The 449,928-nt window shown below is 41.4% G+C and overlaps 3 protein-coding genes across 25 annotated transcripts; 2 read left to right on the forward strand and 1 right to left on the reverse strand.

The window, feature by feature from the left end:
- The first annotated feature begins 345 nt into the window (after positions 1–345).
- On the forward strand, positions 346–313,133 carry ARHGEF3 (Rho guanine nucleotide exchange factor 3). Of its 5 annotated transcripts, XM_073351503.1 has the most exons (13): positions 346–659; positions 18,513–18,608; positions 79,738–79,804; positions 141,207–141,269; positions 260,329–260,436; positions 273,888–274,058; positions 282,744–282,806; positions 283,143–283,239; positions 283,334–283,410; positions 288,275–288,532; positions 293,361–293,531; positions 309,397–309,583; positions 310,718–313,133. In XM_073351503.1, exons 1-13 carry the CDS (start codon positions 625–627, stop codon positions 311,062–311,064), a joined length of 1,740 nt encoding a protein of 579 aa, XP_073207604.1. In that variant the 5' UTR covers positions 346–624; the 3' UTR covers positions 311,065–313,133. The 5 variants fall into 5 exon arrangements, with proteins under 5 accessions (XP_073207604.1, XP_073207606.1, XP_073207605.1 ...); XM_073351505.1 differs by lacking the exons at positions 346–659; positions 18,513–18,608; positions 79,738–79,804; positions 141,207–141,269 and adding an exon at positions 178,616–178,676; XM_073351504.1 differs by lacking the exons at positions 346–659; positions 18,513–18,608; positions 79,738–79,804; positions 141,207–141,269 and adding an exon at positions 235,347–235,599.
- Positions 313,134–343,548: 30,415 nt separating this feature from the next.
- Positions 343,549–403,298, forward strand: TASOR (transcription activation suppressor). 9 transcript variants are annotated; one of them, XR_012159801.1, is made up of 25 exons: positions 343,549–344,096; positions 352,899–353,044; positions 354,683–354,775; positions 356,139–356,211; positions 357,416–357,507; positions 357,927–358,085; positions 364,784–364,911; positions 367,289–367,320; positions 368,893–368,998; positions 369,439–369,542; positions 369,633–369,736; positions 369,957–370,029; positions 370,122–370,196; positions 374,584–375,300; positions 376,451–376,890; positions 380,817–380,961; positions 382,488–382,544; positions 386,704–387,656; positions 388,874–388,996; positions 392,167–392,326; positions 393,085–393,193; positions 393,932–394,110; positions 394,201–394,359; positions 394,762–394,967; positions 397,129–397,198. XR_012159801.1 is itself a non-coding variant. In XM_073351513.1 (24 exons), exons 1-24 carry the CDS (start codon positions 343,727–343,729, stop codon positions 397,194–397,196), a joined length of 4,665 nt encoding a protein of 1,554 aa, XP_073207614.1. In that variant the 5' UTR covers positions 343,549–343,726; the 3' UTR covers positions 397,197–403,298. The 9 variants fall into 9 exon arrangements, 8 of the variants coding, with proteins under 8 accessions (XP_073207614.1, XP_073207615.1, XP_073207609.1 ...); XM_073351513.1 differs by lacking the exon at positions 394,762–394,967 and having other exon boundaries at positions 397,129–403,298; XM_073351514.1 differs by lacking the exon at positions 397,129–397,198 and having other exon boundaries at positions 394,762–395,076.
- Positions 360,209–442,484, reverse strand: CCDC66 (coiled-coil domain containing 66). 11 transcript variants are annotated; one of them, XR_012159804.1, is made up of 23 exons: positions 442,331–442,484; positions 440,814–440,879; positions 440,466–440,530; positions 435,902–435,927; positions 433,412–433,859; positions 430,064–430,232; positions 429,774–429,877; positions 428,153–428,286; positions 425,927–426,103; positions 425,205–425,336; positions 423,299–423,552; positions 421,728–421,812; positions 420,749–420,910; positions 418,774–418,936; positions 418,144–418,266; positions 415,183–415,682; positions 412,894–412,931; positions 411,588–411,874; positions 408,972–409,099; positions 403,456–403,544; positions 364,167–364,281; positions 361,263–361,513; positions 360,209–360,572 (listed from the first exon to the last, which is right to left on the reverse strand). XR_012159804.1 is itself a non-coding variant. In XM_073351517.1 (21 exons), the coding sequence occupies exons 1-20, from the start codon at positions 442,339–442,341 to the stop codon at positions 403,461–403,463; spliced, it is 3,156 nt and encodes a 1,051-aa protein (XP_073207618.1). In that variant the 5' UTR covers positions 442,342–442,484; the 3' UTR covers positions 360,209–364,281; positions 403,456–403,460. The 11 variants fall into 11 exon arrangements, 1 of the variants encoding a protein (XP_073207618.1); XR_012159803.1 differs by having other exon boundaries at positions 362,296–364,281; XR_012159805.1 differs by having other exon boundaries at positions 361,263–364,281; positions 433,412–433,856.
- Positions 442,485–449,928: the final 7,444 nt, after the last annotated feature.

Genomic DNA, 449,928 nt, shown 5'->3' on the forward strand with positions numbered 1-449,928 from the left:
AAATTGGTTAGTCTCTGAGGTGCCACAAGTCCTCCTGTTCTTTCTGGAGGGAGAGTGTGGAGCAGACAGGAAGAGAGAATGACAAGGAGGAAGAAAAAGAAAGGGGACAGGGAGAAACAGAGAATGAGGAGGGTGTGAGGAGAAGAAGGGAGAGAGAGAGACGACTCTTAAATAGGAAGGGCAGGGGCAAATGAAAGAGAAAAGAGGAGAGGGAGAATGTGTGTGAGAGAGAGAGAGACAGGCGTGTGGGAGGTTGTTGAACACAGGAGCCAAGGGGCGGGACTCTGTCCTTGAACTGGGGGTAGAACTGCGCCGGAGAACGCCTGGCGTGTGAAGTTCTCGGACTTCCCTGGCGTGTGGGGAATGTGGGTGCCCGGCCTCTCCTGACAGCCGCTTCGCTGCAGCTCGAAGTTCCTGGGGCCCAGCACCGCCGGGCGCTGCGTTGTGTCGCCTCCTCCTTCTTCCCCACGGCCTGCTGAGGGAGCCCGGGGAAAGTGGCCCCCGCTCAATCCCTGAGCGCTCTGCGGCCCCTGCCAGGGGCTGCAACCGCTGCTCTGCGAGCTGGAGTTCGGGCCGCCGCCGCCGCCTCAGAGTCGCTGCCCTGGCTGCAGCTCCGAGCCGCCAATGCAGGGAGCCCAGCAGCAGCGGGAAGGTACGAGGTAAGGTGCCAGCGCCTGGTTTCTCCTCAGCTCTGACCACTTCCATGGGAACCTGAGGTGGGAGGGGAGCTTTGCTTGGGGCTGGGGTGGGGTTGCCGCTGCCTGCCAAGCGGAAAGGGACAGATCCTGCCGGGGCCATTGTGAGCGGCTCGTCTGGCCGTCCCCAAACAGCCGCGAACAACAACAGATACCGAGCGGTGAACTGGCCACATCTGCTTCAGAGAAAGCCCCCTGGAGGGAACTCCAGCAGCGCCTCCCGTCCCATGACACGGAGGGAAGGTTGAGTCATTTAGAGGTTAATGGGAGGATTCACACCAGCTTAGCCGAGGCTGCGCTCCAGGGTAGGTTGGGTTTCCCCATACACACCCACCCGCAGCTCTTTCCCAGCCTGCTGACTGACAGGGGGCTTTGTACGGCTTTAACTACCCCCCTATACCTAAAGCGGTACAACCACTGGCGGCTGTGTGTGCACGCTGCAGAGGGTTTTGAGGAAAACCGCCACGGATTTTGTAGGATTCACACATCAGGCAGGGTTTGCAGGGTCAAGTTTATTAAAGATAAGTAAGGATAATAGGCGGGAAAGGGATAGGACCATACATTTTCAAAGCATTATACAAACACTAACTCATTTATCCTTGTATTACACCTAAAAAAACCAGAGAGGTGAAGTGACTTGCTCAAGGCTACAGAATGAGTCAGTGGCAAATCCAGGATTACACTGTGTGGCCTGATTCTTCTGGAACATGTGTTACTCCATTAACTGCTTATTTCATAGTCCTGCAAACAGCCTGGGATTTTCAAAAGAGTTCAAGGGAGTTAGGTGCCCAACTCCCAGGGTGCCTTACTCTTTTAGGTTGCTTTGAAAATTGCACTCTCTACAACATGAGTAATTTTACTCATTCAAGTAGTCCCATTGCATATGTCTGCACTGCAGCTGGGAGCCAGCCTCCCTGCCTGCGTAGACAGACTTGTGCTTGTGCACTGAAAGTAACAGGGGTGCAAAGTCTACACTAGCAGAGGATTGGGCTAGCCACCCAACTCCCTAGGTCTGTGTTTGGGTGATTAGCTTGAGCCTCCCAAGGTACAGCATGCTAGTTTGAGCCCTTCCAGTGCCAGTTTGTGCACCCAGCTGCAGAGTAGACATACCCACTGAGTTCAAAGTCACTCTGTGTAAGTATCTGTAGGACCCAGGCTTTATGCTGATATAAGTGGAAGAAGAATCAAGCCCAGGGAACTTCTGATTCTCAGTCCTGTACCTCAGTCACTACACAATGCTGCCTCAAGTTTTGTAAAATTGACATACCAAGGAGATGAAAGAGCACATGGTGGTGTTGTAATTACACAGGATTCTGAAATTAAAAGCAGCAGATTATATATAGACTTCAAAACAGAGCTAGTGTTAATTAACCTGTAATAGATAGTTGTGTGAATTAACTTTAATGTTTGTGAAGTTCTTTGAAGAGGAAAACCACTATGCACTGTAAGTGTGAAATATTGCTAAATTCTTACTCACTGCCAGTGGCACTTCAACAGGGTCACCTTTGTGATGTGGGAATGGCTATGGATCTAATTTAATGTGTGTGTGAGAGGGGCTATTTTACCCCAAATAATTTGGTTTTATGAGGTGGTATGTTTATTTTTCTCCATACTACTAAAATTTTGTGAATGTGTATAAGCATGCTTTTATATTTGTATGTAGATACTTTCTCATCTGTACATAGGGCCATATGCACTCTTTTGCAGTAAAAGAATAGAAACATTTTTTGATCTTCAAACATTTGTTACAGAATTGAGCTACTGAGGACCCCAATTCTGCAGCTTTTTTAGGAGTCTACTTGCATGAAACTGTAGTAACTGTTAATGGCTATGGATAATGAACTCATTGCAGAGATCACAAAACTAGATACCGTGCAGGGGAGTGGGGAAGTATGGAGCAGTGAGCTGCTTCACACATGGTAGAATCTGCAGTAAAGACCTTAGTGTGTGGAAATGTATAGAAAACTTTCAGGTTTCTTGTAATCTGAGGTGAAGACAGCCACCACTGCTTAGCTATCTATATAAATGTTTATCAATGTTTTATTGTTTTCTGTAGTTTGGTACTTCAGGTCTTGAGCAGAAATCCCTATTAATTTCCAAGGGGAGTTGTGCTTTAAAAATCAGTGATAAAACAAGAGGTTGTGACTTGCCAGGGTAGCACATGTATTGTAGTATTTTTGGCCTCACTCCCCACGGATTTCCTCAAACCTCAGTTCCATTTTTGATTTTGCAGTTCTTCTCCCTGGGATCATTGTTGTGCTCTTAGTTGGTCTGGTAATATTTGTGCATAGAATCTGGAGTGAGGTGTTTTGTAGGGAGTTTCTTGCTTTTTCAGCAGGTAAGCTATGAAAATGCATGGACCATAATTAGGATCTATAGTAGAACCTCACAGTACAAACGCCAGAGTTACGAACTGACCAGTGAACCACACATCTCATCTAGAACCAGAAGTACACAATCAGAAGCAGAGACCAAAAAAAAAAAAAGTGCTGTACTATATGTAAACTACTTAAAAAAAAAGGGGGGGGGGAAAGCAGCATTTTTCTTCTGCATATAAAGTTTCAACGCTGTATTAAATCAATGTGTAGTTGTAAACTTTTGAAAGAGCAACCATAACATTTTGTTCAGAGTTATGAACATTTCAGAGTTACAGACTCCATTCCCGAGGTGTTCATAACTCCGAGTTTCTCCTGTATTTTGTTTTGCCATTCATGAGTTGAAGTGAAACAAAGCTGCAGAGGCTCAGCAACTTTTTGCCTAAATTTGGATTTAGAAGTTAATTTTTGTCTTCCAGATAGGAATATTTAGCTTTTAGCAATGTTTGTTTTTGCATAAAGATGGGTTCAAACCCAAGTGCTGGACCTGAATACTTAAACTATGTGAGAGTTTGCACCTAAACTTTGAAGCTCTGATTCTCATCTTGATTTTTGTTCACTGGTATATTTAGTGAGCAACTAAAAGTAAAACAGTCATATGCTACAAATCTTTCAAACAAGATATTTTAAGTATGTTTTGTATCTACTTTTCTGAGGCTGTTATGAACCTAATAGTTTTTTAAATGTCATCTTTGAAGCAATGCTTAGTGCAACCACAGTCAATTTATTCTGATCTTTTTAGGTATGCTTTTTTGGAAGATATAAGGTGTGTGTATGTGTGTATATATATACACACCCTAAACAATTTCATCAACAATGTAGATGTTAACCTATTTGCTGTGAACCAGCTGTTTCTTTCCTATGTGGTACTGATATTCCATAAAATTTAGTTGCTTTTAAGGAGACTTACCAAGTATACTACACAGCACTGCCTGAAATATGGTTCATGCAATGAATCCCTGATGTAACATTAAGATAGACCTTTAGTGAGTTTAAAGACCCCCAATTCAGTGTTAGAACCACATTCTGTTCTTAATTTGCCCCACTGAGCCCAGGTACTTCAAGGTCTGAGATTTGTGTGAGTGTTATTTTGTATCAGATCTCTCTCACTCTCTACACATGAATGAGAAGTTTTAACTGGTTGTTGGGGCTTATTCCAAGTCTTCAGCTTATCCAGCTTGATATTCAATAATATGAAATTTACTGTCTGTATTTTAAGTTCCTAAAAGTTTCTATTAGGTTCAAGAAGCTTGTAATTATTTTGAGTACTACATGTGATAACCTCTCCCCCATTAGTACAAAAACTATAATAAATACACTTAGAATCCTTTTGAAGTTGTCTGTGTGCACTGAGCTATATTGCAAGCAGCTTAAATTCAGTTAAATCTCACATTCCTTCTGAACAATAATTCCATATGAATTGTCATTTTTTCACTTATAATACATAAGGGTGATTGGCAGAGGGATCCTCTTAATAGGAGACTTCAAAGAATTTTGTGGGTTTAAGTCAATTCCTTTAATGTTATTTTAAACTAGCCTTTTTGTGTTTAATTTTGTAGGTCTCTTTATTTAAATTTTAACCAGAATCTATCTTGGAGAAAGTGAGGCTGTACAATTGCTTCCTTGCAGCTATTTTTATCCATAGCAAGGATTTGGATTGAAGGTTAGTTCCTGTGAACCTGTATGGTGTCATCCCCCCCACCCCCTTTCTTTCTGAATCATGTTCCTCAAGTTTTAAATGTTGTTTTGGAGTTTTAATTGCTTGACTCCCATGAAAGCTGTAGCAAGCAAGCTAAACCACTGCACAAGACTAAAAGTTTGAACTGATATAGTATATAGAATTATTACATTGTACCATGACAGGTTTCAGAGTAACAGCCATGTTAGTCTGTATTCGCAAAAAGAAAAGGAGTACTTGTGGCACCTTAGAAACTAACCAATTTATTTGAGCATAAGCTTTTGTGAGCTACAGTTCACTTCATCGGCTGCATACTGTGGAACTAGTATGCATCCGATGAAGTGAGCTGTAGCTCACGAAAGCTTATGCTCAAATAAATTGGTTAGTCTCTAAGGTGCCACAAGTACTCCTTTTCTTTTTACATTGTACTATGTTTGTCATCAAATAAAGGACTTTATAAATATGCTCTAATAATCTGTGACTAACAAATATCTCATATACATTCATTGAGGTAGCCATAGCTCCAAAGTCGCTATTATGAAGTAAACATCTCTATACAAAATGTGTATTAACCGGGGGTAGAGTTAAAGCAGTGCACAGGAGCATCATGTAAGTGGTGCGCTTTAAACCATGGAAATGTAAACAATGTACTTGAATTTCCAGAGGTGCCTTTATTAGGTCCCGGTCAAGTTACAGGTGCTCAACACTGTTCAGGATCAAGCTGTAAGAGTTGAGATGCTTGACATCTGAGTGTCAGGCCCTTAATGCCTAAACAAAGGGACATGTTTTAATTGTTTTTATTACTTCTCCCTAATCACCTAACTAAGGCTTGGCTACACCTAGTTTTTGTACTGTTTATAACTATTTCAGATAGGGGAGTGATTTTTTTTAAACTGAAATAGTTATTCTGGTATAGCTTATTCCTCTTTCAGTATGGGAATAATTATACTGGTATAATTGCACCCATGCTGGACTTCGTACTGCTTTAACTATACTGCTATAGCTAAAATGGAACAATTTTTGTGTGTTAAAAATTCTGTTGACTTCCATGACACTGAAGATTGTGCAAACTCTGAAAAGTTGGGTGGTGAGAAATCTGGACTTGAGTGGCTCTCTGTCATGCCAGAGCCTCTATTGGAAGGAATTTCACTCTGCAACAGTGGAACATCTCTTCGGGTAGCTAACAAACTGATGATACTTAATTGCAACTGTAGTTTGTTTTGGTCCACATGGCGCTTTAGTGTCAGTGTTATCTTTTGGAACCTAATTGGGTTCTAACTTGCTGTGGTAGCTAAATAAATGGTACAACTTCATTTATTTTACACACTTAATTCCGTGTTTCCTCCCCTGAGAAATTGTAGGAATTGTAAGTAAGAAAACAATATGTCCTTAATGAATAGGCATGTTGGATATAGTCTCTTATATTTCAGCAATTATGTTTCATTCCTTTGATACATTTTTGCCCCAGAAATAATGATAAACTGTATTTTATATAATCATGAGGTTTAAAATGTTCTGCTTCAAGCAACATATGTTGTCAAAATCAATATTATGTTACTGTATCAAAGATATGTAATAACCATAGGGAGCAAGTTCTCCTGACTGAGTCCCTTAGCATGTCAGCTGGAAGCTGCTCTCCATAGGTATGGTGTTTTCTCTCTCTCTCTCTTTCCCTCTCTCTTCCCGCCCCCAGTCTCCCATGTGTGGAGCACTTGCAGGATTGGGGATCATAGAATATCATGGTTGGAAGGGACCTCAGAAGGTCATCTAGTCCAACCCCCTGCTCAAAGCAGGACCAATCCCCAATTTTTGGCCCAGATCCCTAAATGGTCCCCTCAAGGACTGAACTCACAACCCAGGGTTTAGCAGGCCAACGCTCAAACCACTGAGCTATCCTATCTGAGTAAGTCTCAAAGGCTACAGATTGAAGATAATTCTAGGATCATGCACTTTCCTTTTATCTTCATAGGTAATTCTGTTTAGCACCCTATCAGGAAACTAAACATGCAAAAGGATTTGGCCAGACATATTGAACCATGTGCCCTATAACACCCTGCTCTAGCACAGGGAGTTTGAGATAATAGCCCTAATTTTTTTAAGGATTTTTTTTTAAAGGAAGTAGGCCAGAGGAATCATAATTTAAAGCTAAGTAGAAAATTCCATTTTTATTTTAAAGACAGGTGAAACTCAGCATTATGAAGGTGTTTGTTTATTTTGTCATTTTTTCTTAGTTTTCATTTTCATTCTTGTGCAGTGTATTTGCTGAATGTAAACCATTTTCGCATTTGAGGGAAGGGCATGTAGCATGGGGAGCAGCAGTATTTTGGATGCGTGCCATCTTGTGATTAGGCAAACTGGTGGTTGTGTGTATATCTGCCTTCACTTCTTCTCTAAAAATGTTTTACTTAAATGTTGCCTGTAGTAAGACATTTAATTTACTTGAACAAAACATAATTGTGCTTTGTTTGGAAGTTTCTCTAGTGTTCCAGAAGGATGCTTATTTTTTGCATCTTCATAATTTTTCCTTTTTTAAAATTACTTGAAACCACCAAAAGCCCTTTTTACTTAATATACTCCTCAGAAGTGACTCTGGTATTCTTTCCAAGGCAAATTTGCAGGATTTGTCCCCATTACCATCTTAGAACAATATTTTTGAATAACACCTCAAATGCTTTACTTTCAAATTTGGTGTTTTGAGGAGGATAGAGTTAAATTCCTCTCTCATGTTACTAACTGTATGAGTCACTAGAATTGGTAACAGAAATACTTCTCATAATCTTTGGAAAGAACCTTTCAGCACTGTTTTGCTGCGTAGTATCGACGTAGAAGACACAAAGGCAGTGTCTTAATATAAAAGTAGAACTGTTGGTACTTGAGATCATCAACAAGCATATTAACTTGAACCAGATGAACAAAATCAGCAGAGCTTCTTACACTCATATAACTTCTAAGATTTCAGCCAAAATCAAGACAGAAACAGATGAGCACTAAGGGCCAGATTGTGCCATTTAAGTTTTGGTGGTTTGGAGGTGGGGAGAGACAGAATCAACAGTTTAAATTACTGGGCAAGTGTTAGTGTATATCAGTAGTAGTATATGGCCCATTTATTTTGCCTCACTTCTGGCATTAGAAAAAATAAAAACAGACCTGTTGAATTATTCCACTTGCCACAAAATGACAGATAAGACTTAATGGGAACAAATTCAGTGGAATTAAATATCTTTGATTGCTATTAAACTTCATAAGTTATAACAACAAAAGTGTTCTGTACTTGAGTGTATTAACTCTTATTCACATATTCATAGATACGAAAGAACATTTTGTGTGTGTGCATGTCTGCGCGCATGTGTGTGGGTGAGATTACTGAGAAGGACACAGAGTATTGAAACACTTGAGTCTGTTTATTTTTTTATGGGATAAACTACTAAAGCTACTTTTCTCTACAGACAGGACTGCCCTTCTCCCCTTCCCCCCCAATTGAAATCACTTAGATTTTTTGCTTTGCTTTGTTTTTTCAACAAACAAAACCAGTACTTTGCCAGTAGTAGTTTTTCAACATAGTAATGTCATACCCTTTCACCCTCTATTTCACCAATGTAAATTACTGCAAAACTGACTAATGCTCCTTCCAGGAGACAGGATTGTAGATTAGATGAACCAATGGTATGAGCCATTCTATAATTCCTATTTTCATAAAGCTACCCCTTTTTTGGAAATACAACAGTCTGGAAAGAATACGCATTTACATTTTTTGTGGGGGTGCATGAGCATACTCACTTCTGCTTTCATTGAAATGAGTGAGTAGGAGATTGGACCCTTCAAGGGCATTTAGTAACTGAAAGGTGACTCCAGTCTTAAGAACAGGTGCAACTTTGGCATCAGCACTGCAATTTTACCCATCAATTTGCTTGAATTTTATTCTAGGATGTTTTGTAATGTATTTGGTTGGCTTCATGCTTTTGTGGCTTCTGGTCACTGCAGGAAAAAAAGTAGGTGCTCAGAACTAAGGGATTAAGCCCACTCACAACTATATTGCAAACTAGTGATTCTTCTGCTGCATTAAAGAATACCATGTTAGTGGTGCTGGATTTAGTATGGTAGAAATTTGCATTGTTCCCTATTGCCTCCTGCTTTAAGTTCCTTGGTGCAGAGACTAACAGTAGCATTCATGGTCTACCAAAGGTGTCTAGTTTCCAGGCATTTTTTCCCCCCCTTACCTGCTCAGTGGTTCTCAACCAGGGGTACACAGAGCCCTGGGGGTACGCAGAGGTCTTCCAGGGGGTACTCAACTCATTTAGATCAGTTTCTCAACCTGGAGGTTGTGATCCCCAGGGAGGGTTGCGGGACAGATTTAGGGGGATTGCAAGTTCAGGGCCAGCATTTGGGGTGGCAAACAGGGAAACTGGCTGGGACCCCACGCCACAAGGGGGCCCCACAAAGCTAAGTTACATGCTTCAGTTCCGAGCAGCGGGGCTCAGGCTTCAGCCCCGCTGCCAGGAGCTCTGGCTTCAGACAAGGCTCAACTATCACACTGAAATGTAAGTACAATATTTATATTTCCATTAACCTATTTTATAATTATATGGTAAAAATGAGAAAGTAAGCAATTTTTCAGTAGCAGTGTGCTGTGACACTTTTTTGCATTTTTATGTCTGATTTTGTAAGCAAGTAGTTTGTAAGTGAGGTGAAACTTGGGGTACACAAGACAAATCAGACTCCTGAAAGGGGTACAGTAGTTTGGAAAGATTGAGAACCACTGTGATAAACATCCTAACTACCATTAGCAGTGGGATGGGGTTCTATAGTCCTTGATGTGGCCCATAGCACCATTACAATTTTAGGGTCCTGTCCCTTTTGAAACCTGGACTGTTCTGATGCAATTGCCAATAATAGAGCCTAGCACATGGTATTTTTTATAAAATGGACACTGATTCATTAGGAGGTGGATTGGAACATGAGCTCATTTAACATACAGGTGTCAGATAGTGACTGACAGATTGTTACCACCAACTTGGAATGGATCTGAAGTGATGCTGACAACCTAGAAGTGAAAGGCTCTATATGCCATATATAATCCTCTGAGCCACCTACTTCCATCTGCTTGTTTACATTTTCAGTACGTTATGATTATCTTGCCTTCTGAGTGTACCTTTGTATGTACACTTGTATCTATATAACATATTTGTTCCTCTAAATGGAACAGGAGTTAATTGTGTGGTGAGACTTGTGAGGTCTGACCTGCGGGAGAGGATAAAGTACATTTAAGGTATGTATTTTTAAAAAGTCCTTGTGCAAGTTCTTTGGAGCATTAGGCACATATTTCAAAAGCAAAATGACTGCCATTGCAGGTCAGCTTCAAGGAGCTAAATAATGGCATTCTGTATTTGTTGCACTGTGGTCAAAAACTATTTGGAATAATTGTAATGCATGAGAAAGAAAGGTCCACAATGTACTGGTTTGCACTGAAGTGATTATGCAATGTGAAATTTCCGAGCATTGCCTGTTACTTGAGGGATTTTTCTACCCACTACAGATGTAGGGTGTTTTTTTTTCAATTCTGATTCTAACTTATCTTAAGTATGTTGTTGGAAGGACCTCTTTTTCTTTGTATTAGGTTATGCCAAGTGTCTTAGTGGTATGAACATGTCTGGCAATCACTGCATAGTATCTGAAAATTGTTGATTTAACTTTTGCAGAGGGGATTGTTTGCAGCACTTGCTGCTGAAGCAGCATCATTATTTAATTACATACACTTAAAATCTATGCTTTAACATGCTATTTGCTTAAGGCAATGTGCTAGTTAGAAGCTGTTCTGCCGTGTGTGTGTGTGTGTGTGTGTGTGTGTGTGTGTAAATGAGAGACTTTCCAGAAAGCAGCAGAGCTGTAACCATTTGCATTCAATGAAAAGGACAGAATTCTGTACATCTAGTAAAGGGTTGATGATGTGGCTTTCTGGATGTAAGGGCTCTTGTCTCAGAGAACAAGGAGCAGCAGTTAGTAACCTTCTCCCTATCCTCTCTGATTTTTCACTGTGGCAAACGTAAATTATTTTATTTTATTTTTTCATTACTCCTCTGACACTGTTGATACTGGGGTTTACAATGAAACCCTCAAAGATTTTTCCACAGTTCCGTTGTCAGACAGAAATGCACAAGATAATTTTCAGTAAACTGAGGCATTTTGCTGGACAGTAGGGGAGGGAGGAGCACAAGGGTCTGTTGGGTAAATTTAATGTTAAGTTGTTAATTGTGAGTAGAGGTCTTTAGTGTTACACTAAATTCACTGTGGGCCTATTCATGAAGGCTTTATTCTGTTGGAGTTTTGCCTAACTAAGGAGTGAAGGAAAAAGAGATAATCTGAGCTTTAGGGGTCAAATGCTGGTTCCCTGTGGTTTTTTAAAGACCAAAATGATAGACTTGACGTAGGGGAATCTATGCTGGGAATGCAGAAGATAGATTATCATCGTTTCTGCCTTCGCCAACCTGTGGCAATGAAACATGGGCTAACTTGATGACAATGACCTGTTTGCAACTCTCATGTAATTTTTAGACCTTCTGATCACTCCCCTATCATCGGTCTTGCATGGGTGTCCTGTGCAGACTTTTTGTGGCCTGGTATCCTCCAAACTGACTGTATCTGTTCTGATTGCATACTTTCCTGTAGAACCCCCTTGTCCGTAAGCAGGTCCAGGATATCCCTGAGTAATTAAAGTGATAGTTCTACAATTTTTAACACAGATTTCTATACACCACCCACTAGAATTCCTACACCATACACTACAACACTCGTTGTAAGAAGCAGGGAGAAGAAAAGAGGAATGCCAAATTTCCCTTGTCGCTTCAACACTAATATGGATGTTTCCTGAGACTATCATCTGTGCAAGACAGTGACAGTAACATAGCTGCCATAAATTGGGTGTCTGAAGGTGTTCACTTATGCTTTTGTTCTGGGGTTTTATTTTCCTCCATGTAATATTTCCTTCTATCAGATCAGAGCATGATCTCTAGCATAGCCTATAGCAGAGGTTCTCAAACTGGCGGTCAGGACCCCTGAGGAGGTCGCAAGGTTATTACATGGGGGGTCGTGAGCTGTTAGCCTCCACCACAAACCCTGCTTTGCCTCCAGCATATATAGTGGTGGTAGATAAATTAAAAACACTTCTTTTATATATAAGGGAGGGGGTGTCACACTCAGAGGTTTGCTGTGTGAAAGGGGTCACCAGTAAAAATAGTTTGAGAACCACTGGCCTATAGCATATAATTACAGTACATGTACCTTTATGGGGAGCAGTCAAGGTTCACTGCACAAAATGAGGGTGAGGAACAGATTACATCTTGGGTTGAGTCTTTTAAATTAATATTCATTGACTGACTTTGGCAAATAGCTCCAGATTATTAGGAAAGGGTTGGTAGATTTTTTTTTTTTTCCCCTTCAGGCTTAAGCATGCACAGTGCTTTACACTTCAAGTTCAAACAAGAGTTGGACACGGATATTGAGATACTTGTGGGTAGCCTGTTTTTCCTGCTGGACTATTCTTATAGTGCTTCTTGAATGAATTAATTTTTAAGATATCACTGGAAAATTATTTCTGATGTTGATGTCTGTATTTCAATCTTGTAACACAATATTTTGTTATCTGAGAACAAAATCTTGCGTTAGTAGTTTTATCTTTAATTCTGTATAGGTCACTTAAACATATACTGTAATTCTTGACAGTATATACATTTCATCTGAACAACAGCACAGGTTATAATTGTATGTTAGAATTTAGTCCCAGTCTAAAACACATGTGCTGAAGCAATTCTAAGAGAGTTTTGTGCTCAATGAGTAACTTCAAGGAGAAACACTTCATGAGGTGTTGATTTGACTAAAATCTGAATGTTTAGGTTTAACCGTTCTGAAACATTTCATTTAGAATTCGCTTAGCAAAACATTAAACTGCATTTTCCTATTGTGTCAGATTGCCTTAAGGGATCTGTAGTTCTGGCCCTTCTCTCCTCTGGGCTGGGCTCCCTGGAGTATATCTACCTTGAGACAACATTTCCTCTGACAGAGCTGTGTGGTACATCATGGGAGACGTGACTTTGGGAGCATTATGGGAGATGTAGTCCAGTGAGGAGAGAATGGGGTGTGTCAGACTCCCAAACTACAATTCTGATAAGGCAATGCATCATAATGGGAAAACACCGTTGAATATTGAAATGACTCAAAACAAAGAGTTTCGGGTAATTTCAACAAAAAAACCCCACGCATTTTGATTATGGGAATGTCAAAATTTAATTTTTTTTTAAATTTCCATTCAGCAGAAAGATTTGAAATTTCAACTTTTCATTCCAATTTGGGGGGAAAAAATTTGGAATTTCCTATGGGGTAGAAATTCCAAATTTTGCCCAGCTCTAGTAAAATGAGCAGTTGAGAACTTGTGAATAAATATATCAACTTTTTGGGCAAGTGGTGGGTGTGTACAAATCAAAGCTATCTCTAAGTAATAATTAACTTGTATATTTATGTCTTTAGCCAATATTTAGGTGAGCTCATCTTGAATAATTATGCAATGAATTGGGCATAAACATGAACTCTTCTTCAAGGAGAGTCCCTGTAGGAGTTCCACTTCAGGTGAATGCACTATCCCCATCTCATGCTGTTGTTGGCGCCTACCTAGCACTCGCAACCCGACTCCTCTCAGTTCCTTCTTAACCGTCCTTGGCCTGAGACAGAGCTCCCAGCAGTGTGAAAACAGATACTATTCTTAGAGCTTAGAAGAGTTTCTTAGAATACTTTTTAATAGATTAGATATGGTTATTTACCCTTTCTTTCCCCGTTTATTTTCTGTTTAAATTTGTTTTTCTTTTTATAACTCTATTTCTACCCATCTGAATAGTTACTGTTCAACTATACAGTTGAACTGCCATAGTTACAGTATGCCTGGTTCATCAGGCTTCAAGTGTTGCCTTTCCTGCCAGGGGACGATCCTGGTGCTGGACGGGCACTCTCAATGTGTCCACTGCTTAGGTGAGATACATACACCTCGGAAGTGCTCTCACTGCAGTAACTTAAAGACTCAAGCCTGAAAGGACAGAGATTTGCATCTCAAACTTATTCTTCTGGAGAAGTCTCTGTGCCTGGTATCCAATCCTGGCCAGCAGACAAAGATCTCCAGAGATGTCATCTTCTCCACACAAGAAGGCTCATTCCTCCAAAAAAGGCTCTGAGGAAAAGAGCATCAACTTCTCCACTGAAAGACCCAGCAAAAAAGAAGCTGTCTTCAGGTCATTCCCTACCCTCAGTAATGACCAGACCGCAACTGAGTACATACAAGGCACCAGGATCCTCCAGTATTGCGTGTACCGTGACAACCACTGACCCCAAGTGGACAGACTCAGAGTTGAGAAGCAAACGAATGCCCTCCTCCTTTGCTATGGCACTGATGGAACTGGACATGGCACCGAGGTATTCCCCACAGCTTATGGTGCCACCACCTTTTCCAGTAGTGCAGAATGCTCTGAGGTCAACACTGACACCTGTGCCTGCAGCAGCATCATTGGCACTGACCACTTTGGTGCCAAAACCACATGACTCTTCAATGCCACAATCTTTGCTATTCGATACCTATGTCTCTCTGGCCTTACAGTGTCATCTTCACTTACATACACAGGTCCAAAGCCCCTTCCATCCATTGAGGGGCACTGCTCAACAGTCACCTGAAGTGGACCATCCTGAAGTGGACCATCCACTCCTCGACGAAGAGAAGGTTACTCATCCTGTACAGTAACTGAGGATCTTTGAGATGGGTGTCCCTGTGGGTGCTCCACTCCTTCTCTCCTCACATCTATTTCAGAGTTCAATTTCCAGACTCTATGGTAGAGAAGGAACTGAGGGGGGTCGGGGCATGTGTGCGCTGGATAGGCACCGACAACGGTGAGAGACGGGGATAGCTCATGTATGACTTAGACGAGCACTGCTGCAGAAACTCTCTGATCGAAGGCATGGGGGCATGCATTCACCTGAAGTGGAGCACCCACAGGGACACCCATCTCGAAGAATAATTGTTCTTTCTACCTTCAAATAGGCTAGTCTTATTGTCTTCCCTTCACAATAAGGGCTCCTTCTGGGTCTCTCAGTAACAGAACGAGGTTTCAAAAATGGCCTCCCCAGAGATTCTACCCCTTTCTACCACATGGGCCAGAAGGATCTGCATTTCCCTGGGAGGCCCCAACCAGGGATGTCAGTAAGGTTCCCCTGAGGAGGTAGCAAGATGAGGGAGCTGGACATGTTGGCCCCTTACTGTATTCTCCAGTGCTGGCAGTGTCCATTGCCCTCCAACCACATCCAGAGAAGAGGCAGAATGTGAGGAGGTGGCCAAGCTCTACAGCAGGGGTGGACAAACTTTTTGGCCCAAGGGCCATACTGGGTATGGAAATTGTATAGCAGGCCATGAATGCTCACAAAATTGGGGGTTGGGGTGTAGAAGGGGGTGAGGGCTCCAGCTGGGGGTGCAGGCTCTGGGGTGCGGCTGGAAAAGAGGAGTTCAGGGTGCAGGAGGGGGCTCTGGACAGAGGCAGGGGATTGAGGGGTGAGGGGGGGGTGAGGGCTCCAGCTGTGGGTACAGGCTCTGGGGTGGGGCTGGGGATGAGGGGTTGCAGGTGTAGGAGGGTGCTCCAGACTGGGACTGAGGGGTTTGGAGGGTGGGAGGGGGATCAGGGCTGGGTCTGGGGTGCAGGCTCTGGGGGGCACTTACCTCAAGCAGCTCCCAGAAGCAGTGGCATGTCCCCTCTCTGGCTCCTACATGGAGGCGCAACCAGGCTGCTCTGCGCGCTGCCCCACCCACAGGCGTCACCCCTGCAGCTCCTACGGCTTTGGTTCTTGGCCAGTGGGAGCTGCGGGGTGGCACTTGGGGCAGGGGCAGCGTGTGGAGCCCCCTGGCTTCCCCTATGTGTAGGAGCCAGAGTGGGGACATGCTGCTGCTTCCAGGAGCACACCCCGGCTGGAGCAGGGCAAGCCCCAGACTCCGCTGCCTGGTGGGAACTCGAGGGCTGGCCCCTGGGCCATAGTTTGCCCACTCCTTCTCTACAGTCAGGAGTGCGGCTGCTGGTGCAAACTGTAGGGACAAAGGCCCAATTTTCTATCCAGTGTGCTACCCTTCTGGCATTCCTCCCCAGATGGAGATGGAGAAGTAGGAGCAACTTACCCCTGAAGCCAGCTATTCCATTCCTGCCTTCTTGGGGAAGAGTCTGTGTCTGTGTGTCTAGAGGTTGAGGCAACCCCACCAAGACTGGGCTTGAGTGTGTATGTATGTGGCAGGGGGGACTACACTCTGCCTACAGAGCCAGCAGAGCTCCCCAGTAAGACACATCAGTAAAGAGAGTGCCAGGCAGGTGAAGCAGGAGACACAGACCTTTCCATTTGGTTCTGGCTTTCTTGGCCTTGCTCGCTCCCTGAAGCCTGCAGGTGCAATGGATACCAGAAACATCTTGGGAGGGGAAAGGGAGCTGAGTTGACAATGTCTCCAAAAGGCAAATTCAACCCTGGGACAAAGCTGGGAATTAGATAGTTACACTACGGTGCCCCAGTCAGACATTTGAAATAAAGGTTGAATTTTTTCTCATTAAAGCTCTGTGGCAGGGAGGTTTGGCTGAGCTGCTTGCTGCTGTGTAGATAGATAAAACTGGAGGAAACTGCTGGGGATGGGCCATTTCCCTACTGCCAGTGAGTGTCAGGTCTGGTTCCGCTTCAAGCTGGCGGAAGTACCCATTGTAATGGATCTCTGGACCCTTTTATTTGAAGAAAGGAAAAACATTATGTTCACCAGAAATTTTCCTAGCTTCTGGTGGCTTGCATTCTGGTTGTTTTAATTCATTAGTCTGCAGAAGACACTGATCTGTCGTACTGCTGATGTAAATACTGTTAGCCTGATATTTGGGGGGGAGGGATAGCTCAGTGGTTTGAACATTGGCCTGCTAAACCCAGGGTTGTTAGTTCAATCCTTGAGGGGGCCATTTATGGATCTGGGGCAAAAATTGGGGCTTGGTCTTGCTTTGAGCAGAGGGTTGGACTAGATGACCTCTTGAGGTCCCTTCCAACCCTGATATTCTGTGATTCTATGATAAATCTGTAGGCGGAGTCTAATGAAATCCAGAGCTTGCTCAATACAAACAGGATGATTCTGATGGCTGAAAATACCTGGTATTATTTTGTTTGACTATTAAAAAAACAAACAAAAAACCCTCCAAAAGCAACCTTTGCAGAGAAGTTTCACATTACTACTGTGGATCATATTTCATGATGCAATTAACTTTCTCAATTTTGGGGGCCTTGGTTTATACTTGTAATTAGCATGTGTCATAAATATAAAGGGAAGGGTAAACCCCTTTAAAATACCTCCTGGCCAGAGGAAAAGCCCTTTCACCTGTAAAGGGTTAAGAAGCTAGGATAACCTCGCTGGCACCTGACCAAAAAGACCAATGAGGAAACAAGATACTTTCAAAGCGGGGGGGGGGGGCAAAGGGTCTGGGTCTGTCTGTGATGCTTTTGCCGGGGACAGAACAGGAATGGAGTCTTAGAACTTAGTAAGTAATCTAGCTAGATATGCGTTTGATTATGATTTCTTTAAATGGCTGAGAAAATAAACTGTGCTGAATGGAATGGATATTCCTGTCTTTGTGTCTTTTTGTAACTTAAGGTTTTGCCTAGAGGGATTCTCTATGTTTTGAATCTAATTACCCTGTAAGGTATTTACCATCCTGATTTTACAGAGGTGATTCTTTTTACTTTTTCTTCTATTAAAATTCTTCTTTTAAGAAACGGAATGCTTTTTTCATTGTTCTTAAGAGCCAAGGGTTTGGGTCTGTGGTCACCTATGCAAATTGGTGAGGATTTTTATCAAACCTTCTCCAGGAAGGGGGGTGCAAGGTTTTGGTGAGGATTTTGGGGGGGAAAGACGTTTCCAAACGACTCTTTCCCAATAATAAACCTGATTAGACGTTTGGTGGTGGCAGCGAAAGGGCAAAAGGTAAAATAGTTTGTACCTTGGGGAAGGTTTAACCTAAGCTGGTAAAAGTAAGCTTAGGAGGTTTTCCTGCAGGTCCCCACATCTGTACCCTAGAGTTCAGAGTGGGAAAGGAACCTTGACAGCATGTGAAAAGCACAGACTTGGAGCAGATTAGGCCATGTGTGCCTTTCCGAAATGTTACAGTATGGAAATTATTACTGCCAGTACTTGAATATGTTTATGCTGTTTTATAGAATGACTTCAGGCCTCATTCCTGAAAGTGGCACTTTATCAATTTGGGGCTGAAATCTGACCTTAGAAGCGATATAATTTAGTGAAGAAGATCCTCTACATTTTTAAACATTTGAAAAGTAAATCGATCCACCAATGTTCTGAGGCTCATCTTAAAGTAATATGTTCGCTCCGGCTGCTGCTCTGCGGGAACATAACTAACATTATGTATAGCTCTGTACATAGTCCTGCTGACATGAACTGTGCTGGCACACATTCAAAGAAGTAAACAAAAGGCAATCAGTGTTGGCTTCTGCAGAACTAGCAACTCTGAAAAACAATGGCTAAATACTGTTCAATTTATTCATGCAAGTAGTCCCATTGATTAACTTGGAGATTACTCAAGTGAGGCAGGCAAAATTTGGTCTTAAAATGCTTGTCCAAAGTTTTGATCTACTCTGTTTCTCTTGTATATATTTGCAAATGCATAAATCTGTTCACCTGAATTTTTTTTTAATTACTCAATATTTTTATTCTTTTTTTAGAAAAAAGATGAATGGCAGTAGCCCAGCACGCATAATGAGCAACCCTCAAATAATAAACCAGTGTGCCCGAGGAGGAATAGAGGAAAAAAAAGTTTGGTAAGTAAACAATCTTTAATTTTAATCTTTCAAGAGGTTAATAAACAATGAGAGAAGTAATTTAAAAAATAATTAAGTTCCTTTATGTTTCCCTCTCTTTCTAGTGTCTTAACAATAAAACATGAAAAGCCGGGAAGGGTTTTATTTATTTTTATTTAATAGTGCAGGTCTGGGTGTCTCACAGGTTTGGTAATGGAAGAGATGAGGTGAAATCCTGGCCCCACTGAAGTCATTGGCCAAACTGCCTCTGACTCCAATAGGGCTAAGATGGCACATATGGAATCTTTCAACTTTGTCATACAATTTAAATCTCATCCACATTGGTGGTAATGGAGAACTGAGCCACTTCACAGGTGACAGATATTCTGTTAAACAAGTCTGTGGTCTCACTGTAGTTTCTAGTGGGCTGGTACAGTAAAAGCCATTAAAAAGTCAACATTTTCCAAAACTTACCAAAGAAACTTCTATTCTAAGTGTAGGAGAAAACTGGAAACCTCAATTAACTGTTTACAAATGCTTACATTTTAATTAGAGCTGGATTAATTTTTTGGATAAAACTTTTCTGGCTAACCAAGGCTGATTTAGGTCAACAGAAGTATGTAAGAAATTTGGGTCAAATTGGCAGAATTGTTTCAGTTAGGAAAGGGAAGATCTGAACAAAATTGAAATGTTTTCTTTTTTAACTTATTCAGAATGAAATGTTTCAATACTTCAATTTGAAACACCTTTTTATATTGCATTTTACTTAAATCTTTAAAAAAAAGGTTTAAAAAAGGTTGAAATGAACAAAACATATTGTTACAAATGAAACAATTTTTTTTCATTTTGGGTCATTGTGAAGCTGCCATTATTTTATTTTGGTTTGTTGACTGAACCAAAACAAATTAATCATTTAAACAGCACTAATTTTAATGATGACCAAGGTTGCTTCATCAGTAAAACCACCACTGCTCGTTACATTGCTTTCAGCACACCTATTGGCATTTACACCAGAGGGGCCAAGTTCTGAATGAGCATTGAGACTGAACTCTCCACTTGTTTATACAGGGTTTACTCCAGCTCCACGGAAGATAATGGGGGAGTCATTCTGTTGCCTTCCCTTCCCTGTTATGTGCACACATTTATCTCACTGTTGCACTCCTGATTTAGCTTGGATATGCTGATGTTGCTCATTCATCATGAAGAAAAACAACAGAATAAACTCATGCCAGGAACGTGTAACCAGCCTGCCAAGAGGGCTAACTCACATCTATCTTGTATGTAGAGAAGTATGCAAAAAGAGAGGGAGTACTTGTGGCACCTTCGAGACTAACCAATTTATTTGAGCGTAAGGTTTCGTGAGCTACAGCTCACTTCATCGGATGCATTCAGTGGAAAATACAGTGGGGAGATTTATATACATAGAGAACATGAAACAATGGGTGTTACCATACACTATGGTAATCTCCCCTACTGTACCATACACTATGGTAACACCCATTGTTTCATGTTCTCTATGTATATAAATCTCCCCACTGTATTTTCCACTGAATGCATCCGATGAAGTGAGCTGTAGCTCACGAAAGCTTACGCTCAAATAAATTGGTTAGTCTCTAAGGTGCCACAAGTACTCTTTTTCTTTTTGCAAATACAGCCTAACACGGCTGCTACTCGGAAACCTGTAGAGAAGTATGGTTTCACTTATTATACTATTGAAACAAAAAATAATAGCAAACCATATTGTATCCCCAACTGGACCTTTGTTAAGGAGTTAGTGTTGAGTAATAATATTTGTTTCAATAAAATAAATATGTGAGAATTTTCTGTAAAATTCATTTGGCAGCCTGGATTGGTGTGGCAGATTCACCTCCTTTCCCTGTCCTCATTCTAGGAAAACTCTCAAAACCATAAATGAGACTTCAAATTGTGTTTTGTGTATGTGGCATCTTTTTTTAACCCACAGGGGGGAAACATTTTAATGATGCTGTTAATAGCTCATTGTTTCTGGTCACTTTTTTTTTGCTTTATCATGCCCCTAATATTTGGGTACATCCTAAATATGTCCTTTCTCTTTTATTAGAGAGATGAAATAGGTGAGATAATATCTTTTCTTGGACCAACTTGCGTTGGTGAAAGAGACAAGATTTTGAGCTACACCAAGCTCTTCTTCAGGTCCTGATCTTACCTCTTTCACCAACACAAATTGGCATGGGGACTGACTCCATGGGTGTTCCGGGGCTGGAGCACCCTGGGGAAAAAATCTTAGATGTTGAACACCCACCAGCAGCTCCCATATCAGCTCCCCGCCCCAGCGCCTCCCACTGGTGGGCCCCACAGATCAGTGTCCATACCTCCTGCCCCCCTCTATCAGCTGTTTCATGGTGTTCAGGAGGCTTGGGGGGGGGTGGGGCGGAGCGAGGACATGGCGTGCTCGGGGATGTGGGTGAAACTGGGCGGGAAGAGGTGGGGTGGGGGTGGGAAGACGTGGATCAGGGATGGGAAGGGGTGGAGTAGGGGCAAGGCCTGGGGTGGGGCCTTGGGGGAAGGGGTGGGGCGTGGGCAGAGCCGGGTGTCGAGCTCCCCTCTCCCCCGGCACTTTGGAAAGTTGGCGCCTGTGCAAATTGGTCCAATAACAGATATTACTTCACCCACCTTGTCTATCTAATATCCTGGGACCAACATGGCTACAACAACACTACAAATAGTGTTCTCTTTTATGGCTCTCTACTTTTCCCTTAGTCTTGCAGAACCATATAATCTGTACACCTTTACCTCACCCTATCTTATCAACTGTTAATGACTATCTTAACTATCTGCTATTATTTATTTGCAAAAAGAAAAGGAGTACTTGTGGCACCTTAGAGACTAACCAATTTATTTGAGCATAAGCTTTCGTGAGCTACGGCTCATTTCATCGGATGCATTCAGTGGAAAATACAGTGAAGATGTTTTTATACACACAGACCATGAAAAAAAGTGAGGATGTTTTTATACACACAGACCATGAAAAAATGGGTGTTCATCACTACAAAAGGTTTTCTCTCCCCCAACCCCACTCTCCTGCTGGTAATAGCTTATCTAAAGTGATCACTCTCCTTTCAATGTGTATGATAATCAAGGTGGGCCATTTCCAGCACAAATCCAGGGTTTAACAAGAACTTCTGAGGAACGGGGGGGGGGGAGGGGGGAAAGGAATAAACAAGGGGAAATAGGTTACTTTTTATAATGACTCAACCACTCTCAGTCTCTATTCAAGCCTAAATTAATTGTATCCAATTTGCAAATTAATTCCAATTCAGCAGTCTCTCGTTGGAGTCTGTTTCTGAAGTTTTTCTGTTGTAATATTGCAACTTTCATGTCTGTAATCGCATGACCAGAGAGTGAAGTGTTCTCCGACTGGTTTATGAATGTTATAATTCTTGACATCTGATTTGTGTCCATTTATTCTTTTACGTAGAGACTGTCCAGTTTGACCAATGTACATGGCAAAGGGGCATTGCTGGCACATGATGGCATATATCTCATTGATAGATGTGCAGGTGAACGAGCCTCTGATAGTGTGGCTGATGTTATTAGGCCCTGTGATGGTGTCCCCTGAATAGATATGTGGGCACAGTTGGCAACGGGCTTTGTTGCAAGGACAGGTTCCTGGGTTAGTGTTTCTGTTGTGTGGTATGTGGTTGCTGGTGAGTATTTGCTTCAGGTTGCGGGGGGCTGTCTGTAGGCAAGGACTGGCCTATCTCCCAAGATTTGTGAGAGTGATGGGTCATCCTTCAGGATAGGTTGTAGATCCTTGATGATGCGTTGGAGGGGTTTTAGTTGGGGGCTGAAGGTGATGGCTAGTGGCGTTCTGTTATTTTCTTTGTTGGGCCTGTCCTGTAGTAGGTGACTTTTGGGTACTCTTCTGGCTCTGTCAATCTGTTTCTTCACTTCAGCAGGTGGGTATTGTAGTTGTAAGAATACTTGATAGAGATCTTGTAGGTGTTTGTCTCTGTCTGAGGGGTTGGAGCAAATGCGGTTGTATCGCAGAGCTTGGCTGTAGACAATGGATCGTGTGGTGTGGTCAGGGTGAAAGCTGGAGGCATGTAGGTAGGAATAGCGGTCAGTAGGTTTCCGGTATAGGGTGGTGTTGATGTGACCATCACTTATTAGCACTGTAGTGTCCAGGAAGTGGATCTCTTGTGTGGACTGGTCCAGGCTGCGGTTGATGGTGGGATGGAAATTGTTGAAATCATGGTGGAATTCCTCAAGGGCTTCTTTTCCATGGGTCCAGATGATGAAGATGTCATCAATATAGTGCAAGTAGAGTAGGAGCGTTAGGGGACGAGAGCTGAGGAAACGTTGTTCTAAGTCAGCCGTAAAAATGTTGGTATACTGTGGGGCCATGCAGGTACCCATAGCAGTGCCGCTGATTTGAAGGTATACATTGTCCCCAAATGTGAAATAGTTATGGGTGAGGACAAAGTCACAAAGTTCAGCCAACAGGTTAGCTGTGACATTATCGGGGTTACTGTTCCTGATGGCTTGTAGTCCATCTTTGTGTGGAATGTTGGTGTAGAGGGCTTCTACATCCATAGTGGCCAGGATGGTGTTTTCAGGAAGATCACCGATGGATTGTAGTTTCCTCAGGAAGTCAATGGTGTCTCGAAGGTAGCTGGGAGTGCTGGTAGCGTAGGGCCTGAGGAGGGTGTCTACATAGCCAGACAGTCCTGCTGTCAGGGTGCCAATGCCTGAGATGATGGGGCGCCCAGGATTTCCAGGTTTATGGATCTTGGGTAGTAGATAGAATGTCCCAGATCGGGGTTCCAGGGGTGTGTCTGTGCAGATTTGATCTTGTGCTTTTTCAGGGAGTTTCTTGAGCAAATACTGTAGTTTCTTTTGGTAACCCTCAGTGGGATCAGAGGGTAATGGTTTGTAGAAAGTGGTGTTGGAGAGCTGCCTAGCAGCCTCTTGTTCATATTCCGACCTATTCATGATGACAACAGCACCTCCTTTGTCAACCTTTTTGATTATGATGTCAGAGTTGTTTCTGAGGCTGTGGATGGCATTGTGTTCTGCACGGCTGAGGTTTTGTGGGACAAGTAATGCTGCTTTTCCACAATTTCAGCCCATGCACGTCGGCGAAAGCACTCTATGTAGAAGTCCAGTCTGCTGTCTTGACCTTCAGGAGGAGTCCACCGAGAATCCTTCTTTTTGTAGTGTTGGTAGGGAGATCTCTGTGGATTAGTATGTTGTTCAGAGGTGTGTTGGAAATATTCTTTGAGTCGGAGATGTCGAAAATAGGATTCTAGGTCACCACAGAACTGTATCATGTTCGTGGGGGTGGAGGGGCAGAAGGAGAGGCCCCGAGATAGGACCGCTTCTTCTGCTGGGCTAAGAGTATAGTTGGATAGGTTAACAATATTGCTGAGTGGGTTGAGGGAACCATTGCTGTGGCCCCTTGTGGCATGTAGTTGTTTAGAAAGTTTAGTATCCTTTTTCTTTTGTAGAGAATCAAAGTGTGTGTTGTAAATGGCTTGTCTAATTTTAGTAAAGTCCAGCCATGAGGAAGTTTGTGTGGAAGGTTGATTTTTTTTTTATGAGAGTATCCAGTTTTCAGAGCTCATTCTTAATTGTTTCCTGTTTGCTGTAGAGGATGTTGATCAGGTGGTTCCGCATTTTCTTTGAGAGCGTGTGGCACAAGCTGTCAGCATAGTCTGTGTGGTATGTAGATTGTAATGGATTTTTTACCTTCAGTCCTTTTGGTACGATGTCCATCTGTTTGCATTTGGAAAGGAAGATGATGTCTGTCTGTATCTGTACAAGTTTTTTCATGCAGTTGATAGATTTCCACTCCATATGGCAAAATGCAGTGCCTTGCATAATGACAGGTTTCAGAATAACAGCCGTGTGAGTCTGTATTCGCAAAAAGAAAAGGAGTACTTGTGGCACCTTAGAGACTAACCAGTTTATTTGAGCATAAGCTTTCGTGAGCTACAGCTCACTTCATCAGATGCATAAAGTGGAAAATACAGTGAAGATGTTTTTATACACACAGACCTTTGCCATGTACATTGGTCAAACTGGACAGTCTCTACGTAAAAGAATAAATGGACACAAATCAGATGTCAAGAATTATAACATTCATAAACCAGTCGGAGAACACTTCAATCTCTCTGGTCACGCAATTACAGACATGAAAGTTGTGACATTACAACAGAAAAACTTCAGAAACAGACTCCAACGAGAGACTGCTGAATTGGAATTAATTTGCAAATTGGATACAATTAACTTAGGCTTAGAGACTGAGAGTGGTTGAGTCATTATAAAAAGTAACCTATTTCCCCTTGTTTATTCCTTCCCCCCCCCCCCCCCCCCCCCCCCGTTCCTCAGACGTTCTTGTTAAACCCTGGATTTGTGCTGGAAATGGCCCACCTTGATTATCATACACATTGAAAGGAGAGTGATCGCTTTAGATAAGCTATTATCAGCAGGAAAGTGGGGTTGGGGGAGAGAGAACCTTTTGTCGTGATGAACACCCATTTTTTCATGGTCTGTGTGTATAAAAACATCCTCACTGTATTTTCCACTGAATGCATCCAATGAAGTGAGCTGTAGCTCACGAAAGCTTATGCTCAAATAAATTGGTTAGTCTCTAAGGTGCCACAAGTACTCCTTTTCTTTCTGCGAATACAGACTAACATAGCTGTTACTCTGAAACCTATTATTTATTTGTAATTCACCACAGGGATGTGTGGAAAACTAATGGATGTTACCGGTCAGTCTTGTCTTACTGATATCTGGTCTTTTAAAATCCTCTGGTTTATTGCCTGTCTATTCTTATCCATGATTTCTGCTGTATGTGGTACAATTCTGCCGTAGTTGCTAATATTTTTAGTTCTCCCCATCCTCCACTCAGTCTTCTCATCAAATCATCTGGGGATCACAAGCTACTAGTCTCCCAGGGGTTGTAGTCCTGTGTGTGCATTTTTCAATTTTAGACATCTTAAAAATAAAAATCTTAATATCAGGAGATCAAACAGAAATCTCCTTTGTACAGTTGTAAAAATACCTCTCAGGATTTAGGATGGGATAAAAATCCAGAATTCCAGATGTTTATCTGAATCAATGGAGATCTGTGCAGAACCCATCTTCTCCCAACAGGTTTCCCTGTTCATTGCTTGTAGTCATCATTATGGCCTAATGTTGAAAGGTGCCGGTGCCCCTGAAGTCTATGGAAGCGACAGCTATTCAGCACTTTACAGGATCAGGCTGATATGTATTAGATCTTTATATTCAAATGTCAGTTTCTATTGGTGCTAGTGTATTTTGCCCTCACTCAGACTCATCAGTGGACATTTGGGGGTAAGATATACACTCTAGAACAAGGGTGGGCAAACTTTTTGGCCTGAGGACCACATCGGGAAATAGAAATTGTATATCAGGCCATGATTGCTCACAAAATTGCGGTTGGTGTGTGGGAAGGGGTGAGGGCTGTGGTTGGAGTTGCAGGCTCTGGGGTGGGGCTGGGGATGAGAAGTTTGGGGTGTAAGACGGTGCTCTGGGCTGGGACCGAGGGGTTTGGAGGGCAGGAGGGGGATCAGGGCTGGGGCAGGAGTGCAGGTTCTGGCTGGGGGTGCGGGCTCTTGGGTGGAGCTGGGGATGAGATGTTTGGGGTGCAGGAGGGTGCTCCAGGCTGAGATTGAGGGGTTTGGAGAGCAGGATGGGGATCAGGGCTGGGGTAGTGGGTTGGGGTGTGGGGAGAGGCTCAAGGGCTCAGGCTCCAAGCGGTACTTACTTCAAGCAGCTCCTGGAAGCAGTGGCATGTCCCTGCTCCGGCTCCTATGTGGAGGCGCGGCAAGGCGGCTCTGCACGCTGACCCATCCGCAGGCACTGACCCTGCAGCTCGCAGGCCAGCTTAAAACAGGCCGTAGTTTGCACACCCCTGTTCTGGAAACACTGCACACCGATAGTAACCAATCTAAAGTGTCCTAAATCTTTAAAGTTAGAATCTCACTTCTTTTAAAGTCTCAATCTGCTGTGAGTAAAGAATGTTACAGCTTGTGGAGTGCTAATTAGGGACAAGAATAACTTGACTGATCTGCATTGGCACTAAAATGCTTATTACTGGAGGATGGATGAATGAACAATTCCAGTGGTGAAGGACACATTGTGACTTAACTCTTGCTGGGGCAGTGGAACGTTTTGTTGTAAGGCTTGTCATATCCTTTTCTCTTTAAGTACCCTGTCCTATCTTTTCTAGTTAGTGTATCTATTAGATAAGTCAATGTAGCTATGACAGTTTACACCAGCTGAGAATGTGGCCTTTAATGTAATGAAAAAAGCTCAGATGTGGCCCATGTCTTTTTAACTTGTATTTCAAACTACATACTGTAACTTTTATGTTTGGTGATCTTTTAATTTAGAAAACAAACGGCTGTTAGAAGTTGCCCTTTGCCTGCTATGTGTCTGCTTACTTTGCACTTCTGATTTGAGAAGCTGACTGCTTCATTGATACATCCAATGTCTTAAATGTAACGAACAAAACAGAGTGGCTGAATTCTTTATTTTATTATCTGAAACCTGTTTGGAACTTGGAGATGAGATTAAAGATAAAGGGGAAGAATTGGTATGGGTGTGTGGCTGGTTTTTTTTTGTTTAGCTCTTGAGGGTTTTTTTGGCAGGGTGGGGACAGAGGATTAGTATATATGGTCAGATGTTGCATTTTACTTTGTCCTAGCAGTATAATGTTTCATTACAGCTTTAAGATTTTTATATAGATAGATAGTCTGATTCCAAAAAAGTGTTTGTTCTGTTTCAGTTCTCAATTTGGCTCGGTTATAGAGGATTTTGTTTTTCAGCATGGCAATGTGTAGTTGTTACAGAGTGCTGATGTTAACGATATTTGGAATGTATAATATGAAACGCATGGTGTAACTGTGTTAATTATGCAGGTTAGGGTGAAAGTCACCTTAGTGCAGAGGAGCTGAGGAAGATCTTATCTGCCACTTAGGGCATACTTATGCTACACATGAAGGGTTTAAGTATTGCGTCAGTCCTTGTTTCTGCCTCCCCCCCCCCAAAGGGCTGAATAATTTGATGATTTCAGTCTGGATCACTACAGAAAATAATGTTTTTTTTTTCTAAAAAAGATGTATTTTACATAATGCCTAGATAACGAAAGCAAAACTAGTAAAATATCACTAGATGGATCAGTTACTGAAATGTGATATAGTGACCAAGAAGAGGCTGAGTAGATATGTTTAATATCAAGAACATTATTTTATATAGCTAATGCTTGTCAGGACTGTCCATATCACATTATACTCTTCTGAAGTTTTCTCAAGTGGTGTAACAGATCATTTTGCTGATCTTCTGTGTGTTACGTTGACTGTTTTGTTCAGTGAATGCACATTGCATCTGTACCATAGTAAAGTGCAGACTTGTCCAAACCTCCCCCCTGCAAAAACAAACAAACAAAAACCACTATGACTAAATTTATAAATGGGGCCCTACCAAATTCGCGGCCATGTAAAATGCGTCACAGATCGTGAAATCTGGTCTTTTGTGTGCTTTTACCCTCTACTATACAGATTTCCTGGGGAAGACCAGCATTTCTCAAATTGGGGGTCCTGACCCAAAAGGGAGTTGCAGGGGGTGGTCGCAAGGTTATTTTAGGGGGATTGTGGTATTGCCATCCTTCCTTCTGCACTGCCTTCAGAGCTGGGTGGCTGGAGAATGGCAGCTGTTGGCTGGGCACTGAGCTCTGAAGGTGGGGCTCTGTCAGCAGCAGCGCAGAAATAAGGGGTGTCAGTACCATACCATGCCACCCTTCTGTGCTGCTCCTGGCGGCAGCTCTGCATTCAGAGCTGGGCTCTCAGCCAGCAGCTGCTGCTCTCCAGCTGCCCAGCTCTGAAGGCAGCACCACTGCCAGCAGCAGCGCAGAAGTAAGGGTAGCAGCACCGTAACCCCCCTTACAATACCCTTGCACCCTGCCACATACAACTCCTTTTTGTATCAGGATCCCTACGATTACAATACCATGAAATTTCAGATTTAAATGTCTGGAATCCTAAAATTGATGATTTTTAAAATCCTATGACCACGAAATTGACCAAAATGGACCATGAATTTGGTGGGGCCCTAGTTATAGTTTATAAAGTGTTAGTAAATGATTTGATAAATTTTTTTTTAATCAATTGTTGTAGACTGTTTTGAGTACAACAGATCAGTAGTTGCTTATAACTATAACTAATATATATACACACACCCACACACCCTTATGTTGACGGACTTATAACCACCTATAATACATACTACTCATGGATGTAACATGTTTATAAGGTGCAACCTTGTCTTTTTCTATCCAATAATTTAGAGTAGTAATTGATCACATGATTCCATTTTTAGCCAATTGAAAACTTGAAGCCGGGGGGCTGGGTAAGGGAAACACTTTATTCCAATCCACCAGCAGAGAGATTCATTATGATCTTTTCTACACCAGATATTTTGCTAACAGTTCCCCACCACTGCTAATATCAGTTCCACTCTGCCAGTGATAGCAATGTTGGGAGCTCTAACATAGCTGGGTATCCATGCAGTTGCCAACAGTTTAACCACTTTGTTGTCCGAGAAAATAAGTGGTCACCTGGTGCCCTACTTTCTCTAGAGCTCCTACCAGTCAAGCTGAACTGACGGTAACAATATTGAGGAAACCTCTGGAAAATCAATGACACACAAAGGTATAGGCATAGGAAATTTGCTGTGATTGAAAACTTGCTGTCATTTATCTGCTGGAGGTTTTTATTTTATTATTTTTATATATTATATATATATTAAAATATAAATTAACTGTTTAGCTATGAAGAGAGCTAGTACATTTATTTACTTCTCATTTTTCTGTCCATGTATTTCATATTAAAGGGATACCCTAGATTTAGAAAAGATTAATAACCCAAGGAAAAGTAACATCAACTCTATCAACATAACCTGCATTTGGTGGTTAACTTCCTTACTTGGTGTACTGGGATTCATTTGAATGATCAGGACTTTATGGAGTGTTTTCAATTGGACCATTTACTGTGATATAACCATTTTGATCTGTCATTGTAAAATATTGTGCATTCAATACTAGTTCTATACAGCACCATACAAAATGTTGTTAATCTGCTAACTCCTCTTTTTTTTTTTTTTTTAAATGGGTGGAGACATTGAGTTATATAATTTTGACTGCTGGCTCAATCTGAGAGGAAACTTCTTCCAAGAAAAACAAGTTTTCTGGTTCATGTAACAGCTTTTTTCAGTAAATGATGCCAAGACTCTGATTGAATTTGGTTGAGCCAATGAATTGGACGGGGAAAGGCAGGTCTGACTGAGGCTCTCTTATCTCATTTTAAATACAGTAAACATATGTTCATGATTTTCATAAATATAATAATTTGGTCTTCAAAATTCAGAGCTTCCTTATACCATTAACATCAGATAATAAGATCTGTGCCATCAATGCCAACACTTCCGTCAATTTTAATATGAGACACAAGAAGAAACTGCAGTTGTGAAATATTTGCGGGTCCTTAATTTTAGTGACTTTTGCTTCATTCTGAGAATTTGGAGTTATGATTACAAAAATTAAGTGTCTGTTTTCTTCTGTTGGGAAGATTCAAACATCAGAGTAAACTCAAGTTCCCTGTCAATCAGCCCAATCTTGCAGAAAACAGTTTCCAAATGAAAAAAAAGCAGCACGAAATATAGGAACTCTTCTTCACCCCAGCTGATCTAAACACAATTCGCATCAGTTTCTGTTGGATTTAACTAAATCTATTTTGTAAATAATCTGTGTGTGGATATACTTAAATCTGTTTACAATGGATTTATATAATTTCAGCCTAGTTCTTACTATGGGTTAAATACTGCGGGCAACATACACTTTGATAAACAGAGAGCTTGTGAAGGGGAGAGGAGCACAGCTTGCTTGTTGCATCATGCTGCTCCTACTGTAAAGGCACGTAACTGTCTGTCTGCTTCTTCGCACTGCTGACCCTGGATCTGACCTTGGGATGTAGCTGGGAGGAAACAGTGGCAGGGCCACCACTACCCACCCCTGTCCAAAAAGTTATCTATGGAATACTAATGAAGTTCTCTTTTCATGTAAAGGCTTGGATAATATGCATGGTATGGGAGTACTAGCTGCTGAAATAGGAAAGCCTCACCCTGCCATTGTGATTAGTAGCATTGAGACAAACCTACAGCCTCCCAGTTCCTGATCTCTCCCTTACTCTCACCTCCCCTGCTATTCTCTAGCCTCAGCACCTTGCTTTAATCCTCATTCTTGTTCTCCAGTATCTAGCAGGCCATCAATATTTCAATAAGAATGTCTATCAGTTCCACTCCCTTTACTGCAGCCATCAGCTGTGTGGGGTCTGACTGGCTCCCCAGCTCTCTCCAAGCTGTAATTGGCTGGTACTTATCTCCCATCTCCCTATTTAGCATCTGCATTCTCTTCCTGCCCCCAGAAGGACTACAATTTCCCCCAACACATTTGCTTTGTCATTGCAACCTCTCAACATTCAGCACTTGTTCCTGTTCACTTTCCTTCTACAGCAGATGTGATCCATGTATGGTAGAGCTCTTGGGTGCATATTTCAAGTAGGCAAAAAATGCTCAGTCAGAAAGGAATATGCAGGAAAAAAACCCCTTTGTTTGCTTCTCCATGTGGAGTCTTACTCCCATACCTCATGGTCCTGGGTAAGAGAACCATTTTGCCCTGTAACGGGCTAGAAGCAATTCAGAGTCCCTTGCTTCCACGAGTATAAAATTCAATCACAAAATTGCTGGTAGAAAATCCAATCCAATTCCAACAACAATGAAAAACTAGTTACTAGAAAGTTACTATAGGTATAGGTTGAAGTTAAAGAAGCTTTTCTCTACCTACTATTAAACTGTTTGGATGTCCACCCAGACATTAATTGCTTGTTTATGCTTGATGATTTTCTAGCATCTCAAAATCATGGGCTACTGGAGGCTCTTGATGCATAAGAACAGCAAGTGCTGGTTGTAAAGGGACTTAATTTACTGCAAAGTATATGTGGATTATACATAATTTTTACAGTGTACTTCATACATTTAATGGGCCCGATGCTGTGTTGTCCTACTCCTTGTGTAGTCATTTACAGAAGAACAAATTAGATGTCATGTCTCTGCTATGGGTCAGTTCCCAATTATCACCAGCCTCTGGCAACACAAGCACTGCCTTCCAGCCCTCCGGAGGCCTTGCTTTCTATTTACAGGTAAAGGATAGGTATGGTTCAACCCCTGAGCACTCCAAGCTATCCTTTGGAGTTCTCAGCCCCTCTTCCACTGGACACTCACGCAGTTCACAGCTCTGCTACTTTCAAAGGAATAGTACAGAGCAGCTTACCAGTTACACCTTAGGATAACCACTCTGCTCAATACACAGCACTTAGATATGTTTATAGTAAAAGCGAGAAGAAGTTTATTTAAGAAAGAACAGACATTTGAGAAGAAGCAAGTAGAATTAATGGAAACAAATGGTTACATAGAAACTAAAATCATAACATGCTATCTAGAGCCTTAATTTACGTAACTAGTATTGTCATGTCATATAGAACAAAAGCTTACCCAAAATTCTTCCAGCATATGACAGCCAGGCTTGGCTGTGATCTTCTGTTCACACTGTCCTTTTGCCTCCTCACTGGAAAGATCCCCCTCCGTCTCTTTAAAATCCAGATATATATCTCTCAACAGTCCTTTGATTGTTATTAATAAACAGGACACTTCCTGCTGATTGATCTTCCATGTGGCCTCCTTTTCTTGTTGACCTTGCAGTCTTTTAATCAGCATCTGCCTCTGCTTGCAGATGGGCTTATCTTCTGAGATACATAATACACACCTGACCAGACAAAGAGAGATAAGCGTCTCCTATCCCCTGCCTGAACACAGTCTGTCTGAGGCTGGTCACCTCCTGGTGACCTGCTTTTAACTTCAAGGTCTTTAAGAACATAATTTCCAGTATAAATATATTATATTTAAGAAATTACCTGTACATACATTTCACAGTGACTAAGATGGCCAGTATGTCTGCCTGTTTGTAGAGATCTCACATGCCATCCTTTGGTGCATTATTATGTAGACATCAGACACGGGATCCCTGTAAATCCCTATACACCCTTATGCCCTCTGCCAGTTGGCATTAAGCAGTCTCTGGAGCCCAACTACCAAAACAGAATGGTAGTGTTTTACACCCACTTGAATTAAGTTAATTGATTAGCTGTAACTTTAGGAGGGTGTTAATAACAATGCCTAGAGGGGGTTCTTTTTGTTTGTGTTTTTTGTTTTAATATTAACTTCAAAATATGGAAACATCTTAAACACAACAAAAATCAAGTAGTAATTTATAAATATTGTGGTGACAATAGTTAAAGCACAAGGAAGTTTTTCATGTACTGTTTTACTTTTGTGGTTCTACATTTTAAAAAATGAAATTAGTAGTGTAAAGATATGTGGGTTCAAAATACCTGTGAGTGACAGTTGAAAGTACATAATAGATAAAAACTGAAGGGCAGATGAGGATATGCTTCATAGCAAAGAAGTGGTACTCAGACAGCATAGTAGATACTTAGCACAATGCATTGGGATTTAGTCATGTTTCCTTTTAATGATGATGCGACTAGTGGTGCTAAATTCCTTCACACCACATTGAATATTTCTCTTTGGATGAGCCATGACAAATTGACTGAACTCTAGCTTGATTTGAGGAGGATGTACAGATTCATGACATGTTACATTTAATTAAAAATGAGCTGAAGTCATTGTACTAATGTTGCAACCTTTACCAGCTACTAACTGTTGAAGAAAAAACTGCATTCCATGATTAGAAAACTGTGAAACATAAACATGCCTAATGACACTTCTTCCATAATTTGCTTTTATCAGCTTTTTGTTAGTATGGCTCACTTTTTGAAGAAAACTACTTAAGTGCAGTTTTACTGCAGATGCACAAAAGATACATAGTGATTGAAGGATATATAGTCAGAATGTCTGCACAAGGGATGATAAAACCATAATTCGCAGATTCAATCTTCTTGATGATTTATATGGAGTCTTTTTTTTTTTTTCATACAAAAGTCCTTGAATTAGCTGATTTCCAGCTATGTTTCATTGCAAAGGCAGGGAAGTGTTTGGAGAAGACAAAGAAAATGCACACAAAATGCTAGGATAACTGTAGTAAATGGACAATATTTTAATAAGACAAGATGGAAATGTGCCTACTTAGAAAGAACACTAAAAATAAAACAAAAAAATCCCAAGCCCACATCCCTGTCACCTAACTTGTTCATGTCTTGTTCAATGCACTTCTGTGCCCATAAAAGGAGCAGCTGTATTGTAAGAGTTATTACAATGCAAACAGCTGTATTGGGACTAAAATCCAGAAAGCTAATCAGGAAATGGATAAAGATCCAGTAGAGCAGACACAGAGCCTGGAGCAGATAACTCATGTATCATTTTCTGCAGCACACATCAAGAAAGGAGACTATGCTCAAATGGTTAATATGAGGGCAATCCAGCTGCTGACCTTAGGGTCTCACATGGACAAAATGGGCTTTGTAACAGGAAAAGAGCTCCCAGAGGCAAATAAGTTTAAACATATGTTTCATCCTCCTGTTTTAGAAAACTTTGTACAGCTTGCATTTACTGACTGTGGATGTGAATCCTGACTGGTTCCCAAAGAAAGAAAGAAAATTGTTTGACACACAGAGCCTAATCCTGTGTTACCACACCAGTCGGCATGCTTGGTCTGAAATGTAGCAGAAATGCTGAATTCTGTACCCAGAATATTTCCACTGGCAGGGGGCTAGGGGAGACAAGCTGCTGAAAGCCTGTGTTGGGAAACTCCACAATCCTCCTCCTGTGCTTTGATTGGGTGCTTGAGGAAGAGGTGAAAGTGTGTGAGAACATGGGCAGGGATGACTGAGTGGTCATATGAGTAGGTCTATATACAGCATGGATCCTTGGGCCCCAAACTCAGCATAGGGAACTATAGCCTCTGTTGCTGTCATAGACCGTATTAGCTGCCTGTTTTTGCAGGTGCTTTATTCCTTGTGTCCAGGCTGGGGGACAGGTATTTCTTTCCCTAGACTGCTGCACAATACTCTGTTCTCTAAGTCTGTGCTTGAGACCAGAATTTGTTTCCTTTGTTATATTTCGACTCATATGCATTTGCATTAGATCTCTTGTAGCATTTTTTATAAGTTTAATTATGATGGTATAATGTACTACTACTTTCTCTCACTTATATGCTTTTGTTTTCTTCTTATACAGATGAGTAACCTAGGGAGACAAAGCAAATATTTGTGAAATTCATCAGTGGTTTCAGTTTATTATGGCAAGCTCTCTGCAGGTAAAAACTGACACCACTTTTAAACAGCCCTGAGTGGTATTTTGTTTATAAATGCACAGGCATGGCGATTATGTTTTTCATCACTCTGACATACCAAGTAAGTGGAATGCTCTCACAAAGATTAGGGAGAGAGGACCAAATGCATTGCAATGTCTGAAGTGTTAAGAGAAATGTCGAAAAGTTACAATGGTCTGCTGCTTTGATACAGAAAAAGGATTTTAACAATCCAAGTACTACAGATCATTAAAAATGTCTCCTCTTCCCATCTTACTGACTTGGCAAACTGAGGAAAACTTGAGAAGGTATTTTTCATGGAAATGTAAGGATTGCTCTGAAAATGGTCACCTAAGACTGTATGTGATGGCTGCCATCTTGGCTGACAATGGGAAACTTCAGAGCTGAAAGCCTTGGGCCAGATCTACATACATTGCTATAACTACGTTGCTTGGGGGTGTGAAAAATCTGTACCCCAGAGCAAAGCAGTTATACAACCTAACCCCCCGGTGTAGACAGCACTATGTTGATGGGAGGTCTTCTTCACTGATTCTACTGCACTTCAATTTATCATAGTGACATGTAGAAGCATCTCTTAATGAATTTTCCCCTCCCCTGTTGCTTTCTGAAAAGCTTGCAGAAATAGGAATGCTATACAGACAAAACAGTTAAACTGACTGTTTGCAAAGTGCTGTCAAAAGGCTGGTGTAACTTGATTTTTAAGTTGACTTGATTTCCTTAACTTACATTTTCTGCACAAAAATGTTTAGCTCTGAACAGCAAGTAAAATTGGTTAGTGAAAATCTGGCCCCAGCTAAACTGAATCAGAAATGTTGTGATAACTGATTGTTAAATAGTGAAGTGTTTTGAATACAGAGAGAAAATCTGGTTGTGTATTGTGGTATAAAGGCTTTATTGGCATCCGTTTGAGATGATGGCATTAGTCACTAGTGACATAGGCACTTGTGAGTTACAGAGATCACCCCAAATAAGGGCCAATAAAACCTTTATAATACATCATTATAATTTTGTACCTTGCACACATTTTACAGGAAAACTACTATTTGAAAAACATTTTAGAGAGTTTTAGAAATATGTTTGTTACTGTCTTTCATATCTTTCTCCATTAAAAAAATCCCAAGACACCAGGAACTATACATCTGGTATGGGTATGACAACTCTGTATCATCTGTTTTTTAAAATTTTCATACAACAGGAAATCCTAGAAGCAACACAGGTGAGCTGATTCTCCACCTGTGACTGATCCACACCATTCATGTCTACTGAAAGAGTTGAGGGTGTCGTCTGGTGCTACCTCTGAGATAATTAAAATCTTATGTGACAGGGTCAGGCCAGATGGCTGCAAGAGAGTGGTCGAAGGCAGATATGTTAGTCTCAGATTAAGCAGGTCCCTTTTCCCTAGGTAAAATAACAGAGATTATTCCAGAACACTCAGGAACTTGCTAGAACCAATTAAGGCAGGCAGGCTAATTACGACACCTGGAGCTAATTGGGAAGCTGCTAGAATCAATTCAGGCTAATCAGGGCACCTGGTTTAAAAAGGACCTCACTTCAGTCAGTAAGGCATGTGTGTGAGGAGCTGGGAGCAAGAGGCACTAGGAGCTGATAGTTGTAAGGTGTACTGCTGGAGGACTGAGGAGTAGAAGTGATATCAGACACCAGGAGGAAGGTCCTGTGGTGAGGATAAAGAAGGTGTTGCGAGGAGGCCATCAGGAAGTAGCTCAGGGAGTTGTAGCTGTCACGCAACTCTTACAGGAGACACTCTAGACAGCTGCAATCCACAGGGCCCTGGGCTGGAATCTGGAGTAAAGGGGGGGCCTGGGTTCCCCCCCAAACCTCCCAACTCCTGATCAGACACAGGAGGTGTTGACCTGGACTGTGGGTTCCACCAGAGGGGAAGGTCTCTGGTCTGTTCCCCGACCCACTTGGTGGATCAGCAGAGAGTGTGGAGGTTGTTGTTCTTCCTTTTCCCCATGCTGGCCAGTGATGAGGTTAGCTGAGTGACCAGCAGCTTTGAGCCATGAAAGTGGCCCAAACTGAGGGCTGCCATGAATCTCTGAGGCGAGCAAATCTGCCAATAAGCTCAGGACCCTCCAAGGCAGAGGAGGAACTTTGTCTCACTTATTTAAGGAAGGAAATGTATCAACATGCTGTAGTCTGTCCAACAGTTAAGAAACTCTTATTTGATACAACTTCTCTTTTCAACTTCAGACCAGTATTGAACCTCTCATTCCTCAGCAAGCTAGTTGCCAAAGGTCTCCTCCAGATCAGCCTAGACTCTAACAATATCTTGGACCCTTATCAGTCAGACTTCAGGCAGGGATATGAAGCAGAGATGACTATAATGGCACTAAAAGAGGATCTCCTTTTGGTCATATGAAGATCTTATCACTGCCATAACATCACCTTCATCTGGTGACATCTGCCCCCACAAGACGGCCTCCAAGTCTGCCCCCACAGCCTTATTGTTCACCTGAACTTCTTTCTGCTTCTGAATACCCAGTCATGGCTGGAAAAGAAAAGTCCTCTTTCATCCATGGATGGAAAAACCTACCCCTTCCTGTTTGATTTGGACTTGGTTTCTGTGATCTATATATGTATGGCCTCCATCATTGATTTATTGTAATACTCTGTATGTAGGAATCAAGTCAGCACCTTTTTAAAGCTCCATTTGATTTAGAACACCAACATCCATCTGCTCAGCAACACAGGCTGCAGGGAACACGTTCTCCCCATCCTCTACTGTGTTAACTGGTTTCCCATGAATTGCAGGCAAAATTCAAAGTTTTGGTCCTCTGTCTTCTGAAATTTCCATGGGATTGCCTGAGGTAACCTGGGCCATCACCCCCTCCTGCACCCCAACCCACTGCCCCATCCCAGAGCTCACACCCTGCACCCAGACTTCCTCCCAGAGTCTGACCCCCTCATCTCTTCCACACCCAGTGTGATCATAACATCCAGATTAGTGGGTCAGTAACCTTTCTGCCAGTTAGATCCATTTTGTTCCAATGAAACTTATCAATGTAAAGAAAGGGGAAGCGGATCGTAATGAATATAAATCAGAAGCTAGGAATTGAAGAAAATTGATAAGGGAAGCAAAAGGACACAGGAGACTCAATGACCAGCATAGTTAAGGAAAATAAGAAGGATTTTAAATATATTAGGGACAAAAAGAATCCTAACAATGGTGTTGGTCCATTACTAGATGGAAATGGTAGAATTATCAATAATAATGCAGAAAAGTGTTCAATAAATATTTCTGTTCTCTATTTGGGGGAACAAACAGATGATGTAGTCCTATCCTATTATAACACTCTTTCCATTCCACTAGTATCTGAAGAGAATGCTAAACAGCCGGTACTAAAATCAGACATTTTAAAATCAGCAGGTTTTGGTAACCTGCATCCAAGAGTTTTAAAAGAGCTAATGGAGAAGCTTGCTGGACCATTACTGTTGCTTTTTAATAAGTGTTGGAACACTGTGCTCATTCCAGACAACTGGAAGAAAGCTAATGTGCCATTATTTTTAAAGGGTAAATGGAATGACCCAGGTAATTATAGGCCTGGCAGTCTGACATCAATACCTGGAAGTATAATAGAGAAGCTAATATGTGACTTGATTCATAATTAATGTAAAGGAGGATAACAATTAATGCCAATCAGAATGGGGTTATGGAAAATCGATCCTGTCAAACTAACTTGATTTTTTTATGGGATTACAAGTTTGGTTGATAAAGGTAAAAGTATTAATGTAATATATTTAGACTTCTGTAAGGCATTTGACTTAGTAACACATGACATTTTGATTTAAAAAAACAAAAACCCTCTAGAAAGATATAAAATTAACATGGTACACATCAAGTAGATTAAAAGCAGGCTAATTGATAGGTCTCAAAATGTAATTGTAAATGGAGAATCATCATCAAATAGATGTGTTTCTAGTGGGGTTCTGCAGAGATTGGGTCTTGGCCCTGTGCTATTTAACATTTTTATTAATGACTTTGAAGAAAACATCTCCAAGAAGAATTCAGGGCAGGGGCACCAGAATGTATGGGGGAGGTGGGTCAGGGGGCCATAGCCCTATCACCTTTTACCTGCGTTAAGGGTGAGCGACGGAGGGAGGGGGTGAAGAGGAGCAAGCGGGGGTGGGATGTTAGGGGAGGGGATGGGCAGGGCCATGTCTGGGTGCTGGTGGACCTCCCACACTTCTAGGGAGCTAACAGTACTCCTGCTTCAGGATGCCCTCAAATCTCTCTGCCTTCACAGTCATATGCAAAACCCACTTCTTTGATTTAGTTGCTCCATGATAACAAATGCACAGTCTAGGCTATGCTATCATCAGTGAAGAGAGACAGAAATATGTGTACTTCTGAATTTTGTGAGGTACTTGCACAGCATGGTAACGTGCTGTATAAGCACTTTAGATACATAACTGATAGGCAGCGGCAGTGAGTTGTATGGGCCCGTGAGTTGTATGGGCCCATGGTGGCCAGGCTCCAGGAATATTCTGGGCCCAGGAGCCTGGCTCCTCCAATGCTCGGGGCCGGGCCTCTCCTCCAGCCCCGCGTGCCTCCCCTGGAGTGTCTCCTGGTCCCGCCTGCCACCCTTGAGTGATTTAAAAGGGCCCGGGCTGGAGGCCCCTGGCTGCCACCGCCACCACCAGCAGCTCAGCGGGACTAAGCTGACTTCCTGCCTGCCAGCTCCACGCCAGTCCCGGAAGCAGCCGGCACATCTCTGCAGCCCATGGGTGTGGGGGCGGTGGGGGGTGGGGGTGGTCTCCCTGCGCTGCCCCCACCCCTTGTGCTGAGCTGCTGCCAGAGGGGTGTTTCGGGAGCCGGTGCCACCCGAGGTAAGTGCCTACACCCTGACCCCCTCCTGCACCCCAACGCCCGCACCCAGCACCCAAACTCCCTCCCAGAGCCTTAGGCAGGTGGCGGAGAGAGGGGAGGCGTGACTTGGGCCATTCTGGGCACCACCAAAAATTATCCAAACCTGCTGCTAGTGCTGACAGGGGTGCATGTTTGGGAACAAATATCCCTGATAGGCAAGCTGTTTCAGCCTTGGACTTCTTACACATCCTTCTGAAGTGCCAGGCTTTGGCCACTGTCAGACAGGGTAGTAGACTACATGAATCACTGATCTGATCCCACAAGGCAATTCCAATTATTTAATTTGGCTCAATATGCATTTAATAGCATAATGTCTCTTATTCTGTTTCAAGGATTATGCTCAAGTTCCTGATAGCAATAAGTATACTGACTGTTTTCAAGGACAAATTTGAATTAAACAGAGAGTAATCTGCTATCATAAATATTCTCATCAAAGCTCCTTTTGGGAACACAATTGTAAATCACCTATCTCAGTTATTAAACTAATGTAAACTATGAGACTGGAGAAGGCAAATAAGTGAATATAGCTTTTAGTTTTGATATAACCTGACATCAGCCAGCAGTCATGGGATTGTAGGTGTTTCTTTCTTAAAAGCAAAACAAACTGCTCACCTTCAGCATTTACCGTACAACAAGGCCACCTCCTGGCAAGGAAAAATAACTTAAAATGAGTATTCAGTACGGATCATAAATAGTTTCTCAGTGTATTAACTCTGTAATTAATAATTAGGGATGTGTGAAACCCACTGCCACTTTTAGTGACAGTGAACTAAAATTGCACCTGGATGTTGAACTCTATTGCAAGTTCATGCACTCCTGAAAACTCCAAATGAACTTCAAATGACCCTTGCAAAATTTGTTGGTATGGTAACAAAACCATATAATTTTATAATCCACTATTCTTTCCCCCCTCAACTTAGGGGTCCTTTGCTGGGGTGGTCTACAACTTCCTATCCCCACCTAAAGAATTCAGAAGGATACCATAGTGGGCTGGTTATTCTTTATTATTCATTATTCTTCCCCCCTCTCCAATCTGATCTCCTTGGAGGAGCTAGCAGGAAAACCTGGTGTTTCCTATTTTCATAGATCCAGAAGGGTTTTCTTGCAGCGGGAACAGAGCAAGTTCTGCCACCCAGGTTGTGGCCTAAAAGGCAGATGCAGTTTTGAGATGTTTCAGAGTAACAGCCGTGTTAGTCTGTATTCGCAAAAAGAAAAGGAGGACTTGTGGCACCTTAGAGACTAACCAATTTATTAGAGCATAAGCTTTCGTGAGCTACAGCTCACTTCCTCAGATGCATCTGAGGAAGTGAGCTGTAGCTCACGAAAGCTTATGCTCTAATAAATTGGTTAGTCTCTAAAGTTTTGAGATGGTATCAGAAGCGGCATCAGGAAGATCAGCTTAGCCATCTTTTGGCTTTACTTTCAGAGAAACACAAAGTTCACTTGTAGTATGAATTGATGGAGATTCCCTCTCTCTAGCTGAATAAAAGTTACTTTTATTGTAATTTTCCATTAATAAAAGTACTTATTCAGTGCTAAGACTTGCACTGCCCCCTTGAAAAGTCAATACAAAGAGGTTCCATGTGCCAAATGCTTACTGTGTGCCCTCAAATTTGACATTGGATAAGCCCTGTTCAGATGTTGCTGTAGTTGTTCATTTTGGAAGTTCATTCTCAAGAATGCTGAATGGCCAATTCACTTGTCCTGTTACATATAGAACATGGGATGAGAGAGGGGATTAATAAGAATAAAGTAAAAAAGAGCCCTTTGCCTTTCCAATCTTACAGATTTAAAATATACTTAAATCCTGTGTTGTGTTGACTCAGCCACTGCTGTGTTTTATACAGTGTGTACGTTCACAGTTTGACACCTTAAGGACAGGGTCCAACTTTCTAGCTGTATTAGGGAAGGAAAGAACTGTAAGTCACTTGAAGTGTAAAGGTGTGCAGCATAATATAATCTCTTTCTCCCAACTAAACTAACTTGGAACTGATGTAGTTTGATTTAGACAGAGTGTGTGTGTGTGAAAGAGAGACAGAGAGCGAAACCTGATCTGTTGGGGGTTTTAAAACTTTTTTTAAAAAAAAACCCTTTGTGACCCATCAGCAGAAACCTTGAGTTTCCTGTCTCCTTATCCTGCTTCTGTCCTCCAGCAACCGTGTGTTTCCTGTCTCCTTACCCTGCTTCTGTCCTCCTGCAATCATGTGTTTCCTGTCTCCTTTTCTCTCCTTCATTCCCTAGGATTGTTTCTGAGCTTTTACCAGCTGAGTTTTTCGTTCATCAGTGGGTGGCTTTATTATACTAGCACAAATCACAGCTTTGCTAGTACAATTGTGATACAGCATACTAGGAGTGCTTTGCTGGTATCCTATACCAGCATTCCTACACTGCAAAGTACTCATTTTGTAGGCATAGATTCAGTGTTAATCTGTTTCAATTGCTTACCTGACCACAGAAGGAGCTGTTGGATGTGTTTACAAGGAAAACAAAACACACACACTCTCTGGATACAGTTATACAATGCAGTATATGGAAATAAAAGTTAAGGAGGAAATGACTGGTTTTGATTTATATTTCTCTCTGGTGAGGGAAGTTGGAGCACGATAAAGAAAAACTCCCTGTACATGGTTACCTTTCAACTGCATGTAAGTAGGATAAGGATAAACTGAACCTGAATATATAAGCAGTCTCAGTCAGATGGCAACAAGTATCAGTCAATGCTGATTTGGGCTGACGTGATTTATTGGTAAGGCTGGCAGCAATTTTTGGCTCCAGGGTCACAAATGTTCCGATATGGGGACTTGGTTGTTACTTATGAGTTTAATTCAGAGAGTTCTTTTACTACTCTTGGCAGCAGTTTTTTTGTGTGACTTCTGTTCAACACTAATAAACATCTGTATAAATCTAGTCAGTAAAAGCTCTAGATTTTTAAAATGTCTAATATTAGAAATGTGTCATATAGAACTGTACATGTTAAACTAATTTAAAACTTTATAACCATAACAAAAGGAGGAATGGTATGCGAGTGAGTGGGAAAGACCGACCAGAGATCGAAAATGAGTGTTTCTGCTTCTTTTGGCTTGATACTCCGGTTTGGAAACATGATTTAAAGGGAGACACTATAAAGTACATTTTGGCTGCAAATTGAACTTACGTACAATGTATCTGACTTTTACAAAACACAAAATCCTGTAGAAATAACTGCCATTATTTTTTAAAAACAAATATTCCTCTACAGTGTTTGCAACAGAAAAAAAAGTGAAACTAATCAGTCTGAGTTTTGTTGTTGTTGCCCAAGCTCACCTAACATAAGGAGTTTAAAAAAAAAATCTAGTATTTGTAAACTAACATGGTTATATTAAAAGTGAGGAAATTTTTCCTTTTTGAAAGTTAGGTTTTTAACATGATGCTTTCCCTTTTTAAATCCCTTTTTTAACATGAAGATTTTCCTAGCCCTTGTGCAGATAACTCTCCCAATTCAGCATTTTACATGTATAAAGTAAATTGTGCAAGCTTGTAGGATTGGGGCCAGAGGGTACTGTGATTGTGCTGTGATAAAGTATTTGCAGGATTGGACCAGGAGGAGCTTATTTCACATTGCTGAATCTGCATAAGTCCCAGTTAATGCTAGTAAGAGTTGTACAAAACGGGAGAATTAGCCTCCATTTGTAGTTTGTGTGGCCTCATGATCCATTTGATTAATTGAAATTGTCGACTCTTTGAAGTTATGCCTTTTTGGTTTCAGATTTTAAATACTGATTATCTGGGAAGGGATTAACTGACTGTAGTTCCAGGCTGCATTAACATTCTAATGTATACCTCCTTGGGTCCTGGGACATACTGTGGGTGGGAGTCAGAGGGAACAGGTACTGTGGGAGCACAGAGTTTCTGACCTCCTTGTAGTTCCTTCAAGCATTAAGGGTGATCACCCTCTTATGAGGTAGCCCCATCATCACCTCCATGGAGGGGGAGGTTTCCGAGCAAAAAGTACCTTCCCATGGCTTTTAATGTAAAAAGGGTCTGTCAAGCTGTCCTGCAGTGGCTCAAGAGTGTCAGTACCAACCTCAGGGCAGACTGTTAAAAGCAGGGCACAAACCCCAAAATGGTTGTTAACTATATGCTTAGATTTCACCAACCATTTACCAAGTGTAAACTCCTCAAGCACTGTAACAGCCTTAACATGGAGTCAAAACAGCCCTTTTGGATACTTAGGTACTCTGAGCTATCTTGCCACCCAGGTAAGCATACCTTTGTGATAGGTGGTCCCTGACACCAAAGAGCACAGCAATATTCAGGTTACTATCAGCCCCAAAGGACCAGTCAATTGCACCTTAGATCTCACAGAAAAGACACAACACTTGTAGTCAATCTTATAATAAACTGTCTAAAGATTTATAAACAAGAAAAAGGAAATAAGAGAATTATTTTCAAGGTTAAAGCAGGTAAACAGATAAACATACAGATGAGTTCCATTCTTAAGCTTCTATTTCTTTTTTAAACTTTATATATCCTTTAGGACTAACCCAGGCTAAGCACTGCGGATCCCTTGCCTATGGCTAGAAATCTTGCCCCACTAGAGGCCAAGGAGCAAAGAGATTAAGGCTTTGTCTACACCGTCAAGTTTTGTCGACTACACTTATATCGACACCCAAAAGTCGACTTAATAAAAATCTGAAAAGCTTGTTCACACTAGCCCACATTAGCCCACACTAGCCCACAGATCACGTCCACACTGGGGGCACCATCGACGGTGTGAGTAATGCACTGTGGGTATGTATCCCACAGTGCATGGCAACACCTTCTGTTGCTAGGTGTTGTGGGAAGGCGGAGCAGATTGCGGCACATCTTGGGCCTGTGCTAAATGTCCTGACATGCATTGCTTTGTGTTCCAGCCCTCCATTGGCTTCCCAGCCCTCCATTTCGCTCCATTTTTTCAATGGCCATTCTTTGCTGTGCACCCCAGCATCTGTCGTGAGAAGGGATGGATCCTGCACTTCTCTCCTATGCTCTGTTAAGTATCATGAGGACATCGCGCACGGCAGTGCAGTTAATCGTGAAATTACTGACAGAGGAAGACTCGCAGGTGCCCGACATTCTGCATGATATGGATAGCAGCAACTTTACATTGCTTTTGGCATTCACAGAGCAGCTGCGTAGGGTAGACTGTCGCTTTTGGGCTAGAGAAACCAGCATTGAATGGTGGGATTGCATTGTCGTGCAGGTGTGGGATGAAGAGCAGTGGCTAAAGAACTTTTGGATGCATAAAGCCACCTTCCTGGAACTGTGTGCTGAGCTGGCCCCAGACCTGTGGCACAAGAACACCAGAATGAGAGCAACCCTCTTGGTAGAGAAGCATATGGCAATCGCTGTCTGGAAGCTGGCAACTCCAGACTGCTACTGGTCAGTTGCAAATCAATTAGGAGTGGGAAAGTCGACCATTGGGGCTGCATTAATGCAAGCGTGCAGGGCAATAAATCACATCCTGCTACAAAGGACCGTGACTCTGGGAAATGTGCGTGAAATAGTGGACGGCTTTGCAGAGATGGATTTCCCTAACTGTGGAGGAGCGATAGATGGCACACACATTCCAATTTTAGCACCAGACCACCTTGCAACGGAGTACATCAATAGGAAGGGGTACTTCTCCATGGTGTTGCAGGTGCTTGTTGATCACCGTGGGCGTTTCACAGAAACAACGCAGGGTGATCTGGAAAGGTGCATGATGCATGCATCTTCAGGAACGCTGGCCTGAATAGAAAGTTGCAAGCGGGGACTTTCTTTCCAGACCACAAGATTACAGTGGGGGATGTGGAAATGCCCATAGTGATCCTGGGAGACCTGGCTTACCCCTTACAGCCCTGGCTCATGAAACCTTACATGGGACACCTGGACAGCAGTAAGGAGCATTTCAACAACAGGCTGAGTAAGTGCCAGATGACAGTTGAATGTGCCTTTGGCAGATTAAAGGTGTGCTGGCGTTGCCTTTATGGCAAGTTAGACCTTAATGAGGAGACTATTCCCATGGTCATAGCCATGTGCTGCACTTTGCATAATCTCTCTGAATCTAAGGGTGAAGAGCAACTTACCTGGCAAAGTGGAAGCATTTCTTCTTCTGGGCGTCGGAGCGGAATATCTCTCCAGCCCAGTCATCTCTGCAGTCCATCCTGGATTACCTGTTTCACTTAAAGCACCAAGGTCTTGCCTCCTCTTCAATCAAGGTGCACTTGGCAGCCATATCATCCTTCCATCCTTGCATCCAGGGTAAATCGGTGTTCTCGCATGAGGTGTCGATCAGGTTCCTGGAAGGCCTTGAAAGACTCTTTCCACTGGTCTGGGACTGGTTCCCCAATGGGACCTCAACCTGGTCCTCTCCAGACTCATAGGTCCACCCTTTCAGCCTATGGCTTCTTGTTCCCTTTCCCACTTGTCGTGGAGGGTTGCATTCTTTGTAGCTATTACCTCGGCAAGACATGTCTCTCAGATTAAAGCCCTCACTTCTGAGCCCCCGTACATGGTGCAGGAACTCCTCACTTAAAGTCATCCTGGTTAATGTTGTTCCATTGTTACGTTGCTGATCAATTCGAGAATATGCTCATTTAAAGTTGCGCAATGCTCCCTTATAATGTCGTTTGGCAGCTGCCTGCTTTGTCCACTGCTTGCAGGAAGAGCAGCCCATTGGAGCTAGCTGGTGGGGGCTTGGAACCTGTGTGGACTGGCAGCCCCCCTATCAGCTTCCTGCTCCCCTAAGTTCCATGTGCAGCAGCCGCCCAGCAGGCTATCAATTGCTGGGCAGTTCAGCTGTCTCTCACCCCAGTGCTGTGTGCTGCTCCTGCCCTCTGCCTTGGAGCTGCTCCCAGGAGCCTCCTGCTTCCTCTGCAGAGGATGGGAGAGTGGGGCTAATGTCAGGGTGTCCCCCTCCACCCGCTCCTGTACCCCATCTCCATAGAGCGAAGGGGGCGGGGGGACAAGATAGGGCTCAGAACGGAGGGAGCTTGCTGGCAGCAGCTGCTGTCTGAACTCACTGATCTACTTAAAAAGGAGGTGTACTTAGAGTGAGGTCGGCGTACTTAAAGGGGCAATGCGCATCTCTCTCTCTCACCCACACACACACGGTGTGTGTGTGTCTCTCTCTGTCTGCCATGCTGTCTTCCCTCCCTCCATTCGTGCTGCCTTGTACAGTGTGAGGCTACATTAACAACATGTTAACCCTTGAGGACTCAGCCGAGTGCTCGTTCATCATTCAGCAGTAAGGCATTCCCTGGAAAATATCCCACACTCTGACTTCGCCACCTCAACCACACTTCACAATCATCATTGCTGTGTACAGTATTAAATTGTTTGTTTAAAACTTATATGGTGTGTGTGTGTGTGTGTGTGTATCTATATATCTTTTGTCTGGCAAAAAAAAATTCCCTGAAACCTAACCTCCCTATTTACATTAATTCTTATGGGGAAATTGGATTAGCTTAACAACATTTCGCTGAAAGTAGCATTTTTCAGGAACATAACTACAATGCTAAGTGAGAAGTTACTGTATTCTACAAGGACAAGGTCCAGTTGCGGCCCCATCCGGCCTTCCTGACAAAGGTGGTGTTGTACTTCCATGTCAACCAGGATATCTTCCTCCTGGTGTTCTGTCCAAAGCCTCTCATGACCTATGAGGAGAGGCAGCTGCACACTCTAAATGTCAGGAACACCCTGGTTTTCTAGCTGGAGCGCACTAAGCCCTTCCACAGATCGACCCCAACTCTTTATCACAGTAGTGGACAGGATGAGGGGCCTTCCCGTGTCCTCTCAGAGGATTTCAAATTGGATCACCACCTGCATCCATACTTATTACCAGTTGGCGCGAGCTGTGCCCCCACCAATAGTGAAGGCTCACTCGACTAGGGGCTCAGGCGTCTTTGGCTGCCTTCCTTGCACATATCCCTATCCAGGACATCTGCAGGGCTGCGACGTGGTCTTCAGTACACACGTTCACGATGCATTACTTCATCACCCAGCAAGCCAGAGATGATGCTGGGTTTGGCAGAGCTGTGTTGCAATCAACATGTCCATGAACTCCTATCTGCCTCCGATGGTATTGCTTGGGAGTCACCTACAATGGAATGGGCATGAACAAGCACTCAAAGAGAAAAGATGGTTACCTTTCATAACTGTTGTTCTTCGAGATGGGTTCCTCATGTCCATTCCATGACATGACTCTGTCGGAGTTCAGGCAAGAAGGAACTGAGGGAGGGGGGAGCCGACAGCACCCCTTATACCGGCACATACATGTGCCGCTCCAGAGGGGCACCAGAGCCAGTCCCTTATGGATACCACTGACGGAAAAACTTTGGGCACTGGTGCATGTGGCAAGCACACACAACTACAACAGAATGGACATGAGCAGCACATCTCGAAGAACAACAGTTACGAAAGGTAACCATCCTTTATGGGTGATTTAATCCTGGATTGGATCAAGAGATCCAATCACTTAAGATTCGATTAATTTTCCATTTAAGAGTACTAGAAGCATAATCTTGCTCCAAGATTTGCACTTAGATATCAGTGTAATAGGTCGAATATTAAAAACTACAGAGATCTGTAAATCAATGGATTATGATTCCTGCCATATGAGTGGGATATTAATTTTTTAGAATGCTTACCTGTATTGAGTAACTGAGACCAAGAAATAAAGATCCATTCATTACATCTCTCACATGTATATCACCTTTTATTAAAAGGTCTGTTTCTGAAAATCTGGGAATATTCCTGATGATTTTCTATAAAATGGTCTTGTTGTGGTCACTGCCAAACTGAAGAAAAAGAGAGGGAAGATGTACATTAACAAAACCTGAGAAACACACTTGTTAAAAGTCAAGTTTAAAAATATATATATATAAATGCCATCTTTGTCATTTTTGCTTAATTGGTCACAAACAGCAAGGCAGTATTCCCGGTGTTGAGTTTCCTTTTATTTTGTTTTTGTAATTTAAAACAAATAAGTTAGCTTTCTCTATTTCCAGAAAATTGAATTAGATTATCACTGTGGGTCTGATCAATAAAATAAGTATTACACTACTCTTTCTGGCCAAGAAATTAAATTATAAGGTGCACATTTTCCCCCCAGTGTGGCAGCTTTAGATACCCAGGACCTTATTTGAAAGACACTGAGCATCTATATCTCAATGGGATTTGTATGTGCTTTAGCACTTCTGAAAATCATGCTGCTAGCACTTAATTAGAAAACTTGAATTCTCTTTTCTTTGTCTGGCTGCCTCTGTCTTAAATTACAATACACCTTTGTTAGCACTGCTATAATGTCATTCTCTGCCTTTTATTGGATGAACAGCACATTAGAAACATTTGGATATATAAGCTTTTAAATACATGTTGGATGAATAAAGGGATATTTAAAATGCCACATTGTAATTTGTCTCTGTGTGATTTTTAGTGGGGAATAAGTCAGTGAAGGGGAAACTTGTTGGATGTGATGGAAAAAGTTGGGATTGTCTCAGTAGGACCATAACGTTTTCATATGGTTAGGCAGACATCCAGCTAACACAGATTCAGTGGGATAAGCATAAGGTCAGAGTACTAGATTGAACCAATTTTTAAAAAATTTTGTTATAACTGTAATAAATGGGGGTGATAAACAAGTGCCCTCTATGATGGTTATTTTCTTTGTGGTGTTTTATAGCATATAATATGGGCAATTTGTGCAGCATGTACAAAAAGCTACAAATCCCACCTTCCAGACAAGAATCACACTTTCTTGCATGTCTGTAATGCTTAAGCTGCTTGCTGATCTGTCTGAATTTGTTGTCTGTAAATTGAAACATGTATTTAAACAAGAGACAAATCGTTTATACCCCTGTGTGTTATTTTTATTGCAGTAGCAGCTAAAGGCTTCAGTCAGGGCGGGGCCTGGTTCTGCTGGGTGCTATGCAGATGCACTAGCCTGGCCCCCACATCCCAGCTTACAATTTAATTTAAGACAAGATGCAACAGCGATTGTAACAAATAGTAAACTGGAAGAGAGACGGGAGGACAAGAAGGGGACCCTCATTACTGCAGTCTGCAGTATGGTGTTTCTTCTAACCCTTTTACCATAGTTTAGAAACTGTGCACCTTTATCACAGGCTGGCAGAGGATGCTCCTCTTCTCCTATCCAACCCATAGGATTAGCTTTGGTACTCTCCACCCTCTCCCATATGCCACCTCAGATTGGGGCCTTCCATAATAGAAGGGGAAGATGTGTGAAGCCTCCAACACAAATGAAAAAGAGGCAATAAGAGAATTCACTGTAGCAGAGGAAACTCTGAAGACCGGGTGTGCTCATCAGGAATGATTCTGTGTAATTTGGTATAAAATTAGATATTTAAATTTGTTTACGTTACTGATTGGCACTTGAAAATATCCCAATGTGGTGTTCCCAAAATAGAGAAATTAATAAAAAAAAGAATAACAGATTTAAACATTATAACTGCAGAATATGATCAAATCTGGCAGTGATATAACTGGTAAATGGATGCATTTTTCTAGTCTTTTCTGATGTAAGCTTCAATCTGTGTTGTTAACCTTATTTAATAAGTTGTTAACCTTATTTAATACCTGAAGGGTACCATGTGTTGGATCCACAGATTAAATATAATTTTTTTATTGTCTTCATATTATCTTATTCCAATTCATTTTTATCTTCTTGATATTTGTTATATTTGCTTACATTTTAAGCTGTAACCCATCACAAATGCTGGCACAAGCCAATGTTAGTTTCTGTCAAAATTACATGAGAAGACAATTACTCCTTAATGGATTCTTATCTCTGTGTTTCATTTCAAGGAAGAGTTCAAATGGAACATGTCTTTTTTCTTTTTGTTTTGCACTGCATTATATTTGGAGGACTTTTTATATGTATATGATCATCTTGTCTAAGTGTTGATTTAAAAAAAAAAAGATTATTAAACACAGAGATTTTTGGTGAGGTTCTCATAAGTACCACAATGGATGGGCTCCGTAATACCCATCCATCTAGACTCTTTTCATTTTCAGTGTCCCGGTCTACTGGCAATTTCCTGGCAACTTAAGTCCTTTTGTTATCCCGTGCTCTAAAATTCTGATTTTAAAATGTAATTTAGCAGAACAAGTACGATTGTACATAACAGTACTAGACAGGTGAACATGACCAATGTTGGGAATTTTACAACTTTGGGCAGCAGAGGGCTGTATTTACTAAGAATGTGAGAGTATATTGTTTTCTTTCCCTCGCCTTCTCTCTAACAAATATTCCCTTATGGTAAAAATAAACACACCAAGTTGTGCAGATAACTTCTAAAGAATGTGTACAAATAAAAAGGAACAGACTTGTTTTTAAAAGGTTTTCCTCTCATTTTCTTTAAAAAGATATAGGAAATTGTTCTCCCTTAAAAGTAGTAATCATAGCATATTTATGTACCTTGTCTAGCTATTAAGGACTGTTGTAATACTCCTGTCCTAGTTACAGGGCTATCTGTACCTCTGCCTCCCTTCTAGTCTCACATGCTTCAGGTACACATACTTCAGGTGTTCAGCCTCTTGCCCTTACCTGTCTGAAGGTGGAATCTCGTGATTCCATTTCTCTTAGACCGGGCTGCAGGTGTATCACCCTGTGTTTACCAACCACATATCATCTTGCAGGGATGACTGGAATCCAGGCACCCGTGTTTCTTCCCTTCAGGACCTGTGACCAGTGGTACTGACCAAAAGCCTTCTTAAAACAAAGTATTTTTATTTAGTAGATTGAACAGAGTATTAAAGAAAAAGGGATTTTAAAACAACAAACTGCCTACATGAGTATTTAGACTTCTCTAATCCTGTGCTTCACTACAAGATAAGTAGAATAGACTTTCATTTTAAATTACAAAAACAGAACCAATTCACATTCTCCTAGCCAGTCCAGTTTCTTCTGTTTGTCGATCTGTTGTCCCCTCTTTTGGGGACACTTGGTTTAAGAAAGCCGCCAACTTCCCTGGTGGTGTCGAGGCCCAATTACCATATTGTTCAATAGTTGTTGGTTTTTTGTTCGTTTGTTTGTTTGTTTCAGGAACCAGGATGCTTCACACGTGGGGTCTGAAACAGTATTTCTTTTTCTTCATTGATGTCTTCATAGATTCCTCTTTTGATGTGTATGTGCCTTGTGCTTGTTATATCAGATTCTTTTGGCCAGCAGTGTTCACTGGGGGTCATGCTTGCACTCTGCCTCACTCTGCATGCCCTCATATCCCTCATCTGAGAGCATAAAGGAGATAGGGGGCCTAACCGTCTCTGTTCCTTCTTACTGCCAGTGACAGTGAGACAGAATCCCTAAAGTGGCTGTTTACTGTATGCACTGTGGGATTTTTCTTAGACTTGTCTATATTATTTAGTTAGTATAGTTGATGTAGCTCTTTCTCTTATTTACCTGTTTGCATTTAAACAAACAACTTTCTCTGTTAGAGATGGAGACAAGCTGGGATTTAGCTGTTATGGCTGAAACAGAGTCCTTCGGATTCACAACTTGTCTGTCCTGTGATGTGATTATTCTGCTCAGTGATGGACCTACAAGGTGCTTTTTTATTGCCTTAGAGAGGGTCACATCCCTGATAGATGCTCAATCGGTTGCTTCTTCTCCAAGAAGACCCTGAAAGCAAGAGGGGCCTGTCTCAAGTTCAACCTTTTTCTCATGGAGCTTTCAATGAGAACAAATCTTTCAACAACCAAATCCAGCAGAACGGCCAAGACCTTCTCCACCCAGTAGTGGGCAAGGAGGTCATTCCCACAGTAAGTGCAGGCCTAAGTCACCATCTCTGTGAAATCTCTTTAGGTTGCTTAGTCAAAAGGCATTTTGTGGACCCAGATACGTTTCTCTGATGCCACAGCACAGTCTCGTCATTTAGTAACCATGATATGGCTTGAGACAGTGGTCCACAGTTCACCCAGTACTGACCTCTTGGTACCAATATCAGCACAGTTGGTGCCAAGAAGCCTTGTGATAATGACTCCAGCACCGACCCTGATGATGCAGATGCTCCTGGCTCCAAAGACATTCTTGGTATTGAGTCATCTTATTGGATGCGGAGCTTGCAAACCATTTTGCAGCAGGCTCATCAGTGAAGTTCAGAGCCTTTAGGCTACCATCAAATCTGGTCAGAGCATAGTTATCAGGGATGTGAGACATTGTCTGTCTTTGGCCAAAAATACAGTGTGGGATTCTTATTGGCCCCAGGCTGCACACTGACACTGGCCTGTTCGAAATCGGTTCAGAAGGGCCCGTTAGCAGTGTGGCAAATCAAAGCCCGGTACATGTGTGGTCAGGTCAGTAATAAAAGACTGGTTTCTGATGTGAGCTGCAGACCATTCTTCATGCCACATCGACATTGCAGTGAAACGTGGGCAGGGCAAGTGGGCCCACAACGGGTGCCTTGATGACAAGTGCACTTTTGGGTGGTCGAAGAAGTCTGTGTATAATGGTAGGCTCGGGTTTGCTGTGATCTTCTCAACCATTCTGACTGACTGTAGCATCCTCATAAAGGATGTTGCTTAACACAGGGATTGGTATTGAGTGATCTTGAGATGACTGCGCAGTCAGTCACCCTTGCTGTTGTCTGCTGTTAGAGCACCTTCTAGCTAGTATTGCTACAGTATTGATGAGCTCTTCTGCTCAGGTTCAAGATCACCCTAGGACACCAGACAGCGAAACTTCCCCCTCTCACTTTCTTTAGAGGAAGAGTACTTGTTTCTTACTCCTCTTCTGAGCATAATACAGAGGCAACCTCCACCCATTCACCTCCCTCTTACAAGCTCTATGAATCCAAGATTTCATGGGGAACATCCTGGGATTTCATGGGGACCATTCACCTTGGTATTCACTCCCATGGCTCTCAATCACTTACTGCTACCATATGCAGTCTGGGCCTTACTGAGCCTCTTGGATTATGCAACCAGCTGGGAAGCCTTCTTCTGTTGTCCGTCCCACCAGGGTTAGATTCCCTTTCTCCGACAAAATATCATAGGCCTACTCAAGAAAGTTAGTTGGGTCAGTACCATAGCCTGCACCAACAAGAACAGGACAATGAGGAAGAATATGTGCAGGAAACAGAAGCGCAACTGATTCCAGCAGCAATATAGTCTTTCTTATTTGACGAGGCAAACATACCTTCCACTTCTTGCCAGCTGGATGATTTTAAAATCCTCCAAGACCTTTTACATAGCATGCTAAGAGACCTTGAAAGTTCTGGTGGCAGTAGTACAAGAAAAATTCCACATGTTACTGGACATCATGCTATCCTCCATGCCTGGAAGGCTTGCCATGCCTATTAACATAGGACTACTGGAAGTGCCAAAAAATGTGTGGGGAAACTCCAGCATATGTGGCACTCATGCCTAAAAAAAGCAGATAGATGTTAGTGAATCCCTCCAAGAGATTTGAATATTTATGTATGCACCCAGTTCCTGGATTACTAGTAGTGGCAGCTCTGCATGGAAAGTCCAAACAACAAGGGACCACAAGGATGACATAAAGGGATAAAGACTCCAAAAAATGGATTTATTTATCAAAAAGATTTATTTATCTTCAAGTCTGCAGATGTGTCTCTCAAATTACAAGGCATTTCTGTGAAAATATCTGCTGTTTAAAATTCAGGTCTCCATAATCCCTTCATTGCATCATCAAGACTAGTTTGTGGCTCTTGGCCTACAAGACACATACTTTGACATATCTATTAACCTGGCATTCAGGAAATACCTCAGATTCCGAGTGGGAGCATCTCACTACCAATACGGAGGATTGCCCATCAGTATTTTAACTGCACCAAGGGAAGTTATTGGTGCTTGATAATCATAGCAACTCATCTATGACTAGGGATCAGGTCTATCATCAACAGGTGAATGACTCCATCCACTTCATACTACACTTTTTTTAAAAAAAAACAACACTGGAACTCGGGATAAACAAGGAAAAGTCCCACTGTTGCCAACCCAGAGGACAGAATGTATATGGCCTGTGTTAGATTTTACATCAATGAGAGCTTATTTACCACAGCAAAAGTTCCAGGCCATGGTAGTCGTCATCATTAAGGTTAAGATTCTGTCATGGGTATTTTTGGTAAAAGTCAGGGGCAGGTCTCGGGCAATAAACAAAAATTCACAGAAGCCCACGACTTGCCCTTGACTTTTACTAAAAATACCCTGGTCAGGGAGAGGGAAACTAACAGTTGGAGTACTGCTGGGGCTGAGCTCTGGCAGCTGTACCCGCCTCACTGCTGCTCCTGTGGCAGGGGCTGACTGCCACTGCTTCAGCTCCAGGGGAGCGTACCTAGCCCTGGCCACTGCTTCAGCCCTGGGGCTGCTGCTCTGATGGTCAGCCATGGCCCTGGGGGCAGGCACTGTGTCCCTGGGGACTGACCAGGGACTCCTGCTTCAGGGGTACTGGAGCTGACAACTGCCTCAGCTCTGCTCCTGCGGAAGACGTCACGGAGGTCCCAGAAAGTCACAGAATCCGTGACAGAATCATACCCTTACTCGTCAGCCATCTGCATGCAAACCCACAGATATCTGTAAAAGAACACCTTAGACTTCTGGGTCACATGGCCTCCTGCACCTGTGTCACCAACGTGCCATATTGCACTTCACTTCCATGCAAGGGTGACTGAAATCTGAAATCTACCCAGCAATCGTCATATGGACATGAAGGTGCAGATCTGCTGAGAAATCTTCTCTCTAGCTGAGCTCTCTAGTCTGATCCCTTTTTGTCAGTCAAATATACCATTTTTAGAAGTCAAGCACATAAATCACATTTAGGATACAGAAAAATTGCACATTTCAATCTAGATACTTATAACGTATTTAATCACAGCTCCCTAATGGCCAAAATAGATCAAAGTGCATGAGTTGTCCTGGGGAGACGTGTACTAACTTGTGTAGGAATCCAGTTTCCAATGATGAAACATTACTTCATTTATCTGAAAGTTTGAATATCTAGAATTTCACAGATATAGTGAGCCATACATTCCCAGTCTGCTGTAACATGGAAAGTTCTTTTTGTCAAGCTGTTGCATAAGGTGTTCTGCCACTCACATTTTATTTTGTATTATGGCTTTTTTTCCATTTTCTAATCATGCATAATAAGAATAGTGTACATGGTGTCAAACATACTTACAATAAACAGCTTCTGTGGTAATTTAATCCATAAATTTTGAGAGACAAGTGGGTGAGGTAACATCTTTTACTGGACCAACTGTGACTGATTCCCCGAGATGCAACCTGGAACTGGGATACCACTGAGCCCTCTGGCATACCAACCTGGACTCCCTCTCACACTGTGATGCTGTGAGAAGCTGCAATCCTCTCCAGGTCCTGTATTACACAGCCATCCACAGGTAGGGATACACCCAGCTGAGTTACCTTCTAGCCACTAACAATAGAGGCTCCAGCCAATTCTCCCTAGCCTAGGATCCCAGAGCTGTACTGTCTTGCCCCAGTCAGAAGGCTGAACAGTGTAAATTTACTACCCAGTATGCCCTGCCACAAGGTGGAGAGGACATTGTGACGGTGCAAGGCCAGATGGCTATAGAAAAATAGTGGGAGATAGATATATTAGCTCCAGGCTAAACAAATCCCTGGTACCAGGATAAGTGAAATGGCAGTTGCTCCAGGTCAATTAAGACACCTGGGGTCAAATAAGAACTTTCCAGAAGGCAGGGAGAATGCTAGGTTGATTGGGACACCTGAAGCCAATCAGGGGCTGGCTGGTTAAAAGCCTCCCAGTCAGTCAGGTGGGTGTGCATGTCAGGAGCTGTGGGAGGAAGTTGCGCTGTTGGAGAGGCTGAGTAGTACACACCATATCAGGCACAAGGAAGGAGGCCCTGAGGTAAGGGTGAAGTGAAGCTTGAGGAAGTGAGGGCTGCTGTGGGGGAAGTAGCCCAGGGAATTGTACATGTCATGTTTCTAAAAGGTCAGCTACCATAGCTGATACTATTAGGGTCCCTGGGCTGGAGCCCGGAGTAGAGGGTGGGCCCGGGCTGCCCCCCCCCCCGCACCTTTGCCCCCTGATTAATCACTGAGACTGGGAGACAACAGAGACTGTGCAAAGAAGGATAACTTCTCCTCGCCTCCCTTGATGGCTTATGATGAAAATGGCTCAGTAGACTGTGACCCTTGTCTCTAGAGAAAGAAGGGTTACGTGGAGGGTCACAGTGAGCCTCTGAGGCTAGCGAAATCCGCCAGCAAATGCGGGACCCATGGAGGCAAGGACAGAGCTTTGTCACAACATGCACCAGCCCTTGTTCCTAAGCAGATTTCCCTCGCACTTCAAACACCACACTGTTTTAGGTAAAATATATAACAGATTTATTATCTACAGAAAGATAGAGTAAGTGATTATAAGTAGTAAAAGTACAGCTCAAAGTTGGTCACCTAAGAAATAAATGTAAAATTGCAATCTGAGTTCTATAAATTAGACAGGATTTGAATCAAGCAGTGTCTCACCCTGGCAGACAATACAAGAAGGTCACAGATCTTCCATACACAGGCTGAAAATTCCCGTCAGCCTGCGACCACCTCCCCAGTTCAGTCTTTGTTCTCCAGATGTGCTTCCAGGTGTTGAGTTGTGCGGGGAGTGAGGCCAAGTGATGATGTCACTCCCCCTTTTATAGCTTATTCAGCTTTCTGGAAAGATCCTTTGCTGTGCCGTGAGTCAAGCAGTCTCCATTGTTTACATGCTATTTCTGAGAAGTTTCCATTGTATACAGTTCCTGGGGTAGGGTTTTGTAGTGTGGATTCCCCTTCATGGGCCATCCATGATGTCTGGCTTCTCCATGGTTGTACCTGAGAATATGGTGTTCCAGAGTGTTGCTTTGGGGTACAGAGCATCACACCAATCTACACAGAGGGTTTGTGGTCATAAATTCATTAATGTAGCAAAGTTCTCAGGTACTGTGCTGATGAGTGGCAGAGAAATGCTGTTAAGAAAAATAATCAGTTTCTGTGAACCATTCTACTAGTTGAAGGAAATTTAAAGCACTTGTGAATTAGTATCATAGCTCCTACTGAAAGTCAGTGGAAGTAATGTGTCCAACTGTGGTGAGGATTTTTGAGAACCCCATTTTAACTTTTACAGAGAGACTTTTGTTTTAGGTATATTTAACCTCAGTATGTTCACCAAATACCAAGGTAGGTTTTTACATCCTGCAATATAATCCACCTTTCAGGGTTTTTTCCACTTTACCTGCTGTGGAAGTTGAAGAGTAGGAAGTATTTGTCCTGCACTAAACTACACTGTAATATTGGCACACTGTTGAACACTTGGTGCGTTCAACGCCAAAGATTGTTGTGTTGCAGTGGGGGATGAAGTGATCCCTCTGCGTATCTGTTTGTGAAGTGCTTGGAATCCATTGGGATGAAAGATGCTGTGTTAAAGACAATATGTTCTTCTTCGTGGGCTTGCTCATGTTGATTCCATTCCAGGTGTGTGCATGCCCACGTGCATTTTTGCCGTAGTGTTATCCATAGTGTTGGCAGTGGCACCCCCTGGAGTGCCGCACCTATGTGTCAGTATATCAGGCACCATCAGTTCTGTGCCCTCTGATCCTTCTTACCGCCTGTGATGGTTAGTCGGAGCACCTTTCCTTGCATAGCTAGGGCTTGAAGTTTCATATCTACTGACTGAGCCTTAGGGCCTTGTAAATAGTTTGTTTATAATACAATAGTTATAATAGTTAGTGCTAAGTGTAGTTAGAAGTTAGGGTATGTCTACGCTGCTCATGTTACAGCGCGGCCATGGCAGCGCTGTAATGTGGACAGTGCACTCACGCTTTATCACTGGGGGAGAGCTCTCCTGTTGATTTAAAAAAAAAATAACCACCCTGAATGAGGGGTGGTAGCTTTATCGCCAGGAGCACAGCTCCCAACAATAAAGCGCTGTCTATACTGGCGCTTTTCAGCGCTAAAACTTTTGTCATTCAGGGGGGTGGTTTTTTGCACCCTGAACGACTAAAGTTTTAGTGCTGAAAGTGGTAGTGTAGACACAGCCTTAGAGTCCCAGTGAGGACTTTGCCACAGGTAGGGCATGCCCCCGTCTCCACGGTTTACGCCCTGCACGGACTGTAACAGGCCTATGCATGTAAGTAACCCCCCTAGCAGCTTCCTCAAATGCTTGAGGGAATCACACGTGAAGGACAAGTGCTGTATTTGTAAGAACTTTCAGCCCAGGATTCAATGGGAGTGGGATACGCATTTGGGGGCTCTCCTCATGGAGTCTGCCCTTCGTCCGGCTTCCGAGCCATCGCGCCAAGACTCACCGAGTGCCTTGGCCTCAGTGCGCAGTGTATTCCTGGCACCGGGCTCCACCTGGCACTGCTCCTTATTGCTGGTGCCCAAAAAGAAAGCATGGAAGCATGGCTATCAGGCGAAAAAGGCCATGGGTCATCAGGCCAGGGACCTAATTTGGGCCTCCTGGCCACTCTGGAGCGAAGCATCCATGCCTCCCCAGTCGGAGCCCTTAGCCCCTTAAAAGGTCCACCACCAACTCTGGAAGAGGTATGGGACCCTACCCCCTGACGGCACCAAAAGAGGAGAGGCCTCCGCCTGTGCCACCAACACAGCACGTGCCTCAGGAAACGGCAAAGGCTGTCCATGAGGACAAGCCAGCCACTAAGACCCCTCAGGGGGCAGTGGAGCTCTGCCAGTCCCCCAAGACAAGACAGTGCTCTCCACCACCATGCCACATATCTCCAGAGTCACAGCCCAGATCCTGTGGGGCTTGCCCTCAGTCACCGGCACCATGATTGTGGTCCCTGCTGTCTCGACACAAGTTGCCTAGAGGGAGGCGCTGGGATCTGTACTACTGCCACTGTTCATCCTCCCGTGCCAGTCATCCTCTCCCCGCAGATCTCAGTTGCCTGCGGGAGTGCTCCCCGTCGCGTCTCTGGTCCCCCTGGCATTGGCAATAGTCCCCTCCATACCGGCACCGATCCTCTCACTCTGGGCACTGGTCTCTAGCAGCGACAGTCAACAGGCAGACTCAGGCGTCAACGGCCTCACCGTGCTGTCAGGAAGGGGATTCCTCTGGTATGGAAGGGTAGTTCAGCCCCTTGCCTAGATGCCACCAACGCAATTGGGCGCCGAGGCTGCGTCGACATTGACAGCGCTGCCTTGACAGCACGGCCAGTGGCCAGCACAGTGGCCTTATTGGAGTGCATGGGGAGTGCCGGTCATGGTGATGCCCATTTCGCACCGCTCATGCGCCACAGCCTTGGAGCAACAGCTGGTGGCACCGGGCTCAGTGCATGAGATCCACTCAGAGGTCTGGGTAGAGGAGTCAGCGCCCACCCCCAAACCCCACTCCCCCACGGGGGATGATGTCCCGGAACCTCCCTCTGTGGTTCAGTCATTGTCCTCATTCCCGGATGAGGTGGTCGTGGGACCCTCAAGGTCCAGCCTACTGGACGATTTTAAGGAACACCAGACCCTGCTTTGATGGGGGCCAAGAACTTGGGCCTAGAGGTGAAGGAGATGGCCGAGCAGGCAGACACCTTGTTTAGTGTCCTCTCAGCCTCTCCCCCAGCACGTGTTGCACTATTAATGCATGACAGGGTCCTGCAAATTGCCAACACCCTCTGGCAAACCCCATCGTCCATCCCACCCATCTCCAAAAGGGCCGAAAAGAAATATTTTGTCCCAGACAAAGGGTTCGAGTACCTTTATACCCACCCACCTCCAGGCTTGCTGGTTGTCTCTGTGGCCAACGAAAAGGACAAGCAGGGGCACACTAGTTCAACTCCCAAAAATAAAGAGGCCAAAAGACTTTTTGGGAGAATAATTTATTCAAAGCCAGCCTGCAATTTTGGGTTGCAAACCATCAGGCCCTTTTGGGCAGGTACAATTTTAACTTATGCTACTCCCTCCTGTGAGTTTGAGTACCTCCAGGGTCCCAGGAATTTGGCACCCTGGTGGAGAAGGGCACCGCGGTGGCTAGGTGCATTCTTTAGATGGCATGGGATGTGGCGTACTCGTGGCCAGGGTGGTCACGTTGGCGGTGGCCATGAGGCACAGCTCCTGGCTTCAGACCACCGGCCTGTCCCAAGAGATGCAGACCTCTATTCAGGACCTCCCATTCAGTAGGAATGGTCTATTTTCGGAGCAGACTGATGCAAGGCTGCATGGGTTAAATGACACTCAGGCCACCATTCGCTCTCTGGGCATGCAAGTGCCGCAGTCTGCACGGAAGCAGTTCTGGCCGCCCCCGCTGTCATGGCCTTGGCAGCCTCATCAAGGGCCTGCAAGGAGAAGGGATAGAGACACGAGCTTTAGACTTGAACACCCTTCCTCCTCCCACTCACCCGCACAGCCTGGCCAGGCGAAGCATTCACAAACGCTCATTTTGAAGGTGAGCTCAAGAGCGACGCCCCAGTCAATTCCCAAGATCCATCTTGTTGTTTCCTCAACTGTCTTCATCCCCACTGTTTTGGCCTGCTTATTTCCATATTCCAAGGTCACGGACGTTTCCTCCGTTTCATAGTGGGCAGATGCCATTTTCAATTCCTGGGGCTGCCCTTTGGCCTCTCATCGGCCCCAAAGGCGTTCACAGAATGTATGGCACCAGAGGCTGCTTACCTGAGATGTTGAGGGGTCCAGGTCTTCCTGTATCTCAGTGACTGTTCTCTTACTCCTTGCCAGAGTCCGAAGTGGGTTCCTAGGTCTCCTACATCAGAGAGTCCAGGGCCTCCTCCAGAATCCATTCCTGCTCTCACAGAAGACCCTCTGTCAGGAGCAGACCCTGGGATTTGGAAACTCGGTGTAGGCACAACTGGCCTCCAGTACTGTATCAGTCTCCTCACTGGCCATATTGGACACATTGAGGGATGCTTCAGGAAAAATCATGGAGCAGGTCCTCAAAGAATCAATCCTGAAGCACTTGCATGAGAGGAAAGTGATCAGGAACAGCCAGCATGGATTCACCAAGGGAAGGTCATGCCTGACTAATCTAATCACCTTTTATGATGAGATTACTGGTTCTGTGGATGAAGGGAAAGCAGTGGATGTATTGTTTCTTGACTTTAGCAAAGCTTTTGACACGGTCTCCCACAGTATTCTTGTCAGCAAGTTAAGGAAGTATGGGCTGGATGAATGCACTACAAGGTGGGTAGAAAGCTGGCTAGATTGTCGGGCTCAACGGGTAGTGATCAATGGCTCCATATCTAGTTGGCAGCCGGTATCAAGTGGAGTACCCCAAGGGTCGGTCCTGGGGCCAGTTTTGTTCAATATCTTCATAAATGATCTGGAGGATGGTGTGGATTGCACTCTCAGCAAATTTGCGGATGATACTAAACTGGGAGGAGTGGTAGATACGCTGGAGGGGAGGGATAGGATACAGAAAGATCTAGACAAATTGGAGGATTGGGCCAAAAGAAATCTGATGAGGTTCAATAAGGATAAGTGCAGGGTCCTGCACTTGGGACGGAAGAACCCAATGCACAGCTACAGACTAGGGACCGAATGGCTAGGCAGCAGTTCTGCGGAAAAGGACCTAGGGGTGACTGTGGACGAGAAGCTGGATATGAGTCAGCAGTGTGCCCTTGTTGCCAAGAAGGCCAATGGCATTTTGGGATGTATAAGTAGGGGCATAGCGAGCAGATCGAGGGACGTGATCGTTCCCCTCTATTCGACATTGGTGAGGCCTCATCTGGAGTACTGTGTCCAGTTTTGGGCCCCACACTACAAGAAGGATGTGGATAAATTGGAGAGAGTCCAGTGAAGGGCAACAAAAATGATTAGGGGACTGGAACACATGAGTTATGAGGAGAGGCTGAGGGAGCTGGGATTGTTTAGCCTGCAGAAGAGAAGAATGAGGGGGGATTTGATAGCTGCTTTCAACTACCTGAAAGGGGGTTCCAAAGAGGATGGCTCTAGACTGTTCTCAATGGTAGCAGATGACAGAACGAGGAGTAATGGTCTCAAGTTGCAGTGGGGGAGGTTTAGATTGGATATTAGGAAAAACTTTTTCACTAAGAGGGTGGTGAAACACTGGAATGCGTTACCTAGGGAGGTGGTAGAATCTCCTTCCTTAGAGGTTTTTAAGGTCAGGCTTGACAAAGCCCTGGCTGGGATGATTTAACTGGGAATTGGTCCTGCTTTGAGCAGGGGGTTGGACTAGATGACCTTCTGGGGTCCCTTCCAACCCTGATATTCTATGATTCTATCAAGGGCAGGTTTCGGGAGCAAGTGCAGAGAAGCCTTGATCTGGTGTGTTCCACCCGCTGCGACCTAGGCCTGTTAATAAACGTGAGAAAAAAAACCCCACCTTCATGCCAGTCCAGCAAATGGAGTTCATTGGCGTGGTTCTCGACTCCATGCGACCCAGACCCTTTCTTCTGGAAGCACGTCTTCAGGCCACGTTGGACCTGATCTCCCATGGAAAGAACCACCCACTCACCACGGCTCACACCGACTTGTGGCTGTTGGGCCACATGGCCACATGTACGTACATGGTCAGCCATGCTCGGCTCCATCTCCGGCCTCTGCAAGCATGGCTGGCACCAGTCTACATCCCCAACAGGCACGACTTAGACAGGGTAGTCAGGATGCCAGACCACATCAGGTCATCCCTGGTTTGGTGGTTGGACCCCAGGTCAGTATTGGAGGGTGTCCCCTTGGTAACCCCAACCCTGTCGCTGACCCTGGTCTCCGATGTTTCAGACCTGGGCTGGGAAGCCCACCTGGACGAGCTCAGCACCCAGGGCCGCTGTTTGCCAGATGATCTGGCCCTCCGTATCAATGTCAGGGAGTTCAGAGCGGTTTGCTTGGCCTGCTAGGCTTTCTTGCCCCTCCTGAAAGGCAAGGTGGTACAGGTCCTGATGGACAATACCGCCGCAGTGTATTCCATCAACAGGCAAGGTGGTGCCAGGTCTTCAGCCCTTTGTCAAGAAGCTCTCTGCCTTTGGGATTTTTTGTGTCCGGCAGGCCATTCATCTGGTCGCCATGCACCTGCCTGGAACAGGAATGTCTTGGTGGATTGCCTCAGCAGGACTTTCTCATCTCGGTAAGGGTGGTCGCTCCATCTGGAGGCGGTTGGTATTATCTTCTGGAAGTGGGGGACTCCCCAGGTGGACTCGTTCACATCCTGTCAGAACAGGAAATGTCACGTGTTCTGTTCACTCCAGGGGATGGACAGGGGTTCCTTGTCACATGATTTTCTGCTCCTGTGGTTGGGGGCCCTGATGTACGCCTTCCTGCGAGTGCCGTTAATCCACAGAGTCCTCATGAAGATCAAACAGAACAGGATGAAGGTTATCCTAATAACCCCTGAGTGGCTTTGCCAGCACTGGTTCGTCACACTGCTGGATCTTTGGGTAGCCGCCCTGCTGCAGCTACCTTTCTAGCTGGACCTGCTGTCCCAGAACTACGGCAGTGTTCTGCATCCAAACCTAGTGGCGTTGCACTTGACAGCATGGCTACTGCATGGCTGAATGCAGAAGAGTGGGAATGTTCAGCCCAGGTCCAACATGTCTGGTTGGCTAGCAGAAAGCCCTCCAACAGAGCGACTTGCCTGGACGAGTGGAAAAGGTTCATGTGTTTGGCTTTGGAATGACATATCCGGGCCTTGAAGGCCTCGCTGCAGGTGATCCTGGACTATCTTCTGCATCTCAAGCTCCAGGGCTTGTCCCTATCATCGATCAGGGTCCACCTGGCTGCTATTTCGGCTTTCTACCCTCCGTTCGAAGACAGGTCAGTCTTCGCCCCCAACATGATGGCCTGATTTTTGAAAGGTCTGGAGCGTGTCTACCCTCACATCTGGGACCCTGTCCCTCCCTGGGACTTGAATCTCGTGCTGTTGAGGCTCATGGGGCCTCCCTTTGAACCTCTGGCTTCCTGCTCTCTTCCGCTTCTCTTCTGGAACATTTCGTTCCTGGTTGCCATAACGTCTGCCTACAGGGTGTCTGAGGTCAGGGTGCTTACTTCAGAGCCTCCCTATACAGTATTCTACAAGGATAAGGTCCAGCTGCAGCACACTGGGTGTTCCTGCCTAAGGTAGTTTCCCAGTTTCATGCCGGCCAGGACATATACTTACCTGTCTTCTTCCCGAAGCCTCATAAATCAGAAGAGGAACACAGGTTGCATGCCGTGGATGTCAGGAGGATGCTGGCCTTCTACATTGACCGGATAAAGCCTTTTCTCAAGTCAACACAGCTGTTCATTGCGGTGGCAGACAGGATGAAAGGTCGTCCAGTGTCTGCTCAAAGGATTTTGTCCAGGATCATGGCCTGCATCCGCTGCTGCCTTGAGCTGGTGAAAGTGCCTACACCAGCAGTAGTCAAGGCACACTCCGCTAGAGCGCAAGCATCAGCAGCAGCCTTCCTGGCTCAGGTGCCAATCCAAGATATCTGCAGAGCTGCTACCTGGTCATCTGTCCACACGTTTACGTCATTTTATGCACTTACCCAGCAGGCCCAGGACGATGCTGGCTTTGGCAGAGCAGTGCTGCACGCTGCAAGACCGTGAACTCTGAGCCCACCTCCATTGATGCTGCTTGTGAGTCACCTAGAATGGAATTGACATGAGCAAGCACTCGAAGAAGAAAATGCAGTTAACTACCTTTTCATAATAGTTGTTCTTCGAGATGTGTTGCTCATGTCCATTCCATTATCTTCCCTCCTGCTCCTCTGTCGGAGTTGCTGGCAAGAAGGAACTGAGAGGGCATAGGATCCACAGCACCAGATATGCCGACACTTGGGCGTGGCACTCAAGGGGGTGCCACTGCCGACCCTATGGATACCGCGAAGGTAAAAATCTCGGACAACCGCGCATGTGGGCACACACACCTAGAATGGAATGGACATGAGCAACACATCTTGAAGAACAACAGTTACAAAAAGGTAAGCAACTGTTGTTTTTTTTTATTAACCCGAGGACACAGGATAAGTTATGGAAAAATGCCAGCAATTTGGCTACACGTACATATTCACAATAAAATAAAAATAAAAAAATCCCCAGAACAATTTGTGCTTCCAAGATAAGTCAGACCAATACTGTTCCATAGCATATAAAGAAATACACATACACTAATGTTCCTGTTGCTCTGATTGCTGCTGATAGTACCTATATCAATTATATGAAAGACCACAGAGATAGCTGTAAATTGTAATTTTCCATCATCCTTGGCCAAGATCACATCTCTCTTGTTTTATTTTTTGATACTTCATGAATCCTACTTTAACAGCCAAAGCAAGTATTGTCTTTTCATGTTCTGGTCCTAGATATTTCTGGATCCAGACAGAGAGAAACTGCTCTCTTGTTTTTGTAATTAGCGAATTTGTCAGCTGACTCCTGTTTGAAAGGCTCTTGAATTCAGTTTCCACTCTAACAGCTTTCATCCTAGCATTCTGCTTTTCTCCTCCCAAACCCTAAGCTTTAATAAAGTCTCTTTTTGATACCAGAATCTGAGTCTTCAGCATGGGGAGTGTGAAAAAGCAGGAAGACATACTAAAAAACACAGCTAATGTAAAGGCAGGCCATAGGAAACACTCCAGAGGAAGGAGGATGACTTCAAATATTATGGGATTAATGAAAACCTGATAAATGCAGAATAAAGCACTGTGTAGTTGCTCACATGCTGCTACAGAAATAGAAAACAACAATAACTGGCGTAGTCTGAAGCAAATCGTTTCCACATGTTAGTGAATCAGTTACAAAGTTTCTACAAATCATGGGCTCCTGTCACATGAATACAATCAAATACTAGTGCTATAATTGCTTACTGTTTGGGCATGTATCACACATTAGTGGTAAATAGCTTAAAAATGTCTGTTACATTGAAAACCAGTAAGAATATTTGGCATACTTACGACAGAGATTTTCAAATATGCATTACTGGAACAAACTGTGGTATTTTTTATTGTTTCAGTAGTCATGAATGACCAGAGTTCCTTAGCTGGCTGGTGTTCTAGGAGCTATTGCATGTTCTGTTTCTCTGGCCTTTTTCTTTCTCTCTTTCTTTTTTCTTTTTTTTAAGTGCAAGTCAGTAGGAGTAAGTTTCAGTGTTCTGTCTTGCACAGCTCCCTCTACCAAGAACTTTGCAGATATAATAAAACTAAAAACAAAAGTCCTTCAAAATCTTTTTTTTAAAAAAACTTGCATGCAGTGTAGCTGTAGCTATGTCAGTACCAGGATATTAGAGAGATAAGGTGTGTGAGGTAATACCTTTTATTGGACCAACTTCGGTTAGTGAGAGAGAGAGAGACAAGCTTTCAAGCTTACACTGAGCTCTTCTTCAGGTCTGGGAAAGGTACTCTGTGTCACAGCCCACGAAACTAGTATCTCATCTCTTAGATCAGGGATGGGCAAACTTTTTGGCTTGAGGGCCACATCAGGGGATAGAAATGGTATGGCGGGCCATGAATGCTTACAAAATTGGGGTTGGGGTGTGGGAGGGGGCGAGGACTCTGGTTGGGGGTGTGGGCTCAGGGGTGGGGCTGGGGATGAGGAATTTGGGTGTAGGAGGGCGATCAGGGCTGGGGCAAGGGTACAGGAAGGGGTGCAGGTTCTGGCTGGGGGGGTGGGCTCTTGGCTGGGCCTGGAAATGAGAGGTTTGGGCTGCAGGAGAGTGCTCCGGGCTGGGATCTAGGGGTTTGGAGAGTGGGAGGAGGATCAGGGCTGGGGCACAAGGTTGGGGCATGGGGAGAGGCTCAGGGGTGCAGGCTCCAAGCGGCGCTTACCTCAAGTGGCTCCCGGAAGCAGTGGTATGTCCCTTCTCCAGCTCCTACATGGAAGCGCAGCCAGGCGTCTCTGCATGCTGCCCCATCCATGGGCACCGCCCTTGCAGCTCCCATTGGAGCGCATATGAGCTGGAGTGGGGCCATGCTGCGGTTTCTGGGAGCCATGTGGTGCGGCCCCTGACCCTGCACCCTGGCTGGAGCAGGGGCCGAGCTGCAAGGTGTGGCCCCCCACCCAGCACCGCGGTTGGAGCTGGGCCAAGCTGTGTGGTGCGGCCTGCGCCCCGGCCGGAGCGGCTCCCAACCTAGTGCCCTGGCTGGAGCGCTGGAGCGGGGCAAGCCCCAGACCCTGCTCCCCAGCGGGAACTTGTGGGACAGCTTAAAACAGCTCATGGGCCACAGTTTGCCCACCCCTGTTGTAGATGATCCCTTGGTCTGATCCAGTATGGCATTTCCCACTTTTGCAGTGCAGTTTATTAAACTTGTTTTAAAAGTTTAAAACGATCTGAGACTGTTTCAAGAGCCAGGATCCAACATCATACCTCCAAACTCAAAATATTTTGTCCCTGATCCAAAGTGTGTATTTTAGAGCCATCACTAGTGTTAATGCAATATTATTTTGCGAATACACTACAGTATAGCCTTAACTAATTCTTGTTAGCAATGTATTCTTGCATGCTTTTTAGAGTTGATGTTAGTATGTAATAAATATAATAGGCTGTAATGTAACTGGAAAATTTATATAGGAGAGATTGTAAAACACAACTTGGTAATGGTGGAGGCTAGGTAACTAAATGTTTTCTGATCGTGAATTGATATTCTGAATGGAGCTTTCATGGGAGCTATAGTTTCATCATCCACTGTATTCAGAGGTTTCTATAGTAATTGCTATGGTAACACTGATGCAAGAAATGTTCCCACAGGCGCCCAGCTGTGAACAATGGCAGATTACTGAAAACATTTTGCTGCATCTCGATCAAATTATTGAAAATATCCCTTCAGAGATAATGATATAAATAGTCAAAAATTACTTATTTACTAGGCAACATGGTCATTCTCCTGATAAAGTTCTAAATGCTCTTATTAAAGCAATATTTGGTTACAGAATATCTACCATATGAAAGCCTTTCCTATTGCCTATGTGGATTCAGAGAGATTGTCAAACTGTTCAGGCCTAAAATTTTGTTAAAGATGTTATAATTTTGAAAGAAACATTCAGATGCTAACTATATAGGATATATGTATAAATAAGTAAATAATCCTTCAAAAATTATAATTTAATAGATAACACTATTCTTCTGTAATGAGGGTATTTAAGAGGCTGATCTTTATTTCCTGACCCAGTCACATGACAGACTATGGTTACAAAAGTCACATGACAGGGATCAGTATTTGTTAATTCTGGTGTCTAGTCTTAAATGGCCCATAAAATCTATTTTCATCAATCTGTGTAGATTTAGCAAGCTTAAGTTAACCAGTACCATTCCTAGAGCTGTGCTGACATCAGTCAACAATGTGCACAAGCAGAGATGTTCTGTTATCAAACAATACTGTATATATTGAAAGTGTTGTTAAAACCAGCGTGTTGCACATTAAGATAGGATTTTGTTCATGCAGTCACTTTATTCTGAATGGAAGTTAAAATAATACAGACAAAGAGGAAAACAATCCAATGTTTACCACATTTTTTTTTAACTTGAATGTATTTTACAGATTGATCTGTTAGTTACTGGAAGTTTTGTCTGCATGTGAACTGCAAGACAGAATCCTAAATTATTATAAAAAATGGGGCATGAAAAATTCAGTACTAAAAAAATACCATCAAGTTGTTTTAAAGATGTAGTGTGTCAAGACCAAATGTAGATAACAGGCAGGCCACAACATGATTGAAAGTGGTGGAAAACAGGGTTTCTAAATCCCTTTGACTAGTGTCTGTCCTCACTTACACCTGCACAATTTCACTGATATTGCACAACGTAAATGAAGAATGAATTCAGCTCAATATTTACATTTAATTTGACTTCTTGAAACAAACGGACTGCCCAATGATCCAAGTGTAATGAAAGATTTGCCAGTCAATTCTTCTGGTAAATCTAAGTGTTATATCATTGGACACTGATCATAGAATCATAGAATATCAGGGTTGGAAGGGACCTCAGGAGGTCATCTAGTCCAACCCCCTGCTCAAAAGCAGGACCCATCCCCAATTAAATCATCCCAGCCAGGGCTTTGTCAAGCCTGACCTTAAAAACTTCTAAGGAAGGAGATTCCACCACCTCCCTAGGCAACGCATTCCAGTGTTTCACCACCCTCCTAGTGAAAAAGTTTTTCCTAATATCCAACCTAAACCTCCCCCACTGCAACTTGAGACCATTACTCCTTGTCCTGTCCTCTTCCACCACTGAGAATAGTCTAGAACCATCCTCTCTGGAACCACCTCTCAGGTAGTTGAAAGCAGCTATCAAATCCCCCCTCATTCTTCTCTTCCGCAGACTAAACAATCCCAGTTCCCTCAGCCTCTCCTCATAAGTCATGTCCAGACCCCTAATCATTTTTGTTGCCCTTCGCTGGACTCTCTCCAATTTATCCACATCCTTCTTGTAGTGTGGGGCCCAAAACTGGACACAGTACTCCAGATGAGGCCTCACCAATGTCGAATAGAGGGGGACGATCACGTCCCTCGATCTGCTCACTATGCCCCTACTTATGCATCCCAAAATGCCATTGGCCTTCTTGGCAACAAGGGCACACTGCTGACTCATATCCAGCTTCTCGTCCACTGTCACCCCTAGGTCCTTTTCCGCAGAACTGCTGCCTAGCCATTCGGTCCCTAGTCTGTAGCTGTGCATTGGGTTCTTCCGTCCTAAGTGCAGGACCCTGCACTTATCCTTATTGAACCTCATCAGATTTCTTTTAGCCCAATCCTCCAATTTGTCTAGGTCCCTCTGTATCCTATCCCTGCCCTCCAGCGTATCTACCACTCCTCCCAGTTTAGTATCATCTGCAGATTTGCTGAGAGTGCAATCCACACCATCCTCCAGATCATTTATGAAGATATTGAACAAAACCGGTCCCAGGACCGACCCCTGGGGCACTCCACTTGACACCGGCTGCCAACTAGACATGGAGCCATTGATCACTACCCGTTGAGCCCAACAATCTAGCCAGCTTTCTACCCACCTTATAGTGCATTCATCCAGCCCATACTACTTTAACTTGCTGACAAGAATACTGTGGGAGACCGTGTCAAAAGCTTTGCTAAAGTCAAGATACAATACATCCACTGCTTTCCCTTCATCCACAGAACCAGTAATCTCATTATAGAAGGCGATTAGATTTGTCAGGCATGACCTTCCCTTGGTGAATCCATGCTGACTGTTCCTGATCACTTTCCTCTCATGTAAGTGCTTCAGGATTGATTCTTTGAGGATTGAATTCATTTATATAGTAAACACTGCTTTCCTTAACAGAGCTGAGTGGAAAACGGTTTTCTTGTCCTGTGAAAATTTTCAAGATTTTGAAATTTTTTCCTTTCCTGAATCAGGTCAAAACATTGAAATTTTGGGGGGCGGGAATTAATTAAGGGTCAGTTGAAACATTTTGTTTAAATTTCAACCATTTTAATTTTTTTTACTATAATTAGCTACATTTTGAATCAAAAAGCCATTTTGAACCAGAAGAGCAGAGATTTTTGTTTAGAAAATGTCAAAAAAATTGCATGTTGATACATTTGAAACTTTTTTCCCCCAAACCTTTTCAAATTGAAAAAATTGTCAGAACAAAAACTTTTCGCTGGAAAGACTTGGTTTCAATTAATCCGCATTTGCAAGTGAAAAAACATTAGCTGAAAAATTCCAACCAGCTCTAGCACTTAATACTCTTTTCCTGATTTTATTGCTCATGTACTTAGTTAGGCAAGTGCCCACCACCTTACACATCAAGCACTTAGTAAGATTCTACATGCCTATTATTGGACAATAATCTACAAAGCAGCTAAATGGAATTTGGCATCGTTTCTATAATTCCCTGCTCTGGAAAGTCTGAACACCTGGCTAGTTTAGACACTGAATTATGGAGGTATCTTTCACCTTCTTAGCAGGTGGTTACCACACACCAGAGTTAAAGATTATTGGCAAGGCCACAGTCACTTGGCAAATTAGTTTTTTAGTTCTCAGTGCTGATAGACTTGTAACTTTCCTAGAATTAGACAAAGTCTTTCTTTGTTTCCAAAGAAGAAGTATGTTCTAGTCGTTCGAGCTATAAAAATATTCCTTTATGCAACAATTATCTTTCTTAGTGAAAAATACTTTGAAAGCAATGATCTGCTTTTAATTGATTACATTTTATCAAAGCAAGTCTCCTTCCTTGACTGACTGGCATAATGCCATGTCTCTAATGATCAGCTATAAAAAAGTAGCATTTTGGGGACAAGGAAGATGATAGCGCACACCAGGCAAGCGGAGTCACTCCCATTTATGTGCACGCACCCCTGACAGGCTTTATCGAGGTCTGCCAGGAGCACCCATGTCCGCCCAGGTGCCCTGACTGACCTGATCAAGGCCAGCCAAAGCTGCCAGGAGACGACGAGGATGGCTACCAGTCTTACTGCACTATCTGCTGCCACAAAGCAATGAGACGCTGCTGTGTAGCAATGCAGTCCCACGTCTGCCAGCACCCAGGAGACGTACGGTGATGGTGAGCTGAGCGGGCTCCATGCTTGCCGTGATATGGCGTTTGCACGGGTAACCCATTAAAAAAGGCGCAAAATGGTTGTCTGCCATTGCTTTCATGAAGGGAGGGAGGGAGGGAATGGGGGCCTGATGAAATATACCCAGAACCAGCCCGCGACAATGTTTTTTGCCCCATCAGACACTGGGATCTCAACCCAGAATTCCAATGGGCGGCGGAGACTGCAGAAACTGTGGGAGAGCTACCCACAGTGCAACGCTCCGGAAGTCGACACTAGCCTCGGTACTGTGGACAAACTCTGCCGACTTAATGGTCTTAATGGTTTTAAGTGTGGACATACACAATCGACTGTATAAAATCAGTTTCTAAAAATTCGACTTCTGTAAATTCAACCTAATTTCGTATTGTAGACATACCCTGGGATAGCACTTGGGACCAAAGCTTGACTTCTATGGCAGTATACCTAGTGAGGCTTGTTGACTTCTGTTGACTAGCAGCCGTGAAATCTGTATTTCAGTTTTGGATAGGGGCTTAAATACATTTATCACAGACATGCTTTTCATGTTCTGTATCAACTGTAATTTACCACACTAATTTGCAGTAGTTAAAACTTCAGAAGAAGAATACCTTAAAACTTTAAATCAGGCCCATATTTCTTCAACAACTGAAATGCTATATCAATAGGGGGCTCTGACAATTTTTACATCGAAACTTAAATCTCCCTTTTGATCTTCAAAAGTGTTCCCTTCAGAAGACAAGATTTTGAAAATACTCTATTTTTACAAGAAATTAATCAAATGCAAAAATTGAAAAAGATATTGTGGTTTCTTTGGTAATCTGGAGTCAGGGTATTTTACAGTGCTATGCATTGATTCATGATGTAAATAAGTATATTGTGAAGAAAGCATGGGACAACAGTATGTGTAAGACTTGTTTCACTGTTGACTGTATCTGGTTCCAGAGTAGCAGCCATCTTAGTCTGTATTCGCAAAAAGAAAAAGCGTACTTGTGGCACCTTAGAGGCTAACAAATTTATTTGAGCATAAGCTTTCATGAGCTACAGCTCACTTTATCGGATTCAGCTTTTCATTTGCATAGATCCACATTCTTAGAGGCTGTTTTCTTATTTAATTTCCTGCTTAATGTTTTCTGACACTGCAGCCTCAAAATGTTATGTTCATATTTGGTATGTCAGCATATGCTGCTAAAAATCCTTCACTCACTCTCAATGAATAATTTAGTTTCTTTTTAAGAATTTAGAGCCCAATCTTGCTATACTGAGTGGACTCTTATGAAGTGCTGAGTACCCACAACTCACACTATCTCTTATGGGAGTTGAAGGAATTCAGGTCTGTAGGACAGAGACCTAAATTTTATGGGCCATATTCTGCTCTGTTAAGCTTGTGAAAACCCTGCTGGAAATAAATTGTGTTTGTAGGTGGTGTTGGAGCAAAATGTGACTGTCCATCCTTTGAGTGCAAAAGAGTGCACTGAAGAGAACAAAAATTGTTTCATGGATTTCAAAATCACAATTGCAAATGCACACAAGGATGTAATTCCTAAATATATTATGCTTAGGTTTTCTTTCCTGAGTTAGTCATACAAGCATTTAAAACAAAAGTATAGTTTAGAAAATTGCACTTAAAGGATATTTTGCTTTAGAAGCAGTTTTTTAAATGAATACCAAATGGAATTTTTAAATTCCATTTCCAGCAAATACTTTGTATTCTAAGTTTTATAACCTGGAGGGAATTTCTGTTGTAAGAAACGTTGGGGCAGAGTTCCTGTCTGAAGTATCCTTCCCCTTTGTCACATTCCATAATCTATTTCAGATGTTCATAGGGTGTCAGTTTCATCACATATAATGCAAGAACCTTCCCCTCTCTTGTTCTTGCCACCTGGAAAACCCTTTCTATAATATCTGTTTCAGCTTCATTCAATCTCTATCTCCTTTTAAATCATATATTTTCCACTGTACGTGCCTTTTAACGTAGGTCTTCCTTTTGGTCTCATGAGTGAATGGCGTTGATGGACCTATCCTGTGGAATATAGACCAGATCATTATACTTTAATTAGATGGATTTTAAAACTCTCTTGCACTCTGCAGTATTTGTTTAGGCAAACTCCAGCTAAAATTACGACATGGATAGAGGAATTGCAGAATTGAAGTGACTCCAAGACACTAAAGGCCCAGTTTGAAGGCTGCAAACAGGACTTTGCTCTTGAGAATTGCATTTTCTGACTGGAGATGGATTGAAACAATCTGGGACATGCATTCTGCTTCACTATAGTTTAGGAATAGGTTAAAGCTGAAAAATTCGATTTCAGCTTTAAATTTTAGACATTTTGTAGTTCAGGTTTAGCTTGGCTCATTATAAAAAAAAACGGAAAAAAAAAACCCCACTTGTGAAACTTTCAAATTTAATCTTGCATTTTGATACCTCTTCTCTCTCTTACCTCCCCAAAGTTATGATCCGGGGTTTGATTTGGTCTTATCTCTACTATAAGTAGAGTTTGGCTACTTTCTGCATCACTGAAAGTGGTTTCTATATATAGGACAGTCAGCCTTTTGAAATAATAAGCCACATAATGCTGATTAATCTGATATTATAACTATAAATGGAACGGAAAATGGGAAAGTCAGTTCTATAACAGTGGAAGGGTCAGTCCTGGAGGGAGTTGGTTAAAGAAGCTTAATCTTAAACTGATAACTGTAGGCTTGCAGTGTAATTACCTCCATCTGATTTCTGCTGCTTATAAGAGCACAAATTGGAAGAAAAACGGTTTGTAGGGAATGTTGTTACGCCCTCAGTGTTTACCAGACCATAAAAAATTAGTAATTACTTCGGTGTCAGAAAAACAAACCGTGTCTTGACATGTTTCATTACTTTGTTAATTTAAAGCTCCTTTTGGTAAGACTTGTTTTCTTTCACTGAGCTGTTCTATTAGGGCTCTCTGATAACAGCATGATTGTGGAGAAAGAAAGGAACAGGGATTCCATTATGAATGTATATTAGAGTTGCTCATTCTAACCAAAACAAACTAATGTGCTGATTTGTAAGCCAGTAAGAGTGCAGAATGGGGGAGGGGTGAAAATTGGCAAAACCAATTAAGTATGAAGTCTGTTCTATAAAAACTTTTCTGGCTGTTGTCCATATGGTGTTGGATACTTTCAACTTAGTTGAAAGTTACAGGCTGATAACAGTTTGACAGTGATAAATTGAGTCATCAGAATTGCACTAATGGATGGTCTTCAGTTCAGAGTCCCTAGTAGATGATTAGGCATGTCAAATTTATATTACTCGTTGCAGAGTTTCAAGCTCTTGTTACAGTGATGATTGCAGGGATGGATATAAATGACTTGTTCTTATTGTTAAGTTTTTCTTTTTCCTTGTAATTGTTGTCTTAAATATATAAATCATGCCATACTTGCTTAAGATGAAGTGTCTTTTGTTTTCCACATACTGAATTAAAATAGAACTAATAGTCTGTGCTTTGTGATAAGGAAGGCAAGAGAAAAGGGAAAATGTATGGGATAGTAGCATTAAAATGTTGAAGAAAAGTGTAGTAATATGAAGTAAGGGTGGAATTTTGAGAAGTGTCTAAGTGATTTAGGAGCACAAGTCCCATTGAAAGTCCATTGGTAGTTTTCAAAATCCCACCCTGAATTCCTGCTGTAGGATCAGCTGTGTATGCCACGTCCTAGAGAAGAGTGTGAAACACTTTCTGGACAAATAACTAACTTTTGAAAGTAGTTATTGATGATCACAGGCCTCTCTCCTTGTGTGATGTGATGTGTCCGTCGCAATCCAGCTGAGGCTCTTGAGTTGAAAATTTCACCTTAATGGCCACTATGGAAAAGATACGGCAAAAGGGCTTTTTCAGAGCCAGGTCTTTGATTCTAGAATTCACTGTGTGTAGCCTTGTGAGCTGTGTTGACGCTATCTGTGTACTTGAAGTTCTGGAACTGTCTCTGGGCTGACAGAGCTCACAACTGGGAAATTAAATATCAAAATTAAATGTCAAAATTTGAAGAGGGAACTGAACAAAAGATGGGATGATCATTATTATTTGTATTATGGTAGCAACAAGAAGCCCCTACTGAGATCAGGGTTCCATGTATGCCGTAAATACTCATGGTAAGAGTCAGTTCACATTCTAGACAGTAAGAAGTGTTGTAGCTCTTTCAGTCCCAGGATATTGGGGAGATAAAGTGCGTGAGGTAATACCTTCTATTGGACCAGCTTGCGTTCGTGAAAGATACAAGCTTTCAAGCTTACACAGAGCTCTTCTTCAGGTCTGGGAAAGGTACTCCCAAGGTTACAGCAAAAGGCAAAGAGGAACAGACTGTTTAGCATAAGCAGTTAACACGTATTATAAGGGACCATTCAAGATAGAGTGCCCCCTTAACGCTTCTGCAGTCATAGGACAAAAAGAGGGGGTTAATGTTGTAATAGGCCATAAATCCGGAGTGTCTGTTTAGACCATGATTTTTAGTGTCCAGCAGAGTAATAAATTTAAGCTCCCAGGCTTGTCTTTGAGGAAGAGGACTCATAGGTCAAATATAGAGTGATAGCTTTGTGAAAAGCATTCACCCATAAATGATAGGCTGTTTTTGTCTTTTATCATTTTCCTGTGTGAGTTCATTCGAGAGTGTAGTGATTGTCTGGTTTCACCCAAATACATGGGCAGCAGGCGCAGCTGCCCCGAGGGATACCTGGGCCGTGGTAGCCCTGCCACTTCCCCAGGGTCTCCCCACCCACCGCCTGCTGCTGCCTACCTACACTCCCCCTCTTTCTCCCCCTGATCCCTGCGCTGCGTCGCTTCTCCTCAGGGGCGGTGGAGTGAGGAGGGATGCTGCAAGCAAGTGGTGGGCGGGGGAGTGAGGCATCTCAGCTGGGCACTGGGGCTGCTGGCTCGGAGTGGGGGACAGGGTGGCGGGCACCGGCTCTTCCCAGCACTCGGGCAGGGGATGGCTCAGCCCTGCACTTGGAGGGGGGGGGAGGGGAGGGAGAGGCTCAGTACCCAGTTTGGGTGGCGGGGGGCAGCCACTTGTCCCTGTGCTCGGGCGGGAGTGGCTCGGCCCAGCCCGATGCTCAGGGGCGGGGGAGGGAAGCAGCCTGGCCCAGTGCTTGGGCCAGCCTAGTCCAGTGCGGGGGGAGTGGCCTGGCTAGGCGCTGGGGCTGAAGGGGCTGGCCTGCGGGAGCTGGGGTGGGTTAGTCGGGGCTCCTCTAGTCATGAAGGGGTGCTTCAGGGCTCTTCCTGTTATGGGGGGGTGGGGTTTCGGGGCTCTGGCATGTGGGGAGTGGGGCCTCAGGCAGAAGGGGCAGGTCTGGTGGGCTAGCCTCCCCAAAGTGGAGGGTCACCCGCCGCCCATGCCCAAATAGTTGTTACTGGGCCACTTAGTGCATTGGGTGTTGTACATGACGTGCTGTGATAGGCCTTTTATAGGACCCATGGATTTTGAAAGGTGTGTTGGGGGGGTGGGTGTGTTGATCATTGTAGCCATGGAGATAATGTCTGCAGGTTTTGCCAGATCACCTTGCATTTTGCCGTAATTCTGGGAGTATCTTTCCCAGACCTGAGGAATTGCTCTGTGTGTCTGGAAAGCTTGTCTCTCTCTCTCCAACAGAAGTTGATCCAATAGACGATATTGCCTCACCCACCTTCTGTCTCACATTCTAGACAGGACAGACAAAAGGTTGCAGAAAGGAATATTATCCCACTTTAGAGAGAGAGGAATTTAATGCACAGAGAGATTGACTTACCCAGGGTCATGAAGGAACTCTGTGCCAGAGCCAGGAATTGTTCCTAAATCTTTCAAGTCTCAGTTCAGTTCTTTAACTCCAAGAACAACCTTCCTCTCTTGGATGGATGGCAGTTTTAACGTGCAGCTTTCTACTGTGCTGATTTTGAGTTCTTTTTTGTTTTCTTGTTGCTTGTTCCTCCCTGCCCCCTTTGTATAAAAGGCCATGATGGCTAATTAGACATCTAGAAAGAGAAATCCTTTTCTCTTGGTCCAGCAGAATCTGGATTTTTTGACTTTGAGGGCATATTGCAATGTCAATGTATTCTGTCAGGCTTTCCCTGCAGGATATATTCATTAAGGTAAGAGTAAATTGGGCTGGAGAGAATATCTGGGTAGATTGGGAGGAGTTATTGATTCTTAGGGGGCAAATTTTATTTGGCTTGGATTTGAGGAATTTTTGTTGATATTAATATACCTGGAGTTTGTTCATGTGCTTTTTTTTATAATATGTGTGCTGTCCTTAAGTTTGGAGAGAGCTTTAATAAACAGAATAAATAATTCATAGATTCTTTACTTTCCTATAGGTAAGTGATTATTTATTTGAATAATCTGTTCTTCATGATTGAAAGGTGGTGGTTTCCAAAATAATCCCAAAACAATCAATCTGCCTCCCCCAAACCTAACTGTAAATGTAAAAATGTAACTGTCAGATATGTTTAGAATCTGGTGGTCCCCTGACCCAGTTACAGTAGTTAACATTTGTTATGTGGTTGGAAGCCCTGTGATGATCACGTGTAGCCAGGTTAAAAGTCAATCACAACATGATTAGGTCATACCCACCCTACACAAGTCAACAATATTTGAAACAAGTGCCCTGTCACTGTTGTTTATAGGCAGAGCCAAAATGCACTGAGTGATCCAGACAGCAGGATCTATCTTGGAGTGTACTTTTAAAATTATTAATGTAAATGACAGCAAGCAGTATTCTTAATGATGTGAGTAACACCTGGATTCAGTTTGCTAGCCATTTGTTGATTTGCTACACTTCAGCAGCTGTCTTAACCTTTGTTTTAGTTTCCTCATTGGTAAAATCTTGATAATACTTGTCCAACTTTGTAAAATGATTTGAGATTTGCTGATAAAAGACACTATATAAGTATAAAAGTGGTGGTTGTGATGATTACTTTACAGAGAGAACTGCATAATATGTAATTGTAATATATTGTAGGAGAGGAGTTTCAGAATAAGCTGAAACTGTAAATGTTGCCTGGTACAAATCCAAAATGCATTTGAATGTCAATTGATGGCAAAACTTTGTTAAGTTGCCTTTATCTTCTTCCTGGTATAATTTTAGACATGGTCTGAAGAAGGCACAGGCCTGATTTTTTAGTAGTGTTGAAGTCACTGGAAGCTATGGGTGGTAGGTGCTGAAAATGAATTCCACGTGTCTCATTAGATTTGTAAGGCTGCCTCTTTATTTTGGCTTTCAAACCATATGAAAACAGGTTGTTTTCCAAAATATGCCTGAAGTGAAAAGATAAATTTGTCATGAATATATCCAGTTCAAAGAAAACAGTAAGAAATCTAAGGTGTCTGTTTAGCACTTATGTTGCTATTTCCCTCTCACTCCCTCTCTCGCCCAGTATTGATCTGGAGAGTCCTAGGCTAAAAATGCAACCAGTAAATGCTATCCTTGTCTCATCTTGCAGGCCTAAACGGCAACATCAGAACAACTTTTCCCTGTTTCCTTCCACGAAAGGCTGGAATTTCAGAGGGGTAAGTTTGGGTATTTTATTTAATTGTTTTGCCTACAAATGCTTTAAAGTGATTTGATTAAATGTCAAAAAAGATACAGATTTGTTGTGGTTATGATGATGATCCTGGACAGGTGTGTGTGTGTGTGTGTGTGTATATTTATAGTAGCTTAATGGAAGGTTGGGTAGAAAGATCTGTCTGTTACATACAGTATTTTATGAATTTAGATCCCAGTTCAACAAAGTATTTAAGCACATATTTTATCCCTATTCAGCAAAGCACTGAAGGACGTGCATGTGCTTAAATGTTTTATAAGTAGGAATTGGATACTGGCAGATTAAGGTTTGTATTTTATCTTTATATAATTATATGTATATAAAATAATTAAAACTAAAATAATTTGGTAAAAGTCTTTCTCAATTTCCATCCTTTATACTGTCTGTTTACTTTTGCATTATATTAAATTTGGACACTGTACATAGACTAGTCAGTTTCACTCTTGTTTGTAGCCAATTTTGTATTTTCATAATTTGGCTCTGACATATTAACAGGATGCTGCAATATTGGGGTTACAAATGTTGCAGAGGAGTGTTGTACTCTTAAATAAAACTTCCCCACACAACTAAAAATGTGGAACTATTTCTACCAAATAAATTAAAACTTATTCCTAAATTTGGGACTGTAACAATTTGGGGAATCTGTCTATGAACAACTTACGAATTCTGGTTGATATGAAATTCTTGAATCATGGAAAGCCTTAGTAGATGTAGAGTCGGCCATCTGCTGTCACAGATGTTGCAGATCCTGCCCAGACCAGGTGCTATGATCAGTCATCTTGGGACAATGTTTAACATCCTCCCAAGATACTTTTGGAATGGAAAGTATTGCATTATCATCATTCTCTATGACTACATCATGTGCTTTTTCCCAAATACAAAACAGTAATATTTATTGACTACTCAGGAATTTTGCTGGAAATGATTGTGAAATGATAGATTTAATGATTCTAAGGAAAGGAGGAAGTGAGAGCAGCAGAATAAGAACAATAGACTTCAGAAAAGCAGACCAACAATCTCAGAGAAATGGTAGGTAATGTCCCAGGGGAAGAAAATGTAAGGGATAAAGAAGTTAATGAAAGCTGGTAATTTCTCAAGGAGACAAATTTAAAGGCCCAACTGCCAACTATCTTGATGTGAAGGAAAGATAGAAAGACTCATAAGGGCCCATATAGCTCCATCAGGAGCTCTTCAATTACCTGAAATTCAAAAAGGAATCCTACAAAAAGTGGAATCCTGGACAATTTGCTAAGGAGGAATTCAAAAGTATAGCACAAATATGTAGGGACAAAATCAGAAAGGCTAAGGCACAAAATGAGTTATGCCTAGCAAGGAATATAAAAGGCAATAAGAAGTTCTTTAAATAAACTAGGAGCAAGAGAAAGATGAAGGTAAGTATAGGCCCTCTATTTAATGGGGAAGGGTAGCTAATATGTGATGACATCAATAAGGCTGAGTTGTTTAAGGTTACTTTGCTTTAGTCTTCACTAAAAAGATTAATGGTGGCCAGATACTCAACACAATTAATATTGTAATAAGCCAGCAGATGGCACCTAAGGGCAGCCAAGTCCTGGAGGATCAACAGCTTGAAGGGTCAAGATGACAGAGGATTCCATGGCAGATTGGAGGAGCTTGAGGGCAAGTGCCATCTTGGCTGTAGCATCAGGGGAGGGGGGGCAGAGGGAGCTGTGTGGAAGGAAGAAGGACTGTGTTGCTTTGGGAGTGGGTGTGCATAAGACAGGGGAATAGGAGTTGTGACAGACACTACCAGACTTTGACTTGTCAGCACTTTGGACTTAAACTCCCAGGTGTCCTGGGGGAATGTGAAGGCTGGGTAACCAAGGAGCAGCATTCCACCTAGGCTTACCACCTGGCCCGTATTTGACCAGTCTCGCTGGGTTTTTTTTTAATGGATTTGCCAGTTGTCAGAAAAATAATTTTTTTTACATGAGTCTAAAGATTTCCATTATTATCACAATACACTGGGATATCTAATTTTAAAAGTGTCTGTGTCCAGCTAAAGACGCTGCAGTGTTCCCACTTCCGCAGTTTAAGCTATAACAGATCAAAACTGTTGAAAATACAGCAGCTGTCTGCCCACCAACACCCAAGTGCACCATGCCTATGTGTGTGAAAGAGGGTATGAGTCATGCAAGAGTGAGGAGACGTGTGAGGCATATTAAATAATGGAAGATCAGGGCAATGGTGCAAGTGATTCTACTACGCCCCCGAAATAAAGCTTGAATCAGAAACGGCACATTCAATGACAACTGGCTAAATGAAACTACATTTGAGACTGGCTAACAAGTAATAAATGATAAAGCTCTTAAAACCAATGCCCATTTGTGGTCAATGATGGTATAAATTTTATCTATATGTGTACTCTCTCTAGATACTGTTAATGGCTGTTGAAGGGGGCAGTTGCAGAGTTGCCTGGGGTTTGGGGTTGGAGCCAGCTTGCCTTGTGATGGCAGGGGCAGGGGTTGCTGTGGTTTTTTTGCATTTCAAAGATGGTAACCCTATTTCCAACAGGCTGGAGGCCCCGACTGAGCAACGCAACCCACGAAGCTAGCATCCCAGCTTTATGTGCAGCACTAGTGGGTTTAGAGGCCTTGGGTGGGGAGTGATGGTTTTTGGCACATCTGAATGTACTCCTGTTTCACTGTTGTTGAATTCCCTTAAATTCTTCTTCGGATGCTTGCTCATACCGATTCCAATTAGGTGTGTGCGCGCCGGGTGCATGGCTGTTGGAAAGTTTTCCCCTAGCAACATCCATCGGGTTGGCTGTGGAGCCCTCTGGAGTGGCACCTTCATGGCGCTCAATATATACCCCAGCCAACCCGGCGCCCCCTCAGTTCCTTCTTACTGCCTGTGATGGTCGTTGGAACTGTGGCATCTTGCTTGCATGATCTCCACATTTCCTTAGCTCTGTAGATAGTTGTTCTTAGTTTGGTTTGTAGTTCTTGTTTTTGGTTTTTAGTTAGTGCTAGTCAGGTTGGGGGGTTTCCCCTCCACCCCGATTCTTCTTCTCGGGGCTCCATGCCCAAGTCCCCGGGGTTCAAGCCCTGCAGGTCCTGCTCTAAGCCCATGCCAACGGGCAACCTCCATGACGCTTGCCTGAAGTGTCTGGGGGAGGCTGATGAAGACGAAAAGTGCAGGATCTGCAAAGGATTTCATCCTCAGTCTAAAAAGGAGTGGGACCTTAACTTGAAGCAGCTCCTTATGGAGGTGGCACTTAGCCCCCACCCTCCTTCGGCATGCCAGGACCTGGCACCGAGCGCTTCAGTTCGCACTGCCCCAGTGGCAGTTGTGGAGGTGGCACCATGGTTGGACTCTGACCGAGACCCGCAGCACTTCTGCTCTCCGGCACTGCAACCGATGACATCAGCTTGGCACCCCTCCCACTCTCCTGGTCAGAAGCCGGAAAAGGGTACGCCTCCTGCACAGAGACGCTCTTCCCTGGAGCCAGCCAATGGGGAGCGTCCCGGAGGGGAGCGCCCAGGAACAAAGTCCATAACCCCGGCACCATTGACTCTGGCCCTACGAGAGGGGATCTGCTAAGTCCAGTACCTCTGGACTCCCCAACCAGCTCTTGTATGCACTCTTCCCACTTCGGGACCCCCTCCGACCCCAGTCCCTAAGCTGGACCCTTTGGTTGGTGATGCAGGACATCGAGCCCCCGCAACCCAGGGGGGACAAGATGACCCTCTTGCCCCTGTGGCCTCCTCCCCTGACAAGGCTGTGGCAGCAGCTCGATCTCCGGGTCACCGCCGATTGACATCTGTGCCCACCAGGACCGCCTGCGCAGGGTTGCATGTAATACGAACCTGCAGACAGAGGAGGTAGTGGAACCGGAGGATCCGGTGGTGGACTTTTGGCCCCGGAAGGCCCGTCGAGGGTGACCCTTCCCCTCATCAGGACCATTCAGACTAATGCCAAAACCATCTGGCAGACCCCAGCCTCCATTCCCCTGCGGCTAAGGGGGTGGAGTACAAATATTTTGACCCCTTGAAGGGGGGTGATTACTGGTCCACTCACCCGCAGCCCTGCTTGCTCGTGGTGGCGGCTGTGAATGAGAAGGAGCGGCATGGTCAGCTGGCCCCTGAGCCCAAGTCGAAGGACGCCAGGTACCTCAACTTGTTTGGCCGCAAAGTTTACTCCATGTCGGGGGCTTCAGCTCCGGATCACCAATCAGCAGGTGCACCTGAGCCATTACAATTTTAACTTCTGGAACTCCATGCTGAAGTTCAAGGAGCTTGTGCCTCTTGCGTCCAGAGAGGAGTTTGGGGCCCTGGTTGACGAGGACAAAACAGTGGCACGGACCTCTTTGCAGGCCTCGCTGGATGCTGAAGACTCGGCTGCACACATGTTGTCTTCCAGGATTGCCATGAGGCATGCCTCTGGCCTGCCCCCAGAGGTTCAGCAAATGCTGCAGGACCAGCCCTTTGACAGGGGTGATCTGTTCTCAGAACAGACTGACTTTAGGCTGCACAGCCTTAAAGACTCGAGGATGACCATGAAGTCCCTGGTTATTGTGATACAGCATGGCCAGAGGGCAGCAGGATAGTGTTAGAAGGGAGCCTTATTCCCTGTAGAGAGAAGAAAGTTTGCTATAAATTAATTAAAGCACCTGAAGCCAATTAGAGCACCTGAAGTCAGTCACATGATAAAAACTTCCTGTTTCAGACATGAGGAGGAGTTGAAGCAGAGTGCATTGATGTGGGAGCAGAGAGCAGTTGGGACGAGTTGAAGCAGAGTGGATTGGCATTGGAGCAGAGAGCAGTTGGGACGAGTTGAAGCAGAGTGGATTGGCATTGGAGCAGAGAGCAGTTGGGACGAGTTGAAGCAGAGTGGATCGGCATTGGAGCAAAGAGCAGTTTGGAGGAGTTGAAACAGAGTGGATTGGTGTTGGAGCAGAGAGCAGTTTGGAGGGAAGCAGAGAAGAGTTTGGAGAAGTGCTGCCATGGGCTAAGAAGACCAAGATCTTAGGTAAAGGGACACCTGGTTTGTGCAGAGGGAGGACAGGAAGCCCCACAAGCTGAAGGGCAGGAGAGGGAAGTAGCCCCAGGGAAGGAACCGCTAGTTCTAGTGATTTACCGCGATCCCTAGGGCTCCTGGGCTGGGACCCAGAGTAGAGGGTGGGCCCGGGTCCCTCCCTCTCCACTTCCCTCCTCTAGCACACTAGTGGGGCAGCTAATACCCCAGTTCAGGGGCAAGAAACGGTGCCCTGAACCCCGCCAAGAAGAGAAAGCGTGAGACCCATCATAGTAGTGCCGGCAATTTGCCACAGTATGCACACCCCGGCAAACCAGTGGAAGCACTTCAAACCTCAGCAGTTGCAGCAACGCTCCTACCTTCCTCAGCTGAGGCAGGATTTTTACAGACGGTGGCGATGTAATAGCAGGAGGAAGCCCTCCAACCCCCTGTCTGGACAAGGCCAGCACCCCAAAAGCCATCATCGGGCTCCAAGCAGGCCTCTTGAAGGGACACCCAAGGACGGCGTACCAGACTTCCCCCAGGATCCTACCCTTTTTTGAATCGTTTGTCACATTTCCATGGAAATAACCACGGACTGAACTTGGTGGTCACCGTTCCAGAGCGGGTCCTTGCTTCCCTCCACTGGTGGCTAGATCCCAGGGTGGTGTGTGAAGGGGTCCCCTTCCTTGTCCCTGGTCACGGATACGTCAGCCCTGGGGTGGGGCACTCATCTCAGAAACCTTCGGACCTAGGGCCTGTGGTCTCAGTCCATGCTCTCCCTCCATATCAACGTCCAGGAGCTGATGGTGGTGCGGCTTGCTTGTCAAGCCTTCCAGGAGCACCTGCGGGGCCGTTGTGTGGCGGTTCTCACGGACAACACCATGGCCATGTTCCACATCAACAAGCAAGAGGGGTGCACTCCTCCCCCCCCGTCAGGAAGCCATTCAACTTTGGGAGTTCTGTATAGCCCTCTCCATTCACGTGGTGGCATCCTTCCTTCCTGGGATCCAGAACACGCTAGCGGATCACCTCAGCAGGTCCTTCCACTCTCATGAGGGGTCCAGCCGGCTGGATGTTGTCCACCCCATCTTCCAAAGGTGGGGGTTTGCCCAGGTCAACCTTTTTGCCACCCGCGGCAACAGGAAGTGCCCAGTGTTCTGCTCCTTCCAAGGTCACTGTCCGGGCTCCCTCAGACACGTTCCTGCTTCCCTGGTTGGGTCGCCTGCTTTACGCCTTCCTTCTGTTCCCTCTTGTGCACAAGCTCCTGCTCAAGATCCACAGAAACAGGGCGAGGGTGATTCTGGTAGTTCTGGCGTGGCCCTGGCAGCATTGGTACACCACTCTGCTGGAGCTGTCAGTGGACGTTCCAGTCCCGTTGCCTCTTCTTCCCGACCTGCTCACCCAGGACCGTGGTTGCCTCTGTCATCCTGACCTGTGGTCTCTCCACCTCACAGCATGGATGCTGCGTGGCTAAACCGTACGGAGCTTCTGTGTTCGGACCCCATACAACAAGTACTGCTGGGCAGCAGGAAGCCCTCCACTCGAGCCACGTATCTGGCGAAGTGGAAACAGTTCTTGTGTTGGTGTAACCAGTGCTACACATCCCCCCTCTGGGTGTTGGTGCCCCTCATTTTGGAGTACCTTCTACACCTGAAGCAGCAAGGCCTGGCGGCGTCCTCCATGAAGGTTCACCTTGCTGCTATCTCGGCTTTCCACCCGGGCATGTCTTACTGCTCTGTCTTCACCAACCCGATGGTTGCTCGCTTTCTCAAGGGCTTGGACCTCATCCTTTCCAGGCTCAGGGGCCCCTGTTCGAACTGATGGCCACATGCTTTCTCCTGTATCTCTCCTGGAAGATGGCTTTCCTTGTCGCCATTACATCGGCGAGACATGTCTCTGAGCTAAAGGCCCTTACCTTGGAACCGCCTTACACAGTCTTCCACAAGGATAAGGTGCAGCTCAGGCCTCACCTGGCCTTTCTCCCCAAGGTGGTGTCAGGTTTTCACACCAGACAGGATATTTTCCTGCCTGTTTTTTACCCTAAACCTCATGCCAGACCCCGGGAGCAGCGGCTGCATTCCCTGGATGTCCACAGGACCCTTGCCTTCTACATTGAGCACACTAAGCCCGCATATCAGGGACAACGCGGCTTTCAATAGAGTGGTACTGCAGTAAACATTGCTTCACTTCAGCCCCTCTGCCTAGATAAGGCTTGGGAGTCACCTAGTAGGAACTGATATGAGCAAGCACTCTAAGAAGAAAAAACGTTACTCACCTTTGTAACTGTTGTTTTTTGAGATGTGTTGCTCATATGTGTTCCATACCTGCCCCCCTTCTCCTCTGTTGGAGTAACTGGCAAGAAGGAACTGAGGGGATACTGGGTTGGCTGGGGTATATATTGAGTGCCATGAAGGCACCACTCCAGGGGGCTCCACAGCTGACCCGATGGATGCCGCTAGGGGAAACTTTCTGACGGCTGTGCACACGCCTAATTTGAATAGATATGAGCAACACATCTTGAAGAACAACAGTTACAAAGTAACCATTTTTTCCCCACCCATCTCCATTTTGGCCCATTGGTCTGTCCCCATTCTTCTGCGTAATATTGTTTTATATAAATGCTTTGAACACCTCTCTGCGTGTAATTGGGTTTTGTATCAGGAGTTTCCAGACCCACATGAGAAAAGGGGGTAAATGCCTGACCCAGAGAAGAATAAGTGCAAGCACGCTACTGTGGGGCATCTATCAGCACCTGTGTCCAGCACAGAGGGGTCGAGGTGGGTGGGGTGGCACGATATTAACAACACGGGTAAAAATGCAAGCCAAATTAGGGAAAGAACAGGATAAAGAATATTTATGGAAGTTAGATGTACTCAAGTCAGCAGGGCCTGATGAAATTCAGGGTATTTAGGGTATTTAAGGAACTAGCTGAAGCAATCTTGGAACCATTAGCAATTATCTTCAAGAACTTCATGGAGGATGGGTGAGGTCCCAGAAGCAGTAGATGTGATGTATGTTGATTTTAGTAATACCCTCAGAACCTTCTCTTGAGCAAGCTAGGAAAATGTGGTTTAGATGAAATTATTGTAAGTGGGTGTGCAACTGGTTGAAAGACCATACTCGGAGTAGTTGTCAATGGTTCATTGTCAAATTGGGAGGGTGTATGTAGTAGGGTCCTGCAGTGGTCAGTCATGGGTCTGTTACTACTCAATATTTTCATTAATGACTTGGATAATGGAGTGGAGAGTGTGCTTACAAAATTTGCAGATGATAGCAAGAAGGGAGGAGTTGCAAGTGGTTTGGAGGACAGAAATAGAATTTAAAATGACCTTGACAAATTAGAGAAGTGGTCTGAAATCATTAAGATGAAATTCAATAAAGACAAGGGCCACATATTTTACACAGGAAAGAAAAATCAAATACATAACTACAAAATGGGGAACAAAAAGCTTGGTGCTAGTACTTCTGAAAGAATCTGGGGGTTATAGTGGATCACAAATTGAATGAGTCAACAATGTGATGCACTTGCAAAAAATGCTAATAACATTCTGGGATGTATTAACAAGAGTGTTGTATATAAGACAAGGAAGGTAATTGTCCCACTCCCCTCAGCACTGCTGAGGCCTCAGCTGGAGTACTGTGTCCAATTCTGTGCACCACACTTTAGGAAAGATGAGTACAAATTGGAGAGAGTCCAGAGAAGAGCAATAAAAATGATTAAAAAAAAAAAAAGGTTTAGAAAATTTGACCTTTGAGGAAAGGTTAAAAAAAACTGGGCATGTTTACTCTTGACAAAAGAGGATTGAGAGGGGACATGGTGAGTTTTTATTTACATTAAGGACTATTACAAAGAAAATGGTGATTGGTTGTTCTCCATGTTCACTGAAAGAGGGATAAGAAGTAACAGGCTTAATCTGCAGCAAGGGAGATTTAGCTTGGATATTAGGAAAAACTTTCTAACTGTAAGGATAGTTAAGCTCTGGAATAGGCATCACTGGAGGTTTTTAAGAACAGATTGGATAGGATGGTCTAAGTTGATTTGGTCCTGCCTCAGTGCAGCAGGCTGGACTTGATATCCTCTTCAGGTCTTTTCAAAGCTCTACATTTCTATGATTCTACTTCTTGTCTTTTAGGTATTTTTGTTGATGATTCTACCACCTCCATCTACTAATGGACCAATATTGTTGTTAGGATTCTTTTTCTCCCTAATATTCTTTAAAAAATGCCTTATTGTCCTTAACTCTGCTGGCCATAAATTTCTTATTGTGTCCTTTTGTTTCCTTTATCAATTTTATACACTTCTTAACTTTTGATTTATATTCATTACTATCAACTTCCCATTTCTTCCATTTGTTATATATCTATATCTGTGTGTATCTGTGTAAAATATATAAAAATATACCTTTACTGCCCCTCTAGGCCAGGTTGGTTTTTTAACCAAGAAGGCCTTCTTTCTTGATTTGTGGGATTGTGGCTTTGGGGATATTTCTGAGCATCCATTAAAGTGTTTTTAAACGAGTTCCAATTAGCATTCACGTATTTTCTGTTAAAATTTTCCCTCACTGCTGATTTAACTCACAATTGTCAGCTTTGTGAAATTGACCCTTTAAAGGAACCTAGTATATACATTTCTGAACTGAACTTTATTCTGTCTGCACATAACAAATGTGATCAAGTAATGATCACTTGTATCTAAGCTACCACTAGTTTTTAGACATTCCAAGGATGTTTTAGTACGGCCAGCAAGAAACTTCAAGCATTTTGTAGTGGTCATTTCCCACAAAACTTGTACAAGAGTGCAGTTACAGAACCAAATATTAATTCCTTGGAAAAGTTTGGACCAAATACCTTAAAGGGTCAAGGAAGAACCTGCATCAGTAGTCCAGCTGACTTGTCTGGACACTGAAATGCACAGACAAGTGAGCACTGGACAAGAGAGCCAAGTTTCATTCAGCATTTGCAACTCTTTGGCATCAGCTTTGCTTTGATGAATGGAAAAAGTATGTTCTGAAAAGCTTAGTGAGCTGACTTCAGGTCACTAAGGTTTTGGTACAGATGGTGAATAATAAAAAGAAATGTTGATATCTTTTCAAACAGGAGTACAATTCTAATGGGATAAAAAGAAGAATTGAATTAATGTTGATGACAGAACAGTGAGTTTGGTGCTGTCACACTTGGGCATGACAAACAGATCTCTGAGGAGCTCTTGAAATGTGTTCACTGCTGATGATTTGTTGAAAACTTATATAGCATGTCATCTAGAAATAGCATACAAGAATATTTCAACAGCCCCAAAACCACGAGGACAACCAAAAGTGGCAAAGGCATGAAATGAAAACGTTGTGCTTACTTTCCAATCTTCATTTGACAGTCGGTTTGATAGTTTAAAATGTCTCTGTCTAGTGTTGAGAAAAATGGGTCTGTTTAAAGCATCAATCGGCATACACCAACACAAACCTCAAAGTGAGATAAGGAGGGCCCGGATGTTAACAATTTACCAAGGGAAACTCCTCTTCACTTTACATTAATTTATTTTATCAGGGGAAACTTCCCCCCCACATGCTGATAGCAATCAATTTGAGCCATGTATATAGAGACCAACAAATCTTCATATTTTTGTTTCTTAATGGGAAGTTCCGTGACTAAAACAGTCATATAGCACTACTAAACTTAGTGATGCTGTGTGTGTAAGTGGCTAAGAGTAGCTGGTGCCATACACTGAACCTGATGGCATTTCTGTCTATCCTGTAATGCAATAACTTTAGAACACTGCACCCAATCAGTTCAAAAACTTCAGAGAATGTTCTAGGCATCAGTGGGCTGAACCCAATTTATTTTGGTGAAAGTCAAAAAAGTATTAGAGGGAAGTGGAAGTGTGGACCTGGAGGGAGAGGAGGAAAAAATAGGGGTAGAGGGAAGCAGCAGAGACCAAAGGGATGAGGAAGTGGTGGGGGAAGCTGTGAGAGGGGTCCACAACTGATTTAAAATGGAGAGTATAGACTGTAGACTAGACTCTGGATGATTATTTGAATAATGTAGTCATTTGTATTGGTTTTTTTAGACATTGTGATGATTTGGTGAATCTTTCTGAACAACTTATCCATTCTGGTTGATAGTATAAAGTTGTTGTTCTGAAGTTGATGTATTTTTTTGAATACCTGTAGTGGATTTCATCCTTGCTGATATGGGCTGTTTTTGTCATGTACTTTCCAGACCACGTACAATGGTGGGAGTGGGGAGAGGAGTAGAGGGGTCAGCTCTAGTTCCACGGATTGGGCAATTGGACTGTGATGTCTTAGCTCTTGGCAGGGGGTCCTAGACAGAGGATCTGCAGCTCAGAAGTGTGCTTAAAGAACCCAAGCCAAAAGCAGTGTCTGGATTTGGTTCAGACTCTGAAGGCTCAAAGCACACTGAATCAGCAGTTGAATCCCTCACAGCAATTTGAATGTCCAAGATGGGGAACTCAGCTAGATTTGTGACAAATGGGTTTGATATGGAGAAGTTACTAGAAGATCAAGGGAAAAAAAAAGTTTCCTGGTCAGTGAGGAATGGTGGGTTTGTGGGAATGATTGGAAAAGACCATCATTTCACCCCTGCTTATCACTGCGATAGGTATGTCTATTCTGTTCAACAAAAAATGAATACAATCTTCTGCATTTTTGAAACAAACATCTGGAATATTACATTATGTTGGTTTTTCTCTCTTCCTTTCCCTACTCACCCAAATTAGCTGAAAAACCTCACTGCTAAAATTAAATAAAAAAATGTATAGTGAAATCTAAACCAACATTTCTGCTTGAAATATTTTTAGAGGCATGTGTTTGGTGTGCAGTTGCCTGAAGATTGGAGATAATTTACTGCAGTGCAGTTTCTCTTTATTTCCTCCTTTTTGTTCCATTTCCTTTTTAGTTTTACAAAAGTATTTCGCTAACCAAGCTGCAGATGCTGCCACCTGTGAGCAAAGCCGGTATAATTTATTAGATGCTGACATAAAAATGTGCTAAACATACTAAGGTCAGTTTTTGATACATAAGCAGTTTCTCTGCTAGCCTGATTTCAAGTCTGTGGGGGGAAAGGTAGCTTGCATGCCAAATGGGATACATTCCACAATTCTCAGACGGTATTTACAAAAAGCATACATGTATTTTGTGCAAGTTGGCTGACTTCAATTATTCCTATAATGAAACAAATCTAAGCAGGGTAAAAGTTAGTAAGAAAGAAAGAAAAGTTTTTCTTAGCTCTGACTGGCAGGTTAGTTACATAAAAGAACTTTTCAACAAAAAGCAGCCACCTACCTCTCCTATGCTCCAAGATTCCTATAGCAATTTAACACTAGATTGCACTTAATGCATTTATCTATTGGTTTTTATCTCTTTGACTAAACAACAAGAATAAGACTATTAATATGGGCATAATTCAAGTAATGTCAGACTGGTCTCACTTGAGATAAGTTGAAGTAAAATTATATGCTGGTGATTCCAATTTGATAGTGCTACAATGCCCTGTTATTCCACTGTTACAAGGAAGAGTATTGGAATATGGCAAACATCAACATGACTTTTTGTTATAAAGTACAGTATGAACTAAAATGCTTGAAAAATCTTTCCATGACTCTCTTTTTTATTTATGTGTATTTTGTGTGCATGGTTTTAGTATGCTGTTACAACACCGACAGATCCTGGTCGTCAGCGGGTGGGATCGAACCTGGGACCTCTGGAGCTTAGTTCATGAGCCAAAAGCCATATGGCTCTTAGTTAAGGCTGTAGAGCAGACTCATTAATCTTTCTCTAAACACTGGTCTACACTGGGGGGGGATTGATCTAAGTTACACAACTTCAGCTACGTGAATAATGTAACTGAAGTTGATGTACTTCGATCGACTTACCGTGGTGTCTCCACTGCGGTGAGTCGACTGCTGCTGCTCCCCCGTCAACTCCATTTTTGCCTCTCGTGGCACTGGAGTACAGGAGTCGACGGAAGAGCGCTCAGGGATTGATGGCTGCCCGCCGATCCGGCGGGTAGTGAAGACATACCCATATAAGTGGTCTCGGTGCCACTAACTGGGATAGAGCACCACACCCAAGAGGTGTGTGGTTTACATAGATGCATAGACTTTAAGGTCAGAAGGGACCATTCTAATCATCTAGTCTGACCTCCTGCACAACACAGGCCACAGAATCTCACCCACCCCCTTCTGCAATAAACCTCTCACCTATGTCTGAGCTATTGAAGTCCTCAAATCATGGTTTAAAGACTTCAAGGTGCAGAGAATCCTCCAGCAAGTGACCCCTGCCCCATGCTGCAGAGGAAGGCGAAAACCCCCCAGGAGCTCTTCCAATCTGCCCTGGAGGAAAATTCCTTCCCGACCCCAAAAATGGTGATCAGCTGAACCCTGAGCATGTGGGAAAGATTCACCAGCCAGATACCCAGGAAAGAATTACCTGTAGTAACTCAGATCCCATTCCATCACAGGCCATTGGGTCTATTTACCATGAATAGTCAAAGATCAATTAATTGCCAAAATCATGTTATCCCATCATACCATCTCCTCCAAAAACTTATCGAGTTTAATCTTCAAGCCAGATAAGTCTTTTGCCCCCACTTCTTGCCTTGGAAGGCTGTTCCAGAACTTCACTCCTCTAATGGTTAGAAACCTTTGTCTAATTTCAAGTCTAAACTTCCTGATGGCCAGTTTATATCCATTTGTTCTTGTGTCCACATTGGTACTGAGCTTAAATAATTCCTCTCCCTCCATGGTATTTATCCTTCTGATATATTTATAGAAAGCAATCATATCTCCCCTCAGCCTTCTTTTGGTTAAGCTAAACAAGCCAAGTTCCTTGAGTCTCCTTTCATAAGGCAGGTTTTCCATTCCTCGGATCATCCTAATAGCCCTTTTCTGTACCTGTTCAAATTTGATTTCATCCTTCTTAAACATGGGAGACCAGAACTGCACACAGTATTCCAGATGAGGTCTCACCAGTGCCTTGTATAACGGTACTAACACCTCCTTATCTCTACTGGAAATACCTCACCTGATGCATCCCAAGACCGCATTAGCTTTTTTCACGGCCATATCACATTGGCGGCTCATAGTCATCCTGTGATCAACCAGTACTCCAATATATACTTCCCCTAGCTGAGGAAGTACACCCCGAGCTTCAGAGAATTCCTGTTGAAATCCTGGACGAGCCCCCACAGACCCCGGTCGGCAGCGGGCAGGATTGAACCTGGGACCTCTGAAGCTATATCCAGTGGATATAGTATACTTAGATTTTCAGAAAGCCTTTGACAAGATCCCTCATCAAAGGCTCTTAACCAAAGTAAGCTGTCATGGGATAAGAGGGAAGGTCCTCTCATGGACTGGTAACTGCCTAAAAGATAGGAAACAAAGGGTAGGAATAAATGGTCAGTTTTCAGAATGGAGAGAGGTAAATAGTGGTGTCCCCAGGGGTCTGTACTGGGACCAGTCCTATTCAACATATTCGTAAATGATCTGGAAAAAGGAGTTGTCAAGGTTCCTTCCCCACTCTGAATGCTAGGGTACAGATGTGGGGACCTGCATGAAAACCTCCTAAACTTACTTTTACCAGCTTAGGTTAAAACTTCCCCAAGGTACAAACTATTTTACCCTTTGCCCTTGGACTTTCGCTGCCACCACCAAACATCGAACACCAGTTACTGGGACAGAGTTCGTTTGGAAACGTCTTTCCCCCCCAAATCCTCCCAAATCTTACCCCTTTTTTTCTGGGGAAAGTTTGATAAAAATCCGCACCAATTTGCATAGGTGACCACAGACCCAAACCCTTGGATAAGAAGAATTTTAATAAAAGAAAAAGTTAAAAGAATCACCTCTGTAAAATCAGGATGGTAAATACCTTACAGGGTAATTAGATTCAAAACATAGAGAATCCCTCTAGGCAAAACCTTAAGTTACAAAAAGACACAAAAACAGGAATATCCATTCCATTCAGCACAGCTTATTTTCTCAGCCATTTAAAGAAATCATAATCTAATGCATATCTGGCTAGATTATTTACTAAATTCTAAGACTCCATTCCTGTTCTGTCCCCGGCAAAAGCATCACACAGACAGACCCAGACCCTTTGTTTTTCCCCCCCTCCAGCTTTGAAAGTATCTTGTCTCAAAGTATGATTGGTCATTGTGGTCAGGTGCCAGCGAGGTTATCCTAGCTTCTTAACCCTTTACAGGTGAAAGGGCTTTTCCTCTGGCCAGGTGTTTACCCTTCCCTTTATATTTATGACAGGGGTAAACAATAAGGTGGCAAAATTTGCAGATGATACAAAACTACTCAAGATAGATAAGTCCCAGGCAGACAGCAAAGAGCTACAAAAGGATCTCATAAAACTGGGTGACTGGGAAACAAAATGGCAGATGAAATTCAATGTTGATAAATGCAAAGTAATGCACATTGGAAAACATAATCCTAACTATACATATAAAATGATGGGGTCTAAATTAGCTGTTACTACTCAAGAAAAAGATCTTTCTCTGATTGTTCTCTGAAAACATCCACTCAATGTGTAGTGGCAGTCAAAAAAGCGAACAGAATGTTGGAAGTCATTAAGAAAGGGATAGGTAATAAGATAGGAAAATATCATATTGCCTCTGTATAAATCCCTGGTACACACGCATCTTGAATACTACGTGCAGATGTGGTCGCCCCATCTCAAAAAAGAATTGGAATTGGAAAAGGTTTAGAAAAGAGCAACAAAAATGATTAGGGGGTATGGAACGGCTTCCATATGAGGAGAGATTAATAAGACTGGGACTCTTCATCTTGGAAAAAAGACGATTAAGGGGGGATATGCTAGAGGTCTATAAAATCATGACTGGTGTGGAGAAAGTAAACAAGGAAGTGTTATTTACTCCTCCTCATAGCACAAGAACTTGGGGGCACCCAATGAAATTAACAGGGAGCAGGTTTAAAACAAACAAAAGGAAGTATTTCTTCACACAACGCACAGTCACACTGTGGAACTCTTTGACAGAGCATGTTGTGAAGGCCAAGACTATAAACAAGGTTCAAAAAAGAACCAGATAAATTCATGGAGGATAGGTCCATTAATGACAATTAGCCAGGATGGGCAGGGACTGTATCCCTAGCTTCTGTTTGCCAGAAGCTGGGAATGAGTTACAGGGGATGGATCACTTGACGATTACCTGGTCATTCCCTCTGGGGAATCTGGCATTGGCTACTGTCAGAAGACAGGATACTGGGCTAGATGGACCTTTGGTCTGACCCAGTATGGCCGTTCTTATGTTCTTATGGAGCTAAATGCATGAACCTCTACTACATGAGCTAAAAGCCACATAGCCCTTACTTAAGGCTGTAGAGCAGACTCATTAATCTCTCTCTAAGTGGTCTCGGTGCCACTAGATGGGACAGAACACCACACCCAGGAGGTGTGTGGGTTACACTGTCTTTCTAGGGGCCTTAGCAGGGGATCCTTTAGGATTTGTCTACACAGGGAAATTGACCAACATAACTATAGTGGAATAATTAATAATTAGCAGCTCCCCTATAAGCTTTAACTTGAGCTGCTAACTCAAGTTAAAAGATGAGTTGCTGGTTCTTTGTCGGGTTATGACCACACTTTTTTTTACAATGCAGGCATAAAATAAGACCTGCTGCACTGAGATTTAAGCACTCTTGGGGAGACATGCTCTGCACTTAGGGCCCAGCACGGAGATGGAGTTTCCCCAAAGTATTATGTAGTGTGGAGAAGCTTCATCAGTGATGATTGAAAGAGACAGTTCAGTGGGACCTGGAGGATTGTTTTTCATTTTTGCTAGCAGACAGAATGCACATGGTCCTTTGCTCCCGTGATGGAAGAAGCCAAACAAACTCTTTTGCTCTCTACCACCCACATGTGCTGATTAGGTGCATCACGTAACTGCGAAATGCAACTGAGGAAACATTTTAAAGAGCACTAGGCTGTTTGGGAAGGAGAACAACGTTCTCTTCCTTCGGAGTAGCTGCCGTGTTAGTCTGTATCCGCAAAAAGAAAAGGAGTACTGCCAGAAGTAGTCCTGTTCTCTTCCTTATTTCTGATAACCTGAATTTCCCTTTGGGTAGAACAAATGGGTCACTGCCTGCATGTGTTTACAAGGTAACTGTAATAGAGACAATGGTTACAAATCTGCCTTGCGCAACAAACTGTTTACAGACCTGGTGATTAGAGCTGTGATTGCGGTACATAGATAAACTAGACACAAGTTTTTATTTAGTGAAGTACTGGTATTGATGTCTGCCTTCTTAATCTATGGAAGGAGTTTTAATATTTTTTATTTGTTGTTGGTTTTTGTTGTTGAACAGTCTAATAGACTTATTGTTGATTACTCACTACACTAATTTCTACTGAAACAGCAAGGTTTATGTTGGCAAAGGAGAGGAGATTCTATCAGAAATTCATTGTGTGGCATTTGCGTAACTGGATAGCAAAGTCAGTTCCAACTACAGTTCCAAAACACACATTAGATTAGCTGTACTTTTTAATATATACACTGAACTGGAAAAAAAAGCAGCTCACCATGACAAATTACAGACAATGTTGAAATTAATAATGCATAATTCTAAACTGATGTGTTGATTCAACACACTTTAGTTACCACGATAATCACACTGTACCCAACAAAGTATGATATGAATAATTACTTCCAGCCAGGACATTGTTTTAAGTCTGAGCAGAACACTGTTTGTTTGCAAACACATTTACTGTTCAAGTCTGTGATTAATCAGCCAGTGAGATCCTTTTTCCTTTCATAAAATCTTTGTGAACACTTTGGTCTACTGAGATAAAGAATAATCTTTAAACATTTTGTCTTACAGTAGTTTATTATGCGTCTAATAGCTAAAATGGCACATAAAATTGATTGTAATTGTTACTGATAACTAAAGAGTTCTACAATGCGGAGGTGTCTGTTATTCTTAGAGAATGCTGCATGGCAATGTTTGTTTATGGATTGTTTTTTTAACGGCATCTTAATGCATCTAAGAATTAAGCACACAAATTTACTCCATAGCCCAGTAAAAGTATTGTTTCCAGGTTAAGAACATAAAACCGGCCATACTGGGTCAGACCAATGGTCCATCTAGCCCAGTATGTCGTCTTCCGATACCAGGCTAATACCAGGTGTTTCAGGGGGAATGAACAGAACAGATAATCATGAAGCGATTCATCCCCACATCGTCTATTCCCAATTTCTGGCAAACAGAGGCTAGGGACAGGGGCATCAGGTTTGTATAATTTTTTGGTGGTGCCCAGAATGGGTCCAAGTCCCATCCCCTCTTCCCTCCGCAGGCTCAGCAGCCACCGCCTGCGCCGCTCCCTTTGTTGTAGCCAGCAGCTGGCGAGGGAGTGCAATGCGGACCAGCAGGGCAGCCGCATGCTGCCTAGGGCACAGGCAGGGATGCTCCGGGGGGTGGGGGGGCATGCAGGGGCAGCAGGCAGGGCCGGGGGACACTCTGGGGGAGGCGTGAGGGGGCAGCAGGCAGGGCCAGGGGAGAGACCCGGCCCCAAACGTTGGTGGAGCTTGGGCCCTGGGCCCTGAATATTAGAGCACGGGCACCACAGGCCCATATAACTCGCCGCCCATGGCTAGGGACACTTCAGAGCATGGTTTTGCATCTCTGCCTAATAGCCATTGATAAGCCTATCCTCCATGAATTTATCCAGTTCTTTTTTGAACCAGATTATATTCTTGGCCTTCATAACATCCTCTGGTAAAGAGTTCCAGAGGTTGACTGTGTGCTGTGTGAAGAAATACTTTCTTTTGTTTGTTTTAGACCTGCTGCCTGTTAATTTCATTGGGTGATCCCTAGTTCTTGTGTTACCAGAAGAAATAAATAACACTTCCTTATTTACTTTCTCAACACCAGTTATGATTTTATAAACCTTTATCATAACCCCCCTTTGTCATCTTTTTTCCAAGCTGAAAAGTCCCAGTCTTATTAATCTCTCCTCATATGGAAGCCATTCCATAGCCCTAATAATTTTTGTTGCCCTTTTCTGAACCTTTTCCAATTCCAGTATATCTTTTTTGAGATGAGGCGACCACATCTGCACACAGTGTTCAAGTTGTGAGCGTACCAGGGATTTATATAGAGGCAACATGATATTTTCTGTCCTATTATCTATCCTTTTCTTAACGATTCCCAACATTCTGTTCGCTTTTTGACTGCCGCTACATACTGAGTGGATGTTTTTAGAGAACTATCCAGAATGACTCCTACATCTTTTTCTTGAGTGGTAACAGCTAATTTAGACCCCAACATTTTATATGTATAGTTGGGATTATGTTTTCCAATGTGCATTACCAACATTGAATTTCATCTGCCATTTTGTTGCCCAGTCACCCAGTTTTATGAGATCTCTTTGTAACTCTTTACAATTTGCTTTGGACTTAACTATCTTGAGTAGTATCTGCAAATTTTTCTATCTCACTGTTTACTCCTTGTTTCAGATCATTTATGAATATGATGAATAGGACTGGTCCCAGTAAAGACCCCTGGGAGACATCACTGTTTACCTCTCCCCATTTTGAAAACTGACCATTTATTTCTACCCCTTTGTTTCCTGTCTTTTAACCAATTACTAATCCATAAGAGGACCTTCCCTCTTATCCCATGACAGCTTACTTTGGTTAAGAGCCTTTGGTGAGGGACTTTGTCCAAGGCTTTCTGAAAATTTAGGTTCAGTATAACGATTGCCTCACCCTTGCCCACATGGTTGGTGACCCTGTCAAAGAATTCTAGGAGATTGGTGAGGCATGATTTCCCTTTACAAAAACGATGTTGACTGTTCCCCATCAAATCACGTTGATCTAATTACAGATGTTCATTAATTACATCTGAGTTCTTTTATACGTATAAAAGGCCTTTTAGACTGTAAGCACCTCAGAGCCAGAATTATCTTTTGTTATGTGTTTGTACAGTGTCTAGCACAATGGAGTCCTGATATAATTGGGGTCCATAGAGCTACTGTTATACAAATATGAATATAAACTTCATATGAAAACAGAGCGAGAGCCTCCTGTTTATTGATACTCAGTTACTTTATGTAAGGTTTTTCTTTTAGTTCTGTTAATAAAGAAAAAAGTATTGTCTTCTATCCCTTTAAGAAGGTTGTCTTGGTATGTTGCATTATCTATTTTGGGTGTGCAATTTTCTCTTCCACAGACATTGCATGTAACTATCTCATGAACCTTTTTAAAAGCTTTTAAAATGCTTTGTAATTAGGTTTACTTTTGTCTTGGGTGTGGCTTGTTATTTATAGTAAAAATGTTCTGTACGTGCTATAAACCTGTCACCCCCTCTATTTTGCACATACAAAGGATACTAACCTTTTGAAGCAACATGTGATTCAGCAGATAGAGCTAGACACCCTCCCAATTTAACTGCCATGTTCTGTTATATAACAGATTTCCTGTCTTTAATTATAGATAGGGTGTTACCTAGTGCTCCCACTGTTATTACTGCTATTTTCTTTGTTCAATAGCAGATGACCTCGACCTCTCTTCAGTTTAATTCAAACTGAACTCTGTCCATTTCTTGGTGTGTGTTTGGTTTTTTCCCCTCTGGTGGCTACTCTTTGAGAACATTGTGTGGGAAGAAATTGTCACGACTAATACCACCCCTGTGACTTTGTTCAGGAACTTGCATTGTAATGGTTAAAACTAATGAAATGACTCAAATACAGGTCATTTAAAAGTTGAACTTGATTCTTCTTGGTTTGCAAATTTAAACTTTCTGATGGTTTAGGTTATAACATATTGTTACTAAGCTATTTTTAGACTGATAATTATATATTAGAAGAACTGGTAGTCAGGGATTTGTCAGAGGAACACTGGTGTTACTGGAGCCTGTTCAAAGATGCAATATTAACACCCATCTTGCCTTTCTTACCACATAATTGAAAAAGTTTGATGACTCGGTTGCCAGTGCAACCATTATAAATAGGACCCACCCAATCTATTGATGTCACTGGTCAATCACAATTTAGGCACTTCCAAAGTTTGTCTCTTCCCTTTTCCAGCTGCCTCTTCCATTCTCTAGTTCAATTGTTTCTTCCTCTCTCAGGCCAGTTTCAGACTTGGTGGCTATGACTACACAGTGAATTTTTAATCGAAAGGAATTGGGGGAAAACTTTATTGAGCATAGATAATACATTTTTAAAAGGCTGCAAGTGCACCATTTGCAGAAAACTTCAGAAGCGTTTCTGTGTTGCAAATGCCTGTGTGTTATCTCCACTGCCTCTCAATGGGAAGTTCCACAGGTTCCATTTTGAGGAAGACAGATCTTACTGTGACAGAATACTTGGCATAATGTTGTAAGGACCAGAACAGAAAAGAAAGTCCAAAGGAACCCTCAGTAGGTGCTCGTGAAGCTGACAGGGGAGGGCAGATAAAATGTAGTCTTTCCCTGAGAATTTCAGTGGCTGAAAGTGTTTTGTGGAGTTTGCTGGTGCTTTGTTTCATACCTCATATTCATCCTAAGCATAAAGACATCCTTGAATTAGGGCCCATTCTCAGACATCCCAGTATGAGAATATACCATGTTTTAGATAGGCTTCACTCTCAACCCAAGAAAGCACAATGAGGAAAAGATTCTTCTGTGGATTAGGGAACACACAGCATGAAAATATGTGAGCTCCTGCCTAAATCCAGTTAACTGTTCCCCTTAAAAGATATAAGAGCAAAATCATTATTATTATTATTATTTATTATTAATAATATTTATTCATTTGTATTGTGGTAGCATCTAGAGGCTTCTGCCTCGTTGTGTGAGGCACTGTATGAACCTAATTATGATGTCATTCCATATTATTTGTGAATATATGCTTATAATATGAATATGGCATAACTGAGATATACTTTATGCAAGATGGCTCATATGAGATATCATTGGATAGGTTATGATTTACTGAATGTTATTATCCTATTTGTATACATGTATCATTTCTGTATCTGAAATTAGGAATATTGACTATGTATCTATTTCAACTATGCTACTTTGGGTGATGCCCACTGCCAGCACTTCAGGTACAACAATGGAAAAGCCAGACAGGGCGGATGGCCCATCAACAAGGACAATGGACTGTAAAAAAACAAACAAACAAAAAAAAAACTTAGTCTTATGTGAACATGTGGGTCAGCCTGTGAAGAATGGCTACAAAGGCCCTACAGAGTCAGGTGGTCTTGTCACCTGATACTAAAACATTACCTCGAACTTCTTGTAACTTTACACTGTAAAGGAAGGGGGGTCAGCTAGGAAACAAAGGACTCCCGCTTTATGCAAATCCTATTTAAGGGTGGGGAGTGAGATAATCCTGTCTTTAACTTCTTAGTGCCATTTTACTCATGCACCACAGTTTTCTCATGGATTTTAATTGTCATAGGGGTAGATTAGGCCCCAGTCTTGCACGAAACTCTGCACATACAGAACCTAAAGTAGTACTCACTATGTGTAGGGGTAACAGAAACTGTGAAGTAGATTATTCATTAACTTTAATATGTCTATAAAAATACACAAGCTGGGAGCCTTTTAATAAACAGTCAGTTGCATCTCTTGACAAGTCTCTCTCACAGTCTTTCTTCCAGCTATGGGAAACTGAAAGTGGCCAGGCCCATTTCTAGTTACATTGTATTTCTTCTTGATTTTTTAAAAAAAATATAGTTTACTAATTTTGTGGTTGTCTTGGATCAGGTTTTAAATCCCTGAACTAAATCTTATTAAAGTGAATAGAGAGAGAGCCTTCCATTCATTTCAGTGAGGTCTAGATAAAAGCCTTGAGCAAAAATTTTTATTTTATTTCTTCAGATTTCAAATAATAAAATAGACAACTATCCAAGGCTGTAGGAACCTAATACATCATTAAATATATAATAAAATTCCAGCAGAACCTTTGTACTTTTATTCCTGCGGGCATTCTATGCTCAAAAATTAAAAATTCTGCACACAATACTTTAACATTTGTCAAATAAATGTGGAGGCTCCAGCATGGCATTGGGGAGCACAGGCCACTGGCTGCACAGAGGTTGGAGATCACGGTGCAGCTCCCCCTTTGACATGGACTCGGTGGTGAAGCTGCACCCAACCCTGACACAGCACAAGGACTGGGCCTGTCCCAGAAGCACTCCAGGGCCCTGCCCCTCCATGCCAGGTGCACCAAGTGTGGGAAGGCAGGATCCAAGTGTGGAGGGACTTAGTGGGGGGTGGGGATCCAGGTGTGGGTTGAAAGGGTTCTGTGTGGGACAATCTGGGTATGAGTGGCTTAGTGGGGGATCTGGGTATGGGGGGATCTGGATGCACAGGGGCTTGTTGGGTCAGGGGCTCTGGGTGCAACAGTAATGGGACTCTGCAGGGGGCTCCAGGTGAAGGTAGTTGGGGCTCAGTGGGGCCCGAGGTCTGGGTATCGGGGGGATAGAGCTCAGCAGGGGCGTCTGGGTGTGGGGGGCTCAGTATGGGTCCAGATGCTGAGGGAGTGGTGCTCAGTGGAGTGGGACTCAAGGTGTAGCTAGTTGGGGGCTCAGAGGGTTGAGTATCCAGGTGTGGATGGCTCATTGGGGAGGTCCAGGTGCAGCGGGAGTGGAGCTCATCAGGGAAGTTCTAAGTGCAGGGGGGCTGAGGCTCGGTGGGAGGACTTCCCTATCAGAAAGTCATTTTTCTGCAGGAAGCAAAGAAATCTGTGGAGGACATAAATCCTGCACATATGCAGTGGCACAGAATTCCGTCAGGAGTACACTTTCTCTCATGTTACCCTTCATGGTTAGAAGGAGCTCTCCATAAACATTTTCAAATCTACCTCAATATCCTTCTTCAAATCCCTCTTTAAAACTATACTCTGCTGTGATGCCTACAAAAATCTTGACAACCATTAGGCCACTGGTGTACCAAGACCACTGCCTATCATGTTGACCAATACTATCTCATTGTTTCCTTGTACTCCCCCATTGATTTATCTGTATCAATCTGTTGTCTCTTGTCTTAGCTTGCAAGCTGTTTGGTGTGGGGACCATTGTTAGGGGGCTTATTCCTTCACCCACTTACTTCCCTGGTCCTTCTCGCATGAACAGAGAGCAACAATACCTGAAGTCCAAAGGTGCAAACAATTCAATGTTTATTGGGGTGAACTTCCAGCAAGCATGATTCCAGTTTCTTTCCTTAGTGTCCTCCTTCCCAGCTCTGACACCACAGAGCCTTACACCTGTGTCCCTGTTCCCATTCCTGCCCTTAGCAAAACATGATTCCAACTTCCTTACTCCCATTCCCTGTTCTCATCTCCCCCACCCACACCCACTCACTTCCTCATTGGCTACAGATTATATAGTAAAACTTGAGTTCTGCTTAGCTATACCTTAACCAATCATTTTCCTGAAATTTAACTAACCAATCCTAACATATTGTAACATGATTATGTAACCAATTATATCCCACCACCTTAATTAGTTTACACCAGAAAAATTAATTATGCAGCAGACAGGAACAATCACAGAACCAGACAAAAAGAAAAGGAGTACTTGTGGCACCTTAGAGACTAACCAATTTATTTGAGCATGAGCTTTCGTGAGCTACAGCTCACTTCATCAGATGTTTACCGTGGAAACTGCAGCAGACTTTATATACACACAGAAATCATGAAACAATACCTCCTCCCACCCCACTGTCCTGCTGGTAATAGCTTATCTAAAGTGATCAACAGGTGGGCCATTTCCAGCACAAATCCAGGTTTTCTCACCCTCCACCCCCCCACACAAATTCACTCTCCTGCTGGTGCTAGCCCATCCAAAGTGACAACTCTTTACATAATCAAGTCGGGCTATTTCCTGCATAGATCAACGTTTTTTTTACATCCCCCCCACCCCCATACACACACAAACTCACTCTCCTGCTGGTAATAGCTCATCTAAACTGACCATTCTCCAGGTTTAAATCCAAGTTAAACCAGAACATCTGGGGGGGGGGGTAGGAAAAAGCAAGAGGAAACAGGCTACCTTGCATAATGACTTAGCCACTCCCAGTCTCTATTTAAGCCTAAATTAATAGTATCCAATTTGCAAATGAATTCCAATTCAGCAGTTTCTCGCTGGAGTCTGGATTTGAAGTTTTTTTGTTTTAAGATAGCGACCTTCATGTCTGTGATTGCGTGACCAGAGAGATTGAAGTGTTCTCCGACTGGTTTATGAATGTTATAATTCTTGACATCTGATTTGTGTCCATTTATTCTTTTACGTAGAGACTGTCCAGTTTGACCAATGTACATGGCAGAGGGGCATTGCTGGCACATGATGGCATAGATCACATGCCAGACAGAGATTATACAGACAAACAATAGCAAAGTGGGAACTATAATGACAAGACAATACAGAAGTGAGGATTTCACATCCCAGCTATTGATAAGTGAGTTCTTGCCAGACAGGATGCTATCAAACTAAGTTTCCTTTTACATTTTCTAGGCACTTCCCTTTCTCTGGAGGTGATAGGAATACAATCCTGTCCTGATAGTGCCTAACAGCCCAATAGCACCTTATTTCAATGTGACTAGTTTGGAATGTGAGGATGTGACTGTTCGCTTCCTAGCTTATGGCTGCCTCTGCTGCTTAGCCAAAGGCCTTAGCCTAAGAACAGGGCCTCAAACTGTCATGGTAAGAGAAGGCCCTTACACCAGCAGACTGTGATTTTGATTCTTTCTTTTATACCTCTAGAACTAGCCAAGTGATAAGAATACACCTAAATTCTTAAAGTACAGGCCTTTGCAGACAGGCCTGAATATCTATATCCTAACAACCATCTTTTAGTTCTGTGTTTGCACAGAGCCTAACACAATCATTTCTTGATCTGTGACTGGGGTCATAGGTACTACAATAATACAAATAAATAATAATTTCAGTAGAAACTCAGACACCTACAAAAACTTTCCCAACTCTTCATCATTACCGGATGCATACTCTCAGACATCTCAAAAACCTATCAAACAAATATATTTTGCAATGTACTCAGAAGGCCACCAAATTCAGGCTATTTTGGACTGGGACAGGGCAAGCAAATTCCAGTGTCTCAGACCCATCACCCACTGTACCTCCTATTTTATAATAAGGGGGATCCAGGTTGGAAACACCTGCTGGCCACATTTGTGGCAGTATGGCATAGGAAGAGAGGTGATCACTCAGGTAGGCTTCATAAAGGTCAGGATAGAGCATTTAGGTTTGTTGACATGGTTTTTGATTAAAATAAAAAAATCAGCAAAAATCTGAGAATAATTTTGAATTTAAATTGAAATTATTCCAAATTTACTATTTTTGCATTCATTGTAAAAAAAAATTTTGAGGAGAAGGTCAGTGGACTTTAGATATCTCCCATGTTTGCTAGAAGCTTATTCCCAAGAGAGCTGGGCTTTTGGAGGAAACTCATTTTGGAAACAGTTCAAGGAAAATAATATTTTTAAGTACTGGATTTTGTGGGTGGGTGGGTAGGAATGTTACTCCTCATAAGATCTCGAGTAGGAGTACAAAGGTTATTTGACCTCTGTATTTGGCACTAGTGCTACCCCTGCTGGAATACTCTATCCACAATTAAAGAAGGATGTCGATAATTTGGAAGAGGGTTCAGAGAAGAGCCACAAGAATGATTAAAGGATTAGAAAACCTGCCTTATAGTGACAGACTCAAGGAGCTCAGTCTATTTATCTTAAAGAAGGTTAAAGGGTGACTTAATTACAGACTGTAAGTATGTACATGAGGAGCAAATATTTAATAATGAGCTATTCAGTCTATCAGAGAAAGGTATAACATGATCCAACAACTGGAAATTAAAGCTTGACAAATTCAGACTAGCAATAAGGTGTTAAATTATTAACATTGAGAACAATGTACCAATGGTTGTGGTGGTTTCTCCATCACAATTTTTAAATCAAGATTAGATGTTTTTCTAAAAGGTCTGCTCTAGGAATTATTTTGGGGAAGTTCTTTGGCCTATGTTATACAGGAGGTCAGACTAGAAGATCACAATAATATCTTCTGATCTTGGAATATATGAATCTTGAATTTGCCTTAAAAGTAAACTTAGAAGCCTAGTAAATTTGATACAAAATGAACACTTAATACTGAAAAAATTAGGTTTATCATTCCATAAACCAGTAAGTATTCTCTTCAGAAGTGTTACCGAAAGCACCCACTTACAAAGCTTAACAAAACCAGAACAGAAATCAACGTGCCATCACTTATGGTCCTCCTACATTTCCCTTGTTTTTGATATGCTTTTATTACCTCATTGTACTATTTTGTGGCTATTGAGAGTTGCTAAACCATTGTTGTTAACATGAAAGCCAAGTTATTTCAAGTTTAAACTGCTTTGCAGCTTGACTCTTATACTGAATTGCCCTGCTTATTTTATTAGCTTTCATATATTGCACTCTGTTTCTAGTGAATTATAACTTCAAAATTAAAAAAAAAGCAAGCAAGATAACATATACAGACAGATACTTCATTTATATTTAACTGAATGACAATTTCTTGTGAAATGATGAACAAAAACTTTCAAGGTGACTTTACTGAATATCCAGGGTTAACATAATGTGTCAGACTCCTACTAGCCAGTGGACAATATGAAAAATGATAGATTGCCACCCTACCCCCACCCCCCCAAACAAGGTCAGTTCCCCCAGATTCTGGGAAAAGGAAAGAAGCTGGGATTCTTATTAGAGTGCTTTTCCTGAACCTGGTTTGGTGGTTCCATCTGAAGCCTCTACTCACCTGAGAAGGAGCACTCTCTCTTTTCTGCTATCATATCCCAGAGGCTTGTGTCCTGTGGGAGTGGGGATATGGATCTCCATTACTTTACCCATATCTCCCAACTTCCTGGCTGCTGCAAGGAGAATCCTGTGAGTCACAGCATTTTCATGTTCTCCAGCCTTTTGTTAATAGCTTCAGTGCCTGTCTCTGCTAATGCCCCTACTTTTACTACGTAGTAGTAAAGTGAAATAGACTCGTATGGATACAGTCAGACATCATCTTCCTTTCCAAATGCAAACAGATGGACATCGTACCAAAAGGACTAAAGGTAAAAAATCCATTGCAATCTACATATCACTGAGAGATTGCGCCACACGCTCTCAGAGAAACTGCAAAACAAACCTGATCAACATCCTGTACAGCAAACAGGGAAAGATTAAGAATGAGCTCTCAAAACTGGATACTCTCATAAAAAACCAACCTTCCACACAAACTTCCTCATGGATAGATTTTACAAAAACTAGACAAGCCATTGACAACACAACTTTGCTTCTCTACAAAGGAAAAGGACACTAAACTATCTAAACTGCTACATGTCACAAGGAGCCACAACAATAACCCCCCATAACCCCCTTAACCCACCCAACAATATTGTTAATCTTTCCAGTTATACTGTTAGCCCGGCAGAAGAGTCTGTCCTGTCTCGGGGCCTCTCCTTTTGTCCCTCCAGGCCCACAAACGTGATACAGTTCTGTTGTGACCTAGAATTCTACTTTCGACATCTCCGACTGAAAGAATATTTCCAACACATATCTGAACAACATACTAACCCACAGAATCCTTCCTACCAACACTACAAAAAGAAGGATTCTGCATGGACTCCTCCTGAAGGTCGAAACAACAGATTGGACTTCTACATAGATTGCTTCTGTCAATGTGCACTGGCTGAAATTGTGGAAAAGCAGCATCACTTGTCCCATAACCTCAGCCGTGCTGAACACAACGCCATCAACAGTCTCAGGAACAACTCTGACATCATAATCAAAAAGGCTGACAAAGGAGGTGCTGTCATCATCAAGAATCAGTTTGAATATGAACAAGAGGTTGCTAGGCAGCTCTCTAACTCCACATTCTACAGGCCATTATCCCCTGATCCCACTGAGGATGATCAAAACAAACAACACCATCTGCTCAAGAAACTCCCTGAAAAAGCACAGGAGAGATCTGTGCAGACACATGCCTAGAACCCCGACCAGGGGTATTCTATTTGCTACCCAAGTTCCATAAACCTGGAAATCCTGGATGCCCCATCATCTCAGGCATTGGCACCCTGACAACAGGATTGTCTGGCTATGTGGACTCTCTATCCTCAGGCCCTACGCTACCAGCAATCCCAGCTATCTTCGAGACACCACTGATTTCCTGAGGAAACTATAATCCATCGGTGATCTTTCAGAAAACACCATCCTGGCCACTATGGATGTAGAAGCCCTCTACACCAACATTCCACACAAAGATGGACTACAAGCCGTCAGGAACAGTATCCCTGAGAATGTCTTGGCAAACCTGGTGGCTGAACTTTGTGACTTGTCCTCACCCATAACTATTTCACATTTGGGGACAATGTATACCTTCAAATCAGCGGCACTGCTATGGGTACATGCATGGCCCCACAGTATGCCAACATATTTATGGCTGACTTAGAACAGCGCTTCCTTAGCTCTCGTTCCCTAATGCCCCTACTCTACTTGCGCTACATTGATGACATCTTCATCATCTGGACCCATGGAAAAGAAGCCCTTGAGGAATTCCACCATGATTTCAACAATTTCCATCCCACCATCAACCGCAGCCTAGACCAATCCACACAAGCGGTCCATTTCCTGGACACGACTGTGCTAATAAGCGATTGTCACATAAACACCACCCTATACCGGAAACCTACTGACTGCTATACTTACCTAAGTGCCTCCAGCTTCCATCCAGGACACACCATACGATCCATTGTCTACAGCCAAGCTCTACGATACAATCGCATTTGCTCCAACCCCTCAGACAGAGACTAACACCTACAAGATCTCTATCAAGCATTCTTAAAACTATAATAGCCACCTGCTGAAGTGAAAAAACTGATTGACAGAGCCAGAAGTCATCAACTACAGGACAGATCCAACAAAGAAAATAACAGAACACCACTAGCTGTCACCTTCAGCCCCCTTCTAAAACCTCTCCAGTGCATCATTAGACTATCCTGAAAAAATGATCCCTCACTCTCACAGATCTTGGGAGACAGACCAGTCCTCTCTTACAGATAGCCCCCCAATCTGAAGCAAATACTCTCCAGCAACCACACACCACACAACAAAAACACTAACCCAGGAAGCTATCCTTGCAACAAAGCCCGATGCCAACTCTGTCCACATATTTATTCAAGTGACACCATCATAGGACCTAATCCCATTAGCCATGCCATCAGGGGCTCGTTCACCTGCACATCTACCAGTGTGACATATGCCATCATGTGCCAGCAGTGCCCCTCTGCCATGTACATTAGCCAAACAGGACAGTCTCTACGCAAAAGAATAAATGGACACAAATCTGACATCAGGAATCATAACATTCAAAAACCGGTAGGAGAACACTTCAACCTCTCTGGCCACTCAGTAAAAGACTTAAGGGTGGCAATTCTGCAACAGAAAAGCTTCAAAAACGACTCCAATGAGGAACTGCTGAGCTTGAATTAATATGCAAACTAGATACCATTAACTTGGGTTTGAATAGAGACTGGGAGTGGCTGGGTTATTACACATATTGAATCTGTTTCCACATGTTAAGTATCCTCACACCTTCTTGTCAACTGTCTAAATGGGCCATCTTGATTAACACTACAAAAGTTTTTTTTCTCCTGCTGATAATAGCTCATCTTAATTAATTAGCCTCTTACAGTTTGTATGGCAAATTCCACCTTCTCTGTATGTATATATATATATACACATATATCCTCTTATTATATGTTCCATTCAGTGCATCCGATGAAGTGGGCTGTAGCCCACGAAAGCTTACACTCTAATAAATTTGTTAGTGCCACAAGTACTTCTGGTTTTTTTTTTTTTTTTTGCAGATACAGACTAACACAGCTGCTACTCTGAACCTGAAATAGACATGATTCTTTTCAGTTTCTGCACTTTGCTGCAGGGTTCTGAATAGCTCCAGTGGAACAGGCTAGAATAGTGGTTCTCAAAGCCGGTCCGCCTCCTGTTCAAGGAAAGCCTCTAGCAGGCCAGGCCAGTTTGTTTACCTGTCACATCCACAGGTTCAGCCGACTGTGGCTCCCACTGGCTGCGGTTTGCTGCTCCAGGCCAATGGGGGCTGCGGGAAGTGGCGCAGGTTGAGGGATGTGCTGGCCACCCTTCTCACAGCTCCCATTGGCCTGGAACAGTGAACCGTGGCCGGTGGGAGCCACGATTGGCTGAACCTGTGCACGCGGCAAGTAAACAAACTGGCCCGGCCCACCAGGGGCTTTCCCTGAACAAGCGGCGGACCGGCTTTGAGAACCATTGGGCTAGAGTGTCTTTATTCTCACTCTTCTGCTGTTTGGGAAAGTCTGAGTAGCACCAGATGTACACAAGCTGACAGTAGACTGCCTAAAATATAGATATAGCAAGCAATCAAAGCTCTTTACAGACTAATAACACCATACCTGTATGTCTGTGGAAGTATTATCCTCTTTTTACAAGTGAGGAAACTAAGACACAGAAGTTTAGTATCCAAGACTTCAGAGGGATTTTGATCACTGTCTCTCTCTAAGGGCTTGGCTACACTTGCAGCCTTCAGAGACCAAGGCAGGGAAAGTGCTGCCATGTGTTTACACTGTCAGCTGCAAGCGCAGTGGCGTAGCCACATTAACAGCTCTTGCAAGGCCACAGAGAGCAGTGCATTGTGGTAGCTATCCCAGTGTGCAAGTGGCTGCAGCATGCTTTTCAAATGAGGGTGGTGGTGGACTGTGACAGGGAGTGTGTTGTGTGTATATGAGGGGAGAGACAGTGTGTTCTGGGGGGCAGAGAGTGTGTCAGCATGCTGTCTTGTAAGTTCAGACAGCAGCAGACCCCCTCCGCCCCTCCCTCTCACACACACACACACACACACACACACACACACACACACACACACACACACCCCTGCCGCAGCAGCAGCAGCATTCCACAGTAATGGTTTGCTTTGTCCCGGAGCAGATAAGCATGCCGGTTGTCAGAAACGGAGCTTTGAAAGGGGATATCCGCATGCCTGAAGCCAAGTTCAAAACAATGACCAGAGTGGCCATTTGACTTCAGGGGATTTTGGGACATTTCCAGAGGCCAATCACAGCACAGTAATACAACACGTCATCCACACTGACACCCGGGCATTTCAGCCAGGTCACAGCAAGCTTTATGCTTCTCATGGAGGTGGATTACGAGGAGCGCTCCAGCTGCAGAGCTCAGGCGCTCTAAGTGCCTTGCCAGTGTGGACACCTCAGGAGGTAGGGCACCTAGGGCTGATTTAATGTGCTCTAACTTGCAAGTGTAGCCAAGCCCTAACACACAACTAAACATGACAGTGGTCTATTAACTACTTTTGCCTGCTATTTGGGCAGTATGTTTCTGAGAATTTGTTGTGGAATGCTGGTGTTAACTAGTTTTATAAAAAGAAAACTAATGTTCTAGTGCTGTATTCCACTAATCAGCAATTCTAGCTCCACAGGTGATGAGACAGCAATCTTCATAAGTTTGTGTATCTTGATTTTATCTATTTGTGATTTCTTGAGTTCAAACTTTTGTGGTATTAGCCCCTTGAAATTTGATTCTGTTCTTTTGTTCCCTTCTTCTTTGATACATGTACACATTTGTATAAATGTGGGCACTCAAGCCATATTTTCCTTCATTGCTGCAATACATATGGAAGATGTCCCCATGGAAAATGACTAACTTGAATGTCAAGTGGATGCTGTTGGAGCTCGTTGACGTTGATGACATGCAGAGATCTCAGGTTGACAGATAGCAAGCCATTTGCTGACTAGCTGCAGAAAACATGCAAGAGCAATGACTTATATTGACTTTTGTAGAGTAGGTAAATAGCAGTTTGTTCTGTGTTGTCAGCCTGTATTGATTCAGAAACTAATGAATGGAGGCAGTCTGTTTTAAAAGTACCTATGTGAAACAATTTGGTCATTTCAATCCAATTCCCAATGGACAAATGTCTGTATAACAAAAACCACCATCGGAAGAGACACACATTGGCCTTTTTATTGAATCTGCCAATCAGAGTTGCTGAAGACTGTATGGCTGTGGAGGCTGAACTACCCTTTCATCCCTAGAGATGATTGGCCCATGTCGGGCTGAGAGACTGTGTAGAAGAGCTCACAGTATCCAGCACTGTTAATCCAACACTTTTCATTTGCACTGAAGATATAATAGTTTAATATTTCTTTCTGAAACCTCCTTTCTTTTATTCTTCTGTAGTGTTCAGTGATTGGTTGGGCCAAGGACAACCTCACTGTTTGAAAGGCGGTAGCGGTGAAAAGCTTTATTTGCAATTACACAGTCATGCATTCTTTTTTAGGAGTATTTTTCACTGCTGTGCCCTTACCTTGAGCTGAGTCAAATGTCTTGGAATCTATTTTCTGATGGATTGGGACCTCGCAACTTTTGATATGCATGTGCATATACTTATGTGCTGCTGCAGCTAATTTGCCAGTGTACACGTCAGTATGCATCATGTGTCTTAAAGAAAAATTGAGATTTAACTACATTCTACAAATGCATTTTTGGCTTCAATAGCTTATCCTACAAAATTTCAGTGTACAAACACCGGGACATATACTATCAGTCTGTGACAGAACTGCATTGGAAATTATAAATGTGTTTTGTTTGTTTGTTTTTCAGGCAGGATTTGCTCCATGTAATGTAAAAAATTATATTGCTAAAAAAATCCAGAATAACTCTTTCAATACCTTTTGGAAATGTAACACTGAATTTCATAAGACATGTATTGGAACTTCATATGAAATATTTAAGAATTGGCATATAATTCAGATAATAATACAATAATAATAATACTACAAAACCAGAATCCATAGTATAACTAGGTTATTCAACTGTCTAACTCACATATTCTCATTTTAATTTTCTGCTGGCTGTATATGCAGCAAAATTTCAGATTTACTCTTTGGCCTTGTAATATACATATATTCATCTTTTTTGTATTATATCAGTACATAAAGGAGCACAGATATCGCAAGGTTAAGTGTTTACATGTTGTGGTCGCCAGGAAGTAGTATAAGGAAATCTGAGTGTTACCAGGAAATGATTTTATAGTCCCTGCCTGCATGCCTACTTCAGCTTTCTTGCAATTTAACTCCTATAAAATTCATAAGAATTTTAAAAGGTTTGTTCTTTTGAGGATCACAGAAATATTTTAAAATGAGCTTCTCTGTTGATTTTACTTAGTTACTTCAGCCTATCTGTTGTAAGGAAAAGCTGGTAATGACTATAAGAATTTAAAATAACAAGGAGAATACATTAAATTTAACTGTGTTTTAAGGTTACTTTGCCATACGACTGCAGTCAGGAAAGTCTCAATTCTGTCCTGTTTCTGGAGTCTGCCTATCTTGGTTGCTTTTGTCTGCGTTAAACTGATTTGTGCACGCATCTAGACCTCTTATTATAATCTTTCATTTTGCAACACTAGACCCTTAAGATGTTTGATATTTAGCCAGCACTATTCAGTGGGAGCAAATCTACAGTTCACTGATCTACTGTAGAACTTCACTTCACAGAACAGAGTTCTTCCCGCACCAGTTCATTGGTTCAAGAAACAAACAGGGTAACTGTGATCTGGCTGAGACTACACATCAGGCATTATTCTTGAGGGGATGTGTAGCAAGCACAAGAGTTCATTTGTGTGCTAGAAGCAATTTAATCTACTGGTATTTCTTTTGGTTCAATAATGTATGAAGCTATACCCCAAAGATAAAAAAATGCTGAGATGAAGTTCACATGGAGGATTTACTTAAAATTTTGAAATATTTGCATGTTCCTAAAGATTTCTGTTGAGGGAACTCTTGTTAACAGTGTCAAAAGATTTTTAGAAGGTAATGGGGGAGAGAAATTTTGCAGTTAGTAACTTGCGTTTTAGTGTGCAAAATGCTACAATAGTTCATGCTTCTGTAAATAATTATTCTTTACAATCCACTTTGCAGATGATGTTGTGGAAAGCTTTTCCTACTTTTAGCCTTCATATATATATATATAGGTCTGTTCAAAAACATTTTTCTTAAAATTAAGGTCAGGCTGTACAAAAAGTGATCAGTGATTTTGGGTGTCTCAATTTCTAGATGCCCAACTTGAGACACCTCAAGGGGACCTGATTTTTCATAAAGTACTGAACATCACTCCCTGGAAATAAGGCCCCTTTGAGATGTTTCAAATTGGATACTCCAAAACTGAAGTGACTAAAATCATAAGTCATTTTTGAAAGTCTTGGCCTAAATGTCAGAAAACTTCCTATGGCATTTTTTTAACCTTTCAATTTTGTATCCGTCTATACGTCAAAAGGAAAATGAATCGGTGATTCTCATTTTCAAATGACTTCTTTGCTGATTGATATCAATGTAGCAGTTTCGCAGTCTGTCTCCTTCCTCTGCATTCAGCAGAAGCCTATCATTTAAGCTGATAAAAGATCAAGGTCTTACAGTTAACTGAGGCACTCTTACCCATATGTGTCAGTTTTTGTCTTCTTAAAATGTGAAATAAAGTTTAATAGTCCTGAGCTTTCTGCCCAACTCAAATTCTTTTTGATATTCCTGTCTGTTAGAAGTATATAAAGCTCTGAAAAACAAGCCTGTATTTGATGTTCTGAGCAAATAAGAAGAAATTAAAATAAGTGGAGTGAAGATGGGGGGCCATGGGAAATAAGCAATATATCACTTGTTAAAAGTAATTTATTGTAAAAGAAGATGTTTTTCAGAGATAACAAAATATTGTTCGTCAAATGATTTTCCTATTGTTCATCAAATGATCAGTAGAAACAGTATGGTTCAAAGAGCCTACCTTTTAAAAACACTTTTTAACTTTTGCTCAGCCATGTTCAATGTATCTGACTCCTGCAAATTTAATTATGTTTAGCCACAACCAAGTTCTCACACTGTTATCCTTATTTTAGACATTTGTAGAGTTGGGATATTAACATTACTATGCTTTAGAACATCTCCAAATTCCATAAGTCATATTCATCAGAATATAAAAATCTTAAGAATATAATGATCCAGATCCTCAGCTGCTATAGACAGGTTCACTGACTCACTTCTGATAGCTTCATGTTTTTGATTTTGAGTTAGCCTTTGAATATAAAGCAAGAAAATATTTCACATTAAATGTGTTTTTCCAGAAGACATGATCTTTTCCCTCCCTTTTGATGAGGCATTAAAACATCAGGATCAGTGGATTGTGGATCCAAATTTGTTCTCATAAATTACATGCAGATGTCCATTGCATGTGTGCATTTAATCGGTTGTTTGACCCACAGAAATACATATACAAATGATACTGAGCAAAATTAGGTGCTGTGTTTTGATAACTTGGCAAAAAAAGTCCTCAGGGGATTTATCTGTTGTATGCTTAAAGAATATGTGATTTTAATGAGACAATGAGACAATGTTCTAAATGTTAATGAGGGATAATACATTTAATTTTATGCAAATACTGGAATATTTTATAAAATAATAGTACATGAGCTGGGATAGCCTGGAGATGTATTGATGAGAATTGTTTTTTAAACAATCTTTCTTCCCACCTGAGAAGAAATTTGTTAGCATGCAGATGGAAAAACTCTCAAGGAGGTAGTCCGCTGATCTGATCTTTAGACTGGGACCTAATCTCATGAGTCCTTCAAAAGCAGAGCTTCTACTGATCTCAATGCGGGGGAGGGGTGAACGTGCACATGGAGATCTTGCAGGATGAGGGTCACAAGTCTGAAATTTCAAGACTCTATTCAGTTTGCAATTCTGTGTCACTGAGGTAGCCTGGGTGTATTATCTGATACATTAAAAGCAGCAATAGCATAACACAATGTTTTCTTAATACAGCGCAATCACTATTTTCCAAACTCCAGTCAAGTGGAGGCTGTATAGTTCCCAAAGGAACTGACCAAAGTTCCATTCCTGTGGGTCAACTAAGATCAGCAGGAATGAAGCTTCTAGCTTCAGTTCTGTAGAACTAGTGAGCTCAGAATGGCTAAAAGTAAGCTCATGTGAAGTTCCTGCACAGTTTCTTTCCTACAGAACTTGGGCCTTTTTCAAAATCTTATTTTGAGGCCTCACTTCATCAGCGCTTCTATACTCTCAGGATCTTTGCCCGCTATTGCTCAATTTCTGCTGGCTTAGGAGTTCCCAGTTAACTACTCTGCCTCTTTCATGAGGACCTTTCAAAACCTTTGTTAATCAAGGTTTACAATGAAATATATATATTTTAAAAGCCCCCCAATAAATAGCTACAGTCTGCTTTGTTTTCGTGACTGAAGCATGTACACTTGGCACTAATCAAGACATTTTGGAAGACAAAAAAAAGCACATCATTGTCAAAAGTCTACAATCATCCCTCTCCCACATGTACTGTGCCTTTTTTCCTATAACTGGGGAACCTCAGAGCCACAACAGTCCTGCCCATTCTAGTAAAACTTACTAGTGATTATCTTAATCACATTGATTATAGCAACAAAACAGTGTCGTTCACACTTGGTAGCACTTTTTCTTAAATAGCTGCTCTACCTGTTTACATATATTAACTGCAAAGTATTATTCAAAGATGAATGACTTACCAAAAAAAAAACAAACACCAAAACCCCAAACCAACAAAAAACCAGCAAGATATAGGTTGTTGGGCTGGTGTGCATCTCTCAACTTCTGAGACTTCTAATATATAGCTTGCTGTTGCTTCCTGTCATGCATTGTGGCTGCATGTTGAGGAGTTCCTGCAGAAAAGTGGAGAAGAGAAAAAGGGACCACTCTATTATACTGAGGATTAAGAAACCTCTTGAAATCTGAGTACAGTACAATTACAAAGTACCTCATGGTGTGGTGTTGCTTTTTTGTGCATCATCAGGTATGTCGGGGGCTATGCTACTTTACTCTGTCTGTCTGTCTGTCTGTCTTTTGTGCACAAAAATTTCACAGATTTTTGTTTACTTAAATGCATGGCAGGATTTAAAGTCAGATAGACATGCAACCCAGGGGTTGTTTAGCGAGTGTATTTATTTATGTAAAGGAAGGATGTACTTAAAAACATAAATATGTAACATGCTATAATACTGCCTATAGAAAGAGGATTTTTTTATTGTATTTATTTTTTGTAGTTCTGCTGTAAAATGAGAGAAGATGTGATTAAAAAAAAATACTGAAGGGCCTGCTTCTGCAACCCTTATGTGAGGACCACCATTTTGTCAAGTAGTGGGGACTGAAGTGAGTAAAGAGTTAGATTCTGAAGCGGAGAGTTGTTACTGATTCATACTTTCCAGATTTGAGCACAGAGGAAGGTACATAATACATATTGAGCAGTGGTTACACTTACTTGCATTAGGTAGCTTTTAACCATGTGACTATTTCCATTGATTTCAATATGACTACTTGGTTATATGCTACTTATGAGTAAGGGTTGCCTGATCAAGTCTGAAGTGGGCAAAGTCGAACTTTAATTTATTGGTCTAATTCCAGAACCTCTAATATGATCTCTCCATTTGGACGACTAGAGAACTTCTTATTAAATGAGGCTATCTTCAAATTACTTACGTCTTGCTTTTATTAAAGCTGATTTAATTCCTGGTAGGATATTTGCACATTAAATATTTATATAAAAGTTGAAGCATGTGGTATTCTTTATCATTCGTCAGGTCTTGTCAATGTATCCTTCATGGGTTTAATTTATCCTCTGTGTTTTACCATATATATGCAGTATAGAGAACACATGAATTACCTTCTGTTGGGTTCACTGTCTGTATTTGTGCTGGCAGAACTGCAATACTGCAGCTAGTATTTTACAATGTGGCTATTATATTAGATGGGAACATGTTCTTTGTTTATTATAAATGTACAGCAACAAAAAAGGTTAAAATCTATCACATTCAAGGAAGGTAGTGGAAGTTTAGGGCTTGTTTCTGCCAACCTTACTCATGTTGCCAAGCACTGAACTCTGTGAAGTAGCCACAGTACTAATCCATGTATATTGGTGGCAGAATCAGGTCCATAGTATGAAGCAGGATGAGTCAGTTACCCTACACAATCATTCAGAAGGCTCTTTCAGGTCCAACATAGAAATAATTAAGCAACTACACTACATGATAATGAAATGTTTGGATTGGGCTTCTCATACAAATATTAACAATATTGAAGTGATGCCTATTCAGTTAGGATCCTATGTTTTGTTAGCAGTAAATGTTATTATGTTTTTCTGAAACTTTAATTCATAGGAATAAATCCACAGTTGAGCTTTTGGAAGTATTATATGGGTTTTTTTGACTGAATATACTATTTTTCAGGACCTGCCTTAAATTTATTAGTAGGAGACAAGAGCTGGGGTTCTTTCACTTACGTGATTACACATTGCCAGAGTCTTGTAAAATCATTCATTATGTCTCCTATGTGCATTCATGGTTGCTGATTTAACAAAATACACATGCAGGTGTAAAAACCTTCATATTTTATTAAATTGCTAGGAGTTCTGTGGAAATAAATAAATATAACACTTAATAATGCTGTATACAGTGTTGTATGATTGTGGTTGTCTGTCATGCCTATGTGGATGCATAAATAGGGTGACCAGATGTCCCGTTTTTATTGGGACAGTCCTGTTTTTTTGGGACTTTTTCTTATATAGGTGCCTATTACCCCCCCCCCCCCCCACCCCTTGTCCTGTTTTTTCACAGTTGCTATCTGGTCACCCTATGCATATAACTACTCAGTCTTTGCATTGCATTGGGTATCTGCAGTTACATGAACAATTTTGTGTGCCTACCTTGAAAAACTTGGCTGTAACAAGGGGGGAAATAAAAGAAAATGTAATTCAGAATAGACATTGCAGTGAGTCACTACAGAGAAAGCTAAATTGTTTTTCTGGAAGTTATAACCAGTATCTTCAGTGTAGCAATGTTATAGCTTGCACATAACTCTTTGACAAAAGTTACATGAAGTAGTTTGATCAAAGACTAACTACAGGAACTGTCTGTGGTTTTAAATATATCAGCACAGCCATGTTGAATGCAGAATATCAAGATAGCAGACACAAAGCAAAATTCTAGACCAATAATTAGGGCATTACCAAATTCGTGGCCATGAAGCATCATGAAATCTGGTCCCCCTCCCCCCCATTCCTGTTTGGGTCAGGACCCCTACAATTAAAATGCTGTGAAATTTCAGATTTAAATACCTGAAATCATGAAATTTATGATTTTTTAAATCCTATGACCATGAAATTGACCAAAATGGACCACGAATCTGGTAGGGCTCTACCAATAATGGATGACTGCAGCTGCCTAAAATATAAGTCTGGTTGAATCTCACATACATGCCTAGTTTTAAAGAAATTATTTAATTCTGATATAAATTCTGCTAGTATGATGAGCAAGTGCAGCAACATGTGCAATCTCTCTAGTGATGAGAATCCTGCAGGGGATTCTCAATGCTTGAAAAGGTTCTCTTGAATCAGTAAAAAAAACAAACAAACAAACAAAAAAAACCCATGTGTAAAAGTTGTTATATAATGAAATAACTCAGATCCCTCTTACTGGGAGAAAGCTAGTGACATAGTTTCACACACTCACACTCACATACTCATTAGTTAAGAGATTTTTTTTTTGTTTCATCACTTTTCCAGCGTACAGCTAAACTGCAGTCCCCCTTACTCAGGAACCAAGTAGAAATGGCTTCAGCTGATCCCCTTAATCAGATGGGATAAACTTGGCCAATAAGGGTCACATGTGAAATACCATGTGTGACTTGCTCCATGTGACCTAGCTGAATGAACCAGGCTTGAACTTCAAAGAAATGGTTAACAGCAGTCAGTAAAGTTCATGGATACCCAGATAGAGCAAAAGATGATTATGGTATCATCAAGGGCACAAACATAACTTGACATAGTTTGTAGATACAGGAAGAGCACTGGTCAAGACTATTGAATACTTTTCCTGGTTGAGATAGAGCTAGGATGTGACAAAGTGGGGTTTTATTCAGCTTGTTATGCTGCATATGAGTCTTACTGCCCTATACTAATACTGTGTGTACCTTAATTTCCCAGTGTACTGCACCAATGCTTTGGTGGTGGGAATTGGGTGTGTGATTTTTGCTGAGACCCTCAGGGCAGGTGAGGCTGTCCTACTATTTGCACCTATGTAACCTGAGACCTAGGAGGGGAGTGCAACCAGGTGATACCTGTGGTCAGGGAAGCGAGACAAAGAGAAGGAGGAGGGGCATCAAGAGGGTTGTCGGAGGTCGGGTGGCTGGAGGCTGGCAGTCTGCATGGGGGGACTGGAAGAGGGGGAATCCAGGGCATGTGGCCCAGGGTTCCCAAGATGGACTTGGCTGAAAGTAACTGATGTCTGTAATAGCAAGCTCTGTTCTACGCTGCATTCCCATTGACTAATAAACCTTCTGTTTTGCTGGCTGGCTGAGAGTCATGTCTGCCTGCGGAGTTGGGGTGCAGGGCCCTCTGGCTTCCCCAGGAGCCCTGCTAGCATGGCTCTATAATAAATTCCTTCTCCCTGAATAGACAGGACTAGAATCTGCAACCTCTTCTAGGTTAGATTTCCAGAGACAGTGGAATCCAGGGCTATGGGACAACTATTTGCGCATTCACTGGTTGAATTACTTGGGAGCTCAGCACCCAAAGAATTGATCTGATCCACATAGTGCTTTAAAAGAAGGTCTTATCTGGGAAAAGAGTAGCAAAAGATGTAAATTTAAGTATGTTTGGGACTACTTTAATTTACACTTTCTCTCTCCTTGGTGTATAAGACCAATTTAGAATTCCTTAGATACCAGTAGAGTGTATGTATTCTCAGTTGTTAACTCTTAAGCATTTGTTTGTGTTTGTGTTGCAGAAGTGTCTAGAGTCCCCAATTACCTCTGAATTTGGCTTGAGGAGTCTATTAGCAAACCATAAAATGGATTTAAACGTATTTAGCTCTCAGTTAGACTCTAATAATTTGTACTCTCCCTTGTCTTCCCAAAAAGGGACGGAAGAAGGCTAAATAAAAAGGGAATTAATACCAGTCCTCCAACAAAGCTTTGCTGCTTCTTGTCCTTCCAGCATCCCATATATGCACACCTATTTCCTGTTAGTTACACACAGCGAATGAGATTTTCATTGTTCACTTTGTTACTTTGATGGCAAAATCTCAAATCCATCTCACATTACAAAGACAAAAGAATAAATCTCACTTTTCACGTTCAAAGTTGGATGGCACAGGATGCTCTCTCTGCTCTCTCCTGCTGCCATTTTCCTGGCAGGGTTGTGATTTTAGGTAGCCATCTTAGAATTACTAAGAGAGTTGGATCCCGTTTTCATAAGGGCCTGTAATAGCATCCATTAGATTTTCGGTAAAATCAAAACACAGACAAATGTATGTTTCTAGTAGTTGATATAAAAACTTGTGTAGCTCTTAGCTGAATCCTCTAACAGTTCTTGGCCATGTACATACCAATATACAGACACCATGGTGGTCAGCTAACTGCATGCATATGGGATAGTAATAGAACTTGCAAATCTCTGTTAAAAATACTTGGCATCTATTGCTGGACCATAGGGGGAGACTCCATTAGTTATCAATAGGAGTAGGTCTTAAATTAAATTTTCAGGTCCTGCATCAGGGAACAGAATTGCCGTGTCAGAGACTTGATCAGGTCTTGCATATTCCAAACAGTAGAGGGCAGTAGAAACATACACAGAAGCTAATGTATTACAAAATTATAAAGGTTTTTGGCTCTGTTTAGAGTTTAAGCAAATTATTTGCACCAATATTACATAAACAGCTGATATATTAGAGGTTAGAAGATTGGGTAAATTGTTTTTATGCTCTTCTTCATTCTGTATTAGAATCTGGTATTAGCCTATAAAATTATGGACCTGTGGGCATGTATTTTGCATCATTCAACCTACAGAGAGACATTGTGCTGTGAAAAGAAAAGGAGTACTTGTGGCACCTTAGAGACAAGTACTCCTTTTCTTTTTGTGAATACAGACTAACATGGCTGTTACTCTGAAACCTGTCATTGTGCTGTGAGCAAATCTACTTCAGGATCCTGTGGGGTTTCCCGTGCCCTCAAGACTGCCTTCAAAATCTCAGGACTTTCACTGGTATAACCATGAAAGTACCGCTAAAATACAAAAGAGGAGGAATAAAGAGATGGGTCCTGTCCATGCAGGCTTCAAAGAAGTCTGTTCTGGGACTCACTTGTATTTGGATTCACTTGAAGCGGGGAACATGTTATTTTTTCTCTTTTTAAAAGAACCCTATTTGTTAGATTTTATTCAGTTATCAATGAGAAACCTTGGAATGGAGGGAGGTGGTCATCCAAAGGGAAAATCATTAGGCTTTTTGTTAGCCATTGTAGGAAGGTAGGCTCATAGGATTAGCGTGACATGGTCTGTTCATCCCCCTCCGCCCCTCACACAAATAAAGAGCTGCTATTAAGAGCTTTATATTGTATCAGCTAATACAAAATTCCTTTTGGCATCTGTAACTTTGATTTCATTGTAGAAACTTGAATACCAGTACAGAAGTAATATGATAAGATGGAAAACTGCTATTCTTACACGACCCCTTAGTCTTGTTCTAGTACCACAAAGCAAGCTGGCATTAAGCTGAGTAATAAGACACCACTGCTGCATGTTGTGGTTAATTTCTAAAGTCTGCTTTGTGATGTTATATCCTACCATCTGTGGCAGGAAATGTTAAATTAGTAATTATTCAGCTAACCTTATCATAGAAGAAGATTAATCTTTTGGTCAGGTAATTTTATACCCAGTTTAAATCTGATCCAAAACATTTTTTTTTTTGGTTAATTGAGAACCACATGTATAAAACACCTTGGTAGTTTGGGTCACTATAGCTCATTGTTATACTGAGGAGACCAAGCTACCCAAAATATAAACTTACAGGTTTCTAACTTGATGATGATTTTACTTTATTTTGGAGCTATATCATCCATGAAACTTCTAATGACTATCTGAAATTAATGTATTTATAATCCCTCTAGAGCCAGAATGTTACTGAACACATTTCAATAGTTTCTTGAAGTACATACCTTTATGTACATTTCAGGGAAACATTTAAGAATGAGCAAGTTCTGTTGCTTATATCTTTAGTATATTCCAGTGTGTATGTACCTGTGTCTTGCTAATGAAGTGTTTTATGTGTCAAAATAATTTTTAGGCCACACTGGATTTTTTTGAAGGAGTGTTAGGCTGTTTTGAAAAGTCTGGAAAAGAGCATATCCGTTTATTTGAAATGTCAAATGAAAAACTGGATTCTTGCTCTGCTCTGTTGCCTCCTGCAGAAGCAAAGTATTGTAGCAACATGTTTCAGCAGTTCTACCCCACCTCTCACTCCTTAGAGGGTGAAATTAATTTCTGGTGCAGAGGGTCAGCCTTTCTCATGACTTTAGTGGTGCTTAGGGGCTGTTCTGGTGATCAGCTGGTCGAGCAGCTACTGGCAGCCTGTAAAGGAGAAGGGCAAATAACTAGTTTTCATGTTAATTTATGTCAGTTTGGTGTGGAAATCCATATTACTGGAGGGCTGGGGGTGGGCCATGGATGCAAGTTTATACAGATGGATTCAGCACCGTGACCAGCACAACTGGCATGGAGGAGCTTCAACTGCTATTTGACCCTCTATACGTGGAGTACAGATGCACAGGGTTTCACCCTCACCTGACTTTATGCAGGTGAAGTGAATTTAATTCAGAATACACCTCATAGACTTGGGAATGGAAGCCTCTTTCAAACATCCCATTCTGTTCTAGATATCTTTCTCTATCACATACACCTTGTAGGTGGTAAGTTGCAAGGCTGCTACTAGAAAGTCAGGCTGACTAAAGAGCTTTTTTCTCAGAGAGATACACCAGAAATGTCTTCCATAAGATCCTTTAATGTTCTTCCAGGTATGACTGAGGTTAGCTTAAATAAGGTTTGTTATGCACAGCTATACCTAGTGGCTGAACAGTATAAGACAGTTTAGCATTCCATTACATCTCCCCCTTTAAGTTCTACACTTCTACCATTTACAAAATTTACGCTGTCTTGAAGTTCACTATGGATCAGTCTGGACAGGTGGATAGAAAGCTGGCTAGATTGTCAGGCTCAAAGGGTAGTGATCAACGGCTCGATGTCTAGTTGGCAGCCAGTATCAAGCGGAGTGCCCCAGGTGTCAGTCCTGGGGCCAGTTTTGTTCAACATCTTTATTAATGATCTGGATGATGGGATGGATTGCACCTTCAGCAAGTTTGCAGATAATACTAAGCTAGGGGGAGAGGTAGATACGCTTGAGGGTAGGGAGAGGGTCCAGAGTGACCTAGACAAATTGGAGAATTGGGCCAAAAGAAATCTGATGAGGTTCAACAAGGACAAGTGCAGAGTCCTGCACTTAGGAGGGAAGAATCCTATGCACTACTACAGGCTGGAGACCGACTGGCTAAGCGGCAGTTCTTCAGAAAAGGACCTGGGGATTACAGTGGACGAGAAGCTGGATATGAGTTAGCAGTGTGCCCTTGTTGACAAGAAGGCCAATGGAATATTGGGCTGTATTAATAGGAGCATTGTCAGCAGATCGAGGGAAGTGATTATTCCCCTCTATTCAGCACTGGTGAGGCCACACCTGGAGTATTATGTCCAGTTTTGGTCCCCCCCACTTCAGAAGGGATGTGGACAAATTGGAGAGAGTCCAGTGGAGGGCAACGAAAATGATTAGGGAGCTGGGGAACATGACTTATGAGGAGAGGCTGACGGAACTGGGGTTATTTAGGCTGCAGAAGAGAAGAATGAGGGGGGATTTGATAGCAACCTTCAAATCCCTGAAGGGGGGTTCCAAAGAGGGGAGCTCAGCTGTTTTCAGTGGTGGCAGATGACAGAACAAGAAGCAATGGTCTCAAGTTGCAGTGGGGGAGGTCTAGGTTGGATTTTAGGAAACATTATTTCACTAGGAGGGTGGAGAAGCATTGGAATGGAAGCACTAGGGAGGTGGTGGAATCTCCATCCCTAGAGGTTTTTATGGCCTGGCTTGACAAAACCCTGGCTGGGATGATTTAGTTGGTGTTGGTCCTGCTTTGAGCAGGGGATTGGACTAGATGATCTCCTGAGGTCTGTTCCAACCTAATATTCTATGATTCTATGGTCAGTTTGGAATCTTTGGGCGTGCCTACACTGCAGTTAAACACCTATGGTTGGCCTTTGTCAGTTGGATCAAGCAGTGAGGCTGTAAAATTGGGGTGTAGGCATTTGGTCTTGGTCTGGAGCCCAATTTCTGGGACCTCAAAAGAACAAGGAATGAATCTTCCTGCTGTAGGACTTTTTTGGCTTTTGTAACTGCTCTCTCAGCCAGCCCCAGCTTGTGGGTAATGTGGGCTGCTAATAATATGATCAAAATCATATTTTGTTCAAAATGACTTAAATTCTGGTGCAGTAAATTGTGGTCCATTGTCCGTCACTAGTTCTGGAATACCCAAAGGAGCAAAAGAACACTCCAGTTTTTTGATAACACTGCAACACGTTATGTCTTTCAAATATATTATTTCTATATACACCTCTACCCCAATATAACGTGGTCCTCGGGAGACAAAAAATCTCACCGCGTTATAGGTGAGACTGCGTTATATCAAACTTGCTTTGGCCCCTTCTGTTCCTTGTTCTCTGACGGTCCCTCCAGAGACCCGTCCCATCCCTAATCACCCCCAGGATCCCTACCCAACCCCCCTGCTCCCTGTCCTCTGACTGCTCCGACCCCTATCTACACAGCCCGACCCTATCCACTTCCCGCCACTGGTGAGTGTGGGGAGGTTGGGGAAAGGACGCCCACCGGGCTGGGGCCGTGTCACTCCACTTCCCACCACAGGTGAGTACGTGGGATATCCTTTCCCCAACCTCCCTGCACTCACCAGCAGTGGCAGAAGCAGAGGAGCCCGGTCCCAGCCTGCTCCACTCCACCAGCTCCCAGCCGCGGCGCTCCGCTTCCCTCTGCCGGTGAGTGCGGGGGGCGTCCTTTCCCCAAGCCCCCTCCCCTGAGCGACATGGCTGGGGCTGGGGTGAGGGAAGTGGAGTGGGCTGCTCCCGGCCCCCCGCTAATCCCCCGGGCCACACTGGGGCCGGGCTGCTTCTCTTCTGCCGTTTAGTGGAGGGGGATCCCTTCCCCCAAGTCCCCTCCCCTGAGCAACACGGCTGGGGCCAGGGCGAGGGAAGTGGAGCGGGCTGCTCCCGGCCCCCTGCTAATCCCCCGGGCCACTCTGGGACTGCGGAGCCCCAAAAGTGCCCCACCACCATTCCTGCCTCCCAGACCCTGGGGGGGGGAGCTCCTGACTGCCCCCGAGACCTCTGCCCCTTATCCGAGACCTCTGCCCCTTATCCAACCCCTCGGCCACGGCCTGGCACCCTTAACACGCTGCTCAGAGCAGCGTGTCAGAGCTTTACCGCGTTGTATACGAACCTGCGTTATATCGGGTCGCATTATATCGGGGTAGAGGTGTACCTGGAAAAATAGTCCACTATGACCAGGTAATTATGTCCTCTGAAATTGCATGAGTCTGCAGCTTGTCTCTCCCAAGCTCTGTCTGGTAGAGGCATTTCTACACTTTAAGGTTCAACATTGTCTCTTGAGGTTATTTATACTAGATCACCTTTCAAAAGTCCAATATTCTCAAATCCTCTGTCAAGTTTTCCACTTTCTCACCAGGCCCATCATGGCTGCCACTCTGAGGCTGAGGAGGTTTCGGTCTTTGATCATATGCATGCTGAATGTATAGTTTTTGTAAGTTGTTTCTGTGGTGAACTGGTCCATGCAGTTCAGAATACCTGCAAGTCAAATCAAGGCTGTGTCAAGTGATTTCAGCTCTCTGAGGGGTTAAAGGTGATTTTACATCTACAATGACAGTCATATCTGCTCCTAAGTCAATTCTAAAGTCAGTAGTCTTTCCATGAATATTCAGTTTCACTCTCCAGGTAGGCTCTGTGTCATCACATGTGATAGCTCCCAGAACAATGGCTCTTGATTGTCTGTAATATGAGTCAACTCCTGACTGTGTTGGTATGACAAACAGCTGCAGAATGTCCATATTTTGTGTATTTATTACACCTTGTGCCTTTGGCTGGACATACATCATTTCTTGGGCTATGAATTTTTCCACATCTTGTACAGTTAGGCTGAAAGGCTTTGGTGTTTGGAATTTGTGCCTCTTAGTCTGGGAGTTCTCTCATTGAGAGAGTGCCTCAGGGGTTTTCTGATAATGACTTTTAGCTCATGCTGTTTACAGCTTCTAAGCTAATTTCTTGTTTTTCAGGTTTTTCAAGTTGCTTCTGCCTTTGGTTATGCTGTTTGACCAGACCAGACTGTTTTGCTATCTGTATAGCTGCGTGGGTTAAGTCTGTCTTCATCTGTAGCTGCTGTGAAAGATTCTTGTCTGTTAACCAACCCAGTGACTAGCCTGTCTCTGATATTTTTGCGTTGCAGTCCCAAAATCACAGTTTACAGCCAGTGCATGCAGAGATCTTATAAAAGATTCAACATTTTTCTTGGTTCCTAACTTCTCTGGTGAAAACTTTCTCTTTCATAAACAACATTTCACTGAAGTATAAAGTATGCATCGAACATACTCAGAACCATTTCATAGTCATCCTTATGACTGTCTTCAGTAAAGTCAAAGAATTAAAAGATATGTTTCCCCATAGCATAAATTCAAGAGCATATCTGTATGTCTCTAGTTTCCCTGTCGAGTTTGGTTGCAATGTGAAATCTTGCAAAATGCTGTTTCCAGTCTGTCCATTCTGAAGGTTTGTCAAAACTGAAGTTTTCTGGGGCATTTAAGAGTGGCACGTTGATGAGATCCAGCAATCTTTGTTCCTTTTTTACTTCTCTCTGCAACCTTTGCTGCTTTGTTCCTTCTGTTTCTGTTCACCTTTGGCACTAGTTTTCTTCCACCACCATATCATGTATACTCTTGTACACAGTACGTTGCAGGGCTACTACTTCTACCAGGTTAGGCTTCTGAATCAGATGCTGACTGACTACTCCTTCTCAAGCTTGTATGTAAAGCTTTGGATGTTCTGTTAAACTTAAAACTTAAGCCAGTAAAAGACCCAACAAATGGGATGTCTCCAAATACTTTAATAAAAGTAATGGGGAGGTTCGATTTTTCATTTCTTACAATATGGTCGCTGATCAGCTGGGCAATTGACTGTTTATATAGATGTATATTTTTTGCTGAGCAAAAAAATGAATTTAATAGTATTTTACATCTTTCCAGATATTCTAGTCTTATCAAAGACATGCAGCTTATACAATGTGTTATTGTTCTGTTGTGAGCTTTAAAACTGAGAGTTCACAGTTGTTCATCTATTGAGCTTTCCAAAAACATTATTATAGGTTAATCTGATTTTAGCTCCCTGAGTAATTTTGAACTGTTTTCATGTGATTCTGTTTCTTCATGTTGCAGACGTGACTCTTTGACTATACAGTAATGTGCACTATGGTTGAGATGTCTGTTACTTTGAAAACAGAAGTCACAGAACAGTATATTCACAACCCACTATAATATAGTGCATCTTGACATACTTTTGTTTGGCAAAATATAATCACATTTTAGAATATGATGCAAAACCCAGCTTCTTACACAGATCTTTTTTCCCCAATAACAATGCTGGAAAGCAGTCCAGCAGCAGTCTTCTGGGACTTTCAATTTTTCAGGTGATTTAAAATAAAGAAGGGGAGAAGTGTTGCAGTCCCTTTTTTACCTAGTAGGGATAAATCCTGATTTCTGTGAAGGGCATGCTATAGCAATAGGAGCAGACTGGTTTTCTAAAACGTAGTTATTTTGGTGCTATTCTGTGTGAGACACTCTTGTATTCTGGAACAAAAGTGGCTAAAGTAGATTTGTTACTGGCAGCCGCTTCCTTCCCCATCACGGGATATTTTTTATCTAGTTATTTTCATACATCTTGTATTTCCTCTCCCAGGTGGTAGTATATAAATCTCCGGTGTCGATAAAATAAACCTGGTGATGAAGAGAAGATGCCAATCTATGCTTCCTGTAACAATGTCTCATTACTCTAATTCCTGTAATTAAATCATTGATTTTTATATAATTAGATATCTTACTCTCTCATCTCCTGTGAGATAATTACTGAGAAGAACAATTCTATCCTGATATATTGAGACCAGGAAACATTCAGCTTTTAACCTGCCAGTGATGTTGACCCACATGGTGTGAAAGAGGGGCACTTAGTTGCACCTGCTATATACTTAAAATTGCTAACTGCAAGTGTTCTAAAACACAGTCATAGCTTTCCAAAACAGTCGTTGCCCAAAGGTAGGGGAGATTTCTACCTGTTGGGATTTCTGTTGTTGTTTTGTTTGTTTGTTTTTGTTTTTGTGGAAAGAAATTTTTCCATTTGGCTATTTTTGATGTTGGCAAGAGTATGGGGGGGGAAACAGATTCTTTTAACCAACAGTCCGGTGAAAACAGCTAAAGGTTGACACTTACCATGGAAACAGTATTAACTGAGAACTAGTGCTTTGGCTTGGTTTAAAAATTTATTATTTTAACTGTCCATTGGGCACAAAGAGAAGAAAATGTCCTTAAGTCTAGAGGTATACACTTGAAATGTGTACACTGTGTATATATGAGTAGCTGGTGCACACATTTTTGTGTGCAGAGAAGTTATCATGGGACAGGCGTGAATGTTCACTCACATGTGCAGACACACACACACCTATTGCTAATATCTGCAATTGAGGCACAGATGAAAGAGGAGGCATCAAGGACTTAAAAACACCCAAACCATTTCTCAGTGAGGGTATAAATCAAAACTGTTCCAGACCTGTTTTTAATTTAATAATCAGACTACAAATAATAAAGAACAAATTTGTAGTGAGATAGATGCTACTTGACCACGGATGCATTATGCTGTTCTGGAAAACTTATGATTAAATAGGAAATACTGTGATTAAATAATGTTGCAGTTATGACACTAATCAACTAAATCAAAGACATTTAAAATGAACGGGGATTACTCTCTCATTATCTGACAGATTTTTCAAACAACAAATCCCCATATTGGACAAGGACAGGATATTGACTATAATATTGTCTTTCTTAGTTTTTGTTCGGAATTTAAAGTAGAAATAGGCTCAAGTCAGAAAATTCAGATCCAGATTTTAAATACTGCAGATTTCAGGGGTATTCAGATTTTGGATATTTCCTCAATATGGAGAGAGGATCCTAAATAGTATTGATTTATCTCAGTGGGAAACACTAATTTTTATGTATTTTATTAGTTAATTTCTGAGTCTGTTTCTCTGGAACCATATAATATTGGGGTTTCTTCTTGGGGTTTAATCCAGAAGAAAGTTGATACAATATCAGAATGTAAGGTCCTTATAGTAATATTAACTTGTCCAGATGGCTTATATAGAGTACATGTGTATATATGGATAATATGTGGTAAAAATTTAGTATCCTAACTTGTAATCAAAAGTATTATACATGTGCAATGCAGACAATCTTGAGTTTCCATAAGGACCTTAACTTATCCATTCCATGACATGTTTGTGTTCAAATCTTCAATCGCGTCCCATGAGTGTCCCTTTCTTGGCATGCTGATGGAATGATCCATGCTTGTTTATACAGCACATTCTGTTGTCTGGGCTTGTGATCTGTCTGTCACACTCCCTTTCCTATCCGTAGGAATCTATAACTCCTGTTCTTTATTTTCATTGTAATATGTCAGTGTTACAGAACATGCTGAATTCTAGGTAATATTAATCGGAACTGGGCATGCTCTCTGTACATGGTATAAAAATTCAGTCCTTCCATTCTAGTGCTAGCCTACCCTTATCAGCATATTTGCTTTAGTTGTCATATCATGTTACCTTGGATTTATATAATACTACATGATTTAAGATAAGAGGATAACCTAATACATAATGTGATATGATACAACTAGAATTTTTCTTTGTGTGTTTGTTATTCAAGCAATGCACATAATCAATATTTTAGTGTGGTAGGGACACTGATTACTTACTACTTAAATTACCTTAGGAAGCTCAGGATTTTGTTATTATACAGCTTGACTGTATTTAACATTTGGATTTTACATTCATGGAATTAGACATTTGGTTGCACAGTGTGTCTGTAATACTCTATGGCAGTGAAAATCAGATAATGCATAATCATACAAATATACTTTTAGAGTCGATGAAGTCATTTTTTACTCGAGGGCTATTAATTCATTTGTAGTATTTTGAATGTATTTCTAAAAACGTGTTAATCAGAAAACATGCAGTTGCTGATGAGTTTACTGTTACTTATGCTTTCAAGGCCAGGTTTTCATTCTCGTTATTTTTGTGGTGGGGGAGCCTCAGTTTTTGCAAGCCCAGGATAAAATGTCAAAAAGCATTTAGGTGACTTTTGGTAATACTTAGTCTTGTAAGTCACATAAGTGCTTTTGACAATTTTACCCACAGAGTTTTGTGCCTGAAGAGATGGAGGCCAGTGTTTGAAAATGTGTTACTTCATTAATATACGGGGGAGGGACAGAAATGGTTCCTAGTAGTATTTGGAAGAAATACATTTTATTTTTGAATGATAAACTGTGCTTCATGTTCCAAAAGAGAAGTAAAAAGATAGATACAAATCCAGCATGGAGATAATCAGTTATTTGTTCCCTCTATACTTTTAAACAAAAAGACATCAAAGAATAAACATCCTTGTCCAGATTAAAAATGATTGACACCAGAAAAAAATAGTAATGAATGCATACATATAATGAAAATAATTAGTAAAATTATTGTCAAATTTGACAATCATTTTTAGGAATATAAAAACCATGAAGGGCAGTCACATTTTTAAGGCTCCGTGACTGTCTGCTACAACTTTAACCTGCTGGTTTCCATCCGATGTAATCTGTTTATAATTGTTCAGCTCAGGCTGAAGAGGATTTTACTAAAAACACTCTTTAAACCTTTGAATAGGGACTCAAGAAGTGTCCGTGTATGTGAGAATGGAAGCAGGCACGAAAACCAAGAATTTTCTGTACCAATGAGGATTAGGCAGAACTAAGGAGGGTGGAATGGAGAATGAATCACATGGAACGCATTTTGGCAGATGATTCAAGGGTCAATCACACATGCTCTTTCTAAAATAATAGCCAAAAGCCCATATATATAGTTGCTGTTGGATAACTCTGCAGCTACAACAGTTTGTCCTGTCTTCAGATTCATTGGTTTCAGAGTAGCAGCCGTGTTAGTCTGTATCGGTAAAAAAAAAAAGGAGGACTTGTGGCACCTTAGAGACTAACCAATTTATTAGAGCATGAGCTTTCATGAGCTACAGCTCACTTCATCGGATGCATACAGTGGAAAATATAGTGGGGAGATTTTATAGACACAGAGAACATGAAACTATGGGTGTTACCATACAGACTGTAACAAGAGTGATCAGGAAAGGTGAGCTATTACCAGCAGGAGAGCGGGGGAGAGAGGGGGAAACCTGTATTTCACTGTATTTTCCCCTGAATGCATCCGATGAAGTGAGCTGTAGCTCATGAAAGCTCATGCTCAAATAAATTGGTTAGTCGCTAAGGTGCCACAAGTACTCCTTTTCTTTTTGCGAATACAGACTAACACGGCTGCTACTCTGAAACCAGCTAATTTGCTTGTGTTTCTTATTTAATTTTCTTAATTAGCTTTAGGTAGAACTCTGCCATGGCTGGAAATGTCACGTTCTTTGTTAATCCATGGCCACGTAATCATGAGTAAGATTCATTTCATGAATTCTTAAGCAAAGGAGCTATCATCTTGTTTTATGTGCTGTCATTTGTCACTATCCTTCAGTGTTAGTGTTGTTAGGTTTATGTTATCCTTTGCCTTATTTCTGTGTAATTGCAGAGAACATTTATTATAGCTTCAGAGTTGACTTGTTGTTTCCTAGTTGAATGATTAACCTTATATGATTTATAAATATGTAATAATTCACCAAAATTCTAAATATTTATTTTTAAAAGGGGAATAATGCTTCATTCCTTCTAGAATTTGAAGCACATGCTCTTTTAAAACACACAAGGTATTTCCTATCTTTCTGTGATTTCTTCTTTTAAAAAGAAGTACGTAGCCTCCCTGGGTAGTGTATAGACCACAGCTGCATTCTTTCCCTTTGACGTGATAGAGTAGCCAACTTTTTGTTATGTTAGAATGTTGATTCTTTTGGAATATTTTGGATTTTTAGGGTTTTCGGACTGAGGCCTGGTCTACGCACAGTTTTTGTACTGGCATCATTATGTCCGTTGCGGCCATGGGTTCTGGTTTTTTATTTTTGCTTTTCTTACTGATGGTATATGATGCAACCCCTATTATGGATGCAGTTATACCAGTATAAAGATGCCTTATACCAGCATAGTTTATTCTCCATGCCCTCAGGGTATAAGCTCTCCTGATATAAGTGCCTTCATACAGGTATAATTGTGTCCATTCTAGGAGGGTTGTACTGCTTTAACTATACTGGAATAGTAAAGCAATATAACTTTTGTAAGTAGACCTGGCCTAAAAGAAGAATACTTCCATTGTTCTTGCTTGCAAAGCAGAGACTGAAGAGGCAAAGCACACCCAAATATAACAGTACTTAAACCCTTTGGAGTAAACTGAAAGGATTTGGGCAATTACATGTGTCAAGTTTTTATGGGGTATACAGAATATTCTACAGTTCATTTATTAGTACCTTATGAAACATTACCATGTGAACAAAGTACATTTTGTAGTGCTCTATCCCTGACTTTTTATTATGTGTCTTTCATCATTAATTCATCATGCTTGTCCTAATTAATAATGTGGATTAGTTTATTCTGTAAAGTAAAATGTACTGAGTGTTGCCTCCAATTTACACATCTGCTGTTTGGCTGTCTAGACCAGAGTTCCTCTGGCATTCCATTCTGTCCTTGACTTGTTGCTGATAATGTTTTGCCCTGGAACTTAACAGCAAGAGGTGTTCAATTATGTTCACTGTAAAAGGGGAGAATGTGTTTCAATTAAGCATTTCCATTGTGTCTTCATATGAGAATTCACAATCTGGTTCTGCTTCTAAATTAAAAAATGCTAAAATGCAACTGTTATGGTTTTAAAATAGTCCTCTACTTTTTTCTCTCACTTTTATAAAAAATCTTGGCTATAATTTTGAGGATGAGATTCTGGGCTTTTTCTTTTTCTTTTTTTTAATTCCCTGAAAGAGATTCAGAGATAGCATAATTACATATTAATATGATTAGGCAATTCATAGATGTATTTAGGTTTAGTAATGATATATTATGCATGTCACCAGCTATGCTTAAATATTAACATCACGTCCAGTAAGAACATTTGACTTTTATGGTATTCTCTCTTCTCTTTCATCAAAGAGAAAATACCACCTTGGCAAATGATCTTACTGGATCTCACAAGTCATGCACTGTTCATAATAAATATGTTGGTTCTGTTAGTAATAGGTGGAAAAAGAAGAACATTGTGCTTAACAACTGTGGGGGAGGAGGGCGTAGAAGACAAGTTGTTTCTACTGTTACTGTTGGTAATTTTTCCTCAAAAACAGTTATTTCTTGTGAAAGTACATGCTCTGTAATACTCCCAAAGTTAGTGAAACTTACTGTATTGGCCACTGATGCTCATTTGTGGGATGAGTACCATCAACTGTGGTCCTTGAAATACTTGCTGGTGATCCTTGCTCTCAGCTGCTAACGCACATATTAAAAGAAGTTAAAAGTATTACTTTTTTCATGTCAGCAATTGCTGTAGTAGCCACAGGGATGTCATTATGATTGCAAATGATCGTGAAGGTGGTTCATGTACTCATGAATGAGAGGGGAGGAGTCCATGAGGGAGACGCTCTCTACCAGAACAGTGTGAGAACCCGTGGGGTGATTTCCTGTGGGATTGCTATTTGAACTTGGAAGCTGCTATAACTTTTTTCCTCCAAGATTTCAAAATATACTTTCTAAATATGCCATTGCCCCCTCCTTCTGCTTTCTATCCTTTTGTTTGACGGTAGTTTGCATAAACTCTATTTCTGCACCTAGTTTAATGATGCCACCAAATTGTAGGGAAGAGTACACTGACATCAAGTCATTTTAAATGAGGGGTCATGTTACTCCTTTTTCTCTAGTAAAGGGAAGTTCAGAAAAGATCAAAATTAGGATAGTGAGGTGGAATAGCTTAAAGTACAAGACATTAACAGTGTTGTCAACTCTTGCGAGTCTCGTGGTAATTGATGTTTTTCTGCAAGCCCAAGCTCTGTGAGTCAGGTGATTGTGTGACAATATCAATTTTTGATTAAAAAAAGTTTCATGGTTGTGGAGAAAACCATGAAAATGTTCACCAAGTATATAGTAGGGGCTGAAAACCAAAGCACCCAACATTTATTATATATATTTTTTTAAAAATTGTGATCTTTAAATCAATCTCATAATTTTATGGGGTTCAACTCATGATTTTCGAATGCTTGGGACTGGCAATACTACATGCACTTAAAATCACAGATCACAATAAAAGAACAGTTGCTCAGTCTAGAGTCTGTTGTCCAGGTCACAAAAAACAGTGCCAGGTTTGACATGATTCTGCATGATTTACAGTCTGCACAAAGAGGCCCAAAGTTTGGAAAAACGGAGATGTCAGAAGTGAAGTGCCTTAATATTAACACGTATACATTTATGCAACACTTGTCCATACTATTTCCAGGTGTAGTCATTGGCACCAGTTCCTCAGTTTTATGAGTACGGACAGTCATCTACAGTTATTAAAATGTGGAGGTAACTACAAGGCTGACTTCTTCAGCTTTTGACAAACAACAGGGTGTGTGAGGTTATATCTTTTATTGGACCAATTTTTGAGCACACACAGAGCTCTTCTTCAGGTCCGGGAAAGGAACTCTGAGTGTCACAGTAAAAGGCAAGATGGAACAGATTGTGTAGCGTAAGTAGTTAGCACTTATTGTAAGGGACCATTCAAGGTAGAGTCACAGGACAAAAAGAGGGAGTTAAACATTGGATTGATAGTTTAATTCAACAATCTGTAAATCACTAACCCCCTCTTTTTGTCCTATGCCTGCAGAGGTGTTAGTGGGCCACTCTACCTTCAGTGGTTACAATATATGCTAACAACTTATGCTAAATAATCTATTCCACCTTGCATTTTGCAATTGATGCTGGGAGTACCTTTCCAGGACCTGAAGAAGAGCACAGAGTAAGCTTGAAAGCTTGTCTCTCTCACCAACAGAAGGTCCAATAAAAGATATTACCTCACACACCTTTTCTCTCTAATATCCTGGGACTGACACTGCTACAGCTACACTGGTTTCAGAGTAACAGCCGTGTTAGTCTGTATTCGCAAAAAGAAAAGGAGTACTTGTGGCACCTTAGAGACTAACCAATCTATTTGAGCATAAGCTTTCGTGAGCTACAGCTCACTTCATCGGATGCATACTGTGGAAACTGCAGAAGACATTATATACACAGAGACCATGAAACAATACCTCCTCCCATCCCACTCTCCTGCTGGTAATAGCTTATCTAAAGTGATCACTCTCCTTACAATGTGTATGATAATCAAGTTGGGCCATTTCCAGCACAAATCCAGGTTTTCTCATCCTCCCCCCCACCCCCACACAAACTCACTCTCCTGCTGGTAATAGCCCATCCAAAGTGACCACTCTCTTTACAATGTGTATGATAATCAAGGAGGGCCATTTCCAGCACAAATCCAGGTTTTCTCACCCCCCACCCCCCCCTCCAAAAACCACACACACAAACTCACTCTCCTGCTGGTAATAGCTTGTCCAAAGTGACCACTCCCCTTACAATGTGTATGAAAATCAAGGTGGGCCATTTGCAGCAGAAATCCAGGTTTTCTCACACACCCCCCAAAAAAAACCCCACCCACACACAAACTCACTCTCCTGCTGATAATAGCTTATCCAAAGAGACCACTCTCCCTACAATGTGCATGATAATCAAGGTGGGCCATTGCCAGCACAAATTCAGGTTTTCTCACCCCCCCACCCCCATACACATACAAACTCACTCTCCTGCTGGTAATAGCTCATCCAAACTGACCACTTTCCTTACAACGTGTATGATTATCAAGGTGGGCCATTTCCAGCATAAATCCAAGTTTAACCAGAACGTCGGGGGGGTTGGGGTAGGAAAAAACAAGGGGAAATAGGCTACCTTGCATAATGACTTAGCCACTCCCAGTCTCTATTTACGCCTGAATTAATAGTATGCAATTTGCAAATGAATTCCAATTCAGCAGTTTCTCGATGGAGTCTGGATTTGAAGTTTTTTTGTTGTAAGGTAGCGACCTTCATGTCTGTAATTGCGTGACCAGAGAGATTGAAGTGTTCTCCGACTGGTTTATGAATGTTATAATTCTTGACATCTGATTTGTGTCCATTTATTCTTTTACATAGAGAATGTCCAGTTTGACCAATGTACATGGCAGAGGCGCATTGCTGGCACATGATGGCATATATCACATTGGTGGATGTGCAGGTGAACGAGCCTCTGATAGTGTGGCTGATGTTATTAGGCCCTATGGCTAAGTCATTATGCAAGGTAGCCTATTTCCCCTTGTTTTTTCCTACCCCCACCCCCAGACGTTCTGGTTAAATTTGAATTTATGCTGGAAATGGCCCACCTTGACAATCATACACATTGTAAGGAGAGTGGTCAGTTTGGATGAGCTATTACCAGCAGGAAAGTGAGTTTGTGTGTGTGGGGGGGTGTGTGTGTGTGTGAGAAAACCTGGATTTGTGCTGGAAATGGTCCACCTTGATTATCATACACATTGTAAAGAGAGTGGTCACTTTGGATGGGCTATTACCAGCAGGAGAGTGAGTTTGTGTGTGTGTGTGGGGGGGGGGGCAGAGGATGAGAAAACCTGGATTTGTGCTGGAAATGGCCCAACTTGATTATCATACACATTGTAAGGAGAGTGATCACTTTAGATAAGCTATTACCAGCAGGAGAGTGGGATGGGAGGAGGTATTGTTTCATGGTCTCTGTGTATATAATGCCTTCTGCAGTTTCCACAGTATGCATCCGATGAAGTGAGCTGTAGCTCACGAAAGCTTATGCTCAAATAAATTGGTTAGTCTCTAAGGTGCCATAAGTACTCCTTTTCTTTTTACAGCTACACTGCATTTTTCAGCTTTGTTTTTTGTCTCGCGTCTTCTTGTATCTTTTCCAAAGCAGCTGTTCTTTCATTGCTTTATCTCTGACTGTAAGGTAGGAATCAGCGATATTGACTACAAGGGTCAAGCTACCTTATTGTTTTACCACTATTAAGCCATACAGGTGAATTATAATTATTTCTATATGTCGCTGTAAGAGTGTGCAGACCTATAAGAATATAGACTGTCACTGCTTTGAGGGGCTTTCTTTAAAGATGTGTAATATTCAGATACTTCAGTGAGAAGTAAAACATTCTTGAATTTTACTTAAACTTGGGCCTTGCCATAAAACTGGGGCCCAATGTGTCATCTATATGTTTTTGCTTACCTTCTTTACCACACATAGAATTCACAGACTGGGAAATAAATCTTCTGTTATCTCAAACACTTATCTCTGTTTGACAAGGAAGACAACACAGCTGGATAAATAAGGATCAAATGTACTGACTTCTCTTGTTTCCTAAATCAGTTTGGTGCAATAGAAAATGCAGAGCTCTGTTAAATGTTTTTTCATACTATTTGTTTTTCACTGGGCATAGAGAATTCTCTTGTGATGAACTTGTGTGAAGACTTCAGAAGCATATCTGTCATGTCACAAAACAAAAAAAGTGAATATGTGACAGAATGGGATCACTGACCTATTTACCAAAAAGCCAAATATATTTTAATATAATTCTTGTGGTATAAATTCACTTGTTTTTCAAACTTTGCCATGTTGGCTATTTGGAGATAGCATTTGTTTGTTGAAATTTATATATTGGAAAGACGTAATGTCAACTGTGTGTGCACACGTGCATGCACACATGCACACGCAAACACAATAAACTTTTATTTCTGTATTTTAAGTAATTTTAATATAAAACATTCATATTGTCTTGTCAAACTGCATGCAATGCACAATGTGTAAGTGTTTCTCTCATGGTTTTGGTTAGAAGTAAAATATTTTCAATATAACAATATAATGTAAAGAGCCCATGTGACTTAGGAGCCTAAACTCATTTTCAAAATGATTTAGGCATTTTTGAAAATTTTACCCATTGTCTTTACCAGTAGTACAACTATTAGCGTATTTGGGGCATAATTAATTAAACTATAATAATATGCAGGGTTTTTGTGTGTGTTTCATGGAGTGCATAGTGTTCTAACAATTCATAAAAGGAAAACTCAAACACAATCTCAATCATCATTAGGGAAGACTTGTAAGTGGAAAGTAATAGCAGCCTTGTGAAACTGATCACATTCAGAAATGGAATAAGCACAGGGCATTTGAAAATTACATAAGGACCCAGTCAGGCAAACAAATACAGTACAAGAATATTTGCTTCTGCGCAGAGTAATTTGGTGCTGGGCAGCAGTAACTATGCTTGAAGTGAAACTGTTGGATTTGGGCTGGTAGGTTTTGGCTTCTACTTTGCTGAAGCATGATAGTAGTAAGAGAACAGAACATTCCCATTAGGTTGTGGTGGCTGAAGCACTTCTTTTGGTCAGGAGTTCAATTCTTCTTTGAATCACCCTTCTGAAGTCACAACAAGGAATTTAAACATAATAGTAGAGTGCACCTGTCTTTAAATGACTGCTCAGTATCTGAGCAATACGTTTCAGTCAAAAAGTTCTCACTAACTTCTCATTAAGATGTTTTGTGTTAAAATGACTACTGGAGAGGGTATGCAGCTCTGACAGAGCTACCATCCCCCTCTGTCAGGTTAAAATAGGTATCTGGTGGGTGCCTACATGGAAGCTGAAGATCCCGTATCCTTTTATGAACAAATAGCCATGGCAAGTTTGATTCATGCAGCTAATTATTATACTACCTCTGAATTATGCCTAAAACTGGGGTTTATAATTTGGATTACTGTGAGGTGATATGAGGAGGTGGGAGGATAGGAAGAGGAAGCAGACCCTAATATATAGTAGCTAGATAGAATATGCCAATAAGAAAACAATGGCACAAACAAGTGAATATAGAACTAATAGTCACATGTAGCTGTTATCCTCTTGAACTATTAATATGCGTAAAGAAAGAACAAATGATTAAAGTATTATTTTGTGATATCTGTTACATGCTTACTTATCTGTTTCAAGATCTTCTTCCTGGCAACTTGGTAATCTTTACCAATGTCTGAGCTTTTCTTTCCATTTTATTTTACAGAAGAAACGGAAACAGAGTACCCAAGATGAAGATGCAATCAGTATCTGCAGCCTTGATGCAAGAGTGAGTAATTTCTTTAGCGGGTTTTTTTTTTTTTTTTTTTTGTCTTGAACTAAAATGCGGATATCCTGTTGTTTCCTGAAACAAAGGTACATTGGCCATTTCAGCTGCAGTCTGTTCATTCATGGCCTGAAATAACTGTAGTTTTGCATACTACTTAAATTTAACGTATATCATTGCCAACTAGACTGAAAATGTCCTGATCCTATAGTGTAATAATTGGAGGATAATAATGTCAGTAGAATAGACTGTTGTTAGAAAGGTTTCAGAGTAACAGCCGTGTTAGTCTGTATTCGCAAAAAGAAAAGGAGTACTTGTGGCACCTTAGAGACTAACCAATTTATTTGAGCATGAGCTTTCGTGAGGTACAGCTCACTTCATCGGATGCATACTGTGGATACAAGCTTATGCTCAGATAAATTGGTTAGTCTCTAAGGTGCCACAAGTACTCCTTTTCTTTTTGTTGTTTCAAAGTGTATAACCTTGGTATTAGTGCAATAGTGAGAGCTAAGTGCATCGTTAGTGAAGACCTGTATTGTGATTGTTCTGTGGAATATTTCTGACATCCAGAAGCCAGCTTTTACATAAAGGATGCAGTTTTTAAATGTGTACAGTTTTTTTGTTCAAATAAGCTGTTTCTAATTGGCTGATTCTCCTCTGTTCTTCCTGTCTCCTCCTTAGGGCTACCCCCAAAAACCCCAACCCCAAAACTGTTTCTGTAAATAAATTTGAGATATCCAGTAGCCTTATTTGGTAACACTGATTTCATTTTTATATAAATGATGATTTTACTGCACTGATCGGTGTCTGCTTACTTTAAAACACTATTTAGCTTCAGGAGCTGAAAGATTCCCATTGACTTCAATGGCTGTTGGATCAGGATTTTAGTGAGGACAAGTACACAATAAATTGAAATGCCTATTATTTTTCATGCAAAGGTTATAATTCTGACATGAGGAGATTCTTACGCTTTAAGAGACATTGTCAGATTAAAAATCACACTTCTCTCTGAAAATAACATTTAATATTTCTGCAACTGAATTAGCGGGAGATTTTTTCCTTTCTCAGTGTGTTTGTTTTGTGTTTTAATCATTTTCAGTGTTTTCTCCTGTACTCATTTAGTCAGTTTCTCCTTTTGCTGCAGATATTTCACACTGTATGGTGAGGAGAAAGTAATTTTAAAAAATAGAAAATTTGGATTGTACCACCACATAACATGACAGGATTTTTCAGGACCAGGTGTGGTGCCTGAAACAACTTTGCATTCACTTTTCTAAATTATGGATTAGCTTTCAAGTTGGTGGTGCCTCTTTACTGTTAATATTCAGTGGCACGTGAGGGCTATACAACTTTTTATCAAATTTCTCACTGTCAGAAATGTGTTTTTGTTCCTTATGAGTATCTGACTAAGAGGCACTCTCATAGACTCACACCCCAGATATATATAAATTCTGTTTATTCAGTAGTTCTCACTTTAGCCAGAACTACAGCTAACGAGAAGGTTTTTTTCATTGTGCCTTTCTGTTGTTTTCAGGCACAGAATGGGCCTAACTGAAAATACATTTATCTGAAACATATTTATATTTCTCCTGGGTACAAGAAAATAATACAATTTATTATTCTAAAATGAGTTATTCCATTATATAAATGCAGCACCCAAAATAATCTATGTCAGATGAATCAAATTTCATGAGTGCTTCATTCTCCCCATGATGTGCCAGCCAATTTGCTTAGAAGGTTATTACACGACCTCACTTTAGCCACAGGTTTCAGAGTAGCAGCCGAGTTAGCTGTAGCTCATGAAAGCTTATGCTCAAATAAATTTATTAGTCTCTAAGGTGCCACAAGTACTCCTTTTCTTTTTACTTTAGCCACAGTTTTTCTCAGGTGGCTAAGATATGTGAGAAATATTACATCTAGGGTTACTCTGAGGTAGACTGGTTGGGGATCTGTATTTCAAGCGATGTCCATTAAGAAAGATATTCAGTTCTTGGGCTGCTGTGGCATTGTAAAGATGTAACACACTTGAAACTGTCTTGGTCACACATGGTTATAAATATCACCGTCTACAAGTATTTGGCCATCTTATACAAGTCAGCGTTGTGGGTGTCTTCAGTGGTACCAAAATCATTTAGATACTGTCCCAAATTGTCAAAGTGATCTTGTTTCCAGAGATTTTTCACTGACACTTGTAAAGTAGCAGGTATATTTATACAAACATGTGTCACCATATGGCTCTGCGTCAGCTTTGCGTCAGGGAAAGTTACTGGATATGAGTTATTTTACTTATACTCAAGAGTAACTTGCACTACTGAAATGGACATTTAGTTAAGTGCTTTTTCAGACAGTAGAAATTGAATTAATGAAGTATTATGCTAAAAATGCCCATTTTAGAGCACCAGCATCTGAAACACAGTAGATCAGGAGCACATTTAGGAGTTATTGGCTTATAAATAGACCTCACTTAAGTCACCTTTAGAAGATAAGCATGTGTGGCTCTTTTGGGATAAATTGTCCCTAGAGGTTTTCATCTGGTGCTGATTTTAGATCTACACATAAGGACCATCTTCAAAAAGAAAAATTTTCAGACTTGCTAACTGTTAGGTATAATTGTCATTTATGTTTGAAAGAACAATTATGTTTAAAAGTGAACATACTGATAATTATCACCTTTTTAATGTAATTTAGGATTTTTACAGAATTTTGTTAGAAGAACGCGATGGGTCAAATTCAACAAGGATGTGTAACTTAGAACTCCTTTCCCTAACTTAGACTTTCTTAGAGTGGCTACAATTTGTTCCAAGGCTGTCTGAGTACAAGAGAGTTTAAGTGTACCTTGCACCCAAAGTTCTGTAAGACAGTGTAATTTAAAATACCCCCCCTCCTCCTTATACTCCCTTAGACATAAACAGTGTAGGTGTAAGTATTTCTAACAGTGTCTAAATTACTGTAGAGTTTGTTGCACATTTTCCAGCCAACGGGTTTCCATTGGAAAATGCTGATTCATTTCATAGATGTATCAATTTCATCAACATTTTCTATGACAAATTATTGAAGTGCTTTTTTGGTATAGTAATAATATATTCAAAATGAAGCACTCTGACCTTGTTAAAATAAAGCATTTTGATAAGGTCATTTTGATACTTCTGAAATAAAATTTTTCAGAAGTTTCATTTTTGTGGGAAATTTCAAAATTTTGACTTTTTGTTCTGATTCAGGATGAAACGAAATTTCAGAATGGAAATTCCAAGTTTTCAACCACTTTAGGTTACCGTAAAATGGCCCTTGACCTGGTCTACGCACATTTTGTAATGGTGAATTCCAGATGTGGAGAGTGACTTCTACTGAAATAAAAATTTGTTCAATTTGCAGTGGGGCTGTAGTTATACCACTATAAAAGTGCTTAGGACACTCTAGTTTATTCTCTTTGCTGTATGGGAATAAACTATACCAATATATAAGCACTTTTATATCATTATAGCTGTGTGCTTGCTAGAGAGGTTTAACTGTAGTTAAAGTAGTACAATTTCTGTGTTTGGGCAAGGCCTTAGTGCTCGGTGATCTAATGTACACAACACATCACCTCTGAATTTGCCAAAGGAGTTTAAATCTAGAAAGAGACTAGAGGAGCAGCTATCCAGCTGTGGTCCATGGATCACTGGTCATTTGCAGAATGCTGGCTGATGAGATGGCTCTTTTTCATTTCTAGTTGCCAAATCCTATTCAAAAATACCTTCACATATTTTCCTAATATTTCTTTCCCATGTAAACAATTGCTATCATTGCCACAGGCACAGTATATAAATGTGAATTGGAGGGAAGGTGGTCCATGTAACTGTAAATGGTTAGGTAGTTGGTCTGTGAGACAACCTCTGCTAAATTGTGGTCCTTGCTATAAAAGTAATTGTGAATTCTTGCTGTAGAGTCTGTTAGTGTAATATATACATTGAAGGTACCTACAGAAAGTCTGAGTTACAATGTAGATTCCTTCTAGACTGTTTCAGATTTGTTTAGACTCACCTCTGGTTTTTGGTCCAGTATTCTAGATGTCACTTAGATCAAGACTGAAGAAGATTTGAAGAATTATATGTGAAAATCCCTTTGAAGGGCCTGATCCACATCTGACTGTTGCTCTTTTTCCTCATGTTCATGAGCATTAAACAATTTATTTAATTCATCCAAATACAAAAAGCGGTAAAGCATCCCCAACCCTAGCTCTTTCGTATAACTTTTGTCTCCATAATTCATAATCATTGGCCTGATCTGGCAAGGTGCAAAGTGCCTCCTGTGAGTATCTTTAATTCCAACTCAAGCCAATGGACTTTGTTGGCACTAGGAAATGGCTTACACCTTTAAGGCTGCAGCTGCACAAGTGCTACCCCTGTTTCATCTAACCCTACTCAGAGAATGGTGCTCACCAGCTCATAGGATTGGAGCATATAATTATAGTGTATAATGGTCATTTAAGGATACTCCTATGTTGAAGGCCTCACTGGATGTTTACGATGCAATGGAATTTTCACTTAGTTTTGTTACCATGTCATATATTTCATAATAAACTCTGGTCAAGTACAGTTTCTTATTCTCAGACTACAAAAGATGGTTACCTGCTGTGTTGAACATGACATAACCATGCAGTTTTTGGTCTTACTGGCAAATGAAAATGCTTTTCAGTGTTATCAGCAGGATGCAGGCTTTCCACATCTGTAGACTTGAAAATTATTTGTAGAGATGCCTTTTTTCAACCCCTTAATGGGATACCTTGTTGGATAAGTTTTCAGGAGTGCATAGGTTTGTAAATGGCTTTCTCAAAGGGTTAAATGAGACATTCTGAAAGTTTCTAAGATTTTTGTTAGCGTTGAGTTAAAGCTTTCTTAACAGTATAATGAAATTGCTTTCTCATTAAGTATTGTAGACTCTCTAAATGTCACTGAATAAGTGGCTGTGAAAAATGTGAACACTTCTTTTTTTAATCCTTTTATGAGTACAAAACAGTTTTCCCAGTGGGGGAGAATTTTAGCTGATTCTAACACTTTATTTCAAAAGGCACTGGTGTTAGAGATGGGCTAATTAAGGGTAGTTGGGGAATGAACCATTTGCACTTAGCTGTACGTACCAAGGTAAAGTTTTGAAAAGAGAGGGCATTTTTCCCCCTTGGATACTACCTGTGAACTAAAAGTTGATGTTTCTTTTTGCCAGTTATCTGACTAGCTTCAGGAACTTTGACTTACCATAATTTTCATCTTGACAATAGTTTTACACTAGATCTTTAACAACATTGCATACCATTGAAGAAACGGTATTTATGTGAATGTACAGTATTTGATATAATTCCCAGAATATCTTCTACTAACAGGTGCTTTGCATGTAGAACAAAAGTAATGTTCTCTTCTTTTTGTGAACAGTATGTGTTTCCAGAATGGCCTTTGTAAATTAAATGTTACTGAAAAGGTGTTGTAACACTGTTAAATAAGACGACACCTGAGGTGTCTGAAGGTGTAATGCCCAATGACAGGATTGTTTTGCTTATGTGCAAAGGATGGGAATGTGGCCCAGTGCTTGGAGTTAATAGATTAAGGCCCTGTCTACACTGGCAAGTTTCTGTGCTGTAAAGCCGCTTTCTGCGCTGTAAATCCCGAGGTGTACACACTGCCAAGCCACTTAGTTCGCAGAAACTGCGCAGTTGCAGCGCTTTAAAAAAACCACCCCAACGAGAGGCATAGAGCTTTTTGCACCGGGGCTACAGCACTGTGGTGCCAGTGTAGACTCTGGGGTCGATTACAGCGCTGCGATTGGCCTCTGGGAGGAGTCCCACAATGCCTGTTCTCGCCTCTCTGGTCATCAGTTTGAACTCTGCTGCCCTACCCTCAGGTGACCAACCATCATTCCCACCCCGTAAATTCCTTTGGAATTTTGAAAGTCCCCTTCCTGTTTGCTCGGTGATACTTGCAGTGCTCTCACATCTTTCCAGGTAGCCATGCCTGCTCCATGCACCAGGCGATCCCCTATTGGAGCAATGCTGAGCTGCTGGACCTAATCAGCATTTGGGGAGAGGAGGCTGTCCAGTCCCAGCTGCACTCCAGGCATAGGAATTATGATACCTATGGATACATTTCATTATGCGTGACAGAAAGAGACCACGACTGGGACACACTGCAATTCAGGGTCAAAGTGAAGGAGCTGCAGAACACTTACCACAAGGCACGGGAGGCAAACCGCTGCGCCCACGCTACGCCTGCTGGTTCTACAAAGAGCTGGACATGATATTTGGCGGTGACCCCACCTCCACTGCAAAGACCATTGTGGATACTTCGGTGGCTTGCGTGCCAGTCAAGTGTGGACCAAGCCAGGAGGAGGAAATCTTGGATGAGGATTTGGAGTGGAAGGGGAACCCAGAGGCATGACTTGGAGGTCACAGAGGCATGCAGCCAGGAGCTCTTTTCTACCCCGGAGGAGGCTAGCCAGTAACAGCAGTTGTATCTTGGCAAAGTGCAATCAGAAGTTGAGACCCCTGGTAAGTGGATTTGATTTTGGAAATTGCTGAAGCAAGTTGTTGGAGGCAGGAGGGTTACAGAAAGCAGGCTTGTCTCCCACCACATGCCTAATCTGAGCATCAGAACAGACTGTTGATTGACTCCTTCACTTCACGGGAATCTGCCTCAGAGATCTTGAGGAAACTCTCATGGAGATACTGGGCAATCCGCTGCTGCAGGTTCTTCGGCAGAGCTCCTTTGTTTCTTGCCACAGGTGAGCTGCATGGGGCCAGGGCGGAAGCCGCAGTCTTGGAGAAGACCCTCCCTTGATTTCCTGCTCACCCTCAGCAGCAAGATATCTTCCGTAATGATTATATCCTGTGGAAAATGTGGGGACAGGAATGATTATCAGGCCACCCCTACAGTGCTGTCTCTCTCAAAGAGCCATGTGCCCTGTGTACAGCAGGATCCAGGAAGAGTGATTTACCCTACCCCTGTGGCTACTCGCCATTTGGGGGGTCTTGTGGCTCATGTGTGCTTGCTTGGGTCAGCCAGTTAGTGACAGGTGTGAGAGTACTGGCTGTGTTTTAAATCACTTAATCAGTGTTCTCTGTGTTGCAAACAATACTGCTTCTGTAAAATGTTGCGTTTAAACGTCACAGAGATGACCGTGGAAGCCCAACCTCCCTCTTTTTTTATCGGCAGCTGAACAGCTGTGCAGAATTAGAAAGCTTCCAATAAGAACTAAGGAGGACTTTCTGCGTGATGTTATGATGCACTCCACTGCTGAGAAACAGGAATTGAAGGAGTGGTGGGACAGTGAGAAGAGGGACCGAAAGGAGAATGCAGCATGCCAGAATGAAGCCACGAAATAGCTCTTAAATGTTATGGAGTGCCAAACAGACACGCTCCAGGTGATACTAGATCTGCAAACCGAGCAGCTTCGCACCTGCCCTCCCCTGCAGCCACTGTTACAAAACTTTCTCATGCTCCCCAGACACCACCAACACATTGTTATGAACCTCCTGGTTCCAGTCTATACCTGTGGCATTCCAGTCCTCCCCCATCACAGTTCAGCACTGCAGACTCTCATCCACTGCACTCAACACCCATCCCTCTGCAGTTTGGCCCTGCTGAAGTACAGTACCCGCTGCATTGTACTGCAAAGGAGAAGGTGGGATATGATCCCTGGACATACACAAACCTTCAGTCATCCCAGGACCCCACCTCCTCCTGGGGCCTTCCCTTCTCCCATCTCATCACTGCTGATGGTTTTTTTTTGTTTGTTTGTTTGACTCCCTCCTCTGGTTGTTGTTCTTTTAAAGAAGAATTGTGTTGGTTTGAAAGTAATCTTTATTCTATTAATTGAAAGCAAACAGAGCCCTGCAAAGCAGCATACAATTATGTTTAACCTTCATATTGTATCGTCTGCACCAATCACAATCACCTCCTATCATTACAAGCACTGCACTCCTGAGCATAGCAACAAATATTCTTCTTCGAGAGCTGTCCCTGTGGGTGCTCCACTTCAGGTCAAGGTGTGTCCCGGCGCCTTCGATCGGAGATTTCTACAGCAGAACCCCTACGGGCTGTGCCTGCCTCTCGAGCGGTCAGTGTTCTAATAGCGCGTGCAAAGCCCGGGCTCCTCAGTTCCTTCCCTACTGTCCCTGGCTAGAGACGGAGTTCAGCAGTGCTCTTTGAGATTAGTTAGTTAGTTGGTTTCTCAGTTTAGTTAGATTGTTTTTAGTCATTAGAGTTACTATTTAGTTAAGATACGTTAACTGTTACATTTATTTCTTTAAAAAACAAACAAAAAAAACCAACCCACCTCTGGGGTTACAGACATGCCTGGTTCTCCAGGCTTCGAGAAATGCGCCTCCTGTAATGAGGCCATTCCCATCTCAGACTGGCATTCACAGTGTGTATGCTGTTTGGGGGAGTCTCATGTACCCCAAAAATGCATCCACTCTGACAAACTGAAAGCGCGGACCCGCAAGGACAGGGAGCCCAGACTTAAAATGCTGCTCTGGAAAACTCTCTCAGACCTGCGTCTGACCCTGGACAGCACACCTCTGTAACACCCTTCAGAGGCAAAGCCAAACCAAAAAAACAGCCAGCTTCCTCCCCACTCAGGAGCCGTTCCTCGGGGAAGAAGTTAAAACTGGCTCTCATATCTCCAGTAACTGCTGCTCCGCGGCTCAGTACCTTTCACTTAAGGTGCGGCACCTCAGGCACCGACCGTGAGTCAGCTGCCCCCATATATGCTACTGAGGCTCAGGGCTTTCAGTTGCCCACCTCTTTCAGCTCTCCCTCGGCCACCTCGATCACTGTGGTGCCAAGAGCTCCTGTGGTGCCGAGATTACAAGCGGCGGCTGCGGCACCATCCTTTGATCATGTGGCGCCACTTTTGCAGTCGACACTCTTGGCACCAAGCCTCCTGGGGTCTCCAGCCTCCCTGACAATGCCTACCTCAGGGGCACCTACTCCGCTGAGCCAGCTTGCACCCCAGGGACACCCTTTGGTGCATCAGCAGATTCCCCAGCAGACTCTGCCTCCGCCAGCTCCACCAGCACCGACTCCTGGTCCGTCAGCTCCACCTCAGTTTTTACAGCCAAAGGAATTAAGGGTGTCCCATGCTCCTGAGCCTCCCCTTCTCGGCACCGGTCTAGCAGCACGCAGTACACAAACCATTGAAAGATGGCACCAAATGTGGACGGAAGCACAGGGATTGCTGGGATGCAAAGGAATGCATCACGGGGCATTTGGTCAAGACCCAGGATGCCCTGCGACCCTCCTCCATCTTCCCACAACTCTTAGCAGCAGAAGAGGAAGAAATGCTTTGTGGGTTAGCTCCCAGAGTGCAATGCTCTGAATACCATGGCAACTGCCACAGGTGTGAACACATTATTGCGCAGGCCACTGACTGCGTGAACACACAACAGCAGTTTCCCTTTACCGCTCTCTGAGCAGCACTGTAACTCCCAGTGCTGTAACTCTGCGAGTGTAGACATGCTCTTTGTTTCTGTTCCCAGTCCTGCCAATGACTGTGGGTAGGTCACGTAACCTCTTTGTGATACAGTTTTCTCCATCTGTAAAATGAGGACAATTCTGTATCTCAGACAAGTGGTGTGAACAGTCATTATGAATAGAGAGCTCTAAGATCCTCCATGTAAGACTCCATAGAAGTACAAAGTATTATTAATTGTTATTCAAGTGGTTGGGAGTTAAGAGCCTGGGGAAAAGGAGGTAGGAAAGGAGAATGAGGGATTGGAAACAGTGAAGCCCCAGGAGTTGTTAGATGTTTATACACTGAAAAAAGATCATTGTACTTTTTCCCGCAAATCAGCCTTCTTTCACATAGGTTGTAGGACTGTATAAAAATATGCTATTTTGCTAACTCATCTTGGTAGTCAGTGGCATTGCTGGTTCACCATAGTGACATCTATCTCACACTGGAGCCGCTCTTGACCAATTTCTCATTGATTGCTCCCTCGTTTCTGCAGTTGTGAGGGAGTTGGCTGCTCTCAAACAAGAATTTTATGCATAAAGATATTCTGGGACCCTGTTTGCTGGCTCATGATTGGTGCTACCATTGACTATTTTATTCAGAACTTTTCAGTGTGCAGTTGTGGAGAAAATCTGTGTGTTCCTTCAGTGCCATTTTAACCTGTTGTGTACCCTCATTCCTCAGCCACCATTAATTAGCCCACCATTAATGTCATTGACTTTTTAAATAAAAAAGTGTGTTTTTGGAGACAGCTGAAACTCTCCCCTATTGGGAATAGGCTTTCATGTTTATGAAAGGATTTAAAAACAAGTCTCTGTAACAAGGCTGGCCTAAGACTGCAGATCAGTATTTGTGAATCTTTTCAAGTTCTGAACCGATGTTCAGTTCAATAATATTCATACACCCTTGTTGTTTGCTATTTGCAGACATTCATGCAAAGACATTTTGTTCACACTGAGCTTTGGTGAGTGGCTTTGCATCAGTAGCCACATTTGTATATCAACAAGAATATTGCTGCACAAACGAGATTTTTTTGTTTCTTGCTATTTGGTGTCTATTTATTCTCTGATATTTTAAATAAATAAATAATTTAAAAAAAGCTTCTGTTATCCAGCCAGGGAGCAGTAAAATTCCAGGTGACTTAAAGTAGGTGAAGTTCCCACTCTCCCCTGAACAAAGGATACATATACCACAGAGAGACAAAACCCGTTTTGTGCGGTTAGGCTTTATTGCTAACTTAAAAAATAACCCTAAAACATAAACTTCAGCCTGAATTTTCTCTCCAAGACTGGCTGTTCTAGTTTTCCATACAGGACCTCTCTGTCACAGACCCTAGTTTTCTGTTCCTTTTCTAACTGAAACTAATTAAATCCACCTACTAAGGTTTAGAGTAATTATATTGTACATACCTGTAGGATTCAAGTCTGGTATCAAAGTAGCTCAGCATAGCATACCTGCATTCCTTTGCAGAATCCTTGAGCCTGGCACCCTGTTCGTGATCAATCGCACACTACATACAGCCAACAGAATTATTGTTTAGTTCATGAATAATATACTGCAAATTGTTTATCCAATCTATCTGGGAAAGATATCTTGCAGAAATCATGGACAGAAAACATTTTCTAAGGAATTAGTAAATTCACACTATCTCCTAACATATCATCAAGGTTGATATCAGTGGGGAGTAACCTAGGGTGACTTTTCCTTATGTTTACTTGCTTGTGGTTTGTGACCTGTACTGCAGATGGCCGAAGGACATCCTGTAGAGAATTGCAGGCTACATTCCTAAATGTATTTCTACTTTTGCAGAGGTAGAGAGGAAGTGTCACTTTTGCAAGAATTCAGTGCAGTTAGAGGTAATTTTTCTTGCAGGGCTGCTGTGTGACAAAGATGTTATCACCTCAGTATGAGTCTATCATAGAACATTTGCATGTCAGCTAGTGACTGTCCCACGAGGATATAGTGGACAGTGATCCCAAATCTGTCTTGGAGAAGGGACAGGGTCTCCAGTCATCTACTTTTTTTTTTCTTTTTACTTGGCATAGCATTAAGCTTGTCACCCCATTCCTCTACCACCCTGAATTCATTGCTGTGGTTAAATGCCATTATGGTACATTAAAACAAGATTTAAAAACGTCCAGTGTCCCTTTAAATTCTTCTCTCTGCACTGTCCTTCACTAAACCAGGGTAATTATCTACTCAGCTATTGGCCACTTGCCTTCATCAGTTATAATTTGTCTCAAGGTTTGTTTAGTTCTGGCTCTGAGAGTTGTGTTTCAGAATCAAACATGAGTCCGGTTGATTCCAGCTGTTCCAGTCATGGCAGTAATCTATGGTAAATTGGGCTGATAGGCAATCTCAAGCCTGAAACCCCACTTTTAGGTTTGGGTAAGGGTTTGGTCTATGGTTGTCACATAAGGGTCTAGAACAGGGTCCTGTATTGTCAGCTTTTCATGCTTGCAACAAATTGGGAAAGATTCCTATGCACTTTCTGATGACTTGTCCTGCCAGTCAAATAGGAGCCACTTCCGGTCCTTTGGGTAAGAAAGTAATTAGCTGCCCTCAAGTTCTCGAGATACTGCAAAGAAGCATTTATGATGTCCCTGCAGATTATCCTTTGGTGCTAGGTAGTGGTACAGCCAGTGCCTTTCATGGGTGGATCAGAGGGTGTAATGAAGGAATGTCTGGTGGGACACCACATCAAGGTGGCAACTACTATTTAATATGGAAAAAAGTGAACAAATTCTATGGAGTTATCGTAGAATGTGACACAGGAAATAATTTTGGGCAATTGTCTCACAAGATGCACATTTCCTTCTACTGCTTTGTGATTTAAAATTTTATAAATAAGTTATTTATTATTTTGCTAATATATTGTGCTAATATTGGTTTATAACGGCAATATATAAAATTCTTCTAATGGCAAACCTGCATTCTAAACCAAGGAAAAACATAATTTGAATAGAGGTTCAGTTTAAATTTTTCTTCTACCCCACTCCATATCCCAGCTCCCTCCTCAATAGTTTGGCGTCATTACAATTTTACTTCAAATAAATTAACATAGAAAACATCTTCCTTGATAGTCATAGTTACTTGTTTTCTATTTGTTTTACTTTTTTTCCAGTACAAAAATCATATTAACTGGTAAACTAAAATATATCTTTTAGGTAGAAATATATTTGATACTGTAGGCAAAGGACATAATGTTTTGTAAATCTAAAAATATATAATTTTGTAACTATTTAAGACCTGTATTTGCAGTTGACATTTTTCAACGACTGAATTACATCTAACCTATGGTAGCAACATACTACAAATTTATTTAATTTCTGTACTGGTTAGTTACTAGTCTTAAGGGTCAGTGTGTTGCCAAAATTAATGATAAAGACACATTGGTAAGAAGCTATGATGGGGGAACAGTTAATTTCAATTGCTAATAGCCTAATAGGATTTATGCTGTTATGAAATAGTAGTTTTTTTATGTTCTGCGATTACATTTTACAACTGATCTCTACACAATTGTTAATTCTGTCCCTGCAACTTCAGTGAAAACCTGACTGCAAATATGTTGCTTTAGAGGCTGACTTGATATCTATTACTCTAATAAATCTATTTCTATTTTTGTTTATATTATAAACGCTTCAAAGCAATGACCATTTTTGTGTTTCCATACCACAGTGGGGCCCAAATCCAGGTTGGAGCCTCTGAGCACTAGCCCAAAGCAAATAAATAGTAAGTGACTAGCTGCCTGTTGTATGCCGGGTATATTATATTATGCCAGTGTGGTGATATGCCATATAACAGATGGATATGTCCTCAGTGAGATCACCCACTGCCAGGGTAATAGAACAGTTAAACCCCAGGACTAGGGATATAGAAACTGAATACAAGTAATGCCTATTATTAGTTTAGATTCTATTATTTTTACAGTTCTACAGAAAGTAAATCTCAGATTCTGTAATAGGATTCATTATCTTGCTTATTAACTGGATGTGCATTTAATAATTAAACATATTAAACTTTCCTGTGCAGCACTCTTCCCGCTGCACAGAATGATGGAGCAATTTACATGAGGTTCTGCCTGCTGAACACTTAGCTGTTATTATACCCAAGCTCCGTAAGCTACAGGTTGCAATAACTGGTAGGCTGGCTAGGTTTATGTTCAGCTGTGCTCACTGATCCACCTCTATTTTTCAAGCATTTTTACTCCTTACACTGAAGTTACCTTGTTTTTTCTCTCAGTCTCCATACTAGAGTAAATGATGCTATTTCCTAAGTCTAAATCTATCCAGAAAAAAAAAAGTATCTAAATAGGGGTGTTAAACTTCTTAAAAGCCTGGAGTCACTCCTGTTCCATAAAGTGGATAGCAGAATCTGTGCTGCAGATGGCTGGGTCTCTTGCCAGCTTACATCTATATCAGTCCACTAGCAGTATCCCTTTTTAAAAATAGGTTTTTAATTTTTTAATGCCTCTTACCAGTGCCAGACCACCTGTCTCCCACTGAATAATCAGTCATGAAGGCAGAGCTTCCTTTCATTCTCACAGGAAGCATTGCTTGCAACTCTGCTGATTTGTCACAAGGAGGATTGTGGCCAAATCATATTGTTGTTGTTTTTTAAACACTTTTTGTACTTGCTTGATGAAGTGGATTGGGATAGGAGTGCTCCATGGATTGATAACCTGGAGTAGTAACTCATGCAGGCGGGCACTTATGGCACATTTTATTGCCAGCTTTGGGAATATCAGCCCCTGATGTCATGTAATTAGATATACCTGTGATACATGTGGCCAGCAGGCTATAACAGCAAAATTCTGTGAGTGGATACATGCATGTATAAGGCTATTACACTCAGATATCTGCATATGAAGAAATGTGGGAATTATCCAACCTGCTTCTATCTCAACAAATCACATCTCTCTGTACAGGAAGGCCTTATCTTGTTTGTGCATGGGTCCTGTGAACCATACCTGTACATAGGCATAGCTCTGCTCATTTAATTGATTGTCTAATAATAAGGTTTACATAATGATTTACATATTCTATTTTATAAACATTATCTAAATAAACTGGCTCATAAAAACCTGAGAGAGAGAATTCTTTTTATGAATGAGGAAACTGAAGCAGAGAGCTAACTCAATCTTCCAAGGTCATATAATGAGCCAGTGGTAGAGCTAAGTTAAGAATTTAGGAGTTCTCTATTTCCATTCTGTGTTCAGACCATTAGATGGTGCCTCTCCTCAATCCTCTGCATTCTGTATTTCTGTTTGTGCAGTTATTATGCCTCTTCATGCTATCTGTGGCATATAGTGTCTCTCAGCAGTCCTCTGGTGTCCTGTTTCTTTCCACATTTCTGTCCACTATTGCTGTTGTCATTCACCCCAGTTTTCAATCCACCACCCCTACTGTATCCTGGATATTCCTCCCCCAAACCCATTCTTTTGCTAGATGTGTGAATCTACCCATCTAAACTCAAAAGGAGTACTTGTGGAACCTTAGAGACTAACCAATTTATTTCAGCATGAGCTTTCGTGAGCTACAGCTCACTTCATCAGATGCATACCGTGGAAACTGCAGTAGACATTATATACACACAGAGACCATGAAACAATACCCCCTCCCACCCCACTGTCCTGCTGGTAATAGCTTATCTAAAGTGATCATCAAGTTGAGCCATTTCCAGCACAAATCCAGGTTTTCTCACCCTCCGCCCCCCCACACGCAAACTCACTCTCCTGCTGGTAATAGCCCATCCAAAGTGACCACTCTCTTCACAATGTGTATGATAATCAAGGTGGGTCATTTCCAGCACAAATCCAGGTTCTCTCACTCCCTCACCCCCCTCCAAAAAAACACACACACAAACTCACTCTCCTACTGGTAATAGCTTATCAAAAGTGGTGGGAGACAGGCCAGTCCTTGCCTACAGACAGCCCCGCAACCTGAAGCAAATACTCACCAACAACCACATACCACACAACAGAACCACTAGCCCAGGAACCTATCCTTGCAACAAAGCCCGTTGCCAACTGTGCCCACATATCTATTCAGGGGACACCATCACAGGGCCTAATAACATCAGCCACACTATCAGAGGCTCGTTCACCTGCACATCCACCAATGTGATATGTGCCAGCAATGCCCCTCTGCCATTTACATTGGTCAAACTGGACAGTCTTTACGTAAAAGAATAAATGGACACAAATCAGATGTCAAGAATTATAACATTCATAAACCAGTCAGAGAACACTTCAATCTCTCTGGTCACGCAATCACCGACATGAAGGTCACTATCTTACAACAAAAAAACTTCAAATCCAGACTCCAGCGAGAAACTGCTGAATTGGAATTAATTTGCAAATTGGATACTATTAATTTAGGCTTAAATAGAGACTGGGAGTGGCTAAGTCATTATGCAAGGTAGCCTATTTCCCCTTGCTTTTTCCTACCCCCCCCCCCCAGACGTTCTGGTTAAACTTGGATTTAAACTTGGAGAGTGGTCAGTTTGGATGAGCTATTGCCAGCAGGAGAGTGAGTTTCTGTGTGTGTGTGTGTGTTCCCGGGGGGCAGGTTGGGGGGTGAGAAAGCCTGGATCTGTGCTGGAAATGACCCACCTTGATTACCATGCACATTGTAGGGAGAGTGGTCACTGGATGAGCTATTACCAGCAGGAGAGTGAGTTTGTGTGTGTATGGGGGTGGGGGGGGGGTGAGAAAACCTGGATCTATGCTGGAAATGGCCCACCTTGATTATCATGCACATTGTAGGGAGAGTGGTCACTTTGGATAAGCTATTACCAGCAGGAGATTGAGTTTGTGTGTGTGGTTTTTGGAGAGGGGTGAGGGGGTGAGAGAACCTGGATTTGTGCAGGAAATGGCCCACCTTGATTATCATACACATTGTGAAGAGAGTGGTCACTTTGGATGGGCTATTACCAGCAGGAGAGTGAGTTTGTGTGTGTGTGTGGGGCGGGGGGGGGGAGGGTGAGAAAACCTGGATTTGTGCTGGAAATGGCCCAACTTAATGATCACTTTAGATAAGCTATTACCAGCAGGAGAGTGAGTTTGTGTGTGTATGGGGGTGGGGGTGTGTGTGAGAAAACCTGGATTTGTGCTGGAAATGGCCCACCTTGATTATCATGCACATTGTAGGGAGAGTGGTCACTTTTGATAAGCTATTACCAGCAGGAAAGTGAGTTTGTGTGTGTGGTTTGGGGGGGGGGGGGGGTGAGGGAGTGAGAGAACCTGGATTTGTGCTGGAAATGACCCACCTTGATTATCATACACATTGTGAAGAGAGTGGTCACTTTGGATGGGCTATTACCAGCAGGAGAGTGAGTTTGTGTGTGGGCGGGGGGGGGGGGGGGCGGAGGGTGAGAAAACTTGGATTTGTGCTGGAAATGGCCCAACTTGATGATCACTTTAGATAAGCTATTACCAGCAGGACAGTGGGGTGGGAGGGGGTATTGTTTCATGGTCTCTGTGTGTATATAATGTCTACTGTAGTTTCCACGGTATGCATCCGATGAAGTGAGCTGTAGCTCACGAAAGCTCATGCTGAAATAAATTGGTTAGTCTCTAAGGTGCCACAAGTACTCCTTTTCTTTTTGCAAAGACAGACTAACACGGCTGTTACTCTGAAACCCATCTAAACTCAGTCACCTTTGTCACTCACAAATAAGATCAGCAAACGACTTCTCAAACTTCGTTGCATACATACATCGGCGCAGGGCTACTTTCTCATTAGTCTTGCTGGGAAGAACAGTCTTTGTGAGTACAATCTCAGACAGTGTTGCACACTTTAGTTTGGCTGTACAGTACTAAGCCAGACAGTGGTGGGAACTGTAATCTAATGATCTGAGTGTGGAACAGATAAAGCTAGGGAATGTGAGCCAAATTATGATTGTAAAAGGGGGAACTGTGAATGTTAGTTGGGCGTCTACTGGTGACAGATGGTACAATGTGCCTGACATTTAAGGATCTTTGGCTTCTGAGGGCTTGTCTACATTACCCGCTGGATTGGAGGGCAGTGATTGATTCAGCGGGGGTCGATTTTACTAGTTTAGACGTGATAAATCGACCGCTGAGCGCTCTCCCATCGACGCCGGTACTCCACCAGAGAAGCACAAGCGGAGTCGACGGGAGAGCATCAGCTGTCAACTTACCGCAGTGAAGACACCGCTGTAAGTAGATCTAAGTACATTGACTTCAGCTACGCTATTCACGTAGCTGAAGTTGTGTATCTTAAATCGACCCTGTGTAGTAGTGTATACAAGCCCTCAGTAATTTAAAAGTCTCTTGAAATTTACTCTTTTGTATTTTTGTTTGTGCAGTTATTATGCCTCTCCATTCTATAAGTATGCCCTGAAGTGTCTCTCACTAGTCTTCTGGTGTCCTGTTCCTTTCCACATTTCTGTCCACTATTGCTATATTAAGGTGCCTTTGAGCATTAGAATCTTGTTGGACTTAACTTGTGCTGTAAACCTGCATGGAATCTATCAGCAACGCTATTTATTAGTTAGCTATCCTTAACACTCATAAGCTCCCATACTACAGTGATGGATGATGCAATGACTATGTATCAAAAACAGTGCACACTGAATATTGTGCATTCTTAAATTCACAGTGCAATGTTTCTCTTCAGAGTACTGTGGCCTCATGGATAGAGCACTGAAATGAGATTCTGGAGACATGGGTTGTTTTCTAGGTCAGTTACTGGCCTACTGGGTGACCTCGGGCAAGCCACGTAACCTCTCTATGCCTCACTTATGTCCTCTGTAAAATGGGAAAACTGATATTTTTGGAAAGTGCTTGTAGCACTATGGTTGGCCCCCACAGCGAGTGTTACAGACCGGCCCCCACAGCGAGTGTTACAGACCAGCCCCACATTTGGCAGCAGATTTTCGGAATAGGTCAGCATCCAATATGCTGAGCTCTTTTGCAAATCTGGCTACTTATCCTCATGCCTAAATGGAAAATTTAGTCTTCTGAAAATTTTCCCTCATATACATCATGAGTATTGCCATAAAGCTGTCTTTGAAGTTGTGTATGGTTATAGTGAATGGATACTAGTAGCATGAATTTTATTGTACTTCATAATGTCAAAATCATAGTAAAATTCCCTATGAAAAGTAGTTATTGTGCATTAGAGAAGTTACTTGTTTGTTCTTTGGGTAACATATAACAGTTATCATTGCTGATAATAACCTTAAAAAGAAAGTAGTGTTTTAGCAGGTTCTGAACTAGAGAAGACTTCATATCTATGGATCGGTTTAGAAGTTTTATTCTATATTTGAATGTTAATAAAATGTGTCCCATTATGAAATATGAACAGAAAGTTATCCAGGTTCATATGTAATTTACATGAATCCTTCAGAGTTCCTTAATTTTGATTGCTTTTAATGCTCATTGAGAACGCATATTACATATTTAAGTCAATATAATTGAAAATTTATTTGACCTAATTAAACCTAATAATAAAGTTAGTATTTGATTGCTAAGGTATGACAAGCCAGACTTAAAAGCTTAAAGGGGATTACTTTTATCTCTGCTTATCAGAGTTGAGATAATTAAAATATATATTGTTTCTGCCTTTTTTGTTCTATTAAATTCACTTCTGTTACCTGCTAATGTTAGAGATACTGTTAGCCTTGGCCAGTAGGGTATATGCAGTATGCTTGAATTATGCATGACTTCGTAATAATTCCCTTATCGTACTGGAGGTCAGTGCCCCATCTGGATTCAGATTTTATTATAAGGTGACTGTCCTTAATCCATTATTAATCCATCATATGATTGTTTTAGGACAGACAGATGCTTGACTCTGGTATTATTTGGAGTAGTGGCATGTGTTATTTCTCTCAGGGCTATGTTACATTATTCTCTCTTTATTCCTAAATAAATAAAACCCAGGAGCACTCTATTGAAAGAATTTATACAATGCTGGCTATGTCCCCATGTCTCTTCCCTTTTTACTCTTGCATGGTTTCAGTCTGTTTCTGAATAGTATCTTACTGGAGCATGGAGGACTAACATTTCCTTTATTATCTATCTTTATTCAATATAGCAGCAAATATGTACATAGCATAGGCTGAACATACCAGCACAAACTACATGTAATAAAGAAACCGTCTTGAAGGCAAATGTCCTTTCTCTTTTATTTTTCTCATTCAAATTAAACACGAACATAGAGGGAGTATATCTTGACAATTTAGTATATTTAGCAAGTTCACCATGAGTGTTATGATCCTTAAGTGGCCTTTTCTGCTTTTAAAGATAACAAAAGTGATTTCCTTAATAATCAACTGTATTCAGATTTCTTCATTTCTGGTAAGTTTCCTATAAGATGAGATCTGTCTCTGACCCAAATAAAGGCATTCCTTACTCAGTCAAAATGTTCTTTGACTTCAATGGGAAATTTGAATAAAGAATGTGAAATTTAGCCCAAAGGAGAGCAGAATGCATGTATCAGATGGCAGCATTTGGTTTTTCATTATTATTGATTTTGGTCTTAGTTTGATTTGGGATCTTTAAGCTATTTTTAAAAAAAAAGTTTACAGAGGCTTTGCAGATCACTTACAATGTGCTTCATAAAGTTTGTTTATATTAAGGGTTGAGTTGGTTGACAGACAGAATACCAGTCTCATATCACCTTTAAAAATATTGTTTGTTCTGCTGACTGTGTGGCAACTAAATGATGAGAATGATTTTAACGTTCTATATTTCACAATGAGACCAGGCCAAACTTTTCCACATTGTTGGTAAAGAAATTGTGTCAGATACTTTTACATTAATAATAATAAAGGGACCCGAATCAGTAGTCACTTCTGAAACTTGAGGCTGTTAGTTTTAGAAGCTAATAACAATGTGTCTATAATGGAACTTGCTGCATTCAATAGTATTGTTGATTTGATGCGTTGATAAAGAGTTGCATTTTACTCCTTAACTGAGGTAACTCCTGGAATCTTTTGGTGAACATAATACTACTGATTCACTTTTTGACACTGATGTTTGAGCAGCATTGTAATGCTTGAAATAATAGAAATGATTACCATCTAAAGTGTTTTTATTGTAATTTGGCGGGGAGGGGAGGTGTTTTTGTTCCCCTGGTACTATTCTAGCTTTGTCAATCCTTGTCTAAACTTCTGTTCTGACTAAAGAGAAGAATGAAGTTGGGGGAAATACCAGCTTTGGGGGAATTTGTTTATTACAATCTGACATTCCATAACTATGAATACTTAATCCTACCATAGAAGGTTTCCAGCACTCAGGACCATTCATGCCTAGTACTTTCTGGTCACAGAGTTTCTCTGCAAAAAAGAAAATTTAGGGAATTATGCTCCAGTGTAATTATATCTTCAGCAGACTAATAACTGTTTCGGAAAATAAATGCAATAGCCATTATGCTGGAGTAACTGATCTTTATAATTTAGGCGTTTTATTTGCATGTGTTACATTAATTTGTATCAGCACGTTCACAACATTATCAATTAATTTTTTTTTTTACTTTTACCTTAAGTCCCTCTGATGACTATGAAACCTGTAAAATATGTAAAAAGCTTTCTATAGAGTAGTAAGCTGGTTAGACAGAATGGATGGTGGTATGTTAGCAAAATAATGACTGAAACCATTATTGTATTCCTGTAAGCAGTTATGTGTAATACATGTCTCAGATGCTGTGCCTAATTATGATCAGAGCATTTACAACAACAACAACAAAAAGGATGAAAAAGGGTTCTAGTGTTAAGCCAGTACAATAGTAGAGCACAAGATTAAGCATAATGAATATATAGCAGTTAAGCTTTGTCTGCAGCTGCTGTATACATCTTTATAGAATAGGTTTCAGAGTAGCAGCCGTGTTAGTCTGTATTCGCAAAAAGAAAAGGAGTACTTGTGGCACCTTAGAAACTAACAAATTTATATGGGCATAAGCTTTCGTGAGCTACAGCTCACTTCATCACTTCAGCATTTATAGAATAGAATGTCACAGATGTTAAACATCTGAAATTTTTGACTAACTGAGTCTATGCAGTAGGTACAATTAAAAATTGTCTATGAATTAAATATAATTTTCCAGTGAAACAGAAGTTGTTTCAGCCTATTCACTTCAATACTTTGTGAATTACATCCATAAATATATAATCAGTACACTTTTTTGCATGATATTATGTATGAACATTGTTGTTTGAAGTTTTTTTTTTAAATAGTCAGACTTTTCATGAATAGATCAGTGATGTTATATAAAAAGGAAAGTACTAATGTAAATAACAATGCACTAGTAGGAAAAGTGGTGCTGACAAGTATTGTACTTTATGTAAATGCTCCTGAATAACTGTTTTTATTGGGAGTGATAATAATCAATCTGCAGCTGAAACAACTGTGTATTTCACAGCTCTTTACCTGAATGGAGACCTACTGTAAACTCAAAGTAGACATGGCATTGTGGGTAGGCATATAGGCAGTCAAGAAGGGCAACAGTCCTGCATATAGTGGCAAACTGAGGTGCACTCTGACAGAAACTATAGCTTAAGTGTGCAGTTGGGTAGAGCAACTGCTGCCCACCGGTGAGCTCCACCATTAAAAGAGGGTGCAGGGACCAGCTGAATCTGAGCTACTTGCTAGGCTCTCTAGTTTGCTGCCAGCTGGCTGCTCTCAGTAGATTGCAAATGTACTGCATGGTATGAATTCTGGATTGTTTGAAATCAAATGATCTTTGGGACTACAGGAGTTGGAATGCTGCAGAATTCAGAGTGAACAGCACAGCCTCATCAGAAACAAAAGCTTAGTTTCGGGGTTGTTTTTTTTCTCCATAAATTGATGACAACTCACAAGTGGATTTACCATGCTCTCATTCCTTGTATTTTGTAAAATATTTGAAAGATCAGGGAGCGATTACTAGGATCTGTATTTGAAGACAAGAACCAAAGGAGACAATATGTTGCCCATTTGCTATTATGATCTTGAATAAAAAGCAGTGTTAGTCTAACTATTGTAGCAGAGGAGGAAAATACGAAATGGTCACAGAAGTATGTATGCAAAATGTGAATAATATGTTTGTGTGTGTAAAGATGCAATCGAAGCAATAATAAAATAAAATAAAACTGTATGAATGGACAAAAATAACAAATTTGAGTTACTGTGCATGCCTTTTCCTTCTGCTTTGAAGTTGCGTTTGTTATTGTGAGTGTGCATTTCTTGGCATACAAATTGGACATTCACAGGACTCTCTCTGGGGGATAATAAAATAACACATTTTTGTGGAAAATAGTTGCTGGTTCAGAGAAAACAACTTTTTTAATGTGAATAGTTTCTCTGGTGAAATATGCATAGTATTGCAGTTCCTGTACTGAAAATAGCATATTTATGATACATCCCAGGAGCAAAAACATGTATTTTTGGAATCCCAGAAAGGAACCAAAAGGAGCTTCTCAAACATTGTAAAGCCACCGACTATTCTTTTGCCACTCTATTGTTTTAGTCATGTTTTAACAAATGCAGTGGAAAAACATTACTTTAGAAGTAGCAAAGAACTTTTGTTACAAGCCTAATGCCTGCTGGTTAAAACCAGCCAACGTTCACATATGCCTTTTGTGGCTATCTCTGTGCACTAGTGACAGTAGAAGAAGGGGAGCTGATGAAAGGTTTGACCAAAATCAGAATTTCATCATAAAGATGTCTTTAATATGTGTGCTTTTTTGATACTTCTGTTTCCATAGAACTTTAATATCATGATACTGAGAAAATCTGTGGTGTTATGCCAGAACTTGGGGTGAAACCTCATTGAAGTTGGTAGGCAAGACAACTACCCTTCATTCAGGGTCAATGTAAAAAGCAATTAAACTCCATTATGGAATAGATAGCTGAAACAATAAGAGCTACTGCCCAAAGCACAGGCCATGTGTAAGGCTAGTAGGAGTTGAGCCAGGCGATCTGAGGGTTTTTTCCTGGGATCTGAATATGAACACAGGGTGTGACCAGGGTCCTGGGGGAGCCAGCTGAGGTCACTCAGTTAGGGTGAACTGTAAAGAATGGGGCAGATAGTCCCCAAAACTGGTGAATATTCCAATACTTAGATTTACCAAGCCAGCACTAAACAGCTTCTGTTATACCTCACTGGTTACTCAGAAGTCCAAAACACAGTTCCCTTAAAGTAACCCAGCCTCAGGCCTCTACCTAGTTACCCAAATCAGATATGATGAGGATTAATGAAAATCTTATTTCATCATACAAAAGAAAAGGTTCTACCAGTCCCAAAGGATCAGACACATTACCTCCCAGGTAAATGAATATTCCAGATCTTACCCAGATACATGCTTACAGTCAATTCTTATTAACTAAACTAAAATTTATTTAAAAAAAAAAAGACAGAGAGAGAGTATGGTTAAAAGACCAATATACATACAGACAGGCGTGCAATTTTTGAGGTTAAGATTTATAGTAGAGATGGTGAGCTTTGTAGATGCAAAGAGTTCTTTCAGAAATAGTTTAAAGGTTATAGTCCAATGTTTGTATTTCAGAGCAATCCAGTCAGAACTGGGATCTCAATCCTTGTGGCTTCCCCTGCATGAAACCTCAAGCAGATCTGAGATGACAGGATCAGGACCCAAGGATCTTTTATACAATTTCAAGCCTTCTTTGACAGGTTGGCGTCTCTTGGCTTACAATAGGTAATCAGGGCGACTTTGAAGTAGGTCCATTACTGGTACTTAGGAACACGAATTAACATAAGGCAATTGCCTGTTCTTCTTCGAGAGATGTCCCTGTGGGTGCTCCACTTCAGGTCAAGGTGCATCCCCGTGCCTTTGATTAGAGATTTCTACAGCAGTACCCCTACGGGCTGTGCCTGCCTCTCGAGCGGTCAGCGTTCTTATAACGCGTGCAAAGCCCGGGCTCCTCAGTTCCTTCCCTACCGTCCCCGGCTAGGGATGGAGTTCAGCAGTGCTCTTTGAGATTAGCAAGTTAGTTTGTTTCTCAGTTTACTTAGATAGGTTTTAGTCATTAGAGTTACTATCTAGATAAGTTACATTAACTGTTACAGTTACTTGGGGCAGGGAGAAGCCTCCGCGGTTACGGGCATGCAAGGCTCCCCAGGCTTCAAGAGATGCGCTTCCTGTAAGGATGCCATCCCCATCTCGGACGGGCATTCACAGTGCGTACGCTGTTTGGGGGAGTCTCATGTACCCCAAAAATGCGTCCACAGTACCAAATTGAAAGCACCAACCCACAAGGACAGGGAGTTCAGGCTTAAAATGCTGTTCATGGAAAACTCTCTTAGACCTGCGTCTGACCCTGGCCAGCAAACCTCTGTGACACCCTCCAGAGGCAAAGCAAAAGCCAAAAAAAATGGCCAGCTTCCTCCCCCATCAGAAGCCATTCCTCGGGAGAGAAGTTAAAACCGGTAACTCCTGCTCTGCGGCTCAGCACCTTTCACACAGCAGGCACCTCAGGCACTGACGGTGAGTAAGCTGCCCCTCCACGGTGCCAAGGCTCAGGGCTTTCAGTTGCCTGCCTCTTTCAGCTCTCCCTCGGCCACCTCTGTCAATATGGTGCCAAGAGCTGCTATGGTGCCGGCAATACAAGCAGTGGCTTTGGCACCATCCTTTGATCTTGCGGCACCGCTTTTGTAGACGCTGCTCTTGGCACCAAGCCCCCTGAGGTCTCCAGCCTCTATTGCAGTGCCTATCCCAGGGGCACCTTCTCCGTGGAGCCAGCTTGCTCCCTCGGGACACCCTTCGGTGCATCAGCCGATGTCCCAGCAGACTCTGCGTCCATCAACTACACCGGCACCAACTCCTCGTCAGTCGGCTCCACCTCAGTTTTTACAGTCAGAGGAATTAAGGGTGTCCCATGCCCGTAAGTCTCCTCTTCTCGGGACCAGTCTATCACCGAGACCTTTAGCACCCTACCTTCACTACTCCCCTACCACTTCAAGCCCCTCCAATGAAGTGTGGGAGGAAGAGGACGAGGAAGAGGAATACAATGACCAGATGTTTTCCTCTCAATACTCTTCCCAGATTTCAGAGTAGCAACCGTGTTAGTCTGTATCCATAAAAAGAAAAGGAGTACTTGTGGCACCTTAGAGACTAACAAATTTATTAGAGTATAAGCTTTCGTGAGCTACAGCTCACTTCATCGGATGCATACAGTGGAAAATATAGTGGGGAGATTTTATATACACAGAGAACATGAAACTATGGGTGTTACCATACAGACTGTAATGAGAGTGACCAGGAAAGGTGAGCTATTATCAGCAGGAGAACGGGTGGAAGGGAGGGGGGGTAAACCTTTTGTGTGATAAACAAGGTGGGCCATTTCCAGCACTTTACAAGAACAGTGGGAGGGAAAATAAACAAGGGGAAATAGTTTTACTTTGTGTAATGACACATCCACTCCCAGTCTTTATTCAAGCCTAAGTTAATTGCATCAAGTTTGCAAATTAATTCCAATTCAATAGCCTCTTGTTGGAGTCTGTTTTTGAAGTTTTTTTGTTGAAGAATTGCCACTTTTAGGTCTGTAATCGAATGACCAAAGAGATTGAAGTGTTCTCCGACTGGTTTTTGAATGTTATAATTCTTGAGGTCTGATTTGTGTCCATTTATTCTTTTACATAGAGACTGTCCAGTTTGGCCAATGTACATGGCAGAGGGTCATTGCTGGCACATGATGGCATATATCACACTGGTAGATACACAGGTGAACGAGCCTCTAATAGTGTGGCTGATACGATTAGGCCCTATGATCGTGTCCCCTGAATAGATATGTGGACACAGTTGGCAACGGACTTTGTTGCAAGGATAGGTTCCTGGGTTAGTGTTTTTGTTGTGTGGTTGCTGGTGAGTATTTGCTTCAGGTTGGGGGGCTGTCTGTAAGCAAGGACTGGCCTGTCTCCCAAGATCTGTGAGAGTGATGGGTCGTCCTTCAGGATAGGTTGTAAATCCTTGATGATGCATTGGAGAGGTTTTAGTTGGGGGCTGAAGGTGATGGCTAGTGGCATTCTGTTATTTTCTTTGTTAGGCCTGTCCTGTAGTAGGTAACTTCTGGGTCTGTCAATCTGTTTCTTCACTTCAGCAGGTGGGTATTGTAGTTGTAAGAACGGTTGATAGAGATCTTGTAGGTGTTTGTCTCTGTCTGAGCGGTTGGAGCAAATGCGGTTGTATCGTAGAGCTTGGCTGTAGACAATGGATCGTGTGGTGTGATCTGGGTGAAAGCTGGAGGCATGTAGGTAAGTATAGCGCTCAGTAGTTTCTGGTATAGAGTGGTGTTTATGTGACTATCGCTTATTAGCACCGTAGTGTCCAGGAAGTGGATCTCTTATGTGGACTGGTCCAGGCTGAGGTTGATGGTGGGATGGAAATTGTTGAAAGCATGGTGGAATTCCTCAAGGGCTTCTTTCCCTGGGTCCAGATGATGAAGATGTCATCAATGTAGGTCCACCTCACGGCAATCACTGCCTTCCACCATAAGATTAACAACATTACGGTCTTTGCCCATCCAATCACCAAAAGCTTCCTGAAGGGTATCCATACGTTATACCCAGACATGAAACTGCCTGCTGTACCTTGGGATTTACATCTAGTCCTCAAAGCCCTAATTGATAAACCCTTTGAACCGATGGCTACCTGCTCTCTTCTCCACCTATCCATGAAGACCGCCTTCCTCATAGCAATCATGTCTGCCAGACGAGTAGGAGAAATGGGGGCGCTTATGGTGGACCCTCCGTATACCACATTCTTCCGCAATAAGGTCACACTCCACACGCATCCAAAGTTCTTAACTAAGATACTTTTCTTTTCACCTCAATGAATCTATTGTGACAAAGTTCCTCCTCTACCTTGGTGGGTACTGCACTTATTGGCAGATTTGCTCGCCTCAGAAATTCACGACAGCCCTCAGTTTGGCCACTTTCATGGCTCAAATCTGCTGTTTTACTCAGATAACCTCATCACTGGCCAGCATGGGGAAAAGGAAGGTGAACAATCCTCATAGTCTCTGCTGACCCACCATGTGGGTTGGGGAACAGCCCAGAGACCTTCCCCTCTGGTGGAACCCACAGTCCAGGTCAACTCCTCCTGTGTCTGATCAGGAGTTGGGAGGTTTGGGGGGAACCCGGGCCCATCCTCGACTCCGGGTTCCATCCCAGGGCCTTGTGGACTGCAGTTGTCTAGAGTGCCTCCTGGAACAGCTGTGCGACAGCTGCAACTCCCTGGGCTACTTCCCCATGGCCTCCTCCCAACACCTTCTTTATCCTCACCACAGAACCTTTCTCTTGGTGTCTGATAATGCTTGTACTCCTCAGTCCTCCAGTAGTACGCCTTCTCAATCTCAGCTCCTAGCATGCACACCACAAACTGAAGTGAGCACCTTTTTAAACTCAGGTGCCCTGATTAGCCAGCCTCTCCTAATTGATTCTAGCAATTTCTTCTTAATTGGCTCCAGGGGCCCTAATTAGCCTGCCTGCCTTAATTGGTTCCAGCAAGTTCCTGTTTGTTCTGGAACTGCCCCTGTTACCTTATCCGAAACCTCATGCTAATGCCTTAGAAACAACAATGCACGCTCTTGATGTGTGCAGAGCATTATCCTTTTACCTAGATAGAACAAAACCATTTAGAAAACCCCCCAGACTTTTTGTCTCTACTACTCAGCGCTCACAGTGAAATGCTAGCTCTACACAGAGACTTTCCAAATGGATTGCTGACTGCTTACGCCTTTGTTACCAACTCAGGGCAAATACACCCTCCTACATCAATTAGGACACACTCTACCAGAGCTGTCTGCACCTCCATGGCCTTTCTCCGTAATGTCCCTGTGTCCAACATATACAAGGCAGCTACCTGGGCATCGAACCTTTCCTTCGCCAATCACCACGCTCTCATCCACACTGCAGCGTCTGACACCAGATTGGGTAGAGCTGCCTTGTCAACAGCCTTCTTGCCTCATCCAAAGTCCCAACCACCCTAAGGGATACTGCTTTTCAGTCACCTGAAGTGGAGCACCCACAGGGACATCTCTCTCTCGAAGAGGAGGTTACTCAGCCTGTGCAGTAACTGACGTCCTTTGAGATGAGTGTCCCTGTGGGTGCTCCACTACCCGCCCTCCTCCCCTCTACTTCGGAATTCGTAACGCACTCTGTTGTAGAGAAGGAACTGAGGAGCCTGGGCTGTGCACATGCTATTCAAACACTGGCAGCCCAACAAGCAGGCATAGCGTGCCCCCCCACCCCAGCCCAGAGCCTGCACCCCGCACCCAAACCTCCTCCCAGAGCCCAACCCCTCACCCCTGCTGCACCCAACCTTCCTGCCCCAGCCCAAAGCCTTCACCCAGCACCCAAACTCCCTCCCAGAGCCCTGCTCTAGTCGAGAGCCCACACCCAGCATGCAAACTCCCTCTCACAGCCTGATCCCCTCATCCCCTCCTACACCCTGTCACGGCTAATTCCCCACTCTGGCACTTCAAGTGCAGAAGCTGAGGGCCTACAAGGATTCTAAAAATTAATACTGGCCACTCCAGGCTTGTATTAAACTCCCAAGGTTACAGCTTTTTTCTGACCTTGGATTGGTAGATGCTGCCACCACCAAAGTGCAGAACCCCTTTGAGTGCCCAGGAAGGCACACTTGGGAATTCTTTCCTGTGCGGTATCCTCAAGCCCTTTCACTCCCCCTCTGGAAAAGAGCTGGGGGGGGGGGAAGGGAAATCAGTTGTTCCACCAGCTAATTAAACAACATGTGCACAAACCTCTTAAGGCACAAAAATCAAATTCTGTTCTTAAACAAGGTAAATTTTATTAATAACAAAAAGAAAGAAAATACATCTGGGAACTCAGGTTACTGCTAGATTTTAAAAGAGCAACTACAAGGATTAAGCACCAAGAATAGCTTTCCTAAGGTCCATCTTAAAGGTTACAAGCAAAACAAAAGCACCTGGGGTGAGCACAGAGGAATCCACAAGCCATAATGAAATAAAAGGGATAAAGCTAATCACGTCTTCCTAGACATTTCCTGATCTACTTACGTATCTGGGATTTTAAATGAGTAGTTTCTAGATATAATACTGATGATTTTTTCATACCTGGCCCAAGCTTCTTACAGCATAGCAGCTTCCCTGTCCACCTCTCCCAGGGAGAACAACAACAGACAGACAAAAGGGGAGTCTTTTTTCAATTTTAAAAAGTTCTAGCCTTCCCATTGGCTCTTTTGGCCAGGTGCCCACTCACCTCCTTTTACCTATGCATAGCAGTGAGACTCTTAACCCTTTACAAGTAGAGCAATTAGAGAACAGCTACTAAGAGGGATTTTATAGCTACTGGCTGGCTGGGTGTCCATAAAAGGGAGCTACCCCCCTCTCTTCATTTATCATACACCCCAACTCCCTGCCCCAATCAAGGTACCTCACTTTATTTTCATTTTCTTCCCATTACTTATAGGAAGAGGATGAAGAAAAAAAGAATGAAAAACAGGGGAGAGATCAGAGAGAATGTTATTTTTCTTGGCTGGGTCCCGAGTGGGGTGGGCAAAAATGAAGCTGTACACAGGGCCCCACTAACTCTAAATCCACCACTGCAAGCATTATTTCCCCATATGTTTTTAAGGTTGAATTTGAGTCATTTATCCTGCAGGATGCTTAACCCTTTCTGGGTATGTGTCACACAAGGGGATTGGTATTTTTTAATGGAGCTGTATATGAGGGAGAGAAACACCACACCAAATACTGGCTAACTGCTTGGGTTGAAAGGGGTAACCTGGACTCCCCTATATTAGAATTGGAATTGTATTACATTTGTGAAGCAAACTGCATGTTTGAATCCAATATGAGAAGTGGAAATTATATTTGGAATGTAATAAATAGAATATGAAACAGTCATAGTTTGATACTGTACATTTAATTCAATATCTTCAGATTCTAAATATTATCCTAATATTTTTGTGACTGTGTGACAGAAATTCTCTTCAGAAAGATCTCAAAGGGCTGGTCTACACTACCGCACAGGGTCAATCTCAGATACGCAACTTCAGCTACGTGAATAGCGCAGCTGAAAAGTTGACATACTTAGATCTACTTACCGTGGTGTCTTCACTCCTGTAAGTCAACAGCTGATACTCTCCCGTTAACTTCGCTTGCACTCCTCGTTCTGATGGAGTTGACGGGAGAGCACTCAGCGGTCGATTTTTCACATCTATATGAGACACAATAAATTGACCCCTGCTGGATTGATCACTGCCCGCCGATGTGGTGGGTAGTGTAGACAAGCTCAAACAGAGTGTATAATCTGCATTCCTCTGACTGATCCCACTTTTTTGTTAATAGCAGAGTACATCTGAATGTGAACTGTAATCTAATGCCTGCTTCATTCCAACTGCCCAAAACATTACTGCACAATTATGGTCATATGATAGTTTCTGCCCATCAGAATAAAAAACAAAAGATACCATGTTTTACTACATGAGGCAGTGGTAAGTGAAATGGTCACTACAGCAAATGAAAATAGAAAGCATTAGTACACATATCCAGTTTAATGAAGTTGAGTGCTTTGCAATTTTAGGAGCAACATGTAATATCAATAAGTATAAAATGTAGGGAGAGTTTGAGGGGCTTGTTACATGTCTTTATGAGTAAAATAAATATAATACACTGATTGTACAAGAGATATGTATATTTCTCAAATGACAAGAGGTATACTTTGTCCTTTTTGAGGGAATATCACTTGATAAATACAATATTTTTAAATATATAACGGTTCAAATGAAGTAGAGACTACGGGTGAAATTCTGGCTCCATTGAAGTCAATGGCAAAACTCTATCGGAGGATAAAATAGACAATGCATCAAGAAATGGGTCGTCTTCCTCCAAATAAGTGCTGGAAATTTTTTAAATGTCTGACTTGATCAAATGTCTATTGAAGTCATTAGAAAGGCTCCCATTATCTGAATATCTGTAGTAAATTAATGGGAATATGTATGTTTTGCAAGTCCATGAGTTTTTGCAATGATAACTGCAGTTTTATCTAGGCTCTTTTAAACCTCAGCCCAGAGAGAAGGGACCTAACTAATACGGTGCATAGATATATCACTGTTCTTTCACTTCTGGAGTCTTTTATGGCTTTATGGTACAATGACACAATACAGTAACTGATATTAGTATCAGTATAAGATTACCATATAACAGGGAAAAGCAAAGGTTTTTAAAAAATTGTAATACATTTGGAAATCAAACAAGAAAGCAAAATCATTTTTTAAATAACATGTTTGTGACAAACAGCCAAAGTAACAATCCACCTAAAGAATGCACTGATAAAAAATGTCTGAAACACTCATTTGAACCTTTGTTCCAATGTTCATTTAATTTCCTATATCACTGGTCTTGTGAACCCTTTGTCAACAGTAATGTCAAGCATGTTTAGGATCTCAGCCATGCAAACATTTTGCAATGTGAGAGCATCAATAATATTTACACTGACTGACCTAAGAAAGCAGAACTATAGTTTGCTGGCCCAAGTAGTGACAATTTATCAGTTCTGCCCTTTCCACTATAACTGCAGGAAATGCAAATTAGCAGAGATTTTCAGATAGATGAGCTTAATTCAAACAGCCTAATTCAAAAGAACATACAAATAAAAATATATGGCACTTTCTGCTTTAAATTTAAAGCTCATATATTTATGTCTTAATATTGCACAGTTGAAAAAGTATAGAATAAGCACATGACAGCAACAGAATTGAGTGACGGGGCTGAAGAAAATATCTTGCTCATCTTTCTTAAAATGGATGGCAACAGCCACAACGAAAGACAAAAGTTATCATCTCTTCTTGATGTGTTTGTAACTCTCATTAAATTTATGGTTGTGGTGTTTAAGTTGAAATCAGAATCTATGCCACTGGTTTTAATAGAAAGGTGAATGAGAGGATACATTTATGGAAAAATCAAAAATAGGATTTCAAGTGTGACATGGAAATAAGTTTATATGACTGAATCAGTCTCACTCTATCACCATGTCTTTATCTTAAGAAGTTCTCTGTGATAGTTTATTTATAACTAAATAAAAGATTGCTAATCATCCTGGTTGTCCTTCATCTCAGTGGTAATGCCACAATTTAGTATTTGGTATCAGAACATTTGTTAATAAGATTTTTCAGTCTCTCATCCTGTGTATAGTTAGCTGGTTAGAGTTATGATAAAATAACCAGTTTAAATAGGAAGTCTGTGTCATTATGGATTTGAAAAATTAAATGCTAAAAAAAAAATTATGTCAACACTGAAGGAATTATGAAGCACAATGGACAAAAATTTTCCTTCATAAAGTTCTTAGAGACATACAGATGAGAAGTGCTGTGTGCATACAAAGTAAACTTGGTTCAGAATCCTGTACAAAATTTAATTGATTTTAAAAAATTAGTTTTTTCACCATTTTATTTAAACTTTTCTATAATAGAAAGATTTCAACCAGCTCAAATAGAAAGTATGTATTTATTAATATTATTTGGAAGTATAAACTATTCTTTGTAAATCTGCGTCTCTAAATCCCAAGGCAAAACAGAACATCAAAAATTATTGAGAAGGTTTTTGCAAGACAGTTCCAAGTATCTAGCTGCCTCTGATCTCTTTGTCCCTTTGAATGTGGGTACAGACCTGGTCATGCCATTGAGACTGCTCTGGTTACTTTGATAGATAAATCTCATGGAGATGGATAAAAATCTTCTGTATATCTCTCTGGGAAGGAGGCTGTGACCATTTCTTTCAGATGTGACCTCTGCTACTGTCGTCCATGCTGATTGGGATATTGAAGAGGACCTCAAGGAGTTAAATGCCCCCACTCCCATTAAAATTCATTGGGATTTAGGTGCCTGACTCCCTTTAGCCCCTTTGAAAATCCTAGCCATTGTTGGCACCTCAAGATTAGATTACTGTAATATGCTCTACTTTGGGCTGTACTTTTAAATCAATTTGGAAACTGAAGATAATAAGTAAAGCAGCAAGAATTAAGTGGAGTTTCTCATCTTCAGCACATGAAATCAGTGTTCTCTGATCTGTGCTAGCTGCCTGTTTGGTTTCTGGATGCAATTTATTTAATTAAGATGTTATTTCTTTTCTAAATGATCTGAGACCTGCCAGTTTGAGAGGTCACCTCTTTCCCCACGTGAAAGATGAGATCAAGGAGGAATCTTGAGCTGGAGATCCCATGTTATGGATGAGGGATGCCTGGATAGGCTCTCTTCATGTACTGTATAAACCAGGGGTCAGCAACCTTTCAGAAGTGGTGTGCCAAGTCTTCATTTATTCACTTTAATTTAAGGTTTTGCGTGCCAGTAATACATTTTAACATTTTTTAGAAGGTCTCTCTCTATAAGTCTATAATATTATATAACTAAACTATTGTTGTATGTAAAGTAAACAAGGTTTTCAAAATGTTTAAGAAGCTTCATTTAAAATTGAATTAAAATGCTGATCTTACACCGCCAGCCCTCTCAGCCCGCTGCCAGCCTGGGGTTCCGTTCACCTAGGCCGGCTGCAGGCTGAGTGGAGCCTGCGGCCGGGAGCCCAGTTGGCAAGGGGCTGGCAGGCAGAACCCAAGACCGGCAGCAGGCTGAGCGGGGCCAGTGGCCGGGACCCCAGACCGGCAGCGGGATGAGCAGCTCAGCCTGCTGCCACTCAGCCAGCTGCTGGTCTGGGATCCCAGCCCTGCCCACATAGAGTGGGTACCTACCTTCTCCCTGGTTCTAGCCCATTCTCTTCCTCTCTCTCTGCACCAGGGTGGGAGTGCACTGAGCACAGGGCTGGGGATGAAGGAGTAGGCTAGGGCCTGGCCAAGAGCTAGAATGAGGGAGGGGGCTCAGGGTTGGGGCAGGAGGTTTGGGTATGGAGTTCTTACCTGGCAGCTCCCATTTGGTGCAAGGGGTGCAGGTGGGAATGTGGGAGTATGTGTGCAGGAGCTCCCGTTTGGTGCTCAGGGTAGGGGTGAGAATGTGTGGGCTGCAAGAGTCAGGGTGTGGGGGGTGCAGAATTCAGGGCAGAGGGCTGGGGGCATGTGAGGGGGGTGCAGGAGTCAGGGCATGGGGTGTGGGGGGGGCTTGGTATGTGTGGGGGGTGCAGGAGTCAGGGCAGGGGGCTGGGGTGGGGGGGGTATAGGGGTCAGGGCAGAAGGCTGGGGTCATGGGGGTGCTCCCAGCTCCCTGCCCAGAGCGGCACATGGCGGGGGGCTGGAGGGGATATGCCCTGATTCCACCCCCCTTCCCCAGTGCCCTGTCCCCACCTCTTCTTCACCTTCTCCCCGGAGCAGCACACACGCTGCAGCTCCATTTCTCCCCCTCCTCGCAAGGGCCATCAGCTGATCGGCGGCAGGGAGGGAGAGGAGGGGGCGGGGGAGACCTTGCCTGCCCTGCAGCAGCAGCTGGCAGGACCAAGCTTCTTCACCCTGCCCCCGCGGGGGGCGGAGAAGAGTGGGCTGGGGCGGGCAGGATTTTTAATGGCACGCTGCTGACTGTTGGGGTCCCGGCCAGGGTTTGGCAGTGGGCTGAGTGGGGCTGGCGGCTGGGACCTGGCAGGCAGCAGCATGCCATTAAAAGTCTGCTCGCGTGCTGTCTTTGGCACACATGCCATAGGTTGCCGACCCCTGGTATAAACCAAAAGATCCATATGTGGCCAGAAACTTTTGATGGCCCAAGCTGCTTCAGATGAGGCCTTTTTAATGAACTGCATTCTTGATCTTCCAGGAAATGTGACATAAAGTTGATGATGTTTTGCTGTGGTAGACAAGAGATAACTCAGCACCATTAGCCCTAGGCAAAGGGAGATTTAAGGTCAATATATTTTATCAGTCTTTCTTGGCCTGAATCTTGTCAGTGTTACTGAAAAATGTCTGGCTGCGATGTTCTCTAAGTTCTTCTTTAGGGAACATTATCTTCATGGGTTTTTCACAGTCAATGCATCTTAGCAGAGAAATCAGTGCTGAGTAAATTCTATTATAGGAGGAACTATATAGAAAGGAAAATAAAAATAGGGCTGTTAGCAGTATGTTATGTCAATATTAGCATTATTAGGCAGTGATTACTATATAAACCTATCTGCAACAGAGGGTGGGACTGAAACAATCACTTTAATCTGGTCGACTAGAGATGTTTTAGGTTTCATGTGAATGTGTGATGTTGCATGATCCAGTGGGCATGTAGCAAGGAGACCTGGGTTCTATTACATTGTGTGCCATAGATTTACTATGTGATCTTGGACATGCCACTTAACCTCTGTGCCTCAGTTTCCTGATCTGTAAAGTGGGAATAATAAGGCTGACAAACACTTCTAAAGTGAAATCTATGGATGAAAAGTTCTATATAAGTGCTGTGCACTGTTGTTGTTAATTATAATGTTCAGAAGCAATGAACATGGCAAACTATTAAGGAACAGTCTTTTTAGTCCAGCTATTGTATAACAAGACATTAATGAATAATAACTGTGAATCTCAAAGGTCAGTACAAAATATCTTAAAAACTAAACTAGGGAATTCTAAAGTACAGTATACCTTCCATTTTTCATAAGCATTTTAATGTATTTTTTTTCCCGTGGGTCTCATTCTGTACTATTGTAAGTTAAAGCTGCTCAGAATATTATCTACCACTGGCAGCAATTTTCCAATTTATTTGGTAGCTTTCAGTGGCTTTTATCTTGTGAAAAGAAGAAAAATTTATGTTCTGATTGCTTCTATCATTCCTTCATTATTGTAGTGTGTAATCTTGGCAGCTGAAAAAATATCTACTTACAGCTGCTGACTCATTTGGTTATATAACTGAATCTCATTTCCTTAGCTACAGTGTGTGTGTGGGGGGGTGCGAGTGGGCACGTAAAATCCCAAACAAGTGTTTGGAAATGCTCCAAGACAGTTTTTCAAATATATTGTTGCTTACAAGTGATGGAGACCTGTTTTGCATAAGATATTAGGAATATACCTATTGCATTTATTAACAGAAATGCAGAATAACTCTGTGTGTGTGTGTGTGTGTGTGTAAAAATATAAATTCTAGGTACTTTGAAGGTTGATTGAGAACTCCCCCAACAAGTCCAGGGTGTTAATTGAGTTCAATAGCAAGCTAATTTATTCACCTTTATCCATAAATCTAAGGTGCAGTGGACCTAGAGTGCAATTGAGACTACAAGATCATACAAGTCTGTATATTTAAAAAACAATGTTTGATTTGACTGAGCGCTCTCTAGGTATTAGACAACAATACATTTCAGTTCTGCTTTAACCAGGAGAGAAAACCTGCAGTTGAACCTCTTGTTTTTAGGTCTCTGCAAGAACTTTTGCTTTTTCATTTTGTGTAAATTAATTAGAGCAACCGATAAAATCATTTGAATGTTTAATAATTCTGGCCTGATCCTATAAAGGCTTGGGAAGTCCCATTACATTCAGTGGGGATGAAAACGTCTCATATGCATGAGGGTTTGCAGGCCCAAAGTTATTACATATTAAAATAACTATCTTTTGCTCTTATTAACTTTTCTCTATACTTTCTCTTGTCTCATTAACTTTTAAATGAATTGTTAGTTGGTAATAAGACCTGTTCTTTCACTTGATCAAGTAAGTGAAGGCTACAATTCTATAACAACGTACAATACTGTTAGCCATCATTCACAGTGGGAACAACACTGCAAGGTTCTGATTGCCTCTTTTGAGGTGCTGATCACCCTCAGCTACCGTTGTTTTAATTTTACTTTGCAGGAGCAAATAAGAGCACTCTTCGGATTTCTCTCCACCTGTGGCTTTATTCCTCTAAAGCAGGGGCTCCAAACTACAGCCCGCGGGCCGCATCCGGCCCGGGGCTTCCATTTGTCCGGCCCTCCCACCAACAGGGAAGAAGCGAACAGCTAAGTAGGCATGCGGAGCAGGCACAGGGAGGGGCCGCCGGCAGCAGCTCATGCAGGGCGGCAGCACAGCTGAGTTGTGCAGAGGGGTGAGTGCCTCTGGGAGCCAGTGTATTTGTATGATACAAATGTGTGAGGTTTTTAGAAATAAAATTTTAAAAAAAAGTGAAATGATTTTTAATGTAGTGACAAATATTTTGTGTGATTTCACAGTACCTGCATTGATTAACTTTTATACCTGATTTAGAATTTAATGCAACACTCACACAGTAGAGTAGGTTTGTTTTTTTTAATGATTTTGCATATATTTAATTTCTTTCACAGTTGCTTCGGCCCGCGAAGCCCCTTCAAAAATCTAATATGGCCCTCGTCTCATAAAGTTTGGAGACCCCTGCTCTAAAGGGAACTTCCTTTCTTCACTTATCTTAAGACACCCAGTCCTTTAGTGGATCCCGGATGGAGTTGGGAACAGAACCACAATCTTTTTAATGCTTGTCTTCCTGGAAGTGAAACTAGTTCAGCAGTCTAATTTTTTTTTTCTGAGCCAGATAGGCGCCTAATAGGATTTTCAAAAGCACTTAAGCACCTTAATGGGAGTTAGGCACCTATGTGCTTTTTAAAAACCTCAGTAGGCAATACCTGCACCTTTAAGCATCTAAATACTTTTAAAAATCTGGCCCTATGTGAAGTGTACTGCTAAAATTTAATCCATTAGGATCATTTACCTTGTGCCTTTATTACAATTTTTTTTTTTGGAAAAAAAATATAATCCAGAAATTGACAGAAAATATGCCAATATAGTATTTCCTTTTAAAGAAAAGGAGGACTTGTGGCACCTTAGAGACTAACCAATTTATTAGAGCATAAGCTTTCGTGAGCTAACTGAACTGTGTCCCGATGAAGGGAGCTGTAGCTCACGAAAGCTTATGCTCTAATAAATTGGTTAGTCTCTAAGGTGCCACAAGTCCTCCTTTTCTTTTTGCGAATACAGACTAACACGGCTGTTACTCTGAAACCTGTCATTATTTCCTTTTATTAATTTTTCTATATTAGTCTGCTTTATTTAAAAAGTTGCTAAGTAAAAGCAAGATATTTTTATGGGTATTTGCTATTTGACTTTTTCCTCTCTGTCAAGTCCTTAACAAAACTATAATATTACAATGGGAATAGAATTTCTGAGACCAAAATTATCCTGTTATACTTTAAGAAGTCTAAATACGCTGTTTGTGCATGATAAAAACAAGTTTGGTCTTGATATGCTTAAGGGCCTGAACCTGCAAAGACTTATTCAGATGATAGTCTGATGACTTTATTTATTTACCTGAACAAGGTTTTCTGGGTAAAGCAATGAAGCATTGTTTTGAATATATGATGTTTCCATATTATTCATATTTTCTTTAAATGGCCAGGCAAACTACAGTGATTAGCTGTTATGATTGGTGAAGAAATTGACAAAGGTTCAGTTTTTATCGTAAATAACATAAAATTGGATTCATTCTTGTAGTAGATATAGATGTGAACTATGTAGATGCCCTGAGTTAGGATTAAGAACACCTGTAACATTAAATCTAGAAGTACAATTTACAAGCCTTTCCAAATTTCAGAGTAGCAGCTGCGTTAGTCTGTATTCGCAAAAAGAAAAGGAGTACTTGTGGCACCTGAGACTAACAAATTTATTTCAGCATAAGTTTTCGTGAGCTACAGCTCCCTTCATTGGGACACAGTTCAGTTAATCATGTTGTTTGCACTTCTGTATAGAATCATAATACTTTATTGAAATATAAATATTCTGAATATGTTTTTATTAAAGCTTTCACAAATGCATCCTCCTTAAACAGGGATTAAGGTTTCATTCCTCTATATCTATACTTTCTCATTTTGAATCATGTGACCCGCAAAGGCATGCATTTGAGCCTTGAATATGTTACCTCTGTGAGGAGCCTCAGGATGTGTTTTAAGGAGAGTTTAGTGTCTATAGGGCAGTCCTCGTTCCTCTACTAACACTTTGGAAAAGCACTGAAGGTGACTGAAGCTAAGTGTTTACTCAAGCATTCTGGAAGTATGATTTTTTAAAAAAAAGTCTCCTTGGCTGGTGTGATGGGGCGGACCGGCCCCACACTGGGACTGAGAGGGTTAATCCTTCCCTCTTAGCAGAGAAAGCCATGCCCCTGAGGCTCTGCTGGGCATGCTTCAACCGGAAGTCAGGTGTAAAAGCCTGCAGAGCTGCTCAGTCAGGGTTGGCAGCCGAGGAGAAAAGATACTCAGTGGAGGCTCCCGCCCAGGAGCAATTACAACCCTTACCGGGGAGAGCTGAGGAGCCAGAAACCAGGACCAGAGACTCGCAGCTATTGGAACCCCAGGGAATGTTGGCTGCTGAGGAACCTGGAGACCCAGATGCCACAGGGACTACGGCGACTGGAAGACTGATGGGAAGGGACCAACCACTGCGAGGTCAGCGTGTTTCAGTAGGATTCCCTGCTGACCCAGAGGCGGATCCACCCCTGCCACTGACAGGGTGCTGGGTTGGAGCCTGGTGAAGGCGGGTGGGCCCAGGCTCCCCCACCAGAGGTCACTAACCGCCCCCCTTTTTGCTACAACATAGTCACTCGATCCCTCTCTTTTACCAAAGGAGATAGTATATGGACTCCGGCCTCTAGGCCAAGCTATCCCACTAGGGGAAGAGAATTTAGAAGGTCTCTGGCCATTGGGCCACACTGCTGTAGAAGCGTAGTATATGGACTTGGGCCACTAGGCCTCGCTATCCCCCTAGGGGAAGAGAATTTAGAGGGACTCTGGCCATTGGGTCACACTGCTGTAGAAGCATAGTATATGGATTCAGGCTGCTAGGCTGTGTTATCCCACTAGGGGAAGAGAATTGAGAGGGACTCTGGCCATTAGGCCACACGATACTGACTACCAGAGGGGTAGTAGAACTGATGTAAACGCAGAGAGGCTGCGTTACCCTTTCTCTCCCCGAACCAAAGGGGTTGACGAGGTACAAAACCCCCCACAGCTGGAAAAAAGATTAAGACCGGGTCTATGCTGTAAACTTACATAGGTATAACTACGTCACTCACAAGTATGAAATTCACATTCCTGTTATACTGACCTAACCCCTCGTATAGACAGCACTATGGCAATGGGAGGGCTTTGCCCATCGACATAGCTACCACTTCTTGTGGAGATGGATTAACTACAACGACAGGAGAAGCTTTCCTGTTGGTGCAGTAGCATCTTCACTGAAGCGCTACAGTGATGCTGCTGTACTGGTGTAGTGTTTTAAGTGTAGACCTCACACACCTTAGTGTGAAATTCTGGCCTCACTAGTTTGAATGAAAGTTATTCCTTTGATTTCAATGGAGTCAGGATTTCCTTCTAAGAGTTAGGGTCCTTAATGTGTGAGGACTGTTATATGATTTAATAAGTTTACACTCTTTGCTTCTGCAATAGAATCGATGAGGGGGAAAATCTTATTTTGCTCAGTATGTTAATTGGTGTACTAGAATTTTTAGCAGGCGATAAATGCAACTCCAGGGTGCTCATAAGCCAAATTCTGGCTTTCTTTACCTTTACTCATTCCCCAAAAAAGGGATAACTAATGCAGCAGATGTACCTTGGTTTTCATCTTTATCCTTGTTGGCATTAAGCCCCCGTCTGGCCAGCTGCACAGACAACTTGTGACAAAAGCATGAGTAATCTGATCTACAGAAGGTGTATAGTGATCATGAGTGTATGGACTGGGGGATGGGTTTGGTTTTTGTTAATATAACAATTGGCCCCACATCACCTAAATGGGTGCCTGGATGCTCTTCCACCATTCAGTTCACAGCGACTCCTATAAAGGGTTGTAAAGACTTGTAAAGGGTTTACCTCTTGTGAACTTTAAGTTAGGATGGGTGTAGCAGTTTTACTCTACAGCTACTTTCCTGACAATGGCTTTTCAGGTGTGTATATATATACTAGTTGTTATAAGAAGTTTAATTTCACTCAAGAGCTGCTTGTCAAACACATTTGTTTAGCTTCTCTGACAAATATTTTCTCAATAGTTGATCTTTCATTCATATTTTAGGCTTTTTTATTGTAACTTTTTTCTATTTTTGTTATAGTTCTGTTATCACATAAGAATCTACCTGTATATTTTAAAAAAGCTTCCTATGTTAAAATCACATTTCACATAGTAACAAAATTGCAAAAACATGACTACCCCTTTTATTTATTGGAATTTATCAATCCAGTGTTGTTGTGCATGGTCAGATTGCCTAGCTCATGTGATGTCAGAAGGCAGACCTAGCCCTGAAGGAAAGAAGAAACAAAATTAAAAGAAATTAGAAAAATCATAAAGTAGCAAAAAACCCAGCACCTTCCCTCCACCCCGCAAAAGACCAAGAAAATGTCCAACTACAGATTCAAGGATGACATTTGTCTGTCATCTTTCTTCCACTTTTATTAACACACTGAAATTTCTTTTTTGATGTCATTTGTTTTGTTTAACAAATTTGTACTAAAAATGTTACACAGTTAAAAATAAACATTTTGAATCAGTTATAACCATAAAATTCAGGCTACTTGTTTTTTACTTCTCCAGTGTTCATAACACCATCTTTATATTCCTGAAAGTTTTCTTTCCTTCCTAGTTTCTTTGTCTTGCTTCAGTTGACAAGCATTGGTGATTTTTGTCCGTGCTTCCAACTGAGCTACAATGAACCAGTCTCATTTTGTTTACTTACATGTTAATTCAACAGTAGCATCAATGATGTCAACCTCTCTGGCAGTTGTGTGTGTGTGTTTTCAGTTGTGTTAATTCAAAGTAGTAGATTTATTTTAAAAGTGCATATTTAGAATTCAGTTTCAAATTTAGCAGATTATGATGGTTTGAGTAGGTTAGTCTTGACCCTAAACTACTTAGCAGTTTGCACTGGGTTGTCATTAGATTCTTATTTTTCTTTAAAAATAAATAAATAAAATCCTCATGGGTTTTGTCCAGTTTTATTCTAAAGCATTTTGGCATGAGATCAAAAGTGTGGAGGTGAATCAATTACAATTTACATTGGTGAAGTTTTTTTTTTTAAACACTCTGCACACCTAGTTGTCACCTACCACCCCCCACTTCAACTAATACAGGGTATCATCAAGCAACTACAATCCATCCTGAAAAATCTTGAACCCCTTCTTTTGGCTTTGAAACAACCCGCCAACCTCTCCAAGCTCATCGTCAGAAGCAAGCTCCCCACAGACCAGACACGCCAACTCAAAGCAGCACCAGATCCTGCCAGAACAGATGCAAAACCTGCAGACATATCTTGCCAGTTACAATGATCCACCCCCCCAACACACTTTAAGATCCATGGGTCCTACACATGCCCATCACAACATGTGGTCTACCTCATCAAGTGCACTAATGCCACAACAACAACTATGTGGCTGAAACCAGACAATCGCTACATTCTCAAATGAAGTGACACACGAAAATGATAAGAGAAAAACACCACATCCCCTGTGGGTCAACACTTTTACAGATGAGCCTGGGAGCTTAAATTGATAAGTTTGCTAGACACTAAAAATCATGGTTTTAATAAAGACACAAGACTTATGACTTATTACAACAATCTGTAGCCACTCCCTCTCCTCCCGCCTTTTTGTCCTATGACTACCGGAGTGTTAACAGGACACTTCACCTTGAATGATCCCTAAGTGTATGTCTACATTGCAACTAAAAACCTGCAGGGGTCCATGCCAGCTGAGTGCGGCTTGTGGTGCTTGGGCTAAGGGGCTGTTTAACTGCGATGTAGACTTTTGGGCACAGGCTGCAGCCCAGCTCTGGGATTCTCCTATCTTGCAAGGTCCTAGAGCCCGGGCTCCAGCACAAGCCTGACTGCACCGCAGGTAAACAGCCCCTTAAGCCTGAGTCCTGTGAGCCCGAGTCAGCTGGCATGGCCAGCCACGGGTTTTTAATTGCAATGTAGACATATCCCTAGCACCTCTCCCAGACCTGAAGGAGAGCTCTGTGTATCTCAAAAGCTTGTCTCTCTCCCCAACAGAAGTTGGTCCAATAAAAGATTATCTCACCTGCTTTGTCTCTGTTTATCTCTTGTCAGATTACAAGGTTAGATAGTTGTATCAGATTAGAGTTTGGTCAAAAAGCTCAAGTTTATTAAGAGAAAAAGAAGTCTGAGTGATGAAGTTTGAAAAAACTTCCCAGTGCTTCTGCCCTCTTCAGGGATGTGAGCAAATTTAACTCTCATGGAATTTGATACAGAAGACTGATTCACAGAATTGTAAGGAAAAAAAGAAAAGATCTATGAAGTCTTAAGTCAACATTGTTCCTTACAGTGTATTATCAATAATTTGTCCAATTAAACTTTAAATCTTTATTTCTGTCTCTGGGCTGTTTACATTCCTCATCTATTTGCAGATGCTTAGTATGCCTGCCTTAGTCATCGTTTGGGCAAGCTATAGATGTTTAATTATTTTTTCCATTCCTTAAAGCAAAGTTGGCCCCACCACTTCCTACATGTTAGAACATCATGGGATTCCTTGAATATGCTCAGTGAAGTTCCACTGTTTCCCAAGAGTCCAACTACCAGATAAGTGAATTAAGATGAGCAGTCAGAGTCTATACCATTAGAAAGAGGGTGATTTAATTTGTATTCTTTGGCTACAGGAGAAGGGAGATTTCTCCCTCAAAATTAGATGAAGCCTTCATTGCTGTATAGCCCAAGAAACCTTAAGAGCTCCATGTGTCAGAAGCCATTGTGAATTTTGGCTCAGTCAATCCCTAAAAGGTAATGGATTTCAGACACATTCCAGCCTTTGCAGAATTTACCCTGTACTCCCTTTTATTGTGGAAACAAATCTCTTCACTTCACCCAAAGTGCATAGGTGCGAAAGTTTTAACCTGATGAACCTCTTGTTGTTCTTTGCAGATATTCCTAGCTTTAAGTTATTTACTTCCAGAATTTTGATGCCTTGTAGATTTGCGCGTGCATGCACACCGTAAAAAAAAGTACATTCAATGACCAAATATTCTCTGATAGAGGAAGTAGCAGCTCCAGTGAAAAGTAAGATAATTAAGTATCTGATTCTTCAGAGAGCTTCTTGGCACATTGCAGGATCTGGTGCCTTACTGATAGGACATATGGTGCAGTATTTTAAGCACTGGACTGGGAGTCAGGGCATCGATATTCAGGAGGCTAATTCTTAGCTCTGGCACAGATTTACTGTGTGATCTTTTCCAATCCCCAGTTTAGGACGCAGAACTCACTTACGAGACAAGCTGTCATTGCCTCCCCAGGCATAGTACCTTTCTTTCTGAAGTGGTAGAGACTGAAAAGCAGCATCAAACTTCTGTAGTGCTTCCCAGCATCATGTACAACAGTTTGATGGGAGAACATCTCTGTTAAGCAGTTTCTCACTGACACTCACCCTTCCATCTGCACATACTCCCCATTTATATTTAGCCATAAAAGCATGTTGTTGGCATAGAGCAGAGGTGACCAAACTACAGCCCGGGGGCTGCATCCAGCCCTTCAAATGTTTTAATCCGGCCATTGAGCTCCTGTTGTGGAGCAGGGTCGAGGGCTTTCCCTGCTCCGGCGCTCCAGCTGGGGAGTGGTGTCAGAGGCTTGCCCTGCTCCGCACGGCTCCTGGAAGCAGCAGCATATCCCCCCTCCACCTCCTTCACATGGGGCAGCCAGGGGGCTCTGCATGCTGCCTCACCCCAAGCGCTGTCTCCAAACTGTGGCCAATAGGAGCTGCAGGGGCAGTGTCTGCAGACGGGGCAGTGTGCAGCACTGCCTGGCTGCACTGCCGCGTAGGAGCTGGCAGGGGGACATGCCGCTGTTTCCAGGAGCTGCTTCAGGTAAGCGACACCTGGAGCCTGCAGCCCTGATCCCCCTCCCATGCTCCAAACCCAGCCCAGGAGCACCCTTCTGCATCCCCAACCTCTCATCCCCAACCCCATCCAGAGCCTGCACCCCAACCTCCTGCTCCAGCCCAGAGCCTCCTCCTGCACCCTGAACTCCTCATTTCTGGCCCCACCCCAGAGCCTGCACCCCCAGCTGGAGCCCTCACCCCCTCTCACACCCCAATCTCCAATTTGGTGAGCACTCATGGCCCACCATACAACTTCCATACCCAGATGTGGCCCTCAGGTCAAAAAGTTTGCCCACCCCTGGCATAGAGGGACTGCCAGTAGCTACCTGGAGGTGGTACTCTGTCATGTAGTTGCAGCTCACCATTGTGCATACTACTCTGCCATATTTCAGCTTGATTTCTACAATTGGGGAGCATAGGGGCCCATTGTCCTTTATATTCAGGCTGGAGGGATAGTGTGTAGTTGTAGAGAACATGGTAGAAGCTGTTAAAAAAGCAATGGCAATCAATGAGGACAGAAGATAAATTTCTGCAATTCAGAAAATTTGTTTTTGAATATGACACATAATATCACAGGACAGTGCAATTAGCTTTTTCTTAAAAGTTGAGAAATCTTACAAAATCCTGCACAACATATAAGAAGCTAAATTGCACTGTGGTAAACTGTTTTCAAAACCATAAAGACCTCATCTTGTAAATATATAATGCTGAGATGAGAGGATCATCACTACAGGTTGCCCAGGATGCCAGTAGAGTATAGAGGAATGCTTTAGAGCGATGCTGCTAAAAATAAAACTGTTTTAGTGTGGTTGCTAAATGCAGGAAAGGAATCGTGCTGAATATAATTAATCAGTGATCAACACAGTGAGAAATCATTTCATATCGTACACTGAAACGGTTGAAGTTTTATTATTGAGGCAGTAGAAATCACGGTTTTTAGAAAAGTGAGACTGTATAGTAGAACTGTTGGTAAAATGTTTGTTTTGACTGACCAAAAAAGCAACTATTTCATTTTCAGCCAGAAAGCTTTTGGTTTTCAGCCTTTTCAAATTTTAATTAGAAAGCAAATGCATTTTGTGAAAAATAGTTGAAAAAATGATTTTACATTGAAAAACAGTTTTTATGGAAAACATTTGACCCAGTCTATTCTATGTATTAAACTTCTGTTATGTATTGAAATCCAGTGATTAAATCCACCAGACTTCCAGTATCTTTACAGCTCTTTGCTCTGAGAAAAGTTCATTATTAATTGAGCTCCATCTTTTTATCTGAGTGCAGCAGGATTATTTTTGGGCAAAAGTCTACAGAAAAGATTCTTAATACTACTAAAGCTGTTTTAAGAAAAAAGTTCATACCTATTACACTGAAGTACTTGAAGTTAAAGCAACTGATTTCCTCCTTTTACAGGGTTTGGCCTATGCTATTTTTTGCGTTTTCTTCCAATATTTAATGAGGCTCCAAAGACATGAATGTCAAGTTCAGTGGAATTTAGGAAGTTATAAATGACTTACTGTTTTAATTCAACTGTTCAATTCAACTCTAAAGCTCTATAACAATGTCTATTGTACATTTAGAGGTAGTGTGCATGAAGCACAGATTATCAGGAATGAAGGCCTTTAGCTGAACCTGGGACTAGCAACCTCAGTTTCCAGGCAAACTGATGAACACAGGTGAGCGGCAACAGAGCTGCCTGATTAGCGGTCATGCCTGATTAGCTCGAAGGAACCAGCAGGCATGCTCTTAAGGCTAGCAGCCGCAGCAGGTAGGGCTGCTTAATGCTTACTCCCGTAGCTGCAATCACTCTTGTGCCTGCCTTGTTTCCAACTTTGTTCCAGTCCTGCACCTGCCTTGTTCCCTGCCTTGCTCTACCCCTGTTCTTGCTAAGCTCCAATCCACTCCAGCCTTGCTCCCCTGCTTAGCTCCAGACTCTGGTATAGGCCAGTAGGCCTGATCACCCAAGCCACAATCTCTGGCAGTTTTTTACAAGAAATACACCATGGTTTTCCCATAACTATTATTTTGCATTCTGTAGTAAAATCTACCAGATTCTAATCTTAATCTCTTTTTGATGCAGTTGCTGAATTTGTTTTATTTAAATTATGCTTATAAAGGTCCTGTAACTGGTGTGGGCTACCTACTGTGCACTACCTTCATGGCCTATTGAGGTCTCTGGTTACATGCGACAGCCTGTCTCAGTTTCCCCTCTTGGACTGTTCAAATAAAATATTTAATTTCTTGGTAAAAATACTTCAACTTGGAGACTGGGTTTATAAATATAAAATAAACTTCATATAAAACTCAGTATCCCAAACAAATTCCATTTGTCCACACAGCACAAAGTTTCTTTTCCTCTGTCAAATATAAAGGGAAGGGTAAACCCCTTTAAAATCCCTCCTGGCCAGAGGAAAAATCCTCTCACCTGTAAAGGGTTAAGAAGCTAAAGGTAACCTCACTGGCACCTGACCAAAATGACCAATGAGGAGACAAGATACTTTCAAAAGCTGGGAGGAGGGAGAGAAACAAAGGGTCTGTGTCTGTTGGTATGCTGCTTTTGCTGAGGATAGACCAGGAATGGAGTCTTAGAACTTTTAGTAAGTAATCTAGCTAGGTATGTGTTAGATTATGATTTCTTTAAATGGCTGAGAAAAGAACTGTGCTGAATAGAATGACTATTTCTGTCTGTGTGTCTTTTTTGTAACTTAAGGTTTTGCCTAGAGGGATTCTCTGTGTTTTGAATCTAATTACCCTGTAAGGTATCTACCATCCTGATTTTACAGAGGTGATTCCTTTACTTCTATTAAAAGTCTTCTTGTAAGAAAACTGAATGCTTTCTCATTGTTCTCAGATCCAAGGGTTTGGGTCTGTGGTCACCTATGCAAATTGATGAGGAGTTTTACCAAACCTTTCCCAGGAAGTGGGGTGCAAGAGTTGAGAGGATTTTGGGGGGAAAGACGTGTCCAAACTACGTTTCCCAGTAAACCCAGTTAGAGTTTGGTGGTGGCAGAGGATATTCCAAGGACAAAGGATAAAATTAATTTGTACCTTGGGGAAGTTTTAACCTAAGCTGGTAAAAGTAAGCTTAGGAGGTTTTCATGCAGGTCCCCTCATCTGTACCCTAGAACTCAGAATGGGGGAGGAACCTTGACATCCTCCTCGCAGGCCTTCCTGCTTTGGGCCTCTATAGTCCTTTGCCTGCCTGATCAGGGTCACTTTCAGGCATAGGCGCTGACTCCATGGGTGCTTCAGGGGCTGGAGACCCACAGGAAAAAAAACAGTGGATGCTGAGCACCCACTGGCAGTCCCCCTGATCAGCTCCTCCCGCTCCTTCCTAATGCCTCCTGCCTGCCAGTGGCCCCACCGATCAGCACCTCCCCATCCCAGCACCTCCCACCCATCTCAATCAGCTGTTCCACATCATGCAGCATGGGGGGGAGGGGGAGGAATGAGGGCTAGGCGCTCGGGGGCAGAGGCGGGAAGAGGCAGAGCAGGGGAGGAAAGAAACGGGGTGGAGAGAAGCAGTAGGGTAGGGGTGGGGCTTTGGGGGAAGAAGTAGGAGCAGGGCCTGGGGCAGAGCCCGGAGCCGAGCACCCCCCACAGCACATTAGAAAGCTGCTTCCAGGCCTCCCTGTCTGGGTCAATGACTCTGATCTCATGGTCTTCCCTGCAGGCCCCTTACCTCACTCTCCACAGCTTCCTGAGCTTCCCCCTTCACTGCAGCCACCTTCAGGGAATTACCTGATCCAACCCAGGTGTGCCTCTTTAGTAATCCTGCTAGTCCCAGGCCTTCCAGCCATTAGAGGGGAAGCCACTCTGTTACAGGACCCCAAACAGGTTCCAGTTGAGGACTGCAGATGATCTATGACAGCAAACCCCCAAGAAATTGGCACAGAAATTAAAAAAAAAAAAAGAAATTTGTAAATATTGATAAACATTGCATTTTAATCCTTTTCCATTATAAATGTAAATTGCATATTGTGACTAGCTGTTTGTATGGTACTTTGAAAATATAAAGTATGATATAAACCCTAAGTACAATTATTAGTAGTACAGTGAGTGCTTGTCACTGAATGTAAATGTTGATGCTTGTAAACTGCAAAAGGAACTCTGAAATAAGAAAGAATATATTTGTAAATAAGGCAATGTAGTCAGAATCATTTCCTCCTGTTATCTTTGTTTTCAAAAGTTCTGTAGTTGCTTGATATCTAAATCAGACCAGTCAGTTCTGAGTCATTCAAACAAGGCTCTGTGAGTACTGATACATGTGGTGGTAGACAAAGCAAAATGTAATCCTTTATCTGCTTGATGGGCTTCTGTTTGACACGTCCCATTATTTCCTGCCTACGCGTCTGAAAGATGTTCACTGAATTCCGTGTGTGACTGTACTTTACTTTGCTCTATCATGAGTACATAGAATAATACAGTGATTTACTATATATTGGATTAAATTTGCTTTGATTTTGGACAGCTCATGTAGTACATTGTAATGTGATGTTCTGAAATATTTTCATTACTACACTAGAATCTTCTTAACAGAGATACCTAGATGGATTCCCTTTTCTCCCTATTAAATCAATTGATTGACAATTGTAACCACAGACTTTATTTTAATACTAACAATGCAGTTTGCTGAGACCATCAAGTTGCTGAATAGGCCCAAAGAATAGCGAGGAGGCACTTAACCTCAAAACTACCCTTGAAGGTCAGTTTGAAGTCTAGCAGTATGAAGTCCCGTTATATTCCTGGCTATACAGATTTCCTATATGACCTTGGACAAATGAGTTATCCCTCCTGTGCCTTGGTTCTCCCAGCTGGAAAATGAGGATAATACTTATTTTCTCTCAGGACTACTGAGAGAATACCTTCATTTAATGTTCAAGAGCTTTGGGATCTTCTTATGGAGGGTTTTATGAAAATGCAAAGTATTATTTATTGTTACATTTAGTATGGAACAGGGACTGAGCTTGCTTCACCTGCCCAATGTGGCAATTGAAAGATTCGGTATGGTGGTTCACCATGTGTTGCTGATGTAAAAGAAGCAAACTAAAACCAGAATAAGACTATGGTAAAGTAGTTCATATGTTTTCTCACGTAGCACAGAAAATAGAGACTTTGTTAATATTCTTGAGACAGGTTCCTTCTGTTTTAATGTGCCTTTTTGACACTATGCACCGTCAACCTGTGGAACTCCTTGCCAGAGGATGATGTGAAGGCCAAGACTATAACAGGGTTCAAAAAAGAACTAGATAAGTTCATGGAGGATGTGTCCATCAATGGCTATTAGCCAAAATGGGCAGAGATGGTGTCCCTAACATCTGTTTGCCAGAAGCTGGGAATGGGCAACAGGGGATGGATCACTTGGTGATTACCTGTTCTGTTCATTCCTTCTGGGGTACCTGGCATTGGCCACTATCGGACGACAGGATACTGGGCTAGATGGACCTTTGGTCTGACCCAGTATGGCCATTCTTATGTTTTTAATGTCAGAATGGTCCTGTTTCTTTGCTCTTGTGTGATTTGAAGGCTTCCCTATTAAGCTGAATTGCCATCCATATTAAGCAGTAATCATTTTTCAGGTCCTTACAGTGAATATCAAATACAAATGTAGGCATAAGTAAGGTTAAATGTAAGGTATAATTCTCTGCACTGAGCAGTAGTAAGTCATGAACTTGCAAATGTGCTGAGTAAACTACTAAGTTACAAAACAGTTTACTGTATAGTCTATGCAGTGAAGTTCTCCATTGAACAGTTATAAAACATGATCAGAAGGATCCTGCAATGTTGCTCTAGTAATGAAAGCCGATTTCAATCAGTAAATTTTCTTGCTCCTCAATATTTGGATCAAATTCTGACTTCAGTTGTTGAATATTTGAAAATGAAATGTTAAACAGGAAGAGGATTTTTATTTTTGCAGAAGTTCTCTAAATACATTCATTGATATTGCTTAAAGATATGAGTTACTGAACAGTAATATTTTCAAACCTTCATGAAAATTGTCACTTATGATTGCTCTAATGATCATTTCTAAAGATGGGAGTGATGTGCGTCTCTAGCAGACTGAGCAATACTGGTAAGACTAATATGCAAAAGCCTGTTTTCTCTCTTTCATATGCTAAATCTGAATAGCATAAATGCCTAATTCCCTTTTGTTTAACAAAAGATAAGCAATAAAAACTGTACTTGTTGCTCTCTTATTTAAAGTGTTGCTGTTTGGTGCTATGAAAAACACTTGTGCAGAAGTTAGAAATAAAATTAAACAACTGGACCATAATCATAGGGCTTGAAATTCACGCTTTCTACATTAAAAATAAAACCGAGTCTTATGTGTCCACTTTCACATGCGTTCTAACTCATTGTTCCTACCCCCTTTTATGAAGATCTCTAGTTTAATTTTATTTTTAATGTTCTATTGCACCTCCTATTTTAATATCTAGGCACACAGATATACAGCCAAATGTCAAAATTAGTAGCTAAATCAAACCATCTACCTCCCACCCACCTCTCATCTTGATTTATAGTGCAATAAAGGTTTTGTTGCATTATATACTGATTCTCAGAATCTAATTACAAAGCGTAAATCACAAAGTGAAACCTCTGATCCTTCTGTCATTTAGAAATGGAAAAAAACAGTCAGGAATTTTTCTAATAAAATATTCTTTGTAGTGGCAAAGACTAGGACATATCCTGCAATTAGACTATAAAACTGTGGAACATCTGATTTAGAAGATTATGCTATTTGTTCTGGTGAAAAAATTTAGTTGACAAAATTCTTGGGTTTAAGATTTTTGATATAATCCACGATTCTCATTTCTTTTTCCCTTAAATTTAAAATGGTGGGAATACAAATAACTGGAGATTTGTATTTTTTGTTATTTATATAATAGGTCTATGAATGACGCATTGTGGAATCTGAAATGTGGACTGAATATTCCAGATAGTTCTTTTCTCTCTCTGCTTTAATAGTAAACATAAATCAAATTGTTTAACCTTAATATATTAATATAAAATTTTCAAAGGTGACTTCCAATGAACTTTAGAGTACAATGTTTAAAAGTGCCTAAGTCACATTTTCAAAAGTGTCATAGGCTCCTAAACCCCAGGTCCTCAAAGGTATTTAGATGCCTAATTCCCATTGAAATTAAGTGCCTCAGTCACTTTTGAGAAAGTGACTTAGGTGCCTCTGAAAAATTCATTCTTAGGCTCCTAAATACCCATGTCACTTTTGAAAATGTAATTTTTAGCCTATTTAAAAACAAAAGCCAACCAAACAATAAATAAAATGGAGGAATGGGGAGGGAGAGAGAAAAGAATAACTTCAGATCGGTTTTAACTGACCAGAAGCATATCATAAGACAGAACTTTGGCATATAATTCTATATGGAAAAGAAAGCAGGCTTGGACAGCCACATAAGATTTTCTTCTTGCTTCCCGTTGAGCCTCTTCAGCTGCATAGACCCAGAGGTTCACAGAGCCCTTGTGGTCCAGCAGCAACGGCACCAATTTTGCTTTAGTTAGAATCCTAAATCCTTATGTAAATAATAATAATTTAACATATATTAATAATTGTTGCTCTCTCATGCTTAAATAGTGCTGGGTGAGCCATGAAGTTCAGGAGTCTTTGGTTTGATTTATCTCTGTTTAAATTTCAGTCTTGTTTTAAAAGCTGTTTGTTACTTCTACAGATCTGTGTAACATGATCTCAGCTTTTTAACATTGTTGATTATCAATGGGACTTCTCTGGCATTATCTAATACCCTGACTACTGTGTTATGGCAGATCTGGTTTTTCCTATTATAGTTTACTGTCATGAAACAATTAGGCCAGAGGTGATGCCTCCCTTCTGCTGTAGTGGTTGTTTAAGTGCTAAAGCAGAAAGGTAAGTGTGTCAGTAAGAGCAGTTGGTTTTAACAGTTTGCCTCTTTTTTCTCTCCTGGTGAGTTCAGAGAATATACTGAGGTATGAATAGAAACTGTTCATGTGTGACACTATCCAGATGCCAAGTATACATAAATTGCATAATACATCATTCATTTTCTATCTGCATTTTTTTAAACAGGCATATAAAAAAAACAACAAAAATTATGCAAGCCTTCAACTGCTAGTTAATATAAAGTCTACCAGGTGAGCCATTTAAAAGAACTAAATTACATGGAAGTGACTGATACATTTTGAATCAAGAGGAAAATGGAATAAGAATTTGGGCACCAATTTCTTGGGATATAAATGGGATTAGATATGTTACTGGCGATCCTTGCCCATGTGCCCAGAAAGTTACGCTGATTATAAAATACATGGTCAGAAATCTATTTTCCTGATCCAGTAAAGGATCTATACTTCTAACAGAACAACAAATAACTGTGCCTGCTGATATTTCGGGGGGGGGAGGGGGAAGAGGGCAGCTGGCTTCAGCAGCGTTACTGAGCATGCTCAGTCCATGACCCCACATGCCCCTGCCACACATCACTTGTGCTAAGCAGTGTAACTTTGTATTGCATGTTATTGGGGAAAAAAATGTCATTCCTCCTATAGAATTGTGAGGACAGTACAATATGAACTGTCCTTGTAATGGAAAAGCTTTTGCATTAAGTATGCAAGAGAAGTGCCCAAAAGAGGCCAGATATTTTAGAAATTTGGTCATCTTTTTTTGTGTCCTCAGAGGAGAAGGACTCCTCCCCAGACAGCAAGCCAGAACCTTTAGCCAGGTTCTTTGACAGTTAACCTGATCCTGAATAAGTAATGTATGATGTAGTATGTTTAATGTTGTAATTTTGTCTAAATTTTTTTAAGATATTTTCCCCCTGAGCAAGAGTTATCCACTAGGATTAGGTGAGCTGTATGTCCCACAATTAATTTCCTCAATTGTAGGGTCAGGTATCATTGGTAGACTTTAATCCCTCCTGTGATTTTCTACTTTTCTCTTATTGTGTTTGGGTTAGCAAGAAAAGCATAAATAGTAAATTGGTAGGACTCTAATAAATTTTCATCCATCAGTTGTGCCGCGAACCCATGTGCCAGTCTGTGAAAAGTTTGAATTATTCATATTAAATAATACATACTACTTGTAGTACTATTTAAAAAAATCACTTCCTCTTCACGATATTCAATTTTTTAGTAGTTAAAGAAACTTCTAGGAATAGGAGAGGGCATGTATGAGGTAATCTTAAGTAGTAACTCAACATTAAACATACAGCAAGCTTTTAATACACAATGGATGGACTTACTGATAAAACTTGCATTCCCCAGTTTCCTCTTAATGACCATAGTACATGAATCAGAGAAATGATACATTCAGTAATGATTAGTTAATGCTTTTGATCTGATGAATGAGGTCATCCCAAGAAACATTTCTAAACATAACTAGTTGTAGAGTTTGTGGCATCTTCTGCTATTACTATGCAGACACCAAAATGATGCCATTCTCTTTATAGGGGTTTGCGTACCATTTTACATAAGCCTTCTCACTTGTTAAAATTCATTCAAATAATTTCTGGTTAAGATCTATGATTGGGCTGGAGAGTAAGAAATGGGAGTGTGGAAGAGATCACTTACTCATAGCAATATTAGAGTTTCTCTTGTAAAAGGACTGTCACACAAGGCAAGGAACATACTTTGCCATTAACTAGAAAACCATTCCTTGGCCCTAGTGATTGACACATTAATCTTATCATTTAACCCAGGTTATTTGAAAACTGGTGTAGGAACCAATTTCTTGTTCTGAATTTACAGCTAAAATTTTGTCTATTTACTATTAGAAAGGAAAGTTGGCATAAGCCAATGAAACTTGCATTTGCGGGTTAGAGCAGCAGAAGCTGATATGCATTAAAATGGCTTCTTTTTTTCCTGGGAGGAAAATATTGTCAAGAACTATTCAAAATTTGTGCATCATGGAGTTGAAACAACATGACTTCTACTCTGTGAAGTGCTAATGAGAGAACATATACAAAATAATAATATATTTAGTATTTATAGCACTTTGCATCTCCAAAAGGCTGTGTGAACAGTAACTAGTTCCTCAAAATATCCCTGTGATGTAGAGTAGTTTTCCACATTTTATAGATGTGGAAAAACTCCAAGGCTACAAGACAAATCAGTGGCAGAACCAAGTTTAGAACTCAGGATTTCTTGTGATCAGTGCACTAGTCCGTGCTGTGCCTCTGGTGTACATTCATCAACAGTATATTTGGGTACTACTTTTTGAAAATCATACTGAATGTTTGTATTTGTGGTGTCTGGTGATTGACAGCAGTGACAAAAGAATTCCTTTAAAAAAAAAAATAGACCAAGTCCAGAGTAGCGGCAATAGAGTGTGTGTCTTCATCCTGCTTTTTTAATGATCTCTGTATTAACTTGGCAAGACTACCCCCCTGGAGTAGTTCATTCTCTATACCAGCTCATTTCTGAACTTCTCATGAATAGACACTCAGCTGTGCAGAATGATATCAATTGTGCAGAAATGTGCCAAATTGTTTGAATTGTGATCTGCTGTCTATTTAACACAGGGTTGAGGGTACCAGCCTCCTTTTATATAGGACTTCAAGCTGGTTTGAACATTTTTGCTGGAAACTGCGGGACTGTGGCTTATAATGCAAAAATAAAAATATTCTGAAAAGCCCAGATTCTCTGGTCAACTAAATCCACTTTGTGCTGCATAAATGACATAAAATGGACTTAAAGCCAGACCAGTGGAGAAGCCTGCTGTGCAGGGGAACTCTTTGCTGATGGAAAGTTGGCAGAGGGGCTCTAGTATCTCCTGTGTCAGCCTCCCTTTCCACCCCTGGCATGTGGGGGCAATGTGGCATCCCAGGCCAGTGGGGATCTGACATGGCAGAGTTCTTCCATTTTCTATTGTTGCATCTATTATTCTAACATATATTAGTTACTGGTGAGCGGCTGTTACACCTGTGAATTCCCTGACATAAAAATTGAACACTGGGTGGTGATTTTTACCTTTGCGTGTTTTTAATGTAGCGTATGAGTTATTTTAGATTGTATATTAAGGAAATCTCTGTCTGTAGTAAGAGTGACAAGGTGGGTGAGATAATATCTTTTATAGAACCAACTTCTGTGTAGCTCAAAAACTTGTCTCTCTCACCAACAGAGCTATTCCTGACGAGACCTAAATCGGTCCAGCAGTTTGCAGATCCAACTGTGTTTCCCATCCATTAAATCAGTAGGAACACTTTAGTTACTGACATTCTGATCGTAAACTACAAAGAAGTGGAATAGTGGTCTTGTAAATAAGGCAGTAGTCTGGAATGTGGAAGATGTGGGTTCAATTCCTAGCTTTGCACAAACTGCTTGTGTAATCTTGGGAAAATTACTTTAACCTCTGTTTCTGTTTTTTGTCTGCACAGTGAGGATAATGCTTTCTTTTTCCCATCTTTTGTCTGTCTTGTCATTTAGATTGTAAGCTCTTCAGGAAGCTGACTCTCATTGCACATTTATACAGTGCCTCACACAATAGTATGTTAAACTGGTTGTGACTTCTAGGCACTGCTGTAATACAAATTAATAACAATGCAATTATCAGGTCCATATAAGTGTCTAGATAGATATAAATAAACATAAAAATATGGCTGATATACTAAACACTGTAGTCTAGTTAACTTTAAATGTTAGCACAGGCAGAAGTAGATTTAAGCAAGTATTTAACACGCACACACAATCTACTGTATGTACTCTAAAGTACATAAATAATCAGAGCAGAAAATGTTACCAAGTCACACTCCAGGTGACTCAGCACTTTGTGTGTGTGTGGTATTAATCAGTCCAAGTGGCTAAATGTTATCTTAATCGTTAAATGTGGGAGTTCTTGGTTACACAAAGATCAGTTGGGGGAGAGGGCGGGGAAGCTAAATCAAGAAAAAAGAACTTGGACAAAAAGAAGTAAAACAGATACATTATGTATGAGCCTTCAGTGCAGGTCCAACAGTAAATTAGAATCAGAGGATCACTCTACAGCTACCAATCATTCAAGGATTTAAGTGAGACTTTCGATGAAGATTATGGATATTTTACTGTTTAATAATCTGAAAAAAAAGATACTTTTCTAAACACAAAGCCTTACAAGTTGTGTTCAAACAGATACATCAGGATTTAAGAGAAAAAATTACAAGGTACAAGACATATTAGGACAAAAGATTGGTCTTATCAGAAGGTCAAGGTCTGAGATCCATAAGCATATTTAAACTTCATGCGCTACTTCAGATACAGTACTTGTTTTCTAAGTTGGTCACGTGACAGACACGCTGTCTGCGAGTGTGCACAAATGGGGTATTTTACTTGTTGCCTAAAATAAGCTTGAATATGCCTGTGCACAAATATGCACAAATATACACAAACCTCAGGGATGAGCTTTCTGAGACTCAAGCCCATAACATTTGTATGGGCCTTCATTGCTATAATGTTTAAACTAACTGAACTAATTTGATTGTTACATATGTTGGTGTAAGGCAGCGATATCTCATGAATTGTTCCTTGGTTTCACAAATTTCTTCCTAATCTTACAAATTCCTCTATCTCTGGTTCATAGGGTCTACAGTACGCACTCTAGAATTAGCCTCCAGTTCCATTCTTTGTGAATTTCTGTTTTAGTTTGTGGCACTGAATGAAAACTTGCTTTCTGGGACAAATATCATTATGTTGTGCCACAGTGCCCCAAATCACTATACTTTTCACTAATATTAGAGTACACCTTGCTGATAACATTTCTCTTACATATAACTATAAACATATTAAGAGCAAGGATTCTTCAAAAATAACTAAATAGTACCCCATCTTTGGGAACAGTTACGAATCCATGTAGTTGGTTAGGCCCCAATTTAGCAAGCGACTTAAGCACATGTATAAATTTAAGTACATCATTAGGACTACTCCCATTTTTTAAAGTTACTTAATTGCATATGTACTTTGCTGAACCAGAGTCTTAAACCTTCAGGATTTGAGACTTTTTTTTTTTTTTTTTTTAGAGACAAGGTAGGTGAGGTAATATCATTTATTGGACCAACTTTTGTTGGTGGATGGTACAAGCTTTTGAGCTACACAGAGCTCTTCTTCAGGTCTGGGGAAGGAAGCAGAGTGACCTGAAGAAGAGCTCTGTGTATCTCAAAAGTTTATACTTTCCACCAACAGAAGTTGGTCCAATAAAAGATATTACCTCACCCACCTTGTCTCTCATATCCAGGGACCAACATGGCTACAACAACAATGCCAGGTGTAGAATTCATTACTTATCCTAAGCAGTCTCAAATAAGGACAAAATGTAAGTTTACACTGCAGAAAAGACCCTTTAACTTTATTTTACTATAGTAACTTGGGTAAGCTGTGGTAAGTTTGTCAGTTTCTTTTTCTGACTCTCATACAGGATACAAGGGCTAAATATATTTTTGGCTTCCTTAGAATAAGCTGTTACGAGTTACCAAAACTGTGTCATTTGACCATCGAGCTTGTAAAAGAAACTTCTGTATTGATGTACTGCAATGCTCAGACAATCTGCCTAAACACTCCCCTGTCTAAATGGAAGAAAAACTGTCTTAAGTAACCTGAAGCTTTCAGAATACAATTTCCTCGAGCCTTATGGAAATGAACAACAATATTCTGAGTTACGTGATACTCTCTAGATAGGAAATTCCAGCATTATGCTGGAAGTTGCTTATACGAATTAATCTCCAGCAAACCTGAAATGACTCAGCATTTTTCCTGGTTTTCCTTAGAGCACACATGTAACAGAGTGCAAGGTTTTTGAGGCCTGTGGAAAATTGTCTTGGTACCATGTTGGATCTTGAGGTCCTCACAAATGTTATTGTGTTCAAAGAAGCACACCTTTGGTTGGTGGCGGGGGAAGTGCACAAGATTTAAGGACTACCTTGCCCATAGGCGTTTGTTATGTTTGGGTTGTTATATATATAATGTCTTCTGAGCATGCTTCAATGCTCCATGATATGGAGGAATATGTACTTATGTTTACAGTGGAGAGCATGGGACGCTATCTGCAATCATTAGAAGACTGAAACAGCCGTGGTATTGGTCTTCTCAAAAGAGGGGGTGGGGTTCACTGAGCTCTCCAGGAAGAGAGATGCTTGTCTAGTGGTTAACATAGGACTAAGAGCTAAGAACTCCTGAGTTACAATCCTAGCTCTGATAGGTTTCTTCCATAACTTTGGGCTAGTTACTTTTAACCTGCTTTCAGTTTCCCCTTCTGTAAAATGATCATACTGCTTGTCTCCTTAAATGGGTGTTCTGAGAATAAATATTTGTAAAAAGCTTTGAAGAAAATTGTTAATTCTCCTGAAGAAGGTGAAAGGGAGGCTTGCCTTAAGTGAAATGATGTAAGCCATCCCAAAACCAAATCTATTAAAACAGGAGAGATGTGTAAGTCACGTTGAGAATCTTGAAATAAATGTTTACAGTTTCCAGGATTTTAGAAATAGTCTTGTGAGAGCTGAGACTGTTTAAAAAAAAAATTGAAGGAAATGTTCCAGAAATAGGACATTACAGGATGTCTTTTTAGCCTATACCAGTAATGCAAGAACTGTCCAACAGAAGAAATTCTACTAAAATGAGCAGAACTCTGAGCTTGCAGCTTGTCACTGCTCCAGCATGTACAACAAGGATGAAATTTAATTTAAAACACAATGTAACAGTTGTTGTACTATTTAATATCCTCACTGTAGATTTCAAAATGGTGATATCTTTCTATTGTGAATAAAAAGAAAAACAGTGTGTCACTAAGAACGAACAACTTCCTCTCCAGAATTCTGTTTTAATGTATCATTCCAAACAAAAGAATTATCAGTCAAATTAATTAGTCCATCGTTCATTTCTTCTTCCAAAGATACTTGATGTAACCTTTTCCAGCAAAATATTCGCTATGTTAAGAGAGTTAAGGAATGGTGCATGGTGTGTGGAAATCCGGCATGACGGAAACTATCATTCTTCAAAATATGACAGTTATGTACCTGATCTCATCTATGAGAATGTGACTGGTGCTCACTACTAAAAGCTGATCAAGAAAAAAGCAGTAGAAATGAGACTCCTGTGATGAGTCACTGAGTACATAGGCTTGACTGGATTCATGACCCTGACATTCCAGCTGAATTAGTAGTTGAAATGTTGATTCTGTTTACTGAGTGATTCCAGCTCAGATTGTCAGAAACATATGCATGAATCACAAGGCTTTTCCACAGACTACTGAAAATAAATGTAAACCAAAAATGTCTGATAATGCCCAAAAGCAAATCCTAATCAGACTGGATGCCTATTTTTTATTACATTTGTCTGCTCAGGGGATAGCTCATTGAGATTGAGAAACCCAAGGTGATTGAGGGATCATCACTACTGGCATCACTCCTTTGTTGGAGTCACATCTTGTTTTGCTACAGTGATCTAATTTTTATATTTTCTTGAATCTATTTTATAGCCACTATGTTCAAATTCCCACTTAGAGGAGGCAGCTACAATACAAACACAATTCCTGCATTGACACAGAACCACCTTTTTTGCCAGGTGTGAATGAGCTAACTGTATGTATAGGACTTAGATAGAGAGGAAGTAGTAACAGTTTTCGGTTTAATTAAGCAAGCTATCTTAAATGATCTCTTTTCCTTTTCTCCTCCAGCACTTCCAGTTATTGCCTGATATATTTGAGGGGCCAACTTTAGCAGGTTTAGGGAGGAGCCGTTTTAAAAAACAGATGTATGCTTCCTGAAAGACAATATTAAAACTTCCAGTGAGGAAGGCAAAGAAGTCTGTATCCTTTAAGGAGATGAGTGCATGACATAAGAAACAATGGGTGTATCTACACAGAATGTAATCTTAAGAAAAATATAAATATTTCACAAAAGTCAAACCAGGAATCTTAAAAACTAAAAAGAAAATAAATATATTTTTTCATGGGAAAGTATCTTTATTATTTTGAATATTCTAATTAACTCCATAAATAATGGTAAGATTTTTTGTTTTGTTTCAGACCTATCAGTTAGTTAAATTATTTCCACTGGTACTAGCCACCAGGCATGCATGCTGTTCGTTGAGGACTAGAAGAAATATGGAATAGTATGAAGTCTAAATCAGTTTTCTATAGTTACCTTTAACTTTCAAAGACTTTTGACCTCTAAACTTGTATATTGGTCATTTAAAATGTACTAGCAGAGGTATTTATAGCAATGAATACAAATCATGGCCAGGCTCAGAAAATCACACTGAAATTTTTCAGTTTGGACTTCAGCCTTAGGTTTTAGCAGGTGAATATTAAAACATCACACAATATATCCAATACTGTTTTTGTCACAATTAGCTAGGATTTTTGCTTCCTCTTTTCAAATTCCTGGATGTTGCTAATTTTTATGAAATTCTTGTCTTTTGGGTGGATCATTAAAAACTTACAGTTTCTACTGAAATGACCTGGATGTTACCCACTAATTTAAAGATGTTGATCTCTACATGTCAAAAGTGGCATCAGGCGGTATTTAACTGCAGGGGGTGGGGAAATGGGTTCTGTTGATTTCCCTGTTCTGATGTTCTCCTTTTGGTGGGAATATGCCTCTCTCACAGTTAATCGCAAACTGCGTTACTCACAATTCCTATGAACTGAAAAAAACAACTCAGATCAATCGGCACTATGGAAGGGAAATAGTGCAACAACCCCCTCCCACATACACACTTTATAATAGTCTGGACACTGAAATATAGAATTAATACCCAAAACTGACACATGATTTATTGATTACACTTTATCTTATGATGGGCCCTCAGTTAGTATATATCTAATTGAAATATGTTAGAAGATAGATTGATGTCAGTCATTGAGAGAGATGGGAAAAAGTCATCATAAAATAAGTTGTATAGAAAAGTATGGATTTGCTTTTAATTTAAGTAGTTATACAAATATTTACATTCATTTGGAAAATAATCTTGGGGAAATGGTGTACAAGGCAGCATATATAGTTAGACATTTATAATGTAAATGTTTAAATGAACAACAATGAAAACAATGTAAAGGTTATGCTAAATACAGTAGGGTGAAATGGCTGCACTGTACTGCTGGAAGGCATAAGATTGTAAGTGGATCTGTTGCTTAGTGATCATCTTTTCCATATGTGCTAGTAATATCAGACAGGTGATTTAGTTTCATAGAGATCAGGGGGATTGCTCATGTTCACAAAGGCCTTTGTACCTTCTTATTTCAGCTGTTTGACTTATGCCTGTGATGTGGTTAATATATCCTGCAATGTAACGTTAATACACATCTGTTGTTACATAACACACAGTAAAATAAATGTAGATTCCTGAGCTAACAAAGCAGACAAGTTCTTAGCAGGGTAAGTTTGAAAGAATTTTGGGGGGTACATTTCTTTAGTTCTGACAGAGGTGGCCGAGTGCCAGATTTTGTTCATTAAAGAGAAAGCAATATTGATCAGAAGCAACCAGTCTTTACACATTTGTACTAAAACAAAGTTACCAGATTTCTGTGAGCACTGTGTAACAAGATACCTGCATTTCTCTTCCAGACTTTAAGTAGATTTCATTCTCCACTATAAAGCTGTCCTTCAGCCATGCACCTCTTATCCCATGAACACTACAGCTGGGATTTTCAAAGAGGTCTAGGGGAATTGTATACCCAATTCTCATTGCCTTTCAGTGGCAATGAGGTGTCTAACTCCCTTAGGCCCCTTTGGAAATTCTAGACTGCATGCTTCACTCCATGTTATAATATAAGGTGCTATGAAGATTGTGAATTGATTTCACAGAATTCACAGATAAATGTTTTCAGACTTATGTCAGACAATCGGTTCTAAAGAGTACTGTGACAAACTTCCTGCTCTACCTTGGTGGGTCTTGCGCTTATTGGTGGATTCTCTTGCCTTGGAGCTTCACAGCAGCCCTCAGCTTGGCCGTTTTTCCTGAATTCACAGTCCAGGTTGATGACTCCTGTGTCTGACCGGGAGTTGGGAGGACTTGGGGGGAACCCGGGCCCACCCTCTACTCCAGGTTCCAGCCCAGGGCCCTGTGGAATACAGCTGTGGAGAGTACCTCCTGGAACAGCTGTGCAACAGCTACAACTCTCTGGGTTACTTCCCCATGGCCTCCTCCCAACACCTTCTTTATTCTCACCATAGGACCTTCCTCCTGGCGTCTGATAATGCTTGTACACCTCAGTCCTCCAACAGTCCACGTTCTCACTCTCAGCTCCTAGTGCCTCTTGCTCCCAGCTCCTCACACGCACACCACAAACTGAAGTGAGCTCCTTTTTAAAACCCAGGTGCCCTGATTAGCCTGCCTTAATTGATTCTAGCAGCCTCTTGATTGGCTGCAGGTGTTCTAATCAGCCTGTCTTAATTGTCTCCAGAAGGTTCCTGATTGTTCTGGAGCCTTCCCTGTTGGGAAACGGGATGTCCCTCGCTTGCTCCTTAGCTATCTGCTTTCTATTCTTTCCTAAAGCCCCTTGGCCTGGATTTTTCTTACTTTTTGAGCCTGCCTTAGTTCTCCCCCCCGACCGGGCCAGACGCTTTTTTGTTTCGTTTTGTCTTTCTGCCGTTTTCTTCTGCCGTTGAGTGCTGGTCAGCTGCCAACTTGCCGCCAGCACCCCCCGCCACGCCTGCTCCCGGGCGCAGCTATTTGCCTCAGCTGAAACCCCCGGAGGAGCGGGGGAAGATTGCCGACCTGCTATCCGGAGCGGGGAGTGGAAGCCCTCAGACCCAGCCTTTTTGCTGTCAGCTTTTCTGCAATTTTTCTCGGCCTCCCGAAAGCCTTGGAACACAGCCAACACAGCTGGAGAAGAAGAAGATAGCAGACAGAAGAAATCACCCAGGGAAGCTACAAATTATCGTGGAGGGGGCCATATGACTGAGTAATTTTTTGAATTATACTCTCGTGCGGGGGAGTTTGACTGTGGCTTAATTGTGTTTGTGGCGGCACAGGGGGTGTGGCACGGAGCTGCCCCCGATCCATCGGTGCCCCCCCCAACATTATTACAACTGTCACGGCCCCCCTGCCGTCTGTCCCTGCTGGCAACCTGCCATCTGCCTCGGATCCAGCTGTTTGCTTTGAACTTTGCCGTTCGGACTGGACATAACAGCCGACCAAACAAGACTCTTTGGACAAACGTGCGTGGGTCCACACACACACACCTGGACTGTTTATCCCACAGCTTGCCCCTATCACCAGACCCCGATTCCTGTTTTTCCTCCCCCTTCCTGTCCAACCCATTTGGTACCACCCCCTCCCCCCTGCCTGCAGCCCAGCAGGGAGGAGCGGTTAATCTGCTTCCCCCTCCCCACTCCTCGTTCCGGTGTCCCCCTGTCTCTCCCTGCTCACAATGGCTGGGAATGAGAGGGGCGAGGCCCCTTTACCAATATCAGTTGTTCCTCCCCCACCTCTCCCCCTACCCAACCCCCGAGCCCTCCCCACCACCATCACTGTCCAAAATACCTGCCACCGCCCCCGCTGGGGCACCGGCAGCAGGAGGCACCGGGGCGCTTACTGCCACTGCTACGTCCACCGCCCCCCCCAGATTCTAGGAACCACCCCCAGCTGGCCGAAAAGGCCAGGGCAGGAAGAAAGGAAAGGGCCCCACTAAAACCACTAGGCCCTCCATGGCAGGGGCTGCCCCCACTGCTGTGGCCTTGTCATCGACCGTGGCGCCCTCCCCCCGCTGTTCCCTCCACCAGCTCTGCGAACGTCCCTCCCCCGGCCCCCAGGATGTATGCCGGGCGGTGGCAGGCTCCCCCCTGCCTGCCGCCTCGTCATCTCGCCCACCCACTGCCTCCATCTACCATCACCAGCGGCCGGGGCCCCTTCCCCACCTTGACCAGGAGGCACGGTGTCCGTTGCCTCCTGGTGCCCGCCTCGCCCCACGTGGAGACATACGTGCAGGCATTGGCGAAGGTGGTAGGACCCACGGCTATTGTGGCGGCCTCCAAAATGTATAGGAAGGTCGTTTTTTTTTTTAGCTTCAGAGGCTGCCTCCCAGGAGGCAGTGGAGAAGGGCCTGGCAGTGGGGGGGAGGTTTGTCCCCCTAGAGCCGCTAGAAGACCTGGGCGTTCACCTCATCCTCACTGCCGTTCCTCCCTTTTTACCCAATGCTGCCCTGTTACCCGCTCTCTCCGCCCTGGGGAAATTTGTCTCTGTCATCAGCCCTCTCCCATTGGGCTGCAAGGACCCCACCCTCTGTCACATCCTTTTGTTCCGCCGGCAAGTGCAGCTTCTACCGCCAGCGGCGGTGCGTGACGGAGAGGCGCTCGAGGGGTCCTTCCTAGTCTCCTACCAAGGAGCCCACTATCGGGTCTTTTACTCCACTGGAGAGGCCCGGTGCTACCTCTGCCGCTCAGCGGGGCATGTCCGCAGAGACTGCCCTTTGGCCCAGGAGGGAGGGGTACCCGAGACCCGGCAGGACGTCAGCCCCGTCGTTGCCGATGCCCCTGGCCGCCTGGCACCTGAAACCAACCCTCCTCCTACTCGATCCACTGCTGCTCCCGGCCGGGCCCAAGAAATACCTTCCCTACAATGCCCAGGCGAGCAAGGGAGTCCCACCCTTGCTATTACCAATCTGGTAGAGCCTATGGAGGAGGGTGTGGCAAAGACATATTACCGGCTATAGGAGAGGGCCCGCCCCAAGGAGAACCCCCCGCCCCTCATGCTGCCTTCCCGTTACCCCCCCGAACCCCTGAACCATCGCCTCCGCCCCCTGACACGACCCCTGCTAACCAACCCCCAGATGACGCTATGGAGGGCTGGACCCTAGTCCAGGGGAAGCGAGGCAAGCGGAAGGCTCAAGTTCCGCTGCACCCATCTGATGTGGAAGCCCCCTGGAAGACCAGGAAGGGAGGCACTGATATCGAGCCTTCCGCTACGGCCATGAGTGAGATCCATCCACTGGTGTCGGGAGGGGAAGACAGACTGGCATTGGAGGGCAGAATCCCCCCTCCACGATAGACCCTCCCCTCCGAGACCCCTGAGGAAGCTCCTTTTGTCTAGATACCACCCGAACCCTCCGCGAACCCCGAGGCGACCGTTGAGGTGGGCCCTAGAGGAGAGGCCCCTGGGGTAGCAGGAGTTGGCCTCTCCTCCGTGTATGCGGAGATTGAGGCCCTAGATTTGACCCCGGTCACCCAGGGAGAAGATGATCCACTGCCGGCTGGCCTCGATCTGGGTAGCCTCACCCCAGCCCCCCTTTCCCCATGCTCCCTCCCAATAATTGCCTTCCCGGGCGAGCGCACCGCAGAAGGTGGTCCACCACCTGATGCCATGGCCGCCAAGACCACCATGGAGCCAGCGCCTAGCATCACTGGGAGCCCCCTCCCTTACCCCTTAACCCTCAACTCTGCTCAGGAGGCACCTTCTTTTAGCTGCTCGCCTCATGAAGTCCAGAGCCTTACCTCTGCCCCCGCCCCCACTCTTGTCCCTGCCCAATTCCCCTCCTCCTGCAATGCTAATGCTGCCCCGGGGTTATTTCTTTCCCGCCTTTTGCAGATTCCCCCCAGGGAGCAGTCTTTGCACTTTCTAGTCGCGACCCATTAGGAGTTGCAATTTTTTCCCTACTATCCCCTTCCACCCCAAGGCATGAAATGGATTTAATAACCCCATCCTGTCAGACACCCCGTCGGTGGTCCACACCCTGTCTACCCACCTTAGCAGACCACGAGGCTGCATTAAGAGCCCCACCAGGGAATACCCCGGAAATCGTAACCCCAGCCCCCCATGAGCTGAGGCATGCACTACGGAAGTTCCTAGAACACACCCGTGGCGCCCGCAATAGGGTACAGCTGGCTTTTCAGTTATGGGGGGACTTTGACCAAATCCTCCAGGCCACAAGGGCCCTTATACAGGAGGGCAGGGGGCAAGGAAAGCGCGGTGCTGCGGCCTACGAGCAGGCCCACGGCTTCCGAAACGATCTACTCATCCACAGGATGGGTCACGGGTTGCTGCGCAACCCGCCAGGGGCCACGAACACCCCCACCAACAAGAACCCCCCCCCCAGCCCTCCACATGACGCCTCTTATTATTGCGACCCTGAATACCAGGGGCTGTAGGATGGCTCTCCGCAGGTCCCAGGTGCTCTCTTACCTTCGGGAAGGGGGGTACTCTGTAGTTTTCCTGCTGGAGACCCATACGGACCCGACCGCCGAGGACAGGTGGCGGCTGGAGTCCGTATGGGAGGGACGGGGGACGGGGTATACTTTAGCCACTTCACGACTTGGCAAGCTGGAGTGGCGACCCTGTTCTCCCCCAACCTACGGCCCGAGGTGCTAGGGGGTCACTGAGGCCGTGCCAGGCCACCTGCTGCACCTTCGAGTCCGTATGGAGGGGCTCGTGGTCAATCTTGTTAACATCTATGCCCCGCAAATTAGCTCAAGGCGGCCACAATTCTATCAGCAGGTGTCCGACTTTCTCGGCACCCTAGATTCGCACGAGTGCCTGGTCCTGGGAGGGGACTTTAACACCACCCTCGAGGAACGGGACCGCTCAGGGGCCGAGCCGAGCCCGGCCGCCGCGAATATTCTCCGAGGGATAGTTGAACATCACTCCCTAGTGGACGTCTGGCGTGACCATCACCCAGATGACACTTCCAAATTCACTTTTGTCCGGGTGGAGGCCCATCGGTCACACCACTCTTGGTTGGACCGTATTTACTTATCCCGTTTCCATCTTTCACAGGCCCACTCCTCCGCCATTCAGTTGGCCCCATTCTCCGACCATCATTTAGTCACCGTAATGGTCTCCCTCCATGCAGAGAGACCGGGGCCGGCCTATTGGCACTTTAACAACAGCCTGTTGGAGGACGAGAGCTTCGTGACATCCTTCCGGGAGTTTTGGCTGGCCTGGCGAGAGCAGTGGCATGCCTTTCCCTCGGTGCGGCGATGGTGGGATCTCGGGAAGGTGCGTGCCAAGCTCTTCTGCCGTGACTACACTCGGGGCACCAGCCAACGGCGAAATGCAGCAATAGAGCAGTTGGAACGGGAGGTCTTAGAGATGGAGAGGCGCCTGGCCGCCAACCCCGAGGACCTGTCCCTCTGCAGAGCGTGCCGGGAGAAGGGGGAGGAGCTCCGGGCCCTCGAGGACCACCGGGCCCGAGGTGCCTTCGTTCGGTCCCATATCCGCCTCCTTCGGGAGATGGACCGCGGCTCCTGCTTCTTCTATGCCCTGGAGAAAACGAGGGGGGCCAAGAAACACGTCACCTGCCTTCTTGTGGAAGACAGCACTCCCCTCACGGATCCGGAGGAGATGTGTGGGAGGGCCCGTGACTTCTACACAAGCCTTTTCTCCCCGGATCCGACCTATCCTGGCGCTTGCGGGGTGCTCTGGGAGGAACTCCCCACGGTCAGCATGGGCGACCGAGACCGACTAGAGCTGTCTCTCACCCTGGCCGAGTTCTCGGATGCCCTCCGTCGCATGCCCACCAATAAATCTCCGGGCATGGACGGGCTGACCGTGGAGTTTTACCGCGCGTTCTGGGACATCCTCGGCCCAGACCTAGCCACCGTCTGGGCTGAGTCCTTGCAGAGCGGGGTCCTCCCTCTGTCGTGCAGGCGAGCAGTGCTCGCCTTGCTGCCGAAGAAGGGGGACCACCGCGATTTACGAAACTGGCATCCCGTCTCACTCCTTAGCACGGACTACAAAATCGTAGCGAAAGCAATCTCGCTGCGGCTAGGGTCCGTGATGGCGGACGTGATCCACCCAGACCAGACCTATACTGTCCTGGGTTGCAGCATTTTTGACAACCTATTTCTAGTCCGAGACCTTTTGGAACTCGGGCGGAGAGATGGTCTGTCGTTCGCCCTCCTGTCTCTTGATCAGGAGAAGGCGTTCGATAGAGTAGACCATGGGTACCTCCTGAGCACTCTGCAGGCATTTGGATTCGGACCTCAGTTTGTGAGTTTTCTCCGGGTGCTGTATGCCTCTGCGGAGTGTTTAGTTAGGCTCAACTGGACCCTGACTGAACCAGTCAGCTTTGGGCGAGGAATGCGGCAGGGGTGCCCCCTCTCGGGCCAGTTGTACACTCTGGCGATCGAGCCTTTCCTCTGTCTCCTCCGCAGGAGGATGACAGGGTTGGTGCTGTGGGAGCCAGAGCTGCGGCTGGTCCTGTCGGCGTACGCCGATGACATACTCCTCGTGGTCCAGGACCTGGGCGTCTTGGCGCGAGTGGAGGCATGCCAGGCCATCTATTTGGCAACCTCCTCCGCCCGAGTCAACTGGGTCAAGAGCTCTGGCTTGGCGGTGGGGAACTGGCGGCAGGTGAGCTCCCTCCCACCCGCGCTTCAGACCAACCGGTGGATTGCAGGTTCACTGCTCTATCTCGGCGTTTACCTTTCCGCCACGCACCCTTCCCCGCCGGAGAACTGGCAAAATTTAGAGGGCGGGGTGATAGACCGGATCCGGAAATGGACGAGGCTACTCCAATGTCTCTCCCTCCGATGGAGAGCACTGGTGCTTAACCAACTAGTCCTGTCCACGCTCTGGTACCGGCTCAACACCCTGGCCCCGGCCCCGGGTTTCCTGACCCACCTCCGGAGATTGATTCTAGAGTTCTTCTGGTCAGGAATGCACTGGGCCCCTGTTGGAGTTCTTCATCTACCCCTGAAGGAGAGAGGGCAGGGCCTGAAGTGTCTGTACACTCAGGTCCGCGTTTTCCGCCTCCAGGCCCTGCAGAGGCTCTTTTATAGTGCAAGTAGTTCAGCGTGGAGCATACTGGCGCACGCCTTCCTGCGCCGCTTCCAAGGGCTCCGATACGACCGGCAGCTCTTTTATCTTTGTCCGAGGGGTTTTCCGCGAGACGTCTCCGGGCTGCCGGTCTTCTACCAGGACCTCCTCCGGACCTGGAAACTGTTTCTAACGACCAGGTCCGTGGCGGCCACCGTGGGAGCAGATCTCCTCATGGAGCCCCTGCTACACAACCCCCAGCTCCATGTGCAGGTGGCGGAGTCCCGCTCGGTGCGCCAGAGGTTGGTCCTGGCGGAAGTCACGAGAGTCGGAGACCTCCTGGACTACGACCGGAGAGACTGGCTGGATCCCCTGATGCTCACTCGGCGCATGGGGCTCTCCAGCCCCCATACCCCCCGGCGCGTACTTCAGGAGGTGAGAGCCGCCTTGACCCCCGCTGCTCGGGCTTCTGTCAACCGAGCCTTGCGCGAGGGCGCACCCCGCCCATCCTCTACCCCAGGCCCGCCGGACCTTTCCATTGGGCCCCTACCCCGTAGATCCCAATAAACCCCTCACCCTTTCACTGCAAGCCGACTGCATGAACTGCAGCCAGTCAGTTTTCAAATTGCACCACGGAAATATTTATACACACTCACGCTTCACACCCACACCCTGGTGTCCCGCCCCGATACAAAGTGGCGAGACCTCCTGCCACCTTTGGAGGGTGAGTAACCTCGATGGGCCAGCCTGTATTCCACCTTGGTCCCGAGGCCCATCGGGGACATCAGTTGGCGGCTCCTTCACGGAGCTGTGAGCACGGGCGTGTTTCTGACATGGTTTACCCACATCCCGGATACTTGCCCTTTTTGTAATGTGAGGGAAACCCTGGCGCACGTATATTTAGAGTGTGCCATATTGCAGCCCCTTTTCCGGCTCCTCACAAATATTCTATTGTGCTTTTGGCTTCATTTCTCCCCTCACCTTTTTATCTATACACTCCCCATCCGTGGCCCCACAAAATCGCGAGACCTCCTGGTTAACCTCCTCCTAGCCTTGGCTAAAACAGCCATTTATAAAACCAGAGAGGGGAGGTTGGCCCATGAAGCGTCCTGCGATTGTAGGGCCTTTTTCCGATCCTCAGTACATTCATGTATCCGGGCGGAGTTCCTCTGGGCGGCGTCCACCAACTCCCTTGATGCCTTCAAGGAGCGGTGGGCGCTGTCCGGGGTTCTCTGCTTGGTGACCCTGTCCGGTTCCCTCCGTCTGACCCTTTAATTGAGGGGAAAAGCGAGAGACGCCAGCCCTAGCCGTTGCCGCTGTGGATACCACCATTACTGTTATCTAGGAGGGGTCCTATAATACATGGGTGTCTACCCCCCCTACCCCTAAACCGCCCACCCCGCAGCCATGCCCATCTTGCCGGGCACTCTCAGGAGAGGGATAATCGGTGACACTGGGCGCGGCACTAGGTAACTTGAGGGGGTGGAAGACCACGAGTGTCGAGGAAGCCCCCCCGCTCTAGGCCACCAGGTAACTCAGGAGGGTGGAAGACCACGAGTGTTGAGGAAGCCCCCCCGCTCTGGGCCCAGGCTAGCCTGAACACTTCTCCCTCCTGAAAGCTGCTGTGTTATACCTTCTGTTTGCGTTGTTTTGTTGCATAGTTTGTTTTGTTTCCTTTGGTAATTCTTGTATGTGTTACAAATAAACTTCTTTTCTGTTTCAAAAAAACAACAACAAAAAAAAAAACCTTCCCTGTTACCTTACCCAGGGAAAAGGGACCTACTTAGTCTGCTCTCCTACTGTTGCCCTCTGGCCTGGGCTTTTCTTGCTTTTTGCCCCTGCTTTCGGCTTCCCCCCTGACTGGGCCAGACGCTCTCCCCCTTTCTTTTCTTTTTGGTGTTTTTTTTCTTTCTCCGCTGTTGCTAGAGTGCTGGCCGGCTGCCGGCCGGCTGTTAGCCTTGCCCCCACCCGCCCACCCTCGGACGCTGCTGCTGGGAGTGGAAGGACCCAGCCCCCAGACCCAGTCGCTTACTGTTTGTTTGTGGACCCATCTCCGGCTGAGAGAATTTCTTATCACCTGCTCCAGCATCCCTGGAATGTTGGAGCTGCGAAAAAGAAAGCCCAGACAAGGAAGGGAAACAGCTGTCTACCGGAGGAATACCACCCGGGGAATCTACAAATCACCGTGGAGGGGGCCCAACACTGAGTAACTTTCGAACTGTGCTCTCATGTGGGGGGAGGCCTTGACTGTGTCGTGACTGTGTTTGTAGGGACACGGGGTGTGGCACGGAGCTGCCCCCCGCTCCCTCTGTCGTCCCCCCCCCACACTACTATCCTCATCACTGCCCCCTCCATCGTCATTGCTGGCTGTTTAACATCTGCCTCTGGACTTAGCTGCTCGCCCTGATTCCGTGGCTCCCGCAACAAGGTACAGCTTGCTCTCCAGCGATGGGGGGATTTTTTTCAAATCCTCCGGGCCACAAGGGCCCTCATGGGGGAAGGTAAAGGGACGGGGAAGCAGGATGCTACGGCTACTGGTGGGTCCGCGTCTTCCGTGACCAATTACTCACCTATGGGATGGGTCAGGGACTGTCGCGTGGCCCGCTGGGGGATGCGAGTGTCCCTGCCAGTGAGTTTCCCCCCCGGCCCTCCCCATGACACCTCTCACCATCACAACGTTGAACACCCGGGGTTGTAGGATGGCTCTCTGCAGGTCCCAGGTGATCTCCTTCCTTTGGGAGGGAGGGTACTCCGTGATTTTCCTGCAGGAGACCCATATGGATCCAACCGCCAAAGATAGTTGGCGGCTGGAGTCGGTGGACAGGGTGTACTTTGGCCATTCCGCGATTCGGCAGGCTGGAGTGGTGACCCTGTTCTCCCCTGACCTACGGCCCGAGGTGCTAGGGGTTGCCAAGGCCATGCAGGGTCGCCTGCTGCAACTCCGGGTCCGTATAGAGGGGCTTATGGTTAACCTCCTTAACGTCTATGCCCCGACATCGGGCCCGGAGTGGCTGCAATTCTATCAGCAGGCGTCCGCCTTCCTCGGCACCTTAGATTCTCACGAGTGTCTGGTCCTGGGAGGGCATTTTAATACCAACCTCGAGGAGCAAGACCGCTCAGGGACAGAGCAGTGCCCGGCCACCGCAGACACCCTCCGGGAGATAGTTGAACATCACTCCCTAGTGGACATCTGGCATGACCACCACCCGGATGACACTTCCACATTCACCTTTGTCCAGGTGGAAGCCCATCGGTCGAGCCACTCCTGGTTGGACCACATTTATCTATCACGCTTCCATCTGTCACGAGCCCACTCCTCCAGCATTTGGCTAGCCCCATTTTCTGACCATCACCTAGTCACCGTGACAGCCTCCCTCTGTGTGGAGAGGCCGGGGCCAGCCTATTAGCATTTTAACAACAGTCTGTTGGAGGATGAGGGCTTCGTGATGTCCTTCTGGGAATTCTGGCTGGCCTGGCGAGGGCAGCGGCATGCCTTTCCCTCGGCGCAGCGATGGTGGGACCTGGGGAAGGTGTGTGCCTGGCTTTTCTGCCGCGACTACACTTGGGGCACCAGCCAACAGAGAAATGCGGCGATAGAGCAGTTGGAATGGGAGGTCTTAGAGCTGGAGAGGCGTCTGGCCGCCAACCCCGAAGACCCACTCCTCTGCGGAGCGTGCTGGGAGAAGCGGGAGGAGCTCCGGGCCCTCGAGGACCATCAGGCCCGGGGCACCTTTGTTCGATCCCGCATCTGCCTCCTTCGGGAGATGGATCGTGTCTCCCGCTTTTTCTATGCCCTGGAGAAAATGAGGGGAGCCAAGAAACACGTCACCTGCCTCCTGGCAGAAGACGGCACCCCCCTCACGGAACCGGCGGAGATGTGCGGGAGGGCCCGAGCCTTCTACACAAGTCTTTTCTCCCCGGATCCGACCGACCCTAGCGCTTGCAGAGTGCTTTGGGAGGAGCTCCCTATGGTCAGCGCGAGTGACCGAGACCAGCTAGAGTTGCCTCTCACTCTGGCCAAGTTCTTGGAAGTCCTCCGTCGTATGCCCACTAATAAGTCTCCAGGTATGGACGGGCCGACCGTGGAGTTCTACCGCGTGTTTTGGGATGTCCTTGGCCCAGACCTAGTCACCGTCTGGGCTGAGTCTCTGCAGAGCGGGGTCCTCCCTCTCTCGTGCAGGCGAGCTGTGTTCGCCTTATTGCCGAAGAAGGGGGACCTCTGCGATTTACGAAATTGGCGTCCCGTCTCGCTCCTCAGCACAGACTACAAAATCGTAGCAAAAGCAGTCTCGCTGCGGCTAGGGTCTGTGCTGGCGGACGTGATTCACCCAGACCAGACGTACACCGTCCCGGACCGCAATATCTTTGATAACCTATTTCTGGTTCAGGACCTTTTGGAACTCGGGCGTAGAGACAGTCTGTCGTTCGCCCTCCTGTCCCTAGATGAGGAGAAGGCATTCGATAGGGTGGACCACGGGTACCTCCTGAGCACTCTGCGGGTGTTTGGCTTCGGACCCCAGTTTGTGGGTTTTCTCCGGGTGCTGTATGCTTCCGCAGAGTGTCTGGTTAAGCTCAACTAGACCCTGACCGAACCAGTCAGCTTCGGGCGAGGAGTACAGCAGGGGTGCCCCCTCTCGGGCCAGCTGTACACTCTGGCGATTGAGCCCTTCCTCTGTCTCCTCCGCAGGAGGTTGACAGGGTTGGTGCTGTGGGAGCCGGAACTGCGGCTGATCCTGTCGGCGTACTCTGATGACATGCTCCTCATGATTCAGGACCCCGGCGACTTGGCGCGGGTGGAGGCTTGCCAGGCCATCTATTCGGCAGCCTCCTCTGCCCGGGTCAACTGGGTCAAGAGCTCTGGTTTGGCGGTAGGAGACTAGCGGCAGGCGAGCCCCCTCCCACCCGCGCTTCAGACCATCCGGTGGAGCGCAGGTCCACTGCTCTACCTCGGCGTTAACCTTTCTGCCACGCATCCCTCTCCGCCGGAGAACTGGGAAAATTTAGAGGGCGGGGTGATAGAGCGGCTCCGGAAATGGACGGGACTACTCCGATGTCTCTCCCTCCGAGGGAGAGCGCTGGTGCTTAATCAACTAGTCCTGTCCATGCTCTGGTACCGGCTCAACACCCTGGTCCCGGTCCCGGGTTTCCTGACCAATCTCCGGACATCGATTCTGGGGTTCTTTTGGTCAGAATGCACTGGGCCTCTGTAGGGGTCCTTCATCTACCCCTGAAGGAAGGAGGACGGGGCCTGAAGTTTCTACACACTCAGGTCCGTGTCTTCCGCCTCCGGGCCCTACAGAGGCTCCTCTATAGTGCAGGCAGTTCGGCGTGGAGCATACTGGCGCACGCCATCCTGCACCTTATCCGAGGGCTCCGATATGACCGGCAGCTCTTTTATCTCCATCCGGGAGGTCTTCCGCGAGACCTCTCCGGGCTGCCGGTCTTTTACCAGGACCTCCTCCAGACTTGGAAACTGTTTTTAACGACCAAGTCCGTGGTGGCCACCAAGCGGGCAGATCTCCTCACGGAGCCCCTGCTACACAACCCCCAGCTCCGTGTACAGGTGGCGGAGTCCCGCTCAGTGCGCCAGAGCTTGATCCTGGCAGAAGTCACGAGAGTTGAAGATCTCCTGGACTATGACCGGGGAGACTGGCTGGATCCCCTGACGCTCGCCTGGTGCATGGGGCTCTCCAGACCTCGTACCCCCCGGCGCGTACTTCAGGAGGTGAAGGCCACTTTGCCGCCCGCTGCTCGAGCTTACCTCGACCGGGTCCTGCTCGAGGGCACGCCCTACCCACCCTCTACCCCAGGCCCGCCGGACTTTTTAATTGGACTCCTGCCCCGCAGATCCAATCGCCCCCCCCCCCCCACCCCTTCACTTCAAGCCGGCTGCATGAACTGCAGCCGGTACGCTTCCAAACCGCACCAAGGAAACATCTATACATGCTTGCGCTCCACACCCTTCATGCCCTCACCCTAGTGTCCTGCCCCGACACAAAGTGGCGAGACCTTCTGCCACCTTTGGAGGGTGAGCAGCTCCGGTGGGCCAGCCTATATTTCACCTTGGTTCTGAGGCCCGTCGGGGACATCAGTTGGCGGCTCCTTCACGGAGCTGTGAGCACGGGCACGTACTTGGCGCGGTTCACCCCCATCCCAGATACTTGTCCCTTTTGTGGTGTGAGGGAAACCCTGGCGCACATATATCTGGAGTGTGCCAGGCTGCAGCCCCTCTTCCAGCTCCTCACAAATCTTCTATTACGTTTTTGGTTGCATTTTTCCCCTCACCTTTTTATTTATGCACTCCCCATCCGTGGCCTCACAAAGTCGCGGGATCTCCTAGTTAACCTCCTCCTGGCCCTGGCTAAAACGGCCATCTATAAAACCAGAGAGAGGAGGTTGGCCGATGGAGTTTCCTGTGACTGTGGGGCTCTTTTCCGATCCTCGGTCTGTTCACGTATCCAGGCGGAGTTCCTCTGGGCGGCGTCCACTGACTCCCTTGATGCTTTTGAGGAGCAGTGGGCGCTGTCTGAGGTTCTCTGCTCGGTGTCCCCGTCCGGGTCCCTTTGTCTGACCCTTTGATTGGGGGAGAGAGTAAGGGACCCCAGTCCCAGCCATTGCTGCTGCGGACACCACCACCCTAGAGGGGTCCTTTCACATATGAGTGCAAGTGACACCCCCCCCCGGATTGTCCACCCCACAGCCTGACCCTCTTGTTGGGAGCTTTCAGAAGAGGGAATTGTTGGTGACACTCAGGCGTGGTGCCAGGTAACTTGAGGGGGTGGAAGACCACGAGAATCAATGAAGCCCCCTCGCTCTGGGCCACCAGGTAACTCGGAAGGGTGCAAGACCACGAGAGTCGAGGAAGCCCCCCGCTCTGGGCCCGGGCAAGCTTGAACACTTCCCTCCCCTGAAGCTAATGAGAAAACAATTGTGATTGGTTGCTGTGTTACATATTGCATATGCTGCTGTTTTTACTTTGTAAGTGTGTTATGCAAATAAAAATATTTTTGCTTCAAAAAAAAATTACTCTCCTGTAGCCATCTGGCCCAACCTTGTCACAGTACCTAAAGATTAGTGATCATTCTTACACATTGCCATGCATGCTTGTGTGCACATGCTCTCTCTTGTGATTTCTCCTTCCTTTTCTTGTTTAGCACACTGCTTACTTTTCCCTTATCATAGAATCATAGAATATCAGGGTTGGAAGGGACCTCAGGAGGTCATCTAGTCCAACCCCCTGCTCAAAGCAGGACCAATCCCCAACTTATGATATGTGGAATGCTACAAGTATATTATGAGCATCTTAGTAGCATCAAACTTCCACCCAGTAAGTATCACTGCAGGTACAAATAAAGGCAATGTCATTATTTTCAGGAAACTGTAACCTGCAGCCAAAGAAGAAACATATTTTCATTCTTGCTTCTCCTTTTATCTCCCTCTCTCTGCCTCATGCTTCTGTGTATGATAGGGACTTTTCTCCTTCATCCTATAGCACCAGTTTCAGATAGGAATGAAATGATGGAAAGGCTTCCATTGACATCAGTGGGAGAGAGTTGATTAGGTCCTTAATTTTTCCTGGTACCAACCACTTGAAACTGGGGTACTTTGGAACAGTTCAAATCACAGTTAATGCTGGTGCAGCTCATCTCTACTAGAGGTATAATCCTGGTCTCACTGAAGTTAATGGCAAAATTTGCATTGACTTCAATGGGGCCAAGATTTCAGTACAGATGTTTGCACCATTGCAGCCATACAAAGTGTAGCAGAGCTGGTGGCTGAAATCCACGTTTTAGACTAAGCTTAAATTGTAGTTTTATCCTGGACTGGAAATGGAAATACTTCAAGAAATTATTTGGACAGTGACTGAGTTAAATAACACCAGATAGTATAGGAAATCTCACAAGACAGCTTAACATATTATTTACTAATCAAAATCACCCCTGAAAGGATTTTGCTTGCTAACTATCTGCACTCCTGCCAATTAACCACATTTTTTTATATGTTAGAAATGCCTTTTAAACGTAGTTCAAGTGGCACGTTAGCTTTTTGCATGTTATGTAATCCATAAAATCTGAAGGATACATCATGACTCTGCATTATTTTTGCCCATGTCATTAGCATTTAAGCCCAATTGATTAATCAGCTCTTATTTTAGTTTGCATAATTCTTTTGAAGCATTATGAGCCCTTTGATAATTTCCCTCATTAAGGTGCTCAAAAGCCTTGCTGACTAGCACACATCAGGCAGACATTTTTTTAGAGACATTTCTGAAAAATATGGTATGATAATTCATGGTATTGTCTCTGTTCCATTCTGTAGTGCTCTGGCAAGGTATATGATAATTTAATAGTGGAATATTTGGAGCATATTTGTTTTCAAAATGGAAATTAATCTGGCCATCTGTTACCAAAGATGTGTTATGACATGCAAAATTCAGGCATAAGAATTTACTTAACACTAGAATCGCATATTTCCAAGAATTCTATGGCTGTATTGTTGGAATGAAAAGGACTTTTTTAACCAAGTGAGAAAGTGATTCTAACTGCTTCCACAAATCAAGGCATTCTGCTACTACGACATGCCTACTGTTTAACCCTCATCATGAAAACAAGAGAATTCATGGCTTTTGGTTCATTTTAAAGTTTTTTCCATTTCTTTCACTCTACCCTGCAGCCATTTACTAAGATCCATTATACTTACTTACCTGCATTACAGTGGTTTTGTGAGGATTAATAAGCTTATGTTTGTACAGAGCTTTGAAGATACAAACTGTGTGTGCCAAGCTTTATTACTATTTTTCATCAGCAAAAACCACTGAATTGTAAGTCTATATAACAAAGTTAGATTGTGTGCCAAAATATTTGTCTATAGAATCTTGTCTTGATATTATATCTCAAGGTGAAAAATCCATATGTGGAATACTAAGAATAAATGAAGTGTATTTTGGTAATAAAAAGGTTTGACTTAAAATATCAGTTGTAAATGTTGGGTGTACTAAGTTACGGAGGTAGCTGGAAAATTAGAACCATATTAAAGTTGGCACATTTTGTCAAAAACAAACGATTTACCATCATTGTAAATATTGTAAAAAATAGCATAATATTAGCGTATGATCATTTAAAATATATTGTTATAATCTTTTAAAGGGAGATTAAAGTGTGTGGCAGATTATTCTAGTGATAAACCTCACATTTCCTCTCAATTTCCTTATCCTGAAGCCAAGATGTGCCCCCACCCTTCCCAGAACTTGATTGGCAAACAAAAGTAGTGATATTTTCTAGCTTATTCAGTAGTTTTAAACTCATACTTTATTGTCAAACTTTGTGGCAGGAATTCAATAACTGAATTTGTAAGTATATGTAGAACAGCTCATTTTTATGTGTGTTAATGTGGTGGTGATGTGCTTATTATTATCGTTTTAAGGTTAAGTAATGTTTCGAGTGATTTTTGTTTTATGTAATCTATTTGAAATTTTACCTTAATGGCAGTTTTGCTTAATTGCCATCTATGCTATTAAGAAACTAAGCTATCTATGATGGAAGGTTTGAGGACCTGCTCACAATCTTTATTTCTTGGCAAAGGAAATAATTGCTTAAAGGGGTTGAGCAAGAGGCCTCATAACAACTAGAAACAATCAGCCAAGGAAGTCTGAAAGATGAAAAGTGAAGCAGGTTGTTAAGCCTTTGAAAGATGGCCACTAATCATGTTCAGTGGAACGTCTCCTGGAAGGTGTAATCTGAAACTGGGTACCAAACCCTTCTGTGTGCATAGATAACTGGAGAGAACTGGTTTGGAAAGTGGGGCTAGTTCCTCTGGATCAGTACTGAGGGCTTATAAGGATATTAAGTGAGGAAAGGAGACATTTCATCTCTTTCTAGACAGCAGAGTAGTGCTGACAGGCTGATCACAGGGACCATATAGGGGATTGCTTTCAGGAGATACAAGCTATTCACTTTACCCTTTTTGACTGTAACTAAGCTGAGAATGCCTTATCTAGTTTAGCTCATGAGAAGCGTAAATTTACATGTTAAGCAAACCATTTATTTTATTTTAATACAATTTTCTCTCTTTTTTATATAATCTTGTATTAAAATTACTGTTCTATGGGTAATTTCTATGCAATTTGCCCTCAAAAAGAAGCAAACCTCATAACTTCTAAGGATTGGCGCTGAAAGATAAAGAATTTCTGGAACCTACTTCCCCAACCCCCCTAATTCTTGGTCAAGGAGCATAAATTGGCCTATTCCAATAAATTGTATTGCCATCAAGCTGTGATGGGAAAATACCAGGGTAGAAGCTGAAAGACCAAGAAGGAGATGAGAGTTGATGGTGGTGTTAGTCTCACTGTCATCTCCCATTTTTAATTTGTGATGTTTGTTTTGTTGCTGAATGTTAAGGGATAAAGGAAAAATATTATTGAACATAAAAGAAGATGTAGTTCTGTCCTATTGTTAAGCTTTCAGAAAACCTTTACTATCAAGCTCATTTCTATGATCATAGAAAACTAAAACAATGGGAACTGGCTGTACAATAGTTCTGTCGTTGTTGATACATTATCTGATCTTTGCAAGGAAACTTCTGTTACTTGATGTGATGCCACATTTACAAGTATTATTTTTAGCTCCACCTCCAGTAAAATATAAGAGATTGCTTGGTTGGTATTTTCTTCTTGATTTTTATCTGCTTTTTATTAGCTCAGATCTCATGGAGATAGTCAAGTTTTTTTTAATCGGGTTAATTGACCATCACAAACAAAATAGTCCATACCAAATGCTCATTTCATGACGATTCAAATGGGAAGGCACTACATTGCCTCATGGAAACCTGGGTTCAAGAGCAAGCATGGGGATCTCCTGTCCCAGATTATCAGAGCTATGGGAGCATTGCTGGTTACAAGAAAACTACTTAGGCTATGGCTATACTACAGCTTAAGTTGATGTAAATTATGTTGCTCAGGGGTGTGAATTAGCCACCCCCCTGAGTGACATAATTTATGCCGACTTAAGCGCTGGTGTGGACAGCGCTATGTCATAGTTACCACAACTTGTGGTGGCTGGAGCAATTAAGCCGATGGGAGAGTTCTCTCCTGTTGGCTTAGAGCGGCTACACTAGAGAGTTTACAGTGGCACAGCTGCATTGGTGTGCGAGTGGCAGTAGCTATGTTGGCAGGAGACGCTCTCCCACTGACATAGCGCTGTCCACACTGCGGCTTAAATTGGCATAAATTATGTCACTCAGGGTGGCTAATTCACACCCAAGAGCAACATAATTTATGTTGTCTTAAGCTGTAGTGTAGCCTTAGCCTTTGTTACATGAGTGCTCATGGTTGGAGGCTTACATCTCAGATTGCCCTCATTTGTGTCTGGTTGTGGACCAATTTGTAGTTTGAGATTTTTGCTCATAGTGGAAATATATAGTGTGAATCGGTTTAGTATGGGTTGTGACCTTGAGCCCATTAAAGTAAATGGGAAGTTTTTCCATTGACTTGAATGGGCTTTTGAATCAAGCCCTTAATGAGAAAATACACTGGTGTGAATTACTTTATATTTCATCCTTATGAGTGTGTTACTTGTCTTCCTATTTTATACAAGTTTCTCCAATAAAAAAAGGTAAAGAAACAAAAAATACACACCATACCTCTACATTTAGGTGTGTATAAAAAAGTTATATGAGGAAAAAGATGGTCCACGCTGAAAAGGGACGTGAACATTTTATAATCCTTGCTCAAAGTAGGCCAGAATAACTTGAGTTATTAACTCAGGGTGGGGAAATACTGCTGGCATCTGCTTTGGCTGTAATCTGGCAAAGGAAAGGCCAGGCTCAGGAAAATATAAAAAAATAAAGTTAACATTTGGGCTTGTATTCAAAGTAGTTAAACTCAGGAAACTTGGATGTTCTTTGTATACCTAATTTCAGTTTGGCAACAAAAGTATTTATTAAAAGAAATAATAGTGGACTATTGTTATGAAATAATTCATGGGTTGGGCTTTCTTTTTTTAACTTCTGATCTGGAAACTAAGCAAAAAGCTGATGCTGTATTTTAGGAGTATTAGAATATTTTATTTTATTTGGATTTTGAGTATACCAGCTGCCTGGAGTACCAGGTAATAACACACTCTAAAATAAAGTTTGTAAAAATAATAAAATCTTTATGAAAGGTTGGTTGCACTTCAGTAATTCGTGAGAACTTCACAAGACTAAGAGAGGATTGCACTAAGAGGCAAAGATTAGTAGAGCAGCAGAAGTCAACTGAATGTCTGAACACTGAAAGCTATAACATGCTTTATAATTAGTGCAGTTAAGCAAATAAAATATTTATTAGGGATGTGACCCTGCAATAGTGAAGGGAATAGGAGTTCTGCCATTAATTTCAATGGAAGCCAGATCAGGCGCAGTGTCCCTACTGTCCTTACCATAACAAAACGTCTGTTATTGCTATTGTTATTTATGTTAAGCAGTACTTAGAGGCCCCAACAGAAATTTGGGCCCTATTGTGCTAGGCACTGTACGGGCCCATAGAAAACAAAAGTTCCTGCCCCAAAGAGGCAATCTACTGGACAAGACTGGCAAAAGATGAAATGGGGAACAGAGGCTCAGAGTGAGGAAGTGACTTGGGCAGTGTTACACAACAGAACAGTAGTAGAGCTCAGAACAGAGCCCACTTCAGAATCCTAGTCCTGTGTCCTATCCACTAGATCATGCTCCCTCTTACATTTAACTTTCTTTCTGGAAGACATTAACAAATAATATGGACTAATGGATAGAGATTTCTTCTCCTGATTTTTTTAATCCCTTCTTCATTTGCCCCCTGCCCAGACACACCAAAGCCCATACATTCACATATAGTAGCAAAGTCTCTGAGGATCACTATTCTGGTTTCTTAATATAAACACCTTGGGCTAGAGACGTGGTTCTCAACCAGGGGTTACCCAGAGGTCTTCCAGAGGGTACATAAACTCATCTAGATATTTTCCTAGTTTTACAGCAAGCTATATAAAAAGCACTAGCGAAGTCAGTACAAACTAAAATTTCACACAGATGACTTTTTTATACTGCTCTGTATACTATACACTGAAACGTAAGTACAATATTTATATTCCAAATGTTTTATTGTTTTATAATTATGTGGTAAAAATGAGAAAGTAAGCAATTTTTCAGTAATAGTGTGCTGTGACACTTTTGTATTTTTATATCTGATTTGTAAGTTTTTAACTGAGGTGAAACTTGGGGGTACCCAAGATAAATCAATCTTGAAAGGGATACAGTAGTTTGGAAAGGTTGAGAGCCACTGGGCGAGACGCAGGGATTTCCTGCAGAGAAAATAATAACACTGTGTAGCAGCTCAGACAACAGGGAGCTTCTGCCTTCTCCTCCTCTGCTTCCTCCCTTAAAGACTAGATACCTGAGTCTATAATTTAACATAACTGTCTAAATTACAAACACTTAATCTCTCTTAAATACCATACAGGCAGTTCCCATTCATTCCCTCTCTATAAAGTCAAACTTTTAATTTAAAAATGAAGCAAAGGGCAGTTGTATTTGTGTTCATCGTGATGATCTGGAACAGAACGTGACACACACAGTTTAAAATTAATAAATCAAGCCAGTCCCCCTACCCCATGAACACGCTCCCAAAATATGTATATTAAGTCAACCCCAGCCAACTTCTTTATTATAAATGTAGCTTGTGAAAGGGGCCATTTTATCCTGCCTTACCACACCCTCTACATTCCCTAGTGAGGGACCACCATGGTTAGTAATTAGTTTGCATTGTTGAGTGTGTGAGAAGGGTGGAGAAGCATGAAACTCTTAGTAATTTTCTCAGTGGGCCATTATTAGTCTTGAGCTGCAGGAGGTCAAACCTGAAAGGAGTTTCAATGTATGAAATCTGGCCATTTTTACAAGTAGCCTTCTATTATCTTTGCAGGGATAAATCCTGTGTGTATGCACAGTTATCTCTGCAAATGCTGTCAGGTTCAGCTGTCCTTTAACTTCTCAGGACTTTTCACTATAATCAAAGCAGTTAGATGGAAAAGACCCATTAGGTCATCTTGTCCTTTTCCCTCCCAGTGCAGGATTGTTCCACGGAGTATACTCAAATTAAAAAGAAACATCTTTCATTCCAAAGTGCTTTATTAAATGCATATGTGTTTACCCAGCAGTATGTACATAGAGGATTTGCCCCCCCTATTCCAGCACAATTGAAATGCACCTCTAGGTAAGAATGTAGCACTTTAGAATAGTAAGCACGGAAGAGCTTGGAAGCCAGTGGAGACTCCTATTTAAACTTTGACCCCTGGGTTCGGGTCAGGGCATCTTTTGCTACAAAAACCAAGTAATTGTTAGAGCTGATTGGAAATTTTCCAGTGTTAGGAAATGCTGGCTTGTTAAACCCAAAATGTCTCATGAAAATGAGTCTGGGTTGAAGAATTCTCATTGAATCGCACGCAGTGGAAAGCCACTTGGTTCTCGACCAGCTTGCCTGGTGGGCTGTTTGGGAGCCCAGGTTTTCTGTCTCTGGGTCAGCCCCACCATGCCAGGTTTCCAGGATTTCCCTGCAGTGGAGCTGGGGCCCTGAAAGCCCACGAGACTCTCAGAGCTTTCAAGCTCCCAGCTGCAGAACTGGGAGCCTAGCAGTCCTGGAAGCCCTGACAGGGGTATGTCTACACTGTATTTGGGAGTATGTTCCTCAACCCAGGTAGACAGATGCACTCATCTTGCTATGGGAGCATGTGCCCCACCATGGAGACTGCCCCAGGGTGGGGACCCCATGGTTTCCAGATTCCAAGTTCAGCTGGCTCCCTAGACATGCCTATTGTCATGTTGCCCACTCAGGAGTCAGGCAGTCCAGGGAGCCAGCTAGCCCATAGTCTGGAAGCTATGGTGTAGTCCATATAACAGTGTTGCCCTGGAGCCGCAAACCCTGGAAGTCCCAGCAGCTGCTGACTGAAACAGATATTCTTGTTGGTTTCACAGCTGCATGTTGCTGGAGCATACTTCATGTGTCTGTGTTTGAAAAACAATTTTTTTCAGGATTTCTGGTTCAAGAGAAATTTCCATCAGTTTCAGCCAGTTTTAGTAATGGCCATGAGGGTAAATGAGCAATATTCTTTGAGTGTCTTCTGTCCCTACATAAGCTATACAGATGAAAGTCATTTCAAAGCCAGTCTTTAGAAAATTGTCTGAATGAATGATCAAAATTTAGGTCCTGATCTTGCACACTGTCAAAGGTAGATACGTAGTTACTCTCATGCAGAGTTCCATTGCTCTGTGCTTGGCCTTTGCAGGATTAGGGCCTAACTAGTAAGAGCCTCAGCCCATGAAGTTTTGACACCTTTTTGTTTTGTTTTTTAAATGATAATTTGATTTTAACTATTTATCCTTTAATCATATTTTATTCCCATTTCTAAGCCACCAGTGCTTTTAATCAAGTGCTCAGTAGTTTAAAATGTGAACGATTATATTTGGAATTCTAAATTTTATCTTGTAATCTATCTGCTTTCTACCTTCTAACATCACTGACAGGACTTTTTTCTACATCCAAACTCTGAGCAGCTTCAAATGGCCACAGTTGTGTTTAAACTGACCTGCTGGAGGGAAACTTTCTTTCCTTTTCCAAAGGTGGAATTACCTTAAGATTACTCCAGGGAGGAGTTATAATGGGCAGAGGGAAACTGATGCAGTAAAAAGATAATGCTTCTATATATATGTGGTGGAAGATATGTGCATGCACCTTTAGTTTGATTAATTTATACTAGTCATTTTGGAATGGTAACTTACGCTGATGAACATTTTCAGAGGAGTAATTTGTTTACTAAGTAAGTGGGTCCCATTTCCTACCAAATTATGCTGCTTTTTGTGATACACATCCCTTATATTGCTACCACGGATTGTAACTTGTTCAGTCTTCTTCTGAGAACTTCTGTGCATTGTAACTTACATAAGTATTGGTATTCCTTAGCAGCTTTTCCAGTGACCATAATATACCAATAGCCTAGAACATTACCCAGAGCTATATGGAGATGTTGCTGCTCTGAGCCACTTTTTATAGTAAAGAAAGATTTTGTTCTATATTCTGCTGCCAGCGTAAATCTGGAATAACTTCATTGAAGCCAATAGAGATGTGCTAGTGTAAGTGAGATCAGGATGAGAACCAAGGTGTGTCAAATAACGACATGGTCTTTTTAAAAAATAAACAAAGCAACCCTATTATTTACAGTTATCATGTTTCTTTTCTGTGTGCCCTTTATTTTTTTGGAACAATAGTGTCTATCTAAAAACAATAATGCAGCTTTGTAACTGTTTCTATATAGTCTACCTTTTAATAGCTTTGTGCTTAGTCGCTTGGAATTCATACCGTATGAATACCTTCACAGTAACATATATGTTTTGGTTATTTTTCTCCTATAAGTTAGGAACATGAAAGAAAAAACAAAATAAAAAACACCACCACCCTACTAGATATTTTCTCTCAGACTCTAATCAGGAAGCTTATAGTCTAGATTTGATTGATTCTGCTCTATAAGGCAGAGGGCAGAGGAGGAAGAAACAGATCAAAGTGAAAAACTGACCCAAACTTGAATCACTTGAGAATAAAATTCATCCAGGCAAGTTAGCATTTAATTTTGTTCTGCCAGCAGCAATCCAAGAAAGATTATGAGAGAGAGAGACTGAATCTTTGCTACTAGTGCTTGGCTAGTTATTATGCAACACAGCCAAAAGACAGACCAAAAACAAGTAGAGAATTGTTGATTTAGGTCTTGCTACTGTAAAATGAAATAAAGTGTCCTTTACACAGCTCCTATTGTCCTTAGACGGGTACTATTCCTAATAAAGAGAAGAATTAAGAATCAGTAATATACACAGATTTCTTTTTATTCATTTAATCTTTCAAAAATAGCTATACAAAGCAGATTTTGGATTTTAATGTGCTAAGCAGTCAGAATACCAGCATGTCAGGAAGACAGTAAATCAACTCCTGGGTGTAGATTTTCAAAATATTTCTGTTTAATCACACGTTCTGCATTTCTGCCTAAAGGCAACTGGAATGTGTTGGCAATGATCAGGTAAAAAAAAAAAGAAAAAAAAAGACACCTTCAACACTCTATTTTCCAGTTTTCTTCCTCAGGCTGAATTCAGCTTTCACTGGTTTTTTTTTTCCTTGTCGACTGTACTTTAAAAAATAACAAAAACAAAAAACAAAAAATTGTTTGTATAGCTTGAAGATTCTCGTTCCCTTTGTGCTTTCCAGATTTAAGTATTTAGGTTCAGTTTTCAGATCTCTGTGTCATTGCTCAGTATCCTGGCTTTTTAAATGCTGTTTATTAGTACAAGATGACAAAATCATCTCTTCCTACTTGTGATGGGATGGAGAAGGTCTGGAAGCCTCCTGCTGGAGGCCACCCCTTCCCAGAAAAGAGCAGAGTAGAAGTCCTCCAGGCAGCCTAGAGTGGGTGCAGGAGAAGTAGCCAATCAGTGGCCAGAAGGGCCCCATGAAAAGGAGTAGCAGAGACAGTACAGTCAGTTGTAGCCTGGAGCTGGAAGAGGGAAGCCTGGGCTTCTGGCTGGCTGGCTGGAAGAGTAGCAGGATGGCAGGCAGCTCAGTATGGGCAAGACTGAGCCCAGGGTGGGAGCTAAGGAGGAGCTCCTGGGTAGCTAAGGGGATTAAGCAAGACCTGAGCCCGGAACCTAGCCAGATCAGGCCAGGGTACAGTGATGGGCCCTGCTAGTCTGGTTAAAGACTGAGTCCAGGGAGGGATGCCAAAAAGGACACGCTAACTGAGGGTACTATGATGGGCCCCTGTTGGACTGTTACAGGAGGGCAGTGTCTTCAGGGAGGAAGCCTTGGTGGGAAGGTAAAAATTGTATACCCTGGAAGGGGTTTGTTTGTTCCATCTACAGACAGTGTGACTCAGACGGAGGGCAGAATCGCTGAAGACTCACTGAAAGAACTATCATCCAGGGAGCACTCACAAGAGGTGGGTGCCACCTGTTGTAAAAACTGAAAGAAAAGCAGGCCCATACCTGACCGGAAAGGGGGGGGTTGCTTGGGAGAGGTGGGTGCTGACCCTATTACACTACTACATGTTTAGAACAATGTGTAATATTTTCTTTTTGCAAGTATTCTGGATTCATTTAATACTTGTGAAATTGAGTGACTGATAGCACTGGTGGGGCATGGAGCCCCACTGGGTGTTGCACTATTCTATGTCAGCCACTGTTGTCAGACCTAGCATATTCAGTGCACCTCACACACTATGTGGCCATATCTGTACAAAAGGTGGCATGCAATATATCACAGGAAAACTAATAACTCAGTGATCATCTTGAGTCATGTATGTACAGTTAACTTACAAAGAATTATACAGATGTGCTTGAAATATCTGACTAAAATGTGTTTTAAACCAGGCATATCTGAGAAAGTTGATAAACAAGTTTTTCCAGGCAAAGGAAAGGAGCCATCATCTTAAGCCAGTTGTGGCCAAGAACAGTGGGCTATTCATCTATATCAGAGATTACATTAAAATCATTTGTATTGTAAAAAATCACAAGTGGGGGAGAAGTTATCTTGGCATTTACACCAGACAGCATGGTGTCTACACCCAGCTCAGTAAACAAACTTTATCTGGGGATACACTTTTGAAGAATATGTTTCAAAGGTTTGCTGGACTGTAAAGAGAGGCAGAGAGCACCTAAGCTAACCAGGTGCTTTGAGCTCTGTTTTGGGTCCTGGCTGACAACTGGCCAGCCATACTGGAAGAAGAGACTTTGGTGAGAAAATTTTCTTTGAACAAAAGACTAAAATCTGACTTAACAAAGAGTCTTAGAAGCATGTTTTACTTTGTTTTTAGCCATTTCTACCTTTATTCTTTCTACATGATATCACTTAAACCTATGTCCTTTTGTTAATAAACTTGTTTTACTTTTACCATAAACCAGCTCAGTGGTTTAATTGAAATGGAGGGTTTGTCAACCCCAGCTAAGTTAATAAACTGCTGTGTAATGTCTCTTTAAAAGAGAAGCTAACTTGATAAGGTTTTGTGGGCCCTACAATCAGAGGGGTTGAATATGCCAGAGAGAGACATTTTTGGTGAGAACTCAAGCCTGGAAAGGTTGTTAAGGTCCCCCTGCAAGGAGTAATCTGTCTTGTGCAATCCAGAGTGTGAACAGGCTGCTGGCATCAGAGTGCTCAGCCAAAGCAGCACAACACAGAAGCACCTAGGATTACAGGACAGACAGTGACACAGTGCCTTACTGGTCTAGGTTGAACCCCAAAGCATGTGTCACTGGCATGAGCCAAACACAACCAGTCTTTCCTACATAGCTCTGTCCAGTAACTTTATTCCTGAAGCACAGAAGCAGGGACATTTCTCTTGAGCAGAGACTTATTGTTTTAATAAATAATTTAGTACCTTTGTTTGGTCAATAAATATGGAGTAGCATAAAACCCCCAAACTCAACTTCACTTTTGGCTTAGAAAAAATGGGATTCCATGCTCCAAAAGTGTAAGATTAGGTGCACCAACCTAATGTGTGCCATCTAATCACCTTGTCTTTTTTTGGTTAAAAAATGTAAAAGTGACATGCAATATCTATGTAATTTTTTTAGAAATCATATGGGTTAGGGGTCTAAGCATATGTTTTGGGATGGCTAATCTTTCTGAAACCATTTGCTCTAGTATGTTTCAGATCTCAGTATCTTTCAGATACAGACTTAAAACTCAGGGCTTGTTTTGCCTAGATGTTAAATATCCATTGACATCATATACTGTGGTTTAGTGGGAAACTGCTCCCCACCTCAGACTTGACTTCATTCAAGTGGTTCTGTATATTAAATGGTTTGTAAGGTATTTGCAGATCTTTTAGGGTGACTGTAGTAAGGTGTATTGATTGATACATAGCACTACTCCTAGTTTCTGTGTTAAGAAATAGCAGTTTGGTATGATGACGATTTCTGTGGCACCAGAGGTGCACTCGGCACTTTACAGATGAATTAAATAGGACTGGTTCCTGCTGCAAGGATTCACAATGTAAGGTTCTGATCCTCCATAGGAATCTGTGCAGATGGAACTTCTGACTGTGTAAGCAGCTACCCACAGAGATCCCTTATAGGATAGGGGCCTAAGGAATGTTCTTAGATCACAATGATGGTATGTTATACACTTTGAGGAGCTATGTACAGTACACAATTAAAGTCAAAATCAATGTTCTTTGTGATTTTTTGGTAGCTGTGTAAATGTCAGACACATCAGCTTTTACACTCCTTGGAAATTATTTAACCTCTCTCACTTTTTAATATACTCTTTACATAGGAATAAAGTTAAATATTTTATGCAGACTATTTTATCTTCATGGCTTCATGAAATTTTGCCTGATATTATAGTTCATATAGAAGATTTCTCAAAAAGAAAACAAAAAAAACCACCTTAGTCAGCCACCTGTTGACTCATAAATGAACATTTTAGACTAGAGCACACATTAATTGATTCTGGCTTTTCCCTATATTACACATTTGTTGTTGAAATTTGTGCAAGCCATTGAGAATTGCATAGATATGGTCAACTGTGATTTGGCTGATCTCTGAAAACGGAGTCCAAATGATACTGAGGAATAGCTCTGCTGTACAAGATGGACTTCAAATTTCATTTTTAACTGCTACTCTTGACCACCTTTCAGTTTCAGTTAGTGTACAATGTAAGGGTCTCTGCAGCTCCATGAGCATTACTGAGCATATTGTATCTGTGCTCTGCATGGTTCCAAATGCTGTTCAGATATTGATATTTAATGGATTAAAACCTTGTGTGGTCTAGGTCCTAGCTATCTAAGGGTCTGCCACTGTCTTTCTGTGTACCCTCCTATTGTTTTAGGTCAGTAGTTGCATTACATAATACTCCCTAAATTCAAATGTTTGCTCTATCTCCAGTCCTCATTCTCAGTGGAGGATCTACAAGCCTGTTTCCCTTGTTGGTTCACCAGAACCCAAGTTAATTAACTTTTAGGGGATAATGTGATACTCTTCTGTTTACTCAGGCTCTTGCCCAAGGAGACTTGTGTTTAAAGGAATTAGATACAGTATTGTAGTGACATTTTGGCAGGTTTCAGTTGATTTGAAGGGTGTTTACAATGTTGCCTGGCTACTGGAAATGCCATTATTATTATTATTAGCTTACGTTGTTTTAATTGATGTGGATGTGTCCAATGGCCCCTAAACAATATGCACATACTGTTAAAAATACAAATATAAGTACATTCTTTGGGTTTGAAAAGATTCAACAAGTGAGTGAGCTAGATATTAAAAATGCATACCTTTCCTAGATCAAACAAGAGTAGATTGAGGAACATACAGACACTTTGTTGTGTCCTCCTCCTTTTTGGAAGAGAAGCAACAAGCCCATAAAATAAAATGGGCTTGTAATGTGATTGACCATTTAGTAGTAGCTTATATAATTAAATGTATGTAGGAACACAGAAAACTGAAATAGTCTCACTGGCTACCAGGTCAGTAATACCCACAAAGTTTTCCAAGCCTTTGCTGTACATCTTCTTTCTCTCTTACTGGGAATTGCTTGGAATTGTAGTATCATGATGTTGATTTGGTAGATTAAATGTATAAAATATTGTGCTATTCATAGACTATAGGTCCAGATTTCAGTTTTTATATAGAAACTTTACTATATCTGCCAGAATAGCCAAAGATCTGAGAGGTCTGAAAAATCCTCTTCTGGATTTTGACAGATAATAATTATCTAGCCTTCCATGAAAAGGCTGCTCTGAAACACTGATAGGAGTCTCCCTTTCCTGTACCAGTAGGTGTACTGCATCCCTGCTGAAATGGTCTCCTCTTGTCTCTCACGAGAGACCATTTAAACTGCAGTGCACTAATCTGATCAGTAGAGGAAAAGCAGAATCCTTGTACTAGCATATTTCCTGGAAATGTAAACCAGAGTTCATTATTTCAATCCCTGAACCAGTAGACTGTTGTCCTATATGAAACACTGCTAATGTTGTGAAACATTTTATAGGATTAGAATGCGGAGTCTTTTAGGGCAACTCCTGAAAGGCACTTTGTCTTATTGATTTAAGTGAAGCTGATTGTTAGCACACAAGCCTATAAACAAACACACAGGCATTATTTAAAATCAAGGCCTCTAAGGCCTGATACCAGATAGCACAACAGCTGCAATACTCTCTGGACTTCTGCTTCCTAGACTGGCATAAAACTACATATTTTGAGGTTATGATTTTTCTAAGGAACAAAGTGCTAACACTGTATCAACTGGTATTAGAAGAGGTGTATATCACCCAAACATGTCACTGCGGCCCAGTAAAAGCAAATTATTGAAAAGTAAAATAACACCATCATAGAGGAAAAAATCATGACCTGTAATTTGGGGAGCAAGTAACATATGGAGTCTCTTCATAAACTAAAATATTTTATAGTGTTTCATATAAAAGTACAGCTGAGGACTTTACAACTTCTACAATCTAGAATTATAAATTATTTGGGTTATAATATATCAGATTATTATTTATACAACAACTGCGTGTATGACATTTTATAGACAAAAACTGCCTGTTCTCTTCTGCAATAATCTTCTGAATAAACTACACTCGCTCTCAGGTTTCTGCACGATCTACACATTGTAGTCTGTGCCTTTTGGTTTATATTATAGATTAAGCATACTACTAGGGTGTAACCTTATCTTATGCTGATCACTCTTTCCTTTTCCTTCCAATGTTACAGATGCTTCTTTGTTAAATGAGCTAATGGCCCTCACTATATCCTGGTAGTCCTAATAGGCCCTAGCTGAATACTAGTAATTAACAACCCCAAATTCTAGGGTGACCAGATAGCAACTGTGGAAAAAACGGGATGGGGGTGGGGGGCTAATAGGTGCTATAAAAGAAAAAGTCCCAAAAAGCGGGACTGTGCCTATAAAAATGGGACATCTGGTCACCCTACCAAATTCCTACTTCTGGATGTGCATATGGTCCCTTAGCACAATGCTAAATTTCTCAGGCTAACACTATGATCATAACCTCTCCATTACTTATTATTTTTACTATTTATTGATAAAGCCCCATAGCTGTACACAGCACTCTATAGTGGGTAATATGTGCTGAACAAATACGAGTAATTCCCACAAACAGCTTACATTCTGAAGGCACAAATACCTGTTATCAAGCTTTGGAGAAAATAATTACAGTATTCGCATGTATCCCTGTAACCGTCCTTGAAAACACAGTTTCTCTAATAAAGTTATCTCCTTATTGCATTCCTCCTCCTTGTCTGAAACTGCGCTTAAGTGTTCTCTTCCTCCCACAACGTCCTACTCTCAGCGTTCTTTTTCCTTGTCTCCTTTGTCAGACAGATCCTATACTCATCTTGTAACAAGAGGGCCACTGACACTTCCTCTCTCTTTTCAGGCAATTTTCACTACCTTTGTAGTAAAGATCAAACAGAATCGCTTGGCTGCCTATACACTGAATCCTACTGTATAACAAATCAGGCAAAGGTACTTTTCCACTTCCCCAGTCTGCTACAATGGGGGGAGGGAGTTCTCTCCTAAACAACTGATGCAGAGCATAATTAGAAAGAAAACAAACCTACTCCCTGCCAAACAGGAAAAAGCAACAATGTGGACTAATAACTAAAAAAATCACATGCTGTGAGGCTATGTTATGATACTTTTTAATCCCACCCGTTCTCCTAGACTGGAATTAGTGCCCTTACCCACCACATAAAATAAATTCAGCTGACATAATCCATAGGGAATTAATAAAACTAGGATTTTATTTGGGACAATAATAAAGTTGTTAATCATTATTATGGTTACTTGCCATAAATCTGTGCATTTGATTGTTAATACTATACTGTCTGGAGGACCCAACAAATAGATACTAATTAAATTGCAAGTTATCCTGTAAGGAACAAGCTGGGATAATGTCAAGTTAAAATTCATGTTTGTGTCATTTAACGTTGATGACGCATAGCCAGCGGTGAGTAAAGGTGTAGGAGAGAAGAGGAGTAATGTTCTGCTGAAAATAGCATAATTTTCTCTAAGTGTTTTCCACTGGTAGCTAACTGTGAGTTTAAATAATTTGCTCTTTTCCACTGATTCAGCTGAGTATTTCTCCCCACTCCCCTCCCCCATCCTGGGCCAGTGGGCGGGTTTTAATTTAGTAATGAGCTGTGTTGCGTTACTCTTAACTGACACTGGGAGCTTGTCTTTTTCCTGCCTTATTCGAGACCAAGAGTTGCATAGGTTATGCTGTGCTTTCAGAAGCCTAGTGCAGAGTCTTTCAATTACTAAACTGCTGGGCGCTGTAGAGGGGAGACTCATCTTTCTTTGAATTTTGCACTCGGATAGAATCAGCTGTGACATCCGAAACTGCTGCTCCTGCAGCCACAATGGTGGCCAAGGATTACCCCTTTTACTTCGCGGTCAAGAGGGCAAATTGCTCCTTGGAAGTACAGACGGTGACCAGCCCAGCTAAAGAGACTGAGGTGCAGTCTGCTGATATGTTTTCTCTTTTTCTGTGTTCTCTCTCTTTTTCTCTGCAGCTTTTATCATCCAAACAGTCTGCATATTTGGGGAAAACTGGATTACTCTTTGAATATAAATTGCCAAGTATAGCTATTTATTTGATTTGTCTTGTGCATCCTGCACTACTCTCTAGAACGTATATTTGCAGTCTGGAGTGAGGCAAACCCTCTTTATTATCAACAGTCTTTTGTATAATAAGATTAATCTTTGCAACTAACAGTTGAGAAATTTCCTTTCCTGATATATGGCTTGTATATTCCAATGCCTAATGTCAGTTATTTTTATTTACTAAATTTAGAATTGTAGCTGATTAGATGTGGGGAGGAAATCAGGATAAGTGCATCTATATAAGTAAATGGTAAAACTTAATCTGTTAACTAGGGTTAATATTAACTGTGTCAAATTAATTAATCTGACCCTCTAATCAATGAAAAATGAATGCTTCTAAAATGAGGGATATTTTTAAATGTGGGATTAAGAAAAAAAATTGACTACATAGTTTATTATTTGCAAAGTGTTGCAAAAGGTTTGAATTTAACACAGGTAGTGTTCATTTAATATTTCAATATTTTATACTCTAGATTAATGTTTAGTCTTCTTTGTGCGCCTTTTTGTCAAAGAGAACAGTGACTTTAAGGTTTCAGAGTAACAGCCGTGTTAGTCTGTATTCGCAAAAAGAAAAGGAGTACTTGTGGCACCTTAGAGACTAACCAATTTATTAGAGCATAAGCTTTCGTGAGCTACAGCTCACTTCCTCAGATGCATATCGTGGAAACTTGAGGAAGGGGGAGAAAAACTTGTCTTTGGGACTCTTATCACTTAATATATGCATTTTCATTAGGTCTGTTTCCATAGTAATTTGAAGGCAGATTGCTAAATTGCGCATGGTTAGTATGAATGCATCAAAGATGATTGCTTCCAATAGTCAGTTAAACTGATCCAAACTGAAAGAAGTCCAGCCATGTCACCTTGTTTAAACAGTTTGTGTAGCTTAAGAGCCAATAAGAACATACTTTACTTTTACTTGTCAGTGTACTTTTATATGTGTGAGAGTATTTGACATTATTACAGTTGTGATATTTAGGGGCCTTTTAGCAAATATACACATGATAGAATAATATTTTCTATTGTGATCAAATTAACCAAGTCAAGAAACCCTGAGTACAGGAAACCCTTGCTTGTTTTTTTACATAGTGCTGGTTTAATTATTTATGGACCATGAAATCTCATAATCCCCATAGTCACCCATATTGCAAAATGTTTTGCATTAATTCAGAGCCCATTTACTAACTAATACTAAGTAAATCTATCTTAGGTTGTTTTTTTTTTTGTGGGAATGTGCAGTTTTGTATAAAGGAACAAAACTGTCAAATATTCATTTAAAATAAAAGTTGGAACCTGCTTTTTAACAGGTGGTATATATTCATTACCATAGGCAAACGTATCAAATTTCAAAGAAAGTAAAATCTCAACTGCTGTATATTCAAACAAAAGCCTAGAGCATAGGGATATATCTTTCAATAGATGTGACTAATTAAGATTATGAAATGCAATAGCTTTAATCAGGTCAATAGTCCTAGATTTATATAAACAAGAAAATGCTCCTTATACTGCCAGTCTGAAAAATGCTGTTTGCTTAGACTACAGCAGATTTGCAGCATTGTGGGGGGGAAAAATAAAGCAGCATTTGTTGAACATCCCTTTGTTGGTCCTGCTATACAATATTGAGAAAATCTGTCTCTTCCCTCCCATCCCTTCCCTCCCCAGTCATAAGGGTGGGTAAAAAAACAAAACACACATTTTGGGGAAAGCATTTACAGGAATAGACATGTAGCCCATTCCTTTAAAGTTTTTCAACATGGACAGAATTCTCTTGTTCACTAACTCTGTGGTTAAGCTCACAGCATTTACAGTGAATCTAACCAAGGCTATTGGGCGCCTTCTGCCATTATTTTATATTACTGCATTAGCAAAGCAGTTAGCTGTATGCTTAGCCTTGAAAAGCTATTGCTTGGTGTGAGTTGCTGACATGAAGCTTGTTTGTCACCCAACACTTGCATCAACTTTGCCTTCTGAACTAGAATCTGTGAAGTTAGAATAGGTTTTTTGATGCAGGTGTTCTTAAAGTCAGAATTCACATGTCCATGTAAACATTATCCCCCCTATCTGAATAACATTCTTTTAACACTTTTTGTGAACATGTAAAAAGTACCAGTAAGTGCTGTATGGCTCTGTGTGTGCATGTCTACAGTTTTGTGTATGTGTTTAAATAAGTATGTATTTTAGTGCATTGAATATATTTAAAGTCTGTATGTAATATTTTACCTGTCACTCTAATTAGTCAAAAATGTACTTACTGTATGAAGTGTAAAAGATGCATATAAAATAGCTTTTACCCTCTATGCTGTCTGCTCTAAAGATACTATCTCAAACTCATTTATGACATCCCGTCCCCCCCAAGTGTTTAAAGTAGTTTTACCCTAACAGTAAGCACTTTCCTCTTTTCATAAGTAATCATTAAGATGGTGAAACTTGTTCTTTGTGGTACGTAGCTTTTTACCTTGGAGTTACAGTATACAGAGAAAATAGCTGCTTAATATTGGCATTTTCTGGAATAAATTTAGTTTTTCTTTTGTGTTCTTAGGTTAAGTAACTTGTCCACTATCACACAGCAAGTCAGTGGCAAACAGAAGATGTAGGTGAAAAATAAAAATTTGGGGATTCTGAGGACAGTTTGTCAATTTCTATCAAGTGGAGTTGTTACAGCTGTTAAATCTCTTGTAAGGCAAACAAAATGTTAGTATGACTAAGGAATAGGATGGAGAATAATATAGAAAAAAATATATATGTTAATGGCAACCCCCCACACAGAGTGACTAGAATCGAACATTACTTCATCTACAGGAAAAATTGGATTCAGAGATTGGCAACAAGAGCAGCTAGAGAAATGGAAGAGCTTCTGTTTGTAGAAAGACTGAAAAGATTGGGTCTGTTAATTTTAAAGAGAAGATGGATATGGGAGGACATGATAAATATACAAAATGAGTAGCATAGATAAGTTAGGTCAGGCACTTCTCTCAACGCTTTCTCATAATACAAGAACAAAGGGACAGTCAATGGAACTGAAAAGCAGCTAGTTGAAAGTGTTTCCTTTTATTGGCTTTCAACACAATGTACAATTTGCTTATGGAACTCACTGCTACAAGATATCACAAAGGCCCAGAGCTTAGCAGGATTTAAAAAAAAAGTCTACATTTATATGGATAATGGGATCCTCTATAATCACAAAACAAGGATTAAGTGCGTGAGAATGAGTTTTGGAAGGAATATCAACTGACATTTTTCAGGGAATAAACTAACCTTTATTTAATAGGAATTAGGAGGAAACGTTTTCCTGTGAACAGGTTATACCATAACTGCCAACTGCAGGGTTTCCTGCACCTTTCTCTTAATCATCAGTACTGTTTATTCTCAGAGACATGATACTGGAGTAAATGGACCATTAGTCTGATCTGGCACAACTACTATCCAACATTCTTTCTGTGTTTGGTCTGCTTCCGCACAAGTTATGGAGTCTTCCCTTTCTCTGGCACAGACCAGCAAGATAATAATGAACAAAATTAAAGTATTTTTATACCCCCTAGCTGGCTTTTCCTTTCTTCTTCCTTTTCTCTGTTTGCTACTTGCTCTTCAAGAAAATAAATTGAGTGCAATCTCTAGGATCCTTTCCCCACCCTATCTGTGGAGCTGGAGTCCCATGGGGAAAGAGGAGAGCATGCCAAGGAAGTAGTAGTTTTCCCTTGTGTGCCTTCTATCCTGGTCCCATGGGCACAACAGTCTCTCCTGGTTATGGATGTGGAAGGAACCATGAGGGGAATAATTAGATGAAAAGGAAGGGGGATAACAAGTAACAACCAGTCATAACCTCAAATCCCTTTCCAGCTATGAGTAAAACTAAGAACTTTAAACTAGGTAACAGAATAAAGGCTAAGGATCCAAGAACAACTTAATTCTAATATACTTTCATAATGCTGTAATACTATGTTATATGAGCGTACACACATCAATGGAATGATCATTATTGGAGCTAAGAAAGATTCTAACTGGAAAGTATGGATGTCACTGCTCTTTCGCTTCCTATTCTGGAAGGTGATCTTAACCACAAGTAAGACAAGGGGCTGCATGGAGACCATACGCTTCAGAGCTCACAGTAGGCTCAGCGTTTAATATCACCGTTCCTGAGATTTTGATGCTACTATGGGACTCACCAAAACAAACAAACCAACACCTATTGGTCCAGTGTCTTAGTCTCTACCTTTCTGAAACAGATCCTGGTCAGAGAGAAAATACTTCCACTCTTCTGGTAGTTTGGTTTTCTGCTTATGCAAGTTCTAAAGTTGTGCTTTCTTCTTGCAAATATGAATGCTATCTCTGTTCTGGATAAAGACCTCATTCCCACTTTTATATCCAGTCAATAGTACAATAGGCTTTAGCTTCTATGTGTATGTTCATGCAGCTAGTCTCACTTTGGGATGCCGGTGTGGCTGCATGCCATCTCTGGAAGCGATCTGCTTTCCGAGTGAGATGGTATTAGGTGTCCACTTTGTCAAGGCTTGCTCTTTGATATCATGTCATTAATGAATGCTGTTGAATGTAAATCCTATTCACAGAACGGAGAAGAGAGTATCGCCTGTCTGTATGTTAATTTCACAGAGACTGCCAGCTGAAACTGTTCAAATCCTAATCAGCGATCATGCAAGATCAATGTTTTTGGGCACAACAGTGTTGGTAATTTCAATAGGTGGTAAAGGTGCTTCTCAAGAGGCACTGTCTCTTTGTGTAAATCATATCTTAACTTGGTTTTCATATACTGAAAACAAAAGCAGGGTTATAATAAACAGAATTTAAAAGAAATCTAAATGATACCAGTAAGCTATTTATATTTTCCAGTTATAGGACAGATATTCAGTTATATTTGACCTTCTGAGAAGGAGGAAGAGAGAATAAGATCTGGGACAAAGCTTTTTTGTCAGAAACGAATTTTACTGCTGCCGTTTCTTTCAAGCCATGTTGACTTCAGATTTAAGTGACAACCAAAAACTTAAGAATTGTAATTGTTGGCGGAATATATTAAGAGACTTAAACGGTAAGGATTCTTAAGAAAAATCAGCAGAAAACAAATGTTTTGGTTTTCTTTCCTATTTAGAAACAGGGAAACTGCAATATGCTACAGATTTAAAATACTGTAGTTGCTTGTTACATAATTTGGAGACAATTGACAAAATGCTCCATCAACCACGCAATCAGCATTTGCCTCTTTGTGACTGGAACTTGACCTTGGCCATATAGAGTGGTGTAGTTCAACAACAGAATCTTTAAAAGTCATTTTATTTTATGAATAAATAGTGCAGAAGGGTCAAGAATATATGTTCCTGATTATTATTATTATTATTATTATTCTGGGTAGAATTAGTGGGCGAAGCAAAAGTGGATGGGAATCTGGGAGGCAGTGACCATGAGTTGGTTGAGTTCAGGATCCTGACGCAGGGAAGAAAGGTAAGCAGCAGGATACGGACCCTGGACTTCAGGAAAGCAGACTTCGACTCCCTCAGGGAACGGATGGCCAGGATCCCCTGGGGGACTAACTTGAAGGGGAAAGGAGTCCAGGAGAGCTGGCTGTATTTCAAGGAATCCCTGTTGAGGTTACAGGGACAAACCATCCCGATGAGTCGAAAGAATATTAAATATGGCAGGCGACCAGCTTGGCTTAATGGTGAAATCCTAGCGGATCTTAAACATAAAAAAGAAGCTTACAAGAAGTGGAAGGTTGGACTTATGACCAGGGAAGAGTGTAAAAATATTGCTCGAGCATGTAGGAATGATATCAGGAGGGCCAAATCGCACCTGGAGCTGCAGCTAGCCAGAGATGTCAAGAGTAACAAGAAGGGTTTCTTCAGGTATGTTGGCAACAAGAAGAAAGCCAAGGAATGTGTGGGCCCCTTACTGAATGAGGGAGGCAACCTAGTGACAGAGGATGTGGAAAAAGCTAATGTACTCAATGCTTTTTTTGCCTCTGTTTTCACTAATAAGGTCAGCTCCCAGACTGCTGCGCTGGGCATCACAAAGTGGGGAAGAGATGGCCAGCCCTCTGTGGAGATAGAGGTGGTTAGGGACTATTTAGAAAAGCTGGACGTGCACAAGTCCATGGGGCCGGACGAGTTGCATCCGAGAGTGCTGAAGGAATTGGCGGCTGTGATTGCAGAGCCATTGGCCATTATCTTTGAAAACTCGTGGCGAACCGGGGAAGTCCCGGATGACTGGAAAAAGGCTAATGTAGTGCCAATCTTTAAAAAAGGGAAGAAGGAGGATCCTGGGAACTACAGGCCAGTCAGCCTCACCTCAGTCCCTGGAAAAATCATGGAGCAGGTCCTGAAAGAATCAATCCTGAAGCACTTGCATGAGAGGAAAGTGATCAGGAACAGCCAGCATGGATTCACCAAGGGAAGGTCATGCCTGACTAATCTAATCGCCTTTTATGATGAGATTACTGGTTCTGTGGATGAAGGGAAAGCAGTGGATGTATTGTTTCTTGACTTTAGCAAAGCTTTTGACACAGTCTCCCACAGTATTCTTGTCAGCAAGTTAAGGAAGTATGGGCTGGATGAATGCACTATAAGGTGGGTAGAAAGCTGGCTAGATTGTCGGGCTCAACGGGTAGTGATCAATGGCTCCATGTCTAGTTGGCAGCTGGTATCGAGTGGAGTGCCCCAAGGGTCGGTCCTGGGGCCGGTTTTGTTCAATATCTTCATAAATGATCTGGAGGATGGTGTGGATTGCACTCTCAGCAAATTTGCGGATGATACTAAACTGGGAGGAGTGGTAGATACGCTGGAGGGCAGGGATAGGATACAGAGGGACCTAGACAAATTGGAGGATTGGGCCAAAAGAAATCTGATGAGGTTCAATAAGGATAAGTGCAGGGTCCTGCACTTAGGACAGAAAAACCCAATGCACAGCTACAGACTAGGGACCGAATGGCTAGGCAGCAGTTCTGCGGAAAAGGACCTAGGGGTGACTGTGGACGAGAAGCTGGATATGAGTCAGCAGTGTGCCCTTGTTGCCAAGAAGGCCAATGGCATTTTGGGATGTATAAGTAGGGGCATAGCGAGCAGATCGAGGGACGTGATCGTCCCCCTCTATTCGACATTGGTGAGGCCTCATCTGGAGTACTGTGTCCAGTTTTGGGCCCCACACTTCAAGAAGGATGTGGATAAATTGGAGAGAGTCCAGCGAAGGGCAACAAAAATGATTAGGGGACTGGAACACATGAGTTATGAGGAGAGGCTGAGGGAGCTGGGATTGTTTAGCCTGCAGAAGAGAAGAATGAGGGGGGATTTGATAGCTGCTTTCAACTACCTGAAAGGGGGTTCCAAAGAGGATGGCTCTAGACTGTTCTCAATGGTAGCAGATGACAGAACGAGGAGTAATGGTCTCAAGTTGCAGTGGGGGAGGTTTAGATTGGATATTAGGAAAAACTTTTTCACTAAGAGGGTGGTGAAACACTGGAATGCGTTACCTAGGGAGGTGGTAGAATCTCCTTCCTTAGAGGTTTTTAAGGTCAGGCTTGACAAAGCCCTGGCTGGGATGATTTAACTGGGAATTGGCCCTGCTTCGAGCAGGGAGTTGGACTAGATGACCTTCTGGGGTCCCTTCCAACCCGGATATTCTATGATTCTATGATTTTCCACGTAGTATAGTACATGGGCAAATCAGTTCAGTACAAGCTGAACCTTGTTAATCCATCTACTTGATAAATAGGCAAGTAATGCATTACAAAAATCTGGTCTGGAAAAGATAAAAGACTGAACAATGCTTTTGGATCCTAACAAGGATAAACATGGTGCAGTGGTTTTTCAAATAGCATAAAATCTTAATAATGTGGTGAGCATTGTGTTCAAAGGGCTGCTCAGAATCAAAGACAGCACTTTCTCTTCATGGAAATCATTAACTGAGTGTATCTTTATCAGGAATTGAGGCATAGAGCCAAAAGGAAAGTCTGTCAGAACTAACTCTGTTTTAGCTAAATGTAGTTGAAGACCACTAAATCAGCCATGCTAGTGTCTGCAAGGCTATTTGTCAATATGAAATTAACCTACTTAGGATCTGTGGTCTTAAATAATAAACAAATCTGTGTGTTGTTCACATGGATGGGAAATCCAATATCATGCCTATAAATGACTGGGCCCAGAGGCAGATGTTAAACTGAGTGTGCCCAGTGTCAAGCCCATTGATACAGCAGCACCAATTACTGTATTTTTTACAAGGGTAGTTTGCCCAAAGAAGCATAATCTGCCTGTCAGAGAATAATGTAATGCTATGGCAGGTGATGGCTGATGAAGAGTTTTTATTAACAGCAGTGCCTGAACAATATGGTTGTTCAGTATGAACAATGTTATTTGAGGACATGATTACATGGCAGTTTATCAAGAGTTTTGCAAGCAGATCTACAAGAGGACTTTGAGAGTGCAGCTAGCATGTCCCAACAACTATAAAAGTTTGTCTTCAAAATACTTATGTACACCTTTATTTCCTCCCCAATTTTTAGCCTAGCGTCTTCATGGACACCCCTTTGTAAAGACTACAAAAACAATATTATGTCCCCTCTGCATGCCTAATTTGGTATAGCAGTGTGTTACCAAGTTGAATAACTGAAATATGGAATTGGAAGGGAATGCAGGTGGTTCTCTCGTGCATCCCCAGCAGAGGCTGGTGCTGAATCATGGAGCACGAAGAACTTCAGTCCTGCTGCTGGGATGTAGTGCCAGTATCTGGTTAGTAATTCGAAGAACTGATCTGAAAGAAATAATGTAATTGGCCTGGCTGCATGATATGATTTCTGTATGTATTTGGTTTAACCTTGGTAAAAGAACATAACTTACACACCAGTGATTTGGCAATTACTAGTGACTTTTTTTCTTTGAGGGTAGATTGTGCTCCCCCTCCATATGAGGTCAGACAAAATGAATGCGGGTCTGGGAGGGAAATGGCAGGAATGCGGAGAACCTGTGTGGGGGTTCCAGATGTGCTCTGTGGGGCTTCTTCCATCCAATTATGTGGGGGAACTTGGTGGATTGCTGTATGGTCTGGTCATGGGTGACTAGCCTAGTGGCTAGAGTCAGGGATTGGATTCGAGGCCAGGTCAGTGCCAGGAGGATAAAGCCAAGGTCTGGAACCAGGGATCGGAAGCAGGATGAGGAAGCAGGGTCTGTAGCAGCAGCTAGCTGGGGTTCTCCCTAGTTGCCCAGATGAACTTCCTGTATCTTCCCTATGCTTAAGTAATATGTCCAGAGGAATAAGGAATTGTAAAGGTCCTGCCAATTAGGCCCTCCATGAGTGGCAGGTGTGTGAATGGGCTCCTAAGGCTCATGACCTGCTGAGTATTTCCACAGCCAGAGCTACTAGGTGGAGGCTGTCTGTACCTGGGGAATCTGCAAATCCAGGTTTTAGACCTGCTGCTCCTTCGGTCACCCCCTATTTCCCGCATTGGTGACCCAATGGTATTTCCAGGCAAGTCTTTTTTGAGTTGCTTTTGTGGAAAGCCTCTATTAGATCAGGGGCATGTAAGTGGTTTTTCAGTTCCCAGGACTGTTCTCCGGGATACTGAGGTTCTTGGTTTCCAAGTCCGACCAGCTTGGCTCGGAGGAAGGTCTCAGTGCTGCCTCTATAAATAAATAAAAACTTCAGCCTGGCCTCCTGGTCCTTTTTCATGCAGCTCTGGCAGCTGTCCTCGACCTGAGCCTCTCTGCCAAGCACTTCAGGCAGCTACAGTGCAGGTTGCTCAGGGGCATAGCCTTGTTGCAGGAGGTACAGGGCTTGAAAGCTGGTGACCGAGGCATGCCTCGGCATGGGGTAATAGCCAAAACTCCCCTAACTAACGGAGATACACAAACTACACTAAACTGACTATTTACAACTAACTGAACTATATACAATTATAGGAAAGCGAAGATCCCTGAGAACTTGCCAAAGCAAGGAGAACCGTTCCAGCAACTGTCATGGGTGGTAAGAAGGAACTGCGGGGGTGCAGGGTTATCTGGGCCCTTTATACCGGTGCTATGAGTGCGAGACACCAGAGGGCACTTGAGCTGCCCTGATGGGTACCACTGAGAGAAAAAACTTCCTACAGTGGCATGCACATGTGCAATCACTCGAAGAAGAATGTAATTTATCTGCTTGATCATGGGGTCTTCATGGACCTGGACCTTGGCAGGTGTCAGAGAGTGGTTGCATTTGGCCTGGAAATGTTTTCTATGAAGGGCTTCTGATGGGAGATGTGGAAAATGCGGTGTATTTTGAGTGACCTGTGCAAACAGAGTTTAATGGGGACAGTGCTAATTAGCTGACAAATCTGAAACTGTATGAGATATTGGTGCTCTAGTTTATGGGATGATCTACTGGTGTGGAGATGTTTGGTTGACAGCCAAACCTTCTGGCCTATGTTGAATTCCAGCCCCTTCTGTCTTTTGCGGTCCGCATGTTGTTTGTAAGCCTTCTTTGCCTCTGCCGGGAGTTGCTTGAGTTCTTCCTGGACATGGTGGATTTTCTGGACCTTATCACAGGCTGACTGGTTTTAGGATCTGGCCAGTAAATCGTAAAAGAGTAAAAAGTGATGAAATGCTAACTTCAAAATGAATCGGGGTTGTTTTTTCTTAGCACCATTGACCTTTGTGTTGCATTAACTTTCTTGACTTAACAGTTAAAATACATGAGATATGCCTGAATGAAATTACTAACAGCATTTTAGAGAGAACAAAGGAAGATCCTTTGTCTTGGGGTTGTGGTAAGAAAGTCCATAAGTATTGAAATAAACCTCAGGCTTTTTGCACAAATTGTGCTCAAATTATGTAAGAGACTTTCTGCAAAATGGTGCTTTTGAACATGTTTTTTAACTTTTTCCCGCCACTTTTCTTTTGAAGACATGAAATTCGGCAATTTAATTTAAAGAACAATCCTTAAAGTATAGGGATCCTTTTCATTATTGATTCCTAGCTTAATTTGCAGCTCTTCTGTTCTTTCAACAAATGGTAAAAATTAAAAATTTGTTGTGACAGGGAGCTGGGCAAAGGGTTGTAGATCCAGCCCTCTGTCACATCCGCTCCTCGTTAGGGGAACAAATTAGAGGAGGCTGGAGGTAACCTGGCCCTAACTGGGGAGGCGGAGATAGCTGCTACTTAATTAGCCTGGGGTTGTATAAAAGCCTCAGGGGAAGGAAGCCAAGGGAGAGCAGGAGGGAAGAGAAAAAGGCAGGGAATGGAAGCAGGGAGGTAGCGCTCTCTCCTTTCTCCTCCCTCCTGCCTGCAGATGGTGAAGGGTTACCTGTACGTGGTGAAACAGTGGTGGGAACAAGCTGAAGAATAAAGTGCACCAGTGGTTGCAAAACTCAGGATCTCAGAGTGACTTTGTGAACCTAGCAGGCGCAGAAGCCAAGGGGGCCCTGCTGCACTCTCTGCTGCAGTTGTCCATAAAAATAACTTTTTGTTTGTTTATTGAGAAACCTTCAGCTTGCTTGGGACTGTACATTTACATACAGTGAGGACTTGATGTATTAAATAAAGCAAATTAAATGCTAGGAGCACCATTCTACATTGCTTACGGAGACCAAACTCCTGATAAAGTCCTTTGAGTAGACTGAGCAACATCAGAGTGAATGGGGTGGCTGAGGTTCAAGACAGAAGTAGAGTCAGACAAGAAAGGGTAAAAGGTCAAGGACCAAACCAGTTTCATGGTGCCAATATTTTAACCAGGGGCTCCCACAAAAATGTCCCCCTTACTTTGTGATAAATCTATACACAAGGGGCTCGTGTGCTCACAAAGAAGAAGGGTAAGAGATTGGTATTAGCTGTTTCATTTACATAAAAATGCTTTCTCAGCCACAAATCAGGGCACCACATTGCTCAACTGTCCAACTCATATTAGGTGTACTTTGTTAGAAATGTTTATACTTGGTTCCTAAATGCTTACTGCATATATTGCATTGTTTAGCCTGTGAACTCTAAAAGAAGGTGAGGACTGAGACTCTATAACGAAGTTTTGGGGGTATTCTCCCACTGGGGTATTTTAAGTCTTAGGTATCATCTTCTGCATTGCAAAGGCAAAAATAAATATTTAAAAAATGTGTTAACTTCCAAGCCCAATGAGTCAGAATGTGTGCCATTCAGGGAAGGTGACTCTCCTCCTACTTTGTTTGTACAGCACCTAGGACACTGGGACCCCTATCCTGATTGTTGTCCCCATGTACTACCATAATACAATTAGTAATAATACTTATATCTTTGTCAGATCTAGCAGTTTGCGGAGGTTAGGGTTAAGTCCAGTGGAGAAAGAGAAATCACTCTGACCTGGCATTCAATTTGGTAGCAGTATTTTAATGTGGGTCACTTAGAATCCTCCATGGGCTAGCCTCCTTGAGTCTGTCACTGAACTGACCCTTTTGGGACACCCAAGAGGAGAGAGATGCTTTAGCATTTGGAGGCAGTTGACTGTGTAACTGTATCACCTATCAATACTGATGTAGCTTGTATATCCCATGCATGCCATGGCATATGCTTTTATAATTTCTGAGGGACAACATTTCCTATAGTGACTGGCAGCTCTTTTTTTTCTGTATTGGACCTTTTAACAGTGGAAGACACCTATCTCTAAGTGTAGCTGCTGTGTAGGGCTTGTGTAGGGCCTGAGCCTGCTGAATTCAGTGTAAAGACATCTATTGACTTCAGTGGGCTTTGGATCAGGCCCATAATGATCACTTTTGTGCATGAGATAGCAGGCCCACTTTGAAAATCATGAGACTATTTTAAGCAGAGGCAGCGCACTAGTGAATGTGCACAAATTTCAAATGACTAATTTATAAATAAAATGGAGTGTATGTGCAGCATTGGACATGGCAGTGCTCACCTAGAATGAGGATTAAACTGCAAGTCTTCCAACCAGCTTCTAAACTGTGCCACAAGCAAATTTTGACTATATGAAGGCTTTATAAAAACATTTTCATTTGCCCCATCGAAACTACTTACCATATTATGCAGTAAGAGTACAACTCTATGTAGAGAAGAGCCTCAGTGAAGTTACTAGGCTGTTTTATTCTAGAAAACAAATGTGCCCCTTTGGCCTTTTGTAATATAAATAGTTTAGCTCAGGAGTAAGCAGATTTTTTTTCTTTCATCTTGTTACAAACACAATTCTTGTCTTCTCTAGGATCTTTTATTGGCTTTCTTTACCGCTTTTTGTAACCGCTTCACAAAACTTTAACAAAAGTAAGCTGTGGTTGTATTTTTTCAAAAGCAAAACCAAGATATTTGTTTAGTACTTAATGTAGCACAGTTGATCTTCAAGGCACTGGACAGATACAAATTAATCTACACAACACTTCCTGTGAGGTAAGGGAGTACTATTTTCCCTATCTTACTGATGGGGAAACCAAGGTTAAATGACGTGTATCAGATCACAAAGCAAGTAAGTGGCAAAGCCAGAACTGGAACACAGGAATTCCTGGCTGCAACCCTCAAACTTAATCCATGACACTGCTCTGCCCCTCATTTAAGGTTTGTTTTAATTGAAATTAGATGAAGTTTATTTGGACTGTTCATAAAATCTCTTTCTAAAGAGAGTGTACAACTTTCTTATGGGAGGGAGATTCATGGGCAGAGTTTAGGCTCAGAGGTGGTGGGTGGGTCAATCTGAGGCTCATTACTACGGTAAGGGACTGAAATAGCTTTTGGAGAGACCTGTTGGCATGAGGGATGCTTATTCTTTCCCCACCCAATTACTTTCCTTCTCTTCCAGGGTTTTCTAGCTTCCTATGCAAGTCCTTATACTTTCTGTCCTGTAACAATATTCTTAGACCCAGATATCCTGGTACTGGGCCCAGATGTGCTTTCTTTTGTCCCTCTATGCTATTGTGTACTACAATACAGTTTGGGACACCTCACACTCCATTGCTCAGGAGCATGCTTGATTCAGTGAGAAAGTGGTAGATTGATGGGCATTACATGTGAGGCCCAGCACAGAGGCTTCTGGGCAGGGGTGGCAGAGCATGCCCAAAAGTGGGGGGGGCCAGGCCTCCCCACCCTTCCTCTTCTACCTGAAGCCAGAAGCTGAAGTGGGCCGGGGGCTGTGGACCCTCCATCTGCCCCCGGGGGGGGGGTGTCGATAGCAGCCCCTGTCTGTGTCTGTGCCCTGCGGGGTCCCCCGCCCATGGCAGGTGGAGGGTCCCCGGGTCCCCACAGCTGCTCACATGGCTCTTAACGTGGTTGGGCTGCATCCCCAGAGCCACATGTGGGGAGCTGCAGACCCGCCTGCCCTGGGGGAGGGGAGCATGGGCCCAGGACTGCTTTCAACTCCCTTACCCTGGCAGGTGGAGGGTCTGTGGCATGGTGCTCCACAGCTGCCTAGCCTCTCCTACCTAGGCGCTCCATAGCTGGGGGGCGGGGCCCCTGCAGAAAAGTGGGAGGGCTATGGCATAAGAGTGCCAAACCTCCAGGATTGGTCAGAAGTCTCAATCTTTTATTTAAAGATTATGTCATGTGAGGAAACCTCCAGGAACTTGTTCGAGCAAAATTGGCAACCATGGTCCCTGGCTCCCTTTATTCCGGCACCCCTGCCTCTCTGGGTCAACACACAGTGTTAAGGTAGTGAGTGGGTAGAAAGCCAGAGGGAGGGGAGCCAGGAGTATTTGTGAGGAGCTGCAGAGATGAAGAGCTGGGGGAGATGGGAAGAAGATGCTATATTGCTAGCAGGCTGACCTTCATAAAACAGGAATAAAATCTGGGGGCAGCTGCCTGAGACACAAGAGATTCCCCACCAAACTGGGACAATTCTGGTAAATTTAGGACATCTGCTCACAGGGGAAAGATGATCTAGATGAAAGTATTATTTTTCTCTTCCATACTTCCTTGTGAAATATCAGCAGTCCTATTTTGAATAGATTTTTAGATAACTGTAGTCCCAGTATGAACAGCAATTGCTGTAAACTAATTTCTCTCATCACACTTAGAATTGCTGATCTATTCTGCCTATTCCCAGTTTGAAACAAACAGCTTTTTATATTCTTATTTTAGTAGCTCATCTTATAATATTTGTGAGCTGACATTCCAGCTTCACATCTAATTTGTTTCAGTATGGAAAAGGCCTTTCTCCGGTGGCCTTTACAAGCAGCTCTTCACTAGAGGAACTGCATTTGGAAGTTTTGTAATTCAATCAGCTCTACGTTATTTGTGTGAGTTTAAAATTTTCTGTTACTCATTTTAATTCACCTTGATGTTTTGTTTATTCTGCAAACTCTCCTCCATTTTCTAGTTGCAAGTGAATCTATTGATGTCTCTGCTCATGTTAGAGCCAGATACGCTTTCAATTGCAGAAGTGAAAGGCAGCTCAAAGAAAGTTGTTTCAGCTTAGCGTTGTGCTGCTGAAATACTTTAATGGTTTTGTATTCAGGATCTTTTATAACTGCTGCCTCCTTTAAGGATTCCGGATCCATGATTTTCGAGATGCTGATGAGGCAACAGCTCCTATAGGATGGGGCCTAGTCTCTGGTGGTGGAGGAATGATGTGTTTCAGCCCCTGCCCTGCCACTGATTTGTTTCCTTCTGCTAAGGCTGTTGCACCTCCTCTTTTTTACCTGGCCAACCAACCTTCCCATGTAGCTCCCCACACCATCCTTTATAACAGCAGCTCTGAATAAGGAGTCTGGGGCCTCCTGGGGGGCTGCAAGCAGGTTTCAGGGGGTCCACTGAGCAAGGCCAGTGTTAGACTCACTGGGGCTCAGGGCAGAAAGCCGAAGCCCCGTCATGCAGGGCTGAAACCCAGAGCCCCAAGCCCGGTCACCTGGGGCTGAAGCCGAAGCCTGAACAACTTAGCTTTGCAGGCCACCCCCGTGGTGTGGGGCACCAGGCAATTGCCCTGCTTGCTACTCCCTAACACTGTCCCTGGATTTTTATATGCAGAAAAACAGTAGTTGTGGCACAGTGGGGCCGTGGAGTTTTTAATAACATATGGGGGCGGAGGGAGCTTCAGAAAGAAAAACATTGAGAACCCCTGCTTTATAACACATTACTCAAGTACAATTGACTCTGGATTATTGTAATTTACTAGTTCATTATATATGAACACTGGCGCTAATAGGTAGCAAGTTTAAAGCAAACAAGGAAATATTTCTTCACAGAATGCACAACCAACCTGTCAAACTCATTTCCATGGGATGCTCTGAAAGCCAGAAGTATAACTAGGTTAAAAAAAGAATTAGATAAATTCATGGAGGAAAGGTCCATCAATAGCTATTAGTGCAGATGGTCAGGAATGCAATCCCATGCTCCATGTGTCCTTAAACCTCCAATTGCCAGAAACTGAGACTGCACAACAGCAGATGGATCACTCCAAATTGTCCTGTTGTGTTGATTCCCTCTGCAGCATCTGGCCACTGTCAGTGACAGGATTCTGAGCTAGATGACCCATTGGTCTGACCCAGTATGGCCGTTTCTATCTTCTTACAAGGATAACACACCTACTACTACCACAGATTGGGGAGGGGGGGGGGGTTCAAGTGGTGCTAACTGGTGGTTTTGTAGGAAAGATCCGGAGTTCTATCAGAGATGCTCCATGGGTGCAGTTTAGCTGATAATCAAGGCATCGGTGTCTGTGCATCATATGGATTAATTACATTTTGAGTTCAATCTCTCCTCTTCGTCTCCCTTTCCTCTTCCTGGCAGTACTTGCAGGTTGATATATTTCCTATAATTTGGGATGGATTTTTGTAGGCAATTAAGGGTAGGTTCCTAATAGCTGTAACAATATCTCAGGCTGCATTTATAGTACATCCCCTTCCCCCTCCCCACTTCCTGCTGCTCTTCAAGGGTGAATACTGCTTTAAATTTGGAGCATTTCTAAGCTATCGGGAGGCAAAGGTAAATCTTCTGCAGCTAATAAAAATACACCAAAAGTGGGTTCTCAAGGCTCAGCCAACCATTGAGAGTTGTATGCTTGATCCAAGGATTCCCATTGGTTACTGAGGGTACATCCACACTAGAAATGCTATAGTGTAGATGCTTGTGACGGGAGGGGTTCTTCTGTTGCTGTAGTACATGCACCTCTCTGAGAAGTGGGTACCTATGTTGACGCAGAATTCTTCTGTCAACCTAGTGGTGCCTACACCAGGGCTTAAGTCAGTTTAACTATATCTCTCGGGGGTGTAAATTTTTTCACTCACCAGAGCAACTTAGCTAGGTCAACCTAACTTTGTAGTGTAGACCAGCCCTGAGAATTGTATGGGTTAGAACACCCAATCAATCAATGTTTCTGCTGTTAATCTCATAGGGTATGTCTACATTGCAATTAAAAACCCAGGGCTGCCCCATGTCAGCTAACTCAAGCTAAGGGGCTTGGGCTAAGGGGCTGTTTAACTGCATTGTAGATGATAGGGCCCTAGAGAGTTAACTCATCTGCTCTTACTGACTGAAAAGTTAATTCTGTTTTCACAAGGAACAGCTACTTTTAAATTCCTCTCTTTCTAAACTAGCATAAACACTGCCTAGGCATGACTTAATTTACTGTTAGGTGAAATATTTGCTGTACTGAGAGAGAACCTATTGTACCGTGTGTGTTTAATTTTGCTGAAGGTTAAGTATTTATAATATCCTGTGGAACAAAACTTGAATGTGGTTTTCTACTGAACTCCAATATTTGGGAATATTTATTAGAACTTTTAATCTTGGGCCAATTTAACCAGTAGCCAACTAATAAAAATAATTTGGGGCTTTCTGCCATGACAAATGTTGACACGCTCTTATAATGTTGACTAAAAACTAATAACTTTTAAAGTAAATGAGTATGGAAACCTTGCCAGAAATATAGTGTCTGAAACAGATTGGTTCTGTTTTATTTTACTGGCAACGCTTGTGGATTATGTTTGAAACAAAGACGCTACACTGTTTCAGCTTTTAGAGACATGGTTAACTCTTTTGAGGCTAATTTGTTTTCCAGAATGAAACAGTTAACTAGTAATGAATGCTCCACTGTCAAGGAGTTAATACTTGAACACCTACTTTACTAGATTTACATAGATAAAGGGTGTAGGATAAAAAGGAAGGTAACTAGAGTATTTTTGATCCTGTGACAAGAAGAAAAACACAACAAAAATTATTTGGGTTTGTACAGAATTTTCTTTTTATTTCATCAGATATGTAGCTCACGAAAGTTTATGCTCAAATAAATTGGTTAGCCTCTAAGGTGCCACAAGTACTCCTTTTCTTTTTGCGAATACAGACTAACACGGCTGCTACTCTGAAACCCTTTTTATTTCAAAGATTGACCGATTCAAAAGTATTCTGGACGCTAACATGTCGATACTAATAAATCCACTTTCCCATGATGTATTGGATTAGAAGCATAGTTAATGAATCCATGCCAATTTCATCAATTTTGTTTGCTAAATTGAGAGCTTCATTTGCAACCTCTTCTGATGAAGGTTTTGGGATAATGTTTATATTTTAAAATGCTGAGTCTCTTTAGAAGGTTTCAATTACCACTATTGTTTTGGAGGCTGAATTGAAACTTTTTTTGAATTTATAAAGAAAACATGCTAACTAATGAGACAAATTTATACAATGTGGTGGTGACAGTGTTGCATGTTGCCGGTGTAGACAAAGGTATAATGACTCCTCAGAGGATCGTTTGTGCTTGTTTGTCAAATTCAACACCAGTCATGTAACACACAGTCCCTTTGTTGAAGTTGCTGATAAGGGGTGCAGGGAGTCAAGTGGAAAAACAATTTTGTGAGCAGCTCATATACACTCAGACTTTAATTGTTAGGAGGTAAAAAATTATTACACTACCTAAAAGAGCCCATCAAAATAAATTTCAGAATTAGGTACCAAGCCAAACAGAGCCCTATTGTATGGCAGCTGGTTGTCTACTATATGAGTTTTCTAGCATATGTTATCCAGGTCATTGCTTCTGCCATTCTGCAGACAATATAAGGTGAATGTGGGAGGTGGAGCAGGGTTCTGTTAAGAAAACTTAAAACTGACCTTTACTAGAGTGCTTTACCGAACAGTGTATGGAAATTAGAAGGCTGTGGGGTGCGTGGTTTAATGAGACAGTATGGAAAACTAACCAGTATTATGAAATAGATTTAACTTGGTTTGACCAGCAGGCTCTCACTTTGAACTTTGGGGAAATCCCGTTCTTTAAATAAACTAATAAGAGAATCAGTTTGCATTATGGTTGAGTTGAATGACAGCAAGTGCTCTTGGCCCCTGCCTGAGACTTTTCTACCCACATATCCTACTACTGCATGCTATTTTATTGAGTGAAGAGCAAACAATAACATCAGCTTAGTACTCAGTAAATTGCAAGAATGTAAGAGTGCTATTCTCCAAGGTGCCAAGCATCCTCAACTTTAATTGCTTCAGTACAAACTGGGTGCTCAGCACACCACAGGATAGGGTCCTAGATATTCAGGCTTGGGGTTTTTAAGCAGGGGCCTGTGTATAATATGATTATGCAGCTTCAAAAATAGATGTATAACTTATCTTTTTGTTAAGATGCCACATAATTTTAAAATGATCATTTTCCAGCTTATGATGCATGGAACAAAGAGCAGAAAGGACTAAAATGCTATTTGGGAGAAAACTGAGAGAAGGGCTGCATAAGTAGATGGCTACCATCTGGGGCTCCAAGGCTCCACATGAGTGAATCTGCATGATAGGTGCATTCCCCGGACACCCAAAAGCAGTACATGGCTAGTACTTCCCCTTTCTGTACAGCAGTCTTAAAACTACCCTGGGTTTTAGTAAATCAAGGTTTATTTTTAGAGGGAGTGAGTCATATTAAAACAAATCTATGAGGTATGATACATAAGTACCATTTGGGCCTTACAGTAAAGAAGCATAGTTTTATATTTCTAGAGTACTCATCTCCTCTCTTTCAGCTTGCTTCTTTCTCCCTTGCAATATGATGTGGTATCTCATGATGTGACTCCAAAGCACGAGCACACACTGTCCAGAATTTACTGACCATGTCTAGATTAGACCAGTTTTCCCAGTCATCCGCGTGTCTTGAACCAGCATAGAGGTTACTCTGCAAAGTGAAAGTCACAATGAAGTTTATAGTCACAAAATGGCATTCTCAAAACATGGCATTCACAATTTGATCCAGGCATAGTCCCAAACTGTCACATTTGGTATGCAAAAAACATATTTTCTCGTTTTAAAGAAAGTTCAAAGCAATAAGATTATCTACTTCAATTTCCTTCTTTAAACACAGTTTGGAGATGGAGACCCTGGATTTATTTTCCAAAGTCTGACACTGCAATGTTATCTTGAATTACTGTCTTGGAGTGAGTCCTGCAAACACTGCAGATGTGTTTTTAATTTGGTTTTATTGTATGAGCCCTTTCAATTTGTTCTACGGATTCTAGTAATTTAGATTTTGATAAAAATCTATACAACCTATTTAGTTTAACTCCCTTTGCTATCAGAACAAATGAACTAAGTGCAGGAGGTAAAATGGCTCAGTGTGATGGGAAGAATAAGACCTCAAAGAACAACGCCACATATATGTGACCTAGTCATCTTACTGTGACTCCAGTGGCTACTGTTACAGGTTCTGACAATGACTTCTGGCTTTTTTACAGTTAGCAGCTGTAGTCATATCCTATCCTCCTTGTGGTTGCAGCAGCCCCTAGTGGAGGCAGCTAGGTTGATTTCTTCTCCTTAATGTCTACTTCTACAGGTAGGTAGGCTCTGCAGTACAGAGACAAATTAAAATATTTTGTCTCCCTGAGCAGTTTGGGTATAAGAATGAAGATTGCCACATAGCAAACCTCACAATCCCCTGCAGAATAGTGAAATGGTTTATTTTTAAAGGGTTAAGGAACCTGTTTCTAGTTCTTCCCTCTCCTCTTGCTGGAACCGTAAAATAACTCCAGCAACCCCATGTGGCAAAAAGAAGTGTTCGGATAGGGTTAGGGCTGTTCAGGGATGGAGCAGGCCTTCAGGGAATTCATTTACACCTTTTCTCTTCTTCCTTTTCCCTTGTCTTCCAAAAGGTATGGTGGTTTCCCTTCTATCTCACAGGATGATAATCTCCAGGGTTAGTTGCTGCTGTGCATCAATTTACATGGCTGTTTGAGGTTATGAACCCCAAACAGTTGGGAAAATTAGGTACAAGATTGAGCCCTTCACCTGCAGGCTTTCTGTAGCCATTAATAAACTGCAGATGCAGACAAACACTGAGTATATGAAAAATTCCAAGTGGGTGTGACGTTGCACCTCATAATGCTTTATAGAAATATGCTTATGAGTGTAAATATGACATAACTGGGATATGTTTTATGGTAGATATGCCATGTAACATATCTTTGCAAAGGTTATGATCTACTGAATATATTCATCCTATTTGTGTGCATGTAACATTTTTATATCTGAAATTATGAGCATTGGCTCTATGCTTGTATTTAAGGTGTCTGCTGTAGAAAGCACATAAGGCAGATTTGGTCAACATAGCGTGAAGGAGTTATTCAAGTAATTGGGAGTATTTAACTAACAATAAACTTTGGAAGACGCCAATCCACATCTGAGCTTTCCTGAGAATGTTCAAATTAACATGTAAACAATGGCATCGGCCTGTAAAGAACTGAGTCATGCATGGACGTGTGACTTGCCCAGGTGACTGCAAAACTCCATCTTGGAGAGGGGTTTCCACCCACAAGAGAAAAAACTATATAAGTCCCTGGAAACCCCTCCATTTTGTCTTCATCGGGCTCAGAAGATAGTCTCTCCACCCCAAAGAGATGCCTGAAAGAAACTGGGACAAAGGACAGTAACTACAGGGGTTGCTGGACCCAGACTAAGAAAGCGTCTAGTCTGGCAAATAAGCTTACTGGGACATCTCTGAGGGTGAGATTTACCTGCATTTAGTTTCCTACTGTATTGGGCTTAGAGTTGAGTGTTTTTGTTTTATTTTATTTGGTAATTTACTTTGTTCTGTCATTACTTGGAACCACTTAAATCCTACTTTTTATATTTAATAAAATCACTTGTTACTTAATTAATCCAGAGCAAGTATTAATACCTGGGGGAGGAAACAGCTGTGCATCTCTCTCTCTCTGTGTTATAGAGGGCGAACAATTTGAGTTTGCCCTGCATAAGCTTTACACAGAGTAAAACAGATTTATTTGGTGTTTGGATCCTATTGGGAACTGGGTATCTGGGTGTTGAAGACAGGAGCACTTCTTAAGCTGTTTTCAGTTAAGCCTGCAGCTTTTGGGGGACGTGGCTCAGAGCTGGGTCTGTGTTTGTAGCAGGCTAGCGTGTCTGGCACAACCAGGCAGGGCACTGAAATCCCAAGCTGCCAGGGAAAACAGGCTTAGAGGTAGTCTCAGTACATCAGGTGGTAGTCCCAGGGGGGAGTCTGTGACCCAAGACTTTTTTTTTCCTCTTTATCAACTAGTCTCAGACATTGCTCAAGGAGGGTAATTCAAGTTTCACTCGCAGTAGTCCTGAACAAGACACTTAAGAGACACAGTGAAATATGAATTTACTTGCTTTGTAACAAAATTTACCCTCCTTCGGGATTCTCAATGGGTGTTACAATATCATTGCTAAAATGTTAGTATTCATTATTTGTTACACTTTCAATCTCAAAATCTAAGTGTGTGTGTGTGATAATATGCACAAAGATTAATAGACAGTTCTAACAGATTTTTAATTGGAATTCGATTTTTCTAACTTTCAAGCAGGTTACACTGTGATATAATGTAGGGCCAAATTACATCTCTTTACACCAGAGCTGACTTTGGGCCATTATATCAGAAACATAATTCCAGTTTGATCAAAGACTACATACAGAGCAGCAAAGATGGCAAACCTTGTGGAAAATGGTACAGCAGTAGGGCAGAGGAGAATACTCTCTCAAGAGTCCCCTTTGCCTATTTTCTGGGAAGATATATTTGCCTTTTTAGCTGTCCTGATTCCTCAGTCTGCATAGTTCTAAATGCCAGATTCTAGTAGCATTAGAGATGATACGTGCCCAAGTAATTTCTGCTGCTAGGTATACAGTAGCACTCGCTTTGCCTTGGGACTTCAGTGTCCTCTCACTGCAGTGCATTATGATTAATGACAAGCAGTCTTTACGATGGGAAGCTAGTGGATTGGCATGAATTTAAAAAATAACCAAAACGGCTGATGACGGAGGTGCCAGTCAGACGAGAATTATAGGCGAAGCTGAAAGACTCCATAGTGTATTCAGTATGCCAGTCGTGCTGCAGTGACGTAAAAAAAATGCTCCTTCAAAAAAGCTGTGTCAAAGAAATGGTTGCTGGAAAGGAAAGAATCTGAATGGCACCTTCATGATGAAGATAAGAATGCAGGCTTTTTTTTTTTTAATGCTGAAATGATTGTAGCACCACATTCTATGTGTGGGGAAATTGATTATTTTTGGGGGGGTGGGGAAGGTTAACGTTCTGGTCCTGCGTTTCACAAGATGTTTGTGGAGTTACAGCTCTGCCTGCTGAGAAATAAATTATTTGCTGGTTCTCATCTTTCTTCCTGGTCGCTGTGCTAATGAAACAGAATATTGCTGACCAGTAATGAAAATCTGGGATTTTTCTAAATACCAGGAAGGATGGGAAATCCCCATCTCTAAAAAGATTCGTACCTCTCTGCAAAAGAATACTATGACATGGTACATTTTCCTAAGGATTTGTGTAGAAAACTGGAGGTAGAGGATGCCTACACAAACTTTATAAACATGGCTGAAAAAGAAAGATGAACTGCTATAGGATGTACTTAAAATATGATGTCGGATGGGTTTTTTAACTTCACTTAGAAGGTTTGGCTCTTTCTCTGTCAAAAGTAGCCTTTTGCACGTGCTGTTCAAGATCCATTAAATGTCAGATGGAGGTTAGCAAGCCAAGGGTAACTTCTGTTTTTACATATTTGTAATCTTTCCTTGTATTGCACTTGTTTATATTTTCATTTTTGTATGCAAAACAAATGGAATATTATACTTCACAAAAAGCAGGCATTCTAGAGGTTAAAAAGTATGTGAGTGAAGAAAAGTATTCGTTTTTACAGTAGATTTTTTTTAGTTTTTTATTTCATTTAAATATATACTGTGTGTACACATCTCTGTATATTTGCATGTAAGTATGAACACATGACGCTGTTTTTTATTTAATTTGTACTTTTTCGAATAAAATGTTAATCAAATGCAGAACTACATACTTACAATGACAGCGCAAAAACAATGGGGTTGGAATTTTTTGTATTTGTACATGTTCCCTTCAATGACAAGGTCATCATAATATGCATTAACTGCGGAGCACTTTTCAGTTTGAGGGACACTCCCCGCAAACAAACCATTTTAGAAGGATGCTATATATGGAGAGAGTTTTTTTTGTGCCTTTTTTGTCTTTCCCACTTATGCCACTACTTCTGCTTACTACGTGATATTTCAGCCATTGCACAGATCTGTATGCACCAAGCAAGGGTAATCTGTCATTGCCAGCATTATACACTAAAATTATTTGTCTCTATTGCTCACATTAGAAAATTAACAAAACTAGCATAAATGTTTTTCTGATGACTTTTGTTCTCTCCCCCCCCCTTTTTTTTTTTTTTCTCTTTAAACTACAGGAGCCTAGTAACAAACGGGTCAAGCCTCTTTCTAGAGTTACATCACTAGCAAGCCTCATTCCTCCTGTACGGGCAACCCCATTAAAGCGGTTCAGTCAAACCCTTCAGGTAAAGGTGATGATATATTTCTGTGTTTAATGTTCAGATCTGCATTTCAATAAGAGAAGCACAGGTATGCTATCACATGCTTTTAGGGGTTGTGCTTTTCAAAATTTATTTTGTATATGTATGCATATCTGAGTATCTCCCATATCTTTAAGGAAAAAATGAAAAACTTATTTCTCCCAACATAAAAAGGTGAAGCTGTAATGGAGAGTGTTAACCTCAGAAGTGGCAAGTGAAAGTGCTCTGGTGCTGTTACAACTGTCATTCACCACCATAATAATCTTTCTGTCATAGAATGCTTATGTTTCTTGTGAAATCTTTAAGAAACAAACTGAAACTATATATCCATTCTTGATATGACAGAGATAAGGAAACCAGTATAAAAATATGTGCATAGCCTAGTTGCCTGAGAAGGTATGTTTAATATAGAGATTCATAGATATTTAGGTCAGAAGGGACCATTATGATCATCTAGTCTGACCTCCTGCACAACGCAGGCCACAGAATTTCACCCACCACTCCTGCGAAAAACCTCTCACCTATGCCTGAGCTTTTGAAGTTCTCAAATCGTGGTTTAAAGACTTCAAGGAGCAGAGAATCCTCCAGCAGGTGACCTGTGCCCCATGCTACAGAGGAAGGCGAAAAACCTCCAGGGCCTCTTCGAATCTGCCCTGGAGGAAAATTCCTTCCCGACCCCAAATATGGCAATCAGCTAAACCCTGAGCATATGGGCAAGATTCACCAGCCAGATACTACAGAAAATTCTTTCCTGGGTAACTCAGATCCCACCCCATCTAATATCCCATCACAGGCCATTGGGCCTATTTACCATGAATATTTAAGTACCAAAACCATGTTATTCCATCATACCATCTCCTCCATAAACTTATCGAGTTTAATCTTAAAGCCAGATAGATCTTTTGCCCCCACTGCTTCCCTTGGAAGGCTATTCCAAAACTTCACTCCTCTGGTGGTTAGAAACCTTCGTCTAATTTCAAGTCTAAACTTCCTGGTGGCCAGTTTATATCCATTTGTTCTTGTGTCCACATATATCTTTTGACTTTTGAAGGTGTGAGTTTTATGGATATATTTAAAAGGGTGCCATATGCTCAGGCACCTTTGACATACTTTTAAAATGGCATTTTAAAGTGGAGCAGTACAGTTTAAGATAATCCATGACCGATGAGCCAGGAAACTAAAAAACTCAAATCCCTCCCTCTCAAGACAACTCTCCACCCTTGTAGCTCTTCATCATATTGAAATGACTGGGGAAAAAAAGATAAGCTTTGCCATAGAATATTAGTATTTTTAGCTTAAATGCAAAAACAAACAAACAAAACCCCAACTAAACCTATGGAATATCTGTTAGAGTTGGTAGGAAAATTTTGAGTTTGGAATTTTAATGAAAGATAAATTTTCCATTAATTTATTTGCTGTGTGTGTGTGTACTGGGTGGGTGTTTTGTTTTTTTTAAAGTCCCCCTGCATGTAATACTGCTGAATCCTCACTATTAAGAGTGAACTTTGACCTCCAGTGGACAAAAAGTCTGGCGATCAGATGGAAAATGGAGCCTTGAGCCAACATTCAAAGCATATGTCAAAGCTGACTATGATTTTAAATAATTAAAAAGCAATCAAATAATGACAGGTTTCAGAGTAGCAGCTGTGTTAGTCTGTATTCGCAAAAAGAAAAGGAGTTCTTGTAGCACCTTAGAGACTAACCAATGTATTTGAGCATAAGCTTTCGTGAGCTGCAGCTCACTTCATTGGATTCATTCAGTGGAAAATATAGTGGGGAGATTTATATACACAGAGAACATGAAACAATGGGTGTTACCATACACACTGTAAAGAGAGTGATCGCTTAAGATGAGCTAATACCAGCAGGAGAGCAGGGGGCGGTGGGGGGAAACCTTTTGTTGTGATAATCAAGGTGGGCCATTTCCAGCAGTTGACAAAAACGTCTGAGGAACAGTGGGGTGGGGGGGAAATAAACATGGGGAAATAGTTTTACTTTGTGTAATGACCCATCCACTCCCAGTCTCTATTCAAGCCTAAGTTAATTGTATCCAGTTTGCAAATTAATTCCAATTCAGCAGTCTCTCGTTGGAGTCTGTTTTTGAAGTCCTTTTGTTGAAGAATTGTCACTTTTAGGCCTCTAATCGACTGACCAGAGAGATTGAAGTGTTTTCGGACTGGTTTTTGAATGTTATAATTCTTGACGTCTAATTTGTGTCCATTTATTCTTTTACGTAGAGACTGTCCAGTTTGACCAATGTACATGGCAGAGGGGCATTGCTGGCACATGATGGCATATATCACACTGTTGGATGTGCAGGTGAACGAGCCTCTGATAGTGTGGCTGATGTGATTAGGCCCTATGATGGTGTCCCCTGAATAGGTATGTGGACACAGTTGGCAACGGGCTTTGTTGCAAGGATAGGTTCCTGGGTTAGTGGTTCTGTTGTGTAGTGTGTGGTTGCTGGTGAGTATTTGCTTCAGGTTGGGGGGCTGTCTGTATGCAAGGACTGGCCTGTCTCCCAAGATCTGTGAGAATGATGGGTCGTCCTTCAGGATAGGTTGTAGATCCTTGATGATGCGTTGGAGGGGTTTTAGTTGGGGGCTGAAAGTGATGGCTAGTGGCGTTCTGTTTATTTTCTTTGTTGGGCCTGTCCTGTCGTAGGTGACTTCTGGGTACTCTTCTGGCTCTGTCAGTCTGTTTCTTCACTTCCGCAGGTGGGTATTGTAGTTGTAAAAATGCTTGATAGAGATCTTGTAGGTGTTTGTCTCTGTCTGAGGGGTTGGAGCAAATGCGGTTGTATCGTAGAGCTTGGCTGTAGACAATGGATTGTGTGGTGTGATCTGGGTGAAAGCTGGAGGCATGTAGGTAGGAAACCTACTGACCGCTATTCCTATTCCTGGTCACTCGATTAGAGACCTAAAAGTGACAATTCTTCAACAAAAAAACTTCAAAAACAGACTCCAACGAGAGACTGCTGAATTGGAATTAATTTGCAAACTGGATACAATTAACTTAGGCTTGAATAGAGACTGGGAGTGGATGGGTCATTACACAAAGTAAAACTATTTCCCCATGTTTATTTCTCACCCCCACCCCCCACTGTTCCTCAGATGTTCTTGTCAACTGCTGGAAATGGCCCACCTTGATTATCACTACAAAAGGTCCCCCACCACCACACGCTCTCCTGCTGGTATTAGCTCATCTTAAGTGATCACTCTCCTTACAATGTGTATGGTAACACCCATTGTTTTATGTTCTCTGTGTATATAAATCTCCCCACTGTATTTTCCACTGAATGCATCCAATGAAGTGATCTGTAGCTCACGAAAGCTTATGCTCAAATAAATTGGTTAGTCTCTAAGGTGCCACAAGTACTCCTTTTGTTTTTGCAATCAAATAATGCAATTCAAATTTACATTTTATTCTGAAGATATTCTGCTTTGTTTGTAGGTCTCTCAAACTTACATGTGCACAATATAGAATGAGATCCTTGGAGACTCATATAGGACTGGATCCTACAAAATATTGTATGTGTCATGCAAGAGGCCGAGTACCTTAAATCTCGGTGACTTCAGGAGGAGCTGAGGCAATTGAGCACCTCATAGTGGGCATTCAGTACTTTGCAGGATTATGCTATTCCCCCCACTAAAATAGTAGGTGTTTGAGAAAGTACACTTAAAATCTACAGTGAGCTTTATAGAACAAGGTTAAGCTCTCTGAAGAGTGAGAATGAATAAAATCTCTGTTTTAGTAAGAAATAATATCTTTTCAAAAAGGTAACTTAATCATGACTCTACTGCAGCTATGAGTTAGTTTTATTTTTCCTTCCCAAATTATTATATTTCTACATTGGAGGCTCTTCTGACAAATACTTAAATAGAGTAAAAAGCCATGAAAAATATTTTTTTCTGCAGCAATAGTTTTATGTAGGAAGCAGACATGCCAGCATTTGGTTAGCAATGTACCTCTGGTATTCCTTAAATATGTTGTTGAAAGTGCATACCTCTGCATACAGAAGCAACCTTTATGGACATGGGAGGAAAGGCAAGATGTTTGAAATCACCTCAGTGTGTTTGATCCAGTAGGTGTACTGTAGTGTGACTAGAGCAGAGATGCCTGTAGTCCCTTGTTGGACATATAAATCTCTTCCACAGGCTGCTTCTAAGAAAAATTTGGTCTGATTCTGAAAGAAGGGCTACATTAGTTCCAGTTATCAAGAGCATGGAAAGTGAATTAGGTTTTGGCAAGATTTTATTTCTGAGCCTGGCACTTCCCTTTTCAGAGTCTTTAACAGCTGTTGTGCTCATTTAAGTACTCATACGATCAGTTCCATGGGGGCTGCATTTGAGACAGACTTGTGCTATATAATACAGACTTCAAAAGATAAATTTTGTTTTCATGAATATATATGCAGCTTCAGTTGATTTTAGTTTGAGTTGTGTGCATGTATTTGACGACAGATCTTGACAAAGCTGTACAGGTTTTTGTGTTATGGTCTTACCACTGGGGGGAAAAAATCTTTATTTTACATTGGTTTTAAAAAAATAACTCGGCAGTAGATTAAAATATAAGAAGATTGAGGGATGCAGTTATTCAAACCACCTTACCTAAGGAACTACATGGTTTGAAGGATCTGTAAAGGGGCATGGAGCTTTTTATTCTCCAGCAATAGATCTAAGTCCATCTCAGGTCATTGTATCTGGAATATATATTACTTATTTGGCTGAGCAATATCTCTTGCAAAAAGAGCTGGGATTACTAAATCCATTTCCTAGTGATAGGTGGCATCCATGCAAAATCACTTTCACAGTTGGTCCTAAAAACCTCTTTATTAGCAGTTTCAGGTGAGGCCAACAACAGAATGAGCAAGAAGACTACTTTCTCACAGTCCCTTAGGAAACTGTTTAGAGGCACATAGGCGAATTGATGTCAGGAAACTTGCACTGCCATTGCTATTCATGTTCTGTTCAACCATATGGGATATTATTAATCTCTAGGGTTGTCAATTAAAAACAACACCCAAATCCTCTGCCCATATGTGAAGTGAAGTGACTGCCACTCCACTCTAGAGCGATATTCTCTTCACTGTATTTTTTTTTTTTAATTTCTAGTCTGAGTGTTTAAGTACACCATTAGGGTGTATTCAAGATGTTGAGGTTTTCCACATGGCAGTAGCTTCATATATTGTAGCTAGATTGCTAGTGTACCTCAGTCCAGAAGGATTTTTTTGTACAAGTTAACAATGGATTCTTTGCCTTAATAACGCGATGAAAACAACCACCAACAAAGAACTCTGAAAACACAGACCACTGCAACTGTTGCTATAAAAGTTTAGAAAAATGTTGAATTTCCTATGTAAATGTTTAACAAAAGTTTCATATACAATCCTTTTTGAAAGGAAGAAATATGTTAGAGGAGAGAGAATCCATAGGGTATGACTTCCCCAGCTCCAAATGTGAAATTTCCATTTATATTAATGGATTTTCCACATGCATATTCAGGGAGAACATGCTCTAAGTCTGAGGACAGGATAGTGCTTCTTTTTAGATGTATTCTTAGCTACTCCAGAAATTTTTGGTATTTTTAATAGAGAGATTTGATTATTTATTTCTCAATATTATTATTTTGCAAATGGTTTATCAGCATTTTCCACAAAGGAAGCATGTAGTAATTAGTTTAATTATTTTTCCTGACTACTCATATCTGTGTGTTTCTGCTTCCTACAGCAGAGTAGACTGGAGGATGATAAAAATACAGCATTGGTTTCATTTTGACCATACTAGGTACCATTTTTGTACACCAGCAGAGTACTCAGTACTGAGCTGATACATTTATCCATCTACTGGTATCTATTTATCCATTTGACACAAATCTTTATCCCTTCAATCTAGACTAACTACAATGACTACAGAGACTTATTTATTTCACCTTCTTTTAATCCCATTCACAGCTCTGTCCTTCACTTTACAAACTGGGAAAGAGATCAAATAGTACTCAAACATAACTTTAACTAGCACTGAGGACAGAGGTTAACTCTGTCTCGCTTCCACTGCAACTTGTTACTTTATCAATCATTGACACATAGAATATCAGGGTTGGAAGGGACCTCAGGAGGTCATCCAGTCCAATCCCTTGCTCAAAGCAGGACCAGTTCCCAACTAAATCATCCCAGCTGGGGCTTTGTCAAGCCTGACCTTAATAACCTCCAAGGAAGGAGATTCCACCACCTCCCTCGGTAACCCATTCCAGTGCTTCACCGCCCTCCTAGTGAAATAGTTTTTCCTAATATCCAACCTAAACCTCCCCCACCGCAACTTGAGACCATTATTCCTTGTTCTGTCATCTGCTACCACTGAGAACAGTCTAGATCCAGCCTCTTTGGAACCCCCTTTCAGGTGGTTGAAAGCAGCTATCAAATCCCCCTCATTCTTTTCTTCTGCAGACTAAATAATCCCAGTTCCCTCATCCTCTCCTCATAAGTCATGTGCTCCAGTCCCCTAATCATTTTTGTTGCCCTCTGCTGGACTCTTTCCAATTTTTCCACATCCTTCTTGTAGTGTGGGGCCCCAAACTGGACCCAGAGGAGAATGATCATGTCCCTCGATCTGCTCGCTATGCCCCTACTTATACATCCCAAAATGCCATTGGCCTTCTTGGCAACAAGGCCACACTGTTGACTCATATCCACCTTCTTGTCCACTGTAACCCCTAGGTCCTTTTCTGCAGAACTGCTGCCTAGCCATTCGGTCCCTAGTCTGTAGCGGTGCATGGGATTCTTCCATCCTAAGTGCAGGACTCTGCACTTGTTGAACCTAGTCAGATTTCTTTTGGCCCAATCCTCTAATTTGTCTGTGTTCCTCTGTATCCTATCCCTACCTTCCAGCATATCTACCACTCCTCCCAGTTCAGTGTCCTCTGAAAATTTGCTGAGGGTGCAATCCACACCATCCTCCAGATCATTAATGAAGATATTGAACAAAACCGGCCCCAGGACCGACCTTTGGGGCACTCCGCTTGATAGCGGCTGCCAACTAGACATGGAGCCATTGATCACAACCCATTGAGCCTGACAATCGAGCCAACTTTCTATCCACCTTATAGTGCACTCATCCAGCCCATGCTACTTTAACTTGCTGGCAAGAATACTGTGAGAGACCATATCAAAAGCTTTGCTAAAGTCAAGGAATAACACGTCCACTGCTTTCCCCTCATCCACAGAGCCAGTTAACTCATCAGAGAAGGAAATTAGGTTAGTCAGGCATGACTTGCTCTTGGTGAATCCATGCTGACTGTTCCTGATCACTTTCCTCTCCTCCAAGTGCTTCAAAATGGATTCCTTGAGGACCTGTTCCATGATTTTTCCAGGGATTGAGGTGAGGCTGACTGGCCTGTAGTTCCCTGGATCCTCCTCCTTCCCTTTTTTAAAGATAGGCACTACATTAGCCTTTCTAGTCTTCCAGGATCTCCCCCAATTGCCATGAGTTTTCAAAGATAATGGCCAATGGCTCTGTAATCTCATCCACCAACTCCTTTAGCACCCTCGGATGCAGTGCACCCGGCACCATGGACTTCTGCTCGTCCAGCTTTTCTAAATAGTCCTGAATCACTTCTTTCTTCACTTTTCTAGAGGGCTGGTCACCTCCTCCCCATACTGTGCTGCTCAGTGCAGTAGTCTGGAAGCTGACCTTGTTCCTGAAGACTAAGGCAAAAAAAGCATTGAGTACATTAGTTTTTTGCACATCTTTTATCACTAGGTTGCCTCCCCCATTCAGTAACGGGCCCACACTTTCCTTGACTTCCTTCTTGTTGCTAACATACCTGTAGAAACCCTTCTTGTTACTTTTAACATCCCTTGCTAGTTGCAACTCCAATTGTGATTTGGCCTTCCTGATTTCACTCCTGCATGCCTGAGCAATATTTTTATACTCCTCCCTGGTCATTTGTCCAAGCTTCCATTTCTTGTAAGCTTCTTTTTTGTGTTTTAAGATCAGCAAGGATTTCACTGTTAAGCCAAGCTGGTCACCTGCCATATTTATTATTCTTTCTGGACATTGGGATGGTTTGTTCCTGCAACCTCAATAAGGATTCTTTAAAATAGTGCCAGCTCTCCTGGACTCCTTTCCTCCTCATGTTATTCTCCTAGGGGATCCTGCCCATCAGTTCCCTGAGGGAGTCAGTCTGCTTTTCTGAAGTCCAGGATCCATATTCTGCTGCTCTCCTTTCTTCCTGTGCATCTTACTGTGCATACAAATCAGATATCAGGATCCTGAACTCGACCATCTCATGGTCACAGCCTCCCAGGTTCCCATCCACTTTTTGCTTCCCCTGCTAATTCAGGCATTGACTGTTTTGTACTTTACTGACGTCTTGCTGAGGGGAAATTCAGCTATTGAAATTCAGCTAACCATTGAATGTGCTTCCTTCAACCGAGAAACAAGAGTAACATTTACTGTTAAAACTGCTCTTACTCAAGGCAAAAGAAAGGTGATTATGCTATATAAAATAGTGCTTAAAACCACAAGAAAAAGATATAGTCTTTAAACAATTTGGAGTATTTCAGGCACTCTAGAGGTAGGATATGAAAAAGAAGAAAATCCATAGAATCGTCATTGTCGTAGTGATATTAATAAGGGGTCTGTTGAAAATAAGCAATGTTGAGGACTCAAGATATCAATTTTTAGTTTGGACTCTTGTTGAAAAAATGAAACTTGTTTTGCATTTTGTCAAAACGTTTAATAAAAAAAAAAACAGGCAAATGGAACATTTTAACTTGCAAGTGTGACTTCAGGCAGATTCTTCGGTGGTTGCTATGAGGTTTAGGGTCAGCTATTCCACTGATCTGGAGATAGTGGTCACACATCATCTAGACTTCGTTGTTCCAAAAATAGTATATGGTAAATTTATATAAAATTTGAAAGATAACATTGCTTGATATGACAACAGGCTAACACAGGTTGGGTTTAACATGTCACATTTAAATGCTAAGAAGTAAGGCAGTGCTAAAGATTTGGAAAGAATGACCCATCACAAATACTTAAAGGATATGAACCTTAAGCTAAACTTTGTTGATGATTACATTGCTCCCCCTATCATCCCAACTATTAACACATTTCCTTCTTTTCAGGTGTACATCCATTTCACACACTTCTGTGTGTGACTTCATAGGGGCTTCCTATCTCTAAAGATATAACTGAAAAAAACATTGTGCGTGCCAACTGAAAGGCTTCTTTGTGTATGAAAATGCCTTTGGGTAGGAGGGGTATTAATTCTATCAAATGGAAGCCACAACCATTAATTTCATTTGAATTAAAGCTGTCAAATGATTAAAAAAATTAACCACGATTAATTGCACTGTTAAACAAGAGAATACTATTTAAATATTTTTGGATGTCTTTTACATTTTCAAATATACTGATTTCAATTACAACACAGAATACGAAGTGTACAGTGCTTTATTTTTGATTAAAGGTATTTGCACTGTAAAAAAACAAAATAAATAGTATTTTCAATTCACCTAATACAAGTACCGTAGTGCAATCTCTTTATCATGAAAGTTGAATTTACAAATGTAGAATTATGTAAAAAAACAAAAGCCTGCACTCAAAAACAAAACAATGTAAAATTTCAGATCCTCCAAGTCCACTCAGTCCCACTTCTTCTTCAACCAATCGCGAAGACAAACAAGTTTGTTTACATTTGCAGGAGATAATGCTGCCTGCTTCTTGTTTACAGTGTCAACAGAAAGTGAGAACAGGCATTTGCATGACACTTTGTAGTTGGCATTGCAAGATATTTACATGCCAGATGCGCTAAAGATTCATATGTCTCTTCATGCTTCAACCACCATTCCAGGGGACATGGATCCTGATGACGGGTTCTGCATGATAACAATCCAAAGCAGTGCTCACCGACATGTGTTCATTTTCATTATCTGAGTCAGTTGCCACCAGCAGAAGGTTGATTTTCTTTTATGGTGGTTCGGGTTCTGTAGTTTCCGCATTGGAGTGTTGCTCTTTTAAGAGTTGTGAAAGCATGCTCCACACCTCGTCCCTCTCATATTTTGGAAGGCACTTCAGATTCTTAAACCTTGAGTTTAGTGCTGTAGCTGTCTTTGCATTTTGTCAGATCTGTAGTGAAAGTGTTTTTAAAATGAACATGTGCTGGGTCATCATCTGAGACTGCTATAACTTGAAATACATGGCAGAATGCGGGTAAAACAGAGCAGGGGACATGCAATTCTCCTCCAAGGAGTTCAGTCACAAATTTTAATTAATACCTTATTTTTTTAACAAGCATAATCAGCATGGAAGCATGTCCTCTGGAATGGTGACCGAAGCATGAAGGGGCACACGAATATTTAGCGTAACTGGCATGTAAATACCTTGCAATGCCGGCTACAAAAGTGTCATGCAAATGCCTGTTCTCACTTTCTGGTGATGATGTAAATAAGAAGAGGGCAGCATTATCTCCTGCAAATGTAAACAAACTTGTTTGTCTTCGCGATTGGCTGAACAAGAGGAGGACTGAGTGGACTTGTGGGCTCTGAAATTTTACGTTTTTGTTTTTAAATGCAGCTATGTTACAAAAAAAAATCTACATTTGTAAGTTGCACTGTCACAACAAAGAGATTGCATTGCACTACTTGTATGAGGTGAATTGAAAAACACTATCATTTTTACAGTGCAAGTATTTGTAATAAAAGATAATATACACTTTCAATTACAACACAGAATAAAATATATACGAAAATGTAGAAGAACATCCAAAATATTTAATAAATTTCAATTAGTATTGTTTAACAGTGTGATTAAAACTGTGATAAATTGTGATTAATTTGAGTTAATAGTGTGAGTTTACTGCGATTAATCGACAGCCCTAATTTGAATGAATTTTTCAGTAACTTTCTTTTTGACACTCTTGTAACTAACGTATTTACAGCTTGCATGTTTTAAATTATCTTATTAATAACTCTACTTCATGTTTTAACCTCCTTACTGCCTGTGACCAGGATCTCTCATTGCTATGCAATGATGAATGTACAGTGGTTATTAGTGTTGTGAAATTCTAACTCCCAGACCAATGTATTCATTTAAAGTTTATTTTGTGTGGGTGTGGTTTTTTTAAGTATTGAATCCTGTTTATGGACATACCTAGAATAGTGCAGAAAACCATTGTGCAGACTCCTCCATAGTCTGTTCTGTGTAGGTCAGGGCAAATAACAGGCAAATAAGCTAGGTTTGAGGACATCTTTCCCTGGGCAATTAAAGTTAGTCTGTTGTACTGTGGCATTTTGTCAGGCTTTATTCCCTCTAGTTGCCTCAGTGTCTGTTAAATTATTGCACCTCAGAACTGCACCTTCCCTGAGCAGAAGGAAACTTGTGCTGTTGAATAGGATGGATTTTAACCAATAGATTCATCATGCTGAGGACTACAGGTTGGATTTAAAGAAGATATAAAACAGTGAAAGATTAATTTATCCACTTCATGTTGATACCCTGACCATGTATTCATATTGTAATACCTGAATTTTTCTTCCAAAATATGTAGTATGATTTCTTCTCTAAATCTTTAAAACGATAAACTAAATATAACTGAACAATTTATTTAGCAAATATTGTACTTTACTACCTTGTATAAGATAGTATCCAAGTTACACTAGTTGCCAGTTTTACCCCAACGTATCAAATCTGAACCTAGCCCTTTTGTATTCAATACCAGTTAACTACTTTAATCGCAAAAATGAACAAAATACTGTCATCTTAGTTGTGGGAATGGAAGTGAGGAGGAAAGACAGAGACTCCTGCAACATTTAGAAAAAATGTCATTTGCATAAAATGAAGTTATCGAATTATTCAACCTATAAAAATATTAGACATTAGGCCTGCTCTACAACTGCTGAATCGGAATTAGATGCAATATCTAAAATTATTGCATGGGTATGCAGATCTGGGCTGATGGATATTGCTCAATTACAACTCTTTAGGTATTGATTGAATAGAGATATAATTTTATTTCTTTAGGACCTTGATCTGTTTTACTTACAAGTTACATTGATATATTGTACCAATATGCCACTATTGCAGCAGTTCATTTTGACTGGAAATGATCTGGAGAAAGGTGGCAAAATCTGGAGATGATACAAAATTACTCAAGATAGTTAAGTCCAAAGAAGACTGCAAACAGTTACAGGGGATCTCACTAAAGAGGGTGACTGGGCAACAAAATGGCAGATGAAATTTAATGTTGATAAATGCAAAGTAACGTATATTGGAAAACATCCCAACTTTACATACAAAATGATAGGATCTAAATTAGCTGTTACAACTCGAGAGAGATCTTGGAGTCATTGTGGATAGTTCTCTGAAAACATCTGCTTAATGTGCAGCAGCAATCAAAAAAGCTAACAATGTTCGGAACCATTAGGAAAGGGATAGATAATAAGACAGTAAATATTATAATGCTACTATATAAATCCATGGTATTGGCCACACCTTGAATACTGTGTGCAGTTCTGGTCACCCCATCTCAAAAAAGATGTATTAGAATTGAAAAAAGTACGGAGACGGTTGGAAAAAACCCCAATATTAAGGGTATGGAACAGCTTCCTAAGAGAAGAGAGAAAATTATTCGGACTTTTCAGCTTGGAAAACAGACAACTAAGAGGGGAATATGACAGAGGTCTATAAAATCGTGACTGGTGTGGAGAAAGTGAATAGGGAGTGGTGTTTATTCTTTCACATAACACAAGAACTAGCAGTCATCCAGCGCAATTAATAAGCGACAGATTTAAAATAAACAAAAGGAAGTTTTCTTCACACAACCTGTGGAACGTATTGTCAGGGGATGTTATGAATGTCAAAACGATAACTGGGTTTAAAAAAGAATTAGGTTCATGGAGTTTAGGTCCATCAGTGGCTATTAACCAAGATGGTCAGGGATGCAACCCCATGCTCTGGGTGTCCCTAGCCTCTGATTGGGAGTGAGTGACAGGGGATGATGGTTGCCTGTTCTGTCCATTCCCGAAGCATCTGGCTCTGGTAAATGTCAGAAGACAGAATACTGGGCTAGATGGACAATTGGTCTGATCTAGTATTGCCGTTCTTATGTTCTTATTGACTGCAATGTGTAATGAATGCTCTGCATAGAATGTACACATTAGTCCTATACACGCTGAGGATAGAGAGCAGATATGAGGTTATATATATATATATATAGGCTAGAAACATGCTTTCACATGCCATTTCTTATGTTCCTAGTACTATAATTAAAAGGTTGTAGTGCCAATATCCTTGAAAAATTGGAATTAATAGTTACATAGACCATTTGATTGCAAAAATATGTAACTTTTTCTTGTAAATGTATTTCTTGTTTTGGGGAATCTGAAATGAAACATGAGCCAACTGATCTCTCTAACATTTGTCTTTTCTTCTTAGCGTTCAATCAGTTTCCGTAGTGACAGTCGCCCTGATCTGTTTACCCCACGACCGTGGTCTCGAAATGCACCCCCTGCTAGCACAAAAAGGAGGGACAGCAAGCTGTGGAGTGAGACCTTTGATGTTTGTGTCAATCAGATGCTTACATCCAAAGAAATCAAGCGTCAAGAGGTACTATTATTTCTATCCTTCTAAACGTTTGACAGTTTTGTCTAAAGCAGTGGTTCTCAAACTTCTTACTAAGGCAATTCACCAACTGCATTTTGTCTCTTTGCAACCCTCTATTACGTATTTGCACCCTCTGCTCCAAAATCACAACCCTCATCCCATCCTGGCCCGGTGTGTAGGGGAGGCCCGGGGGTTGGAGAACGAGCCCAGTCCACACTTGCCTACAGTGGCGGCTCCTCTCCTGCAGGGCTGGACACAGCTCCCCACTTCGGGAGTTGTGAATTGGCACATGTGGTTGCAATGCCATTCAGGTTTGGTCTGGCTGCCGCTCCATCATGATGGAGTACTGTGCAGCACTGCGGCTCTGAATGCCCCAGCTCCAGCTCAGTAGGATCTGAGCCGCCACTAAAGTGTGGGGTGGCCTCACTCTCCAACATCCCTCCCTCTGGGGAGCTCCCCTGTATGTTTGTTTTTTGCCAGGAAAATATATCCCTGGATTTGACAACCCATCTAGAACCTTTCTGTGACTCACTGATGGGTTGGGATCCATCATTTGGGAAACACTGGTCTAAAGCATGGAATTCAAGGATGATGGTAAATTAGTAAACATTAGTTTAGCACTGAAATTACAGGGTAAAATCCTGGTTCTACTATGGAGAATTTTTCCATTGAACTCAATGGAACAGGATTCTACCTATGGTCTTTATAATGAAACCGTACTAGGTGTGTGTGTGTGTGTGATTTTTTTTTTTCTTTTTTAAGAACAAAGTTGCAATAATTTCTGTATAGTAACATTGATATTTGAAATTAAAATTGTTTGTGTAGGTGTGCATGTTTGGATGGTGGTGGTGGTGGTTTTATCTGTACTACCATACAGATAAATAATGCAATCAGAATAATGTACACGCTAGGTACTGTGTGCACACAGGAAAGCACAATCTACCAGGGAGCTTTCAGTAGGAGTTTACTATACAAATAATATACAGATTAAATCCGATGCTACCAGCACTCCTAGCTATTTTCGAGACACCACCAACTTTCTGAGGAAACTACAATGCCTTGGTGATCCTCCTGAAAACACCTTCCTGGCCACCATGGATGTAGAAGCTCTTTATACCAATATTCCACATGAGGATGGACTACAGGCTGTCAAGAACAGTATCCCTAATGAGGCCACGGCACACCTGGTGGCTGAGCTTTTTGACTTTTTGTCCTCACCCACAACCAATTCAGATTTGGGGACAACTTATACCTTCAAGTCAGTGGCACTGTTATGGGTACCCGCATGGCCCCACAGTATGCCAACATCTTTATGGCGGACCTAGAGCAACGCTTTCTCAGCTCTCATCCCCTAGCACCCCTCCTCTACTTGCACTACATTGATGACATCTTCATCATATGGACCCATGGGAAGGAGGCCCTTGAAGAATTCCACCTGGATTTCAACAATTTCCACCCCACCATCAACCTCAGCCTGTACCAGTCTACCCAAGATATCCACTTCCTGGACACTACAGTGCAAATAAGTGATGGTCACATAAACACCACCCTTTTCCGGAAACCTACTGACCGCTATACTTACCTACATGCCTCCAGCTTCCATCCAGGATATATCACACAATCCATTGTCCACAGCCAAGCCCTAAGATACAAACCAAATTTGCTCCAATCCCTCAGACAAACACCTACCAGATCTTTATCAAGCATTCTTGGAACTACAATACCCACCTGGAGAGGTGAGGAAACAGATGGAAAGAGTGAGACGGGTACCCAGAAATCACCTACTAAAGGACAGGCCCCACAAAGAAAATAACAGAACACCACTGGCCATCACGGACAGCCCCCAGCTAAAACCTCTCCAGCACATTATCAACTATCTACAACCTATCCTGGAAAACGATCCCTCGCTCTCACAGACCTTGGGAGGCAGGCCAGTCCTCACTTACAGACAGCCCCCCAACCCGAAGCAAATACTCACCAGCAACTACACACCACACCACAGAAACACTAACCCAGAAACCAATCCGTGTAGCAAACCTCGTTGCCTACTCTGTCCCTATATCTACTCTAGCAACACCATCAGAGGACCCAACCACATCAGCCACACCATCAGAGGCTCATTCAGCTGCACATCTACTAACGTTATATATGCCCTCATGTGCCAGCAGTGCCCCTCTGCCATGTACATTGGCCAAACCGGACAGTCCCTACGTAAAAGAATAAATGGACGCAAATCGGACATCAGGAATGGTAACATACAAAAGCCAGTTGGAGAAGACTTCAGTTTTCCTGGACATTCTATAACCGATTCGAAAGTAGCTATACTTGAACAAAAAAACTTCAGAAACAGACTTCAAAGATTTCAGAGTAGCAGCCATGTTAGTCTGTATTCGCAAAAAGAAAAGGAGTACTTGTGGCACCTTAGAGACTAACCAATTTATTTGAGCATGAGCTTTCATGAGCTACAGCTCACTTCATCGGATGCATAAAGACTTCAAAGAGAAACAGCAGAACTAAAATTCATTTTCAAATTTAACATCATTAATTTGGGCTTGAATAGGGAGTGGGAGTGGCTGGCTCAGTACAGAAGCAGCTTTGCTTCTTCTGGAATTGACACCTCCTCATCTGTTGTTGGGAGTGGACTACATCCACCCTGAACGAATTGGCCCTGTCAACACTGGTTCTCCACTTATGAAGAGAAGGGAGTTACCTCACATGTCAGTATATTTATGTCTGCATCTGTAACTTTCATTCTGTGCATCTGAAGAAGTGAGGTTTTTAATCACAAAAGCTTATGCTCTTATAAACCTGTTAGTCTTTAAGGTGCCACCAGACTCCTTGTTGTTTTTGTGGATACAGACTAACACAGCTACCCCCCTGATACTTACAATGTTACTCAATTGACCGAGGATCTACATTGGTCTCTGCTGGGTGCAGACCTTGGCACAGAGCCCTCAATTGTAGAAAGTCTTCTGGTGATGTAGAAGAGACTCTTTTGTGTCATGCACCCACAGCCTCCACTAATGGCCTGCAGCCAGAGAGGAACAACCCCAAAGTGGGCATGGCAGTCTGGAGAGGGAAATGTTGCCAGGACACTCAGGGAAAATGCTGATTCAAGGATGTCACTCTACACAGCCTATGCTGGCTGTGCTCTTATGGCACCCTTCCCAGAAATGAAAGTTGGCCTCTCTAGTCAACAGTGTAGGTGTACATTTCTGCTCTCCTCTCAGGGTCAGGAAGGTAATTGTCATGTGTCAGATTGGTTAAACCAGAGCATCAGAGGTTTAGGAGAATATAAACTTCTTGCAGGTGGGGAGGTCCTAATAATAGGATTCTACTAGGTGCCCTCTGCAAATATTTACAAATGAGGCACTGTCTGAAGAGGCCATGAAGAAGTGAAGGGAATGCCACTTACATAAACTTTACAGTACTGATTTTCCCATTGTGGTTCAATGCAAACATGATTTTCAAACTCTGGAACCTCCAGAATTCATAGAATCATAGGGGTTAGAAGGGACCATAAGGCTCATCTATTCTCTCCTGCTGCCACGATGCAGGACTTGTGTGTCTAAACCATCAAAGACAGACGGCTATCCAACTGCTTTTTTAAAACCTCCAGTGAAGGAGCTTCCGTGATTTCCCTAGGCAGTTTGTTCCATTGTCCTACTACTCTTACAGTTAGGAAGTTTTGCCTGAGATTTAATCTAAATCTGCTATGCTGTAGTTTCAACCCATTGCCTTTTGTCCTGCCCTCTGTGGCAAGAGAGAACAATTTTTCTCTATCATTGTTATGGCAGCTTTTCAAGTATTTGAATACCTCCGTCATGCCCCCCCACCCAATCTCCTCTTTTCCAAACTAAATATACCCAGTTCCTTCAGCCTTTGCTCATTTGCATTCAGCCTTTGGTTATCTTTGTCACTTGCTTCTGGATCCTTTCCAGTTTCTCTCACCTTTCTATATAATGGTGTTCAAAATTGGACACCATACTGCAGCTGAGGCCTAACCAGTGCCAAGTAGAGCAGTACTGTCACCTCCTGTGACTTGCATGCTATGCCTCTGTTAATGCAAACCAAAATTGCATTTGCTTTTTTTGTGACAGCATCACATTGTTGACTCGTGTTGAGGTGGTGATCCGCCACAACTCCCAGATCCTTCTAAACAGTGCTGCTGCCAAGCCAGTTATTCTCCATTCTGTATTTGTGCATTTGGTTTTTCTTCCCTAAGTGTAGCACCTTACATTTCTTTGTTAAATTTCATTTTATTGTCTATAGCCTAGTTTTCCAATTTATCAAGATCCCTTTGAATTTTTGCTTTATCCTCCGAAGTGTTTGCAACTGCCCACCCACTCCCAACTCTGTTTCATCTGCAGATTTGATTGGTATGCTCTCTTTCTATATCCAGATCATTAATAAAGATGTTAAATAACACTGGGCCCAAAACAGATCCCTGTGGAACTCCTGTCAATCTGACATCATTCTATTAATAGTTACTCTTTCTTTGCAGTTGCTTAACCAATTATGTATCCACTTAATGGTAGTTCTACCGAGCCCACATTTCTCCAGCTTATTTATGAGACTGTCATGTGGGACTGTGTCAAAACCCTTTTTAAGTCCAGGAATATTGTGTCCACTGCATTCCTCCTGTGCACCAAACCTGTTACCTTGTCAAAGAAGGAAGTCAAGTTGGGAATGATTTGTTTTTAGTAAATCCATGCTGGTTGCTCACCCATTCATCCTCAAGGTATTTGCAAATTGAATGTTTTGTTCATTGCTCTAATAGCTTCCCAGGTATTGAGGTCAGGGGGACTGGTCTATAGTTCCCTAGCTCCTCCTCCCCACCCCCCTTTAAAGATGGGCACTATATTAGGACTTCTCCTGTCATCCAGGAGCTTGCACATACTATTCCCAATGATTCTGAAATTTCTGCTAATTCCTTCAGCACCCTGGGGTGAATAGCATCAGGGCCCGCTGACTTGAATTTCTTCAGATTAGTTAGAAACATGTCTAACATTCTTTACCTTTCCTGATCTGCAACCCTTCCCTTTTATTGTCTATGATAACTTTGCTAGTGGTCTGGTCACATGTTTTTTGTGTGAAGACTGAAGCAAAGTAGGCATTGAACAGATCTGTCTTCTCATCGTCCATCACCAACTAACCACCTTCATTGAGCAGTGGACCCACACCATCCCTGGTGTTCAGTGTGGTTTTTTTTTTATGGGACATATTTGTAGAACCCCCCCCCCCCTTCTTGATGTCCGTTTGTTGCCAGTTGTAACTCGTTCCTTGCTGTGGCTTTCCTGATTTTGTCCCGACACTCTTGAGCTATTCCCATATATACTGCCTTGGCGATGCCCCTCCGTCCATTTCCTGTATATCCCTTTTGGTTTTTAAAGTGCTAAAAAGCTCCTTGTGCAGCCACATTAGTCTCCATTAGAATAGCTTTAAGTTGAGCCTCTAGTACAGAGGTGGGCAAACTGTGTGGCCCATGGGCCTGTCCTGCCCAGCCCCTGAGCTCCTGGCTGGGGTGGCTAGCCCTCGGCCTCTCCCCTCCTGCCACGCTGCTGCGCAGGCAGCGCTCTTGGGAATGGGGCTGCGTGCTCCTGCAGAGCAGCAGTGTGTGTAGCTCTGGCCAGGCGGCGCAGCTCCCAGACATGCTGCTCTGAGCAGCATGGTAAGGGGGCTGGGGTTGGATAAGGGGCAGTCAGGGGACAGGGGGCAGTTGGATAGGGCGGAGGTTCTGGGGCGGGCCAGGGGATGGGGAACGGGAAGGGTTAGATAGGGGATGGGGTCTCAGAGAGCTGTTAGGGGCGGGGGTCCCGGGACGGGACGGTCAGGGGACAAGGGGGGTGGTGGTGGATGGGTCGGAGGTTCTGAGGGGGGCAGGCGGGGCGGATGGGGGTGGGAGCTAGGCTGTTTGGGGAGGTACAGCCTTCCCTATCCGGCCCTCCATACAGTTTCACACCCCGATGTGGCCCTCGGGCCAAAAAGTTTGCCCACCCCTGCTCTAGTATTACATCTTTTAGGAACTGCCACCCCCCTTTGACACCTTTTTCTTTTTAATTAGTCTCTCCATGGGACCTTGCCTACTCTTGCTCTCAGGTGGTTTAAATCTACCTTTTTCAAGTCCAGTGTCCTTGTGTTGCTGTTCTCATATCCTCCTTTCTTTAGGATCTTGAATTTTATCAGATCATGATCACTTTCTCCCAAGTTCCCAACCACCTTCATGTTTGCAACTAATGTATCCCTTTTTGTCAAAACCAGATCCAAAATGGATGATCACCTAGTTGTTTCCTCCACTTTCTGAATCAGAAGGTTGTTCCCTACACATGCTAAGAACTTGCAGGACATGTTATGTTTTGCTGTGCAAGATGCATTCTGAGTAACTCCTATTGAAGTCAATGGCTAAATTCGTATTGACTCAAGGGTAGCAGAAGCAGGCTCTAATTTAGCATGACTGCTGTATTTCTAAGTTAATTAGCTTTCTATTGAAGGAAATATTTAGTCCATGTGAGGTATTCAAATGAAAGGTGGAAAAAGGAAAATGTTTTAAAACCAAATTTAAACTCTGATTACAGATCACTTTACCTAGAAATAACTCTAGCGCTCCATTTCCAAGGTGTGTATATATATTATCATTTGTGTTAGGCCAATTGCCCCTAAACTCCAGCAAATGTAGCTATCAAGGATTTTTCAATTCTACAAACACTTTCAGCTGTAACATTCAAGTTTATAATATAAACTTTCCCAGAACACTTGAGTCATAAAACAAACAGTAACCTCAGACAGTCTCTCTTGCAGGTTTTAACAAAGTGCAAGAATTCATAGGAAATACCTTTTAAAAATTGAGAACTTTGAAGGACACGTTGAAAAATAGAGTAATGAACTTGTTTGCATAGGATAAACATTCTGTCTCAATCCTGCTCTCAGCCCAAATAACTATGTGGGGAATTTCAAAGGGGTGTTCTGTTCTGTTCTATAAAGGTTCTTACATTGTACTCATCATCATGGTATCTGAGTTCCTTGCAGTAGCGTATTAAGCAATGTGACTAACATTTGTCATGACTTTGTTTTCTCACCCTCTCTCTGGAGGGAAAAGTACATGCAGTGAAGTATTTTGTTTTGGATTTTTTTAAATAACACGTTGCTCTGTATTCGTTAGGAAAGGTCAAAGAAATGTACCTTGCACTTCAAGCAGAAGATGGTGTGGTTTATGATGATGGTCATTAGTTTCTGTGGGAGTTCATCCCACAGTTTTGGGCTGGTGCCTGAAAAAGCTTTGTCTCCTACACAGATGAGCTTTGCCGTTTTATTGTAAAAAGTTCTCTTGTGCCAGAGGAGCAAAGTTTTCACCACAGTCTTCATCCTACAACTTAACTTTCTCTTTTACATTTCCTGGGCCCAGGCCGTTAAACTTCATCTAGTATTCTGTGAGACGCAAGCATTGAGAGCAGAGGACAGGTTTGATGTGTTGTGGTAGTCATTGCTGCTGAGGAAACATGCCGCAGCATTATGTACCAGTTGGAGTTTCCTAAGTACTGAAAGCTTTATGCCTAGGAATACCGTATTGCTATGGTGCACCTGGAAGGTTACAAAGGTGTAAGTAACATAAATTAGGTTATTTTTTTTACCAGGAAGGGGGACAGTCCCCTGGCCCAACCAGAAATGGAAGAAAGTACATTTGTATAGGGAAGGAATGCTTTCTTTCAAGCAAGAAATGGAGCTGCTCTGCAGAAGCTGCTGCAGCTTCATGGTTGCAGTGATCCTTCTGAGACAAATGCCAGTTAACCAACTTGGGGCAGATCATCAAATGGTTAAAATTGTTGAGCTGTGACCATTTCTATCTGCAAAGGATCTGCCATCATGGTCTATAAAATACAAAACTTCTAAAAGATTTTTTAAATCCTGATTTTTGTGTGTTAATAGTTGACAAACTTGTTTAGTGAACAGAATTGTTTACATTAATATTTTTGCACTAATGCTCTATCCCCAGAATACCTGAATCATATAACTTAATTTTTACTATGCTTGGTTAGAATTGGATCATATAATTTAAGTTAATTGGATACTGTCATTGGTAAGATACTGCACTGGAAGTGTGCATAACATTAAATTGCTATTTATTTCTAATAATAAAATGCAAAACTCACTTCATAAGAAGTGGCTAGTATGAGAAGAAAGTCCCACAGAGCTATGTTTCCTTCAAGGAAAAAATACTGTGCCAAATTAAAAGTACTTTTTAATACCACCTATACATTTAAAGGGACCCCAACATTTGTTCCATTAGACAGTCTGAAACCTTTTGCCAACTATGCTTTGTAAAAAACCCAAACACAAAACTGTCTCCTAATTAGCTGTATAATCAGCAATTATTTTACCAACAATAGTTGATATAGTTTAGTTACATCAAATATCATAACAAATAAGATGGCCTCCTGGATTGGAAACATGTCAAACCAAAAACTGTACTTGTGTAACTTTTTCAGACAAGAAATGTTTCATGAGAAGTCTTGCAAGAACTTGTCTTTAAAAGTAATGCTTAGCAAATGGTTGATTTTTACAGATTTATTTCTTCAACTAGATTTAGGAAGAAAATGTATCTCTGCACTAATACAGCTGTTCAGAATATAACAGCAACTTTTAAAGTTGAGTACAATTTAAATAAGAAATTTATTATGTCCTTTTTTACAGGCTATCTTTGAACTTTCCCAGGGAGAAGAAGACTTGATAGAAGACTTAAAGTTAGCAAAAAAGGTATTTATATAAATAAATGATACAAAAATTGTTGTTTTTTGCCTTTAACCCCCCCTGCAAACCCCCCCCCACTTTTTTAATAGTAGATTCAATAGTAGCAACTGCCATCTAGTTAAGGTTGAAAAACAACTAGTACAATCCCTGTTTTTACACTCTTAACATTCTGAAACATTCAAATTTTTGAGTGTGTTTTTTCTAATTGGTATCTAACACAAAGTGTGCTTGTGAAAATTTGAATAAAATACTATCAGCCACTTTAGAGTTATGGGAGGATTTAAGAGCTATCTCTAATTTCTTAGATATCAAATATATGCTAAAGTTTGCTTGTTTTTGCAGGCTTATCATGACCCTATGCTTAAACTCTCCATAATGACAGAGCAAGAATTAAACCAAATTTTTGGAACACTGGACTCTCTAATCCCGCTACATGAAGGTATAATTTCGTTCAATGAATTATGATGATTCTATGCTCATTTATACTTGGCATGTTCAGCAAGTGAATTTTTATTTTATTTTATTTTGATCAGATCTCCTTAGGCGGCTTCAGGAGGTCAGGAAACCTGATGGATCTACTGAGCATGTTGGTCATATCCTTGTGGCCTGGGTAAAGCTGATTTTCTAATCAATTTTGAAGTTAATTTGTAACTGTTTCATTGGTTTGTATCTTTTATCAGACCATTTATCTTTTATATTGAGTATCTCTTCAAAAGTATATTTCAAGTCTTAAGTTTTAAAGAGACAGTTGGCTAATAAGAATGGCAATACAATCAAATTAGGAACATTTCCCCTAAATTATCTGACTTGTCATTTCAAATTTAGAAAAGGATGTATTTCAAAGCCCTAGTTGTTTTAGTGATAAGCAGTGTTAAAAGCACTTTAAGTAAAAATCATGTTCCAGAGTAGAGCTACACTGATTTATGCCACCTGAGGATCTGACATGACCCCATGTTTATATGGAAAGATACAGAACCTTTCTTTTGTAAGGGTTTAGATGGACAGTTTATTTTATAGTATAAAGAAAGTGATTTTATAATCAGCAGAAAATAGGTTTTGCAGTTTTCAAGGCAATAGCCAGTGGAAGATATTTGGCAGCCCTTTTCAAAACACTGGGCTATTAAGAGTCAGAAATGTGTGCGTGTGTGTGTGTAATGAAACTAGTTAATAACTGTTGGTGAGTGACAAAAATGTACCCTAGTTTTCTTGGAGTAAAATAATTATGAAATTTTGTTTGTTTTGTATTTAAACTTCAGCTTCTCCAAATATGGTTAGAGGTAATTTGAATTTAGAAGATTTTATGTATATTCATGTATAAAAATAAAGCTCTTTAGCTGAGTTACCACTAAAGTGCCAAAGGCCCAGATTCACAAAGGTACTTAGGCACCTAAGTCCCAGTTTTAGGCTGACTGTGATCCACAAAATCCCCGCTGGGATGCTACCTCGATCATTTTCTAAACTAACTTACTTTTTCAGGGTAAAAGTTCTCTAGACACCTAAATTCTTGCCTCTGGGGATGCACTTGCTGCTGATGCCTTTTAGGTGTCGGGATGCCTATCTCCCATCTAATCCCCAATGTGATAAACAAACAGGTGCTCTTTTTCCTATCTTTCCCTAATCTGGCACGTACTCAGAGGCTGCCAACTAGATTGTATCCCAGTCAAAAGGCAGGGAGGAGGTGCTGCCCATGTATTCACCTGGATTGTTGAAGACCCAGGTTCAATTCTCTTCTCCCCCCCCCCCCCCGCCTGGAGGGGCGGGGGCAGGAGAGGAAGAGACTATGAATGAGAGGTAGGAGATCCCCAATGGTGTGCTCTAACCACTGAGCTATGGAATATTCTGATGTGGGGCTCCCTCAGTCTCTCCTCCTTGAAGCTGTTCCACTCTTTATAAATACTTAGTCACTGGGTCAGAGAGAGAGACTCTAATCCAGTAGTTAGGGCAACCACCTGGGTTGTGGGAGACTCAGGATCCAGTCCCCCTGCTCCAATGACTCTCTCTTTATATACTGTGAAATAGCTTCAATATGACAAATGAGGGTGCCCCACACGTGAATATCCCATAGTTTGGTGGTTAGGGTACCTGTTTCTCCCCGTTCATGTTATAGGAAGCCTGGGTGCCTAACTCAGGCTTTGTGGCTTGCAGCGTTGTTCCTCTGTGGATCCACGCCTAAGCGCCCTAACCCTGTGGTACCTTATTGAGCCTCTCAGCTCTCTGTAACTGGGGGATCCAGCTTAGCAGACTCCGAAGGTCTTTTGTGCTTTCCTTGGTGCAGACTTCAAAGCTGAACTAGTTGCCCTGGTTATCAAATCCTTGATTAGTCAAAGGTTTCAGGTGCTTCCCTCCCTACCCACCTGAAAACACTTTATATGACTGAGATTGTATTTTATACAGCTGGAACCAACAAGTACCAAAATCATAAAATAGCTTTTGTTCTCAACAAGATTTTGTTTAGGCCAAAGAGGTTTGGAAAAGCTTGTGGTAAGCATTTGAGACTGTTGGACACTTATGCAAACCAGAGTACTAAATCTTTTGAAGCTTCATAATCGATAGGTGATGTACAGTAATTCAAAAATAGTCTGTAAAAGTCCCTGCCGTCTTTTGATCATCTTGATTTCTTTAGCTTGGGTACCTTGACTGTTTATCTTAAAATTGTGGGTAAAATTTTCCTAAGCACCTAAGTGACTTAAGAGCCAAAATCATGCTATACAAATTTTACCGTGTGTCAAGAACAAACTAATAATACTCCATATAGTATACATCTTCACATCTAACACACACAATCCATTTTGTTTTTTAAATACATCTAGCATTAAGGTTTGCACAAATTTGGCAGCCAAATCAAATCAGGCCTGTTGAGTAATCATGGTTGACAAATGTGGTGTTGCACCCCAGGAATCCAGTCTGAAGAGTAGGAGAATGGAAGGATTCCACCCCAGCCTTGGGCTTCTCACCCCGAGGGGTTGCACTTAGAGATTAAGCGGGGTCCAAGATGCATTCAGTTCTGAACAATAAGCCTCAGAAGAGGAGGTGCTGGGACAAAATGATAAATTTAAAAAGCAGTGAGTTACCAGGCCCAAATGTTATACAGCCAAGAGTTTTGATGGAGCTTAAGAGTGAAGTCACTGAGCAGCTAACAACAAATCTGCCTTTTTCTAATTAAAAAACAAAACATAACAGCTACTATACCGGAGTATTTGAGAGCAGGAGATCTTCTTGTATTTGAAAGTGGTTCTAGGGGGTGATCCAGGGAATTACAAACAGTAAATTTCACATATATACTTGGTAAATTGGTCAAAAATATAATTAAATTAAAAAACAAAAGAAAATGAAAATACTTGGAAAATTCTGATATGATAGGGAGCATGGTTTCTCCAAAGGAAAATCATGCCTCACTAATCTATTACAATTCTTTGAATGTTTCAAAGTGGTGGATAAAGGAGAACTAGTTGGCATAATTTAGTTAGAATTTCCACAAACCTTTAACAAGGTCCCTCACAAGAGATTATCAAAAAAACTATCATGGGGAGAGAGTAAGTACTATCATAGATCAAAAACTTTCTTAGAAAAGAAAGAGTAGGAATTAAGAGTCACTTTTCATATAGCAAAAGTTTAACAGTGGTGTGCTTCATGGTTCTATATTAGAACTAGCATTGCTTGATATACTAATGATCCGGAAAAGGGATTGCGCAGTCAGGTGCCAAAAGCTGCAGATGTTACACATTTAGGTTAGTCAAGTCCACAAAAGACTGTGTGGAAATTCAGAGGGCACTAACCAAACCAGGTGAACGCACAGCCCAATGGTAGATGAAATTTCAGTGTTGATAAATGCAAAGCAATGCACATTGGAGGGAAAAAATGAACTACTCCTATACTTCACATGTTTCTAAATTCAACAGTATCAACTCAGGACAAGGACCTGGGCATTGTTGTGGACAGCTCAATTAAACATCTCTTTTCAGTGTGCAACCGTGGTCAAAAAGTGAACAAAATGTTAGGATACATAAGGAAGAGCATGTAGAATAATATGGAAAATATAATTTAGATATAAATGCAATGATTCACCACCTTGAATAACGTGCAGTATTGGTCACACCATTTCAAAAAGGTTATTGCAGAATTAGAGGAGATATAGAGGAAGGCAATGAGAATTATTAGGAATATGGAAAACCTCTCTTGTAGAGTTTAAAAAGAGTAACGATAGACTAGAGACTAATGGGGGGGAAACAATAACACATAATAATAGATGATATAAAGGAAGTAGATCGGGAGATTCAATTGTTCCGGTCTCCTAACAAAAGAACAAGAGGACATTTAATTAAATTGAAAACCAGCAAATTCAAAACTGATAAAAAATAAAAAAAAAAAATTCTCACAACTCCTAATCAGACTGAAATTTATTGCCACAGGATGCCACTGAACCAAGAACTGAGCAACATTTAAAGCAGAATTGGGCATTTATATAGGTAACAATATCAACATTTAATATAGTTAGTTCTAAATTTTTTTTTAAAGTGATAGAAAATCTAATCCTTTATTCCAATCTCTAATAGAGAGTCGGATGAGACTTTCATGGTGAGTAGATTCTACCACACCTACCTTCTGTGGGGTATCTTGTATCTTCTTCTGAAGCGTCTGTGGTGGCCGTTGTCAGAGACTTAAATGGACCACAGGTCTGATCCAATGTGCCAATTCCTTGCTTCCTATAGAAAAGCTACAAAAATTTACCAAGCACTACCACCATTTATTTTTGTTCAAATCTTCACAACCGGTCACATTTGGCAGTGATCTTTTTCTTCATGATGAAGTCTGGTCAGTATTTTGCTTGGGAAACCTCCAACAGAAGGCCAGGTGGTGTGGGAAATGTTTCAGTAAGTAAAGTCCAGATCGAAAGGACTACTTGGGATGACTGAGAGGGAACGCACAGGACTGAAAAGCCCAGAGGCTAGGTCTTCCATGCAAAAGCATTGAGCCTCCTCACTATCTCCTGGTTCTCTCTGGCTGACTAGTAGTGTCTCCACAGAGCCTCTTCCCACCTGCTGCTACTCCAGGAGCCCTTTTCATTGGGGAGACTCCCCAACAGGAACCTGCTGAATTAATGCTTAAGGGGTGATGAAGGAACAATGGTGAGGACTATGTACAAAAGAATTTGCAAATTAGGAGTTAGCACAGTATCATGGCCAAATCCAAACTCCAGGTACTTTAATTTCTGTCTTATCTAATGATTTACAGGAATAATTGTAGAATGATTTATCTTGCTGCAGGGGAAATTTAGTAATTGGGGAAGATATACCTTGTAAACATTATCTAACTCCCATTTTTACTAATGAGCTATGGTTCAACACCAAGGAGAGAGACCTCTAAATCAACTTTAAAATACCTGAAGCAGAGAGTGATTTTTTGTATAGCACACAGCCCTTCTGCTTTCAGTTTTACAGCTTATAGTTTCAAAATACATTTTTCTCTTTCCTCAGTTGCCTTGCCTCAACTCATATGATAGCTACTGCAGTAATCAAGTAGCAGCCAAAGCCTTATTGGACCACAAGAAACAGGATCACAGGGTGCAAGACTTCCTACAGCGCTGCTTAGAGTCTCCTTTCAGTCGCAAACTGGACCTCTGGAATTTCCTTGACATCCCAAGAAGTCGCCTAGTGAAATACCCACTGCTGCTCAGAGAAATTTTAAGGCATACTCCAAATGATCATCCAGATCAACAGCACCTTGAAGAAGCAGTAAGTTTTTTGTAACAAATTTTATAGCGTTTAGCCTCAGCTCTGAAGGGTGTTCCATAAAACTAATTCTAAACAAATGAATGGAGTGTCTAAATATGTAGATTTTTCTGAAAATGTAATTAGGCCACATGGCTGTTAAAGTGACATCCAGAAAGGGTAGATCATTTTCTCCCTGGAATAGCAGCTTCAGCTTCTCCATATCAGTTGTACTGGGGTGTTTGGAGCCACTGCATCAATGTAACGGCCTAATCCAGAGGACATTGAAATCAATGGAAAGACTCCCAGTAACTTCAGTGGACTTTGGATCAAGCTCTAAATGCTGACATGCAGCCCATTCTCTGGACATCTCTTGATCATCTTTTCTTAATGTGGCCTTCCATGCAGGTTTACGGAGGCCCAATGTGGAGACTCCCTCTTAACTGCCTCCTCATTCCCAGCTTTTAGGGGGTTGTAGAAGCACTCCTGTTCAGCCAGATTGATTACCTGAACAGTCTCCATACCCAGGTGAATTTCACCCACAGAAATTGTATTGAAAAAGATATGGTTTGAGCTGGCCTCTATTCCATGTTTTATTCTGATCAGTGTATGTGGTATGAAATAAAAACAGATGAAGTGAGGTGAATTCAAAGCATATCCTTTTAAAGGAAAGGGCCTGACTGACATGTTGACAGACTTCTCTCCCCTTTGCCCTTTCTTTGGGAGTATGGCATGAATGTCACAACATAGCTAGTAAGATGTATTATGCAACAAATTTGTTTGAAATAAACCATTTTACATCCTTTGCAGTTTTTTTTAAAACATCCCAGGCATAATTATTACAAATTAAATGGAACTACATTTAATTAAAAGTTCTATCCTTATCAGAATTCATTATTAGCCTTAGTTGTAAGTAGAGCTTGTAGATTTTAAGTTACTTGCTGAAAAATTCAGGGGCTATTTTTTTTGACAATGTAATATTTCATAAGACACTACAGAATATGCATCTGCTATCACTATGCTACTCGTTACCCAAATGCCTTGCCCAGCTCTACTCCTTAATATAAAACTGATCAGCTATGATGCAAAATTTAGAGCCTCGATATGTGGAGTTTACATGCAGATTTAAGTTTTAATCTACATGCTTTACAGTGTGTGCTTTTTTTCCCTATAAATTTCTCTTTAAATCAAAAACTATTAGAAACCTTAATAAAACAGTTCTGATTCTTTATTTCAAGTTTTTGTTTGGTCTCTAGCCAATGTCTGATAAAATACCTTCTCATGTCAAAATGCTTCCTTTCCAGGAATGATATATTTGGTAGCAGTTTTAACAGTATATAATCAGGATAATTTTTCTTGGTATTACAGTAATTTCATATAGTTTTGCAGTAATCTGTTTAATCAGAGTAGTGTTTATCTTTGAAATGATGTATGTCACAAACTATACAGTTGCCAAGTTAAATTCAGGACAAATAATTACTAAATGTTATCTCCTAAAATTGTTAGGTTTATAAAATAAATTTGTGCTCCCATCTGGAAATATGCTCTGCCAGTTAATCCCTGGTATATTTCTATTGGAATTGATAGAATTAATTTGGGAAAGAATCTTCAAAAAGAACCATACATTATGCACATTCTACAGATTCTGAATGGCTGCATATCGCTTTCAGCCAATCTGTTCAAAGGGATTTACATAATTGTACAATTATTTACCAGTGACCCTAGAATGAGTGGTAAAATTCCAGTTGGCTACAGCTGTTAGCTCTCCCTCTTTGCATGCCCATAACTCAAGCAGGATGAATCAATTAGTAACAAATTTACTTACTGAGTAGTGTATCTTCTATTTAAGAACTGTTTACAAGCTGCTTGCTAAATACTCAAAGTGGGCTGTAGGCCATGAAAGCTTACGCTCTAATAAATTTGTTGGTCTCTAAGGTGCCTCAAATTTATTAGTGCATTACCTCATGGAACACTTTCTCCGCATGTTGTGAATAGTTGCACTTCTATATTTGCATTGTGTTGATGTAATTTGTCTCTGGTTGAATGAAATTCACTAATAGTGTGAATTTTTAGTAAACTGAAATTTTTGTTTTGACATTCAAGTATTTGAGTTTAAAATTTGGTTTTTGCAAGTAGTCAGGCTAGTGATACTTGTGCTTGAATGTTTGCAGACAATGCAGATGATTGTGAATACAGTCTAAAAATTTATTTTCTAATTTGAGTGAATATTTCCTCAAAATTTTCTTCATTATTAGCTAATTTCTACCTAAAAGAATCATGGCCACCTGGACTTCTAATCCCCTTCCCACGCTGTCATCACATATAACACCAGATAGTGAATACAATTAAATTTTAAAAGGGATTGCTCTTAGTGGGGTAGTGGAGAAAGATCTAACCTTCAAGCAGTGAAGAGAGAAATTGAAAAGATTTTGGATGAGGTGGGTGACTGGGTGAGGACTGCATCAGAAATTTAGGTAGCCAAATAAACGTGTTTTGTTTTGCGCGTATGGCTGAGGAGTTCTCAAGACAATAGCTAATCCCTGGAGAATGCAGAACACAGGAAAAAGTGAGAGGGAACACATTTAAATATAAACGTATTCTTTTATCTAGATAATAATCATATCCTGTGTTAATGAACTCCTCAGCTTTGACCACAGAGTTTATTTAGCCAGGGAGGACATGGTTATTACCTTATAAAACAGAAGCATCTTGAAGCTGTTAGTTGGGAAAAGGACAGAACCAGACTGCAAGCCAAAGACCTAATAAATCCATACATGCAAAATGGTATTTGTAGGGAGATTTACCATGATGTTGTGGAAGATACTACTTTTGTCATTTCTGAAGACAATAATCTCAAATTTTATGAAGGTGGCATAATGTACTTTAACACACGCAACCCCTCCTCACCCAATGCAAACAACACACTAGTAAATGAGTGTTGTACTGCATTGTTGTGACAACCGATGGCAATTATGGAGAGAGAAAATTATGGGCTGTGTGAGCCCTTATCTTAATGTACTTGAAATTAGGATTGTAACAAAATTTGTAGAAGGTTCTTTTGCTGTACAGAAGTATAGTGATTATGAGGTAGCAGTTATGAGGCAGTAACAAAAACCTAAGCTCCCTGTAAAATCTCTTATCTAACATGAAGTTCAAAGGTTAGATTTCAGCAGACAGGATTTCTTTTGGAGATGACGAAGCAGTTTCTTTAGCATAGGAAAAGTCAAATCCACTAAAGTCCAGAGAGCCTACCCAGCACCTTTCTCATATTTCATTTGATATTGTAGTTACTGACCTTGCATATTAACTTTACTAGCCTTTGTGTTTCACAGAGGTCAAGTTGTATAAGGGTACTGATGGCTGCTGTCCTCAAAAGTTCTAGAGGATAATGTATCTGAAACTGCCTGACATGATATTGCTGTAGGTTGTTTTGAGTTTCAACACAAATTTGATTAGTTGTTTATGGCTTCCTTGGGATCTTTGTCTACCCAGTACTTTTCAACTCCCACAAGTGTAGACACAATAATTGAAATTAGACTTTTAACTGATAGAACATGCAAGTATCAGAACAATAAAATACAATTAATTTGCCTTTATTCCCTTAACAAATGTAATTTTTATAACTGGCACAAATTTAGTGAGAAAAGCCTGTCTAATATTTTACTGATAGTACCACAGTACTTAGTCACCTGCTCTTAGCACCTAGAAATGATGCTAAGCGAGGAGAAATGAATTTATTCCTAACTGCTAATCTCTTATGTGACCTTGGGCAAAACACAGCCTTTCTGTACTCAGTTCTCCATTTGTAATATGAGAATAATAGTTTTTATTATACTGCCCACAAAGTAACAGAAAAATTACTCATAATCCTGATCCTCCAAACATAAATGCTCAAGTATAACGTTATTTTTGTAAATAGTCTCATTTAAGCCAATACAAATACTCACGTGAGTAAAGTTATGCATAAAGTCTTGCAGGATTAAGGCCTTAATTTCTTCTGCTGTACATTGTTTAGTACAAAATAGAAGATTATGAATGTGATTTTTATATTATTTAAATATACATATAGGCTGTTTATTTGGTACAAGCAGGCATGTACATAGTGTGTGTGTGCATGCGTACATTCACGGTAGAACCTCAGAGTTACGAACTAACTGGTCAACCATACACCTCATTTGGAATCCGAAGTATGCAGTCAGGCAGCAGCAGAGACCAAAAAAGCAAATACAGTACTATGTTAAACGTAAACTTCTAAAAAATAAAAGGAAAGTTTAAATTTCTTTTTGACAAAGTAAGGAAACTGTTTCTGTGCTTGCTTCATTCAAATTAACATGGTGAAAAGCAGCATTTTCTTCTGCATAGTAAGTTTCAAAGCTGTATTAAGTCAATGTTCAGTTGTAAACTTTTGAAAGAACAACCAAAATGTTTCGTTCAGAGTTACGAACGTTTCCAGTAAGAACAACTTCTATTTCCAAGGCATTCGTAACTCTGAGGTTCTACTGTAATAAAGAAATTGTAGTTGAATAAAAAATGCATTTGCTTTCACAGTTAAATCTGTTTACCTTCATTCTAAACATTTAGGGCTGATATCGAGAAGCAAGCTTCAGATTTCAAAGAAGCAAAGTGTTAGAAACAAACACACTGTTGTCTGCTCCATTCTGGCGCTCTCATTCATACCTTACAAATGAAACCTTTCAAACAAGATCACTATAAGACTGACTAAGAAATATGAAATGCTTTGTGAAGTAAAGTGACTCTCTTCCTCTTATCTTCTTACAATTAAGAATGAGTGTGAAAGGCCCATCTGATGGAAGTTCAGGTATTTTCATTCCTCTTTGTTCTTTTTCCATAGATAAATATAATTCAGGGTATAGTTGCAGAAATCAACATAAAGACAGGTGAATCTGAGTGCCAGTATTACAAAGAGAGGCTCATTTATCTTGAAGAAGGCCAAAAGGACGCACTGATCGATAACGCACGTGTTGTGTGTTGTCACGGTGAACTAAAGAACAACAGGGGAGCGGTAAGGAGTAAATTTTTTTTATCACTATATACTTTTAGATAAGGTGTCTTCAGTGCTATGGTGTTACAAGTTGGGGTAGAGAGGATATAGCATTGGTTCAATTTTGAGAGAGAGGAAGGTGGTTGGACCATTGTGTTATGCAGGATCCTATTCTGTGAGATTATATCCCTTCATGGTGGCCTTTAGGAACACGGGTGAATTCCTCAGTGTCACACTGTATTTAAATCCCTAGAAAATAGCTCACTCATCTTCTGGACTGCTACAGTTACATCTATTTGTAAGAGAGATTAGATTTGATCCCACTGTCACTAAAGTTAATGGGAGAAGGATCAAGCCCTAGACGTGGAAATATGAAATGGTGGTCCCAGCTCATGTGGACCATTTGTGTTTTGCACCAGGAAGGCTGTGGGAGAACTGCCACTTGATTGGCTGGGGATAACTGCTTTTCTTTAAAAGAAAGGGGAAATTGCAGATACCTTTTTATACTTCCTGTAGAAAAGATATGCAGTACTTACCAGAGTGCTGCATGGATAGTCTGATCTGCAAAAATTGTCCACGGATGTGGATATCCGTGGATTTGTAGGGCTCTATTAACACCTCCACAGGTCACTGTGCACCAGTGATTCAGGGCTATGCCGTACCCCCTTCTCCGCTCCAGGCAGGGAGGCTACAATCCTGGGCCCTCACGTGCAGCACTGCCTTCCCAGTCAGGGGCTCAGACATCCCTACGCGGCAGTTCTAGTGCACGCAGCACTTAGCTCACTACGCAGGAGCACATGGTCACGTTCTTTTTTGTAAGTTATAGTTTACCTTCTCCATCTAAGCAATCTGGAGATTACAACTCCCAAAATGCCCAGCGGGGTAATGCCACATATTGCAGCCCATTGCTGCATGATTCAGAGAGCCAAGCTGGAGCTTGAGGTCTGGGTGACAGCCAGTCCATTTGGGTGAGTGTGTGCTGCACAGCTCTGTGTGGATACTAATTTTGTATCCAAATCTGAGCTGCAAGCTGCAAAAATGGTCCATGGATATCTGCAGATTTGTAGGACTCTACTTGTAGCCAAATATTTAAACCAAATTTGCTTAAGTCTCTTGAACTAGGAAGAAAGATTGGTGAAGTTTTGTGCAACTTTTTGCTTGTATCCTTGAAATGCCAAAATAGGACCCAACTAATTTTAATTACATTTCAAGTATTAGTATGGTGTTTTTAATCAGCTTGCAAATAGCTTTAGTCTTTAATGATAATATACAAATTATGAATTTAGCATGTTAAACATGAATTAATGTCCATGAATTGCATTATAAACTGCTTAAATTTAGCTCTTCTTGACTGAATACTAGATGTGTATTTCTGAAATGCAACCCACAGTAGTAAATTAACATGTAACAGAGGAAGCATTAGCTCTGAGGCTCTATCTAAACTACAGTTTTTCACCATGACTTTATAACCAGTTAGAGACATGGTCACTTTAATCTGTCACAAGTAACATGGTTTAGTTTGGGTCTATGCAGAAGCCTTTCTACATTGATTGTCATAGAAAGAAACGTGTAAATCTAATAAACATGTGCAACTGAAAATATACTGACTTGATAAATATTAACTATTACAACATACACGTTAGATTACTGCCAGATGCATGCACAGGGAAAATTTATACTGTGTATGTGCCTCTCCTGGAGTATATTGCACCTATAAATATGTCTAAATTGATATGGGGGGGTGAATTCTGCCTCAAATTTAGATTAATATGTCTTTATGTGCGTGCATTTGACTGGTAGTCTAAAATATGTAGGTTTTAATAGGGGGGCGGGAATTAGTATAATTATGTACTAGATTCCTCTCTTGGGGGGGCATAATTCACCCTCATGTATTTACATCTTCAAATTAAGTCTTCATATGCAAGTCCTTGGCTGGTCGTTCAAAAATGCCCAAAATTAATGTTGTTCAAGTCAATATATCGCCAGTCATTTATTAGAACTGTTGAAATTTAGTGGGTATCATTATGTAAGCTTAACTGACATACTGAAGAGGCAGACTGCGTGTGTGGCAGGAACAGCAATTAATAAAAGGGTGTTAAGAAGAAGCAGAAGGGACCAGTTTTATCTTACCTCTCTTCTGTTCTTATATGTCACAGAATGCCACATTAGTACAAGCTGCATTACTTTACTGCTTATGTATATTCTTTTGACTGGTTAACACCTAACATGTAATTTTCATTACCATTCGTCACTAATGAACATGTCCCACTATGTGTATCTATGGGGCCTTATTCGTTCCCCAGGAAGCCAAAAGAATACCTGCTATAAGCCCCCCCATGGTGGTAGTTTTCTTATGGTCGCACCAATTAATGTCAATAAGGGATCGGAACCCTGTTGTGCTAGACACTACAGACAAACAACAAAGCCAGTCCCTGCCCCAGAGAGCTTAATCTTGACAGTGGAAAGTCTGCTTCAGAATGAGGCTCCCTGATGCAAGCTCCCCAACACCCAGTCAGGAGGCCCTTTGCTGGAGGCTTATAGCCATTCAGTACAGCCCACAGAATGGATGGGGTGAGCTGGACCTTGGGGTAGGGTCAGATGGGACAAGAGATTGATTAGAAGCCTCAACCAGTTCAACTCTAGTGGTATCATTCCTAGATTGTAAAGCTACTCATCCTTGGTAGAACTCACACAGAAAGCCAGGAGGCATGAATACCTTGCTCTGGCACGTTCCAGTAGGGTGTAGAGGTTAATTTGTTTGAGCCTAAAAATGGGTTTAACTAGTGCTAACTGTTTAACCAAACACACAGTTCTTCTTCGAGTGCTTACTTATGTCCATTCTATGTTAGGTGTTTGTGCTCTCCATTGAGGAAAAAATTTCCAGCAATGGTATCAGCTGGGCCAGCTCTAGCACCCTCTGGAGCTGCACGCTTATGCGCTGGCATAAGGGGTGCCGCTGGCCATGCATCCTCTCAGTTCCTTCTTACCACCTGTGACAGTTGCTGGAACGCTTCTTTCACATATGGAGACAGACGCAGGTACTGCTCTGCCATGATTTCCATGGTTATTGGAACCCCTGGGGGTTTCCCCAGGTACTGGGTTCTCCCTCCTGTCACTCCTACTCAGTGGTTTCTGAGAGACAGGCTACCACTCCTTCCCACTCAACACTGGACCTGGCTCTGGTACCAATGTCGAGGAGATGGTTCCAGCAGATGTAGCTGAGGCAGAGGAAGGGGCTCCGCCTCCTCCTCCCCAGATGAGGCTGTTGCAGGACCCTGTACCCTGTTTCCACAGGATGACTGCAGGGCCCATCAGGACCTTCTGAAGCCGGTCGCTGTGTACCTGGGTTTGGAAATTGAGGAGCTCAAAGAGACATCACACAGCCTTATTGATATCGTGGCTGCAGCAGCTCCCTCAAAGGTGACTTAGCCCATGAATGAGGTGGTCATCGGACCTCTCAAGGCCCTGTGGCAAACTACTACTTCTCTGTCCCCCACCTCAGAGGGCTGAGAATTACGTTCCAGCAAGTGGGTTCGAACACCTGTACTCGTGTGCGCACACCCCTTCCCCCGGGGGTCACTGGTGGTGTCTGCAGCAAACAAAAGGGACAGGGAGGACCTGTCAAGTGCTACCCCTAAGTAAAAATATGCCAAGAGACTAGACCATTGCAGAAGAAAGGGTTATTTGATGGGTAGCCTTCAAGTACGTATCTCCAACCAGCAAACTCTGGGCAGATAAGACTTTCATTGGTGGGACTCCTTGACTAAATTTAAAGACTCCCTGCCCCCAAGATTCAAGGCAGGAGTATGCTGCGGTCTTGGAGGAGGGTAAGAATGTGGCCAGGACCTCTCTCCAGGTGGCTCTGGACACTGCCAACTCAGCAGCCAGGACAATGGCCTCTGCTGTCGCCATGAGGTGGTGTTCTTGGCTCCAGTCATCCGGCCTTCCTCACAAGGTCCAACAGTCTATCCAAGACCCTCCCTTAGAAGGCTCTTCTCTGTTCTCAGAGCAGATGGACATGAAACTTCATGGCCTGAAGGACTCAAAGGCCTCCCTAAGATCTTTAGGTCTCTATGCTCCATCAGCATCTAGGAAGCACTTCTGGCCCCAGCACCTGCTTGGTTCTTGGTGCCTCCAAGACAGGAACACGACAAAAGAAAAGGGAGAGGTTATAAAATGGCGCCAACCACTCCCGACCACTTCAGCTTCCCAGCTGAGGTCTCAAAGATACTCCGGAGGGCCCAAGCAGGCCTTTTGAAGGTGCGCCTGAGGGCATTGTACCAGTCACCATTTCAGATCCACCACCCCTTTTATTTTTGGAACCTCTGTTGCTCTTCAGCCCAGCATGGTCATACATAACATCAGACCATTGGGCCCTGAATATATTGACAGTTGGATATATCCTTCAGTTTTTATCCACCCCTTCCTCCTGCATTCCCATCTCTCTTCAGGGAGCCTTCTCATGAACAACTCCTCGTCCAGGAGGTGCAATCCCTCCTAAGTATGGGGACTGTGGAAGAGGTTCCTTAAGACTTGAGAGGGAAGGGGTTTTACTCATAGTATTTCCTAATCCGAAAGGGGGCCTCCAAACCATCTTGGACCTGTCTTGTCTCAACAGCTATCTCAGGACGCTGAGGTTCTGCATGGTTTCCATGGCCTCCATAAACGTCAGGGAGCTCAGGGCAGTATGCTTAGCATGCCAAGTGTTCCTTCCCCAAATCTCAGGTGAGGTGGTACAGGTCCTGACAGACAATTCTGTGGTCATGTTTTACATTAACAAGCAGGGAGGGGTTTGATCTTCAGCCTTGTGGCAGGAGGCCACCTGTCTGTGGGACTTCTGCGCAAAGCACCCCATTCATCTTGAGGTGTTGCATCTCTCAGGAGCCTGGAATGTACTGGCAGATCATCTCACCAGATTTTTTTTCCTCTCACCACAAGTGGTCCCTTCACCCAAAGGTCACCAGATTCATCTTTCAAAGGTGGGGGCCTCCCCAGTTGGACCTGTTGGCTACCAGGCACAAAGGAAATGCTATCAGTTTTGTTTACTGCATGGACACAGCCCAGGCTCCATCTCTGATGCTTTCCTGCTCCCATGGACGCATCTCCTACTTTGTGCTTTTCCCCCAATTCCCGTGGTTCACAAGGTCCTCCTAAAAATCAAATGGGACAAGGCGAGAACTATTCTGATAGCCACGGGATAGCCACACCAACATTAGTTCGGCATGCTCCTGGCTCTCTCTGACAACCGCATTCTCACTCCCACTCTGTCAGGGCCTGATTTCATAAGACCACGGCCAGCTGTTTCACCCAAACCCCACCTCCCTGCATGGCTGAACCTGAACAAGCTTGCTAGGAACAGGTTCAGCAAATCTTGCTAGGCAGTAGAAAGAACTATCTACATAGCCAAGTGGAAGAGTTTCTCTTGTAAGGCTTCTGAACATGCTCTCTCTCCATCTCTATCTTCCCTTTTAGTCTATCTTGCACTATTTGCTCCACTTAAAGCAGCAAGGCGTGGCCCTCTCCTCTATTAAAGTGTTCTTAGCAGCCATCTCAGCCTTCCACCTTCCAGTGAACGACAGGTCAGTGTTCTCCACAAGATGACAGTACACTTTCTCAAGGGGCTGGTGGGGCTCTGTCCGCAAGTCCACAAGCCAACCCCACCCCTTGGGACTTAAACTTGGTTTGGCCAAGAGTCATGGATAGGATGACCAGACAGCAAATGTAAAAAATCGGGACAGGGAGTGGGGGGTAATAAGAGAAAGAAAGAGACCCCAAAATCAGGACTGTCCCTATAAAATCAGGACATCTGGTCACCCTATTCTTGAGTCCCCTTCAAACCATTAGCATCATGTTCTCCTGCTACTTCTCTCTTGGAAGGTTGACTTCCTGGTGCCAATCACCTTGGCCAGAAGGGTCTCTGAAATGAAGAACCACCTTACATGGTGGTCTTTAAGGACAAGATCCATACATGCCACCATCCAGCCTTCCCACCAAAGGTGGTGTCACATTTCCATAACAAAGCTGTTTTCCTACCAGTTGTCTTCCCAAATCCTCACAAGAACTCTAAGGAGTGAAGCTGCTGTTCCTCAGAAGTTAGGTGTACCCTCCCTTTCTATATTGAGGGGACTAAACCCTTCTGCAAGCCCATGCAACTCTTCGTAGCAATAGCAAAAAGAATGAGTGTTTCCTGTGTCAGCCCAGATGATCTCAGCCTGGGTAACTGCCTGTATTTGAGCTTGCAATGAGCAAGTGAATGTCCTGCCTCTAGCCATCTCAACTGCTCACTCCACAAGAGCCCAGGCTTCGTCAGCAGTATTTCTCATGCAGGTGTCAATCCAGGACATCTGCAGAGTCACAACCTGTTTGGGATACGAAGGTATGCACTGACATTACGCCATCATCCAATAGGCCTGAGATGACCTGTTTTAGAAAAGCAATGTTACAGTCAACATATCCATGAACTCTAAGACCACCTCATGGGATACTGCTTGTGAGATACATAACATGGAATGGACATGAGCAAGTACTCAAAAATGGTTACTAACCTTTCATAAGTCGTTTTTTGAGATGTTGCTCATGTCCATTCCACAGGACCCATCCTCCTACTCTTCTATTGGAATTAACCTGCAAGAAGGAACTGAGAGGGTGCGTGGCCAATGGCACCCCTTATACCAGCCCGTAAGTGGAGGACGAGGTGTGGAGCATGCTTTCAGAACTCTTAAAAGATGCGGAAACTACAGAACCTGAATCCCCAAAAAGGAAATCAACCTTCTGCTGGTGGCATCTGACTCAGATGACGAAAATGAACGTATATCAGTCTGCTCTCCTTTGGATTGTTATCGAGCAGAACCTGTCATCAGCATGGACACATGTTCTCTGGAATGGTGGTTGAGGCATGGAAGGACATATGAATCTTCAGCGCACCTGGCACATAAATATCTTGCAACGCCAGCTACAACAGTGCCATGCGAACGCCTGTTCTCACTTTCTGGTGACATTGTACACAAGAAGTGGGCAGCATTGTCTCCTGCAAAAGTAACCAAACTTGTTTGTCTGAGCGATTGGCTGAAGTAGGACTGAGTGGATTGTAGGCTCTAAAGTTTTACATTGATTTATTTTTGAATGCAGGCTTTTTTGTACATAATTCTACATTTGTAAGTTCAACATTTGTGATAAAGAGATTGCACTACAGTACTTGTATTAGGTGAATTGAAAATGCTATTTCTTTTGTTTTTTACAGTGCAAATATCTGTAATAAAAAAATCAGTGAGCACTGTACACTTCATATTCTGTGTTGTAATTTAAATCAATATATTTCAAAATGTAGAAAACATCCAAAAATATTTAAATAAATGGTATTCTGTTATTGCTTAACAGCGCAATTAATCGCCATTCACTTTTTTTTTAATTGCTTGACAGCCCTAATAAGTTGATTCCAAATGCAAGCTTTTCTCGGGAATTTGGAGTAAGCAGCAGTAATATTTCAACCCCAATTTTAACAGCTTTAACTAGTAAGATACATTGTTTGTGTCTATTTCTAAATTGCCCAAACTCTGTGATTTTTATAAAAGTTTGTTTAATTACTCATGCCTGGTACAGACTGAGTATTCTAAGCAGAAGTTTGGCTGGAATTCATAGTATGCACAATCTCTAGTACTTCGCAGTATCTTTTAACTTTCATGAGTTAAGCTTACAATTTTCAAAAAAAAAAGGTACATTAAGGAGTAGTTGATACACTTGGACTTAAACGAAACATTTTTTCCTCTATAAAATGATTAACAAAAATAGGATAAACAAAGCTTCCAATTTACAAATAAAAATAATCCTCCTCTGGAGCACTGTGAAAATCAAGGTGTTTCCTTTCCATTAACCCAATTTATGCAAATAAAGTTATACTCCCCTGTAAACTACAGCCCCACTAACCACAGTGTGCTGAATGAATAGTCTTTTCTCCTCAATCCATTAATTTTTATTATGCTCATAAACACTGCGAGACAGTAAAGAAAAGTAAGAACCTCAGGGTAAGGGGCTGATAACATGGGGGAGAGGAGGGACAACAAGGACAGCTTGCTTACAATTGCACTGCAGTAACAATCAAAGGTATGGAAATGGGTGCCTTCTGGTCCTCGTGCCCTTGCCTGGAGCTGAGTGCAAGGGATACCCACCCCCCCAATCCTAGAACGTCTGGGAGAGAAGGATGTGGAACTTGGCGATGATAGCAGCAGGTTCAGCGTAGGCTGCAGCGGGACTCTAGCATCCAGTTGCCTTTCTTGAACCTCAAACGCCTTAACATGTCCATTTGCTCCCTCAAAATCTGCACTATCTTGTCCTGCGTGTCATGCTTGTGCTCCCTGCATGCTGTCATGTCCTCACAGTTATTGTGCAGGCTCTCCGACAGTACAATCGTCCATGCGCTGAGCTCCATCTTGTCACTCTCTGAGGCATGTATTAACTCTTGAGCATGTCCTCCCAAGTCTTCTTTTTCTGCCGTCTAATCTGGGAAAGTCTTTGTCCCTATATGGAGGATGCACCTGTGGACAAGGTTTCAGGTGCAAAGAATACAAACCACAAGGGTAGCATTGACAGTGCATAATTGTTTCTGGTGCAAGATTAAATCTTTTTATAAAAGAAACACCCCTCAATGCACTTCCATGCAATCCACAATGTAAGCAGAACCACTGGCTACTGCAAGAATCAGTTTGCTGCTACAGCCATGGTAAGGCAGGCCACAAGGCATGGGCAATACATCTTGTGCTGCAGCTTTTCATACATTCTTTTGTATCAGTGGTTCCAACCCATAGCAACCTGGATGGTGCTTGAGAACAGGCACCAGCGTAAAGCACCGCAAATAGTTTGATTGTTACAAAAGTGGCACTGGGTTGGGGTGGAAGCAGGAGTGAAAGTAAGTCTTGGGACTTACCGGTACAGGGCTGGGCTGGGGCCAGCTCTGGCCCCCAGAAGGGGCGGGGCTGGGGGAGGTCAGAGCCAGCCCCGGCCCACTCTGTACCAGCAAGTGCCTCCTTCCCTCTCCCCAGGGTAACAGCAGCAGCCGGGGCCTCTGGCAGGGTTTTAAAGGGCCTTGGGTGGTTGCGGCGGCCGGAGCCCTGGGCCCTTTAAATTGTCCCCGGAGCCCTGCTGCCACTTCCCCAGGGCTCTAGCCGCCACTACCACCCTGGGCCCTTTAAATTGTCCCCGGAGCCCTGGAGAAGCGGTGGTGAGGCTCTGGGGACAACTTAAAGGGCCCAGGGCTTGGCGGCTGCTGCTACTGCCCCGGGCCCTTTAAATCACCGCCCCAACCCTGCTGCTGCTACCCCAGGGCTCTGGCAGCAATTTAAAGGGCCGGAGGCTCCAGCCGCTGCTGGGAGCCACAGGCCCTTTAAATTGCGCCTGGGGAAGCCGATCCACCCTAGTACAGCACACTGGCTCTTGCCAGTACACCGTACCGGCTTACTTTCACCTCTGGGTGGAAGGGAGACTACCAGGAAGTGTTGCCTCTCTCCTCCCCCCCTGCCACCAACTTAAATGCTGGCTGCAATATGGGGTGATCCCTTCCAATCACAATCAGGGCACGCTCTGGAAAGCATGGTTGCGAGACCCAGAATTTACCAAACCGGGGTGGATTACTTATCGAATTGCTTGCGGTTTAAGGGCTAGCATTTAAAACTTCCCCTGTTTCCCCTAGGTGACCATATGTGATATCACTCCCCTGAGGGTAACAGAGGCAGAAAGAGCAGATGCTGCAAGCGTCTGGCTACAGACTTGGTCCTTTTGTTGCAATGCTGTGCGCCACATTGATGCCTGAAACTTTAATACTGGAGTGGCATGGGAAAGTGTCTACAGTGGTGGACGAAATAAGGCAACCCTTCCTAGAAACCTTCTGCAAAGAATTGCAGAGTACTTCCATGAAAGCTTCCTAGAGATTTCCTTGGAGGATTCCTGGGCCATCCCAAGCACATAAACAGTCTTTTTCTGAGAGTACCCTCTGTGTAGCTGGAGTGGCCGCTGATAACCAGTATCCCAATTTTTTTTATTCAGATTCAATATTAAAAATAATAGCATGTAACCCCTACAGTTTGATTGAAAATGTGTACTCACCAGAGGTGCCTTCCTCGGCATCACGCTCTGCTGACAATTGGTCCTGTGAGGTGATGGGCTCCAGAGTTTTAAAAAAAAAAAAAGTTCTTGGCTATTGGGGAGAATGGATCCCCCTGCTTGCCTGCCTTGCATTTTCCTCCTCCTCTTCTTGGTCAACCATGTCTCCCTCATTGTTACCTGAGGTTGCCATGGAGCATTTTGGGGTAGTGGTGGGGTCACCGCCTAGAATTGCATGCAGCTCCTCATAGAAGTGGCATGTCTGTGTCTCAGAACCAGAGCGACTGTTCTCCCTTGTCTTCTGGTACACTTGCGAAAGATCCTTTATTTTCATGCAGAAGTGCTGTGTGTCCCTGATGTAGCACTCCCCCCACCCCACCCCACCCCCCCTAACCTGTGCAATTTTGGTATAGAAGTTAGCATATCTTCCAGGGATTTGGAGCAATCAAATTTTGAATTGCTCCGCTCCAGCACCAATAGTGACTGCTCCAGCTCCGCTGCATGCTCCGTCTCAAATTAACTTTTAACTAAATAAAAAAGTGCATACAGACTTAACTTTTAGCCTACCAATAGACTCCATCGCCTCACAATCTTCCCAAAAATTTATCTTGAATAATGCTTCATTACAATTATGAATTGCAGAAACTCGCCGGCGTCTTTCTTGTTTATCCAATTCCTTTTCGAAGGCATCTTCAGAAGAATTGGTGCTTGAATTATCTCCATTTCCCTGTGATGGCTGAAGGCATCTCAGGGGTGGACGCTCGAACAAGTTCAGAGTGGAGATGGAAGTTTGAGAACAGCCTGCTATTTCTGAAGGATGTGAACTTTCCAAAACCGCAAATTCGATTGTTGATGACTCCTTTTGTTGTTTCATTTTCTTCAACCTCTTTTGTTGAGTTCAAATGTAGCAATAGATTTTGTTTTTCGAGTCGTCGAGCAATATCAAGGAGCCCTTCCTTTGCCTTTGGTATATCCCTTGAGGTAAGAAGAATCCGATACCGTGGGTCAACATAAACTCCAGCAAGGAAAATAATATTGTCAAAAAGCTTCTCTTCGCGTTTGTGCATGGAGGATAGAATTCTTTCTGCAATTTGTCCACCATTTTCTTGCAAGAATTTTGACAGTTTTCGCCATTCCTTCATTAAAACTCCCAGGATTACATCGACAGCTTGAAGATTCACAGTTGTTAGGTTTGGCTTTGCCAAGAGGTATCGCAGGTTCTTCATTTAGTCCCATTCAGCTTTTGTTAACTTGAGTTCTCTTGTTCCAGCAGCAGCCGCTTGTTCACAGTAAGATTGAAAAAGGAGAAGCCAATCATCGCAAATGTTGAACCCCAGCAAGTCACAGTATCCAATGATTGAGTTACCCCATGTCGATCAAGCAGAACACTTTGAATACTTGGGGTTCGTAGTTTGACAACGACTTGTTGAATTTTTGCAAGAAATTTCTTTGCATGTTCTTTGTTCAGTCCATCCCAGATTGCTAACTGAAGAGTGTGAATACCACACCTCATCAGCTGGACTTTTGAGTCATCCTCATGAAGCCATGTTGGAAATATGAGGCTAGGGGGTCATTAACCCATTGTGCAGTAGCATCCATGTTGAGTTCAATTTCATCCATTCCTTTAGTTCTTTCATCAGGCAAAATAGTTTGTTCTGTCCACATCCCTGTTCTCAGAGGTAGAAATGGTTTCATTGTCCTTGCTGAAATTTTTGACAGCACACGTCATGTTTGCAGCATTGTCAACGCAGATGCTCAACACTTGCATTTCACTGATCCCAAATTTTTCCTAAAATAGCTTTTACTTGATCTTTCACATACAAAGAATTGTGGTGCACTATCAGTGTCAATTTATGTCCAAGGTTTTTACCACAGCTTTATCTTTTCCTTCTTCATAGTACTGAGCATTGATTGCAGGGAAATTTTGTGCTACCTGAAAATGGATGCAGCAACCTGTGGAAACAATTTTTGCTCCAAAGCTTTCTTGAGCTCTTCGCGACCAGACTCAGTTGTGCTGACAACTAAATGATGAACCGCATCGTGCCCCATCAAAACGCCAAGCTGCCGACCCATTTCACCTGCAATTTTTTAGAATCCTTTGTTCTTTAGCCTGAAGGTAGTGAGAGGTGTTGAACTCAAGCAAACCATTTCCATCAGCCCTTCACAGAAAGTATTGGCATCCATGGTGACTGTAACCTTTGAGGACTTCAAATATGAGTCAAGTTTTGTTTGCTCAATTTTGGGTTTCTTTTCAAATGAAGCTCCGCAAAAAATCTCTTCTCCAGGAGTTTTCAAAGAGCCAGATGAATGTCATTTAGCCGCATCAGCTTTGTTTTGCCTCATCTTCCTGGTCTTTTTTTGTAACCAGAGCTGCATAGTTTTCAGGATGGCTACATTTTACGTGCTGCCAAAGGTTGAAACTTTTCACACCATTTGCTTCACTTGTCTTGAAGCTACATGGTTTGAGCTCGCCATTCACTTCCTTTTCCACCTTGCACGTTGCCGATTTCGTCTTTGCTTTTCCCAAAAGCCCAAATTTTGGCTTTTCAAATTCAAAAGTAAAGATGTCATTGAGATCCTTTTCCGTAAATCGGCTATCAGTCATGGGGGGCAGATTTGATTTTTTAATTTTTTGTTGAAGCCATGGCCAAATCTTCTTGTGCTGCTACCGCATCCCAATGTTTCTTGTTATGATCTTCGAAAAGCAATGAACAAAAGCATTGTATTTTTTTTTATAATGTACCTGCTTGTGATATCTTAACCACTTAAGGTATTCCGAATTTATTTTGGATTTTCTGGACAAAAATGATCGCATTTTCTTTTTATACAAAATTATTATTAAAATATATTTTTAATATTTTAACGTTTCTTGCAGTTTTAATGAAGTATTTTAATATACATAATATACATTTTTATTTATAAATTGCAAGTTTAGTTTTTATGGAATTTTGCAGTAAAAATATTTGAAATATTTTCCAAGTTTTTAATATATCAAAAATGCTTTAATATAGATATATCAATTAAATTTGGTATGCGCCGTAGCGTTAGTACATGCTATCACTGTTCTACAACATTAACTGTTGGGACGTAACAAGACTACACATTACAAGGTTCAAAATAAACTTTAATGGGAAAGCGGATTCAAATTGCAAGCACAGTCCTTTTGGAAAAGAGAGCAAATTTTCAGAAATATGTTTTTCCTTCATCAGGCTGGAAACATTATACAAGATAGAACCTGTTTATTTGCTCTATCTTGTATAATGTTTCCAGCCTGATGAAGGAAAAACATATTTCTGAAAATTTGCTCTCTTTTCCAAAAGGACTGTGCTTGCAATTTGAATCCGCTTTCCCATTAAAGTTGATTTCCAACATTCTGTCATACAGCATCATTCAAATAAAATTATTTAAACTACAGGTGTCGTGAACTGGGGGGGCTAGGCCAATTTTATTTAATATTTTTTAAATCATTGACTATTTAACAGATACGACCCTGGAATATGATTTAATGCTAAAACATGCATTAAAATGGTACTCTTAATTTATTTTGTATAATTAACCATTTCCAAGAAAACTGTTTAAAAATTTTAATCTGCTTAGAATGATCCAATTTTACTTACTTATTTTTCAACTTTGGAACCATAAATTTGAAACATAATCACCAAAAATTAACTTATTATGGAACATATTACCACTCGTATCTGGGGCAGTCGATGACAAGCCTTTCTTGAATTATGAAATAAAAATGACCAAGCACCAGTTCGGGATGCCTACGGTTTAGATAATTTTGGATAAGGTAATATGGTAGCACATACTAACGCTAAGACAGACATAATTTCATTAGTTTATATTAAAGTGTTTTTGAGATATTAATCAGAAGTTAACTTTTCATCACCTCCTTGAAGGGACTGTAGCTCCCTTAGGACATGTGTTCACAGAAACTTTTTTTCTTAAAATAACCTTAGGATTCATCCCCAAAGTTGTGTTGAACGTTTTCTAATCACTCTGGATATATCACAAAAATCACTCCTAATTTATGCAAAAATGTTTACTGTATATTTATATGCCTGCTGCACGTGACTTTTTCAGTAAATTTAAAATTACAAACACTACCAAAAGACCATTGAACATATGACATATAAAATAAGTCCATCAGAGTGATATGGGACCATGTACAAATGAACAAATGTACCAGTAATGGGAGCCCGTTTGAGAAATGAACTTAAGTGGTTAATATCTCTAGCGATATCTTAATATATCAATAAACAAAAACATTATTCTTTTGCAGTATACCTGTTCGTGATATCTTAAATGTTGCAACTTGCGTCACACTTTTCCGTAATCGCAGCACTCAGCGCTTCTCGTTGATCAACCCTTACAAAAGAAGTATCAACACTTACTAATCTATCTAACTAATCTACGCGAGTACGTACTCGCCTAACCTTGCCACAAGGGTGGGAGCAGTCTGCAGTGTAGCCGGATGTCTGATAATTATCTGATTCTTTAATAAAACATATCTCCAAAAAACTTTAATTTTGTATCTGTACATTAAATCTTGATTTCGGCCGAAGTGAGAATAACTGACATATTACGTAAAGTAGATGTTAATATCAGTTGCTCTACAATCTGAAACTTTTTGGCACCTTTAGGACTTTCTTGCTAAATATCATTCATTTTGAATAGAAAATGAAGAAAAAACCGGAGCAATGGAGCAGTCAAGATTTTCTGTGCTCCGGCTCCGCTCCGGCTCCAGGCAAAAACCTGCAGCTCCACACTCCAGCTCCGGGCTCCGCTCCAAAGCCCTGGTTTCTTCTGCTGATTTGGAGCTCTGCGTGCACAGATTCTTCTCCCCACACAGCAATAAGATCCACTACCTCCTGCGTGCTCCATACTGGAGCACGTTTACAGCCTTGAGCATCCGTGGTCAGCTGTGTTGATGAGCTCTCCATGCTGATCAAACGAGGAAATGAGAATTCAAAAGTTCCCAGGGCTTTAACGGGGGGCTGTGCCCTATGTACCTGGCTGAAGTGCAGTGGAGTTGAAAGCGCTCTCCAAAGCGGTCACAGTGGAGCACTGTGGGACACCTCCTGGAGGTCAATTAATTCAAATTACACAGTGCAGTCTCTACACTATCCCCATATTCATGCATGGATGTCTGTTGAAGCAGTACGCCTCTCGCAGAGGGGGAGTACAGAAGTAAACTTTAAAAGCCCTTTAGGTCGGTGGAAGGGACTCGGTAGTATGGACACGTACATTATTAACTTGACCTAATGTGGCATACGTCAACCTAACTTTGTAATGTAGACCTGGCCACAGTATCTCAGAGAAACACTGATGGTACTTCTACACAGCAGCTGGGAGATGTGATTTCCATGTGTGGGTAGACAGATTCATGCGAACTCATTTCTGCAACTGAGAAAGTTATGGAACCTCAAACATAACATTTCATTTCTGTTATGAATAAGGACCACGTTGTGCAAGATGTTCTAGGATCACTGCTTAAACACATTGGATATGGGGACAGAAAAGCATTTTTTGTTTTCTCCTTAGTTTACATAAGTTACAAGTGGGTATGAATATTTATACTATATTAGGCCACCTACAGTATTATAATGGGAGGGAGGGAAGAGAGGCCCAGTGATGGCTGTGGTGAACAAATTTACGCTTATTTATGTCTAAGCAAGGGGAACTAAAAGCTAATATATACTGTTGGAGTATATTACAGTTGAAATAAACTTTGTTCAGTGACTTTTTAAAAAGAAAAATGAATTTATTTTCCTTTTATGCTTTTTAACAGAAACTGCATGTCTTCTTGTTCCAAGAAGTGCTGGTGATTACCCGAGCTATCACCCATAATGAACAACTCTGCTACCAACTATACCGGCAGCCCATCCCAGTAAAGGATCTTGTTCTGGAAGATTTGCAGGATGGAGAGGTGCGACTAGGTGGATCCATACGTGGTGCATTTAGCAACAATGAGAGAAGTATGAATACACTTTTGATTTGAATACTTTATCATTAGTTCATAGGAAATAGATGTAACTTTGAAATCTCCTCCCTTAATTTAAAATAACATCTTAGGTCAAAAATTTGACCTTTTTTTCAAAATGTTATTTATGCAAGACTCTAAATGTCTATTTTAAAAATCCATCATATCAATAATGTGATTCTCTCCCCCTCCCCACCCAAAACACACAGAAACACCCCTTTACTGCACTGGGAAGTGGAAAAGGGAGTAGAATGTAGCAGCACAACAAGAAATTATAAACAGTCTTCCCTAGAGTATATTTTGAAATTTTCTAACTTATTTAGAAACCTTATGACAAGATTTATCTATTGTGATTCTTCATCTTGTTATGGAGGCATTGGCTGCTACTCCACAGTTAAGGCTGTGATCATGCAAATACTTATGCATGCGCTTAATGTTAAGCATCTGAGTCATCCTTTTAAAGTCAACTGGACTACTCATATTCTTAAAGTTAAGCATGTTAAGTGTTTGTAGACTCAATGCCTACGAATTAACAAGTTTTCCATTACAAACCATCTTTTAACCTTTTCTGAGAAATAATGTTGAAAGTTTTTTGTGACTGATTTATGTTGTGGATTACAGGTAAGAGGGGGCCCAAGCTGCCACAGGAACAAGTAGTCCTGGCTATTCCATAGGGAGCAAAAGTGAAATTTCTCAACTCTGCAGGGCCGTTATAGCCAGAGAGGCTCCACAGGGTTCTGTGGGTAGCACCAACTCTATTGAGCTGCTTAAGGTTCCAAGCTTGAAACGGTAAACTGGCATAGAAGTCAGCCAGTTTAGGCATTTGGGGTTGGTTTTATGCATGTATAGCATCAATATACTGGCTGAATTCTAAACTAATTAACCTAGCAAGCAATTAACTTTTAGCAACTCCAGTAGTATCTGGGGATGCCCCACTACCCTACAGAGGTAGGAGCGACAAGTTCCTTGGTTTTCCCTCGGCTCCTATTTATTCTATGGGTTTCTAACTTAGCCCTGGGGAAGCAACCCAGTAAACCTAAGAACGCGGTAGAGTGTTTTAGTATTTTAATGTACTCTCATTAAAAATGCAGACACCCAAAGCAATCAACGGACATATTTTGTTTTTCAGTTAAAAACTTCTTTAGAATCAGCTTCAAAAGTGGATCGCAAAGCCAGTCCCACTCGCTGCAAGCCAATGACTCCTTCAACAAACAACAGTGGCTTAACTGTATCCGACAGGCCAAAGAAACAGTTGTGTGTGACATAGAGGCTGGAACACTGGATTCAGAAGGACATTTCCTAATATCCCCAAATCGGAGTAGGGTACCACAGGGAGAAAGCAGGCTTGAGCAAATGGACCAATCAGACAATGAGTCAGACTGTAGTATGGACACTAGTGAAGTCAACATTGATTTTGAATGCATGGAACAGACAAACTCTTGTGAGAATGACAAACAGATAGAAACCAACATTTGACAGAAAATTACAGTTCATGCAAGTAAACCTGTGTCTTACCTGTACAGTATTTGCATTCCATAAATGGAGCAGTTTGGAAAAGCACTTTTAACACTTTTTTGTGACAATGTCAACACAATCTTTCTTGTATTTGTACCTTTTGAGTGTAGTACTGTAACTGCCAATCTATGTAAGCTGGAATCTGTTACAACTCCTATCCTGTGATATTTCCATAAACATCTGGGTGGATGAAAGTGGTACTTGACCAGTTATATTCATTGTCCTGCTGATAGAAAGAATCTCTAAACTCAGAGATGATGCGTAACTGTTGTTAGTAGGGAGGCACAATTTAAAGGTTCTGGTGGTATTCAGCAGGGTTCAGGACAGGGCATATAAACCCTGGCAGAAATCTGGGGGGGGCACTGGACCCTGTGGACCTCCCCAGCACGTCTCCTCTGTCTAAACTACTGTTTATATGTATATTACGTAAGAGTCTCTGCATGGTTTTTACAGTGTTTGACCTCTAACGTGGCACCTAAAGACAAACTTTGTAGTGGCTCTTTAAAGGGGTATTGAAGTCTGCATTTAATTAGGAATGGCATTCAAAATTTTCAGAAAGGCAAATGTCTACAAAAATAACATCTTGGAATAAGGTAAGTTAGCTACTGTGGTGGTAAATCAACAGGAAATGTAAAGAGTAGGCCATGTCAACAGTGACTCTTAGGGATTAATTTTAGAAAGTATGAAGCACTGTATGAAAATCCCGCAAACCAACATAGTAATCTGGTCAATTAGAGTCAGTGTAGTGTTCGTGGTTTACTTATTGGAGCGCATAATACTAAAATCAATTGAAAGAGAAGTCTACTGCTAATACTGAATCTTCAGATTAAGTGCTGGGAATGTTGGGTATTTGTAAATAAAAAGTTGGTAGTTTGCTTACAGTGCCATGTATAACTCTGTATTATCCTGATTAAGACAGGAAGAATCTAAAAAAGCATTAGATCATTGAATAGGCCCTCCAGCATTTTGCACTCACTGATGTGACTAACCGTTACCACTAAAGTTAAAACATCCCAAGATCTTGTGTAAATGACTGTTTACAATTACATGTAGTTGTTTTTTAAGACTGAGACACAATCTTGTATCTATGGTGCTGTACAAACACCCCTTAGGGGACAGAGAAAGTTTAAATAAAAAAGGGAATTTATTTTCCTTTAGGAAATATCACACCCTTTATATTTTTGTCAAGTTAGGTTTTTTTAAATTTTGCTGCATCTAAACCTCATGCTGTAATTGGAATCACTGCTGTGTTTTCTGGTGGCTGATTTAAGTAAGTCAATTATTGGCCTGACTCATTATGATGAGAGGCACATCAGCCAATTTAAAATGCAGTCAAAAACACTGCACCAGCCTGACTATTTTAGGAATTCTTGGTTCATCTTTTATTTCTCAATGCAGAAATCTACTGAAAGGTAAAGTAAGCTGCAAAATTTGTGTCCTTACTAACTGACATGATCCTTGATATTGTAAAAATTCAGGATGACCTTTGCAAATTAGACACACACCAGCACAAGTAGTAAAATTGCTAAATTATTGCCAAAAATATTTGTTTCATGTGTGTTTACAAGTTTACAGAAAGAAAGCAGGAAATAAAATGTCACTTACCTTGTACATATGTCATGAAGTGCATTAAAGGAATCAGTGTGGCAAGATAATCAATATAAAAACAAGGTATATTACTTTTTTAAAAAAAATACTGTTGTCAGTTTTACCCTGTAGATCTTATTTCTGTATTTATAGTTTTTAAAACATTGTGAATTTTTTTTCTATTGCAGGCTTGTAATTTATTTAAACTGCTTCATTTTTAGAGTAGAATGTTTGAGCATGCCCTTGAAGAATAAGACAAAGGAACATGTTATTGATGGGGGAAAAAAAAAGAAAATATATTCGGTTATGAACTTTTGTTATGACAACTGTTGGCCAAACTTAGCAAAAAGCATTGATGGAAAAGAGGAGAGAATGTATGTGTTGATGAAATATTTGTGTATAATGGCCTTAAACTTTTATGGAAGCATTTCAAATAAATTACATTAAACTGTTTTGGTTTTTAATTGTTTTGATTGCTTATTATCCAAGAAGCCCACTATGGCTGAATCTACATAGGGCTTTCAACAGTATTTAATATACGTAAGCAATGTTTATATTTTGGTTCTGGCTGAAGTGGGTCATAGACCAGGCCTGGATAAAATTTTTCTAATTTCATAATTTTGATGGAAAAACTTTCACAATTTTTTTTCTTTTTTTTTGACCAGCACAATTTATACAGGTTGGACATTCAATGTGAGTGAGGAAAAATTTTTAGGAGTTTAAAAACAAAAGACAGAGTTTCAATTCCTGTAGAGACCCATCATACAACAACTTTGTATAAAGTAATATGGGCCACAATCTTGCCATTGCCTGCACTCGCATAAATCCATGCAGTGGCATAGAGCTCCACTAGAGTACACACTAGTGCATCTGATTTCAGAGTCAACTCTATGCTTTGGCCATCCAAACCATATTCTAACAAACTACAGCCATAACTGAGGATGCCTATATACTCTTCTTCAAAACATGGAAAAGCTTTATGTAGATCAGGGCATGTTGCATCATTTAGAAAACCGTGTATAGTACAGCAAGGCACTGTTCACTATGGCCATGGAACTGTTCTGAGGGCAACCTTTCAAACATGAAGAGTATATAGTTCTCTGCCTGAATCTGCATGCAGCCTGAAACAATAGCTGAGATAGGTATATACTGTCCCACTTCAAGTTCAGAAGAACCTGAGAGTTATGAACACCTTGGGATGGAGGCTGTTTGAAATGCTGAAATGTTCGTAGCTCTGAACAAAATGTTATGGTACTTTCAAAAGATTATAACTGAACGTTGACTTCATAGTATACAGCTTTGAAACTTCACTATACAGAAGAAAAATGCTGCTTTTAACCATCTTAATTTAAGTGAAAAGAGCATAAAAGGTTTCCTTACCTTGTCAATTTTTTTTTAAAACTTTCCCTTTAGTAGTGTATATTTAACACAGTACAGTACTGTATATTCTCCCCCCCCCCCTTTTTTTTGGGTGGGGGTGTGTGTGTCTAGGCTCTGCTATTGCCTGATTATGTACTTCCGGTTCCAAATGAGGTGTGTGGTTGACTGGTCAGTTTGTAACTGAGGTTCTACTGTAATAGGAATTCAAGACTCCCAAACATTGTCACCACCACTTCTAACCACAAAAGAAGGTGGATAAAAGCTAGAAGTTTAATCTGGATCCCCCCCTTGGGGGAGGAGAATACACATGCTATAATAGTTATAAAGGTAGAGAGATTCTGGAATAACTGGATGAAAGCTTAAGTTGAGCTCATGCTTCAGTCCTTTGTTGAATCTGGCCATAGTGCTCATTGTTTTCAAAACTCGTCACAAACATGAATTTACCTTGAATAACGCCAGTATCCGGTAAGTAAATCTTATCCCCAATTTTATAGGGAAAGTGAGACCCAGAGAAGTTTGACTTGTCCAAATCTACAAAATGAGAAATGATTAGAGTCTGGATTAAACTCAAGAATTCCAGGCTATGTGCTAAATTTACTAGACCAGTGGTTCTCAACCCTTTTTCCTTTACAGAGCCGTTGGGAAATTTCGAATGGAGGTGCGGACCCCTTTGGAAAAATATTGTCTGTGTATATATAGTTGAATTCTGTTCGTTCAGTTTTCCGTCTGTCTTTTGCAAACCCCTTACACACAGTCAGTGGACCACAGGTTGAGAACCGCTGTACTAGACCATATTGATTTAAAATAATATGGAGACAAATACATCAGTCAAGGTTTGCTTTTATGTATTACTGTTCCCCACCCTGTGTTTTACTTATTTGGATTGTAAGCATGTAAAGACAGAGATGTGCCCCTTCCTTCATAATTTTGCAGCCCCTAGTATAATTGGGTCCCCTTATTCTGATTGGGGCCATCAGCCATTTCTGCAATGCAAATAAAAATGTGCAAGGTAGCCTAACTGATAAGGCAATCTAGGGCTGTTCTACAGAGATTTTTTTGTTTACTAGTATAACTATTTGGGTAGGGCTATGTTTTTTTTTTTTTTTTAAACTGAGATACTTATATTGGTACAACGCATTAGTGAGGATGTTGCCATAGTGGTATAAAACATCTTTTATACCAAAATAACGGTGCCTGCACAAGGGGAACTATAGCTATACTAACATAGTTAAAGCTGTAAAGTGGCACAACTCTGATGTGTAGAGAAGTCCCAGGAAGTGTAGAGTTCTCTACTTAAGAGTTTATTTTATCAGAAAAGAGTGGGAGCAACAACTTGCCAGGAAAGCAATGAGTAATACAAGACCTTCAGTACAGTTTTAAGAGAAGACTATGACACAGGACCGTGCTGATAAGTTAGTTTTAATTAGCCAAGATGACACATGGTTAGCTGGCCCTTTAAGGCTGTGGTTCTCAGACCTTTGTACTGGTGACCCCTTTCAAATACCAAGCCTCTGAGTGCGACCCCCGTTATAAATGAAAAATACTTTTAAATATATTTAACACCATTATAAATGCTGGAGGCAAAGCAGGGTTTGGGGTGGAGGCTGACAGCTCATCACCCCTCATGTAATAACCTCATGATCCCCTGAGTGGTCCTAACCCCCAGTTTGAGTGTGCCTGCTTTAAGGGGAAACACCTGTGCCACACTTATCTCCTTCTCCAGGGGGGGGATCAAGCTAAGCGACAGGGCTGGTCTACACTGAAAACATATTGGCATATCTACTTCACTCAGGGGTGTGAAAAATCCACACATCTGAGAGACATAGGTATGTCAACCTAGCCCCCATGCTGGACAGTGATAGATTAGCAGAAGAATTTTTCCTTCAACCTAGATTGCTTCTGGGGAGGTGGATTAACTACTCACAGCTTGGTTATTTAGGATTCCTAGTACTCGGAAGCACAGCACACGGCAAACATGGACTCCCCCTATACTGCTAACCTGTGGAGTGCAGCAACTTCTGCTACTAAGGGGACAATGGAGAGGTGTTTTTTTTATGCTACCATCTTGGGATGGTGTGCAGTAATCCTTACTAACAAAGGGAGAACAAAGGGACTGCTTAGAGTCCAGGAGGGCTGGAAGGATCACAGCCTTTATTAAAATAAATATAACACACACTTTTTAATCGAAGAAATACACTAATGGGATCCACATTTGTCAATGTGTTCCATATTGAATGAGGAATATCAGCATGGAGAAATCAAGTAAATGACAATGAGATTTTTGTAAAGCTCTTACATCTAAAAAGGTTAACCACAACACCTTAGTCAAAATTTTAACTTGGTTAAGTGTTTTACGCTTATCTATATTTACTCAGCATTTTCAATCAAATAAACTATTCTTCGCTTCCAATTAGGGCTGTGGATTAATTGCAGTTAACTCGCATGATTAACTAAAAAAATTAATCTCTCTTAATTGCAGTGTTAATCACATTGTTAAACAATAGAATACCAACAGAAATGTATTAAATATTTTGCATGTTTTTCTACATTTTCAAATATATTGATTTCAATTACAACGCAGATTACAAAGTGTGCAGTGCTCACTTTATATTACTTTTAATTACAAATATTTGCACTGTAAAAATGACAAAAGAAATATTTTTCAATTCACCTCATACAAGTACTGTAATGCAATCTCTATCATGAAAATGCAACTTACAAATGTAAATATTTGTTGCATAACTGCACTCCATAACAAAACAATGTAAAACTTTAGAGCCTACAAGTCCGCTCAGTCCTACTCCTTGGTCAGCCAATTGCTAAGACAAACAAGTTTGTTTATATTTACAGGAGAAAATGCTGGCCACTTCTTATTTACAATGTCATCTGAAAGTGAGAACAGGCATTTGCATGGTAGGGCTGCCAACTTTCTACTCACTTCTTATTTACATCACCTGAAAGTGAGAACAGGTGTTTGCATGGCACTTTTGTAGCCAGCGTTGCAAGGTATTTACGTGCCAGATATGCTACATATTCACATGCCTCTTCATGCTTCGACCACCATTCCAGAGGACATGCTTCCATGTATGTTTAAAAAAATGTGCTAATTAAATTTGTGACTGAACTCCTTGGAGGAGAATTGTATGTGTCCTGCTCCATGGTTTTACCTGCATTCTGCCATAAATATTGTGTTACAGTAGTCTTGGATGATGACCCAGCATATGTTGTTTGATTTAAGAACACTTTCACTGCAGATTTGACAAAACACAAAGGTTCCAATATCAGATTTCTAAAGATAGTTACAGCACTCGACCCAAGGTTTAAGATTCTGAATGCCTTCCAAAATCTGAGATGGACAAGGTGTGTAGCATGCTTTCAGAAGTCTTAAAAGAGCAACACTCTGATACAGAAACTACAGAAACCGAACCACCATAAAAGAAAAATCAACCTTCTGCTGGTGGCATCTGACTCAGATAATGAAAATGAACAGGCGTCAGACCGCACTGCTTTGGATTGTTATTGAGCAGAATCCATCATCAGCATGGATGCATGTCCTCTGGAATGGTGGTTGAAGCATGAAGGGACATAAGAATCTTTAGCGCATCTGGCATGTAAATATCTTGCAACGTTGGCTCCAATGCCATGCAAATGCCAGTTGTCACTTTCAGGTAAACAAGCAGCTGGTAGCATTATCTCCTGCAAATGTGTAAAAAAATTTTCATTTGAACAAGTGGCTGAACAAGATAGGACTTGTAGGCCTTAAAGTTTTACCTCGTTTTATTTTTGAATGCAGTTTTTTTTTGTACATAATTCTACATTTGTAAATTCAACTGCCACGATAAAGAGAATGCACTACAGTATTTGTATTAGGTGAATTGAAAAATACTATTTATTTTGTTTTTTTTTACAGTGCCAATATTTGTAATAAAAAAGTGAGCACCATACACTTTATTCTGTGTTGTATTTGAAAATGTAGTAAACATCTAAAATATTTAAATAAATGGTATTCTATTATTAATAGCGCCAATAATCACAAATAATATTTTTAATCATGTGATTAATCACAATGATTTTTTTAATCACTTATCAGTCCTACTTCCAATCCTAAAGCAGTCACTACATTTGATCACAAAGTACAGCTCCTTTCAGCATAAGATGTAATTTTGTCTGTATGTGGTTTGTAAAGCACTTTGGGATCCTCAAAGATGAACAGTGCTATCTAAATAGAAGATTATTGTTATTCTAATTTGTAATAAATCTAGAGCAGTCTGTTTAATGCATAATCAGAGTAAAGTATTTTACAAATGAATATATTTTAAATTCTTGTACAGTATGTTTCTGCCATCTGCTGGACATTTCTTTTAGAGCTGGTTTGATTATTTAAAACATTTTATACACAGTTTTTAAGAAAACAAGCACAAAATATTTCAATAGAAGCAATTTCAAGTTTTAGCTTTTGATACTACAAATCTATTAGGGAAAACTGCTAGGTTGTGAATATGTGGTTTTTTTGTGGTGGTGGTTGGTTTGTTTTTTAAGTGAAAGGAAGGGTTTTAAATTTTATTTAAAAAGAAAGATTAAATAGTCACTTTAGAAGGTAAAATGGAAAGGAGAGTCTGTGTAACATTGGTAAAGGTACAGAAGTTCATAAGACTCATGTCCTCAGCATCAGTAACATCAACAATAATTCTTGAATGGCTCATATAGACTTTAGCTTGTTTAGATAATAGTATTCTTTTGTTGACTGGTGGTATGAATAGATGTCTCTGTATTAAGTGGTATTTTTGCCTACTGTTCCTTTTGTTCTGTCAATCTGTGTATTACAGTAAATGATATTATACTTTTCTGAAATGTACCACTGCTATAAAGTTGCTTATAACTCAGAAAGTTTTGATAAAAGGAAATTTTAAAAAGTTTGATCATTGTAAGTACTAGATAAGAGAGAAGTTAGTTAGTTTTACAATTACTTAATTCCTTTATAGAATTACATAAATTACAACACTGAATCTTTTACTGTTTTCTGATAAGAAATCACTGCTGTATCTCTACTGTGCACCACCAAGAATTCATTGTGGTGAAGAATCAATTATTTTTAGATATTGCATTTAAATTGTCATAATATATCTATACTTACTCAGTAAATAACACTTTCCATTTTTGTAGCTGCTTTCATTGGAAAATACCGAAGCAATTTATGGAATGAGGACTCAATATGCCTAGAAAATTCAGACAAAAAAAAATTCATTTGGAAACTTGTTTTATAACAGCTTTTATATGTCAAAGGACTCTCTCTCTCTATGTCTGTAACACTATTTGCTTTTTTGGTTCACCTTTGTTCGTTTGGTATGGAGTCTTTTGTAGTTTTTCACTTGAGTGTGATCTGTTTGCCATATATTGGTGTTATTACTCTGACCTGAACTTGTATACTGTGTTTTCAGTTGTTTTTAGTTAAGTTAGTGTTAAACTGCTCTTCTCTTGTGAGAGCAATTTTTCAATGGAATAAAGTTTTATTGTCTTGTCAAGCAGCCTCAGGATGTAGAATTCATACTGGAAAACTGATTTAGATCTCAGAGTGGTAGCCGTGTTAGTCTGTATCAGCAAAAAGAACGAGGAGTACTTGTGGCACCTTAGAGACTAACAAATGTATTTGGGTGTAAGCTTTCGTGGGCAAAAACCCACTTAATCAGATGCATGGAGTGAAAAATACAGTAGAAAGATGTGTATATATATATATATATACACACACACACACACACACACACAGAGAACATGAAAAAATGGAGGCTGCCATACCAACTCTAACAAGACAATCAATGAAGGTGGGCTATTATCAGCAGGAGGAAAAAAAAATTGTGTAGTGATAATCAGGACGGTCCATTTCAAACAGTTGACAAGAAGGTGTGAGTAACAGTAGGGGGGATAATTAGCATGGGGAAATAGTTTTTAGTTTGTGTAATAACCCATCCACTTCTAGTCTTTATTCAAGCCTAGTTTGATGGTGTCCAGTTTGCAAATTAATTCCTGTTCTGCAGTTTCCAGTTCTGCAGTTCGTTGGAGTCTGTTTTTGAAGTTTTTTTGTTGAAGAATTGCCACTTTTAGGTCTGTCATTGAGTGTCCAGGGAGTTTGAAGTGTTCTCTGACTGGTTTTTGAATGTTATAATTCTTGACGTCTGATTTGTGTCCATTTATTCTTTTGCATAGAGACTGTCTGGTTTGGCCAATGTACATGGCAGAGGGGCATTGCTGGCACATGATGGCATACATCACATTAATAGATGTGCAGGTGAACGAGCCCCTGATGGTGTGGCTGATGTGATTTGGTCCTATGATGGTGTCCCTTGAATATATATGTGGACAGAGTTGGCAACAGGGTTTGTTGCAAGGATAGGTTCCTGGGTTAGTGTTTTTGTTGTGTGGTATGTGGTTGCTGGTGAGTATTTCCTTAAGGTTGGGGGGCTATCTGTAAGCGAAGACATAAGAACGGCCATACTGGGTCAGATCAAAGGTCCATCTAGCCCAGTATCCTTTCTACCGGCAGTGGCCAATGCCAGGTGCCCCAGAGGCAGTGAACGTAACAGGTAATGATCAAGTGATCTCTCTCCGGCCATCCATCTCCACTCTCTGACAAACAGAGGCTACAGACACCATTCCTTGCCCATCCTGGCTAATAGCCATTAATGGACTTAACCTCCATGAATTTATCCAGTTCTCTTTTAAACCCTGTTATAGTCCTAGCCTTCACAACCTCCTCAGGCAAGGAGTTCCACAGGTTGACTGTGCGCTGAGTGAAGAACTTCCTTTTATTTGTTTTAAACCTGCTACCCATCAATTTCATTTGGTGGCCCCTAGTTCTTATATTATGGGAACAAGTAAATAAACTTTTCCTTAATCACTTTCTCCACACCACTCATGATTTTATATACCTCTATCATATCCCCCCTTAGTCTGCTCTTTTCCAAGCTGAAAAGTCAGAGTCTCTTTAATCTCTCCTCATATGGGATCCATTCCAAACCCCTAATAATTTTAGTTGCCCTTTTCTGAACCTTTTCTAATGCCAGTATATTTTTTTTGAGATGAGGGGACCACATGTGTGTGCAGTATTCAAGATGTGGGCGTGCCATGGATTTATATAAGGGCAATAAGATATTCTCCGTCTTATTCTCTATCCCTTTTTTAATGATTCCTAACATCCCGTTTGCTTTTTTGACTGCCGCTGCACACTGCGTGGACATCTTCAGAGAACTATCCACGATGACTCCAAGATCTTTCTCCTGATTAGTTGTAGCTAAATTAGCTCCCATCATATTGTACGTGTAGTTGGGGTTATTTTTTCCCAACGTGCGTTACTTTACATTTATCCACATTAAATTTCATTTGCCATTTTGTTGCCCAATCACTTAGTTTTGTGAGATCTTTTTGAAGTTCTTCGCAGTCTGCTTTGGTCTTGACTAGCTTGAGCAGTTTGCCCCCGCACTGTTTACCCCTTTCTCCAGATCCATTTATGAATAAGTTGAATAGGATTGGTCCTAGGACTGACCCTTGGGGAACACCACTAGTTACCACTCTCCATTCTGAAAATTTACCATTTATTCCTACCCTTTGTTCCCTGTCTTTTAACCAGTTCTCAATCCATGAAAGGATCTTCTCTCTTATCCCATGACAACTTAATTTGCGTAAGAGCCTTTGGTGAGGGACCTTGTCATAAATATAAAGGGAAGGGTAAACCCCTTTAAAATCCCTCCTGGCCAGAGGAAAAATCCTCTCACCTGTAAAGGGTTAAGAAGCTAAAGGTAACCTCGCTGGCACCTGACCAAAATGACCAAAGAGGAGACAAGATACTTTCAAAAGTGGGAGGAGGGAGAGAAACAAAGGGTCTGTGTCTGTCTATATGCTGCTTTTTTGCTGGGGATAGACCAGGAATGGAGTCTTAAAACTTTAGTAAGTAATCTAGCTAGGTATGTGTTAGATTATGATTTCTTTAAATGGCTGAGAAAAGAATTGTGCTGAATAGAATGACTATTTCTGTCTGTGTGTCTTTTTTGTAACTTAAGGTTTTGCCTAGAGGGATTCTCTATGTTTTGAATCTAATTACCCTGAAAGGTATCTAGCATCCTGATTTTACAGGGGTGATTCCTTTACTTCTATCTACTTCTATTTCTATTAAAAGTCTTCTTGTAAGAAAACTGAATGTTTTTTCATTGTTCTCAGATCCAAGGGTTTGGGTCTGTGGTCACCTATGCAAATTGGTGAGGATTTTTACCAAACCTTTCCCAGGAAGTGGGGTGCAAGGGTTGAGAGGATTTTGGGGGGTAAGACGTGTCCAAACTACATTTCCCAGTAAACCCAGTTAGAGTTTGGTGGTGGCAGTGGATATTCCAAGGACAAAGGATAAAATTAATTTGTACCTTGGGGAAGTTTTAACCTAAGCTGGTAAAAGTAAGCTTAGGAGGTTTTCATGCAGGTCCCCACATCTGTACCCTAGAGTTTAGAGTGGGGGAGGAACCTTGACAGACCTTGTCAAAGGCTTTCTGGAAATCTAAGTACACTATGTCCACTGGATCCCCCCGTCCACATGTTTGTTGATCCCCTCAAAGAACTCTAATATATTAGTAAGACATGATCTCCCTTTTCAGAAACCGTGTTGACTGGCCTGTCTCCCAAGGTGTGTGAGAGTGAGGGATCATCCTTCAGGATACGGTGTAGATCCTTGATGATGTGCTGGAGAGGTTTTAGTTGGGGGCTCAAGGTGACTGCTAGTAGTGTTCTGTTACTGTCTTTGTTGGGCCTGTCCTGTAGTCGGTGATTTCTGGGTACTCTTCTGGCTCTGTCAATCTGTTTCTTCACTTCAGCAGTTGGGTATTGTAGTTTTAAGAACGCTTGATGGAGATCCTGTAGGTGTTTATCTCTGTCTGAGGGATTGGAACAAATGTGGTTGTATCTTAGAGCTTGGCTGTAGACAATGGATCGTGTGATGTCGTCTGGATGAAAGCTGGAGGCATGTAGGTAAGTATAGCGGTCAGTAGGTTTCGGGTATAGGGTGGTGTGTATGTGACCATCGCTTATTAGCACTGTAGTGTCCAGGAAGTGAATCTTTTGTGTGGACTGGTCCAGGTTGAAGTTGATGGTGGGATGGAAATTGTTGAAATCATGGTGGAATTCCTCAAGGGCTTCTTTTCCATGGTCCAGATGATGAAGATGTCATCAAGCGCAAGTAGAGAAGGGGTGTTAGGGGACGAAAGCTGAGGAAGCGCTGTTCTAAGTCAGCCATAAAAATGTTGGCATACTGTGGGGCCATGAGGGTACCCATAGCAGTGCTGCTGACTTGAAGGCATACATTGTCCCCAAATGTGAAATAGTTGTGGGTGAGAACAAAGTCACAAAGTTTAGCTACCAGGTTTGCCATGACATTATCGGGGATACTGTTCCTGACGGCTTGTAGTCCATCTGTGTGTGGAATGTTGATGTAGAGGGCATCTACATCCATAGCACCTAGGATGGTGTTTTCTGGAAGATCACCAATGGATTGTAGTTTCCTCAGGAAGTCAGTGGTGTCTCGAAGATAGCTGGGAGTGCTGGTAGCGTAGGGCCTGATGAGGGAGTCTACATAGCCAGACAATCCTGTTGTCAGGATGTCAATGCCTGAAATGATGGGGCATCCAGGATTTCCAGGTTTATGGATCTTGGGTAGCAGATAGAATACCCCTGGTTGGGGTTCTAGGCGTGTGTCTGTGCAGATTTGTTCCTGTGCTTTGCCAGGGAGTTTCTTGAGCAGATGGTGTAGTTTCTTCTGGTAACCCTCAGTGGGATCAGAGGGTAATGGCCTGTAGAATGTGGTGTAAGAGAGCTGCCGAGCAGCCTCTTGTTCATCTTCTGACCTATTCATGGTGACGACAGCAACTCCTTTGTCAGCCTTTTTGACTATGATGTCAGAGTTGTTCCTGAGGCTGTGGATAGCATTGTGTTCTGCACAGCTGAGGTTATGGGCCAAGTGCTCTTCCACAATTTCAGCCCGTGCACATGTTCACAGGTGTGTTGTGGTTCCCTTAACCCACCCAACAATATTGTTAATCTCTCCAGCTATGCTCTTAACCAGGACAGATTCTTCTGCCCATCTCGGGGCCTCTCCTTCTGCCCCTCCACCCCCACAAATATGATACAGTTCTGTGCTGACCTAGAATCCTACTTTTAGACGTCTCCGACTCAAGGAATATTTCCAACACACCTCTGAACAGCATATTAACCCACAGAAACCTTCCTACCAACACTACAAAAAGAAGCATTTTGCGTGGACTCCTCCTGAAGGTCGAAATAACAGACTGGACTTCTACATAGAGTGCTTCCGCTGATGTGCACGTGCTGAAATTGTGGAAAAGCAGCATCACTTGCCCCATAACCTCAGCTGTGCAGAACACAACGCCAACTCTGTCCACATATCTATTCAAGGGACACCATCATAGGATCTAATCATATCAGCCACACCATCAGGGGCTCGTTCGCGTGCACATCTACCAATGTGATATATGCTATCATGTGCCAGCAATGCCCCTCTGCCATGTACATTGGCCAAACCAGACAGTCTCCACGCAAAAGGACAAATGGACACAAATCAGATGTCAAGAATTATAACATTCAAAACCTAGTCAGAGAACACTTCAAACTCCCTGGACACTCAATGATAGACCAAAAAGTGGAAATTCTTCAACAAAAAAACTTCAAAAACAGACTCCAACGAGAAACTGCAGAACTGGAATTAATTTGCAAACTGGACACCATCAAATTAGGCTTGAATAAAGACTGGAAGTGGATGGGTCATTACACAAACTAAAAACTATTTCCCCATGCTAATTTTCCCCCCTACTGTTACTCACACCTTCTTGTCAACTGTTTGAAATGGGCCATCCTGATTATCACTACAAAAGTTTTTTTTCTCCTGCTGATAATAGCCCACCTTCATTGGTCTCGTTAGAGTTGGTATGGCAACCCCCATCTTTTCATGTTCTCTGTATATGTGTGTGTGTATATCTATCTATATCTTCCTAGTGTATTTTTCACTCCATGCATCTGATTAAGTGGATTTTAGCCCACAAAAGCTTACGCCCAAATAAATTTGTTAGTCTCTAAAGTGCCACAAGTACTCCTTGTTCTTTTTGATATAGATCTGTTGTATCCTTTTTCTCAACACTACTTAGGGCTAGTCTACACTAACGCGCTACATTGGTGCAGCTGCACCACCGTAGCATGTCTGGTGAACATGCGCTATGCCAATGGGAGAGCACTCTCCCATTGGCATAATTACTCCACTTCAATGAGAAGTGGAAGCTATGTCAGCGGGAGAGCATCTCCTGCCGACATAGCACAGTGTAGACACACCTTTAAGTCGATGTAACTTCGACTTAAGTGGTCAGGCTTGACAAAGCCCTGGCTGGGATGATTTAACTGGGAATTGGTCCTGCTTCGAGCAGGGGGTTGGACTAGATGACCTTCTGGGGTCCCTTCCAACCCGGATATTCTATGATTCTATGGTAGTGTAGACAATCCCTTAGTATTTTGTTGTGCAGTTCTCACAAATGCAAAATCTGGCAGGTTGTTTTTTGCTAGTTTATATATAAAATAATTCTGATCAAAGAGTAGTAGTGAGAATATCTTTTTTTTAAATGTGTGGTAGCCTGAAATAATCTCTGCAAGTTTTTTTGTTTGGGCTTTGCTGTGATACACATTTATAGTATTGTGTATATTTCTAGATTTACTGAGTATGCCAGTAATAATGTTTAGTATTCCCTGTTCAAGAGGCAGGTGATAGAAAGTACACTTTAGATAGTGGCAGAAGGAGGGCTGTAGTTACTCGTTTCCTCACTCTATCTTTTCATGCTGAGGTTTGTGTGTTACTTGCCAAGCTTATTTTATTTTATTTTATTTATATTTGCAGAATTGGTCCATATAAAGAGAATGATTAGAATATAGTGAAAATATGGTATCCATAATCACTACATTTAGTCTGGAAAGTCTTTGAAATCTCTGCCATATGGCAGTCCATTTTGTATGGTGTGTGGGGCAGATTCTCAATTGGTAAAAAGTGATTCATAACAGCTGCAGAGCTGTTACCGAGACTATGTGTAGAGTTCCACAAAAAAGTCGTTTTGCAACAATAAAAAAATAGAAATGTGTATTTTTTCTTCTTGGCACAGGTATTTCATAAAATATGTGCTGCTTTTATATAAAACCTTTACTAAAAAGATTTATATTCATATATTTTTGTGGAGGTGCTGGTTGTAGTTCCATAATTAAGATTGCCTTCTAAAATGTGACAAATTCATGTTTTTCATTAAAAGTAGGAGGCCTTTTGGTGTGAAATTTTTCAGCAATAGTTTCTGTCTTTTGAATTTTCTATATAAGTTTAAAAATATTTTAATAGGAAGTGTTTTAAACTGGGCTTTGGCTGAGGTTTGACCATGGCAGCCCAATTTTCCTTTGTTCACTGATACCGTTAAACACATTGCTTATGCAAAAAAAATTTAAAAAATAATAAAAAAAAACGATGAAAGGGAGGATGTTGAATAGATATAGTGCAGCAAATATTTTGATTTTTTTTTAAATTTAGGTTTACATTAATTTTTACTTGTCATAACTGAAAATTTATGCACCAGCAATTGCTGACAGATAAGTTGTGTATGTAAGCACATAAAATCTTTGTCAGAAGCTACACTTCTGTCAAAATTTCTTACAGTGGAGAAGGTTTTATGTGTGGCTATTGATGGATAAAATCTATCAGCAGCTTCACTTCTATCCCCACATAGCTGTCCTGTCCTTCCCCTCTTGCTTGCCTAAACATTAAAAGATAACTAGCAACATAATACAAAAAATGATTGTGAAACAGTTAAGGCTGCTACATACAACATACCTAATATGAAAGCAGAAAACTGAAAAATTAAAATCACTTAACAGTACATACTGTATATTTCTCCCCCCACAGACACTTATCTTTTCTACAACTACCATATTTTACTTTGCTCTTCTAGGAGAACTAGTCTTCTATTATTCCCTTTACTACATCACCCCCTTCTCAACTACATTACATATCCATAACTGTTACTGTGGGGGAGAGAGCGTAGTACGGTGAAAGGGCATATGAAGAAGGGAATGTTGGGGGAGGCAAAATTAAAGGCTGTGATGTAGTTAAGAGCGTGCCTGTGAGTGGAAGATATTTACTGTTAAGTGACTAACATATTTCACACAAAAACACAGAAATGAAAAGTGTGTTTATCATCTTTGTGTATTAATATACACAGACAAAAATGTTATAAGAATGCAAAGGTTGAAAAGTTAAGCACTCAATAAGTTCGCAAGTGTCCCCCTTGTTTATATGTATTCTGCTACTGTCTTTATATGATCACATACTAAAATGACTATGGATTTAGGCCACTACTGAGCACTTTTGAAAATCTCATCTAAACTCTGCAGTTCTCAACCTTTTCCATACTACCATGAGAAGGTTACTCACCTTGTGCAGTAACTGAGGTTCTTCGAGATGTGTCCCTGTGGGTGCTCCACTTCAGGTGTCGGTGCGTCCCGGTGCTGCTAATCAGAGATTTTCAGTGGCTGGTCAGGACACGTGTGCGTAGTATCCATCTTGCGGTGCCATTGGCGATTCAAGTGGCATCTGTGAGTCCCGACCCCCTCAGTTCCTTCTCTACCATAGTGTCTTTATTGCAAACTCCAAAGTAGAGGGGAGAAGGATGGGTAGTGGATGTAGGTAAGTGAATTGGTTGGTTGAGGTGGAATGAAGATGATATTTTGGGCATAAACTTAGGATGTGTTCTAAGTGTCAAAGAATATTGTGCATGGTGGGTGAGCCATGAGAACCCCATCTCACTGACTCTTCGCGCCAATATAATGGAGACCAGGAATGCCACTTTCATAGATAAGTGAAGTAATGAGCATGTGGCTAAGGGTTCAAAAGGGACTTTTAAGGAACAGATTTAATTCCCATGCAGGCATAGGTTCTCAGATGTCTATGGCACATTCCTGATGGCTCTGTGCTGCCAGATGTTATCTTGTTCTTTGGTTCTCCTATCCTTGAGGCTGTTGGGTGGATTCCAATCTGCCTTCCGGGGGTCCTCTGGTTTTTTCCACTTGACACCTTTTTCAGCTGATGGACACTGGATTCTTAGGCTGGCACCTCCCTGATCATTCAGTTATTATCCACACCAAGCATCCATCCACATACATCCTCTATCTCTATTTTAATCACAATTGTTAACAAAGCGAGATGAATACAACAAAAGGGCGGGGAGTCTCTGGGTGCTGTTTCTGTTGTTACAGAGTATTGCTTTGAGTCTCTCTCTGTGTGAGTAGTTGTTGTTACAAAGAATTGCTTTGAGAACAGACTCTGTCTTAGAATGTACTAACACAATTAGCAGCTTGCAAGTTTCACACAGACAGGGAGAGAAACAGTACCAAAAACTAAGAGACCTCTTAATTAGTAATACCCTGGAATTTAAACTGTGGGGAATCAAACTCATTTGTGATTTTAATACAGAACTTCTTTAATATGGTCCAACATCACTTGGTAATCAAGTGGGCAAATGCCGACCTCCCGTCTACCTGTTGATGGAAGGACATTATGGCCACAAGGTGAACTCTAAGCAAACTCATAGCGAGTCCTGAGTTCTTTAGGGATAATAAATAATCCATGATTAGTGGAAGTGGTGCCCGGCCTGCAGATATTTTCTTGTTTTGGCACCACAGGAAGAATCTCTTCCATTTTTGGAGACGGGTAGTATGTATGTTGTGCTTCCTACTGTTTATTAACACTTGTTTTACCTGTTCTGAGCAGGCTAGTTCGTCCGGGTAGAGCCGTGCCTTCAGATGAAGTCTCTCCACATCCGGGTGGAGGATTTGACTATTGTCCTGAGAGAGAAGATTCCATAGCAGAGGGAGAGTGAACGGCGTGCAGATTGCCATGCATGTCAGGTAAGGGAACCAAGTCTGTTTGGGTCATGTCGGTACTACGAGTATTATTTTGGCTTTGTCGGTTTGTATTTTGTGTATCGCTCTAGAAATCAGAGGTATCGGTGGGAATGCGCATAGGAGAGGAGCGTTCCATTTGATGAGAAAAGCGTCTCCCATGGATTGTGTTCTGAGTCCTGCTCATGAGCAAAACTTTGTACATTTCTTGTTTACCGATGTCACGAACTGATCTGTGTGTGGTGATCCCCACATGTGAAATACATGTTGTGTTATTTCATTGTTCAGTTCCCATTCATACTCCTGGGAAAACTGTTTGCTTAAAGTGTCTGCCATCATGTTCACTCGGCCTGGGAGGTATGCTGCTGTAACAGAGATGTTGTGTTTTATACACCAGTTCCATAGTTTTAGGGCCTCCATGCATAAGAAGTGGGAATGTGCCCCATCCTGACAGTTTATATAGTACATATGATGTTGTTGTGTCAGGATCCTTATTGTTTTACCTCGTATAATAGGGAGGAAATGTAAGCACACATTGCGGACCACGTGTAATTCGAGCAGGTTTATGTGTAAGTGTGTTTCCATGGGGGACCACTTGCCTTAGATTGCATGTTGGTTTCGGTGAACTCCCCATCTGATAAGTGAGGCATTTGTTGTGATTTGTATGGATGGCGGATCTTGTTGAAGTGGGATGCCTGAGCACACGTTTGTTGGGTTTGTCCACCATCGTAGTGAATGTAGGACCTCTGAGGTCAGCATGAGTCTTTTGTGTAGGCTGTGCTTTTGTGGAATATACACTGAGTTCAGCCATCCTTGAAAGCAGCGCAAGTGTCGTCTGGCATGTTTTACAACAAAAGTGGTGGCCACACTGTGTCCCAGGAGTTGTTGGCAGGTTCATGCAGACACCCATGGGCTGCGATCACCAAGATGAGGGAGGTCACTGCTGTGAATGGGGGCATCGGTAGCAAAGCTTTGGCCTTTACAGAGTCCAGCTGTGCTCCTATGAAGTCCAGTTGTACTGGAGTTAGGGTAGATTTCTTTTAGTTGATTTGTAGCCCTAAGGAGTGAAACAGAGATGGTTTGTCGAGTGATGTGTCATGTTTCTGTCCTGGTATGGCCTTTTAGTAGGCAATTGTCTAAGTATGGGAATATCAATATTCCCTGTCTGCACAGATGAGCATCTATCACCACAAGGGTTTTGGTAAAGACTCGTGGAGCTGTCGACAGTCTGAATGGCAGTACTCTGTATTAAAAGTCATACTGCCATTGGAGTGCCACCTGCAGCTGAGGATGGTTGAGAAAGAACTAAGGGGGTCAGGATGCGCAGGTGCTAGTTCAATCATCAACGGCACCACGAGACAGCTACTGCGCATGTGCTTCCCGACCAGGCACTGCTACCAAAAATATCCAGTCAGCAGTACCAGGATACACAGACACCTGAAGTGGAGTACCCACAGGGATAGCACTTGAAGAAGAACCTATGCTACAACAGCAAAAACAGGACACATTTTTTACACCAATGTGGAGAAACCATGGCCTCAATTACATCCACAAAAGCAAGAATTCAATGTTGCAGCTTAAATTGCCCATATTGACTTCAATGCATAATTTCAAAAGAAAGACTTAAGGTGGTTAAACATCTATGCATGGGAATTTCAAGGCACATGGTACATTAATTAGTCTCATCTTAATTTCCTTTTTATTGATACTGAGGCTTTCAACATTAAGGAAACTCTTTGTTTCTTTGTTTTGGGTCATTTAATTTCCTGTCTGCTACAGTAGTTGTAAAGGAAGAAGAGTGGAAATTTCAGCAAAGTATGAGACTGTTGCCACACTACTGACCTCCAAATTGGTTTTTTTTTTTCATTTAAATATATGCATTCTCCATGAAAATGTATGAGACTCTGCTTTTATGATCTATCAGTTTCAACAGTCTCTGACTGAACAGAGTGGACTTCCAGAAACAGATCTCCTTGATGTTTCTAAATTCAAGAGCACTTCACACAAACACAATTTTGAAGAGTTCTCCAATCTTATTTTGTAATGCTGAATAATGTTAGAGCAGTCATGTGGCTGAGAAGATTACTGGCTATTGGGAATAGGAAGTTTTTAAATTTTCTTCCATCTGCAGGTCCTAAGAATGAAGTACTGGTAGATGAGTCCTATAGTCCAATGATTCTCAACCATTTTTCATTTGCAGACCCCTAAAATTTTTCTAATGGAGGTGAGGACCCCTTTGAAAATCTTAGACAGTTTGCAGATCCCCAGTGTCTGGATCACAGGTTGAAAATCATGGTTCTATGGTAATGACAACCTTTTGTGGACGCCTCAGACATAGTCTGTGAACCTCCAGAGGTCCGCAGAGCACAGGTTGAGAACCTCTGATGTAATGCACAGTTTTAAAAAATATGTAAGAATTTTGAGTTACAGGGCTTAAAATATTCGTATCTCCAAATATGAAGCCTAACAGTCTGTTGCTAGTTCTGAGAACACCTGAATCTATCATTCCTGATGGAGCCCAGCTTTTTAAGTGTATTCTTTCCCTTTGGGTGGCTTATACAGATGCCAGTGAAGTTGAAGATTAGAAGAACATGAGCAGGCAATTAACAGTGGTAGTGTTGTCTTTGTTGCCTCCATCTTCTCATAAAAAATAAACAAATGTTTTAAAAAATCCATCAAAATAGCTATTCTTGTTGCCAAGGAATACTTACACCCAATGTATTCAATGTTTTCTTCTTAAAGGGATGACAACTGTGTGTGTGCAATAATTTCTGAAGTGAAAGAAAAATAAACCTTTTGATCTACCATCTATATTTTTAGTCATATTAGGCACATGCTACTGTGCACCTTTTTATACCAGATCTGGCTATAATATCCTTCACCATCAACCCAGACAGTAGAGTGAAAGACCTAGTTGCATACCAAAGGATTCAGGGAGAGGAAATTAGGATGTAACCAATATGTATTTTATCATATAGTCCAAGATACTATTGATGGATGCAGCTGTATCTATAAGGGTCAAGTAATCTACCCTGGAGATTTCAGGATCTTGCATGAGGCCTTCACCCCCCTTCAAACATTAACATTTGTGTGTGGGAACTTTTGGATAAGCCAGGAGCAAGCTGAGGCATACCCCCCGTCTTAAATAGATTAAAATGACTTAGCAACTCCTGCATCTATTGTCATGGGCCACATTCTCTGCTGGAATAATTCCACTGACATCAATGAAGTTATGTCACCAGAGTATTTGAACCATAGTCTATCAGTGATGGCCTTTTTGCAACAGAGAAACATTTGACTCCACTAAGGGGACACTTCTCCAGTGTCAACATTCTGAAAATAAAAACAATATGCAGTATCAACATTTCTGAAAATAGCTGTCCGCAATGCAAAAAAAAGAACTCCCACCTGTTTCACCTTCCCTCCTCTACACCAGAAGAAATTAACTGAAGATAGGAAATATATGAAGGAAAAATTTCCCCTGGGTCCAAAGTACTTTTTTTTTTGTTTTGTTTTAAATGTACAGTTACAGGAGTCAGTGACAGGAGTGGAATCAGAGTACTCTTTAAAAACAACCCAAATGCTCTGAAGGGGAAGATATAATGAAATGTAGTTGTAGACTCATCGTCTGCTTGGAAGAAAAAAAAACTATACGATAATGGAAGTGACAGTTACATTTCCCCAGCAGGTAAACACTGCATCTGGGTTTATGTCTTCACTGGAGAGTTAGCCCAGACTCTTATTCCGGTGTTGCTCCATACCCCACTTCTATCCAAACACAAAATCTTCTCACCTGAGATAAGGGGGGCTTTCAGTGTGGGCTAACTGGCATGACTGGGTTAGAGCCTAGTTCCGCTTTGACTTGGGCTAGTAATCCACTCATTTTGCAGTGAGGATTCAGACTCATAGTCCTCCAATGTCTTTCCACAATTACCAGTGGGTTCCCAGAAGGACAGACACGTTTTCCCACAATTGAGTGGGAAAGAGTCAGAGTGGCTCAAATATTGCAACACAAAAGAATCATGGGATATGTCCCCAGAAGTCCTACCAACATACATGGGTGATTACAGCTCCAGTGAGGACACCGTAACTTGGGTAGGGCTATTCAAGTAATTTCTCACACCTCGGCTAGGGTAACCCACGTATGCTCAGACCTGGATGTCAATCACAACCTAACTCTGCAGTGAACATTTCGCAGGTGGGTTCTTACAACTAAAATACCCACCTGCTGAAGTGAAGAAACAGATTGACAGAGCCAGAAGAGTACCCAGAAGTTACCTACTACAGGACAGGCCCAACAAAGAAAATAACAGAACGCCACTCGCCATCATCTTCAGCCCCCAACTAAAACCTCTCCAACGCATCATCAAGGATCTACAACCTATCCTGAAGGATGACCCACAGATCTTGGGAGACTGGCCAGTCCTTGCTTACAGACAGTCCCCCAACCTGAAGCAAATACTCACCAGCAACCACACACCACACAACAAAAACACTAACCCAGGAACCTATCCTTGCAACAAAGCCCATTGCCAACTGTGTCCACATATCTATTCAGGGGACACCATCATAGGGCCTAATCACATCAGCCACACTATCAGAGGCTCGTTCACCTGCACATCTACCAATGTGATATATGCCATCATGTGCCAGCAATGCCCCTCTGCCATGTACACTGGCCAAACTGGACAGTCTCTACATAAAAGAATAAATGGACACAAATCAGATGTCAAGAATTATAACATTCAAAAATCAGTCGGAGATCACTTCAATCTCTTTGGTCACTCGATTACAGACCTAAAAGTGGCAATTCTTCAACAAAAAAACTTCAAAAACAGACTCCAACGAGAGACTGCTGAATTGGAATTAATTTGAAAACTGAATACAATTAACTTAGACTTGACTAAAGACTGGGAGTGGATGTCTCATTACACAAAGTAAAACTATTTCCCTGTGTTTATTCCCCTGCCCCCCACCGTTCCTCACACGTTCTTGTCAACTGCTGGAAATGGCCCACCTTGATTACCACTACAAAAGGTTCCACCTCTCCCTCCCCCCCCCGCTGGTAATAGCTCACCTTACCTGATCATTCTTGTTACAGAGTGTATGGTAACACCCACTGTTTCATGATCTCTGTGTATATAAAATCTCCCCACTGTATTTTCCACTGCATGCATCTGATGAAGTGAGCTGTAGCTCACGAAAGCTTATGCTCAAATAAATTTGTTAGTCTCTAAGGTGTCACAGGTACCCCTTTTCTTTTTGCGGATACAGACTAATACGGCTGCTACTCTGAAACCTGAGTAGCTCTGGACAGTGTCACACCATATCACTTAGCTAGAGCTGGGTGGATTATTCTCAGGGGACAACTGAATGAACATAAGTCATTTTTCTATTTGTTCATATATCCGTAAGCACTCTGATTTTTACAGAGTTACTTATTTGATTCAAGGTTTGTGCAACCATATTTATCCAACTGATTGCTGGTCACCTATTTTCTGTACATATTTTGCTTTCACAATTGATACTTCTACTTTTGTTGCGTGATCACTTAAGTTGTATGGTATTGCTTTTTCTCCATGACTGTATGGCTCCCAAATATACAAAAGGCTTTTCAATGGCTGTGCAAATGCTCTCAAAATGAATGCTCTTCTGAATAAATATTCTCAAACTTTAAGTCCAATAGCCCAATAACCGTATCCACTGGTTAAGCATCAAAACTTTCTTTGGACCTGAGCTGTGGAAAAAATACTTTTGTTTGCAGTAATGAGCAGAGCATTCTTTTCAGACAGACATACATTCATTAACTTATGGTTGGAGCTATATCTACATTCGGCATCTGTAGTGATATCTATGAACCATGAAATACATACCCAGTAGAGTGCCAGATCAGCCAGAATGGCAACCTAAAACTAAAGCTGCCATGTGCATCTGTGGATGTCCTCTTCTGTAGGCAACAGCATTTCACAACAAAGTTTCTCTTTTTAATTCATTCTATTTTATTTTATTAATTGATTCAATTATTGGCCCCATTCCTTAGGTGCAACTAAGATTTACTGGACACAGCATGTTCTTATAGAAACCCACAATCGACAAAACGTCACTGGCATTAACATCCTACACAGCCTATTCCAAAACGTATGGAAATTTCCAGACAAGACTTAGTTAGGATGGAATTAAGGTTTTTCCCAGGAAATAAACTATTACATACTGGCCAGGTCTTTCTTACTTTATGACATCTGTTGAGATAACAACTCAGGCTAATTCAGTTGTTTTGAAAATGCAAACAGATTTGACTATTAGATTTCCTTTTAATTATTAACATACCGGAATGGTTGTTACTGACCTTAAAAAACTAGGGTAAAGGTAGCAATGTTCTATTTAGCTCTGTTTTATGATTTCATATAGTGCCTACCACCAGGGCATTTCTTCTGCGTTCAACGTTTATATCAGAACATTTGATGAAACTGTGACATGATATGGGCTCTAGTGCCATCGTTCTGCCAGTGATACACAGCTCTACATGTTTTTCTCAGCAGACACAACCAGCTCTGTAACTGAGAAGTTGTAGAAGAGATGGTAAAAGTAAAAATCTATATATATATTAAAAAAAGCATTCGCAATAGAATCAAGACATTGAGGAGTTTTTTCTAGACCAAGTACCAGCCACATTTTTATCCACTTTATTTGTAATTTCATTTGAAAAATATAACTGGTAATATACCAATGTTCAGAAAGTATCAAGAAAAGAAATTATAGAAATGTTTACTTGAGCAGCATTTTTGTCTTATCAACCAAACCATTATAGGATCTCTCTTATCTTTACCTCCTTCCTGGCTACACATTACTTCCTGGTCTCAATTGAAATGCCAGAATCTTTTCCCAACCCTCTGGAAAGTAACAGTATCTGTACCTGTACATCAATTTCTCAGATGTAGGTTTCTCACTCCCGCAACTGAATTCAAATCCTTCAACTCCCTCTTCTGAATTTCCTCCAAATTATCTATATAAAATATAATGAATGTTGAAAGGTACTATAAATTTTGGATCCATATGAGTGAGGAAACAATGACACATTAGACAGATGCCAAACATTACAGTGGTTCAACAAAAAACATCCATATCAGCATTTTTTCCAACCTCAGATTCTGACAGAGATTCATCACCAAGGCGCACATACACGTCTTTAGTCCCATAATCCATATGGTCTTTTCTTTCTTCCACCATTCAAGACTGATGCAGGAACTACTGATAAGTAAGGGCTTATCTACATGGAGACACTCATGAAAGTTAAGGTGAATCAATGAAATGTGTGAAGTTAATGCACATAAATTAAAGCCCACTAAACCACAGTGTGGATGCTCTCATTCAGGAGTAAACATCCTTAGAGGAGGATTAAGCTACAACAAACTAAGGACTGAGTTAGACATGCAGATCTAACGTTCTATTACTTATGTGCCTTAACTTGCCTGAGCGTCCCTGTCTAGACATGGCCAAAGAGCTAGTAATTATCAAGAAAAGAACAAAGTACAATGCAACATAACTTTGCAATCAGACAGAAGTACATACATTTGTGTTGGAGAGGGAGAAGTGAACTTACACACTTGAAATCTTCACTTTAATTAAAAAAATAAGTAAGCATAATTACTAATATGTAAACTAACACATTTCAAAGAGTTGGTTTTTAAATGCCGGCTGTACATGAAAGTTCCAGGAGGACTTTAACATAGATCCAATAAACTGACTAGAACATTCAGATTTGATTATATTATCCTGCTGCTAAATTAACCCTTAGTTTCAAATGTGCATCAATGCTTACTTTACAAGTTTGAAAAACTCCCATTTCTTTCTTGCTTTCAGAAGAAAAGGTGCATTGTATTTCAAACAATTTCATCATCCACCTGTACTTCCCAATAAAAAGTATAAGTAAAATGGCATCTCTGACAGATACCATTCATTATAAAAATACTCAAACATAACAAGCATTTCCAAAACTGTTCCAAAAATTAATTATATATTTCTTATTTGGTAAGCAATTAGCTAAACTAGCTAAATCACCAGTTTTTCTTAAAGCTCAGCCTAGAATAGAAACATCTGAGAAAGTGAGATAACAATTCTAAATCTAATATTCTTCATTGCTCAGAAATAATTTATAGACTACATCATAATGGGAGAAGGCCAAATGGATCTTTCCATTGTATTCCAAAATCTTTCCTGATGATTAATGTTTGATGCATCTTACAAGAACACAAAGAAAAAAGTGCTTGTTCAATTATCATTCATTAAAATGATTACTAAAGATCCCCCTAATGATATTTCTATACATTCAAAAAGCTAAACAAAATTACTGAATACCAATTTTCCTGCCTATCATTAGTTAGCTCAAGAGTGGCTTTGTGTGTGCATACCCCACACTGCAGCTTCTCCCTAAGAAAGCATGAAGAGGCCTCAATAAAAAATGCATTTTACCTACACAGCAAGGGTGTTATAATTGCTAAAGTCAAGACTTACCGTGGAATAGCCAATGAACATTAATAAGCATATTAAAATTTTTTAGTCCACACATTCATTTTTTCAGACGTAACACACTGAAATATCAATCATCAGCATTACATTCAAAGCTTTGATTTTCCTTGGAAGCCAATTCACCTCCATGAGCACAAAGAGTAGACTTTTTCTCCTTTTCTATCATTTGTAATTTTACAGAAAAGAATCCAGATTTAATGATGATCTTGTTGATAAAAAACACTTTATTTCTATTAGCACTTTCCAATATACTTGAATTGCTAGGATTAAGACTGGAAATAGTTGCCATATCAGATTTTATTTTCTTTGTAGACAACAACATCCACTTCTACACTACAAAGTTTGGTTGACACAAGTTACATTGCATACATCTACTGAAGTTTGTATATCAGTCAGTATTTGAACACTTGGCTGCTTGCATCAGTGCTGTGTGTACTAACCAGGATTGCTTCTACCATTGTAACGCCAATGTAAAGAGGATTGCATCCCAGGTAGGTAAGCCTGCCCTGCCATCCAGTGCAATGTTTTTTGAGACATTTCCACAGAACTTTGTGGGATAACAAATCACCCAGGGAGTTCTGGAAGCTAGGGGTCAAGTTTCTACTATGCCACTCTCAACCTCCCATACTACTTTTCACAACCCATAATTTTTACGTCTTTTTCAAAATTATCACAGTCCTGTGTAGCACTTCTTGGCACACATCTTCACTCTAACAGAAGCATGGAGCTACAGAGCTCAGCACAATCGTGTCCTGTTGCAATGGAAGAAACAAGGCTGCAATCACTAAAAATTTTTGGGAGAGGACTGCAGTGTAGCTTTCAAGTTTCGTTGAGCTCTCTCAAGACAATGAGACACATCCCTATTATGATAAACAGAGTACTCCCCATCATCTAGCCCAATGAGCCAGATGTCAATCCTAACTCTGTTTGATCTACCTCTACCTGAGCACAAGACACGGATGTGACGTCGGCTGCGTAACTGGACTGTGTAACCAGACTGTATGAATGAATTCCCTTACCTTTTGTTTTCTAACATTATACCAGTACAGCAATGAAAAGTAGATCCTTGTGCCTTAATCTGTTAATGGGCTGAAGCCATGTTTCAATGGAGAACAAAGACCATGAGGTGGGATAAGGGAGATGAGGTATGAGGGAAAGGGAAAGGAAAAGGAAAAAAAATGGCAAGGAATAATGCATATACACAGTTACCCAAGCTCTCTTCCCTTTCATCGGTGACCCACCTGGCTAGACGGCTGCAGAGTTTCAAACAGTTCCTAGTTCATGGCATAGTTTTAGTGCCCTGCTGTCTCTCTCCCGCTCCTGCTTCCTCCTCATGGTTCATGGCAGGGATCTCCATCTCAGACTTCTCTGAGATGTACACAGTTGACTGCAGGGTTCAGGCTGGGTCACTGCCAAATGTGGCATGCAATCTGTTGTAAAAGTGGCAGGTCTATGGGCAGCACAAAATGTGTTTTTTGCCCTCCTTGCTTGTAATATGCCTGGGGTAGTTCCTTCACTTTCATGCGACACTGCTGCTGATCTCTGTCATGCCCCTTTGCCACCATTCCTTGTGCAGTCAGCCCATAGATGTCCATGTTTCTATGGGTGGTCCAGAGCCGTGCTTGCATAGTCTTCTTTCTACAGGCCAAGGAGATCCAATACTTCTTCCCTACCTCAGGCAGGAGCACATCTAGTAGCTTTCTCTGTGTGTGGAGCTGGCATGGTCAGTTGGCTACACACAAAAAAGGTGTGCTAAGTGTGCTCACCAAGGTGGGCAATCAGGAAAAGGAATTTCAAAAACGTGGAGGGTTTTAAAAGGTGTTGGGGGGATTCCAATCTCTGTGACCCTTGGGCTGGGGAATTCAAAACTGTGACCAGAACAGTCACTGTTACAAGGACAGAGGCATTGTTGGACAGGTGCTGGAGCACTGTTAAGGTTGGCACAATTAATGCAGTGTCTATATTTGCACTGCATTGACCTCAGTAGTTTGGCTCTGTGCCACTCAGGGAGGTGCTGTTACTGTATCACTGTAACAGGCCACTTAAGTCGGCAGAAGACAAATATAAGTGTAGACACATGCATAACTAAGTCAACACAAGTGGACTTATGTCAACCTAACTTTGTAGTGTAGCTCTAACCATCCATTTTTACAATTGCTTAAAATTCTTTTATCTCTATAGTCAGACAAAATATCAATTATAGATATCCCCACACTCCATGCTGCAGCACCTCATTCCTTTGATTCCCTGGTTAGCACATTTCCTCGCAAACCAGTTTCTCTTCTGTGTTTATTTAGCCTCAGTAGCACCAAATAATTCTTCCAAATACCAGTACTCCCTGGTACCTAGATGATATGGATTTTCTTGCCTTGACCGATTTGTCTTTGTACTCTTTGTCATATATGATGTTTTGTTCATTAAGAGTTCCTGTATGAGACATTTTAGAGCCTTTTTTTACTGTCTCTCTAACTATTCTACACATGGTGTATTTTGCTTAGTCACAGAGGCATGAAATCATTAATCTTTGCAACAACATTTCCAAACTACTACTTCTAAAAATTCCATGGCATAGACTGAAGATGCTCAGATTTTCCATGGAGGAATTCTAAAACTTCTTCGCAATCCTACGACCAACACTATTGAAGGAACAACCTGACATCTGTTTGTTTTTTTTAAAATATTGAGTCATCTTACAGTATTTTTACTTTCTTGCATCTTTTATCTTCTCTAGTTTATAACAGGAAACAAATGGTTAAAATATTTTTAAAGGGGGAAAGAAGAGTTATAGCAACAATTTTGTTATAGCAAAAAAAAAATATTATCCAACAACTAGCTTAATTTTGCCATAAACCTAAATTTTAAAACAGTTAGGTTTAATCTGAACTTTTTTCTAGACTCAGCTGAAAGAATTTTAACAATGGGTTGGAGTATTTCCTGAAGTTATATACATTAGAGGTACACAGAAATGGATGACCTTATTTCCTACTCTCCATTTGATTTTTTTTTTTTTAAATAGTGGTTGGTTACTCACAATTTGTAGTTTTTCTTGATAAACCTCACTTGAAATTTCTAGAACAAGTCATGGAGCAAATGTACCAATAATCACTTCAATATTGTTCTTGTAAAAATAACTCCCTTTAGCTCTAATCACACACGCTTAACTGTACATACTTGTGAATAGTTCCATTGACTTCAAAATACATAAAGTTAACTGTGCAAGTCTTTGCATGATTAGGTGTTTCCTGTGCAGTTTCCAATTCCACAACAGAGCATGAGGAGGCACAACCAACCACATTTGTGAACTGCTAATTCTAAACTTCCTCACTTAAAAACACTAGTAGCAGACCATAGAAAATGGGCTATTCCTCTCTGCTGTGGCTGCATAAAATTTTCTGGCATCTTTTTCTCTGAAGGCTCGATGTCAAACTGTTCAGAAGAAGAGACATACAACAAAAATAAATGTACTTACCCCACATTCTCCACTTAAGCAGCTAACACAGCTGAAGAAATTTTATGTAGAACAAACAAAAGTGAAGCAGCAGCAAAGAACTCAAACCATGCTACGATGCTGATAGCTCCTCAGATCACAAATGTTATGCAGGAAATAATTTTGTCCCACTTTTTAAACTATTTAATGGATTCAGGCAAAGAAATATCTTCAGTCTCCTACAGCATATTTCTTTCATGTCTAAAGCTGTTAACCATAGCCAGAGTTGCTTTTTTAGAACTATTCGTGGAGCAAGGACATACATTCTGAAGAGAGGGCAGGTTCTGAAAATGCCACACAGCGTACCTTTCAACTTTCCAAGGCACAAATATGGGACCCAATATGAAGGAGACAGAAAATTATTCATGCAGAAAATTTAAAATGATTATTCTATTTCTATTCAAGATCTTACACTGCCGTCTGTATTGCAGTACCTATGCACCTTACAAAAGTGCATTAAGTAACAATTATCTACCATGTATGGTTCTTTCTTTCTCTCTTTCATCTTCTTCCCAGAAGAAAAAATTATGAGCTATTTTGCTTTTAATCATTTGTACCAGTATACTGTGCTGTGTGTTTATATTAAAAAGACCAAAGTGGGTTTTGCACTTGAATCAGAAGTCAGTAAGTTTAATGGGGGTAGGGGATTTAGATTCTGAGTTTATTCCTGACTTAGGCAGGCATGTGAGAAAGCTGTCTCCTGCATAAACAAGCTCTGTTCTTGTGGTAGACAATTCCATAGTGCCAGAGGTCTGGAGCTGTTAAACATAGTCCTCGTCCTAGAACTTCAAGTGACCTTTAAGGTCACCATGTTCAATAACTTGAAAGTAAGGATTGAGACCTTGAATCTGACAGGATATTCTATGGGAAATAAGTATAGTGAAGAGTGGACAGGTTTGATATATTAATTGCAGACCTTGTTGCTGAGATGTGCTGCTGCATTCTGTACTTGGGAGTTTCCAGAGGGTTGATGAGGGTGTGTAGACTGCATTGCTGTTGTGTTGTCAGGAGAATACAGAAGTGTTATTACCAAGCCTAGGTCATTGTCTACCAGGAAAGTCTCAATGAACTGTAGGAGGTAGAACACATTGTTTGCAGATGCTGATGATGTAGGATTAATTCTCTTGGTGTAAATATCAATAATCTCAGTTTCATGATTAATTATTTCTGATGCAAGTTATTCAAACAGAGGTGAGCAGACCAAATTTGTGTGGAATGTAAATACTGTGAGGAAATGAGTGACATCTCTAAGTGACGTAATAGTTGACTTAACCATTTAAGAAAACGCTCCTTAAGTGAAATATCCAGTAGTCAGCATAAAATTGGTGACAAACTCCTCACAGTAGCTCTTATTTTCAGTTTTTGTTATTAATAGTACTGAAGAACTATAAATGTTCAGACACAAGCACATAGCTAAATGGTACACCCAAATTACCAAGCTAAACAGGAACCACACATTTAAAACCCTGACAGCACTGAATCAGTCCTTATCTTTCTGAAAAAGATAAACTGAATTCCACTCAGTTTATGGTGTAGGAGATCTTTCGATGAGACCTTAAAAACACAAATCCCATCTATACCTTGTATACGTTCAAGCAAGGATAAGGACCCATAAATTCTCTGATGCCACCTCAAGAGGCAGAGTGGGGAACTATACCTCTGCCTTTTTCTCCCATTCTGCAGAAATAAGGTTGGAAACTAGGCCCACACTTTCATCTCTGTTCCCAATCATGAAAAAGGGTGGGGATCAGACTGATACCTTCTTCTCTGTTCCTGTTTCTCTACAGAGCAGGCTACTACACCCATATCGTCTTCTCCACTCCTACTACTGGAAGGTCAATGGCTTACGTTGCCACTTTCTTTTTTGTCCAAAATGCTAAGGAGGGCAGGAAACTGGTCCCTGGCCTTCTCCTCTGTTTCTACTGATGTAACATAACAAGTGGTGAAGTTGCAATGATGCTTCCTTCTCTTGTCCCATTCAGGCCATTACCAAAGTTCGAGTGGTACCTTAACGGATCAAGCAGCCTTGGAGGAGCTGCAGGACAGGCAGCAGCTAGTCCTACAGATTCCAACCTTGCAGCACAGGATCAAGAGCTGGTACAAAGGCTTGTTGACTCTACGTGGTACAAACACTCCCTCTCACAACATGGGTGTGACCCATGGTGAGTGCTTCAACTGCCTGGGCAGTGCAACAAGGGTGAATGGTGCCAGGAAAAAAATCAACAAGATCACTATGAACTCTCCTTTATCTTGCTGCCACGGCCCAATAGGGATGGGAACCAGCCACCACAAGGAGTCTAGGAGTGGGAAGGACGCATCTGAGGCAAAGGCGCGCCAAACGAGGTGCCGTGCCATTTTTGCCGGCTTGAGACGTTCTCGCCTTACTGCGCCACTTGCGCGGCAGCCACCTCCTCCCATATTTATAACCTGCCCCACGCATTGATTGGCCGCCGCTGGCCGGGCGCTGGCCACGCCCCTTTCCCAGCTGCGGCGCAGCCGCCATGTTGGGGGGAGGAGAGGCGGAGTTGTTGCCATAAAGTGAGCGACTGGAGTGGTAGAGCGGAGCAGCGCGGTAGAGGCTAGGGGTGGGTGGTGCATGGAGCTTGGGAAGGGGCGGCTCCGTGGGAGAAGAGAAGAAACAGTTGTTAGCGCTCAGTTGTTTCCTCGCCATAGAGTTCAATGGCGGATGCTGGGGTTACTGGCGGTGGCGAGATAGAGCCGGAGGAGCTTCAGCGGACGGAGAAGAACGACCGGGGCCTCCTTGGTGTGGAGAGCAGCGGCGCAGCAGCAGCTGAGGACAACACACAAAATGGCGGCCGCTCTGATAGTACCGCTGAGGAGGCGCTGCTGGTGGCTGCTACAGAAGAGAAACCCCCCCCAAATCTCAGCAGTAGCCAGCGGAAGAGCAGTGTCTCCACCGCACGTGAACAGCAGCAGCTACAACAACCTAGCGACGTGTTGGGGGGTCCTCCCCCTCTCCCCAAGACCCCTGAAGATCTGCCTATTAGGAGGAATTTTCAGATCCCCAGGAAGAGCAGAGAAAAGAAAGGTTGTTCCCTTCCTCCCCCCTTCTTCTCTCCCTCACCCCCCTCTTCATCTTATTCATTAGGGAGGCTCTTTATACACTTCTCACAGCTGCATGCAAAATCCTGCGGGTGTGGAGGAGGCTGTGGCATGGCTCCGATTAGAGAGGCTTCTGGGGATGAGATTTTAGTGTTAGAGGCATTTTAAATTCTCCTCTTTGTGTAAGGAAAAAAAAGTCGGAGCTTGAATTTGAGATGGTGGCTTAAAATGAAAAAGGCTGGATTTGATCAGGGCGGGCTTGGAAACAGTTTATCGCAGCCCCACTTCTGAGGTGCACGCACACACACGCAGAGAAGATGGTTCTCTGTGGGACACACACGGATATACAGAGAAGATGGTTCTTTCTCTATCTTTCCCCCTTCTTTCCTCTGCAGGAGACAAGTACGTCTATATTTAGATTGAGCTGGTAAACATTTTATGTAGGTGTCTACTTCTGAGACACATTCAGAGAAGATTGCCCTTCTTTCCTTACCCATGGAAAGCTTGCCTGTGTCTCCATCTGTTTGCAGGAGAGAAGTGTGCATCCCACATTCATGTGCCCCACACTGGAACTGCTACTTGTTTGAGGCTACTATTTTTTTTTGAATAGAACTTTCTCTGAAAGCCAGTGCTCGCTCTCTCTCATTTTCTGGGAGACTCTGTTCATTTCTGCTTGCTTTTATTTTGTTAATTTGCCAAGAAGACTTACTTATTTTGGTTCTCCTCCTCCCCACCCCTCAAAGTTTCCCCTTTCTTGCCCTTCCCCAGTAGTGGAATAAGGGCTCAATAACACAACAGTTACCATTGCAAAACCATTTTCATATAGGGTTTTCATCTTTCAAAGAGGCTGTTTTAACTTTTGTAAAAATTTTGTAAAATGTAAATTTTTTCTTTAAAATTTTGTTCTGTTAGGAGGAAGTGAAGGTAGGTTTGTTTGATTATCCCATTTCTCTTTCCCATTTTGAAGATGGCACTAATTCTCTCAGGAATACAAATGTGGATATGAAGCTAGCAGAGGCTAATGTAAAAGGAGCAGATTGACTTAAAAGTAATGGTGTCCTGTTCTCCTTGATGGTCATCTGATAGAAAAATGTCTGGATTAAAAAATGGCTCCTCTCTTTTCAGATTCTCCAAGACCAAGTGTGATTGTTTTAACCACAAAGTTATACAACCAATCTCGGAGGCATTCAGTGCATTACATAGTTTTTTTTTGGTTTTTTTTGTTTTAAAGTACCTTTCTAGCACTGGGTTCCATTGTGAATTTGGATAAACCTGAAATATATAAACTAAGTCTGGAAAACACCTTCTAGGTCATCTAGTACATCACCTGTCTGTGCAGGATTGTTTCCTGCAGTGTATGTTTCTGACCAGTCAAGCATTTTAAATATCTTGAGTTTAGGGCTTCTTCTGTCACTTCCTTTGGGATGGAGGGGGAGACTAGTCTGATCTAACTGGTTGCAACTGAGTTGCTAACATCAAGATTTTATTTGGCATGGTCTTATGGATTTCATCTTTTGGTGTATCAGAATTTCTTCTTTAAAATATTGTCCAAAGAGGTCTCTGTTTTTAATAATACTTGCTAGTTAAAACTTTTGGACACTTGAAACATTTCTTTCCATTCCATCATATACATATGCTGGTTGATTGTTTATGGGTGCTTGGCTGTTGCCATAACCATACCATAGTATAATGTGCCATGATATCACTTATCAGAAGCCATCACAAAATTAGGCCAGATCGGTAATTAGATGGAAAGCTTCCAGAGAGAACTTGGGTGGTGCAGGAAGTGTTGATGATAAATTGGGAAGTTGTGGTACTAAATCAGTACTACACCAGTGTCCCAATTTTAATGGCAGAGTGACAATGCACTGCTGGCTCTTTGGTCTTCTGGGTGAGTTCTGAAACCAAGATCACGCTGTTCTTCCACCAAGCACTTAATGGCTGATAAAGTTGACATGACTCTCCTTGGAAAGGTAGGGATGTTGATATTGCTGCCCTGCCCAAATCCCAAACTTGGGAACACTAAGCAACATTACGTGCCCCCCCCCCCGCCCTTCCTCCCCCAATTCTTCTATAACTTCTCGTGGAAGTTATTCTTGATTTCTTGTCTAAAATTATGTTGTAGCATTGCTGGTGCAGAATGGCTGCTGTGTTGTACCCACAAGGTGACTGTTTTTTAGTTGTGGGAAGCTGATCCCTATAATGTATGACCTATAAAAGTTCTTTGCACTCCTCCATGATGAAAGCACTATATCAGTGTAAGTCATGACTACATTTTCTCTTACATTACATTTAAAAAAGGACACTAAAACCTATTATACTTTAGATGGTTTTTTTAAATAGCTATGTGAGGCAATTTAAAAGCTGTACATGGAATTTGCAAAGTCAGAAAACATAGGTAAATTCTCGGTATACCAGCTTCTTCAGTTTCTGAAGCAGGAATAGGTGTTTCTTGAATGATGACTAGAAACAAATGAATGCATGATATCCAGGCTAGGCCTACCATCTAGAGAGTTACAGAAAATATGTTTTAACTTGAATTGAACAAAGCAGATGGAGCTAAATGACAGATTATATAATGAGGCTCTTTTTATTGATTCTTTATTGGACTCTAACTTCTGGGCGGAACTTTATATAAACTTTCATTAAATTTCAGGAGGCTGCTTTTTTTTTTTTTTTTTTTTTAATTGCTCTCCTTTTTCCATAGGGACCATTCAGGGAGTATGACCTTAAATATATTTATAAGCAGGAAAGATTAAATTTATTTGTGCTTGAGGTTTTGGTCCGTTTTATGGTATCTAGTCACACACGGTACTAATTGCAGTAGTACAGTTTCCTGTTTTGTTCATAAACCATGTGGCCTACTACCATCTCATGTGACTTTTTTTTTTTTTTTTTAAGCCATATCTTGCAAGCTGGCCCATTGCTTTGAGAGGCCAATTGCGACAGGGAAGGGCAAGTGCACAAGAAATAGTGCTGGTACCAGTCTTCCTTTGGGCTCCCTGTTGGACTAACTCATCTGCATTATGCCTCTGATTTCCGAAAGGCAGTTAAATATATGCTTGTGTAGTCCCACTGCTGCTCCTATGCTTAAAGATAGGCACATGTTTGAGTACCTTCCTGAATTGGCCCTTATGTTAGGGTGCCACTCCTTCTTTCTCTGTCTAGATGCAAAATCAAGGTCTTGCTTACTTGTCATTAAAGACTCCAGGGCACTTGTAAGTGCTGGGTTGTTGGCCAAACTGTAGCTCATGTGAGGGTGTTTTTTTGCCGACCTGTATTATCTGACCTTTCATTAGATGTTTATTTTCCATTATCCTTACCAAACTTTTGGGAAGGATGGTTACATGCTGCTCACCATCGACAGTTTCCACCCTAGGGGATTAAGTGATTTCCCTGAATTTGTAAACTGCTTATGGACCTTTTAGGGTGAAAGACGCTACAATAATACAAGCTCAAGGCTTATATTAACCATTGTGATGTCCTATTTTATCAGTGCATATCTGTCTTGATGCACTAGAAAACAGTGACTTCAGGAAAATAGTACTTTTCATATCTTGGTGGCAGAAACATTTCATTTCTAAAGAGCAATATCATGCTGCTATTTTTACTGATTTGATAAGAAGGAAAATGCTTTGTATTCCTGGAAACCTGAAGTGTCAGGTGAAGACAGTCAGTATTCCCCAAGAAAGCCAGATTATTTTCCTGACATAGTTGCGAGTATCAGTCTTTTAAAAAAAACAAAGGAAACCTGCAAATTTCATCTGATAATTTGAATGAATTGATATATTGCTTACTGAGAGTCATATATGGAAGTTGACTAATGGTGTTTTGGCATTGAAAACAACACATAGCTGTACAGTCTAGACAGTCAAGCACTAATATCTGATGTCAAACATTGAAGTGACATTGTCCCTCTGTCTCTGTTTTCTTTCTAACAAAATGACTGTTATAATACTGGTCTAGCTTCTGTGCAAGTGTAGTGAAATCTCTTTTGTACTTCAAACAAAATATCACAAACCATTGGGCATAGTTCCTATGGCACAAGGATGCTATAAATCAGTTAACTTTACAAAAACTGGAAAATGGCCGGTATAAACAGGTCAGGTATCTTTCCAGGTCATTGTTAGGACCCTACCAAATTCACAGTCCATTTTGGTCAATGTCATGGTCATAGGATTTTAAAAATTGTAAATTTCATGACTTCAGATATTTAAATCTGAAATTTCATGGTGTTGTAACAGTAGGGGTCCTGACCCAAAAGCGGGTTGTGTGGGGTCACAAAGTTATTGTGGGAGGGTGGCAATACTGCAACACCTACTTCTGCACTGCCTTCAGAACTGAGCCCTTGGACAGCCACTGCCATACTCTGGCCACCCAGCTCTGAAGGCAATTCAGAAGTAAGGGTGGCAATACTTTGACCCGACCCCCCTCCCAACACCCTTTTGGGTTGGGATCCCCCCAGTTTGAGAAACGCTGGTCTCCCTCATGAAGCTTGTAGGGTATAGGGTAAAAGTACACAAAAGACCAGATTTCATGGTCCATGGTGTGTTTTTTCACGACTGTGAATTTGGTAGGGCTCTAATAACTATACTTTCCTTCTTGAACTCCTCTAAGAGTAAGACCAGAAATAAGCTTAATGAATACCATTAATCTAAACCATGTGCACATATTACAGGATGTGGTGATGGTTATAAAGATCTAATACTTACGTGTTTATCTTTTAGGCATAGTAATGTAGACAATATGATCTGGAACTGCACTTCTGTAATTACAATCAGGACTTGGTTGGAACAAAAAACTTGACATTGTATGGTTCCTATACAGATTATGCCTTCAACTGGTGGTACTGGGGCTATGTACCTCCTGAGCTGTATTAAACCTAAGCTAGAGAAGGTATTTTAAGTCCTAAGTAACGGGTGATACGTACAGAAAAATGTTCCCTGACCTACCCCAAATGGTCCCTTCCTTTAATAAAAAACAAAACACACACAAAAAACCAAAACCAACCCCCCGAAACCCAGATTGTGTTAAAACTTCGTTGGCTGGGTTTTTGCTGGCTGAAGTTCGGGGTTGAATGACTTCCCCATCCTCCGCCCCAATAAAATCAGACTTTCTTTTTTTAAACCACTAATTTCCATCTAAACAGTTCAATCTAACTACTACTTTGCCAGTTGAGGTGGTAGGGATGTAAGAGCCCTGCTGTATGCTTTGAGAAGATTGCTTTTCCATCAGGTGATATTTTCTTAAGCCTCGATAAACCAACTCTAACAGAAAATAGTCTTTTTCTTTTTTCTTCCTTTTTTTTAAAAAAGATGGAAATGAAAGGCTGATCATTAAATTTTTACAGTACCTTAAACATTAACAAACAATTTACATTATTTTTATTTTTTGCTGTGTTTTACATGCAAACAGGCAGAACTTGCTCTGTAATAAAAAGTGGATTTTTTTTAGACTGTATCCCCAAAAGATGCATCATAAAGGCTTGCCTCTTACTTGATTTGATTTAATCAAATCATATATAGAATATATGAGATACTTCATTAAACCTTTTTTTCCCTCGGGTGAAATGCATATTTCAGGCTTAAAGCACCTTCAACTCAGAACTTTTTGGGCCCAGATATTCGAAAATTAAGAGTGACTTTTGGGTGTCTAGTTTGACTTTTTAAAGGGGCCTGACTTTACCAGCGATTGAATGTTCAACACTTTCTGAAAATCCAAGGTGCTTTAAGGGGTCTCAAATTGATATATTGTTCATGGATCTATATTTAGTTCAGAAGTGGCATCAATTCTCAGCCTAAATGTAGTTCTTATAATAGACATAAATTAATAAAATTTCATCTAGTGTAAAAAAATTACATAATACACTTTCAAAACCTATTCTTGAGCAACAGCTATGCATGTCTTTCTCTGCATATTAAACTTCATTCCCAAGAAATTAAAAAACCTTTGTTATTACCAGAGCTGTGGACTACATACACTCACCTCGTTCATGTGACTTGCCATATGCAAAACTGTTTGATTTCTAGTTGTCAGTAACACATTATTCATCATAGAAGAAAAGGCTAGGCTTTGAAGAAACTACATTTTGGAGGACTACTGATCTCCATAAAAATCATTCATCCCAGTTCCAGGTCTAAGAAAACAAATGATTAATATCATTAATAACGTCCAAACAGAATTTTAACAGTGGGCAGGACCTCCCCACAGGCAGTAATGTGCCTTTCACAGACTTGCATTGAGGAAGTAGACAATATGCTTCTGTAATATGTGGCCACTCTTGTGTATATAATATTTCAAGTCTCGTGAACTGTATACATAATATTGAGCAGCTAGGACAGTTTTGTTTATCAGGCTTACAGGAATTCAGCAACAGCCATAGTAACATAACTGGACAACCACTTCAAACTACTTCTATTTTTACTACAAAACATTTGAAGAAAATTTCTTTTTAGATGCTCTAAATAGAAATCCCCCTAAGTGATCAAAATGCAATACAATCTATGTGAAACTGTTTCCAGCATAATTTATTGAATGGAGTGCATGTAGATACTGTATAATGCAGAATTACTGCAGTCTTAAATCAGATTTGTTACTCAAGTGACTTCTTAAAAAGTTTGACACAGATTTATTTGTAGGTAATATGGAAGTTTTCCAATACTTAGATGTAACCTTTCTTAATCCTATAAGAAGAGCGCTAATATAGTAAACAACCAAGCACATGTTCTTTAGATCTGGAGAAATCAAGATGCAGCCAAGATAATCTGATTTTTAGCGCAAAAACAAAAACACAAATCTGCTGCTGTAATTTATTTTCATTAATGGAGGAAAAAAACTTTTATCTTGACTTTCCTCTCTGTTCCTTTCCTGTGCTTGGTTGGGTGTCTTTTTCTCTCTCTCTCCCTGCCCCCATCCCTGTGTCTTGAACTAAGATTGTGAGCTGTTTGGGTTAGAGACCATTTTATTGTTTGTCAGTATGGGGCCATGAGTTGGTGGCTGCCTTCAGACTCTACTGTAATATCTATAATGAACACTCTAGCCAAACTTTGTCATTAATAGGGTTCACATGCATAATTAAGTGTGTATGTATAACAAGTAGGTTTTGTGTTCATGCTTACCATGGCATTAAATCTTTTAAAGTACAACTGTATGATATATATATACAGCCGCAAGAACTAAGCCTTCTACCTCTGTTGGAAGATGACTCATTTCAGTAACAAATCCTGTTTTTACTGATGTCCATGTGAAATTTTATATCTGCAAGAAGGCTAATGTATGGCTCAGCTGCTCTTAAATAATCATGGAAATGGCTTAATACTGCGTAAAGAAACACATCATGACTCCTGTGTCTAGTAATTTCTTCCTAGAAGGGTCTGATGACTGACTGGATGCCACTGGCAAGCAAACTGCATGCTCATTAGTCTTTTTCCACTCTATATCTTGAAGTCTCATTCTTACAAGATAAGTAAAACATACAGCACTTACTATTTTCACTTTCCATTAAGATGGACCCAATTGAATGACCAATAAATATAGCAATAGATGCTGTCCTTTTCTAATTGGCAGTAACTGACAAGCTTTTACTAGGTGTTTTGGTCAAGCTCTTCTTGTGACTTGGAGCCTCTATAATGTTCCTGTATAATTTTCCCACCCCTTTAAAAACCATGCACCGTGGCCTGTCTTGCGTAATCCTTGACATGCATGCAAAATCACTTATTGCTATTTTGGTAAATATTCTGTACTTCTGTCCACATTTGTTTTTGTAATTCTTCTAGAATTTCTGTGCTTCCTGCGCTTTTAGAGCAGGAGGCAGGCAGTAATAGAAAGGCAAAAGCACTATTTATGTGGCAGAACTGTTACAAACTAGAACTCCTGTACCCTGTCAGGATAAATCTCTATTTCTGTACATCTTAAAAAAGCTGTGTAGGGAAAATACCTGGTACATAATGCTTAAGATGTCTTAGGAATACAGCTCCATTTCTCTGGGGCTTCTCTCTCTAAGTCAGAGCTTCAGTTCTTTACTACTCCATGCTCTACAGTCCCCAGCTGGTCATTTGACCCTCATGCTGTGTAGCTAAAATGGTGGGTGGGAATGGAGATGAGGGCTGAAAGATAAAACCAAACCAAGGAGACTGCTATGTAGATTTAGGCAATAGCTTAGCAAAAAAAGTAAATTTTGAATTGGCCATCTCTGTGAATGCATAATTATGTTATACAGCAGACCCATGTTGTCTTGGGGGATTTCTTAAACTAGAGTGTGAGCAACCATAGCTGAATCTATATTGTCCCCTCTATAATAGCCATTTAGTGTTAAGGTAAGTAGCCTACATATTGACCAGACACTGTAACATCAGTGTGTGCGGGGGGTTTTTTGTGTGTGGAGAAAACTGGCTACAATCTGAAACTCCTGCATTCTTACAATAACACATTGTTCTGTCTAACTGTACGTTACAGCTTTTTGCATTGTATGTCTGCTACTTTCTTGGGAGTATGTTGAAATTACATTAGTATACTTTCCTTGGAAAGCTTTTGTAAACTAAGGTGACAACTTGCTCAAAATTAAATGCTGGTGGGGGATGGAGAAATAATGACATGCCTGGCTGTGATACTGACAAGCCTAAATTCTACCTTTTTGTGAGACAGTTTTTAATACGAAATATCTAAAATGAATCGAACCATTAAACTAAATAGGATTTTTGTCTTGATTTTATAAAACTGTTAGTGAAACGAAAATGTACTGGGAAGCTGTCAAATGTGTATTAATACTAACTTCCTTCTCTCTGAATAGCACTCTTTCAGCCAGTAGCTATGGGCTCTCGAGAATTTGAAGATGTTGTGAAAATTTTGCATTCATCTTATTTGGAGTCAGGTTCGGTGACCAATTTCAATTACAAAAGAGCCAGCTTAATCCATAGCGAGCTGTTGGAAAAGGAGGTGAGTACCCAGAGTTTACCCTTTATGAAACAGTGTGTAAGCTATAAACTTCAGTGGTTTTGCCCAACTCCATTTACTTGAAGCCAAACGGTTTCATATACTTAAGTGTTGGATCCTTTAAGTCTTTCCAAAAGAGATCAGAAGATTGCAGCGTAGAAAACAGCCTGCAACATTTAAATCTCCTTTTGGTCATAGCCAAGCCGGTAACCAAGACTGTGCTGCCTCAGAGGTCTGGTATCCAGTTGCAGAATCTGGCCCAAAATGTCCAGACTACTACTGTTCCAGCAGTTTTACTACTGACTATGCTTAGAAATTTCATGCTGCTGGTTTGATGTCAGGAATATCGAAGAGTTTTATAGTGGATGAAACTCTTGCACCCTGAATTGAGTGAAATGAAGTGAGGGGAAAAATGTGAGGAGGAGCTAGTGCCAGTACCGCTGTTTTGAGAGTTGTGCTTCCTGTTTGTCTTTCAATTTTGAAGTGCATAATTAATGGTTGTAAATTAATGGTGGCATCTTCCAATACAGCTTTAATGCCTTTAGGATGAGCGGTAATAGTCTATTTAACTTTAAATATTGCTCTTGCACTAAATCCATATAATCTCTTCTAGATTTATAGTTCTCTCAGAAGCAGTGGCAAAACAAGTTCAAGAGCTGAATTGGCAAATCCAAGCAGTGTGACTTGGTTTAAAACTAACAAGCAGTCGTAAAAATACTGTGCTGAACCCTCTTGAAGAAAAAACTGATTTGTCTCCTCGCTGCCACACCAAAAAAATCTCACTGCATTCTGCATACAATGCCATCGGACCCTCGCTAGAACACAGGAATTGGGATCCATGCGCGGTACCGCATTAACGCGGGGACCACGTTAAAATGAATTGCAATTAAAGTAATTAAATTTGGGATTCATGGCCACGACAGCATTATATGCAAATTCACGCTATATAGACGTGCATTCTAGCGAGGGTCTGATGTATAAAGTCACATTTTACTGGCTTGTGTATTGTCTTGTTTTCAGCCAATTCACAAACTGTTGATGATTTCTTGAGTGTTTTTGTAGCTACGTAATTTGGCTGAATACTACAAAGTTTTCAAGCATGGGGAGAAGAAATATAATATTCATTTTCAAGAAAGGAGAAGCACTAGTTAAAGGGCACCTTTTTTTTTTTTTTTCCCTTTTTTATTCTGTTAAAATAACACATGGGTCCAATGCAAGCTTGCTGGTAACTGTATCAGATTTTTGTAACTGAAGAAAACAAACTGATAGCAGTGAGGCAAGACTAACAAAGCAATTTGGTCTTGGTTTTTGTGCAACAGAAATCAGGGGATCAGAAGTGGTGATCAACTTCTGAACCATAAGACTTGCATTCCAGGTGTAAGTCCAAAATGATATGGAACTTAAGCTGAATGCTTCCCCCTCCCATACCCTAGGTGAAAGGATACAGACTCTTCTGAAATTGTTTATTGGAAATTGCTGAAACATTAACCTCATTCAAATCAGCCTTTTGATTATTTGCACCTGGATCTGCCAATGTAGACTGTAACTCAGCCAAATTAGGCTTCTTGGAAGCCAGGTAGCATTTGATCATGCCAATACTAGTTTCTTCATTGCACGTACTAAGACTTTGTTTGATAATAGTTCACAGAAAAACGCAGAGAACTGAAATGTGATGGTCGCCTAGAAAAAGAGCTTGTTGAATCCTATGCGTTTCTGATGGTTGATCGACCTCAGGTGAGAACAGACAAGTTTTATAAAAACTTTTCATTTTTCTTGTTACTCCTTTGGGATGGTCTTTCAAACAGAAATGTTTTATGTTGATGACTTTAGGATTCACTAACTACTGATATGTGTTCTGCATCTGCAGAATTCAGCACAAGGGAGCCATAGTAATTACAGAAGAGAGGAATCTTGTCACAGAACTGATTTGTTATGCTGTAGAATTAATAGGGCCCCAGTTACAAATGTTTTGTTTTCTTTACCTTTTGGGATCATACCTCTTAGGCTTATGTTTATTACCAAAAAAAAAATGTGCATTTGAAGTTTTACCTATAGTGTGTTTAAATCTTTGGCTTTTTTAAATATACATGCTCTAACACCTCAAAAAGGGGTATTGCCTGCTTGATTTTGAGACTTTTTTTGGGGGATCCTCAGGTAACTTGTACTGCTTTTCTCTTGACATGAACACAAGGGAGACCCCCCCCCCCGAAAATTGTGTGATTTGTTGGCTAGTTGAAACTATTGCAGTGAGTCCCTTCTTTCGGATGTAAAAGTAGGGAGAGTAAAAATAAGATATCTTCATGCTGCTTTCTGGGATGTATGTCCTCTGTGATCAGACTGGTGTGTGTGTACACGTATGTCCGCAAGAGCCCTACATAATCTGCCATATTTGCAACCAGGATGCTATAGGAAAGGCACCATATTAGATGGGGCCCTTCTGTTACTACCTTACGATGAATGTAGATTGGAGGAGGCAAAGATTCTGTATTCTCTTTATCTTTATGATACAGAGAGAAGTCTTGAATTTGTAATTACTACTTTTTGGAGTGTGTGACTGTTGATCAAGCACATCTTATTTTCTATAATTTTTTAGATGGCTATGGTTAAGTTGTATAGGTCTATACCAATAAACACATTGCCTCTACAGCAAACATAACTATCCACATTTGGCATGCATTAAAGTTTATGCCCTAAGACAGGGGTTCTCAAACAGGGGGTTGCGAGATTATTACATGGGGTGTTGTGAGCTGTCAGCCTCCACCCCAAACCCTGCTTTGCATCCAGCATTTTTAATGGTGTTACAAATTAAAAACACTTTTTTTAGTATATATTTAAGGGGGGTTGCACTCAGAGGCTTGCTATGTATTTTGTCACCAGTACAAAATTTGAGAACTACTGCCATAAGAGTTGTATAAGAACACAAAGTACAACTATAATTGAGATTACGCTAATTTTGTATTCAGTATTTGGCATAGAAATATAACTTAGAGTATGGAGTCTTAAAAAGGAGAGTTTTATTAAACTGTTGCCTGTTCCACTCATATACTAACTTTGCAAATATGTATGCATCTAAAATGAGATATTTTGTTCAATTCAGGTGCAAAATATATGTGAAAAGGGACTACAGGCGGGCCATTCCAAAATAACAATTCTTGGCAGTCCTTCCATGGGTAACTATATCTTTGTTTCTTCTCTTTCTATATATTTACATCAGACAGTATGATTTTTACAATCTGAATAATGTGTATTACTTTAAACCTATTGTCCTTGCCATAGAATTTCCCAAAATTAGCACTTCAGGAAAAATCCCACCCAGCTGGTTTGAGGTAATGACCTTTGATTCAGGAGCAGTACAGTTCACAAATACATGAATTAAGAAACAATATTAAGCTTGTCTTAAAACTGGCTTTCACAGAAGTAAGAATGAATTACCCAATTACAAAATTTCAGGTAATGTTCTAAGCATCCATTGGTAGAATTCTAGTCATTTTTGGGGACAATTGGAAAACCAGATTGGGGGAAGCCCCTGTGATCTGTTTAGCTTGAAGTTGTAGTTTTGCACTCCTGCAGTTGTCTGTAGACCAAAGAACTGGTTGATGGCATCCATTTAATGCCTTCCAGCATAACTATACCCCCAACTCAGCTGAAACTCTACAAGGAGGCAAACAATGGGGGAAAGGGTTAAGGAGCTGCAGAGGGTTAACAGACACAGCTCTGGTCAGGAGTCTGTGCTATGTCCCACCAGGACCCAGCCTTCCCTATAGCTTGTCAGGAATCAGGTGTTCCAGGACCATGGCCATGCAGGGAATTCTCTACGGTTCCACTGTCATGGCCTTGCTCAGTCATTTACCAGCCAGAGTGTGTGGAAGCCATCCCTGGGCAGGAAATATTTTAGCAGTACGGTGGCCGCTCCACAGCTGGGGCTTGTCATCCTTGCAGTCCTGGCTGGGGACCTCTACTCTGCTGGGCCAGGATGACTGCAGCTACTGGCACACCTTGTGCCCTGATGTTTTGAGCTGCTTGGCAGTACAGGGAGCCCCCTGCAGCACCACTGTCAGCTCTGCCCTAATTCCAATCCTACAACTGTAAAAAATAAAAATTGGTTCAAAGAAGAAAAATCTAATTCTGCCAAGCCTAACTGTGGAATGAAAGTAGCATGAAAGGTGGCTGAACACACTGCTATGCTTCTCATCAAGCATTTAGTCTGTTTGCCCATCCATGTAGCTACAGTATTGCTACAATTTTACTAAACTGATATTTGTCTTGTTATAGAAATGGCTATAACTCTTGTCTTGCTAATTAATCTCCTAAGTGTAACATTTTAATGTTCAGAAACTTTGTTTTCTTAACTTTGTACTTTACCTTCCTCATCAGGTGTATATCTCTCCAGATATGCTGATTTATTACAGGCTAATCCTCTGGAAGCTGGAGCAAGTGGTGATGTGATTATTTTTAAAATAATAAAGGTAACTTCTACTCTTAGCTTTTTATCTTCAAAGGCTGTGTTTCTTACTACTGAAGCTTGCTTTCTTTTGGTGTCTTGTTACAGAATTCTGCTACTTGTTTTTTCTTTTTGGAAAGAATCCGAGTATACAAGGCTTTGTAGTAGGAAGAAAATATGTAACCATTTTTATTTAAAAGCATACATTGACTTTAGTAAACCACAACATAGCTTTTTCCCTGCAGATTTAATTGGTTTGTTTTTGTTGTTCCTTCAACTTTTTGCTTTTTCTCCAAAAAGATGGAATGAGAATGACTTTTATAAATACTTGTAACTAATTGTCAGTTACCTCATTCTTACAGTGCTGCTGTTCTTAATTTGTAGCTGCTCCAATAAATGATATAGTTAAGAATTTAACCCTGCAATTCTTTTTTTGCTCTATAGGGAAAAATGAAAAGCATATATGACCACATGGGTGTGAAAACAATGGAATCAACCGTTAAAAGTGCATTAGATCCAACACCAAAGCATGAGTGCCATGTTTCAAAGAATGCTAATAAAGTAAATTCCTTGTTGGCTTATAGAGCATATGAGCTTACTCAGGTAGGAGAGCAGCTTCATTTATATATTGTATATTTGTATCTGTGAAAAGAGAGCATGGTGTAGTAGTGTTAGATTTAAACGCTTCAGACAGGGAGTCACATGTGGATTACCTGATACCTTACTGTACAAGTAAGATATTCACCTGTTCTAAAACCTTACATATACCTCATAGTTTTTCATTCTGTTGTAATGAAAACATTGTAAGTGGTCCTGTATCACTTCGCTAAGCTCACAATAAGTTTCTCCCTCTTTCCAAAATATTATCTTTGAGTATATGTCAGTGTGGATCCCACTATAGGTGAGCATACACCTTACATCTATAAGAACAGTGTTTTTTTTTAAAAATAGTGCCTGGATCAGTGTACGTACCCTATCTCCTCATACTCCTGTACAGGGCATGCCCGCCTCCTCCCTCAATTTCCTGTAACCACCCATAGCAGTGAGACGGAATTTGGTGAGTGTCTGACCCCACTGCTGCTTGTTGGCTCAGGCTAAAACTTTTCAAAGTCTTCTGCTACTTCTCATTTTCCTATATTTTGACTTCCAAGGACTGATTCAAACTCTCTACTAGTGAGACCAGCCCACCCTCCCCCAAGCACCCTGTACAGGGCTCCATAATGTGGTAGATGCCAAATCTGCTGACTTCAAGTCTTATCCATCCTGTGATGGACTAATCCCCCTGAATTGGACACAGGAGGGGTGTGTGTGTGTGTATTCCCCCCCCCTTCTTTTTTAGGAGGGTGGAGTCAGGATCTCATATTTCGTATGCTTGTCACTGTCTGCAAGAGTGAACTTCTTCAGCTTTGTGATTTGCGTTGTCTTGAACAGTCTACAAAGGTCTCCTCAGACCTCTAAGAGACAAGCTCCAGAGTTCTGCTTGATAAGTCAGTGCCGCATTGAACAGACAAGTGATGACAAAGACCATTGTGGAGAAGACTGCACCAAGAAAAGACCAGGTGTTGATATGGCTCTGATGCCCTTACACTAAAGCAGACCTCAATATTGAAGCTGGTACCAGGATCCCCGGTGTTAGTCTGGCACTGAGAGGAGCTGCTGTGACTCCTTGACAGATCCATTAGTACCATATAGATAGAAGCTTATACCTTGGCACCCCATCGGAATGTTCTAAACCCTCACTACAATCTACTTCCAGGGAGACCATCACATCATTACCGATGTCCTATTTGGTACTGCAAGAATTTAGGTATTCAAAGGACTTAACTGTAGTGGAGAAACTACAGTCTCTGTTAATCGTGGGCACAGCGGATCCCTTGGTACCGAGACGAGGTCAGTCTCTGACTGGACACCCATTTATAGCCTACATGATTGATCACCATTTTCATTTGTGGCTCCTCCACTGCTCTATATAAGGAGGAGGATGAAGGGGACTTTAATTCTGTCTATTCAGCCTCTTCAATCTCAGTTCAGGGTCTCCTACCCACCCTCACAGGAACCCTTTCTCTGCAGGCCACAGAAATAGGGAGGAATCTAGGACAAGACATGATAAGCGGTGGAAGAAACACTGGATGCCACCCTGCTTTCCTGTATGGACACTCTCTCTAATCCCCCCACTCCCCATGGTCCTGCTAGGATTTCTGGGATGCTTACAGTCAGCAGTTTCTAGGGCTCTGAGCCTAGGGTGCTGGGATGAGGGGGGAGACAATCTCTCTACTACCTCAGAGCATTTCCTCAGCAGGGGAGACATTTGAGGAACAAGAAGCTAGAGCAGATGAGGAGGCTACTCCTCAAACCACTATCTCCTCATTTTTAGCTGATAAAGCTGTAATGCCCTTCCACCATCAATGGCTGACTTTAAGCAATTCGAAGACATCATTAGGTGCATGGCAGACTCATTTTTTCAGATGCCATTCACAGAGGTCAAGGAGTCTCACAATAACTTTTGTATCTTCCAACTGACAACACTGACCTTCTGATCAATGAGGAGATACTGGATCCCATGAGGACAGTTTGACAGACTCCAGCAACAGTGCCATCAACTTGCAAAAGGTCTGATAAAGGACTCAGAATTTTTGTTTTTCATCCCTCTCCTAATTTGCTGGTAGTGGAGGCAGTAAATGACCAGGGAAAACTGCATCATGCCAAGGACCAGAAGCGTCTCAGTCTTTTTGAGCGAAAGTCTTATTTATTGGCAACACTGACTTCAGATCACTAATTACCAGGCCAATCACATGAACTACACAAAGTGTAAGCACTTATTGAGAACCTCCCTCTGGAACAAAGAGTAATTTTAAGCTGTCACTGCCGAAGGACAATTATCAGCCCAGGCATCTCTCCAAGTGTCCTTGGCTGCTGCAGACACTGACCCATTCTTTCTGATAGCAGTCATGCACAGGGCATCGTGGCTTCAGCTGTCTGGTTTCCCAAGGAGGCCAAAAGTATGGTGGAAAAACTTTCCCCTAGGTGGGCTTAATTTGTTTTCAGAGAGAAACGCCAGAGCCAGTCTGCAGTTGCTGGGAATTTATACCCCTGCAATCAAGAGAGAGTTTAGTAGTAGATCACACACTGCCTAGAGATCCCACCAGATACATTTCTTCAGGTTCTAAAGACCCACTGAACCACCAAGAAAGAAGCTCAGGTTCCAAAGGAAGAGAACCATAAACTTACCTGGTTCAGGTACACAACTAGCTTCATCATCAAAGCACCAGTTTTGATTGTCTGGCTGAGGGTGTGAAGCCTCCTCACTCTAGCCTGCCAGCTACAACAGTTTGCCTGCCTGCCTCCCCCCATTTGGAAGCCAGCTCTCCCATTTCTAACATGCATGGGACTGCATTACCACAGACAAATGGGTTTTGGAGATGGTTACGTTGGTCTGTGCCATCCACTTCACATCCCCCATTCCTCTTCAGGGACCCCTTTCATGAGCTCCTACTAAGAAAGGAAATAAAATTCCTCCTTTGCTTAGGAGCAGTTATCTGTCCTGGCTCTACATGAGGAATGGTTTCTATGTGAGTTAATTACTCCTACTAAAGAGAAATGGAGGATGGAGACCGATATTTTAGATCTAAGATTCCTAAACAAATTTGTGAAGTCCCAAAAATTCAGACTGGTAACTCTGGCAGTGATGATAATTAGGCTCAGGGGATTGGTTTTCAGCCCTTGGCCTACAAGACACAAATTTACAAATTGTGGTACACCAGGCTCACAGAACATACTTACATTTTGTGATAGGCCAGAAGCACTTTCGGTACCATGCAAATCTTTTCAGTCCCAACTCCAACCGTTGTCACAAAGGTTCTAGTGGTGGTGGTTGCTCACCTTCATCTAGTGGCAGCTGTGGTATTCCCATACCTCAAAAGCTGGCTGTTCAAGGGTCAGTCTTATGGGAAAGTGCTGTCAGCCACCCACAGGGCCCTATTGCTATTCCTGCAGTTAGGCCTTTAGCTCAGTGTCAAAGTCTGCATTGACCCCTGTGTGGAAAATACAGTACATAAGGAACATCTTTGGATTTGCTGACTTAAAGGACCTGTCTTCCTGTGCACAGATGTACAGATTCATAACTTTATCAAATGTTAAGAGTAATCAAGTGAACACTGAAACCTCAGTAGGATTCTGTTTGCAGCTTCTGGGTCACATGGCAGCCTGCACCTTCATCATGCAATGTTACATCTTTGCAGCTTTCAACATGTCTCAGGATAGTCTGCTTATGAGACCCAGTTTCGATTTAAACAAATTTCTGTTCCATAACAGGTGAAAGATTCCCTAGACTGGTAGCAGAATCACCACAATGTCAGGACCGACATTTCTTCGGCCAGTATTGATGGCCACCATACTATGGGATGCATTGCTACTCGGATGGAGTGAATATCTGTGTCCATACAGTCCAAGGGACATGGTCACCTCAGGAGACCGTCTCCACATCAACCTGGTGGAACTACAGGCAGTCAGAAATGACTGTCTCCACCTTCTACCTCTGAGAGAAGTCATCAAAATCTTGATGGACAGTGAGGCTTGCATGTTTCCTATTAACCCATGGAGCAGAGCGAGATGCATATCTGTACTGAAATAAACTTATGGAATTGGGGTATTGCCCATCATATTCACATTTCAACAGTGCAACTTCCTGGAATACAAAACATCACAGCCCATGGTCTCAGCAGAGGCCTCTTCGAGGACTCTGAAAGAGAGCGAGACCACTGATCCTAGACGCTATATTCTGAACGTGGAGCTGTCTGGAGGTGGCTTTCTTTACCTCTTCCACAAATAGGAAGTGTTGTCTGTTCTGTTCGGGGGAGGTGGCCTTTGGCAGATGCCTTTCTCCTTCCTTAGACAAAGGGTCATGTAATTACATATTTTTCTCAACACTTCAGATTCTAAAGGTGAAGAACAAGATCAGGCAGGACAAATGATAGACTATTAGGATAACTATGGCCAAGACAAGCATGGTATAAAACATTACCTGTTTTAATTGTCCCCTTGTTCAGTAATCTTCCATGCTTTACTTATCTTAAGATGCAAATTGTATCCCAACCTAAAGATTCTCTAGCTCAAGGCCTGGTTCTTCAATGGTTCGCTGGCAGACTTGTCCACTATTTTGGTAGAGGTATAGCAAGTGTTAAACAGCAGGAAGGAATTTAAGCATGATTCGTACTTTCAGAACTGAAAAAGATTTTAGCTGTTGTGAATATCCGCAAATTGCACTTGAATTTTCCTTACTTGCATTTATCCTGAATTACCTGCTACAACGGAAGAAAACAGATTTATCGGGTAGCTCAGTTAAGGTTCATCTGACTGCAGTATCAACCTTCCATTCTCCAGTGTGAGGGTTCTTAATAGTCTCTTCCCCACAACTGTAAGGCTTATTGAAGGACTGGGGAACCTCTTTCCTCAAGTAAAAGACCCTGCTATGGTCTAAGATCTTAATCTAATTCTCCGGTTTCCCATGACCTCCTTTTGAACCTGCCCATTATTATACCTATCCATAAAGACAGCCTTTTTAATAGCCATTATATTGGCTTGAGGAATTGGGGAAATTTGAGGCCTTCATAGTGCATCCTCCCTTTACAGTATTTTCAAGGAGTTTCTGAACTTGTACAGCTCAGATTCCCTCCTGAGGTATTATCGGAGTTTCATCTGAACCAAACCATACATTTTACACCCGCCACCCCCACTCCTCCCAAACTCTCTGGTCAGGAAGCTTTTCTCCATACTTCTGATGTCCAGAAGAGCACTGGCTTTTTATCTCAATAGGACCAAACCGTTTCAGAAGTCTCCTCAACCATTTGTCTCCATTGCCAACAGATCTAAAGGTTCCACTGTTTCCACCCAGAGACTGTCAAGGTGGATTTGGGGATCTATTATTGTGTGCTATGAGGTTGCTAATGTCCAGCCTCCTGCTAGGGTTCTAGCCTACTCCCACTAGGTCTCAATCAACATCTATGGCCTTCCTTAAGGATGTTCTGGTACTTAAACTCTGTAGGACTGGTATGTGGTCTTCAATACATGCTTTCTCCAAACACTGTGCCTCTTGGTCCATGCCTCTAGAACTGATGTGGCAGTGTAATTCTGTCTTCTGTACTAGATTCTTATCCGAAGCACTCTCCTCCTAGGGATACTGCTCAGTTACCTGAATTGGAGCACCCTTAGGACGCTTTTCAGAGAAGGAAACTTTTTACCCTGTGTAGTGACTGTAATTCTTCAGTATATGTGCACCCCCCCCCATAGGTGCTCCATTACCTGTCCTCCTCCCCTCTGTGCTTTGGAGTTTTCTTGTGGGACTTTGCAGCAGAGCAGGAGCTAAGGGGTGGTTCACTCATACAGCCCTATATAGTCTAGGTGTGGGGCACAAGGATGCGTAGGGCAGATGCATAGATTAAACAAGCACTGCTAATGAAATCGCCAGTTGAAGGCACGTGGGCATTTGAGCCCATGGGGGGAGGGGGGACACATCTTGAACTACAGTTATTGCACAGGATGAGTAACCTTTCCTGTAAGTGACTTGTGTAGTCTTAGGTAGGAACTCTGACAGAGGAAGGGACAGAATCCAATTCTCTGGCCAGTAGTCAACTCCCTTAAACACAATACTTTCTCTTCTTGTAGTGCCTTGCCTCATTCAGTACACACCTTCAAATTTCTGCAACAAAGGAAGCTGGATTCCTGCAGATAAGTCTCCTGTAGTACACAACTTTGGTTGATCCCTACAGCAGGTCCATTCTGTGCACTGAATAAAGCTTTGTGCCTGTAGGAAAAATAGTATATAATGATGTAATTGAAGAGTGATATAATAGATATGCATGTGGCGGCTGAATTAAGGTTGCATAGGAAACGTTTGAGTGCTTGACTTTGAAATCTTAATATTCTGTTTAATGTAGGTGTTTTTAATGTATAATATAACTTTGATTGAAAAATGTGTATGAATTTGCATTTTTGTCTGTACTGTAGACTCTAGGCTTCATAGAAAATATTTCTTCCAGTTAGTAAAATTAGCTTATGCTTTTTAAAATCTAATGTACTGTGCTGTTCATTTTTGACATAATTTAATACTTTAAAAGCATTCATTTCTGGATTATTTAAAAGTGTTTTGGCTAATAATAAAGATACAGGACTTCTGAGGGATGGCTGTGAAACTAGTGGCACACTTTCTAAAAACTGGAAACTATCAGCTCTTGGTAAACTTGCAAAATACAAGTTGAACAGATTTCTAATTTAGTTAACATTTGTGCTTTTGCTTCTTTTATTAGTACTACTTTTATGAATATGGCTTTGATGAAATAAGACGAAGACCGAGACATGTGTGTCCATATGCTGTTGTTTCATTTGCTTATAAGGATGAAATGGTACAAGTACCAAAGTTTTTGCCCCCATCAAGGTAAAGTAGGATGCACGTTTATAAAAAATGTCAGTGTTGAACATGACACTTGTAATCCCTAACATACTCAGTTTAGCATTACTATCCCCAAACAGTGGTGCTGCGTGCATATTTAAAACTGGGGAAATTGAGGGCTCACTGTTCAGAGCCTTCAAGCCCACTATGAGAAGTGGTGAGTTTTGGTTTGTGCAGCACGGTGACCTGTGCAGAACATAATTCTGTTGCTTTTGTTCCCCTCCTCAAAACCATGCTGCCCAACCAGAGGGGTGTTTCGTTTCTGTAAAAACTCCTTCTAAATTTTACAAAATATTAAAAACAATTTGAAATCTAGTCTTTGTATAAAAATAAATTTAAAAGTAGTTTCATGTATTCTGTCTGACAGCAAATCCTACACCAATGTTTGTGGTCTTACAATATGTTGTTCCACTCTTGTAATAATGAAAAATCTTGTCTGAATGAGCCACACAAACGGGGAAAACCTCCTATTCTACAGAGGAAACAGACTATAGACAAAATGTGTACAAAGTAAATTGAAAAATGGATCCCTTTCAATTATAGTAACTTTTTCGTGGCTTTTGTAACAGAAGTAGTGGTGTCCCTTTTTAAAGTACTGTATGTATATTTGTGCAAATTACTTAAGAATTTGGTAATTCTGTGAAGACAGGAGGCAGAAAGATTGACTTATTCCCAGCGAAGGCATTTCTGTACTAGATCTGCCAAAGTTTGAAATTGCTGCCCGCAACTTAAAAGATTTGCATAGGACGTGGTTTTCAGATACTTCCAAAAATCCCAGCTTTAATTTCATTTTTCCACCTATAACATCTGTTTTATAGTAACTTATCCAGTGAGATGAAATGGGGTGCATTTTTTTTGTTATGGAAGATTGCTGTTGGGTGATTAAAATAGTTGTCATAGAGCATTAGTCAAACTAGAACTCCCTCTCTCCCAACCTGGTACGGAGAAAGGGTTTGTCTTATCCAGAGGTGGGCAAACTACGGCCCACGGGCCACATCTGGCCCATAGGACCATCCTGCCCAGCCCCTGAGCTCCTGGCCTGAGAGGCTGTCCCCCCTTCCCTGCAGCGGTGCAATGCTCTGAGTGGCGGGGGTGCAGAGCCTGGCCTGACCCGGTACTCTGTGCTGCCAGCCACCAGTGCTCCAGACAGCGTGGTGCGGGGGTGGGGACGGGGGACGGGGACCGGGGGTTGAATGGGTGCAGGGGTCGGGGGGGGCAGTCAGGAAGGAGGGGTGGGGCGGGGGGCGGTCAGGACAGGGAGCAGTGGGGGTGGATGGGGCAGGGCCTCCCGGAGGGGCTGTCAGGAAGGAGAGGAGGTTTGAATGGGAGGTGGTGGGGGGCAGTTAGGGGTGAGAGGTCTGGGGGTGCTCAGGGAGAAGGGGTGGTTCAGGGGGGCAGTCAAGAAGTGGGGGTGTGTGTGTGGATGGGGCGGCAGGGGGCAGTTAGGGGTGGGGAATCCGGGGATGGATGGGGCAGGGGTCCCTGGGGGGCTGTCAGGGAATGGGGGGGTTGGATGGGGCAGGGGTCCCGGGGAGGGCTGTCAAGGGGTGAGAAGCAGGGAGGTTGGATGGGGGCGGGGGCCAGGTCATGCCTGGCTGTTTGGGGAGGCACAGCCTCCCCTAACCAGCTCTCCATACAATTTCAGAAACCCGATGCTGCCCTCAGGCCAAAAAGTTTGCCCACCCTGATCTAATCCCATTCTGTCATGGAATATCCACTTTCTCACTTGGATGTATGCTCCTCCAAACCTCTATCAGAAGTACAGTACTTTAGGGTTAGAATTGTTGTGAAGAGAGCATCCAGTTTCTCTACTGCTCCTGAAATATGGTGGCTACTAAAATATTCTCTTCTGACTAGTCTAACTGTAACTTCTGTATTGCTTTTAACTGTATCTGTGAAGCTCCTCTGACAGATATGGTTAAAACAGTACTAGTGTGGATGCAGTTATACAGTTATAAAAGGTGCTTAATTGGGATAGCTTATTTCTATAAGTTACACACTGAAGCTATACTGGTATAACGGCATACACGCTGGGGGGCTGTTTGTACTGTTTTAATGATACTGGCATAAAAAAAACTGATATGGATAAAGCAGTACAAATACTGTGTGTGTAGGCAAAACCCTTGCTTCACTTTCCCCCTCCCCCTCCCCCCCCCCCCCCCCATGGATGTGGGTGCTGCCCCAGGAACTCTGATAACCTAGGATCAGAGGATACATGATTGCAGTGTTGCTGTCGTGAGAGACTTGCCAACTAATAAAACATCCTAAATCTGAATGGTTTTTTTTTTTTTGGTGTGGGTGTGGCAGGGTTAATTGTATATTGAGAGAAGCTTCTGTTTAACTTTGTCTTGTTTTATGTTAGGTCAAACAGCTTTAATACAGACAGGAGCACAGGTAAGGATCAGTTGTACTATAATGCTTGGCTTTATAATAAATGCATGGCATACTTTTTGTCACTTGCTCTATTAGCTTTACCTGTGCTCTATTTGGATAACCTGTTTTGGGTCATTGTAGTTAAAGAGAATAAAGAGTAGATATTACCTTTGGTGTAATTGATCTCTAAGGGTAAAATACAAACTGATCAGTGTTGATGACATTATGATGTGGCCAGTTAAAGTGGTTTGGGAAGCAGTTGGAACCCAAGGGGTAGTTTTTCCTATTTCATATTACACTTGAGGCTCAAAATAGTAATACAAGAAAACATGCTGCCTTCCTGCATTTTTTGCACAATTGTATAAAAACTGAAAAAGATCACTAACCATACCTGTGATGGGATTGTGTTGTCTGAGGCAATTTTCCTGCTCTTATTAGCTAAAGTTCTTTGACAATTGATACAAAAAGTTCTTTTGTCATACTAATGAAATACAGCCTCCTGACTTCCATAACTAGCAATTGATTTTTGTCACTTGACAAAGCACATTTGTTTTAAAGTATCCTTAAAATATATGTAAGTAGACAAAGAGCTACAATATTCTAATACTGCAGTGACTATCCAGTAGCACCTCAATTACAGCAGAATTTCAGTTTTCATTTTTAAAAAATGTAGCCCTTTATGGTTTTAGAAAGAAACTTTTGGGTCTGTGATCTGGAGCAGTGCTGCTTTCTGCAGTTTGTAGAGAACGGGAAGCCGCTTTAAAGTCTGAACAGTCCCCATTTATTTTAATGGGGGAGTCCACTCTGATGCGTAACCATGAAGTATGTGTCACTGTACCTAGTAGTTTCTCTGCTATCCAGTTCAGCAAAAAAAATCTAGGAGTGAAAATAGGGAAGGGTGGAGAAGATCTAGTAGGTTTGTGAGGTACTGTCTGTATCCCTTGGCACTCCCATCCCTCTATCCTCAATGCAATAGACAGCTTTAACAAAGTCAGAGTTTAACTGTTGATTGGAGTCAGGTCTGTGTGGCTAAATGCCATCATTCCTAGGCGAAAAAGGATAATGCCCCCCTAAACTCCAGCAGTTATGTATTTTCTGGACATTGTAGAAGGCTGTATCTTCTTTCACTAGGGAACAACTGGAACAATATCCAGGGATTTCTCCTTGCTGTTCTGCCCGAGTGACAACTTTTTATTTCTCTGCTACTCCTGTGCAGAGACTTCATGCTCTCCTGTCTTTGCCTTTTTCTCTTCAGTCTTGTCAACACTGATGGTTGGTTGGTTGCATCTCTGCTAGTGCAAGCACTGTGTAGACAGGACAAAGCTAACTTTTCCCATCATATTGTCTAGATCTAGTCTGAGCAAATAAGACAACGTGGTGGTAAACATTGCCTGTGCCCTGGCTACTGGTGCTCTTTTCATTGCCAACAGCAGTAGAAAACTTCCCAACACTTAGGCAGGGTGCCTCTATACTTTCTCTTTTGACCCTCTCTCCCTTCAGTCTCTTACTAGTGTACCTTCACTTGAGACAACTGCTTTACTTTTTTTGTTTTTCTCCTCTCCCCCCCCCCCCCCCCCCCCACTCTTATCTTAGATAAGACTAATTACACCTTATGGAGAGGTCAGCTTTTGAATAAAGGGAAACTTTTATGCCACGCTGCTTTGAAATCTGCAACGCGTCCTTTCCTTCCATGTAAACTGTAAGTATTGATTTGAAAACAAGGTTGAAAAATATTGGTGTTTAAAAACTTTCTTTAGCAGAAACTGGTGAACTCTGGCCAGTTTGTTTTTTTTAAATTTAATCAAATTTACTAGATAATATTTTCAAGTTACTTAGGAACACAAGTCCAACTTGACTTTCTAAGTTACTTAAGCACTCTGGAAAATATTTGTCAATTGACACATGCATTTGGTTTAAACAAACACTTTTTTTTTTTTTAAATGACACAACAGGCTTTTCTCTGCAATTCCTGTTCCACTGGTAGAAAACTTCCCTGACTCCTTTTTGTTTCAAGGAATTAATTTTTAAATGAGTGTATTTAAAAACAAAACCAAACACCCTTCAGTTTTTATTTCATCAATGAGACTAGGACCATGGGGTTAAAGAGAAGTTGATTTTTCCTTTTCTCTTTGATTTCAGTCCTGAGAAGCTTAACGTTGAGACTGTTATGAGCATTGATCACCTAAAGAAGAAAATTGCACCAGCATTGTTCTATAAAGAAACTTATCTAGGGGCAAAAGAAGGTAAACACTTTGTCTTTTTGAACTAAAAATAACATCTGTATATAAACCTGAATTTTTAAGACTTTTTTTTTTCCGTCCCCTCTAATTTAGTGTGTAAGAGTGGAATGTACTGTAGCCTTTATGAGGTTGTGGAAAAGACCAGGTCTGGAAGTAACTTGGAAGGCTTACTTCAAAAACTGGAGAAAGAGAAATTAGTAAGTAGAACATGTTTTGACTCTTTGGGACAAAAAACAAATTCTGTAATATTTCAAGAAAACGGAGAGAATCTCTCTCCTTGCTGGCAACACATCAGACGTAAGAGGATTGTTTTTCAGTGCCTGTGATACATTGGAGCTTGTTACTGTTAGCGAACGAATCTCCTGATCTCTGGTGCATACTTCATACTAGATATACTTTTTTTGCTTGAAAACACAGGTTCTTGTTAAACCACTTGGGGACAGAGGATATCTCTTTCTTCTTTCTCCTTGGCAAATGACTTCCCCATATGGTATGTAATTCTTTAACATACTTAATGGTCTTTTGAAATATAACTGGCTTCCTCTTAATAAATTACATAATTCTGTTACTTTTTTTTTGTAGAGCACCAAACTGGAAGGTCCCGCATTCTACAGGCATTGTTTCTATTTCAGGAACCTAGAGGTATAGTGACTTCAAGTAAGTCCATTGACTTCTGATTGCCTTCTTTGGTTAGATATAGTTAATATGCAGTTGAGGTGCTCATCTACAGAGCTTAGTTTTAGGTCATGGTTGCTGTTCATAATGCATGAGCATGAATGATCACAGATTGATTTAGATATCAGTGATTGCAGGGCTAGCACTATTAAAAAGCCTTTTTACTCTTTTGTTACTTAGTACAATAGTTCAGTTTGTTCTGTTTTACTTCTATGAAAGGGAGCAATATTTATTTCCACTAAGTTCCAGTAGAACTAGCTATCCATCTGTCCTTGAAGAGTACCTTTTATTGCAATGTATCATTACAGCTACACACTTAAATCATCAATTCGTTTTGACACAGAATGCCCTACAGCTATATTTTGTCCTTTATGTAACGCCATTAATTTGGTTTCTTGAAGTTATGCACTAGGACAAATCCATGTTCTCAATTCAATAACTGAGCAAACAAAATGTGCAGTGAGATAAGCCTAGGATAATCAGTTATCACTAATAACACTAAAAGGAACTGAACTTAATAGAACTTTAATGGATACATCTGGAATGTAACTTGAATCCACCATTCAGAGTTGAAACTTTTCTGCTTCTAGTATTACTTCGCAACTTGATTTGAAACAGTCCACACATTAATGTAGTCAAAATCCAGCCTTTCCCTTGATTTTACTTTAACAAAGGAATTAATAATCCAATAACATGGTTCATCTCAGACCAGGGTTCCTACCTCATCCTACACCTTAAATCCCTTCACATTCTAGAGTAGCCTATGTAAATATCAGGGAGATGAATGACTTGCTTCTATCTTTCAGCTAAGAAAATACCACAGCTAAACACAGTGGGTTTCACAGGAGAATGCTATCAGCCTGCTGCACTAAGGGATCTAGTTAGTTCTCCACTACCATATAATATTTTTCATCGTTATTCAAATTGATCTTTATATTGTCTCCAAAAACATACATGTGCGTCAAAATAACTAATAGAAATGGATCCTTTAATAAAAAGTGGTATTTCATAACCCAACATAAAAATGGCCATACTGGGTCAGACCAGTGGTCCATCTAGCTCAGTATCCTGTCTTCTGGCCAATGCCAGATGCTTCAAAGGGAATGAACAGAACAGGACAATTGCCAAGTGATCCATCCCCTGTCATTCAGTCCTGCATCTGGCAGTGAAGAGGCTCAGGGACACCCATGTCGTGGGGTTGCATCCCTGACCATTATGGTAAATAGCCATTGAAGAACCTGTCCTCTGAACTTGTATAGTTATTTCTTGAACCCAGTTATAGTTTTGGCCTTCACAACATCCCTTTGCAGTGAGTTCCACAGTCAACCTATATGTTGCGTGAAGCAGTACTTCCTTTTTGTTTGTGTGGTTTTTTGTTTGTTTTAAACCTGTTGACTATTAATTTCATTGGGTGACCCCTAGTTCTTGTATTATTATGAATGGGTAAATAACACTTGCTCCACACCATTCATGATTTTTATAGACCTTGATCATATTCCCCCTTAGTCAACTCTACCCCCCCCCCCCCCCCAACCCCTTGTATGGAAGCAGTTCTATAGCCTTAATCATTTTTTGTTGCCCTTCTCTTTACCTTTTTCCATTTCTGATATATCTTTTTTGAGATGGGGTGGCCAGAACTGCATGCAGTAGTCCAGGTGTGGACGTACCATGGATTTCCATAGTGGCATTATAAGACAGTAAATATCTATCCCTTTCCTAATGGTTCCCAACATTGTTAGCTCTTTTGACTGCTGCTTACACGTTGAGCGAATGTTTTCAGAGAACTATCCACAGTTATTCCCAAGATCTTTCATGAGTTGTAAAGCTAATTTAGACCCCATCATTTTGCATGTGTAGCTGGGATTGGTTTCTGTTTTGCATTTATCAACATTGAATTTCATCTGTCATTTTGTTGGTGAGTCACCCAGTTTAGTGAGTTCCCATTGTAACTTTTAGCAGTCTGCTTTGAACTTGCATATCTTGAGGAAATTTTTTATCCTTTGCAAACTTTGCCATCTCGCAGTTTATGATTATGTTGAACAGTACAGGTCCCCGTACAGATCTTTGGGGGACCCTGCTGTTTACCCCTCTCCATTCTGAAAATGGACCATTTATTCCTATCTTTTGTTTCCTGTCTTTTAACCAGTTACTGATCCATGAGAGGATCTTCCTCTTATCCCATGACTGTTCAATTTGGTGAGGGACATTCTCAAAGTATTTTTGAAATTTTAAGTGTACTGTATCCACTGGATTACTCCTGTCCACATGTTTGTTTGACCCCCCTCAAAGAATTCTAATAAATTGGTGAATCAGCTTTTCCCTTAACAAAAGCAGTGTTGACTCTTGCCCAATAAACTCTGTTCATCTATGTGTCTGATAATTCTGTTCTTGACTATAGTTTCAACCAGTTTGCCTAGTACTGAAGTTAAGCTTACCAGCCTATAATGCCAGTATCACTGCTGGAGGCTTTTTTTTTTAAATGGTGTCAAATTAGCTATCCTCCAGTCATCTGGTATAGCTGACTTTAAGTGATAAATTACATACCACAGCTATCAGAGGAACAGCCGTGTTAGTCTGTATTCGCAAAAAGAAAAGGAGTACTTGTGGCACCTTAGAGACTAACCAATTTATTTGAGCATGAGCTTTCGTGAGCTACAGCTCACTTCATTCCACGGTAAACATCTGATGAAGTGAGCTGTAGCTCACGAAAGCTCATGCTCAAATAAATTGGTTAGTCTCTAAGGTGCCACAAGTACTCCTTTTCTTTATACCACAGCTAGTAGTTCTTCAATTTCATGTCTGAGTTCCTTCAGAACTCTTGAGTAAATACCATCTGGTCCTAGTGATTTATTACTGTTTAAGGGGGAAAATTTTCCCCCATGTTGAAACTTGTAGGCTCTCTGACTTTCCCTCCCTCCCCAGGACCCATCACCTATTAATATTTATTTTGTACTATCCCATTACCAGCTGGGGACTAAAGCTCCATTGGGCTAGGCACTGTGCATGTGTATATGATTAAGACAGAGTATAAATACAATAAATGTTGAGACACAACAGGTAGATATTGACCTCCCTTCTACCTTTTTTGTAACTGAGCCTACTGTAATTAAAGTAATAAGCAATAATTGCTGCACACCGCACAATAGATAAAGCTGTATTAGAGATGGATTAGTTCCAAAAAGCATTAGAATATTTTTCCGTAAGTGAATTGCAGACAATTTCCCAGAATAATAACTTGGAATTGTTCATCTCTTTCCAGAGATGAAAAATTTACCTGTCAGGGCTCTTTCCAGAAACCTACGGAAGATCAGATCTCTTTACAGAAGTTAGGTGTGGTTGAAAATTAAACTGACAAAGAAGAGTTTCACCCTGTGATGGCTGACTTCATCAATTCCATGATAATGGACTAAGAAAGGGCTGGATTTCAAACAGAGCTAGGGAATGTTTGAATCCAGGGTTTAGATTTTGTGTCCATCTCTACTCTCGTGCCTTAGTTTTTTGTCGTCTTTGACTTGTCAAAGAGTTTGACCTGATGGGTGAAGTCTCCACTTTGTTTCTAATTTAGAAATCTTAATTAGGACTAGTCTTAAGTGATGGTTTGGCAACTTTTACTCTCAAAAAGGAACTTGTGAGCACAGGAGCTATGGGTGTGGGAAGCTGTAAGAGTATGAGATACTAAATCAAGAGCGTTGGAAAATTTTCTGGTGAAGTGATTCATCAGTGGCAGACAGGCTGGAAGAAGTTGGTACAGCAGGTGCTGGCATCCAAACTTTGTGCCATGTACTGTGAAAACCTGTCACTTTTTTCTTTTCTTCCCCTCTTCATTTGTGTCCTGGCTTCTTTGAACATTTCTAAGACTTGCTTTGAGAACAAACCAAGCACAAAACTAACGGCTGACTGACCTTATGGATTTTAACTTCCAAAGGATTGGGGCATTGCTTGAATAGTTGGAAGAGGGAGGAACGCCTTCATTGCCAGGGAGATGAGAGCAGTATAAAAGTATACATAGAAAGGCAACAAGTGGTGGTGAAGGCCTATAGTCTGATCATGTCGGTCAGACTGTCCATCTTTTTTTTATTATTATTATTATTATTATTTTTTATTTTCAGGAGTGAAAAATAGGGGAGGTGGGGGGAAGTCTTTGCTGTCTTTTTGTAGTGAACAGGATGATCTAGTCATGTTTGATAAATGTCTATAGCTTTTTTTGTAAGTAACTTGATTTTTCCTGAGGTAATCTAAAGACTGGATTTAGATAATCTCGCCATAGGTATAATTGAAAGTGTAATAGTTTTAGAAGCCATATATTTTTGTCACAGCTTTCTTAATGATGACCTGTTTTAATCATGGGCTCTCTTTCCTTCCATCACAGCACAAAAAAATGTTCCCTTCACAGCACAGAAAAGTTCAGCTACATCTGTACTGCAGGAAAACCATGAGATTATGCCAAAGCTCATGAAGTTTATTCAGTCACTACACTTCGCTTTAATTCAGTCTCGTAAAGACACTACTGCAGACTTCAATACTGTTGTGGAAAAGCATATAAACGAATATTTGAAGCGAAGCATTAGTGGGTCTAGCAAATATAGGGAGTTTGTATTATACCCTTATGAATCACGGCTGGATGACAGAAAATTTCTGTATCCTGCTCCAAAAAACAAATCCCATATTGACAGTTGCTTGCGTAATTACATCTTTGGTGCTGAAGCCTATCAACTGCCTGTTTCTAAAGCAAAAGAATTGATGGAGGGAAATCAGAAAGTTCAGCAGTTCAGTCCCATTTCAGATTATGAAGCCCCAGAAGAAGAAACTGACTTCGCAAATGCAAAAACTGGGAAAAGAAATGGTTCTAAATGTGATGGTGCTGCTGCCAAGCAAAAAACCCCTCATCCTGGGGACTATGATCCTGATAGACTCAAAGAGCTAATTAATTTAATTCAATGCAAGAAAAAAAATGTAGGTGGAGAATCTGATACAGAAGACACTAGAAACAAAAGTGGACTGAAACGAAGACTACACAGTCACTCTGAAAATCTGAGGAAGCACTTAAAAATGAGTGAATCTTCAGAAATTAGTTGCCAGTATGAAGGTAAGAAACATAATTAATCTAGAACTCACTTTTTAAATAGTAAAATTATATTGAAAACTTGAAATGGAAGTGCTTTAGGCCTTCAGTGCTTAAGACCATTGGAATAACTTTGTTGCTTAGTGCTGTTCTGTTTATGCACAGTTCCTTCATTCATAAATGTTAGTGTGAAAGATTCATAAATAAAGGGATGATTGTCATTGGACACCTTTATAAATATCTCTAACCTCCTTCTAGCAGCCAAGAGCACAAGCAACTCCCATTGATTTCCACAGAAGCTGCTGCTGCTCTGCAGGTCTAGAAATAAGACCAGTGGCTTGCTTATAAATGGATATATTTTGGAGGCTGTAGATACCCACACGTTCTGTGCATTTAGGGTCTTGATACAGATTTTTGGTATCCTAATATTTTTCTGTAGAATTTAATATTTTAAATAATTGTGTGTAGCCCTTTATGGTTCTAGTGTGGTGTAGTAGTCTCCCTGAATGTGCAGACAAACTGAAACAGTAGCTTGGAGAGGCAAGCACTGCTGTCATGCCTCTTGATGGTGTTTAAAACACTGGAATTCACTATAACTGACACCAGCACTGCTAACTATTTAATTTATCTTGGCAGAAGCGTAACTAATGCTCTTATCCAGTGTTGGTGAATGTTGCATTTCTTGAAAGAATGTTAACTAGAAATAAGCTTGAAATTAATTATTACATTCATGGGTTCTGTTTTTATTGTCCCCACACACCTAAAACAAAAAATGAGCATAGGGCACTTTTCTCTTCACCTTTTACCGCCTCGGCACAAGATAATAGATCACAGTTCTGCTAAAAAGGCTTTGATTCCTGGAGAGTGCTGCAATGTCTTATTTTTACCTTTTTCTAAAAAAAAAAAAAAAAAAAAAGCACACCTCTTGGCCTGCTGTGCGCACATGCACTTTCTACAGCGATTGAAGTAGCTCACTGAAATAGGGCTGATAAGATCTGGGGGTAGACTTACAGCCCTAGGAAATTGCTGTCCTCTCGCTTCCCTTATCCTCCCAGATTAGTCCAAATTTTCTCTGCATGTGAACTATGCAAATTTACTTTAGAGCCTGGGAGGATGTTTAGAAAGATGAATTGGTATTAAATGGCTTTTTTTCCCCCTCCCTTTCCCTCTAAAGGAGGAAGAACCTCAGAATCTCCACAGTCTGTTTTCTCAATAATTACTGGTCTTGGTGGACATGATACTGACTTGAGACAACAAGATGTATCAGACCCTGCAGTTACAGACACACATGGTCTCATTAAGTTGCTCTTAGAAACACTAGCTAGTGCAGGACACTTGGATTCATCATTGGCACGGTCTGTTAACCAAGCTTTAGGATTGGACACTGATGAAATGGAGAATTTAAGGCAAAAACATGAATATGAATCAATTCCAGCACAGGATAAGGAAGAACATGTGCTTCCTAATATTGCACAAACTGAAAATGTAAACTTTAAGGATCCACATAGCCCAGTGATGTTGGAAACTGAAGCAACATGCTTAGCCTATCCTACGGATGTTGACCTAAGGCTTTCTGCTAGCGAAGTAGGCATTGACCACACGCTGCGTATAAAAGTAAGTATCTTCAAGGGAAAAATCCAGTATTACTAGGATGCTGATTAATACAGTTGTGAAAATTTCTTAATGATTTAGTTCCTATAAATTGTATGCAAGACTTCTGTTCTTAGGCATTTGTTTCTCCACATCTTGGAGCGTTTATATTTCCCAGGAGCTATACTGAAAAGTCAAGTTTTCTGTATGCTAACTTATCCTTTTTTTTGGATACTTGCTCCCGGCTATTAGGCCCATTCCTCTCCTTTTCAAAAAATAACTAAAGAGAACCTTGAAGATGAGACATACCTGTAGTCTCAATCTGTTCTGGTTGAGTTTTTCAACGTGCTTGTAGGGAAGCTCCAATAATGTACAATAAAATTGCTGCTGTTCCTTTGCTTAAGCAGGTAGCTGCCTGTTATAGACTTGTCTTTTTGGTATCTTTTTCACCCTACGTAGGAACCCACCATCACTAACAATCCTCCTTTCTACCTCTTGCAGGGATCAGACATTTTTATTCAGCCTCTTAGATGATTCATGGTGGTGTGGCTTCTCTGTGGAGTATCAGGGGTTGTATTTTATGGGAGCAGGCATGGTAATGATTATATAATGGGCCCCATGTGCCCCTCCTGCTTAGTCACCTCTTTTCTCTCCAGAGAATGGAGAGATCCACTGTGGTCAACCCTCTACTACCATCCCCTTGGGATGGCATTGGATCCTGCTGGGATGAGGCCTGCTACACTTGGAAGCACAGTAAGGAGAGGCTGGGAGCCCAAGTTCCTAGATCCAGCTGGGAAGGGTGTTGTGCAGTCCTTAACCGCTGCCTTCCAAAATGCTAAACACAAAGGATCTTTCTTCTCCTGGTTTACTCCTGCAGTCAGTTTTCTGTGGGCAGGTTAATGTGCTCCCCAGTCAGATGTATCCAGTTCTAGTGTCCACAGTTCAATAAGAAGGTTCATAAATTGAGGAGGGTTCAGAGAAGAGCCATGAGATTGATTAAAGGATTAGAAAACATGCCTTGTAGTGATAGACTCAAGGAGCTCAGTCTAGTTCTCTTAACAAAGAGAACATGAAAGGTTGACTTGATTAGTCTCTCAGTACCTACATGGGGAATAAATATTTGATAATGGGCTCTTCAGTCTAGCAGAGACAGGTATAACACTATCCAATGGCTGGAAGTTGAAGTTGGACACGTTCAAAATAAGATGTATGGAGATAAGACTTCAGGGACATGAGAAATTCAGGATCTGAGGCCAGATCTACGCTATAAATTTACATCTGGGTAACTACATCGCTCAGGGGTGTTAGCGACAGTTATACTGACCAGATCCTTGGTACAGACCGCATTGTGTTCGTAGGAGGGCTTCTCCTGTCAACATAGTTGCCACCTCTCGTGGAGGTGAATTAACTATGCTGATGGGAGAAGCTCTCCTGTTGGCGTAGTGTCATCTTTTCTAAAACACTGCAGCAGCATTGTACTGCTTCAAGGGTAGACCTTCCCTCAGTTTTCTCATCTGTTTTATGTTCTGACCCCTGGAAAGAGTCATCCATTTCCTATTCAGTTATTGCTAGAGCATGGGTCTCAGACTGGGGGTTGAGCCCACTCGGGGTCACGAGGTTATTACATGGGGGATTGCGAACTGTCAGCCTCCACCCCAAATCCCGCTTTGCCTCCTGTGTTTATAATGGTGTTAAATTAAAAACACTCTTAAATATATTTATAAGGGGGGGGGTTCACACTCAGAGGCTTTTTATAGGAAAGGGGTCACCAGTACAAAAGTTTGAGAACCACTGTGCTAGAGGGATTCAAGTATATATTAAGGAAGCCTGTATAATGGATGGATTTCCATGTCTTAATGCGATTAAGCATGGCATTTTTCAAAATGGTTCGGCATTGGTCTGGCTCTGCCCCCATTGAAGTCAGTGTGGGGAAAAACTGCCATTGATTTCAGTGGGGCAGAGTTAGGCCAGTGCTAAGCTCTTTAAAATCTCACCCTAGAACTCTCTAGGCCCAGGTGGTCATATTTTGGGGGAGAGAATCTGAGCAGCCTGTAAGTGGCCCATACATACTTCCCTACACCATTATTGTGTGAATATTGGAATTTCCTCTCAGTACAGCTTTTGACTGTAGAGTCCTGAGAGCTCCAGTCCAAGGATCTTCTAGTTAGGTTTCCCAGATAAATTCTTCCATGGTCTAGGTCAGTGGCTCTCAAACTTTTGTACTGGTGACCCCTTTCACATAGCAAGTCTCTGAGTGCGACCACCTCCTTATAAATTAAAAACACTTTTTTAAAATATATTTAACACCATTATAAATGCTGGAGGCAAAGCAGGGTTTGGGGTGGAGGTTGACAACTCGTGGACCCCCCCCATGTAATAACCTCATGACCACTTGAGGGGTCCTGACCCCCAGTTTGAGAACCCCTGGTCTAAGTAATTAGGTATTACCCAGCTCCTAGGTTATTGGAGCTCCCTGAGTAGAAAAAGGAATTTTGGTCCTATTTGTAAATAACGCTTTTATGTAAGCAGTTCTGACAATCTGGAATCTGTTTGCAATGGTATTGTAGCTGTGTGGGTCCCAGGATATAAGAGACACGTGGGTGAGGTAATATGTTCTTCTAGACCAACTTCAGTTGGTGGAAGAGACAATAAGCTTTAGAGCTTCATAGAGCTCAACTTCAGGTCTGCAAAAAGAAACCAGAGTGTTAGTTAAATGCAAGGTGGGAAACGTTAAGCATAAGGGTTTAAAGCTGTGCAAGAAACTACTTAAAATCAAGTGGGCAGTTAAAACCTCTGAAGCTGTCGGACAAAGGAGGGTTAGTGGGTTGCAAATTTGTGTAATGAGCACAAAAATAGTCTCTGTGGAGACCATGATTTTTAGGCGACATCTACATTAGCAACTGAACTACACAACTTTTTGTCTTTCAGGGGTATTACCCACACACAAACCAAAAGACAGTTTTGCAGACGACTAGCACCGGTGTGAATGCTTTGCACAGCTAACTCTGCTCATTGTGGGGTGGAAGTTTTTTTTTATTGGCAGGAGAGCCCACAAACAGGGGCTACACTGTGTGCCTTTTAACAGCACAGCTGAGGCAACACAGCTGTGTAGCTAAAAACTGTGTAGTGTAGACAGTCTTCATGTCTTGCAGAGTTATGAATTTTAGTTTGCAGGCTTGTCTTTTGAAGGTGTTGTGCAGATTTCTTTTGAGGATGTGTACTGATAGGGTGGGATAGCTTTGTGAAAAATGTTGGTCACAGGCGATAAGATTGTGTGGTTTTGTCTTTTTTTAAATCATTTTTCTGTGTAGGGCTCATTAAGAGTGAACCCCACAGAACACGCCTTTCCAGATTCATTTGTCCGATGCATATGCCTATTGCAACATGTGGTGTATCTCATTCAGTACATCAAATGCCCGAACAACAACTGTGTTGGTGAAACCAAATAATCGCTACTCTCTTGAACGAATTCACCCAGCTTGTCTCAACCTGGAATCTAGCTAGGAATCCTACTGATTCTATAAATTTGGAGTTAAATTCTGTAAGTTATCAACTGGTTGAGGGAGGTGTGCCTTTTCTGCCTTGGCTGTCAGCTGACTGAAGCTGCCTGGTTAAAGAAAGGAAGAGAGAAATCCACTTACAGATAGTTCCAAATGCTTGAAACAAGAGCAGGGGAAAACGCCATCTAGCAAATGCACCTAAAACAGCGTTTTGAATTCCTATGGGAAAGACACTGTTTTTGTCACTTCAGAAACTTTGATCTGTCATCAAGGATAGAAATGCTTACGGTGAATATTTCTGCCTGTGTTCAGATTTGATTAACTAACTTAAATGCAAAAATTCCATTAGATTGATATCTACATTCCTACTATTGTTGAGATGGCAAAGGTTAATACCTATGTTAAGGATACATCATAGTCTTGAACTGAGATTTTTATTTTTTTTTAAAGGAACCAAGTACTGGAAGTGTTAGTAGCTTTGATGACTATAGCCCGTGTCCTAGCACTCCTATTGAACATGCTTATCGCAGGCAACATTCTAGTTCAAATAATATAGGAGAGGTTGGAATACACTGGAAGCTGATTCCAATTACAGGTAAGACATACTACTAACTTTTATGCTGCCCTAAAATGTAAAAGAACCAGTTTTCTAAAGGTCTCATCTTTCATAGATCCCACTCTTGGGTCACTATATGTAGAGTTTTTTGTTTTTAATATTTGATTATTATAGAAAAAGGCTGAACTATAAGACCCCAGGGATCAAATTCTGCTGTGTTTATACCCATGAAACATCCCATTCTCTTTACTGGGCATGCTTAGCTGTAACAGAGATCAGATTTTAACCTCTTGGATGTGATGAATAAATAGGAATAGCTTTGGTAATATACTGACACATAGTGTAGCTGTCTAGAATTGTGGTCTTCATATTCAGTCATTTGCTTGAATTTGTATCTCACAAGATGTATCAGACTAAAAACAAAGTTGAAGTTGTCACTTTGGTAATGATGGCACACTTTTTACTTGCAAAATTAAACAGGCTGATACTATGGGGTTCAACACAGAAATCCTTTAAGGTTACAGTTGACCTTACTTGAAGAAGAGTCCCTTTTTCACCAAATCAAACTATTCTACTAAAAGTACTTCAGAGTCTTTTTTCATCTTTGACCGTAAGAATGAAACCCATTTTTCTCAGAGAATCTTCTTTAAAGAACCTTCTCATCCTACCTCTTGATGACTGAGTCGACAGTATTAAGTCCCTGAGAAACTTAAGAGTGTTGGCTTGAGGGGTGTGGGTGATGGGATAGAAGAGGTGAGAAGTCAAGAGCCATACATGCATCTGAGGCTGGGCACTGAGCCCCTTCTCTGCGCGTGTGCATTACCCCCTCCCCCCCTTCCCTTGTGACTGTCCCAAATATGATGTATTAACTGCCATACCCCACAAGTAAAAACTATTGGTTCCTGCTCATCTTCTAAGAATCCTGCAGTGGTAGCTGTAGGTGAAACTGGATTGGCCTTACCAAAGGGCACTGAGACCATTTTAATACCCATCTTCTTGGTTTTTATTTCCACAAACTTCTTTGTAAGCTTTTGAATTAGGTAGTATAGCTTGGATATCTGACCTTTTGCAGTTTAAGCCCCGAAGGACATCAGTACCCATTCAGTGCTTTGCCTGGAAACAATTACTATGTGTGCTGACGCCACATGGTTGTGGAAGTAGCAATGGCAAGGAATGTGATTAGGCAGCTCAAACTATAGTTTATCATAAATGCTGGATGTGGGCATTCTTATGAGGATTTGCCAGTTGGCTGTTACACAGTGTATAGTAGTCTACTAGGTTTCAGTATTATGCCAAGTGTTTTTTTTATCTGAACCATGCAATTCTCTGTGAAGTATTCTCTCCTCTAAAAAGAGAAGGAACATCCCTAATCACCAGAGACGAAGGAGGTGGTGTGTGTTTAAATTAATAGACGTCACCAGTGTTACAAACTCTAGGGGGTTAACTTTCAAGTTAACTCTTACTCTATTTATATACTGATTAGTTCTATAACACAATTAGTTTGAGAGGTGCTAGAAAGTATCTATCGAGAAACTCTACAAATGCTAACTGCTGCTCTCCCTCAGGAGGGGCAGGAAGAGATCCAGAGGATCAACTGGAAAAACATGGAGATAACCAAACAGGTGAGAAGGATGGCTGCGCTTTTTTTTTCCCCATATGCCACTACTTCCCAATTTATAGTTTCTTCTGGTATTGCCATTGAATTAATGGAATTGATTCACTAGAGTGACCCAAGAATGTTAAAGGAGAATTAGAACAGTCTTAAGATTTCAGGCTTTTCTGTCAGTTATTTGATTCTATCAAGCATACCTTCCTGAAAATGTAATAGCGTCAAGGAGCCTTTGAATTTCCTTTTAGGGATTTAAGATCTTTTAAATAGCATCACGTACAATAAGCTTCTCTGCCTCTATATAATAGACTGCATCTGATGGTTTGTGGGTTTCTTTATTTTTGTGGTGGAGAGATGGTTGTGGAAGGAAAGCATAGGCCCCAGGGAAAGCAACTTCAGTTTTTCGCTATTTTCTCAATTGTAAGGAGATAAATTAGTGATTGATCTATTGCTATCCGTTTATAAATAGTAAGGTTAAAAAAAAAATCAAAATTGAAAATTGCTACTTTTCATTTTCAGTCCTCTATCATGGTTGTGAGGAATGACAGAAAGTCCTGATTTTTTAAAGTCGTAAATTCTTTGCTTTTTGTTGCATGATGCTTTCCAGTCCTTGTCACTGAAAAAACTTACTATTGCTTTTTAGTTACCTAACTTACATGGATATTTTGTGTTGCTGAGCACTGGGTAATCTTCCATGTCTTAATTGCTACATAATCCAAACTTCACAATAGGCTGGAAATAAACCTGGGTTTCAGTTTTAGCAATCCGCTTTCTTGCTTATGATCACTTTGTCCTAACCAGAACCTAGTTTTATTCCTTAAATTAAAAGTTCATCTTGAATCTCCAGAAATTCAATCCAACTTGGTTCTTGCTTGCTTTTCCCTGTTACCTTGTACAAGAAGGCTAGTGGGATAGTAGATCTTAAAAATGATAGCTTTTAATGCTATTCATCTTGCACCCTAAGCTATTAAATGTTCTGGGATATTTTCCTTTGGCATGCACTACTTGAACTACTGATATTTTTAAAATAAACTCATCAAAACAGTGTCTCTTCCTTTTGTCGTTCTAGAATGACATCTTTCTGCAGCATTGCAGAATCTTGCTGTAAAGCAACAAGAATAGCTAGATCTTTTTTTTTTTTTTTAAAAAAAGCTAGTATTTTTCTACAAACTAACTGGACAGACCAAATTAAAGTAGGAAGTCAGATATTTGAACAGGAACAAACGCTGGAAGTTATTTGCTCAGTATACCTGTTTGACAATTTCTGTTGTGCCTACACAGTTAGTTTCTCCTGAGTATTTGTGACCCAATGGTGTAGATATGTGAAGGATGCCACCTTCAGAGAGTGCTCATTAAAAGTAATGTCTTGCCCCCCCCCCCCCCCCGTAAAGTGGCTGAAAATGCTTTGAGTTTAAAATTCTGACCCCAAAGGTTACCTTTGCATTGTAGTTTGCATTTCTGCTGTAGTTGTTAACGAGCCTTTGCAAGCAATGACGCTTTTCTTTGTTACATAAGGAATACTATCAGGTTTTGGGGTTTTTTGTAAATAGTTTCTCTTGTCAACAAACTTGAATAGCAACTTAAAGTTCTACATGTTCAGATAGCCTTATGTTGAAAGGCAGGATCTGTCAAGTGTGGGTTTTTGTTTTTTAAATGCACTGAACTTTTCTCTTGCAAAACAACTAAGTTGATCTTTCAGGTGGTTGTGATGTCTCAAATTAGTGATAAATCTTGTAGCGCATCTCTCAATGATTTTCATATTTTGGTTTTGGAAACTTCACCATGTTCTACATAGTGAAGTATGGCGGGGGGGGTCCATAATAAAAATTTCGTTCCTAATAATCTGTATTTAAGGATGTAACTGAATAGTAATATGTCCTATTGAAAATTTAGAAAGTGGTAAAATTTATAGTATTGTTAGTTTAATGTGATTCAGAAGTATATGAAAAGATTATAGTACCATATATTTCTGGGTACAAAGATAAAATAGTTTTGTGAAAGATAAGCAGCTTGACACAAATGAAATGCACAACTGAGAACATATTGCCTGCAATTCACACTAGGGCAAACTAGGTTTAAAATCCTAACATTGTGTAGGCTATGGTGGCTACAGTGGTGCTACATTCTGGTAACTTTTTGCTGCTGGAAAAGTCTTCAGGGGGAGGAGGGGAAGGGAGTATATTTTTAAAATGACTCTTAAAAATATTCATGTAGCAGTGACTTCTAGATTCAGATGCACTCTGAATACCTGTGTATTGGTTCTGAGAGTCAAGCTCTGTTCTCTTCTTTTTGCATAATCCCCAAAATAAAGATTCTACAGGTCATCTTTAGACCCTCAGTTGCACCTAGGCAACCCACTTGCCTTCCGTTGTAATTGCTTGGAACTTAATTTGAGAAGAGAAGAAATAAGAGTCTGGCACAAAGGAATAGAATCTGTTCACTTCTGCTTGGCTTTGCATAGATAACAGGATTTTAAAATCCTGAAACAAATCTTATTTTTGTCACTAAATTAGATTGGTATCCTGTTAAGCACACAAACAGGTGTCTTTTGTTTTTGTACTTACTAGTAAAAGTATAATTGCACTTTAAAGGGATACGAATTTAAGACGTTCTTACATAATTTTAGGTTTCAGAGTAACAGCTGTGTTAGTCTGTATTCACAAAAAGAAAAGGAGTACTTGTGGCACCTTAGAGACTAACCAATTTATTTGAGCATAAGCTTTCGTGAGCTACAGCTCACTTCATCGGATGCAAGTGAGCTGTAGCTCACGAAAGCTTATGCTCAAATAAATTGGTTAGTCTCTAAGGTGCCAAAAGTACTCCTCTTCTTTTTACATAATTTTGGATACCATTTCTACTCCAGAGATGACACATCTCTTCCCTTATCCCCAAACCAGATTTAGTGATTTTACAATCTCATTTTCTACCCCCCACTTTTTTTTTAATGGTTTTTCTCTCATGGTGCTGTTAGAAAGTCCCACACAAACCGAAGAGGAAACTGATAGCAATTTCAGCTTTTCCCAGGTACTACTACACAAAGTGCTGTCAAAAGCACAAAGTAAAAACCTTTGTTTGCAGATTTGGCAAAGAGGCAATGGATTGAATGTGCTTGGGGACGGAACTAACCATATCTAGAAATGATCTTTGTCAGGCTTGGAATAATGCAGTGAAACTTTTCCACATCTGTGTAGTGTTACCTGGTCTGTAAATAAATGGAGGGCTTCTGTTACTGCTGTTAATCTTGTATTATTTTATGAGTATTGAAAGAAACTTGCTTAACAGCAAGGTTGTAGAGAAACCTGGGGTTATGAGGAAGTCACTAGCTGAACTCAGATTTTTCATAATTGCATGCTAACAATGCTTGCAAAAATGGCTCACCATCCAACTCCTCATTTTACATGCACACAATTTAAACTCTAAACCAGTGGTTCTCAAAGCTAGTCCGCCACTTTGTTCAGGGAAAACCCTTGGCAGGCCAGACCAGTTTGTTTACTGCCGCGTCCAGAGGTTTGGCCAATCGCGGCTCCCACTGGCCGCTCCAGGGTAATGGGGGCTGTGGGAAGGGCAGCCAGCACATCCTTCGGCCCGCGCCGCTTTTGGTAGCCCCTATTGGCCTGGAGCAGCAAACCACGGCCAGTGGGAGCCGCAATCAGCCGAACCTGCGGATGCCGCAGGTAAACAAACCGGCCCAGCCCACCAGGGGCTTTCCCTGAACAAGCTGTGGACTGGCTTTGAGAACCACTGCTCTACACCATAATATGTGACTTCTACTTAAAAGCTAGATAGGAAGAAAATGTCAATGATTTAATTGGTCACCTACCCACTTCAGTCTGCTTAAATCTTGTGAAGGTTCTGTTGCTTCCTGTTGTTCAGTAGTGCTCATCAGATATTATTGTCGGACAAAATGACTTGCTTATGATTTTTCATTCCTAAGTGAGAGTAATGAAATCCTAAAATACTCTGTTTTTTCTTCCCTCCTCCCTCCCCCCGAACCTAAGAAAGGTTAAACTGAGTGCTTCTGTACTAGCACTTTGGCATTAATGCCTCAAATGCAGAGTTAATTTGTTAGGTAGAAGTTTTGATGCTGTTTTAAAATTATTACAAACTTCAAGTGTGTATTTTTGTTGAATTTTCAAACTTTAGATTTATAATAATTAACTCTTCCTGTATAGGTCTGAAATCACCAGAAGAACAACTGGTGTATTTACCACCAAAGGATGCCCTTCCTAATGACCCCCGGGTAATAAATAGACAAAGAAGTTCTGATTACCAGTTTCCATACTCTCCATTTTCAGACATACAAAAGGGGACAAAAGAAGATGGATTGTATACAAGTCACGTGGAGAAAAATGAAGATCAGTGTGCACTAACAGAGCACCCTCTTGCATCTAAGCACTCCATAAGTGGAATAATAGAGTCTACATTACTGGAAGAATACAATCTCTTTGCAAGAAAGGTTCAGGAGATTTTGCAGCAGAAGAATATTGCATATGTGAGTGGAATGTCCACTCCTGTCTCTTCAGCCCAGGAGAGGGTAATGAGACTTTCTCAATACATACATTTACAGGCATCGGAAATCTCTGTCCAAGAGTATATAGAGAGGCTGAGTGAAAAGCTGAATAATGTTGCTCTGTCATCTTCTTGTGGTAGGCATACTCCACCTCTTAATTCTAGTCCTGATCCAGCAGGAGATGCTGTAACTGAGGCTCAATTGAATCCTCTACCAGAACAAGGTGTATCTGTTTCAAGTGACTTTGACACTGCACTGTTATCAGAACCACTGTGTAACAGTATTGTGGAGGAGCCAAACTGTAATGAGCAGCATTCATCAATGAACTTAACCATAGTGAAAGAGGAAATGGACCATGTTAGTGCCACCACAGAGGTTTTACTGACATCTGATAAGAACACTTCCAGTGATGATCCACTGGAGGCACCAGAAAAGACTCAGAAATCACCAGATAACTTAAACATTTCAACCCAACCAGCACTCTCTGATTTTATAAGCCAGTTAAAACCTGAAGTATTCAACAGCTTGGTCAAAATCATTAAAGATGTACAGAAAAACACTGTGAAATTTTACATTCATGAAGAGGAAGAAAGTACTCTCTGCAAAGAAATACAGGTAAATAGGTTTTTCCTTTGGGACCTATCCTTAGCATAGAGCTAGGGTGTCTCACGCTTCATAGCTTCTGTAGGCTGAACAAATTGCACACATCAGGGGCTTCTTGCATTCCTTCATTTCCCTTTTTCCCCCCCACTCCAAGACTGCAGAAGCTCACTTTGTGCCATGCTCCCATCCCCTTCTGTTTCAGGAACTCCATCAACCAGTTCTTTTGATTTATAAACAGTTGCAGAGCTGCTCAAAGCTGTGGCTCTGTTAATCAGCTGGCACAGGCTGTATCCCCCATTTTCCTCCTCTCTGTCTTTCAGTTATTCCCCAAAATCACCAGGATTTTGCTCATTGATGCTTGGAACATTCCCTGAAATAGTGGTGGTCAAAAATTCCACTACATCCAAACAGAGATGCCATCAAGTTGAGTGTAAGGCCTTGAAAGCTTGTCCAAATATTTCTACATTTTAAAAATGGTGTTAATTGGAGCCATTCAGTCTGGGATAAATAAACCTGACTTGCAAACACATCAGTAAGGTATAGATGCATTTGAGCTTTGAAATTTGGTGTTACTTTTTCATAAGTCAGTGAAGGCTCGCCTGTGGCATATTTGCACTCAATTTAAGTCTTCCTCTTGTCTAGGAAAGGTATAAACCTCTTTCCAGCTGGACGATGGGATTAGTTGGAGAAGACCTTGTTTTGTGGTTTTTGAAAGTAGCACTGTAGGGCAGCTTCTGTGAGGTTTCAGGAATAAAAAGAGAAACATGATCAAAAGCACATTTTCCACTTCAAGTAGAATGGAGAATATATTAAGGGATGGTCAGGGAATGAAAAATTCCTATAAAATTCCTATAACTTTTGCTTCTTGAAATTCCAGATAATGTTGAGAAATTACACTTCTGTGTTTAATATTAAATATCATGGAGTTGAAAGTAAAATGTTTTTGGCTTTTAGTGAAAAGTGCATTTTTCAGCAGGGACTAAGGTGGTCAGCCACTTAGATGGAGTTCCGTAAAAATAATTACAGAAATAGCTTTACAAAATTCATCTAGTCCGTGTGTTTCTTTTTAGCTAGTGCTCTTGAGTACAAGTAAAAAAATCCTACAAATATTTGATTTAAAAATGCCTATGTGCTTGCTTGAATAGTAAAAACTCTATATGGTGAGCTTTGGAATTGCATTGGTTTAACTAATTAAATATGTTTCTCTCTCTCTCTCTTTTGTGGGGTAGGAATACCTTACAAAATTGGGTAATACAGAATGCCACCCAGAACAATTCTTGAAAAGAAGAGCTACTTTAGACAAACTATTGATAATTATTCAAAATGAAGATATTGCCAGCCTCATCCATAAGGTACATTAAATACATTTAATAGTACTAGTTTAATTTTAACTGTGAAATATAGAAAGTTGACTCAAAGCTTAAGTTAGTCACTTGCATTTAAAATGTTTCATTGTAATGTGCATCTTGACTAGAATGGATTAAACTTGTTTTGACATATCCAATCTTGTAACTCTCTTGCACTACTACTTATGACCACATAACTTTTTTCCTTTTTAATTTATATTAGATAAAATGGAAGCACTGCTTATAATTCAATAGCCAAGGTTGAGTTGAGTTTGCTCCTAAAGCAGGGATTTAATCATTTTGTTGTAGTATTTGTTGAGTAATATTCTGATCTTGGAAGTAAATTGGTTAGTCTGAATTTAAAATTAAGAAATTTAACACCAAGTGTTAGGGAATTTTGAAGCAATTTGCTCAGTTAAGATTATTCTGGACAAAAAGTCTTTAAAAAAATCTAAAAGCTTTTAGGTATACAGTGCCCAAGATGTCAGTGAGTTTTAGTTAAAGGATTGTTTTCCATTATTTTTCAACAGTGAAAGTTCCTCTTTCAGCAGGGACTGACTCTGACTATTGTTTGAAAGAATTGCATATATAAATATTCTTTCAAAATGGAACTAAGATAAACTTACCTAATGTTAGAGGCCTTTCTGAAAAATGGCCACCTATCTCCAATTTTCAAGGAAACTGAGGCCACCCAGGGCACTCTTAACACAGGGCTGTTGGCTTTACTTTAATTGGAAACAATGTGAGTCAGTAGCTGTATTGAAAAGGGACACCTTAACTGAGAGCAGCTTTGGCCTCTGTCCCACTGAGAAAAGAGGGAGATGGCAGCTCTTTTGAAAGAGGCATTTATTTGGAGAGAATATTATGCACCAGCCTCTACTGACAGATAAACCATAACAGAGGCGGAGACTAAATGTATACCCCATATCAGAAAAGACAATAAGAGAATGCCACCATGGCTAAACAGCAGAGTAATGAAGGCAAAGGCAAAAAATACTTTTTTTTTTTTTAAATTTAAATTTGGAAGTCCTATTTTAGTGAGGATAATAGGAAGGAGCACAAACTCTGGCAAGTCATGTGTAAAAGTATAATAAGGCTGGCCAAGAGAATCTAAGAAGCAACTTGATAAAGACACACAAACTAACAGTAAGGAATGTAAGTACATCAGATGCAGGAAACCTGCCAAATAGGCATTAGGACCACCCGGTGACAAAGCTCTTAAAGGAGCAGTCAGGGAAGATAAGGCCATTGCAGAGAAGCTAAATGAATTCTTTGCTCAGTCTTCATTGCAGAGGGCTGTGCGGGAAATAGCTCTGATGTAGATATTCTTTTTTGGAAACAAATTTGAAATACTGTCCCACACTGATGTCAGAAGGTAGCTAATGTAACACCAATTTTTGAAAAGGGCTCCAGAGGCAATTGTGTAAGTTACAGGGTGGTGTGCTTTAATTCAGTAGTGTGCTAATAGGTTGAAACTACAATAAAGAACAGAGTTATCAGACATGTAGAGAAACACAGTATGTTGGGGAAGGGTCAGCACAGCTTTTATAAAAAGGAAATTGTGCTTCACCAATATATTTGAATTCTTTGAATATGTCAACAAGCATGTGGATAATGGTGATCCAGTTGATAAAGTACTTGGATTTTCAGAAAACCTTTAACAAGGTACCTCACCAAAGGCTCTTAAGGAAACTAAGTCATGGGAGAACAGTGAAGGTCCTCTCCTGGATCAGTAACTGGTTGAAATATAGTAAACAAAAGATATGAATAAATGGGTCAGTTTTCACAATGGAGAGAGGTGAGCAGGAGGGTCCCCTGAGGAAAACCTTTGCTGTTCAACATATTCACTAATGATCTAGAAGGAGGAGTGAACAGTGAAATGGCAGCGTTTGCAGATGAAACAAGGTTAGTCAAAATAATTTTAAGTCAAAAGCTGACCACAAAGATTTACAGAGGGATCTCGCACAACAGGGTGACTGGGTAATGAAATGGCAGATGAAATTGAATGTTAATAAGTGCAAAGTTATGCAATTTGGAAAAAGTAATCCCACCTGTACATATGTAATAATGGGGTCTAAATTAGTTGTTACCTCTCAAGAAAGAGATCTTGGAGTAACTGGGCAGTTCTCTGAAAACTTCAGCTCAATGCACACTATGTTAGGAACCCTTAGAAAAGGGATAAGTAATACAACAAATATCATAATGCTACTATATAAATACATGGTGTTCCCACACCTTGAATACTGCAAGCAGTTCTGGTTACCCTATCTCAAAAAAGACCATAGTGGAACTAGAAAAGGTTCAGAGAAGGGCAACAAAGATGATAGAGTGTGGAGTGGTTTCCATATGAGGATAGATTAAAGACTTGGAAATGTTTATCTTCAAAAAGAGGAGACTAAGAGGCAATATGATAAAGTCTAAAAATCATGATTGGTATGAAAAAAGTGAATAAGGAAGTGTAGTTTGTCCTTTCCTCCAACACAAAAATGCAAAAGAAACCCAAAATGTTAAGATAGGGAAATACAAAGGTAAGACACCTTTTCACTGTATTGACTCAGTGAGGGGGCAGAAGAGAGAAATGTAATATATTTTTATAATTTCTTCTGATGCTTTAATCATGTGTCATGGCCTCATATAGGGCAGAGTTAAGGTTGTTTGGAAGTCCTGTCAACCTTAATTTAATTTTAATGTAATTTTTGTTTGGAAATATAGATGTAATAATACCATTTGGTCTTTAGTCCTGAACATGCTGTGAACAGACTGCAAGATTCCCCATACAGTTTTGTCAATGCTCATCATTTTTAATATATATTCAACTCCATGGCGGTTTCATTAATGCTGTTCTATGTATAGTTTCATGATGCACTAGGGAAGAGTGAAGGGAACTTTCAGTTCACTGTGTGCACTTGAATTATGTTGATGGCCATGTATAAAAACTTAATTGGGACGGGGCAGCAATCAGAGGTATTTTGTGGAATATTCACCTTTTTGTACTGTCATCACTTCCAACCTCCCCACCTTCATTCTGCCTAAATGTCTGTAATGACTTCATTGTGAGATCACATCCTACAGAAATAAGTACATTAGTCACTTCTGGAAAAGTTTTGTCTCGGAACCCACAAGCTAGCATTGTGGATAGAAGTGGAAAGTAATCCTTGGTTTTCTTTTCTAAACAGATACCTGGTTTAGTAACTCTGAAGAGGCTTTCATGTGTCAGCTTTGCTGGTGTTGATAGCTTGGATGATGTGAAAAACCACACTTACAATGAATTGTTTGTGTCTGGTGGTTTTGTTGTGTCTGATGAATCTGTTCTTAATCCAGAGTCTGTCACAGTTGGTAAGAATTTTTGTTAAAAATCATGAATTTTTAGTACAAGAGAAAGATGTCTTATTGACAGCACTTGAGAATGAAATCCTCCATTTAACTACAGAAGAGAGGCAATGCAAACTTCTTGCAGTCATATGTATCAAGCTTGTTACCAAAGAGAGTTAAAGCAATTCATTCTCATGCACTTTATTATAGCCTTTTTGGAGATTAGCTGTCTACAAGCAGCTGGATTGGGGCCACCAACCAAAATTTCATAGGCTGCTGATGTAGAAGTCTGACCCAAACTGAGAGACGAGACTAGACTGAATAGCTACCTCGACATGAAAAATTTTGTATGATGCCACCAAACCATTAACAGTCCCCAAAGAAATATACACAGTTTTTATAATTGTAGCCTTTATTTAAGACCACATACGTCTCTCCATTCTCTCTCTCCCCCCAAAAAACCCCCAGAAACAAAACTTAAGTGAATTAGTTTTTAATGGATCTCTCTCAATGGCAGTAAGTCACTTAAGGTCAAATTTTAGCCCATGTGTAAGCTTACACAACTTTAGTGGACCTGAGCCACTGACTGCAAACTGTAATCCATTAGAAACTGAGTAATTTTTTATTTTTTAAGTTCTTATAAAGCTCAGTACTGGAGTTATGTTTTCAGCTGTTAATCAAAGATCTGTAAAATGGAAGACCCAATAGTGTTTGGGTTTAGCTTAGATTTTAAACTGTTGTTTTTAAAGCTATATAACACAAATTATTTGTCTCAAAAATAGATAAACTTAAAAATTTCCTGAAGTTCCTTGAGGACCTCAATACACCTGATGGGAAATGGCAGTGGAAAGTCCACTGTAAAATACAAAAAAAACTCAAGGAGCTTGGGAGGTAAGCAGTGTACTCTAAATATAAAGTGTTTGAAATGACATGTTAGAACAGGGATAGGCAAACTTTTTTTTTTTTTTTTTTTTTTTTTTGGCCTGAGGGCCACATCGGGTTTCTAAAATTTGTATGGAGGAAATTTTGGGTCTCCCCAAACAGCCAGGTATGGCCCAGCCCCCACCTCCTATCCGACCCCCTTGCTTCTCGCCCCCTGACAGCTCCCCTAGGACTCCTGCCCCATCCCCAGACCTGCCACCCCAGACTGCCCCCTGCCCCATCCAATGCCCCTGTTCCCCACCTTCTGACCGCCCCAACCCCTATCCATACCCTTGACCATCTTCCCCCCTCCCCCAACTCCCTTGTCCTCTATCCAACCCCCCATGCCCCCTTACCACGCTACCTGGAGCACCGGTGGCTGGCAGCACTGCTTAGAGCACTGGGTCAGGCCGCAGCTCTGCAACTGCGCTGCCCAGAGCGTTGTGCTGAGGTTGCAGGGGAGGGGGAACATCAGGGGAGGGGCTGGGGACTAGCCTGCTGGGCCAGGAACTGAGGGGCTGGGCAGGAGGAGCCCATCAGCTGGATGCAGCCCCATAGTTTGCCCACTTCTGTGTTAGAAAAATAGTGCTCTCAAAGATATAAAATCTTAAATCAAGAAAATATATTTGAAGGGAGTTTTCATCATGTGATACATCATGTAATTTGAATATTGATCTAAATGTAAACCTCCAATCCTCTTTTAAATAGAATGAATGCTAAAGCCTTGAGTCTGCTGACACTTCTGAATACCTATCAGAAGAAACACATGGTTGAGATTCTGTCATATCATAACTGTGACTCTCAAACACGAAATGCTCCAGAATTGGACTGTCTTATCAGACTTCAGGCTCAGAATATACAACAAAGACATGTTGTCTTCTTAACAGGTAAAACCAGAACTTGCAGCTGTCTTTTTCTTAAGTTTGATATTATTATGTTACTAAGTCACTCCTCTTTCTCTTTTTTTGTAAATTTAGAAAAGAATGTCAAAACATTTTCAAATTATGCTGATAATGGAATAGTAGTTGCTACAGTTGATGACTTTATGCAAAACTTCAAAAACCTCGTTGGCTACCACAATTCAATTACGGAAGAAAACAACCTTCCTTCACCTGGTGTTCCTGAAAGACAATCAGGTAATATTCAGCATATTTTATACTCTTTCCAACTAATCAGAGGAGTGGGGTGGAGGTCCTTTAAGTGTAGTGTGTCTTTACTCTTACAAAACAAACTCTGTAGATTTGTGAGGAAATCCCAACTCTCAAGTACTCTGTATTTTAAGCAATGAGAAAGGGAAGCTGGGATTGAATACATTAAGGTATCTTAAATACAGAATTACTGACTAATTCAGTATCCAGGAAAGCCTGATGATGATGAAGAGGGTAAGGTAATGAGTAAGCCAAATGGCATTTCCCTTCTGTTCTGAGGGAAGTATAAGCTTAATGACAGACTTAGAAATGGTAACAAAATGAACTTGGATGTCAGTAATTGTATTCTGTAATTGTCTGATCAAATACTGACCTACTGTATAACTTTAGATGCTGTTTTGACATTAACCCCTTTGGAGCTGGGAGTTGGGATTTCCCAACACTAAACATGACCACAATGCGCAGAAGCTTTTAGCATCGGAATATCTGGACATTCACACAAAGGGTTAAGTGTGTGTGTTGAGTAAGTGAACAAGAGTGGCAGAAGACCAAGCCTTAAGTGATATTGGATTTACAGACCCGAAGCATAACACTCTGTGAGTAGTGTATAGCTTTTTTAAAAATCGTATATTTCAATAGAGTAGGACTTCTCTTTCTTAATATAGTTTTTGTAGAAAGCGATGAAAAGGACGAGGAAGACATGTCTTTGGATTCAGGGGATGAAACATCACAAATAGAAATCTGCAGTGATGCCTCAAAGTATGATTCTCATTCAGAAGCTTTGCAGACAGAGACCAAAGGCTCACATGGAACAGATTCAAAAGAAAACTCTCTAACCGATATGCAGCTGTCTTCTGAAGGACAAATTGGGTTGATGGAAAAAACTTCTAAACTTGATTTGGAGGAGAGACAGCCAATAACTCCTGTTTCTACCACATGCTCTGCTGAAGGAGACAAAAACAATTCAGTAGAACAAGTTCCTTTCAACAACTTTCAAGTTTACAGTAGACAATTAAGTATGTCCCATCAGTTCAGTCATTTTAATGTTCTCACTCATCAGACTTTTCTGGGAACAACATACCCAATTTCCACAAGTCAAAACCAAGAAGGTGGGAATTATTTTCTGTCTGCTTACAGTCAGAGCATGGATACAGACAAGTCATCTTCTCCTAGTAATTGGGATGTAAATTGTGAATCTTCCAGGCCATATTCAAAATAGAAATAAATACAAAACTAAAACTTTTTATAGGTTTGTTGTGGACTTTTCTGTTTCTAAAAAAGTGAATTAACAGTTTCTATTTTATTCTCTGAACAAAATGTTTGTCGTTTAACTCAAATGTTTCCCTGTCTTATTTAAATCATGATGGCCTGTACTAGTTGAAGCATCTGAAAATTGAAATAAATATATATTTTTTAACATTTATTGTATTTGAATTATCTTGTTTTGTTGGCACTTTTAAGTTTTTACATTTGTATTTGACCTGTACGTAGACTTCAGTTTGAAGTCTGTTTTAATGTAAAACTGAATGTTTGCCTAAAGCATGTGAAATAGCAAAGCTTAATTTTTAAGTAAACTGTAATAGAGTATCCAAGCCACTTGTCTTTAAATGAATATAAAAACTGTTATGTATGTATTTGATTGACATTGGACACAAATTTTGTACAAAATGTTTTTACATAGCGATAAGGCAGTGTAGTTATTTTAATGAAAAAATATATATAATACTGGATTTTGGCTAAATACCTCAATTAGAGTAACCAATGGTGCAGTTCCATTTAAAAAAAAAAATAAACTTTTCATGCACATGGGACTTAGTAGCAACTTGATTTGTTTTATATCCTGTTTCTAAAATACAGAAAACTGATGCTGCAAAATTTATTTCAATACCATTTTTGTGTGCATCTAATTAATCTGTTAGTACCTTTTTTGCTTATCACAACTGCATAGAAATAGCCCTACAGTTTTAAAGTTCTGTATCTTCTTATAAATGTACAGATGGCAGACAGCTGATTTGTAGTGTTAAAAGGTAGACACTATCAGTACTTTTAGGCCCTGAACGTAATGTTCTGCTAAATGTGGCAATGCCACTAAAATGAATATCCTCATGAAAGTTTGTTTACTGTTCTCACCCTTTCCTTTAAAATTATATGTATTGTACTAGATTTTTGTCTCCTTCCTCCCCGGAACATTTTTCTGTAGTATCTGCTTTTCTTGTGAATAGTATAGAGAAGATTTCCAGAAAATACTATATGGATGGTAAAACACAAACTGGCGTACTACCATTCTGTTTTTGTTTTAATTACATGGTAGTGGACTTTAACACTAAAGGGTAGTATAAGAAAACTAAGGTTTTGGGTTTTTTTTTCTTCAAGACAGTTTATTTTGTTGCAGTCAGTTTAAGTTTTAGTACAGCCATGTGCCAACTTTTTTTTAAAGGCAAAATGTGGTGATTAAGCCACAAATGATAAGTGCACTCACTACTTTTATTAGCTAAAACTATTTTTTTAAAACGAATTTCAAGCTGGTACTCATTTTTAAAATACTCATTTAATGCATCTTAAGTAAACACTTCTACAAAAAGATGACTTCTACAAATAGAAGAAAAGCTCCTGCTCATTCAGAATAGGGCAGCAGCACAGATACATATGGAAGCAGAGGCTATTCAGGCAATTGGGTGCTGGCAGTCTAATGCAAACCGAACATATGTAAGACTGCAGATGGAAAATCAACATTAATCAGTTGTGTTCTCATTTCAGATATGGGACAGCCGGCTATACACACACGGGTGTGGATCTGTGGGCACAGTATTGTTTTGGGTGCATAGGCACGCATCCAGGTTGCCCGAGGGCTCCCAGCTGGGATTCGGTGGTGAAGCATTACTCAGTTGGCACGCACGGAGGGGCATGTTATGGGATCAACTGATACCGCTGTTGTATGCTGTGTGGGCACATCAGCAGCCACCGGATATATTGGTGATACACCTGGGAGAAAATGATCTGGAAACACTTAAAGGGGTGGAGTTAATGCTTCGAACAAGGAGGGACCTGGTGCAGATCCTGGGAATTTTTCTAGGCGTTAACGTTGTCTGGTCGAATATGCTTCAGCAAAGGGTCTGGCCGGGAGCCATGAGCCCTGCCAGGGTGGACAAAACCAGGAAGTATGTGAACAGGGAAGTGGCCAAATTCTTACTGCCCTTGAGGGGGACAGTAATTTCACATCCTGGCATACTCTGTGGGGCACCCGAGTTATTTTGGGAGGATGGGGTGCACCTGTCAGGCTCAGGTGTTGACATATTTTTGGCTGATATAAAAGAGGGCATTGGGACATGTTTGGGAACCTAGCTGAATGTGGGGAGGAGGCAGCCAAACTAATGGCTGGTGCCTCCTTGTGGTGGATGTTCAGTGCAGGTACTCCATAAATTAAGGCACAAAAGAATAGCTAAATGGCTTGGAAAAGGAATTAAGGAGAGGGGCTTGGTAATTGAGCAAGCTGGGGGCAATTAGGGACTCCTCTGATTTGGTATGGCAAGCAGCCAACACTGTCCCCCCCATCATTATAGTCCATCTTAACCACTCCTACAGGGGGTGGTGGTTAGTAAGGTCCTGGCAAAGGAATTGCTTGAGAGACCTGGAGGAAAAGGGGGTGGAGCTGGTGGAAGCCCCTCCAGAATTGGTGGTTCCTGGCAGTGAATCTGCTGGAGGGACATGAATGGTAAAAGCACTTCCCCCTGCCCAATTATGGGGGCTTCACCTGCACTGCACATTTTATCTGCTGGGTTAGTCCTAGACATCTAATAAAGTTGCAGCCTGATTAAACCCATATCTAATGTCTCCTGTCTTTCTTTTGCAATAGCCAGACAATCACCACCCTGCACTTTGAGGAGGGGGTGGGAGGAGAGGGCAATGCTTTCAGGCTTGGGGAAGGAGAGGAGATGTAAAACTGCTAGAAAAGTAGTCAGTGTGGTGGATGACTCACCACCTAGAAATGAGGGGTTTAAAAAGGTCAGCCTGGGCCTGGACCCTCCCCTCCTCACTGGGAGCAGGTTAGGCAGTACCCACCCTCCCTATTTAGGTCAGAAATCTGCTAGGTGATTAGCTATATCTGCTGTGGGCATTACTGTAGCTGCCTCCTTGAGGGGGCTGGTAAGGAATTTTTCCCTTACCATCATATTGGCCAGGTGCAGTGGGTTTTTTTTTTTTTGCCTTCCTCACAGCAGGTTCAGGTCAGCTCTGTTCCTGCATAGTATGACAGGCGGTAGGCCATATATCGCAACTTTTTAAATGTACAGTGGATGTTCAGTGCAGGTACTCCGTAAATTAAGGCACAAAAGAACAGATAAGTGGCTTGGAAAAGGAATCAAGGAGAGGTCCTTGGTAATTGAGCAAGTTGGGGACTCCTGTGCTTGACACAGCAGGGAGCCCACCCCCCATCCTTATACCTCCTATAGGGGGTGGGGGTCCAGGGTCAGTAAGGTCTGGGCAAGGGAATTACTGGAGGGACCTGGATAAAATGTGGGGAGAGCTGGTGGAAGATATCCCCCCCCCAAAAAAAATGGCTGGAATTGGAGGTTACTAGCAGTGGATCTGTTGGAGGGCCATGAATGGAAAGGTGGAGGGGCTGGTAAAAGTGCTCTCTCTCCCCCCACCCCCCTTAATTCTGGGGGTTTCACCTGCACTGCACATTTTATCCACCAGGTTAGTCCTAGACATCTAATAATAAAATTGTAGCCTGATTAAACCCCTAGCTAATGTCTCCTGTCATTCTTTTAGCATAGCCAGACAATTATAGGTATTGTGCTAGATTTTGTCTTCTCCCCACCCTAGAACATTTTTCTGTATGAGTTATGTTCAGTAACTCAATTATTGAAGCACAAATGCATCAACTTTCCTTGTGCCCAGTCTTGTGAAGATTTCCAGAAAATACTATATGGACGGTAAAACAAACTCTGGCATACTACCCTGTGTTGTGTTTTAGTGTTGAAGTCCACTACCACCTAAGAGTAATACAAGAAAACTTGGTTGGGGGGGGAGGGGTTCTCCTTCAAGACAGTTTATTTCTGTTGCAGCCAGTTTAGGTTTTTAGTACAGCCAAGGGACAAATTTTTAAAGGCAAAATGTGATTAAGCCACAAATGACAAGTAGCTAAAACTATTTCTAAAAAAAAAAAAAAAAAAACTAATTTCAAGCTGCTGTTCATTTTTAAAATACTCTTTTAATGCATCTTAAGTAAGTAAAACACTTCTATATAAAAAAAGACTTCTAAAAATAGAAGAAAAGTTCCTTCACTTTGTTTTACTGTATCTAGTATAGTTACAAAAAGCTTTTCCTGCCAGAATATCAAACTATTTAATATATTAGTGAAGAACTAAGCTACTGTATGGCACGTGTCACGTCGTCATGCAGGGGCAATGCTTCTGAAGAAAAATACTCAATTTCCTTTCTTCATTAAACTTTAGACAGTGAGATTGGCATATAGAAACAACTGTATGACAATGCACACATTCAGATGTGGTTTTTCTCATGTGTATATAATGAAAGGGATAGGATACAGAGGGACCTAGACAAATTAGAGGATTGAGCCAAAAGAAATCTGATGAGGTTCAACAAGGACAAGTGCAGAGTCCTGCACTTAGGACGGAAGAACCCCAGGCACCGCTAGAGACTAGGGACCGAATGGCTCGGCAGCAGTTCTGCAGAGAAGGACCTAGGGGTTACCGTGGACGAGAAACTGGATATGAGTCAACAGTGTGCCCTTGCCAAGAAGGCCAATGGCATTTTGGGATGTATAGGTAGGGGCATTGCCAGCAGATTGAGGGACGTGATCATTCCCCTCTATTCAACATTGGTGAGGCCTCATCTGGAGCACTGTGTCCAGTTTTGGGCCCCACACTACAAGAAGGATGTGGAAAAATTGGAAAACATCCAGCAGAGGGCAACAAAAAATGATTAGGGGACTGGAACACATGACTTATGTTTAGCCTGCAGAAGAGAAGAATGAGGGGGGATTTGATAGCTGCTTTCAACTACCTGAAAGGGGGTTCCAAAGAGGCTGGATCTAGACTGTTCTCAGTGGTAGCTGATGACAGAACAAGGAGTAATGGTCTCAAGTTGCAGTGGGGGAGGTTTAGGTTGGCTATTAGGAAAAACTTTTTCACTAGGAGGGTGGTGAAACACTGGAATGCGTTACCTAGGGAGGTGGTGGAATCTCCTTCCTTAGATATTTTTAAGGTCAGGCTTGACAAAGCCCTGGCTGGGATGATTTACTTGGGGATTGGTCCTGCTTTGAGCAGGGGGTTGGACTAGATGACCTCCTGAGGTCCCTTCCAACCCTGATATTCTATGAAAGAATTTATCCAAACTTGCCTAACAACTGGCCAAATGTTTATCACCTGTAAATTAAACAATGCTCTTTGATGTGGATTTAAGGCAGTTATCTTCAAATTCAAGCTTCTTACAACAAACTGTCTCAGGAGGGACATCTCATTTGATCTATAAATAATATAGCCTCCTGAGGCAATTTTGAAAAAACATTGGGCAAGACCTGCTGGCATGAGTTAAAGCTGTAATTCCTCTCTACAGGTATCCCTTCTGGCTGAAACAGTTTTGCCCTGAATTGGCTTAAATGCAGTTAGAGAGCTAAGCCCAGATGCTATTTTGACTCTTAACTTCAGAAACAGAAGTTCAAACCAATTTTGAATACGGTTTTGGGTTAATCAAATATACAAACCTAGAACTTTATTTTTTTTAAACAAGAGTCTGCTGTCTGAGAACAGGAACTAACTCATTTTACTTTTACTTGACTCAGCTCATTGCACATTAAGCAGTGGCGGGCTGGTGTCTGGCTTGTTGGAAAAGACGTGTGCCCCTTTAAGAGCTAGAGAGTCAGGGACCAACTTGATGCTGCAGTTGCAGACCAGGTCAGTGTGGGGCTGCTGATCCATTTCCCACCCACACCCCAGGTGACTGGAAGAGAGGGAGCACTGTAGGTCCATGCTACTGGAAGAAAAACCCTGTTTTACCTGAGACAAGGTGGACTTGGTCAAGGCAGCATTTCTGGTAGCTGCTTTTTTTTTTAAAAGCTTTTAGGATCAGTGTGCTAGTACCTGGATCCTGTAGGGATTCTTCCAGAAAGAGCTTTGAATCGAGGGATATAGAGTGGGAGGGGCAATTAGTTATATTAACCAGGAGGAAGTGAAAGACAGATGAAGGAGGCTGAGGTGAATCCACTATTCTACAGGAGGTTGGCAAGCCTGGGATCTTCCCTGTGTGAGGGCATACAAGACTATAAGACCATGTAGGGATGGGCCCCTCTTTATTCACTGTTCTAGAAATTCCCTCACATCATACCAGTTTGCTACAGTTTCAAGATAGGGCCTGACAAAGTTGTGATGCCCAGCTTATGAATTTGGTTCCCACTCATCCAGGATCTAGACGCAACAGCAGTGGCCCAGCTGGGAATGGGGGTTAGGACAATTCAGGCAATTGGGCATTGCTATTCTGAAGCATGCAGAATAGGGGAAAAATCAGTACTTCCTCTGTATTTTCAGTCCAGATGCTGGCAGACAGTGATGTGGCTCTGCAGGCACAGTATTATTTACTGGGTGCAGAGGTGGGCTTTGAGGTTGGCTGGAGGTTTGCAGCTAGGCCTCAGTGGTGAAGCAGTCCTGAGCTGGCACGGGAGGAGGGGCATGTTATAGGATCAGCTGATGCCACTTCTGTACACTATGGTGTCCTGTGAGCAGGCATCAGATATAATTGTGGCTCACCTTGAGGAAGATAATGTGGGACTGTGTAAACAGCTATACTTAATGGTCAGAGTTCAGAGGGACTTGGGGGTTGATCCTGGAACTTTTACCAGGAGTAAAAATTGTATGGTCAGATATGCTGCAACGCAGGGTGTGGGAGGGAGCCGCCAAGACCCTGAAAGGCAGGTGGCCAAATTCATGGATGTCATAGGAGGGTCAGTCTTTTTGCATCCAGGCATAGTATATGGGGCACCAGAATTATTCAGGGAAGATGGGGCCCACCTGTCAGACTTGGGAGCTGAGAAGTTTTTGGCTGATATTAAAGGGGGCATTAGGAGATGTCTGGGCACCTGGTTAAGTGTGGGGGGGCAGCCAAGCTAATTGCTGGTGCCTCTCCTAGCAGATGCCCACTGTAGGTATTCCATGGGAAAGGGCTACAGTGATCAGATAAAATGCATTGGTAAAGGATTTAAAGGAGCGGGGCATGAGGGGGGGTTTGAGGCTCCTATGACTGGTATAGCAGGGAGCCAGCCCTCACCCTTCTCTATAGTCTCCCTTAACCCTCATTTGAGGAGGGGGAAGGGTGAGGTCCCTGCTGTGGGTTGGCTGGGGACCAGGGTAGGTAAGGGGGAGAGCTGACAGAAGCCCCCAGCTATATATTGAAATGATTATGGAATTATCCGCACTGTACACTTCTATCGGCCAGGTACTCCCAGATTTTTAAGAAAAAAGTTGTGGCCTAACTAAACCATGCTGCGTGTCTCTTGTCCTCTTTTTGGCGTAGCTGGACAATAAGCACTGCCATTCAGTTTTAGCTAGCTTATTCAATACATACACTGGTTTTTTGAGTGCTAGGTTGCTCACTGGAACACAAATTGTTTATCTAAGTGATCAGACAGCTTTTTGGGCATGGCAACACTGAAAGGGGAAGAGATTTGGCACTTTTTTTCTCTTTTAGTGAGAGGCAAAAATTGGTATGTCATTAAATATTTAATACATTTATTTATATCAAAAATACATGTATTTTAAATTCTACAAAAAGTTAATGTAAACAAACTTTCTATACCGCTGTTTCCTTACTACATAATCTTAAGAAATCTTCAAAGCAGAAGACCACTCTAATAGCAAATAAATGCATTATATATTAGATTCAAGCATCTTCAAACAACCACATAGGGGGAAGGGGAAAAGGAACGAAACCACATAACCTGTCACATTTCATGTAGGAGATTAGACCTTGGTTAAAAAAGATTTAGATGCGGTTAGTAAATTACAGTAGCAAATATAAAGTGCTGTGCCTTACATTTTTAAAGCTGAAGTTTTTTGTATACTTGTGTACCTTTTTTAAAATGGTGAAATAAAGTTTTCTTCTTGATTTATGGTTGGAACTAGACCAGTCTCCAATTCCTTCTGCTTCTGGAGGAGACCCTGAAATAATGAGTACAAAGTAAATGCTCTTCCTTCTCCACAAAATAGGAACAGTGGCAAGCCTCTATTTTATTTCTTATTCATACTGCTAAGGCTATTTAACCATTTTAAAATATGTAATTATAAAAAAGACATGATAAGTCAAGCACTCAAAGAAGGAAAAATGCCCCACTAAGACTGCAGGTGCTGTTTTACTTCAGTTTCGTTTTGCACATGGAACGTGGGAGTCTTGCCTTCCGTCTGCAGGAAGTCTGTGGCAGAGCAAGGAGTGGACCCTAGCTCTGACTCCCAGAACAGTGCCTCAAACAAAAGAAATGTCCTCTGTTCTTTGAGCTCAACTTCACAGTCTACATCTGAATGAGGTAGGAATCCTACAGTACAAACAGTACATGATTATGTTATTAAATACTGCAGCTGTTCTAACAAGTTTTTGGTTTGTAATTTCCTCTGGCTTTAAAAAACAGAAAAAGCACATTTTAGCATAGGTTTTAAGTAAAGTTGGATCCCAGAACATTTGAATTCTACCAATAATTGGTAGGAATAATAGGCTATTTTTTTCTCTGTGCATCATTCCTTGGAAGAAGATGAGGCACACATACATATGTTATCCTTGGCTTAGATGTGCAAGGCAACAGGAAGAATTGGAAATCAAGACTCTTGGGATCTATTCCTGCCTCTGGAGGGGCATCTGAGCTCTAATAGCTAAAAAGTGAGCACAGTTAAAGATTTTAAATGCTTATTCTGAAGAGTGGTGTGGGTAAAGCAGCACAAGTTGAGGCAGTAACACTAAAAATATGGAGATTCTAGCCCTTGCTACGGCTCCTTTATATGGCTCCAGCTGCACTTGCGGCTGGTGTGGTCCCGGAGCTACTCCCCAGGGGAAGGGCAGTGTACTGCTAACATTTTGTAGTACTGTAGTGGCAAGGGGCCCTAGTGGTGGACTAGGACCCCACGGGACTAGCTGCTGAACAAAAAGATGGTCCCTGTGCTCAAAGAGCTTATGTAAGTCTTTTGCTCCTGTACACCTTCACCATAAGCCCTAACATAGAGGTAGGCTGGAGGCAGGAATGGAAGTGGCAAAACTTGTCTGTGCTTGGCAATTCCAAGGTGCAGCAAGGCCCATAGGTATGATGTTAGACTGTCATATATTTAGGCATGGCAAGATTAGATTTTTATTGGTACAATGTTGGTTTTGCCATACACGCACAAACTGATGAAAAAATATTTCCATCAGCAGTAACACATTTACAGACAAAGAAAAATGCCGCTTAAGGACTTAGTTTGATTTAAAGATGTTTATTTTGCATGTTTTGACATATAATGTTGACAATTAGTGTGTTAAGTTAAAAAGCTTTAACTTTTTGAAGCTGTCTATCATTAATTGTACAAGTCCTGCCCCCCCAATATCCCACAACTGTGATTTTAAAAATGCTTAAAACCCACAAATTTGCACTACTGTGAAAATTTTAGTAGATTAGAAAAGATTAATAATAAACATTGATAGTGTTGCAGTAGCCTCAAGGTTGCCAGAACTTACATTAGAGGCTGCACAGACCCTGGAAGGAGCTCAGAAAGTGGAAAGGTGGCCTAATGGCTCTTTTGCCCCTCACTTCCTACACCAGGGCTGCACCTTGAATGCTGTGACCATTGAGACTTTGCACAACAGCTGGTCCCTCAGTTCTGTTCTTATATTTGTAAGAAATGACCCTGTGCAACCTCTCAATAAGAGGGAAAGAAAGATACTTGCAGTCTTCCTAAAACATATTTTTTGAGATCTTGCTCAGAAACAGGAGCTAAGGTACAGACTTACTATCAGTCACTGGACTGGAAAGGAGGTGACCAGAACTCAGTGAGGGTTTTTTTGTTTGCTTTGCTGCCTGCCTACAACACCTTTCCCTGGTAATTAAGTTTGAGTGAAACATGGGTGTCAGATCTTGCTACACCTGTGATGGAGAAAATGGAGCACTGCTTCATCATAGTTGGAAGAGGAGGGGAAGAGATCTCTGCTTTTGGGGAGGAAGCTGTACTCATTCCCCTATTCACCCCTCTCCCATTTTTTAAAAAAATTCCTGCCTTTCCTAGGCCAAGGATACCACTGCTCCTGTATTATTCCCTGCCGTCGGGATCTCTAACTCTGGGTCTGGGAGCATGTTTGGTGGGTGTTTTGTGGAACTCCAGTATGCTTGTTGCAGATGGCACATAAAGCAAATTTAGCAGCAAGCATCTCGTGAGTTCTACTGCCCATGGGCAAATTGCAGTTTTCAGAAGCTAAACATTCAGCGAAATTGGGTTGGATTTTCATGGACAGCAAAAAGCACCTGTCTGACCCTCAGCCAAATCCTCAGTTTTAAAGATTCTTTAAAGTACTAGAAAATTTTAGTTTGGTTTAAATAATTTTTTTTCTTGGTGACAAAAATAAGGCTATGTCTATACTACCTCTTATGTCAGTATAACTTACGTCGCTCAGGGGTGTGGGAAAAAAACACACCCCTGAGTGACATAAGTTACACTCATATAACCACCAGTGTGGACAGCTTTATGTTGGCAGGAGAGCATCTTCTGTCCACATAGCTACCACTGCTCATTGGGGGTGGTTTAATTGTGTCGATGGGAGAGCGCTCTCCCATCAGCATAGAGCAGCTACACAAGAGATCTTACAGCGGCGCAGTTGCTCTGGTACATCTGTGCTGCTATAAGCTCTCTAGTGTAGACAGAGCCTAAATTATCCTCTGAACTACAGAAATACGATTAGAGCCAAAAGTAGTTAAACAAGGAGTTTCTCAGATCTGAATGGTGCATATAAAAGACAGATGCAAACAACTGCTCTGGGCAGGAGGATAGTAGAGATTATCCAACAGTTAAATGTCCTAAATGCAGTAAGTGGCTGCTGGGATCATAGAATATCAGGGTTGGAAGGGACCTCAGGTGGTCATCTAGTCCAACCCCCTGCTCAAAGCAGGACCAATCCCCAATTTTTGCCCCATATCCCTAAATGGCCCCCTCAAGGATTGAACTCACAACCCTGGGTTTAGCAGGCCAATGCTCAAACCACTCAGCTCCCACCCCCTTTCGGGATGACTCACCAAAAGACTCCAAAAGTCCATTCTTTGCTTGAACTAAGGTTTATTGAAAGAAAAACCTTTTAATCAATCTTTTGTCTTTCACAACAGAGACAGATGATATTCAGCAGGTAGGAAAACTTCCCTATTTCACCCCTCTATGCTAAACCTGAAATCACTGATATCACCACCGTAAAGCACTAACACCAAACTTCTTTGCTAAGCTCACCTAGAACAAACTGCAGGAATGCTCAGCTTCAGTCTCCAAACTTGAACACCATTTTGCAAATATGGTATAGCTAGAGGAATATTCAAAAGTGGTGGATCTTTGGCAAGCATTTCCATGAGCTCAGAGAAGCCCAGCCAAATGGAATTGGATGATGTAATGGATCCAGCTATATAGACCGTTCCTAATTACAATCTCCCAAGTGTACATGCCACCTAAGGACTGGTGATTTTGGAATCCCAGCTAGCTCATTCAGAATTGGACAATAAGGACGACTGCCACGTTTGTCTTCCTCATATTTTGCAGGGGCATTGTGTGGGGAAGGGGGTATATCTGGTACTGGTATACCAATGTGCAGGGACAGAAGCAGGTCTCTCTAGAAGCACAGTAATTATTATAAAGATATTGTAACTGTTTATAGTTCTGCTGGAATGCTTGCAGACTTTCTCCCTCTAGCTGCTTTACCCAAGGTATCTGTCTTGCTTCTATAGCTGTAATGCTTTGGTGAAAGAAGTGGCACTAGTCAAAACTGCAAATTAATTACTTCTGCCAATAAATTACTGGTAGAACCTGCTTATCTTTTGGTTAGACCACTGCTGCACCAAATAATATGACACTACATTAGGAAATATTCTCATTAGGAAAATAATGCAAACCAGGTCAGAGAGTTGAAGTTCCACTAGCAATTGTTCCTGCTTTCATAGCATGAATTAATTTTTAATGGCAGAATGGGAGTGCAATCTGAAAACAACCTGATACTGAATGAAATAAAGTGACACCAACACTGTTTGCAAAGGCCAGTTTTCTGTAGTTTAGTAGTTCAAACTGATGTTTAAAGTTCAGAATGAAAGGCTTTAATGCTATGCCTATGAATGGCTCCATACTGTCACACCAAAAATGTTCTGTGTGAAAGATATGCAAATGTGTAGGGTATTAAAATGTGAGCTATTTTAGGAGTTTTGTTATAGTATGCACTTTGCACTCCCACCTACACATGCCAGGTCATTTAGCAGAGAAAAACCGTGAAGCATTTGTGCTGGTCATCCAAGTCTACTACCTCAATTGGCCTGGCCACGCAGAAAGACGAAGTAGAGAGAGTGTTCTCACTGAGATGCACAAATACCCCCACCTCCTGGGCACATGTGCCAGTGTTACCAATACCTGGTCTTGCTGCTTCCCTTTCCTACTGGTCTCTGTTCCGATGAGTTCCCCTTTCCTCACAATTCCTTTGACTGTTCCTTAAAGAACCCCAAAATGTCTTTCTTTCTGTAGCCAGACAAGGTCTCACTGTTTCCAGCTGCAGTGAGCATATTTGCTTTGAATCACATTCTATTATCCACTAAATCACTTCTGTTTTACTAACTAGATGCACAGCAACATCATCTCAGTAGTATCTTGATCCCTATCCAAAAAAAGTATGTAGCCTTCAGAGTCATCAGTTGATGTTTTATGTGTAGTGTCAGTACTATCAAATACTTTTAACTTTTCACAAAAAAAGAAACAGATCTCATTCAAATTGTTTTTATTAAACCTTGTGGAGATATGTCATTACCATTAATTTACTAGAGGTAACAGAGCAAACACTACATACCTTATACAAATGTGCACATGCTTTTCTTTTGAACAAATTAACTTATATAATATTCTGTTAAGCCACTTCTTATTTTTATACATACACCGGGAATCCAAAAACAGACTTCAGTGTTGACAAAAGAAAACCTAATTTAGGGAAGGTGTTTTATAACAATTCATACTTCAAATTAATGAAGTAAAATATTTTTCATAGCTGCTATATGATTGCCAGCCCTGTTAAGTCTTTTGCTGTGAGTGGATAGCTACACCTTCACAGCCTCACCCACCAGCTGTGGGAATGTTATTCCCTTAAGATAGGGTCCTGATGCGCTGTGAAAAAATTATTCCACTTTTATCCCAGAGCTGAATCATCTCCCTTCCCCAGGAAGACCACTTTCTTAGGTCCTCAACTATCTCAACGCTAGGAAAAGAAAGAGGCTAAAGAAACACCAGGGCAAAAAAGTAGGATGAAAGAAAGGGATAGAATCGAGAATAGGGCTCAAAGATGGGAAATGATTATGAAAATACAAAACTTTAAAATGTTCATTACAGATTTAGCTCATACTGTACCTGGCGTAAGTCTGATAGTCCTTTGAGGATTGCCTGTTGTCGGTCTCTGTTTTTCACTACATTAGGATTAAGAAGTGGATCTCTCACATGATCAGAGCTAAAAATCTGTCGTGGTGTATGGCAAGAATCTAAAGATAAGTATAAATCAAATTAATTATACTAAGTAATTGTTTCAATTTTACTTTAATTTCTTCCAAGTAGTCTTTATGTAGGCTTTGCAGATTTTTTTTAAAATAATTAACAGAAAATATCCATGTTTATTTTTAAGCATGTTTTTTCTATTTCTGTAGATTTAACTCTTCACAGTGGCAGGAAATTATGGGGAGATCAGACAACTAGGGGTTAGACAATAATTGTTAATGCCAATAGATGCTGAGATTCAAAAAAGTTAAAGCTGCATAACCATTAAAACACAAATTGTCAATATTACATGTCAAAATATACAAAGTAAATATCCTTAAAACAAACTAAGTCCTTAAGAAGCATTTTTTTTTTAAACTTTGCCTATCTGTAAATTTTGGTTACCATTAGAGCTGTCAAGTGATTAAAAAAATTAATCACAATTAATCGTGCGATTAATCACATTGTTATACAATAATAGAATACCATTTCTTTAAATATTTTTGGATGTTTTCTACATTTTCAATATATTGATTTCAATTACAACACAGAATACAAAGTGTACGGTGCTCACTTTATATTTATTTTTGATTTACAAATACTTGCACTGTAAAAAACAAAAGAAATAGCATTTTCAATTCACCTAAACTAAATACTGTAGTGCAATCTCTTTATCATGAAAGTTGAACTTACAAATGTCAAATTATGTACAAAAAAAACCCGCATTCAAAAATAAAACAATGTAAAACTTTAGAGCTTACAAGTCCACTCAGTCCTATTTTGCTTACATTTGCAGGAGATAAAGCTGCCCGCTTCTTGTTTACATCACCTGAAAGTGAGAACAGGCGTTCGCATGGCACTGTTGTAACTGGTGTTGCAAGATATTTACATGCCAGATGCGCTAAAGATTCATATGTCCCTTCATGCTTCAACCACCATTCCAGAGGACATGCATCCATGCTGATAACCGGTTCTGCTCGATAACAATTCAAAGCAGAGTGGACCGATGCATATTCGTTTTCACCATCTGAGTCAGATGCCACCAGCAGAAGGTTGATTTTCTGTGTTGGTGGTTTGGGTTCTGTAGTTTCCGCATCTGAGTGTTGCTCTTTTAAGAGTTCTGACAGCATGCTCCACACCTTGTCCCTCTCAGATTTTGGACGGCACTTTAGATTCTTAAACCTTGGGTCGAGTGCTGTAGCTATTTTTAGAAATCTCACATTGGAACTTTCTTTGCCTTTTGTCAAATCTGCAGTGTTTGTAAATCTAACAACATGTGCTGGGTCATCATCCGAGACTGCTATAACATGAAATATATGGCAGAATGCAGGTAAAACAGAGCAGGGGTCATACAATTCTCCCCCAAGGAGTTCAGTCACAAATTTAATTAACGCACTATTTTTTTAATGAACATCAGCAGCATGGAAGCATGAAGGGGCATATGAATGTTGAGCATATCTGGCACGCAAATACCTTGCAACGCCGGCTACAAAAGTGCCATGCTAACGCCTATTCTCACTTTCAGATGACGTAAATAAGAAGCAGGCAGCAGTATCTCCCGTAAAAGTAAACAAACTTGTTTGTCTTAGCAATTGGCTGAACAAGAAGTAGGCCTGAGTAGACTTGTAGGCTCTAAAGTTTTTGTTTTGTTTTTGAATGCAGTTATGTAACAATAACAAGAATCTACCTTTATAAATTGCACTTTCATGATAAAGAGATTGCACTACAGTACTTGTAGGCAGTGAATTGAAAAATATGATTTCTTTTATCATTTTTACAGTACAAATATTTAAAAAAAATTAAGTGAGCACTGTAAACTTTGTAATCTGTGTTGTAATAGAAATAAATATATTTGAAAATGTAGAAAAACACCCAAAAATATTTAATAAATTACAATTGGTACTCTATTGTTTCAGAGTGCAATTAATCACGATTAATTTTTTTTAATCACAGTTAATTTTTTGAGTGAATTGCATGAGTTAACTGCGATTAATTGACAGCCGTAGTTACTACTGATGAAAATACTTTTTCACTGGTTTGTGTGTGTGGTGAAACTGATGTTAATGGATATTTACCAAAAATCTAATCCTTCCAAGCCTATCTTTATAGCTTGTAGAGAGCCAGTTTTCCTTCCCTGCCAGATTTTTTATCACTAAAACTATTTCACAAGTGAAACCGTATTTCAGTTCCTAAAAAAATTCGAATATATTTATATACATATGTATTACCTAATAAAATACAGTGATGCCTCATCACAATATATTGCTAATAAAAAGAACAAGTTAACTTTATTTTCTTAAACACTATTGACTAGTGGCCTACCAAGTACAAGCTCTCTGTGTAATACTGCGCCACAACTGATAAGTCTCAGGCATTTATAAGGACAAATGTCAGAGACTTCAGTGTACTATTTACATCAGGTATTCAAACAACTCTAAATCACTAAAACCCCTCCCTCCTGCCATCTTAATATCAGTTTACAATATGTTTCAGTACCATTAAACTGTCGATATTGTGGATCATGTGTTGAAGGTCTAGTCATTGGTGCATCTGGATCAAGGTAATAAATTTCATTTGTTCGCACATAGGGAATGAAATGAGAAGAGGGTGGCCGTTCAGGTTCAATAACTGGAGAAGATGATTTCCTCTGTTGCATGTCTGTGTTAATATTCTTCCCTCTTCCACTATTGCCATTCTGAATTGGGAAATTACAAGTATTTATCTGCCTTTGTTGTACTTGGTGTAATCTGCTTTTAACTGCTGGAACAGGTGGTGATTCAGATCTGTGCAAAATAATTTTAGTTAGACCAAAATTTTCAAGCAATATGCTTCATTTTATTAATACTCCTAAAACCTAATGAAATATTGTTTAATATATCTTTTAACAAAATCTAAAATTATGGTTTTCCCTCCCCTATGTGCTTAATGTGCACTAGAAACATTTAGTGGGCCCTCTGATTCACTCTTTTTGCGCAAAGTGGCCAGAAACTCAATGGATTTTGCTAATTAGGAATTCCCAGATGACAAAGAATCAGCATGACGACTCTGTGCTACTTCTCTTGTCACTCCAGGATAGGCTGCATGGGCTGATGAAAGGGAGAATCTGCACAGCTCTGGTTATTCCCACCTGCCAAAATGGTCACTTGGGACCAAAGAGCAGTCTGAAGGCATGGCCAGACCTGAGAATCAGGCCATGAATATTCTATTTCTATTAGCTTGCAGACAATTGTGGGCTCTTCTTTCCTAGACTGACTAGCATCCTATAATTTTCCTTCTATAGTATTTGACACTTATTTTAAACATTTAACAAAAATATCTTTTTTTCTAGAATTAGCCATTTGCTCGTCATTCTCTCTGTACCTGAAAACAAGCTCTATGCAATTTATATAAGCAATACATATTATTTAAATCTGTGCTAGTTCTTTTAAGGATAAAATGCATTCTACACACTTTTTTATGAAGGCAAATGCAAATGAATGTGCTAGGCAAAAATATATATATTACAAAAGGTTATGTTCCCTGTCCAAGTGACAGAAAGGAAAACAGTAGGTCCTGTTCTTAAATAACTAAAGTTGCCCTCATTTTGGGACACATTCTTCTGTCTAATATATGCCTTAAATGTCCAGCACAGTTTTCCCAAGTACAGTACTCTCTGAAATGTTTTTCACTTGAGAATGATATATATATAAACTTTTATTTAAAAAATTGTATATTTTTAGTAAAAAGTAAAAATTGCACTAAAACATATCTAATTTCTCATTCTTAATTTCCTTGTAATAACTGATACAGAATACAGACCTACCTTTCTTCATTCAAATGACTCCACTGAGATTGTTCTCCCTAGAATAAGATCAAAAGTAAAAAAAAAAAAATCTGAATTTTTTATAATATATATTTTATTTTGTAAGACAAAATGATTTTTTTCCTTCTAAAGTTCCTAAAGCAGTGTTAGATCTGAATTCAGGTGAAATATACTTATCTAAGCCTTTACTCAAAGAGATACTATTATAAACATTGCAGACCAAATTCATTGCTGATGTAATTCTCTGAAGACAACTTACACCTCCATGAAGTTAAATGTGCAGAGTAAGTTTTGGATTTCCAGAGCTGATGCAAAAGGTAAGAAGAACCAGGAACATTAAGGTTTGTAATGCTAGTAATGATTCGGAGGCAGGGTGTGTACAGGTTTTTTGTGACTTAGGGGGACACCCTTGAGATCATGACACTCCCTGACCAAGTTCTGCCATTAGGGGAAACCTTACTAACCCATAAAAGGACATGTTCTGGCCACTAGACATTGACCAGCTGCAAACATGCCCCTCTGCCCCGCACAGCTCCCTGTGGCAGCAGTTTGCCATTCCTAGCCAATGGGATCTGCAGGAAGGGGTGGGCCACAGGGATGTGCTGGCTGCCGCTTCCCACAGCTACCATTGGCCAGGAATGGCAAACCATGGCCAGTGGGAGCTGCGGGGGGCCGTGCCAGCGGACAGTCAACATCAGCAAAATGTTTCGAGGCCCGTAATCAGATTACCCCGATGGGCCACGTGCGACCCACAGGTTGCCCACCACAGCACTAGAGGTACCACTGACAGCTACTCCTAGAGAAATTAAGGGTTAAAATTTCAAGCCTCAGAATCAGTTTGAGTCTAATAGGGTGTCCATAGGAGTGGTACCCTGGAAGAGTGATTAAGCAAGAATTCCTTCCTCAACTCTTGTGAAGCCAAGGAAGCAGCTGAGATCTCTGCTAACACTGTTGCATCAAAGCAAGTGAGACATAACACCTAATCAGCAACTCAGAAAAAAGGCTGGCATCCTAACAGGGAAACACAAAAATAAAATCTCTAGGGGAGGAAAAGGGTGTAAAAATGAACAATTCTCCATGGTATAAAACAGGATTATGGAAATACACACACACACACACACACCCCACACATTTTATATATATATAGGTGGAAAAGTACCTACAGGTTATTGGAACAATCAGAAACACCAGGGTATAGGACTTGATGCAGTACCTTTTATGGCTGGATCCATACTACCCAAAGCTTCAGGCTGAGCACTATTATTAAATGTAGGTCCCTTTTTCCAGACACAAGGGAAAACTGTTTTTTTTTCTTATAAATGAAAAATATTAATTTATATACAGTTTATTAGACTTTTGAACAAGCAATTTATACCTTACTTTAATTTATTTTGTATTTTCACTCAAAGGCCAACTTTCCTGAAAATCAACTGCAAAACTCAGTTGTAATAACTGCCATTGTCGTTGACTAACGTACGTGAAAAACTGTCTTCAGTTTCGCAATTCTATCCTCCACATTCATTTAAGACACATACATGAATACCTACGGAATTCACAGATTACTTATTGTGCCCACAGCCTTTGAAGTAGTGCATTTCTAGCATTCATTTTCAGCCAAACAAATAAATGGCTTCTTGGCTGGCTACACAGAATTACAGAGGTCACTTTATCTCTGGATACATTTTTCACTGGAAAGTAGACCTGGTGTGAAGGGAAGAAATGAGGCACAATGTCAGTGCTGGGAGGTGAGCGGTATCAGCAGTATTTTCTTTAAAGCGTGGAAAGATACGATTTTTTTCAGCCATGGGCTACTGATGATGTGTGTTTAGTGGAATGAAAGAAGGAAGAAAAGGTGCAATTATAAAGTATGTACTTTGCTGTCATAAATTCTCTCACAAGTCAACAATGGCTTTTTTGGTTGTTTGTGAAAATTAACATTGTTCTCCTATATGTTTTCCTGCCTTTGATGGACAAAGAGGGTCAAGTCAGTTTCATAATTTCAATCTCCAAGAGTAGGATACACAGGCTTGTATCTTGCTGCCAATCAGATTCCCTCTTTACACAAAGAATAAATGACAACTAAATAACAGGGAATAAATACACAGAAGAGGGTTATGGTGACATCAAAATCCAGGTGAGTGAAATCTGAATGTATTATGTCACTAGAATACCTACATTACTGAACTAAGTTCTGGAGTTTCACCAATGATCTAGCCCAGACACAAATGAGATATTAAGTGAGCCAAGGTTATGATGAAAAATTTTTGCTGTTATACACCAAATCATTACCTTTGTTACTGCATGTCCCTTACTCTTTGTATTCGTTTCCTGGTGAGATGAAGGAGACCTTTCTGGAGAGACTTCTTTCTTTTGACAGAGTTTGCCAGGAGTATTTCTTTCTACCAATTGAAGCAGCTCTATCTGTCGTCTTACTTTCTTTTCCTCCCTTTGCTTCTGTAGCCGTCTAGGGTATCTTTCTGATGCTGGAATATACCTTTTCCCAGGTTTGTTTATGTTCCAGTCAGGTCTCTTTCCATATTTTTCCATAGGATTTGTTTGTTTCTCCTTTCTTGCAAATTGATTATATAAATCAGTGTAACTGCCATTATTCTCTTTTTCTGATATTTTCTTTTTATCTGGATACTGCATTTCTTTCTTGCATTTTTTGATGTTAAATTTCTCTTTATATTCTATGGAAATATCTGGAGATGTACAGTCCACAGTTCTTCTTTCTACAACTGGCTCAGTGCACGTTTCAGTTCTGATGTACGCTCTGGTGTCAAAGTAATCTAAAAACAAAAGTATCGCTTTTATATTTTTCTAAGCAGGCCACGTGACTTCTTTGATTTATATTTCAGTATTTAGACTATAAATGCATTACTACTCACTTCATTCAAAACATCGATTGCTACAATATTGGCATACTTTTTTATTCCTTCTGATGTTTCAGAGTAAACCGCACAGGGGAGAACCAATATAGTGACCAGATAAACTCAGTCCATGTTTAAAAACATGGGGAACAAAATGTAAGAAAACTTAAAATATAAATGAAATGAAACTACATTGTCTTGATATATAGATTCATCTTGTATTGTGATAGACCAATGATGAACAACAACATGAAGCTTTTATATGAATATTTAAGGTGCATCTTGTTCATAGTTTGTCAGATCTTATTCACCATTTTAAGTGCTACTGAGTGTAACAGGCATTCCCTATCTGGTTTCTTTTTTCTCTTCTCCAACAGAGGTTCTGAATTAGGAGCTGACTCAGTAACCTGTCACTTGGATCCCCACCAATATAGGTTAATTGGGATCTAAGTGGAAGACCAATTAACAAATAGAGTCACAGCTGAAGGGCTAATTAGAGGGAAAAGCAATCCTAGCAGCTGGGAGCAGATACATAGAGAGGAAGGAAACCCTGGAAAAGGTGGAGGTGCAGAACTTGCAGGAAGACAGCTGGTTGTTCTTAGCACTGCTTCCTTTTCCCTTAGCAATAAGAGGGGAGCTGACTAGGACTTGTACATATGTAAATAGTACTACAGATAGTGGCCTGATAGAATGCTATAATAAAGATCAGTGGTGGGGAAGGTGGCTGGAGTGAGTCTGGACTGTACCTAAGGCAAGATGGGGGACCAGGGGACCACCCTGCAACATACTTGGGGGCTTCTCCAGGACCCATATCCCTCATCTGTGCAGGAAGCCAAAGAGCAAGCCGGCACAAGTGTCAATGGTCTGGGAAATAGAAGAAATCCTGAAATGGATCATAGAATAGTAAAAGGAACTGCAGTAATCCATACAGTTTTTTCAACAGTCCTAGCAACCAGAGCAGCAGGCCCAGATGGTGTGGCAGGCAGACCAACAGAAAGTTCTCCAGGACTTTATCAAGGAACAGATGGCCGTACAGCATGGGATACTGCAGAAACTGGTGAGTCCTGTGACCGGGGTTAACAATAGAGGCCAGGGAACTGGACATTGTGAAGTGGCTCCAAAAAATGACTTTGAGGCCTTTCACCAAATTTTTGAGAGGGTGGCTTTAAGTTCTGGTTCTTTAAGTTTGCAAGTGGCTCCTTGCAAAGCCCAAGCATCCCTAAGTGAAGAACATGCCATTGCAGATAGGATGGTTCTGTTGTCAGAAAGATCCGAACAGAAATTTAGGATGGCAAAAAGCAAAGAGGCTGTCAAGACTGGGCTACTAGCTGGTTGTTACCCCCAGAGAGCCAGGAGGTGGAGGAAGTGATGGATGTCTGATCGTAGAATAGTTCTTGCAAGGTCTTCCTGCGGTGGGGAGTATATGGTTGCACTGGCACCAATCCTCGACATCAGACAGTGTGGGGAAGCTGACTGAAAAATTCTTAGAGGCCGAGCTACCCAGAAAGACAGTCCATCTCTTGCTGGGACAGGAGATGAGAAAGAAGTTGGTAGATGCTCAGCCAGGAAAAGGGACTGAGAGAAGCCCAAAGGGCCCTCATACTCTGCCAGAGAGGGATGGTGTGTTACCAATGTCGGTGGCCAGGACCCATAGAGAGTGTTCGCATATGGACTGCAAGTTGGTGAGGTTTTGTTCTGTGAGACATGATGAAACTCCAGCAGATGTTAGCAGAGAGGGCAGTAAGGTTAGAATGTATACATGGGGAAATACCACTACCCCCCTTCAAATAACCTTGTGACACCCTCCCAACTCCCTTTTGGGCCAGGACCCCCAATTTGAGAAATGCTAGTCTTCCCCTGCCCGTGAAATCTGTATAGTATAGGGTAAAAGCACACACAAGACCAGATTCCACAGTTTGGGACACGTTTTTCATGGCTGTGAATTTGGTAGGGATCCACCTACGAAGCATTGCAAACCCTTTCCAAAGCACCCTGTGGCTAGTTGCACAGTGGGATAGCTACCCACAGTGAACTGCTCTCTCTGTCAATGCAAAAGGTGCTGTTGTGGATATGCTTCACTGACACAAGGACCATAGTGTGGACATGCAACAGCGGTTTAATACAGCAGTGGCTGTACGTCGTCATAACTTGCACTGACAAAACTCTCTAATGTAGACAAGGCCTTAGTTTCCCTATTGCTGCTATTTTATTTACTCTTGATACTCTAATCTGTCTAAGCAGTCACTTCTAGTTTTACTCGGTGCTGTATAAACAAGATTTGCCTCTACTGATAGCCTGAGCTAATGAAGGAGCTATTCCACTTTTTTTCTTAAAGAATATGATACCCTACTAAATCATATTATTTTTTTGGAATGTATACCTGTCTGCACAGCAGTATCTTTCCGAGGAGAGGTTACAGTTTTTACATCTTGATGCATCTTACTGCTCACTTCATCAGAACAATGATCATGATTTACATTTGAAAGGCCACATATTTTATCACCTAAAAAGTAAGAAACCAGTGACTTAAACAATTTTCTATTAATGTCTATATAAATCACACTATCAAGTTGACCCTATCCCTGTAGTTTAATAATTAGACCTTCTGGGTTCTCGTCCTGACTCTGCAATTGGCTCACAGTGACACCTTGGCCACATCTCTTACCCTTTCTGGGGAAGATCTTCTAAAGAAATTACAGGATTTAGGAGTGCAAGTCCCTCTGAAAGCCAAAACAGTTGTACTTGTGCTCCTCAGTACTCCTGAAAATCTCCATCTGTGTCTTTCTTCCATTATAAAAGATGGATAATGCTGCTTGGTGTTTGAGGCTTGATTAACATTATATATGTTTAACTTTTTGAGATACTTGACTAAAAGGATAGAAGTTTTGTTCAGTTTCTGAAGCCAAAGAGCAATGTCTAGACTGACAGGATGTTTTTTCTCAAAAATAGGATCCACAGCTCATGCAAACCCTCCAAAAATAAAATGAAATATATTAAAGTTGGTACTTGCCGCTGCCGCCACCACCACCACCAAGATTCTTCTGCAGTTTTGAAATGTCATGTCCTTTTTGAGCCAACTGTCGAATACGTTGTTCCTGTTTTAATCTCTGTGCCTGTTCTTGTGCTCTCTGCATTGTCTGATAGAGCTCATTTGTTTTAAGAGTCATGATTTCCTATCATAAAAAGGGAGACAAATGCATGAGATCATTTAGTCGGAGAATAAAATAAACAGGGCTGCATAATCTCCTTATAAGTTTACATCTATTCATGATTTTTTCTATTTGGGTATTTTTTAAGTTAGTAAAAGAAATAACAGCGATGCAAAGATCTTTATGTGAGGCTAATGGAGAGCGTAGCGCCAGCACTGTAGCAGCATAAAGAGCTAGACTACGTTGTGATCCCCCTGTATCATGTGACTTGAAGGGAAGCAAAGAAGCAGGTATTAGAAAACTGTGTACCCTATACTTATGGAAGAGAAACAGCAAGTCCTCCCCAAGCAGAGATGCTTCTTCACACTTTTAAGGCTCTGTGGGTTAAAGGTGCAGGAAATGAAGCCAAGTAACAGCTCCTTTCAACACATTACATACTTCAGAGTGGAAAGAAGTGCCAGAGTCTGGTCTCCTCTGTGGCTCTTAGTGCATGTTGGTAAACGGAGGGGAGCATCTGATGGCAATAAGTTTCCCGAAGGAGCTGTGCTGCTTGAGGGAGGTGAGTCCAGTAACGCAATGCAGTGAAGCAGGTCTTCTGTACAGGATCTCACTCCCCAAGACCTATAGGGATGCCTCTGATTTCCGTACAGAATCTGGAGCCTTATGTGGCTTGAGATATAACTGCACAATGCCTTCCTTGAACCCCACAACATCTCTTCCAAAGAGGAGAATAACTCAAGTTATGTTGCTCAAAACATCAGCTAAATCATTTATCTTAATTTTATTCCTTCCACACATTTGTCCATAGAAGATAAGGATGGGGCCCCTAGAACACAAAGTTTGAATCCACCAAGCGGTCAGAAGGCTTCTGCCACCGGAAGATTGAAATAAAATTTATATGGAGTGTTGGGTGGTGTTCACAAAAAGTATTCTAGTACCTCCAAAACGGGTCATTGATTTTTTGACATGACATTACTAAAATTTATTCTGGGGGGAAATAAACTTCAGCCTTGACAGGAAACATCTAGTCAAGCACATTACATGACATTTGTGAGGTCTCTCAGAAGCATCAAGCTACTCACCAATACTCCAGGTTAGGTATTCTCAGACGGTATTGGAGTTCAAAGCAATTTTTGCTGTTTTAACTAAAAATTTTAAAAATGCTATTTTGAGTACAAAACATTGCCTAAGACTTTATCTTCCTCAGCTTTATTTAAAACTATTTGAGGTTTTTGTCCATCTTGGTGTCTTTTTGTGAAAACTGCCTGGACCTCAAACCACCCCCACCCACCAAAAAAACCCACAACCAACCCCTCAAACTAGTGAGTACACAAAATGAATTATATTGGTGAGGAGAGAGATTTCAGTTTAATGCATGTGACATTAGTAAATTCATCTTTTTTAATTATGGAAAAATAGGTGGACAATGTCCTTTCTAAAGTGAAAAAAGCTTGAGGTGGTGCTGGGGGGAGTAAGGCAATACTTTTCCCCTCACAATAGGGTGGTATTAGTGCTGACTTAATTTTCTAGGCTTTCTAGTTTAATCAAGAACGGTGGGTAACATTTTTGAATCAATCCCATGGGTTCTGTTACTTCTTTCATTCAAATATTAAATATTAATTTATGTTAACAGACGTGTGGCAAAATCCCCTACACTGCTTCAAAAATCTCAAGATTTTCAACCTTAACTATAGTCACAAATGGAATTTCAACACTACTCTTGCCTCATGCATTAGATAATAGTAGTATTTACTATTTATTTCTAAGTCTATTAGGCATTGGCAGTTCTATTAAACACTGTCATTTACGTGCACGAAGTAAAGGTTTAACACCCACTTCCTTTTGTTTCTGTTTGAGCATATCCTCTTCAAACTGTTTTTGCATCAGTTCTCGTTCTCGTGCTAAGCGGTGTTCTTCTTCTTGTTCTTCCCATTTTCTTTGCTCTTCCTCCAGCTGCTTCTTCCTTCGCTTTTCCTCTACTTGAGCCATTATAGCTTTCTAGTGATGTCAAAATCATAATAAAATTTAGTAAAATTAACACTTAGTAGTATGCATAATATAAAATGTATTTCATGTCTCCTATATACATTACAAAAATATGTAATTTGTATTCTAATTCCATAAAAATCCAGTTCAATAAGAAAGATATTATTTTCTGTGCCACACAAAATAAATGAAACTTAGCTCTCTGGCAGGCAAACCTATTCAGCAGAAAGTATGCCAAAGAAAAATACAATTTTTAAAAAGTCTCACAGGGTATGGGAGGGTGTACACACATGCCCCTGAATTGTATCACATTCATTACTTTTTATAGGCTTCAGTTTCCCTGGGGGGAAATAATGCAACTGGTGTACTTTGATCCATCTGTTTGGCCTGGAAGGTGTTATAATGGTATTATACAGTATATTATGACTCCAGTCAGCCACAATAAACCATACTGCTCTGGCAGTGGATGTAAATATAATTAGGGGGCTTAGTGTAAATGAGAATAAGGACCATACTGTTTTAAACATCTGCTGACTAGGAACTACAATATCAGTACAGCTAAGATATGCTGTGGGTTATTTTTCTGAGGCATCAGTTTTATAATAGAGGCTCATAAAGCACTTTACAAACATTAATTATGCCTTACTCACTACTGCTGTAAGTGAGACACATCTGGTTAACCAGGGTAATCTGGTGAAGGAGAAGTCACAATTTCTATTCCCCTGAGCAATGTGTACTGGCACCCTGGCTCCTTCTTTAGTCACATCACCACACCTACCCTCATTCATTCTTCCCATTTAGGCTGTGTCAGATTAAAACATGATTGTACCTGATGTTCTAACTGTTTCTGCCGCCTCCTGTCTCTTTCCTCAATTTGTGCAGGATCCAAGAGAGCTGTCATTGACCGGAGAAAACTATGAAGAGAATCATTTAAATATTTTTCAATTAAAAAAAAAATTCCAGAGTTTTGTTTTATTCTGAAATATCAGCAAGATTTAAATGTAAGACTTTTGTATCAAAATAAGTACCTTTCATTCCTTGTCATAGGTTTGCACTATAATAAATACAGCAACTCCTCACTTAACTTTGTCCCGGTTAATGTTGTTTTGTTGTTACGTTGCTGATCTATTAGGGAACATGCTCATTTAAAGCTGCACAATGCTCTCTTACAGCGTTGTTTGGCAGCTGCCTGCTTGCAGGAAGAACAGCCCGTAGGAGCTAGTTGGTGGGGGCCTGGAACCAGCGTGGGCCAGCAGCCCCCCTAAGTTTCCTGTGCGGCAGCTGCCCAGCAGGCTATCAAATGCCAGTCAGTTCAGCTGTCCCTCCCCCCACTGCCGTGTGCTGCTTCTGCCCTCTGCCTTGGAGCTGCTCCCGGGAGCCTCCTGCTTGCTGTGCAGGGGGTGGGAAGCGGGGTGCTGATGTCAGGGTGCCCCCCTTCCCCTGCTTCTGTACCCCATCTCCACAGAGCAAGGGAGGATGCCACAGGGCTAGGGAGGCAGCTTGCTGACAGCAGCTGCTGTCTCAACTTGCTGATCTACTTAAAAAGGCAGTGTACTTAGAGTGGGGTCAGCGTACTTAAGGGGGCAATACGTGTCTCTCTCACACACAGTATGTCTGTCTGTCTGTGTGTGTGTCTCTCTCTCTCTCACACACACACACACACACACACACACAATGTATCTCTGTCTCACACACGCACCCCCAGGTACTTCGAAAATTGGAGGGAGTGGTGCACTCCAGTGGGATAGCATGGGGTCATTATCACATTCAGTTTCCGCAGGGAATGTTTGCAGCCACTGCCATGCGTCTATGGGGTCTCCTCCCTCCATTCATGCTGCCTTGTAGAGCGTGAGGCTACATTAACACCGTGTTAACACTTCAGGGCTCAGCCAAGTGTTAGTTCATCATTTAGCAGCAAGGCATTCCCTGAGAAATACCACACTCTCTTCCACCGTCTGACTCCACCACCTCAACCAAGCATCACAATCATCATTGCTGTGTACAGAATTAAATTGTTTAACACTTATACTGTGTGTAAGTCTTTTGTCTGGTGAAAAAAATTTCCCTGGAATCTAATTCTCCCCACCCCACTATTTACAATTCTTATGGGGAAACTGGATTTGCTTAACATCATTTCACTTAAAGTAGCATTTTTCAGGAACATATCTACAACGTTAAGCAAGAAGTTACTGTAATGAAATTGAACATAAGAATGCTATTTACGGTAAACTTTACTAGTGAATAATTGAAATACATATCTTTTTCAGTAGGGAACCATACAAATTCCTCAAGAGAGGAGTAAATACCAAATTAATACTACTTCAGAGACTTACTAACTTCTAAAGACATTCCAGAAATGAATTGATTGGGAAGACTACTGTAATTGAGGCATGCACGCACCTGGCTTTTTGACTTTGTTCCGAAGTAGTGTTCTCAACGTTTTTTTCTACATTCTCCACCTTTGAATGTATGAGGTGGCCTAAAGCTGCAGGTGTAAAAGGATGAATAACAGCAGTCAGGGCCTGAGTTTCAGGGGACAGGCAAAGATTTTCAGGCTGCTTGGTGTATGTTCCATTTATGAGGTGTTGTGGATTAGCACGAGGGTAGTTTTTTAAAGAATCAAAATGCACTGCCCATCTCTCATGCTCCTCAGCCTAAACAGATATGAAGCAAAAAAGAAAATGGAAATACGCTCAGTTACATTGTCATATAAAGTACTTTTAACTAAATATTTTGAAAGTTTATTTCTGTTTTGATAAAAGCTAAACAGCAGGATTTGCATTTTTAAAGCTCTATTATGGTGCTGTGCCACATAGAGTAGTTAGTTCTACAAATAGGAAAACTGGTTCATATGAAAGTGACCTGACCCTGATCAAAATTGAAACCAGATCTTTTTGGTGAAAAATCACTTACAATGCATTGCTATTTGCTATAGCAAGACTCAAAAACTAGGAAGTAAAAAAGTTAAATTTGTCAAGAATCTTTCAGTCTTGTATAAAATAAGTTAATACTAATACAGGGTTTTCCATACCACTTTCTCTGCAACCTTATCTTGATGTATATTATTTTTCATACTGCCTCCATTAGTCCTACAAGCTGCTCAGCTTATTGGTTACCATCCTAGTCACTCATCCATGCAGCTTTGTCTCGCTCCCCAGATATTCTCTAGCCGCATGAACGAGGAGTAGCAGCAAGTTCTTTTGGGTGACAGAAAGCTTTTCTTAAACATATTTTGTGGGCACATATCAGAACAAGTATTCATATTCTTTCTCACCAGCCCACACCCATCCTCTCTGCACTTTCATTCTGGGACAGCAGTCGGCATGCTAGGTGCACAAACATGAATTTTAACAAATCACAAAGATCTTTGCCACAGGCATTGGTACACTGTTCATTGTGCTGTCTAAGGTTTTTGAGGAAGAGGTATCTTGTTTCCTTCCCCCACCACCACCTAGAGATTTTTTTTTTTTTTTGGCCCTAGTCTGTCAAATGGGCATTCCACACAAGCCAAAGGAACCAGGGTTTCCACTGTGGGTTCTCTCTACCATGGGTGTATTACACAGTTTTTGCATTTGACTCTCCTAACTTCCAGAAGGAATTGCCTTTTTGGAAGAATTGGGGGAATGTTCCCTAGTATTTGCCTTCTGAAGAAAATAGCACATCCCGTATAAAATCTTGCACAGGGTCACTTCCCAGAAGCAGAAAAAGCTTTAGTCCTATATTAGAGAGCCAAGAGAAGCGAGACGTCCAGGGAAAAAAAAGGAAATTTGAAAATTTTTTATCAATCCTCCTCCCACTGTTCCTTGTCCCCTAAGGGAGGTAAGCTGTCTAACTCATATGAAGAGCTACAGTAGGGTATTTGGGGAAAGAATTTTTCTTCTGTAAGTCTTTTGATGTAATGTACAGAAGCACTATGGACATAACACACATGAGCTGACTTAGAATGGACTCTCTGGTCCCTTTGCTGTCAAAGTGCTATAATGCTACTTCTGTCATTACTGGCTGGTTGTTTAGCTAGAGCTCACTGAATGTCAAAGACTTGGGGTAAACTCCTGTTCCTAGTGAAGTAAATGGGAATTTTATCACTGAGTTTGAATGAGCCAGGATTTCAGCTTTTATTTTTCAGAGGTACTTGGTGCCCACAACTCCCACCAAAATCAATAGGAGTTGTGGATGCTTATTGTCAGGCTTTCAGAGTTGTGTGATCTACAATTTGTTGATAGACTTCCACTTGAGCAGAACTGAACGAGAAAGCTAAAAAACAGACCTTTTCTTATTCCAAATCATCCTTCTAAATTACAGCTACCTTTGAATAATTATGTTTTTCCTCTATTTTTCGTAGTTTAGCCTCTTCCTTCTGTTTGTCCAGATCTAGAAGCCACTTCTTCTGTTGTTCTTGTTTCATGGCACTAAAGGGGTGCTCCACTGGCGTCGCTTCCTGAAATGACAGATACTGGTCTTTTACTGCCTCCCATCACCCCCCATTTCTCATTTTTAAGTAGTACTGCCATTCATGAATACCTGCATTAATTCACAAATTGCTATTCTATCTGGCGTAAAATAAAACTTCATTTTCAATACAATCTGGCCCAAATTAATTGTCCCATCAAGGTCTTCAAAATGTTCACTATAAAATGCAGATGATAAACTCTCTATTCATCTTTATTTCTATTGATAGCCGCAGCAATAGTTAATTTCTATGTGTGCTAGATTTTATTTAACCTCCTAATTTTCCTTCTTTTTTGCATTACGAGATACGTACATGGATTGACTCACGAATCAAGTACATTCCTTTATGTCAAACCTATTAATGTCAGCTCTAAAAATATCTACTAAAAATGCATGATTTCATAGAAACACCTCATAACATCAATATCCTTGTAAACTATGGATTCAAATGCAGCAATAAAAATGATAGGAGGCAAAAAAGTTTGGAACAGGCTTGCTTAATAGAACTACTGCAGATACACACACACACAACAGTAAATTCTTCTTAGAGACAAGATACTGCATGCAACTTAATCTTACCCCTAAAACAAATGCTGTCCGAATGGCAGCTGGCAAGTCAGGAGAACTGAAACTAGATGACTGTCCAGTTGGTCCACTTGAAACACTGGGTGCAACTTCACTAGTCTCTGTGACCAAAGTGGTTCTAAAAATGTGGTTTTCCTCACTAGCAATGCCCAAATCAGCTGGAAATGTCATCTGCAAATAATAGCGTCTTGGTGATTTAAAATACTCAATTTAATTTTTTGGGGTTGATTATTTCAATATAAACACATTTTTAAAAAAACTGGTAACTTGTACTTTAGGTTTGTACATGCTGCAGTTCATAGAAACTTCTACCAAAATATGTAACATACATGCAATTACCAACAAGTCAGAAAAAAAAAAGTCAAATCCCAATTCTTGGGGTCCAAGACAGACAACTTTCAAACGATTCTGAATGCTACACAAGAAAGTAATGTTCTGCACTTAGGAAGGAAGAATCCCATACACCACTACAGGCTGGGGACCGACTGGCTAAGCAGCAGTTCTGCAGAAAAGGACCTGGGGATTACAGTGGATGAGAAGCTGGATATGAGTCAGCAGTGTGCCCTTGTTGCCCAGAAGGCCAATGCATATTGGGCTGTATTAGTAGGAGCATTTCCAGCAGATCAAGGGAAGTGATTATTCCCCTCTATTCGACAATGGTGAGGCCACACCTGGAGTACTGCGTCCAGTTTTGGTCCCCCACTACAGAAGGGATGTGAACAAATTGGAGAGAGTCCAGCGGAGGGCAACGAAAATGATTAGGGGGCTGGGGCACATGACTTATGAGGAGAGGCTGAGGGAACTGGAGTTATTTAGTCTGCAGAAGAGAAGAGTGGGGGGGGAATTTGATAGCAACCTTCGATTACCTGAAGGGGGGTTCCAAGGAGGATGGAGCTAGACTGTTCTCAGTGATGACAGAAGAAGCAATGGTCTCAAGTTGCAGTGGGGGAAGTCTAGGTTGGATATTAGGAAAAATTATTTCACTAGAAGGGTGGTGAAGCACTGGAATGGGTTACCTAGGGAGGTGGTGGAATCTCCATCCTTAGAGGTTTTTAAGGCCCGGCTTGACAAAGCCCTGGCTGGGATGATTTAGTTGGTGTTGGTCCTGCTTTGAGCAGGGGATTGGACTAGATGAACTCCTGAGGTCTCTTCCAACCCTAATATTCTATCATTCTATGATAAAAGACTACATATGCCATAATGGTGATAGATGCTACAACCTGGAGAATTCTGCTTGGCAGGGTCCAATGAAATAGATAGAGTTAAACCCAGTCCATCCTGGTTATGTTCCCAAAAGGCTGCCATTATCACCTATTTATCAGGGTGCAATTATATTTTTAAACCTCAAAAAAAAGAGTCTTGCTTCCTAAGTTAAGACATATTAGGTACCAGATCCTTGGATAAGATTAAGATAGAGTGACTGAATTTGTTTTCCTTTCTATTAGTAGAGGATACATCCTACTCAGACACGCAAACTAAATATTGGTTTAGATATGTAGATTCTTATAGTTGAACTTGCCTTTAATCTAATTGGTTCTACATACTGTATTTGCACAAGAGGGCAAATGTATTAAACAGCAAAATTAATGAGCAACCTAAGTATTGCTTGACTGATCATAACTATACTGTTTTATTCTTCTCAAACCACAGAACAATGAAAGAGGAAAAAGTCAACAAATTAAGAGTAAAGGTTACTAAGAAACACCAGAATTAAAGTACAGAGGTAGGAATTAAATGATAGCTACAGTATGAACAAAGTCACAAATTATAGGCAAAGTATGAGGCTAAGAGGCTGATTTCACTTGACAAGAAGCTCTCCATAGGCTTTCTGTGGCAACACTGAGGGGGTCTGATGCAAGACAGGCAGGAGAGAGTGGACATGGGATCACTGGCCACTTCCCCATCCCCACCACCCACACAATAAGGGCTTCATACAGGGTCCTTCAGGGCTCTGTTAGGACATACAAAGATCTTTACTACTGTTTTTCTACCAGGGAGAGGAAATGGAATCTACAAGTGCACAGCCTAGTAACATGACCTGTGTGCTGGGATTTATCCCTAAATGCAGATTTTACAAGTAATCAGTGGATACACATTGAAAACAAGCTCTTATAGAGCAATTCTGAAATATGAACAAAATATAGCACTATAAAAAAACTAAATTAATTTGTTCTCTAAGACACACATTGCTTTTATTGAATGGTTCCTTGCTAGCCTTACTTTAGCTTGATTAACTGTCTCCAGTTTTTCCAAATGGGTTTTATCACCATCAGCATCCGTTTGCTCCCAACGGTAGTATTTTGTCTGTCGCTCCAAAGTTTCTTTTAATTTCTTCTTTAAAGCTATCTGTTCGTCTTTAAAACAATTTTTTTTAGAATAAGTAAATATAAGTAAATGCAATTTCAAAAGAGAGTAATATGCAGTGTGGTAATATAAAAAACATAGTGTAAGCAGCTTAAGATGGGTAACTGGCCTTTGCCTGATTAATCTTTCTAACCAGATATTTGTTTTAAGTGTTGAAAGGCTCTGCCTGTGAGAAAGATGGCTGCACAGGATGTGGAAACAGGAGGCAACTGGAAATCTTTATTGGGAGAGGATAAAACTGTGAAGGACTATCAGTGACTCAGGAAAATATTTATCAAAAATATTGCATGTGTTGCTTAAGAAATAGCAGAGGCCCTGAATTCTCCTCATTTCATTGTTAGTTTTGTGCCAGTACAATTGTACTGAAACCAAATAAGTTACACCAGGTTAGAACTGGTGTATCACTGTGCAGGATCAAACCCAGAAATATGGTGGGAGATTTTGGAGGGTTTTTTGTCCAGACAGTTTACATCAAGGTTAAACAAAATCTGCTCTATAGGAATTAATGGCTTCATTATTCCATTAGGAATTTCCAGTAACCTTAGAAGATCTTATTCTCCTGAAAACATTGATTCAAAGACAAATATCAATAGTTATGTTTAAAAAAAAGCTTATACCACAATGGTGTTCAGAATTTGGATGCCAGGACTAAGTATAGATTCCTACAAGTCTATTTAAAATGGGAGATGGGAACAAATTCATATCCCTTTCTACATCTTTCCCTCTCCCTACCAAAACAGTGTTTGCTTTCTACCTGATGACTCTACAGTAGTAACTGAAACCTGTGGATCAGATTCAGTGCTATGCTACGCCCCTTTGAGCCTGCGAGGCTGCAGCAAAAGAGCCAAAGGGTAGACATCAGGCCTCAGAAGAATATCTGCAGCACAGAGAGCCTCAGTGCTGTTATTGCTGGAGGTCCAGGTAGGACCAGACTAGAGGAGGAAGGAGGTGTGTTAAAGACAAGAGGAATGATTGGGATGGACCAGTGCCCGGATCACTCTGTGACCATGCCATGGCCCACAAAAGCTATTGCTACAGGAGAGAAAGTTATGGCTGCTCTGTGGAATGCCCTAGCCTGCTCCAAGGGCTCCACTAGCGATGTATTTGCTGCATAGGGAAGATAAGTCATAAACTGACTCCTGTCAGTTCCTGCCCTGGCATAGGCACCAGCGCAAGGATGAATACTTCTTTATCTACAGGCATGAAAATTCTGTCTGAAACAAAACAAGGAGAGGTTTTAAAAATAAAAAGCTATTTTAGCCAAGTCTAATTAGAAGCTCAAGCAAATGTGTTTTACAAACAGAAAAAACACAAACTGATAGAGAATATTTAAAACACTTTTAAACTCTAATCTTATCAATAGATTTAAACCTTTATAACTTGAAAAAAATTGAAGTTTTGACTATATTAAGTGACCAATGCTACAACATAATACACTGCTTAATATAAATATGGCAAATTATATTTTAATGCATACCTAGTTCCTTCTTCCACTGGGACTTCTTTGCTTCTAACAACATTTTATCCCCTTCTCTTTCACCTAGGGTACTAAATATGTCAGCTGGTTTCCATGAATTCTTACTGCAGAAAAAAACAAAATTAATTTATTTTTAAAAGCCAAAGTGCCTAATTTTAAATTAGCAATTAATTTACATTGGAACTACTCAGGTTCCATTTCATTACTAATGTATTCATATTAAAAGTTTAATATAGGATACAAGAATAAAAAAAAGGTATTTTGGATGATTAATTAACAGATCTACATACATAACTTTCTGTTCAGCCTGCTCAGATGCTGCTTGTTTTCTGCTTGAGGCATAATTATTTTCATTTGGGACAGATGAAACTTCATCAGCTTTTTGGAGTAATCCCATTATGTTCTCCTCTTGTGGGGCCTGATTAGCAGCAGTGCTAATATTTGAGTGTTTGTTTTGGCCTACAAAGTAAAATGTCCATGTTAATAAATACTGCACTAGATTGTCACTCCACATTGTGTACAATAGTTTATATTAACCGTACAACCTGGCTAATTCAAATTAGTGGAGCTGAAGCTCACATGAACACTAGAACTACTAAGTAGCACACCTCAGAAGGGGTGTACATACAGGGGAGTGACATTAAGCAATGGAAGCACTTCCTCTGAGCACTGGCAGGGTATTACCTCTCCTTGAGGTACAATGATTTCTAGGACTCCTGCTGACACGCCACATAACTTCAACACAGTGCAATGCCTAAAATGATTCAATTCTGCACTAAATGTTGATGGAGTTGCTTGCAATTTTGCTTTCCAAGAGTCTACTTAGAATATTCTTAAATAACCTAGTTATTTTAAGGGCACAAACTCTCTGGTAAATGTGTTTGCAGTAAGATGTTATCTTGTGCATAAGTGAATGTGATAGGAAGGATGGCATTGTGGTTAAGGAACTGGACTAGAACTGAGGAGACCTTGGTTCAGTTGTCCTACAAATTACTTTGTGACTTTGGGCAAGTCCCTTAATCCCTCTGTGACTGTTCTACAACTGTAAAGCAAGGATAAATATCCCAAACCCTTCTTTTCCTTTCTTAAACCTGTAAGCTATTTGGGATAGGAACTGTTTCTTAACATGTATATGCACAGCATCTATTACAATGGCGCTGATCTTGGCTGGGACCTCACGGTGCTACTGTGATATAAATAATACTAATAACAAGATGTCATTAAAATTATCTGAAAACCACTCTTAACATGCATGCTAGGAGACTCTAAACTCATATTTCAAATAAGTATAGAAACTAAAATCAATGATGGATACTGTTTTTAGGGAAAACAGATGAAAGATGTCTGTTATTGCAGGGGCACACAGGGGATTAAACATCTTCCAATAGCTTTAAAAGAAATTATCTCCATCACTCTTCCTTGCTCTAACCCCAAAAATAGACTTCTAAAAAATAATCATCTTTAGAAAACAGAGAATATACAACGTGTTTGGGTGCTTTCCCCCCCAGAAATATAGGCAAGGGTATTAGGATAAAAAAAAACAACCTTAAATGTACAAAAATATTGAAGACGATATTTAAAATAGAAAATACATCAGTATGCAATAATAGTTGGTTTGAACTGATTTGCCAGCTGCTCCATTTCACAGCTAAACTGAAACTAGAATTTTTTACATACCATTGCTTAACATAATCAAGAGTTCTTAATGACACATTTGAAAATATTGACCCAGATGTGAGATTAGCTATCAATAATATAACTATAGCTCTAATTGAAATCAAACTACAATCCCACATGTAACCATTCAGCGTGAAATATAGATACTGTGTTCAGTCCAAAAAGGAATAAAAAAAACCTTGGCTTTTATATTTCCTCTGATAAACTGTTAGATCAATTTTTTCATAAACTTCAATCTTAACATACATTTTAAAAAAGCAACTATGGCTACAAAATTAAGGAGCTGATCCTGCAGCAATCCACAGTTGGAACTTTAGGGGAGTTCAGCACCCAAAGGGCTTATAGGATCAGGACCTAAATTTGAAAGATGGGATTCTCTTGCGTGCATGTGCACACACACACTCAACCACCCCTACATGCACATTAAGAATAACTTTCATTGGCATTAATGGGAGTTATTCAATCCTGCATGGTCAAATTGGATTTATGACTTGCAGTATAATTCTGATTAATGTAGCGGGTACTCAGAAAATGTCTGAATGAACCAAGAAAATTGCTTTCTTCTTCCTCTTGATGATATGTAATCAATTTTTCCCAATAGTCTTAATATTATCTAATGTTTTCTACAGGTCTAAGGGAAAATCAGTTTGTTCTGGTTAATTTTGGCCCATCAATATGATCGTTTCACTCAGACACTGTCACAGTCTCACACATGGATAGGCTATATGAACCTCTTCTCTCAGTAAAGTAAGAATAGATCCAAAAGTGATGGTATCTCTTCCTTGTGGGAAGACTGTCAGTGTCAAATCTAGTCTTTATTTTAAAATAATCTAGCTCATCTACGTCACTAGTTGGAACCAGGAACAGGTTCATAGCAACTGAAATGAGCTGGTGGCCTCAGTCTAGTTTCTAATGAACTGGTGGCCTCATCACTGAACATAATCATATTTGGCATGTTAGTTAAGACTTTCAACAGACACACTTAGGACCAAATGCTGGAAATCTGATCTTGCTCTACTGAAGCCAACAGAGCTGCACCTTCATTATATGTTCCAGTATGTACTATATTATCCCCTTCTGCTGGAGTATGAAACTGATTTTGTGGTGAAGTAAGTCAGGTCTTTTTAACTGGGCCCACAGTCTTCCAAATATTTCTCTCTCACTCACACACGAAAAAGAGAATCTTCAAATGTATACAACTGTCAAAGGGCCAGACCCCGCAAACACTCACTTAATGAAGCATCCTAATGAATTCTGTAGTGGACCAGATCAGCTCCTTGTGCAAAAGGTTAAATGGGTGCACATTTTCAAGATCAGGGCCTAATATAGCACTTACCTCTGCTCACCCTCCCAAACAAGTCTGCTCCAAAACAGTACTATGTTGGATCCTCTGGGAGGGAGGTTTTAATCCCTACTCACTTGTGATCTTTTCCTATTTACTTTCCTTGAGTGATGTGCTTGAGAGAGAATTTTCAATTATGTATCATATTCCATGTCTAGAGATAGCCTCTTGTTTAGAGGAACAACTTGTAAATATTTATACATTTAGATAAAACAGACCTGGGAGAAATTAGCTTCCCAACAAAAACATCTGAGTGACTCTTTACATAACTGAAGACAATATATATCAGAAGATAATCGTAATAAGTATGTAAATTCACAGTAATAACTTAGAGATGGCTGTGTAGTTTTTAATTTATAATGGAAAATGTTCCTTTTAAAAATAAGTTGAAATATTTTCTTTTTACTCAAAAAGTGCCTTTGATGTTTAATAAATATAAAATAACTTTTTTTTGGAAACTGTACATTTAATTATTCAACAGACTGCCCGAAATTTTAAATGCAAAGTTAAAGCATTTCATTTTTATTTCAAATATCTGCGATTAATTTCCGTAATACAAACCTTCTAAAAACTACCAGTAAGAGAAAATTTCATTTTTGCTGCAGGATATATATCTTACTTGTTTCTTCTTGCTTTTCCTCCTGGGCCTGGGACTCAATTTTGGTTCCTTGTTTTACAGTTATCAGAATCTGTTCAAGTTGCTCTTGTGTTAAACACACCAAACTGTTCCTTAGATCTTCACCTGAGATATGAGGTTTTTGAGACTTCTGTTTGGGCTTTTTAACAGCAATTTTATTAGGGTTCTGTAAATCCGGCATTCCAGCTGTGTTGTCTTTTTGGATAATCAAAGCATGGTTTTTATTTAAGGATTCCTTTGATGAATCTTTAGATGATGACAAAGTCACACAGGTTTTTTCACCTTTTATTGCTGACCATCTTGAGCCACTTCTGTCTTTTGCTAAAATATGTTCATGCTTGACACAGGAATTTTGTGTTGATTTCAGAACATGTCCAGACTGTGTTGTTCTCAATGGATGTTTGAGGATTTTAGTTTTATTACCCATCTGCTAAAACAATAACAGTTTATTTACTTTAATATCCTATGAAAGATAAAACTATGTGCCCGTAGTCTTTTCCTTCCTTCAGGCAGTAAAAGCACACGTATTCTATCTGTCATGTCTAAATAGTAAAAGCCAATTCTGTTCTCTGTTACATTAGTAGAAACTCTAGTTCACTAAATGGAATGACTCCAGATGAATACTAATATAACTGAGAAGGGGACTTGGCTCCAAAGTATGCATTACTGTTTATTTTTTAATTTGAATATGAATGTCTAAAGCAACAGTATGGAAATTAGTTTTACGGTATGGTCACTTGTCCCATACTGCTGGTATTAGAGATAATAATCCCTCTTCTGCGTTATGGTTGCTGCTAGCGAAAAATCAAAATAAAATTTTAATAATCTGGTTCTGATCAGAAGCACTAATTTAAAATGTATTTGCATTCAACGGTCAGATTTCAAACCCTTTGGTGAACAAAACAGGATAATTTTCCTTTAACCTCTTGCATGCCAGGCCTAATCTAGTCTCCTTTCAAATAGTGGGCCCAATTATTTCAATATAATGTCATAGGATAGAGTTGTATGAATGTCTTCCGGTTGGGTAAGCATCATAAATGCAAGGGCACTAGACCTGTTAAAAGTCACATTTATCTGATCAGGTATGAAGGGCTCAGGCAGATGTGGGTGCTGGGGAAAGAGACAGTTTTCAGGTAAGTATTCTTTAAAAACACATTTACCCAAGATAAACTACTATCTTCTGCAAACTGAAGGAAAACCACAGTATTATCTATACTCTGAAACCAGTATTATCTAACAGACTTGTAATTGTAGGAAGTAATGTGGATAGTAAAAATGATTTCTCTTCACCTTCTCCATCCTATCCCATCCCCAAGGCAACCTTGAACCCATAGAAATCAGAACAAGTCATCTCAGGCTGAGCTATTATGGTTCACAGTAAGTGGCAAATTCATCCCTCAAAAGACTCATGTGCAACTCTTATAGATATGAACAGGAGTTGTATGCAAGCATCTGAAGGCACAATTTGTTTCTAAGTAAGGTTTCAGAATGACAAAAGGCAAGGCAGCTATTTCATTACAATGGCTGCTGATATGTATTAACTGCATAGGAGTTCCTTTGATCTTCTTCTCCACCTCTCCGCTGGAGTTCCCCAGAGATCTCCCTTGATTCTCACTCCCTCTTTCTCCCCCTGTATCTTATGTATGTTCTTGGGTGACTTCATCTACTCCCATGATCTTGCTTAACCTTTCTATGCTGATGATGACTGTCCATTCACTTCTGACCTCTCCACCTCTATTCAGGCTGACAACTCTTATCATCTCTTCCTGAAAGTCATGTTGCTTTTCTTCAAATTCAACATGGCTAAAAATTTCTAAAGCTTGGCTGCTGGAACCAGGCATATTTTTCCCCTCTTCTCCCCACAAATCAGTATGTTGCCAAACCTTATTTTGTTCTGTACTATATAAATCTCTCCCTCGCATTTTCCCTTCAGCTGTAATACTTATCTATGCTTTGGTTCTCTCTTGCCTTAACTACTGAAACATCCTCTCCTCTGGCTTCTCCATCTCAAATCTTACTCCCTTCTAGTTCATCCAAAAAGTAAGGATGGCCTTATGGTTAAGATACTGGAATGAGACTCAAGAAAATCTGGTTTCAGTACCCAGCTTTGATGCCAGAGTCTCTGTGGCTTCCAACTAATCACTTTAATCATCAGAACGTTATCCAATGTGGTTCATTGTACTACTGTCTTTTTTTTAATCTCTGTTCTGAGAATTTGTCTTAGTTAACTAAGTTTCAGGCATACTGCATGCAGAGTATTTTCCAGGGATAGAGGGGTTCAAGTCATATTAATCCTACCTACTTCGTCAGCTACCATGAGTTTTGACAATGGAACTTCATTCTTTCATAGTTAACATTGACCACAGATATTTAGACACATCAGAAATCGCTATTTAAACACATTTTGAAAAGATATTAACTATTGTCTTTTTGGTTCTTATCTAAAGATCAAGGAATCATTACTCCACTTACCTTAACTGTGGATTTTGATTTACCCACTGTAAAACAAATAAAACAAAATATACACATGAGAAAAGTATTCAATAATCAACAATTATTTCCTTAAAAACCACATCCTGAGAAAGTCATGGTCCCACCTAGCCTTAAAATCTATTATTCTATTATAGTTATCTAGTCTCACCTCCTGCCTAATGCAGTCCAAAGAACCTTGCCTGTAATTTCTGCATCAAAAACTTGTTAGATGCAGTAAACTTTTAGAAAGATATCCAGTCTTTATTTAAAGACTTCAACTGAGGGACAATTAGTTACAAACCTAGGTAAGCTGTTCCAATGGTTAATTACCCTCTTTCTCTAAAAAATGTGTACGTTATTTCTAGTCTGAATTATCTAGCTTCAGCTTCTAACCACAGGATCTCATTATACCTTTGGGCTTGTCCACACAAAGACTTGGTGTGCAACAATCCATGGCATGAATGTACGGTGCACTAACTTGCTGTACAGTGACTCGCTGTGTGGACCCTACTACAGCACACTAAAAGTTCCAAAATACACTTTGTCCTTAGTGTGCAGCAGCAGGGTCCACTTAGGACCCAGCATGGCAAAGCGCTCGAGAGGGATATGATTTGTAGAGCACTCTAACTGCCCTGCATAGACCCTGCTGGCCCATTCTAAAAGGTACCTAGTTTGCGATAACATAGTTCTGTGCAGGATCTACTCGGGGCAGTTAGAACACAAAACATTAGAGCATTCTACAAATTGCATCCCTCTAGAGCACTTTTTCCGCACTGTGTAGACAAGCCCTTAGTATTGATAGGCTAGTGTGCTGTATAGTCACACCCTGGCTTGCCACATACTAAGTTGCCCTTTTAATGATTTAAAGAACCACCTACTTATCAGAAATCTCTTTTCTATGTAGATACTTGCAGACTGTAATCAAGTCATCTTTTAACCATCTCTTGGATAAACTAAACAGATTGATCTTCTTTAGTCTCTTACTATAAAGCATGTTTTCCAGACCTTGAATTATTCTGGTAGCTCTTTTCTGAACCCTTTCCAATTTTTCAACATACTTTTTGAAGTGCTGACACCAGAAATGAATACGACATTACCGTAATGGTTTCACTAATGCTGTATACAGATGTAATATCATGTCCCCATTCCTACTTGATATTCCATTGTTTATATATCCAGGGATGGTGTTCGTCCTCTTAGCTACAGCATCCCATGTTCAACTGATTATCTACTACTATTACCCCTACAGTTCTTCTTGGTGTCACGGCATTCCAGGATACAGGCCTCTAGCTTGTAAGTGAGACCTTCATTCTTTGTTCTTAGACGTATGACCTTGCATTTGTATGTCTTTAAAAATATGTTCAAATGAGTCCATCTTGTCAAGCAATCCAGGGCTGTCTATATAACTGACCTGTCCCCGTCACTATTTACCACTCCGGTAATTTTTGTCTCATGTGTAGGGCCCTACCAATTTCATGGTCACAGGATCTTAAAAATCATAAATTTCATGATTTCAGCTCTTTAAATCTGAAATATTCTGGTGGTGTAATTGTAGGGGTCCTGACCTAAAAAGGAGTTGGGAGGACATCACAAGGTTATTGGGGGCGGGGGAAAGGGGGTTTGCGGTACTGCTACCCTTACTTCTGCACTGCTGCTGGCAGCAGCGCTGCCTTCAGAGCAGTGCAGGCTGCTGGAGCGTGGCGGCTGCTGGCTGAGAGCCCTGCTCTGAAGGTAGAGCCACCACCAGCACCGTCACCAGCAGAAGTAAGGATGGCATGGTATTGTATTGCCACCCTTACTTCTCCGCCGCTGCTGGCTGGGCGCTGCCTTCAGAGGTGGGCACCCAGCCAAGAGCCACCACTCTCCTGCTGCCCAGCTCTGAAGGCAGCACAGAAGTAAGGGTGGCAATACTGCAACCCCCATAAAATAACCTTCTGACCACCCTGCAACTCCATTTTGAGTCAAGACCCCCGATGTGAGAAACGTTGGTCTCCCCCATGAAATCTGTATAGTATAGAGTAAAAGTACACAAAAGACCAGATTTCACAGTCTGTGGCACATTTTTCATGGCTGTGAATTTGGTAGGGCCCTACTCATGTATAAATATTACCAGCAATGACTTTACATTTTCTTCCAGATCCTTGATAAAGATAGTTTATAGCACTAGGTCAAGGACAGATCTTTGTGGGACCCCAGTGGAAACAACCTCATTGATAATGATTTCCCATTTTAGATAAATATCCTTACATTTGTATTTACATTAATGTTTATGCTCCTAAGGCCCTGTAAGCAGGTATGCTGTCCCTTAAGGACAGGCCCCAAGTTCAGCACTGCCCTGTTTTCAGTTTCAGCCTGAAATTAAGGTATTGTGGGATCATAGTTCCCAGTAGGCTCTGTGGCTTCTTCCCTTACTTGAGGGGGGGGAGGCGGGGGAAGAGGGAGTTTGTTGTCCTGGTGGGCTCTGCTCACCAACCCAGAACCAAATAAGCAGAAACTGCAGTTCTCAGAGAGTCTACAGGCATAACAGGCTATATAGCAAGGAGTGCTGGGAGAGGAGGCAGAAGTATAAGGTCCTTGCCCTCATAACAGTGAGAAACTGAAGGGAGTAGGATTTTTTGTGATGCTGTTCTGCTTTATAAGAGGGAGATCTGTACAGAGTAGGGCTGCTAACAGTATCTCTCCAGTGAGGAGCTGAAACATCCCCTTGAAAGACCCCTTTGGTAAGTATTTGTTTTACTGTGGACTTCCTTTTACTGTGAAAGGGTGGCATCTATGGTTTGGATAGAGGATTACTCAGACAGCAAGAGAAACTGCAGTACAGCTTGCATCTACATGAGGGATAAGTAAAGATCCTCTGTTTAGGGGCACCATTACAGTTTCTTGAAATCTAATCAGTTTAAAAATAATGAATTCAAAGTAGCTTTAGCCAGTATGCCTGACGTTGAATGTCCCTGCCTCTATTTCTGACTCTACAATCTCATTTTCTTTTTCATTTAAATGGCTTATTCTCTCCACCGTTACTGTGTAAAAGACACAATAATTTCTTTGAAACTGGGTGTCTTAAGCCACCACAAGATGTTCCTGATTAAAGTCTCACTGCTGTTTGGAAATTTTAATATTGTATAGGAAACAAATTCATAAATGTAACCTGATACAATTCAGCTGAATATCACTGCTGTTTTTACATCAGTCTCATGAACTTTATAAAAATAGTTTTCTTGGACAAGATTTTGTATTTTATTTTTTTAATTTAATGCCAGTCCAGTCTTTGCTATCTTGCTTTGTGAGAGCATTCTGGGGTGACTACTGGTTCCAATCCATCACTGAGGCCCATAAAGGGGGGAGATTGCCAGATGTATCATCTACAGTCCAGAAGGAAAAAGAGAGAAGAGGAGGGAAGCGTGCTAAAGTGGTTAACAATGTCTATAGCAGACTGACTGGCATTGATTGGCTCAGAAAGTAATCCCATAAAGTCTTCCCTGGACAAAAATATGGTAAATGCAGAATCTGGAAGATGAAAGATGGCTTTAAAGAGAGGGGAAAAGGCAGAGATCTTCAGGCTTCTGGCAGCTATGTAGTGAACCCTGGGAGATTTTGGGAAAGGGGATTTAAAATATAAAATATTTATATTTATAATTATAAAATATCAGTGTTTTATTCTGAACATCAGATTTAGGGTTTATTTATGAATGACTTGCACAATTTATTGGGTTTACTTGTGCTACTGTCCACTCCACTTATGACATCCTACATTTATATTTTTTTGACTAATACGTGTGCTAATCAGCAATATGGCTAGCTGACCCATCAAGAAATCAGAATTGTTCCCAGTACTGCTTAACAGTAATACGATCATATACTTTGATGCTGGGTTATTACAGCAAAAGCAATGCTTTCCATTCAAGCCATTTAATAATGAATAAATACTGGAAAAGAGATTTTTGCATCTCAGCAGCAAGAATGAGAGGTAGCCTAAATATATTGGTTTTTAAAAGTAAAAATGTTCACAGAGTTTTATCCTGTGGTTAGTAACTCATTCCAAACCTCAGAGAAAGCTGCAGTGCCTTGCAACTTAGAAGGAACTACATTTACAAAACCTTTTTTTTTTTAACATGCTCCCTCTGTTTAAATACAGCATTGTAAAGATATGGAAGTATTCCTCAAATCAGGTCAATCTATATAGAATGGTCAATTTATCTCTGGACGCACAAGAGCCAAAAGACTGCTGAGAGCTGAGCTGAGACTACCTTAGACTTTGCCAATTGATCAATATTTGTGATGATCATAACCATTATTGTCAGACAGTACATATAGCTGGCAATGCATGATTTATGGAAAGACAAATACCAACCCATGCCAGTACCATTTTGGTGAATATTAGGACCCATAAATAACAATGTACAGAATATTTCATCAAAATCTTGAATAGTTCTTTCACATCACTATACAAAACATTAATACTTAAAAAAAATTAACCATACCCTTTATAACAAGATATCTTCAAGAAGATTTAAAGTGTATTAGAGACTACTGAACTTAACGATTATACATAATAAAATCATACCATATGAAGCCAAAATTAGCCTAGGTTTTCCATCCAAAATTTCAGTTTCAAGCTTTAATCCATCTCTGTAAAACAATAACAAAAACAGCTAAACTCTTCTGTACCTGAAATCATCATCAACAAAGTATGTGAGATTACAGCACAAGGAGAGAGGTGGTCTCAAGACACTTAGAATATGAAAAGGTGATATGAGCTATGTTTATATTAAATACAAACTTAAGCAATTGCTTCTTATAAATACGCAAATATTGGGAGATAGCCATACTATTCAAGTGCTGGTGCTTTTAAGCCTGTTTATCATCTCAATATATATCTACGTTGGGCTGACATCTTTCAATATATTCATACCTTGTCATGTCTGATTTCTGACCCGGTCCAAGAGATGGGTAATGGGATAACTGATAAAGTGGTGAACTAAAGAAAGGTATGTTAAACAATATAAACCATGTTAATTTCAGCACCCAAGAAGCCTGAGAGATGGAAACAACTGTGGGGAGGAAAACATTTTAAAAACAGTACTTCACTGTCCTTTAAATAAAAATTTAAATTTTCTTCATATTCTAACACACCCCATACTGTTGTGAGAGAGGATTCTTCAAAAAAAAAAAAAAAAAAGAGAGAGAGAGAGAAAGAAAGAAAAACACCGGGTAGACCTCCAGGGAATGGAAATCAATGTTAAAGAGTTAAAAAAATTTCTTTAAATCTTACATTTAAGTGTCTGAACTCTATTTTACTGAAATCCTAGTTCTTATTGAAAATGAAAAACAAAAATAGTTTGAGATATTAATCCGAATATTAAGGAAGGAGTATTGTCAGCTCTTTTGATTCATGGTATTTTTCTTGGCTGTTAGAATTGGATAGGTTTCAGAGTAACAGCCGTGTTAGTCTGTATTCGCAAAAAGAAAAGGAGTACTTGTGGCACCTTAGAGACTAACCAATTTATTTGAGCATGAGCTTTCGTGAGCTACAGAGCTGTAGCTCACGAAAGCTCATGCTCAAATAAATTGGTTAGTCTCTAAGGTGCCACAAGTACTTCTTTTCTTTTTAGAATTGGATAATCTGTGAATCTTAGCTTTCATTTAAAAATAGTAATAATTTAGCTTTCTAGCCCTCATAGTTGCATAGAAAAGCCTGAAAACATGAACCCTAAATGCTCGAACATTACTAGGTAAATACAAAAACATTTTTTTAAACTTAATTGTTTTTATGCTAAGATCATGATATTTGAGGCCTGAATCATAATTTTTGAACTCTTGGAGCCACTAATACTGAGACAAGGTAAAATGAAATTATTAGAGTATGCATAAATTGACCACTGAAGCATCATTACTGGGGGGGGGGGGGCGCAACACCTGTGAAAATCCTAGCTGGAAGAACTGGGAGTAAAGGCTGACAGCTAAAAGCCAGAATCCTTCCCTTACCTAGCGGAATGCACAGGGATCATGTTTTACTTCCAATAGTCACTACCTGTTGTAACACGCCACGGGCCTACACTAGCAGCAGTTCTAGGGACGGACTGGCCACACCGAGTTGTGAGGCACAGAATAAAGTACCCAGAGCAACCCACTGAACAACGAGTAAACAAAACATGGACTCTTGGAGGGAGGCGGGCACATTACACGTTGCCGCGGCGTCTCTGAGACGTCACCTGCCCGGGCAAACCCAGGCGCCGACACGTCACGTCGCACATTTTACGTTATAACGTGCTGCAGGCCCTGGCCCTGGCTGTGGAAGCCCGTTAGCCGCACGCGGGGCGAAGCACAGCCCTGTCCGGCTCTGGGGAGTGGGTCATTATGGAGAACCAGGCCACGGGGACAGACACGCCCAGCACAGAGGAGTCAAAAGCCGGGCCCTGCCCTGCTTACCCCAGGTTCATGGCCCTTCCCCTTCTACACCCGCGGGATGCGGCGAACCACCCGAGGAGACAGCGCGGCTGGAGGGAGACCGGCGCTGCTGCCTGGAGTCCGGGTGTGTGTACGTTGGTTACTGCCACCGCACAATGAGACGGGAGGTGATAGGCTCCCCCAAGGCTCGGGCCCTCCCGCCAATGAGCTCCCCTTACACTAAGGGAGGGGCTCCGCCTGCGTGCGAGGCATTGTGGGGGCTGGAGTCCGGAGCCTCGCTCCCTCCTCCCCTGCCGCGCGCAGCTGAGCGGGTAACGTAAGGGCCTCACAGGGCCATTCCAACGGCTGCCTGCGGGCGCGCCTCTGGGGAACCGCGCGCACATGGGGCTGGCCTAGATACAGAACCGCGAGTCGAGTGGTTTGGCGGCGGAGCGGGAATCGGCCATAGCCGTGTTAAGATATATCGGAGAGGGGGAGGGGTAGATGCAAAACTATTCGTGTTGTTTTGTATCCTGTGTAAAATATTAACGGAGGCATACAACCCCCCCCCCCACCCCAGTTGTGCAATGAGTTTTGCATGGACAAAGCCTTGTGTGGATTTCAGTGCTGGATTGACGCCCAAATCATCATAATCATTATTCTGTTGTTTGTTATTAATTTTGTTTGGGGAGAAAAATGCAGTAGGTACAAAAGTATTTAAGAATATTTGGGAGGTGGGGTAAATGCACACAATAGTTCATTGGGGATACAAGTGTAGTCAAACTGGTTGGGAATCTGTCACTCCCAACTTACTAAAAATGGGGGGGGGCTATACCAAATTATTACTATATTAAAATAGACCACTAAGTGCCCAATTGTGCAGTTACACATGTGACTAACTTTCACTAGTATCAACATTATAGTTAGTATGGGGTTTTCTTGTTACAAAAGTATTATTTGTTTTGCTAGAGGAATAGATGGGGAGCTGTGGTTGCTTGCTACTGTTGAAAATCAGGCTACTCATTTAGATGTGTATGGCTTGGGTGATGAGCTCTAGTCAGTCAGGTTTGAAAATCTTGGGTTAGGTGTTTAAAAGTAGTCCAATAAGGGCCAGTGTTTTGAAAGTGGCTTCTTAATGCCTTGAGGATCAGTTTCTTAGTGCCTTCAGCTGACTTTGTCCTCCTTGGCCCTCTCTTCCCATCCTCCATCCTTGTCTCCTATTGAATAGCTATAATTGCAGCTCCCTACCTTTGTATTGCCATCAATGATGCTTTATGGGGAAATGCTTCAGGAGTAGGACATTGAGCACCTTGTAACCCTTGACATAGTTTCTTTAATAACAGCATATGAAAAAACACTATTTTTTAATTGGAACCTTAATTATTTTTTAATTGCAATCCTGAAGTTTTTATTACTTTTTTCAGGGAGAATTACTTATGCCTTCATAGGGGGGATGTCCAGACTGAATCCCAACTCTGTCAATCCGAGTGCAGAAGTGGGGCCTGCAAGGATTTTAAAAATTAATACTTCCCACTCCAGGCTTGTATTAAACTCCCACGGTTACAGGTTTTCTCTGACCTTGGCTTGGTAAATGCTTCCACCACCCAAATGCAACAAAACTCCTTTTGAACCCAGGAAGGAGCACTTGGGAATTCCTGCCTGTGGGGTACCCTCAAGCCCTTCATCCCTGCTCCGGGGAAGAGCTGAGAAAGAAAACAAAGGAAATTAGTTGTGGCTACCATCTAATCAAACAACATGCACAAACCTCTTAGAACACCAAAAATCCAGTCCTGTTCTTAAAAAAGGTAAATTTTATTAAAAACAAAAAGAAAGAAAATACATCTGGAACTTAGGCTTTTGCTAGATTTTTAAAAGAGAAATTCCAAAAATCAAGCACCCAAAATAGTTTTCTTGGGAGTTCAGCTTAAAGGTTACAAGCAAACAAAAGCATCTGGGGTTAACACAGAGGAGTCCACAAGCCAATAAGAAATAACCCTAATTGCGTCTAGCTAAACATTCTGATCTACTTAACACATTTGGAGTTCAGATAAGTAGTTCTAGGCATGATCTGATGATTTATCATCATACCTGGCTTAAGTTGCTTATAGCATGGCTGCTCCGTTCCTCCAGCCCAGAGAACAACAGACAAAGGGAAAGTTAGTTTTTCACAATTTTAAAAAGTTCTACCTTTCCATTGGTTCTTCTGGTCAGGTGCCCACTTGTTTTTCTTTACCTGGGGGACTTTTTAGCCCTTCACAGGTAAAGCAAGTAAAGAACAGCTACCAAGAGGGATTTTACAGCTAACTGGCTGGCTTGGTGTCCATCAAAGGGAGCTGTTCCTCCCTTTATTTATCACAGGGGATTTGGCTCTAATTCAGGAAAGCACTTAAGCATCTACTTATGTCCATCCCTATTCAAGGCAACACTTAAACTCATACTTAAAATTAAATGTGCTTATATCCTCTTGATTTCAAAGGAAGTTAAGCACATATTCTAATACTGTCCTGAATAGCGATGCTTTCCTGAATTGGGAAGTATTTGGCCCCAGACTGAATATAATGGATCATATACTGGAGTTCTTACTCAAAACTCCCACTGAAATCAACAGCAATTTTGCCTGAATAAGGACCACAACATTTAGCCCGATGCAAGTAAGTGGCAGTTGGATAATGATGGATAATCAAGCTGGATTTGATGTGTACACAAATAGCTCTTGAAAGCTTATGCTCAAATAAATTGGTTAGTCTCTAAGGTGCCACAAGTACTCCTTTTCTTTTTGGATAATGACTGTGCCATACTAACTCATCTCATATTTAACAGACTTTCGCCTGTTTCCATCCAAATGCACCTTCCCATGTAGTATTGTGCTACTGTTGTTCTGGAGACTAAAAAAGCCAAACAGCAAATCTTAGACTCTTTGGACCAGATCCTCAAAGGTATTTAGGTTCCTAACTCCTTTGGTCCAAGACCTCCATTTAAGGACCAGAATAAGGAAGGAAAAGAGAATCAACACAGGGAAAACTTTTCTCAGTAAGCTGCTAAAATTGAATTTAAGTTCTGTGAATAGAGGAAATGCTATATTTGATGACAGGATACAATTTTAGTTTTGTTTTTTTGTTTTGTTTTGTTTTTTTGCTGGCTCCTCTGTTCTAGCCCCTTTCCTTCAGCTCTGCATTTCACTCAGATATACCAGAGACACCAGCTGTAGCTGGCTGAATTTATTTATCTAGCTGATGTATTTTCATGATCATCGCAGTGTCTCAATGTCTGAAGACTATCTGAAAACAAAATACTGGGGAAAATTAGACTTCTTCCTTTCAAAGATGATGATCTACCAAAATACGTATTTAAAACAAAATTCTGTGCCATTTTGAGGTTTGACCTTCATCTGTTCAGAGAATATATTGTATTTATGAACTGTATTGTCTGTCAAATTTAGATTGTAAAATATTTGGGACAAGGACTTGTCTTTCTCCACATCTTCCCCAGTGACAAGCACTCTTACAACTTTCAATATAATATTTTTCTTTCCACTATTATTAGCAAGTCTGTATCAGAATTACTACTTTAAAACTTCCACCTTCCTTCAATCAAATAGCTGTGTTTCAGATAATTTTTGTGCAGGTTGGCTCTTTTTGTTCCTGCTCATATTTCTAACCTTCATAGGTACATTTTGTATTTTTTTTTCCCCCTGCCCTCACTAGTGTTCATAACTCATTTCCATTATATGCAAATTAATTTACATTCTGTTTGCCTATCTTTCAGATGACCAAGACTGGCCCTATCCCCAGTCTCCTCAGCACCCCAATGGACACATCCCCCTAGCTCAATGCATTGACGTGTATCATTACTGTATATGGGGACCAAATATTGATTTGCTGCACAAAGTCCAAACAAAAGTTTGATCAGAGGAGATATGGGAGGGTGAAGAGACTCTTCCCCTTTTAGCCAATGGCAGGGGCTGCAACACTGTTACATCCACAGCCTCTACGACAGCATCTTTCAACCCACTACATCCCTAAGAGATTACTTTAGCTAGTGGTTTTATACAGTCATGGATCCTGTAACCTGGCCACGTCCCATTTCCCACATGCCTGCACACTGCACCACAGACCGTTGCTCTATGGTGGCAGGAGTGCGGAGGCTCTCAAGGCAGTCTTTCAAGAGCGATTTCCTTTTCTTCCCCCTTCCGCTGTCCTCTCTTTGGTTCTTGCATGGCCACAGGAGGAGAAGTAGTCTTCAGGGGGCAGTAGGGGAAGGAGATCTGGTCCTAAATGCTTCAGTATGTTTTCAAACTATATTCTTTCTTTAGAACTTCAAATAGTGTTCCAACAGCAAAGTTTCATTTTTTTAAAACAATGTATCAAAATAGAATGTAGCATCGTTTCCAGTCTCCATGTAAGCCAGCAGGTAGCAGTATAGTTTCAAGCATATCAGGCAAAAGCTTGACTTTCTCATGGAGGAAAATTTATGTTTAGGCAGTCTGCAAAACCATTTTTAAAAGTTTCCTGAAACAACAACGAATTTTTCATTATCTCCAGACTATTTTATCAATTTTTTTTCCAGAAAGCACCAGAAATCCTTTTTTTTTCAGACAAGCTTGAAGGTAAGGTTCCTGCTTCAAAGATCTTACAATTTAAAAAGAGGTTATAATCTAAATCATAGAACTGGAAGGGAACTCAAAAGGTCATCTAGTCCAGTCCCCTGCACTCAAGGCAGGACTAAGTATCATCTAGACCATCCCTGATAGGTGTCTGTCCAACTTGCTCTTAAAAATCCCCAATGATGGAGATTCCACAGCCTCCCTTGGCAATTTATTCCAGTGTTTAACCATTCTGACAGTTAGGAAGTTTTTCCTAATGTCCAACCTAAACTGCCCTTGCTGCAGTTTAAGCCCATTGCTTCTTGTCCTATCCACAGAGGTTAAGAACAATTTTTCTCCCTCCTCCTTGTAAACAACCTTTTATGTACTTGAAAATTGTTATCATGTCCCCTTTCATCTTCTCTTTTCCAGACTAAACAAACTCAGTTTTTTCAATCTTCCCTCATAGGTCATGTTTTCTAGACCTTTAATCATTTTTGTTGCTCTTCTCTGGACTGTCTCCAGTTTGTCCACATATTTCCTGAAATGTGGCACCCAGAGCCAGACACAATATTCCAGGTGAGGCCTAATCAGCACAAAGTAGAGCGAAAGAATTACTACTTGTGTCGTGCTTACAATACTCCTGTTAATACATCCCAGAATGTTTGCGTGTTTTTTTTTGTTTGTTTTTTGTTTTTTGTTTTTTTTGCGCAACAGTGTTACACAGTTGACTCATGTTTAGCTTGTGATCCACTATGACCCCTCAGGTCCCTTTCCGCAGTACTCCTTTCTAGGTAGTAATTTCCCATTTTGTATGTGTGCAACTGATTGATTGTTCCTTCCTAAGTGGAATTCTTTGCATTTGTCCTTATTGAATTTCATCCTATTTACTTCAGACCATTGTTCCAGTTTGTCCAGATCATTTTGAATTTTAATCCTATCCTCCTAAATAATGTTGATCTAGTGCTGCTGTTCTCTTTTAGGCAGAGTCCCATATATTGCGATTATACACCTGCACAAATTGCTACCCTTTTGCCAAGACGCCACTCTTTATTGTATTTATTTTTTCCTTTGGTTCCACAGTAATGTCAGTTCTTCAAGTGCCTGTTCATGTCCTTTCCAAACAGGTAGGGGTGTGTGTGCGCGCACGTGCACAATAGCAGGATAATTTTTCCCTTAGCAGCATCCATGGGTCGGCCTGGGTGCCCCTCAGAGTCGCACCTTCATATCACTCAATATAGAGCCCTGCCGACTTACCACCCCCTCAGTTCCATCTTACCACCCGTAACAGTAGCTGGAACTTCCCCTTGCTCTTGCTTCGGCAAGCAGTTTAGCAGTTCTTTACTTATGCTCTACAAAGTTATTTTCCAGTTTAGTTAGTATAGTATAGTAGTTCTTCTAGAAGCACAAGGGCTTCTATTTCCAGTATTTCCTAATACCGAAAGCCAAAGGTGGCCTCAGGCCCATCTTGGACCTGTGAGAACTCAACAAATTCGTGAAGAAACTCAAGTTCCACATGGTCCCATTGGCCCGATCATCTGCTCACTGGATCCAGCAGACTGGTATGCCGTCTTTGACTTGAAGGACACGTATTTTCATATCGCAATCCCTCAGCCCCACAGAAAGTACCTCAGGTTTGTGGTGAACAATACCCACTACCAATTCACTGTCCTTCTGTTTGGCCTGTCAGCAGCACGTCGAGTCTTCACCAAGTGCATGGCAGTCGTTGCTGCGTTCCTACACAGGCACCAGGTGTTTCCGTACCTTGACGAATGGCTGATCAAGGGCCACTCGAGGACCCAGGTGGAAACTCATGTCAAATTCATCAGAGTCACCTTCAGCAGCTTGGGTCTCTTTCTAAACAAAGCAAAATCAACTGTCCGCTGTCCAGAGGATAGAGTTTATGGCGGCAGTACTGAACTCTAGCCAAGTCAGGGCATACCTGCTGGAAGCGAGGTTTCAGGCCTTGGCTGATATTCGAGGCCTCAGACAGTTTCCCACCACCACAGCAAGAAACTGCCTGAAGCTTCTGGGACACATGGCTGCCTGTACCTGTGTGATACAGCATGCCAGACTCCGGCTTCGACCTCTTCAGTCGTGGCTCGCCTGGACAGGATAGTGACCCTGCCTCACCCGGTCCTCTGAGCCACCACAGGAGGGAGTTGGAGATTATGCTCAGGAGTCCCCTTTGCCAGTCCACAGCCATCTCTTTCGCTAGTGACTGATGCATCAGACTTGGGCTGGGGAGTACACGTAGGACACCGCAGGACTCAAGGTCTCTGGTCCCAGGAGGATCTGGTTCTCTGCATCAACATCAGAGAGTTGAGAGCGGTGTGCCTAGCATGCCAGACCTTCTGGGCATACTTAACGGGATAGTGTGTATCAATCCTGATGGACAACGCAACAGCAGTGTTCTATATCAACAAACGGGGGTGCACGCTCCTCTCCCCTGTGCCAGGCAGCCCTCATGCTGTGGGACTTCTGTGTAGAACATTCAATACACCTGCAAGAGTCGTACCTCCCCGGGGTACAGAACGAGCTGGCAGACCACCTCAGCAGGTCGTTTCACAGCCACAAGTGGTCCCTTTGCCCAGATGTCATGAACTTAATCTTCCAGAAGTGGAGCCTTCCCTAGATAGACCTAGTCACCGCGTGACACAAAAGGAAGTGCCAGCAGTTCTGCTCCTTCCAAAATTACAGCTAGGCTTCAGAGCGGGTGGGCTCTTCCTCCATTGGGGAGGTGGTTCAAGTCACTTCACCTCACAGCATGGAAGCTCCACGGTTGAACCCAATGAAGCTTTCCTGTTCAGACCGGGTTAGACAGGTCCTTCTTGGCAGCAGAAAATCCTCTACGAGAGCTACCTACCTTGCCAAGTGGAAGAGATTTTCAATTTGGTCGACGCAGTGCCTTTCGTCCTTGATACTCGCCTCAGTACTGCTCATTCTGGACTGCAGAATGTCATCAATAAGGGTGCACTTAGCCGCCATCTCGGCCTTCCACCCAACCCAGGAGGGCTGCTCAGTGTTTGCTAATCCCATGGTTAGCTGGTTTTTAAAA

The sequence above is a fragment of the Lepidochelys kempii genome, chromosome 7 (genome assembly GCF_965140265.1).
Source record: "Lepidochelys kempii isolate rLepKem1 chromosome 7, rLepKem1.hap2, whole genome shotgun sequence".
Taxonomy (NCBI): domain Eukaryota; kingdom Metazoa; phylum Chordata; order Testudines; family Cheloniidae; genus Lepidochelys; species Lepidochelys kempii.

Excerpts from the sequence above, each read along its gene's own strand:
- ARHGEF3 (XM_073351503.1), top strand. The coding sequence starts at position 625 with ATGCAGGGAGCCCAGCAGCAGCGGGAAGGTACGAG. Across the intron at positions 18,609-79,737 it reads ATAGAGGAAAAAAAAGTTTG|GCCTAAACGGCAACATCAGA; the intron begins GTAAGTAAACAA and ends CTCATCTTGCAG. Across the intron at positions 141,270-260,328 it reads TCTGCAGCCTTGATGCAAGA|GAGCCTAGTAACAAACGGGT; the intron begins GTGAGTAATTTC and ends TTTAAACTACAG.
- TASOR (XM_073351508.1), top strand. The coding sequence starts at position 343,727 with ATGGCGGATGCTGGGGTTACTGGCGGTGGCGAGATAGAGCCGGAGGAG. Across the intron at positions 367,321-368,892 it reads TAATACAGACAGGAGCACAG|ATAAGACTAATTACACCTTA; the intron begins GTAAGGATCAGT and ends CTCTTATCTTAG. Across the intron at positions 369,543-369,632 it reads TTATCTAGGGGCAAAAGAAG|TGTGTAAGAGTGGAATGTAC; the intron begins GTAAACACTTTG and ends CCTCTAATTTAG.
- CCDC66 (XM_073351517.1), bottom strand. Across the intron at positions 435,928-440,465 it reads GCTAATTTTGGCTTCATATG|TGGGTAAATCAAAATCCACA; the intron begins GTATGATTTTAT and ends TTTGTTTTACAG. Across the intron at positions 423,553-425,204 it reads AAAAACATAATTATTCAAAG|GCTGAGGAGCATGAGAGATG; the intron begins GTAGCTGTAATT and ends ATATCTGTTTAG.